At 42.6% G+C, this 561,150-nt stretch overlaps 1 protein-coding gene across 1 annotated transcript; it reads right to left on the bottom strand.

Moving 5' to 3' along the window:
- Positions 1 to 79,295: 79,295 nt before the first annotated feature.
- On the bottom strand, positions 79,296 to 372,169 carry BMPER (BMP binding endothelial regulator). The gene is made up of 15 exons (XM_088464418.1): positions 372,023 to 372,169; positions 370,416 to 370,501; positions 286,839 to 286,938; positions 273,628 to 273,710; positions 268,369 to 268,459; positions 266,264 to 266,346; positions 198,772 to 198,871; positions 192,442 to 192,551; positions 190,699 to 190,839; positions 178,584 to 178,688; positions 167,378 to 167,423; positions 160,499 to 160,828; positions 128,033 to 128,369; positions 94,059 to 94,189; positions 79,296 to 80,148 (listed from the first exon to the last, which is right to left on the bottom strand). Exons 1-15 carry the CDS (start codon positions 372,147 to 372,149, stop codon positions 79,967 to 79,969), a joined length of 2,052 nt encoding a protein of 683 aa, XP_088320544.1. The 5' UTR covers positions 372,150 to 372,169; the 3' UTR covers positions 79,296 to 79,966.
- Between the last annotated feature and the right edge of the window lie 188,981 nt (positions 372,170 to 561,150).

Raw genomic sequence — 561,150 nt, 5'->3', positions numbered from 1 at the left:
CTATATGGAGGTGTTCTGTGTAAATAAAATAATAATACAGTATTGTACAGTACTCAGTGGGAAAGTAGAGGGTAAACATACTCAACTGTAACATTACTACAGTATATACTGTACTGTATTACAGTATTAATACAAAATGTCCTACAGTATAAAACTGTATACAGTACTTACTTGGCTGGGGAGGGGAGTCTGGGTCCTCCTCTTGCCCTGGGGAGGGCTGAGGCCCTTCGATGTCTTCAACTAAAATACACAAGGACAGAAACAATTATTGTGTAAGGAGAAGACTTTGGAGATGTTTTAAGAGAGAGAGAGAAACAGAGGGAGACAGGGAGAGAGAGAAAGAGAGAGAGAGGGGGGGAGAGGGCGAGAGAGAAAGACAGAGAGAGAGAGAAAGAGAGAGAGAGAAAGAGAGAGAGAGAAAGAGAGAGAGAGAGAGAGAAAAAGAAATAAAGGTTTACTGGATTCGCTGCTGTCCAGTTCCACAATCACTATATGGAGGTATTCTGCATAAAGAAAATAATAATACAGTATTGTACAGTACTCAGTGGGAAAGTAGAGGGTAAACATACTCAACTGTAACATTACTACAGTATATACTGTACTGTATTACAGTATTAATTCAAAATGTCCTACAGTATAAAACTGTATACAGTACTTACTTGGCTGGGGAGGGGAGTCTGGGTCCTCCTCTTGCCCTGGGGAGGGCTGAGGCCCTTCAATGTCTTCAACTAAAATACATAAACACAGAAACAATTATTGTGTAAGGAGAAGACGTTGGAGATGTTTTAAGAGAGATAGAGAGAAACAGAGGGAGACAGGGAGAGAGAGAAAGAGAAAGAGAGAAAAAGAAAGAGAGAAAAACAGGGAAAGAGAGCGAAAACGAGAGAGAGGAAAATTAAAGAGAGAGAAAGATAAAGAGAAAGAAAGAGGGAGAGAGAGAGAAAGAGAGAGAGAGTGAAAGAGAGAGAGAGAAAAACAGTGGAAGAGAGAAAGAGAGAGAGAGAGAGAGAGCTAAAGAGAGAAAAAGATAGAGAGAAAGAGAGAGAGAGAAAAACAGAGGGAGAGAAAAAGAGAGAGAGAGAGATAAAGAGTGAAAAAGAGGGAGAGAAAGAGAGAGAGAAAAACAGAGGGAGAGAGAGAGAGAGATACAGTACTGTAGAAAAAATGTAGTGTAGTGTACTTACGCGGCCAGATGAGGCCACTGGGCCCGAAGATGTACCCTTGACTTGGTGATACTGTTGAAAAAAAATAATGTTACTATTACAGTAGCACAGAAAAGAGAGACACTGAGAAAGAGAGAGAGGGATAAAGAGAGAGAGAGAAAGAGATACCGTAGGTAGAGAGAGACTGATATGGGAAGAAAAGAAGAGATATACGTTGCTGTAGAAAATAATGTGGTGTACTGTACTTATATGGCATGGGGCTTCCTGCAGCCTCCTCATCAATGACGAGTCTGTCTGTGTGTACAGTATAAGAAAAAAAAATTATACAAAAAATCAAAAAGGCAGTAGCATGACACTATTGTGTCCATACTGTAACTGTTGTAATCATTACCACTGTCATTTGAGGAGGCTGCAGAAGGTGGTGGTGCTGGTGGTCGTGGAGGTAGGACTGTGGAAAAAGAACACTGTACTGTCAATTTCCCTCAAAACCATTTTTAAACAAATAAACTGTACAAATCTTGACCAGTCTCCATAACACCAAAAACAAACACACAAATGAGAGAGAGAGAGAGAGAGAGAGAGAAAGAGAATAGTGTACAGTAGTGTGTACTGTACTTACTCCGAAAATTCAGCCCACTGGGCCCGGCTGCTGCCGGTGGTGGGGGTAGTGGCAGTGGTGGTGGCGGCGGTGGTGGCGCTGCCGGGGCAGGGGGTGCTGCTTGCCCTGTGGGGAAAAATACATGTCGTCATTAAGGAGCATTTGAAAACAAGAGTTCTGACCTCTATTCCAAATTGGAGAGAGATTACGGTACAGTACTGTAGATGGCCTTAGGGAATTAGCTATTGATTAAAATACAAACCAATACAGTATACTGTAGTACAAAAACTACTGTAGTCTGTGAAGCTGGCATTGGGCCCAAAATAAATAGTATGGTACTGTACTGTACTGTATATAAAAAAATATACGGTCCAGTAAAGTACTGTATGACCAAGTGGTGCAATGTCACACATAGGCTATGTGGATGGCACTGTCGCCACCCCACGAGCATGCGCATGACACTGGAGCCCGAACCCAGCGGAGGACCCCGCTGAGGGCTTTGCGAGACCTCGCCGGAGGGGTTAGTACAGTATTAATAAATACAGTACCAGTGGAATTTTCGTTTGTATCACAGTGATACCAAACGAAAATTCCCCCTGGTCTTTTCCTTCATTTGTAAATGGGGCACAGAGTGAGAAGTGATAAGATACCAGCCAATCAGCTCCCAAATTTCATTTTTCAAACACAGCCTGTGAGATGACAGTTGGGAGCTGATTGGAGACCCCTGAATCTGTCCATGACGTACAGTAATAATGTCAGACTTAAAGGGGGCAGGCCCAGCACAGAAAAATAGTGTGTACAGTACTGTAGGTTAACAGATTTGGTCGACAGACATTAGAATGGAGGATCAATCAACTTGCCTTTTGTTACTGTAGGTTTATTAATCAAACAAGCCATGTCGACCAATAGTGTGTAACCCTTTAGTCCATGTACAGTACTGTAGATTTAATCAGCCTGTCAATCAAATGTCTGCCAGTCATGTCAGTATGTGGTAACAACTGTCAGTCATTGTCAGATACTGTAGTATCCAACACCCTACAGTGCAGTGTACAGTAATGTAGAGTATGTCAGAGTCGTGCATTGCACTGTATTCGTTATTGTACAGTATACTGTAATTCATGTGATTATACAGCAATGCTGTACTTACTTCGAATTATTCACCTCCGAATTCACTCTAAACGAGGCCTGTCCCTCCTAAGCAGGTCACTCCACCTGCGCTGGAGTGAGCGTACTCTGCGCCGCACACCATATAGGCGATATATTTCCTGGCTAGCACTTCTGTAGGTGAGCTCTTTATCTTGGTTTATGGTGAACGCTTGGTCCCGCCACTTCACCAAGACAGAGCTCGCCGGACGAGTAGCGTCTTGCCCTCATAGCAGCCATTTTCACTAGCCAGTGATGCACATCATACATCGCACGATGCACGTTGCACGTCGACACTAATTCACTCGTTATGGCAGGCATCTGTGGTGCACTGTAATGTAGTCATAACCGTAGTGGCAAAGTAGTGTGGGCATCACGGGATTGAAAAGTTTCTAAAGTCATGAAATCACTATCACTACATTGTCACAAGTTTGTCGTGTAATGCTATACACAGCACCGTCAGCCCTGTCTCTCATTCTAGACAGTAGATTCACTAGCAGTTTCTGCAGTTAGGAAATCACTATTCTGTGGTGATAAATTCAATGGCACCGTCAGTTTTTAATGTACAGTACAGGCACATTCATAGCGGTACACTAGTTGTCCTAGCGGACGGCGGATGGTGTCCTTGGCAATAGTCACAATTCGTAGCATTTTTCAGGACACTAGGGCAGAGCTGACTGCTTACAGTAAATGGATTAACAAAGCATCCTTTATTATGGTAATGAGAGGCTCTTGCTTGCTTTGGGGGAAGGGACCTGATGCACACTGTGTATGACTCTCGGCCCACTGGGCATGTGCCAGAAATCCTATCGCAACCCTCCTACTGGGCATGCGCCCGCCAGAGATGGAAATTCAACAGCATACAGTACTGTACCGACTACAGTAATACAGCCAACTGCGCATGCTCAGTGATGGCATAGCGCTACATTGCGTATGGCTTGGCGCCACAGATCCCATTGTACCCCCCTCCATTTCTAATCCATCGCAGATGGCTGACAGCCACCATAGCACCAACCGTGTAATACAGAGAGCTCTCTCTCATACAGATCCCACTACTACCGTACTTAGTGTGCAAGGTTGGAGCAGCATCACCATTGTCATAAGATTGCGATGCAACGCTATTTTGCGCTTCAAACGCACAGTCAGCTTTGAACACAGAGCGCTCTCTTACAGTCAGAACCACTCTCAGACACAGTCCAAGGGATGTAGCCATAGTGCGTAAGGCTGAGACCACATCTATGTTGTCACATGTTTGCGTTTTGGGCGCACAGTTTGTGATACAGAGCCCTGTCTCTCATTCTAGACAGTAGATTCACTAGCAGTTTCTGCAGTTATGAAATCACTATTCTGTGGTGCTAAATTCAATGGCACCGTCAGTTTTTAATGTACAGTACAGGCACATTCATAGCGGCACACTAGTTGTCCTAGCAGATGGGGGATGGTGTCGTTGGCAATGGTCACAATTCGTAGCATTTTTCAGGACACTAGGGCAGAGCTGACTGCTTACAGTAAATGGATTAACAAAGCATCCTTTATTATGGTAATGAAAGGCTCTTGCTTGCTTTGGGGGAAGGGATTTGATGCGCACTGTGTATGACTCTCGGCCCACTGGGCATGCGGCAGAAATCCCATCGCAACCCTCCTACTGGGCATGCGCCCACCAGAGATGGAAATTCAACAGCATACAGTACTGTACCGACTGCAGTAATACAGCCAACTGCGCATGCTCAGTGATGGCATAGCGCTACATGGCGTATGGCTTGGCGCCACAGATCCCATTTTACCCCCCCTCCATTTCTAATCCATTGCAGATGACTGACAGCCACCATAGCGCCAACCGTGTAATACAGAGAGCTCTCTCTCATACAGATCCCACTACTACCGTACTTAGTGTGCAAGGTTGGAGCAGCATCACCATTGTCATAAGTTTGCAATGCAACGCTATTTTGTGCTTCAAACACACAGTCAGCTTTGAACACAGAGCGCTCTCTCACTGTCGGAAACCACTCTCTGACACAGTCCAAGGGACGTAGCCATAGTGCGTAAGGCTGAGACCGCATCTACGTTGTCGCATGTTTGCGTTTTGCATTTTGGGCACACAGTTTGTGATACAGAGCCCTGTCTCTCATTCTATACATTGAAATACAGAGCCCTCTCTTGGCACTACAGATCCCATTGTAAACCCTCCACTGGGCATGCGCATGAAATCCCATTGCAACCCCTCGAAGCAGACAGCCACCACAGCGCAGACATTGACGAAAGTTTTGCACTATTTAAACACACAATCAGTTTGTAATGTCTTACTTTTAAGCAGCCTTTTAAACAACAACACTACAGTATTACAGTACAGTACAACACTACTAAAGTAGTTTCACTATAGTGTCCAGAGCAGACAGTGACAATAAAAAAAATATACGGTACGGTATATTCTTTTCCAGGGATCGAACCCGGGACCATAATTCTACCAAAGTGATCACCTAACCACTAGCCCACACGACAGCTACAGTGAACCGCACAGAGCGGCCTCATCCTTGTGCACTCCTCCCGCTGCTGCTTTTAATAAATAAAAATTGTCATACTGTAATTCATCCCATCTCAGTGAAAGCTGTGCGTGCATCTCATTAATCTACAGTATCGGTTATACCATGACAACAACTCGGGCAACTTCTCTACTATTCAGTTACTGCACCGTACCGTATGTACAATACAGAATGTGCAGTGATTTGCATCCTGTTATAAGATCTTACTGTACGGTACAGTACTGTACTGTATGTACATTATGTGACATTAAAAATACAGTATGGGTTGTGCGTACATGCAAATGCTCTGAATGTGATATCCATCCAATTTACTGTAAGTTTAACAGTATGGCATTCAGTACAAGGCATTCAGTACAAATTACAACAGTGGAGCACTCGCCACCCAGCGGTTAAACACTGTATTACATGCAATTACAAAAGTGGAGCACTCGCCACCCAATGGTTAAGCACTGTATTACATGCCGTAGCATATCCTTCGTTGAAGAATACCACACCATGCCACAAGTCCATGGCATGACTCACGCCACACCATGAGCAACAAAATAGCTGGTCAGATCTGTACATATTATTCTTACATTTCTGCATAATGGAATTTATTTCTGTTAGGAAAGATTGAGATATAATGCCTAGATTGTAATTTGTATTACCTGGGTGGAATATGTTGTTCAGTGATGCCTAGTTTATTGTAGGATACTGCTTGGGTTTACACAAACCCAGTGCCATGCTGTAGCATGTCTCAATCAGACTTTCTTTAAGTTCAGAATCAGTATAGAGGCAGCCATGGATGAGGATGGCAGCCGTGTATTATAAGCACTAAGGACCTCATTCAGACTTGGTCACAAGCGCTGAGCGCTCGTAACCGGGTCGATGTTAAAGCCCTGCGCACGTGCGGCGGATGCACTGCGTATGCACAAGCCCTGGAGCGAGAGAGAAACTCTCTCGCTCCGGAGCTCACTACAAAAGGGCCGGCTGTCGATGTTGATTGACAGCTCAGCCGTTTTGTAGGCGGGGCAGGGCAATGGCTACACAAACTGAGGCATTCCTGATGGAATGCTTGCCGTTTTGTGGGCGGCCGCACTGACATCAGCAGTGATGTCAGTGGGGAGCTTCCTGCTCGATCAGAGCAGGAAGCTCCCTGGGGCTTGTGGTTGCCAAGACCCAACCTTAGGGTCTCGTCGCAAGCCCCAATGGTCGCGATGGTCTTGACCATTGCGACCATCACCCTGCTTCTTGCGACTGAATGAGGGCCTAAGTGTGTTATAACACGAAATGTAACTTGTGTAACAGTCAAAAAACAGTTGACCAAACATTGAACAACATCTAAGACAAGGTAATTACAATATCATTCCTTAACAGTAGTTTGTGTGTTGTACATTTTTGAAAGTTTTGAAAAAATGTATCAAAAACTTTTATTAATTATCTCACTCCATGGAATCATCTCTAAGACTGCTATATCCTTTACTCTCCCTGCAGCTCAACCTTCTGTACATAATGCTGCCTCATTACTTTTCTCTCCTCTTACAAACACACATGAGCTTTTAAATTATCTATACACATTGACAATAACATCCACAACCTCTCACCATAAAAATCATTCAGACAAATCCCACAAATATATTTATATCTCTCTCATGTTGTTTCTATTAGCTGGTGACATATCTCCAAATCCAGGTTTGACCCACATGCCACACCCACAACGAACTATAAATCCAGCTAACCTCATAAACATTGCGTGCCTCCCTTCACCCTCCAAGTCACTAAAATGTGCCTTATGGAATGCACGCTCTGTCTGCAACAAACTAACATCTATCCATGACCTCTTTATTTCAACTAACCTCAACCTTCTGGCAATAACAGAAACATGGCTCACACAATCAGACACTGTCTCCCCTGCTGCACTTTTACATGGTAACCTACACTTCTCACACACCTCCAGGCCTGGTAATTGTAAAGGAGGTGGGGTAGAAATATTACTCTCCCAATCTTTCACATTCACAGTTCTCCCACAGATACCTTCACTTACATTTACACCATTTGAAGTACAGTCTGTCAGGAATTCACCCCTTTCTCTCTGCGAGTTGCTGCTATCTCTCACCTGCCTGGGCCACCTCAACAATTTCTGGAACATTTTTCAGCCTGGCTCCCTCACTTCCTATCCTCAGACATCCCCACTATCATTATGGGTGATTTCAATATCCCCATTGACAGTCCACAATCTCCTCATGCCTCCAAACTATTCTCTCTAACCTCCTCTCTTGGCCACTCCCAATGGACTGACTCCTCTACTCATAAGGAAGGCCACTGCCTTGATCTTGTATTTACCAGACTATGCTCAGTTTCTGATTTCACTAATGCTCCTTTCCCTCTCTCATATCACAACCTTATCACCTGCACACTCTCCTCCATTACATCAACCTCAATGTCAGTGAAATCAACCAAACTTTCTAAAACCCGCAGAAATATTATTGCTATTAACTTTCAACAACTATCTACCTCTATCCAACAACAACTCTCACCAATTTCTACATTCTCTTCTCCTGAGAATGCTGCATCACACCTAAACCAGATTCTAGTAAAATCCCTTGATGAAGTAGCTCCAGCTACCCATCACACTCCACATAGACTTAGACATCAACTGTGGCATTCTAACTTAACAAGGCATCTACAAAAACTCGAAATAGAACATCAGTGGAGAAAGTCTCGTACTCCATGTGACTTCCTCACATATAAGACTATCTACAACTTTTATCGTACTGCTCTAGACACTGCCAAACAAACATATTTCCAATCTCTTATCTCTGGTCAAGCCTCTAACCCCAAGCAAATTTTTAATACATTTAAACTGCTTCTTACCCCTCCCTAACCCAAGCCACTTGCTACTATCTGTGCGCATGATCTTGCTTCCTATTTTAAGGATAAGATTGATAATATCCGAAATGAAATGGTATGTTCTTCCACAGCTAGTGACCTGCTCAATTTCCTACCTAAACCCTCTGACACATTCTCTTCATATGACCTCACAAACGAAGATGAAGCATCTACACTCTTCTCATCCTCCTACTCTATTACCTCTCCTCTAGATCCTATACCCTCACAAATCAGCAAAGCTCTGTCTCCTGTGCTCATCCCAACCCTAACTAAAATCTGTAATCTCTCTCTCTACTGGCATCTTTCCATCACTGTTCAAGCATGCAGTGATTACTCCCATTCTGAAAAAACTAAATTCTGACCCTAACACTTTCTCAAATGACCATCCTATCTCCCAGCTCCCATGCCCCTCCAAGCTACTGGAGAGACTTGTCAAAACTCGCCTCACACACTTTCTTAAAACCCACAACTTATTGAACCCATGTCAGTTTGGCTTTTGTTCCCAGCACTCCACAGAGATCGCACTGACTAAAGTAATAAATGATCTGGTCACTGCCAAGGCTAAAGGCCATTAATCACTTCTAATTCTTCTAGATCTCTCTGCTGCTTTTGACACTGTTGACCACTCTCTTCTTGTACAAACATTACAATCCCTAGGTCTTAAGGACACAGCTCTTTCTTGGTTCTCTTCCTACCTATCTGATCGCCCTTTTTCTGTTCGTTTTTCGGATTCTGCCTTCTCTTTGCTACCTTTATCAGTTGGAGTACCGCAAGGCTCTGTCTTAGGTCCTTTGCTATTCTCAATCTATACCACCTCTCTTGGCAAACTAATCCGCTCTTTTGGAATTCAGTACCATCTGTATGCAGATGATACTCAAATCTACCTATCATCTCCGGATTTATCACCATCTGTATTGGTCCGTGTCACTGAATGTATTTCTGCCATTTCCTCTTGGATGTCATCTTGCCACCTGAAAATTAACATTTCTAAAACAGAATTAATTAAATTTCCACCTGCCAATAACAGTTATCAACCTGATTTCTTTATCACTGTTGATAACTCAACAGTCCACTGCGCCTCACAAGCTCGCTACCTTGGTGTCATCCTTGACTCTGAACTGTCCTTTGTTGCCCACATTCAATCTGTCTCAAAATCATGTTACATACATCTAAAACACATATCCAAAATTCAACCATATCTCACACAAGACACTGCAAAAACTCTAATCCATGCACTCATTATTTCCCGCATTGACTATTGCAATAGTCTCCTTACTGGTCTTCCCAAAAACAGGCTATCGCAATTACAATCCATTATGAATGCAGCTGCTAGGCTTATCTTCCTTGCCAAACATCCCTTGTCTGCTGCCCCACTCTGTCAGTCCCTCCATTGGTTGCCGGTTTTCATATTCAATACAAAATACTGTTACTTACACATAAGGCCATTAACCAAAATACACCAAGATACATCTCTTCACTCATCTCAAAATATCTCCCAACCCAAACTCTCCGCTCAGCACGAAATCTGCGTCTCTCATCCCCATGCATTACTTGCTCCCATTTACAGGTACTTTCTTCGGGCTGCACCCACTCTATGCAATGCCTTACCACGCACAATGAGACTTACCTCTAGTCTTCAATCCTTCAAGCGTTCCCTGAAAACTCATCTCTTTAGGCAAGCTTATCAGATTCCAGAACTGACCACATAACCTTCATAGCTTCCATGTCTAATTACATCCCATCTCACAGTCCACAGATAACCTCACACATTGTCTTTCTTTCACATACTCCTGACATTTGGCCGACATTCCTGTGTGACTGGATCATGCAGCCCACCAAAAAACTCTGCATTCTGGCCGGACCAAATTGCAATGTATAGCACCTATCCTTGTGTATCAATGCCTATTTCCCTATAGATTGTAAGCTTGCAAGCAGGGCCCTCTTACCTCTATGTCTGTCTGTTATTACCCTGTTTTGTTCTATAAATGTTTCCAATTGTAAAGCGCAACAGAATATGCTGCGCTATATAAGAAACTGTTAATAAATAAATAAAATATTTACACTGTCGATACTTTGGTTATATTCCCACAAAGGAATATATTGGCAATAATGTTTACATTTTATTTGTCCTTTTGATACATATTTTATATGTGTCTTTTAACTTTTAAACATGAGGCAATAAATGTTTTATATATGTTTTGATATAAAGCAGATATTAGTATTTTATTGTAATGTCCAATCCAGGGCACCAGCACACAATGACTTTGCTTTAATCAATATCTGAATAAAACACGCCACTTGGCAACATTTAAGAATAACTTGTCTAACTTGTAGAACAATTAACATAAATATGCACTGCATAAAATAACATGCACAAATAGAAAGAATAAATAACTATAAACTGAAAGGCATCAAAACAATGATAGCTCAGGGTACCACAAGTGCCTTCATGCTGCAATCACACAATGTAGTTTCACAGTTGGGTACCCTTGCCTGGTGACCAAATGCATTCACCAGAAAATAACTACTAAGTGGGCATATCACTTGAAAGTGGAGACTCCTTTCTTTCAAACATTGGTACCCTCACATGTGTTTTATACAGTATGGGGGAGATAGGGTACATGATGTGGCCTTCCCCATCTATGGGAAACATATGTTTCTGGTAGTGCAAGGTGATAATTTCAGGGGTTAACAGGTGATCTCTAGACAACAACAACCAGGGGGCTGCATAATTTGGAAGAGGAGACTCTGATCTTTCAAATGAGAGTGTCCCTGAATTATGGAAAACCAGCATAGGGAAGATCTTCCACCATCCCTGGAATACCTTTTTTTGCAGTGTAGGGGTTATTGTCTCCCCTCTTTCAAATTCATAGTCCCAGTCTGGATTAATGTTGTAGACAGGGGTGCCGAGGGGAAGGGGGGATGGTATTAATCACCCGGGATTGTTGAAGAGGCCCATGTCCGTTCCCACATGCCCCCTTTTACCTGTCAGCCTGGGCTGCAATGGGTCCAGGGAGGCTGCTACCTCCAAGCTCAGCTGCAGTCTCCTTTGCCTGTACAAATGTGCACATAGCACATTTGTTATCATAATTTCCTAATGTACAAAAAGCAAACTCATTTGGTAATAACTAAAGACATTTTATGACGAACTTAATTGCTACTCAGTTCATTCATTTAATTTTCTACTTTACAGAACCCGAAATGGGGAATAAATGTATTTTGTACAGTAATTTCATTTTAAATTACTATTAAGCAATCTTGGATGAAACTTCTGGATTCTGAATGAAAATGCAAAATTAAATGCTGATTAAAGCTTTATTGTAACATATTGTTAAAGGATATGTACCCCAGCAGCCATATCAGCAGCTGCAGGGTGTCTCAGGCTGAAAAATTGGATTGAGATTGGCTACCAGTGTCAGGTGATTGGCTCATATCCTGCTATAGGAAATCTGATACATACACATCAAACCGGTTATGGCGTTTGTCTGAAAAGGTCAACCTGGGTTCACAGTCCCGGGTCCTGCACCACTGCAATCGACCTGGGTTTTTCCTGGGACTTGCAACCCAGGGAGAAGACCTGGCTTATTTCTGAATGGTGCGAATTTACTCCCGGGTCGCGCCTAGAAGCATCTGATTGGCCATTCAGGCTGCTTGAGGCGGCTTCTGATGAGGTCATCAGCAGGAGATGACAGTGAGAGAAGTCACAGACACAAACCCAGCTTATGTATGAAAGGGTTCAATCTGGGAATTTCTGGGGTCTGAGGTGTAGTGTGAAAGGGGATTTGTGAGAAAAATCCCGGGTTGGTCCTGGTTTGAAAATCCTGAGTCTGCACAGCCACATAACCGGCTGTACTTCTGAAAGGGGTATTACTTAGCAGGTATTCCCCAAAGCTGCCAAGTCCGATGGCTAAGGGAGATACATACAGTAATGTATTTAGGGGTTTCAATAGAAACATCTATTGCAAAAGATTTAAAAAGTACAAATATATTATAACAGCCAAAGATGCAGCAGAAAAACTTGGTGCACATTTTATATGCATACCCCTTTCAGACACACTGAGATTTCTGGGATTTTGGCCTGCCTCGGCCAAAATTCCCTGGTCTCATGTCTGTGTGAAAGGTACCTACCCGGGAACACATTCCCGGGTAGCCACCCCTGCAATCGACCAGGGTTTTTCCCGGGACTTAAGTCCCAGGAAATTACCCTGCTTCTGTCTGAATGGTGCTACCCGGGAATTTACTACTCCCAGGCAGCACCAAGCAGCTTTTGCATGTAGCTGACAGCGCAGAGCATCCTATAGGATGCTCAGCGCTGCTGCTTTGAGATGACAGCGCAGAGCGTCCTATAGGACACTCAGCGCTGCTGCTCACCACCCCCAGCACTGGCCGGCTGTGCCACAGCGGGCCGCCTGCACCCGCTGGACCACCAGGGAATTAAAATAAATGTTAAAAAAATTATAGTAACAAAGAAAAAACTGCATTACGATTGGCCGGCTTTTGGCTGCTGAATGATGACTGATCATCATCAGCCAGAGAGGGGATAGGCTAGGAGTAGCAGATGGCAGAGAAGAGGCAGGTGAGCAGAAAAACCCTGCTCTTGTCTAAAAGGGGACTACCTGGGAATTTCCTGGGTAGACACTGTAGTGTGAAAGGGGGGTCTCGACCAATTACCCGGGAATTTGCACAGGAGAAATTCCCGGGTCTGAGCAGGAAATTTCCCGGGTTGTATATCTGAAAGGGGTATCAGACATACGACCAATGAATTTCCCTGCTCAGACCCAGGTTTTTCACCTCAGAAAAAACCTGGGTTTTTGCTCGAGAACCTCTTTCACACTACACTTGAAACCCAAGAAATTCCCTGGTCAACCCCATTCAGACATGCAGCCTGTCTGCATTCTAATACCCAGGGCATGACAGGCTGTTCTAATGTCATGCTCATACACACATACATGTCATACACACACAAACACACTCGTCACACTCATACACACTTGCACAATCACAGACCCCTTCTCCAGCCACCAGCCATTACAACAGGCAGTGTCTCTGTAGATTGTGTGCACCAGTTGCTTCTCCACACTGCAGCATGGACCAGACACCTTTTCAATTCATCAGGGACTTGGTCTACACCTGTTATAAGGGCTCCCCAGACCCAGCACTGATAGTGTTTTTTCTTTTTTTTCCACACCCTCCATGCAGCCCTGTCCCTCCAGACAGCCCCAAGTGGCCAATCAGAGGCCTCCAGGTACAGCCTGGGAGTAACATCCCAGTTTGCACCATTCAGACTTGAGCAGGATTGTCTACGAGATATACCCTGGTCAATTGCAGGGACGGAAACCCAGGAATGTGTTCCCGGGTTGGTGCCTTTCAGACATGCGAGACCCGGGTATTTTGGCCAAGCCAGGCCAAAAACCAGGGACTCTTGGTATGTCTGAAAGGGGTATTAAAGGTTCATAAACAAATAATTCAACCAGGTGATATGCTTCTTGTCCGACAATTAGGAACCTCCCATTAATATAAATTAGCCAATAGGTGAAGATCTGATCCTTATGTTGTGGAGAGCAATAGCCTGAGATCCTTTTTATTAAATAAAGCCAGAGGGTCATCTGCACCCATCCATTCATAGAAGATTAGATTGAAGAAGAACTTGGGAAAGGGATGAGTGAAGAGTCCTCACCAAAAACAGAGGCTGGATTGTGGAATAATGACTGATGACCCACCTCTAAAATAGAGTTGGAGCCTGATGCAGCATAGCAGTCCAAGAGTAGAAAGAGCTGAATAGTAGCTGACTGTGATGAGAAGGTCTATAACACTTCCAGTGCAGCACTACTTCATTAGTCCCTGAGCATAAGGAAAGAACAGTATAGACAGGGTTTAATCAGTAACTAAGGAGTTTCCATTTAGGGCTGACTACCTGTGAACACTGATGAAATTAAAGGATCTGGGACTGTAGTTTGCTCTCACTATCTACAGTTAATCCATCAATCCAAACAGCCTCTCCTTAGTGGCAGTTATCCTAAAAGCCCCATGTTTTTATAGACGGATCTGCCGCAGACAGGAGTTACCTCTAGTAATAATACCATACCATTTCAAGAACAAGTACCTTTCATTAAGCGCTATAAAGGAAGTTATGAAGCTGGAAATGACCAGGTACCTTTTATATTCCTATACAGAGTAATGTCAAATGTTCGATAGGAAGACACTGGATAATAATATGCTAATGATACCCTCATGAGTAGTTCTGCAGATCAATTGTTAGTATCCCAAGAAGCAACTTGGAATATCTGATAGATCCATAGATTGTTACTTGCTAAGAATCTACCACACTGGATTTATATGATAAAAAGGACCTGCACTGGAAGAATAATATAGTCTACTGTAAGATACTCACTTAAACCCAGGTTTCTTCTCATCATTTATAGTATGTGCACCAACCTTATATCCTGGCCAAAGGTTTAATATAGTTATTCTGTACATACACTGGTGTATTGATTTTATGTGTCATGCTGTTGTGAGTGAGAGTGCCTTATTAGGGAAAGAGGGGATTACTTAACAAATAGGTACTAAGTTGAGATATTTTGAAAAGTAGGTTAATGATGTCTAACAGGAAATATATTCAAAATATTATACAAAGGTATGAGTGAGCTGGGTTAATGATGGATTAAAGTTGATATTATATAACATTTTACCAAAAATTGTATGTTATAAGGTTTGTTTCAATATTGTACTTTGCATTCATGCATTGTATGAAATATTACTGGTTATTCATTACCATAGAACAAGGGTATACAAGCCCACAATCAACTGGAAGATTTCCTGGTATAATTAACTAACCTATTTATTTAGGTCAAGTGTTCTCCAAGTCAACCCTTTATGGATCAAAGGTAAAGTCAATTCAGGATTGAGTGGAGGCACCGTCTACTTCATCAGCAAAAAAAAAAGGACTGTTAAAAGTGAAGCAGTGTTGCATACACATTATTCAGCTATTGACCAAAGTTAAACATATGTTTGAAAAGTATTACAAACCTGATGATAGATGTAGCTTTTTAAATATGCCATGTGTAATACAGATTTTTATTGCTGAACATAAACAAATTTACATGGTGGAATCATAATCAATATATTCAGCCATGGTTCATTACACAGCTTCAGGACCCACCACCAAAGATGCAACAACATGAAGCCAGTGAGTCTGCCTTTCTAAATAAAACATATAATATCACTATTGTTTTTGTATTTAATATGTACATATATATTTTTTTTGTATTTTGTATACATTGTATCAAAACTTTAATCTGCTAAACTACCACCCTCATATCAAATAGGTCTACCAACCTCATATCAAATAAACACAGACCTGCTTAAAAATTTGTAGGTTTATACTATGTGGACACAAAGCTAATGCACACAGTGCATTACTATGAAAGGACAGCACATTCTTTGTTTACAACAACACGTGGGTTTCCAAGGTAACAGCTAACCACACCCACTGCACTATGATTGGACTAAGGCTCAATATAGGACTACCTCTCGAACAAAGCATCATCCTTGACAAGGCCACAAAACAGGCCCGAAATGCATTGGATAGTAACAACACCACCACTAACTATACTCATTGACAAACCCTGAGAAGCCACAAAAGTCTCCTTGGCAACTTCACCGAGTAGAGCCACTGCCTATCACAGTGGCTCTACTCGGTGAAGATCGTGTCACCCAGAAGTCACACAGTCAGGCAGTGTGGATGGCAGCACGAGCACCAGAACAGAGAAAACGCTGAAATGAAGATGTTGGATCTGGGACACAGATTACCAGGAGAGATCGGAAGGAGGACACAGAAGGATGCAGCACACCAGGAGGTGTGCACAGAGGACGTAGAGGGTAAATAGGTGCACCTTGGGGTACGGGACACCGCCCTGCCAGAACACTACTTATTTCACCTCACGTACAGCAGAAACAAACAGAACAATACCATTGACTGTTATATGCACTATATCCAGGAGGACACTCTAGTGTGCCCTCTGCGTTACTATCATAGAGCACAGAGTATACTCTATTCATCTATTCCTATCACCATTGATCCAAACTCTTATTTTAACCACAAGATAGCATTGGTGGAGACAATTATCAACATCAGGAATATTCCTCCTAGATACCAATACTTCATATCCTCATTCATGCACTGAGAGATGTATTACAGTGTTTTTTACTGATTATTTTTTGAGATAGACCTTCCATGGAGCACTGTTACTCCAACTAAGACAATAAATAAAAATAAAAATACATCTTCATTATTACATTGTCTCCTTTCTCACAATTGGACCATAGGTCTGCCACATACAAAGTCAATATAATAGGTCACCCCTCACTATATAACACACTATATCATAGTGTTACCATTTATGACTAAGGGAACAGCACCCCACGATACAAGTAATTTAGCGCTTAGCTACAACTATACTAATAATATGCCTTAATACATGAGAGTGGACACCTCACAAAGCTAAACTGCTCCTCAAAACAACTAACGTAGTGAATTCCATAAGAGCGCTGTTACATACAACCTTCCACAAAGTTAAACATATGTTTAAAAAGTATTACAAACCTTATGATACATGTAGCTTTTTAAATATGCCATGTGTAATACAAGTTTTTTTATTGCTGAACATAAACAAATTTACATGGTGGAATCATAATCAATATATTCAGCCATGGTTCATTACACAGCTTCAGGACCCACCACCAAAGATGCAACAACATGAAGCCATTGAGTCTGCCTTTCTAAATAAAACATATAATATCACTATTGTTTTTGTATTTAACTCTTTTCAATTCCCCCATCCCTCTAAAAAAATGTGTACACAAAGAACAAGTAACATATATCATGTGCCAAACATTTATGTTTACTGATATGTTTTCCTTTTCAGGCCATGACACCTGCATATATGAGTGGTTCTCCCCAGCATGATCCTGCCCAACAGGGGGTACAGTAACTGGAGCTATTCAGAATGAGACTGAAATATTCCTTAATTTTGTGGAGGATGAATATTTGTTCAAGCGGAAAGGAACCAGAACAGCATCCTGCAGAAGGACCCACAATGCCAAACTGCCTCCAATCCTGACATGACTGCTGCAATAAAGTAGTAAATAATAAGTTCAGTGATACAAAAGGGAAAAGATTTGAAAGTCCATAAAACACTTTTTTTGCATTAATACAAATTAAGAGCTTTTTTTAATCTCCTTATATGTGCGTGTAAAAGAGGGAATAGATATATATTAAAAAAAATATAATCATCAATAATTGCAACACCCACCGTGACCATAGATCACCTCTGAAAGTAGAACCACATACACCAGACTTTTGTGCAAAATTTAAAAAAATACAACATAACTTATATTTCACCAAACAGTAGAGAAGATTATTTCTTCCTTATATACCTCCAATTCTTATACCCTTGACCTCCAAATGAAGGATCCCACCAGGGGAAATGTAGGTTTAAGAAGGAAAAAAAGGAAAGCAATCTAGTGCATTAATTCTTTAAAAAGTTTAACTTTAATACAATAGTAAAGCACAAGAAATGATACACAAATGACTATACATATGACAGCAATAAAACAATAGAGGGCACAGTCTGCCTACCAGTAAATAAGTACCATAAAATAATGGTACAAATAAGACATATCAGTCAATTGCAGGCTCACCTCCAGTTTATATTAGCATCTCACTACGGGCTCTATTTACTACAATCCGCATATTGAATGCAGATTGTAGTGTGATATTATCGAGTGAATTCGCATTGCGAATGCAGGCAATATCACAGGGATTTACTACAAATCCCTTGCAGGGACAAAGCTTGCAATAAAGCTCTGTCCCTGCTAATCCCCTCCGCACATTAGTCACGGTATTTTCGCAAAAAAATACCATGTCAAAGTGCCCACGCATGCGCCGACTGGCCACTGCTGCTATCCCCCCCGGCGCTAAGCCCCGCCCCCCGTGACCGCCCCTCTCCCTTAATTACACTTACCTGCATGGTCCGGGCCTCCGGTGATGTCCTCCATGCCTCCGATCAGGTGATCTCCCATACTGCACTGGGACCCGATCACCTGATGACTGGGCCGCAGTGCACTATGGGAGACCAGCTGACCGGAGGGGAGACATCACTGGACGCCTGATCACCGGTCCCTGGAGTCAGGTAAGTAAAAAAAAATGTTGACAATTTATTTTTCTTTGTTTACAGTAATCAGCTTGCGGTCTGTTTAGACCACACAGCTGATCACTGGGACCGACTCCCGGCTCTGCTCTCCCCGTTAAAGCAGAGTAGGAGTCCGGTAACCGGGGGAGACCCTGGATAACGCCACCTCCAGGTGGCGTTATTATCACAGGGTTTTCCCCGATATTTTTTCACATTTTATTTTTAGTAACTTTGGTCGGATTACATTTCCCATTACAATTATGGGAAATTTGATCTGATTACTAAAAATAAGTGATACTTAGGGGTTGGAGTAGAATTTTACGAATTCTACTCCAATTGCCCTGTAATAACTATAGGTGATACTAAAATAATGTGAAAAGGGTGTGAAAACACCCTTTTTCACTTTATGTTAGTAAAAAATAATGTTAATAAATAGAGCCCTACATGTGTACTGAGCAGAAGTATGAGGATGCAACAGAGGTGTCATTAACCAGGAGTGACACCAACATTATTAGCATTAATACGATGTACATATAAAAAAAATTTATTTTATATGCATTGTCCAGCGGGGGCCTGCACCGCACACCCTGCATCCATATTGTGTAAAACTTACCTCTCCAAGGTTCCACGTCGGGTCTCCCAGCGCTACTCAAACGCCAGAAAATGGCCGCCACGACCATTTTTATGGCGTTTTGTGCATGCGCTGTGAGGAAATGGCACCACACCATTTCCCGGCAGTCTGCGGTTGCGCAATTGACTCTGGGCACACTCTAGTGCCCAGAGTCTATTGATTCTGCTGTAGCCGGCCAGCTATGCCAGTCGGCTGCTGGTCGCCGGAGTGAGAGGAGGGAGCCCGTCCTGGGGATGCACACGGGCCCCATCCTCTCTAAAGATGCCCCTGGCCAATTCCATTGACAAAAATCCTGAGTTGTTGCCCGTTCATGTGCAATAACCTGGGATTTTCAGGTCAGTGGAAAAGGGGTATTACTCTATTCCCAAATCTGAATCAGGCTCTAAGTACTTTTTTTCTAGGACTAATAGTAATAATACTCTGTTATTGAGATGAAGTGGGGATGTTTGCTACTAATGGCAGGACTGAGTATAGCATTCCATATGTATATATAAATTATAAAGACAATTAATGAGTGTATTATCCATGCTGGCAGGGAGAGTGATTATGTATTTTAATGATGTTTATAGAGGTTTATTGAATAAATTGCATGATTTTTATTCTAATAATCTTGAAGTCTTTAGTACATTCAGCACAGCCTTTTCTTCATTTTTTTCTCTCTATCTGTATCATGGAGGATCTGGAAATTTCCTCTACAAAGCTGCAGCATCAATTGAATATTTTTTAAAAGCTATTTGTACAACTCAGCAGCTGTTCCTCTTTTGTCTTTTACTTGATATATTATGAAAGCCTCTAATACAATTGTATGTATGACAGAAATAAATATATATTTTTCAGTAATGGCCTATTTGTCATTTATTTCTTCGAATGTAATCATCAGCTTGTTATTTCTTAGTAGTATGAGTCACTCTTGTCCTTGGCATTGATAGAGCACATACCATGAAGTTATGCTGTTTTGAATGTGGTAATATTATATACAGTACTTGCCTACTTTTGTAAAAGCATTTCAGGGCAATTGTGAAAGCAGCACCTATGAGCGCGGTGGTAAAGTGGGCATGTACTGCTACATCTGAGAGGTGTGAGGTACTTACATCCAAATGTAGCCATAGGGATCATTGTGCCTTATAACTAGAGATGAGGTTGTCCTGTCAATAGGGGCTGGCTGGCTGTTATCCATAGGGGCTGGCTGGTTGTTGTCCATAGGGGCTGGCTGGCTGTTGTCCATAGGGGCTGGTTGGCTGTTGTCCATAGGGGCTGGCTGGCTGTTATGCTGTGTTGTGCAGGGGGTGCTCTGTCCATAAGAGGTGCTCTTCTTCACCCCCAGTGTAAAAAAATTAAATAAATTGTGTGTGTAATAGCCTGCCACACCACCAGTGTGAAATAAAAACAATTTTTTGTGTGTGCGTGTTAGTCTGCCACACCACCAGTGTGAAAATAAAATCTATTTTTTTCGTGTGTGTGGTTGGTTGTGTGCGTTAGCCGCCACTTAGCTGCGCTATTATTGCTTATTGACACTGCTGTAAAACCACAGTGAGTATGGAGGACAGTCACATGACAGGATAGCAGGATCTACATACCAATCTTGTAGCTGCCGGCAGCAGTCATGATGGCGATGCAATTCTGTCAACATCATCTATGAAGGCCTATGTACCAGGGCTTAAGCCAGGCCAAAAAGTCAGGCTAAAAAAAATCAACTTTTACCCTGTTAAAGAAAAAAAATCTAAAGCTAAGTCAGCTTTAGAGTAACAAAAAATTGCCAATAAGCCATTCACTACATGAAGTGGCAAGGAAAGGATAAGGCCTTGGCCTTTATTATTTATGACTGGTGGTTCTAGTGATGATTTAAGCTCCTCTGCTTGTAGAAGAGGTACAAAAAAAATTTAAATTGTAAAGACGAGTAAGACACTGGAACCAACTGTGTGCTCCGAAAAATCACAAATCCCTGAGAAGAGTCCAACTGTGTCCGGGGTTGCCATGTGTGAGCCTGACCTTTCTAATAATGTACTTGAAGAGGATCCTCCTTTCACCATTTGTGTGCCCTCTGAAAATGTGGGGATGAGCAGCACAAGTCAACATGCTGATGTAGAAATCGAGGATGCTTCTGTGGAATTGCACCAGGAGGATGAGGAGGATATTTATGTAGTTGGCGATAACAACAAGGATGATGAGGATGAGGATGTTGATGGCAAGGATGTTTGTGTAAAAACTTTAAATGAGGCAACAGTTGTTGCACATGGTGGGAAAAATCCCATTGTTGCCATGCCTGGGCAAAGGACCACACAATCCAAATCTCATGTGTGGAATCATTTCCTCCCAAATCCGGACAACCTTTGCCAAGCCATTTGTAACCATTGCCATGTAACAGTGAATATAGGTAAGGACCTCAACCTTCTTGGAACCTCCTCCCTGTTACATCACTTGTAGCGCATTAAGCAAATTGCAAAGGGTATAGTAACTTTGTGGACAAAAAAAACAAATAATCAGTCCAGTGTCACCTAGCTGCTTCCTTCTATCTGGATCCAAGCGCCTGCAATCTCCACCACCAACACCTGCATCATCATCAACATCCTCATTCGTGATTGTAAGTAGTCTTGCATCCAATATTATAAGGACTGACTCCTCTCCTATCAGTTGTTCTTCAGAAGGATCCTTGAGTATTATGCCTGCTGCTGCTGCTGCTATGAGTGGATCTTCATCCTAGAAAGATCCAGGAAGAAGACTACTTTTAGTAGTTCAAGTTCAACCAAACAATTGACTGTCACAAACTCCTTTGCATTGGCGAACAATTTTGACAGGAAACACCCAATTGCACAGAGGATTACTGACGTCAAAACAGCTATGCTGGTATTAGATGTGCATCCAGTGTCCCCCATTAATGCAGTGGGTTTTAGATGGTAGCGGGGACATATTAACTGTGTCCTTTCTAGATTTCACTTCTCTAGAATAGCAATTCCCAATCTGTACAAGGACATTAAAAAAAACATTATTAATGTCCTCCAAAATGCCATTGTGCCCACTGTCCACTTAACCACAGATATATGGACAAGTGGGACAGGGTAAACTAAAGATTACATGACTGTGACAGCCATGGGTATGTGAATTGCCTCCAACAGTGCAAACAGCAGCAGCATCTAACAAATGCCAGCTCATTCAGAGGCAGGCTACATCATGTATCACCTGTTTCAGTAAGAGGCATACCGCTGAGAACCTCTTATAAAAACTCTGGGAAATCATTGCACAATGGCTTACCCCAGTTGGACTCTCCTTGGGATTTCTGATTTCTAACAATGCCAGCAATATTGTGCAAACATTACATCTGGGCGAATTCGAACACATTCCATGTTTTGCTTACGCAATGAATTTGGTGGTGCAACATTTTTTTTAAAATGACAGGGGCGTGCAGGAGATGCTCTTGGTGGCCCGAAAGATTTCTGGACATTCCACCTGCAGCAACTGCATGTAGAATATTGCAGCACCAGCAAGAACTGTTCAATTTGCCCTGCCATCAGCTGAAGAAAGAGGTAGTAACTAGGTGGAATTCTACCCTCTATATGCTTCAGTGGATGGAGGAGCAGAAAAAGGCCATCCAAGGCTACACTGTGGCCTATGACATAGGGAGAGGAGCGGGAATTTACCTTAGTCAAGTACAGTGAAGAATAATTTTCGTGTTGTGCAAGGTTCTCAAACCCTTTGAACTTGCCACATGTGAAGTTAGTTCAGACACTGCCAGCTTGAGTCAGGTCATTCCCCTAATCAGACTTTTGCAAAAGCAGCTGGAGAAAGTGAAGGAGGAGCTGAAACAGAGTGATTCCGCTAAGTATGTCGGACTTGTAGATCAAGCCCTTCATTTGTTTCGACAGGATCCAAGGGTCATCAATCTCTTGAAATCAGATCACTATATATTAGCAACCATACTTGATCCTAGGTTTAAGTCATACTGTACCTTGTGTCTTTCTTTCCGACGGACATAAATCTGAAAAGATGTAAAGAGCTGGTGGTGAAAAAATTGTCAGCTCAAGCAGAATGTGACACGGCAGCATCTCCACCTTCAATTACTACAGCTGCCATGAAAAAACTAAATTTTCCTAAGAGATCCTACTGGTGGTTATGCAGATCAGTCAGCAAAACCTCATGACATCTGGTTGGGTCTGAAAGAACTGACTACAATGAGTGACATGTCTACCATGACTTTGTCTGATACGGTCTCCATTCAGAGAATGGTGGATGACTATTTTAGGAATAGCATCCAAATAGGCATGTCAGACAGTCCATTTCACTACTGGCAGGAATAAAAAGAGGCAATTTGGAGTCCCTTACACAAACTGGCATTGCTGTACTTAAGCTGCCCACCCTCCAGTGTGTACTCTGAAAGAGTTTTCAGTGCAGCCGGGAACCTTGTCAGTGATCGTCGTAGGAGGTTACTTCCCCAAAATGTGGAAAAGATGATGTTCATCAAAGTGAATTACAAATTCCATGAGGAAGACCTTTACTAGCCCTTAAGTCCAAAAAATACAGAAGCATCTGTAATGGTGGATTCTAACACTAATATTGTGTGAAGAAGGGGAGGATGCACACACTGATGGGGATGACGATGACGACATCTAATCTAATGTATTGTAAAGCCAGTTTGTGTATGGGATCATTGCCACCAATGTCCACTGCAAATTGGCAATTTGTTTTGTTGGGGGTCCAAACAAACCAATAATTTCAGCCACAAGTGGCAGTCCCTGTTGCTGAGGTGATTGGTTTATTAAACTGTGAATGTCTCGTTTCATATATACAACATAAGGGTGGGTTGGAGGGACCAAGGATAATTCCATCTTGCACCTTTTTCCTTTCCATTATGTGCTGTTTGGGGCATTGCTGCCTGACATTTTTAATGTTATGTTTTATTAATGTCAAGAAATTGTAATGTCCACAGACAGCATCTCCTGCATGCCCCTTTCATTTTTTTAAAGAAAAGTCTGAACCAACTGCTGCTTGTTGTGTCAACTCGGCAGCACAAGTCGCACAACAGTGACATTCAGCCAAGGGTTCTCAGCCCTCAAGGCTGCTACATGTCCCAAAGGTCGCATCCTGCTTCATGGCAGAAAGGCCACCTGTCGTCACTCCTCACCATCCCTCAAGGCTGTAATGGCTGCAACTTGACAAGAGGCTGTTGCAGGACTGGTTCCTTCCGAATCATAGCTCTGTATCCACTACTACTCAGCCTGGAGGCTGCATCAACAATTAACTATCAACTATCAATTCTTCAACCAGTGGCTGCACCAATTATCAAGTATCAACTCTTCTTACCTCATCCAGTGTCTGCACCAATTATCAATTCTTCAGCCAGGGGCTGCGCCAACTATCAATTCTTCAGCCAGTGGCTGCACCAATTATCAAGTATCAACTCTTCTTACTTCAGCCAGTGTCGGCGCCAACTATAAAAAATTCTTCAGCCAGTGGCTGTACCAATTATCAACTCTTCTTACTTCTGCCAGTGTCTGCACCAGCTATCAATTCTTCAATCCTCAAGGGGTACCCCAACCATCATCTTTGCACAGTCCTCAACTCTATCACTCAGTTTTAAGACAGCTAGCTGGATGCAACCTTTTGGCCCTTAACTAGATGGAAAAGTCAATATTGTGAGCTGTGAGGTGGTCAAAATTGACTGGAAATGAGTGGAAATAAATGTTATTGAGGTTAATAATAGTGTAGGAACAGAAACAGGCCCATTTTATGTGATATTAGCTATTTTTATGACTTTTTTAAGAAAAAATCCAGATCCAAACCAAAACCGAAAAACAAAACACGGAGGTGAGGCTTTGGCAAAACCAATCCAGATCCAAAACCAGGGGAGATCCAGATCCAAAACCAAAATGCGAGGGTCGGCGCACATCTCTACTTATAACCAATGCAGGGAAGTGATACTAATGATCCCATTTGACTATATATATATATATATATATATATATATACAGTCAGGTCCATTCTGGCCTCTATTCACCACCACAATGGCTTTGAAATGAAACAAACAAGATGTGATTTAACTGCAGACTTTCAGATTTAATTTGAGGGTAATTACATCCAAATCAGGTGAACGGTGTAGGAATTACAACAGTTTCAATATGTGCCTCCCACTTTTTAAGGGGCCAAAAGTAATGGGACTATCAACTCAAAAGCTATTTCATGGACAGGTGTGTGCTATTCCCTCGTTATTTCATTATCAATTAAGCAGGTAAAAGGTCTGGAGTTGATTCTAGGTGTGACATTTGCATTTGGAATCAGTTGCTGTCAACTCTCAATATGAGATCCAAAGATCCATATTGCTGTATCCACTCCTGAGGAAGTCCCCAGAGACCACAGAGGGATGAAACGCATTGAGCAGTACTTAGTAGGACCTCCTGCTACACCTCCACATTGTTGGACAGATAAGCCCTTTTAATCTTGCTATATTGTACGAGTTTTTTTTGTTGTTGTCTTCATTAAAGTGTATGTGTTAAACTTATTACACTATTGGAGGCCCTCTTTTTTTTCTCTATGTTTGCATGTGCATTTGGACTTAGTTCCTGGACCTACAAAAGGACCAAAAGAAAGATACCTGTTACCTTGACATAAGACAAGTAAACAGCTGGTACAAGGCTATTTTTTATATACTCGGGGTGCTGGAGCTTTGTTGTATACACCCGAGTGGAGTGTTTCTAACACACGGCTATTGTCTATGTCACCACTTTTGCACGACAGCACTTTTTGAACGTATATATTATATATATATATATATTTATATCATTTCAGACTACACTATGTTTGTTTTGTTTTTCTGTTTTCTTTGAGATTTACATCGTGGGATTTACACGAAGACACTGCAAGGACAGACTGTGTGTTCGGACCTTATGGACTTGGTCTTAATATCCCTGCTATAAAAGTTGTTACACTGAAGGCGCCGCTCCTTCTCCCTTTTTTATTTACATTATTTAGTTGATTTTTTTGAATAGATCACACTTTGGAAAGTGCGGCAGCCACCTTAAATAGGGAGTGTTTTTTTAGATATTTTTTGTGGTTTATTTTTCACTATTTCTTTTGATTATATCACATGTACTGTTTATGAGCTTTGTGCGCCACTTATACCATTTTATATCTCATATATATATATATATATATATATAAATATATATATATATTTAAAAATATATATGCTTTTTTATATATATATATATATATATATATATATATCAGGTTCATAATGTGGTAAGGTGCAATCAGTGAGATTGCTAGTCTCTTCAGGGAGTCAGGGAGATTGCTGCTATTTCAGGGAATCTTCCTGACAATCTGGGAGAGTTGGCAAGTATGATTATATATGGAAAGGAAATATGTAGAATAACCTGGAAAATTGGGATTGGCAACTACTGTAAACACAGTACAGCAAAATAAATACAGTTTGTGAGATTGATGTTATATATTTAATTGACAAAACAATAGACTTGCCAGATCAATATGTATATATGTACACATATAAATTACACATATAAATTACACATAATGCATGACTGCAAAGTAATTAGTTGCCAAGCTGCATTCTGCATGCCTTCATATTGAAACTAATTGTACTGAAGCAAAAGAAGATGTAAAATGTTATATTGTTGTCTAAATTTATTGCAAAAGAGAAACATTACACTTTTCTTTAGTATTATTTGCAGACTTTTGATTCCAACATGGTAAGAGACTATAATAAATCCTGCAATAGCAACAGCACCACCTTGTGTTAATGTTATATAACTGAATGAAAAATATTGTAGAGAATTTCAATCCTGTGTTATAATGCTTAAATGCAAAAAAGTAATACAAAAAATATATATTTGTTACATTATTTTTGTTTAATACTAAAACATGCATGTGCTGGCATCTGGGTGAAATGTAAAAATAAATAATAAAACATAAAAACTGGGTTGTCCAATTGTGGACAGTCCATTATTAACCTGCATTTTCCCTCTTGCATCAATATAAGTCCCCCACCTCCCCATAGCACTTCATTTGATGTCTAGAACAAACTTTTGTAAATCTCCATTAAACAAAGTGTGCTAAGAACTTCCAGTGCTAAGAGCCATGCTTAGAGTCAGAAAAAGACTATAGAACCAGGCGCTGCCAAATATTACAGAATAAAAAATAATAAATAATGACAAACTGAACAATAATCATAAACCACAGTTTATAATAGACCACTGTATGTCTATAGCCACAAAATACAAAGAAACAATATAATAAACTGCGCTTCTTTATCAAAGCGAGAAAATAACATGATGTAACAAAATGCTTCAGGACTCTGCCCCTTTTTCCACTGGACTACCTGCTGCATTAATTGAAACGCTCTTGAATTACAGAAAGGGTCAACCGGCCTAATCACAAAGGATTGTCTGGAATACTCGGTCTTATTTTTATCCATATACAACATACAGTATTTACGGTATGTGAGAGGATTACCTACACAGACACTGTTTAATAGAGGATAGAATGAACGTATGCTGTGCATTAACTCTGACACATAAATCAGTGGTTTGATACTGACATGGCAACCAGTATTATCCTGTAGTGGATTACAGCTGAATTAAGACCCAGCACCGGTTGATTATATTACGCTGTGGAACATTTGGTCAGTGGAACAAATCTGAAGGTCATTATTTTACTATAGGTGATCCACTTATTTTAGGTTATGGATTTTTGGCCGATATGTTTTTTATAATTATTATTATTCATTTTTCTATATTACACTAAACTATTCTTTTCTTGAATATTGAGAGAATTATTATGAATTAAAATGTTTCTATGCATGTATATTAAACTGTTTTTAAAGGGAACCACTCTTTTTTAGCGCAGTTTATTATTTTGTTTCTTTGTATGCTGTGAGTCAGCTCTACTATTAAGGTAGAAGTCCATTTAAGGAAAAAAACAATAAAAATGCAGTATTATTACAATAAAGCCATGGACACCATTGTGGCACCATATCAATAAAAAATAGTGATATTGATATAACAGTTTAGATATCTATGAACATAATGCTGCATTAATATGGATGTTTAATGAGCACTATTGTAGAGCAAAGCAAAATGTAACTTTCTATTCAGGAGGATACATAATAGAATGAACACTTTTCAATCACGTAGAAGTTCTGTGGTCAAATAAAAACTGATCCAATTGAATGCAGCAAAATAACTGACAGCCTGCAGCTCCCAATTGAAGGGTAACTCACCCTTAAAAAGCAGAATGTTTATTAAAAATACAATATTTAATATAGTCTAACACGGGCCGGAGTAATAAAAAATAGCAACATAAAAAGCATCTTAATTGCTATTTCTCCTTAAACAGCATATAAAATAAATTGTCCATATGCAGGCTAATATTGACAGTCATAGATTTAATTGTCAGTAATACCCCTTTTCACACCGGAGCTAAAACCCGGGTTATTGCAAGGTTAACCCGGGTAGCTCCTTGGTGTAAAAGGGGAGAGGGCTGGATCGCCGGGTCGAGTGACCCGGCAATCCAACCCAGGTAACTAGCAGGGTTTCACACAGGAGTAACCCATGAAACCCTGCAGTGTGAACGGCGCGCTCCAGGTCGCGATGTCCTGGAGCCCGCCGCATGCTGGCCGATTGGTCTTGCTTCAGTGGCACTTGGAGATGACGTCATCTCCAAGCATCCATTTCAACGGCGGAAAAGTCGGGTCTATGCAGACACGGCTCTGGTGTGAACACTGCCGACTCGAGAATATCCTGGGTCGGCGCCAGCTAAATTCTGGATCTGATCCGGATTGGAACCCTGTCCCAACTCCGAGTCAGACCCGGAATTTAGGTGTAAAAGTGGTATTAGTCAGTATCCACATATGGTAATCCTGATATTGGTGGGTTATTTGAAACATATCTGCTTACTTAAAAATCCATCCCAGAGTCCATTAGGACAGACAATATTGTTGGAGTAATGGTGCATATGACCAGCACATCTACCAGTGCAAAAGTCCTCTGTATGACGCAATGCAGGATGCAAATTCCTTACAGGTGCTGGTAAAGGTCCTCTATAATGCAGCTCAAATTAAGGTATGGCATTACCTTGCTGACATCACCAGTGTACTATAGCTGACTGGTTCACTTGAAAATGGTCTATGGGAGACCCCTTAACACATTTCCCCACCTACACAATAATTCAGCGGCTTCCTCAGAAGATAAAAATCACTTAAAATACATTTAATACATATCATATATAATCATGTAGAAATATAAAGCAATATTAGCCTGAAAAAGCACAATCAATGTGGTGCTACCAATAGAATGTTGATATATATAAAACATGATCAGGTTCATAGTGAACTTTTACCAACCAATCCACAGAACATATATAGAAAAAATAAATCTATTAAAACAATTCTAGCACCAAGTCACCTAAAAACTCTAATAACCATAAAAACATCTAAAACGGAGGGAGATACTACTTGGTTAGTACAAAGACCATCTGGTTTCTTTAGATGTGGGAAATCCAGATGTAACATGTGTACCCACATGTACAGAAGGACGACTGCTATCACTATTCCTACACAAGAAGAACAGCATTGTCTAAACAGCATTATGAATTGTGAAACATGTTTTATCATCTATGTATTGACCTGCAGTTGTGGGTTACATTATGTAGGTCGCACTACTAGAGTCCTTCGTGTACGCTTCATGGAACATAGGCGCAACATTTTAAACAAATATCCACATCACGGTATCTCACGTTATTACAACAAGATACATAATAGCAACCCTAGGTGCCTCTCGATTGTCGGTATCGAAACAATATCTAACACAGCTCGAGGGGGAGATAGATACAACAGGCTTTGTCGTCAAGAAGTCTACTGGATACTACAATTTAATTCTCTATATCCAAAATGGGTTAAATGAAACTATTGAATTAAATTCTGATCTGTGATTTCTTTACATTTTTTTGCAATCACCCTATATGTATATGCATATGTTCTATTCTTGAATCCTTTAGAACATACTATACTTCTATATGTACATTTTTTACATCAAAACTAAAATGATATATCGTTTAAAATTATATTTCATGTATACCATGTCTCTTAGAATATTCAAGAGAATATGTTATTGTATTTTGACTAGTATTAATATTTATAAGAATGAACTGTATGCAATGGTATTGATCCACCCTATATATTGATGGGTACATACTAATGTATCTACTTTAGATATATATTGAAGGTGTGGAAGAACCAATCGTATTGAATATCAAAAATATACTTATTGGACTTGTTTTACTTTTAATGTTGTTGAGGTAAATCTTTCCAACTGAGAACCTGATTATAATAACTAGCTACAACTATAGCATCAATATCGATGAACTAATCTCAAAATGGGAACATTTGTCGTGTACATCTAAGCAGAGCAAAAGCCTATCTATATTGGGTTCCCTATTTCTTATCCATTTACTGAAAGAATTGTATTAATAAATTATATGCATGTAGTCCACATTACCCATATATAGTGGGTTGCTAGGCAATCTGACTATTGATGGGAGGCATTATATTATAGGCCTATAATCATCACGTGACTGAAACTTCTATCATGAGATTAGACCGTATCTAGAAGGATCACAAATATATATATATATATATATATATATATATATATATGAAAGATTAAATATAGAGTAGGTTGCTTAGCAACACCCTTAAACATGAGTAGTATGGATATACCATCCGATCGGCCTTATAGTCACGTGATCGGCTACTCAGTCACGTGATCAGGTTGAACCCGGATTTAACGGAGAGAATAATAAGAATTGATTAAGACACATTATCTGAAACTTAATAAAGAAAAATGCTTGAGGTGAAAAGTAGAATTGTTCTTATACTAAACAGGTTGAGTCTCCCATATCCAAAATGCTTGGGTATTTTGGATATCGGAATATTCCGTATTTTGGAATAACTGCATACCATATTGAAATGTTTAGGAATAGGGCCCAAATCTAAACACAGAATGCATTTATGTATTATATACACCATATACACACAGCCTGAAGGTAATTTTATGCAATATTTTCAATAATTTTCTGGCTCAAACTAAGTTTGTGTAGATACATGAAATTCATTTATATGTCATATACACCTTATACACACAGCCTATAGGTCATTTTATACTTTATTTTTAAGAATTTTGTGCCTTAAACAAAGTTTGTGTATATTGAACAATCAAAAATCAAAGGTTTCACTATCTCAGTCATGCTAAAAATATTCCGTATTTTGGAATATTCCGTATTTTGGAATATTTGAATATGGGAGACTCAACCTGTAGTAGTCTCCATAATTTACCATCAAGTTTATCAATTGCAGGGACATTTATTCTTACACCTATGATATTAGAGTATAAGAAGGTAGCTTAACAACAACCCTAAAATGTTTAAACAAATCTACTATTGGTTCAGATACACCACCTGATTGACTCCCATATTACGTGACCGGGTTTCCAGTCACATGATCGGGTGAAACCCGGAACTAACAGAGTTATATAAGAAAGAAACAAGTTATATTCTCCATTATTTTATACAGAATAATGAGTTATATGTGGAAAAGTAGTATTATTTCTAACTAATGTGACAATTTGGATAATAATATTTACGAAACGGATGTAAGTGTATACATATTTTTTTAATTGATACTCAGGTGCTTATTGTTTCCATAATGAAAGGGGTATATACAGAGCCTGAGTACTTCACTAGGGATATGCTTCTGAAGAAGCTGGATACTTATTTACCAGCGAAACGAGTTAAGCCTTCCCGAATACTACTGCACTGATTTGGGGTGACTCCTATCTATACTACCTTTACTGGACCTTTTTGGATGCATGACACTGCTGGTTTGGGACTGACACACTGACTCCATTCAGGATACAGCTACAAGTGGACTACATATCCAGTCAATTCATCTGCGATCCTTGCTAACAGGACTGTGACATACAAACATTCCACTTGGTAAATATGTGCTGTGCTAATCCATATGGAACTATTATTTGGTCCATACATCTAGTGTCCATTCATGCGAACCACGGATTTATGAGTCCTCCTAGCAGAGGAATATACATATCAACATTCTATTGGTAGCACCACATTGATTGTGCTTTTTCAGGCTAATATTGCTTTATATTTCTACATGATTTTATATGCTATGTATTAAATGTGTTTTAAGTGATTTTTACATCCATTTCTAAGCTTTGATTTAACTGTCCAATTAACAACAACATAATTTAGCACTGGTTTCTAACCATTCCCAAACCATATATTTGGGGACTGACAAACCCCTAACTGGCTGCATATTTGACTGCGCATTGGATTTCCTCTTGTTTATTCCTCAGAAGATAAGTTAACTAACAGTGTCCCTTTTGTATTCCATTTGATACACTCTCACATGCGCAATGCGGTTGTATTGCAAGCCTCTTTTTCCTTTTGGACTGCATAACTACAGTATGTGCAGTGATATACCATGCATTCCAGCTGCGATCCACTGTATGACATCGGAACAGTGCGCTGCCTATTGCAGTATTAGAGGCTGTATATCAATATACTTGGCTAGATGATCTTGTCTGCACTTTTAAAGCGCTTCAACATCAAGTAATGTTCATTTCATCTAGGAAAAACATCTTCCCAAATCATTATTTTTATACAAAATAAGAACACATTCTACTGTAAAATTGATAACTTATAACTTACAAAATATAAAAAAAAGTATTTTTCCTAGCTAAACATCGCGCTCAGTTGAATATGCCCCTATGAATTACCAGGAGCACAATGAAAAACAACATAGGAATCTACATAGTATATTATTTTTAAGTAATTTTCCTTCTGCATATTGGTAATTCAAATGTCAAATGACAACATTGTGAGCTTTCCCAGTTCTCTTTTTCTGTCTCATATTTCTAACTGCTGATGCACTAAAGTTACGAAGATACCTTGGAACAAGATCCTTTATCTGTTTTTACCATATTTAACATCCAAAAGGAGTATGGAACAGAATTATGGCCTAAGCCAACTGTAGTTCACATAGGGCCTGATTCAATTCTGATCGCAACTGCGATTACGCACGCAATTGGCAGATTGTTGCATTCTGTGCATGCATTGCATTGTGCATGCGTGAATGGGCCACTGCGATCGGGACTGCGATCGCAGTGACTTTGCAGACCCATCGCAGAGTGAATGACAGGAAGTGCCGTTTGTAGGTGGTGACGTGGGAGTTGTCAGCAAAATGCAGGAGTGCCAGTGTGTTTCAACGCCATTGCAGGGGCGTGCATAAATTAGCCACTGCTATGCCATACGCAGCCGGAGGACTCATAGCGTGCGATGAAGTTAGCAATTCCTGAGTAAGGTCAGACCTTGTGCAAGTGTACGTGAGGCTGCAATGGTACCGATGGTTTCGCAGTCTTGCTAAACATTACGGATGTGTGTAAGGTAAAGTGGGCGTCCTTATGTAGTGCTGCGACGGCATAGCGATCGCAATGGATTAGCATATCATCACAATCAGACTGCGTGCGTAATTGCTATTGCAGTGAATCAGGCACATAGTTCCATGACTTTTCATCTGAAATTTATGGCACCCTTCATATTACCCACTGATATTGCACCATTGTAACAGGGGTGACGCTATGCTTTCTTTCACCAGTGGCAAAGCATCAGTTTGGCACCACACACAACACTCCAATGAAGTTCCAATTGTGCATTCAGATATTTCACACTAGTGTAAACAGACACTTTTTTTGCACATTTAGGATGTTGTTCTGAATCTCATCAGTCTTTATGATAAAGTAACTAAACCAATAGGTGACCAGCTACTAATATAAAAACTAGAAGAAAAAAATATCACAGAAGTAGTACTCCTATGTAGCATACTGAAATTACTATAGCTGCAAACTCCAAATTGTGAGTGTGTGCATAGTGCATACTCACAAAACAATATAAAAAAAGATTGTGGAACTGTGCTAGTGAAATAAAGTACCATGTATTGATATGGCAGAACAAATTCAAGACATGTCAACATGATTTAAATATAAAAAACTATGTATATTTTACAATAATTAAGCATATAGAAAAAGAAACAAAAAAATATGAATAAACCAACTAGGTTATATGTACCAGTTCAAACATACATGTTTATTGGATATAACTTCTTTAAATGTAATAGGTAAAAACTGCAATGCAAATTTAAAAATATTTGGGCTGAATACTAGGGGTAAATTTACTAAGAATCGAGATTGGTCGAGTTTTGTTTTTTTTATCTCGATTTGCATTGCCGAATCTCGGGTGATTTTCACGTTTTTCATCTTGCAAATTTAAAGAAGTGAGTTTAGGTGAAAGTGAGTTTTCCGATGGTGAAGCAGATCGAGATTTCTCCCCCGAGTAGCAAGTTTAGATGAGATTACTCACCCGAGATTGCAGTGTTTTCTAACTGCAAAACTCTCCCGAGCAAGCAGCCTGAACATATCAGTGAGATATGTGAAGGCTGCTTGTGTATTTGTAACTGTAATAAACGGGTTAAATGTGTAAAAAAAATGACGTTGGGTCCCCCCCCCAAAACCATAACCAGCCCCGGACTGGTCAGCCATTGGCTGGGACCCACGTGGAACCAGCCAATAAGTGGCCGCTACATGTAAAGCGGCCACTGATTGGCTAGCGGCCCGTGGGAAATAACTAGGGGTATGCACCGGCCACTTTTCGTGTTTTGTGTTTTGGTTTTGGATCTGGATTTTTCTTCGTGTTTTCGATCTGGATTGGTTTTGCCAAAACCACCCTTCTGTGTTTTGGTTTCTGGGTTTTGTGTTTTGGATCTGTATTTTTTTTTAAAAAAGCATAAAGACAGCTAAGATCACAGAATTTGTGGGTTTTTCTGCTCCTATGCTATTATTAACCTCAATAACCTTAATTTCCACTAATTTCCAGTCTATTCTGAACACCTCACACCTCACAATAGTGTTTTTTATGTCCAAAAGGTTGCACCGAGGTAGCTGGATGACTATGCTAAGCGACACAAGTGGGCAGCACAAACACGTGGCCCATCTAGGAGTGACACTGCAGTGGCAGACAGGATGGCAGTTTGAAAAACTAAGCCCCAAACAGTACATACTGCAAAGAAAAAAAGAGGTGCAAGATGGAATTGTCCTTGGGCCCTCCTACCCACCCTTATGTTGTATAAACAGGACATGCACACTTTAACAAACCAATCATTTCAGCGCCAGAGTCTGCCACATGACTGTGGCTGAAATGATTGGTTCGTTTGGGCCCCCACAAAACATGCTGGCAATTAATCTGTCCCTGCACAAACTGGCTCTACGGAGGCAAGATGTCGTCCTCATCCTCCTCATTCACCGATTCCTCACCCTCTACAGTGTTGTATACATCCTCATCCTCACAGAGTATTAATTCGTCCCCGCTGGAATCCACCACCACAGGTCCCTCTGTACGTTCTGGAGGCTGGTCTCACTGGAAGAGTTGATAATTCATTTTTATGAACATCATCTTCTCCACAATTTGTGGAAGCAACCTCCTACGCCTTTCGCTGACAAGGTTCCCGGCTGCACTAAACACTCTTTCGGAGTACACACTGGAGGGGGGGCAACTCAGGTAAAATAGAGCCAGTTTGTACAGGGACCTCCAAATTGCCTCTTTTTCCTGACAGTACAGGTACAGACTGTCTGACATGCCTACTTGGATGCTGTCACTGATGCAATCCTTTAACAGACAGACGCACGCTTGTCGCTGCTGCTTTGAGTATGCAGGTGCGGGTACAACCCACACAATTCACAAAGACAGAAAAAAAAGGAGAATTTTTTAATTTTTGTGGAGCGCACTTTGAGGGTTACACCACCCTTTAACAGACAGACGCACGCATGTCGCTGTTGCTGTTTTGAGGTTGCAGGTGCGGCTACTGCACATACATGTCACACACAAACACAGAAAAAAAGATTATTTTATTTTGGTTGGAGCACACTTTGAGGGTTACACCACCCTTTAACAGGCTGACCCACGCTTGTCGCTGCTGCTTTGAGGATGCAGGTGTGGCTATAGCCCACACAATTCACAAAGACAGAAAAAAAAGAATTTTTTATTTTTGTGGAGTGCACTTTCAGGGTTACACCACCCTTTAACAGACAGACGCATGCTTGTCGCTGCTGATTTGAGGATGCAGGTGCGGCTACAGCCCACACATTTCACAAAGACAGAAAAAAAAGAAGAATTTAAAAATTTTTGTGGGCGCACTTTGAGGGTTACACTATCCTTTAACAGACAGACGCATGCTTGTCACTGCTGATTTGAGGATGCAGGTGCGGCTACAGCCCACACAATTCACAAAGACAGAAAAAAAATAAGAATTTTAAATTTTTTGTGGAGCGCACTTTGAGGGTTACACTATCCTTTAACAGACAGACGCATGCTTGTCACTGCTGCTTTGAGGATGCAGGTGCGGCTACAGCCCACACAATTCACAAAGAAAGAAAAAAAAAATTTATATTCTTTGTGGAGCGCACTTTGAGGGTTACACCACCTTTTAATAGACAGACGCACGCTTGTCGCTGCTGCTTTGAGGATGCAGGTGCAGCTATAGCCCACACAATTCACAAAGACAGAAAAAATATATATATATTTTTTGTGGAGCGCACTTTGAGGGTTACAGCACCCTTCAACAGACAGACGCGCGCTTGTCGCTGCTGCTTTGAGGACGCAGGTGCGGCTATAGCCCATGCATTTCACAAATACAGAAAACAAGGAATTTTTAATTTTTTGTTGTGCGCACTTTGACGGTTACACCACCCTTTAATAGACAGACGCACACTTGTCGCTGCTGCTTTGAGGATGCAGGTGCGGCTACAGCCCACACATTTCACAAATACAGAAAAAAAATAACTTTTTATTATTTGTGGAGCACACTTTGGGGGTTACACCACCCTTTAACAGATAGACGCACGCTTGTCACTGCTGCTTTGAGGATACAGATGCGGCTACTGTGCATACATTTCACACACAAACACAGAAAAAAAGAAGATTATTTTATTTTGGTTGGAGCACACTTTGGGGGTTACACCACCCTTTAACAGACAGACGCACGCTTGTCGCTGCTGCTTTGAGGATGCAAGTGCAGCTACAGCCCACACAATTCACAAAGACAGAAAAAAATGGAGAATTTTTTATTTTTTGTGGAGCGCACTTTGAGGGTTACACCACCCTTTAAAGGACAAGCCAGCTGGCCCTTTACTTATGACACAGGTGCACGCTTGGCGCTGCTCCTTTGTTGATGCACATGCAGCCACAGTGCACACAATTCACAAACACAGAAAATAATTCCTCCACCATTCTGTCAGTGGTGACAGTATCATATGCAGTGACAGTAGACATGTCAGAAATTGTTGGCACGTCCTTCAGTCCAGACCAGATGTCCAAACTGGCCCTTGACTTATGACACAGGCGCACATTTGGCGCTGCTGCTGTGTTGATGCACGTGCGGCTACTGCGCATACATTTCGCACACAAACACAGGATAAAAAGAATTGTTTATTTTTTGTGGAGTGCACTTTGGGGGTTACACCACCCTTTAACAGACTTATGGGACACAGGCGCATGCTTGGCGCTGCTCCTTTGTTGATGCATGTGCAGTCACAGTGCACATAATTCACAAACACAGAAAATATTTTTTTATTCTGTTTGGAGTGCACTTTGGGGGTTACAGCACCCTTTAACGGTCAAGCCAGCCGGCCCTTTACTTATGACACAGGCGCACGCTTGGCACTACTTTGTTGATGCACGTGTGGCTACTGCGCACACAATTCAATTGTAGTTCCACAAGTGATAAAAGGGCAGGCATGCTAGCACCTATAGTTCCACTGTAAAATACAATAGTTTACTACTATTTAACACTTTATTACCCCCGTACTCACTGCTCTAGGGGTGCGGGGAAGAGCCCCGGGCTTCAGACCAAGCCTGGGGTTTCGGGAGAGGGCTTGGGGTGTTAATGCTTTGGCCATGGAGCCCTGGTGATAGGGTCTCCTGGCTGTGGCATGACACCCTGGTCGGTTTGGGTACAGTGCTGGTTTTAAATATAGGGGGACCTCTACGCAATTTCCCATCCCCCCTATATTTAAAACCAGGGCTGGCCCTGCTGTCTGGAGCTGGTTCCTAAATTGTGGTGGAACCCTACTCATTTTGTTCCCCATAATGTTAGGAACCAGGACTGGCTGAACAGTACGGGGCTGGTTATGGCTTTTGGGGGGGACCCTATGTAATTTTTTTTTTAAAAATTAACCCTATTTTTAATATTTACAGGCAGAAACATACACAAATCACACTGATCTGTGTATGATTATGGCAAACTTGCAGCTCTGGGGGTAAGTGTTTAAAACTTCAATTTGGCAGAGAGTTTGCTGTCATCTCACCCGAGATTGTCATCTCGATTCTTGGTAAATTTGTGAGCTGTATCTTTTAGGTGAAAAGTACTTCTGAGTTTGCCTGATGGTGATAAGATTCGAGTTTGTGATCTCACTCGAGTTTTACGAGTGAGAAGAGAGAACTCTCTCCCAAACTCACCAGAGTTTGTCATCTCGATCAGACTATGGCCCTCATTCAGAGCCGCTAGCAAAAAGCGAGCGCTCGCTCTGATTGAGGGTGGCTGCTTTTGTTTTAAAACCCGGCCTCCTGGCCACTCGCTAAGCTGTGGGTGACCACCCACAGCTTTAGCGAGTGACCAGGTGATGGTCGTGATGGTCGAGACCATCGCGACCATCGGGGCTTGTGACAAGACCCTTGCGGTAGGGTCTCGTCTACTGCAAGCCCCAGGTAGCTTCCTGCTCTAACAGAGCAGGAAGCACCCTACTGACATCACTGGTGTTCCTTCAGGCATTCTTTCAGCAGGCATTCCTTCAGGAACGCCTTCATTTGTCCAGCCACCCCCCAACCAGCCTCGACAGCTGCCCTGTTTGTAGTGAGCCCAGAGCGGGTGAATTTGTCACTCACTCCTGGGCTTGCGTACGCGCACTGTGAGCGCTGTGCGTGCGCAGGCCCTCACCATCGACCCGCTTGCGAGCTTGCAAGCGGGTCTGAATGAGGGCCTATATTCTTAGTAAATTTACCCACAGGTTTCAGGATAGAATTTAAACCTGAATAGAGCTCTTAATGCACTTGAACATATACAACAGAAATGGCAATTGCAGCATTAAAAGTTGTTAATGAAAACTCGAGGAGCTGAAAGTCTCAGTAATTGCATGATATAAACAGTGTTTATAGACTTATCACATGGGAGAGATCCACTTTACCAGTATAATGTTCATTGGGGTGCCATAGTACATCAAGTTAACTGTGGTCGCTGTACTAAATTTAAATCTGCTGACCGCATTCGGTATAAGGGCCTGATTCAAAGATGGACAGAATTGTACAGCTGCATTCAAGCGGCTGTGCAATTCCGTCCATTTTAAATGCAAATGCAGAAGGAGGTGTGAGACACCTTTTTGCTGCATCTGCATGATCACCATCGGAGCAATCACGGCCATCGGTCGCGATTGTTGTCCCATCGGCCAGGCTGTGGTAGAGGAATGTCCCCGCTCCACCTCCTAAACGCCAATCAGGCTGCGGCTGTGAGGCTCTGTGAGCATACTCGCAGATGGAGGGCTGCACATGCACAGTACTCCTCCTGCTCATGCACAGTCCTCCCACCATCAGAGATGTGCAGTAACCATCCAGTAAACATACATCTCTGAATCAGGCCCTAAGTGCTGTGAACAACTGTATGCAGGGAAGTACAAAAACAGGAGCCACAACAATATCAGCTGCAGGATCCTTACTGTACAAGGCTGGAGAGCTCAACAAAATCCCAATTGGCTGAAAACTATGAAGGAGGTGATCCAAGTTGAGAATTCAATGTATGAACCAACACAAGGCATCACCCCCGACCACTTTCACCTCTAACCTGGAAGCTTTATCATAGAGACTCATGTGTGTAACATCCTGACATTGTTATTAAGTAGTTAACCAGAAGTATATAACAAACTAGATATGTGCTCAGACCCCCATGTTTTAGTTTGGTTCTAAATCATTATCGTGTTTTTGGTAAAACCACACTAAAGTATTTTGGTTTTGGCTCTTGATTTTTTTTAACATTACTAAAACAACTAAAATCAGGTAACTTGGACCTGTTTGTGTTCTTTTAACAAAAATACACAAGAGCCTTTTTGCACTGGATTGCAGGTGCTAGCTAGTGTGTGACAAACATACACAGCGACAGATGCCTGCAGTCTATTACACACTTCCCACCCACTCCATCTACCTATAACTCTCTCTAGTGGTAACTAGTATGCAGTATTGCAGCATGTACTACAGCCCACATCCTCTCCATACACTCACCTGATTGAAATGGTACCTGAAGTCACGAGGAAGGGACTTACATGCAACCCAAAACATGCGAGATTCGTTTTTTGAGATTCAAGATCCGAATTTGGTGAGAAGATCTGCGTCAGGACTCGGTTCTACTCAGAACCCCAAAGTTCAGAGTACTCCGCTCCTATACTGAAGATATGTGCATCATTTATTTTACTTGTCCCAACTATTTGGTGCCCTGTATAGGGTTAATAGGGACTTTTGTACAACCTAAATACATGGTGAATATCTGATCTTCTATATAATAATATTATTGATAACTGTACATTATCCCTTGGTGTAATTATCATAATGTATTGTTGGAAAAAATGAGGGAATATAAACAACATAAAGTGAACAAACCTTCACACATAGGGCCTGATTCAGACCCGGTCGCAAGCGCTGAGCGCTCGCAACCGGGTCGATGGTGGCCCAGAGCGCATGCACACGACGGAGCCGTCGCTACAGGTCTCGCACCAAAGGGGGCATGCTGTCGATGTTGAGTGACAGCACACCCCCTTTGGTGGGCGGGCCAAGGGAGTGGCTCCCCAGACGGAGGCATTCCCATGAGAACGCCTACCGTTTGGGGGCGGCCCCACTGACATCACAAGTGATGTCAGTGGGAGAGCTTTCAGCTCTGTTTGAGCCGAATGCTCTCTGGGGCTTGTGGCCACGAGACCCTACCAGAAGGGTCTCGTCGCAAGCCCGATGGTCGCGATGGTCTTGACCATCGCCACCATCATCCTGGCCACTCGCACAGCAATGCGAGCGGCCAGGAACCCGCTCCATAAAAAAAAAGACGTCCTGATTCAGAGCGTCCGGCTCTGAATCAGGGCCATAGTTTTAATGAACTAATAATATCCAGACAAAGACACAATGGGACTCTTTTGTTTTAATCACATTTTTGTTATTATTTTATTTTTCCATACATTTATGTTTTTTTCCCAGTTTTTTATATTTTGCTGACTCTTACCACTTATCTTTAATGCTATGTAATAACAGTTAAGTTTTACATTTTAGTGCGCCAGAACAAGACAACTCCTTTTTCTTCTTATGTGAACTGTTCCTATTAGTTGTCACTTGGCTGCACCCCCAAATAACAATGACATATTGATGCTACGGATATTAAATGGTATGGGGGTTTCCTCTAAAGATTTACAGTTACTACCACACTAGTGCAGAAGTCACCATTCTCAATTTTTCACATTTCCACTCCAAGCAGCCTGATTGGACAGATAATCTCATAGTGTGTACATACTGTAGCTTCACCTATAATAATGCTCTTTCCAATGTGTAGACTGCAATGTAAGGACCTTTACTAATTAAAATCACCAACGAGCATGTGGGAGGGGTACTAATACAGACAGAAGGAATCTCTCCTTCAAGTGTACATTAAATACACATATACAGAGGGATAAAAAGGAGGCAGGATTGTCCACCCTAATTTTAAACATAAAAGGTTCTACCATGCTAAGACTTGTAGTACCATGCAGAAAAAAAAGAAATTAAAATGCAGGTGCTCTGAGAACACTGATAAATTTATTAGGGTTGGGTACGGGATGCCAGCGCTCGGGTTCCTGGTGGTCAGAATACCGATGCCGGCATCCTGACAGGGTTAGCATGCCGACACTTGTTGGTCGATATCCTAACCCTACTCCTCTCCCTACCCTAACCCTCCCTCCCTGGTGCCTCACCCCAAGCCCTCCCCCCAGTGCCTAAACCTACCCTCCCCCTAGTGTCTAACCATTTAACCTAATACTTAGCCACCCCCCAAACAGCTACTTACGGTAAGGATTACCGGCACCGGTAATGTAAGCATCGGCACCCGTCCACCGGGATGCCAAATGTATCCTGTCTATTATATATGATTTCATTATTTGATTATTTAATTTATCTACAATGAGTTATCTTCAGGACAATAAGAGTGTTAGCTTGTTTAGCACTCCTGGTATGTAAATGGCAGATAGGAGAATGTTCCTCTAGACTGCCCAATTACAAATCTCTATCACATCTCAGCAGAAAAGGGAGACCTGGTGCCTCCCTTTCTGTTTAGATGAGTTTTTTTTACTAAGAAATTCTGTAGGAGACTCCTGGGAGATGGAGGGGAATTAGAGATTGCAGAGCCAGTTTGACTACTCTCAACTTTAGAAAGTTTATATGGCAGCTTGTTTCCTGGATGGACCATATACCTCTGATTGCTCTCTTGTGTGAAGGCTCTCCAGCATGTGAGAGAAGCATCCAAGGAGATTAGGATGTCTGGTGGAGAGTCTAAGAGGGGTCTGGGAGGAGGAAAAGAAAGATTCATCCAATTTTCTATCTCTTTGTGAACAGGAGAGGTCAGTCAGATTCTGACTGATCAAGAGAGACCCTTTCTGAGGAATGCCCCCAGGAGGAACTGAGACTGTATGTATAAGAGAGGAATCTGAAGAAACCCCGCACCAAGGGCTCTCATTTTCCCTATGACTTTCGCCAAGTTTCTCAATGAGAGTTGGCAGCAAAGAGAACGAGCAACATGTGTCTGCACTTTTATCCATATCTCTGGTGGGACTGATATCAAGAAAGAAATGGAATTTATTAGGAATCCTAGAAAGACTATTGCGTAGCATGGTACTAGGAATGATTTGGGTTTGTTCACTGAGAAGCCTAGGTTGAGGAAGAGGGATATAGTGAGATCCTAATGAGAGAGTAACAACTCTCGGTCTTAGTGAACTACTAGAAGATTACCCAGACAGATAATACAACTTTCACTCTTATAAATTGGGTAAATGTGTATGGGGCATTGGAAAACCCTAAAACCATAACCGTCCACTGAAAAAGAGTGTCTTTCTAGAAGAACCTGATGTGGAAAATGGATAATAGGTAGGGACTACCTCTTTTCTATAATCTTTAAAGCTACTTGTCTGTGGCAATTTGCTTCCAGGTTTCTATAGCCTTAAGCTGCCCATCCACTACACGACAGAAACGACAGCACGATTGTGACATTGTAATCATGCTGTCATTTCTATGTCTGTGATGTGCCTACACTGAACGAGCAGTCATTCAGTGCAGGTTCATCAATCATCTGGTAACATGCTGAACCTGACGTTATTGTCAGGTTGACCAGCTTGTTTGCCCGATGATAGATGTCCAATACGACCAGAAGGAACTTGCATCACTGGTCGTATTACACATTAAGCTGTATGATTTGCGTGCGATTACCAAGCGATTGAGCAATAATGACGGTCGATATTGCTCAATCGCTAGGTTTAATCGCCTAGTGGATGGGCAGCATTAGAGAGGCAAAGGAAGGAAGTTACCTCAATATGACTTACCATAACCTCTATCTCTCCTGGGGGAATTCCTGATGCAGGACACTTCATCTCTTGTGCCCTGTAGGAGCCTCCTCTTGAGTCTCTGGTGACTGCTTTATGGTCTCAGGTCGAACTGCTGGTTGTCATAAATTGATCCTGATTAGAAAGGGGCCTTCTCGTGGACTGGTCATCCTTAAGATATGAAAAGGATTTATGGGCCTTATTACGGATCTTAACTTTGTTGATGAAGTCTTGGACAAATAGGTCTGCATAATTCAGGTTAGGGACATGTACAACCATAGGAGCTTAGTTAGTTAGGCTTGCTCCAGCCAGCGGGTTCTATGGGTGTTTGACTCATTATTAAAGTGTCTCTGCCTATGACTTTAAGGATAGCAAACTTGGAGGCCACCAAGGAGTCTTAAAACCACTAGGCTCTCCTTATTTTTCAGCCTTGTCTTGGACAAATAGGAGGGGTCCCACTGCATCAGACACCATAAGCTGTATTTTCCACTAAAGTTTATCTATAGTGTTACTCTGGGCAGTATCCCCAACTAGTGAGCTAAGTGCTGGCTCAATCACCGATGCAAAGCGAGCAGTAATGTCAGGTATATCGGTATGATTACGGAGAACCATTTCATCCTCTTTTATGAGAGCAGTTCTAAATGCTAATTGGACAAACTGGTAAATACCTGAGCATTCATCTAGTGCTGTATAATTTATTTGGTGGCATTCTACCTGCCAATGCCACTCCGGCTATCTGCAGGTCCCTAAACTTGCCTCTTCTAGAGGACACAGGGCCTGTTTCATTACGGATCGCAACTGCGAATGCAATAGCGATTATGCATGCAGTTCAACTGTGAAAGTATGCTAATCCATCGCAATGCCGCCACAGCATTACACAGGGAAGCCCACTTTACCTTACACACATCCATAATGTTTAGCAAGACTACAAAAACATCAGTACAATCTTGGGGTGTGCACCGGCCACTTTTCGTGTTTTGTGTTTTGGTTTTGGATCTGGATCTTTCTTCGTGTTTTGGATCTGGATTGGTTTTGCCAAAACCACCCTTAAGTGTTTTGGGTTCTGGGTTTTGTGTTTTGGATCTGTATTTTTTTTTAAAAAAAGCATAAAAACAGCTGAAATCACAGAATTTGAGTTTTTTTCTGCTTCTATGCTATTATTAACCTCAATAACATTAATTTCCACTCAATTCCAGTCTATTCTGAACACCTCACACCTCAAAATATTGTTTTTAGTCCAAAAGGTTGCACCGAGGCAGCTGGATAACTATGCTAAGCAACACAAGTGGGCGGCACAAACACGTGGCCCATCTAGTGACACTGCAGTGGCAGACAGGATGACAGTTTGAAAAACTAAGCCCCAAACAGTACATAATGAAAAGAAAAAAAGAGGTGCAAGATGGAATTGTCCTTGGGCCCTCCCACCCACCCTTATGTTGTATAAACAGGACATGCACACTTTAACAAATCAATTATTTCAGCGCCAGGGTCTGCCACACAACTGTGGCTGAAATTATTGGTTTGTTTGGGCCCCCACAAAACAAGCTGGCAATTAATCTGACCCTGCACAAACTGGCTCTACAGAGGCAAGGTGTCATCCTCATCCTCCTCATCCACCGATTGCTCACCCTCTTCAGTGTTGTGTACATCCTCATCCTCACAGAGTATTAATTCGTCCCCGCTAGAATCCACCACCACAGGTCCCTCTGTACTTTCTGGAGGCTGGTCTTCCAGGAAGAATTGATAATTAATTTTGATGAACATCATCTTCTCCACATTTTGTGGAAGCAACCACCTACGCCTTTCGCTGACAAGGTTCCCGGCTGCACTAAACACTCTTTCAGAGTACACACTGGAGGTGGTCGCAACTTAGGTAAAATAGAGCCAGTTTGTACAGGGGCCTCCAAATTGCCTCTTTTTCCTGCCAGTACAGGTACGGACTGTATGACATGCCTACTTGGATGCTGTCACCAATGTAATCCTCCACCATTCTGTCAATGGTGACAGTATCATATGCAGTGACAGTAGGCATGTCAGAAATTGTTGGCAGGTCCTTCAGTCCGCACCAGATGTCCAAACTTGTTCCTGTCTGCCCTGCATCACTGCCAGTGGGTTGCTTTGGATACCTAAGTTGTTTCCTGGCAGCCCCAATTGCGGGAGAAAATGAAGAAGGAGCTGTTGATGTGTCACGTTCCACTTCAGCTGACAGTGTTTTCATCAGCAGGTCTTTGCACCTCCGCAGGCTTGTGTCCACCAGAAAGACAGACACCACGTAGGCTTTAAACCTAGGATCAAGTACGGTGGTCAAAATTTAGTGGTCTGATTTCAACAGATTGACCACCCTGGAATCCTGGCAAAGCTAATGAAGGGCTTCATCCACAAGTCCCACATGCCAAGAAGAATCGCTCCATCTTAGCTCCTCCTTCACTTTCTCCAGCTGCTTCTGCAAAAGCCTGATGAGGGGAATGACCTGACTCAAGCTGGCAGTGTCTAAACTGACTTCACATGTGGCAAGTTCGAAGGGCTGGAGAACTTTGCACAACACGGAAATAATTCTCCACTGCGCTTGAGTCAGGTGCATATCCCTTCTTTTGCCTATGTCAAAGGTGGGTGTATAGGCTTGAATGGCCTTTTGCTGCTCCAACAACCTCTGAAGCATATAGAGGGTTGAGCTCCATGGCGTCACAACCTCTTGCTTCAGATGATGGCAGGGCAGGTTCAAGACTGTGTGCTTTAGCTCCAAACTTTGGCATGCAGTCGCTGAATGGCGAAAGTGGCCAGAAATTTTTTGGGCCATCCAAAGCATCTCCTGCACGTCCTTGTTGTGTTTCAGAAAATTCTGCACCACCAAATTTATTGTGTGAGCAAAACATGAGACGTGCTGGAATTTGCCCAGATGTAATGCCTGCACAATATTGGTGGCGTTGTCAGATATTACAAATCCCCAGGAGAGTCTAAGTGGGGTAAGCCATTGGGCAATGTTTTCCCTCAGTTTCTCTAAGAGGTTGTCAGCAGTGTGCCTCTTACTAAAACCGGTGATACACAGTGTAGCCTGCATTGGAACGAGCTGGTGTTTCTGAGCTTCTGCTACTGGTGATGCTGCTGTTGTTGCTGGATAAGGCAATACATCTACCCAGTGGGCTGTCACAGTCATATAGTCCTTGGTCTGCCCTGTTCCACTTGTCCACATGTCTGTGGTTAAGTGGACATTGGGTACAACTGCATTTTTTAGGACACTGAGGACACTTTTTCTGACGTCTCTGTACATTCTCGGTATCGCCTGTATAGTGAAGTGGAATCTAGATGGGATTCGGTACCGGAAATAATTCTCTGCTGCACTTGAGTCAGGTGCATATCCCTTCCTTTGCCTATGTCATAGGTGGGTGTATAGGCTTGAATGGCCTTTTGCTGCTCCTACAACCTCTGAAGCATATAGAGGGTTGAGCTCCACGGCGTCACAACCTCTTGCTTCAGGTGATGGCAGGGCAGGTTCAAGACTGTTTGCTTTAGCTCCAAACTTTGGCATGCAGTCACTGAATGGCGAAAGTGGGCAGAAATTTTTTGGGCCATCCAAAGCATCTCCTGCACGGTTGTGTTTCAGAAAATTCTGCAGCACCAAATTTATTGTGTGAGCAAAACATGAGACATGCTAGAATTTGCCCAGATGTAATGCCTGCACAATATTGGTGGCGTTGTCAGATATCACAAATCCCCAGGACAGTCTAAGCCATTGGGCAATGTTTTCCCTCAGTTTCTCTAAGAGGTTGTCAGCAGTGTGCCTCTTACTGAAACCGGTGATACACAGTGTAGCCTGCATTGGAACGAGCTGGTGTTTCTGAGCTTCTGCTACTGGTGATGCTGCTGTTGTTGCTGGATAAGGCAATACATCTACCCAGTGGGCTGTCACAGTCATATAGTCCTTGGTCTGCCCTGTTCCATTTGTCCAAATGTCTGTGGTTAAGTGGACATTGGGTACAACTGCATTTTTTAGGACACTGAGGACACTTTTTCTGACATCTCTGTACATTCTCGGTATTGCCTGCCTAGTGAAGTGGAATCTAGATGGGATTCGGTACCGGGGACACACTACCTCCATCAATTGTCTAAATCTCATGGCACTAGTGGCAGATGCCGGACACATGTCTAACACTAACAGCAGTCAAGGCCTCAGTTGTCTGCTTTGCAACAGGATGACTGCTTTCGTACTTCAGCCTCCTCGCTAAGGACTGTTGGAGGGTCAATTGCTTAGTAAAAGAAGTAGTGGTGTTCCTACTTCCTCTCTGGGATGATGAACTGCTCCCAGCAGCAACAGCAGCAGCGGCAGCAGTAGCCGTAGCAATGCAGGATCCTCTGGAGGAAACCCAGGATAGGAGAGTCAGTCATGCCAGTGACATGGCCTGCAGGACTACTTCCGATCCTGTCTGAGGAGGAAATTGACGAGGAGGGAGTTGACGTTGTGGTTTGCAGGTGCTTGGATACAACAGAACAAAGGGATTTAGGTGTCCCTGGACTGCTTACGGTCTTAGCCACAGTTTCTGATCTTGACAGTAACTTTTTATGAACGTGCTGCAGGTGATGTATAAGGGAGGATGTTCCTGGGTGGTTAACATCCCTACCCCTACTTATTCCACCTTTACATAAGCTACATATGGCAAGACAGTAGTTGTCCAGATTTGGACTGAAATTTTTCCAGACCAAAGAGGTGGAATGTTTGGTCTTCTGTCGAGGCATGACCATGATGGGCTGTTTCAACCCACGGACAACAACTGTCTCCCCCGGGTGCCTGATTTAATACAAACCACATCACCATCAGAATCCTCCTCATCAACTTCCTCCTCAGCACCAGCTACACCAATATCCTCATCCTGTTGTACTTCAATAGTGACATCTTCAATTTGAATATCAGCAACTGGACTGTGGGTGCTCTTTCCAGCACTTGCAGAGGGTGTGCAAATGGTGGAAAGAGTCACCTCTTCCCATCCAGTGTTGGGAAGGTCAGGCATCACAACCGCCACCACACTTGGACTCTCCTTGGGGATTTGTGATATCTTCTTAGAACGTACAGTTCTTTGCTGTGCTTTTGCCAGCTTAACTTGTTTAATTTTTCTAATGGGAGGAGGGCTTTCATTGTCATGTGAAGCTGAATCACTAGTCATGAACATAGGGAAAGACCTTAGCCGTTCCTTGCCACTCCGTGTCGTAAATGGCATATTGGCAAGTTTACATTTCTTCTTAGACAATTTAAATGTATTTTTTAAGGTAATTTTCCTGAACTTTGTCATTTGGGATTATATATGTCCTCTACTATGACATTGGGCATCGGCCTTGGCAGACTACGTTGATGGCATTTTATTGTCTATGTCATGACTAGTGGCAGCAGCTTCAGCACTAGGAGGAAGTGGTTCTTGATCTCTCCCTATTTCATTTTTATCGGACAAATTTTTGTCCTCCATTTATGTGATATTGATATATACATGCGGCTAAGGCGCACACAAACACAGAAGAATATATATATTTTTTTTGGATGGAGCGCACTTTGGGGGTTACAGCACCCTTCAACAGACGAGCCAGCCGGCCCTTTACTTATGACACAGGTGCACGCTTGGCGCTACTTTGTTGATGCACGTGCGGCTACAGCACACACAAGTCAGAAACACAGAAAAAGATTAAAAAATTTTTTTTGGATGGAGCGCACTTTGGGGGTTACAGCACCCTTCAACAGATGAGCCAGCCGGCCCTTTACTTATGACACAGGTGCATGCTTGGCGCTACTTTGTTGATGCACGTGCGGCTACAGCGCACACAAGTCACAAACCTAGAAAAAGATTTTCTACTTTTTTGGGGGATGTAGTGCACTTTGGGGGTTACAGCACCCTTCACCAGACGAGCCAGCTGGCCCTTGATTTATGACAAAGGCACACGCTTGGCACTACTTTGTTGATGCACGTGTGGCTAGAGCGAACACAAGTCACAAACACAGAAAAAAAAAAATTGTCAGGCACTTTGGGGATTACAGCACCCTTCAACAGGTGAGCCAGTCGGCCCTTTACTTATGGCACAGACACACACGCTTGGCGCTACTTTATTGATGCACATGCGCCTACAGCGCACACAAACAGAATTTTTTTTTTTTTGCACTTGGGGGTAGCACCCCTGATGGACAGAGCAACCCCTGGACAACACTACAGCACCCTGTTAGGACTACAGCCTTTAAGGGACACTGCACAACACAGCCCAGCCAGCCCCTATGACTTTGGAGTTGACACAGCCCCTATGAACAACAGACTGCACAACACAGGCCAGCCAGCCCCTATGGACTTTGGAGTGGACACATCCCCAATGGGACAACAGACTGCACAACACAGCCCAGCCAGCCCCTATGGATGTTGGAGTGGACACAGCCCCTATGGACGACAACAGCAGCACAACTCCCACCCTCCCTCTTCACTGTCCACAGCCGGAGTGAAAAAAAGCGCTGACGCGGAGACCTTTTATAGAATCCAAAACCCGCGAGAATCCGACAGCGGGATGATGATGTTTTGCCTCCTTTTCAGATCCGAGTCAGGTGGGAAAACTTGGACCGGCTTGAATCGGGGGGCACGGGGTTTTCAGATTTCAGAAATCCGAACCCGCTCATCCCTAGTACAATCCAGTACCATTGCAGCCTCACACACACTTGCACAAGCTTTGACCTTACTCAGAAATTGCTAACTTCATCGCACGCTATCAGGCCTCAGGCTGCGTAGGGCATCGCGGTGGATAATTTATGCACGCCCATGCAATGAAATTGAAATGCACTGGCACGCCTGCGTTTCCACGACCACCCCCTGTCACATACCACAAACAGCACTTCCTGTCAATCATTCTGCCATGGGTCCGCGTAGTCACTGTGATCGCAATGGCTAGTTTGCGCACTCGCACTGCGATGCATACGCATGCGCAGTATGCAACAATGGGCCAATTGCGTGCATATTAGCAACTGCATTCCTTGCTGAATCAGGCCTAGAGACATTCAGGTGAGCTCTTCAGATTCCCAATCCACAGAGGGAAAACTAGAATTGTTATAGTTATGAGTGTGAGGTACTGAACGTTGCATGCTGAATCCCATTAGGGAGTGGGTCAGTGAGGGCTGCGGGTCCATGGCATAGAAATTGTGCATGCCTTGAGCAGGAGATGGTGGTTTGCTACACACCATGGAGGTATTCCAGCTACAGGCAATACTAGGAAAGGAGATTTTTTTTTCCCTGATTGGGAATCTCTGTGGGAACCATTGTCCAAATGTTTCTTTGTGGAGGTACTTTTCATCACCTTATTATTTGGAAATGCAGTAGAGCGAGGGGGGGGGCACTCCTTCAGTCTCTGAACTCTCCCTGGTATCTTTTAAACTGACAGGGACAAAATGTTTTTTTTTTCCTTTTAAATACAACTGCCTCTAAGGAGGAATTATCATTAATAACTTCTAACAGCCTCTTAGGCTGTCTGGACATGTTGTTTAGGTAAAGGGACAAGTGGAGGGTGTCTGTGACAGAGACAGACACAGACTCCTGCATTCCTGCAGTGCTGAGGTAAAAACTGAGCTAATGGAAAATGTCACGCACACAATAGGTGCAGGGACACCCTGCACCGATTTCTTCAATACTTACCTTTCCGGAGTCCCGCAGCAGCCATTTTCCTGGTGTTTTCTGCAAACGCAGTGGGGAAATCTCCAGGAAAATTTCCCTGCTGACCTGCATATGCGCAGTAGACTCTGGCACAGCGCTAAAGTCTACTAGGGCCCAGAATCTACTACTGTGCTCAGTGCGCCACCAGTCCACTCATTTCTTGATACGCCCCTGGGCACGAACCTGACCATGCATGTGCAAGTGACCTGCATGCAGGCACATATCAGCACATTCTGGACCCAATCCCTAGAGCTGTTGGAAAGGTAAGTGAACAATTTTCACTTTACATTTCCAGCACCGTTGTGAAGCTCGGCCACCTAACCCACCAGCTGTTGATAGGTGGAAAGCCTCCAGACTAACAAATACCAGGAGCAGAGCGCAGAGCGCAGAGATATATTCCATTAATTTGTGACAGAAATGATTCCTGAAGAGAGGAGTGACCTGGCTGACAGGTTGTGACTCCCTTCTATGCCCTGGAAGCTTTGGCAGAATACAGCAGGCTAGTGAAGGAGTATTTTTCCTACCCAGGGGCAGAGGCTCCCAATCAATTTCAGATCACCCACTCACCACTCCAAACCCCCCCCCTCCATGTGCCTAAATCTGAAACCCCCCGAGCCCGGCTCTGGTTCTCCCGCCAGACTCGGTTCCCGGCACCAGGCAAAATGTCATCATCCTGGTGTGGGATTCCCGCGAGACCCAGACTTTGCACATTTTGCACCTCCTGCCCTCGCCATCTTCACTCCAGTCCTGGAGAGGGTAGTGAGAGGACGTGTCTAGTGTCTGTGGGAAAGTGGCTGCCATATCAGTCTGCTCTGCTGTATCAGTCCTGTCCAGTGGTGCTATGCTACTGTATCAGTCTGGGGGTGACCTGCTCTGCTGTATCAGTCCAGTCCAGTGGTGCTGTGCTGCTGTATCAGTCTGGGTGGGGGTACCTGCTCTGCTGTATCAGTCCAGTCCAGTGGTGCTGTGCTGCTGCTGTATCAATCTGGGGGTGACCTGCTCTGCTGTATCAGTCCAGTCCAGTGGTGCTGTCCTATGCTGTATATACTATATTCAGTCCAAATAATTTTTACAGGGGCTGCCCTGTGTGGTGTAGGGGTATGCTGCCCTTCATTAAAAAAATAATTTTACAGGGGCTGCCTTTGTGTTGTATAGGGGTACGCTGCCCTTCATTAAAAAAAATGATTACAGAGGCTGCCCTGTATGGTGTAGGGGTACACTGCCATTCATTAAAAAAAATATTATTATAGGGGCTGCCCTGTGTGGTGTAAGGGTACACTGCCCTTCATACAAGCACATTTTACAGGGGATGTCCTGTGTGGTGTAGGGGTACACTGCCCTTCACAAAAAAATAATTATTATAGGGGCTGCCCTGTGTGGTGTAGGGGTACGCTGCCCTTCATACAAATAATATTTACAGGGGCTGCCCTGTATGGTGTAGGGGTACACTGCCCTTCATAAAAAAAAATATTTTTACAGGGGCTGCCCTGTGTGGTGTAGGGGTATGCTGCCCTTCATAAAAATAATATTTACAGGGGCTGCCCTGTGTGGTGTAGGGGTACGCTGCCCTTCATAAAAATAATATTTACAGGGGCTGCCCTGTGTGGTGTAGGGGTACGCTGCCCTTCATAAAAAAAATAATTTTTACAGGGGCTGCCCTGTGTGGTGTAAGGGTATGCTGCCCGTCATACAAATAAGTTTTACAGGGGCTGCCCTGTGTGGTGTAGGGGTACGCTGCCCTTCATAAAAATAATATTTACAGGGGCTGCCCTGTGTGGTGTAGGGGTACGCTGCCCTTCATAAAAATAATATTTACAGGGGCTGCCCTGTGTGGTGTAGGGGTACGCTGCCCTTCATAAAAAAAATAATTTTTACAGGGGCTGCCCTGTGTGGTGTAAGGGTATGCTGCCCTTCATACAAATAAGTTTTACAGGGGCTGCCCTGTGTGGTGTAAGGGTATGCTGCCCTTCATAAAAATTATATTTACCTGGGCTGCCCTGTGTGGTGTAGGGGTACGCTGCCCTTCATAAAAAAAATTATTTTTACAGGGGCTGCCCTGTGTGGTGTAAGGGTATGCTGCCCTTCATACAAATAATTTTTACAGGGGCTGCTCTGTGTGGTGTAAGGGTATGCTGCCCTTCATTAAAAAAATTATTTTTACAGGGGCTGTCCTGTGTGGTGTAAGGGTACACTGCCCTTCATTAAAAAAAAATGTTTACAGGGGCTGCCCTGTGTGGTGTAAGGGTACACTGCCCTTCATTAAAAAAAAAATGTTTACAGGGGCTGCCCTGTGTGGTGTAAGGGTACACTGCCCTTCATTAAAAAAATAATTTTTACAGGGGCTGCCCTGTGTGGTGTAGGGGTACGCTGCCCTTCATACAAACACATTTTACAGGGGCTGCCCTGTGTGGTGTAGGGGTACGTTGCCCTTCATACAAATAATTTTTACAGGGGTGATTCACTCCTTAAAAATAATGCACTCCATAAAAATAATGGAGGACAAATATTTGGAGGATAAAATATGGAAAGATCAAGAACCACTTCCTCCTAGTGCTGAAGCTGCTGCCACTAGTCATGATATAGATGATGAAATGCTGTCAAAGTCATCTGCCAAGGCCGATGCCCAATGTCATAGTAGAGGGCATGTGAAATCCAAAAAGCCAAAGTTCAGTAAAATGACCCAAAAAAATAATTTAAATCATCTGAGGAGAAATGTAAACTTGCCAGAATGCCATTTACGACACAGAGTGGCAAGGAACAGCTAAGGTCCTGGCCTATGTTCATGACTAGTGGTTCAGCTTCACATGACGATGGAAGCCCTCCTCCCCCCGCTAGAAAAATTAAATGAGTTAAGCTGGCAAAAGCACCACAAAGAACTGTGCATTCTAAGAAGATATTACAAATCCCAAAGGAGAGTCCAAGTGTGTCGGCGGTTGCGATGCCTGACCCTCCCAACACTGGATGGGAAGAGGTGGCTCCTTCCACCATTTGCACGCCCTCTGCAAGTGTTGGAAGGAGCACCCACAGTCCAGTTGCTGATATTTAAATTGAAGATGTCACTGTTGAAGTACAACAGGATGAGGATATTGGTGTAGCCAGCGCTGAGGAGGAAGTTGGTGAGGAGGATTCAGATGGTGATGTGGTTTGTTTAAATCAAGCACCAGGGGAGACAGTTGTTGTCCGAAGGATGAAAAAGCCTATCGTCATGCCTGGGTAGAAGACAAAAAAATCCATCTCTTCGGTCTGGAAATATTTCAGTCCAAATCCGGACAACAACTGTCTTGCCATATGTAGCTTATGTAAAGGTGGAATAAGTAGGAGTAAGGACGTTTACCACCTAGGAACATCCTCCCTTATACGTCACCTGTAGCGCATTCATAAAAAGTTACTGTCAAGTTCAGAAATTGTGGCTAAGACTGTAAGCAGTCCAGGGACCCCTGAATTCCTTTGTCCTGTTGTATCCAAGCGCCTGCAAACCAGCAACTCCCTCCGCATCAATTTCCTCCTCAATCAGGATCGGAAGTAGTCCTGCAGGCCATGTCACTGGCATGACTGACTCCTCTCCTATCTGGGATTCCTCCGGAGGATCCTGCATTGCTACACCTACTGCTGCTGCTGCTGCTGTTGCTGCTGGGAGTCATTCATCATTCCAGAGAGGAAGTTGGAACACCACTACTTATTTTACTAAACAATTGACCCTCCAACAGTCCTTTGCGAGGAGGATGAAGTATGACAGCAGTCATCCTGTTGCAAAGCAGATAAATGAGGCCTTGACAGCTATGTAGGTGTTAGACATGCATCCGGTATCCGCCGTTAGTGCAGTGGGATTTAGACAATTGATGGAGGTAGTGTGTCCCCGGTACCAAATCCCATCTAGATTCTACTTCACCAGGCAGATGATACCAAGAATGTACAGAGATGTCAGAAAAAGTGTCCTCAGTGTCCTAAAAAATGTGGTTGGACCCAATGTTCACTTAACCACAGACATGTGGACAAGTGGAACAGGGCAGATGAAGGACTATATGACTGTTACAGCCCACTGGGTAGATGTATCGCCTTACACAGCAACAATAGCAGCATCACCAGTAGCAGCATCTCAGAAATGCCAGCATGTTCCAAGGCAGGCTACATGTGTTTCAAGGAAATCATCGCCCAATGGCTTACCCCACTTAGACTCTCCTGGGGATTTGTGATATCTGACAATGCCACCAATATTGTGCGGGCATTACATCTGGGCAAATTCCAGCACATCCCATGTTTTGCTCACACAATAAACTTGGTGGTGCAGAATTTTCTGAAAAACAACAGGGGCGTGCAGGAGATGCTTTCGGTGGGCCGAAAAATTTCTGCCCACTTTCGCCATTCAGTGACTGCGTGCTGAAGTTTGGAGTGCCAGCAAACACTCTTGAACCTGCCCTACCATCACCTGAAGCAAGAGGTTGTAACGTGGTGGAACTCAACCCTCTACATGCGTCATAGGATGGAGGAGCAGCAAAAGGCCATTCAAGCATATACACCCACCTATGACATAGGCAGAGGAGGGGGTATACACCTGACTCAAGTGCAGTGGAGAGTGATTTCCATGTTGTACAAGGTACTCCAGCCCTTCAAACTTGCCACAAGTGAAGTCAGTTCAGACACTGCCAGCTTGAGTCAGTTCATTCCTCTCATCAGGCTTTTGCAGAAGCAGCTGGAGAAAGTGAAGGAGGAGCTAATACGGAGCGATTCCGCTCGGTATGTGGGACTTGTGGATGAAGCCCTTCATTCACTTTGGGTAAATACACATATCAAACGTGAAGATATAATTGGATTTGATATTCTCCAGTTCTAAATTATAATACTTCTTGGGGGATCTATGTACAGTAAACATGCTATATAATTGATGTTTAATTATCAGATCCCATCATGTTGATTACCACTGTCAGAGCCAACAGGCAGTCATACAATCCAAGTGTCCTATATGTTTAGGATTTTTTAATTGTTTTCATTATATTTATGTATAAAAAGAATTAACATTGAAACGGAAGGTACAATAAGTTCAGATACAGGAATTACACTGTATCAGATCGATTCTGGTTGTATTTGCATTGTTTTACATTTCTGTTAGTCAGTCCAGGTTTTCAGGATTTACCCGTCCTATTAAATATGAAGGTACAACTGAAATAACATGTGCCACTAAACTGTTTTTAGTTCTGAAAATTATAAGGATCATGTACACCTTCATTATGTGTTCTCTAGAGATCTACTGATTTACTTATAGGGGAACACACAAACCTGAGGTTCAACTGCCATAGCACCATTTGGAAGGGCAATTTGCCTTAATTATTATAATTGTAATCTCTTCTCCACTTTTGAGGGCTTAGAAATATTGTTGCCGATTTTTGTTCACCAGACACCTATGCGATTATAGCTCATGGAGCGCAAATTGTGAACATAATTGTTATTTTTAATATAATTAAGGGTAGACTCGCCATCTACTCATAGCACTTTGAGTCTATAATATATCCCTTTTTCTTTTTAGTGATATATAACAATAAAGGTTATGTTTTAATTATAGTTATCATTTCCCCACTTATATTAAATCAAGAGTGCCCCAGACAAGGGAATTTCTTTTCTAGCTCTAGTCTAGAGATTTTTGTATTTATAAGTATGTTACATATTTTCCCCTGGGAGCACCACCAACAAATTAGATTGTCTCAAATCGTTGACTTATGATCATCACTGTTGGTATTTAATTATTTAATACAATCCAGTGCTACAATCCAGTGCGGGATCTATTTCTTGTGTTTTGAACAATTTCTGACTTGTCTACTGTCACTGCATATGATGCTGTCACCATTGAAAGAATGGTGGAGGATTACATCGGTGACAGCATCCAAGTAGGCATGTCAGACAGTCCGTACCAGTACTGGCAGAAAAGAGGCAATTTGGAGGCCCCTGTACAAACTGCTCTATTTTACCTAAGTTGTCCCCCCCTCCAGTGTGTACTCCGAAAGAGTGTTTAGTGCAGCCGGGACCCTTGTCAGCGAACGGCGTAGGAAGTTTCTTCCACAAAATGTGGAGAAGATGATGTTCATCAAAATTAATTATCAATTCTTTCGGGATGACCAGCCTCCAGAAAGTACAGATGGACCTGTGGTGGTGGATTCCAGCAGGGACGAATTAATACTCTGTGAGGATGAGGATATACACAACACTGAAGAGGGTGAGAAACGGTAGATGAGGAGGATGAGGACGACATCTTGCCTCCGTAGAGCCAGTTTGTGCAGGGACAGATTAATTACTAGCTTGTTTTGTGGGGTCCCAAATGAACCAATCATTTAAGCCACAGTCGTGTGGCAGACCCTGGCGCTGAAATGATTGGTTTGTTAAAGTGTGCTTGTCCTGTTTATACAACATAAGGGTGGGTGGGAGGGCCCAAGGACAATTCCATCTTGCACTTCTTTTTTTCTTTGCTATATGTACTCTTTTATGCCTAGCTTTTTAAACTGCCACCCTGTCTCCCACTGCAGTGCCACTCCTAGATGGGCCACGTGTTTGTGCAGCCCACTTGTTTCGCTTAGCATAGTTATCCAGCTACCTCGGTGCAACCTTTTGGCATAAAAACAATATTTTGAGGTGTGAGGTGTTCAGAATAGACTGGAAATGAGTGGAAATTAATGTTATTGAAGGTAATAATAGCGTAGGAACAAAAACAACAAATATCTGTGATTTTAGCTGTTTAAATCAGATACAAAACCAAAACCCGTTTTGGCAAACCAATCCAGATCCAAAACACTAAGAAAGATCCATATCCAAAACCAAAACACAAAACGTGGCCGGTGCACACCCCTAATATATATATATATTGTTGCAAAGTTGGTTATCTGGTACCATCTCCTGGGGCAGATGGCACAGCGCAGCAGCTGAGAAATCACACAAGTCCACTGGTCTGGTGCAACTGGTCTCAGCCAGTTTTATTAGGCAAACAAACAAATTAAACCAAAATAAACACCTTGCAGTTTTAAACTAACTATATATAAGTGATCCTAGCTCACTAATAAACAAAGTATTAGAACGGGTTTTCAGGTTTAATTTACCTGCTTCCATCAACCTGATTCTCACACAGAGACACGAAAGTCTGTCCTTTCCCCAGGCAGTGTCTGTCTGTAATGATCAGCCTCACAGCACTAAGAAACACTGAAAACCCTAATTAGCCTTATGTGAAGCTAATAACCCAAAAAACTCCTAACACAAACACCTTCCTGAGATTTCAAAAGACATAGGTCAGGAATCTAGGGCAAATATACCTGCCTTCCACTATGATGCCAGTAACCTTGTCACATATCCCCCTCCCCTGTTTCAACCCAGGGGGCGGAACTCTTGCAGCCCCAAACAAAAGATGCGGGACAACACATTTGCATTAGCCAGTTGGGACCCAGGCCTATGTTCCACAGTAAATGTAAATTCTTGCAAAGCTAAAAACCATCTTGTTACCCTGGCATTTTGGCCTCACTTTACTGACATCCATTTTAATGGGGCATGATCCATTACGAGCTTAAACCAACTGCCCAAGAGGTAATACCTCAAAGTGTCCAATGCCCAATTAATGGCCAACGCCTCTTTTTCAACAACAGCATACCTTTTTTCATAGTCATTGAGGTTTTTGCTCAGATAAACAATGGGGTGCTCCTCCCCATCCCTACTTTGGGACAACACTGCTCCAAGCCTACCTCTGAGGCATCCGTTTGCACCACAAACTCTTGAGAAAAGTCTGGTGTTATCAACACCGGTTGTGAACACAAAGACACTTTCAATGCCTGAAACACTTCTTCAGCCTCAAGGCCCCATTTCACCAAGTTAGACTGTTTCCCTTTTGTAAGGTCTGTTAGTGGCACCGCTGTGGTGGCAAAATTTGGGATAAACCATCTGTATTACCCAGTAATCCCTAAAAAACTCTAACTTGGTTTTGTTAATGGGACAGGGCCAGTTTTGTATAGCTTCAATTTTGCTTGACTGGGGCTTAATCAAGCCTCTCCCTATGGTGTACCCCAAGTATTGAACCTCTACCATTGCAAGGCAACATTTCTTAGGGTTGACTGTGAGGCCTGCCTTCCTAATTGAGTCCAGTACCGCCTGTAATCTGATTAAGTAAGATTACCTGTCTGGACTGTGGATTACCGCATTGTCCAGATAGGCCGCTGCATACTGTCTGTGGGGTTTCAAAATTCTATCCATTGTACGTTGGAAGGTTGCTGGGGCCCCATGCAACCCAAAAGGCAATATCCAATACTGGAATAGCCCTGCTGGAACAGAAAAGGCTGTTTTTTCTTTTGCCCTGTCAATTAATCGTGTCGAAGTCAAATAATTGAATATGGTCACACACAATTATTATCTGACGATCCGGTCATCTATCGTCTGATGTCGAGTAAACCACGACGCTACTTTGTGTCATTCAATCTGATGTGCTAAACTGCATATTCACAACACACATACACTGATGCACATAATGCACAAACATATAAATGTATATATACTTATATACACGGATGCTCATATGTGTATGCACAATACTCAAACATGGATGCTCATTTGTATATAGTTGCTATTTCAACACACAGATGCACATATGTGGACGCATATGTGTAAGATGGTTCCCATTCACAATAGTTAATAACCAGTGTTATTAAAGGTATTATTGACTAATAATTATGATGTAATATGTACTTAAATGAGATCTAAGGTTTAGAGCATAGTGGACATGTCATGTTTGGTATCATACTAAATCCCTGTTTATTTGCAGACTCCCGTTCCTATCGGCAAAGGAGTTGCAACTTGCGTCCGCTAGTTATGGATGTTAGGGAGTTATTGCATTGAATGTTGGTATCTAGATGCAGTGTTGTAGCTAGTATTAACCAGTTGTTCAGTGGGAAAACTACACAAAGAGACCATTGGAGAACTGAGACATGCCCCTGTTGACACCGTATGAATCAACCAATGACCAGACAATCCAGAAGCAAGAACCAATAGAAACTTGTAATCTAGTTCTTTTGTTAACATAGAACTCTGTAAGGTATATTAGCAGTGACCCGACCCCAGTGTACAGACATCCTCTGTGATGATCACAGACTTCTGGATTTATGACTGTATACTGGGACCAGTGCGCATGCATATGTATCGGCTTGTACTATTATTGATTGCTTTTTACTCTAATTTGTTAATTCTTTCACCATGTTACTTTTTCATTACATAAATAACTTTTTGTGCTTTGGAACCACATGATTAGACTGTAAAGCAATTCTTTCTTAAGCGACTTGCAGCGCTAAATAGCGGCTAGCGACTATTAGGAATTAATAATGGTATTTGGCAATAACCCTTTGCCAGGTCCAGTGTGGTGAGATATCTGGCTGTCCCTAGCCTTTCTATCAACTCATTCACATGTGGCATGGGATATGCATCAAATTTGGAAACTGCATTTAACTTATGAAAATTGTTACAGAAGTGTAGGCTGCCATCAGACTTCGGAATCAGAACTATGGGACTGGACCACTCACTGTTAGACTCCTCGATGACACCAAGTTCTAGCATGTTCTTAACCTCTTTAAAGACAGCCTCAAGCTGTGCTTCAGGAATTCTATATGACTTTAGATTGACCTTAACTCCTGGCTCTGTAATGATATCATGCTTTATTATGGCAGTGTGGCAGGCAGTGCTGAAAACAAGTCACTGGCCCTCATTCAGAGCCAGACGCTCTGAGCAGAGCACTCGCTCTGAATGAGGGCCGTCCTCCATAAAAATGGAGCGTCCTCCTGGACGCTCGTATAGCTGTGGGTCACCACCCACAGCACATACGAGCGTGCAGGATGATGGTCGCGATGGTCTTGACCATCGCGACCATCGCCAGTGCGACCAGAAGCCTGTGGTCGGGGTTTTCGACCACAAGCCCTGGAGTGATTTTGGCTCTATCAGAGCCAAAATCACTCCCACTGACATCACTAGTGATGTCAGTGGGGCCGGCTTCAGATGGTAGGCGTTCCCTTGGGAACGCCTCCGTCTGGCAGGCACGCCCCCAGCACGCCCACCAAAGGGGGCGTGCTGTCAATCAACATCGACAGCACGCCCCCTTTGATCAGACACAACGAGCGAAGGAAAGTCCTTCGCTCGTCGCGTCTGGCGCATGCGCACGACGGAGCTCCCTCCATCGTGCGCATGCGCAGTGCACACCATCGACCCACTTGCGAGTGGACAGCCGCTTGCGAGTGGGTCTGAATGAGGCCCATTGTTCCTAATAAGCAACTCCGTGGCCTCTTTCTTTTGAGCGGCTGACAGGGTTTCAGACACTTTTACTTCTAGAACCAAAGGGACTGACGCTACTGGTGGGCTTGGTTCAGCTAACAGAGCTAACCTATATTAACTTGGTTTGATAAGGTTAACATGGTAAGTTTCTTGCCTGGTTGGTATACTTTATAGTTAACCTCACCCACTTTCTCCCTGATTTCATACGAATCTTGCCATTTAGCCAAAAGCTTGCTTTCTCTCTGTGGGTATCAAAACAAGTACTCTGCCCCCAGGGGAAAATGTACGTACCCAGGCATTCCAGTTATACACTCTCTGTTGGGCTTGTTGGGCCAGCTCCATATGTTCTTTGACAATGGGCACCATGGCCGCAATCCTATCTTGCATCTCTGAGGGACATGTTCAATTACACTTTTATAGGGTGTGGGTTGTCCTTCCCATGTCTCCTTAGCAACTTCTAGCAACCTTCTGGGATGTCTTCCATACAACAGATCAAAAGGAGAGAATCCTGTGGAAGACTGTGGTACTTCTCTAATAGACATCATCAAAAATGGCAACAAATAATCCCAGTTTTTCCCATCCTTGTCAACAACCTTTTTTAGCATACTTTATAAAGTTTTGTGAACCTCTCAACCAATCCGTTTGAGGATGGTAAATGGATGTTCTCAAGTGAGTAACTTTAAATGACTTGCACAACTCCTTCATAATTCTAGACATAAAGGGGGAACCTTGGTCAGTTTCTTTTGGTATTCCCACCCTGCTGAAAACATGCACCAGCTCTCTAGCTATACCCTTGGTTGACATATTACGCAAAGGGATTGCCTCAGGATATCGAGTAGCATAATCCACTATTACGAGGATATACTGATGTCCCTGAGTAGACTTTAACAAGGGCCCAACCAAATCCACGGCTATCCGTTCAAATGGGACCTCTATAAGAGGCATGGACACTAGGGGACTCTTGAATTGTGGTCTATGTGCATGATACTGGCACTCAGGGCAGGAAGAACAGAATTCAGACACATCTTTATACACCCCAGGCCAAAAGAACCACTGCAGAATCCTTTCAATGGTCTTTTCAGCTCCTAGGTGTCCTGCGGTGATATAACCATGAGCAAGGTCCAATACAGTTCTTCTATATGTCTGGGGAGCAACAAGCTGTTCTACCACACCCTCACTCCTTTTTGTCACTTGATACAAAAGCTAATTGTTAAGGGCCATGTGTGTAAGCATAAGCTTGCTATCTGGGTTTAACAGGTTCCCATTAACAACTTTCACATTTTCTCTGGCTCTTATCAAGGTGGAGTCCTTTAACTGTTCAGATGCAAACAAATCCTTTCTCACTTCAAGGGGTGGTATGCTTTCCACCCTGTCTATCACCTCTGCCTCCTCTGGAGGAGGTAGCTCACTTTGTTCCTCATCATCTATCACTTCCCCAGCCATACTAGCAACAGGGCAAGTTTCTGAGGGTGCCAGGGGTCACACCTGTGGCCAGCATATCACCAGGATGGTCTACTGGCTCTATGCTGTTCGCCTCTGCGACCACACTTTAAAAAATGGGGAAAGTCTCTCCCTATTATATAACATCATGTACCAAGGAAAAGACCATTCCCACATTAACCACAGCTGAACCACAAGGGGTTGCAATATTCACTTCAGCAGTATTATAATAACGGGTGCCACCATGTATGCAAGTTACACTAACAGATGTTTGCTGGCCCTTTAAAGCATTTACCAACCCATATTTCACAAGGGTGATTACACTTCCTGAGTCCAACAATGCCCTTACCCGGTTACCTCCCATAACATCCTCACACGTTTGTTTTTCTGACTCAGTTGAAGGTGTAACAGTACAGGCTAACCTGGCAAAGAAAGACATTCTGCGACATTCAAAAACAGCATCACATTGCATAGGTTCTTGAACAACTGGACAATTAGCAACAACATGTCCTGGCATACCACACCTAAAACATTTAATCACATAACTGTTCAAGTCTTTTAGGCATGTGAGAGCTTTCTGGCCCCACTGACCCATCTTTAAACCGAGCAATCACAGTGCCTTTTAAGTGCTCTTTACCACCCAGGACCCTTTTCCCACTGAACAGTCTTACTGGGTTTCACCGAAGTGCGCTGTCATGGATCTAGGGGCCACTGAGGTATAGCCAGCAGTTCCTCTGCTGCCAGATACCATTCCACCATCTCCACTATCTGGTCTTAGGATCCCAGTGGCTCACCTAATGGTCCATGACAACTCTTTCAACCATCTGAGGTCCAGTTAGTGTCTCTGTTTGTAACCATATGAATTAGGTCGTGCATTTGTGAGTGGGGAGGTTTGACCATGTAGTACACCCAGCGATTCACACGTTGAGTTCGGACTGACAAGGTAACTCCAAGGTGAGTCAGAATTTCTGCTTTTAGCTTTTCATAGTTCAAAGCATCCACCATGCTTAAGTCAAAGTATGCTTTTTGAGGCTCAGTGGAGAGAAAGGGGACCAGCAGTCCAGTCCACTGATCCTTAGGCCAACTCTCCCGCTCGGCAGTCCTCTCAAAGGCAGTCAAGTACACCTCCACATCATCAGTCTCTGTCAATTTTTGAAGGAAATGGCTTGCCCTTATGTAGCCATTTTGAACATTTGGGGAAGTATTTCCTGCATCCTGTCAACAGCACTGTAGCCACTATTGAGAAAGCACTATTGGGTAGAGGGCGGTACTAATAACTCCCATGCCAGTGCTGGGATCAAATGTCTGAGCCCAGCATTGGCAGACAGCAGCATTTATTATACAGTGGCTGCTGGTTGTTAGGTCAGCCAGTCAGCCCTCCTGGCTGTAGCAGCAGTGCATTGCACCGGGGCCCTGAGGCAATATAATGTCAAACTGACACATCTTTGTCTGCCAGTATGCTTCTGCACTGCCACTCCGCCGCTCCATGACATAAAGGACATAGGCCCTCATTCAGAGCCGTACGCTCTGAGCAGAGCGCACGCTCTGCATGAGGGCCGGGCTCCATTTTCATGGAGCATCCTCCTGGACGCTCGTATAGCTGTGGGTCACCACCCACAGGCTATACGAGCGTGCATTTTGATGGCCGCGATGGTCGTGACCATCGCGACCATCGAAATTGCGAGCCGGAGCCTGCGGTTGAGGTTTTCAACCGCAAGCTCCGGAGTGATTTTGGCTCTATCAGAGCCAAAATCACTCCCACTGACATCACTAGTGATGTCAGTGGGCCGGCTTCTGACGGGAGGCGTTCCCGTGGGAACGCCCCCGTCAGGGAGGCACGCCCCCGGCACGCCCACCAAAGGGGGCGTGCTGTCAATCAACATTGACAGCACGCCCCCTTTGATCGGACACAACGAGCGAAGGAAAGTCCTTCGCTCGTCGTGTCTGGCGCATGCGCACGACGGAGCTCCCTCCGTCGTGCGCATGCTCAGTGCAGACCATCGACCCACTTGCGAGCGGACAGCCGCTCGCGAGTGGGTCTGAATCAGGCCCATGATCTGGCTGGAGGAGGTGGAGCAAGTGCATGGAAATGTCTCCCCTCCTCCTCTCTGCTTTCTGTGTGGCTGGGACTGGCTGGATGCTCCTGCCTGCAGCTTTTGTGTGCCACTGCCTTCTAACAGTCTTGCCCGGGGGTGGCATAACAGCAGCCCAGCACATGCTACTGTGTGCTGGGCTGTACTGGTAGATTGCTCGTGGCTGCTAAGCAGCCACGGTAGTCTCCTATGCCTGTGGAGGGAGCGATCACACTGATCGCTCCCTCCACTGGCTATGCCCTGTGCAGAGTTGGCTCACAGCGCCCCCATCCCCAGAGAGCGCCCCCTACAATTTTCTTTGTCTTTTTTATTTTTGATTAGGCCACACCCCCTTAACCCAGCCCGGCGTTGCTTTTGGCGTCCTGGACTAGCCAGCCTGGCTGCTATGCTGTAGGCCCATCCCCCAAGCCAACTGTAAGTAGAATTATGTCTGCCTCACTGCTGTCATATACTGCCTCCACAGTCACTCACTATCTCTCATTTTCCCACTATCTTGCCCTGTCACCCACTGCCTCTACCCTGCATTACTACCTCTCTCCATAGCCATCTCTCTTCTGTCACTCAATGCCTCTCCAAGGCATTACCCACTCCCCATTAACCTCTGCTTCTCTCCATCACTTTCTCCCTGTCATCCACTGACTTTCCCCATCACACTTTCTTGTCACCCGCTGCCTCTCCATCTCCCACTATCTCTTCTCGGCACTTCTCTCCTGTCACCCTATGCCTCTCCCTGTGAGTCACTGGCTCTCCCTGTGACCCACTGGCTCTCCATCTACCACTATCTCTCCCCATCACCCATTGCCTCACCCTCTGCCGCTCCCCTGCATTACTATCTCCACATCACCCTCTCTCTCGTGTTACCTTCTCCTTGTTACCCACTGCCTCTCCCCATCATCCTCTGATTCACCCATTACTTCACCTTGGTGTCACTCACTTCCACCCCCTGTCACCTATTCCCTAGCATCACCCACTGCCTCCCCTTGTCACCCATTCCCTGGCATCACCCTCTGCCACTCACTGTCAACCTCTCATCCCTGTCACCCACTGCCTCTCTTTTCTCCACTATATCTCCCTGTCACCCACTGTCTTGCCCTCTGTCTCTCCCCTGCATCACTATCTCACCATCACCCTCTCACTCTCCCCATCATCCTCTACATCACCCACTACTTCACCCTGGTGTCACCCACTTCCTCCCCCTGTCACCTATTCCCTAGCATCACCCATATCTCCCCTTATCACCCATTCCCTGGAGTCATCCTCTGCCTCTCATTGTCAATCTCTCTTTTCATCCCTGTCACCCACTGCCTCTCCATCTCCCACTATCTCTCCCCGTCACCCTCTCTCTCCTGTCACCTTCTCCCTGTAACTGCCTCTCCCCATCATCCTCTGATTCACCCATTACTTCACACTGGTGTCACCCACTTCCCCTGTCACCTATTCCCTAGCATCCCCCACTGCCTCCCCTTGTCACCCATTTCCTGGCATCACCCACTGCCTCCCCGTGTCACCCATTTCCTGGCATCACCCACTGCCTCCCCTTGTCACCCATTCCCTGGCGTCACCCTCTGCCTCTCACTGTCAACATCTATTTTCATCCCATCACCCACTGCCTCAAACTCTCTCTCCACTGCATTACTATCTCACCATCACCCTCTCACTCCTGTCACCCTCAGCCTCTCCAAAGGCATCACCCTCTCTTGTAAGGATACGAGTTTCCTGTCCAATGGCCAGGAGGGAGCAATGTAAAGCTACTGAAGAAAGAAGATGCCGAAAGTCCTAGTGGGCACCGGCCATTAAAAAGAGCTGACACAGGCTGCCGCCCACTAGGTGAAGATGCCAAAGCCCTGGTGGGTTGGCACCCACCAGGCAAAGATGCCGGAAGTCCTAGTGGGTGGTGACCATGAAAAAAAGATGACACAGGCTGCTGCCCACTAGCTGAAGGGTTGGTGCCCGCCAGGCGAAGATGCCGAAGCCCTGGCAGGTTGGCATCTGCCAGGTGAAGACACCGAAGCCCTGGTGAGTTGGTGCCTGCCAGGCAAAATCACCAGAAGTCCTAGTGGGTTGTCGCCCCCCAGACGAAGATGCCAAAGCCCTGGGGTGGCAGGGGCCATGAAAAAGAGCTTAAAGGCCACCGCCCCCAGGTGAAGGTGCAGATAAAATAAATTTTATTTAAAAAATTGGTGTCAGTTTATTTTAATATTTCTTTTACAGGTGTACTACAGGTACAAGTGGGCCCAAAATGCCATACTTGCTGGTAATTGCGGTTTTCCAAGAATCAGAATGCGGGGGAGACCTATAGTTCACCAATCAACCTGCACCCACTGCCCAGGGGTGCTGGAGAGGGGGACCCCTTTATTGGGGGCGTCCCCAGCTCCCCCTGACTAGCAGCCAGGGCTAATGCTTTGGCTGGGGAGCCCGGTGAAAGGGCTCCCCTGGCTGTGGCATTAGCACCCTGCTAGAAATGGTGCTGGTTCTGGACAATACAGGGAGACCCTATGTAACTTTTCTCTCTGTATTTTCTGAACCAGGACTGGATCAGAGCCCAGTGCTGGTTGTGCAATGTATGGGGGACCCCTATGTCATTTGTCCCCCGTATTTTGGCAACTAGGGCTGGTTCTGACTAGCCCAGTGCTGGTTGTGTTAAATACAGGGGATCCCTATGTCATTTTTCCCCTGTATTTCACAACTAGGACCAGCAGTTAAGAGCCCGTGGGAGCTGGGGATAGCCCTAGGCTATCAGCTGTGGCCTGGAAAGGGGTACTTACTTATTGGGGTGGGTCCCCAGCTCCCCAAGGATCCCCGGCCTGGTTGCTGGGGGGCCCAGTGAAAGGCTCCCCTGGCTGTGGCATCAGCCCCCCGTTAGAAAAAGTCCGTTGCTGGTTCTGGAAAATACAGGGGACCCTACTCATTTTTTTCCTCTGTATTTCCAGGACTGGATCAGAGCCCAGTGCTGGTTGTGCAATGTATTGGGGACCCCAATTTCATTTGTCCCCTGTATTTAAGCACACCCAGCACTGGGTCACTAAAAGCCCGGGTGGCAGTTGCTCTTTGGGGGGGCACGCCATTTTTTTTATTTTTGAACACAGGTTTTTTTAATTTTTTTAATGCAGCAGCACAGATGGGTTTCTCAGATCCCATCCGTGTTCTCTGTCAATGACACAGGGTCTCCTGGCTGTGGATTTATACCCCGGTCGGTTTGGGTTTGGTGCTGGTTTTAAATATAGGGGGAACCTTATACATTTTTTTCCTCTAAATTTTAAACCAGGACTGGTCCTGCAGCCAGGTGCTGGTTCCTAAGCCATGGTGGAACCTTACATGTTTTCTTTCCTGTCATTTCAGGAACCAGGACTGGCTGACCAGCCCGGGGCTGGGTATGCTTTTTTGGGGGGGTACCCCACATAATTTTTTTTAAATGAACCCTTAAAACACACTTTTCAGTGTTAAACATACACAAATCACACTGATTTGTGTATGTTTCATGGAAACTCGCAGATCAGGAGGTGGTACATTGGAAACTTTTATTGACTCCCTGATTTGGCAGTAAAAACGGACGAATATAGCAAAACAAATAATGGTAAATTCCTGATTTGAGCCGATGGCAAATTAATTTCTAGTAATAAAAATGGACGAATATGCGGCATTAAATCACTCGATTTCAACCCCAAAAGATGAAAAAATAAACCAAGTTTAATGATAGTAAATTCCCGATTTTCTAAAAAAAAGTGATATTTTCACCTGAGAATGCAAATCGGGACCAACACAATTGTTAGTAAATTTAACCCTTGAGAGTTCAGCGGCAGGATTTCACTATGGAAACCCCGCAGCTGAGTGATCATAGGCTGAGAGAGGCAAGCCTTCCGCCTCTCAGCCAATGAATAGTTCTCACCATTGACTTCAATGGTGAGAACCGCACGTGTCCATCCCCTCCCACCCGCACCACTCTGTCTTTCCACCCATCCGCACCAATCTGTCTTCCCCAATTCCTATTGTTGTGTGTTCTCCTATTGTGTTAGTCTGCATCACTTTGTTCTTGCTCCTATCTGTGCTGCTTAATCTTCCCCTCTGCACGCCTTAATGTCTGCCCCATCCACACTGCTCTGTCTTCTCCCCCCATCCACGATTTCCTCTATGGGGGAGCAATGTGCTTTAATTCTGTAGGGGAGCAATGTGCTTTTTCTTTGTGGGGGTGGGGGAGCAATGAGCTTTTATTATGTGTGGAGCAATGTTATTTTCTGAGGGGGAGCAAATTGCTTTTTCTGTGGGGAGCAAAGGTTTTTCCTCTGTGTGGAACAATGTTATTTCCTCTGTAGGGAGCAATTTTATTTCCTCTGTGGGGGAGCAATGTTATATCCTCTGTGTGGGAGCAATGTTATTTCCTCTGTGGGGAGCAATGTTATGTCCTGTGTGGGGGAGCATGTTATTTCCTCTGTGGGAGAGCAATGTTATTTCCTCTGTGCGGGAGCAATGTTATTTCCATCTTTGGGGAGCAATGTTATTTCCTCTGTGGGGGAGCAATGTTATTTCCTCTGTGGGGGACAATATTATTTCCACTGTGGGGGAGCAATGTGTTTATTTTTCCTGTGGGGGGGGTACTGATGATGTTTGTTACACTAGGAAACAGGAAAACAGCAGTCGGTTTTGCTATCCCTAATTCTATGGTTTTGTTAACCTTATTTATTCATAAGGTAGTCTTTTCATTTAAGGCCACACTCCTTATTGTGAGACCACACCCTTTATAGTCAGGCAATGCCCCCTTTCTGTGGAGCAGGCAAACTTTTTGTATTATACTTGTTTGGGGGAGGGGGTGCATTTTGACTGTTCGCACTGGGAGCCCCAGCCCCTAAAAAACAGCCCTGATCTAAAGTTTGATACATCTTTCCCTCTAAGGTTTGGCACAACCCCTGTCACCTTTTATGGTTTAAAATATCGTTCAATCATTCATATCTGAAGGAAAATCTGACATCTGAATGATGAACGATGAACGTGCGCGTTCCCGATGGTCAGATAACGATATCTGACATCCGATGTGTTTGCAGTCAGATTTGGATGATTAAATTCATTTTAATGAGGTCAAAAATCATTCATAGTGCAAATTGTTTAAATCGTTAAAATCGTTGGTCAAATCGCTCATCAAATCGTTCAGATCGTTCATTTGACACATCTGACAAATCTGACCATGTGTATGCTCCTGTAGTTTCTAATTTTGCTGTAAAATAATTTGGGAGCAATGTTATTTTACTTGTATAGTTGCAGCTGGCAAATTTAGTGAGCTCTCAAAATAACAAAAGCACCACAGCATAATGTCATACCAATACAAAATGCAATTCTGAAGGTAATCAAAAATAACAATCATTAACCATAATTGTAATATTATAGTGGCCATGGCAATCCAATCAGGGTTTGGAAAATGAAGAACAGTTTTTAATGTTTTCCACAGATGAGACATGTTTGTGTAGCCATTTTTTTCTGTCATTACCTGTAACATAATCATAAACACATCATATTCCTGAGAAATGTCATCACCTTATCATTGATTTTTTTACTTAATTTGAGGTAAGCATCAGTTTCACTTGTCACTGACATATTTAACTAGCCCCATGGTCGAAAAAACAGCAATTATGACAAACACGCACGCATTGTGCCTTCTGATGTGATCTTGTCACCTTACCCCATGGGAGAAATGCTATGCATGGCAATTTATCTCAGTGCTTGTCATTACTTACTGTCACTGAGTAACTGTAATGCTGCTATTTTGATGAATTATTACTGTGTTATTATCTGCTATGATTCCTTAGTAACTGATAACTCCCACACGCAAAAGCTGAGAGATATTGGTAGAAATCCTGCACATTGACAGACCTCCTTTTAGATAAATGTTTGCTTTATTGTAATCTAGTGTCTATGACTAAACATCAGTTATATTAAGGACAACAAGTCTAAGCCATGTCACCAATGCTTGCTTACTCTGGCCCATCTTGGCATCATTGAGACTCTGCCTTCTCTGTGTAAGACCGCGATTTGTGTCATCACGAGGATTCATGATGGAAGTCGCATCTTTAATAAGTGAGGGTTGAGACCATGGCGATGAAAATTGTGTCATCAGGCAATCATCACTTTCCACTTGCACCTTCACTCAGGGTTCCCCAAGTCAAAAAAATAGGCAAGATTTATTTCAGGATTCTATTTCTTTAATGCACTCCACATAAATCTTTGCTAACTACCTTAGAAGAAAAACAGATTCTATTCAAATATATCTTGATGCAACCATCTCACTTTGTTCTCCTCTTGTCTAAAAGGCCCATGTCCTGTATTGAGTCAGAGGTTTCAAAATATTTCTCTTTCAACTCTTGACCCTTCACCTTCTCACCTACTGAAGCCACCGTCTACCTATTATCTATTTTTTTTTCTGTCTCACTTTAAGCATACATGGGGCTTGTTTCTGATTTGGATGGAGACATGGCCGCATATTTTGCTGCAGATGCGTCTGCGCCTTTATGCTAATGCCAAGGCTGATTTTATTAATACTGAGACACCCACTTGCAGCTGTCCAAATCCGTCTTTGTGCCTCTTTAGATGCACTATTGGATGCACCATCGAAACTTGCACCAGCCTTATGGCAGGCACAGCTTCTCCGATGCATGTACAGTAGCTAGTTTGTGGCAGACACAGTTTATAAATAGTAGACAGCAGCGGATATAATATAGTGCCTGGCACTGCAGGCGGATAGAACTTAACCTGAAGCTTAGTTTATTGCAGTGCAAGAGATATTGGGCTTGATTTACTACGGAACGCAACTACGAATGCAATAGCGAATACGCACGCAATTCAACTGTGATAGTATGCTAATCCATTGCGATCGCAATGCCATAGCACTACATAAGGATGCCCACCTTACTTTACACATCCGTAATGTTTAGCAAGACTGCAAAACCATTGCCACAATTGAGTACCATTGCAGCCTCACGCACACTTGCACAAGCCCTGACCTTACTCAGAAATTGCTAACTTCCACGCACACTATCAGGCCTCAGGCTGCATAGGTCATCGCAGTGGATAATTTATGCATGCCCCTGCAACAGCTTTGCAATGCACTGGCACGCCCACGTTCGCCCACCCTGCCCCTCCATCATGACCAACAAACGGCACTCTCTGTCAACCACTCTGCGATGGGTCTGTGTAGTCATTGCAATGAAAGTCCCGATCGCAATGGCTAGTTCGATCGCGCGCACTGCGATGCATACGCATGCGCAGTACGCAACAATCAGACGATTGCATGCATATTAGCAACTCTGTTCCTAGCTGAATCAGGCTCATTGTACAGCCATACTCACTGTCGCACATACTAGCAGCGTAGAAGGAGCAGAGCAGAGGACCAGCCGATCATGTATGTTGTCAGACATAGACAGGATATGGCAGGTCAGCCATGGAGTTGAGTGGTACACAGCCATAGACCAGCGGCGGATTGGGCTGCCAGGATGCTGGGCTAGTTCCCACTGGCCCAGTCCCCTTGGTGGCCAGCGGCCGCCCACCCCACTCCGCACCCTTCAATGACTATCCCCCCTCCAGCTCTCCCCAGACACACTGCAGCTATCAGCTCCGGTCGAGCAGCTGAACAGCGCAGCAGCATGGCAGCTATCCGGCCCTTCAACAGTCTGGCCCCTACCCCACCACAGCTCCCGCGTGGTCTTCTCTTCCCAGGACCCCAGCCGTCCCACTGCCGTGGGCTGCACAGTGCAGCTTCAGTTCCGTATAAGTGCATAACTTGCAGAAGCCAGTGCCTGGGTTATAAAAAAAAGAAGAAAAAATATGGCCGTGAGGGAGCTTCTGCGCATGCCCAGCCACAGCAGCTCCTCCCATAAGCCTTTGCGGAGTCTGTCAGTCACCACTGATGGTTCTACCTCCTGCCCGACTCCCCACCTCCAGGTCAGCATCCTGCACGGCGACGCTAAAACAAGCAAGCAGCAGCTGGGTAGCCAAACAGAGGAGCTGCACGTAAGTGGCTGCGGCGGCGACGGCATGGGGAGATGAAGGGCCAGGCTGAGACATGCTGGGGCTGGGAGGAGAATGAGGCTGACACACGCTGGGGCTGGGGGAGAAGAGGCTGACAGGCTGGGACTGGGAGGAGAATGAGGCTGACACGCTGGGGTTGGGGGATGAATGAGGCTGACATGAACTGAGGCTGAGACACGGGGGGGAATGAGTCTGACACACGCTGGGGCTGGGGGAATGAGGCTGACACATGCTGAGGCTGGGGGGGAAGAGAGGCTGACACGCTGGGGCTGGGGGGAAATGAGGCTGGGACACATGCTGGGGGTGGGGGGATGAGACTGACACACACTGGGGCTGGAGGGAATGAAGCTGACATATACTGGGGCTGGGGAATGGGGTTGAGACACACACTGGGGCTGGAGGGAATGAGGCTGACACACACTGGGGCTGGGGAATGGGGTTGAGACACACACTGGGGCTGGAGGGAATGAGGCTGACACACACTGGGGCTGGGAAATGGGGTTAAGGCACACACTGGAGCTGGGGGGAATGAGGCTGAAACACAAAATGGGGCTGGGGGTTATGAGGCTGACACACACTGGGGCTGAGACACATGCTGGGGAATGGGGTTGAGACAACCACTATGGCAGGGAAATGAGGTTGAGACACATACCAGGGCTGGGAGGAATGAAGCAGACACATACTGTGGCTGGGAAATGGGGTTGGGAGACACACTGGGCCTGGGGGAATGGGGCTGAGACACACTGAAGCTGGGGGAATGAGACTGAGAGCTACAGGTGGGCCTCGGGATGAAGACAAATGGGGTCATGGAGAAAGACAAGGGGGCCTGGAGATGGAGAGACATGGAGCCCGGGAGATGAAGAGACACAGGGAGCCTGGAAAACCACAAGGGGCCGGGAGAACCACAGGGGGCTTGAGGATGGAGAGATGTAAGAGGGTCTGGAGTAACATGGGGGCCTGGAGAGACACAGAAATTGATTGATCATGGAAATTCACATTTTGCCCTGCACAAAAACTTCTGTTACTATACACTATCTGGTTACGATGATGACATTGGTTATATTTCTACGTAAACAGGCACCTTCCAGATAATGTGATCTACATGAATAGTGAATAACAGCTGAAGACCCTGCTCAGTGAGGCTCAATTCTTCATAGGTTCCCCATGGCAGGGAAACCACCATATAGGTAAGAAAAGACTTCCAAACTGACTGGCCTGTACCTAGTGCAGAGGGATGGACGGTGTATCATTCACCAAGATTTCAGATGCCAACCCTGCTCCCCTCAGAAGTTTGCAAAAGCACCTCCAGGCCCTAAAAGGAGGAAATATACTGCCCTCCTCAACAGACCCACCCCCTCAACAGTCCCGCCTCCATAAGGATTGCTTCCATAATTTTCCCGAGCTGGTTTTCCATCCCAATACACCCCTGCCGTAGACTACTGTGGCACCAGGAGCGTTTTAGGAGAGGAGGGGGCCCCTGTGCCCCGCACACCCTGCACCCATTATATATACGCCCCTGTGTGGCACTCAAACACAATGAATCCAAGATGGCACCGTTCATAGTACTGAACCTAGTGCCAGCCACTTTAGTAAAGAACATGCTTCACTTATGGAGCATCAAGCAGGTGGCGCAGAATAGCCTGCATATACCAACATTTTATGCATTTCATTCAAAAATACATACTGTATATCATATTCAAGTGCAGATTTTATTATGAAATCCTTGATGGTGGTTAGAAAAATAATAATATGCACATTTGCTTTTAGTTCACTTTTTTGCTATTTCCATAATGCTAAACACTTTTTTGGCGATTTCGGGCACATTTTATTTGCTGTGTGAGGAGATGCTATTTTTGAAAAATTAAAGTTTTCTGAAAAAAAAAACCAAGGTGTAATCTATGTGAATGCAAATTGATAGACAATTAAATGACTGTATTGATGATGGAATGTGACCAGCAGAAAAAAATTATCAATATAGGCTCACCAAAAGGGTGATAACAGTAAAGAGGTTAAATTAAAGCAACATTTCAACATAGTAATCAACGTATCTTTATATACCTTGAGATGCCATCACATAATTCTTCCTGTCTGCATCATTCTAGCCAACTGCAACCTTTTGTACCTTTTCTTTTGAAATATTACCTGTTTTTCACAAACACAAAGTTCATCATTTTCATCATTCTTCCTTCTAGCTCAGGGGCGCACAAATTTTTTATCTCCAAGAGTATTTCGCATTTGGAGATTGCTCATTTTAAAGGATCTTATTAATAACCCATCTCTCCCCAGTAGCAACACATTGGGCTCTGGGCCTGATTCAGCTTTGGGAATAGAGGGCCTTATTCAGAGCCGGACGCTATTTGTGCTCGCTCGGTCAGAAAAAGGGGCCGGCTATTTAAATTGAGCGCTCGCTCTTTGCGGTCTGTTGACGCCTCTATGTCTGAGCGAGCGAACGAAACATGCGCTCGCTATTTTGTAAAGACGCCCCCTGGCCGCTCGCATCATGCATCATCTCTGCTATTTATTTGATTAATCGAGTACATTGAAAGGCATCTGAACTGCTCGCAGTGCTTGTGGTAGGTTTATCCTACCGCAATCATGCGAACAGTTCAGGCTAAAAGACAACCAAGTGACGTGGTCGATGACGCTGCTTTGTTAATTATGCACACCCTTAAAACGCCCGTTTTGACCATTTGGCACGCCTGCGTTCGGATCTCCACTCCCCGTTTTCAAGCACCTTCCCCTGTTACCATCCACAAACACCTCATCCTGTCACTCAAATTAGCAGGCACTCGCTATTTGGCGAGCGCTCGATTTCCGATCGCACTGACTGGTTGGCGCATGCGCATTATGACCCATACGCATGCGCAGTTGTGCGAACATCGCTCGGAGCGAACGAGCGGCCGCTTACAAGCGGCTCTGAATCAGGTCCAGAGTGAGATTTAGCACTTAACTGATCATCTTGGTGAAACCATACTACACTGCAGGTGGGGCAGATTTAAAATGTGTAGAGATATTTAGATTTGGGAGGGAGGTGTCCAAACTGACATCTAAATTATAGAGCAATAATAAAGCTGTTCAGTATTTGTGGGCTACATGCAAAAGCAGCCAGTATTTACACTACATGCAAAAAAATTTATGTATTTACATAGGGATGTGCAGGCTCGGTTCTACTCGGTTCCGTTCGTTTTTTTTTCCCGAATCTTATTGGGTTTCAGCTGTCACGAGTTTTGGATAGCCAATAAGATTCGGTAAAAATTTTACACCCCTTGCATTGCAATATGGTTTTTCCAGGTACACAGTTAAGTGCTAATTCTCTTTTTATTCCCAAAGCTGAATCAGGCCCTCTATTCGTTCATCATTTAATTTCTATAAAAGCAGGTGAAAATGAGAAATTACGTTTTCGGGCCATTCATCAAAAAGGTAATGCTTTCTCTCCCGGAATGGCCCGCTGTCCCCATACACTAGTATGGGGACAGGAATTCATAAAACTCAGAAAATACAATATTATTAGGAGCTTGACTGCGGGGGCATTTGCCATCTTTGGGATCCCTCTGTCTTGTCCGGCTCCTTCCGCCGGATGCCGGGGCTTTTGTACGCCTGCGTGAACTCTAGGTCATGCAGACACACTAGTTTCACTGCTCTGGAAGGAGCAAAGAAAATATTCACTGCTCCGAAAGAAGCAGTGAAAAGTGCCGGAGAAATTATGAATTGCTCCGGTGCATTCGGCAACTTGAAATGTTAAATATTGGGAACCCCGATAATTAACATAATGAATAGAGCCCATTCTCTCTCTTCCCACCTGTAGCAGCAGGGCTGCATATTGCGCATCACTTTTCTAGACTATTAACAGATTTAGCCCAAAAGTATTGTATTTGTTTTACAGTAAACTGCGATTCGTTTTGATTTTTTTATACTTTTTTGCCAACATATCTGTGTACGGGATGCAATCGGGAAAAGGCATTTCCAGCACTGTCGGGCTGCTGGGATCTGTTCATCTGTCGGGCTGTCGCTGCCGGGAATCGAACCGCCGGCTGCATTCCCTGTGTACATCTTTAAATACCTTAATAGAGTGTAAGCTGTCAGTAACAGGTGGGTGGGGTTTCTATCATATAATTATGTTAAAAAGTAATGTTACTCTTGATTTTCTTTAGACAGTTGTTTTTAATGCTTCCCATCATTAACCCCTTTAGTATTATGTACATGAAAACTGCTAAGGAAAAGTCCCAATCATCCTAAGCTCTGCAGGAGTTCACGTAGAGGAAAAACTAACCTAAAAGGCTATTGATGGCTGGTAGCAGCCGCTGGAGCCAGGGTGCAGTCGAGGCTTGATGACTCATCGTCCCAAGGGCATGATGATGTCATTTAGCTCTTGCTCCTCACAGTGAAAACACTGCAGGCATATGTAATGTGCCTAGGAAAGGGAGAAATCATTTAAACCACACTTTCTCCTCAAACCTGGCACCCACAGAGTTCAATGTACATTCTTCTGAAAGAAGGAAGTAAAATCATTCTTTGCAACTAATAAATGTCAAAAGATATGTTTATATAGTACTTAACTGAATATGTCAACACTAGTATTTTGGACCCGTCATTAGCTGGGTCACAAGCTTGACAAATGCATAAAAGACATTTAGCTGGAGAAAGCTAGTTTTGTTTTCTTTGTATTTAATTACTTGAAAGTGAAGAGAAATCACATCTGCCTTTTCATTCCTCCTAACTTACCCTGTAGCCCCATCTCTAGATGGCGTTATGTGTCTTTCTACCTGCACAAATGAAGAAAAGGACGGAGAAAGCTTTCTATTCCTGTTTTTCTCTTCTCCTCTGGCCAGCTACCCACTTCCCCCCGGTTCAGTCTTTTCCGCTCCGGCGCTGGATCCCCGCTCCCCAGGCCCTCTTCTCTCTTCTCCAATGACCTCGGCTGGCTAATCAGTGAGTGCACAGTGCTTGCAGACATCTTTTGCAAAGGATGTGAAGAATATTGCCCGGGCAGCCCTCCATAACAAGCATTGTCCCAGTACTTCATAGATTTGAATACGGTGTTAATTTGGAAACTAATAATGCAACTTTTTTTATGCTACTTTTTGCTCTCCTTTTTAAGTAAACCCCATGATCTGCATGAGTACCTGTAGCCATTGTGCCCAGTGTTCTAATTTTTTTGCTATCTCGCTCTCCCTTTTCCCCCCTTTCTCTCGTCTCTCTTTCCTCTCGACTGTCAGCCTCTTGCTTCCTTTCCCCTTTTGACTTCCCCTTTTTTCTCTCTCATCTCCTTTTCACTCTGTTTTCTCTATCCCATATTTTCTCTTTCTGCCCTTTTTTTTCTCTCTATTCCCCTCTGTTCTCTCTCCTTCTCGTTTCACACCTGCATCACATCCAAGTCCTGATGGAAGTACTGCTGTCACACACCTGGTAAATGGTGGCTTTTCTGGGTGGACTGGGATGGGGTTTGGGCAGATCAGGGTTATATTGTCTCAATATCAGGGCAATTTCTAAATGTTGGGAGGTACGAACAGACTCAGGAGTAAAAAAGGTACCCACAGACCTTATAAGGAGGGGAGTAAAGTCATTATTTGCAACTCATTTATGTCATTAATTATTACTAGATCTCAGTAGGGAGGTGATTGTCTGAATAAACAAGCAACACTTAGCTAACAGTTGGACAGATTTCCTTTGCAAAGATGTACACTGCGGATTGGTTAATTCATAAATAGGGGCAATCTTCTCATCATCAACTTGGATGACCCAAGTCATCATCAACTTGGGGCATCCTAGTCGATGATGAGGAGATTGCCATGGTGATGCTACACTAAAGGTGGGAGGAGCTTTAGTTGTTTGAAGCATAGAGGTAATACCTTACTGCAGTAGAATATCAGGTTAAAACATACATTTTTGCTTTCATTGTACATATATAAAGAATTCAATTTTGAAGTTTTGCTATTCTTTAATCCATCTTAATGCATGTTTTGGATACCAAATACCTTATCTCCTTAATATTATTAATACTAATATAATAATAATATTATATTCCATTACTTATAGACTGCATAAAGCAGGTTTATAGCTTTCTCAGGATCATTAGGTTCTGTCACCAAGCAGCAGTCAGCTGATAAACTGTTTTCTTTACTTTCTTATACCAGCGAGTCCTAGGCAAATCTTCTATTTCCAGTGGTGTATGTTTCCATTTCAACTGTAAATTCAATCTGAACGTTGAAATAAATCCATTTTGGCAAAGGTTTCTGCCACAAAAAGTTTTTTTTTCAATCTAGAGTTTTAGAAATGGTAAAGCCAGCTAGTACACTTTCTTGTGCCACCATATTAAATTAGAAACATCTGTTTTATTTATACAATTGTTCAAATAGTTTAAAGGATAAAAACCTAAAAATAATACATAAACCTTATAGCAAAAAATATACATATAATAAATTGTCTTTCTTTGCTTATATAAATGATGTATAATTTTGTATTTATATTTTATATATATATCATATTTATATTAGTTGCTTGCGTCCGTGTGTGTGAATGTGTCAGCATGTAATAATTACAAGTTCTGTGTTCAAACAGTTGAGTCCCTTCATTAGCTGAGAGCTTTGAAAAAAAAAACCCATCAGTATTTAATAGTTCTTGATGAAAGATATGTGTCACCGCTGTGGACAGAGAGCTGGCTTGATGCATTTTCCTCTGTGAAGTACTAAATTGGCAGGGCAGTGACAACCAGCCACACAAGGTCTACTGCACGGACCAATTTCATTCCAGTTTTCACATGTTTTAAGGCAACCTGGACCACAAGTGTCATATACTGCTCCATGTTTACATTGGATTGCTGGAAGAAAACAAAAAGCTACTATTAATATACCATTTTCTCAAGAAGATCTAGCAAGTATTCTCTACAGGGAACTTTTATTTATTGCATGTTAGTGCATTTCAGGTTACAAATCCAATATTAGAAACCATACAGTTTCAAAGGTTCTCATAGGGAAGGTGGTTGGGAGCAGCGGAAGGGGGAAGGTGGTTGGGAGCAGCGGAAGGGGGAAGGTAGTTAGGAGCAGCGGAAGAGGGAAGATGGTTGGGAGCAGTGGAAGAGGGAAGATGGCTGCGAGCAGTGGAAGAGGGAAGGTGGTTAGGAGCAGCAGAAGAGGGTATATATTTGGGAGCAATGGAAGGTGGATGGTGGGTGGGAGCAGCAGAAAGTGGAAGATGGCTGGGAGCAGTTGAAGGAGGAAAGTGGTTGGGAGCAGCGGAAGGGACAAGGTAGTTAGGAGAAGTGGAAGGGGGAAGGTAGTTAGGAGCAGTGGAAAAGGGAAGATGGCTGGGAGCAGTGGAAGAGGGAAGATGGGTGGGAGCAGTGGAAGAGGGAAGATGGCTGGGAGCAGTGGAAGGGGGAAGGTGGTTAGGAGCAGCAGAAGAGGGAAGATGGTTGGGAGCAATGGAAGGGGGATGGAGGTTGGGAGCAGCGGAAGGGGGAAGATGGCTGGGAGCAGTGGAAGGGGGAAGGTGGTTGGGAGCAGCAGAAGGGGGAAGGTAGTTAGGAGAAGTGGAAAGGGGAAGGTGGTTGGGAGTAGCAGACGAGGGAAGATGGCTGGGAGCAGTGGAAGGGGGAAGGTGGTTAGGAGCAGCGGAAGGGGGAAGATGGCTGGGAGCAGTGGAAGGGGGAAGGTGGTTAGGAGCAGTGGAAGGGGGAAGATGGCTGGGAGCAGTGGAAGGGGGAAGGTGTTAGGAGCAGCGGAAGGTAGTTAGGAGCAGCAGAAGAGGGAAGATGGCTGTGAGCAGTGGAAGTAGGAAGGTGATTAGGAGCAGCGGAAGGGGGAAGATGGGCGGGAGCAGTGGAAGGGGGGAAAGGTGGTTGGGAGAAGCGGAAGGGGGAAGGTGGTTATGAGAAGCGGAAGGGGGAAGGTGGTTGGGAGCAGCAGAAGGGGGAAGATGGCTGGGAGCAGTGGAAGGGGGAAGGTGGTTAGGAGCAGAGGAAGGGGGAAGGTGGTTTGGAGCAGAGGAAGGGGGAAGGTGGTTAGGAGCAGCAGAAGGGGGAAGGTTGGGAGCAGGAGAAGAGGGAAGATGGTTGGGAGCAGCAGAAGGGGGAAGGTGGTTGTGGACAGCCTAGAACTTTGGAAGCACTAGGCATGCCTAAGGTGCTGATATGTCCTATTTTTGTAGAACAATATGAATTAGCAGAATGTGAAATGGAGTTGAGGCCAAACAGTTTATCTTCAATCAGGTTTGGAGATTTATTCAGGATACTAGCGGCTGTCAGCGGTAACAGAGGTTAGCATAGAACAAGTGGTTATGTTACCAGAGACAGTGATAGTGGTAATGCATATATCTGCAGTAAGACTTCTCTGGAGGAACATGTGCTGCTCATCCATGCAGTACATCACAGTTACACATCTAAGATGGTGCGGGCACGGGGTCACGCAAGTGCAGTAAAGGTTGCAGTGAACATCTCTGTAAAGGTGGCTGCCTGGCTTCACAGTAAAGGAGTAGGAGATAGCTTTGGAGTGCACTAACACAAGGGGACCAGGCATTTACCCACATTGTGTGTGCATGACCCAACATGGTGGACATGCCTTCATTTCCTATGTGTTAAGTTTCAGTTGTTATTTAAACAAATATCCACTTAAATAAAATATTTTGCTGTAAAAATAATGTCCAATGTATTCCATTATTCCCATTAACATTCCATAATGCATCTCAACATAAGTAATTAGACAACATGCAGAACATATTAATCTTGTGGTTTCTGTACCAGAGAAACAGGTTATCATAAGTTAATATCAATATTAATGAAAACGTTAGCCAAAAACAAAATTATTTTAGTTCAATGAATCATATGTTATACAAATGTTATATGTAAGCTAAGTGTCAGATTTATATTTAGGCTTATGATACCACTATTATGTTGATAAAAACAAACTGGCAACAATTATTTTCCTGGTGAAATGATATAAGTTCTGAGCAATAAAATGCATCTATGTCAACATGTTTTGAATATTCTTGTTTCTTAAATTTAAAAGCCACCAGGGCATCATAAAGAATGAATTGTTACTCAGGCATTCTGCCAAAGAGCACAGGAGATCCAGAGGGAAAGGCAGAACAGTTGAAGTAGCTGCAAGAGGTTAACATACAAAATGGCCAAAGCAAATTAAACATTTGAAAGTGTGATTTACTTAGGGCAGAGGCTGCAATGATGTAACTTTAAGTCTGTGTATGTTACTTTTACAATGTCATATTTTTTTATTTATGCAGATACTGTCATTTATTTTGTAAAATGAAAAATGCTTTCTGTCACAGCCATAATTTCACAATTGACCTATTCATTAAACAGTGTTAAGTCATAAATCCTGAGAAAATAGCTGTCATTGAAGCATAATTGGAACACCTACCTGTAAATAAGTTTGCTATTAATTAATGCTATAATGCCAGAGATACCATAGATAACTCCAAAGTTTACTAAAGTTTCACTCACTATCTCCATGGATATAGCGATTTGGGGCTATTTAACAAGCACAAAATGGCTTTGCTTTTCGGGGCTTGTTTGCAGTAGCTAATACTATCTGAAGATAATGTTAAGCCGTACATACTGGACATTGTGTGTACGGAGCGATATTGGCAGCAGCGGGCCCGGCGGGGGTGCCGGCATCGTAAGTGCATCTACACTTGCCGATGCCGGCAATAACGATAATCGGCGGAGGGGGTGGGAGCAGGGCCATGCTGCATTCGGCAGTATGGCATCGTTAACGATATCCCTAGATTGGACTGCATGTACAGACGACTGGGTATATTGTTAATGACCCACGTGAGTGCACATCGTTTGTCGTTAAGTTCATAAACACTGGATGATTTGAACGATATATCATTCAAAGATATCGTTATCGTTCACATTGTTCATAACAGTTGTCCAGTGTGTACGGGGCTTTAGGCTGTTTACGCTGTAGGAAAAGTCTGTCCAGAGAGGAATCTTATGATTCCTATCCAGCACGTCAGACGCTCCACCTCTTCGTCTTCTCAATGATTGTTCTATTTGCACTGTATGTATGTGCAGTGGTGAGACAGGGTCCGAATGCAGAATTACTTTGTTATTGAAAGCTATCACTATAGTGTAAACAGTTCACTGACAAAATATCATATCGGATACAAGAATGTGTTGCCCTTGGATATCTTGATAAATTCCCCCCCTTTCCCCCACATAATAAATAACTCTTATCACTGCACACAGCGGTGATATATGACACAACTGCTATTTATAATAAACATTTCTCTGTGTCACAATTTGAGATAGCTATATCATTTCATCTATTTAGAACATAATTATTATTAGAAAGACAGAACAGAGCATCTCTGACACCATTCATATTCAATAAGTGTACAAGCTCAATTATAGTTGCTGATATTCAAAGGATCCTAACTGCCCTAACAGGGCCGGCTCCAGGTGGTGCAGCACCCTGTGCCAGCAGCAGTTGGATGCCCTTTACCGAAAAGGGTGCGTGGCCTAATTTCCATAGACCACACCACCTACATGATGTTATTTGAGGGAGTGCCCATATGGCACGCTTCCCGTTTTACATCAGGCTGGGGGCCAAACCAGCACCCCGTCAGCAGCTGGGCTGCCCCCAGCTGTCTCCCTCCACTGAATGGATGCCGCGCACAGCATCCATTCAGCTTCACCGGTACCGCTGTTCTCTGCTTAGCAAAGCAAAGATGCGGTAGTGCGTGTCCCCAACCTCCCGACCGCCCGCTGGACACTTCGGCCAGTGGGGGGAACAATAGGACAGTGCCCAACAAACGGGACTGTCCCGCTAAATTTGGGATAGTTGGGAGTACTGCACCCCCTATGGGGTGGCGCCTCTATTCGACTGCACTGGTCCAACGCCCCAAGAGCCGGCCCTGTGTCCTAACATGGAAAGTCACACTGAAAATATTCCACCTTTCATAATAAATTCCCCACACACATTAGTCAGACAGGGAATCCCCCACTTTGCCTCTTATCTTACTTGACACCATCAAGGATCCTTACAAATATTTACAATGATATTTTGTGATAAAATGTTAAAACGAATAGCATTGTATATTCCTCAAATTCAGCTGAAACCCAATATAACAAAAAATATTGTATTTGTGTAATTCTTATTCTTTATTTTTATGGCACCCCAATGGGTCTTCAGCACCTTACATATTATATAAACAGATTCAGTGCAAACATGCAATAAATGCAAAAGACTTACAGTACAAAACAGTGCATAACTTCAGATAAAAGATATATAATCATTGCTGCACATGCAGTCATAATACCCACAAGAGCACTGCCGGATGAACCCAAGCGTTCGGTGCCGCTGTTGGTAATGGGGGAGGGGCCTGGGGAGATGATGGAGTGAAGGAAAAGCACGAGGGAAGAGGGTCCTGCTCATGAAAGCTTAAAACCTAATCTGTCACCCCAACAATTAGAATTTAATAATAAAATAAAAATATATACTGTACATATATAAAATTGATGCATAAAACTTACATCTAATCAATCAAATACATGTTATAAGAACTTTGTACAAGTTGCTCCTTAAATTCTGCAGTCCATAGATAAAAGTAGAAATAATGAGTATTTTGCTTTTTGCATATTTGTGCAAAAGTCTGTTTTACTGCTGACTTAGCTTTTCCAAATATAGACATAGATATAAGTAGGGATGACAAATAAACACAGAGGAACAAACAGGACCAAGTAAATTCATTGGAATGAGGATTTTGCTATTGATTAGTCGTTTTGTGCCAATGGAATAACATGTGTTGAAAGTGTTTGCAAACTTGAATGAGAAAAATAAAAGGAAATATTGAAACCATCACAGCTATGCCTCACCCTGTTGTGGTTTATATATTTTTTCAGTAATGAGGATTCTTCAAGCTGCTGTGTTTCAGCTGTCAGAATAGAAACGGATGTGGTGAAAAGGAAGTAAAGACTTGAGGAAGACAGATGTTTTTCTGTGTATGTGTGTTCAAGCAGATGTGAAAAAAGGTTTTTATGTCCTGTAGAATAGGAGGCGAAAGGGACCACTGTCACACTTAAGCACGAGCTGTTATTCAATTCTATTAAAATTAACACCTTCCAGCAATGAAAAATGCCATTGCATAGCCAAATACAACAAACCATAAAAATCCTTAAGAAAAGCTCAATATGGCTCTCGAGTGACTTGACCAGTTGCATGCGTCTTTTTATAAGTCACCCAATCTGCAGATGTATTTATTACCCCACTTATGTTCCATTATCTTCTCCTTAGCTGACCTAACATTTCTAATCCCCTTTGTATCTGTTTTTGGTTTCTGATGGCAAAAAGTCCCTTCAAGGAATCTGAAAAACATTTGTGAGTGGATATTCTCAGCAAGTATAAATAAACGTTTTACATGTGATAAAAGGTAAAAGTGTGAAAGAAAAAAGTAAAACTTTTCAATTGCTTAAATCATTTCTAACTTATTGCATAACAAAAAATATAAGAACAATGCTTTAATTAACATGGCTACTATTGACACAACTCTCTGCTATATAAATATGTCTGAAAATATTGTTAATACAATTTGCTAGCTTGTAGCACCTATTCTCTGGAATGTCCTCCATCATCAGGACCAATCCTCACCAATTGGTGCTCTAGGCAAGACTTTAGCTAGTGTTTTCCCATCATGCCTGCGGGCCTATGACCCGACTGCGTGCCACTGACATAACCCCAGACACCGCGGTAATCTAGGGGGGTAATAAGGAGAAGGTGTCCCACTGGGAGCTTACCCTCACTGCCAACCATGGAGGGCACAGGTAAGTACCCTTTGCAATGTCCTTTCACTGCAGGGGTCAACTCCACTCCTTAGCTTACCAAACGCTGGATCCTATCTTTTCTTTCAATAATGGCTTGAGTCTGCCAACTACTTGACTCTCACTGGACTTCCGGCCTTCAGTTTTCCAGCAGCTTTGAGTTTCTTCCTGCCGGAACACATCTTCAGTGCAGTGGCTTCTGTACCCCCTTCTATGCTTCTCCTTCACCACAGTACTGCCTTCACGCCAGCTAATAGAAGTGGATGTAAGTGGGTGAAGCGATGTCACAGTGAGCCTAGATTGGCTTTACTACAGTCGTTACCAAGCCATAATAGGCTCACAGCCGGTGCCGAATCTGACAAGCCACAGTGGCTCCTCCTTTGGGGCTGGGATACAATACCTGGTCCCAGCGCTGGACACAGATGTCTACACTGATCCGGACTCCTGACAGTCTGGCGGATTTCCAGACTGTCCTGAGTAATCCAAGATGGGTGGTTACTGTAGGCACTTCCTCTGAAGCCAGGTCAGGCTAGGCAGGGGCCTAGGTTGCCTCAGTCCAGGGCCAGCTCTGTCCATCATGCTATCAGACATTTTTTTTAAACTTCACACTTCTAATGGATCTTTGAAAACTCCTACGAGATGGAGTGTTGCCTGAATTATAATGTATTTTCTACTCCTCTCCCCCACACAACTATTAATGGGCAGCTCCTCTAATTTTTAACACTGTCCAGCCAATGTTAGAGGATGTTCCCGCAGTTGGTTCTAGATGTCATATGTCTAAAAGAACTGTCCTGATTGATGCTTATCTACCTATACAGGAATACACAAACATGTACGCAATGGGCTGCTCTATATTAAATAATACAAAATGATATGTAGTGATGTTTTAAATATACAGATGTGCACAGACCCCTGTATTTTGGTTTTGGAAAAAGCACTCTCAATTGTTTTGGTTCGGATTCGGTATTGGATTTCATTAAAACAGCTAAAATCATTTAAATTGGACTTGGTTTTGTTCCTTTACTTTTATTAACATCAATAACATTAATTATCAGCAATTTTCAGACAATTTTGACCACCTCACAGCACCTGAAATCACAAGGGTGGGACTTAAATACAATCCAAAACATGTTAGATCCAGTTTTTAAATCTGAGTTCCGAATTGGGAAAGACACGAGTCAAAGTGATTCCGAACTGGGACTCGATTCGACTCGGAACTCCTTTATTTCCGTAAACCGCACCCGCACATCTCTAGCTTTAATAAATATTAGACTGTTTTGCAATTTAGAGGCTCATATATGTTTAACTGTATTTATAATTCAAAATCTGTAGACTGTGCTGCAATTAAAACTGATAGGTCTTAAGCCAGCAGTATTTATTAAATGCAATAATCTTTCTGCCAAATGCAAGTTATCATGCTGGCATGTTGTTGGACAAAATTATATTTTGGTAAGATAGAGAAAAACAATTCACTTCTTTAAAGTGATTAACAATAATCTAATTACATTGATTTGACTTTCTGAAAAAAATAAGTTTTTTCTTGGAATTTACATAAATAGTGACTGTGCTTAATAAGCTTGAATAATATAATATATAAGTAAATAAAGCTGAATATATTTTGTCACTATCTTTGGACTTAGAACAAGGTTTCCATAGCAAAGTGTCCATAAAAACATTGACAGCACATCCATCTATCAGCTTCCATTGACACATACTCACTAGGAGTTTAGCTACATACTATAGTGACTATGGAGTCTATGTACTAAGCAGTGATAAGAGACAGAGTGAAAAGTGATAAGTAAATGATAAGGTGCCAGCCAATCAGCTCCCAACTGCCATCTCACAGGCTGTGTTTGAAAAATGACAGTTGGGAGCTGATTGGCTGGCACCTTATCACTTCCTTATCACTTTTCACTCTGTCTCTTATCACTGCTTAGTACATAGACCCCTATGTGAGAACCGGATACAGTTAACAGGGATCCAAGAGGATTTCTATCACTAAGAAATACACAATATAGTATAGGTGTGTGCACCAGGCTTATATGCTGCTATCCATTTTTAGTTAACAAGCCTGTGGATATTACAAGCACCATGCAAAAGTAACAGACTGTATTCTCATTGGATCTTAAGACTTCACCTTTGTTCTCCACCATCTGTGAACTATCTCCACTTTTCCAGCTCTCAAACCTGGCCCCACAGCGTCCATTTTATGTATTTATTACCTTTTTTAAAATAATTCTGTATATTTGCATATTTATTATTTAACCGAAAAATGGTGATGTGCTAATCAAAAGGGTAATGTTCCCAATATGGCAGAAACAGAAATTCAGGACACCATCTGTTTAAATCAATACATCTTATATTATAAATATGTATACATCAATATCTAAAAACTAAACATATAAAGCTTCTCATTAAAAATATATAACACTGCTGACAGAATTTTGCAGATTTTGAATATGATATGGACAGCCTCATCAAGGGAAGAAAAATATTAATTACAATCAGTAACAGACTGTTTCAAAATAATATCAATTTGTCAGTGATCTCACCACACAATATAACATATTTCGGAGTCCCGCTATTTATGTGCTGGATGGATGAATAAGTCCTCCTATTATGCACATCTTGGGTTTTTTAACTCCTAGTTGTTTGGTGGAAGTATTACTCAAATGCTTCCAACAAACAGCTTTTCAAACTCTAAGGGGGCAATTCAGTTGTTTTTTATGACGTGATAATTAATGAGCGCCCAGTGTTGCAATTCAATTGTTCTGGGCGCTCGTTAATTATCGCCCTCTATGAGACCGGGTTTAGCCATGTAAAATGTCTAAACCTGTCTAAAGTTCTGGCTAGGGCACGCTAACTGTGGTTAGCACGCCCTAACCATTGGGTTTCACACACATTTCTGCTCGCACCCTCCACAGAAATGCCGTCGCCGTTGGCTACGCGCCCTGACGGAGCAGCAATTTAATTACTCCGTCGGGCGTCTTAAACAAAAAGCCGCCGGCAAAAGAATTGAATCGCCCCCTCAATCTCTCTGGTTATTTAAACTCTGCCTCACCTGGAATTCAACGTAATTTTGCAAAGGTGCAAATTTACCCCAATTTTTTTCCACTTTTCTCACAACTCTGAATTAGACCCAATATGATGAATGCGCAACAAACAACTTTCTCTTAGATGCATTCTTCCAAATGGCAAGTAATGTCACATTATGTAACCAGTTACTTATATATTTAATGCCACATTTATCGGGTAATAAATGGGCAAATAGAGTACCAGTGTTGACCCTACCAGAAAACAGACTTAATCCGAGCTCTCATACTGTATAACCCTGTTATTTAAACAATTCCTAGATCAGGACCTAAAACTAACAGAGATTTGCAATATTTATTTTATATATTGTTTTGCTTGTTTGTTTAAGACTGTTCTCCTAAAAAACATGTTGATTGATGCTGTAAATACAGTGGGACATTTCCACTGTGTTTTGCAAAGGATAACAGATTGTCAGCACTTATAGGTTCCTGTTATGTGGCTGGCATCTATGTACTTGGCACCTAATGTGGCAGAGCATTCTATCTGATAGAACATTTATTCATTTAATTACAACAAATGTATATCTGATAAAGACAACCAAAAAAATAACATTGTTGGAACCAAACTATACATATAGAATAACGTTTGTAGTAAACAGTACTGAATCACTACATTTAATGATCTGTAACTACCTTCTGCCCTCCAGTGGTAACAAAGAAATATAGCAATTACATTTTACATAGGAATAATGCCTTGTATTGAAATAGTAACTGTTCCTTTATTTTTAATTATACAATATTAATTGATATGCATATGCTGTATAAATGTGCTTTACAGAACATGAACAATATGAAATATCTGTTACAGATTAAATAATTATTACAGAACAGGTGGTTTGGACAGGGATCAAAATCTTTTTGGCATATCTTTTTAATTTTGATACTGTAGTCATTTTATTGTAAATAGCATATACAGGAATAAGATTTACACTTTTGTATTCAAGCAAACATATAATGATTAATTTTAAAATGTAAGAACTCTTCACTTGTTGGGTAATTAATACAGACCTAAGACAAAATGTAATACGGTCCAAGTTTTCTTGCAAGTGCTGCGAGTTTAGTTGCTAGAATGTTCCAAAACCTGCAGTATGTAATAGCCTGTGAGTTGCAAGGTCCCTACATAACTTGCATGTAACACCATGTGAGATTTCTGGCGGCGGAGCTATTGGTCCCCAAAAGTTGCCTGATTTGTACCTCACTGCATAGTTACCTACCTTTGATACTCTCTTCCCGGGAAAAGCCCGGGTAAGAGAAGCAGCAGGGGGCCGACGGGGGCGGGGCTTGACGATTTGCGTCATTAAGCCCCGCCCCCTCACGGTAAAATTGCCGCGATTGGGTACAATTTACATAGGGGGCGAGGCCAAATGCTGTGATTCATGCAGAATCACGGCTTAATCCCCGCCCCCTTCACGGAGACTCGCGATCGCCGCCAGTATTCTCATTTTGCCCACTTCACTAGGAAGTGGGCAGAATGCGGGAGAAATCCCTACCCTTCCGGGGGTGCGGGGGGTTACCCGTAAAATCGGGAGCCTCCCGCGAAAACCGGGAGGGTAGGCATGTATGCCTCACTGACCCTATATAAGTAGCACCTCTGTATTTTTATATTTGCTAGAATTTGTGAAGGAGACAGTGTGAGAGTGAGGAGCAACATTGGGAGTTATTTATATTTTGTTTGGCAATTTCCAGCATGACATTTACGCTGAGAGATGGGGGTGATCTGAGTGAGGAGGAGGAGGTGGTAGGGACCCAGCCTAAGTTTGAGGAGGAGGGTGGTGAGGAGCAGGAGGAGGAGGAGGTGGTAGGGGCAGAGCCTGTTGTATCTGCTCCTGGAAAAACAGGGCAAAATGTCAGCTGCATCTATGAGGAAAACTGTGCACTGGTGCATGCAAATGTTCCAGTGCATGGTAAGATCCTAGGGGCTGAGGCACACCGCATGTAGGCAAACGCAGGGGGGATTCCGGTTGCCTGGATACCCCCATTCCCAGCCCACACCATGACCACAATAGAAATATTAATATAATAGAATATTACTAATGCTGCATGTTCTTCTCAGTATCACAAATTAAATAATTAGCACCACCTGTGGATATTTTAACATGTGTCAGCCAGTAATAAATACATCTGTGCATCAACTAGAAGATCTGGAAAACATGCACTGTTAGGGGTGCACTGCTATAGACCATCAATGGGGTTAATTATTAATACCATTAGTAATACACTATTCAGTGCATAAGGAGACCAATATGTACATATATGTTCAAGGCAGTGCTAGGTTCTTCTGCTGCTCCCCCAGACTGCCGGACTTGCTCCGATACTCTGGAATGGTGCCTACATCTGAAACAAAAACATTCAGCGCAGGTAGCATGGCCCTACTGCCGCATATCATGGCTTACTGTGATAGCTGGTCCTGTATATGCTGGAAATATGACACTCAAAACACTCTGTATGATGCATATTAAAGCTGGATAAGTGCTAATTACGCCCTCTTCATGGACTGGCCACAGTCGTAAAATAAAGCATTTGGAAACCCCCCTTTAGAAATCCTGAGTTTGCCACTGCCGCACATCCGTGCCCTGAAAGAAGGCTTTATGGCAGGGGGTCAATGATGCAGCAAATACAGTCAGTTCTTGCAGGTGCTCTGTAGAGAACTGCAAGAAGGACGTTAAGAGGGTCCTAAAATCTATGGCTCCTAGCACATTAGGGAATGCTGAGAGCCTGTAGAAGGTGACTCACAACTGGAGAATAAGATGTACTTCATATTTTCTTAAAGACGCATCACACTTTAGTGAAATGCCTTGAGAAAGTGGCCTGCATAATTCCTAACACCCTAGAGCCCACAGACTGAAAGGAGCCTGTTGCAAGAAAGTGCAGGACACACAATAACCTATGCAGCCCAGGCACTGCATAGTTACTGTCAGGCAAAGATTCCAAATCATCTCTCACCTGCTCATATAAGTTCAGGATGTTTGTGTGGTTCAGCCTGAAAAGCTGAACCACCTCCTGATCTGAGAGGGAGTACAGGTTCATCCTCGCTCTATAGGTTCGTCTGATAGGTACCCTAATGGGGCTCTTTGTCATGTTCCTGAAAACATTCCTGAATAATTTTTGCAGTGGCAGGGCGCATTATCCTCCTGAATGAGGCCACTACCCTCGTGGAACATGAAGGGGTGCAACAATGTTTAGGTAGGTGGTATGTGTCAAAGTAACATCCACATGAATGCCTGGACCCAAGGTTTCCCAACAGTACATTGCCCAGAGCATTACACTGCCTCTGCCGAATTGCCTTCTTCCCATAGTGCATCCTGGTGCAATCTCTTCCCCAGGTAAATGATGCACAAAACCCAGCCATCCACATAATGTACAATTAAATGTAATTCATCAGACCAGGACACCGTCTTCAATTGCACCATGGTCCAGTTCTGACACTCACATGCACATTGTAGGCGCTTATGGTGGTGGACAGGGTTCAACATGGGCACTCTGACCAGTTTACTGCTATGCAGCCCTATGCAGGTGTGTTCTGACACCTTTATATCATAGCCAGCATTGTTTTTTTCAGCACTTTGTGCTACAATAGTTCTTCTGCGGGATAGGACTAGACGGGCTAGCCTTTGCTCCTCACGCACATCAATGGGCCTTGAGCGCCCATGACCCTGTCGCCAGTTCACCAGTTGTCCTTCCTTGGACCACTTTTAGTAGGTACTAACCATTGCATGCCAGGAAAATCCCACAACACTTGCCATTTTGGAGATGCTCTAAGCCAGTCATCTAGCCATCATTATCTGGCCCTTTATAAGAGATATTGAAGCACTTGTACATAAATCAGAGTACTGTAGATAGGTAACAATTGTGCAATGGTGAAACGTGGACTATAGGCAGTTACACATATATCACACTAGGTACAGTTGGTGTTTCTAGCTCTTATAGGACATGTAAGAATGAATTACAAGATCCCTACATGAGTATGGGTATTTTTGGTATACCTTACCATGATGCTGCCCTAACACATCCCCAATGAAATCTAGGCCTCTCTCCATTCTAAATTGCAGTGGAACTTAAAAGTTGAAAGGAAAACCTGCAGGTGTCAATTTGGATGCCAGCAGAGATGGGGGGTTTCTGTATGCTTTTCTAACATTATGCACTTCAAATGGGTTTTGGGTAGTGCCGGGAACGCTGATAATACACCTGGCATACCTTGTGGGCACAGCTATAATGCTGTGAGCATCCAGAGAATGTAATTGGGCTCTGTGACTACTTACTGTTGCAAACGACTACTTTTAACAAGAGTCTAAACACCAGGAAAGTAAATATTTCAAAATGTATGTTTCCTGGGTAATCATGGGTAGTCACATCTTACAGTATCCCTGAACATTATAATGAAAAACTGGCTCATTTTAAAAATAATATAATATTTCCATAACTCTATATTTCATAAGAAATTAGGTTTTCTATGCATGATAATATTTGTCTATACAGTTTACATTTAAGAACTAATAAGGTGAAACTGCAATGTTTCAAAGTTATAAGTAAGTTGCAATCATTTTCCTGGATCAATAATTGAACACTTGTTCATTTTATAAGGATGACCACAACTTTCCATTTCAATATGTCATATGTATCCAATATGTTATCAACAGCAGCTGCCTGTTGTACAGTGTTGCATAATATGTAATTGTATGCATTATGGCAGTAATATATTCTCTATATTGTATGAATTAAACCCAAGACCTCAGTGCCGTGAGGCAGTAATGCTATTACACCATTCATGCTGCCCTTATCTGTGTGGTATTTGAATTTCATGAATAAAAACCAATGCATTCCATATAATATAATAATAATTGTTGTAACTGAAAAACATACCTGCACAATTATTTTCTGGTTTCCAATGAACTTTTACACCTTCTCTTAAGCATGCTCTTGCATAAGCAATTAATGATTCACAGTAGCAATTTTTATGCACTGGGCATTCACACATGTCTGTCACACACGACCTAAAGGAGAGAAGAAAAATAACAATAAATTCTGTACAGTTTATGATACAATGATATTTTACACTCACTAGATACACAGAAGGCACTCATTGGATTTACAAATATCTATAGCCAGGCTGTAAAAAACATTGATAGGTACGGCTGTATGATGCTCCAGAAATTTTGTTTTTGACTTTGTTTCACTTCTAATAATCATGGTCACTCAGGAGTGCACTTAGGAGAGGTCTCAGTTTTGTAGAGCCCCTCATGCGCTAAATTGACATGATCTTTCATAGATTCCTGAAATCTGATTTGTAGGACTGAGGGTGTTAGAAGAGACTGAGAGTCTACTAAGTCTTGTCTACTCAACCAATTAAATTCAGGACAAAAGAAACATGGCAATCTGTCTTCCAGTGTCCAGAGGCAGTGTTGCTTTTGCAATCATGACTGAACATCTCTTTTGCAGTAATGCTGGCCAGGTTTGCAGTGGTCATGGTCCAGCCCCCCAGAAATCAAAGAAAATATGGCATTTCTTCATGCATGCAGGGGAGGCAGCTATCCCGCCCAACCTTTCCCCACTAACCAGGGCAAATCAGTCTTGATCTGAGGTTGGGAGGTGTGTCTATAGTATTATTTGTTAATACAGCATTATAAACATTCTTCACTGTGTGACAATGTCAACAGGAAATAAATTATGTGGGGGATTGCTAATCCACAAAGGAGTGGGTGTGAAAGAAAGTGGGCACGTTAGCCATAGACAGTCAGCAGTTTGTCCTGACTGTGGGAACGTTTGGGAAGTAAGGGGTCTATTTACTAAGCTTTGGGCAGAGATAAAGTGAGCGGAGATAAAGTACCAGCTAATCAGCTCCTAACTGCCATGTCACAGGCTGTTTGAAAAATCACAGTTAGGAGTTGGTTGTCTGGTACTTTATCTCAGTCTACTTTATCCCCGTCCAAAGTTTAGTAAATAGACCCCTATTTTCTGAAAGGCAGGACAGCATGAAGAGCAAGCACCACAACAGGAGCATATGCTGCATTATGAGGGAGGGGCTGGAGACAGGCTAGCAATTTCTAGTCTCACATTGTCCATGAGATAGTCATTCATCCTCCAAAATTAAGTATTTGGAAACCCCCATCTAGAAAATCTTTGCTAGTCCCTGCCAATTCCTATCAACCATCTACATTCTTTTTGGTAGCAGCGGAATTCAACAAAAAAAACCCGAGGTGGGTGAGAAATAGTCATTTTAGTATAGTTATATAACACATGTACAGGTTTGTTTAAACAAATAACAAAGACTAGATACACCTCACTATAGTACTACATATGCTATTTGATTGCCAAAATAATGTAGATTCACACATTTAAAAGACATTACTGTAAAGCTATGACTTAGGTGCACATTTAAGGAGAGGGCTCTAACAAGTGTAATGGTGTACTTTTTCACTCTGTTTAATATTTTCTTCAGTGATGGCATTGATAGCAAACATTAAGTCATGCTGACAGTTTTAGGCTTGCAATGGAGATATAAGGGTCTACTGTATGTACTAAATCTTGGAGAGAGATAACGTGGAGAGAGATAAAGTACCAACTAATCAGCTCTTAACTACATTATCTCCATCCACTTTATCTTTCTCCAAGGCTTAGAACATAGACCCCAACCTTACAATATACTTAGCTGTTGGTGGTCACTGATAGCTGAGCATGTAGGTTTGTCTAAGAGGCATATGAAGAGCACTTACGTTGGTCTGAGGTATGTGTGGAAGCCTGAGTGGCATTTGGGGGCATATTGAGAGGTCAGAGAGAAATGTTTGGCGATTTTATGGCAAGTGTGAGGACTGACGCAATTCGCAATGAATTATGCCATTAATCCACCACCGACTTTACTAACGACCTAAAGGAATGTTCTGCTCTCCTGGTACTCAATGAGAACTGAGATTCTGAAGTTTCCCGAACATTCATTTCGGCAGAATAGGCAAGGTAATTTTTTTTTCTTACTAGAATTAAAGGTAATCTGTTGCCCATTTGAACATTAGAATGCCTCACATACAGCCCTTGAAGTATAGGGTTATTCAACAGTGATCTTGGGCATACTAGACAATGAAAGCAAATGTCTCATGTGTTATTATGTTACTGCATGTTTTTTTGCACTTTGCCATTAAATAATCCTGGGGTATTTTCATGAAATTTGATGGGAAAAAAATCATTAATGGTGTTCTCAAAAATAAAAAGTTGCACGCTGCCAGTATCAAATATATGTAATCTTTGGCTGCAGTTAGTTTCATTGTTTAAGTTTTCATTTCCTTTTCAGTATATAAAGAAAAACAATTCCAGCATCATTATACTTATGTAACTAAAAATACTTCAGCAATACAGCTATGAGTGAATACATTAAAATAGAAATGAGCTATGGACATCACATACATCTACTTTCAGTGAAAGGACAAGCAGACGAGGTCCATTTGAAATTTGTGCAAGGCTGCGAGCCCACCCACGTAGCCCTCCATCTCATTCTGACTCCACGGCTGCCAACAATTCTCTATTCCACACTCCCAGAGAGGATATTAAAATCTTACATTTCAGCATATTGGCCCTTGAGTGACTATATAGTTAATGAGGGTTTTTTTTCTTCTCCATGGAGCTCTTTTTACTGGTGACACAAATGTATTGTAATGATCCCTGGGACTTAAGGTCCAAACATAATATATGGAGAGACCATTTTCTTTTATTTATGTATAATTTTACATGGTCTTACATAGTTATAGATGTTGGAGTTACCTTTTTGAAAAGTAATTTTTCTGATGAAGAAAAAGCTGTTATATTGAAAAAACGGTCTCATTCAAACTATAGCCTTTTTTATTTTCCATTATATTCCATTGAATTCCATTGTAAGTGGCCCCAGACTTATATGGCACTGCTCCATATCAATCCCATTAGTTGGGATAAAACTGAAAGCTACATCGCAGCTTATCTTTACTCTAATGCTGGGTACACACTTGGCGATCTATCACTCATTCTATCGTCAAGCGCAATATATATTGCGAGTGCATCGCTTGGTGTGTACACCAGATATATCTGTGAACGACATAGTTCACAGACATTTTAGTTAGGCCCTGCAGCACAGCCAATGCCAATAGATCTGCATGTGTGTGGGCGACTTGCAGACCACCCATTCAATGGCTGTTGGATTCACCAACATCACAAATGGGTGGGAAAATTTAAATGCCCACCCAGTTGTAATGTCCGCACAGACATAGAGAGGGTCTGATTGGTAAGTGTGTATAGCTTACCATTCAGCCGCTCTGATGGCAGATCGGTCATCTATATGTGTACCTAGCATGAGTCAAATTTAGACATTTTCACCTTTGTCATAGCTGTGGAGTGAAAGTCAACATTCTGACTCAGGGGTCTATTTATTAAGACTCCTGTACCGCCTTGAAAATTAACATTCCTTATTGCTGCACATCACGGCAGTAAGGAATTTATTCTGGGGGTCTATTTATCAAATGTCTCTTGCCAAGAAATGACTCCGATAAGAGCATGTCCCGGGAAGAGTAAATAGTTAAGTGAAAGAATAAACTATCACTTTACTGCTGGGTTCAGACTAGGGGTGTGCACCGGCCACTTTTCGTGTTTTGTGTTTTGGTTTTGGATCTGGATCTTTCTTCGTGTTTTGGATCTGGATTGGTTTTGCCAAAACCACCCTTCCGTGTTTTGGGATCTGGGTTTTGTGTTTTGGATCTGTATTTTTTTTTAAAAAAGCATAAAAACAGCTAAAATCACAGAATTTGTAGGTTTTTCTGCTCCTATGCTATTATTAACCTCAATAACCTTAATTTCCACTCATTTCCAGTCTATTCTGAATACCTCACAATAGTGTTTTTATGTCCAAAAGGTTGCACCGAGGTAGCTGGATGACTATGCTAAGCGACATGAGTGGGCGGCACAAACACGTGACCCATCTAGGCGTGAAACTGCAGTGGCAGACAGGATGGCATTGAAAAACTAGGCCCCAAACTGTACATAATGCAAAGAAAAAAAAGAAGTGCAAGATGGAATTGTCCTTGGGCCCTCCCACCCACCCTTATGTTGTATAAACAGGACATGCACACTTTAACAAACCAATCATTTCAGCGCCAGGGTCTGCCACACAACTGTGGCTGAAATGATTGGTTCGTTTGGGCCCCCACAAAACAAGCTGGCAATTTATCTGTCCCTGCACAAACTGGCTCTACGGAGGCAAGATGTCATCCTCATCCTCCTCATCCACCGATTCCTCACCCTCTTCAGTGTGTACATCCTCATCCTCACAGAGTATTAATTCGTCCCTGCTGGAACCACAGGTCCCTCTGTACGTTCTGGAGGCTGGTCTCCCTGGAAGAGATGATAATTCATTTTATGAACATCATCTTCTCCACATTTTGTGGAAGCAACCTCCTACGCCTTTCGCTGACAAGGTTCCCGGCTGCACTAAACACTCTTTCGGAGTACACACTGGAGGGGGGGCAACTCAGGTAAAATAGAGCCAGTTTGTACAGGGACCTCCAAATTGCTTCTTTTTCCTGCCAGTACAGGTACGGACTGTCTGACATGCCTACATGGATGCTGTCACCGATGTAATCCTTTAACAGACAGACGCACGCTTGTCGCTGCTGCTTTGAGGATTCAAGTGCGGCTACAGCCCACACAATTCACAAAGACAGAAAAAAAAAATAATATTTTTATTGTTTGTGGAGCACACTTTGAGGGTTACACCACCCTTTAACAGACAGACGCACGCTTGTCGCTGCTGCTTTAAGGATGCAGGTGCGGCTACAGCCCACACATTTCACAAAGACCGAAAAATAAAGAACAATATTTTAATTGTTTGTGTAGCACACTTTGAGGGTGTCACCACCCTTTAACAGACAGACGCACGCTTGTCGCTGCTGCTTTAAGGATGCAGGTGCGGCTACAGCCCACACAATTCACAAAGACAGAAAAAAGAAGAAGAATATTTTTATTGTTTGTGTAGCACACTTTGAGGGTGTCACCACCCTTTAACAGACAGACGCACGCTTGTCGCTGCTGCTTTGAGGATGCAAGTGCGGCTACATCGCACACAAGTCACAAACACATTAAAAAAATAGTTTTTTATTTTTTGGAGCACTTTGAGAGTTACACCACCCTTTAACAGACAGACGCACGCTTGTCGCTGCTGCTTTAAGGATGCAGGTGCGGCTACAGCCCACACATTTCACAAAGACCGAAAAAAAAAGAACAATATTTTAATTGTTTGTGTAGAACACTTTGAGGGTGTCACCACCCTTTAACAGACAGACGCACGCTTGTTGCTGCTGCTTTAAGGATGCAGGTGCGGCTACAGCCCACACAATTCACATAGACAGAAAAAAGAAGAAGAATATTTTTATTGTTTCTGTAGCACACTTTGAGGGTGTCACCACCCTTTAACAGACAGACGCACGCTTGTCGCTGCTGCTTTGAGGATGCAGGTGGAATCTAGACGGGATTTGGAACCGAGGACACACTACCTCCATCAATTGTCTAAATCCCACTGCACTAATGTCGGATACCGGACGCACGTCTAACACCAACATAGCAGTCAAGGCCTCAGTTATACGTTTTGCTTCAGGATGACTGCTGTCGTACTTCATCCTCATCGCTAGGGACTGTTGGAGGGTCAATTGTTTAGTAAAAGTAGTGATGTTCCTACTTCCTCTCTGGGATGATGAACAACTCCCAGCAGCAGCAACAGCACTAGGAGGAAGTGGTTCTTGATCTTTCCCTATTTTATTCTTATCGGAGAAAGTTTGGTCCTCCATTTATGTTATATTGATATATATACGTGCGGCTAAAGCGCACACAAACACAGAAAATATTTTTTTATTTTTGCTGGAGAGTAGTGCACTTTGTGGGTTACACCACCCTTTAAGAAATGAGCCAGCCGGCTCTTTACTTATGGGACACAGGCGCACGCTTGGCGCTGCTCCTTTGTTGATGCACGTGCAGCCACAGTGCACACAAGTCACAAACACAGAAAATATATATTTTTTTGGTTTGGAGTGTACTTTGGGGGTTACAGAACCCTTTAACGGTCAAGCCAGCCGGCACTTTACTTATGATACAGGCGCACGCTTGGCACTACTTTGTTGATGCACGTGCGGCTACTGCGCACACAATTCACAAACACAGAAAATAATTTTTTTTTTGGTTTGGACTGGAGTGTACTTTCGGGGGTTACAGCACCCTTTAACGGTCTAGCCAGCCGGCCCTTTACTTATGACACAGGCGCACGCTTGGCACTACTTTGTTGATGCACGTGCGGCTACTGCGCACACAATTCACAAACACAGAAAATAATTTTTTTTTTGGTTTGGACTGGAGTGTACTTTCGGGGGTTACAGCACCCTTAACGGTCAAGCCAGCCGGCCCTTTACTTATGACACAGGCGCACGCTTGGCACTACTTTGTTGATGCACGTGCGGCTACTGCGCACACAATTCACAAACACAGAAAATCATTTTTTTTTTGGTTTGGACTGGAGTGTACTTTGGGGGTTACAGCACCCTTTAACGGTCAAGCCAGCCGGCCCTTTACTTATGACACAGGCGCACGCTTGGCAGTACTTTGTTGATGCACATGCGGCTACTGCGCACACAATTCACAAACACAGAAAATATTTTTTTTTTTGGTTTGGACTGGAGTGTACTTTCGGGGGTTACAGCACCCTTAACGATCAAGCCAGCCGGCCCTTTACTTATGACACAGGCGCACGCTTGGCACTACTTTGTTGATGCACGTGCGGCTACTGCGCACACAATTCACAAACACAGAAAATATTTTTTTTTTTGGTTTGGACTGGAGTGTACTTTCGGGGGTTACAGCACCCTTAACGGTCAAGCCAGCCGGCCCTTTACTTATGACACAGGCGCACGCTTGGCACTACTTTGTTGATGCACGTGCGGCTACTGCGCACACAATTCACAAACACAGAAAATATATTATTTTTTTAGCACTTGGGGGGAGCACCCCTGATGGACAGAGCACCCCCTGGACAACACTACAGCACCCCTTTAGGACTGGGACACTGCACAGGACTTTGGAGTGGACACAGCCCCTATGGAGAACTGACTGCACAACACAGTCCAGCCAGCCCCTATGGACTTTGAAGTAGTGGACACAGCCCCTATTAACAACAGCAGCACAGCACAACACAGCCAGCCCCTATGGACTTTGAAGTAGTGGACAACAGCAGCACTACACTACACTACACAGCCCTAACTCCCACCCTCCCTCTTCACTGTCCACAGCCGAGTGAGAAAATGGCGCCGACGCGGGTACCTTATATAGGATCCAAAACCCGCGAGACTCGGAAGGCGGGATGATGACGTTTTGCCTCGATTTCAGATCCGAGTCAGGCAGGAAAAGTCGAGCCTGATTCGGATCGGACTTGGATCGGGGGGGCTCGGGGGGGTTCGGATTTCAGAAATCCGAACCCGCTCACCCCTAGTTCAGACCCAGTTTGCCCATTGCACATGTGCAGCTATCAGGCTATGCATGTTCTGCATGTGAAAGCTACTGCAGAGGTATCCTAATGGTGCGTACACACACGGTACGATTAAAATGCACGATATAAATGATAATGATATTGATCATATCATTATTGTTCACATTTTTCGGTGCCTTCAACCTACCAACAACCTGCGATGCACGGGCACGTATGGACAATAAAGATATCATCCATCGACCGTGCATGCAGGCCAACCTGATCGATATCGACCAAGTTACTATACATTGGCTGACGTTGGTGGTGTGCTGGATGATCAATATCTATCATACAGCACACACGGGAGATCGTTCAACACTATCGTTGATGATCGTCCCGTCTGTATGAACCATAATTTTCCGCATTTGAAAAAAATTGCAATACTGTAGCCTTTAGATGGCATTAACTATTGAGGGATCAAGCACTGATAAGAGTGATATATTGTCTTTGGAGTATCCTGCGTTACTTGGCTGAACGTAGCAGATATCGCTGTATAAAATTTTTATATTTTATACAGATTGACTAAACACAGAATAGATTTGTTAGTACAGAATTTTTTTCTGGTTTGCAATAAATTAAGTTTTTACAGCATCATTTAGGGAGCAATACAAAAATTATATATTATATTTACAATTATTAGATTATTACAATATGTGAAAAACATGTCTGTAATAAAATATAATGTAATTAAAACTACATTTAGATATAAAATAAAGTGTGTATAGATTCATCAACTTTTCAATATTTGGGCCCGAGCTCTGAAAACATTACTGACTGTTATTACTTCTAGATGTTATGCTCGATGCTGCCTGTCTTTTTTTGATTCTCTTCCTTCCCTCTTATCTCTGTCCAAACCGGCATGTCTTGCACTATTTGCACTCTTCTCCATGGGGAATGCAGCCTAGTCTAGTCTAGTCACAATGTATAGATTCCAGAAATCCGGCACCAGGATCCCAACATGATGAAAATGCTACTTACACCATTTTAACCATATGGTCATTATTAGTGATATTATTATCATTATATGCTACTACAACAACATGTTTAAAGTTATAGGGCTTGATTCAGAGGTGGACGCAGTGCCGATGTTTGTTCAATTGGATGATTATTTGGTACTGCGTATGTCTGAAACTTCCTGAAATCCCACACAGCACAGGCTTCACTGTGTGTACGGCTCTGTTCGCTGTTGCGTACGCAGTTGCAGGCATTAGAAACAGCTAGGCAATACCATGGGTATTCCTGGGTGGTGACTGGGAGGTGGCCAGAAGTGAATGCAAAAAAAGGACATCTCAGAGGTGTGTTATCGGAGTGTCCGATGCGCGCCAGGGAACAAGCTGTGTGCCCAAACACTGAGCTGCAGCCACAGAGGCCATGTTTAGGCAAAATTTCAGAAGGAGACACTGTGCAAGCCATAGACTGGTGCAAGTGTTGACGGTGGACGCAAAAGTGCCCTGATGGTGGAGTGTTTGGAACCGCCAGCGAATATGCACCATCCACGGCCATTGAAAGTGGACGTCTCAGGGCTTGCACTGATCAGCACACACTAATACACAAGGGGAAAGCTGAAACTAGCATTTTGCACATTACCGCTGCTGCAAAATCCGTAAAAAAACTGTGGTGGCATTAGCATCCACCTATGAATCAGGTGCATAATGTGCGCACAGTAAAATTGCTGTAAGTAGTATTTTAACAATGTTAGGATTTTGGCACTGGCTTTCTGTGTAGACTGTTGATATTGTGACTTTAGACATTCTTTACAGAACCCTTTGGCAGCCTTACCTCTGCCACCAGCTGCTAATTTGTGCAGGGACGTGCAGTCAGGGTAGGCATTGAAGGCAGAGCCTCCCCTGTCATACTCCCCCCTCATCTTACTCCCATGAATCTGTGCTATCTGAGAGCATACTTTTAATGGTATGGTGTCAGCTTCCTCTTTTCTACACATGTTCTGCATTCATAAACAGTACCGCCCCCCTGCAGTACCGCCATTGTGTGTAGTCACTGACACTGCTACTGGTGAAGCTCTCATCAATGATCCCTCCCTCAACATCTTCTTTGTTGTTTGTTTTTATGAGTTTCATTCATGAAGCTGTGCAGTAAAGAACTGCTACTTTTCACTATAGCTTAGTCAAGTAGCAATTCATGTACCCTCACCTGTGTTGCAAAGCGATGCGATAAAACATGGTCCGGCGGTCAGGTCTTCTCATTGTTGTCAGTAAATTATCAGGATTTTCTTTCCCATTACTGTTCTGCGCATGCGCCGGCGGCTTCTGTCTGCTTCTGTGTGCAATGGCTGATGGGATTCAAAGGGGCGGAGCTACAATGTTCAGGCTCAAGGACAGGCAAGTAATCCACTTCCCTTTCCCTTTCAATAGGAGGAGATACCACTATGCCATCCTGGCAATGGCAAATGTGTTACAAAGCTGAGGAGCGGAAAGCTGAGCTTTACGTTCCTTTATGAATTGCACTCACTATACAAATGTATGGTGATGTGATACAGAAATAAGCTTCTCCAATGGTACCCTGCTCTATGAATAGCACAAAGCAGAGAAGTGCCATGTTTTCAGATAAACAGGACACTTCACTGCTTCATGAATAGACCGCTAAGTTTACAATGGATACCAATTGTAGCCGACGCGCACCATGCGAGTGCAAATGTAATGACATCATTTTTATCAGCTCTTGATTTTATTATATAGCAGTTACTCTCTCCCAGCATGTCAATTGTACCATTATGAATGAGAGAATGACATTTTCACAATAGTTAAGCAAAATATTCACCTTGTTCTACTTTTTTCTTCGAAATTTTGCACATAGTAGTCAGACATTTTCCTACATATTCCGACTGCGCCACAAAGCAGAATGAGCGATCATCAGCCGAGCTCTACCACTAAACTATAAACTACATGAAATGCAGAATTACAAATATAGCGTGGACAGGCAACAATAAAAGCAAAACTCGAAGAATGTAACGCTGGGAAAACAAACTATACTGTGAGCAATCTGTTGAATCACAAAACTCAATTCAGCACAAATTTGCTCATCTCTAATATATTATATTATAGACTATAAAAGAAACACAGTTAAAGAACATTTGTTGGCTTCCTTTCATTGTGTTAGACAGTAAGCTGGTGTGAAGACCACCACAGGAGTAACACACTTCCTAATCAATTTAAATGCCTATTTAATGCTAAATTCTGAAATGTGTTTCCTGGAGCCCCAAGAGATACATATATTATGTGTAAATGTCAGAATTAGGAAGGACTTACAAGGTTTTGCAATGAACACTGCAGGGAATGTGATGCCTGAGATACTTTCTAGCCCATTGCCGGATATCAAAAGTTCGGAAGTAGACATCACGGAACACGTACATTGTATATTCATGCATGCAAAGAAAAGAGAGAACACACTGCAACAACACACACACACACAGTTGAATGTTATGATGGGGTCACATTGTGTGTGTGTTCTTGGGAGTCTTGTGGTGTAATAATAAACCATATAATGTGGTCAATGAAAGTCTGGACTCTGCTCAGCCAACTCACACTGAGATCATCTCAGCAGTGGCTTCTGCTTAAGTGTTTACATTTCTCCAGGACCAGAAGTTGCTCTATTGGATATGTGATATTTTATACAGTTCTTGACATAATACATCATAAAAACAAAACCTGACCTTCTGAATATTAGAAATAAAAAAAATCATCTTTTTTCCATTTATTTACCTAGGTAACACACAATGATTAGTCCCGTGTTTTGTCTGAAATGTTATATTCTAAAACATAATTATTCAGTTAGGTAGCATTGTATCAATCAGAATACAATCTTTCCAGCACTAAGGTTCTAAAGGCCAAAGTGCACATGAAATAGCATGAGGTCAAATCATATGATTTGAAAAAGCTAACCTGATTTTTTAAAATGGCAGGTATACAAACTGTGCGAATTACAAAACGACAGTTAATTAAAAAAAAAAAATGCAGGTTGTTTTAGACAGGGTTCTTCTGAGGATTGGGTATGGGATCTTGGCGGTCGGGATGCAGGTGGTCAGAGTACCGACAGTGGCATCCTGACAGTCAGAATCTAGACGCATGCAGGTAAGTACCGTAACCCCTAACTCTCATCCTAACACTAACCAACCTTTTCTGCAGCCTCACCCTAACCTTCCCCTCCTGCAGCCTAACCCTCACCCGCCTCCCAGCTGTCTAAACCTAATCCTCTCCCTAATGCTTAACCCTAACCCGCCTTTCCCTAATCCTCCTCTATTGCAGCCTAACCCCCCAACCCCATCCCACCCCACCCCTTCCGCAGCTTTAACCTAACCCTCCCCCTGACCCTAATACTTACCGTCAGGATGTCAGTAGTCGGGATTGTGGAGCCTAGCTTCTGACTGCTGTCGGGATTCCGGCACCAGTATTCTGATTGCTGGCATCCTGACCACCGGGATGCCGACTACATCCATCTTCTCTATAAGTCATCTCATAATTGTATATAAAATGACACTACATTTATAATAAGTATACTCACGGGTCTTATCATGATGAGTGTGAATAGTACACTGTGTCTACAAAGAGTTTACCATACACATTATATACATACATGCCTACCCTCCCGGTTTTCGCAGGAGGCTCACGATTTTTTGGGTAACCTCCTGCACCACAGGAAGGGTAGGCAATTCTCCCGCATTCTGCCCTCTTCCTAGTAAAGTGGGCAGAATGAGAATTCCCGTGGCGATCGTGGGTCTCCGTGTAGGGGGCGGGGCTTAAAACTTGATTCTACATGAATCACGGCATTTGGCCCCACCCCCTATGTAAATTCTAGCCAATTGCGGCACTTTTACCACGAGGGGGCGGGGCTTAATTACGAGAATCATCAGGCCCCGCCCCCATCGCCACCCTCCTGCTTCTCTTATCCGGGCTTCTCACGGGAAGAGATATTAAAAGATGGGCAAGTATGATTGTACAAAAATATATGCCTGCCAAGTGCAGTCTGCCATATTTATCATATTTATCAACAGTTATTTACATAGCGCACATTTATTCTGCAGTACTTTACAGAGAATATGTCAATCGTTCACATCAGACCCTTGTGGAAGGATACTGGAGCACTCAGAGGATATCCACACAAACATCACAAACATGGGGAAAACATGCAAAGCCCACAGAGATCAGCCATGAATGGGAAATGAACTCATGACCTCAGTACTGTGAGGCAGTAATGCTAATATCTATGCCAGCCATGCTGCCATGCTGCCATATGAAACTGTCGTTAAATGAATTGGAACTTTATTTATTTATTTATTAACAGTTGCTTATATAGCGCAGCATATTCCGTTGCGCTTTACAATTGGAAACATTTATAGAACAAAACAGGTTAATAACAGACAGACATAGAGGTAAGAGGGCCCTGCTTGCAAGCTTACAATTTATAGGGAAATAACTTTAGAGTATATCACAAGATCTGACCAATAATACAGCTTATTAATATAGTGCCTGCATATATTTATTTACACCACGGATTTACAGAGAAAATGATATTTTGGACAATAGTGTATTCAGAGAAGACATCCAAAAGTCCCCTCAAGCTTTTCCAGATAGTTATCTCTGACAGTTCTAATTTGCTCATTTGCAGTCATGAGTGCAATTATAGTAAAATAATTCAACATAAACTGAATTCCTTTTGGAATAACAATGACTCTAGTTTGTATGAAGCCAGATGATGAATGGATAAAGTACAGTATATCTGTGAAATCTGTTTCTTTATTTTTAGACTTTAGTGATAAGCTTATATAGAAGGATTTTACCCAATCAATTATATTTCATTCTAACTTATCACTGCTAGTGTGGTGTTACTTCTGCTATATAGATATATATTTATATGAATATTTATAATTTGGGTATTATATTCCTTGTAAATAATGAAGTTGTTAAAGAAGCAAACAAGTCCAGATGTGACAACGTATGATCAGTATTAGCAGGTGCTTCATTTTAAGTAATAACAATGAAAGAAGATTTTTTTATATGTAAATGTATTGCAAATCTTTTAGAGTTATTTAATTTTGGAAATATACTTTTGTAACAATGATTTGGAGGAAGGAAGTGCACCTGGAGGTGTATCATGTTTCCACTTAACTTCCTTAAGACCTAAATCCAAATTACATAACGCATGAAATACTTGAGGTCTGTTGTCTTAGCTTAAGCAGAGCTCCTGAAGGACCTTGGTCTACACAGGCAGTTTGGCAGGAATTCCACTTAAGTCCCTTGGGGTATCTAGCTCCAAACTTGCTGAAAATTAGGATTTCAAGAAAAAGTAAGGACAATTGATGTAAGTGGGAAATTTTATTTAGTGTGTGCAAATATTTATTTATAAACTTCTTGGATCAGAATGCAAATATCAAATGCTTAGTTTTAGAGTCTAGCTGTATTTTATTGATGGCAAGAACCATCATTTATATCTTCATTATCTGTCTGTATGTATGTCCATGTGTTGTACATTATAATCACTTGTCAATTTGTCATTGTGTTATACTAAGTACATATAACCCAGTCTATTAAGGCACACCTAACATCATATACAAACCTTAGAGGCCTATTTATTATGCTTAGCTTTTCCAAACAACATTTGGAAACATTAGCTTCCTCATAATTGAGTAAAATTTTAATTTTCTTTCTATTTAGCAACAGAGTAATGCCAGAGAAACCGACTGTGTTAATTGAATAATCAGTTACACCCCTATCCCCATACAGTGTCCAGAACATGTGATCTTTAGCTCTCCTTCTAAGGTACACAGATCCATCTCTCACAGTATGGATCCAGCACCTTTGCATTAGTGAAGCCTGTTCAGTAAATAGAAGCTATCCATATTGTGGTAGAAAAAGATGCATCATATCAACTTGCACTAAGTCCTCAAAATAAATGTATTTCTTTCCTCTTTTTCTAGCCATGTTTCAAAGCCATTTCCTCCTCACCAGCTAGGCAAAAGAAGTGACACAAGATGGACTCCTAAACAGAGCTTCTCAGCTGCCCCATGTCACAATTACTGTGCATATTTGATCTTGGATGGGTGAATATGCAGATGACATAGTGGAACAAGGAATAAGTCAGCTGCAAAAGTCTTTAGAACTGTTCATCGGGACAGCCATTTATCGGAAGTGCCGTTCCAGCTGAAGCTTTCTGATAAATCCGGCCAGATTAACAATGGGGCGGATGGAGCTACAGCTCCAGACCTCCAAATAAAAATAGGCCCATCAACATGACAGCATGATTACCAGCTGCCTAACTGGCCATAAATTTTAAGTATTTAAATAGTTTTTCTAGTCTCCCGTCCCACCCAAAAAAACAAAATTATGCAATTTTTCTATTTCTATGTAGTTAGGGAGACATTGTGGTCATTGGGCCTGATTCAGCTTTGGAAACAGAGTGAGATTTAGCACTTTGCTGATCATCTTGGTGAAACCATGCTGCACTGCAGGTGGGGCAGATTTAAAATGTGCAGAAGATTTAGATTTGGGAGGGAGGTGTCCAAACTGACATCTAAAGTGCAGTATAATAATAAAGCTGTGCAGTATTTGTGGGCTACATACAAAAGCAGCCAGTATGTACACTAAACGCAAAAAAAATTATGTATTTACACCCCTTGTAATGCAACATGGTTTATCCAGGTACACAGATAAGTGCTAATTCTCACTCTATTCCCAAAGCTGAATCAGGCCCATAGTTTAGGGGGGGTGTACACTAAGGTGACTCTGACCACAGCCACACTGCACCGTTCACAGCTCTTCCCCTTCTCAGTATAGGCCCTTGAACATTTTCAGCTCCAGGCCCATGTGGGCCTTAATCCGACCCTGCACATGAGCATTGTCTCTATACCAATAACACTGCTCTAATTTTAGTTAGACCCATCCCCTAGCTCCAGTTAGCACGGTTTATTACCTCAAAATTATACATGAAATTATATGTAATTATACATGCAAATTATACACCTACATGTAAAACATTATAGCTTACTCTCCCAGAATGACCAGCGACTTCCTAACTTTACAGAGTTCTGCCAAACTCTGGGAGAGTACACCAGTCTCCTGGATCCTGCCCACTTCCAAAGTGAAGTGGGTGATCTGGGTTCTTGAAAATGTGATTTGCGCCACCCCTTACACCTGCCACCTAAATGCCACCTCTGGGATTCTCCCACAGTGTAGATTTACAAAGTCAGCAAGTACGAGATAAATAACCAACAGCTCCCCTTCACTCTACAACTTCATAGCATCCTCCTAACAGTTCTATAATGATCAGTCCTATGTTTGTTTCATATTTTACATTCCATATCCTGCTCTCGCCAGATGTCCATCTCATGTCATCTCCTCTACCTAAGCCTCCACCTCTATTTTATGTTCCTTTTGTTCACAGCCCAGTTCTCTCACTTTTAGTACCTGTACTGATCTCTCTTCCACTCCATCTAATCTACCAGCAAGCAAAATTAGCTTGCTGGTAGTATTGTTTAGTTGTTTTTATTAAAAGATGACACAAACCATGCAGATTTATTTAAACTCAAGTTTTAAAGAATGAGACAAGCTCTCTCGCCTCATACAGGACTGTATACACAGCAAAAATGTCACTCTCAGGAAACTGACACACTTATTACTGTCACAGCTGCACATAGCAATTATCAGGAGGACAACAGGCTAACTGCCCTTTGGATACATCCCTCTCTACAATCATCTATTACATATTGTTGCAATATAACTCATGATACTTGTTGCCCATGTCACCTGTCAAATAAAAAATACATATTTTAAAGTAGCATTTTCCATGATATTAGAATTGCATTTAATTGGTAATATTCTGAACTTAGTCATTGAAATAGAAAGGTTACAACAGAAGACCAGTCAGCAAACCATTGTTGAGCAGTTGGCATGGGACATAGGTCAAGAAAAGATAGTGAGATTGTTTTGGCTATAAATCACATCAATGAACTTCTAAATTTTCAGTGGAATTTGCTCATTCTAATGTGGGTATTACTGTTTTTTAAATGTAAGAGGGCGCTGTTTAAGAGCCATATATATTATTTAGAAGTTTAGTAGTATGCCCCATCTTCTGGTGTGACCTGGTCCAAGGTTACATTTCCTATCCATGATCCTCCTGCTATGAGATGTAAAGAAATAGTGATGCTCCATGTATTATAATGAATAAATCATGCACTACTAAACAGAAATGAAGGATCTTAAATGTCACGTCTGTTTCTTAGGTCTTGCACTTTAGTACTGTACTATAGGCACTTCTCAGGACCTATAATGTAACGTTTTGCTTTTACGTTTTCTGTATGAGAGAATTTATCCCTTCGGTATATAACCCAGTAAGATAGTCTTGGTCAAATAACTGGGGCAATGGTATGCAGACAATAAAACCAATTAAATTAATTAAATAGATATTTAAAAAGGGATAAATTAACCAGCATTCAATGGGTAACTTGTACAAAATACCAACTTTAGATTGTAAGCTCTTGTGAACAAGGCTCACCTGCTTTGGCTGAAACCTATTCATTTATTCATTGTATGTTCAAATTGTACTCCTGCAGTGGAATATGCTAATGCTTTATTAAGAATGTATAACATCTTTATTAATCTACATCCCAGGATAATACTACTGATTTTTGAGGATATGGGGCCAAATGTAATAGGGTGAGAGTTTTGAAAATGGGAGAGTTTAGCAGTAAACTCTCACACTAATACATTGATTGAGTTGTATTTTCAAAACAGGAAACACCTGGATGAGAGTTTACATCTTGAGAGTTTCTTGAGTCTGAAAAACATGTAAGTTTGCTTGTTCTGTGACTTTATTACATTGGCTAAGTTTAAAAATGTGACAGTTTTCTCTTACATTTTCTAAACTCTCACCCTATTACATTTGGCCCATAGTGTTGATGTAATGATTATGTGTTCTGTACCATACATCTAATTAATTGTGTTTTTTAACCAACTATTAATAGTTATTCTCTAAAAATCAATTTTCCAAAAAATATATTTAATAAAGAGCATCAAGGACTATCTTATGTCAGAGGTCTGCACATGCACACATGTACACAAAATAACAATCCTTCTTCTAGGAACTGCATCAGCTTCAGCTCCTAAAAGACAGATAGGGCTGGCATAATTGCAGGGGTGTGGCTTCCCATTGGAAGCCACATTGGAAGCCCTTGGAAGCCCTTTCTGTTACTTGCAGTCCAGATTGACCAGATTGGCAGTCCCAGGAGGACAAAACATACCTTCCCCTGGGACTGATTATATGGCATGTGATTAGCAGAAATCACTTTCAGTGGGATACCAGGAAGAGATAGCAGAAAGAGAGTTAGAGATACGGGTGAGAAGAGAGGGGGAGAGGTCAGGGGAGGAAAAGAGGTCAAAAGAGTTGATGAGTTCACCTAAAGCGGACTTATATAGGGAGAATTGGAGAGGTTCAAGAACAGAATCTTGGGGAACACCTATTAGTGGAAGTGGGGGGTAGAGGAGTTGTGAGAGGAGACAGAGAAGGAACAGTCAGATAGATAGGAAGACAGCCAGGAGAGGGCAGTGTCATGTAGACCCAGGGAGTGAAGGATTTGCAGGAGGAGAGGGTGGTCCACTATGTCAAAAGTAGCAGAGAGGTCAAGGAGAATGAGCAGACAGTAGTGGCCCTAGCAGACTGGTCTGAGCAATGTACCCAGCAACCTGTAGGGGTCACAGATCAGTATATAAAATATGTTATAGGGAAACAATATTTTCAGGGACTAGTACATATGTTGATGTGAAATGTGACTCAGACATAGTGCTATAAAAATTATGAATGCATCTATATATCAAAAGAGGAAGATGGCACTCCTGGTAACGGAAATTTTGTAAGATTACAGATATACTAGTAAAATTACCATAGGACACGTCTAGCACAGTTCGACAAGTTTCCACTGAAATACACTTTTTGCCTAATTTTTATGTCTGGTATCTGCTGTTTGATTTATATAAACAGTTCCAGTCCCTGACTTATCATATGGACATCAGAACTGAAACTCATGCCATCTAGACAGGAGAATCTTTAGATTTTTTTCCCCTAACATATTAGTGCAGGTGCTCATTATTTACTTCATTGTTTTGCCAAAAAATGCAAAAAGTGGGCCAACTAGATGGTTATTTTATTATTCAAACCTTGGAATTTATTTTTTGAATACAACTGAATGTAAATTGAGTCTTCCATAAATGTTGCAGGTTTAAACATTATTCCATGGATGCTACTGAAAAAGGACTCTTTGACCATTATTAGGCTTGTGAATGCCAATTCATATGGTTTTCCTATCAAACATTCAAAAGGGAGACGCCACCAGTACATAAGAAATAAAAGAGAAACAATAACGTGGGTCTGAAAAGAATCATACACTAATGTACTTGGGCTGGAGGAAAGCCAGAGGCTATCCCAGGTGAACACTACATTGTCCAATACTATAGCTTGGTCAGATTCTTGTGAAAATCTCCCTCCAACCTTATTTCTTATTTTATGCTTTACCCAGAGGGAAGAAGACACATCTGTGATTCTTCTGGCAATGGGTCAGTATGTTACAGCTGTGATAACTCTTGATACAAAGAGAATTATGTGTTTCAGATTCGGTCCCAGGCTGCTGGAAGAAATTCTGTGAACACACACAAGTGTGTGGAGAACTGGGGAGGCAGACTTGCTTAGGTCAACAGGTCTTGCAAAGAACTAGGTTTACATTCAAAGCAAGGCATGCTCCTTTGAATTCCCATCCAAGGCTTCTCATCACAAATCAGAGAATATTTTTTGGCAGTGATTTACATTTGTGTGTCATATACAATAAAACTATCCTCTCATTATTGTGGTGAAGGGAAATCAAAATCCCTGCCTAAATACATCATAGATAGACAAATGTGGTGTGCAGGATTGAAGATGAGCTGCAACTTCGACCACATTTCAGAGCCTGAGATTCATTATAGACTGTACAATATATTTTAGTAATTTGCCATATACATAAGTGATAGCAAGGGAGAAATCTGGAAGCAGCCAATAGGATATTTAATTGATGGTGCCAACTTTTGGACAAGCTGTCTCTTTTGAATAGATCCTCCTCATCTAAGGGGTATATTTACTAAAGTGAGAGTTTTTAGAAGTGGAGATGTTACCTATAGCAACCAATCAGATTCTATTTAACATTTAACTTGCACCTTCTAGAAGATAATAGCTACAATCTGATTGGTATACCCCTAAGACTTTGGTTGGGGTTTCATCTTAAAATTGTCACCATCAATTGAGCTCGTGCTGGAGCACCTTATAAAGAGGATATTTTGGCAGTGATGAAGGAATGTATTAATTATAAATGAACGGTGAGCATAGAGGTGAATGTAGCACCTGATTTGATGGCATTAGCTCCTGTCCAATCTGGTTCTACATTCACAACATACATCCATCCCTAGCAGTATGAATCTTCACTAAACTGATAGCCCTCCTATCTTCACCCAATGCCTGAGCTCATTTGCAGGCTTCAGGTGGATCTCCATAGGATTGTTAAATGATAATATAAAGAAAGATTTGGGGGAGTCAGGGCTACCTTTAGTAATTGTCTAGAGTGTTAAGGGGTGCTGAGAGCTCTGAATGTAGTTTAATCCTTCCGTGGTACCCTTCCAACCCTGTAGCTTCTTACCTTTAAGCTGCTGGTTGCTGCTCATCCATGTCTGTGATGGGCTAGTAGTGTGATGTTTGGCTTTGATGTAACAGCCAAATGCCACACTCCCACTTGGGAACTATGGAGCCTGCCCCCAACTCCCACCTGCTAAGGTAAGAAGCAGCAGGGGAGGGGCGTTGTATCGGAAGGAAAGCGTTGTGTCCCAGGGTGCTGCAGGCAGTAGCGCCAGCACAATGGGATATCCCAAAATGGGCAATTCATTCATAAAGGTATCTATATACAGTATCTGCTGACCCACACTATGTGAACAATACAAAAATATGATCACAGTCACCAGCCTAAGCAAATAGGTATTGATTGGCTGATTGCAAAATCATCTCTCAAGTTGAAAAGTGCTCTTTTGCATTGTTTGTGCATATATCATTTGATCTGTTTTGCATACCTAAAGGCCCCCATGTATCTGCAATGTATTGGAGCAATTTCCCAAATCCGCAGACACCAGGGTCAGGGCATCGGTGAAATCCAATATGCTGGGTTTCCTTAATTTGCCAATCCTGACCAAAATGATTGAGATCAGCAAATCAGTGATTTTTATCATGAATAATTTCATTGATTCCCTGACGGATCAACATTTCTGACTGGCGGATCGGTGGTGCCAGTCAGATTGGGGAAATTACGAAACTGCCGGCAGATGTATGGGGGCCTTTAGTAAACTTTCATTTATCATAAATAAGGAGAGTTAAGGGGCCTATCCATTAAATTACATGAAAGTTTGAACGTCCAGCATTCAGACTTTAATGTCGCTGAGGTGCGGGCACCGCACTGAAAGACGTTCACTGAACGTCTTCAGTGCAGAAGCCCAACCTCCCTATTTATTAACATGCCGATCACTGGTCCTTGCCGGCTATCCACTTGCAGACTTTCTGCACGTTCCGACCAAAACCTCCTGGTTTTGGTCGCATCGTGCATAAAGTTGGCAAATTGATAGGCCCCTTTAGACCTGTACTAAGGGGAAGTTTTTTTTTTCTTTATTTAATGCTAACCTAAAATGGTAAATGCATATTCCACTATGAGAACAAATGTTTTAAAACATTGGTGTGAATGTATCTGATGTGTGCGTCATATACACCAGGAGCATATGCTACTTACACAGACCTGCATGCAACTTGTGATGCCTACACCTCAGCATTTGGGCATAAATTAGCTTACTTTTGTTATGGAAATGTCATCTAGGAGTTTATGCAAGCTGGTTTTGCCTTTAAAATGATTGGCACTTTAAAAATACGGGAAGACTGGCAGGAGTTACCGCAGCAGCACCAGATACACCCTATTACATAAGTCCCATAGTATACAGTGTATCCGGAAAGTATTCACAGCGCTTCACTTTTTCCACATTTTGTTGTGTTACAGCCTTATTCCAAAATGGAATAAATTTATTTTTGTCCTCAAAATTCTACACACAATACCTCATAATGACAATGTGTAAAAGTTTTTTTGAGATTTTTGCTAATTTTATTTAAAAAAAACTAAGAAATCAGATGTACATAAGTATTCACAGCCTTTGCTCAATACTTTGTTGATGTACCTTTGGTAGCAATTACAGCCTCAAGTCTTTTTGAATATGATGCCACAAGCTTGGTACACCTATCTTTGGGCAGTTTTGCTTATTCCTCTTTGCAAAAAACAGAAACTTGGTTGCGCTTATCAATCCTTGTAATGGCAGAAAATAACCTCAGAACGCCATGAATATACTCGTATTAAAGATACTTTATATCAAACAAATGAATAAAACACTATGACATATATATAGAATTAACAATGAAATTAACAATATAGAACAGTATAATTGACAATACCTATGTGGTCAAAGCTATTAATATGTGTCGACACAGATATTAATATATATAGGTATATATTCATTTGTTTGATATAAAGTATCTTTAATATATTCATGGCATTCTGAGGTTATTTTCTACCATTACAAGGATTGATAAGCACAACCACATTTCTGTTTTATAGTTTTTTTCTCTTTTTATGAGACCATAGTGAGTCTACACAACTCACTAGTTGGCTGCTGCTACTAGTAATATAATTTGAATTGATTAGCGCCTAAATACAGGTTACTTACATTCCTCTTTGCAGCACCTCTCAAGCTCCATCAGGTTGAATGGGAAGCGTCGGTGCACAGCCATTTTCAGATCTCTCCAGAGATGTTCATTCGGATTCAAATCTGGGCTCTGGCTGGGACACTCAAGGATATTCACAGAGTTGTCCTGAAGCCACTCCTTTGATATCTTGGCTGTGTGTTTAGGGTCGTTGTCCTGCTGAAAGACGAACCGTCACCCCAGTCTGAGGTCAAGAGCACTCTGGAGCAGGTTTTCATCCAGGATGTCTCTGTACATTGCTGCATTCATCTTTCCCTCTATCCTGACTAGTCTCCCAGTTCCTGCCACTGAAAAACATCCCCACAGCATGATGCTGCCACCACCATGCATCACTGTAGGGATGGTATTGGTCTGCTGATGAGCGGTGCCTGGTTTCCTCCAAACATAACGCCTGGCATTCATGCCAAAGAGTTCAATCTTTGTCTCATCAGACCATAGAGTTCTTCAGGTGCATTTTGGCAAACTCCAGGCGGGCTGCCATGTGCTTTTTACTAAGAAGTGGCTTCCATCTGGTCACTCTACCATACAGGCCTGATTGGTGGATTGCTGCAGAGATGGTTGTCCTTCCGGAAGGTTCTCCTCCTCTCTCCACAGAGGAATGCTGTAGCTCTGACAGAGTGACAGAGTGAGCATCGGGTTCTTGGTCACCTCCCTTCTCCCATGATCCCTCAGATTAGACGGCTGGACAACTCTAGGAAGAGTCCTGGTGGTTCAGAATTTCCATTTACGAAGATGGAGGCCACTGTGCTCATTGGAGCCTTTAAAGCAGCAGATATTTTTCTGTACCCTTCCCCAGATTTGTGCTTCGAGACAATCCTGTCTCGGAAGTCTACAGACAGTTCCTTGGACTTCATGCATGGTTTGTGCTCTGACATGCACTGTCAAGTGTGGGACCTTATATAGACAGGTGTATGCCTTTCAAAATCATGTCCAATCAACTGAATTTACCACAGGTGGACACCAATTAAGCTGTAGGAACATCTTAAGGATGATCAGTGAAAACAGGATGCATCTGAGATCAATATTGCGCTTCATGGCAAAGGCTGTAACTACTCATGTACATGTGATTTCTTGTTTGTGATTTCTTGTTTGTTTTTTTCTAATTAAATTTGCAAAAATCTAAAAAAAAATTTTTACACGTTGTCACTATGGGGTATTGTGTGTAGAATTTTGAGGACAAAAATGAATGTATTCCATTTTGGAATAAGGCTGTAACATAACAAAATGTGGAAAAAGTGAAGCGTTGTTAAAACTTTCCGTATGCACTGTACATCCAACTCACCATCAGGCCAATGTACATAGAATATTCTGAATGGAAAACATACATTTTATGAATATTTATGTTTCTTTTTTTAAATACTGGGTGGTAGCTGCATTACAGCTTGTTGACCAAATTAAAATATGTCTGCAATAGTGTTAAAGTTAGATATCTTGGATGAAGGCATTTACTTATATAGGTTACAAATTAATGATTAGTCAATCTGCTTGTATGAGATATGCTTGTATGAGATCTGATTGTATGCTATTGTGATCATAATATTGCGCAATTCCCTGGGTTTGTTGTGTTCTGTATTCCAATAGGATAACTTTGGTGACCCTGCAGAAACCATCTCACTGTGCGGTTATGGATTATCATTAAAATAAAGTTCTTATTTTAAATATACTTTAAGTATATTTATAATTTTACATAACTGTATATTGTTGTTTAGTCTTATTTTAATCAGCATTTAATTTGTAGTGTATTATAGGTAAATACTGCATCTCTGTTGTAAACATAAATGTAATATTATTGGTATAATGTTTTAGATCCCTTTAAATTGCAGTTTAGCAATGTAATGTGCTTCTCCTGAAACTCAAACATTTCCCCCTCCCCCCTGATACTGTGAGACAAAGGAATTCCAGAATGGGATAGTTTTGGTGTGACCCTCTGGCTAATGAAGATCCGTCTGCTCACATACAAAGAAGAAAGAACTGACCTATCCGACGTCGAGTATATACAGATCCCTGCCTGTGCCCAATGATTGTATTCCCTAAGGACTATTTGAATGTGACCCTATAAACTGCAGTGACTGTTGGAAGTCAGTGCATTCAGGATTGAATTCTTGTGCTGTGACAGCCGCACGGTACTCTATTTATTTCTTTGTGCAAATAAATCTTTTGGACTTTAGAACTCCAAGTAAGCATGAGCGGACTTCACATTATTTATCTTTAACAATTGTCTTCTATTATAAATGCAGCTGCTATCATCCTTGCTTCAATTAATAACTTTGAAAGATGCTTCCAGTATTCTATTCACCCTATTACTTCACTTTTTAAATTGTTTGGCTTTTTTTTCCTGTGGTGTTTTGTATACAGTGTTTATACAGTACATATTTTCTATGGCTACTAAAGATTTAGTGCACTAATATGCTTTTCACCACAGCTAAAAGTTGGACACAAAACTACTTTTTGGGAATTCACTGTAATACTTTGGAAATTTGTATAAACACATCACTTAGGTTTGTGGCTCTGCATTTCATCAGATTGTGGGGATGGAAAGCACATTATTTGTATATTTTTACTTACTGAGCAGCTAAATTACATTTTTGCTACTTCCTTAAAATCATAAGTTCAAATTGAGGGCCGATGCAGAATTGAAAGTATATCAGGCATATGTAGTTCTATTGCTTATGCGCAGAAAAAAGGCGTAGACTAGAGTACAGGTTCTCAAACTCAGTCCTCAGTGCATGTTTTCAAGGTCTCCTCACAGAATCACAAGTGAAATAGCTCCACCTTTGAATCTTTTAAAATGTGTTAGTGAGTAATGAATACACCTGTGCCCCTGCTGGGTGACCTGGAAAACGTGAACTGTGTGGGGTCCTGAGCACCAAGTTTGAGAACCACTGCAGTAGCATATTTAAGGGTCAGGTCACTCCTGGGCACAGCAGTATCGCCCCCCCCCCCTACTCCATACCCAAATGTATTATTTCCATTGTTTGGTTATAAGCACTCATTTGGTGATTGGTAGTTTAATATAAAACAATAAAAGAAGTCATGAGCTATGATATTTGATTTTTAATTATATATGCATATTTACCAATTAGGACAGCTTGCAGAGACAGTCTGCATATGTCCTACTTGTCGGCTGTGACAATGTAACGTAGCATTTTGCATGCAGAATACATGCATGCTGCATATCATTTTAATCAGCAGAAGCTGTTTGTGCTACCTATTCGCTGTGTGAATAAGACATATTTTAATGGAAGAAGTCACAAAATATATTTAATCATACAAAAGGGGCTGATACAGACTCCATTTGCATTGCATATCTTGCATTTTTTTGCTCTACACATACTTTGGAACCAAGCATACAGACGATGCAGAATGTTAGGTAAACCGCCGCATTTCCAAATGCGATTTAACCAATTAACTGACACGGTCACATGGGATGCAGCCGCAGCCAGCTGGACTTTAGCTGACCCAGTCAGTGCCAGGCCACTGCTTCCCCGGCTCTTAAAAATAGAACCAATTCTGTACATGTACAGAATGGATTCCCTATGGCTCCATGGCCCCCCAGACAATGATGTAGCAGTCCGTCACCACCGAGATCACTATCGGAATTGCACCCCAGAATGCCGTGCTAACAAAAGTGAGAGGAGGAGAACTTAGTCCTCCATGACACATACTCTGCCATGCTCTACTTGTAGTGGAGGGGAAGGTGTAATGCCTCATTGTAATACCCTTTGGTGGTCTCTACCTAAACTTGGGGTTGTTGATAAGAGGTAATGACCTTTTAAAGTCATTTGACTCTGGGGCAGGGGTGGAGGGTAGAATAGTAATAATGATTTACAGTGGTCACAAGAGAGGAGAATGGAGTGCAAAAACCAGGGACATATTACACCAGGGATGGGAGGATTATACAACTGCAGTCCCAGTTTCATTATCACTAAGGGGCTGGGGTGTAATTTTAATGGAGATCTATTGCTACTGCAGGGGTCTTATACAAATGGGGATGTAATTTTACAATGGAGGCCTATGGACATGGTGGGGGGTGACACCCAGGCCCGGCAACAGGGGGTGACAAAGGGGCCCAAGGATCAGAGGGGTCCCAAGGACCAGGGACAGAAAAAATGGGGCAGCAGCACCTATTAATACTTTTTAACCAGCTGCTGTGCTGTTCCAGTAACCGCCCAGCTGAAGCCCCACCCACTGACACCCTTCCCCACCTTCCCAAGTCAAACCCCGGGTCACACTGTGACACGCAGGGACCGGTGCTCTTCCTCCTGTGCTTGCTTCCCCCTGCACCCAGCTCCAGCACCTCACACCTCCTGCTTCCTTCCTGTTCCTCTCCACTTCCTCCCCAGTTGTTCAACTTCCCTTTCACGGCATCCCGAAACCCTACCTCTGTTCGCGACAACCCCGACCCCCCATCCAAGTCCACCCCTCCAAGTCCTCCTCCTTAGTGATCCAGTTGAAGAGCATAGGAACAAAGCCAAGCGTCATGACTATCCACAGCCTCAGCATGAAGGTTGAACAAATCAACATTTTTCTCAGTAAATATATTTGTGATGGGGCTATTGTAATGACATTTTCACCAAATGTCAGCAACAACCCATGCAATCCACACATGCAAATGAATCAAACCATAGATATTCATAAATTAAGTTATGTGTAATAATGTGAAATGACACAGGGTAAAAGTATTGAAAAGTATTGAACACATGAAGAAAGGGAGGTGCAAAAAGGCATGGAAAGCCAAGACATCAAATTTATCAGTAAGTAGAAAGCAATCCTGCCCCTTGTCAGTGCAAACTAATATAAGATGGTTCAGTCCAAACTGATAGCCTATAAAAAGGTGTCTCATTACCATGGTGTCACACAAGAAACATCTCATGATGGGTAAAAGCAAAGAGCTCTCTCAAGACCTTCCCAACTGTATTGTTGCAAAATATATTGATAGCATTGGTTACAGAAGGATTTCTAAATGTCTGAATGTTCCAGTGAGCACTGTTGGGGCCATAATCCGGAACTGGAAAGAACATCATTTCACCATAAACCTGCCACGATCAGTTGCTCCTTGCAAGATTTCTGACAGAGGAGTGAAAAGAAATATCAGAAGAGTTGTCCAGGAGCCAAGGACCACTTGTGGAGAGCTTCAGAAAGACCTGGAATTAGCAGGCACAATTGTTTCAAAGAAAACAATTAAGTAATGCACTCAACCGACATGACCTGTATGCACGCTCACCACGCAAAACTCATTGCTGAAGAAAAAGCTTGTTGAAGCTTGTTTAGAGTTTGCTGCACAACATTTGGACAAGCATGTGAAATACTGCGAGAATATAGTCTGGTCAGATGAGTCCAAAATTGAACTCTTTGGATGCCATAATACACACCATGTTTGGAGGAGAAATAGCACGGCACATCACCCCAAAAACACCATACCAACAGTGAAGTTTGGAGGTGGGAACATCATGGTGTGGGGCTGTGTTTCAGCATACGGTACTGGTATACTTCATTTCATTGGAGAAAGGATGAATGGAAAAAATTACAGAGACAGTCTTGATAAAAATCTGCTGTCATCTACCAGGATGCTGAAGATGAAACAAAGGTGGACATTTCAGGAAGACAATTATCCCAAACACACAGCCAACGACACTCTCAATTAGTTTCAGAGAAAGAAAATAAAGCTGCTAGAATGGCCCAGCCAATCACCTGACTTGAATCCAATTGAAAATCTATAGAAAGAACTAAAGATCAGAGTTTATAGAAGCAGCCCACGGAGCCGTCAAGATTTGAAGACTGTTTGTGTGGAAGAAACGGTCAAAATCACACCTGAGCAATGCATGCGACCAGGGCCATCTCTTCCATCGGGCTTGTTGGGCAGTTACCCAAGGGCCCGAAGCTTGTAGGGGCCCACCAACCCGTCCCCCTGCAGCCACGGCCAGTTGGTAAATTTGTGATAATTTTATAAGATGGCACCGGTGCACTGTATTCCAATCTAACCTCCCCCGCATCCCCCCCGTGACGAGTACTCACCTCAGTCCCAGTTTCACTTCATCCGCCGGCTTCAGACCAGTCAGACAGAGTCTCTCTGCATGTGTGGGAGGTCTGATGGGCATGCAGGAGGGTTTAATTTTATTGACCATTTACATTTTTTCCCGTGAAAGGGTGGGTAGGTGCCCCAGTGTATTGCTTTGCCCAGGGCCCACACTGCTGTTAAGACAACCCTGCATGCGACTAGTTTCTCCATACAGGTGGCGTCTTGAAGCTGTCATTACCAACAAAGGTTTTTATACGAAGTATTAACTAAATTTCAGTAAGCGTGTTCAATACTTTTTCCCTGTGTCATTTCACATTATTACACATAACTTAATTTATGGACATCTATGGTGTGATTTCTTTGCATGTGTGGATTGCATGGGTTGTTGCTGACATTTGGTGAACATTTCATTACAATAGCCCACTACAAATACTGAGAAAAATGTTGATGCATTCAATACTTATTTCACCCGCTGTATCTTGTGCATCAAATATAGGGATGGCACAAGTGTGCCCAGATTATGATAACAGGTATTAAAGCAATTGTACAGATAGGGGCAGACATGCATCACAATTCTGCATGTAAGCAAATATATGCATCAATTTCTGTGCACACAATACAGGAACAATTATGATTGACTTGCGCTCAACTCTGCATCGACTCTTATATGATCATGTTCTTGAATAGAATCAGAATGTGATAATCACATAAATAATAAAAGCCACACTGCAGTTTGTGGCAAAATTACTTATTAATATATGTGTCTTCTATTCTGGTTACCATATGTTACACAATGTCCTTATTTTGCAGGATCTACATTTGACATCAGTTTAATGAACAGTTCCTAGTGAAAAACATAATCAATACAAAATTCATTCTGTGCATGTGTGATAAAGTCAGGATGTATCTTAAGCATACACATCTGTTTGACTGTTTCCATTAAGGATCTCCCATGTTTAACTATCTGTTCCCATATGGTAATGTACAAGCCTGCAGAACATCTTCACAAGTATAACATTTGAGAAACGTATTTCTAGTAAAGAAAAAAAACAGCAGCTGTTTCTTTTCTTCCCATGTGTCTAGTAAAATATTACGTGTTTGCATTAGAGAACAGAAGTGAAATACAGTACTAAACATGGTCACATGAAATCACGCATGCATACTTTATAACTCCAGTAATGTGTTACAGACAGTTCTTTTATTGTACGGAGACTTATGTGGCAGAGAGGCAGGTAGAGAGGAGACTGAGATTCAGTGTAACTGATTAAAAAATAACACAACTGAGAATGCAAATATTATATATGTCTTGAATTATCTGGTTGTGATTAACATACGTGCAAAAATGTTTTGCGTAGCTTCATAAATATTGATGGTTTATGGTGTAAATTGGAGATGCTATAGCTTGGTTATTCTGTATATGTAAAAAACACATTCACAGAGAAAGACTTCTATATTAGGAGAAATTGCAGGTTGTTCATGAATTGTGCAGAGGTTTGAAAACAAATATAGGAAATTGTTCCTTGGCCAATATTTTATTGAGATCTGTAGGGGTAAATTTACTAAAGAGCAGTTTGCTTCTCTGCATGTTTGAAAGGGTTAGTTGCCGGCTCGGGATCCCGGCGGCCAGAATCCCAATGCCGGCATCCCGACAGATAAAGAATACCATCACGTATCAGTCAGTATCCAAACCCTCCCCCTCTCCCTACCCTTCCCTCCCCGCTGACTAAACCTAACCTTCCCCCATAGTGCCTAAACCTAAGCTCTTCCCTGTACCGTAAACATAACCCTCACCCCTTAGTGCCTAACCCTATCCCTCCCCCTAGTGTCTAACCCTATACCCTAACTCTCCCCCTAACCCAACCCCAGTACTTACTGTCGGGATGCCGGTGGTCGGAATGCTGGTGCTGGGATTCTGACAGGTGTCGGGTTTCTAGCGCCGGCATTCTAAGCGCTGGCATCCCGACTATCGGTACTATGACTGCATCCCATTTGAAACAGCAATACCATCCTAAACAAAACAGGTCATATTTTGCTTTGAATGGTATTGCCATTGTAAATTTCCTGTTTAACCACCTGCCTGACGTTGTCGCATCAGATGCTACCATGCCAATCTGACCTCTGCCTGGCACAGTCACATCTGATGTGATCGTGTCAGAGAAGCCATCAATCAGCCCTCTCCTGAAGGCCAGGCTACAGAAGGGGGCAATCTTACAAGGATAGCCCACACATGGCTGCAAGAAGATAGGATGAATAAGCCAACTGAAACCTATTCCTACAAATTTACTGTATCTCTGGCAATACTATCAAAATATTGGAATCTGTCAAAAGTAAGGTAATACTATGAGGTAGATTTAATAAAGCTTCTAAAACAGACAAGTGGAGGTGGTGCCCATAGCAACCAATCATTTTCTGTCTATAATTTCCTAGAATGCAATAGAGAAACGATAGCTACTGTACAATCTGATTGGTTGCTATAGGCAACACCTCCACTTTTCATTTTTAGAAGCTTTAGTAAATCTACCCCTCTATGTATGTCAGGAGTAAAGTAAGCCAATACTCCCTCCTGTCCACCTTGCTCTGCTAATGACTATCTCCTCTCCTCCATCCTTTCTAATCTTCAGGATTTCTCCCCTGATGCCTCCAACCTCTGGTATGCCCTCACATTGCCCAGCAAGACTCCAACCTCCCTACCTTTAATTAAACATGTTTTTAAGACTCATCTCTTAGCAAGCCTAATCCCCTCCTCCCACCTTTCCATATCTCTACTCCCCCCTCCCTCTCTGTGTGTGCCAATTCCCTAAAATGTAGGCTCTTGTGAGCAGTGTTCTCTCCCCTTAATATTATCTACATATTTATGTAATGTAAGCACTTTAATTATAAATATATGTAAAGCTACAGTACGTACTTTTCTGTATTAGTGTGTACCTGTACAAATTGTTGTATGATTTACCACAGTATGGCACTGCAGATTCTTGTTGCGCCAAATAAATAAATATAATAATAATATTAATTTCTTATTTACATTAAAAGTAGTTTGTCGGATTTAAGGACTTGATGCTGTTTTAGGCTTGTGTAACTACTGCTGCTCTGTGATAATATGCTATGCCATTTTAGTCTGTGCCATCTTGGGCATTGTATACTGTTACTCCTGATTTGTATTGTCACTATTTGCTGTTTTACAGTATCAAATAAGAAATTAATGAGGGTAAATTCTAGACATAACACTGCATAGATGACAACTGATCAACTGGAACAACATAAGGGGTATGAATCAAAGCTTTGAGAAAAATAAAGTGGAGAGAGATAAAGTACTAATCAATCAGCTCCTGTCATTTTTTTAAACACAGCTTGTAAAATTACAGTTAGAAGCTGATTGGTTGGTACTTTATCTCTCTCCAGGCTTTGATAAATCTCCCCCTAAGGTTCTAGGAATTCTCTTTGATGTATATGATATATGGAATTTACAGGTAAAATATATGTTCAGAATGAATGCCCTTTAAACAAGTAATTCAGAAACCGTGCTGTCGCCTATAAAATTGAGACTTACCAGAAGCAAGCTTCAATAAGGAAATACTGTGAATGTACATGAAGGAATTGGCTTGCAATGCTGAGCGTGCTTTGGAAGGACTGGTACATGTCACTAATGGAGTAGTTATAATAAATACATGTCGGGCATCTTCCTCTCCAAAGCAGCTAAAATAATATAATTAATCAACTACCCAAAATGATACTGTGTTTTCTGTTTTGCTGACAAAAACGTAATAAGCTTAATAAAAAGTTTGGATAATTGTATGAATTGTACTATTTGGTATAATGTCAACAGAATACAATATTTGTTGCTTGTTCCTCATAAATTCTGTGGCATTTTACTCCAGGATCACTGAAGAAGTTCTTTCTTTTTATTTTTAAAAAGGAAAAAAGTTAAATCTGTGCCAAAGATAAAAATCTGGTAAGACCATGACTAAGTAAGATGAATGTGAAAACCAGGAAGTATTCCTATGAATAGTGATGTAATAAATAACTATAAGGCCTCAAAGCAATATGATACCCTGTGCCATACCTTGGAGGTTAGCAATTATTGATATGAAACTTCATCTATGAACATAAGAATTGCACATATACATCTAGCAAAGGGGGCTGCTGAACTTGATGGAAACATCAAAATCCTGTATTACAAGCTAGGTTATAAAAACTGGAGTTTTGTAAAAGCTCTGATCTTAATGAAACGTTATTGAAGTTTGGAAGGAAAAATAACCTTAACAATTACGGTGTGTGTTATTCTCTTTTGGAATATGTTTTGCTAGGATATTTTATGGCAAAGCGTAGAAATTCAAGTGAGATGCCAAGACTTATGCAGTAGGTATATATAAAAAAAAGTTATAAAATATGGCTGTAGTTTAACAAGTTTCTTCTACATTTTCCACATATGGGGTAACTTTAATATAATCAGAAAATATCTGGCATACTACCCATACCTGCCTAATCTCCTAGAATATCTGGGAGAGCCCTGAATTTCGGGAGGAACTTCTGAACTCCAGGGAAGGTTAACAAGCCTTCTGGATCCTGCCCAGTTCACTGGATGCATTAGGTCATCCTCACCTGCTCCCCTGGTACCATAGCACTGCACAGCGGGGACAGGCCACAAAGATGTTCCCTTCCTCTCTGAGCAGAATGTGCAGAACTTCACAGAGCAGCAGATGAAAGGGGACAGCTGGCTTGGGAAGATAAGTGAGAGGAGTGGAGTACAGAAGAGTCTAAGGTGTTCCTCTCTAGAAACCTTGGGGAGCCACCTCAACATTTTGGAATGCACAAATGTCTAGTAACATCCCTGCCTGGAGAAGTTGTAAACAGTAAAGGAAAAAATATTTAACACATAAGACAGCCAATCTCTTCACTAAAAGCTGCTTTTAGTTAGGAAATCATTCTCATACAGACACCTTGAAGTCATCACCTCCATCCACATAAACAAGTGTTCAGAGATAAAATCCTAGACCCACAGGTACAGAGGAGCGATAATGCTAAATATATATCCGTTCTCAACATTGACCAAAATCCAAGTCTCAGAGAATCAGATGAAGCAACACACTTGCATAGATACCTTCATCAAAATTAAGCAATAATGAAAATATATATTAATGCGCACTATGGCCAATGGACAGTGCACCATTTCAGCTAAACACATAAGAGTAAAAGGTACAGATGAGGCAATAATAAACAGGTCAGCCGAGGAACAGGACCACATGTCACATTAAGCACTGTTGCTATATGATTGGCACATACTGTTTATCATATGTGTTCAGGCCTCATGGCAGAACTAACAAACTGGCTTTTACGGTAGAGTACAATATGAAAGTTACTCAAGATGAAGAATCTGGGGCTTTATTTGCTGTTCTGTCCTATAATCATGAACTGTGTTAGCACCTTAGAAGTCTATATTGATGTAAGAGCAGTCTAAGGGCAGAACAAAATGTTTCATTTAGAACTTACCTGTAGAACATGGCATAGTCAACTGTGGAGTGACAGTTCTGGAAGTCCCAGGACTTTAGCTTCTGGCATTCCCTGTGTGCTCGGAGTTTCACTTTCACAGTACCTTGACACAATTCAGGCGCAGTCTTCCTACGAGGGCGGTTACAGAACTCATTAGATTCCACCCTCCACGAATCACCAAAGTCATCCACGTCAAACTTGAAGTTTCCATCACTACCTATGAGATCATCTCTTTTGTGTCCATTGTAGTTACCACACAGACCACAGAGTTTTCCTTTCAGATGAGGAGCTGCCATAACTTCCACAAAGCTGTCTCCATCCCAAGATATTTCCAAACCTGAATATGCAGAGATGAGTAATATAAATATGTTATAAATAAAAATATGAGCAATATAAATATTTTATAAATAAAATAAATATTTAATAGAATGTGACAAATATACAGTTATCAGATACAGAGAGTAATAGTTTTCACAAAAACAGTGATCATTTCCATTTAAGTTAATAAAGTTTTACAATGTGTTCTTTGTACTAAGTTAAAATATAATATAGTGATTAGAGGACATACTGTAGGATTTTCAATGAGTATTATTTTGTTTTTTACTGCCAATAGAAAGCAGTCAAAATGTCATGGTCTACAGCCATATAGTTGACCTATTTAGTATGTAATATTCTAGGTCAATATAAACATTTCCTGGTAAAAACAAAAATAAGCTGCAATGCTTACCAATTGGGCTCAGAGCGGGGCGCTCTGAGCCATAATTTGCGCAATTTTGCTTGCAGCTGCACTTCTGTGTGAGTTTGGGCTGCCATAAAGTGCGGCTGTTGCCACAATGACTTGCACCCGTGAGTTCATCGCAGCTAATTGAATTGACCCCTAAGTATCAGAATGGGGTATAGGGCATCCAGTAGAATGTAGCTTCTGTTCCACTACTAATTTATTGCAAACAAAACAGTACAATGCTCTCACTCCCACACTGTCACTGTATGTATCCACTGAACGAGTCAAGTATTGCTTTTGATTGCAATAAGTAATATTTATTGTTATAGATTATGTAAATTACAATCACAACTGAGGTAATCTCGTTTCATGTAAACACTGTTCAGGTGCATTGAACTTATTCCACAAACATATAATTAGGCCCAGAGAATAGATCAAGCCGATAAATACATTAAAAAGTAGCTCCAGTCAAAAGTCCTATCTTTATAAATGAGACAATGTATGTGTAATCTCACATTGAGGTCAGGCAAGCTGAAATTAGGACAATTAGTGTTAGTACACTGCTCCTTATGACCTGATAGTCTAGTATCAATTTGTGTTATAAAATAGGTAAAATTAGGAGCATTAGTGTGGCTGCAATATTATATGAAGCCATGCAATACTGCTTGAATTAATATGGGATGCAGTCTGGATACTGACAGGCGCTATCCCGCCCGCCGATATCCCGACACTGACAGCCTGACAAGGGGCTAAAAATAGGCATCGAAATCCCGATGCCTATCATTAGTCCCACTACAAAGTACCGACACCCGGCATACCAAATGAAGGTAAGCCGGGTGTCTTAGCGTCTAGCCGTGGGGGGGAGGGTTAGGTTTAGGGACCCTCGGGAGGATTTAGGTTTAGGCACCCCCAGGGAGGGTTAGGGTTAGCATAGGGAAAGAGGTGGTTAGGGTTAGGCACCACTAGGGGGGGTTAGGCACCCCCTTTAGGAGGGTTAGGTTTAGGGTGCGGGGAGGGGGGTTAGGGTTAGGCACAAAGGGAGAGGTTAGGGTTAGGGACCACTAAGGGAGGGTTAGGGTTGGGGGGGGAGGGGAGGGTTAGGTTACTTACCAGCCCCAGTCGGGAATTAGGTCCATTGGGGTTCCGCTGTCGGTATTTGATCCGCCGCCATTAAATACTGATTCCCTTCATATAATATAGCACTATTTGCACTACTTAATTGAGGCTTCCATTTCCACTGCAGCAGAATATTGCAATTTGCTTTTCAAAGGGGAACACGACATATGTTTGTATTCACTTCCATTTTATGTGGTAAAAGCAACTTTTGCAATTATTAATAACAGTGTGAAGACACTTGGAGGTGACACTTGATTACACTAATATTTTGTGTACAAAATGGGGAATACAACTTTAACATTTGCTACTAACTAGGGATGAGCGGGTTCGGTTCCCTGAGAACCGAACCCACCCGAACTTCGGGGATCCGGGGCGATCCGAGCCCAAGCTCGGATCTCCCTGTCTGCCCCGGATCCCTCTCCCGAGGCAAAACCTCGAGATCTGCTGTCGGATCTCGAGGTTTTGCCTCGAGCGGCCATTTTAAAAAAAATGCCTTTGCCTTTAATGGGCAAAGTGCTGATTGGCTGACAGAGCCGTCTGTCACGGCTCTCAGCCAATCAGCATTATGGTGCTCATTTGCATGTAGCACGGACTCGTGAGATCCGTGCTACATGCATCTGTGTGATTGACAGTGACACAGAGCACAGATGGGTCAGTGAGACCCGTCTGTGCTGCTGTGTATTTCAATGACACAGATGCACGCACGGACCAGGAGATCCGTGCTACTTGCATCTGTGTCATTGACACAGAGCACTAACGGGTGCGTGAGACCCGTCTGTGCTGCTGTGGTAAAAAAAAAAAAAAAAACCTGTGTAAAAAGAGAAAAAAATGGCGTGCCCCCCCCCCAAAAAAGAGCAACCAGCCCCGGGCATTAGTGACCCAGTGCTGGGTGTGCTTAAATACAGGGGACAAACGACATAGGGGTCCCCTGTACTTAAACACAACCAGCACCGGGCTAGTCAGAACCAGAGCTGGTTGCCAAAATACGGGGGACAAACGACGTAGGGGTCCCCCGTATTCTGCGCAACCAGCTCTGGGCTCTGATCCGGTCCTGGTTCTGGAAATACAGGGGAAAAAAATGAGTAGGGTTCCCCTGTATGTTCCAGAACCAGCACTGGACTTTTTCTAGCGGGGGGCTGATGCCACAGCCAGGGGAGCCCTTTCACCGGGCCCCCCAGCCGCAGCATCAGCCCTGACCGCTAGTCAGCCCAGGCCGGGGATCCCTGGAGAGCTGGGGACCCCCCCAATAAAGGGGTCACCCTCTCCAGGGCTCCCCAGGCCCATGCTGATAGCCCGGGGCTATCCCCGCCACCCCTGGTGGCGGTGGGTGGCGGGTTGATTGTGTGGTGTGGTGTAAATAAAGAATATCAAACATTGTCTTTACAAGTAGAACTGCAAGTCCCAGCTAGCCTGCCCCGCATGCTGGTACTTGGAGAACCACAAGTACCAGCATGCAGGGCATTAAGGGCCCACTAGTACCTGTAGTTCACCTGTAAAAAAATGTTTAAAAAAAACACAGGACACACACACCGTGACAGTATAAGTTTATTAAACATACATACACACACACACATGTACACATACTCACCTATGTAACCTGTAGCATCGGTCCACTTGTCCGGTAAAGTATCCCTAGGGGACCTGTGAAAAAAAACATACTCACCATCTCCTATGCGAGGTTCTGTCCTCTTCGTTCCAAAGTAGGCATCCCCGGACTTGGCAAAAAAAAAAAACGAAAACGCGATCCACGAACTTAGTACCGTTCTATAGAACGGTACTTCCCGAATGAGAGCTTCAGATCCAAGATCCAGATCCAAAACCAAAACACAAAACACGAAAAGTGTCCGGTGCACACCCCTACTACTAACACTGTCAAGCCACAATTTATTGTTCTGCTTTAACTGCACTATTGAGGTGCATAGTATAATACATTTGTTGCTCCATATACAAACCTAGATGCATATACAGTAAATGAGCTGTTTCATGTGTGCATCTTTTCCTGCTTAGATTTCGGCTGTAACTTTGTACAAAATACATTTAGACCTTAACTAACACATTTTTCATGTCAATAATAAGCACCAGCAGTTAACAGAATGACAGATGTATAATATGAATGCTCTATATTTGGGCTACAGCCTGCATTTAATTATATTCATTTATTGAATAAAACAAATGTGTTACTTGTGGTTGATGCTTTGTTAGGACTTGTGAAGAATGAAATGTCTGCAGAAGACTATGGAAGTACAAACACTGTGTTTACCACCTGATTCAGAGTTGTACTCTAATGCAAACGCATTTGCACATTTTTTTGCCTCGCAATATGCTAATGCATTAGCTGGAGGAATTTGTATTGAGATGCACATCGGAGCCCTCATAGCTGCCTGCAACTGTGTACACAAACACAGCATTGACGCAGATCCTTAAAACATCGACTTCTCGAGTGAGTCTATGGTCACTCAGAAAGGGCGTGGTAACTAAGACACTGGAGTTTTGTTCTCTGCTTGTGCGATTGCAGACTCTGGCTAGTACATGCCCAGAAAGTGGCCCCGACACACCCTTGTTTTGGCCGGAACTCCACATAACCACCCACAAAACGGTATCTTGCTGTAAATCGATTGTGAGTGAATCCTTACAGCAAGTGGGATCACAATTTATTCGCCGTGCATTCGCAATGTGGCTGTGGCACATGCGCAGACCACCGATAATCTCTCAACTGCATGAAAATCGGTGTGACGTTCAACTCTGAATCAGGCCCTACAGTTGTAATATCTGAGCTATGTAAGCTTGTGTAGAGTATTCACATGAAGATTAAAGCTTTTAAACAAAATGTGCACATTTAACTTAATAGTACAGTACCATAATATAGGTATTTATTGGGCTGGCCTGGCTTGGCTGGATAAGGGTGTGGCTCTTAATATCCCAGCTTTAGAATGGTAAATGTTGACAGGTATGATTGTTGTGCAAGTTACTAATCATATTACTATATTTTATAAGCACACATTTCAAATACTGGTATTTATAATCTACATGTATGGTTCTAATGTGTTATATCTTTTCCCACTGGATATCTTTAAATGAGACTGCAAATGTTTTATTATTCACAGTCATGATACACCTGGATTAGTAAAGTTAAGGGTCTGTTTAAAGACCCTTCACACTTTGCTTGCAGCAATAAAACATATTATCTCAGCCATTTATCAAAAAGAAAAAAAATCCCTGCCTATAATAAGAGGTCAGAGCTGGTTTACCTATGGTATGCACATTTGTTGCTTCTGATGCAAACCTGGCTTGTATATAGATATCCAGTAAGAAGGTAACATGTCGACATTCATAATGCAACACCATGGGATGTAGTTTAAATCCTATCTGTCAGTACCAGTCAGAATTCCTAAGGCAGCATCCTGACCGCCGGTATCCCATTGTTAAGTAGTGGGATTAGGGGGAGGGTTAGGCACTAGGAAGAGGGTTAGGCACTAGGAGGGAGGTTAGGTTTAGGCTGCAGAGAGGATGGTCAGGTTTTGGCTGTGGGAAGGTCAGGTTTGGGCTGTGGGAAGGGAGGGTTAGGTTTAGGGGTAGGGTGAGAATACTTACCGACAGGTGTCGGTATCCTAACCCCGTCAGGATGCCAGCGTCGGGATTCTTACTGCTGGGATCCCGAGTGCCAGCATCCCGTACCCAACCATAACAGCACAATGTCACCTTAGAATGTCAACATGGTTCAAACTGTCGGCAGCCACCATGTCCACATTCTCAGACTGTCGACACATTCACAGGGTTGACATCTGAACTGTTGTCAAGTGAAATGTAGTCTGAGGATGCCGATGGTTAGGCTATTGCGCCCCCGGGAGGTTTCGGGTTACACTGCGAAGGACAGGTTTAGATTATGCTGCGGGAGGATGGCAGTTAGGGTTAGGGGTAGGGATTACGCTCAGGGATAGTGGAGAAAATTCTCACTAAAACACTGCTGCTGAGAAATTGCCTCTGGAACAAATCCTCATATGACTGCCATGACCCAGATTTAGACGCTGGGACTGTTACAGCCACCAGGACAAGGTAAGACACCACTAGACCACCAGGAACCAATTGTCGACAGTTCATCACTTTGACATATCATCCATGTAGACATGTTCACTGTCAACATGCTGTGCATTGACAGTTTACCCTTGTTGACATTGTCATGTCGACATAACTGTCAACCAATCAATGGACATTTCAAGCTGCATCCAAAAAAATATATACATATAAATGCACTTTTACAAACACTTTACTTCCAGGTTTTGACCCAGCCTACCTACTGTGCATGCGTGGCTGCCAGTGCAAAACTGTAGCTTATATACTACATAGGCTGACACCATATGAAGATGACGTTGGCTTTCAGGGCCAAGCACCAAAAAAATTTTAATCCAAGACCTCAGTTCCCATTGAGAGTATAGGTGACTGTGGTCTGCAGCATTACTTTGTCTAACACATGGAATATCTTTGATATCTCCATCCTGCATTAGGAATTTGTTAAATTGCTTTACAAGGATACTTAAAATTGACTAAAGCAAGCAGAAATAGTTCTTTCAGCATGATTTTAGGCTTAATAAATGAAAACCTTAGTATTTTAAACACACATACCACCCATTGTGTAGAGTGTTTTTGTGTTTAACGTAAAGTAGGGGTGTGCACCGGCCACTTTTCGTGTTTTGTGTTTTGGTTTTGGATCTGGATCTTTCTTCGTGTTTTGGATCTGGATTGGTTTTGCCAAAACCACCCTTCCGTGTTTTGGGTTCTGGGTTTTGTGTTTTGGATCTGTATTTTTTTGAAAAAAAGCATAAAAACAGCTAAAATCACAGAATTTGTGGGTTTTTCTGCTCCTATGCTATTATTAACCTCAATAACCTTAATTTCCACTCATTTCCAGTCTATTCTGAACACATCACACCTCACAATAGTGTTTTTATGTCCAAAAGGTTGCACCGAGGTAGCTGGATGACTATGCTAAGAGATACGAGTGGGCGGCACAAACACGTGGTCCATCTAGGAGTGACACTGCAGTGGCAGACAGGATGGCAGGTTGAAAAACTAGGCCCCAAACTATACATAATGCAAAGAAAAAAAAGAGGTGCAAGATGGAATTGTCCTTGGGCCCTCCCACTCACCCTTATGTTGTATAAACAGGACATGCACACTTTAACAAACCAAACATTTCAGCGCCAGGGTCTGCCACACGACTGTGGCTGAAATGATTGGTTCGTTTGGGCCCCCACAAAACAAGCTGGCAATTAATCTGTCCCTGCACAAACTGGCTCTACGGAGGCAAGATGTCTTCCTCATCCTCCTCATCCACCGATTCCTCACCCTCTTCAGTGTTGTGTACATCCTCATCCTCACAGAGTATTAATTCGTCACTGCTGGAATCCACAACCACAGGTCCCTCTGTACCTTCTGGAGGCTGGTCTCCCTGGAAGAGTTGATAATTCATTTTATGAACATCATCTTCTCCACATGTTGTGGAAGCAACCTCCTACGCCTTTCGCTGACAAGGTTCCCGGCTGCACTAAACACTCTTTCGGAGTACACACTGGAGGGGGGGCAACTCAGGTAAAATAGAGCCAGTTTGAACAGGGACCTCCAAATTGCTTCTTTTTCCTGCCAGTACAGGTACGGACAGTCTGACATGCCTACTTGGATGCTGTCACCGATGTAATACAGACAGACGCACGCTTGTCGCTGCTGCTTTGAGGATGCAAGTGCGGCTACAGCCCACACAATTCACAAAGACAGAAAAAAAAAGAAGAATATTTTTATTGTTTGTGGAGCGCACTTTGAGGGTTACACCACCCTTTAACAGACAGATGCACGCTTGTCGCTGCTGCTTTGAGGATGCAAGTGCGGCTACAGCCCACACAATTCACAAAGACAGAAAAAAAAAGAAGAATATTTTTATTGTTTGTGTAGCACACTTTGAGGGTGTCACCACCCTTTAACAGACAGACGCACGCTTGTCGCTGCTGCTTTGAGGATGCAAGTGCAGCTACAGCCCACACAATTCACAAAGACAGAAAAAAAAAGAAGAATATTTTTATTGTCTGTGTAGCACACTTTGAGGGTGTCACCACCCTTTAACAGACAGACGCACGCTTGTCGCTGCTGCTTTGAGGATGCAAGTGCGGCTACAGCCCACACAATTCACAAAGACAGAAAAAAAGAAGAAGAATATTTTTATTGTTTGTGTAGCACATTTTGAGGGTGTCACCACCCTTTAACAGACAGACGCACGCTTGTCGCTGCTGCTTTGAGGATGCAAGTGCAGCTACATTGCACACAAGTCACAAACACATTAAAAAAATAGTTTTTTATTTTTTGGAGCACTTTGAGAGTTACACCACCCTTTAACAGACAGACGCATGCTTGTCGCTGCTGTTTTGAGGATGCAAGTGCGGCTACAGCCCACACATTTCACAAAGACAGAAAAAAAAAGAATATTTTTATTGTTTGTGGAGCGCACTTTGAGGGTTACACCACCCTTTAACAGACAGACGCACGCTTGTCGCTGCTGCTTTGAGGATGCAAGTGCGGCTACAGCCCACACAATTCACAAAGACAGAAAAAAAAAGAAGATTTTTATTGTTTGAGTAGCACACTTTGAGGGTGTCACCACCCTTTAACAGACAGATGCACGCTTGTCGCTGCTGCTTTAAGGATGCAGTTGCGGCTACAGCCCACACATTTCACAAAGACAGAAAAAAAAAGAACAATATTTTTATTGTTTGTGTAGCACACTTTGAGGGTGTCACCACCCTTTAACAGACAGACGCACGCTTGTCGCTGCTGCTTTAAGGATGCAGGTGCGGCTACAGCCCACACATTTCACAAAGACAGAAAAAAGAAGAAGAATATTTTTATTGTTTGTGTAGCACACTTTGAGGGTGTCACCACCCTTTAACAGACAGATGCATGCTTGTCGCTGCTGCTTTGAGGATGCAGGTGGAATCTAGACGGGATTTGGAACCAGGGACACACTACCTCCATCAATTGTCTAAATCCCACTGCACTAATGGCGGATACCGGACGAACGTCTAACACCAACATAGCAGTCAAGGCCTCAGTTATACATTTTGCTTCAGGTTGACTGCTGTCGTACTTCATCCTCATCGCTAGGGACTGTTGGAGGGTCAATTGTTTAGTAAAAGTAGTGATGTTCCTACTTCCTCTCTGGGATGATGAACAACTCCCAGCAGCAGCAACAGCACTAGGAGGAAGTGGTTCTTGATCTTTCACTATTTTATTTTTATCGGAGAAAGTTTGGTCCTTCATTTATGTTATATTGATATATACGTGCGGCTAAAGCGCACACAAACACAGAAAATATTTTTTTATTTTTGCTGGAGAGTAGTGCACTTTGTGGGTTACACCACCCTTTAATAAATGAGCCAGATGGCTTTTTACTTATGGGACACAGGCGCACGCTTGGCGCTGCTACTTTGTTGATGCACGTGCAGCCACAGTGCACACAAGTAACAAACACAGAAAATAATTTTTTTTTTGGTTTTGACTGAAGTGTACTTTGGGGGTTACAGCACCCTTTAACGGTCAAGCCAGCCGGCCCTTTACTTATGACACAGGCGCACGCTTGGCACTACTTTGTTGATGCATGTGCGGCTACTGCGCACACAATTCACAAACACAGAAAATATATATTTTTTTGGTTTGGACTGGAGTGTACTTTGGGGGTTACAGCACCCTTTAACGGTCAAGCCAGCCGGCACTTTACTTATGACACAGGCGCACGCTTGGCACTACTTTGTTGATGCACGTGCGGCTACTGCGCACACTATTCACAAACACAGAAAATAATTTTTTTTTTGGTTTGGACTGGAGTGTACTTTGGGGGTTACAGCACCCTTTAATGGTCAAGCCAGCCGGCCCTTTTCTTATGACACAGGCGCACGCTTGGCACTACTTTGTTGATGCACGTGCGGCTACTGCGCACACAATTCACAAACACAGAAAATATTTTTTTTTTTGGTTTGGACTGGAGTGTACTTTGGGGGTTACAGCACCCTTTAACGGTCAAGCCAGCCGGCCCTTTACTTATGACACAGGCGCACGCTTGGCACTACTTTGTTGATGCACGTGCGGCTACTGCGCACACAATTCACAAACACAGAAAATAATTTTTTTTTTGTTTGGACTGGAGTGTACTTTGGGGGTTACAGCACCCTTTAACGGTCAAGCCAGCTGGCCCTTTACTTATGACACAGGCGCACGCTTGGCACTACTTTGTTGATGCACGTGCGGCTACTGCGCACACAATTCACAAACACAGAAAATAATTTTTTTTTTGGTTTGGACTGGAGTGTACTTTCGGGGGTTACAGCACCCTTTAACGGTCAAGCCAGCCGGCCCTTTACTTATGACACAGGCGCACGCTTGGCACTACTTTGTTGATGCACGTGCGGCTACTGCGCACACAATTCACAAACACAGAAAATAATTTTTTTTTTGGTTTGGACTGGAGTGTACTTTGGGGGTTACAGCACCCTTTAACGGTCAAGCCAGCCGGCCCTTTACTTATGACACAGGCGCACGCTTGGCACTACTTTGTTGATGCACGTGCGGCTACTGCGCACACAATTCACAAACACAGAAAATATACTATTTTTTTAGCACTTGGGGGGAGCACCCCTGATGGACAGAGCACCCCCTGGACAACACTACAGCACCCCTTTAGGACTGGGACACTGCACAGGACTTTGGAGTGGACACAGTCCCTATGGAGAACTGACTGCACAACACAGTCCAGCCAGCCCCTATGGACTTTGAAGTAGTGGACACAGCCCCTATTAACAACAGCAGCACAGCACAACACAGCCAGCCCCTATGGACTTTGAAGTAGTGGACAACAGCAGCACTACACTACATTACACTACACAGCCCTAACTCCCACCCTCCCTCTTCACTGTCCACAGCCGAGTGAGAAAATGGCGCCGACGCGGATACCTTATATAGGATCCAAAACCCGCGAGACTCGGAAGGCGGGATGATGACGTTTTGCCTCGATTTCAGATCCGAGTCAGGCGGGAAAAGTCGAGCCTGACTCGGATCGGACTCGGATCGGGGGGGCTCGGGGGGGTTCGGATTTCAGAAATCCGAACCCGCTCACCCCTAACGTAAAGTAACATTTTCTTAAAAATGTCATGCTTCCAGTTCCATGCATGGCCTGCCTCAGTAGAGCAGAACAAGGGTTCCGTATCAAATCACAATTATTGCTCTTGATAGCTTTCACCGTAGCGTTTCAGCAATAATGAAACGCTTATTGCTGTAATAAGTGTTAATTCATAAACAAGCTTCTTTATCTACATTGTTCAGTTAAAATACCATACGCCACAGATAGTTATCTCCCACATTTGAAAGCTACTTTGCAAAAAAAATATTCTCTGGTAAAACATACTATCACTTTTTTTAAATAATGTATTTACAAGTCAAATTATTCTACTGGAGTACATGGGTGATATTAATTTAATCAGTGCAACCAAAATGGCATGGATATTTAAAAATACAAATTTGCTGAGATATAATGTATGTGACGTGTAAAGTAACAATGGTGTGAGAAGGTAAAGAGACTCCTTCAGCCTAGATTAGCACCACCCCTACCACCTGCCACTGTTTGTTTTTCAGTAGGGATCCTAGCATTTTCAGACTGCACACTGAACAAGGCACAATAACAGGTAAGAAATTCATAAATTTAGATATTATGTCTGGTGTGGGGTGGTTTTGGGGCGTGGGACTCCCTGAGCTGCTTTGGCTTGGTCGCTCAAGACATCACTATGTTTCACTTATTTTATATCACTCTTTTTGTTTTTGTTTTTTATGTAACATCTTTCACACTTTTATCTCTCACCCCTGTGAGAGATAACATAAAGTAGTTGCTCTCACTTATCTAATACACTTTACCACTTCACTTGTTTTATTTCACTAGTGTGGTGCCTTGCGGTGGTTTGGTTGGGCGGGCTTGGAGGTGTCCCATGCTCTAGACTTGATCTCCTTGATTGTTAGGGACTTTCCCGATGATGAGGTTACCTGGACGTGGTGAATAAGCCAATAACTTTGGCCAAAATTATGCAAAAATACTCTCTCTTATTTGATGCAAAATTTATTATAATTTTGTATAGTAATGTTTGTATAGTGCACCTACATCCTATTTCTCTGTGTATGTACAAAAATTCTCACTCAGTATGGAAGCACCTCTCATTACTTGTAGTAAGGGTCTACAGTCTAAGGTCCCTCCCGTAAACATTGGTGTGTGTGTCTGATTAAATGCCCAATGATATTATGGGTAGTGCGACATCCAATGTACAATGCATAGTCGTTGTCGCTATTTGATCTTTAACTTCAATTAAAACCTTTTACTTCTACAAAGACCTAAAATAAACTATATAAACATCTTACATTACTTGTTTTGAATAAATAAATCAATGTTTTTGAATGTAATAATTTGCCAGCAAATAATAATAAATCTTCTATACAAGTGTCTATACATGCACTTATTGTTTTCTTATAGGTTCCAGCAGACATCTCTTTGTAGAACTGCGAAGACATATACTGTATACATAAGGCCAGAACACACAGATGTTTCTCATGCATAATGTGGATCGTTCCAAAATAAAATTACACTGTTTTTAATAACAAACATTCAACTGCTGATTTTGATTATAAGATGAAAGGCACAATAATCCTTTTAATTTGTTTATGTTAAAAAAAAATAAAGTATTATTCTAGGGTCTATCAGCACTCTTACTTGGCATATTTAATAATCTCCCTGTAGAAATAGAAACAAATGAAATGTTTGGTTATTTTAACATTGGTAGTACTGTAGGTGTTCCAGCTATGTAACTCTCCCAGGGTGCTATTCAAGAAGCTGCATATCCCACTGAGACTCATGAAACACTATCATTAAAGTTGTTGGCAATGTTTTAGTTGTGGTGGACATAATCACAAATTAATTAATAAGGCCCTTGGAAGAGTTACCATGCTCCTAAGACTAACGTGTATTATTGCCAATGACATGTCTAAGTGATTGATGGTTCAGAAAGCAGTTTTAGAACACATTATAAAGTTAATTTCTAAATGGTAATTGAAACTTGGCCGTAATTTGACTACTTTTGGCTATTATTCTTCATTATCTGATGTAATTGTTGGCTCCATCATTTTTGTCCCTTTTCTCTGGCCTTTAGATAAGGGAGGGGTTAGGATTTGGGACCCCCGGGGGAGATTAGGGATAGGCACCCCCCAGGGAGGGTTAGGGTTAGGCTAGGGAAAGGAGGGGTTAGGGTTAGGCACCACGGGGGGGTGGGAAAGGTTGGGGTTAGGCACCCCCCCACGAGAGTTAGGTTTAGGGTGTGCGAAGGGGAGGTTAGGTTTAGGCATCACCGGGGGGGGAGGTTAGGGCTAGGCACCACTAAGGTGTGTGTATGCCCGATCCATCATTCCCGGCCATTGTTCATTGAATTGTCCCATCTACTGTACTGCACGTCCATTAGGACGATTCAATAAATGATGCTATGTAGTTACATGCAGCATGTAATGATACCTTGCGCTGTCCTACAGCAGATCGTGCGCTGGGTCGTACCATCGTAGGAGCATACCCAGCTTTAGATATAATTACAATGGAGTGAGCATAGTATAGCAAGTACAGTTTTTACAAAATAAATACCTATACTGTATGTTGTACTGTAAAAATGCCATAACTTATACCAGGGATCTATTGTGTGCAAATTCAAGGTTTCTGCAGCTATATCTGACCTGCCGATTTGGTCCCATACAATAACAACCAATCAGACTAATCACATCTTTGCTTTCATTAAATCATTAAATCTTAAAAACTCACACTTCATTGATAATTAATAAACATTTGCTCAAAACACTGTGGGCCTGATTCAGCAAGGAACGCACGGATGCGTATGCACGCAATGGCCGCTACAAGAATATGCTAATGATGCATACGCACGGCAATCACAACAGAATAAGCAGATGCCCAGCACTACATAATACCACCCACTTCCCTTTACTTGCGTCCTCTATACCTGACAAAACAGCGGAAACATCGGTAGCATCGAGAACCATCGGACCCATATGCACAATAGTTGTTGACCTTACCTTCCCGCAGACATAACAAGACTTCCTGCGTTCAACTAGACCTCAGGCTGCGTCCACCGACGCAAGGGCTTAATTATGCACGCCCCTGAAACGCAGTCCAAATGCACAGGCACGCCTGCGTTTGACCGACCACCCCCCCCTCACCACCCACAAACGGCACTTCCTGTCAATCACTGTACTCTGGGTCTGTGTAGCCTCTGCGAACGCAGTTCCCATCTCAATAGCTAGTTTGCGCATGCGTACTGTATCTTATGCACATGCGCAGATTGCAAACATCGGCCGGGTGTGTGCAAACGCAGCATTGCGTTCCTTGCTGAATCAGGCCCTGTGTTGCTTGTATATTTCTATAGTATTCAACTCATGTTAATTAATCATGGACAATGGATATTTACATTTATTTGTACATTAAATCATGTTTCAGCACATTTTTTTCTTTTTTAATCTTCGGAAAAATACTAACAAATAAGCATTACACCTACTTATATTGGGAACATAACTGTAAAATCAAGCTAAGTAATAAGAGTCTATTATGGAATTGATACAACCTTACCAGAGTATATACTGTATGCTCTGAAGCAGACACAGACAGGATATATAGTAGAAATTGCAGGGCAATCCTAATCTTTTATTGCACAAGATCAAAAAGGTTTCTTTGTGTTCATTACAGACCCAATTTTCACTGACATCTGTTATATTATTTTAAAGCTGGTATAAACAGTTTGTGTCCACAGTACAGGTCAGGCCATAAAAAAACACTGGGCTGATGCTTAACCTTTTAGCACATATGATAAAGATAAATATATCTCATTAAAATTGAATTAAATGCTTAAATACATACAGTACCACATATCACTCTAACTTTTTTTTCTGGATGCAAAATTATATAATGAAATCTCACATATTATATTTTAAATAAACAATTTAATCCAAGTACAAGGTTACTTTTCATCAAAATATCTAAATAACACTGGGTACACAGTATGCAATATGTTATTCGTACGGCCAACAAACAATATTTGAGTTTTGCTAGGTGCATCTGTCCGTGTGTACAGACGATAAATCTGTGAACAACGACGTTCACAGACATATCAGGTCAGCCTTGAAGCACAGTCAATGCCGATATATCTTGCTGCTATATCCGTACCTCTGCTTGTGTGCACGGGCCACCCACTGACCAACCCGTACACCGGCTGCAGGTACTGCCAACACAATATATCACACCTGGCGGGCAAATTTAAGTGGCCGTTTGGTAAGGGTGTATAACTTACCAAATCGGCTGTTTGGTCGGCAGGACAGTCAGTAGGCCACTGGGTTGGCCAAGGGTGTACCCAGCATTAATTTCAAGCTAAACATTATATTCAAGAGGAGTCTCCATACCAAAAAGAAATATACTAATTAAACCCTGAAAAATATTTGATATATAAACTTTCCCTGCATGTAACCTTCTCCAGACTAACCTGATTGTTATATAAAGTCAAGATAATTAGCAGTCTATTTATGAATTTCTGCAAAAATGTCCAAGTTAACCATCATTTATTATCAAAACTACAGATGTGTCCTGCTACATCTTTGCTCATGGACTCTGGATTCCCTGCCACAGCATGTCAATATACGTACTGGGGTGGTGTACTGTATGCAGTGAAAGACTACATGCCATGCAGTACACAGTTTAACCGCTGGGTGGCGAATGCTCCCCAGATGAAAACTACATCCATGATAGGCTGGCCAATCACGTTCAGGCAGTGTAACAGTCACTCCTCCAGGTGCTTGAAATGATCACTATGTGTCAAGACTAAACCACTATAGACATTATACTCATTATGGGCCATCCATACTGTATACTGCCCCTACGTGGTGTAAAAACGACTGGCAGAAAGATGCACGTGCAGTTTTTTATAAAAAGAGATTATTGTAGGTATACTTTGCTCAACTCTATATATTGATCTGCACTTTCCACATCACTTACTCTCCATGTTTTGGCACACAGCTTTATTATACTATGAACCACTATTGATGCACAATAGGTGTCTCATCTACTATGGCTGGTGTGTGTGTGGGCTAGTGGATAAAGTGATCGCCTTTTAGAGCCAGCACCTCGGGTTTGGGGCCCGGAGAGGAACAATGTAAATTTTTTGTTTAACCTTAATCAGTACAGGATTAAATAAAGAATTAAATAATTTGGTGTATGAATTACATATCAGCGTTGCCCAGAAGACGCATGCCCCTCAAGCATTGCCCAGTATTAAATAGAGACAGAACAATTCAAGTTCAATATTCTTAAGGAACACATCCTAACTGTAAATCAATACATTGCTCCCTTCCCACCAACTGACATTTCTGTGCTATGATACCCAGCAGCATTTTACGCTAAACCACTAGACAGTGTATTGTTCTCATTACAGGCCATCTGTACTGTATACTGTCACTACATGGTGTAAAGACACCTGGCTTAAACTTCAGGTTCAACTTTATGCATTTCTCCACACTTTCCCCCTCCCTTCATCTGATACTGTATGCCACCACCTGCATTACACTCTAAACCACTATAAACAATGTATTTTATTGTACACATCGTGCTGGAATGATCCCTTCCACAAAAATTTAAGCCAGCATAAGTTATTCATCACTTACCTCACAGGGGTTTGAGGGTGGCAAAGCTATCTACAGTATGAAAGTGTTACACACTGCATTTTGTGTCATGGTCCTTGCAATTTTGGTGGCTTCCAGGAGCACTGCTTGAAATTATCACTTTGTATCAAGACTAAACCAGTATACTGTAGACTTCATAATGTACTCACTATAAACCGTCTGTACCTTATACTGTTGGGCAATTTCCACATCCCTTCATCCCTATGTTATGCCACCCAGCTGCATTAGACTCTAAGCACACTTAACATGACATACACAATAGGTGGAACAGCAACTGTTGTACTCTATGTCTGGCTTTTGTGGGCAAGAGGATAAGGTGAGCACTTTCCATAGCTGGGCACTCAAGCTTGAGGCAATGGAAAGGGAAAATTTAATTTGTAGCTGAATTACCCAGTGCTTCCCAGGATTATATCTTCATTATGTTTTATGAAATGTCATACAAATCCATCCAGTGGAAGGCTCACCAGATCAAAGTTCTGCCGGGCACACTCCGCCATGAGGTCTGGATGGCAGCCCAACCACTACATTAGGCATCCCAGACCAATTGCCACCCCACTGTGATGTTTTCATCTAGATCCATCCAGTGGAAGGCTCAGAACAGGCTCCCTGGGTAAAATTTCTGCCCAGCGTACACCAACAGGAGGTCTGACCAGGACCCTAAACCCCCTAAAACCTGGCCAGGATCCAACTGGACCACCTCACCTTGGTTTCACCTCAATCAGTGTAGGGGTGTATCTTGAAGTTATTACATTTTATTATATGATGACATCCAAATCCATCGAGTGGAGAGCCTAGAACAGGCTCCCTTGGTCCGGGAAAGGTCCCTGGGTCAAAGTTCTGCCCAGTGCACTCTGCTATGAGGTCCAACGGGACTCCAACCACTCCATTAGACATCCCAGACCAATTGCCAGCCCTCTATGAACTTTTCATCCAAATCTATCCAGTGGAAGGCCCAGAACAGCCTCCCCAGGTCAAAGTTCTGCCCAGCATACACCAATGCGAGGTCCAACCAGGACCTCAACCCCATAGTATGTCTTCTGGGTTTCAATGTTATAACTCTGTAAAGTTATTGTCCAAATCCATCCAGTGGAAGGATCAGAACAGACTCCCCGGGTCAAAGTTCTGTCCAGATTGCATTTAAAAGTCTTGCCCTTGTGATCGAATGTCATTTCACACAGGAGATTGGAGGAAGATGGTGTTAACTGTGGGCTGCAATACTGTGAGGCACTGTGTTGTGTGTTCACTTTCAGGCACTAAAAACGCTATTATGAGCACTGTGTTAAAAGGGCACTGTGTTATTTTAAAAAAAAAACTCCATAGGGACACTGTGAGGCACTGTGTTGTGTGTTAAGGCACTGTGTTAACAAAAACACTGTGTTGTATGTTCAGGCACTTTTTCTTTCAAAAAAAGGCATTTGGAGCACTGTGTTAAAAGGGCACTGTGTTATTAAAAAAAGGCATAGGGTGCCAGTGCCATAGGAGCACTGCGAGGCACTGTGTTGTGTTTTCAGGTACTGTGTTATAAAATAGCCATTGGGAACACTATGTTAATGGGTGACTGTGTTATAAAAAAAAACCCATTAGGGTGCCACTGCCATAGGAGAACTGTGAGGCACTGTGTGTTCTTCTGTGTTAAAATATTTTTAAAATAAAACACTTGTGTTCAGGCACTGTGTTAAAAAACCCACACTGTGTTGCCATTACTAGGAGTGCTGTGAGGTTCTCTGTGTTGTATGTTCAGACACTGCACTAAAAAAAGTCATTAGTGTTCCATTGCTAAGAGCGCTGTGAGGCATTGTGTTTTGTGTTCAGGCACTGTGTTAAAAAAATTTAAATAAAACACTGTGTTGTGCATGCCATTAGGGTGCCATTAAAGTGAACCTGCAACTTTTATTTCTCTAGAAAATCACTGCAGTATACCAAATTGTTTATTATTGGACCAAAAAATAGTACACTTTAATGTGTATGAGGCAGCTGCACCACAAAATGACCGCTTCATTTTGATGAGTTCCATTTATATTAAAAAATTGTAAGACAAACTTTTTTTCCTGTTGTCTAAAACAAAAAAACTGCAGTCTTTTGTAATGAAATGTAAAAAAGAATATTGTGCATTTATTTAGTGTGTGTTCAGATGAGTGACGCAGCATATATTAGTGTTCTGTGTGGAGTGGTGTCCCCAACATCTACACCCCAAAACAATTCTCAAGTGCAAAAAACAAATTTTTGGGCTGGGGTCAAAAGCAAAACCAATCATTGATCAGTCGTTAGAAGAGCAGGAGTAGCAACCCTGTACTAGTGCTGCAGTTGCTGCCAGTCATGATAGTACTTCAACATCTACTAAAGCCAGTGGTCAAGTGGAAAGAAGGTTTAAGAAAGTGCACCTGAAATCTGAACAATTTTTCACAACATTAAAGAAAATATTACCTCTAACAATATAGGGATATTTACTACCAAAAAAACCCCTAAAATTGGCAAAATTTACACCTCTACTGTGACTGATACACTAAGCATCAGTAGAATGTGGACAATTATTTTAATGACAATGTACAAATTAGCATGTCACTCAGTCCCTTTGAATACTGTAAAGAAAAAACAGCAATTTGGAGCCCCTTGTACAAACTAGCTTTGCTTTACGTAAGATGCCCACCCTCTGGTGTGTACTCAGAGTGTTAAGCACAGCCGGGAACCTTTTCAGCTATCGGCTTTAGGAGGCTACTTCCTACAAATTTGGAATAACGGATGTTCATAAAAATTAACTACAATTCTATGAGACCTTTGTCGCCAATTACATCAAAATACAGAGACTTCTGTAATGGTGGATTCCAGAGCTAATATTATGTGATGATAATATTAACATTGATAAGGGTGATGATGAGAATGACATTTTCCAATTGTAGAGATGATTAACAACACTGTCAGCTGCCTTAAGCCCATTGGCAGCTTGTTTTGTGGGGGCCCAAACAAATCAATCAATCAATCAATCAATCAATCAATCAATCAATGCTTTACCTGCCTTACATACTTTCTATCAAGTTGTATATATTGAACTGCCATCCTATCTGCTACTGCTGTGTTGCAATGTTTCATAGATGTGCTACATTCTTTTAAACTGTCTCTGTGCCGCTGCTCTGTTTTAACCAGCCAGCTTTTAGCCAATATTGGTGAAAAATATAGTGAGCTGTGAGGTGGGTAAAATTAACTGGAAATGAATGTTATTGAGGTTAATAATACTATAGGAACACAGACAGGCCCAAATTACATGATTTTTGCTGTTTTTATCAATATAAAGAAAAAACAATAGATCCCAAACTAAAACACTTGATGGTGGTTTTGGCAAAACTATAATGATGAATTAGAACTAAAACCAAAATATAGGGATCCACGCACATCTTTACTTACAAGACCACTTTAATGATGGATTCTGACCCAGCTTACCTTCTGCACGTATGCAGCCATTGAGCTATGTCTGCTTTACACTCATATAAGCGTAATACCTGTTATGTAGAATGGGTTGAGTACGGGATGCCGGCACTAGGGATCCCAGCAGTCAAAATCCTGATGCATCCCGATAGGGTTAGGATACCGACCCTTGTCGGCAGGGGCTAGCTGGCACCTTTTAGCCTGGGGGGCAAGTCCAGAGCACTGGCCCATAAGTAATGGCTCATCCTTAAATGGAGGTTTTTGGTATAATAAATATTTATTAATAAAAAAAAAATCAGGCCTGGTGTTAATTTCCCAAAGATACTTATTATACATTTTAGATTTCAAATAATAAAAATAAATAATGCAAAAAATAATATGTATAAAGAATTTTTTTACAAAAATTCACATAATGCTAAAGATTATGTACAGGTGCAAACATTAGGGCTTGCAGCAGTCAGATACACGCCCTGAGAATGACCATGAGACGCCTGCCTTTTTACAACCACTTTCCACTAACACCATGTTAACACCCCTAAACAGTCACTTCCTGTCAATCACTTTGCAAAGGAATCCTCATTGCGTGTGGATTTACAGCGGCACCTTGACGCATGCGCAATGAGAATGCCGCACATGAGCAGTCTGCCGATAATCGCTCAGTTCCGTGGAACATCGGCATTGCATAGTTCTCTGAATCAGGCCCTATGTTAGTATATTACAGATTTTGGTACAGAGGTAGGTAACCTTTAGCTAGAAGTGTGCTGGATAAAATGTAGTTAAGCTCAGTGGGGGAGATGTATTATTGCGGTACTTATCGTTCGCTATAGCTCTTTCTGCTTTGTTTCTCATTGAGGTGAAGCAGGAAGCAATATCTCCGAGATGTATTAACAACCCGGGTGCCAGAGTAGGGGAGAGAAAACTCCCACCTCTGACGATCCCTGCAAGTCCCATAGCACTGTATCGTGCCTCCTGGCTAGCACCAATGCCCATACAAGAGATCTCGCCAACATTACGCAGATGTACCGGCACGGACACTGCCACTGCACAGTATACATGCCAGCAGGTAAGCCTGCTGATATATAAAAGACAATAAGCCACAAAAGTGCGCTTATTGTTTTCTAGCAACATCTGCATGATTTCTTCGCCATACAATAGTATGGTGATGGCAAAATCATTCGATGTTTGTAGATATCATAGAGAAAAGTGATTTTCTCTATGTTATCTACTAACATACATATACAGTAGATGTTCAATGTAAGTTTTAAATAGCGCTGGTTAAAGCGCATTTGACGCTTAGCACCTTGTACATATCTCCAGGGGCATTTCTAGAGAGGAGGGGGCCCGTGTGCAGTCTCCGACACGGGTCCCCTCCTCTCTGCCTGGCGGCCGGCAGCGCACTGAGCTGTGCGTGGCCAGCGCCGGAGTTATAGACTCTGGGCACTAGAGTGTGCCTAGAGTATATGATGTATGCACAGGTCACCGGGAAAATGGTTGTGGCGGCCATTTTCCCTGTACTGCGCACGGCCATTTTCCAGTCGTTTTACAGCACCGGATCCCCACGCCGACGTGGGACTCCAGAGAGTTGATATTATGGGTGCAGGGTGTGTGGTGCGGGGCCCCCCTGGACCCAGGGGCCCATGTTCCCCGCACACCCTGCACCCATTATGCCCCTGTATATCCCCCAAAGTGTAGAGAGAGAAAGAGAGAGAGAGAGAGATATTACTAACAGGAGCTCCCTCCCACCATATTTTGTTTTCCACAGAAATAGAAAATAAGAGTATAAATACAATTCTAAACATACACTTACAGTGGCTTGATTTCTTTTTTTTACTCTTTTCCTCTGCTTTTCTCTCTCTCCACTTTCTTTTCCTTTAACTGGGTTCTTCTCCTTTTATCCTTCAGCTCTCCCCCTGCTTATTTTTCTCTCCACTTCCTTTCAGACTCAGGGCCTGATTCAGCAAGGGTGGCAATTGCAAAGCTGCACGCAGGTAGCTTTGCAATTGTGATCCTTGCTATTATGTAAATGCAGCAGGAGGTTTATTACACCCCCTGCCACATGTGCTGACCATATTCCCTTATGTGCCATCAGCCCTTTTCACATGCCACTTATGTGCTGTCCACACGCCCTTATGTGCCATCAGCCCTTTTCACATGCCACTTCTGTGCTGTCCACATGCCCTTTATGTGCTATCCATATGCCCTTATGTGCCATCAGTCCTTTCCACATGCCCCTTATATGCCGTCCACATGCCTTATATTAATGAACTGTCTACTTAATACTTTTAGTAACATTAGTGTGTTGTGGGCAATTACTCTATTCATGAGATATTTGTCATTGATAACCTTGTGTTATAAACGTCTCGCTGACAACAAACAATTAACCCTTTTCTCACCCGTGGAGAGTTATTAGCATAAAATGGCCACAGTAAAAAAAATATTGGGGTCCTATGTTTTCTGGGACCCGTCAGAATATACTACTCCACATACCCCTTAAATGTCCCACAAACTCTCCCACGTACCCATGTGTGCTATTAGACCCCTCCACATGCTCTTATATGCCATCATTCCTCTCCACATGCTCTTATGTGCCATCAGTCCTTTTCACATGCCACTTATGTGCTGTCCACATGCCACTTATGTGCTGTCCACATGCCCTTATGTGCCGTCCACATGTCCTTATGTGCCATCAGTCCTTTTCATATGCCACTTATGTGCTATCCACATGCCCTTTAAGTGCTCTACATATACCCTTATGTGCCATAATTCCTTTCCACATGCCACTTATGTGCTGTCCACGTGCCCTTATGTGCCGTCCACATGTCCTTATGCCTTATATGCCATCAGTCCTTTTCACATACCACTTATGTGCTATCCACATGTCCTTTATGTGCTCTACATATACCGTTAAGTGCCATAATTCCTTTCCACATGCCACTTATGTGCTGTCCACATGCCTTATGTGCTGTCCAAATGCCATTATGCGCCATCAGTGCTTTCCACATGGCAGCTTCCCCTGAATAATATCCACTGGTTTGGAATATTGTTCTAATGGAGGGAATCTATAAAAATCTTGCATAGGGTGGTAATAAACTTGGGGCAGGCCCTGTCCTGAAGGAACCTCAGAATAGAAGAACATTTTGCATAAAAAGGAGGGTTTTTATTAGTCCCTGGGTGCAACCAGTCAGCCCATGAATAGTGAATAATTGTCCCATAGGCTAGATTGTACAGAGGTGGAAAGTGGATTGGAATGGTAAAGAAGAAGACAAGCATCTTGGTGGATATGCCTAATATGTTTTGTGTGGAAAAAGTGACTAGATTTTTCCCACCTCATGCAGTTAAATAGCAAGTATTGTATCTTTTCTCATCTCTTCCCCACCTCTCCTCTGCCTGCTAGGAAGTAGAGATAAGCGGGTTTGGATCTAAGAGATCCGAACCCTCCCGAATTTGGGGGATCCGGGGCGATCCGAGCACAGCTCAGATCTCCCTGCCTGCCCCGGATCCCTGACCCGAGGCAAAACCTTGCGACCCCTCTGTCGAGTCGCAAGGTTTTGTTTTTTGTCTGTTACAGCTCTCAGCCAAACAGCGTTAAGCCCATTGAAAACAGCACAAAAGAAGAAAAGAAGATGGCGCCCATCATCCCCCACCGCCTAACACCGCCGGCACACCCCGCTGCCGACATTACCGGCACCCCCACTGGCAGCATCCCCCGCTGCCGACACCACCACTGCCTACACTCCTGCACTGCTGCCCAACGTACTGAGGACACTGTCAGCGACCCCCACACTGCCGACACTCCCACACTGAGGACACCACCAGCACCCCTGCACTGCCGACACAGTCACCAAACCTGCACTGAGGACACCGCTGGCACCCCCGCACTGCCAACACCGCCAGCACCCCTGCACTGCCGACACAGTCAGCAAACCTGCAATGAGGACACCACTGGCACCCCCGCACTGCCGACACAGCCAGCAAACCTGCACTAAAGACACCGTTGGCACCCCCGCACTGCCGACACACCCAGCAAACCTGCACTAAGACACCGCTGGCACCCCCGCACTGCCGACACAGCCAGCAAACCTGCACTAAAGACACCGCTGGCACATCCGCACTGCCGACACAGCCAGCAAACCTGCACTTAAAGACACCGCTGGCACCCCCCGCACTGCCGACACAGCCAGCAAACCTGCACTAAGACACCGCTGGCACCCCCGCACTGCCGACACAGCCAGCAAACCTGCACTAAGACACCGCTGGCACCCCCGCACTGCTGACACAGCCAGCAAACCTGCACTAAAGACACCGCTGGCACCCCCGCACTGCCGACATCACCGGTACCCTTCACTGAGGACACTGCCAGCACCGCAGCACTGCCATTCCATGTACTGAGGAGGACACCGTCAGCAACCCCGCTCTGCCGACACTGCTGTCACAGTAAGTGCACTATTGGTGTATCCAACCCACACTGTATAACACACTGTATCCGTGTTGGAAATTAGAAACTGAACTGCAACATGTTACCTTAACTAGATGAAGCAAATAATATTGTGAGGTGGTCAAAAATGATTGGAAATTACTGGAAATAAATGTTATTGAAGTTAATTATACTATAGGAACAAAAACAGGCCCATTTTATGTGATTTTAGCTGTTTTTATAATTTTTTAAGAAAAAATACAGATCCAAAACCGAAACACGAAAACAAAACACGGAGGTGAGGTTTTGTCAAAACCAATCCAGATCCAAAACCAGGGTAGATCCAGATCCAAAACCAAAACACGGGGGTCGGCGCACATCTCTACTAGGAAGTCATACTTTGCTCTCCTCATTGACATTCCCCATCCTCCCTTGTATTTTTCCTTCTTTTCACCCCTTATAACATTATTCCTGGTATGTTGTTTTTCAGCACATTATCCTGTCAAATTAATGTTGTCTGGTACTGTAATATAACTGCTGTGCACTTTGCTTCTCTATTACTGTACCCTTTTTTTCTATCTTTCTGTCTCTTGTTTTAAATGTCATAATAAAACATTACTGAAAGTTAAGAGAATGGTATGTTGTAAAGCAGTGTGTGTTTTCTCTAGTTACTTACAGAAATGTCGTTTATAGTTACAATTGCAGTGTTATATTTTAAAGCAATTCGATGCACATTTTTTAAAGTGGTTGTTGATGAATTTGCGTTTGATCAGCCAATAGCTGTGTCAGAATTTGATTTAAGATCATTCACAAGGGAATAACATATTTCCACTCTTATACAAATATACATCAACCCCAGGTCCCAGGGTATGATCTTCATCAGTGTTAAGAGGTTCTGGAGATACCATGGCAACCAAGGGAGCCCAAAAGAGAGCTGTAACTGTTCCGTAATCCTATATTTGCTATATTACCTTATTATTATATAATTGTTCCTTCTGACTTTGAAATGATCACATTACATGAAAAAAGTGGCTCATTAATTTTACATGCTATTTAATTCATTTAACAGTAAATAATGTTTGCCTGGAACAGTAATCTACTATGCAGACCAAATCTCACAGGGATCCTCACTATGTATTTGACACATGTTAATAAGAAATTTCTCAGCATTTACCCAGTGTTTATCTACAACCAGGATATTACAGTCCCAAATCAGTTTTGTCAAAACAAATTTAAGCCCTTAACACATCTTCTAGGATTCTGTGGACCTGCTTGTCTGTTAACTAGCTGATCCACGAAATATACCAGATGGTCTTAATGTTATTTGTTCCTGTGACCAATATACTTTCCAAGAAAAATTAGTATGCTCCAGCCAATCATAGTAACTGCCCCATTTACTACATAAAAATGCCAATTACTCAGCAATGCATCAAATCACCCTTCATTTGTCTTAGTTTATCCACTCTTAAAAGCTGTAACTTTTTATAAGTAACTAAATATTAAATAAAAAAACAAACCACTATCACAACTAAACACACACATGCATATAAATATTTACTAATGTATTTTAAATAAAAAAATAGACAGTATATAATATATATATATATATATATATATAAATATATATAAAAAAGCACTAATCCATGGCACTCACCATTCCTAGATTTGGGGTGCAACATGGTATGTGACCACATTGTTTAAATAGAAATCACAGGGGCTCTGCACTCACCATAATAACTAATAATAATAATAATAAACATAATAAACAGTGGGGTTTTGGTTCATGAATTGATCAATGCATTTAAGCTTGCAGGCCATCGTCACGGGACCCCACTTTACTGCAAGTCCCTACTCTATTGCTCAGAATTATAACATGGACATAGCCATCACATTAGTGTTAAACTCAGGGTATGCTATCAAGGTTTAAAGCTCACAGCAACTTTGCTTTTAAATGTGAGACAGTTACCAAGCACACCTGTTGCAAAGCACCTAGGAAAACAGCTGACACAAGTTAGATAACTAGTTAATAGGGGTGCATGAGAAAATGTGATCACAAATATGATTAATTAAGTAATTATTTTTAATTAATCATTTTTGTGATCACATTTTCTCATGCACCCCTATTAACTAGTTATCTAACTTGTGTCAGCTGTTTTCCTAGGTGCTTTGCAACAGGTGTGCTTGGTAACTGTCTCACATTTAAAAGCAAAGTTGCTGTGAGCTTTAAACCTTGATAGCATACCCTGAGTTTAACACTAATGTGATGGCTATGTCCATGTTATAATTCTGAGCAATAGAGTAGGGACTTGCAGCAGGGCCATCTCTTCCATTGGGCATGTTGGGCAGTTGCCCAAGGGCCCGAAGCTCATAGGGGCCCACCAACCCGCCCCACTGCAGCCAGTTGGTAAATGTGATATTTTTATAAGACGGCTACCAGTGCACTGTATTCCATCCTAATCTTCCCCATCCCCCCCCCCCCCCGTGACAAGTACTCACCTCAATCCCAGTTTCACTTCATCCGCCGGCTTCAGACCAATCAGACAGAGTCTCTCTGCATGTGTGTGAGGTCTGATGGGCATGCAGGAGGGTTTAATTTGATTGACCATTTAAATTTATTTCCCAGTAATGGGTGGTTAGGGGCCCCAAGTGCATTGCTATGCCCAGGGCCCACACTGCTGTTAAGACAATCCTGACTTGCAGTAAAGTGGGGTCCCGTGACGATGGGCTGCAAGCTTAAATGCATTGATCAATTCATGAACCAAAACCCCACTGTTTATTATGTTTATTATTATTATTATTAGTTATTATGGTGAGTGCAGAGCCCCTGTGATTTATATATATATATATATATATAGAGAGAGAGAGAGAGAGAGAGAGAGAGAGAGAGAGAGAGAGAGAGAGAGAGAAGTGTGGTACACTCACTAATCTTCAAAATGTCTCTTTTATTAATTCAATTAATAAAAGAGACTTTTTGAAGACTACTGAGTGCACCCCATTTCCTACCCCAGCAACTTCACTTAGGACGTGAGTGTTGACCAATTTGGAGCGCTATATATATATATATATATATATACAGTATGTATATATGTATATATATATATATATAGATACAGTTGGGTCCATAAATATTGGGACATTGACAGAATTTTCATATTTTGTCCTCTATTCACCACCACAATGGCTTTGAAATGAAACATACAAGATGTGATTTAACTGCAGACTTTCAGATTTAATTTGAGGGTAATTACATCCAAATCAGGTGAACGGTGTAGGAATTACAACGGTTTCTATATGTGCCTCCCACTTTTTAAGGGGCCAAAAGTAATGGGACAAACTAAACAATCCTAAATCTAACTTTCATTTTTTAATACTTTGTTGCAAATCCTTTGCAGGCAATTACAGCCTGAAGTCTGGAATGCATAGACAACACCAGACGCTGGGTTTCATCCCTGGTGATGCTCTGCCAGGCCTCTACTGCAAATGTCTTCAGTTCCTGCTTGATCTTGGGGCATTTTCCCTTCAGTTTTGTCTTCATCAAGTGAAATGCATGCTCAATCAGATTCAGGTCAGGAGATTGACTTGGCCATTGCATAACATTCCACTTTTTAGCCTTAAAAAACTCTTTGGTTGCTTTTGCAGTATGCTTCGGGTCATTGTCCATCTGCACTGTGAAGCGCTGTCCAATGAGTTCTGAAGCATTTGACTGAATATGAGCATATAATATTGCCCGAAACACTTCAGAATTCATTCTGCTGCTTTTGTCAGCAGTCACATCACCAATAAATACAAGGGAACCAGTTCCATTGACAACCATACATGCCCACGCCATGACACTACCACCACCATGCTTCACTGATGAGGTGGTATGTTTTGGATTATGAACAGTTCCTTTCCTTCTCTTCTCTTCCCATCACTCTGGTACAAGTTGATCTTTGTCTCATCTGTCAATAGGATGTTGTTCCAGAACTGTAATGGCTTTTTTAGATGTTGTTTGGAAAACTCTAATCTGGTCTTCCTGTTTTTGTGGCTCACCAATGGCTTGCATCTTGTGGTGAACCCTCTATATTCACTCTTGTGAAGTCTTCTCTTGATTGTTGACTTTTACACATATACACCTACCTCCTGGAGAGTGTTCTTGATTTGGCCAACTGTTGTGAAGGGGTTTTTCTTCACCAGGGAAATAATTATTTTGTCATCCACCACAGTTGTTTTCCGTGGTCTTCCGGGTCTTTTGGTGTTGCTGAGCTCTCCGGTGCGTTCTTTCTTTTTAAGAATGTTCCAAACAGTTGATTTGGCCACACCTAATGTTTTTGCTATCTCTCTGATGGGTTTGTTTTGATTTTTCAGCCAAATGATGGCTTGCTTCACTGATAGTGACAGCTCTTTGGATCTCATATTGAGAGTTGACAGCAACTGATTCCAAATGCAAATGTCACACCTAGAATCAACTCCAGACCTTTTACCTGCTTAATTGATAATGAAATAATGAAGGAATAGCCCACACCTGTCCATGACATAGCTTTTGAGTTGATAGTCCCATTACTTTTGGCCCCTTAAAAAGTGGGAGGCACATATTGAAACTGTTGTAATTCCTACACCGTTCACCCGATTTGGATGTAATTACCCTTAAATTAAATCTGAAAGTCTGCATTTAAAGCACATCTTGTTTGTTTCATTTCAAAACCATTGTGGTGGTGAATAGAGGCCAAAATCTGAAAATTCTGTCAATGTCCCAATATTTATGGACCTGACTGTATATATATGAATAGATATACTGTATATTGTCTATATCTTATGCCTTTTGAAATATGAATTTTGGGCACCAAGTGGCAAAGTTTCAGTTAGATGTTTAGTTTTAAAACTAACATGATTTTAGCAATTCTCTCTAAAACCAGACACTGCTTCATCTGTTTTCTAAGTAGCAATAAAGACATGCCTATAATATATTTATATGACAGCACAAGGTTGCAGACAGTTGGGCACATGTAGAGTTGAGCGCATCTTGTGCCAAAAATGGAGCCATAAAGTGTGCCCAATAAAAGACACATTTTGCACAGGTTACATGGATGTCTGCAGGGGTATTATATGCGCCAGACTGATGCCGTGGTAAACAGTAGAACATATATGCGCCTGATGTATGCAGAGGTGGATTGGGCCACCGGGTCAGCGGAAAAGTTCCCATGAACCACTTTGCCGGGTGGGCTGACACTGCCTGCCGGGCCGGCTGACATCGGCTACAGGGCCAGGCCAATTTCTATGTGACGTGCTGCCGGCTACGGAGCTTCCTGGATTTGCATTCCACTAGGGAACGCAAACAGGAAGCTGTCATCTGCTCTGGCTTGCGAGCACTTCATAGTGCTGTTAGCCAGGAGCAGCGCTGCAGCAGAGTGTATGGAGTGCTTGTGCTCCAGCCAGGGAACCACTGTGGGGGGCCGGGGCAGAATGTGGCAGTGTTAGAAGGGGTGGTCCATTCAGCTGTGCGAGCAGCGGGTAACGTCAGTCAGGACTCGGAAGCGGGTCACAATGCCGGATTTAGCCGGGGACGGGGCGCCTCCTCATCCTCCTCAGCTCCCCTGGCCAGCGGTACTCCAACGTGGTCTGACAGTCATCATACAGTGATCTTGGACCCTACAGCCACAGCACTACTGTCACAGCATGACCTGGAGCTCCAGGTAAGAAGCCCAAGTGTTCTATGTGCAACTAGATTCACTGATTGCCTGTCCAGCTGTGACGAGACTCCAAGTCCCAGCACACTTTGTCAACTGAATGTGCAGGAACTTGTAGTGCCATCACAGCTATAAAGGCCCTGAAAAGACAAGTGTTATATACATTTATTTATTCAAATTTTTTTAATGAATTCCATGAAATTCCTCCTTTTGTATGAATTTGTATGCCCTACTTTATTCTGCTTTAGTAATGTTATATACTGTGTGTGTGTACATACATCTATATATATATATATATATATATATATATATATATATATATTATCCTCACATTATAATACACTGTTTTTTGCATGTTATATTGTGCCTCCGAGTGCCTGTCTTCTTCGTTGGCTTTATCACTCTCTCTCTCTCTCTCTCTCTCTCTCTCTCTCTCTCTCTCTCTATATATATATATATATATCAAGCCAGTAATCCACACTACAGTAATGGTACCTGCCCACATGCCCTCTTAGATGCTATCTCTTTCTCTCTGAATAAAGACTCCCCATGGTGTCCCTGGCCTCAACCTCCCTGTACCTCCCCCTCGGTGTCCCTGGCCTCACCTTCCCTGTACCTCCCCCTCGGTGTCCCTGGCCTCACCCTCACGGTAACTCCCCCTCAGTGTCTCTGCCCTCACCCTCCCTGTAACTCCCCCTCAGTGTCCCAACCCTCACCCTCCCTGTAACTCCCCCTCAGTGTCCCTGGCCTCACCCTACCTGTAACTCCCCCTCAGTGTCCCTGGCCTCACCCTCCCTGTAACTCCCCCTCAGTGTCCCTGGCCTCATCCTCCCTGTAACTCCCCCTCAGTGTCCCTGGCCTCACCCTACCTGTAACTCCACCTCAGTGTCCCTGCGATCACCCTCCCTGTAACCCCCTCAGTGTCCCTGGCCTCACCCTCCATGTAACTCCCCCTCAGTGTCCGTGGTCTCCCCTTCCCTGTAACTCCCCCACAGTGTCCCTGACCTCACCCTCCCTGTCACTCCCCCTCTGTGTCCCTGGCCTCCCCCTCCCTGGTACTCCCCCTCAGTGTCCCTGGCCTCACCCTCCCTGTAACTCCCCCTTGGTGTCCTTGGTCTCACCCTCCCTGTAACTCCCCCTCAGTGTCCCTGGCCTCAACCTCCCTGTAACTCCCCCTCAGTGTCCCTGGCCTCACTCTTCCTGTATCTGACACTGTGTCCTTACTCTGCCTGTCACTCAATCTCAATATTCCTGCCACTCATACTCACTGTCAGTCAGTTACATTCAACTCTGTATCACTCACACTGACCCTCAATATCCCTACACTCATCTATTACAGGAGTCCTGCCAGTCACACAATCACACAACCACCCACAATGTTAGTGTCACACATTCACCCTGACACTCACACTTAATAACACACAACCACCGTCAATGTTCTCCATCACAAAAAATGAGCAGGAAAGAATATCAGACTGGAAACAGACACAGACATAGAGGGGCAGGAGAGCTAGAGGGGGAAAAGTGGAAGACAGGAGGGAAGAGAGAGAAAAAGTAGAGGGATAAAAGATAAGGGAAGGAGAATATCAGAGCGAGAGAGAGAGAAATTGTGGAGGGAGTAAAGAGATATGAGGAAAAGACAGAGTGGGAAGTGAGAGATGGAATAAAAAGGGGGAAGAGGGAAGGAGAAACAGGGGGCAGAAGAGAGAGAGTAGAATACAAATAAATTCAGGCAGCATCGGGGACAGCAATAGTTTAAAAAAATAAAAAGAAAGCCTGGCAACGCTAGGTATTACAGGCATTTACATTGTGTGTATGTATATATGAATATGTCTTTAAATGTTAATTTTTGTGTTGATGTTTCTTTGTAATAATGTGAAAAGTGCCGAAGCCGCGCGCGCACCCGAAAAGTTGGTGTGGCCATTGAAAAGGGGGCGTGTCTATAAGACAAGTCACCTTTACATCCCTCTTGGGGGTGTGCCCGGCACTTACAGACACGCAGGGCAGCCCCCAAGCGCTGCTGACAGGGAGAATAGATGCTGGGCACATGCACCCAGTGTCTATTCACCGGCGGTGACTGGGTCACTGCACATTTCCCACACCCACGGGACACTGCAACCCGCGGGTGAAGACGGCACCCGCAGGCTGTGAGGGCAGGGCGGGTGACACCCCTCGGTGGATGAAACCCGGGTGCAGCCCGCACCCCCTGCACTCCCCCTTGTGACGCCACTGCAGTACAAGACGCAATCAGTCAGTAATGACAGTCAATGATCATGTGCAGCATTAGGACCAGTTTGTGTATATTGACATGGTCAGTATATATGGGTATCTCATACCTGCTTTAGTTGTCACTTTTAGAAGGTAACCATCAAGGTCTATATGAAATTGAGGTGTTTCATAAGGCAGCGATATCCGTGTTCCATTCCACTTTACTGTGAGATGTTGTTGAAGACTAATACTGCTCCCTCCCATTACAAGGTCCACTGTTTTTGTCCAGGAAAAAGAGTGTGTGCGCCGAGCATCATTTTTTACTAGCACTTGAAACAATGAGGTAGAAGTTGAACAGTCCTTCGTCAAAACATATTGACAAGTTCCTTGAAAATTGAATGTTCGTCCATCAAAGGTGTTGTAGTGGGGGTCTCCAAATACAGTACATACTCCAGGTTCTATGACAAAATACAGTTGTTAATTAGTGTGCAAGCTTGGATTCTTCAAATAATGAGTTAAATTGAAAGTAATATTGCAGTAATCAACACGACAGACATAACCCATTGCCTTTGCCACCTAAGGGCAGTATTCAATTTGTTTCGCCTCTGTGATAATGTTCCGCCTACCCGACTTTTCGCCTACATTGCGTGTTGTGGATGCGGAAACTTATTGTGTGTGTGTCCGCTATTCGCCATATTCAATTACAAAACACGCAAAAACGGCAAGCAGCAAATTCAGAACAGGCGGAAAGTGCTGTCAGAATTAGGGAAATCAGCCTGAACCCCCAAAAAGATGCACTAACATTGGGGATCAATGTAGATGTGTCCAAATAGTCCTAATAAAAGTGTTTGGGGTACTTAAGTTGTTTCAATAATTTCTTATTAGCGTCTTTGCACAAGTGGTGAAGAATGTCATTAAGCCATATTTTTTGGTGAGAATAAGTAGTCCTGTCAAATTTGGGGTCTTGAAAATGGGTGCTAGCATATTTTTATGTCTCTAAAGTGAACTTTTAAAAAACTTGAAAAACCACCCTCATACATGCATCTGCAATCCCCAAAACACTTGGCCCCTCCTTACAGCACCCCAAGAAGTCTATTTTGATAGTTTTTATGCTTGTCCCCCACTTTTTACTTTTTCACCCCCAAAATGAAAGTACTTTTTTGGGGTGTTCTTAAGTTTTCCCCTGTCCCAAGGGTTCTGAGTGGTTTCCCGCCAAAATAAAAATTGCACTTCTTTTCTCCTGCTATTCTTAGGCAAATCTTTTTCGCCTAATTGCCTACTTTCCGCATAGGCAAAAACCGTCTGGAATTTATTTATTTATTTATTTATTATTTATTACCAGTTATTTATATAACGCACACATATTCCGCAGCGCTTTACAGAGAATATCTTACCATTCACATCAGTCCCTGCCCCAGTAGAGCTTGAATTTGGAATTGAATTTGGAGATAAGTACCGACCACGCGAAAATCCCCGATCCGTGATACTTTTCCGCGAAAAACCGCTTTTAGCTTTTAATTGACTACGGCCCTAAATTGTAATGCATGCTAGCTGACACACACTGTACATTGGTGGCTCAGTACATGTGTGACAGAAGCCAATGTAGATTCTATGGTCAAAATCAAAATAAATGTAATTCTGTAATTCAGGTATTTTCATAATTTATGTAAAGACGTTATAGTGCCATTGAGCCTGTACAGAATCACTTATCTAATTAATGCTTTGTTTTTACTCAATAATCTTTTTATATCTTCCAAAAACTCCTTGGGGCTATTATTCAAGTCCTGTAGTATTTTTATGCGTGATGTTTTGATTAATGATCTTGACTGGTGCAAGCAAAAGTGAGCATTGTTTTCCTTGTGGGTGACCTGTACCTTAGCCACAATTGGATAACCAAATCAGCAGCCGTTGTCATAGTAACCGGCTAAGAGCAGCTGAAGTGCAGGAAACCTTGGGGGTTCCCTGTCTCTCAGCTAGTGCTACACTGTAGATACAGTATAGTGCTGTTTGTGGTCCGGGTAACTCGTTGTTTTATTTTCAGAAGACCGGATACCTACAGTAGAAGAGGATTGGCCTGCACCAGTGAGAAAGTAAGTATATAGTGTGAGTGGGGGTGAGTGCAGGTGAGTGAGTGAATGTGTAATAAAATTCTAAAACCTTTGGTGTGTGTGGCTTGTCTTTTTTTATATATTTTTTCCACAATGGAGGTATCAGTGCCAGTGACCTGCTGGCACTTGTAGGTTTTCAAGTGCAGCAGGGCAGGCACACTCGCACCGGTAGTCCCTTTGTGGAAAACAATATTAACCCTTTATTTCTACCATTAGCCCCACACCCATCGCCCAGGGGTGCAGGGAAGAGCCCTTGGTAAATCCCTGTGTTTTATTCCTGTCTATGTAAAGTACTTGCGAGTTTGGTGGATGGTGTACTGAGATGTATTTCTGTGTTGAGCTGTGTTTTGCAGATAGATTTGTGAGTTTACTACCATGTTTGCCTTTAGTAAATCTCTGTCTCTGAAAATCAGGGGGAACTCTCATGGGATACTAACTTGGACAGACACAATTCTTATTCAATATACCCCTAGATGTAGATGTCTTCTTTTAATTATTTCAATTAAGACATAAATTAAGCTGAGCTGTATTTTAGGAGAAAATGTAAAAGTGGAGCTTAGACAGTGCAGTTTCACTAAAGTGCATGTTTGTGGCTCCATAATCCTTCAAAATTAACAGAGACTGATTTTAAGGGGACAGCTCCACATCCCAGGGATTGAATGTATACCTTGAAATGAACTTGGTATACCAATAACATATGCATAAATAATGAAACAGTGCAGGTCTGCATTCTTTGTGATTACGAAATAAGCCTGAATATTAATTACCAAGGGTTATGTTTAAATATAAACAGTGGTAGTCATAGATAGTGTATGGCTGAGTAGTATGAAGCTGCAAATCTAGATATAGTCTACCTGAACATTTAGATCCCCTTATTAATTCAAAAGCATATTTATCCTAATTTACAACTTGTTGGGCTAATGTACAGTATTAGGCACATCAGAACAGCAAGAAAATTTCTGTCAAGTACCGTATATGGGTAGTTTGAATTAGTCTATTAGTCCTTACTGGTGCATTATAAGCATATAGGCTAGGAAAACACAATTCCATTAAATATGTATGCTAATACCACCTCAGAGACTATGTTACAATGAACAAAAGTCCCTAAACAAGTCACAGTCATATTTGTAGGTTAGTACTATTGTGAGCTACATCAGATGAACATACACCCAAATTTGAACTTCATTATGAAAATTGCTACACAATTCTGCAGAAGCTGGTATTGTACCTCAGAAACCTGTGTACAGTTATAGTAAGTGATGTAAGTACAGCCATGCATAGTGATACAATACAGAAATGCGGTCCGTTTGACTGCTGTTTCCGCACAAAAATGACCCTCGATATCAATTTGTGAATTGTATGCACCTATCCTTATTTAACATTTGTCTTTTTGTTATTTTTACATTTGAGGTGAACAAAGCTGAAGTGGATGAAGGTAAAAGAAATGCCAGGTAATGTTGTAATTATATCCCCAATTAATAATACTGTATGATGTATTGTTACACTTGAATCAATGATCACTTCAGTGTAAAAATATCACTTGTGCATATTTATAAAAGAAACAAGCGGAACAGGGACATAAAAGGACATGAGCTAATATTTTGATTGCATCCCCGTGGTAACATGCCTGCATAGAGGTGCAAAAGTGTTACTACAAAACATAAAACACTAGCAGAAGTTGTGTCTTTCTGTGGCTCTCTACCAAGATTTGTGTATTGAGAACAATATTAGAGCTCATACTACTTTGATCCCAAACTGAACTGATACACATCATGTAGATATGAGCGAAATTGTGGCAAAATATAGTTTTAAGAACATTTTGCAGCATTGAAAAGTTTCAACCATATAAGTTTTGCTCTGTTATTCAACACATTGGAATCCTACACTGTAGGGCTGAGGTAGAGTTGGACATAAGCATATTTTGTGGATGTTTGTTTTTCTATTTTTTGTACTGAGCATCAATAAATATGTAGAGGGTCCAATCATAAACATGGTTTCCACCCCTGTCACTGCTGCTCAGACCTCTTTCCCACCTGGGTTGGACTTGGGTTATTCCCTGTTAACACTGCACCCATGTCTGCCCTACATGTCACTCCTTTGAGGTGGGTCTCTTTATCCACAGCCAATCAGCTGTTTTTAAACTTAACCCAAGGTGAATAACCCGGGTTCTCCATTTCAGACTGCAGCTTGTCCCAGGTTCATCCCTGGTCACAACCAGTGTCAAAGTCTTGGAACACACAACCCGAGTTGAACCTTTCACACCAATCTAGGACCCAGGTTCCCTGGCAATATCCCGGGTCAGAAGCTTGATGTGAAAGGGGTATTGGGTGAAACAGGGGAGAGAGGATGCTTCAAACATTGTCCAAGTGCAGTAAGGGTGTGTCCATGTAAATTCAATTTATGCAGACCCAGGGGTGCTTAGAGGGGTGGGGCGAGTACTAATTACCCCCATCCCCTCTTACATCACAGCTGCTGTGTCCTGGGTTGCACTGGGAGACTACTCGCGGCTGCTAAGCAGCAGCCATAGCAGTCTCCTATGCCTGTGGGGGGAGCGATCACAATGATCGTGCCCCCCACTGGCTAGGCTATGCGCCAGGCTGAGAGGCTCACAGCGCCAATGCAAAACCTCACAATCTGACAGCGGGATTGCGAGGTTTTGCCTCAGAGAGGGATCCGAGGCAGGTAGGGAGATCCGAACTGTGGCTCGGATCGCCCCAGATCCCCGAAATTCGGATTGGTTCGGTTCTATGAGAACCATACCCACTCATCCCTAACTTAATAAGTACATTTTAAAGTTGCGTCTGTATTTAATTATATTGTAGTAAATGTGACAGTATTTATTAATAACACTCTTCAAACACAGCGGGCTAAATGTAATAGAGTGCGAGCTGGCACCGCTGCGGGAATACATGCGAGTATTCTAGTATTTTTAGAGCAGCAAGCATGTTAAAGGCTAACCAGCTTGGTATTGTCTATAACATGCTTGCTAATTTAAAAAAAATGGGAATACCTGCAGCAGTACCAGCTCGCACTCTATTGCATTTAACCCAGACTAAAGTACATGATATTTCTCTAAAGTACTATTTTGTGGTCTGTAACTTTAGAAGTTGAAGTTGTGCAATGTGCTTCTTATTTTTGGCCAATTTTTAACACCACAATCTATTAAAAGAGTTGGGAATTCCAAGTTCAGCTCTTAGTATGGTTGTGCTAAGACTGGGAACACTATGTCTGTCAGAAAGAACATGCAAATTAAATACATGTTTTTAGCCCACTATAAAATAGCACTGATTACCTATTGAGGAATAGGGATTTGAAAAAAATATGTACTGTTGTAAATACATTGATATATTTTAATTAGCATCATTGCTCACCAGGGGTATAATTGGAATATTGGGTGAATCATTGTATTGCATCATAGACACCCTCACTCTCATTCTCTCCTGTTCACCTAATTTATCTTGGTCCGGACACCCTCCAGTGTTCCTCACTGTTATGTACTTTATGGGCAGAGAAGAAGGGAACTTGAGAGTTCTCTTGCGCACAGTTAAAACTTGGTGCATTGATGGCAAGCACGTGCACACTGTATGGCTAACAGTGTCAACATGCTGCAGACTGCAGAGGCAATGGCAGTGGGGAGCAGAGCCACATAGAAGCATGGATGACAGCTACATAAGGTCTGGCTACAGGGCCCCATTGTGGCTGCTACTTCCATTGACGGATTAAGGATCATATGGGCCTGGGGCTGAAAATGATCGAGGGCCTACTGTGAGAAGCAGAAGAGCTGTGACCAACGTAAAAGTATAAAAATTGCATCATTCTAGTTTTAATACTTATGATTTATGGCCAACAGTGTGCCCAGCTGGTGGCTGGTCATCATCGTGCTGTCATGATGATGGGCCTATTCTTATGCGCAGGCCTATCGTTGCCTCAGTGCAGAAAAGCTATGTTCACGCAATTGTGAACTGATGCAGATTGCCACAGAGACACGTATATATGTTTGTGAAAGTATTATTTGCAGGTGGACGATTGCAGGTGCAAATACACACTGATGGGTCACCAACACTAGGGAACTACTTCTGATTTGCTGATTGTGAATCATGATGTGTACTTTTGGTACTTGTGTACTTTACGGACTCATTGCAGAGAGAACCCAATGAATGTTTAAATGGTACTTGTGTACTTTATGTACACAAGTACCGTAAGTTGTCCCCACCTAAAGAAGAAAGTTGTCCCCTCGCGGGTTCGAAGCGCTCACCGACGCTTCGGGCTCGGTGGTTTGCTACGCTCACCACAGGGTTATATTCCCCCTCTATGCCCACTTGGATGGTAGGGAATGACGCTGGACACTGGCTGATGACGTCAGGGTCCTCTCCATGAAGGGGATTTAGACATTAACATGATTGATAATAATAATGAGTGTAGGACACTTGGGTTCTCTCTGTAATGAGTCCATAAGGTACATAAGTACCATACTTTTTTGTTATTTGTGCATAAATTATTTTTGTGTGCATATCTTAGCTATTTGTTTTTTGTTTTGTTATATTAGAGTTTCTTTTTATAGTTCAATGTAAGCCTAGTAATGAATGAATATCTTGCAAGGAAAACAAATTGTTAAAAACATGGGTATAAGTTTATGTGATGTTTGCCTGGTGTATTCCTAGGGTACTTGCCACTGGTGCCTATATGCACCAACTTGCGATAGTTGCAATTTTGCATATGCATGCAACTGCAGCTTTATAATAAACGCCTGTGATTTGGGTGACAATTTTGTCCAGCTCTGCATCAAGCCCAATATTTTATTTGTAACTAAAGATAAAGCATTAATATATGGATAAATAAATACAATACAAGGTCTCCCAGATATACAATAATGGAAAAATTATAAATAAACTTACTCACTTTCAGTGCAAATAGGACAGCATCCTTTTCTATTCAATATTTTGCCCTGTGAAACAGAGATCAGTGAAATATGAGTCACAGAAGCAAAGTTCAGTGCACATTATTGTGTTCCCAGAAGGGAGTCCCTTCAAAACTTTTTGAGAATTTGTTTAGATGATGATCTCCATCTGTCTGATATTTATCTATATAATGCATATATTACATTGATCTCTTTCTCATATTTATTATAGCTTCTGCAATCCTTCTAGGCTTTCATTCTATTTATACTACAGTATTTTAAATAGTCCATAAGTTTATAAGAAAACTAAAATCATTTTATGTATGTTTATTATTATTTTTGTTATTGTTCGTATTACTGTTATCATGTCCCTTATAAAGGTGCATCACTCCCTGATCTTGTTACACTTATTGGGCCTGATGCAGAGTTGAATGTAAATGTTACTCCAACGAAGCGCGAATGGATACAATGTATATTTTCACCCATATGTAGAGCTGAGCACAATTTGCAATGTGACCACGGCACATGTATTTGCTTTGTTTGCTACTATTCATCTTCATTAGAGCAAACTTGCACCTACTCTATACCATACCTAACTACTCTCCCAGAAGGTGCGGGAGACAAAGTGGTCAGTTGCATCTCCTCTCCAGGCTTCTCCCAGAGAGGAAAAAGGAAATGTAAGCAAGTATGCCTTATACTAGCTTGTAAGTGCAAGGCGTGCCTTCAAAGTTGCTACTGCGGCCAGTCAGCACTTATCCACGGGGGGCTGATTGGGCCGCCGGGACACCGGGCTGGTTTCCGCTGAGCTGGTCCCTACAGTGGCCTGCGGCCGCACAGCACTTACCCACCCATGCTGACATGATCGGAGCTCAGCTCCGATTGGGCAGCTTCAGCTGCACATGCGCAAATGCTACTGGTAAAAAAAAGGCTGTCGGGGGAGCCGCTGAGCATGTCCATCCACTGCAGCTTCTCCCACAAGCATTTGCAGAGCCTGTCAATCACCACTGACAACTCTGCCTCTGTCCAGCCCCTCTGCGACCTGGCCCAACTCCCCACCTCCAGTACAGCAGCCTCAGCCTGCATGGTGATGCCGCGGACGAGAAAAGTAAGTTGCGGCGGCTGCAGGGGGGGTGGTAGGGCAAGGTTAAGACAAACACTGGGGCTGGTGGGAATGAGGCTGACACACATTGAGGTTGGTGAGAATGAGGCTGACACACATTGGGGCTGGGGCACACTGACACACTGAGTCTGGGAGAATGGGGCTAAGACACACTGGCTCTAAGGAATGAGGCTGACACACACTGGGGCTTGAGGGAAATGGGGCTGACACACATTGGGGCTGAGACACACTGACACACTGGATCTGGAGGAATGGGGCTAAGACACACTGGCTCTGAGGAATTAGGCTGACACACACTGGGACTGAAACACAGACTGGGGCTGTGGGAATGGGGCTGATAGACACACACTGGCAGAGAAACCGCCATATAGGTAAAAAAACACTTCCAAACTGACTGGCCTGTACCTAGTGCAGAGGGATGGGTGTCCCCAAAAAGAGTGTATCATTCACTAAGGTTTCTGTTGCCAACCCTACTCCCCTCAGTGGCTTGCAAAAGTCCATCCAGGCCCTAAGAGGAGGGAGTATCCTGCCCTTCTCCACATACCCCACCCCTTCAACAGATCCACCCCTTCAACAGACCTGCCCCTATAAGGGCTGCTTCCAGAAATTTCCTGGGCTGGTTTTCCATCCCAATCCACCCCTGTATCTATCTACAATGCATCCGGAAAGTATTCACAACGCTTCACTTTTTAAACATTTTGTCACAGCCTTATTTCAAAATGGAATAAATTAATTTTTGTCCTCAAAATTCTACACACAATACTCCATGACAACTTGTAAAAAGTTTTTTACCAATTTTTGCAAATTTAGTAAAATAAAAAAAACTAAGAAATCACGTGTACATAAGTATTCACAGCCTTTGCTCAATACTTTGTTGATGCACCTTTGGCAGCAATTACAGCCTCCAGTCTTTTTGAATATGATGCCACAAGCTTGGCACACTTATCTTTGGGCAGTTTTGCCCAATCCTCTTTGCAGCACCTCTCTCCATCAGGTTGGATTTGAAGCGTCGGTGCACAGCCATTTTCAGATCTCTCCAGAGATGTTCAATTGGATTCAAGCCTGGGCTCTGGCTGGGCCACTCAAGGACATTCACAGAGTTGTTCTGAAGCCACTACTTTGATATCTTGGCTGTGTGCTTAGGGTCGTTGTCCTGCTGAAAGATGAACCATCACCCCAGTCTGAGGTCAGAAGCGCTCTGGAGCAGGTTTTCATCCAGGATGTCTCTGCACATTGCTGCATTCATCTTTCTCTCTATCCTGACTAGTCTTCCAGTTCCTGCCACTGAAAAACATCCCCTCAGCATGATGCTGCCACCACCATGCTTCACTGTAGGGATGGTATTAGCCTGGTGATGAGCAGTGCCTGGTTTCCTCCAAACATAACGCCTGGCATTCATGCCAAAGAGTTCAGTCTTTGTCTCTCATGGTCTGAGAGTTATTCATGTGCTTTTTGGAAAACTCCATCCGGGCTACCATGTGCTTTTTACTAAGGAGTGGCTTCCGTCTGGCCACTCTACCATACAGGACTGATTGGTGGTTTGATGCATTGATGGTTGTCCTTCTGGAAGGTTCTCTCTCCACAGAGGAATGCTGTAGCTCTGACAGAGTGACCATCAGGTTCTTGGTCACCTCCCTGACTAGGGCCCTTCTCTCCCGATCCCTCAGTTTAGACGGACGGCCAACTCTAGGAAGAGTCCTGGTGGTTCCAAACTTCTTCCATTTACGGATGATGAAGGCCACTGTGCTCATTGGGACCTTCAAAGCAGCAGATATTTTTCTGTAACCTTCACCAGATTTGTGCCTCGTAACAATCCTGTCTTGGAGGTCTACAGACAATTCCTTGGACTTCATGCTTGGTTTGTGCTCTGACATGCACTGTCTAATGTGGGACCTTATATAGACAGGTGTATGCCTTTAAAAATCATATCCAGTCAACTGAATTTACCACAGGTGGACGCCAATTAAGCTGTAGGAACATCTCAAGGATGATCAGTGGAAACAGGATGCACCTGAGCTCAATTTTGAGCTTCATGGCAAAGGCCATGAATACTTATGTACATGTGATTTCTTAGTTTTTTTTTTTATTCAATTTGCAAAAATCTCAAAAAAACTTTTTTACACATTGTCATTATGGGGTATTGTGTGTAGAATTATGAGGACAAAAATTAATTTATTCCATTTTGGAATAAGGCTATAACATAATAAAATGTGGAAAAAGTGAAGCATTGTTAATACTTTCCGGATGCACTGTATCTATCTATCTATCTATCTATCTATCTATCTACACTGAGTGGCTGAATTATTATGACCACCGGGTTAGTACTTTGTTGGGATACTTTTTACCCTTAATATAGCCTGAAATCTTCTAGCCATTTATCTATTAACTTTATTTATGTTTTGTGGGGAACACTAACCCAAATGCTATAAACTGTATTCTCCATAATGTTGCCTCCGCCAGCCTGAATAGTCATGACGATACAAGGAGGATCCATGCTTTTGTCATGTTGTCTCCATAGAATCATCCTACCACTTGCACGGTGTAATTGAATATGTGATTCCTCAGATCATATGACCTGTTTCCAATCATTTACTGTCCAATTTGTTTGTCCCTTTGGAAACTGGAGATGTTGCACCCAATTTGCAGCAGATAGCAATGGTGTACGAACAGGCCTTTTGCTTCTGTAGCCCATACGATGCAATGTGCCAACAATCATTCCACGTTCAAAGCTTGTCAGATCGCGTTTTTTACCCGTTATTTCATTAGTGATACACTTCATTAGTCTCTACATACCTTCGTTTTTCCATTTTTATACAGAGTCAGACATCCTAATGTACAGTACATCAGAATTATCTGCAAAATAGCTACTTAGCATTAAATCACCTGGTAGTCATAATAATTTGGCCACTCAATGTATATCTCTATTTCATATATATATGGAATCCCAACACCTGTCAGAATCCTGGGACCGTATCCTGACAGTAAGTACTGCGGTTAGGGGGAAGGTTAGGGGTCAGGCACTAGAGGGAGGTTAGGCACTAAGAGGGAGGGTTAGGTTTAGGGTGCGGGGTGGTTAGGCACTAAGAGGGAGGGTTAGGTTTAGGGTGCGGGGAGGTTAGACACTAAGGGGGAGGGTTAGGTTTAGGGTGCGGGGAGGTTAGGCACTAAGAGGGAGAGTTAGGTTTAGGGTGCGGGGAGGTTAGACACTAAGGGGGAGGGTTAGGTTTAGGGTGCGGGGAGATTAGGCTTAGGCACCATGGAGGGAGGGTAAGGGTAGGAAGAGGGGGAGAGTTAGGATAAGGGTCTGTATCCTAACCCTGTCAGGATGCCTGGCGTTGGGATTCTGAACGCCAGGATCCCGAGCACCCCATTCCCAAAACTTTATAGCCATCAGTGACACCAAGCAGTATTACAATGTAAAACACATATGCTGCATAGCTAAAATGCCATTAAGATGAGGCAGCAAAATTTACACATCACATTTTCTTCATAGTTGGAAAGACCTGAAATTTCCAAAACAACTCTTTAAATATGTTAGCATCTGCATCCCGGCCAGGCTCTCCATCCCATGTATACCTAATCTAAATTAATTGATTTGTTAGTAAGAAAAATACCCTATTTTAAGTATATATATTATTATGTTGTATTATTATTATCACTATCCTGTATTTATATAGCTCCAAAATATTATTCAGTGCTACGCAGAGTATATTATTCAGGCACATCACTTCCTTACTTTGTAATATTTCTACCACAAACAAGCACACAAATCAGGGCCAATATATCCACTTAGACTAACAATGCTAGCCACTGTGGCAACTTTATTTTCAAAACATATACAGTAAAATAATTGGACATATGTCAGTCTTTACAATCTTACTGCTACACATAATAACAGCATGTATAATTAAGTATAATTAATAGAGGGCTACATTTTCAATGGGTAATCCTGATGTTCAGAGGCCCTGATTGTGGATTAATTGACCCAATCAGGATTGTCTCGAGGTAGGGAAATGAGCCCGCTTTATTGTCATCTGTATAGACCCATTGCTTTTCCAGTTAAATAAAAGGAAATATCACTCACAGATGGCTAATGTGAACAAGTAGCCAAATTATAATGAATGATAATTATTTCATGTAGACAAGCAATGATCTCGGTTAAATTCAGCAGTAACAGATACAAGTACCATATATTGTTTTCAAAGTCATTATTCTAGAATCCTGTTTCCCTAATACGTTAAATGTCACATTGCTTTTGAAGATTACAGTTATACTGCAATAAAATGAAGTAATTGGCCACTGCATTCATGCTATGAGTTCAAGTGAGGATGGAATCCATGACCAATGCCGCTAGGGCAATAAACTCTCTATACACTGGCATAAGTTTCTGCTTTTATTTTTGGAAAAAGGTTGCCCATTATACTTTACATGTGTTGCAAATGTTAGTCACTAGAGGGAATCCCTAAGGAGCTTGATAAGCGATATAATCCAATATTTCCTTAAGACTCTTTCTAATCAGACCATGTTTTAGTCTTCCCAGTTTTATGAGGCTTTTAGTTTTATGCCTGAAATATTTCAGGCAAGACTAATCAGCCCTTTGTTTGGTTGTGCAAGAGCAACAGCTGTTGTTGTTTTTTTTGTGTGCGCCTCATTTGGCACCAAAGTTAAGAAGGCAACTTTTGATTTGTAATAAAGTACAGATGTGAATGAAATTAAAAGCTTTCTACACTACATATACAAAATCTTTTTTTTTACATTTAGAACCAACCTGACATTTTTTTCCTTTATAACTGCTAGATCAACGTAATAGTCATTTAAAATCTTTTGCAAGAAGAATCCCCTCCCCCATTTTTTTACTGACTACAAGGTAGTTCAGTCGATGACTAATAAGTGATAGCATTCCATCGCTTCTATGAATTTTCCAGTCAGCCTGTGTCTTTTTATGAGGTTTCCAGTGTAAGCCTGAAGTGGCTGAAAGGGAAGAAAGAATGGAAATCTGCTATTAATGGACCAAAAGAAATTCCTTGTGTGTCTCTATTGAATTCTATGGAATCTAATTAAATGAGTTACCTTTTCGCTCCTATTATATTTAATCATTCTGACCTTGGTATAAAGCAGACTATTTTTTTTTTTTTTTTAAATGTATAATTATCCACTTTACAACTAACAAAGTTTGTAATGTGTTACTATGTAGCAGTCAAGATTTCCCATGATCTCTGTCTGGGAAAAATGCAACTAAAGTTAAAGGAAAAGTGAAGTTTCAGGCTATTTATTGATCAGGCAAACTGCAATTGGATAAGACAATACATTTACAGTAGATAGACATGCTTTTTAGATACAATTGTATCCAGCGCTCAGACCAAACCTTAAAGGCCCCCATACACGGTGTGATACAGCAGCCGATTGGAACGATATTGCTACTATATCGTACTGTGTGGGCCTGATATCAGCCAGTGCGTGCTCCCGTGGGATCGTACATTGTTCCTCCAGATCTTTCTGCATGTTCAGTTGACCTGGGGATGCGATGTACGATCCCATGCAGCGTAATTCGGGTGGGGGAGGGGGGTCCCGGCATATTGGGTGGTCGGCCACCCAATCGCTCCATGTGTGGAGACCGCCCGATATGTCAGCCATCGGATCGCAAGTCGCATCGCCAAGTGCATAGCACACTGTGTATGGGGGCCTTGGCTGTTATTGTAGCCAATTTCAATCAAAATAAATAAATCTACCTGGAAGAAAGATATTCTCTGAAGCTCCTCTTTAATGTCCTGTTTCATTAACTATTTAACTATAAATGATAGAACTATGGGGTGATTCAAGGTCCAACGCTATTATGATAATGCAGCAGGAGGCATCACGCCTCCTGCATGCATTACTGTTCCAAGCTACGTCAATGGATGCAGCATCGGAACATCTGCTAGATCTTCTGCTGGCTGAGTGACCCCATGCAATCACTCAAGTCAGCAAACGCAGTTGCTCAAAAGAAGCCAGGAAATCTCTGTCAGCCGACAGAGATCCAGGCCTCTTCCCTCCCCCCCAACAGCATAGACACACCTCCATTTGGTGAAGTGGAAGACGTCGCCACCCACTCCCTGGCCAAAAACAGCAGCAGACTATCAATCACTGACAGTCTGCTGCAGCTCTGCGTGCAATTACGCAGGACCCGTACTGCACATGTACACTATGGGTCTTGCACCAGCGCAGAACAGCACACTCGGAGATGTGCACTAACCATCGCGTTAGTGCACACCTCTGAATTAGCCCCAATATGCACAGCTGCAGCGGAATCAGTTGTGTAACGCTGAATTTCATTGCAAAATGTTGGTAGTGGTCATCTATCTATGCCGTTCTAATCTGCCATTATATAAATACTGTAACATGCAGAGGCATCATCTAAGTATGTGTGATTCAGGTTATGCACTCATAGAACATGTGCTGGCTAAGAAGAGTTCTCTGCTCTTTTGAGGGATACCTTACTCTTGAAAAAAGCTGGCTAGGCTGGTGTAAAGCATTAGTGTATTGCTGACTGCAGGGTCAGATTAAGGGTCACATATGTCTGGAGCTGAAAATGATTAAGGGCCTATTATGGGAAGCAGAAGAGGTGTGACTGGAGCTTTGTGGGTGTGGCCAGTGCCACGTAGGCATGTACACCTCCTATACTATCATACAATGTTTCCCTAAATATGTGAAATAATAAAAATTGCTTGATTTTGTGAGGTAAATAGAAACACAATTTTACTACTTATGATTTATGGCTGACTGTGTGGGCAGCTAAAGGCTGGTCAACATCATGCGGTCATGATGATGGGCCTATTTTTATGTGGATCGCCATCTGCCCCATTGTTAATTTGGCCTTGGCTGATTGCCATCAACTTAACAGAGAGTTTTTTCACCATTGCTGCCATCTATCCATGCACCTGCTTGCTTTTCCCTGTAGGGTGCACCTCCCTCATACTGCAGGCCAGAGGGATCATCACCTGGTGATCTATCTGAGAGCCTCCAGAGGCTTACTACTATACGGGAGCCTTGTGCTTACCTGACACTGCAGAAGCAGTACTACCAGAGCCGACAGCTAGATGGGATTTGAGCCCACTATCATTGCGAGGCTACTGCAACCAAGGATACCTGCACCTCCCTCACACAGCACACGAGGATACCTGCACCTCCCTCACACTACCAGCCTGAGTGATTACCATCCGGTGCACTATTCCAAAGCCTCCAGTAGCTCATTACTACATGGGAGCATGTGACTACCATCATTTCAGGAGCTGTAACCATGGAGCCTGCAACTCACTTCAGTCCAGTGGATGAAACCTGAGACCGCTGTTACCATGTGGCTGCTGCAGCTTGAGTCCTTTCCAGCTAACCTCTACACAGCTCCACTGCAGGTACATTTTACCGGCGCATAGTACCTTATGTTCATCCCACCACTACATCAAAAGGTGTACTATTATATGAGTGTCTTTTTGCTCCCTAATACCAACATTATCCATTGGGACATTTGAGGAACTTTACCATTCCTACAGATATAACTTACCTGTTGTATCTGGCCACTGCTTATCATCCCCACACATGAACCAGTGGGTTCCCGTCCACCGCCCATTTGGAAACATGGTGACTATCATATATACTGTATATTCGCACCTTGAATCAGGTACTATTGCATAGTGTCACTGCATGTGACCTCTACCCTTCACTCATTGGACCGCTAGACAACATTTCTAATAGAGCAGAGTGGTATATTCATGCTTTGGCTTTATGCATTAAGGATCATATTCCTATGATCTATATTTATTTATTGTTTATCTTTTGATTCCCACTTCAGGGACCAGTGGATTATTTTATGTAGCATTTGCTAACTATTAGTATTAAATTGTTATTATTTCACCATACACTGGTTACTATTCCTTCTATTATTATATTATTCATTTTGTAGTCTCTCACTAGTCTGATCCCTTGGCTTGGACCTAGCACTTCTCTCTTTCTTTTACATTTGACTCCTTGGGGTAGAGCAGGAGCCTCTCAGGAAGGCATTCCGTAATGGCCGAGCCCCCTGTATCCCCTGGAATTATTCCCTTATGTGCCACCATGTCCTTATTTGCTTTCTCTACAATTTCTCAACAAGGAGACCAATTGGAAGTTTCAGTTATGAAGACCAGTCCTCCTGCTGACACAACACTAGCGAATCTAAAAGGTTTGCCTGATTAAGTTGTACATACAGAGACAAGGAGGAGGTTGCACATTTATATATCACAACACCTCTTGAAGTATATTTTATACCTGGACAGAATTCAAGAAGAAGGAATGATTGCTGATAGGAGGGCTCCAACCAGTAAATTGTATACTTATAAATGTTACACCCTAATTGGAAGTGTAACTGTCATGGTTGTATGTCTGGCAATGGTAGGTATACATTAAAAAGGCAGTAGTATGGAATGTGTTTTGTTCTGTGTAGCTCGTTTTGCTGATGAATAAATCGGACACATGTGTAAAGCACTTTATTAAAATTATACCTTTTTAAAACAGCAAATTCTTTCTATGAACACTGCAACAGGGGTTCATCAAGGTGGATTGATTTAATATAGATTTAGTGCCTTAAATTACCCAACCACTCTATTTATGTTTTTTTTTTTTTCTATTTTATTTTGCAGGAATGTGCCGGATCCACATTTTAGGATTTGGTAGGAAACATTCCGAAGTGGAAACATTTACAAAAGATTCCACAAAACAGTAATTCTCTGATTTGCACGTTAAAATTAAGCAGACACAGTCTGAATAAATTATCTAACATACATTTTAACTAATTGAGTTATGCATACTCTCCAATACATCCACAGGAGAATTAGTATTTTGTTGGAGAAAAAAGCTTAGCACAAAGTCACCAGTCGCCACCCTAGTAAAATCTAAGTGGGGCCTGGTGATACAAGGCCGTTCACTCTCAAGGCTGCTGCTTTTCAGAGAAAATGCAGGGGCAGGCATATGCATATTTGCACTTTCAGTTCTGGCCCAGTATCTATTTAGCATTGGCAGACACCATTGCAGAATTCATACTTACCTACTTTCCCGGAACCTGCAGGAGGATCCCGATTTTTTGGGTACCCCCCGCACCCCCGGAAGAGTAGGCACTTCACCTGCATCCTGCCCACTTCCTAGTGAATGGGGATAATCTTACCGTGAATATGCGGTCAGGGGTGGAGCTTAATGACGCAATTATCTGATATTTGAGTCATTTGGCTCTGTGCTCTATATAAATGTCCGCGATTTGCCACATTTCGTCATGAAGGAGTGGGGCCTAATGACATAATCGTCCAGCCCTGCCCCATCATTGCCCACCTGCATCTAGTTAAGGAGCTTTCTCCCGGGAAGCTCCATTTAATTGTCAGCAAGTATGTTGCAGATGCATGGGCTGCACCGATAGTAGTCTCCATATCAATAATAACTAAGCTCTACCTTCAAGCTATAGGTTTCTATGTTGAGCCCCAACACCGCAACCACAGTGCAACAGGATAAGATAGTCACCAGGAGAACACAGAAGCACAGCTCTTCACCATATCCTGGAGGAGGCAGGAGGGAGCCATTTTTAGCAGGCATTGACTTATTCATGATATTCACATGCAGGGCCGTAACTAGAGTAGTGCAACCTGTGCCATGGCACAGGGCACCGAGGGCAGGAGGCGCTGTTTGGGCTTGTCAAATTTCCCGTTTATTATCATTCTCACTTGTAGCTTCCTCTTCTTTTATCCCCAGCATATCCTAGCCTCCCCTATCTCCTCCATGGCCCTTCCCCATGAGGCCATGACCCTTTTTTCAGGTGCTTATGTCCCTACTTAAAAATGCTCTGTCTGGCAAAGGGCACCAAAAAGTCTAGTTACGGTTCTGTTCACATGTGCTACTTATCATTTCACCTGCATGCTGTGAGGAGATCTGTAAAGAACGCACCATTGGGGGTACCCAAGGACAGGCTTAAAATTCAGTGCAATAAATATTTATTAGTAATAAACTTAATTTAATACATAGAAAACGCAATAAAGCCACTTGGCTGAGCGATTTAACTGCATATACTTACAAAACGACAGTGAAAAACTTACTTGGGGGCAGCTGTTGACTGGAATGCATTGCTTCTTGCGACATTCTGTCTTGCTTTTCACACAAGAACAGATGGTGCAGTTGACAGAAGACCACATCTCTCCATCCTGCAAAAAGAGCCAAAAAGTGCAGCCATCAGCTGAGGCTTTCAACAGCTTGTGATCCCAGTCATGTATCAAACTACAGGAGGAAAATAATTTCATTCCCAGGGGCTTGTATCATTATGTAACCTAAATGATGACTTATGAATAGGGTCTTTTTTTTGTATAGACAATATTTGCTTAAAGCAGAAGAATTAGCTTATCCTATTAGAGTCTTTAGTGTATTCTCACTGCTAATTGTGTAGTGTAATTTATGTTTCCTCCTATGTGTTTTTTAGGAAGCATGTCCTATGGTTAAAGGAGAGCAATTATAGTCTTCTATTTCCCTTTCCCGTCTCTATGTAATATTAGAATTACTCATGTACTGTAATTATATTATTTGAAAACAATTTTAAAGATTAGACATTTTGCAAAAAAACTTATAATTCTATGTAGGTGCAATCTCAATATATTACCTCCTAAACATGAAAGTTTGCTTATATAGGCTGTAAATTCATGTGGAAGCTTCATTTTAACATTTAGATTTTAGTTCACAATAAATTCTCAAATTGGCTTATAGATTTCCAGTCAGTGCAACTTTACATGTCAATTAATCATTGAGTGGGGGAATTCAATAGCTGCCGATGGCAGCTTATCAATTGTTTGCCGATTGGGCGCAACTTCATTAAGTCTGTTCACAGGCTCCTGAGGTGGCAAGCAGAAATCTGCAAAAAGTTGTCTGTTTGGGCGCCCAAACTACCATTTGGACACCCTAACCAGGACTTATGGGTTCAGCCACACTAAGGGCCTGATTCAGACCCGGTCGCAAGCGCTGAGCGCTCGCAACCGGGTCGATGTTTGCACACTGGGCATGCGCATGATGGAGCCGGCTCTGTCATGCGCATGCGCGAGACCCGGCTAGCGACGGGTGCTCCATCGCTCCGTGTCTCATACCAAAGGGGGCGAGCTGTCGATGGTGATTGCCTGCTCGCCCCGTTTGGCAGGCGGGCAGGGGGGGGTGGCTGGCCAAATGGAGGTGTTCCCGAAGGAACGCCTGCCGTTTGGGGGCGGCCCCACTGACATCACCAGTGATGTCAGTGGGAGAGCTTCCGGCTCTATTAGAGCCAGAAGCTCTCTGGGGCTTGCGGCCACGAGACCCTACCACAAGGGTATCATCGCAAGCCCGATGCAAGCTCGTCTTGACCATCGCGACCATCAACCTGGCCGCTCGCAATAGCTGTGGGTTGTCACCCACAGCTATGCAAGCGGCAAGGAGGCCGCACGAAAAAAAAAAAAGCCCTGATTCAGAGCGAGCGCTCATTCAGAGCGTCCGGCTCTGAAGCAGGCCCTAAATCCGGTGCATTTTGGCGCGACAAGCTGGGTACTTTAAAAGGGATGACTGCTTAATTGAACACTCCTCTAGAGCAGAAGTACAATGTAATCTGTATGTTTTGAAATAACTTTCTATATAGCAATCGTCATCGTGTTCGTTAGTGAGCTGTAACTTTGGAAGTATATTGCTATAATCCTTTGACTTCACTTCAGGTATCTTGACCCAAAATAGTGGTACACTATTCACATATTGCACTACACCACCCAGTGGCGTCACTAAGGGGGTGCGGGGGGTGCGGGCCGCAACGGGTGTCACCCTCCAAGGGGGTGACACCAAAAGTTGCACACTGATGCCCGCACCCCCCGCCGCCATACTCCCGCACCCACCCCCGCCGCCATACTCCCGCACCCACCCCCACCGCTAGTAATAAAATCCCTCTCATACAAGGGGCTGCCCTACACTCATCTGCTCCAGCCTGGCTGTCACGATCGGAGAGCTCCGATCGGGCAGCGTTACAGGCACTAGAGTTTGAATGAAAATGGCTGACGGGGGAGCTGCGGCGCATGCCCAGCTGCAGCAGCTCCTACCATAAGCCTTTGCGGAGCCGTCATTCATCACTGACAGCTCCGCCTCAAGCCTGTTTGCAGCCAGCCCCGCAGCCATCCAGGACCAGCACCCGCAGCCATCCAGGACCAGCAGCGAACAGGAGCATTTGCTGGCATGCCATTCCTGATTGCGGTGACAGTAAGTGAACATCTGCTATAGCATGCCCATTTATAATTATAACATCTATATCTAATATCTATCTGCAGTGTCAGAAAAGTTTTATATATATATATATATATATTATATGTGTATATATATATATATATACATATATACATATATATAATGTGTGTGTGTATAATATATATATATATATATATATATATATATATATATATATACACACACACATATATCAGGGGCAAACGCAGGATTTTTAAGGGGGGGTTTCCATTTATAAAATATATATATATATACACACATATATATCAGGCCCAAACAACCAGTCCCAGCCAGCCCCTGCCGCAGCCAGACAGCCACCCAGCCCCAGATACCGAGCCAGCTCCTGCCCCACACTGCCAGCCTCTGTTCCAGACAGCCAGCCCCAGCCCGATAGGCAGCCTGCCAGCCCCTGCCCCAGTCCAATAGCCAGCCTCCCAGTACCTGCCCCAGACATCCAGCCCCAACCCCACACTTACCTGCTGCTTGTAGTAGCTCCTCAGTCAAAAGCTGCGGCTCAAAGACCTCTGCTGTCAGTGGCGCGGCATAACGTCTTGCGCGCCGGCCGCCGGGTCTCACCGTCTCTCTCTCCAAATGAAAAAAACCTATCTTGCAGGCTTTACACTGCAGCATAGCGGGCGCGTGGGTCGGGAGCGGCGGTGCCGGTCGTGCGGGCCCCCCTCTTTGTCCGGGCCTCCAGTCCAGTCCCTGGTGACCACCGCGCGCTGCCCGGCCACTGTCGGTTCAGCTGTCAGCGTTTCCGTGACAGTAGGTATGAAAGCACCTGACGCAGAAGCGCTGACAGCTGAACAGGCAGCAGCTGGGCAGCTCTGAGGGTGGCCCGCTGACTATGCAGAGATGGAGACAAGTCTGTCTCTGAAAAAAAAAAAATAGTTGGTCAGGGGGGGGTTTCTGTGTACTCAGAAACCCCCCCTGCATGCGCTAGTGTATATATATATATATATATATATACACACTATTCAGGGGAGTTTTAAGAGAGGAGGGGGCCCGTGTGCAGAATCTGTCCTAGGCCCTCCTCTCTTTCCGGTGGCCGGAAGCACTGAGCCAATTGAGCGCGCAGCGCCACAGCAGTAGATTCTGGGCACTAGTCTGTGCGCAGAGTCTAATGTGCATGCACAATACGCTGGGAAAATGCCAGCGGTGGCCAATTAGTGTCAAGGAGGTAGGTTTAAAGCTGAAGACACAGGGCTGGGAAATGGTGAGGCTGAAAGACAGGGGCTGGGGAAGGTGATGAGGCGCTGCAGATGGTGATGAGGGGCTGAGGAAGGTGATGAGGGGCTGAGGATGGTGGTAAGGGGCAGAGGATGATGGTAAGGGGCAGAGGATGGTGGTAAGGGGCAGAGGATGGGGCAGAAAAATGCTGAGGTGAAGAGAGCAGAGGACAGTGATAAGGTGCTGGGTGCTCTTGTGAGTGAGAGAGGGAGCGGGACTAAGGGCATGATTTAGACCTACTCGCTAGGCTGCATTCGCACGCAGCCTTAAGGAAAGAAAGTATCCAAATGTCGTGATCGCACAGACATTAGGATGCCTCCTATGTCTTAACGTGCAATCGCCGGGTGAAGTTAGTTGCCCACTTGTGCATTTCATCTCTAGGAAGTGTATGAAAATATTGGTACCATCGGGAGACATCGAACCTGCACGCAGTGCTTGAGGTAGACCTTAGCCAACCCCAAGCACTGCGAGCACCACTGTCTTTATTTCTCTCGTATGACGTGTATGCTGACACTGCATCTTAATTATGCACACCCTTTAAATGGTGTTAAAACGCACTGACACGCCTACGTACGCACATCCACACCCCCGTTTCCCTTGTCTGTCCCCTGTCACCACCCACAAACGGCCCATTCTGTCACTCAAACTAGCAGGCTGGCTATGTGCTTGAGCGATCGTCTCCCAATTGCAGTGTCTGGTTCGCGCACGCGCACTGCGTGTTTTATGCATGCGCAGTTTGCAACAATCGGCCGGGTGCGTTTGAATGCTGCCTAGCAAGCAGGTCTGAATCTCCCCTTAAGTTCCAACCCACTGGTCTGGACTTTCTGGAGCGGCTGGAGGCTCGTCTCCTGAAATTAGCTCCGCAGCTATCGGTGACTTCCCAGAATTAAGTCACTCAGGCTTTCTAGGAGACTGGGTGGGAATCAATGTTTGCTTTATTTTTTCCTGCGGGGGCAATCACTGAATCAATTTTTTCATGTATAGGTTAATGTGTGCTTTTTCCCTGTGGCGGCTGTTGTGTGTTTTTTTTTCTCATAGGGACCAATGTTTTTTTCCTGTCAGGGGCCAATGTGTATTATTTTTTCCTGTAGGGCTAATGTGTTTGTTTTTATTTCTGTAGGGCCAAGTTTTTTCATTCTTGTGTCGTTTTTCTTCTGAGCATGAGACTGCGTTGCACCGTGCATACGTCCCGATGGTGTTTGTACAGAGTTGCAGTACAGATGCAGACGCACGCACCAAGTAGTGTAGTGTATTAGAAATGTGTTGGGCCTTCATAGGTGGTTACAGGAGGAAGGTTAATTAGACGCAGATGTAACTTAGCATCCACATGTTATACGAGTGACGTGGGTCATGTTATTGAAGTGGTCGTGTAGAGAGAGTGAAATTGCTCACACTGGAGGCCATACTCAGATGGATGAGATGCAGGTAACATAGGGCTGGTAAAAGTTTCAATGGTGCCACCGATAGTGACATCTAAAGACGCACAAAGCAAGATTGCAGCATCTGTAGACACTGAAAGTAGGCGTCTCAGTCCTTGTACATTCTGACACATGGATGTACACCTGGGAAGGGCATTGTAGTGGCATTAGCCTAAAGGAGGAGTGTTCCCACCCCTCTTCACAGACCCTGCCCTCATTGGGGCTGCTTCCATAAACTTCCCGGGCTGGTTTTTCATCCCAATCCATCCCTGCCCCCGCTCACCAGTCCACTCCCCACTACCACCCCCGCTGCGGGGGCGGTGAGGATGGACTGGCACCAGCAGCGTTTTGGTTCAGTTGGTCCTCTTTACCCAGAAAGTAGGGTATGATGTCATCACGCCGGCCTCGTGCCACCTGGCATTCTGGGAGAAGAACTGCAGCGCTGAGTACTGGACTGGTAGGGGGAGAGAGCGCAGAGCTGCGCACCTTGTTCCTGATTTCTTTTTTGGGGGGTGACACCATGAGTTACAGCACCGGGTGACACCAACCCTAGTGACGCCTCTGACACCACCAATGCTGTTCAGATATGCTACATATTTATTTCTTAAGTACAGGTTTTTGACACGCAGAGGCATTTAGGGGGAGGTGCGGGAGCATGCCGGCCTCGTTTTCTTTGAGTGGCACAGGGGCTGCGTGCATGGATGCAGTTTTCTGCCCTTGCAAGCCCGGTGCCGTCCATCATTACAACCGATGGTCACAATGGTGATTCCAGCCTGCGACCTCAGTTCCAGTGCTTGGATCGCAAATGCAGCAGGGAGTGTCATTCACCTCCTGCTGTATTTGCATATTAGCAAGGACAGAATTGCAAAGCTGCTTGCGTGCAGATTTGCAATTCAGTCCTAAGCTGAATCACCACCATTATTTGTAACATGTTGGCATCCTGGGTTTCACAACACACTGTCCTACTTTTAGTACATGTGGGTGATCTTACAGCCTTTTGTGTTTATTATTATTATATACGACTGCTGGAAGTTAATATTCCAGCAGCTGCTGGCATGGGCACCAAGAGGGTACTGTGTGGGTACTAATTACCCGGGCCTGCTGGAGGGGCCCGGCGGGACCCGGGTCCAATGCCATCCCCCCTCCTCCCTTTCAGCTGAGAGCAGCCCAGCACACTCTGCTGTGTGCTGGGCTGCAAAGGGAGACTGCTTCCTGTGATCAGGAGGATTTGCACTGGGCTGAGGGGCTCACAGCGCCCCCCCTCCCCAGCGTGCAGAGGCGCTGGTTTTTTTTCTCTTAAGGGAGCCTGGCCACGCCTCCCCCGGTTAGGCCATGTCCCTTTTACCCAGGCCAGCTCTAGGCGGCCTTGGCTGCCGGGCTCAGCCTAAAAGGATTGCTCCCCTGTGCTGCGGCTACAGGTATTAAATCTTGCATCAATCTGAATGCTAGGAGCACAATGCAGCCATAGGCAGCTCTTTACGGCCACTTAGACTGAATGTCAATTCTAATAAGATTGCCCACAGTCTGCACCAGGCTCCCCCCTCACCTAGGCAGCACAGCCTCAGCTGAAATGGGCAATCCTCATCATCACCCACCCAGGGGCGTATCTACCCATTGGCCAGGATGGCACTCGCCAGGGGAGCAGACCAAAGGGGGGGCGCCGTCCGGCAGTGCCACCAGCAGCCAAGGGGTGGACTACCCCCGCTACTCCCCCGGCCCCACAAGTGCAGGGCAGACCGTAGTGAGAGCGGTCTGCCCTACACAGTTTATAAACACACAGCCGCCAGCTGTGTGTTTGTTATAGCAACTAGCCAATGAGAGTCAGACAGACTCTAAATGGCTGCTGCGTCGTCCACAGAGGGAGCTGGCTGGAGCTCACTCATGAGCTCCATCTTCCGGCTCCCCCCACAGCAGATGATGGAAGAGACGTCAAGATGTATCTCACATAGTGGTAGACGAGCCGGGACTCAGAGTGGACAGCAGCGGTCGCGTCAGGAGCGGGGATCAGGTAAGTTGTATTTTTTTCTTCTGTGTGTGTGTAAGCCTGGCACAGCACGGGAGGCACTGTATAGGGGGTGGCCGCTACTGGGGGCACTTTACAGGGGATTGCCCACTACTGGGGGCACTGTATAGAGGGGGCCACTACTGGGGGCACTGTATAGGGGGGACTACTCCTGGGGGCACTGTATAGAGGGGAATACTCTTGGGGGCACTGTATAGGGGGACTACTACTGGGGCACTGTATAGGGGGGACTACTACTGGGGGCAATGCAGCATAGGGAGGATTACTACTGGGGGCACTGCATTGGGGGGGAGGGGAGCGCCAGTCCATTACATTGCCGGGGGCGCTTGGTTCCCTAGATACACCCCTGCACCCACCCCCTGTTGGTGACAGATCTTTATATTCCTGCAAGAAGTAGTTTATACAGTTACAAAAAAACACCCATGTTAGTTAGCTCATTATGCAGCATATCCAATTGGCTACGAGGTCTTCCCAGAAAAACACATATATGTAAAGTAACAAGACCTCCCACGTGTTTAATGTTCTCTATTTCATTCTAATTTCCCATCAGGCCAGAGCAGGAAGAACACTGCTTCTGGTTCCAGTCAGCTAATCGTGAGTCCCAAGACCACGCCGATTCACGGAAGGGATTACCAACACAGTGGAGATTTGGCAGCACACCCGCTACATCAAAACATCTCAGTCAGGCGTGGTATCACCATAAGGCATACTGCCAGGGTATTTACCATCACAACAATAAGGTATACTATACTAACCTTTTTCAGTGGTGTGACTGCTCAGCCTGGGTGCATTTGACTCTTGTAATGCCAATAGGCAACAAGGGTCATCTAACTCCCTTGCAGATGAGAGCAGCTACCCACTTCTACTGCATATTTTCTGTGAGCCTATCCCCACTACTCTCTCATCATCTGTCTGCTACATAGCAAGACTTTTGAAAGCAGAAGTGCAGAGATATAGCAGACTCTACTAACTCTCTCCTTTATAATACACATCCTCACAAACTGCTAATTTATGAGGATGATTAACGTGCTGATATGCTCCCTCCTATACAGAACAATATTGTATAAATGTAAATAAATACTAAGCACTGCATTGAAGTGATTAATGCTTGCGGATTGTGATCTCATTCATATTTTCTGTGTGCTTAAAATGTGATATTGGTGAATATAATTCATGGGGTGCTGATATGCTCTCCTCCATACAGAGCAATATTATATGGTTTAAAACAGAGTTCTAAAATTTCACTTGAGAGATATACAGTATATTATTAGGTTATATTCTCATTCAAATTGTTTATACAATTGAGATGCAATATTATCAGTGAGTCCCATTCAATGTACACTCACTGTGATATGGTGTATATGCCTAAAAATGTGAAGGTATATCTTATTAGGTATACTTGGATTGTTTTTTGGTGCCTGACTTTTACCCAGGGACATGATATATGAGCAATACTCATTAGAAGACCAACATAGTATTGTTCAGTCCTGTGGTAGTAACATTTTCACCTGAATAAAAAAGTGTTTCTACACTTTTTGTGTTGAAAGGTATGATAAGTACATACCAAAATACATTATTTAATAACATTTTATATCTTTAAATGAGAGTGGAGATACATATCACCCTGTTCTTTATTTTAAAATGTATAAATAAAATATAAAGTTTTAACTACAATCAATATAACATTTACAAAGCATGTCCGGCACCAGAGTCTTCTACTGTTGCTCTTAGCAACACAACTTGCATGTTATTGAACCTCTTTTGACTCTAGGGAGCACCAGCATCCCAGTTACACAAGGGATTTGTGGTTCTTTCCCCCTATACACTCTAATACTGTTGGTTTCTCAACATTCTGAATAAATCCATTGCGGAATCCTTCCCCCCATTCCCCCATTTTTCCCTTTTGTGAGTATATAGACCACTGTTTCCCCTCATGATCATTAGACTGCTCCTCATTTTACTCATACTGTCCCAGCATTAGTTATAAGATGGTAGGGCTGGCGAAAACATGGTCAAAAATTGAGTTGCGTAATGTGATCAGATTTCTGTGTCTAAAGGGCACATCAGCAGCCAAAATTCATTGCCTACTTGTCGAGGTGTACGGTGACAACATTGTGTCACGGAAACAGTTCTTGGTTTGGTGCACTGCCTTTGATAACACTGTACAACAAATTAATATGTTTAATTTGTTTCCTTTCTAAAAATAGTCATACATTACTAATTTGAGGTCAAGAAAAACCAAAATGATTTCAGAATGTTTTTACTAGCTCTATTTTTTGAGCTACACTACTTGCATTATACTGTATGAACATTAGTAATATAGTCATAGTGAAAAGCTATTTTAAAATAATCTGATATTTTCTTGAAAGATAATAAATAACAGTTGTTTTAATTCAATCAATCACAAATAAGAACACAAAACGAAACAAACATACAGCATATGAAACAAACATACAGCATACGAAAGTACTATCTAATATAGTGGCCTATTCATGGGGGTGCTTTCTTTTTGCTTGTCGCTTGTACTCCTCTTTTGGGACATCTCTTGTCACTGTCCAACAGTAATGATTCACCTACCCTGATATCTTTGTTGCATTGATGAAATGTCTTGGTGGAATGGCTCATTATGCTTGTCACTCAGTGCACCACAGTTATCTTGTGTGGGTAATCCCGTGAATCACATATATTTGAATAGGGGAGGGGACAAATAACAGATTCATTTAATTGGGTAATTAGGCCCCACCCCTCTGCGCGGAACGCAGATTGCTGGTAAGATTCTCTCCATTCTGCCCACTTCACTAGGAATACCCCTACAACGTCATAAATGGGCTATATCTCGGAACTCAGAGCTAACTGAGACTTTTAAATGTCATATTCATTCTTTGCATGCTGAAATCAATTAGAAGTAACTATTTTCACATCGGAAACATTTTCATTGTTGTGCAGTGTAATGGCAGGACAGATGTTCAAGATGAGCAGCAATCAGGTCAAGCACGTCCACCACAGATGACAATTTGTGCTGCATTGAAGGTCTTATTCAGGAGGACAGATGCATTCTAGCTAGTGATATTGCTGATGAACTGAACTTCTCAGTGGGTGCTGTGCTCAACATCATTCATGAGCAACTGAGGTATAGGAAAAAGTGTTCAGGCTGGGTACCGAAGTAACTCACAGAAGTTCACAAAACCAATAGGATGGGATTGTCTCTCGTGCACTGGACGCAGTACCATTAGTAGGGAGTGCAATTCCTGCAGTGTATTGTTACAGGCGATGAAATGTGGGTGCATCATTTGACAGAAGAGATGAAGCAAGCATCCATGACATGGAAACACACATTGTCCCCACTTTCAAAGAAATGCAGAATAACTCCATCAGTAAAGAAAGTCATGGCGACTGTGTTTGGGACCACAAGAGCGTGCTTCTTGTTGATTTCCTTACCAAGGGAGAAACTGTGAATGCTGTCCGCTATTGTGACACAATGAGCTGGTTGCAAAGGTCAATTTGTTGAAAACTGCCTGGGTTGCTGCAAACAGGCATCGTATTGTTGCACTATAACGCCAGGCCACACTCAGCCAACCACACACGAGTTGCTACAGTGCTACCATTGGGAGGTACTAACCCATCCTCCCTACAGCCCTGACCTGGCACCAAGTGATTTCCATCTCTTGGACCATTGAAGAAGCACCTGGGTGGAAGATGATTTACAACCAACGGTGACGTTCAGCAAGCCATCATGTCCTGGCTTCAGGCGCTGGACACTGATTTCTTCTATGCCGGAATAGATGCCTTGGTGTACCATTGGAACAAATGCTTAGACAAGTATGGGGATTATGGGGAAAAATAATCTGTACCAAGGCCATACTATTGATTATATGCATATGTACGAGTTGAACAAATCTATGCAATGAGAGGTCTTGTTACCTTACTTATTGAATCACCCTTGTGTATGGGTATATATATATATATATATATATATATATATATATATGCACACACACAGTAACGTTTCTCTTTAAACTATATAAATTTATTTTATCCCAAAAATGTCCCCAAAAATTTTATTTTTTTAAGTAAATTGCATAAACACTAGCTATATAAACTTCACTCAGGATAATTTTTAGCTACTATTTACATAATTTGCTAAGTAATTAGTTATTTTATACATAATTTGCTAATAAAACAAATCAACAATTTTGTGGACATTTTTAGAAAAAATATTAGTCTGTTAAGTAGTTAAAGCATTAACAAAAATGTTTTCCTTCTTTTATTAAAGAATGTCGTTTTCTATGTATCCTAATATTTAGGCACAAAATACTACACTTTGTGCTCTCTTGGTTTTTTTATACGTATTTTCCAGAGATACAGCATCGTTATTAAATTCACTTTTGTTGTATGTTTTATGATTTTGGGTAGTAAGGGCGCAACCAATTAGTACTTTTTCTACATTTATTTTTTCCATTCTAAAGCATATCATACATATCTGTGTTTTACTCTTATAGCCTGCATTTATAGCTCATTATAAGAACACTTAATAGTAACTTACCAAAAATAAAAAAAACACAGTAATCTGATCTATATTTATAAGTACAGGTTGAGTCTCCCATATCCAAAATGCTTGGGACCAGGGGTATTTTGGATAACGGAATATTCCGTATTTTGGAATAATTGCATATCATAATGCAATATCTTGGGAATGGGACCCCAATATACACACAGAATGCATATATGTGTTATATGCACCTTATACACATAGCCTGCAGCTAATTTTATACAATATTTTCAATAATTTTGTGGCTCAAGCAAAGTTTTGTACATACATGAAATAAATTTATGTTTCATTTACACCCTATACACACAGCCTGAAGGTAATTTTATACCATATTTTTAATAATTTGTGCCTTAGACAAAGTTTGTGTACATTGAACCATCAAAAATCAAAGGTTTTATTATCTCAGTCATGCCAAAATTATTCCGTAATTCGGAATATTCCGTATTTCGGAATATTTGGATATGGGAGACTCAATCTGTAATGTATATTATCGATAAACGAAAGGATTTTTGAAGTAAGATAACATCTATATTTATATGTAATGTATATTATCGATAAATGAAAGGATTTTTGAAGTAATTGTATAACGTTTTGCACAAGAACACAAAAAATACTCTCATTTTGACTATTTGTCTCTGATTCTATTATCATAACTTCAATAGGATCATCAGTTATTTTGGATGTTTATTGATAACAAAATATCACTAAAGCCTTACCCTAAATATCTTGTTTCCTGACTTGCAGACTTTCACTTCTTCAGCAGGGACATAGGAGACGCACTCATCACAGCAGTGCTCTTTTCCATTGCTACAAGTTCCAGCAGGAGAACACTTCCTCCTACAAACTACAGAAGAGTCCTAGATAAAAAAAGAGAATTATGTGAATGTTTTACAATAAAGGACAATCAACAATAAGAAAACCATAAATTTAGGCCCTGAAAATGAAGCACTCATCGATGGTTTCTGGCCGATGCCATTGATGGATGACTGTGAGACAATATTTATTTTTCTCTGTAAAGGAAGGAGCTAAGCCCCGCCCCCAGCAGCTGCTAAACCCCACCCCCATTTTGACTGGCCTGCGGTCCAGCATCCCCCGGCAGTGGTGGCCATAGAGGGTTGCAAACCATCGATGGTTTATTGTAGATGGTTTGTGTGCCATCGATGGTTATCACTAATTGGCCCATTGATGCTAACCATCGATGGACACCTCACCGATGGCCATCCCTATCATGTGTGAATAAAACTACTGCATTAACAAGTGGACACATTTAGCTGCCCATAGCACCATTCAGCTTTAAGCTAGCATTTATCATCTACATTCTATAAAAATGATAGGTAGAAGCTGACTGTTTGTTATGGTCCATTTCATACATTTTCCCCTCAGTGTGTCATCAGCCACAACCTGAAACTTAAGTTTTGTATTGTTTTCATTTCACGTGTAATGGCTGCTTTTTCACATAGTTTTTGATTTGTATTTACATGTACAATTGTAATTTAGGTTTAACACTTTTACTTTGATTTTGCTTTATTACTGCACCCATCATATGTGAACTTTTTTCTTTTTGATTCTACTTCAGGTCATGCTTAAAATATGCATTTTCATTTCTAGTGCACCCACCTGGCTATCAAAAGCAAACAAATAAAAATATATATTGAAGTGCATACTCTGACAAGTATTGATTACTAATTAATAATCCAGTCCCAGATGTGTCTTGGCTGGCATATAAAACAGGACCATTATCCTAATATCTTCTCAGACAATGATGGCGTGGAGGTCATCACAGTAATGTCAAGGAGACGTTACAGAAGTCATTTGTCTCTTCAGAGAGGATAGTTAAGAACAATTGAGTCACGTGTCTAGGCAGTGCCTGCCAGGCCCCAAATGCCAGATGCTTCGGTCCGGCCGTGAGAAGGCCTGGCCGATCAGCTCCACCTCCCAGTATGTTTAGACTGGGTCATGGAGGGGTGGCAATGCCCATTTTCTGTTCGCAAGTGTGCCTGCAGCACAAACGCAAATGATTTCCTGGGGCATATTAAAGCCCCTTTATGTCCTTGGGTGCTGCTCACTCATACACAAAGCATATATTAATGCTGTATTCTTTATCGGATTGCTATGAGACAACTACCATTTTTCTTAACAAACCCCGCTCCATCTCCTTGATTTCCAGTCCTCATTACAATATATTTGGCATCTTCCTCTCCTATTTCTTCTCTGACTTATTGAACAGCAACATACTAAAAAAGAACAGTATTGTAAAAAAATCCTAACAATACGCTTCCACTTTAAGGTAGGCTGTTATGCTTTAATCACAACTATCATATGTCACCCAATCTCTCAGTTCCAGTGTCCTCAGTATCCAAGGTTTCAGCCTTTTGTTGTAGCTGGACAAGTGACACATGCGAGGAAAATGCATCCAAAGGGAAAGCTTATACAGTATTTGGCTGCAGGTGTTTACTTACCCTGCAGGTGCATGTCGTGCAGCTGTCATGCATAAAGCTAGAGTTATTGTCGTAGACATCACTTCGAAATAAGCAGCTGCCAGAAGGCAGGTCAAACACTTTTCTTTGGCCTAAAATAAGGCAATAAAAATAGATGAAAATATGATGCAAAGGAATACATTTCTCCTATTAGCGTACAATTTGTTTATTTAAAAATGTAGTTTTATCAGACAGTTGAAATTAAAGAAACAGTTTATTAATTCTTTCATAGGATAATTTTTTTTCTGCAAAATCTGAGGTTTTTAATATCAATTAACTAGATGCCGCCGAGATCTAGCTTGGACTTTGTTCAGTTCCTAGCTGCTGAAGGTCTATTACAATGAACCTTACACTGGTCCTGATTCAGCAAAGAATGCAGAAGCTAATGCGCATGCAATCGGTCGATGTTTGTGCTCTGTGCTTGTGTATGCATCGCAGTGCGCGTGTGTGAACTAGCAATTGCGATGGGAACTGCGATTGCTGAGGCCACGCAGACCCACAGTCATTGACAGGAAGTGCTGTTTGTGAGTGGTGACAGGGGAGTGGTCGGGCGAACGCAGGCATGCTAGTGTGTTTTAACGCCGTTGCAGAGGCGTGCATGACTTTGCCACTGCGTGGCCATAAGCATCCATAGCACTGATAACGTGCATGGCTGCTAGCAATTTCTGAGTAAGGTCAGGGCTTCTGCAAGTGTGCATATGGGTCTGATGTTACACAATGTTACCGATGATTCGCTATGTTCCCGTAGTATACGGATGTGAGTAAGGGGAGATGGGTTGTCCTTATGTCAGGCTGCGTTCAATGTGAATGCAAACAGTTAAATAGCACCGTTGATATTAGCAACTGCGGTGTGTGCGTATAAGCAGAATTGTGAACCGTAATGAATCAGGCTCTCTGTCAATTAATACATAAACGTATTCCCACTGCAATATTTCTGCTGCGAGCATACAGATGTAGAACAATTATTTTAGATGAATTAAGTGATCAAGTGATTGTCACACAGTTTATCACTCACGGGGACACACTGCCATTGTTATTCTATCAGTGCCAAGCTCCGGAATGCAAAGGTTGGTAAATCTGATAGCTTTGCAGCCCCCATAGAAACCTATGCAGCTACTGTCGGAAATGGAGATATCTTCTGCAGTCCCTCCTTCATACATTAGGGGTTACTTAATATTTGCGGATATCTCACAATTATTATTTGATAGGTAGGCACCAAAATCTCCTATTGAAGGAGGGTGCAAATGAAGACACGTATTGTGCTTAGCCTATATTCAGCATGTGTCTCATCCTCTCACTGCTTGTCATCAGAAGAAGCAACATTTTGCACCACCCATTCACCACATGGCAAAGCAACTTTATTACAAATATAATTTGGCCCAATTTCACAGAAATATGTACAATCAAACTGCATTTATGCCATGACATAAATGAACCCTTGGAGCTTAATTTGTACTTCCATGCGAAACCTTATATTAGCAAAACAGGTCTTTTTTGTTACTACTTCAAAATAAAAGAACTACAGTACTGTAAGTAAGAACTAACTATTAATAGAAATGCTTCATTTGTAACCCTTATCTTTGTCTGTCTGTTCTATCTCCTAGAAGTGTTTCCCTGTAAGTACTATTCCATCAGAGTGATGAAGGGAGGGAAGATTTAGCAGGTGGCAGGTATTATAATATATTACATAGATTGATATCTACTGTGACTGCATAGAAGAATGAAATTATAATAAGGATGACAATTAATTTGATGTTTTAAACACACAGAGGTGGTGTTATGCAGGACTGGCAGATCCACAGTATGATGAGATGATGATCAGTGTACTGAAAGAGTGAGCAAAATAATACATATAGAGCCATATTCATTATCCTTTATGGGCCCGTTACACATGCAGAAACAATAGTTTCCACATGTTTATAGTTATCGGGCCCATTCATAATTAGCGACTGCCTAGTATTCAGAGTACTCAAAAAACTGAAAGTTGTCAGATAATGCTTGCTGGAACCAACGTCGTCTTCCTATAGGAAGGAGATCCCGGACTGTGAATAGGGATCTGATTGTATCCCTTCGCAGGCATCGCACTGTGTGCCCTGTGACTGTGCGCATGTGTGAACTCAGGTCACACATGTGCACTGGACAGACATGGCAGTGGCACATATCACTGCTACTTCTGTAGCAGTCTTAAGGATCGCAGAGAGAGCTGCTTTTTGGAACAGCTGTGCCCACACCTGAGCAAAAATGTATCCACTGCCACAATTTGCATCCCCGGTGATTAATAGGCCCTATAATGCATAGCTGCCGACTTCCTGGCTGACCTCTCCTAGAGGAGGCAGCCAGGTCATCACCGCTGGGGGTAGTGTGAGGGTGGGTGGCATTACATAGGGGGGAGTACAGGGGTGTGGCACGGCATAGCAGGCAGTGTGGGGGGCATGGCATCATGGCCACGCCACGCTATACAATGCATAGAAGACTGGCATTGTATAGTGGGGGTGTGTGGCTATGATGACACGATTCAGCATGAATCACGTAAGTTGCCGCCCAGACTGTCTACTTCACCCAGTAAATAGGAGGCTGGCGGACGGATACGGGATACTTGCTCACTTTTCTGGGCGGCCCTGAGCACCACGCGGTTTTCGGGAGCCTCCCGGCCATTGCGAGGGAGTAGGCAAGCATGCCATAATATTAAGAGAAAACTGTAAGTTATATCAAGTGGATTGCTGGCCCCACATCATACTTGTCTACTCTCCTAGAAAGTCTGGGAGACTCCTGAATTTTTGTGTGTATCCCCAGATTCCTGGGGGAGTAGCCCACCCTCATGGATGTCACTCATTCACAGTGAGGTAGGCAGGATTGGGGCTTGAAAACACACAATTTCTGGTAAATATAGTGTCATTACTTAAGCCTGTATCCCTACGTCATGAGGAAGTCAATTACAAACAATATCAGGTAATATCACAGAGTGTGTTGCTTTAACTTAGAATTTGATGGAAATGTATCTCCAGGTGTTTTTTTCTAATAGGTCAATATGATCCTGTCCATCAACTTAAAGGGGTAACATTTATGGTGATGCTTCTGTGGATCTGGACAGCAGCAGAATTTTCTTAGCCAAAGAGTTTGACCAGAGAGTGGAGCATCACGTGATTGGCCCAGACACTACCCTTTTGACAAAGTTAGATACAGAGTCATGTGATCAGCTGCAGCTAATTACAAGTAAAATGCTCCAGCCATTTCATTATACATCCTATAAAAATAACATTTTGTCTGTATTATTACAAAATGAAGCATGCTATTTTTAAAGATCAGTAAATTAGGCCCATTCTGATTAGCAGCAGAGCTAATTGAAAATTGGGAACTAAAGAACAGTTAGAATATGAATGTAATATTGTGTACATGACTGAAAATAACAGTTTATATGTCGGTAATATATCAGGAAGAGACCACAACCACCATCAACAAACACCTATTTAAAAAACAAAAAAACAGTTGTAGCAAAAATCACAGTTTTAAAGACTCCCATAAGAGAGTGGCTACGTGTATATATCTTTGTTAGAAATCTTGCACCCATATTTAAAACAAACCACATCCAAACTGCACAAATGAAGCCATATTCATAAATCACATGAATTATGATTATTATGTGCATGAGAGGGTGCCATTATTCAGAGCCACTCAGACGATGCTTCATAAAGAACTGTGTCGGTTAAAGAAAAATCCATCAAATAAATTGTGGAAGAAATTTATTTACCTCACTCAGCAGCAAACAGGACTATAAACATTAGAAATCTCTTGCAAATGTGCAAACGATGGCTTTCACTGCTTACTTTCATTTATCATCACCATATGCTTTTGTCAAGACTCCTACGTCCTTGGCCACCCAACAACCATGAGTAAAACAAATCATTTCATTGATACAAAGTATCCTTTGAAAACACCATTGTGTTAAAAAATATATATGTTCTTTTATATGCAAGTCAACAAAGTTTTATTTTTAGGGTTACTTTCTGTGCTAATTACCGCTTTTACTTTTTTTTTAAACTAGAATTTAGGAAATCCTTAAATATTTTGAGTAATTGTTTTTTTTTATTCCTTCCTACTGTAGTTTACAGGGAAGACAGTTTTCCTATGCAGTCTCTTTCAGCAATCTCTCATGAAAAACATAGTGGGTAGCTATTTTTTCCATGTACCAGCCTCTGTTATTTATTACACTGATACACCCTAACACTGTGAGAAATAATGCTGTTAGGATGTTTAGGGGTAGGATAATTGTTTCACTAATTTATTTATCATTAAAACCTAGATGAAAACATCGGTCTTCATGCTTTACTCACATGAGAGCATTCATCCCTCTATGCAGAGTTGCATATGAAAGATACATGCAATTCTGCAGCGAGGAGCAAATTTGCTAACTCTACATCTTCCTCTAATTACTCAGACACTACCAAATATATCCTGCTTGTTCATGGTATGCACACTTTGACATACATCTGTGTATTTGTGAATCCTAGTAACAGTTTTATTATATAAGGTAACTTCTGTTTTAGGATTAGTGGCCCATTACATTCAAAAATGTCATTTAAGCACCCATAGTACTTCCATAGATTGCCTGTATAATGGAAAAATAAACTATTTAAAAGCAGTATTTAAACATAAAAAAATGGGAAACAAGAAACACAGATTATTCCAGTGTTGTGTAAAATGTCAATGGCCTGTTCTATTTAACTGGAAAGGAATTCTAAAACTTTACAGAATGCAAATATGTGTCAATACTAACCATTATTTGTATTTCTTAACATCTTGTAAATTACAAACCAAACACAGGGACAAGAGAGAAATGCTCATAAAACACACAGAAGCTATTCCCACTGTTTACAAGGATTATATCACATAGAAATTATTTATTCTTTTTGGCAAGATAGCTTGACACGGACTCCTAGACCATAATCTTCAATGCTGTTTGCATGGATGTTTGTTATTCTGGGCACTGAGATGGGGTATTAACTACTAATGCCATTTTTTTTTACTGTGATATAACTTAATTGGTAGCAGTTGGTTAACCTTTTGTAACATTTATTTTTAAGAATTATTGCAATCACTAGTTTTTTATACTGAGCTTGGTTCAAACAAAATAAACAGTTTAAAAGACAAGTAGTAAATTGTCAGTAAATGCCACACAATGCCACACAAAACCACATATCATTTCATATGTGCAAAGGATTATGCTCTGTTTATAGGCCCTTAGAGGCTACAACTTTATACAAAAATTTGTTGAAAATATACTGTCTGACCCCATTTCTGACAGTCTCTCCACCTATTTCTAAATAAATGCAGTAACTCTTCCCCAATATTTACCCAAAAGGTATATATTATTACTATTATTATTAATAATAATAATAATAATAATAATAATAATAATAATAATAATAATAATAATAGAATAATAATAATAATATTATTGATCTGATCTTGGTTATGTAATTTTTCTGGTCTCTCAAATATATTACTCATACTATATTATTGTCTTTCCTAATTCTGTTGTTATCTTTGTCATGCCCACTTCTCGTTCCCTCCAGTTACACCCCATCCCCCCTTTTCCCCTGATATGAGATGTTTGCTGTTTTGTTCTCCTGTTGATAACTTTTGTTTTACTATAAAAATGTTCAACTATTTCTTTTTTTTACATTTATGATGAAAAGAAGCCGTCTTTTCATTACACGATTAGCATGTTTCTTTATTAGAGCAGCAAATTCAAACGCACAGCCGTATTGTCCTTAACATAATTAAGCTATAAAACTTAAGACAATCATTGATTTTTGCATTTAATGAACTGCACTATCAATTAGGTAATTATATTACCCTTAAAGAATGTCAGATGTGTATATATATATATATATATATATATATATACATAATCATATATATATATAATTAGTTAACATACAAACAGTAAAATGCAATTACAGTATGCCTATGATTAATCTCATAATATCTCTATGAGGAATCATCGGCCACAATGCACTCCAATCGTTGATACATTCACGTACAAGTGAAGTCTAACTCACAAATCATTAGCACTCCAACTAATTAGACTATAAAAAGAAAAACTTGTTGGAGTCAAAATTTCGAATCCCACATTGATTTTCCCAGATGATCTTGGAAAAATCATTTCACCAGCTCCAGTCCAAGACATTAAAGCAGATTTCAAGCTTGCCTTTGTGGTTATAATCATGTGTGATAAGGTGTGGTTATGGTGCTACATAAAGTTCTTAGCACCAAGTAAGCATACAAACAAATAAAAATGTGTTCACTCACCTATACATTTTGGGCAACACTGTCCAGTAGGAATGTGACTGAGATGCTGGGGGCATGAGAGAATGGGGCAGACTTCTTTTATGCACTGTGTCCTGCCTCCCTGAAGGAAAATAGGTTAAGTTAGAAAATGAAAGACTGTATGTCTGATCTAGTAATAACATATCCTTGGGTGAAAATTCATAAAGCATAGCTACCCTCCTACTGTATAAGCATATATGAAAATAATATGTATTTAGTTTTAGTAATAGGTTATAAAAACAACACAGATTCAATCTTCTTTTACTTATTTGTCTTAAGGTGCTTACACACTAGACGATATGTTATATGATTCACCCGATTTCTATGCCAATCTCATACACGATTTGGTGCACTAGATAGATTTTGTGCAAGATAGAGCTTTAGTCAGATTGGACACTTTTTAGCACCATATCGTGTCCTGGAGAGCCTGGGAGCTGCCGGGGAGAGTTCAAGGGAAATTTCTCATGATATTGCATCGTGAGCACATCGTCTAGTGTGTAGGCACCTTTAGCCCATTGACCTCGGTTATTATCCTTATTACATTAACATTGCCCAAAAATTGTTGTGAATTTTATTGTTGGGGATTATAGTCTAGGAGTCATGGTCAACAATTATATCAACATATAAATTCCATTTTGTGTTCACTATGGAAAGTGAGGATATTGAAGGTATAGTACAGTATTTAAGGAAAAGATAAATTTTTAAATATTTAGATTAAAGCCAATGACAGTAAAATAAGTGTAATTCAATATTAGAATATCCAAAAGAAGTGCAGCCTCAACACTTAATAACTGTATGTTTTAGTATATCTTAGTACAGAACATTTCTTCTAGTTTTTGTACTAAACCGTTAATATCCTATTACAGCACTTAACTCCATAATGCAATCCTTTATTGGGGACCTGCCATAACCTGAAAATTTTATTTGCACATATTCGTAATCAGGATTCCACCTCTTGCAATAACTGGGGTTTAAAATTCCCAGCATGCTTTATAGGATGTATGTATTAGAAGGCTCAGGCTTGTCATAAAAGTTACTGGAGGAATCACAGTTATGCCCTATGTAGACCCTAAGGGCTCTATTTACTACAATCCACATTGGGAATGCAGATTGTAGTGTGATATTACCAAATGAATTTGCAATGCGAATTCAGGCAATATCACAGGGATTTACTACAAATCCCTTGCAAGGACAGAGCTTGCAATAAAGCTCTGTCCCTGCGAATCCCCTCCGCAGCCTTATCACAGTATTTTTGCAAAAAATACTGTGATAAGTGCCGATGCATGCACCGACCGACCGTCGCTGCTACCCCCCCCCTCGGTGCTAAGCCCCGCCCCTGCGATCGCAGACCCCCCGCGACCTCCCTTCCCTTAATTGCACTTTCTTGCATGATCCGGGCTCCGGTGATGTCTTCCACTGCCCCGGTCAGCTGACATGCCATACTGCACTGGGACCTGGTCACCTGATGACTGGGCCACAGTGCAGTATGGGAGACCAGCTGACCAGAGGGAGGACATCACCGGAGCCCCGAACTCCGTTCCCTGGACTCAGTTAAGTAATTTTTTTTTTTAACTATTTTTTTTTTTTTGCAGTGTATCAGTGTGTGGCCTGTTTAGACCACACAGCTGATCATTGGGGCCGGCTCCCGGCTCTGCTCTTCCCGTTAGAGCGGAGCAGGAGTCCGGTAACCGGGGGACACCATGGATAACACCACCTCCAGGTGGCGTTATTATCACAAAGCCTCCCCAGGTATTTTTTTCCCAATTTATTTTCAGTAACTTGCACACAGATTGCATTTCCCTTTACAGTTATGGGAAATGCGATCTGATTACTAAAAATAAGTGATACTTAGGGGTTGGAGTAGAATTTTACGAATTCTACTCCAATTGCCCTGTAGCAACTTTAGGTGAAACTAAAATAATGTGAAAAGGGTGTGAAAATACCCTTTTTCACTTTATTTTAGTAAAAATAATGATAATACATAGAGCCCTAAATCATTGTTGATTAAAGAACACCATAAGAAAAGTAAATTTATTAGACTGAAATTTGATAAAAACCCAATAATAATAATAGCAACTAAATATTCAAATACATAACACAGATATTTATTGTGCCTATGAGAAGCAGAAGGGATGCACAAAGATTTGGAATTCCAGGACACAAATAGTACTCCTGAACTTTTTAGAGTGGCCTACTCAAAATGTTAGATGAATAGCCCTGGTGTATGGGATGAAATGGATTATGCAGACCTCTGCTGTGGGACCTATTAATTGAATTTACTGGTGGTCTTACATACCCCAGTCAAACACTGTGTACTAGACATTCCCAAATGCAGATAGTTAAAGAAATGAGTTATGGGTATTGTACATGCCTGGTCTACATAAAGCGTACGTCACATACATAAGTACCAATCATGTTTGTAACCATTTGTCTTGTTTGCAAAATATGCATTTGTTATTAGGCATCAAAAAAGCTTCTAACACTCCCTGGAACTATAGAAACAACTCCCAGTGTAACATATAAGGAAAAAACCTTTGCTTAACCATGCACACAAAAGCATATATGCCAGGAGAAAAGAAAAAAGCACAAATCAGTATCAGAGGTGCATTCACAAACAAGCTGTTCGGTAGCGCTGGTGATTGTCACCACAATCTGCTTTTTACCCGCAAATATTATAACTTTCTCAGGTGTATATGCTTCTGTGTCCTTGTCTGCATACATTCATATTTGCACTAACACGTCCTTACGGCACACAGACTACATTAGAACATTCCTTCCCTCGGAATCGGTATGATTTACAGCCTAACCCATGCCCGGCAGTTGGAATCCCGACAGCGGCATCTCAGCAGAGGAGGCAAATCCAGATCGTCCCCAGGTAAGTATACAGTAACCTATTTCTACCCCCTAACCCTAACCCTTCCTTAGGGGTGCCTAACCCTAATTTCCCCCCCCCAGTGCCTAACCCTAATCCCCCCTCTAAGTGCCTAAACCTAACCCCCCCTTCCCTACCACCTAAACCTGTCCCCCGGGGGGGTGCCTAACCCTAACTCCCCTTCCCCTAGCCTAACCCTAACCTCCCGGGGGGGGGCCTAATCCTAAGACCCCCCCGGGAACCCTAAACCTAACACCCCCCCCCCTGGCTATCCGCACTCGGCGCCCGGCGTCCCTTCGATCGGGATGCCAGTCGGCGTGCTCCTGGCATATGTCTAATGACAGGCGTTGGCATATCGTCGCCTGTCTTTAGACCCTTGCTGGGATATGACAGTCGGGAAGCCGGCTGTTGGGATTATGTCCGCTGGCTTCCCGACTGCATACCCTTCCCTCAACTGTCTTGCCTCTCAAGGTGCTTACTGGCATAAATACCAGCACTCACGCAAAACTGGATAGACATATATGTACACGCAAACTTTTCTGGACATGTGCAGAATGATTTCCTGCAAAATATGTTATTCTAACTGACATTGTTGTACTCACTCTGTATCTAGACTTATTGAAGTATTATTCAATTAAATGGTTTATATAGTACACCAAAATGTGAAAGAAAGTTTCAGGAACTCTTTGTTGTAAGGTGGTCAATTTGTACCTATAATTTTAATATGTTATTCTATAGAACACAATACTGAACGAACATTATATGGCAACTAATAGAAATGTGTTATCTGCAGAACACACTCAGAGGTTATAAGTTATCATTATTGACTTTCCAAAATCCAAACCCGTGGAGTTTTAGATATTCATGTTTAATTGCTTTTCATTAATGGAGGATACAGCATAGTAATTAAACTGCCTCTAACAACTAAAACACGAAAAGGATTTCTGTGCAATTAGTCAGCAGAACTATTCCCTGGGATACATTTTCAAAACCCTTTCGGCATCCAAGGATTAGAAACAGTTGGAATAACCATCTAGAGCACCGAAATTTTATGTTTTGCACCATCAAAACAGAAGCGTCAAGAGATGGGTGTTTAAAATGAAATGCAGCTCATTTGCTTTGCAAGTAAAGTTGGACCGGACTTTAATTACACATTACACTGTTGCACTGTGTGGTATGACATCATAAAGTATTCCATGCTGACTAGCATGTTAACAAAAGTCAAGTAACCACTCTAGAATGGATAATGAGAAACACATGACAAGTTTCTAATGTCACTAATTTAGAAGTATTTGAACCTCTACCAACTCTAGCAGTATTTCCACAACTACCTAAATGTAATACATGAAGTCTCTGCAAAAACCCTCATAAAGCTGTCATGAATTCAACATTGAACTTTCATTGAAATTTTGAAAAATGAGGTGCGAATGTTGAAGGCAAAGCTGAAAAAGACCAGATGTTGATGGATCTAAGAGTTAATAATCAGAACTCCCAGTCATTAGAACTTCTCTTAGAAAAGCATAGAAGCACTTATCTAAATTAACACAGTGACTGCTTTGTACAGCTTCAAAAAGCATTTATGTACATTTCATACATGAAACACAAGTACTATTAATGGGATATGACAACTATCTTTCCAAGATGGGTTACATCTGTGAGGGCTAACCAAGGGTTGACCTAAAACAAATTAAGATGACACCTCCAAACATTATCACAATAAACACGAGCACTATTGGGACAAGCCCAGTCTAAATAAGGCTGGCTGTTGTTTATGCCGCTAAGAATGGTATGTACTCTATAAACATGATAGGTTTAAAAGAGAAGAAAGGGCTAGGGAGAGTCTCCATTCAGTCTATGAATAAATAAACTCAGTCAAGGGCATGAGAAACAACGTTTGTCATGTACTGTATGTTTCCATGCATTATGGATAGCTGCAATCTATTACAACTATAAAGTCATGGCTTTACTGAATTGTGGGTTCCTTAAATGTTTGTTAGTAAAAGAGTAAGCTTCTCTATTGAGTGTGTTACTGCAGAACACAAAATAACTGGCAGGCTGATCACGTAGAGTTCTAGAATACACAAAGCACTTGGGTCAAATGCCTTATTAGTCCAAAGGTTAAAAAAGGAGGGCACAACCACTTCACAAATATAAGGCACAGCAATAATTTACATGGAAAGATTTATATCTATGTCATATATAGGAGCCAGCTCTGTGGGTGCTTGAGCACCCCCAATATTTGTGCTGCCAATAATCATGTCTATGCATGGCATATGGGAGGTGGTAATTTGAACACCCCCAATCATTTAAAAAAGTTGTCTGCTATGATGCCACACCTAGGTAAGACACCTTATTCAGTTGTCCCTTTCTTGCTCCCAAATTTCCCTGTCCCTAATTTTGTGCATCTTACGCAGGGTTGTAACTTGGGGTGTGCAAAGGGTGCCATCTTCATACATTAAAGGGGTGGGCCGGCACAGTGCACACTGCCGCCCTGTTACAGCACTGATCTTACATATCTTTATATTTACACTTACTAGAATAGGTGTCTATTTCATAAATTTAGAATGAGATTTACAACCTTGTTGATAATTTTGTCTTTGTATAGTAAGTATACTAATATATATCCAGATGTATGGAGAGTACAACTGATGCACAGCAAAGTATACACTGCAATCCTGTGCATCCAGATGTAAGCTAGATGGAGCTGCACTGTCTCCATTTTGAGGCAATGGTAGCCTGGTACAGTTAATGCTAGAAGTGACAGGAGCTCGGTTATGGCATTTAGTTAAATGAAATGCCATCCATTTGTATGTAGTTGTATCTAAGGGTAGGAATGATCAAACCTTGCAAAAGAAAAAAAGTGGTGTTGCCCATAGCAGCCAACAAGATTCTAGCTATCATTTTCAAGGATGTAGTAGATAAATGAAGGCTAGCATTTTATTGGCTGCTATGCACAACATCTTCACTTTTGCTTTTAGGAAGGTTTGATAAACTTACTCTTAACATGTAATTAAAAAATATGTGACCACTCTCCAAAACGTCCAGGAGACTATCTAATTTTTGAGAAGTCCCAAAGTGAACAGTGTGGCACTTCTTAGTGAAAAGTGTGGACATGGGATATGATGACAAAATTCTAGGTGAATAGCGTCATCATAGTCTTGTCCCCTTGTGCATGAAGCTGTGATTAGTAGACTGTTGGAATGTTGAGGGAGTGGGACGTGACCATATACACATAAGTTCCAAATATATAATGAAAGTTACAAAAATAAAATGTTGGAATTGGTATGGAGTTGCTGTAAGTAGTGATCAACTTGTCGAGGTAAAATAAAAAATTGTGTTATGGGGCATAAACACTAGACGATAAAAGTGATATTAACGATAACGATATCGTTCAATGATATATCGTTCGTATCGTCCAGTGTGTATGCACCAAACATCCAACAAAGCACACTCGCTCCAGCGGGTCATTAATGATGTTTGCTGTCGTGCAAACAAGCAGGCCAATCTGACGATATCGTCAGGAAGTGCCTGTTCAGGATGTGACAGGATGACGTCACTGAACGATATAATTAATGATATCGTTCAGTGTGTACACCCAATATCTTTCACCAATATCTTTCACCAAAATCTTTCAGCAATATCTTTCAGCACATCGTCTAGTGTGTATGGCTCTTTAGAAGTTGTGTTAGAAGTAAATGAAGGACAGTGGTATAGATAGCTCTAGGGAAATGTACCAATTCCCCATTTCAAATCCTAATCTCTGTGAAATACTAATGAGAATGGACAGATCTTCTACAGCACTTATGGACAAATTGCTATTCAGGTGTCTGAAGTAACCTAGACTATATGGGAGCAGCAGTAAGTATAATCAAACAGGAACTCTTTATTTCTGTACAAACAGGATCAAACACCTGCTGCTTTCTTAACATGGAGAAAAGGAAAGAAGGAAGCACCTTCTTCTGGATAAACACACACCCTGGCTACCTTCATTTTGTTGCTTTTGTTCTAGCATTTTTCTTTTCACTCTATGCAAGCTTTATACATCCTTGAATGTCCTCAAACTGTCAGTTGAGCTGCTGACTGTCTAAAATCCTGTAGTAGCTGACATAACCAAACAACTGCTTGAATTGTGTAGGCCGCTGAAATGTATTCGGCTTCTGTTTATGATAAAACAACTCACATTTCCTTTTTAATGGACCATGAGATTGGACTATTCCCAAATTGAACAAGTAGCCAGGTGTATCTACATATCTTTGCAATTCTGCTGACAAAATCAGGTTCAAGTCCTGTGTGTGTCTAAGCCACTGCTTCACTCTCTTAATTGCATTCCAATCTCTTTGACTAGGATAACTCACAAATCTAGAAATCTATTATACATAGGGGTATATGTACTAAGCTTTAAAGAGTAATAAAGTGGATGGAGATAAAGTATCAACCACTCAACTCCTGTCAGTTTACACGCTGTGTTTGAAAAATGACAGTTAGGAGCTGATTGGTTGGTACTATATCTCCATTCACTTTATCTCTCTCCAAGGCTTAGTACATCTATCCCATAGCTACTCAAGTATCAGGCCTTGTAGTAGTTGCCACATATAAAAGTATCCCTACCGCTTGTCTGTACTGTTCATTATTTGGTAAGAGATCATCTCTTTCTAATTTCAGATGTGATGTGTCCATTGGTGCTGTCTCACCAATGGACGCATTTTTTTTGCTTCTGACATTTCAAACTGATTGAGAAAAGTACCAATTTTAGCAGGTTGATTGAGTAGAAAATGTTCATGTTCTTATTGCTGCATTTGGATTCTTAGGTACTAGTAGTATGTCACCTCTCCCAGGTCTTTAGTATCAAAGTGTGAGTCTAGAACCTCACAGTTTTGTTATTTCTTCTTCATGGGCAATAATCAAATCAACCACATATAAGAGCAGAGACATCCATTTCCCTATTTCAAACTTTGAGTATAGGTATGGATCACACACAGAGTTCCCGGGTCCTGCAGGCTGCATTGGAAGAGACTAAGGTGTCATTGTACAAGTGGCTGCTTCTTCCGATAACAGCCGGTCACTATAGGCTGAGAAACGATCAGGTTCTTACCCCAGCACGCTGTTCTACCCAGGACTGTTACGTTACACTCGTGTTGAGTGTCCAGCCGACTCCGGTTGCATTGCCGCATGACGGGACCGTTATTCATTTATCAGGCACAATCTGTGCCACAGCGTTCTATGTGCTTCCACGCTACACAGCGGTCCTCCATTCCACGCATGAAGGCACTAATATTGCTACACGCCAGACCTTAAGGATTTCCAGGGGAGATCCACGCTGTGCCAGCACCACTACGGTACTATTTAAACTGTCTTGTAATGGAGGCTGTATTAAGTCACAGATTGCTGGACTATAGACACATATATCCAGACGTGTTTTTCAATACAGACTATTTGTATTATACATTTTAAAGTATCCACTTGCAATGAGATAACCAATTGGTTGTTTCTCAATTGATCTCATTCTCTGTTATCTAAGGATACATTTAACAGAGCATCTCCCTAGTTGTCGTGAGATAGTGAACATTTTACATATTTTTACTCATTGGGACACTGGGGGTCATTCAGACTCGCTCGCGAGCGCAGGACGCTCGCAAGCGGGTCGATGTTCCCCCACTGCGCATGCGCACGATGGAGGGAGCTCCGTCGTGCGCATGCGCGAGACCCGGCGAGTGACGGGCTCTCCATCGCTCCGGGTCTCGCACCAAAGGAGGCGTGCTGTTGATGTTGATTGACAGCACGCCCCCTTTGGTGGGCATGCCGGGGGCGTGCCTGCCAGACGGAGGCGTTCCCATGGGAACGCCTGCCGTCTGAAGCCGGCCCCACTGACATCACTAGTGATGTCAGTGGGAGTGATTTTGGCTCTGATAGAGCCAAAATCACTCCAGGGCTTGCGGCAGCGAGACCCTACCGCAGGGTCTCCGTCGCAAGCCCAATGGACGCGATGGTCAAAACCATCGCGACCATCATCATGGACGCTCGCATATGCTGTGGGTGGTAACCCACAGCTATGCGAGCGGCCAGGAGGCCGCTCCATTTTCATGGAGGAGGGCACTTATTCAGAGCGAGCGCTCTGGTCAGTGCAAAGGATTTGCAACAAAGTATTATAAAAGTGAAAGTTAGATTTAGGATTGTTTAGTTTGTCCCATTACTTTTGGCCCCTTAAAAAGTGGGAGGCACATATAGAAACCGTTGTAATTCCTACACCGTTCACCTGATTTGGATGTAATTACCCTCAAATTAAATCTGAAACTCTGTAGTTAAAGCACATCTTGTTTGTTTCACTTCAAAACCATTTTGGTGGTGAATAGAGGCCAATATATGAAAATTCTGTCAATGTCCCAATATTTATGCACCTGACTGTATATTGTATGTTTCCTTTTCTGGATATCCCATGATATTTATCATCTGTTATTTTTACATTCACTTGATTCTATTCATGTTTTAAGAAGGTATTTAATATATTTTTTTAGTGGTTTTTAGCGCTCCCAGTTTTCTTTTTGTACTTTTGCACAGGTCATATAGGGGTCAGCCTCACCTTTTCTGGTGAGCTGCTTTTAGATCATTTTTGAAGTGCTCACCCATTTTTCCTTTTAGGTATGGATCAGCTTTACTTCAAGAAAACTTTTTTCATTTTACAATTCCATGCTCTTGCTAATTGCTTAAGACCATAGAGCATTTTTGGAATTTTTGGCCCTTTTTGACATAGCCTTCAGACTTTCTCATGTACAATTCTTTATCATCATTAAGAAAAGCAATTTTGATCTTTGCATATTTCTTAAGACAATTATGGCGATCAAAGTTCTGAAAGCACTCTGTTTAGCAGCAGGTGCAAAGTGGCATCATAATCTTCACCATATTTTTGCACTAGCATTCCAGCTTAGCTATTCCATCTGAAGCTGAATGTTTCTTTATCTCATTCATTCTGGCTTTCCAGGCTTTGCAATCTGCCTTTCAGTGGCCAGGTTTCTTGCACAATAAAGCCGCCTACACACTTGGCGATTTTTTACATGATCTGGCCGATTCCGACACATTGGAATGATAGATCATGTAAAAAATGCCCAAATCGTGAGTCCCCACTCACGATCACGATGCGATGAGCGTCCCTGCTGGTCGCACATCGCATCTTCAGATCTGCCGTGCTGTAGGACAGATTTGCCAATATGGGACACAATGCACTGGATGTACGATAGATCTTAAGTCAGATTGGACATTTTTTACTCCAAATCGTGTGTAGGATTACCAGGAAGCTGCCAGGGGAGAGTTCAAGGGAAATCGTACATCGTGAGCACATCGCCAAGTGTGTAGGCACCTTTAGATATTCAGGTGCTTCTGGTCTCTGACTAGTGCTTTTAATAATATAATCCTGAATTCTGTATCATACTTCATTGCACTTTCTATCTTGAATTAAATTCATCTACAAGTTTCCCTTTAATATCCACTAATGTCAGCTCATCAACTGGTCTGGCAACAAGTGCTGTTACAAATGTCTCATAGCTGTCAGGGAGACCACTGAGTAACAGGACTGCTATATCAAAGTCCTTTATTTGTTCTCCTATGCTGCACAAATGCTCTACCATCTCCAAAGTATGTAATCCTGCATCTGCTGGCCTTTAAGCAGTTTAGCATGGTACAGATAACCGAGGTTTGCATAGGACAGAGGGCATATAAACCTCTTGACAGGGATAGATGGGGTTAATAAAGTGAAAGGAGGGGTTATTTAGGATTGACAGTTATTTAAGTTACAGGGATAGGTTGTTTGTTATTAAAGGGGAGTGGTTACTGGGAGTATGGGTAATGTCTCTAAGATATCCTGCCTCTTTGATTCTGATCTGTAGGCTGCATGGTCACACAGGTTGTAGATCTCCTACATTTCTTTATACTCTTTTCTTTCTAACTCTGTCCCTAACCCCCTCTCGCTTTCTTCTTTCTGTATTCTAACTCATTTCTCTGTGTGATCAGGAATAATTAGCTCCATGAGCAAGGTCTTTGCCTAAAATGTAATAGGGCACAGGTTCAAGTACAGGTCAGGACAGTATTTTTCCTTCCTCCCTCACAGTACCTCCGGTCTCTCATCTTCCTCTCTTCCTATGTGTCGCCCCTCACCACCATCTGTCTGATGCAGCTATTAGTGCACAGCACGCTCGAACGCCGCAACTGCGGGCTCACGTGTTGGCCGCAGGTTCCGCCAGCTCCCCTTCCCACGGCTGTGTCCCGAACAAAGGGGCAGGAAAGGGCCGCATAGATGCGCGGGCCGGGAGCCTCTGTCATGGCGACGGCCATCGTCTATAGTCGGGGGGCGGAGCCAGGTTGCTGGTCAGAGCCAGCATTCTTATATACCTGATTTTATTTAGCAAAATGAAGGGCTGACTATACACCAAGTGGCAATTAGAAATTCATTCATTAACCACTTGCCTGGCATGGTCGTATCAGATACGACCAGTCAGAAAAGCTCTATGGGCGGCTGCTGGAAAATCATTTTCTAGCAGCCGCCAATCACAGAGGGACCTCCTGGTCCCTCTGCACTCTTTGCCCCTTCCTGTGGGCAGATCACCCAGCGCCGGCGAACCCACCCCCCCCCCCCTCCCGGTGGCTACCGAGAGGACAGGGTAGAGAAGACAACGCTGTCCTTCTTTCCCTCCTCCGACAGTTAGCAGCAGCAGGGTAGAAAAGGCAGCGCTGACAGCGCTGTCCTTCTCTCCCTACTCCGGCTTGCAGCAGCGGCTGCTGACAGGGAAGAGAAGGCAGCGCTGATAGCGCTGTCCTTCTCTCCCTCCTCCGGAGAGCAGCAGCCCAGCGGCTGCTGACAGGGCAGAGAAGGCAGCGCTAACAGCGCTGTCCTTCTCTCCCTCCAACTCCGGCTAGCAGCAGCCGCCGGGCAGGGAAGGTAGCGCTGTCAGCGCTGTCCTTCCCTCACTCCACCCAGCCTCTTCCCCATTGATGATAACCCCACCCCCATGACCTCATGAATAAATCAGAGCCCTGGCCATAATATATGTGTATATATATATATATATATATATATATACATCTGTATATGTATGTGTATATATATATATATATATATATATATATATCTGTATGTGTATATATATATATATATATATATATATATACATACATATATATATGCACATATATATATATATATATATATATGCACGTATACATATATATATATACATATATATATATTATATATATTCACGTTTATATACATATATATATGCATGTGTATATATATATATATATATATATACACGTATATAGATGGCAGCCCCCAACCGATGTTGAGGAAACATCGGTAGCTGTGGTCACATTCGATGTTTCTATCGATGGCCAACTGTACTATAAAGCATAAAAATTGCCTTTTTTATGGTATACAGCGCTTAAAACATTTTTTTTTTTTTAGAAAATCGTGTTGGATAAGTTTTAAAAAGCTTTTCCTGACCTAATTCAATCATAAAAAAAGACAATTTCGGAGTGGTTTTTGGAGAGAGAATTCGTCAGTTAAGTGGTTAAACAATGTCATTTTATCAGTACAGGCACATTCAATGAAAAAGTCTAAAGATTAAAAAAAAAAATACTGGTTAAAGCTCAAATTCATATGAACCTTTCTGGTATTAATTAGGTGTAAATTAATAATTTCAGTCGTAGGTTATATATTAGTAAGAAGGCAGAATAAATATATTAGAGATAACTGTAGAGAAGCAGTTGTATCAAATCAGGTTGCAGTCTAAAATTAGTTCTCATACGCTGCTGTAAGCCACAGCTCCCGGTGTGGGATGTGGGGAAATGTAATGTGCAGCGCTGGCTCCCTTCTCAAACATCATCCTTGAATAGAGATTGGGAAAGGACCAGATTTATTGCAATACAATGGTGGTGCAGTCTCTCTTATATATGGAGAGACTGGGGTTCAAATCCCAGTGTGGGATTCTGAGAATAATTAGCATTTTAATAACAAGCGCATTTTAGCACACGTTATCACAAGCCAGCATGTCAGAAACCACTGTGCCTTTGTTCTTACTGTATGTTCTTGTGGCACATTCTGTTATTATATTGTGTATATAAATATATTTCTACCACAAATTATATGTAGGAAAGATAGACTGATTCTAATATAAAAAATAAATTCATTATTTAAACCTGAATAAAGACCGTATCGACCATCTAACTCATTTATTACAACAATACATTCCTGTGTATAGCCATACACATAGATCAAAAGTACGTAAAGGGGACAGTGGATAGGGGAAATATGAATCATGGGGTGTTCAGCAAATAGTATATCACAAACGACACCTTCGCTAAAAGTTGTGAAATATTGCTAATGTCAACCTAAAATATATAGGCTATGCATCATAAATCTACTGAATCACTTTACATGGGGTTCATTAAGCTGAATATAGTGGGAGTGTAATGAGACCTAATAAACCTGTAGGGACCTAAAGTGAGTAAGAGCTCCCACCTCATCCACTCAAACTGGTTACATCTTGTAAATTGTTAAACGCTAGTTCATAGTCCAAAATGACAATAAACCAGAAATTATTTAAATATTATTTAGCTTTATACTGATCATTCGTTTTTGCAAAGTATTGGGAAACTAACCTCCTCTTCTAGTAACATTAATTTGTTCAATTGCTTTCACAGAATTTTTAGACCACCTTTTGGACAAAAAAAGTAAATGCCTAGGAACACTATGCACCTGTAGTCCTTAGTTTACACATCATTTATGTTCTACTAACCGTATATTTAGTGTATGAATTTTGATTGGCAGTTCAGAAAACCTTTTAACTGGAATACAGTTTCATGTGTGTATGATGTTATTGAGGTGATTCTACAGTATGGATAACATGATCGCTTGTGGGGCAATTGGTTCAGGTCTCTGTGGTAACCATGTGAATTTTTGAAGTTCTGATGTTATAATTTTTCTGCTTTTTGAAGCGCTCAGAGCAAAATGTTTTCAGTTTATTAGACTTTGTGAATACCACTTTATCAACATCTCCTATGGTAGGTGCCAAAAAAGCGGTCCATCTTTAGTACATGTAAGCTAGGCTCCTGCTCACTGTAACCTGTGCTCCTGGATTGGGTCTCTTACCCATGTGAGGGTGTCTTTCTATAACACTCACTATTTTGAGAGCTTTGTCTAACTCTAAAACATTATGGGGATATACGTTTTACACAAAGGACTGATACATCTACTTGGATTATTGTTCAAACATCTCACTGGAACATTTGAATCCTCAGATGCAGGAACTGGCCTGTGGGAATATTATTTTTATTTTCTACATTTTTGTGTTGACAGCTTTTTTTTTTAGTTCAAATATGTGGGTATTAGAGTTAAGGTGACCTACAAAATTTAAATTGAAGTCTCATCCCCGTCCCAAATATAGAACAGATCATCTATATATTTTGCATACAGAACCAGGTTTGACCTGGGTCCACCACCTAAAAAATACGCTCTTCAAAACACACCAAATCTTATATACATCCCTCTGTAATAACAGGACATAACCCTGGCTTGGGTTCCCCCATGCCGAATGCTGTGGGCCCCTCCAGGCTTGTAGGAGCTGAGGCAGCCTTTTGAGGCAGCGTTAAAGCAGGGTTGCAAGTATCAGGGAATACTACGTCCCTAGATGCTGGGGCCATCGCGGTGCTGCTTGTGTCTGTGGAGGTGCTCCGATGCCCCGGCTGCCTTAGCAGTCTGGGGGCGCTGTGGCTACAGGGGGTGTCCTCATCTGTGCCCACAGCATCTGCCACTTGGGTCCACTCATTCAGCAGTTAGGTAGGATTTGTGGTCTGTCTCTCTCTTCTTTGCCTGTTGCTCCCTCTGTCTCTTGCTCCTTCCACTGCTGCGCCTGCGCAGCCGATTTAAAGCCTGACTTCAGGGGACCCTGGGAGTTTCGAAAGACAGTGTCTCTGTGTTCTTTTTGTTTCAGACATCAGTGCCGTCGAACACCCCGCAGTCGCTCCTACCACCACCCCAGGGATCTATGGTGTCACTCCTGTTGCCAGGCCTGATGTCGGCAGCGCAGCCGTTACACCTTCTGATTACTGGGCTGGCATGTAGAGTCTGGTATGTCAGTCCTTGGCTCCCTCAGACCTTGTTTGCCTATCAGGCTTTGTGGCAGCAGTGAGCGACTTTTTTGCAGCTTGGCAGGAGATTACTTACCTGAGTGACGGCTTGCGGGTGTGACCTCCCGGCAGAGCTGCTCCCTGGTCCTCTCATCAGCGTTGCAGACGTAATGAGTCACGGGGCGCTGATGAGAGGACACGGGAGCTGTTCTGCGCTGTATGCAGCGGCACAGTCAGTGCCGCTGCATACAGTAACACCGGATCGCCGCAGTGAGCCTCAATCCAGGAACAGGTGCCACTGGACACCAGTTCTCGGCAAGGTCACACTAACCCTGTGTGGGGGCCCCTCCATGTGTGGGGCCCCCCGCTGTTGCCCCCCCTTAATCCGGCCTTGCTAAGAGGAGTGCCATAAAAATTGACTTACATCCAAATGTAACTAAGCCCCAAAGCAAAGATCTATTTGTTGATGGAAACACACTAATACTTTTTAGAAAATGCATTCAGCCATAGGGATCATTCCTCCTTATAACCAATGCAGGGAAATGATACTAATGATCCAAATTGAATATATATATATATATAAACAGTGGTCGAAGTGGGGCTGTATACGGCGGTATAACATACCGCCACTTCCCGGCCCCACTTCATTTTAGCCGCAGTAGAGAATACACCAGCGCTGGGATCCAGTATGACATCCCAGCGCTGGAACAATGGTAGAAATGTGTAGAGATGTGTCCCGCATCGCAACGTTCAATTTGAGACCGGATGTGACCATTGCGACGTTCAATTTGTGACCGGATCCAGGCACCAGTTACGTAAGGGGAGTGAGGTGGGAAGTTTACTTACTTTTCCCCAGCGGCTGCTCAGTTCTGCAGGCACTGGGTAGGGGGTCCTGCTTTGCAGAGGGGAGAGGGTGCTGACAAGCAGAGAGACCAGAAGGTCCCTCTGAGAGCAGCAGCTGCAGGAAGATTCTCTTCCTGCAGCAGCCCTCATGTTTATCTGTCTGGACAAAATTTTACGTCCAGTACAGATAAAGAACTGCTTGGTGTGGACAGAAGCTTACGTCCATGCCAGGCAAGTGGTTAAAGAGCAGCAGAAAGTATAATCACAATAACTTTATCAGCAGGTGAACACTGATGACATCTGCATATACAATAAACACAGCTGAGAAGAGTGGTTGCAATATCGAAATGACACGTCTAACACCAGTTAATTAGGGCAGCCATTGAGAGGGGATTCTGTCAATATACAGTCAGTTGGGATGCCGGAGCTTAGAATGCCTGCGCCGGCATCCCGACACCTATCAGAATCCGGCCTCGGCATCCTGACCGCGACATCCCAATGGTAAGTACTGGGGTTAGGGTTAAGGAGAAGATTACGGTTAAGCACTAAGGGACAGGTTAGGATCAGGCTCTATGGGGGAGGGTTAGGTTTATTTTGCAGGGAGGGGGATTTTCGGTTTAGGCACTAGGGGGGAGGGAGGGCACCGGGGAGGGATAGGATACTGACCGACAAGTGTGGGTATCCTAACCCTGTCAGGATTCCGGCATCGGGTTTGTGACCGCCGGGATCCCAAGCGCCGGGATCCCGTACACAACCCATTGAGAGGACTGTTTCAGATTTTCTTAACTATCATTTTATTTTAGGTTTGAAGAAATAGGTTACTTGAATCCCATGGTCATTTGGAATAAAAAATGTTAACAGGTGAAAAATCTCTAAGTAATTTCAAGCATTACTAGTTCATATGACAGCTAAAAAGAAAGGAGCAGCAATCGTTATGCTTCCTGCAATTAGCACTGAAGATTCTTTCTCTCAGCTGCATTCCAATTTTTTGCACATTCAAAACACAACAGACCACCAGATATATCATCTAACATATCTGAAGAAATTTGTTTGGCTCGAGCAACGCTTGGCAGGGATTCGCTGCACAATTTTTCATGCAAAGGTGAAAGATTTGAAATAGGACATCCTGAAATTCATCCTGACCTCATATATGTCACCAGGTACCGACTTCCAGTAGCCAACATCATGATCAGGGATTTTAGTTCTCTCCCGAGCTCCCCCCTTTAATAACAGATAGTCCCTCTAGTCTTTTGACAGGTGGCAACAAACCTATAAATGAATCAATACTTGATGTAAACAGTGAGAATTTTACTTTCTACAATTTCAGGAAAGTTATGACAGTTTTATGTATTTTAGTGCATAACTGACATAACTTTGGTTTTATGAGAAGTGCTGGATTGTGTCCATGTGAAACACTAGTGTTAATGGACAGAAGTACTCTGAGTAAAAGGCTTTAGTTTCATAGCTAAAAATGAAGACACATTAATTTCAAGCCTGATACTTAAATCCCTACTTGATGAAAAATGTATAGGATTTATCAGCAAATCCAGCTTGGTCACTTGAATACATTTCAAATTATTAAGTATATTAAATCAAATATATCATTTTAAAAATAAGAGAATACACTTTAATACATTCTCTATATACCTCCAGATGGGCTACTTGCATGTTGTACAGTACATAGATACTTACAGAAAGGATATTATAAAGAAATGTATCATATACTAGTCTATAAGAGCTCAGAGTAAAGCCTATGGAAGCTGGATCTGATGTCCTGACCACCCATCGACAGCTCAACTTATGAATGGGTGTAAAATTATTCTTCAGAAAAAAAAATCAAGTTTCATAGCATGTATTGGTTGAATTGATAAATGGGCCACGTAGCTTTAACAATGATTATACTGTTACTTACCATGTAACTATTTTGAGATTAATATATATTTTTTGTTCATTTTTAACAAACAATTTTTTTTAAATTTGCCTCCAGACATGGCTCCTGATGAAAGTCTAACTTCCTAGCAACTAACAGATTTAGGCAACATGCAAAGTTTCCACAGTCTAACCCAGTATCATCAGTCATTCTCACTGCAAGCACACAGATGGCAAGCAAGCAGATGAAGGGCACAGCTTATGAAGATAGTTAGCTACCAAAGTCAAGCCCCAAAAACTTTTCATTTTTGGAAATTAATAAATAGCATCATCACGATGTCTCCATACATTGTATGCGGACAGTGCTCTGTTCTTATATATCACCTGCATTATAGGCTTGAGAAATAGGAATTTTAGCTAGTTTAGTGACGACCATGTGGTCCGGAAACTACTGTTTCTGCATGATTATCAGGGCCTATTAATGAGACAAAATGTTGGGGGAAACATTTCATTTCACTTAGCAGTTCATAGATTGGGAGGTTTAATTTGCAAGCTACATCTCTTGCTATTTGCAGACCTTTACAGACTCTAATGCCATAAATAGTTTTATGTAATTATTTTTAAAGGGCCACAGAATTCAATCATTCAGAAATGACATTCAGTCATCTATTTCTATATAAGGAACAATGACTAGGGCTGAATGATACTCCATAAATTCTATTTCTTGCAATTTGACCAAATTTGTGATCAAATGTCGCAAAATAATCACACACCCAATATTCTAAAGTTTAAAAAAAAACTATCATTTCAGTGACACCAGTAATAAAACAGTCCTAATGTACAGTGAACTGTGTAAAATAAATAAATATTCTGAACCTGTAACTAGTTCTGTACTGGTTACTATAACAAGGACCAAGAATATAGACTGCTATAGTGAATACTAACCCCAGGTTGGCCAGTCCAGGGCTTGTGTTGGATGTAGGTTCCCTTATTTTACAAAGAGGGGAAAATGTTTTTTTAACTATTAAAATAACCAACCAGATTTGTTCAATTCAGTGATCACCAATAATCACGCAAAAATCGGATCCAAACTAACCAATGACAACACTCTGTATGTGTGTGCGATTATTGGCTGATCACACTGATCATCTGATTAGCTGGTTAGCTTGGCTTGCTAACAGATCAATTACGTTTTCACTTTCCATCAACATTGAATTTGGTTCAACTTTTTCACAGACAACATACAGCAACACAACACAAACAACACAAATACCTATCTGAAATGCATGTGCTAAGTCAATGGAATCCATCCAAGAGAAAGCAAAAAACAAAATAATAACATATCCAGAATATGTAGTATGGATACTATCTCTGAATTTAGAAGGTAAGGTACCTATCTCAGTGATGTCACTGATTACTAATGAATTAATAAGCAGCAGTCTCATGAACATTGTTTCAGCTACGAAACTGATGATTTAAACTTTTCATCTTGATCTTATTAAAAGTGGCACCTAATACTTAAATTGCATTATTAACAATGCACATTATTTCAAAAACACATACAAATAAACATTTACTTGGCTTCAAAAAGCACAATCACTTAAGTCTCAAATATACTTTTTTCATTTTCCACCCTCCTTCTCTTGCTTCAAGAAAGATGCTGATTTCACGGTCCTTGCCAAGTATTCTGCTCCTTTCCTTAAATTGGTTATAGTCACACATACAGGCACATTTATTTTAGGATTTGTGCTTTTAGGTGGCTCGGTGTTCTGTTTACATAGCGGTGTCGAGACACACATCACCATCATCTGGTGAGAATCATACAGAATTTACAATATGTGTTTCAAATTATCAGACTAAAGATAAATGTGCTGCTTTTTCATAACGTTACAGCTGACTGGTATGAAGCAGACCTAATTCATTGGGCTACTGATGTATTCCAGTAACTATAATGAAAATTCTAGCTGTTAAAGGCTCGCACACTACAGTATTATATAACGAAAATAAAATCTGAGTCAGTGTCACGGAGATTTCCTCCCAAAATGTGTCCTTAATTTCTATGGAAGACTGGTTTTGTGTATGATGTCTTTCAGATTAATGAGATCTAATCTGCAACTCAAAGAAGGGGAAATGTTTCATTGGAGAATGTGAGGAGATTAAATGTTCCAGCTGAAGATTTATTTTTCTGTCCTCTTGCTGGATACATGCCTGCCTTTGTTTTGACTCTCAATATGGAGAGACCTGCATAGTCCGGTGGTAGGTGTGAGACAGAGGTCAAACGTGCTCTTATTCTGGGAATAGTAAGCAACTATACATCAAATGAAGTGGTCTTGCTTACAGGTGCAAATTCTGCATAGAAAATGGAATTTGTGCTGACACTATGAAGAAAAAGACTCCCATATACTCTCACAATGCATTGAATTGTGATCTCCCAAAATTAATTGCTTACATTGGTTATTTACTAAATTTTTCAATTAATCTTACCGGTTTAGCTGCATATGGAGATATAGGGGCCTATTCATCATCACTTAATTTTTACAAAAGCAGGTTAAAATGAACATTTTCACCTGCAATTGTAAAAATTAAGTTTTCGGGCTATTCATCAAGGAAGTAAAGCAGCAGATATAACAGATATCTCCTGCATACCTTCCTTTTGCGGAATGGCCCGCTATCCCCATACACTAGTATGGGGACAGATTTCATCAAGCTCTGAAAATACAATATTTTCGGAGCTTGACTGTGGTAGCATTCGCCAACTTCAGATCTTCATCTTCAATTGGCAAATACCCCCGCTTGTGGATCGTAAGCCACTCCTTCCGAAATGGAGCAGTGAAGCTGCTCGCAGGGACAGTTGATTTTGTATCAGCTGTCATCGCGCCGCAGCAATGATGAGATTACTAAAGCCAAAACCGACTGAAAATCAACAATAAATCCAACTTTAGACTAAAATAGACCATCAAACTAAACAACAATACTTTTTAATAGAAGTCTATATAAATAGCTCATTTACTAACAGTTGTATTGAAAGTCGTCTAAAAGTTGACTTCAAAATGGACTTTAAAAATGCACCTAAACAATGCACCTGCCTGAGGTAGGTGAGTTTGGGAGAATCATGCACAGATCACTATGATCTCTGCATGCTTCTTAGGTAATAGCAAAAAATAAAAAAGATGTGTGGTACACCCCTAAATCCATAGCCAGCCCTGGAACTTTTAGTTGCACCGGTTTTGGAAAATCGGGGGAAAAAACGACGGGTGGTTTCCCCTTATTTTTCCATGAACCAGCACCAGGCTGTACCAGGCAAGGCTGTAATGCCACAGTGTGGGGTCCTCCTGTCACAACATTAAAACAGCTCCAAACATGTCAACCCAGGGCTTGGGAAGTGGGGCCCCCTCAAAAAATTGAGTCACACTTCCTGAGCATTAACCATCCCTGGGCTAAAATCCCAGGGTTATACCCTGTATCCCTTTGGTAGGTGGATGCAGGGGTAATGGGTGAATTCATGTAATATTGTTCTAAACAGTGGAACTACAGGTACCAGACAGCCTGCCCTTTGGCACTTGTAGAACTATAAGTGCCAGCAGGCTGATATCCTGATGGTAAAAGAGCAGGGGTTAGACATATAGACATCTAATTTAACCCTGGCTGACAGGTTGGTATAAAGTAGGGATGTGCACCGACCCCCGTGTTTTGGTTTTGGATCTCCTTGTGTTTTGGATCTGGATTTGGTTTTGCCAAAACCACCCCTTGCGTGTTTTGGTTTCAGATCTGTCTTTTTTTTAAAAATTGATAAAAACAGCTAAAATCACATAATTTGTTTTTTTTTTGTTCCTACAGTATTATTAACCTCAATAACATTAATTTCCACTCCTTTCAGTCAATTTTGACCACCTCACAGCTCACAATATTGTTTTAATCCGGTTTAGGCCCAAAATTTGCACCAAGCTAGTTGGCTGACTAAGCTAAGCAGCAGCAGTGGGCGGCACAAACACGTGGCAGTTCAACTTCCAACATGGCACATAAGGAAACATATGTTTTCATTAATCAAGAGGCCTGAGGGAGTTGGAGTATATATGTAGTTGAAGGCAGGGACAGGAAAGGTTGATTGGTAGTAAATTTAATTTCATTTTTTATTACAAAGCCAATTTATGAGGGAGGAGGGGAGGAATTTACAAAAAATATTTTACTCATTCACATCAGTCCTTGCCCCAGAAGAATCCTTGAGCACTATGCCTGCTGTTGCTGCTGGGAGTGTATTTTCATCCCAGAAGGGGACCAGGAAGACTACTAGTAGTACTTTAAAAAACATCTGACTGTTAAACAATCCTTTGCAAGGGGGAGCAAGTATGACAGCAGTCACCCAGTTGCATAGCGGATCACTGATGCCATAACATCTATGCTGGTATTAGATGCGCATCCTATATCCACCAATAATTCAGTGGGTTTTAGATAGTTAATTGAGGTCCTGTGTGCCCACTACCAAATCACTTCCCAACCTGTACAGGGACATTAAAAAACTTAGTTAGTGGCCTCCAAAATGCTGTTGTACCCACTGTCCACTGAACCACAGATATGTGGACAAGCTGAACAGAGCAGACGCAAGAATTAAGATATAAGGTTTAAGTCATACGTTGTGCTCTTCTTCCCAATGGACACAGGTCTGAAGAGATGCAAAGAGCTGTTGGTAAGCAAATTATCAGCTCAAGTGGCACATGATGCAGCGATGGCTTCCAGCAAGTGCATCTGCCGAGAAGAAACTAAACTTTCCCAAAAGACCCACTGGTGATGCAGATGAGTCAACACAAAACACAAAAACTTTTTGGATGGATGCGCTGCAGATGATGTAACAGGGAGGAGATTCCTAGATGGTTAAGGTTCCTACCTCTACTTACTCTGGCTTTACAAAGGGTAAAGAAGACTTGACAATTGTTGTCCGGATTTGGGTAGAAATAATTCCACACATAAGAAGTGAATTTTTTTGTCTTGTGCCCAGGCATGACAATGGGCTTTTCCTTATCATGGGCAATAACTGTTTCTTCCACTGGTGCCTGATTTACACAAAGAACATCCTCATCAACAACATCCTTATTAGCGTCATCCTGCTCATCCTGGTGGACTTCCACAGAGGCATCCTTAATTCTATGTCAGCATGTTCACTTGTGCTTATATCATCATAAGAGGCAGAACCACCAGTCATAAATAAAGGCCAAGTCCTTATCTTTTCCTTGCCACTTCATGTGGTGAAAGGCATATTGACAGTTTTGTCTTTCTGCTGCTAACTTTCCCTTTGATGTTTTTTTCTTTACCACTGTAAAGATTGGTTCTTGATTTTAGATGCCCTGACTTAAGCCCTGTATGCCCTTGGGCATTGGCTTTAGTAAATTATGTAAATGGATTAGTATTGTCATGACTGGTGGCACTGGCAGCAGCTCCAGCACTATTATGTGGTTCCCGCTCTCCTCTCAACTGATTGTTCTCCATATCAACAAACACGAATGAAGTGGGGTACAGCACACATGGCAATTTGTACCAATTTTAAATATTACACTGTGGTATCAATGACCTACAGTGTCACAAGATTTTTTTATGAATAAGAAAAGAATAACACACTGCGCTACCACTTAGTGTCACAAGATTATTTATGAATAAGAATAACACACTGCGATACCATTTACAGTGTCACAAGATTATTTATTATTAAGAAAAGAATAACACTACGCTGCCACTTACAGTGTCAGAAGATTTTTCATGAATAACAAAAGAATAACACACTGCGCTGCCACTTACAGTGATGTAATTATGTTTTATATCTAACGCATGTTATTTAGCACTTTGTTGTGGTCTTGTAGTTGGCGTGTAGATTAATCACTTATTCACGATTGAGTAAAGAAGTGAAAAGTTGAATATTAGACTGCACTACCACTTACAGTGTCACAAGATTTTTTATGAGTAAAACACTGCACTACCACTTACACTGTCACAATATTTTTTATGAATAAGAATAACACACTGTGCTATGACTTATAGTGTCACAATACGTGGACAGTAAACTGCGATCTGGCCGGCAGTGTCACCAAACAATAATAGCGCAGCTAAGTTGCTAACGCACACACAAAAAAAAGCACTTTTATTTATTTTATACTGGGGAAGAGCACCCCTGAATGAGGCAGCAACCCCTTGATGAAGAACACAGACAGCACCCCTTTTTTATGGACAACAAAGCACCCCGGCCAAGTATGGACAGACCACCTGCAGAGTCACAAATACGTGTACGATAAACTGCGGCAGTGTCACTGAACAATAATAGTGCAGCTAAGTTGCTAACGCGCACACACACACAAAAAATTTTTTTTGTGGATTGATATTCATTTTATTTCACTTTTATTTTTTTTACACTGGGGAAAAGCACCCCTGAATGAGGCAGCAGCCCCTTGATGAACAACACAGACAGCACCCCTTTTTTATAGACATCAAAGCACCCCTGCCGAGTACAGACAGACCACCTGCAGAGTCACTAATTCGTGGACAATAAACTGCGGCAGTGTCACCATACAATAATAGCACAGTTAAGTTGCTAACACACACACACAAAAAAAGGAAAGAAAAAAGTACTTTATTTTTTTTTTACACTGGGGAAGAACACCCCTAATTGACAGAGCACCCCCCCCCCTGGACAACACAGCACCTCTTTATGGACTGCAGCCCTAGCCTGATGGACAGGACAATAACACAGCAGCAGCCACAGTTAATTGACAGGACAAGTGACAACAGCTGCAGCACCCACTGAAGGAAGCCCCCTTTATATACTGCAGCCTAAGCCCCTTTATGGACAACACAGCAGCAGCCTTCAGACCAAAATACCAACTGGACACACACACTGAGTAACTGACAGTGACTGATTACACATCTACTAGCTTCTCTCTCCACAGCTGGAGTAAAAATTTCAGCGATCGCGGGGACCTTTATATAATCCAAAACTCACAAGAATCCGACAACAGGAGGATGACGGGTTTTGCCTCGTTTTCGGATCCAAGTCAGGCAGAGAACCTGAGCCGGACTAGGATCTCGCCTCGGAACACGGAGTACTGGACTCGCTCATCTCTAGTATAAAGAGCTAATATGTTATTCATACATGTCAGAGTGACCCAATCCCAAGTGTTCCAGAATCTCTTGCATAAACTGCCAGTTCATTCTGTCAAATGCCTTTTTGATAGCAGTCGATACTAGTAGATTGGGTGTGTCATAACCTTGCGATGAATGACATCTAGGATTTTGAAAAGTATTGTCTCCGGCATTCCTGCCAGGGACAAAGCTCACTTGGTAAGGAGTAGAAATGAGCGGCTTCGGTTTCCAGAGATCCGAACCCACCCGAATTTAGCAGAACCGAGTCGGATCCAAGCAGGCCCGGATGTTCCCGCCTTACTCGGATCTCTCAAATTGAGGAAAAACCATAGAGACGAAATCTCGCGGTTCGCGAGCTTTCGCCTCTATGATCAATGTAGTATATAAGGGACCACACGACGGATGCCATTTCACTCTGGCTGTGGAGACTAAACTTGGAGGGTGGGTAGTGTAGGGCTGGGAGAGGTGCTGGTGCTGTCTGCTGTGTCCTGGGCTGGTGCTGATCCATTCTGGGCTGGTGCCTGTGACAGCTGTCACTGTGCTGTCTGCTGTGTCCATCTGGGCTGTTGCTGATCCATCTGGGTTGTCTGTGCTGTCTGCTGTGTCCTGGGCTGGTGACTGCTGATCCATTCTGGGCTGGTGCCTGTGACAGCTGTCAATGTGCTGTCTGCTATATCCATCTGAGCTGTTGCTGATCCATCAGGGCTATCTGTGCTGTCTGCTGTGTCCTGGGCTGGTGTTTTTCATGTCTACTGTGTCCATCTGGGCTGGTGCAGAACTGTATATACATCTGGGCTGGTGCTGTGTCCATCTGGGCCCAAGTTCTGGACTATATATATAGTAAAAAAGAAAAATCAATCAAAGTGTATTTAATATTTTTTTGTGTGTGTGTGTGCATGCGTGTTAGGCTTAACCTCAGTACCGTACAAGATCCAGCCAGCAACGCAAGTTGCAAGCTAGTGCTGCCTGACTCCAGTCATGGTAATAAAAAAAAAATCAAAGTGTCTTTTATATTTTTCTGTGTGTGTGTGCGTGTGCGTGTTAGGCTTAACCGCAGTACCGCACAAGATCCAGCCAGCAACACAAGTTGCAAGCTAGTGCTGCCCGACTCCAGTCATGATCAATCTGTGCTCTGGGCCGAAGTTCTGGAGCATAAAAAAATTAAAATCAATTGTCTTTTTTCTAATTATTGTCTCTGTGTCTGTGCGTGTTAAGCTGGCCACACACTAGACCAACTTACATCCAACCAGCCAACTTGTTGATTGGTTGGAATGAAAATCTGGTAATGTATGGGAGTGAATGATGATCAGCAATTTGCTCCTAAATGCCAGAAAACAGATGAAAATGGTCGTCCGACAAGTTTGTTAAATGTTTGATCTAAGCAATTTGTTCAAACAACAGTTTTTGTTCATTTTCCTGCATTTGGGAGCAAAGTGCTGATTGTCATTTGCTTTCATTCCTTACCAGATTTTCATTCCAACCAATCAACAAGTTGGCTGGTTGGATGTAAGTTGGTCTAGTGTGTGGCCAGTTTTAGGCTTAGCCGCACAAGATCTAGCAAGTTGGCAACGCAACCTAGTGCTGCCCAACTCCAGTCGTCATCAATCTATGCCCTGGGCCCAAGTTCTGGACCCGAACCCCCCCCCCCCCCCCGAAAAATAGTGTATTTTGTCTGTTTATTTTCTGTGTGTGTGTGGGATTTAGGCTTAGCCACACAAGATACAGCAACACTACCTAGTGCTGCCCGACTCCAGTTGTCACCAATCTGTGCTCTGGGCCCAAGTTCTGGACCCCCCCCAAAGAAGTATTTTGTATATTTTTTTCTGTGTGGACACAACTGCACATGTGTGAATTTTGTAACCGCACCTTGGCTACACTATTGGTGCTTCTGACATTGCAGCAAGACCGCAGAAAATATGGAGGGTTGTCACATAACAGGATAGCAAGGCCAAGAACAACATGTTGTAGCTGCCGCCAGCAGTCATCATGATAATGCAAGGCCGTCAACTTCCTTGTCCTCTATGAAGGCCCATGCCTTCAATCCTCAAGGGTATCCCAACCATCATCTTTGCAAAGTCTTCAACTCTATTAATAATTATATCAATCAGTTTTGAGCCAGCAAGCTGGATGCAACCTTTTGGCCCTTTAACTAGATAAAAAAAATCAATATTGTGAGCTGTGAGGTAACCAAAATTGACTGGAAACGAGTGGAAATAAATGTTATTGAGGTTATTAAAACTGTAGGAACAAAAAAGGCACATTTTATGTGATTTTAGCAGTTTTTTTGATTTTTTAAGAAAACAATCCAGATCCGAAACCAAAACACGAAAACAAAACACCAAGGAAAAAAATACAAAACCAGATTCAGATCCAAAACCAGGGGAGATCCAGATCCAAAACCAAAACACAAGGGTCGGCGCACATCTCTAGTAAGGAGTAGGATTCCTCTTCTCCACTTCCATTGTCAGCAGAACAGAGATCTTTTATTCTGCTGACAACATGATAATAAGGCCAACCCTTCAAGATCACTCCCTAGGAGTTATATTTGACTTAATACTAACATGTTCCTTCCCTGATCCAATCTGTTTCCAAATCCTGTTAAATATATTTCCAGAAGGGATGCAGTTAAAAAACCAACGGAAGGGATTCCGCCAGAATCCCAAAGGTAAGTACCGGGGTTAGGGGGAGGGTTAGGCACTAGGGGGAGGGTTAGGCACTAAGGGGGGAGGGTTAGGTTTAGGAGGCAGGAAGGGGGAGGTTAGGTTTAGGCACTAGGGGGGAAGGTTAGGGTTAGGCACCTGGGACGGATGGTTAGGGTAGGGAGAGGGGGAGGGTTAGCATACCGACCGAAAAAGTGTCGTATTCTAACCCTGTTGCGATGTCGGCATTGGGATTCTGACCGACGGGGTTCTGAACGCAGGCATCCAGTACCCATCCCCTCCAGAATACATATATACAAAAACATTGCAAAAAAATGATTTGTGCATTCATTAGAATACCCTTCTTACTGTTATTCCCCTACACAGACATTTGCCCTTTACATTATATTTGAATGCAACAGCTCGTCTCATTTTCCTTGCCAAACACCCTTCTACTACAGTTACGCTCTGTCAGGTCCTATAATAATGATTGAATGTACTTTCCTGAATCCACAATATACATCTCTTCACTTGCCTCAAATATCTCCCAATAGATCCATACTTATTACTTTTTGGGGTACAGACACTTTGTGAAAAGCTTTCATTTATAACTTTCACTAGCCTCCACACCCTCAAGCTTTCCCTTAAATTCCTAATCCACCTCTTAACTTTCCTATGCTATCCCACTTCTCTATAGAATTTCTGAAAAAATAATATGTATTCTCTTTCTATACTACACCTAATGACCCCCAACCCAACCCAACCTTGCTGTACGACGGGATCGTAAAGATCCTTTAAATATTTTTCCTATCTAGCTGCACTTAACGTCATGTGTCAAACCCCTATTTTACTGTATATTGAAAATATATGACTCTTTTACCTCTCTCTGTCTGTTAAATTTACTAAGAATCAAGTCTGATCGAGTTTTGTTTTTTTCAACTCAATTTGCATCGCCGAAACCCGGATGATTTGATGCTTCTGAAACTCACAAATTTACTAAGATGTGAGTTTAGCTGTGACTGAGTTGGTCGATGGTGAAGCAGATCGAGATATCTCCCCCGAGTAGCAAGTTTAGATAAGAGATTACTCACCCAACTATGCAGTGTTTTCTCTCTGCCAAACTCTCCTGAACAAGCAGCCTGCACATATCAGCACTGGGCTGCTGAGCCTGTCCTGGTTTTAAAAATGGGGGGGAAATTGCGTAGGGGTCCCCCTATTTTTAAAACCAGCACCGGACTCAAATCCAGCCGTGTAATGCCACAGCCCGGGGACCCTATCATCGGGTCACCCGAGTCAAAGCATTATCACCCCGAGTCAGTCAGCTCAAGCCGGGGATCTCAGGGGAGGTGGGGACCCCCCTCTACCAAACACCCCAGGCTTAGTGTGAAGCCCAGGGCTCTTCCCCGCACCACTGGGCTGTGGGTATGTGGGGCAACAGTAGTGAAAATAGATGTCAACTATGGTATTTTACAGTGGAATTACAGGTACCAGCAAGCCTGTCCTTTGGCACTTGTGAAGTCTTGTTTTATTAGTAGATTTGATCCCTCTTGTAAAGTACTTAGGAGTATCCTAATGCTATATAAATAAATGTTAATAATACGACTAATCACATACGATTTACATGAAGACCTGAGACCCAAGAGATGGACTGCAGTATTGCTGCATATACAGTTGAGAAAAAGCAGTGTTCAAAGGACAATGAAACAGAAGAAAGTCTTAAGTCTAAATCTATAGTAAATTGCTTTTCCCAGCATTTATATATATATATATATATATATATATATATATATATATATAAAAGATTTATTCAGTTGCTGTAAACAGACATTTCAAACTAATAACAGGATGTCATTAATTACACAGAGTGCATTAAAAAAAATTAAGTCAGAAATTTAAATATTTTATGTAACTTATTACAGATGGGAACCATTTTATTTTTCCATATTAGTTTCATTGTACTCTGCATTAATTGCATGCTTACAATAATATTTGTAGTTTGTAAAAGCAGACTGTGAATCAATTTTAGAAAATTACTGTACTGTAGGTAGTCATTTACCAGATTGTTCTTCAGCCAGAGAAGTAAAAGGAGAGAACAGTACCTGTGTCAGCTTTTTCCACTTCTTTATAAACAAACATGACCCTTAACTTCTACTTTGCAGGGTACATAATGACTGCACACAAATTAAAGTCTTTTGATAATCTTAAAGATAAACTTCATTGGTCTGTTTGTTTGTTTGTTTGTCTGTCCTGTTATGCATTTGGACACCCCTGCACCGATTTGGATGAAACCAATGCTAGGTGGTCCAGTTGGATCCTGGACAGGTTTTAGGGGGGTTAGGGTCCCAGTCGGGCCTCCCGTTGGTGTACGCTGGGCATAAGTTTGACCCAGGGAGCCTGTTTTGAGCCTTCCACTGGATGGATTTAGATGAAAACTTCACAGAGGGGTCAAAATTTTCAGGGATGCCTAATGGAGTTGTTGGCGTTCTGGGCAGACCTCACGGTGGAGTGTCCTGGCAAGAACTTTGTCCCAGGGAGCCTGTTCGGACACGGGGAGCTTGTTCTGAGCCTTCCACTACATGGATTTGGACGAAAACTTCATAGTGGTAACATTGGATCCCTGAAGACATACTAGGGGGTTGAGGTCCTGGTCGGACCTTCCGTTGTTGTACGGTGGCAGAACTTTGACCTGGGGAGCCAGTTCTGGGCATTCCACTGGTTGAATTTGGATGAAAACTTCACAGAGGGTGGCAATTGGTCTGGGATGCCTAATGGAGTGGTTGGGGTCCCGGTTGGACCTCACAGCGAAGTGCGTCGGGCAGAACTTTGACCCAGGTAGCCTCTTCTGGGCTTTCCACTGGATGGATTTGGACAACATCACATAACTTAATAACTTGAAGATTTAAAAACAGGCAATGCTGGGTACTTCAGCTAGTACTGAATAAGAGTGGAACCTTTTATCAGAATGCTTGGGAATTAGAAATGATTAATAGATATAATGTCTATCATGTTCCATATAATGCTGTCATAACTATATAGGTAATTATTAGAAATACTCTATTTAGATAGTAACTGAAGATATTAGCGTATCTATAATGGGTGCAGGGTGTGTGGTGCATATCCAAGGGGGCGCACACAGCACACCCTGCACCTATTATTAATACTTACCTCTCTCTGTTACACAATATTTTTCAGGATTGACAAAAACCATCACTGATACACAGGCCACAACTAGCGATGGGTGACCGGTGCTGCTGCACAGAGTGCATTGCTCTGTGGATGGCACCATTGCCACCCCACAGATCTTGCTCCTGGCTAGCAGGGTGCCTGAAACGGAACCCTGCAACCAGTATTGCTGCTGCAGCACCAATAGAACGTCCTGTGGACAATCCAGATGGGCACTGTGCACAGTATATGCAGCTGATCGGACGTCCTGATGATGCTCGGTCAGCGCTGTACTTAACGGAGCTGCCGGGCACACCACCTTCTGCGTGATGTAATGACACCATTCATGCATCATCATGCCGTAGCACGCTCAGCTGACGGGGACGGCACATGGTGCAATTGTGCCCTGTTGCAGGTCTGCTGATACAAATAAGTTCTGCAGGGTTGTTGGCTGGTCGAATTCAGAGTATCATGTTGGGCTGGCACTTAAACTGTAATTTGTGAGGATGAGGCCAAGACTTCATGGGTATCATATGCACTTTTTTTTATACCAGCCCAGGACACATCAGTAATATACACAAATAGTTATGTATCATATAAATAAAGCTGTCTTTATGCTTATGTACAGATTAATTAATAAAGATTACAATGAAATTAAACATTTTGGATATAAAATTGCATAAAAATAATAAATGCAATTAAAAATACCTTATGTCTTCAACTTATCAAACAAATCTGCTTGCAATCAAGTAATGTGATTAAGCCTTAACAATTTCTTGAGGTATAGGATTATGATTTGGCAGCAGCAATGCTTATTTAGGCAGTGGAAGTGTCCATGACCCAATCAGCCAATATGCTGCAGTCGACCATCATGATCATCATTACTTAACTTGCACCAGGGGTTGAGAGCCTGCTAGTCTACTCTCTCCTGACATGTGCGACAGCAGAGTATCTTTGTCTCAATCTTCATTGGTTGAATTTGCACCTAAATGCTCATATTGTAGTTTGACCACTTTTAAAATACACTCTCCTTCCCTCAATCCACATGGTGTTAACTCTAATGCGATCAGATGCAGACTGCAGAAACATGCAGGAACATTATTATTATCCTTTATTTATAAGGTGCCACAAGTGTTCCTCAACAATAAGCAATAGGGCATATGCAACCAAGTGATAGGTGTCCAAGGATGGAGTGAGGAGTAGATGAAGGCAGGGCCACTATCAGGGGATATAACGCCGGCGGCATTTCACAAATGGCGCAGGCCACGAGCCAGCCAGAGCTCGCGGAACGGCAGCCAATCGGGAGCAACCGCTCCTGATTGGCTGCTGGTCCACGAGCTGTGATTGGTTCGTGGCCTGTGCCATATTTGAAATGCTGTCAGTGCTGAGTTAGGTCTAAAGCAAACTGGGCACGTGCAACCACGTGACCCGCGACGGTCACAGACATAGATCCTCACAGATTGCATTAACTGTTAGCACTGATACTAAACGTGGTACTACATAGTGCCTGACCTTGCCCTGTGCCCACCCCAGTAGAGGCCAGCCTTCCCTGCCCTTTCCCCCCTGCATTCCCTGCCTTGTCCCCCCCTGTTCCTGCCAGACTTTCCTGCTTTGTCTACCCCCGTTCCAGCCAGCCTGCTCAGCCCTGCCCCCCCTCTTGTTCCAGCCAGCGTCCCCTGCCCTGTCCCACCCCCCATTCAGGCCAGCCTGCCCAGTCCTGCTCTGCCCCCCCCCCCATTCCAGCTAGCCTTCCCTGCCCTGTGCCTCCCCCACAAGTTCAGCAAACCTTCCCTTTCTCCCCCCCAGTCCAGACAGCCTTCCCTGCCCTGTGCCTTCCCCCCAGTCCAGCCAGCCTTCTCTGCCCTGTGCCTTCCCCGAAGTCCAGTCAGCCTTCCCTGTTCCCCCCTAGTCCCCTCCCTTCTGGCTTTTTATGTGGATCCTGCTTTCTTAGTGTATTTTTTGTGAATTTGGCTATTTCAATGTGTTTTATGTGCTTCTGGCTTACATATATACATTAACTTTGTGTTTGTGTGTGCGAGTAGGATCTACATCGCTTTCCCTATATATTTAGTATAGATTCTGGTTTTGCATGAGAATTTACAGCAGTTTTCTCTTGTATAGTTTCATATATTATATAATAGACTAACCTGTTATATTAGCAAACACATCCGCAACTTTGAGAATGTATAAAGTGGTTTACACACCAATTGATGTCCCACCCCCCGGTGTAGTTCCGTCCACCTCTGCCTATTTTGTCAGTATCGGGCCCCACAATTTCTGATGGCAGCCCTGGATGAAGGTATGAGTAAGGAGCAGCACAAGAGGGTAGAAGGCCCTGCTCGTGAGAGTTTACATTCTAATCTGTCAGTATGCAAATCTGTTGTGGATACCTAAGGGGTTGTGCAAATATTGATGCTGATTATGATGGCCATCAGCATGGACAATGCAGTTTTGGGGAAACAAGTTAAATATATAAACTCCCCCTCCTCAAAAGGGTTACAACTACAAGCACTCATAGCATAGGCCAGTAACGGCAAACGGGAGATTATCAGCATTTGGTACTGCTGAAAAAGCCAAAACCAGTACTATGCTAAGACATGCTGTACCAGTAATTCCAAATCATAGTGATTTATTTAGATGGCAAATGATATCATACAACGTGAGGGCCGCCTGTCCTAAATTCTAACAGCCCTAGCATGTTTACATTCTTTGTAGAATCCAGCCCATAAAATAAATGTAGAACTACTGTACAAAATATATAGATGCAATTGTAAAGTGCAAAGAATTTGATGGAGCTAAATGAACACATTTTAATAACTACATTGCAGAAAACTTGGAAATGATATTATGAAGTAATTGTTAGAGAAATGGCTTTAAAAACCATATAAGTCCACACACATACACACCTGCACATACTCTGCAGAATACTGTGCTTAATGATCATGTAATTAGTTTGCAGACCATCCCCTTCCCTACATTACTTCTCTATCATTATTCTTTACAGTTAAGCACTATAGTGTATTATTTATTTTTGTTACATATAGAGATTTGTTATAGTGAAGCAAGGAAACCAGGGGAACGCCATTAAGACATTTGCAAATTCAAAGAAGAAAGTCATTATGGGAGGAGTGTTTAAATTGTATATATGGATAAGTACAGTCTGAAGTAGATATTTTTACATGTAACCAAATTCTTAGTAATTCCTAACACTATATTACACATTATGATTTTTACAATCAATTCTTTTTTATAAATTGCACTTTCAGTCCCCCTCCCATTAGTTACAAATGTGGATGCATCTTAACCATTCCATTTTCTAGCTATTAATGTCATAAACTCAGCTAACCTCAAGTGACATGAAATTCAAGATCCCTTCAACTGATTTAATGGGAACAAGTCCATACATTAAAATTCCACTTTTTAATACTTATTAGGTTGAATTTCATTCTAAATTTGGGTTTTGTTATCAGTATAACTAACAACCCTGAGATGAGAACCAACTATTGCTTATCTTTGTGTCCTCAACATTTATACTGTAGTTTACATGACAGCTTACTTCTTGTGGAATTTTTTAATCCACACTTGAGTATTGTAAACGAACATCCCTCGTTAAAATTTCTTTGTTTAATTCAGCCGAATAAAAACATCTGCTCTGACAGTGATTTATACTGTATCGCCAGTATCTCCATGCATTTATGTGCTGTTACAGTGCTAAATTTGGGTTTATAACCTAAACAGTCCACTGTGACAGAGTGTTTCCATTGTTTGTGGGTTAGCGAGTAACATGGCAACAATAATAATTAAGTTTTTTCAGAACATAAAAATGATTGTAGAGGTGCAAAGATGGACTAGCTATCTCTGCTATGCCTTCCAATGTACAGCATTTATTAGCAATAAAATAATCTAAAATGTATGTATCTTGGATAAAGCTAGCTATGTAGCAAGCTACACTGTATATATATATATACACACAGTATATATGTATATATTTGTATATGTATATATATATATATACATATATATATATATATATATATAAACTGTATATGATATATATATATATATATGTCATAAAACTTACACATACAGAATAGAACATGACATGTAACACAATAAATGTCTTAGGCGTCTGTTTGGGGCATTGGGAAGTACTTTTTCCTCGCTGAAATGGTTTAGTATTATTTATCTGGACAGACCTCAACTTGTCATGACTACAGACTGAATAGGGGCCTAAGATTTAAGCCTTGCATTTGAGCTCTTGGCAATGTTAACAATTTAAGAACAGGATGTAGGTACTCATTCTCAGAGTCTGTTGCACTAACTTTCATCTGATTTTATGGATTCGGACATTTTCAGAATGATATGAAATCCTTTTAACAAGGATTTATTGCCGGTCTTGAATTACTAAGTCCCTGTAGTAAGAGGACTATGATGGAGTCGTTTTGGTCTGCCAGCACTTTTACTTTAGGCACTTAAGCAAGTTGCTCATTGATTTGTTAACCAGTTAAAGTCTTGAGGCCTTCCAGAACAATTTCCACCTGTTTCATCCACCCCTCCATTGGAATGTTGTTTCTACCTTTCACTGTTTCTTTTGCCGTTCTACACATCTGTCAGAGTATGATATCACACATGAAAAGGTGGACTCAAGGGTTCTAGCAATATAAGCTGTAAGGAGATTTTATAACTCAGCAAATAAACAAGATAATATGGATTATTTTCAAGAACATATAATGATCCTGTAGGTACTGTAACTTTTGAGTTTTGGTATTTTTGGATCAAATCTAGTGATTGAGGCAGGTAGATCTAGATTATCATACATGAATGATATGCTGTGGGGTTTAATAGGTCAGCGTTTTCTACTAATACATATAGAAAGATGATATTTAATAGGTCAACACATCGCACAAAATGGCAGTAACAAATAACTCAATGTATGCAAGACAATTTGTGCCTGGCACAATCAATGACTTATTTCAATAAAATAATTTTTTAATGGCACTATAAATATCCAGTATATTATAATTAAGATTTTAATATACTAACATGTAAATATGGAATATGCAGATTGTTTAAATTACCTCTCTGCATATTAATTGTGTAAAGCATTTCATTTTTATAAAACAGAATGTGAACAGCTTTTATGTAAATGCTAATTAACTAGCACCTGCACTAAATTGTAACAAACATTATTTTAGCAGAGACTGAAAGGGTCTGGTTTCAAAAATAACTGTCAATTATGAATCCTCTAGACTAGCAAAGCAATAATTATTATATTATATTTGGTTAGAAAAATGTCAAGGAACAATTTCCACCTACCAAGTTACTGTTCCCCCCCTTTTTACCCCCCAACTGAATTATTTATTACTCCCACAGAAAGCTAAAAATCCTAAACCATTGATTTGCCCAAATTAATAATTTAATACAAGTATGTAACAATAAAATAAATAAATCAGAAAGATTGCTGCCCTATTAGAAGATTAGTATTCATAGTGGGATCAAACTACTTCTGCAGCTTCAGCGTTAGTAAATAACAGATGTGTTCCGGGGTTTATTATTGCTAACTCTGGTTTCAAAACATTGAAAATTTAATAAAAAGTAGCTGCTGATAACACTGTATGTGTAAACATGGTCTGCATTTTGGGGATTTAGCATATATCTAAACTGGCATATGCATTATATATATATATATATATATTTATATAGACAAGCTAAAAAATACTTTATGTATTTGTATTTATTTTAACTTAAAGCACCAACTGCTTGCTAAATTGCCATTGTGAATCTTCATTTAAATATGACAGTATGGTAATTTTACCACCCTTCACTAATTATGTATACTATCCATTGTACACAAGTCTTCTTATAACCACTTCTGCTAAAATAACTAGCTTCACCAAACAGTACTGAACTCTGACTTCAATCACATTAACTTCTAGTACGATCTCAGGCTTAAATTAACACATTTTTTTATCCAGATTTTCTAGTTTTAGTTTGACAACTATATTGACTTGACTCCCAGCAGGATTAGGCAAACCGCCAATGGTTTTCCCTGGGGATGGACGTAGCAATGACATTCGAACACTAGATGGGGCTAGTGACTAAGGACTCTACACTGCTTACTTGTCCTCCTAATTCATCAGCAAGAGAACACAGATATTATGCTGTAAATTGAAGTTCTGTGTTTATTCTGTACATGGTCACTGTTTTAATAAAACAGACTTGGGTACAAACATACTGTGCTAACAAAATATACGAGAGAGAGAGAGAGAGAGAGAGAGAGAGAGTTAACTTACAGTATTCCAGTATGCAATGCACTGTTAGTGACATCACAGTATAAAAGATATAACATAAAAACAGAACTAATAACTATTATTGCACAGACAGCATACTTTAAAATATGATGCACCCTATAGCAATTATTGTATGCAAGTCACTTATTATATAGCAATGGGGTAATTTTTATTGTTATTAGTAGTAGTAGTATCATGTACTGCTGTTTGCAAAATATATAACTTAGGAAAACACAATAGAAATAAATAATTATACTTTTGCGAATGTGAAGAGTGTAGATAATATTGATTGCACCCCTTTAACATCATATATTCCTAAAATGATTTCAGTTACATTCTGTAGAAATTCAAAATGGTTCACACTAAATGCTATCCTTAAAGCACAGGACATTCTCAGTTGAATGTTAAATAATGAAAGACTCTTTATTAATTGTTCTGATTTCAGTGGTAGACTGAAGAAACCATAGGGTCTTTCTTCTACCTTGTTACCATGTTTTTCTTTCCCAATTGGTAATGCATTAAGAGGCAGTTTTGTTAGAGGCAGACAGGAAACAGACAGAAAGAAAATGTAACGGAAGAAAATAAGTAGGTCAGTAAGTTCATTTCCTAGGACCCCATAAAGTGAATTTTAAAACTGTAGATACCTTTCTTCCAGCTGACCCCTTATACGTAAACAATTTATAGCCTGTGCATATTTTACTTTTTTCACATGTTACATACAATTACATAATAATAATGAATAATATGCATAATGTGGTTAAAGCTCAGTTTGTACTATGAATGTGTCTCATAATACTGAATCCAGTACAGGCTGCTTGTCAAACATTATGGTAGTGATCCAGAATTCAGCAGTTGGAAGCAAGAAAAGCAAATCATCACACAGATACAAATATGGGATAAAAAGTATATGCACCATCATTAAAACAAAAAGAAATAGCTCATATGGAATTGTCAAAGAAAAAAATGTGGACCTTAGCATTACGTCCTATATATTATAGGAAAACACATTAAGCAAAAGTTATGCATCCCTTAATAATTGGAAGAGCACTCCCAACCATGCTTACCTACTCTCGTGGAATGTCCAACACACTCCTGAGTGTTAGGAAATCCTCCTGGATTCCCAGAGAGCGGGCCACCCTCCTGGATAAAGTTTCACTTTCTTGTGAAGTAGATGTGGCCTTGATGACGCAAATCAAGTCATTGGTCCTAAAACCAGTATGATCCAAACCTGGGGCTAAATGTCATAGACTGCGAGCCGCAGGTGCACTGCTGCAGGAATTCATGCGAGTATGCCCGGATTTTTAAAGCAGCAGGCATGTTAAAGGCAAAACCAGCTTGCCTTTTAAACTATAAGACCTCAAAATACTACATGTTTTATGTAATGATGTGTTCCACATGTATAAAGCAACAGAGGAATGAAAACTAGATTAGATAGGTATAGATAACTGTGAAATATAATATAATTTTGGCATTCTCATTAGGTTATATGCTGTAGCGATCCTTCCACCTCCTATTTAATTGTATGTTTCTAAATTGTTAATATTATATGTTCAGTTTCTTACCCAGAAGATTGTCCACCTCTTTGCAATATACTGGTTCTGTATAAAGTATCATAAAGATCTTTAGCTAGGAAATATAGGGGCCTATTCATCATACCTAAATCATCAATGGAGGTAATTAGGTTACAACTGGTATGGAGTTCCACCTAATTACCAGAGGAATTCATCATTCCTCCTCTCCATAACTATCTATTCCGAAAAGCTGTAATTTTTGCGATGACAGCTTTTCGGGAAATAGATAGTTATCGCTCTCTACTCTACCTTACCGCAGCTGGAATCCGTGGTGTGCATGCGCTGTTACATCTGTAAAACCAGCGCATGCTCAGTACTTCCTACAGCTGCAGTAATTTTGTGTCCCCCTCACCCCCCCCCCTGCTCACCTCCCCCCTGTCCCGCACTTACCTGCCCGCTGCAGCGCCTCCGGCTCCGTCTGCTGTTCTGACACATATTCTTCCAGCAGACCACAGTACAGTTTAGAAAAAAAAAAATACTTTTTTTTCTAAACTTTATTGTGTTCTGCTGGGAGAATACGTGTCAGAACAGCAGACGGTGCCAGAGGACGGACCAGAGCGCCGGAGGGATTTTTCAGCCTAATGATGGCTTGCTTCACTGATAGTGACAGCTCTTTGGATCTCATATTGAGAGTCGACATCAACTGATTCCAAATGCAAATGTCACACCTAGAATCAACTCCAGACCTTTTACCTGCTTAATTGATAATGAAATAACGAGGGAATAGCCCACACCTGTCCATGAAATAGCTTTTGAGTTGATAGTCCCATCACTTTTGGCCCCTTAAAAAGTGTGAGGCACATACAGAAACCATTGTAATTCCTACACCATTCACCAGATTTGGATGTAATTACCCTCAAATTAAATCTGAAAGTCTGCAGTTAAAGCACATCTTGTTTGTTTCATTTCAAAGCCATTGTGGTGGTGAATAGAGGCCAAAATATGAAAATTCTGTCAATGTCCCAATATTTATGGACCTGGCTGTATATATATATATATATATATATATATACATATATATATATATATATATATATATGTACAGTATATACACAGTATATCTCACAAAAAAGATTGATACCTATTCTCAAAATGTTATTTCATAAAAAAATTACACATTTCTCTATTTAAAATTGTGAATAACATAACATGTAGTATATATACTGCCTTTGGTGATTTATGTAGTGTGTAGTACAACAACGTTCTCAACAATACATACATCCCAATTCTTATTGTCCTTTTCCTAGAGAAGTTTCATTAAAGGTCAATGAACATTAGCTTGGTGCTTTCGTGTATATTGTCTCAGGCTTCTAAATAGACTAAATCATTCATTCCCTGCATGATGCCATGAACCTCCCTAAATGCTTTGCATGCCAAAGTTCCCATGGCCTATGGTTCACAAAACAATGAAGTACAAAATCTTTTTTTTGTAATTCAAGGAGCTTAGTTATGAGTTTAAATGCTGCCTTTTAAGTTGTCCTTTTCCATGGTTACTATTGTCAATACATCATTTTATCGTCACGGCTTTCATTGGCGCACGTTACTTCAAAAGGAAATATTTATGGTTATTAGAATCTAAATCTTCTATAATAACATAGTCTGTGAGAAAGACCTTTTATAGACTGCTCTACGGGGTGCCTGCCACTATTTTGCCCCAAGGAGGGCAATTTAACAAGAGGAAACGTATCAAGATTTGTGTTACAAATTTTGATGTCTGGGAACTTTTATTGCAGCTATTACTTTGCATTTTACTAACACTGCATTGCTATATAAACTGTAACAAAGACTGTGTAAGTTCATTTGTAGTGCATCAAATGGTTTTATTCACAAGCACTGTTTGACTAAAATGATCTTGTCCTATGCCTTCCAGGCGTTTCACAATGTAAAGGTTAGTAGAATCATTGCACATTTTCAGTTTTAAAAAGACACTAAGAAAATGGAAACACACTGTAAAAACAAATTGTGGGGCTGGATTTGGTGAATAGTGAATTTGGCAGCTTCAAACTTTTTTCATGCTGTGACACCTGATCAGTAATAAATTTTTCATGCTGTGACACCTGATCAGTAATACATTTTTCATGCTGTGACACACCTGATCAGTAATACATTTTTCATGCTGTAACACCTGATCAGTAATACATTTTTCATGCTGTGACACACCTGATCAGTAATACATTTTTCATGCTGTGACACACCTGATCAGTAATAAATTTTTCATGCTGTGACACCTGATCAGTAATACATTTTTCATGCTGTGACACACCTGATCAGTAATACATTTTTCATGCTGTGACACCTGATCAGTAATACATTTTTCATGCTGTGACACACCTGATCAGTAATACATTTTTCATGCTGTGACACACCTGATCAGTAATACATTTTTCATGCTGTGACACACCTGATCAGTAATACATTTTTCATGCTGTGACACACCTGATCAGTAATACATTTTTCATGCTGACACCTGATCAGTAATAAATTTTTCATGCTGTGACACACCTGATCAGTAATAAATTTTTCATGCTGTGACACACCTGATCAGTAATACATTTTTCATGCTGTGACACCTGATCAGTAATACATTTTTCATGCTGTGACACACCTGATCAGTAATACATTTTTCATGCTGTGACACACCTGATCAGTAATACATTTTTCATGCTGTGACACACCTGATCAGTAATACATTTTTCATGCTGTGACACACCTGATCAGTAATACATTTTTCATGCTGACACCTGATCAGTAATACATTTTTCATGCTGTGACACCTGATCAGTAATACATTTTTCATGCTGTGACACCTGATCAGTAATACATTTTTCATGCTGTAACACACCTGATCAGTAATACATTTTTCATGCTGTGACACACCTGATCAGTAATACATTTTTCATGCTGTGACACCTGATCAGTAATAAATTTTTCATGCTGTGACACACCTGATCAGTAATACATTTTTCATGCTGTGACACACCTGATCAGTAATACATTTTTCATGCTGACACCTGATCAGTAATACATTTTTCATGCTGTGACACACCTGATCAGTAATACATTTTTCATGCTGTGACACACCTGATCAGTAATACATTTTTCATGCTGTGACACCTGATCAGTAATACATTTTTCATGCTGTGACACCTGATCAGTAATACATTTTTCATGCTGTGACACACCTGATCAGTAATACATTTTTCATGCTGTGACACACCTGATCAGTAATACATTTTTCATGCTGTGACACCTGATCAGTAATAAATTTTTCATGCTGTGACACACCTGATCAGTAATACATTTTTCATGCTGTGACACACCTGATCAGTAATACATTTTTCATGCTGTGACACCTGATCAGTAATACATTTTTCATGCTGTAACACACCTGATCAGTAATACATTTTTCATGCTGTGACACACCTGATCAGTAATACATTTTTCATGCTGTGACACACCTGATCAGTAATACATTTTTCATGCTGTGACACACCTGATCAGTAATACATTTTTCATGCTGTGACACACCTGATCAGTAACACATTTCTCATGCTGTGACACACCTGATCAGTAACACATTTTTCATGCTGTGACACACCTGATCAGTAATACATTTTTCATGCTGTGACACACCTGATCAGTAATACATTTTTCATGCTGTTACACACCTGATCAGTAATACATTTTTCATGCTGTGACACACCTGATCAGTAATACATTTTTCATGCTGTGACACACCTGATCAGTAATAAATTTTTCATGCTGTGACACACCTGATCAGTAATACATTTTTCATGCTGTGACACACCTGATCAGTAATACATTTTTCATGCTGTGACACCTGATCAGTAATACATTTTTCATGCTGTGACAGACCTGATCAGTAATACATTTTTCATGCTGTGACACCTGATCAGTAATACATTTTTCATGCTGTGACACACCTGATCAGTAATACATTTTTCATGCTGTGACACATCTGATCAGTAATACATTTTTCATGCTGTGACACCTGATCAGTAATACATTTTTCATGCTGTGACACACCTGATCAGTAATACATTTTTCATGCTGTGACACCTGATCAGTACTACATTTTTCATGCTGTGACACACCTGATCAGTAATACATTTTTCATGCTGTGACACCTGATCAGTAATACATTTTTCATGCTGTGACACATCTGATCAGTAATACATTTTTCATGCTGTGACACCTGATCAGTAATACATTTTTCATGCTGTGACACACCTGATCAGTAATACATTTTTCATGCTGTGACACACCTGATCAGTAATACATTTTTCATGCTGTGACACCTGATCAGTACTACATTTTTCATGCTGTGACACATCTGATCAGTAATACATTTTTCATGCTGTGACACCTGATCAGTAATACATTTTTCATGCTGTGACACATCTGATCAGTAATACATTTTTCATGCTGTGACACCTGATCAGTAATACATTTTTCATGCTGTGACACACCTGATCAGTAATACATTTTTCATGCTGTGACACACCTGATCAGTAATACATTTTTCATGACAATCAAAGCACATGTAAGCTCTACCGATTCCTTTTCTTTTTATATTACTAGTTTTGTGTGTGGTCAGCGTAGCATCTTCTCCATTGAAGACCAATGGCTCTTGCTTGTAATATGTTGTGGCATTAAATTGCAGAATGTGTAATAAAATCACTCCCATGTCAGTCCCATGGCATATTTTTTTTTCATAATTTTTTTTATAAATTACATTCTTATAACGCTTAAAAAAACTCACTTAGGTTTAATAAATTTAATGTAGTGGAGATTCAGAAAATCACTACGGTTTCCGATGTCCTGTGTGTCCCCATTCATAAAACCTACATGAGACAATTGCTTCCCACTGTATGACATTATCACAATTCCGTAATCTAGACGGGCGTTTAGGGCAGGTTATGGCCAACGGCTGAGATGGTCAGGGGTAAGACTAAGACTACAAGGCATATTATAGTTCTCTGGCATAGGTAATACAGATTTCAGCATAGTTCATTCTCACATACATGAACAGCTTGTTGTGCTAGTGACTGCATATCTTAACTCAAGATATCTATTGTCTTAACTTATAATTGTTGAAGAAATTTTCAAAATGTGTCCCGACAGACATGACCAAAGTTTAATTGATACTGGGCAGGATCCAGATGTGGACACTAATGTAATCACAGCTGTGACACCATACGCAGCTGCTGTGCGAAATATGCTATTGCTGGTAATGTCAGGTGCGCAGCGGCAACCTCACAGACCCAAACAGCTGGTTCCAAACACGCAAAGGTGGTCACAGATTCTTCGATAATCAACCATCTGAGTAACCTCATGGTCGTGCAGAATGGCCAAGGGTCTTGAGTAGCTGGCGGCATATTTTCTGCATACGGCATCGCAGATTTAGGCAGATACATGCCCCCAAAAAAGTCACGACACACCTGCGTTTTTGCTGCCACTCCACGTAACCACCCACAAATGGTCCCTGAAAGTCAATCACTTTGCAATTAACTCCTGACTGCGAGCGGAACCGCAAAGGTACCTTGGCGTGTGCACAGTGTGACCATGATGTATGCGCAGTTGACCGACAATTGCTCAACTGCCTAGATATCGGCACTGCGTCCACCTCTGAATAAGGGCCATTGTGTGCAGGGTGAAAATAAAGTTTAAAATATGCTGATTATTTTCCTGTCTTGCTTATAGAAATAAAAGTGTAGTGACAGTCTGACAGATGCTCAGTCTTGAAGATCTTTTACATACTGTATAAAATCATGTCATTTTGCCTAATTGCCCAGCTTGTTCATAACAAGGGCTAAGCCCACATTCCTGTGTTTTCCAGATTGCAGGTCTGGCTAGAATTATGCATAATAAGTAATAATAATAATGAAAATGCCACTTGAATGATGAGTTATTTTAGAATTACCCCCCCATTAATTTAACATTTTTTCTTTAAATATTATACATTTTTATACTAGTCATCAAAAATTCATCAGTAGAATGAGGAGACATAGAGGTGTATTTATCAAGTAAACATTTGCTTTAAATCAGCTGGAAAGCTGCATAAGTAAAGCAAATAGTATTGGAGCTATTTACCAATAGGAAAAAAATGTAGTTACTGCAGATAATTCCTACTTTAACAAAGTTACTGCTCAATATGACTGCCCCTATAGTTTTCTATAGGGTTGGTGAACTGCAGTAATTTACCAAGCTCTGAAACCTTTTACTCCTTGCAGGGATTAAGGGGGAGCACAGGGGTCATGTGCCCTGGGCCCCTTCTCTCTCTGGGAGCCCCTGGGCTGACCATTGATTACCACTTCTGTGCAGGGCAGAACTGCACTGCTAGACTTCCAGCTGTAGAAAATGAGATGATTGGTTGATACTCTGGGGTCTATGTACTAAGCCTTGGAGAGAGATAAAGTTGATGGAGATAAAGTTCAACCAATCAGCCCCTAACTGTCATTTTTAAAACACAGCCTGGAATGTGACAGAAGCTGAATGGTTGGTACTTTATCTCCATCCACTTTATCTCTCTCCAAGGCTTAGTACAAAGACCCCTAAAAGAGAGGTAGAGTAGAAGCAGGTTGCAGGGCTGCACAGCACTGTACAGTTAGTGCCAGAGCAGCATGGCAGAGAGGAGAGGAGGAGTTGCTACAGACAGTGTGTCCAGAGTAGGGATGACCACCAGTGTGCCCTCCATCGATGGAAAATACAGACATAAATCTTATAGCCAACCGGCATAATTCTGGCGAGTTACCCACTAGATTATAAGCGGAAACCAAATGAGTTAACTAAACTAATTGTTGCTTTAAATCAAGTCTTGCCGGAAACATGCCAACTCCCGCAAATCATTGGTTTTACATTTAGCCCATAGGCAGAGATTGGTTAATAATCACCTCTTTGGAGGAGATTCAAATGTTTTTTGAGTGCAAAAAGGGATTCCCTAATTAATAGTAAGCACTATACAGGTTCATTTTGGAAAAGAGTTGCATGGGCTACTGTGCTGAAAAGGAAATGTTGCCTAAAGAATCCAATCATATTCTACATGTCATTTTTTTAGTGTAGATCTGAAATGAAAACAAAGATCTGTTGCTATTACGAGTTATACACCTTTCTGTTACCTGTGGTGCAGTAAATGTTATTATATGAAAATAGTTTTTACATACTGTTAAATAAGTAATATTTTTGTTACGGTGACAGAGCTTTCACAAATAATAAATAAAAGAGAATGAACATATGTCTGAATCCACTTTTGCCTCATATATATACAGAATATATATACTGTATATATATATATATATATATATATATATTTGGGGGGTGGAAATCAGACAAGTAGTATAAAAGTAGTAATATTAAAAAAAGTAGAATGCTGCTATGTCAATATAATACTATCAGTGGAAATATTACATTATTCGTTTGCAATACGTTGTATTGTTGCTGTAAGCATAATATTCTGTGTCAGTGAAGTAGAAAAAGGAATATTCTATATGCTTTGAAGTTTAAAATCAACACCCTAGTAGTGTGCAGTGATGTTGGAGAGAAGTAATGCCTGTGTGGTCCTTTACGACCGAATACTACTGGGTCTGCTGACAGACTTTTGACACTGTATCAACAAAAGGGTTTCATGTGCACATGGAATTCTTGAAGAAACAGACGCCTCAAACTATGTAATCGAAGTCATTGAAAAGAACAAAGAAAGTAGAAAATATGGTCTCAAAAAATATGTTTTCATAAAAAACCAGCAGGTAAAAATTATATAATTTGTGTTCAATGACAATCCCACTGAAATACTGTAACATCTTCTAAAGCCTATGGAATGCTTATCTTAGTGATCTCTTAATTTTGATACATCCCAGACAGATTAAAAAGACATTGGGATAGAATTGCTGAAGGAGTCACGTCACAAATTGACGCTAAAATCCTACTGTGCAAGTGCAAAGATAAGTGAAATAGTTGAGATTTCAATTCAGGTTTCTATATCTACATATTTACTTGATCTCACTTCATCTGCAAAATAGAGTTTATTTGCCATGACATCTTATCACTTCAGACCACACATCCCTCACTCCCACACCCCAATACTGGCAACCCAGTCCTCCTTTAACTTGGTCTCTAGGTCTGAAGTACGTGCCCTCCTCTCCACCCATCACCTGTCCCCTTGATCCAGTCCCTATTTTGATGCCCCCCCCCCCGAAACATTTTTCAAAACTGCACACTAGTTCAACTTATCTTTCTAATATTAAGCCATTCATTACTCCTTCAAGCATGTCCTGGTCTCCCTATTCCTTGACCTCTCTTGACCGCTCCTCCCTTGCTAGATCGTGTACTCATCATTTCATACATAGTAATAATAATAATCTGCTCCACTCTGGCCTTCATAACTTCCACCTCATTTTCTTCTCATGTCGCTCTACCTCTGCTGCCCTTCTTTGCTAGTTACACCACTAGCTCCCTATACCAGTCAAAATTAAATTCAAACGTTTCTCTCTCACCTACAAAGTTCTCAACCTCACCACTTCTACATGCATCTTCAAGCTAATTTCCTCACACACTCCCTCCCGCCCTCTTCACTCTGCTAATGATTGCAACCTCTCCTCCTCCCTGATCACCACTTAATATTCTCACACTCAAGGTTTCTCCCAGGCTATTCTTAACCTCTGCAATGTCCTCTCACATTCATTTATACTTTCATCTAGCCGTACAACCTTGAAGCATGCCCTTAAAACTAAATTTTCATTCTAACTTACCATTGATCATGACCAGACTGGCTATCTGGCAATTCTGTCAAATGCTAGAAGGGTTGATGGCCATATGGCCGGTCTGGCCATGTGGATGCCTGGGCAAGCAGGTGCACCTCCTGGCACTCTCCTGGTCTAGAGCTTGCCACAAGGCCACACCCCATGACTTACAGCTCGCCCCCGTTAGACATGGCCGCCCACTGTGAGTTGTGGCCATGGCCCTTTTCCCATATGCACAGAGCCACAGTATAGCCCTGGTCCATTCCTGAAAAAAATCCACCTAACTCTGCAATCTCTGCCATACTTTTCCCTCTTCTCCCATTGTGTCCTCTTATATCCACCATAGATTGTAAGTTTATATAAGCAGGGCCCTCAATCTTTGTCTTTGCTACATAATTATGCTAAGTACTCACTTTATGTATCTATGTGAATTTATATGCTGTCTGTATTAGTCAGGACTTATATATCCTGTTGTAATTTTTTTTGCCTATGTACAGCACTACGGAACTTTTAGGCACCTTACAAATAAAAAATAATAATAATAATAATAATAGTAATAACAATAAACATTGGAGATTGCAAATAAACTGCCTTTTAGATGTCTTGAAGTTGTAAATACTCCCTTCTGCTTAGGTGAGCGGTTTTCAACTGTTCATTAAAAGGGCAAATTCACAGTTGTATGGAAGTTGTGTACATGGTGAAAAATACGGATATTTGCACATATGCATAGTTGCGGTCTATGCAACCACACCAAACCTTTCATAGGCATCAGAGATAACTGCTGTATTAGGCAGGCAATATCTGCAGCCCTCATTCCCCATTATTTACAATAGGGTCTGCAGCTTGGGCCAATTTATCAAGCTATTATTTTACTGCAAACCTCTTCATATTTTGCTTCAATTATGAAAAATCATTTCTTATTGCTGCAATATGTGAAGATAAAAAATGTATGCTTTCCCAACACCATCAGAGATGAATAGACACATTAGGGGCCAATGTATCACCCATATTTGTCCAGGTATGCATATGGAAACAGTTATTGGCACATGATTACAACTAGATTAGAAGTAATAAGAATATTTCTTAAGCTTCTACCACAGGAGAAATCTGCAAAATATCCTGCAATTCTAATGGAGCACACCACAGTCCCCATGCAATGTATGGGGATGTTGTGGTTTTGCTATTTATCAAGCTCCAAAAACTGAAAGCTTGACTGAGTCACTTCAGATGGTGTTAGTACACTCCTACCTACAGGAAGAGGGTCCATAGTGCTACAAGGGCTCCATATTCATCCCTCCACCCCCTTCTGCCCTCACAGTGTGCAGTATCACTCACGGGTGAAGGAACCTGGGAATGTACACTTTCCCTGCTATTATTAGTGGTGAAAGTGTTAGTGTTAGGCTGGGTACACACCTGAACGATATCGGCCCGATTTGGCATATTGTGCAGTGTGTATGCCCGATTTGCGCACTCCAGCATGCAATATCATGTGATTGGACATGCTGCACGGTCATTCACGCGATATTGCATGTGAGGCTGCATATATTAATGAAGGATGGAACAGTGATTGTTCCGTCATTCATTAAGTCTTTTAAGTGTGTATCGGCAATCATGCAATGTCCAGGGTAAAGGCAAATCGCCCTGAACATCGGCACGATGATCAGCCTTAGGCTTTGCTGGAACAATTGATTATCAAATAAACTGTCCCAGCATGGGGGAAATGATAAATAGATCTGAAACCCGTTCCTATCTAGCTACAAACAGCAATATTACGTTTCAGGACATTTATCACTATATTCATAAGAAAGGTCCTGTAGTATTGCCTAAAAGTACTGAATTGTATCACACATTTTCATACTCACCAAATAATCATAATAATCTTCCTGACAGTGATAGTTTAAACATTTTACTTTTGAAATGTGCCCGTTGAAAATTGTATTAGTTAATGAAAATATGCTAATCAAAACATGGTAGAGACACATAAGTTATCTTTGGTGCACTAAAGTTGATGACTGGTCCTATTTAGTTTTAAACCACAACTGACAGGTAACATACTGACATGAAGCAGACTGGCTGGAAAATATCTGATGTTTAATTCCTAGTGTTTTTATGGTCATGTCTATACCTAAGCAATAAATTAAACACAAACTATTTGCATTGCTTGTCTCATATAAAAAAGAAATGTATAACATACATTACAAAGTATGACGGATGTTCTGTTTTATCTTTGACATCTTCTAGGAGGTTTGTGAAACTGTTAACCAAGTACTGGTCTTTCAGAGAGCAAGTATGCAAATATTTGTCCATGTTTTGGCATATTGCTAAGTAAGAATCTGTAGTTACCTTTACAGTCTTTTGGCTTTGCTTGCTGTAAAAGATTGAAGCAATGCCCAAAAGCCCATTATAGGGAAGAACGTACTGCAAACTTTCCAGATAGTCTAGAGTTTCTGTCAATTTTTTGTGCAATAGGGAAAAACCTCAGACTTTCGCAAAACTCTCTATAGTAAATGTAGATTCAAATTGCACAATGTAATCTTAATGACCCATCTAAATTAAAATATATTTTAAATTTTTTAAGTAACCTAGTAGCTACATTCACAAATGTTTCAGAAACTTCCCAGTACTTGAGTATCTTCAGATCTGGACTGTTTGGGTTCTAAACACCACTAGAAAAGTAAAAGGCTAGCCAATAAAGTGTTTGCTCTCATTTTTTAGACTGAACTGGAATATAACACATATGGTTGCTATGGGTAACACATACATTTTTCTTTACACCAGTGGTCATAAAGGGTCCCCCACTGTTAGCAAAGTGAATTCCTTATATGGGTACATTCATACTGTGTGCAAGCTGTAGTTCCTATACTTTTCTATAAAGTTCTGCACAGCTGTTGGAGCAGGTGTAAGTGTATTACTAATGGAGGGAAGATGTCTGACATACTTTAGTACTGTGAATCAAACATAAACTTACATACACATCTGTGTCGCCATGTACATGTATGCACTAGCCCCAAAAATGTGGTAACTTAGTAAACATAATGACAGATGAATTGGGATACAAAAAAAGGCATGTCCCTCCAAAGTGGAAAGGCTGGGAAGTATATAAAATCCATATATTCATTAACATTTCTTAATTTTTATTTAAACAGTGGCAGCATATTCCGTTGTGCTTTACAATTGGGACGTCAACAGTCTCTAATTTCTTAGTAAATTGTGACTGCAAGGTGTGGCCATCTCCATTGTGATTATTGAACACCCATGCTTCTGATGGAGTCGTCAGAAACCCCTCTTAGTGACATGATCGGCACAATGCAGGGGCGCAGGCGGGGTTACGTGCCCTAGGTGACGGGGGAAAGGGCCACCATGGGGAGCTGTGGCATTGTGATCAGATAAAAGGATGGGTGGTAATCAATCATCCCCCTTCAAATTAGGGGTGTGCACCGGCCACTTTTCGTGTTTTGTGTTTTGGTTTTGGATCTGGATCTTTCTTCGTGTTTTGGATCTGGATTGGTTTTGCCAAAACCACCCTTCCGTGTTTTGGGTTCTGGGTTTTGTGTTTTGGATCTGTATTTTTTTGAAAAAAAGCATAAAAACAGCTAAAATCACGGAATTTGTAGGTTTTTCTGCTCCTATGCTATTATTAACCTCAATAACCTTAATTTCCACTCATTTCCAGTCTACTCTGAACACCTCACACCTCACAATAGTGTTTTTATGTCCAAAAGGTTGCACCGAGGTAGCTGGATGACTATGCTAAGCGACACGAGTGGGCGGCACAAACACGTGACCCATCTAGGCGTGAAACTGCAGTGGCAGACAGGATGGCAGTTTGAAAAACTAGGCCCCAAACTGTACATAATGCAAAGAAAAAAAAGAGGTGCAAGATGGAATTGTCCTCGGGCCCTCCCACCCACCCTTATGTTGTATAAACAGGACATGCACACTTTAACAAACCAATCATTTTAGCGCCAGGGTCTGCCACACAACTGTGGCTGAAATTATTGGTTCGTTTGGGCCCCCACAAAACAAGCTGGCAATTAATCTGTCCCCGCACAAACTGGCTCTACGGAGGCAAGATGTCATCCTCATCCTCCTCATCCACCGATTCCTCACCCTCTTCAGTGTGTACATCCTCATCCTCACAGAGTATTAATTCGTCCCTGCTGGAACCACAGGTCCCTCTGTACGTTCTGGAGGCTGGTCTCCCTGGAAGAGTTGATCATTCATTTTATGAACATCATCTTCTCCACATTTTGTGGAAGCAACCTCCTACGCCTTTCGCTGACAAGGTTCCCGGCTGCACTAAACACTCTTTCGGAGTACACACTGGAGGGGGGGCAACTCAGGTAAAATAGAGCCAGTTTGTACAGGGACCTCCAAATTGCTCCTGCCAGTACAGGTACGGACTGTCTGACATGCCTACTTGGATGCTGTCACCGATGTAATCCTTTAACAGACAGACGCACGCTTGTCGCTGCTGCTTTGAGGATGCAAGTGCGGCTACAGCCCACACAATTCACAAAGACAGAAAAAAGAAAAATGTTTTTATTGTTTGTGGAGCGCACTTTGAGGGTTACACCACCCTTTAACAGACAGACGCATGCTTGTCGCTGCTGCTTTGAGGATGCAAGTGCGGCTACAGCCCACACAATTCACAAAGACCGAAAAAAAAAGAACAATATTTTAATTGTTTGTGTAGCACACTTTGAGGGTGTCACCACCTTTTAACTGACAGACGCACGCTTGTCGCTGCTGCTTTGAGGACAGTATCATATGCAGTGACAGTAGACTTGTCAGAAATTGTTGGCACATCCTTCAGTCCGGACCAGATGTCCAAACCAGCCATTGACTTATGACACAGGCGCACGCTTGGCGCTGCTACTATGTTGATGCACGTGCGGCTACATCGCACACAAGTCACAAACACATTAAAAAAATTGTTTTTTATTTTTTGGAGCACTTTGAGGGTTACACCACCCTTTAACAGACAGACGCACGCTTGTCGCTGCTGCTTTGAGGATGCAAGTGCGGCTACAGCCCACACAATTCACAAAGACAGAAAAAAAAAGAACAATATTTTTATTGTTTGTGTAGCACACTTTGAGGGTGTCACCACCCTTTAACAGACAGACGCACGCTTGTCGCTGCTGCTTTGAGGATGCAAGTGCGGCTACAGCCCACACAATTCACAAAGACAGAAAAAAAAAGAACAATATTTTAATTGTTTGTGTAGCACACTTTGAGGGTGTCACCACCCTTTAACAGACAGATGCACGCTTGTCGCTGCTGCTTTAAGGATGCAGGTGCGGCTACAGCCCACACATTTCACAAAGACCGAAAAAAAAGAACAATATTTTTATTGTTTGTGTAGCACACTTTGAGGGTGTCACCACCCTTTAACAGACAGATGCACGCTTGTCGCTGCTGCTTTGAGGATGCAGGTGGAATCTAGATGGGATTTGGAACCGGGGACACACTACCTCCATCAATTGTCTAAATCCCACTGCACTAATGGCGGATACCGGATGCACGTCTAACACCAACATAGCAGTCAAGGCCTCAGTTATACGTTTTGCTTCAGGATGACTGCTGTCGTACTTCATCCTCATCGCTAGGGACTGTTGGAGGGTCAATTGTTTAGTAAAAGTAGTGATGTTCCTACTTCCTCTCTGGGATGATGAACAACTCCCAGCAGCAGCAATAGCACTAGCAGGAAGTGGTTCTTGATCTTTCCCTATTTTATTTTTATCGGAGAAAGTTTGGTCCTCTATTTATGTTATATTGATATATACGTGCGGCTAAAGCGCACACAAACACAGAAAATATTTTTTTAGAGTAGTGCACTTTTTTGGAGAGTAGTGCACTTTGTGGGTTACACCACCCTTTAAGAAATGAGCCAGCCGGCTCTTTACTTATGGGACAGAGGCGCACGCTTGGCGCTGCTCCTTTGTTGATGCACGTGCAGCCACAGTGCACACAAGTCACAAACACAGAAAATATTTTTTTTTTTGGTTTGTAGTGTACTTTGGGGGTTACAGCACCCTTTAACGGTCAAGCCAGCTGGCCCTTTACTTATGACACAGGCGCACGCTTGGCACTACTTTGTTGATGCACGTGCGTCTACTGCGCACACAATTCACAAACACAGAAAATAATTTTTTTTTTGGTTTGGACTGGAGTGTACTTTGGGGGTTACAGCACCCTTTAACGGTCAAGCCAGCCGGCCCTTTACTTATGACACAGGCGCACGCTTGGCACTACTTTGTTGATGCACGTGCGGCTACTGCGCACACAATTCACAAACACAGAAAATAATTTTTTTTTTGGTTTGGACTGGAGTGTACTTTGGGGGTTACAGCACCCTTTAATGGTCAAGCCAGCCGGCCCTTTACTTATGACACAGGCGCACGCTTGGCACTACTTTGTTGATGCACGTGCGGCTACTGCGCACACAATTCACAAACAGAAAATATATATTTTTTTGGTTTGGACTGGAGTGTACTTTGGGGGTTACAGCACCCTTTAACGGTCAAGCCAGCCGGCCCTTTACTTATGACACAGGCGCACGCTTGGCACTACTTTGTTGATGCACGTGCGGCTACTGCGCACACAATTCACAAACACAGAAAATATATATTTTTTTGGTTTGGACTGGAGTGTACTTTGGGGGTTACAGCACCCTTTAACGGTCAAGCCAGCCGGCCCTTTACTTATGACACAGGCGCACGCTTGGCACTACTTTGTTGATGCACGTGCGGCTACTGCGCACACAATTCACAAACACAGAAAATAATTTTTTTTTTGGTTTGGACTGGAGTGTACTTTGGGGGTTACAGCACCCTTTAACGGTCAAGCCAGCCGGCCCTTTACTTATGACACAGGCGCACGCTTGGCACTACTTTGTTGATGCACGTGCCGCTACTGCGCACACAATTCACAAACACAGAAAATTATTTTTTTTTGGTTTGGACTGGAGTGTACTTTGGGGGTTACAGCACCCTTTAACGGTCAAGCCAGCCGGCCCTTTACTTATGACACAGGCGCATGCTTGGCACTACTTTGTTGATGCACATGCGGCTACTGCGCACACAATTCACAAACACACAAAAAATATTATTTTTTTAGCACTTGGGGGGAGCACCCCTGATGGACAGAGCACCCCCTGGACAACACTACAGCACCCCTTTAGGACTGGGACACTGCACAGGACTTTGGAGTGGACACAGCCCCTATGGACAACTGACTGCACAACACAGTCCAGCCAGCCCCTATGGACTTTGAAGTAGTGGACACAGCCCCTATTAACAACAGCAGCACAGCACAACATAGCCAGCCCCTATGGACTTTGAAGTAGTGGACAACAGCAGCACAGCGCAGCACAGCACAACACTACTCTGCACTACACTACACAGCCCAGCCAGCCCTAACTCCCACCCTCCCTCTTCACTGTCCACAGCCGAGTGAGAAAATGGCGCCGACGCGGGTACCTTATATAGGTTCCAAAACCCGCGAGACTCGGAAGGCGGGATGATGACGTTTTGCCTCGATTTCAGATCCGAGTCAGGCGGGAAAAGTCGAGCCTGACTCGGATCTGCCTCGGATCGGGGGGGCTCGGGGGGGTTCGGATTTCAGAAATCCGAACCCGCTCACCCCTACTTCAAATATGCAGTGCTGCAGCTGCCTGCAAGTGACCTAGCACACCCACAGTGCAGAGAGGAGGAAGGCTGACCGCGAAGATGAGAGAGACAGAGTTGGGAGTATGACACAGGGGAAGGAATGGCCACTGGTGAGCTATCCATTGTGGTCAACATACACGCTTCCAATGGTGATTAACGTCAATGGCACAAAACCATCTATGGTGAACCATTGATGGTTTGCACCCCTGGATTGCTACCGTTTTGGTGGCCATGGAGGGCTACAGGCCAATCAGTCAGCGGCGGTGCTTAGCAGGCCACCAAGGGGCATGGCTAAGCTCCCCGTCCAGAAGAAAAAAAAAAGCCATCAATGGCGTAGAACCATTGGATGTCTGACATCGATGGAAAAACAATCGGTCATTGGTAGATAACCATCGATGGTCGATGGTCATCCCTACACAGGCCAGCCCGAGTAGGAGGCAGAAATTTCGGGAAGAGTAGGCAGGCAGGGCTGGGAGAAGGACTGAGGCGACAGGGATAAGGCAGGTGAGCCGGGAGGAGGAGGGAGGCAGGGCTATGCAGCATTGGCATTCAGCTGAGGAGTCTGACCAGAGCCAGCTCTTCCTTAACCTACATTTTAGGTTAAAATAAGTAAGTTTTATCATTGATATCCTTTAAGCTACCAGGTGGGATTCATATTTTTTTCTAAATGTCACAACAGTAATTTTCTTTAGGAGCAATTCAAAGTTATGCTTCCAAGTCGCAGTGCTTTGCAGAGGTAGGCTGTACGGCCCCTGCCTCCTCTTATACACCTCCTCACAGTTGTGGTGGGTGGGAACCAGCTTCTTCATTCTGTATTTAATGGAGTCTTAAAGTTACTATGAAGCCACGTTTGAGGAGGAAGAAGCAGGGGAATGCTGGGCCTGGGAAGTTTGATGCATTAACTGATATCAGATGTATCCCATTACAGGGGCCTTGCTGTCTTCTATAATGTTATGGTGTTACTGTTTACTTTATTAAATGGTAACCGCTACAATGCTATGTGAATTTTATGGCAATAACTCTAATGCTCTGTATATTGTATGGCCATCACCAAAGTTCTTCTCTATTAGATGGCAGTCACTGCAATGTTCTGTGAATTGTATGGCAATTACTGCAATGTTCTGTATATCGTAGTGCCATCTCTGATGTTCTTTGTATTATATGGCGGTCACTGATGTTATCTGTATTATATGATAGTCACTGCAATGCTCTGTGAATTGTATGGCTATAACTGCTTTGCTTTGTGAATTGTATGGCAGCCACTGTTATGCTGTCTGTATTGTATGACTGGCACTGGGATACTCTGTGGTGGGTGAGGTAGTGCAGTACAGGCAGGGTTATTCACCTCTGATTCTTGAGACAGAGGATGGAAGGCACTAAGGGGGTCATTCAGACCCGGTCGTTAGCGCCGATGCACTCGGACCGGGTCGATGGCCCCCCACAGAGCATGAGCACGACGGCGCCGGCGCCATCGTGCGCATGTGTGAGACCCGCTACGACTGACAGCGCCGGTCGTAGCGGGTCTCGATCCAAAGCGGGTGAGCTGTTGATGTTGATTGACAGCTCGCCCCGTTAGGAAGGCGGGCCGGGGGGGTGGCAGGCCAAACGGGGGCATTCCCATGGGAATGCCTTCCATTTGGGGGCGGCCCCACTGACATCATTAGTGATGTCAGTGGAGAGCTTCCGGCTCAGACAGAGCCGAAAGCTCTCCGGGGCTTACGACAAAGGGAGACCCTACCCTAGGGTCTCGTCGTAAGCCCCGATGGTCGCAATGGTCTTGACCATCGCGACCATCACCTTAGGCGGTCGTAAGGCTGTGGGTGTTAACCCACAGCCTTACCACCGCAAAGGAGGACGTCTTGAAAATTCAAGACATCCTCCCCTCATTCAGACCAACCGCACGCTCTGTGCGACCAGCTCTGAATGAGGTCCTAAGTCTTTGCCCCCGATGACAGAAAGCCTAGCTTCACCACTGCACACTGGCAGGCCTGGGAATTCAGACACATTCTAATAACTCCCATCTTGGCATTCTTGAACATATCTCAAATAAATTATACTGCACATGCGCAGAAAAGTGGGCACATATGCATCTATGTAAAGTTGTGTATACCATAATACCAAATGATATAAAACACATAATGTGATGAGTCAGATTAATGAAATAATTGAATTTAACATTATTAGATGGGGGCATCCTTACTGGTTGGACTTCTCCATAAGCTGTGCCCAATAAGGAGCAGTTGTAAACTAATTGGAAGGTTGCAGTTTTCTGAAAACACACAATATTTACATACAGGATTTTCTAGAGGAAAACACTGGACACCTATGCATATTAAAATGTATTTTAATGTTAAACAGAACCACTGAAGTTTTTTTTTATCTTTTCAAATGTATACGTTATGTCTTTTATGAGATAAGAGTCTATTCCAGAAATTCCCTCATCTGGTTTTATGTCTTAAGAAACGTGAATAATTTCACATGTCTAAAAACAACTTTATGGTAAATAGGCAGGACTGATGCTTCAGGTCACGACCAAGAAGAAACGTTAATATATGTGACTCTGATGTAATCACGGACATCTTTCCGTTACACTGCAGAACTTCTATCATAAATGTGTTTGTGATGTTAAGTCTACCAGCAGTAACAAAAGAAATAAAGCTACATAGTGGTTCTTGTAAATTGAACAAGACCCTAACTTTAGATCAATATTTTAACTGTAGTATACATACTTGTTTACTGGAAGAGTAGACCAGCATCCTGGCCCCCGAAGCACAATTATTATTAACTAGCTGGGATACCCAGCGTTGCCCAGGTTTAATTTTTTACATTGTCCTCACCTATAACCCCATTCCATTAATCCTGAAAAGTACTCCACTGTTTGTTAACATGATTGTAGAAATTGTAGAAAATCCTGTTGCATGCAAACTCATCAGTTTGATACAACTTAAAGAAGGCAGTAAGTGTAGTCTCTGGGGGAGCTTGAGCTCTTTCTTGTGCATTACCAGCATACACACGCTGACCATTCCCCAAGTGTCATTTCCCAAATGTACACTCAAATGCTTAACTGTTGGATACTTCTCATGTATTGGAAATTGAAGGATTCACCAAATAGCTTCATATGTGCTTGGAGGAAATTAGTAACTGTCAGTGCAGGTGCAGTGTGACAGTTGATCCTCCAACTCACTGCTCTTCCATTGGAGCTCTACCTACCCCCCTACTGGTACATATCATCCTGTACCTTCAGCTCAGTGCAGTTGTTGGCACTGGAAGACATGCTGAGCGAACTTGCTTAAACAAAAATGTCAAATCAGAGACTACACGGCCTACTTGGTTGGCACCATGTAGACCTCCAAGGCCCTGATGAACTTCAAACATAGCCAAAATCCTAATCCTGGTTAAACTACACCACCATGCCAAGTTTGGTGGAGCTAGGTACAAAATTCTGGCCATATATAAAGCACAGACAGATAGACATACACTTTCTCGCTTATTATATAGATTATTATCTTTTAGCTATGAAACCCTTTGTCACAATGTAGCTGGTATGATATGTATAAATAGAGAGCTCATCTCCCTGCTGATGCATTTCTCTCTTCCTGATTTACAGGCACTAGGCATATACTTAGGTCCTGATTCAGGATTTACGCAATGCTGATATTTACGCAGATTAAGCCATTGTTTACCATTGTACTTGCACAAATGCCGCACTGCACACTCACAGAGATTGCATTGTGGTTACTCTCGCAAGTTGTGTGACATGTATTCAGCATTTGGGGGAGGTAATAGGGGGTAGTCACAAAAACACAGGCGTTCTGTTTACACGAGTTTCATGGGCGTGCATAAATTAGCCATTACAATCTCCTATATAGCATGAGAGCTCTCTGCATGTCAGGAGAGCCGCAGTGTTTGAGGCAGGTCAATCTGCATCGATGTTCCTGATGTTTATGCTTTTGTTTGTCGTCGGACAGGTATGAGAAGGCAGCAGTGGGAGTCCCTATGTTTGGCTCTCTATCTCTGCAGCACAAACTTCCCCCAGACTTTAGTGCTCTTCTGCTGCCTCAGCCCTGGTGCAAATGTTCCAACTGCTGACTCCCTAATGCTGGGAGGTGTGACACTCTTCTCAGGTCAAGTCATTCAGACCAACAAAAAACATAGGCCCTCATTCAGAGCCGTACGCTCTGAGCAGAGCGCACGCTCTGAATGAGGGCCGGCCTCCATGAAAATGGAGCGTCCTTCTGGACGCTCGTATAGCTGTGGGTCACCACCCACAGGCTATACGAGCGTGCATTTTGATGGCCGCGATGGTCGAGACCATCGCGACCATCGAAATTGCGAGCCGGAGCCTGCGGTTGAGGTTTTCAACCGCAAGCTCCGGAGTGATTTTGGCTCTATCAGAGCCAAAATCACTCCCACTGACATCACTAGTGATGTCAGTGGGCCGGCTTTTGACGGGAGGCGTTCCCGTGGGAACGCCCCCGTCAGGGAGGCACGCCCCCGGCACGCCTACCAAAGGGGGCGTGCTGTCAATCAACATTGACAGCACGCCCCCTTTGATCGGACACAACGAGCGAAGGACTTTCCTTCGCTCGGCGCGTCTGGCGCATGCGCACGACGGAGCTCCCTCCGTCGTGCGCATGCTCAGTCCAGAACATCGACCCACTTGCGAGCGGACAGCCGCTCGCGAGTGGGTCTGAATCAGGCCCATAATCCAAATCTGGACTCAAATGCCAAATTACCAAATGTCATCATTAAGTGACAAATCAGATTTTGAACAGCTTGTGTGATTGCTTTGGGATGAAATATACACAGACTTCAGTACAATTCTAAAATGGTCACATTTTGATTACAGTTGAGTAGTTGTGGCAATGTGTTACATCTAAATAATAATTACAAATATTAGGCATATCTACTGTTTTATTTTAATCACAGCAAAATTTTACTGCATTAATACTGGCAGGCCTATTTATCAAAAGGAGAAAAATGCTATTTAGGGTACCTGCCGATGATAGCACTGCTAATCCCTGACAGAAAAAAAGATGTGCTGTATCTCATTGGTGAAAGCTTTCCCTTGCTAATTAACAAAAATGGCAGGATTACAACTCAGTACAAGTACTGCTGCAATCCTTCTTCTGCTTATGCCGGGTCAGGATGGATTTTGCAAGAGAGAATGTATATATATATGTATATATATATATATATATATATATATATATTAGGGGTGAGCGGGTTCGGATTTCTGAAATCCGAACCCCCCCGAGCCCTCCCGATCCGAGGCCGATCCGAGTCAGGCTCGACTTTTCCCGCCTGACTCGGATCTGAAATCGAGGCAAAACGTCATCATCCCGCCTTCCGGGTCTCGCGGGTTTTGGATCCTATATAAGGTACCCGCGTCGGCGCCATTTTCTCACTCGGCTGTGGACAGTGAAGAGGGAGGGTGGGAGTTAGGGCTGGCTGGGCTGTGTAGTGTAGTGTAGTGCAGAGTAGTGTTGTGCTGTGCTGTGCTGCGCTGCTGTTGTCCATAGGGGCTGTGTCCACTACTTCAAAGTCCATAGGGGCTGGCTGTGTTGTGCTGTGCTGCTGTTGTCCATAGGGGCTGTGTCCACTACTTCAAAGTCCAATGGGGCTGGCTGGACTGTGTTGTGCAGTCAGTTGTCGTCCATAGGGGCTGTGTCCACTCCAAAGTCCTGTGCAGTGTCCCAGTCCTAAAGGGGTGCTGTACTGTTGTCCAGGGGGTGCTCTGTCCGTCAGGGGTGTTCCCCCCAAGTGCTAAAAAAATATATGTTTTTTCTGTGTTTGTGAATTGTGTGCGCAGTAGCCGCACTTGCATCAACAAAGTAGTGCCAAGCGTGCGCCTGTGTCATAAGTAAAGGGCTGGCTGGCTTGACCATTAAAGGGTGCTGTAGCCCCCAAAGTACACTCCAAACCAAATAAAAAAATATTTTCTGTGTTTGTGAATTGTGTGCGCAGTAGCCGCACGTGCATCAACAAAGTAGTGCCAAGCGTGCGCCTGTGTCATAAGTAAAGGGCCGGCTGGCTTGACCGTTAAAGGGTGCTGTAACCCCCAAAGTACACTCCAAACCCAATAAAAAAATATTTTCTGTGTTTGTGAATTGTGTGCGCAGTAGCCGCACGTGCATCAACAAAGTAGTGCCAAGCGTGCGCCTGTGTCATAAGTAAAGGGCCAGCTGGCTTGACCGTTAAAGGGTGCTGTAACCACCAGAGTACACTCCAAACCAAATAAAAAAATATTTTCTGTGTTTGTGAATTGTGTGCGCAGTAGCCGCACGTGCATCAACAAAGTAGTGCCAAGCGTGCGCCTGTGTCATAAGTAAAGGGCCAGCTGGTTTGACCATTAAAGGGTGCTGTAACCCTCAAAGTACACTCCAAACCAAATAAAAAAATTTTTTCTGTGTTTGTGAATTGTGTGCGCAGTAGCCGCACGTGCATCAACAAAGTAGTGCCAAGCGTGCGCCTGTGTCCCATAAATAAAGGGCCGGCTGGATTGACCGCTAAAGGGTGCTGTAACCCCCAAAGGGCACTCCAAACAAAATACATTTTTTTTTCTGTGTTTGTGAATTGTGTGCACTGTGGCTACACGTGCATCAACGAAGGAGCAGCGCCAAGCGTGCGCCTGTGTCCCATAAGTAAAAGGCCAGCTGGCTTGTCCGTTAAAGGGTGCTGTGACCCCCAAAGGGCACTCCAAACAAAACAAATAAAATATTTTATGTGTTTGTGAATTGTGTGGGCTGTAGCTGCACGTGCATCAACAAAGGAGCAGCGCCAAGCGTGCGCCTGTGTCCCATAAGTAAAGGGCTGGCTGGCTCATTTCTTAAAGGGTGGTGTAACCCACAAAGTGCACTAGTCTCCAACAAAAATAAAAAATTATTTTCTGTGTTTGTGTGCGCCTTAGCCGCACGTATATATCAATATAACATAAATGGAGGACCAAACTTTCTCCGATAAAAAATAAAATAGGGAAAGATCAAGAACCACTTCCTCCTAGTGCTGAAGCTGCTGCCACTAGTCATGACATATACGATAACATGCCATCAACGTCGTCTGCCAAGGCCGATGCCCAATGTCATAGTAGAGGCCACATACAATCCCAAATGACAAAGTTCAGGAAAATGACCTTGAAAAAAACATTTAAATCATCTGAAGAGAAACGTAAACTTGCCAATATGCCATTTACAACACGGAGTGGCAAGGAACGGCTAAGGTCTTTCCAAATGTTCATGACTAGTGGTTCAGCTTCACATGACGATGGAAGCCCTCCTCCCGCTAAAAAAATCAAACGAGTTAAGCTGGCAAAAGCACAGCAAAGAACTGTGCGTTCTAAGAAGAGATCACAAATCCCCAAGGAGAGTCCAAGTGTGGTGGCGGTTGCGATGTAATGACCTTCCCAGCACTGGATGGGAAGAGGTGGCTCTTTCCACCATTTGCACGCCCCCTGTAAGTGCTGAAAGGAGCACCCAGAGTCCACTTGCTGATTCAAATTGAAGATGTCACTGTTGAAGTACAACAGGATGAGGATACTGGTGTAGCTGGCACTGAGGAGGAAGTTGGCGAGGAGGATTCTGATGGTGATGTGGTTTGTTTAAATCAGGCTCCGGGGGAGACAGTTGTTGTCCGTGGGATGAAAAAACCCATCACGGTCATGCCTGGGCAGAAGACCAAACATTCCACCTCTTTGGTCTGGCAATATTTCTATCCAAATCCGGACAACAACTGTCTTGCCATATGTACCATATGTAAAGGTGAAATAAGTAGGGGTAGGGACGTTAACCACCTAGGAACATCCTTCCCTATATGGCACCTGCAGCGCGTTCATAAAAAGTTACTGTCAAGTTCAGAAACCTTGGCTAAGACCGTAAGCAGTCCAGGGACACCTAAATCCCTTTTTCCTGTTTTATCCAAGGAATCGGTGGATGAGGAGGATGAGGACGACATCTTGCCTCCGTAGAGCCAGTTTGTACAGGGACACATTAATTGCCAGCTTGTTTTGTGGGGGCACAAACGAACCAATCATTTCAGCCACAGTCATGTGGCAGACCCTGGCACTGAAATGATTGGTTTGTTAAAGTGTGCATGTCCTATTTATACAACATAAGGGTGGGTGGGAGGGCCCAAGGACAATTCCATCTTGCACCTCTTTTTTTTCTTTGCAGTATGTACTGTTTGGGGCCTAGTTTTTCAAACTGCCATCCTGTCTGCCACTGCAGTGTCACTCCTAGATGGGCCACGTGTTTGTGCCGCCCACTCGTGTCGTTTAGCATAGTCATCCAGCTACCTCGGTGCAATCTTTTGGCCATAAAAACAATATTGTGAGGTGTGAGGTGTTCAGAATAGACTGGAAATTAGTGGAAATTAAGGTTATTGAGGTTAATAATTGCATAGGAGCAGAAAAACCCACAAATTCTGTGATTTAAGCTGTTTTTATGCTTTTTTCCAAAAAATACAGATCCAAAACACAAAACCCAGAACCCAAAACACGGAAGGGTAGTTTTGGCAAAACCAATCCAGATCCAAAACACGAAGAAAGATCCAGATCCAAAACCAAAACACAAAACACGAAAAGTGGCCGGTGCACACCCCTAATATATATATATATATATATTTGCTAGTGAGGTCAAACATGCACACATCCCGAGACTGAAATCAATAAATTAAGACTTATATCTTCCGGACAGTATCACTGGGCAAGTGAATCAGCTGCTCCGGCAAACTTTTATTAAAAAATTGCAGGAATGGCTGATTTTCTGTTACTACGAGTATCAGCCTTCTCGTTGCAGATTGATAAACAGGCTTGTGAAGGGGAAAAGATGCAGAGATAATAATTGCAATACTATGATTTAGGTGCATGTAGTCTAACAACACAACTACCTCAAAAAAGAATTTGGTGCTATTTTATTTTCTTCACCTGATAATAAATAACTAACCAAAAGTGTCAGAGTTTACTGCTAAATTCTCTCGTTTTCTAAACTCTCACCGCATTCGGTATGGAATCCCGGCTGCCGCATGACCGGCAGTTCGATTCCCGGCAGCGGCAGCCCAACAAAGCAGCAGAGTCCGGCAGCGGAAGCCCGAAAGCGCCGGAAATCCCAATCGTCCCTAAGGTAAGTAAAAACTAACCTAACCTACCCCCAGTGGCGGGCTGGGCCGGGGGGCAGGGTGCCATGTGCCCCCCGGGCCGCAGCGTCATGCGGGCCGCGGTGCAGACTGTGTCACTGTGACACAGCCTGCACCGCGTGTGTAGCGCTGACCGGACGGAGTTCGGCCAGCGCTACACAAGTGACAAACACACAGCCGCCGGCTCCGGCAGCTGTGTGTTTGTTGTAAGCAGCAGCCAATGAGAGTCTGTCAGACTCTCATTAGCTGCTGCTGCGCCCACTGCAGGAGCCGCTCCATCTTCTGGCTCCTGCAGTGGGCAATGGGAGAGGAATCATAACGTCATATGACGTCTCTCCCATAATGCACAGCGGCGCGGCCCGGGAAGGACAGACAGAGGAGCGGATGGTGCGGGCGGGAGCAGGGATTCAGGTAAGTGGGGTTTTTTTTGGTTTTTTACTATGTGTGTCTACTGGGGGGGGGGGCTGGCACTACAAGGGGGGAGACAACTACTGGGGGCACCACAAGGGGGAACCACTACTGGAGGCACTGCAAGGGGGGGACTACTACTAATGGGGGCAATACAAGGGGGGGACTACTACTACTGGGGGCACTACAAGGGGGGACTACTGGGGGCACTACAAAGGGGGAATCACTACTGGGGGCACTACAAGAGGGAGGGACTACTACTGGGGGCATTACAAAGGGGAACCACTACTGGGGGCACTACAAGGGGGGGGACTACTACTAATATGGGCACTACAAGGGGAGGGGACAACTACTAGGGGCACTGCATAGGGGGGAGCGGACTACTACTAGGGGCACTACATAGGGGGGAGGGGACTACCACTGGGGTCACTGCATCGAGGGACCACTGCTGGGGCTCTATAAAAAGGGCAATACTGGGGGTACTGCATAGGGGGAGATTACAACTGGGGCCACTATTTAAGGGGCACTGCATAAGGGTTACCACTATTGGGGGCACTGCATGGGGTGTGGACTGCTACTGGGGGCACTATATAAGGAGCACTGCATAAGGGTTCCCATACTGGGGGCACTATATAAGGGGCTTACTACTGGGGGCACAAGGGTCACTGCACAGGGGGGACCACTACTGGGGGCACTGTATAAGGGGCACTGCATAGGGGGGATCACTACTGGGGGCACTACTGGAGGCCTGCATAAGGGGGTCCTCTCTTGGGGCACAGGGGGGCACTGCATATGGGCACCAAGACGGGGCTGTCCATAATCTTTATATTTACTTTACATTAATCCCATATGGCCAGCCTCCTCCCTTGAACACTTGAGGGGGGGGCGCCGTAGCACGCACGTTCTTCGGGCACCCTGGCTACACGCTACTCCTCTGCCAGGGCCGCCTGCATGCATTTGCCCCCCAGGCTAAAAGTTGCCAGCCAGCCCCTGCCTACCCCCCTAACCCTAACCCTCCTTAGGGGTGCCTAACCCTAACCTCCCCCCCAAGTGCCTAACCCTAACCTCCCCCCTCTAAGTGCCTAACCCTAATCCCCCTTCCCCGCTGCCTAAACCTAATTCCCCCAGGGGGGTGCCTAAACCTAACTCTCTCTCCCCCTAGCCTAGCCCTAACCCTCCCGGGGGGGTGCCTAACCCTAAGTCCCCCCCGGGTGCCCTAAACCTAAAAACCACCCCCCCCCGTGGCTGTCCGCTCGCGGCGCCCGGCATTGGGAAAATGACAGGTGTCTAGATTTTAGACGTATAGAACGTATAGAACATGACTATAAACACTTTTTCAGTGTTTATAGCTATTTCAGGTTTGTTCTCTAGCTTTTTAATACAAAGAATTTGATAAACAGTGCATTTATGTCCCAAAGTGAATAGCTGATCTGAACTGTTGTCGTTTCACAGAACGAATATCAAGGGGTTTATTTACTAAGCGACTGTTTGCAAAAGCCGCCACTTCCTGGCGTGTTTAAGCCGAAAATTAGAAGGGCAATGCATTTAACAGCAAAATTCCCTGTGTGAGTTCCTTTGTGGCCACAGTCTAGTTTCTAATGGCAGCTGCCAGCACGTCATCTCAAGTTAGTTCCATGAACAAGACAATGGGGTCTATTCATTATCACTTAATTTCTACAAAAGCAGGTGAGAATTTACAGTTTTTGGGCCAAAAAGGTAAAGCAGGACATATACAAAGGTTGTTGCAAAGGGCAACAAAAGACAAAAACTCGCTTTTTGGTACACTTTTAAAGAAATAATCATTGAAAAATGGATAGTAGATAATAGATAAATAAAATGTAACCTTTATTAAATTCCCTCTAAAAAGAGTGATAATTAATACACTCTAATAAGTTGACAAATAACAATAAACATTTAATGAAATCACGCAGATCATACTGAGATGTCATACAAAATTGTATAGCGAAGGTGAAAATTTCTCTCTAATAAATCGCTCTGAATAAACCCTGAGGTAGAAAATAAATAAATATAAAAAGACGTATGAATACACTCTAGTCCTCAGGGGTAAACCACTCGAATATACTAATAATGCAACCTCTGTTATATATTAAATATTATGATGGAAATGAATAATTAAAAATATATTATCACAGCACTATGTACTGAAACAAAATATACTCTCTCTGCTTTGAATGGATTGATAAATAACTATGTCAAATGAAGGCACTGCAGTTGTATCTTTTACACCAATTCATCAGGGGTCCCTGACTGAAAATAAAGACACAATCTAAATGCTAATACAGTATGTGTAGGTAAATAAATATAGGCAGGTCCCCCCACCCCTGTCCGGTTCCTTCTGCCGGACGCCGGGGCTGTTGTGCACCTGCGTGAACTTTAGTGCATGCAGGCATACTAGCACTGCGGAGTTGACTCGCCAGTGCTAGGCTTCACTGCTCCAAAGGGAGCAGTGAAAACATTTGGGGAGACAGCTGATTTTTGGATCAGCTGTCTCCGCACTGGAGTAATGATGAATTGCTCCGGCGCTTGCTGCGAGTTGAAATGTTAATTATTGGGGTCCCCGATAATTAACATAATGAATAGAGCCCAATGAGTTCAGTGTACTCTAATGGCCTGTACAATAACCAGATTTAAATCCAATAGATCACCTTTTGGATCTGGTGGAGCTGGAGGTTTGCATAGAATCTCTAAGACCTTGTTGAATCCATGCCATTAAGGGTTTGGACTGCTTTGGGGGCAAATGAGGGTCCTACTCAGGAATAGAATAGTATACCTGGTGTGTGTAGGTCTACACTGTAGTATTGTAACTGTTGCTGTGCCAAATAAAGAAAATATTGTTGAGAAAATATTTCCCATACTAGTAATTTTGTTTTCTTCCACTGTTCCGATCAAAATTGTAATATGCCTCTAACAAGTAATTATTGTTCTGTACTTCTCATTCTATGACATGCCACACAATTATAACAAAATGAGCACTTTTATTCTTTTCCATGACCAAAACTTACGATGCAGGAGCACTTAAGGCATTTGTTTCCATCTGGCTGAAATTCATCTCTTTCTTTATAGTGTCGGCCTTCATATACACAACCTGAAGCAGACAGAGGAAGTGGTTAGGAAAGTAAATGACTGCACAGTGCACAGTGTAGCTGGCATCTTGTGATCATTGTTACATGTTATCTATACTTGCAAATGATTGTCACACAATTAAACTTAATTTAGTGATAAATATGCTTTTTAATCTGTATTTGCAGATTATATGAATGATTGTATTGGGGGTAGCTGAGAAGTCCTGTGTCAACAGAGGGTCACTTTACTATTACAATGTAAAAATGGTATGCATGTGTTTAATGTCATCAGGATACTTTACAAAACAATTGCCCTTAACTATCCTGACTCCAGCTAGGCAATCCCATTTTTTGTTATTTTGTTTTTGGGCAGGGTGTAACTAGGGGTGTGTGAGCAGTGCCGTCATACAGAGTGCAGAGACCTGTTGGAGGCACTGTCACTGCCCCACAGCCTCTGCTTCAGGCTAGCAGAGTGTCTGCAAAGACACACTGCATGGTGTACAGGCCCCCGGCACATCCTGATTATGCTCCAGGCAGTGCTGTAATTCCTAGCGTTGGCGGCCCATCCCCTCGGCATGATGTCATGCGGTCAGAGGGGCATGGCTGGCACAGGGCACAATAAAGCCCTGCAGCACTTTCTGGGGAATCCCAATATTTGTCCCACTTTATTCTGCTATTTCCTCGTGTTATCGGAAGTCACCAATGTTTAAATTGTCAGCTGACCAATAGGACTGCTTACTTGATTTCCTGAAGGTTGGCAATAGCTATGCCTTTGCATAATAGATGTAGATCTATATATTAGCCTTGGCCTCAAATATGAGCCTTCACATTAGCCTTGGCACCAGATATTGGTCTGTATATTAGACAAGCCAGATATGACTTGTATTGATATAACCAATTGGTGGAACCTTGGTGGTTTCAATAGGATAACGGCGGAATATGAAATGGACGTTAGTCTACATAGAGTCCATAACCAGGCTTATGGGTTTATTGGTAACAGCGGTAACACAGAGGGTTAACATCAGTAACACTGGTATACACAGTGATGCAGGGTAACAATGGTGGCCACCTCTGATACTTATAACAGCCGTAATGCAAGTAATACTGGTCTCACATAGAGGCGCTAAGTATTACATCTGTACGCAGTACTGGGACACTGTACACAGTGGCATGTGCTTGGCGCACATGTGCAGTGGCACCTCAGTGACATCATTCAGCGCAGGAGCAAACTTCCCTCTAACAACTTGGAATATTACATTTGGCACTGGAATATTTGTCTGCATGTAAAACTTGGCAACAAATATGGCTCAGCTTTGTACTTTTGGCACCAAGCATGGTTAAGAACATTTCACCTGGTACCAGTATAATACCCTTAGGAAGTTAGCAGCAGAAATGGGTTGGCATACCATTACTCCTAACATGTGTATCTATCTCTTGTATGTCGATCATGTAATCTGGAGGTGTGCAATTTACTTGTACAAGTAGAAAGTAGGTGGCCAAATTGAATGAGCTTTTCAGCTAGCGCAGTATAACAGAGGTTAACAATAGACTACAGTGACTATAATTTACTGCTATTACTTCAAGTATTTTTACATTGTCATATTCCAGCAAATGTTTATTGCCGATAATGCAGTTTATGGAACACCAATAATGGTCAGTTTAGAAGAATACTATGCGATTAAAAGTCGCAATCTTTTGTATAGAAGAAAAGTCATTGTTTTTTTGTTTTTGTTGAATTTTTTGTTTCTGGAAATGTACTATTATTAATGTTTCTGAATTCAATGAAAGAAAATATGTTAAGAGTTTTGTGATAAACAAGTTTACTAACAATAAGCTGAATGATCTTGATCTGGTTATTATTGGGCATTGGTTTCATCTGAAATACACCTTTATCATTTATCACATCATGTAATATACTATTTTGTTTCTGATTTTCTAGAATTCAGCAGGGTCATCATATAGTATATCATATTGTTACATAATATAACACATGCTGTATTTTACATTTCCATTTCACATTTCACAGCATTGGTTTAATGCATTACCTGGACATGTAGGGCAGCACAATCCTGACTGTTTTAATGGATTCTTACAGTGTACTAAACACTGAACCTCAGATTCTGTAATGACTCCTTCCTATAAATGGAAACATAATAATATAATTTAATATATCAAAAATGTGTGTACCATTGTAATTATTCTGATACTGTCATTGAACAGCAGTAATGTCATCATTAAAACATTGGAGTTGTTTTTCTTTTTTTTGTGGAAGCGGAAGCTAATGATATTAGGATACTATAAATTATCACATTAAAGGAGAATGTATTATTAAGGGGGTCATAGTAAGCTTTAGTACTGTTCATCCGATGCCTCCTATCTCCTGCAGATGAAGCACTCACCTTCATGGCAGGAATACCTCTGCTTTGGCATAAACTAGCCATAAAAATTGTGATATTGGTTCTTCACTTTGATTGCTGTATCTAAAAAATTGTTATGGCAGAAAATCATTACCTCCATAGCATAGTGTGCAGGGGTTTTGGCTTGGTCAACAAGTACAGGCAGAAATTCCTAGATTAAAATCTGGGTGTTCAGCCAAGGCCCTAAACAACCATATTAGTGCAATTTGGCCATTCATGAATGCCAGTATAGATTTGTGGAAAGGCAGCACAGGCTACATGGGCACATGTATAATACCTGTTAATCAGAGCCGTAACTAGACTTTTTGGTGCTCTAGGCCAGAAACGGCATTGGCACCCCCCACCCCACACACACACACCATTTTTCAAATACGGACATAAGACTCTCATCTGAAAAAGGGTAATGGCCTCATGGGGAAGGAGCATGACAAATCTGATTTGTCCCATACGATGATGAATGGGTAGCAATGTTATCCAGGTGTCACTGCCAAACAAAGTGTGAATCCAATAGCTGCAGTGATGATACACAATAATTATGCAAAGGTGACGGGTTCGAGTTCCGGGTATGACTGTATTTTGAAATGTGTGTGTTAAATAAAGGAGGATGTGACTGAAGGTGCTTAGGGAGGTGGCCACACAGAGGTGGAGTCAGCCATGGAGAAGATAGGGTTGCCAGGAAATAACGGAATAAAAGAAGAGTAAGCTACAAGTGAGAAGGACTGACAGGCGCCGCCAACAGAGCCCCCTGCTCTGCGGTGCTGTTTGCCATGGCACACGTTGCACCACCCTAGTTATGGCCCTGCTGTTTCCAATTGCCTACTTTACTTCTTTCCTACCCTGACTCCTGGTAGATGAGGCAATAGGCATTTACTTGTTGTATTCACACTGTATCTTCTATCTTACAGAGTTGATCAATAGGTTCTGCAGTGATGAAGGGTTGAATGTGAGGGATGGCACTACAAATGTGGGGTATGGGGAGTCAAATAATTAAAACTAGGACTATATTTGTGTATATCGTTGACTGATCTGATTATTCTGTAGCAATACTGAGAGGACATATCACAGCATGCCTGGAGACCAGTGTTTTCACATACTATGACACTTCTAATTCGTTTTTGCATGTGAGTTTATTTACGATTCATTTTATGGCTAGAGTGTTGACTGACAATAGAGATTACAGTTTACTAGCACTCAAGACAAAATTAGCACATCTATATACCTGTAATTTTGAGGTAAATTAAGCAAACTACAAATACCCCCTAGCAAGAGAGCTTAGAACAGAGATAAAATTTTATAATTTTTGTCCACCGGAGTCTATTATCAGTGATGGCAATCTTGATATGCCCTCAAATTATTATTTCCTGGACTGCTAGTTACTCAGCCAGTAATCACACAAGTAAACTGTAAGGTGAGTATGTATATATGTGCATGCATGTACGTATTTTTATTATTCCACAACGTTTTACAATCGGGGACAAGACAGTAATAAGATGAGACTGGGTGATTACACAGACAATGCGGTAAGAGGGCACTGCTTCTAAATTGTATCTGACCTGTAAAAGGTGTAGCATTTAGTACCACAATTAATTGACTAATATATTATATATATATATATATATATATATTTATATACTGTATATGTATATATGTATATATATATATATACAAGACAATCAGTGCGCTTCAATAAAATGAATACCAAATGTCCTTGAGACAAGAGAAATGTTCTGTTTCAAACAAATGATTGTGTAATAGTCACTTAGAATTCCTCCTATGTAGTGGAATAAAACAAAGATCCCAAAGAAGATATGGATCGGCGTCTTCCCCAAAAAACCCGAATTCAGCCGGGGGTAAAAACTAAAAGTAAAACAGAGACAGGGGGCGCCACATAGTGCTTTAAAAGTATAACAGGTTTTATTGCAATCTTCCCAATAACCAATTAAGCGTACCAGAAAGGGCGGTCTTACACCACCGCAAGTGTATACAGCATATAACGAAGGAACAAGGCAATCACTGGCCGCTGACCTGGACGTCTCCAAGCGTCTATGAAGGGAGCTTGCTTCCGACCACAATCTCAAATGCCAAACCACGCACCTACCGGTTTCGTCACTCGGACTTCATCAGGAGGCTGGCTGGCATTATGCAAACATCTCCTTAAATAGTACTGGCCTCATTGAAAGGTACTGGCCTCATTAAAATATCCACAGCTGTAATTAATTGCATTGTAATATTGCATACAAATACAAAGTACATAAAATAATAAAAACAATAATAGAAACAATACATTGTATCCACCACATATTGCTACAAAATATCATGTTACAAACCAAGTCAGAAAATATGAAAGAATAAAATTTAGCACATAAAATACAATAAATTTAACTTAGCATGTAAAACACCATTGTTGTACATACAAACAATTTATATACATCTGCTGATGTCTTTATGTGATCCATTTTAAGATTGTTTTTTTACATATGTTTGTGAAGGTTTTTATATACATGTGTATTTTATTATGTCTAGCAAAATTTGGTTGGCAATACATATGATAGGCACTGTAATTAAATATATAAATTGTATGTACTGCAATGGTGTTTTACATTTACATTTATTGTATTTTATGTGCTAAATTTTATTCTTTCGTATTTTCTGACTTGGTTTGTAACATGATATTTTGTAGCAATATGTGGTGGATACAATGTATTGTTTCTGTTATTGTTTTTATTATTTTATGTACTTTGAATTTGTATGCAATATTACAATGCAATTAATTACAGCTGTGGATATTTTAATGAGGCCAGTACCTTTCAATGAGGCCAGTACAATTTAAAGAGATGTTTGCATAATGCCAGTCAGCCTCCTGATGAAGTCCGAGTGACGAAACCGGTAGGGGCGTGGCTTGGCATTTGAGATTGTGGTCGGAAGCAAGCTCCCGGAGAGCCGCTTGGAGATGTCCAGATCAGCGGCCGGTGATCGCCTTGTTCCCTCGTTATATGCTGAAAGGGCGGTGGTGTAAGACCGCCCTTTCTGGTACACTTAATTGGTTATTGGGAAGATTGCAATAAAAACTGTTATACTTTTAAAGCACTATGTGGCGTCCCCTGTCTCTGTTTAACTTTATATATATATATATATATATATATATATATATAGATAGATAGATAGAGATAGATAGATAGATAGATAGATATATGAAAAAGTCGGCAGAACTCCACCGGGATTTTTTCAGCTAAGTAATCAAACAGCAAAATGATTTATTATTGGAATAAATCATTTTGCTGTTTGATTGCTTGGCTGAAAAAAATCCCTGTGGAGTGCTGCTGACTTTTTCCTATTTGGTTTATGGGTTGTTCTTGACGCAATTGGATGTGCACCTGGGTAGCTGTGGATACAGGAGGATTGCCGGTCTCTACATCAAATATATATATATATATATATATATATATATATTATATATATATATTAGGGATGTGCAGGCTCGGTTCTACTCGGTTCCGTTCGGTTCTTTTTACCGAATCTTATTGGCTATCCAAAACTCGTGACAGCTGAAACCCAATAAGATCCGGTAAAAAGAACCGAACGGAACCGAGTAGAACCGAGCCTGCACATCCCTAATATATATATGTATATATTTATATATATATACAGTACATATATGTGTGTGTGAAGGTGTAAGGACAGCGCACAATGAAAATTATCCCTCAGACAGTTATAAGTTGTACACGGTATGACAACGGTGGGTGTATATAAAAAGTGCAGCAAAATTCTGTAGTAAAAAAACAAAAAAAGTAACTAATCCTTCAAGTGAGAGGCGGCAGCATTCTTTTTGGAATGCCGTATGGCAGACATGTGGGAATGTTCTGGAAAAAGGTTTAAAAAGACATGCGCCTGATAGTGTATTATTGTTAAAAAATTGGCAACCGGCGCTCAACTCAAATCAAATATGCGTACCAAATAAAGAACGTTAAAGCTTATCTGAATTCCAATGTATAGGATTCCCACTGAACGGAAAGGAAGCTGGATCTCATCGGCCGGATAATCTTGAAGGCGCTAACATAAGCCCATGAGCGAAAGAGATAATATAGTGGAGTACTTACTATACAGGTATTGTGGCAATAAAAAAAGGACTGCGTACCAGATAATGCTATGGCTATAGCATGTAGTAGTATGTTTCCGGGTATACCTTTTGTATCTCTTTAGTGTTCCATAGATGTGTAGTGTACAGGACGGGTGCACAACAGGCTGTTCTGAGATGCCGCTGCTCACACTGCCCTCTACCTCCTGGGCGCTGGATGTGCGGCAGGTCCCCTGGTCTCATTCAGATACCGAACTGGAGAATATCTGAATGAGATTGGTGGGGGCAGTTCTGGGATATGATTTTATTTCAGGGAGAAGGGGGGTTATTAGGTATGGGGGAAGTTCTGGTATTTGATACTAATTAAGGTAGAAGGACGGTTGCTCGGTCTGGGGTGTCAGTTTTGGGAGATGAAGGCCATTTAGCATTGTAGACCGGAGTCCCCATTATTTTCAATGGGGGCTACAGTCTAACCTCTATGTACCCCTATGCCCCTGATTGTGCATACAACTGTCAGACACCTTTTACATTTGATATTGACACAAACACATGGCATATATACAGCGAGCGATGTGGTCAATATTATTATTACTAATTTATATACACATACACACACATGATAAATATGGAAAGATAGACAAAGATCTAAGAAGCACAGTGAGAAGAAAACAACATGGTGAGAATGTGCCTTTCTCACTTGGGTAAAGCCATTTGGTTGTCAGCAATTTTATCCCCATTCCCAACTGTTAGTAATTTTGTATCAGCAATACAGACTATATTGGGAGCTTTATAATTACACAGTGGAGTCTTACCTGACACTGCAGAGTCATGCAGGGTTGAGAAGCATCTTGCCATTTCATGGAACTGTTGTATAGTTTACCACTGAAGTTACAACCTGGGGAAAAGAAATCAGAACATTATTTATAATAAAGTATTGCACAACCTTATCATTTAAATGTTTCAAAAATGCATAATTCTAAACATGCCATAAAATCATCCAGATTTGGAAGAACATTTCTTCTTAACAAAATTTACTCCTGTTGCTTACAAAGGGTAAAGGAAATATTTTATGGGCTGAGCCAATTGTGGTGCAAATACAGCTTATTGATTTATGGGAACCAGTGATATCAGAAAGGCACTAAGGGACCTATTCAATATGTTAATTCTGGAGACCGATAATTAACAAAATGGGGAATATTTGCTAAAGTGCCGGTTTTTAGAAAAAGAGATGGGGAAGGGTTAGGGTTAGGCACCACTGAGGGGAGGGTTAGGGTTAGGCACTAAGGGGGGGAGGGTTAGGCTTAGGCATGAATGGGGAAGATTTAGGTTTAGGCACTAACGGGGAGGGTCAGGGTTAGGGTGTGGGATTGGGGGAGTGTTAGGGTTAGGCTACAAGAAGAGAAGGTTAGGAGGAGAAGGGGGGAGGGTAAGTATAGTTACCTGACCCCTGTTGGGATACCAACCATTGGGATGCCGCTGTCAATATTTTCACAGGAGGCATCCCGATAGCCGGCATTACATTCCAATTTCGAAGGCTTGTGACTGTTTGCCTATGTCTGCCATATTTTTAGACCTCAAGATCTTGCAATGTGCCTAATGACAATATACAAAGACTCCAAATGATGCCAAATGTACTCATGTCACTAAACCATGCCATCAACCTAATTTATTCTGAGTGCATTAACAACATAATAAAACTGATAAGAGAGTCCTAAGGAGAGATAAATTAATTAATGAGCAGAGAAACGCTTGATTGGTTTATCTTGCCTAGAGTTTGTATCACCTTTGCAGAATGAGATATAGCCCAGTCATACAGTTATTTCCAGTTTTGAACAAGTCATTATAAAAAAAACAACACATTGTAATTGGATTAAAACAGTTAGAGATGTGCGGTTCGGTTCTGGCTCAGATCTTCCCGCCAAGTCCGGATCTCAGAACAAGGCAAAATGTCATCTTCCACGGACAAAGATAGCGTTTTGTCATGAAAGATGACATTTCGCCTCATTCTGAGATCCAAACTTGGCGGGAAGATCCGAGCCAGAACCGAACTGCATATCTCTGAAAAAAACACATGTGGATCACCTTGTAATTCTTATGGACAGCCTCTTCCTAGCGTCATTGCCATGCAATACGACTGATTAGGAAGAAGACAAATTCTTCTGTAACAAATGCTGTTTGCACTCTTAAGGCGGCCCTGCTGTCCCCCCTTACATTAGTTGACAGGAAGTGGGGACAGTATCACTTGTGTCTCAGAGTGGGACACATGGAGGAGCAGTAGCTGGCAGCTTCACAGGAATACATTTAGACACAAGGGATGCCGGTGCTTAGAAGACCGGTGCCGGAATCCCAACACCTGTCAGAATCTCGATCGCCAGCATCCCGAAGGTAAGTAGCGGGGTTGGGAGGAGGGTTAGGCACTAGGGGGAGGGTTAGGGTTAGGCACTAAGGGGGGGGTTAGGTTTAAGGTGCGGGGTGGGGGAGGTTAGATTTAGGCGTTAGGAGGGGAGGTTAGGTTCAGGCACCAGGGAGGAAGCGTTAGGGTAGGGAGAGGGGGAGAACAAGTGTCGGTATCCTAACCCTGTCAGAATGCCAGCGTCGAGATTTTGACCACTGGGATTCCGATTGCTGGCATCCCATACCCATCCAGCTTCACATATAAGAAGGTGCTGCCTGCATCTCCTCCATGTTACTGGCCGATGCTCAATGTAGGGGCAGCGTAGGGGCATTAAAAACACTGGATGAGTGACATTATGTGGCGAATTAAGCAGCTGTCTACTTTGGCCTAATGACTGTGCTGTCCCTTTTTCTACCATTCCTTCTTTAGTGATATGAATGAATATGTAATTACATAATGTTTCTAAACACTGTTTTTTGATATTGTGACCTAGACAAAATATATAATTCTAGTGTCTATATATTTAATATTTTGATAGAAGTCAGGGGTTTGCAAATGCCTTTAATGGAAGTGGAATCTCAGTTGAGGTTATTATTTACTACTTGGTAAGGTCAGAGCACCACAGGAAACTAATGGAAAATATTATCCATTAAACCAGTACAATGTAAAACATCTGAGCCATAATGCTTATGTAGGAATCACTGCGTTTCATATTTCCTCCCTCGTTTTACAAACCACAGCCTATATTTAGCAAGGCGTAGCACTGCCATTTTGTATTAAAATATGCTTTGAAATACAAACATAGCTTTAAGGAAATTTATTCCATGTATGGAAATAAATACATTTTACATTCCAATTTTTAAATGAATGGATTTTAAAGAAGCCAAAAATGTAAACCTGCACAATGAGTATTAATTATGTTTAATCTTCGGAAATATCTATTATATACAAACATTTTCATCTATGTGAAAAGTACATAGAATAACAATTTTTTTTGTCATTTCTTTATTTGTTTTGTTTAACTGCTTGTTCCTCATGGGATTATGGGTAACAGGAAAAAAACAGCAGTAATTGTTACAAAAAAACGAAGCATGGGGATTTTGCCATAAGTGACATCACAGAGTCAGCTGAATGGCAGCAAAACAGTTGTTGCTCTTTGCTGTCTATTGTGCATTGGCAGTGCTTCATTTTATCCAGTGATCACTGCAGGCTCAATAAAAAAAACTCACTGAGATGCATTTCGATTTAAAAAAAAAAAATCTGTATTTTAAGTTTTAGAAAATCTGCAAGTCGAAGTTTAAGCCAGGGCTTCCAGTAAAGTGTAAGATGATGCACATGCAGAGGGTTCCTGTACTGACCTGGCGAGCAGCAAGAGTACTGTTCCCGAAGCCCGCCTGCCCGCCTGCCTTACCGACAGTGGTAGGAGTACTCTTGCTGCTCGCCAGTTGATGCTCAGCTGCTTCGACAATATTTATTGATATATTGGCCCGAAAAACATATACTATTGCGATAATTAATAATAATACATATGGCCCCCAAGGAACTATGGGCCTGTTTCAGAGGAGTACGCTAATACTGCTGCGCCTGTATACGCCATACTTGCCTACCCTCCCAATCGGCTGGGAGCCCTTTGAAAATCTGGTGCCGCTCCAGGCCCCTCTGAAAGGCAGGCAAGTTTCCCGGTCCCCGGCGACCAGTCTGGCCAACCCCCCGCGAATACAGTATGATCCCCGGCAGACTAGTGCAGAATTGCGTCATCGTGGCCTGCCCCTGCTTCACAGTGCCATTAATATCGGCATTGTGACGAGGGGGCGGGACCGCGATGATGCAATTGCGCTGTCACACCCATGCTCCACCCTGTAGATGCATCATCTGCCTGGCCACGCCCCTTTTGGTGCAACCCCCCCCCCTGCTGCTGAGGAAGCCCGACAGCTCCCTCCCGGAAGGAGGGAGCTAAAAATCGGCAACTCTAGTGTACACATATTCAAATGTTGCAGCTGCCAATTAATTTATTGAGATGCCCACCTGCAGTCTTGCTACCCTAAGTATCTGCATACAAAAGGGCAGATCCTTTGATTATCAGTTTTCTGAGTAACCCTACGGTACCGCAGATGCAGAATGTGACATGACCCCACAACGGTCGCGATATGCCTGTGTTCTTTGCTGCCATTACCTTCCCCAAACACACCCTGACTGTCAATCACACTGCAAGTAAATAAACTCTGCATGTGACATTGGCAGTGTACCTTGGTGCATGTGCAGTACAACTTAGGTGCTATTTACGATAATCGATCAACACTGTATATGTCGGCATTGTGTCTGTCACTGAATCAGGCCCTATGTTAACTCAAGGTGGCAAAAGTTTGGGCAACACTTGTGCAAAGCAAAAATCTGACAGACCTAAATATCTCCAGCAAGTATCCCAAGAAGCTTCATTTATTAAGCTAAAGAAAATAACTGTAGTTTATTCAGGTTGGGTCGCAAGCCTGCGTTCGCATGCACCCCGCTCGCTGCAAAAATAAGCTAATGAATGCAATCGCACGGCAACCGCAGCTCTATACCAAGATGCCCACCACTGTATAAAGCAGCCCACTTCCCATGACATGCATCCGCATGTCAGCGAAAACATCGGTAACATCAAGTAATATTGGAACCATCCACACAGTTGTGGTTGACCAGACCCTACCAACTGCTAAACTTCCTGTCACCATCTAGACCTCTGCCAGCGTTTGCTATCGCAGGGGCTTAATTATGCATGCCCTTGTAACGGCGTTTAAATGCACAGGCGCGACTGCATTTCTCTGACCACCCCCCGTACCCACCCTCAAATGGTCACTTCCTGTCAATCACTATGTGAAGACTCTGCATGCTCAATGCGATCGCTTCCCAATCGCAGTGGCCGGTTCGCGCACTGCCTTATGCGCATGCGCAGAATGCAAACATCGGCTGGCTGCGTGCGAACACAGCCTTGCGATCCAACCTGAATCAGACTTTAAGGGCGATAATAATAGCTGTAGACATACTGAATCTTTAGATGGAATGTGTAAGTTTAGTTGTAAGTGGTAAACCCCATTTACCTGGCTCATATAGACTTGCTTGTTCCTTAAAGGGCTCACCTTTTATACTTGAGGGACACAACTACTGTAAGGTCTTTCTGAACAGATGTAACGTCCTTATTGCTATTTTTTTTTCCAATGATTTAAATGCTAACTATGAATATATTTACACAATAGGGAAGTGCATTAACTTAAATAGTTATGCAAAATACCTGTGTTTTTCAAGGCATTCACTGAATAATTGGTTCTGTGGATGATTGGCCATACTCGTTAGGTCATTTGGTTATGACTCTCAAATAACTGGGAAGTAAGTGAAGCCCACACACAGTGCACTCAGCAGATGGCTGTACATAAATGTCAATAGGATGACTGGCCAAAAAGATATTTATATTATAATCATATTTGGTAAGACAGATCTAAATGTTGTACAGGAATGTCAGGTCAATTTGGTCCAACACTGGTTGATGAAATTCCACATGCATGGCCAATATGACATTATCCAAATTATGTTGCCATCCTACATCTGATCCAACAAATGAAACTACTGCTAGTCCAAATTATCCAGAATACAGCAAAAAAAATCACTGAACTACGATCCATAAAACAATAACAACTTCTATTAACAATGATAATAATTTAACCCAATATTTCTTATTGTCATTTATAATATTAATAGTATATACATCGCTGCTACAGTATATGAAAATTAATGCCCTCACAAATGTGGTGATCCAAATATGACAAGATCAATATTATAAGTAATGATTTATTTTTCCAGCCTGCAGTTGTATTAGTCCTGTCATTCTTGGTCTCATGTCACCGATCATCCCACTAATGTTATGGCACAAAGCAGATAAAGGGTTAAGAAAGGATTCAGAGCTGGTTAGATAAACTCAGTGGAAACAGCCTTCAGCTGGATGTGCATTATTCTATGGATGAGTCATGTAATAAACACAAAGCAGACTAAGCCACAGAATAAATGCATTCTGCAGTATAGTCCTCATCCATGGATATTTGCTACTAGTATACCCTTCCTTTCTTTTTTTACATATAACAATTACATTTGACATGAGAAATAAACTGAGAAAAAACATCTGCCACAAATGGTTTATATAACATTTGATAAATTCATCCTTAGAGACAGATTTGGATGGGCCAACAGAAAAACATGAGATGATGCCAAAGGGCCTTGCATTATTTCATTACAATTAAATGTGTCTGTTGGATTCTGAAGGCTGCTGATTTCAGGTAGAGATTTATAATTATAATATGCAATCCTATTAGCACCCTTACACTGTCTTCACAATCCATTGAGACATTAGAGTATTACGCCAAGCAGGGGCTGGCTGGCAACTTTTAGTTGCCAGCACATACAATCAAGTGGCCCGGGCGTTTCTACCCGCACATGGCAACTTACCACCTCTTTTTACCATTCTATCCCATGGTAACATTCTGGATTACAAGTCTAAAGGCCCCCATACATGGCACGATATAGGTGCTATAACGTGCCGTGTATGGGCACGATATCGTACCTGATATCGTGCTGCGCGCTCCCGCGGGGTCGTACATCGCATCCCCAGGTCTTCCTGCAGAACCATCTGATCTGGGATGCAATGTACGATCCGATTCAAATGGAGGAGGGGGGAGCCGGCATATCGTGCGGTCTGCGGGGACCGTACGATTGCCGGCAGTGACAGCACGATCCTTCTGCTGGCAGATCAGCAGTTGCACCACACGGTGCATCGCAACGTGTATGGCCACCTTAAAACTAGAGGCAGATTTACTCTATTGCACAGCCCAAAACAATCAGGATAAAATGAAGAAAAGTTTTTAAAAAACAAATTACTTATGCTGGGCATACACTCTACAATTATCTGTCAGATAGCTGTCAAATCTGTCTGGTGGGAAGGAAAATCTGGTCTGTTTTCTAGTGTTTGGGAGCAAATTTCTATTGTCATTTGCTCCCATGCATTACCAGGTTTTCACTCCAACCAGCCAGATTGGACAGATATCTGACAGATAATTGTAGAGTGTATGCCCAGCATATGACTGCATCTTTATAATCACCCAGAGACATAAAAATGAAGTATGCACAGCACGGGATGTAGTCAGGAAGCAATCGGTCACATACATACAATTACACACATACTGTACATACAGACACACTTATTCACAGTCACACGCATTCATACAGTCACACACTAATACACACTTAGTCACAAATTAATACACACACACACACACAGTCATACATAGTCACATACACACACATACATACTAGGGGTGAGCGGGTTCGGATTTCTGAAATCCGAACCCCCCCGAGCCCCCCCGATCCGAGTCCGATCCGAATCAGGCTCGACTTTTCCCGCCTGACTCGGATCTGAAATCGAGGCAAAACGTCATCATCCCGCCTTCCGAGTCTCGCGGGTTTTGGATCCTATATAAGGTACCCACGTCGGCGCCATTTTCTCACTCGGCTGTGGACAGTGAAGAGGGAGGGTGGGAGTTAGGGCTGTGTAGTGTAGTGTAGTGTAGTGCTGCTGTTGTCCACTACTTCAAAGTCCATAGGGGCTGGCTGTGTTGTGCTGTGCTGCTGTTGTTAATAGGGGCTGTGTCCACTACTTCAAAGTCCATAGGGGCTGGCTGGACTGTGTTGTGCAGTCAGTTCTCCATAGGGGCTGTGTCCACTCCAAAGTCCTGTGCAGTGTCCCAGTCCTAAAGAGGTGCTGTAGTGTTGTCCAGGGGGTGCTCTGTCCATCAGGGGTGCTCCCCCCAAGTGCTAAAAAAATAATATATTTTCTGTGTTTGTGAATTGTGTGCGCAGTAGCCGCACGTGCATCAACAAAGTAGTGCCAAGCGTGCGCCTGTGTCATAAGTAAAGGGCCGGCTGGCTTGACCGTTAAGGGTGCTGTAACCCCCGAAAGTACACTCCAGTCCAAACCAAAAAAAAAATTATTTTCTGTGTTTGTGAATTGTGTGCGCAGTAGCCGCACGTGCATCAACAAAGTAGTGCCAAGCGTGCGCCTGTTTCATAAGTAAAGGGCCGGCTGGCTTGACCGTTAAGGGTGCTGTAACCCCCGAAAGTACACTCCAGTCCAAACCAAAAAAAAAATTATTTTCTGTGTTTGTGAATTGTGTGCGCAGTAGCCGCACGTGCATCAACAAAGTAGTGCCAAGCGTGCGCCTGTGTCATAAGTAAAGGGCCGGCAGGCTTGACCGTTAAGGGTGCTGTAACCCCCGAAAGTACACTCCAGTCCAAACCAAAAAAAAAATTATTTTCTGTGTTTGTGAATTGTGTGCGCAGTAGCCGCATGTGTATCAACAAAGTAGTGCCAAACGTGCGCCTGTGTCATAAGTAAAGGGCCGGCTGGCTTGACCGTTAAAGGGTGCTGTAACCCCCAAAGTACACTCCAGTCCAAACCAAAAAAAAAATTATTTTCTGTGTTTGTGAATTGTGTGCGCAGTAGCCGCATGTGCATCAACAAAGTAGTGCCAAGCGTGCGCCTGTGTCATAAGTAAAGGGCCAGCTGGCTTGACCGTTAAAGGGTGCTGTAACCCCCAAAGTACACTCCAGTCCAAACCAAAAAAAAATTTATTTTCTGTGTTTGTGAATTGTGTGCGCAGTAGCCGCACGTGCATCAACAAAGTAGTGCCAAGCGTGCGCCTGTGTCATAAGTAAAGGGCCGGCTGGCTTGACCGTTAAAGGGTGCTGTAACCCCCGAAAGTACACTCCAGTCCAAACCAAAAAAAAAATTATTTTCTGTGTTTGTGAATTGTGTGCGCAGTAGCCGCACGTGCATCAACAAAGTAGTGCCAAGCGTGCGCCTGTGTCATAAGTAAAGGGCCGGCTGGCTTGACCGTTAAAGGGTGCTGTAACCCCCAAAGTACACTCCAGTCCAAACCGAAAAAAAATTATTTTCTGTGTTTGTGAATTGTGTGCGCAGTAGCCGCACGTGCATCAACAAAGTAGTGCCAAGTGTGCGCCTGTGTCATAAGTAAAGGGCCGGCTGGCTTGACCGTTAAAGGGTGCTGTAACCCCCGAAAGTACACTCCAGTCCAAACCAAAAAAAAAATTATTTTCTGTGTTTGTGAATTGTGTGCGCAGTAGCCGCACGTGCATCAACAAAGTAGTGCCAAGCGTGCGCCTGTGTCATAAGTAAAGGGCCGGCTGGCTTGACCGTTAAAGGGTTCTGTAACCCCCAAAGTACACTCCAAACCAAAAAAATATATATTTTCTGTGTTTGTGACTTGTGTGCACTGTGGCTGCACGTGCATCAACAAAGGAGCAGCGCCAAGCGTGCGCCTGTGTCCCATAAGTAAAGAGCCGGCTGGCTCATTTCTTAAAGGGTGGTGTAACCCACAAAGTGCACTACTCTCCAGCAAAAATAAAAAAATATTTTCTGTGTTTGTGTGCGCTTTAGCCGCACGTATATATATCAATATAACATAAATGGAGGACCAAACTTTCTCTGATAAAAATAAAATAGGGAAAGATCAAGAACCACTTCCTACTAGTGCTGTTGCTGCTGCTGGGAGTTGTTCATCATCCCAGAGAGGAAGTAGGAACATCACTACTTTTACTAAACAATTGACCCTCCAACAGTCCCTAGCGATGAGGATGAAGTACGACAGCAGTCATCCTGAAGCAAAACGTATAACTGAGGCCTTGACTGCTATGTTGGTGTTAGACGTGCGTCCGGTATCCGACATTAGTGCAGTGGGATTTAGACAATTGATGGAGGTAGTGTGTCCTCGGTTCCAAATCCCGTCTAGATTCCACCTGCATCCTCAAAGCAGCAGCGACAAGCGTGCGTCTGTCTGTTAAAGGGTGGTGACACCCTCAAAGTGTGCTACACAAACAATTAAAATATTGTTCTTTTTTTTTCTGTCTTTGTGAAATGTGTGGGCTGTAGCCGCACCTGCATCCTTAAAGCAGCAGCGACAAGCGTGCGTCTGTCTGTTAAAGGGTGGTGTAACTCTCAAAGTGCTCCAAAAAATAAAAAACTATTTTTTTTATGTGTTTGTGACTTGTGTGCGATGTAGCCGCACTTGCATCCTCAAAGCAGCAGCGACAAGCGTGCGTCTGTCTGTTAAAGGGTGGTGACACCCTCAAAGTGTGCTACACAAACAATAAAAATATTCTTCTTTTTTCTGTCTTTGTGAATTGTGTGGGCTGTAGCCACACCTGCATCCTTAAAGCAGCAGCGACAAGCGTGCGTCTGTCTGTTAAAGGGTGGTGACACCCTCAAAGTGTGCTACACAAACAATTAAAATATTGTTCTTTTTTTTTCGGTCTTTGTGAAATGTGTGGGCTGTAGCCGCACCTGCATCCTTAAAGCAGCAGCGACAAGCGTGCGTCTGTCTGTTAAAGGGTGGTGACACCCTCAAAGTGTGCTACACAAAGAATAAAAATATTCTTCTTCTTTTTTCTGTCTTTGTGAATTGTGTGGGCTGTAGCCGCACTTGCATCCTCAAAGCAGCAGCGACAAGCGTGCGTCTGTCTGTTAGAGGGTGGTGTAACCCTCAAAGTGTGCTCCACAAACAATAAAAATATTCTTTTTTTTTTTCTGTCTTTGTGAATTGTGTGGGCTGTAGCCGCACTTGAATCCTCAAAGCAGCAGCGACAAGCGTGCGTCTGTCTGTTAAAGGATTACATCGGTGACAGCATCCAAGTAGGCATGTCAGACAGTCCGTACCTGTACTGGCAGGAAAAAGAAGCAATTTGGAGGTCCCTGTACAAACTGGCTCTATTTTACCTGAGTTGCCCCCCCTCCAGTGTGTACTCCGAAAGAGTGTTTAGTGCAGCCGGGAACCTTGTTAGCGAAAGGCGTAGGAGGTTGCTTCCACAAAATGTGGAGAAGATGATGTTCATAAAATGAATGATCAACTCTTCCAGGGAGACCAGCCTCCAGAACGTACAGAGGGACCTGTGGTTCCAGCAGGGACGAATTAATACTCTGTGAGGATGAGGATGTACATAACACTGAAGAGGGTGAGGAATCTGTGGATGAGGAGGATGAGGACGACTTCTTGCCTCCGTAGAGCCAGTTTGTGCAGGGACAGATTAATTGCCAGCTTGTTTTGTGGGGGCCCAAACGAACCAATCATTTCAGCCACAGTTGTGTGGCAGAGCCTGGCGCTGAAATGATTGGTTTGTTAAAGTGTGCATGTCCTGTTTATACAACATAAGGGTGGGTGGGAGGGCCCAAGGACAATTCCATCTTGCACCTCTTTTTTTTCTTTGCATTATGTACAGTTTGGGGCCTAGTTTTTCAATGCCATCCTGTCTGCCACTGCAGTTTCACGCCTAGATGGGTCACGTGTTTGTGCCGCCCACTCGTGTCGCTTAGCATAGTCATCCAGCTACCTCGGTGCAACCTTTTGGACATAAAAACACTATTGTGAGGTGTGAGGTATTCAGAATAGACTGGAAATGAGTGGAAATTAAGGTTATTGAGGTTAATAATAGCATAGGAGCAGAAAAACCTACAAATTCTGTGATTTTAGCTGTTTTTATGCTTTTTTTCAAAAAAATACAGATCCAAAACACAAAACCCAGAACCCAAAACACGGAAGGGTGGTTTTGGCAAAACCAATCCAGATCCAAAACACGAAGAAAGATCCAGATCCAAAACCAAAACACAAAACACGAAAAGTGGCCGGTGCACACCCCTAATACATACATAGTTACACACATACATACAGACACACTTATTCACAGTCATACATAGTCACATACATACACACACATACATACATAGTTACACACATACATACAGACACACTTATTCACAGTCACACACCAATACACACACACACAGTCATACATAGTCACATACACACACATACATACATAGTTACTCACATACATACAGACACACTTATTCACAGTCACACACCAATACACACACACTCAGTCATACATAGTCACATACACACACATACATACATAGTTACACACATACATACAGACACACTTATTCACAGTCACACACCAATACACACATACATAGTTACACAATAATACACACATTCAGTCACACACTGATACACACATACATGGTTAAAAATTAATGTCACATACACACACACATTCATAGAGTCAGACACACATAGTCACAGACATACATACACACACTTATACAAACAGACATACACACAGTTACACATATATAAACACAACACATACATACAGATACACATATATACACACAGATACATGAATACAGAGACGCATACATACACACTTATACACACAAATACATACACAGTCACAGAACCCCCCTCCCCTTCCTCTCTATCACCTTACAGCCAAGCAGGGTACAGCATACTCACTTTACTGTCTCCTCCATCACCTCCTCTCTCCCTTCATGAAGCTGGCCTCTGACTGCCGTGTAGCCCTGCCCCCTGCCCCGCCTCCACCTCCCTGTTAGCCTTCTTCGAACTGCACTGTGACTGCAATTATCAATGGCCGGGGGATCCGCTGCGAGGGGGGGGGCCAGGGTGATGACGTGCACTCAGCACAGGGAACAGGAGGCGGAGCAAGAGGTAGGACATCCGATGGAGCAGAGGACCAGCCCCAGCCGAAGGCCTTCCACAGCCTGCTATGTATATGCAGAGCACGGCTGCGGGCGGCCTTGGACCACTAAAATTTTACCGGCCCGAGGGGCACATGGCACCCTGCCCCCCGGCCCAGCCCGCCTCTGACGCCAAGCATGTTTCATCCTATTATGTGCCTTGAGTAATACTCTATTCATTTCATCAGAAATATTCAATACATTTTGCTCACAAGGCCTTTATATATTCATATGTTCATATGTTACTAAATCAGTGTTATCTGTGTAATTAGGGGCCGAAATCATACAAAGGTGCATCAATATGCATAAACTCCATGGAAAAAAATAAGACCTCCGCAGATATCCATGGCCTATATAAAAGGACTGACCTGTGGCCTATTGGTTATATTGTATCATCGACCTTCCCAGTGATTTCTAATACCCATACATTAAGGGTACATTATCCCATGTAGTGTTATCAATACACTGAGCAAGCTGATTTCATAGCATTAGGGAGGGGGGATAAGTGTTTGGGGGGTACAGTCAGAATTTTATTAAAGCAGGTGTGTGTCATTTAATTTCTTGTTACCATTAAACTGTTTAGTCTTCCCACTATTCATCTCTCTGGCAACACATACTGTACACTAGCTCTGTACCCTACTGCATGTGTAACCACTCTCCACCATATTGCATACTTACCTACTCTTAGTTTCCCCTGATGGGGGCGGAGCCTAATTACATAGGAACCCTTCCCCCCGAAGTGCCCAGCTGTGTCTCCTCTCCGGGCATCTCTCAGAGAGGAGATATATAAGTCGGTAACTATCTAATTTGTCCCCAATCCGTCTGTTATTGACTATCTAGTTTTCTCCCCTATCAATTGACTTGCCTGCATCCCATCCGAAGATATGTGCCCTGCAGACGCCTGGACATCACAGAGCTCGTTGTCACAGTATATACTTTATAGCAACTACTTCACTCGGAAACAGGAAGGAAACACTGGAAATAAATAACTGCACCTTTACAGCGTTCACAGCAAGCGCCTCTCTGCTTAATGACCAGAGCACAGTCCTTGGAAACCACTGGACACGTCTCTCTCTTGCAGGTCACTTCTTTGTTCTACAATGATATGAAAAGACCAAGGGAAAACTTAACATTTGTATATTAGCAATAAATACATTATTGAGAATATGCCTGTTATATTTATAAAACTACCTATATCAAGTGGAATAAAAATACAAACCTCAAGGCAATATAATACAGTAATTGTGCAGAATTATTAAAATCTGCTCCAAACAGCACATCTACATTACAATAGGATACGTGATATTAAATGATGGGTTGGGAACCTAAATATGGATCCATCATGGGATCCATTGGTAACTTGACTCAGTCGTCCAGCCAGCACAATTTGTCCCTTGTCAAAGTCATTCAGATCATTATGCTTGTCCATTTTTCCTGCTTCCAACACATCAACTTCAAAAATGTTCATTGGCTGCCTAATACATCCCACCCCTTGTCAGGTGTCATTGTCACAAGATAATCAATGTTATTCACTTTACCTGTCAGTGGTTTAAACATTAGGGCTGATAGGTGGATGGCACATTAAGGGGCCTATCCATTACACAACTTTTGAAACAATCCGACCAAAACCTCCTGGTTTTGGTCGGATCGTTCCAAAAGTTGTGTAATGGATAGCGGCAAGGACCAGCGATGCCGACCCTGACTATCTACGGAACATGCTGGTTATCCTGATGACGATCGTCAGGTTCCCCATGTTCCGAGATAGGAGGTCGGGATCCTGTACTGAAAGATGTTCAGTTTTTCAGGTCGCCTAATGGATAGGCCGCTTTAATCTGTATTATAAATACAGTATTTTTATCCCCATTCAATTACAAATTGCCTGACTACAATTGCTATGAAGACATGTTATGTTTACTATGCATCACATCTCTTTCTCTGGTACAGGGCCCCTGTGCTGCTTGGCCCCATAAGCATTGCATTGACTCCTAAGACTATGGGAATGCCCTTGAGCACAGCTTATAAGAAACAGTGGTGGGTACCTAGCTATGATCCTCCCTCACATCTATTATGTACTTCCAACTATAAAGTAATTAAAAGGAAATATGTTTTCAATTAGTAAGTGAACAATGGGTTGCAAAGCTGATTCACAAATTAAATTTAGGACATGGCTTAAAAGGTTAACAACCCCATAATTACAAAGCTTCTAGTTGCACAAACCTTTTAAGTTGATCAATCTATTTTACTCTTAGCGGAACTCAACTGAAATAATTCTGATGCATTACCTAGTCTTATACACTCTTGTACATAACTCTTTCATTTGGGTGTGGTATAACAGATCTACATGGAAAAGGTTCACAATGTTTACATCAGTGAAACCCAACCTCGGTCCTTAAGGCACACTAATAGTCCTGGTTTTAGTGATATCCATGATTGTGCACAGATGGTTAAATCAAAATAACTGAGGCACTAATTAAGTCACTTGTGCTCAAATATGGCTATCCCTAAAACCTGGACTGTTAGTGTGCCTTGAGGACCATGGTTGGGAACCCCTGGTTTAGATAGACACCAGATGTTAGTCAATAGGTCGACAGAGACAAAAGGTCGACAGGGACATAAGGTTGATACACTAAAGGTCGACATGGAAGAAGGTCGACATGTACAAATGATCGACAGGGTCAGAAGACCGACATGAAAATGGTCAACATGAAAATGGTCAACAAGTGATTATTTTTTTTAACCCTAATCTTCACCTTAACCCTCCCCTTTCTGCCTAACCCTAACACTCCCTCCTGGTGCCTGACCCTAACCGTCCTTCTAATATCTAACCCCCTGGTAAGTGCCTATCCCTCCCTACTGGTGCCTAACTGAAACCGCCGGGATAAGTGCCTAACCCTAACCATTGGGATAAGTGCCTAAGCCTATCCCTGAAAAAAAAGTGTTGACCATTTCCACGTTGACATATTGACCCTGTCGACCATTTGTGCCTGTCGACCTTCTTCCATGTTGACCTTTAGTGTGTCGACCTTTTGTCCATGTCGTCCTATAGTCTGTCTAACATCTGGGGTAAATTTACTAAGATTCATGGTCGAGACTGCAATCTTGGGTGTTTAGGCATTTTTTCAACTCGCAAATTTACTAAAGACAAACTCGGGAGCAATTTCTCTATTTACACTGAAAAACTCTAGTGAGAATGCAAGCTCGATTGAATACACCATCGCCCAAAGTTGAAAGTACTTTCAATGAAATATACAACTCTGAAATTTACCAAGAATCGTGATTACAATAATGGGGTTAATTGTAGCAAACTCCGACCTAAATAGAAATTTCAATTAGACCACCTCCTGAGCTGCAAGTTTGGCAGAAACATACACAGATCAGTGTGATTTGTGTATGTTTTTGCATGTAAACTACCTAAAGTATTAATTAAAAAAAAATTGACATGAGGCCCCCCAAAAAAGCATAACCAGTCCCAGGCACCTCAGCCAGTCCTGGTTCCTAAAAATACGGGGGGGGGGGAATGAGTAGAGTTGAGCTAATCCTGGTTTTAAAAAAAAAGGGAAAAATATTGTATAGGATTCCCCCTATTTTTAAAACCAGCACTGGGCTCAAATCCGGCCGGGGTGTAATGCCGGCCAAAGAATTATCAGCCCAAGCCGGTCAGCCCAAGCTCAGGATCTCCGGGGAGGTGGGGATACCCTCAATATAGGGGACCCCCTCTTCTGAGCCACCGAGGCTTAAGCTAAAGCCAAGGGCTCTTTCCCGCACCCCTGACCATTGGGCGCAGGGGTAATAGTGTGGAAAATAGGATTAAAGTATTGTTTTTTATAGTGGAACTACAGGTGCCAGCATGCCTTCCCTTTGCCATTTGTGGAACTACAAGTGCCAGCAGATGCCGGCACCCGTACCCCCACTGTAAAAAAAAATACACACACACCGTAGTAAGTAAAATTTTATTTAAAAGTGTAATCAAGCAAAGTAGTTTTGTTATTTCCAGTTGTTTTATTTATGCAAATAAGATGCACATTTTGAGCAAAAAACACCACTCCAACTTTCCCCCTACACTAGTTGGAATAACCGTTTTTGGAAGTTTTTCAGCATGTCGTAGCTAACAGACGATATTCATTTGCTCCCACACACTAGACGATTTTCTTTCCAACTAGTCAACTGGTTGGCTGGTTGGAACGATATTGTCCTGTTGTATGGCCAGCTTAACAATTTAAGGCCAACTCCTGTATTCGTAGAAACATTTCTATTGTTTTCCTAAATTATTGGTCATTTGTGTCCCTTTTGTGTTTTTGAAGTATTATATTACAGTGATTGAAGAGTGACTTAAAATTAGGGATGTGCAGGCTCGGATAGGTTCGAGTTTGCACGTGGAGTTCGGATTTTTCCCTCCAAAAAAACGGAACTCAGAACGAGGCAAAACGTCATCTTACATGGACGAACATCATCATTCCTGGACAAAAGACCAGGAATGATGATGTTCGTCCATGTAAGATGACGTTTTGCCTCGTTCTGAGTTCCGTTTTTTTGGAGGGAAAAATCCGAACTCCACGTGCAAACTCGAACCTATCCGAGCCTGCACATCCCTACTTAAAATGCACTTTTTCTTCAATAATTAAACTGGAAGATGCAAAAAAGGAGAAGACTTGAACTGAAAAGTTATTCTGCAGGAAGAAAAAGCCTTTCTACAATATAGCCACGGAATATGGCTGTGCAGGCACCCACTCCACTACTTTAACTAAAATATAATCTCATCCCACAATTCAAAATATTGTTTTTGCCAGCAGGAGCAAAAGTGGTGACAAAGAAGAATAAGGAGGGTATAGTAGGTAGTCCAGTGGCGGCTCCAAAGGTGCGGCTACAGCGCAGTCCAAATTTCAAATAGGGGAGCCACACCAACTGCCAATGAGTCCCGGCCAGTAATGTTTGGCAGCGTTTGGGGTGGCAGTTGGCATGGCTCTCCTATTTGAATTTTGGACTGTGCTGCAACTCCACCTCTGGAGCCACAACTTGTAGGTACTAATTATCTGGGCCTTGCTGGAGGTCTGAGCTTGCCAGGAAGATATAACCACAACCTAAGATTGCACGGTCACATCCCGTCACAGTACCACGGATACAAGTTCTCGATGCAGATTGTAGCTAGGCCCTCTACTAGTACTTGGGCCTAATCAATCAACAACCCAGTGTACAAGCTAGCACTTTCTTTATAAAATGGGTGGGCAAGGGCCGTATCCCCAGAGTCATTTTGCTGAAATTATCATATTGCCGATGATGTGATTTGCCGTGACACGCCTCCTCCTGGACTTTTCTCTCCGCACAGAGGGACTTGCCAATGCTGGCAAGAATCAGATGTGCTCATGAACTTCATCTATACTCAGCAAAGAATTCCAATGGCAGATATTACTTTGAATTTTTATGGTTTATAAATCATTATAGGAAAAAAGGGTGTATTGTGTTCTGTGGTCCTTTTAAATAAACCACTCCTGGACATCATATGGACCACATAGTTATATAGCATAATTTACTAATTTTTTCATAAAATTGTTTTGCTATATATTTTTTTATTTTTCCATCAAAGAAAATAAGAATAATAAGGTATATACACATTTTCATAATTGGGAACCACAAGCAGGAACTATACATCTAACATGTCACTTATTAATGCACCTAAAGTCAACATGATTTTTATAAAGTGTTCATCCTCTTCCCTTTTCTGTTATCATGGCACTGTAATTCATTTTTATAAGTGACAACTAGAAATAAGTGAGGAATTACATTAGAAGTAGAACAGCACAGAAGTGGAAACAGTGACATCTCACATGGGAACTGCAAGAGTTTATTATTTCAGCCGCCTAATTCAATCCTCCTTAGCCTTGCAAAGGGAAATGAAGTTCCGCTCTTTCAAGGAAATGTACGATTCATTAACAACCAGAAGACACTTAAATGTATAGACTTCTATGTCTAACAGCACTCTCAGTTACATTTACACACACTACAAACAAGGTGATATGGTTTTCTTTTTTTTATTCAGTGGTTTTTGTTAAAATGTTAAAGGTTTTTTACAGCAATTTATATTCAACATTAACAACTCTCTCATGCATAGGTGCTACGGAATCGGTATGAAATCCCGACACTCGGGATGCCTGCTGTCAATATACCGACAGTGGCATCCCGATGCTCAAGATCCCGACAAGGGTCAAGTAAGTATGTTAACAGTCCCCCCTTCTCCCCCTAACCCTCTGTTCCTACATCCTTACACCAGGGCTTAAAGTGATCCTGGAGAGGTGGTGGAACTCATCTCTCCCACTGCATACTCCCCACCCCCTCGCCACGCTAGTCTGACAGGCCAAAACAAGTGTGAAAACTGTTCTTAACACAAACACACACACACACAATGTTATGTATAGGAAACGGTGAATGCCTGGGGGCCAACTAGGCACTATATCATCAGTGTTATTTTGCTGCCGTGCCTATGAGTTTTTTTATGGGGTCTCCATAAACTAGTCTATGTCACTTGGATGTTTTTTGCCACCACTATGTATTGCCTTTGCTTGATGCTTTCCTTACTTATATGCTGGATTGTCTGCAATAAAGGACCTCTGAAGAAATTGAGCCTCCCTATGTAGACAGTGAGTGGCCCTCTGTGGGACTTCTGTGCAAGGACTTGATGGAGGTGGAACTAGTTCTACCTATCAATAGAGGTGACGGAAATCAGTTCCACCCCATTCCTGCCCACTTTAACCCCTGCCTAACACTGACCCTCCCCACCCGCCACCCTAACTCTCCCCGTTAATGCCTAAACATAGCCCTCCGCCCTTGGTGCCTAAACCTAACCCTCCCCCCTTAGTGACTAACCCTCTCCCCCCTAGTGATGCCTAACCCTAACCCACCCCTGGGGATACCTAACCCTAACCTCCCCTAGCCTAACCCTAACCCCTCTTGTAACGCCTAAGCCTAACCCCCACCCCGGATAAGACCTAACAGGCCCCGCTATACTTACGATCGGCATCCTGGCCGTCGGGATTCAGTCAGTTAACTACATCCCGCTGCTACAATTATTGTAAATATCAAATTAATTCTCGTCACTTTTGTATATATCATTGTACGGTATAGTACAAATAACAAAGTTTGCATGTTATTTATTTAATAGTTGGTTACAGTATTTGGAAAGTTTGACATTGCAGAACTGCAAACTGACATACAAACATTTTAAAACTTTTGAGGTCAAATTGTCATCACATATTGTGTTATGATATCAGGGTCACCATCATTATCAGGGGCCTGCAGGTAAATACACCAAGGCATATCCTCCTACCGTCTGATAATGTAGTGAGTTATTTCAATTGGCCCAAATTCTTTTATAATGTAATCTACAATTATTTTTAGTATTAGTTAATATATTAAGTCCCACGGTTTAATTTGCTATGTATATACAATCCTGGATATCAGGGCCTGTTGAAGCCATTCAGGCCCTAGCAATTATCACTCTAGATAAGACCAGAACAGCAGAATCATATAACTTTGTACCTGTATTGTTTCTGTCTTGTAGATAGCCCAAAAAAAACAAGTAACTGTGGAAGAAAAGGAAAGTTATACACAAGTCCTCTCAAAACCAGGTTGGTTTTGCCTTTAAAGTAATTGCTGCTTTAAATCTAGTGACTATTTTGCCAGCATAATACTGGCTCCTGTAAATTGCAGGCTATTACATTTGGTCCCTAGTCTACAGATACCCAAATTCTCCTATAAAGTTAAAGTTTTCAACATGGAACCAGAATATAATTGACCCATAAAAGGACCTCTTAATTGTACCAGAGCTGAATGGGTCTGAACTAATGCCTCTCATGAACTTATGTACCTTGCACCAAATTTGTACTGCTTGGAAAAGTAGAGGGAAAGATTTCTTAGAGGGCTAAAATGAATCTTTAATGTAGTTTGTAATGGAGTGAGACTCTTCCCCTCTCTCTGGGCCAGATTCAGCATGGATCGCAATTGCAACAGCGCACATAGTTTGGCCGATGGTGCGTACTGTGCATGCGTAGGCACCACAGTGCGCAGGACAGCATTGTGAACGCTCTGCGATCAAGCATGCAGATAGAAAGCCATTGTAGAGTGAGTGATGGAACGTCAGCATTTGGGGGTGGTGATGGCTGACTGGGCGGAGAAACGCAGGTGTCTGTCCGTTTGAACGCCTTTGCGTTCAAACGGACAGATGTGCATATATGGGCGTGCATATATTAGCCAGTACTATGGCATTCACAGCTTGAGTAATCACTGCGTGCGACGAGACTTGCAATTTCTGAGACAGGTCAGACATGCTGTAATTCTGCGTGAAGGACCGATGTTACTCAATGTTACTGAAGTATACACAGGACTGTGAGGTCTTACTAATGTGAGAAAGCGGTAGTGTACGTCTCTATGCTGGCTGAGCGGTTGCAAACATTAGCATATTTTCACAGCAGAACTGCGTGCGTAATCGCATCTGTGATCGCAATAGTGATCCGAGCTGAATCAGGCCCTCTGTACCAACTCCCACTAAAGATTATGATGTCTTGGATCCGATACCCAGTACGTTAAGTTGTGGAGCATAATAAGGGAATTCAGGTTGGACAAGACCAGGCCTCCCAGCTCTCCGGGTCTGCAAATGGTGCTCAGGTTTATTTTAGCCCTTTTCTCCTCAAAATTAACAATAAAATATATTGATCACATTTCCTAAAAATTTAGTTCGGTATGAACAACTGAGCCTACTGAAATAAATATAGAAATTGGGCTGAAAAACCATTTTCACAAAATTTACTCTAAACATCACCATTAGAAGTAATTAAGTATGGACGCTATTTTTGTGGATTTTAAATAATTTGAGGTTGAACATTCACAGCTACATTCTCAGAACAATTAGTCAACATCCAATTGCTTAAGTGCTTAAATTTGATAGTCCATTTAGCGAGTTTGAAGATGAAGCAAATCAGGGATATTCCCATTAATTGGGAAAATATTTGATTTGTCCCAGTTAATAGTGAGGCCAGGGTACCTGCCAAAACTATTGAAAAAATTGAACAAACTAGGCAAGGAACCCCAGGTATCACAGAGAGGAATAGCAAAATGTCTTCTGCATATAAAGCAGTTTTGTCTTCCCGATGTGGTGTTTGTGCGCATATATATGGCTTGCAATCTCTAATCACAAAAGCGAAGGCTTTATGGCCAATGCAAACAAGGGCACCCTTGCCATGTACCTCTACTCAACTGAAAATATTACTTAACTTGGAGATGGGGAACTATGCTAAATGCAGTCTCCCTAATGCCATACTGTCGAATAATTATTAGACCTTTAGAAAATTAACTAAGTAATGGAAACAAACTATTGATCTACTGCATATAAATGTCGGGATTGGTCTTCGCTTAATACTAGATGTCACACTAAGGCTTTTGCTGAATTTTCCTCCCGGTGACTTCAGTCTGAGCTTTTCCCAATTTTAACAGTAGTTGTTATTATTGCAAAACAGGCAATTCTTGAATTTTGGATTTGTAAAGTCCCACCTACCCTGACTTTAGATAAGCAGTTACCTCTGGAAGTAGTCGTGTGACCACTTTCAAATTTGAGGTCAGAAGGCTCCATAAAAAATGAGGAGATTATATTGGCATTCTCCGTCATCACTTAATCCAACATTTAAAAGATATCTGAACATAGGGAATGGTTCTTGCTGCGGCTGGTTACTTAAAGTATCTCCCCCACAATTAATTTGATGATTAGATAATTCAATGTTTTAACAAATTTTGGCTTTCAACTTAGGACCTTTTTGTTCCTCTAACTTCTAGGTATTACTTGGCGCTTGCACCTCTCTTCCTGCTGGCCTACTCTATTTCCCTACCCATCACATTGCCACATATTAGGGTGACATTATTGACAGTAGCTCAATATTGCTAGTTCCTTTCTTATCCTTTTTTACCCCCCTTTGTTTCTTACTTCCTATGTACAGTATATGCTATAACTGTTTCTTTTTCATGATTATTGTCAGTTACATTGGGCCTGATTCAGACCCACTCGCGAGCGGCTGTCCGCTCGCAAGTGGGTCGATGTTCTGGACTGAGCATGCGCACGACGGAGGGAGCTCCGTCGTGCGCATGCGCCAGACGCGACGAGCGAAGGAAAGTCCTTCGCTCATTGTGTCCGATCAAAGGGGGCGTGCTGTCAATGTTGATTGACAGCACGCCCCCTTTGGTAGGCGTGCCGGGGGCGTGCCTCCCTGACGGGGGCGTTCCCACGGGAACGCCTCCCGTCAAAAGCCGGCCCACTGACATCACTAGTGATGTCAGTGGGAGTGATTTTGGCTCTGATAGAGCCAAAATCACTCCGGAGCTTGCGGTTGAAAACCTCAACCGCAGGCTCCGGCTCGCAATTTCGATGGTCGCGATGGTCTCGACCATCGCGGCCATCAAAATGCACGCTCGTATAGCCTGTGGGTGGTGACCCACAGCTATATGAGCGTCCAGAAGGACGCTCCATTTTCATGGAGGCCGGCCCTCATTCAGAGCGTGCGCTCTGCTCAGAGCATACGGCTCTGAATGAGGGCCATTGTCTCTTATTCCTATATAAAATACTTGTATTTCATTATAAAAATGTTAAAAAACAATGTTGTATACTCGTACATATTTTCTGACAGTTTTGTATTGTTTCCTCTATATTCTTTGTGTACAATAAAACTGCTAAACAAATGATCCATTAACATGAACATTAGGTTTTCAAGTGGAATACAGTATAGGAGATTAGCCCATATAACAAACACATGACCTAGGGTCTGATTCAGAGATGTACACTAACCCGATGGTTTTATCACATATCTCTGATTGTCGGAGGCCTGCACATGCACAAGATGTGTACTGCATATATGCAGCACTCCATCTGCAAGTCCGCTCACAGTGTCTAACAGCCATAGCCTAAATGACAGGCTTTGGGGGGGGGCGGACCAGGGTTGTTCCTGAACGCCGTTCCTGGAAACGGGTGATGTCCTCCCCATTTTCCAGATGGGACGAGGCCAGGGCCAGTGCTTTAACTTATGATGCCTGGCCAAAGAGACAACCATCGCGGCCTACGAATGCTGCACTCAGATCTCTCAGATGCTGCTTTTACATTTTGTCGGACGGTATTGCTCAGCCACTTCTGTGCAGCTCTGTAATACCATCCATCTCTGAATCGGGCCCTTAGTCCAAACCTCTCCATAACATTCCTTGGGTATGACCATTCAACAGAATCAAATGTCCCAGCATAGTCCAAAGACACCACAACTGGCTCCATGGCTACTCTGGATGGAAGCTGTAGTAGGGAAAATTAACACCTAAAATTTAGTGGCTGATTTACCAGATTGAGTGATAAGAACCAGGGCACACCACTGTTTTGTAATACAATGATTAAGGCCACCAAGAATTTAGAAATGTAAAACAGTCTATGGTCTGTATGTAATTCTCTCTGACAACCATCCCTTCCTGGCACCTTTATACTTGGGAAAGATTTAGGCCCTGATTCAGAGCCGCTCGTAAGCGGCAGCTCGTTCGTTCTGACCAATGTTCGCACATCTGCGCATGCGTACGGATTTTAATACGCATGCGCGAACCAGTCAGTGCGGCCGAAAATCGTTTGTTCACTATATAGCGAATGCCTGCTATTTTGATTGACAGAAGGAGGCGTATGTGGGTGGTAAAAGGGGAAGGTGCTTGAAAACGTGGGTGTGGAATTCGAGCGCAGGCGTGCTTAAAGGTCAAAACGGGCGTTTTAAGGGAGTGCATAATTAATACAGCAGCGTCATTGACCACGTCACTTGTTTTTTTTTTACTCAGAACTGCTCGCAAAATAGCGGTTGAAAAAACCAGCCACAAGAATAGCGAGCAGTTCATACGCTGTTCGATGTACTCGATTAATCTAATAAATAGAGGACATGACGTATGGTGCGAGCGGCAAGGGGGCGTATTTTTCAAAATTACAACCGCAAGTTTTGCTCGCTCGTTCAGACTTAGAGGCGTGAACAGACCGCAATTAGCGAACGGTTCATTTGAATAGCCACCCCTTGTTTTAGAACGAACGACCGCAAATAGCGAGCGGCTCTGAATGAGGGCCTTAATGCTCACCTATTTCCTCCAATTTAAGAAGATAGTCCAATATAATTTTATTAGATTCTGATAACCAAGATACCGTCTAGATAGAAACATAGAAACATAAACATAGAATTTGATGGCAGATAAGAACCACTTGGCCCATCTAGTCTGTCCTTAAATAGTAGATATTCATACAGGTCCACCCTATCAGTCTCAGAATGAGTATTACTATTTCTGCACTATGTCCAGGTATACCTCCACTCTTCCGGAAAATTCTTTAATTTAACCATCATTTTTATTACAGAACTTTAAATTTCATGACCGAGATGTGAAGTAAGCGTGTTAGTATCAAAGGACAACGAGCTCAGATTAAGTTCTCTTCTTTGACAACCAAAATGACTTTAGTCTCCAGAAGATTTGCCCTTTGTCTAAATTAAGATTTAGAGTTAGCAAGAAGAGAGAGTGGTCAGAGATACCCTGAGGCTTAACCAAGGGTACTAGAGTTTTTTACAGAGTTCAGGTGTCTCAGCCTCCACACATCCACCAACTCCCAGCTCAGTTACTAAATTTGCAAACTCTGTCCCAGTAGACACACCAATAGTCTGTCATTCTCTGCACTTATCTAAACAAGATTGTAAAATATTATTGAAGTCACCCAAGCAAACTGTAGGTGTTTCAGGATAAAGTACCTTCAATTCCCCACAGTGCTTAAATATGTCACTATAGTATGGAGGGGATGCAGTCAGGATACTGGCGGCCACTATCCCCCCCCGATGATATCCTGACACTGACATCCCGACATGGGACTAAAGATAGGCGCTGAAATCCCTAAGCCTATCATTAGCCCCACTACAAAATCCCGACACCCGGCATAGTGGATGAAGGTAAGCTGGGTGTCTTAGCATTTAGCCATGGGGGGGAGGGTTAGGTTTAGGGACCACAGAGGAGGCTTAGGGCTAGGGACCCCCCCTGGAGGGTTAAGGTTAGGGTAGGGAAAGGGGGGGTTAGGGTTAGGCACCACTAGGGAGGGGTAGGGTTAGGCAAACCCCCCCCGGGAGGGTTAGGTTTAGGGTGCGGGGAGACATATCGTCCAGTGTGGGCACATTATCCACTGCACAGGATAAAGAACAATTGCACAATTACAATGTTGTAATCATACAGTTGTTCCACTCTCATGTAGTGGATACACACCTTAAGAAGAGGACGGACTTGGAGCAGCAGCAAGAGGAGGAGGACGGACCCACCTGCCTTCACTAGGTAAGATATGAAGAAAATTGTTCCTCTCCCACAGCAAATGGTTTCCTCCCGGCAGTGTGTGGGGCCACATGCAATTAGTGTTTTATTCTATATTTTTCATAGGTCATAGCACCAACCTCCAATCAGGTCACACCCCCTGAGCTTAGGGGCCCAAAGGATACTTTCGCCCTGAGCTCCACAAATGCTAAAACCAGCCCTGGTACACAGCTAGAATTAACATAGAAGATTAATTGATGCAAGCTTCAAAAAATATATATATTGCAGCCTCCTGGATCCAATGGCATCACTTCCAATGCAAACACTTTCATGAAACATCACAAGAGTTTCGAAGTACAGTATGAGTAGAGTGGTACATCCAACACAACCATGGTTTTCTTTATTAGAAAGTAGTTTACCGCTCTCAAATGTGTCCCCACTAAACAAAGAATTTCAGAATCAAATTTCATAACCTGGTTCAACCCCCAAAAAAGTTAGGTTTTGTCATAGTCTTTTAATATTCCAACAGAAAGTCTTAGCTTTATCATGTGTGCACAGTTACAAGTCGCTGTTGTAAACATTGAAAAGTGTCATATATACAAAATAAACAAAAACAATCTGAAATCGTCCATATACCCGTGGGCAGCTGGTGAAAATAAAATTATGCATACCATATATAGAAATATTGTAGTATCCAAGCTCCATAAAGTGTCAGCAGTGCAATGCACGGAGAATTCTAAAGAAAGGTTATGCAGTTTTCAAGTGTGCATAGTAATATCATGTTATTAAAATTATATATAAGATAGAGGCCAATTTTGCATTGATATTGCGGACAAGCGGTTAATCTAACATTTGAGTTTAAAATGAGTAAAAAAATATATATTTTAAACAAAATAAGAAAGATAATTTCCAGACTTTAAGTTGGCCACACATAAATATTCACACATGTGGCCTGATAATTGCATATCTGTGTCCAACACGACCAAAATAAAAATATCCAGACATTCAGCAGGTTAAATGACTGGAACCTGTGGAATTCTGTTATAACACTTACAGTTACCACACACAGAATGATTATATTCATTGGCCAAATTTATATTAATCATTCTCGTCCATTGCTGATAGTCGGTGGAGACACACAATGCCTTTTAAATCACTTTTGTATAAATCAGCCAAGCTGGCCTTTGAAATACCGACATGGCCACCTTTAGATAGTAACGAGAGGGAAAATGATATAGGGCAGAAATGCAAAGAATATCTAAAAGGGCCTTTATATTATGTTTTAAAAACATTAAGATAATCAACAGCAAATCGAACTAAATTAAAAATGTGAAGCTTGTCATTCATTTAGCATATTTTTACAAATTATTAAAAAACTGTTAGTAGTGAAACAGATGTGCATTTCTAAATCCAAGTACTATTTCCTGTTTTTCTATACACAACATTTTGTTATGGATAGATTAGCATACTGACACATGTATTTTCTTTAAATCATTTGACTTCTTTTTTTCACCCCAGGGAGAACTAAACCTAGGGTGCAGATTTCCTTTGTAGTGTTTGAGAACATTTACTTTTCATAGAAAATATTATTCATTTGGATGAGCTGTTACACGTCAGCAAAGAGGTAATCAGTTTTAAATGCAATATTCACAAATAATAAAAGTGGGAAAATTACTGAAAAGTGGGCTAAAAACCCGACTAAAATGCCAACAATTATAATGACTAACAATGTTGGGGTAAAAAAAAAATAATATTAGCATATATGTAAACAATTATTATATTCAAATAAAATAAAATATGCAATTATTGCTGCTCAAGAGGGTCATACAATTTTATGTAAGCCTAGGTTATTTTTTCAGAGAAATTTAATGTGAGATAAATTTAGTTAAATTAATGAAAACATTTTTTTGTGTGTGTTATTGGATTCATTACATTATCTACATATTTATATGACTTATGGGCCTATGTATCAAGATATTTTTTACATAAAATTGTGCAGAAACTGCAGTTTCTGCATAATTTTATGTATTGTAGTTATATACTAAAAGTACAATGCAGGAGATTTCATAGAAATCTCCTGCAAAGTGGTAATTAGAGCTGTAGATCGCAGATTGCATTAGCGATGCAGATCGCATGCGCAGTGTCAGCTTCCCCAAAAAAAGTCTTTCACTTCTGTAAAAGCACTGAAAAACTTCTCCTAAATGCCGGGGATATAACTCACAGGGGCAGCAGTTACCGCAACCGCTGTCCCTGCGAGTTCCCATTTGTACATAGTGGGGATATTTTCATTAAAAATTAAAATATCCCCGGCGAGTTGGATACATAATAATCGCGACAGTACCGCGATTATTAGTACATAGTCCCCTAAGATGGAGATCTAAACATTAAGCTCACATTTATCAGAGATTCTGAAAATGTTAGTGTTCACAATGCTTCTTATTTTTCTAGCATAACTGTGTTTTTTTTATAAATTCACAAACCAATATTTCAAATCTGTTTTCTTTTCCCTTTACTATTTTATAGATGTTATTCTGCATATAGTACTATATACTTCTGCCAACTTGTATTGGCTGTGAATCACTCATTAAATTACCTAATCCTACTGGTGGGCTGGCTGATGTGTGGTTCTGGGTGTCAGGAGGTCTGGATCTAGGACGGTCAGTGCAAATGTCCCACAGATCATGATAGCCAAAATTAAGTAATCCAAAGGATAACTGATGTTGAAATAGGCAGCTATAATGGTGGCAGTGAGGAATTCAAGTTATTAACTGTAGTCAAACACAGAGTATCATGACAATAAATCATAGAACAGGAACTATGAGCAGGTTAGATAGCAAGCCACACTTCTAAGTTTATAGAGGCCTAAAGAGAAAGAATATTTCAGGAAAAAGTGTGTCAGCCATCGTGACTGAGGCCAGACACCTTTGCTGGTAAATATAGATATGAGACCTGCCTGTCAGGTAAGAGCTTAATAAGATATTAACCAGGGGCATACCTTTACTGGGTGCAGGACGTGCAATTGTGATGGGTCTAAGAGGCTTAGGAGGCCCACCTCCCCTGCACAAGCTTCAAATCGGCATCTCTGCAGAATGATGCAGTAAGAACAGGTGACACTGCATTGAATACAGAAAAGGGCAGTCTACAAACTACTTGTCATGATACTAGTCAATACAGTGTATTTAATACACTAGATCAGGGGTATTTAACATGAGGCCACCCAGCTGCTGTGGAACTACACATCCCAGCTTGCCCTGCCACAGTTTTTCTATTAGAGCATGCTAAAACTGTGGCAGGGTTTCTGGGATGTGTAGTTCCACAGCAGCTGGAGGGTTGCATGTTGAATACTCCTGCACTAGATCGTGTTGAATAGTCTGTACCCTGTCTCTTGCAGTGGACTGCATACAGAAGGTTGTATACACAGAGCAGAAGGAGAAGAAAATTGAGAAGTTCATTGAAAGCATCAAGTAGAAGCATGCAAATGTGAACTGGGTGCACTACAATGTAGCATAATGTGAACTGGGGACACTACAAAAGGGCAGACTAGATGGGCCAAGTGGTTCTTATCTTTCCTGCCATCAAATTCTATGTTTCTATGTTACAATGTGGCATAATGTGAACTGGGGGCACAGTGTGGCTTTATGTTACCTGGGAGTACTGTGAGGCATAGTATGAACTAGGGGTACTACAATAGGTCATAATATGTACAGGATGTATTGTGTGGCATGTGAATTAGGGCATTACTATGATGCATAAAATGAACTAGGCACTACTATGGGCAGTGGCGTAACTATAAATTTTGCTCCCCCATGCCAAAAAAGTTTCAGGTGCCTAAAATACAAACACACCCAAAGACGACATTTAAGGTGTTGGTTTCAAGTAATGTGCCTTACATCCTCAATGCTCCCCAACAGTTCAGGTTTTAGTGATAACCATAGTTAGGCACAGGTGGTTAAATCAAATTGAATGAGGTACTAATGAAGTCACCCGTGCTCAACCATGGATATCACTAAAACATGAACTGTTGGGGAAACTTGAGGACCGTGATTGGGAACCCTTGCCTTACACTTTATGACACACTTAAGCTGGCCACACACTAGACCAACTTACATCCAACCAGCCAACTAGTTGATTGGTTGGAATGAAAATCTGGTAATGTATGGGAGTAACTGATGATCACCAATTTGCTAATAAATGCTAGAAAACAGATGAAAATGGTCGTCAGACAAGGTTGTTAAATGTTTGATCTAAACAATTTGTTCAAACAACAGTTTTTGGACATTTTCCAGCATTTGGGAGCAAATTGCTGATTGTTATTTGCTTTCATACCTTACCAGATTTTCATTCCAACCAATCAACTAGTTGGCTGGTTGGACAGATAATCTTTAGATGTGTGGCCAGCTTAAGTAATGCCACTATATAACACATTATGCCACACCGGAATGCCCCTATAACACATTATGCCACACCATAATGCCTCTTACAACACATTATGCCACACAGCAATGCCCTTTACACATGCCACATATAACACATAATGACACACAGTAATGCACTTATAACAAATTACGCCACACTGTAATGCCCCTATTTCACATTATGCCACACCGTAATGCCACATACAATACATTATGCCACACACTAATGCCTCTTACACATTATACCCCTTATAATAATAATGCCACACAGCATGCCACACTAAGTAATACCCCTAATAGCAAATTGTGTACACAGTAATGCCCATTGCACATTATGCCACACAGTAATGCCCATTACATCCCACCCTGACAGATCTACTTCACCAACCCTTCTCTCTGCTCCTGCCAGTCTGTCACCTCAGCTCAAGACAGGTTGCACAGTTTTTATGTCCGTGCAAAACCAGATTATTGGGAACATATTTTATAACTGTAAACTGCGTAATTACATCCCACCCTGACAGATCTACTTCACCAACCCTTCTCTCCACTCCTGCCAGTCTGTCACCTCAGCTCAAGACAGGTTGCATGGTTTTTATGTCCATGCAGAACCAGATTATTGGGAACATAGTTTGTAAACTGCGCATATCAAGTTAGTGCCCCTTATACAGTGTCCCCTGTAGTTGTGCCCCTTATGTAATGTCCCCTGTACTAGTGCCCCTTATGCAATGCCCCCTGTAATAGTGCCCCTTATGCAATGCCCCCTGCAGTAGTGCCCCTTATGCAGGGCCCCCATGTAGTAGTGCCCATTATGCAGGGCCCCCTGTAGTTGTGCCTGTTATGCAATGCCCCTGTACTAGTGCCCCTTATGCAATTCCCCCTGTAGTAGTGCCAATTATACAAGTCCCCTGTAGTTGTGCCCCTTATGCAATGCCCCTGTAATAGTGCCCCTTATGCAATGGCCCCTGTAGTAGTGCCCCTTATGCAAGGCCCCCCTGTGTAGTGCCCATTATGCAGTGCCCCCTGTAGTAGTCATAAAAGGATAGAGGAAATATATTCCGCACAGGTCAATCGTAGATAGAAATTATTCCTATGAACCCCTAGTGTTACATATAGACTATTCTCATTTATTCTTAGTAGGGGGTGCTATCATTGACAACAGTTATAGCAAAGTCCAAACAGATAAAGAAAGAGTTGTCTTTTTAGATGCACAGTTAATATTAAAATGTAACTTTTATTAGTATTTTAAAATATACATATTTTTACAGTCTGTGAAATATTAAAAGAAAAAAGAGTATGATCAAAGAATTAGAAATAGTGCATTAAAAATAATTATTATGGCTAATACAAGTCTGTATATCTATTTTCCATGAAAAATTATATATATATATATATATATATATATAATAGTGGTTTATATTGTTATTTATATATGTATATATCAATTATTAATTAAATCCACTTATTTCTTCCTATCAGAGTTGTTATTTATTCCACAGTCAGATTGTATCAGTGTGTAATCAAAATTACATAGGGCTCTATTTACTACAATCCGCATATTGAATGCGGATTGTAGTGTGATATTACCGAGTGAATTCACATTGCGAATTCAGGTAATATCACAGGGATTTACTATAAATCCCTTGCAGGGACAGAGCTTGCGATAAAGCTCTGTCCCTGCAGATCCCATCCGCACTCTAGTCGCGGTATTTTCGGAAAAAATACCGCGACTAACAGCACGCGCATGCGCCGACCGACCACCGCTACTACCCCCCCACCGACGCCCCGCCCCGCGACCCCCCCTCCCCCCCCGCGACGCCCCCTCCCTTCATTACACTTACCTGCATCCTCCTGGCCTCCGGTGGTCTTCTCCGGGCTTCCCGATCAGGTGATCTCCCATGCTGCACTGGGGCCCGATCACCTGATGATCGGGCCCCAGTGCACTGTGGGAGACCAGCTGACCGGAGAGGAGCCATAACCGGAGCCCCGATCACCGGTCCCTGGATTCAGGTAAGTGAAAAAAAAAATGTTTAATTTTTTTTTTCTTTTTTTTACAGCAATCAGCTTGCGGTCTCTTTAGACCACACAGCTGATTACTGGTACCGGCTCCCGCCTCTGCTCTCCCCGTTAGAGCAGAGTGGGAGCCCGGTAACCGGGGGAGACCCTGGATAACGCCACCTCCAGGTGGCGTTATTATCACAGGGCTTCCCCCGGTATTTTTTTACAATTTATTTTTAGTAACTTGCACACAGATCACATTTCCCATTACAATTATGGGAAATGCGATCTGCTTTACTAAAAATAAGTGATACTGGGGGTTGGAGTAGAATTTTACTAATTCTACTCCAATTGCCCTGTAATAAATACAGGTAAAACTAAAATAATGTGAAAAGGGTGTGAAAACACCCTTTTTCACTTTATTTTAGTAAAAATAATGTTAATAAATAGAGCCCATAGACAGTTGGTAAACCTTGGATTTCTAGTTATACTGGATACATTTGTAATTCTTGTGCTTTTGACATAAAGAGGCAGATTGAACACAAACTCTGTTACAAATAGGACTATACTCCAGGGAGTCAGACAACTCTCCTCTTTTCCATCACTATGTGTACTACATTGGTTATTCAATCACATCCACTCATATGTTCCATTTATAAGTGCACAGAATCCATATATTGGTTGTATAAAATCAATATCTCAGGTATAGTAAATATATTTAAATTTAAATAATGGTTTTGTTGTTCTCTATGTATTGGGCTTATCGGTTATATTATTCTGACGTGAAAAGACTACTAATAGTGGCAGATGCAGCAATTTTATATAGAGTCCATATTATTCAACCATATTAAACTGAAGGATATGGCTTTAGTAGTGCCTATTATGCAGGCCCCCTGTAGTTGTGCCCCTTATGCAATGCCCCTGTACTAGTGCCCCTTATGCAATTCCCCCTGTAATAGTGCACCTTATGCAATGCCCCCTGTAGTAGTGCCCACTATGCAGGCCCCCTGTAGTTGTGCCCCTTATGCAATGCCCCTGTACAAGTGCCCCTTATGCAATGCTCCCTGCAATAGTGCTCCTTATGCAATGCCCCTTGTAGTAGTGCCCATTATGCAATGCCTATTATGCAGGGCCCCCTGTAGCAGTGCCCCTTATGCAGGGCCCGCTGTAGCAGTGCCCCTTATGCAATGCCCCCTATACTAGTGCCCCTTATGCAATGCCACCTGTACTAGTGCCCCTTATGCAATGCCCCCTGTAGTAGTACCCTTTATGCAATGCCTGATGTAGTAGTAAAGTAGTGCCCCCTGTAGTTGTGTCCCTTAAAGTAGTTCCCCCTGTAGTTGTGCCCCTTATGCAATGCCCCTTAAAGTAGTGCCCATATGCAGTGCCCCCTGTAGCTGTGCCCATATGCAGTGCCCCCTTAGTTGTGCCCCTTAAAGTAGTGCCCCTGTAGTTGTGCCCCTTCAAGTAGTGACCCCTATAGATGTGCCCCTTCAAGTAGTGCCCCCTATAGATGTGCCCCTTCAAGTAGTGCCCCCAGAGTTGTGTCCCCTGTAGTTGTACCATTTTAAGTAGTGCCCCCTGTAGTTGTGCCACCTGTAGTTGTGCCCCTTCAAGTAGTGCCCCATGTAGTTGTGCCCCTTCAAGTAGTGCCGCTTGAGTTGTGTCCCCTGTAGTTGTACCCTTTTAAGTAGTGCCTCCTGTAGTTGTGCCCCCTGTAGTTGTGCCCCTTCAAGTAGTGCCCCCTTCAAGTAGTGGCCCCTGTAGTTGTGCCCTTTCAAGTAGTGCCCCCTGTAGTTGTGCACCCTGAGTTGTGCCCCCTGTAGTTGTACCCTTTAAGTAGTGCCTCCTGTAGTTGGGCCCCCTCCCCTTCCCAGTACTTACCTGACTCCGCGCGTCATCTGGGCTGTCACTTCTGCTGCCGTGCTGACTGGATCTAAATTGATCCAGCAGATGCGGCCGCGCAGGTTCCCCAGGTCGCGGGTGATGTCATGACGTCACCCGCACACTGCATTACTGAGAACTCTGGCCTCTGAAGTGATTGGAGGCTTCCATAGCCTCCGTTCACTTCAGAGGCCAGCGTTCACAGTTGCAGTGGTGATGCTACGGCCCCGGCGCCCCCAAGCCACCACGGGGGCTGCGGGGGCAGTAGTTACGCCACTGACTATGGGGCATTAAATTAAAAACCACTACAATGATAAAAGATCTCTAGAAGCATTGGGGGCTATACAATATTGCTAAGGGGCCCATAAAGTTTGAAAAAATTTTGCACATTATGAGCCGTATTCAATTTGAGCGGACCCACGATACCTTTCCGCCTCCATCGCGTGTTTTGCAGGCAGAAAAGTATCGCGCGCGTGCCCGCGTATCCCCGCATTCAATTTGAAAGTACGCGAAAATGGGACCTGGCGAAACTTAAACAAGCAGAAAGTCATGTCAGATTTGGGGAAATCAGCCTGACACCCCCCAAAAGATGCTCTGACATGGGGGTTCCCTATGGTACCCCACAATTTGGTTGGTGAAGGTATTTGGTGTTTTTAAATGGGCTCAATAGCTGCTAAATAGCATTTTTGTATAAGTGGTGCAGAATAGTATTCAGGAGGTTTTTTTGCAGAAAATAACTTATCCCAGCAAATTTGGGGTACATGAAAATGGGGGCAGCATATTTTAAAGTTGCTAAAGTTAAGTTTAAAAAAATCAATATGCCGCAAGCCCCTACAATGAAAAAAAAACACATGGGGCATACTTGGGGACCCACCTAGAGCCTAGTTCACTAGTTTTTAACTTTGTCCCCCAACATTTATTTTTTTCACCCCCAAAATGAAAGTGATTTTTTTGGGGTGTTCTTAAGTGTTTTTTTTTTTTTTTTGATGCAGTTTACCTTTAGGGGACTGTCTGAAGGCTGCAAGGGGGTTCCTGTAACGTTGCACCCCAAAATCCCAATTCTGCACTTTTTTCCGCCTGCTATTCATAGGCGAAACTTTTCCACTGATTACATTGCATTGACTTTCCGCCTAGGCAGAAAGTCTTTCAGATTGAATACGGCGATACTTTTCCGCCTGGCAATATGACGTCATCGGCGAAACTTTTCCGCGGATTACGGATTTTCGCCTCAAATTGAATACGGGCCAATGTGGTGTCAGAGTAGGACAAAACTCTATGTGCAGATACAGAATGACATGCAGAATTGCCTCTATTAGGCAGTGAGCCAGAGGAGCGAATCGAATAGCATATAATAATAGAACTGTCTGTCATTTGATTGGTGTCTATCTATCTATCTATCTATCTATCTATCTATCTATCTATCTATCTATCCCCTCTCTGTCTGTCTAGTTAGCTGTCTATTTGCATTAAAAATTACACTGGTTGCCTGATATTTTGAATGCCTGTGTGACCTATGTATGTTTTATTGTAATAGTAAATCCTTAACCATATATAATTGTAACCAGACAAATACAGCTACATTCAGTGCAGCATTCTGAAACCAGACTACAAACAGCACGTGGTTTATCTTACAAACTAATCTAAATAAAAATGTTGGGAAGTTAAAGCAGGAGATTTTGATAAATAACCACTAAGGCCCCTAACAGTACAAGTCATTGAACAGGCATTCAGTCCATCAAACTATACACAAGTTTCATATAATCGTAATGAAATAACATCTGACATATAGATGTATCACCTTCCTTATTTTAGTTTCAGTGGTCACAGCAGGAAGGCTGTCAGTTAAAAGACCAGCCTTAGAGATTTATAATGCAGCTATACATACGCAACACATGCAAACATTCTGAGTGTGTACACTTTGCACCGACTTAAATTTCATTACGTATGAAAGTTCCATGCTCTTATGAGTTTTTCTATTTTTCTTTCTAATTTAACAAAAACATAGAATTGGGTCAAACAGGATTGGTCACCTAGGGAAATTAAAACGAAAAGACCAGCTACAGTCCATGTACCCTTGCCACAATTTCTTTGAAATAATGGCCTTACATTTGTTGAACCCCTGGTACTCATTCACTCTCATAATGTATGCTTTTAACCTACAGTCGTTTTTCATATATTAAATGTTGAAAAAAATTCTGTGTAATCCATTGTGCACATATGCCTATGATGAATATATAATTAGTGGAAGATCTCCGTGACACAGGGTTTATAATATTGAGCTCTGCATTTTGCATGTTCAAATGTATGTATTTAAATTACACTACAGGTCTTTACAATGTGAGCAGCTGCAAGTTAAAAGAAAACAAAACCTGATACACAATTAAACAGCAATAAAATTAAATATTCACAATAAAAATGGCAAATATGTACATGTATCGTAATAGCTATTTGTGAAAGTGTGTTCACACAACAGGGCTTGGACTACCATTGGAACCTAGGCGGTCACTTATGGTTATCACGGTTAAGCAACAGCTAAAGCACTCAGTGAGTGACATAGGGACTGATGTATCAATTATCAGGCTTTTAGTCTGTAAACTATAATTTCTAATTGTTGCAAATCACAACAATTAGAATTATTTTGTGACTGTATGTATTTGAATAAAAATATTCAACCAGAAGAGCTTGCAGTGAAAGTCATCCTCTTTATCAGATGGCCACTGCACGAGGCAAACACAGTTCAGGCTTGCATGGTGTATCTTGCAGATGATCCAGAGTTCTGTGGATTGCGGCTTTAACAAGTGGAGGGGTAAGTACAAAATTTATAATATATTATATATATATAGTATAACACATTTTGATTAGGATCCTGGCGGTCAGAATCCAGACGCCGGCATCCCGACAGGGTTAGGATACCGACACCTGTCGATAAGTATACTAACCCTCCCCCTCACCCTACCCCTAACCCCAACCCTCTCTTTCCACTGCCTAAACCTAACCCTCCACCACTGCCTAAACCTAACCCCCCCAAGGTCTAAACCTAAGCCCCCCCCCCTTGTGCCATAACCCTAACCCTCCCAAAACTGTCTAATCCTAACTCTTAACCCTAATCCTAACCCCACTACTTACCGTCGGGATGCCGGCGGTTGGGATGCAGACGCAGAAATTCTGACTTGTGTCAGGATTTTGGCACCGGCATTTTGACCGCCGGCATCCCAACAGCCGTGATTGTGACTACATCCCCTCCAGATAGCAGAGAAAAAGGAGAGGGGAGGAGAGAGCCAGTGTAGGGATCTGAAAAGATCCCTCACATGCTGGACTCTGTTAAAAAAAACCATTGCAGCAGCTCAAGATGCTGTAACCTACTGTATGTAAACTCCCAAAATAAGATTTTTTGTGTTTGTTAAATTTCACTCATATCACAAGAACCATTGTGTTCTATGATTCCGGCGATATTATGCAATAAATTGCAGATGTTAATATAGTGTAGGAGATATTTGTGATATCTCATGTTTCAGCATTGATACATGAAGCGATACTTAAAAATTGCAAAGAAAGGGCGTTAAACGGCTTTTCCACATTTTATTGTGAAACATTTTGTTACTTCTTACCTGTAAATCTCAGGCTCCTGCTCCTCCATGTTATACACTGGGCATGTACCATAGAGCAATGATGTCACAGTCCAGCATCGTACCCATAGTCTGAGAAACAGGAAATGCTGCCCACCACTTACCGCTTATTAATTAAATAAGACGCAGAGGAATGGGGCATGATGACTGAGGAGGGTCAGGAACAGATTAACAATGGGGCAGATGGAACTACAACTCCAGGCCTCCAAATAAAAATAGTCCCATTATCATGACAGCATGATGAGGACCAGACAACAGGTGGCCACATGGCCTGCCATAAATCATCAGTATTAAAATTGTATTTCTATTTCCCTCACAAAATGATGCAAATTTTATACTTTTACATATTTATGGATACATTGGGGTTTATAGCGTAAGGATGTACATGCCCATATGGCACTGGTAATGCCCACGCATCATCCTACCCTTCTTACAATAGGCCATTGATCAGGGTTTTTTTTTACTTATTGCACTTGTTATTCCTGGCGTAATAGGTTCCAAACAAAAGGTCCACAATGAAAAGGTTGAAAATGATTTGGTCAACATCAAAAGGTAGACATGACAAAAGGTTGCCAGTGCAGAAGGTCTACAGGTAGAAAAGGTCTACAGGTTCAAAGGGTCAACCTGGAATTGGTCAACACTTTTTTTATTTAGGGTTAGGGCTAGGCACTTAATTGAGGCTTACGGTTAGGCATTAGGAGGGACAGTTAGGGTTAGGCACTTATCCCAATGATTAGGGTTAGGCACTAAGAAGAGGGTTAGAGTTAGGGTGGAGATTAGGGATAGGAAAAAAACAACACATCGACCATTTCCATGTTGACTTTTTGTACCTGTCGACCTTCTGTACTGTCTAACTTTTTTCATGTCGACCTTTTGGTGCTGACCAAATTAGTGTCAACCTTTTTGTTGTCGACCTTTAGTATCAGACCTGGCATAATAAACCTGAATCGTGGACCTTGGAGGGGCAGGGCATATACAAAAGGGGTGTGGCCTGTCATAATTTCAAGAGGTCCAGATTGAAGAAATGTAGAGGATATATATGTAGGGTAAATATGTAAGCAGAGCTTTCTAAGTATTGACAGTACTACATATGTGATGTATTTATGGTTCTGCATAACTGTGTTCATTTTTCCTACAACAGTTGTGTTTTTGAAGCAGACTATATTCAACTAATGCACCCAAAAGGTGATCATTTGTGTGTATTTACCTTTAGTTATTTTCGGTCTTACAAAATTTGGATCCTGTTAAAACTTCTACTCTTAGATATAATTGACTGCTTAGATTGAATATATATATATATTAATTTTCTTTTTTATGGCAGTTTTTACATTTATTAATTTTCAGCCAATACTAAGTACTATTCACTTGTTGTAAGCTGAAACCTGAGATAGTTATCAATGATATACCAAAATAATACAAATAGAATTAGAATGCAAAATATCTATTCTAACAAAAGCTACATCACAGTTTGACATTTACAAACTAGCTGAAAACAGAAATCTGTGTAAGGTCTTTTATTTCTTGTTGAACAAACTGTCTTACAACAAAGCAATTGTTCCTAGCTTATTTCACAGGAGGCAAGGGAAAGGAAAATGTTAGGAAAATATTATTATATGTCATAAAAGATACTTCATATTGTAAGCGCCCAGAGAGATCCCCCAGTATCACAGCAGTATTTACAGAAGAAAATGGATATTTGTAGCCAGGTGGACAATGCTTTTTGTAATATATTAAGTTGGAAATTGGTTTAGTGAATGTAGCATTCTGTTGCCTTATGAAACAAGCAAAGCAGTGTAGAAGTTTAGCAGCTGTACAGTCCCTAAAAAGACTGGATTATCTGGAGTTGGAGATACCAGCTGTGCAGCCGGACAAAACACTGCTTGAAATACATTAATACAAATATTTTGTTACACCTGTATCTAGTGCTTCCTAATAGTTAACATGGAATGATGAACAAATGAAGACTGAAGGCAGTAAACCCACAGACCAGCCAGTGACCTATCCCTAAATGTACAAAGACAATACTGATGATAGGTGAATTGGATTGTACTAAAATGTTCCAACATATTAATAATAAGATCCATGGAATGTTGCAGGTAAAAAGGCACATTTATACATACACATACGTAGAACAAAATATGCAAAAATGTGCTTTGCATTTTCATTAGCTGAATGTAAGAAAAAATGATCCACCTTTACCAACATTGATTTTTAGAACACTTTGGTCGAAACAAAAATATCAACAAATGATACAAAAAAAGAATAAAAAAAGACTACTCTAACCAGAGCCCAATGCTCTTTCTACGATCTTTACATTAATTATAATTAATGTCCAGGATATTATTTTTTATCTTTTCTGAAACCAATATTAGATTTAAAAAAGCCATTAGTCTTCCTACTGTAATTATGCCTTTATTTTTTCAGCTTAATGTTTTATATCATAGAGAAATAAAGGCAGATGACAAATTTTAGTAAACATTTTGTTTGTAAAATATAGGTATATTATTATATCTACTTTGTATGTTCATATACACTATTTTTTTGGGTGACATCACAACAATATTTTCATCTTATACTGATTTATTTCAAAATGACAGATTTATTCAAATTGTATAAAAATCCTTTAAATGTTTAAAGGTTCATTGTTTTAAAGCTTCAATTTGTGGCAAGAAGATATTAATAAGTTATGACAGCAAGTATAATTTAGGCTATCAACCGCACGTATTGCACACCTGGAACAATTGAAAAGCCCTTCTGGAACAAATCTGCAATGATTACCATCGTAGACCTATTAAACTAAGCAACTGCAGGCATCCCAGCTATGAATAACTGGAACTTCTGAAAGCCCGAGCACTCAGGAACATAGTCTGTATGCATAAATAATACATAAATATAACAGAGGCAAACTTATTATAGAGGAGTGGAAAATATAATGTAGATTGCAAATGTGCTTGGATTATTTCAAATGAATGCAGCACGAATCATTTGATATCAAGAAAAACATGTTTATTGCCAATAATGAAAGCCTCTTTCTTTTTTAGCCACAGAGACCAAAGAAGTCTGCTTTAATCAGTGCCATGAAACCGAAGAAACATATATGCTTGTGAGAGAACCATCTCAAGTGTACATCAAGGGCTGCGATGACTAAAACATCAATATTCTTGTTGCTAGACTATCATTGATTTCCCTTACACGTGAGTGTACATTCTTGCATACATGCAGTATACATTTTGAACAGAAGTAGCAAGCCTATTTATATTGATAACTATACAAATACAGAGAACACATGAAAAGTCATTTATGAACAGCAAACATGTAAAACCATAGCACAGATGCTCCTTTGTTACATAAATAACCTACTTGTGTACCATTATTCCTGGCTTTCCATAGATGCACATGGAGCAGCAGACCACAATAACAAAGATTGTAGCAATGAAGGGAGAAGTCCCATCACTTAATAGTTGGAGTTTGCTTCCTACTACACGTAGATTAGACACACAAGCACACATACTTTTGCACTGATGTGCAATGTGCAAAACAGAATTTCATTTTCCTGAAAGGGATTATGCACATTAGATAAAGTGGTGCAGAAGAAGCATTTAGGAGGCTGAGCAGCATTTTTATATATAGCCATGAATTCTCCATTATCTCAGATGTGGAACAGATTGGGGGGTATATTTACTAAAGTGCAGGTTTGTAAAAGTAGAGATGTTGCCCATAGCAACCAACCGGATTCTACTTAACATTTATCTAGCACCTAAGATAATAGCTACATTAGAACCTGATTGCTATGGGCAACATCTCCACTTCTAAAAACATGCACTGTAGTAAATATACCCTTGGGACTCATTCCTATGCTTCCATTTGTACTTCTGTAAGGAAGTGCATTCCTTCTTCAAGTTCAAGCTATGTAATAAAAAGCTTCCAACACATGTAATAATGAGAGTTCTCATTTGTCCTCACTGTCATGATTCATTTAAGCCATTGATTATGCTAAAAATTTGAATTGTAGAAGAAAAACTGAAACGTTTGAATGAAGGGGTGATCCTAAAGGGGTAATCGCCTGCTGTATCTTTTCATGGTTAGTGGTCATGCTCACTGAGACCTTGAAAAGCATAATATGTAGGGAGATTGAAATGCATTATAATTTATATGTAAGCACATTGAATGAATGATGTGTAGGCACATTGAATGCACTACATGTCGGTGTTTGTCCACATACACTATGCTAAAAGTCTTTGTAGAGAATGAACTAGAATGGAATATTTTGGAGGAAAATACTACTATTAAATAGTAGGAAACACAGGTTTTAATATTCAGCATATGGAATACATGGCAGAACATATAGATGATAGAATATGCAGTTTACAAGCTATCCCCAATTGTGTATGGAAGTTCCTGTTCTTCATTCTCAGTGGGCATACTACATCCTCTTGAAAGGCAGATTGGTGATGTGGGTTATATTTCATCCTATTGATTACATTACAATGGGATCTATGTGTAACATTGCCTCCTCACCAATATCTATGTAAGGGCCTTTTCTTTTATAAGAAAATCAGGGGGAGAATGCAACCAAGACAAATCTCTACAAGCCATTGGATGGACATAATACCATGTTAAAATATAGCAGGCATTGTGATTTTCCCTAGAGGAGAAACTCTCCAACTCTTTTTCAATGTCAGAAGCAATTAGATGACCAAGTTGCTCCTAAGTAGTGCACTACGGTTCAAACATATGCTGCTCTTTCTTGTTACATACCAGGACATAAAATAAGGATTTTTTAGAATTTATGTTGTGCAGAATGATGCCATCTAATAGCATAAGGCTTTTATATTACTGTGACCAGGGCCACCGAGACATCACCCGGACCTGGATACTAGTGGAGGCGTGGTCACTGGTAAGAGCATGTCAGGCCTGTACACTCCTATTGTGCAATGGAATGGTATTGTGGTGGTACAGGTCAGGACATGATAATTTGTTTCCAACCTCTACACTCACTTTACTCTGAAATATGTTAGTCTTTTTCTTTCCTAATATATTACTCTGTCATGCCATATCAAAATGCATAACCCTACCAACAACTTAAATATTATCCTTTAAAATATTTATCTGTAAACAGTAATTCCATGACATGTTTCCTCTAAGAATCAGATGCAATGTCAACAGAATCCTGGGATAGAACAACATGGCTACAGGCAGCCTTATTAGATGCAAGTTCAGCTAAATGCATCGGATAGCTTACAATTGCCGTATGCATTCCAGAGTGGTAGAAACCAGAAGCAAAGTAGTTTCCGTGATGGTCTATCTCAAAGAATTAGCAAGGAAAGTTGCACGCTCTGCTGAAGACTTTTAAATCTTCTCTTTCAATTTAAAAATGTTACAGTGGTTAAAACTGTTCAGTTAATGTAGAGCCATATGGCAATTCCACTTCTATCATTAGCAACAACTTGCCAGTGTGAGCAAACAGCAATTAGAGAGTATCGCTAATTAGAAATCTTATGGCAGGGCTTAGAAGCAGCAAGAAAAAAATAATAAGGTTTTGTTTGCAAACTGTAGTTTATGTTACTCATATTTCCCTCTTGGGTATAAAAGGCATTTGTTTGTAGGAAACTACCATAACCCATAAGTGTGAGAATGAGAAAGTTGCAAATCTAAGGGCTAAAACACACAGTGCGAGCCTGGAAAACAACTACTAACAACATCCAACATGCAGGGGAAGAGCTTTAAGCACCATAAAAATTTGGCAATTTAAAAACATATATTTGGTGACCATATGAGAGCTGAACAAAATATAATACACTATTGTAATATATAAACTTCTGTACATAACTTATGTATAAACATTATTATTAATAATCTGCAAGTTCTGATGTCACCACTTCAGAGTGCATTAGGAAAATGTGTATAATAAAGCATAATGCACCCAATGCAGTAAATTATTACAGACATTAGAAGTCACCTCTAATATCTGTGTCCTGTATAAAAGTGCTCACCCTACAACCTTGTGCTTTTGTCTGGTCACAGAACGAATCAGTGACTTGTTTGTTCACATAGCTTATGTATCCCATATGTATCGTCTCCCTTAAAAATAGCATAATTAGATTATCTACTGACTGAACACATTTGTAAATAATTAAAACATAATGAAAAGGGATGTAGCTGTGGCCTACTTAAGGGAATATAAACTGTATGATGTGTACGTCCTACTTGCCTGCAAGCAGGGCAGAACAGTATATTGCCAGGCCCCAAAGCAATATTTGGGTAAGGGACTGGTGATGTTGCTCATGACTCCTGGGATCTCAGCTCTGCCCTCAGAAGAGAAAGCAGGGTCTCTCTTGAGCATGTGCAGCTCTCAGAACAGGTCATTGCTCTTTAAGGGGAACACAAGTGCATTTAAGTGCAGAGCAGAGGCTTCAGAAGGACTGTGTGTGTGTGCGTGTTAGGGTGTGTGGTGTGTATGTGTGCATGCGTGCGTGATAGGGTGTGTGGTGTGTGTGTGTATGCGGGTGCATGCGTGTTGGGGTGTGAGGTGTGTGTTGTAATACACATTATTGTTTGTTCACTTTGGCCAGCAGCATTGTAATAATTCTATTTTTGTCTTGGGTACGCGATCCCAGCGCTGATAATGCCAGCAGCCAGAATCCCGACAGAGTAATGCCAACGGTGGAATTCCCGACGCATGCAGGTGGGTATTATAACCCAACCTCTAACCCTAACCCACCATTCCCGCAGCCTAATCCCAGGGCCGGCTCCAAGGGTCGGAGCACCCTCTGCAGGCTCAGTTAATAGCGGCCAATAGTGTGCAGCCGAAAATGGGGGTGTGGGCTAATTACCATAGACCACGCTCCTAAGCGCCGTTATTTGGAGGCGTGCCCGCATTGCACGCCTCCAAATAACGTCAGGCTGGGGGTAAGCCCAGCACTCCGTCACTAGCTGGGCTTCCCCAAGCCCTCTCCAGGCACTGAATGGATGTTGCACGCAAACGCGCAGCATCCTTTCAGCTACTCCGGGGTCCGGCACTGCCACCTCGGCCCACGGGTTGAACAGTGGGACAATTCTGTCCCACTGAAATCGGGATGTTGGGGAGGGGTGCCCTCTCTATGGGGTGGCGCCTCTGTTCGACCACACTGGTCGAACACCCCAAGAGACGACCCTGCCTAATCCTAACCCTCCCCTTCTGCAGCCTAGCCCTAACAACCCATCTCTCCACAGCCTGACCCTTACCCTCCCCTCCTGCAGTCTAACACCATACTTGCCAACTTTTGAAATAGCATTTCAGGGAGATTGTAAAAGCATTACCTATGAGCGCGGTGGTAAAGTGGGCGTGTACTGCTACATCTGAGAGGCATGTCATAAAATTGACTTAAATCCAAATGTAAATAAGCCCCAAAGCAGCTAGTAATATCTACTTGATGATGAAAACACACTGATACTTTTCAGAAAATGCATGTACCCATAGGGATCATTGTGCCTTATAACCAATGCAGATAAATGATACTAATGATAACATTTGAATGTATATATCACTGATTTTTTTCTTTATATAACAGTTTCATAATTGCTGGACTCTTCAGGGAGACAGAGAGATTGCTATTAATGCCTAAAGCTGGCCACACACTAGACCAACTTACAACCAACCAGCCAACTTGTTGATTGGTTGGAATGAGAATGTGGTAAGGAATGGGAGTAACTGATGATCAGCAATTTGCTCCTAAATGTCAGAAAACAGATGAAAATGACGTCAGACAAGTTTGTTAAATGTTTGATCTAAACAATTTGTTCAAACAACAGTTTTTGATCATTTTCCCGCTTTTGGGAGCAAATTGCTGATTGTCATTTGCTTTCATTCCTTACCAGATTTTCATTCCAACCAATCAACAAGTTGGCTGGTTGGATGTAAGTTGGTCTAGTGTGTGGCCAGCTTAAGCCTAGACCTAACCCTAATATTCACCGTCAGGATTGCAGCCGTCGGGCTGTTGGAATTCTGGGGCCAGGATTGTGACCGCCGGCATTGTCTGCTCCGGGATGCCGACTATATCCCATTGTCTATGCAGTAAATAATATTAAGTTCTGTTTGTTTACTATGAATGTTGCATAGGATAAGGTAAACATTCATTATACAAGTGTATGCAGTCGCAATATGGACCAGAAGCTTCAGTCCCTTTTTCTTCTAAAATGGTCTCTAGGCTATGTCTAGGGGTGTGGTTTTGGGGGATCAGAGCATGGTCAGTTTTATTTGAACATACTATTCACGAATGTTGGGACATATGCATTATAATCAGTAAAGTAATTAGGCCAAGGAGAGGCTATGCTATGTTTAGGGGCACCGTGGCACAATCAGAGCAAATAATTAAAGTTATACAGAGATTTACATTTGGTTCAGCTGGTCAAGGTTCCATATTCTTTGAGCATGGACAAATTCCTAATGCTATGTGCCCTACTTTATTTGCTGGGATATGTGACAAATCTTCGTTCACCATTGGTTTTTGTAAAATTATGTATACATTCTGAACATATATGCATGTTTATTACTGTGTTAGATAACCACAACTTTATTTAAACCACATCAACTACATGGCCAAGCCCCTTATGAGCCAGTATGGCTCCTCACATTATTTTTCTATACCATGCTTTGTGCATTGTGCTCATATGCCTCCCAAGTTCAGGGTATATAGTCCCAGCACACCGTGATGTGAGCATTAGTTCTGATTTGCAGCATACTTGCCAACTCTCCCTGATTGTCAGGGAGACTCCCTGAGATAGTAGCAATCTCTCTGTCTCCCTGTAGAGTCCAGCAATCCTCCTGAATGGACCTTACCCCTAATAGTGTTTTTATGTAAAAAGTGCTGACCTATGTAACATCATTTAAATAAGGGGTTTTTCAAAGTAGTATTAATTTAATCAGTAGTGCATATCAGGGATTAATCTTCCACCATTGCTGAAGGTGGTTCCGCTATAGGGGTCCGTAGGTGAGGGAGGCCCAGTAATTCCTAGTCCAACCTACTGAGGCCGCTACTTTGCTCTTCTGGGCATATCCATGTGCCTTGAAGCCCTGTCTGATCACAGCGGTGATTTTTCTGAGCATACGCTGCTACTTCCTCCTAGTTTTGCTATGGGGCTGGCTCTGCCATGTCCTGTTCCTACTGCATATATTAAAAATTCACCTGATTTGTAATAAATGCACCAAATTGTGGAACTGACTAATGCCAGGCGAATTTGTACATAACGGCTGTGCAATAATATGCAAAATGTTGCAGCCACCAGGATTTGTATTGAGACGCCCACCTGGGGCTTTGCAAATCCAAACGACTGCGCACAAAGATGCAGCACTGGTTGCAGATCTGACACCGGAACCATATTTAATGCTTACAGGATCGCAGCTGTGGGTTTTGACACACCCCGTAAACGATCGCGACACGCCTGCGCAGTGATCGCAGTGAGTGACAAAATTTGTGGGTCTCAGGGACCCACCACTTTAAAAAAATGGGGTCCTACCTGACCATTTCTGGGTCCCAGAAATGGTCAGGTAGGCATATTTATCAAAGGATAAATGCCCGGTCTTTACACATTATGCCGCACATTAATGCCCTTTACACATTATGCCACATATTAATGCCCAGCCTTTACACATTATGCCGCACATTAGTGCCCTTTACACATTATGCCACACAGCAATGCCCTGTCGCACATTAATACCCTGTTGCACATTAATGCCCGGCCTTTACACATTATGCCATGCAGTAATACCCCTTACAAATGATGCCGCACATTAATGCCCTTTACACATTATGCCACACAGCAATGCCCTTTACACATTATGCCACACATTAATGCCCTTTACACATTATGCCACATATTAATGCCCAGCCTTTACACACTTTGCCACACAGCCATGCCCGGCATTTACACATTATGCAGCACATTAATGCCCGGTCTTTACACATTATGTCATGCAGTGATACCCCTTACAAATGATGCCGCACATTAATGCCCTTTACACATTATGCCGCACATTAATGCCCTTTAGTCCCCCTATGCATTGCCCCCAGTAGTAGTCCCCCTATGCATTGTCCCCAGTAGTAGTCCTCCTATGCATTGCCCCCAGTAGTAGTTCCCCTATGCATTGCCCCCAGTAGTAGTTCCCCTATGCAGTGCCCCAGGGGCCCCCCATATGCCTCTCACTGAAGGTTCACGGTCAGTGGTGTCTATTCAAGACGTTGCGAGTGGGCGGGGCTATGACGCGGTGTGCCACGATTGGCTCGTCGCGTCTGCCTCCTATACCGCCGCCGCTACTTGGCTTCCGGGCAGAGAGCTCCGCTCAGCTCGCGCCCAGAGCCAAGCTTTCTCCCGCTGACACTTTACCGCCGCCACTGGAGGAAGGGACCAGGCAGTCTCTTCACCAGGTACCCGCCGCACTTTGTCCCAGCGCCGGGCACAGATGCTGTGCCAATGCTGGGATCAGACACTTGATCCCAACACGGCTTTCCACAGCAGCAGCCAATGAGAGTCTATCTCACTCTCATTGGCTGCTCTAACAGACAGCGTTGTGTCTGTCTCTGCAGGGGGACGCGCTGTGCTGCAGCCAGCTGTCAGGGATTGGCCACAGCACAGCGCATCCCCGGGGACCCGCCTTCTTTTTAAAAGTGAGTCCCCAGTACTCAATCCCAGGAAAAATACACGCTATAGCCCGTATTTGCGAACACTGCCTGCGTTTGAGTCATCAGACGCAGGCAGTGACTCATCAGTTACCTCCCCCAAACTGTCCCTACCTGTCAAACACTTTGCAAATAAATGCTCACTGCGAGCGGCAAAGGTAATGAAGTTTGAAGCTTGGACAGACCAATGCGCACATTACCAATAATCCCTCAACTGCGCAAACAACGGCATTGTGTCCATCTCTGAATCAGGCCCTGTGTTTCTTTAGAAATGTTTTTCTCAGCACTGTGACTTGATAAATTCTTTGTTCATTCTCTGTTCAAACTTTTGTATAAATCATTGCTAAACATGTACAAGCTCTAATACAAAATCAACAGGGGTTTAGACCTGACTTATTGTCATCACTAGTAGAAAAGAGCAGATGTAATATATCTATACTATATATACTAGATATACAACGGGATGATATATTCTAAACAGATCCGAACTTTGGCATACAGTGAAAGCTCCCATAGACTTATATAATGAGAGTTATACAGATATTTATTTTCATTATAGTAATGGAGTAGTTATAGTACTACTATTTTAAATTGCTGCAATATTAAGACTCACCATCAGTTGCACCTTTGGAGCAGGGGCGTATTTATAATGGGTGCAGGATGTGTGGGGCACACGGGCCCCTGGGTCCAGCGGAGGCCCGCACCGCACTCCCTGCACCCATAAAACTTACCTCTCCGGTGTCTGTGCCTGTAAAAAAAGCTGCAAAATGGCCGCGGTGGCCATTTTACCATCGTTTACGCATGCGCAGTACAGGGAAAATGGCCACCATTGCCTTTTTTCCGGTGACCTGTGCATGCACTATAGACTCTGGGCACACTCTAGCCACATGGAGAGGAGGAGGCCCGAGTCGGAGACTGCACACGGGCCCCCTCCTCTCTAGAGACACCCCTGCATCGGAGATTGTACAGACCTATGGAGGTACAGAATCTCCGTCTGAACATGGCCACCTGTGTCCAGGGCCGGCGACAGAAATCTTGGGGCCCGTTACAAGGATATCTCTGCCCCCCCCTCAACCTTCTTTGACCTCTCCTTCACACACCCCACACATCCCTCCCAATACATATATCACCAATACACATACACATATATACAAATAGATAGATAGAGATGCATGTAGCCTACATGCATCTATATCTATCTATGGGCACGATTCTATTCAGCGCGATGTAAATAGCGCCAGGAGTGAGCTCTCGGAGCTATTCAATACACCGGGGATGAAAGAAGAAATCCGAGAAAAGTCCCGGCGCGAGGCTGTTTTCTGCCCTTCGCGCCAGGAAAACAGACTCGCGCCGGGAAGTTAGGTCGGGGACAGTGGCGGATCCAGAGGGGGTGATTGGAGTGATCGCCCCCCCCTAGCGTCTTTGCCTCTCTGTTCTGGGACTCGGAAGTCAGTAACACTGAGCAGCGTCTTCATCCTAGTTGGTGATGCTGCTGGTGATGGGCCCGCCTCCTGCTCCGCTGCTCCCCCTCCTGCTCCCAGGACTTGCGCTGCTACTGACTGATGGGCCTGCCTCCCGCTCTGCTCCTCCCCCTACTGCTCCTCCTGTGTCCAGGGACTGAGGGCCTCATTCAGAGGCGGTTGTAGGATGCAAGCGGTCGCTCAGAAACAGGGCGGCCGCTTGCATCCTGAACGGCCGCCTCCATGTCAGTCGTTAGGCTGTGGGTTAACACCCACAGCTCTAACGACCGCTAAGGGAGATGGTCGCGATGGTCAAGACCATCGGGGCTTACGACGAGACCCTAGGGTAGGGTCTCGTCAACCTTAAGCCCCAGGGAGCTTCCTGCTCGGTTTGAGCAGGAAGCTCCCCACTGGCATCACTGATGATGTCAGTGGGGACGCCCACAAAACGGCAAGCGTTCCGAAAGGAACGCCTCCGTTTGGCCAGGCACTCCCCTGCCCGCCCAGCAAACGGAGCGAGCTGTCAATCAACATCGACAGCTCGCTCCGTCTGCTTCAAGCCCGCTAACGACGGGTGATCCGTCGTTAGCAGGGGCTCGCGCATGCGCACGATGGAGCAGTCTCCATCGTGCGCATGCCCTGTGGACCAACATTGAGTCGGTTGCGAGCGCTCGCGACCGACTCTGAATAAGGTCCTGAGTGCTCCTGCTGATGAGCCCGCCTCCCGCTCTGCTGCTCCTCTTTCCGGGGCCTGAGTGCTACTGCTCCCCCTCCTGCTCCGGCGGACTAGTGCTGCTGCTGGCTGATGGGCCTGCCTACTGCTCTGCACCTTCCCCTCCTGCTTCTGTGTCCGCGGTCAGGTGCTGCTGCTGCTGGCTGATGGGCCAGCCTCCCACTCTGCTGCTCCTGTGGCCGGGGCCTCAGTGCTGCTGCTAGCTGAGATCCGTGAATCGTGGGATTATGCCGCGGGGGGCGGAGCCTAATGATGGAAACTGCTCGGCTCCGCCCCCATCAACAACCTGCTGCATGTCAGGATAGGATCCAAAAGTAAGTGTGTCTTATGATTACATTTATATAAGTGTGGGTGTGTATTTATGTATGTCCCTATGTGTGGGTGTGTATGTATGTATGCCCCTATGTATGTGTTGGTGTGTATGTATGTATGTATGTCCCTATGTATGTGTGGATGTGTATGTATGTATGTATGTATGTATGTCCCTATGTATGTGTTGGTGTGTGTGTATGTATGTATGTATGTCCCTATGTATGTGTGGGTGTGTATGTATGTATGTCCCTATGTATGTGATGTATGTGTGGGTGTGTATGTAAGTATGTCCCTATGTATGTGTGTGTATGTATGTATGTATGTCCCCATGTAAGTGTGGGTGTGCAGGTATGTCCCCATGTAAGTGTGGGTGTGCAGGTATGTCCCCATGTAAGTGTGGGTGTGTACGTATGTCCCTATGTAGTATGTGCGTGTGATATATATATATATATATATATATATATATAGTCACAGGTGTGGCATTCCAAACAATAAATCCATCACTGGACAGCGCTTCTGTAGGTCAACGTTTCAATGTTTTAATCACATTTTCATCAGGACATAGAAACACAAAACCGGAGCTTACTTTTATTACCCAGTGAAGGGGCGTACTGAAGCAAGGCGGGACTGCACACTCGGCTGTCGGAACATGATACTGACGTCATCACCTGGTCATTATATATGTGTATGTATGTATGTGTGTGTGTGTGTCTTTCCAGGAATACTGGGCGGCACCTTGCATTCACCACTGTACTGTACTGCACCTTCTGGCACTAACTGAGGGGGGAGCATGGAGGGCACACACACATTTCTATGTGAATTCCAAGCAAAAGCTGTCATCTATTGTAGTATTGGAGTTAAATGAGAATTCACACCAAGCGTTTGTATCCATAGGTGCTCCCAAATAAGAAATATAGAAATTGGAATAATCCATGTGACCATCAAACTAAAAAAAAAAAAAAACAGCTTTAAAAGGGAAGGAGTTTGGACTAAAAAGGGGTGGTGCCAGGATAGAAAAGAGGAGGAGTCAGAGTTATTATTAAACCGCCCCCCCTAAAAGAAAAGACTAGATCCCTGTTTAAGGCACGAGAACGAGCCTTCCCCGACCTAACATCGCGATGAATTGAATAGCTCCGGGAGCTATCTCCCGGAGCTATTTACATCGCGTTGAATAGAATCGTGCCCTATGTCAGTGTTCTTCCCAGGATCAATTTCATGGGTGCACTCTGCTAGCACCAATCACATAGCTCTTACAGAGTGAGCCTTCAACAGAGAGTAAAATCAGCGTTATCAACGCTATTGATTAGCTCTGTGTCTGTCACATAACTGTAATGCTGTTTAACCTCTGCAGAGCGTTCACTTTGGGGGAGCTATTTGTGGGTGAGGGAGAACTGTGACTGTGCCTCTAATTAGAGTAGCTTTACTTATCTCTCTCTCCTGGCCTCCAAAAGCAACATAGGCTACACACACCACACCGTCCTCCTACTCCTGTGAGAGCGCAGCTGCAGAGCAGTGCTCCTCCTCGGCTCCTCTTCAAGTTCACATGCAGCCGCAAGCACCACAGAGGCAGTGCGTCATCACGTCACGTCGCACGCATTACCATTGAAAGGCCCGTGAGTGATTAGAGACAGGGAAGGTGGAGCTCTAGCAGTTGTTGTTACGCACACAATATGGACCAGGTGACGGGCCGGGCTTACCTTTTTGCGGTAGGTTTTATTTGTGTTGTCATACCAATGCCGAATGGGTGGCCAGTGGTGCGGTCAGTTCATTACTTACTAGTACCCATGTCTGGCTAGCCATACCCCATATTATATCCAAAGAATGCCCACTGAAATCCCCAGTCCGAATTTGTTCTCATTCAGAGATGTACACCAACCCGATGGCTTGTCGCCCCTGATTTGTAGGCATGCCAGATCCAGGGTTTGTGTCCTCTGCCGCTTTCCTGGCCTCAACTGAGCAGTTCCATTGCCTCTTCTGAGTAAGCTTAAACTTACTCATAAGGGCGATGACTGCGACCATTGCGACCAGGTGATCCGATTTGTGAAGCTGACAGGAGGCTTCTTTTATCATCAAACGCCTCCTGCTGCATATGTTAGCATCGCTGAGTCCAAAGACAAAGCAGCGATGCTAACAACGTCCATCTCTGAATCGGGCCCTTGTGTAGTGCAGATGAGACACATGCGTAGACTGAAAACATCGGTCGCTTGCTCACGGCATCGTCACTTCGTGCACCTCACACACCGAAAAACAGTGTAAATTAGTGTCAAAATTTTAATATTTATTGACTTGGTACTATGATTATTAGCTTCACAATAATTTACATCCATTTCATTTGTGTTAAAAATACTTTATTCTGAAGCCACTATGTGTCTAGCCCAGTGGTTCCCAAACCACCTGATCTGATTTGAGTAGCGATGCTGCAGAACGGTGCTGGTGATCACTACTAAAGGTAAGTAAGGGGGGACATGGAGAGGGGCAAAGGGAGAGACATGGAGAGGGGCAAATGGAAAGACATGGAGGGGGCAAAGTGAGAGACATGGAGAGGGGCAAATGGAGAGACATGGAGGGGGCAAAGTGAGAGACATGTAGTGGGCAATGGGAGAGACATGAGGGGCCAAAGGGAGAGAGACGGAGGGGCCAAAGGGAGAGATGGAGGGGCAATGGAAAAGAGACGGAGGGGGCAATGGGAGAGAGACGGAGGGGGCAATGGGGAGACGGAGGGGGCAATGGGAGAGAGACGGAGGGGGCAATGGGTAAGAATAGCACAGTTTTCTTTTTTTTTCTCTTTCTTTTAAAATATTACATTATTTTGACCAAACTATGGACTGCTCTGTAAATATTTTGTCTAAGGTGTGCCTTGAAAAAATGATGGAGACCCTAAGGGTGCTTCAAACTGAGAAAGTTTGGGAACCACTGGTTTAGCCTTAAAAAGTGATAGTAAGTAAGATGTCATTTAAGAGTGGAATGTAGGGCCATTGTTTCTTCAAGGAGATCACACATTACATTTACACTGATCTGCCTATATTTCTTTAACTAGTCCCCATGAAATTAAACTATATTCTGTCACACAGGCCACAAAATAACACATTATAAGATTTGCTTAGTCTTAAGGTGGGTACACACCTGACAGATATATCTGCAGATGATGGTCGTTCATACACACTGAACTGCCGTCATCTGCTTGTGCCTTCGGGTCCCGGTGGCTGGGGGGCGGGACCCGGCAGCCGGTGGGCATGTCAGGGGAGTGTCCTGCCCCCTGCTCGCGGCTGCTGCTGTGTCTGTATGGGTGGTATGCCGACCGCCCGTACACACCTGCAGATGGACAGATACTGTATGTCTGCAGACATATCTGTCCATCGGCTGTGCAACATAGCCAATGCGATATGTCGGTGAACGACGACGTTCACCGACATATCGTGGGTACACACTGGCCGACGTGCAGCAGATATATTGGCCGATCAATTGATCGGCCAATGCATTTATCAGTGTGTACCCAGCATTAGGGGTATATTTACTAAAGTGAGAGTTTTTAGAAGTGCATTTTATAAGAGATGTTGCCCATAGGAACCAAACAGATTCTACTTAACATTTAACTAGAACCTTCTAGAAGATAATAGCTATAATCTGATTGGCTGCTATATGCAACATCTCTTCTAAAACTCACTTCTAAAAACTCTCACTTTAGTAAATTTATCCCTTAGAGTTAAAAAAATTTATTGTGAGAAAAGCAAATGCAGGATTGTAATTCAAACGTTGTACCAGACCATATGCTGCTAACTACCTCATGGACTAACTGGTAAAGTATAATTGTCTTTTTTTTAACATATAGTCAATTTACCCAAATATATTTATTTATATGAGAAATTGTTTATTTAATGGCCTAAATTAAATATAAAACATATAGATTTTAATGAAGTATTTATATTTTATAACATATAATGTAAGTTTATTTGGTGAGATATCTTTTTCTATAATTAGAAATAGTCATTGTTGACCAATAATGCATGCTCAACTTTGTAATTACTCACTAACAAATACAGTATTCCATTTCAGACACCTGCTGCTTATTACACAATTTGTTTAGAAAATAATATAACCGACACTTACTTTGCGAGATATAAGGCTATTGTATAACATGACACTTCCATCATGTCTTTATTTGCTTTCTACAGTAGTACAGATTGCACTGCATTGTTGAAACAGCAGCTAGTACCATAGTAACACACATACAAATACATGTACAAAGTACACATTACCTAAAAAGTCACAGCTGTACAATTCTGGTTTATTGGTCAGAAAAATTCTTTTACCTAGTTATATTTGTTCTAATCCCAGCCTTTCAGTACAACCACTCAATTAACCCTTCATGAGCTATGATGGAGACTTTTATAAGAACAAAAATTACATATACATTGAAATGTGATCATTGCTAAATTAAATTAGAGGAAGAAACAATGTGTGCATTATCCTGTGCCAGTATATTACTATAGAACTTAGGGCCTGATTCAGAGCTGAACGCTCCTACCAGAGCACTCGCTCTGAATCAGGGCCCTCCTCCATGAAAATGGAGCGGCCTCCTGGCCGCTCGTATAGCTGTGGGTGACCACCTACAGCATATGCGAGCGGCCAAAAAGATGGTCGCGATGGTCTTGACAATCACGACCATCGGACTTGCGACGGAGACCCTGCAGTAGGGTCTCCCTGCCACAAGCCAAAATCACTCCCACTGACATCACTAGTGATGTCAGTGGGGCCGGCTTCAGACGGTAGGCGTTCCCATGGGAACGCCTCCGTCTGGCAGGCACGCCCCCAGCACACCCACCAAAGGGGGCGTGCAGTCAATTAACATCGACAGCACGCCCCCTTTGGTGCGAGACCCGGAGCGATGGAAAGCCCGTCGCTCCCCGGGTCTCGCGCATGCGCACGACGGAGCTCCCTCCGTCGTGCGCAAGCGCAGTGGGGAACATCGACCCACTTGAGAGCGTCCTGACGCTCACGAGCAGGTCTGAATGACCCCCTTATTACTTATGTTTCAGGGGGCTTATGCGATGATGGACTATGACATTGTGTTATGTAGTGGCCATTGATAGAAAACTGAAGTTGAAAATTCACAGCAACAAATTAAAAAAAGAGAAATTGTGCAAGATGCTGACACCCTGATATCAGGAGTCCAAATTCCCTCCCATGGGACCACCACCACTGATGAAATCAGACCTCCTCAAAGGATTCTATGTTTTGCAGAGCAGACTTTCGCATAGCTTGGTGTCCAATATACAAGGGGGTCCAATATACAAGCTATTACATAATGCTGCCAACATAATTATAAGAGTGGTGCAGTCAGAAGGGAGGTGCCGGGTGTCACTGTCGTGGCCGGGGCACGATAATGCAATTCAGCATGAATCACGTCACCAAGTCATCTGCACATATGAAGTGGTCAGCAGCGAACAGCCTCAAACAGAATGCGGAGAATTACCTACTCTTCTGGGAGTCTAGGGGTTATGGCTTATTTACATTATTTGACTTTATTTTATTTAGTTATTTTACTTGTTGACTTAAAATGTATATGAGGCTCAACCAAGCAAAACATAACAGTTGGAATGAATGAAGTTTGTGGTCATAAAATAATCATAGAGAGGATTTTGAAGAGACATTTTTACTCTTTCAGAACACAAATAATATGTTTGGAATACAGCATTTAACCATGTCAACATTTTGAATGTCGACGTTCAGTATTGGTTGTCGACTTAAAGTCCATGTCAACATTCTGAATGTCCACTTATCATACCACACTCTGACCATAGATCTTTTCAGTGTCACCATTAAGCTGCCTTAAATGATACAACTTCAGTTTGTCAGTAGGACAGGACTACCTTTAAGTTGGGTACACACTGATAGATATATCGCCCATTCCATTGCACGGGCAATATATATCTATAGTGCATCACCAGTGTGTATAGTGGATATGTCTGTGAACGACGTAATTCACATATCTGATCTTCTGTGCTGGACAGCAGATGGATGATATATCTGAAAGATATATCGGTCATCTGTTGGTGTGTATGGGCGACCTACTGATCACCCGTACACATGCTGCAGGGACCCAGGGTTGATTGACAGCTCAACTGGGTGGGTGATTTAAATGCCCGTCCAGTTGAGCTGTCAAGCCCGACACATCGTGTATACACTTACCAATCGTAAAGATAGGTCAACCAACCCGTTGACCTAATGTGTACCCAGCGTAAGATGCTTCTTCCACCTACACCCCTCAGTATACATAACCAAATTGGAATGTGCTGGGAACTCCCAATATCCCTGAGTGCACAATGTGCACATCAGAGCCAGAAGCAATTCCAGACTCACCAATCACTTAGTCTGCCCGATTATCTTGTAAGGCCAAGATTTTATCAGGTAGGATTGGGTAAAAGTGACTGACAGGCAGAGGGTTTGTATGCATAAAATGAATAGCTAAGCAGATTAGAGATTTGAAATTGTTGATGCACATGATGATCATGGGGAGAACATACAAACACCACACAGATTGGCTATGACCGAGAATTGAACTCACCGAGAATTGAACTCAGTGCTGTGAGGTAGTAAGGTTAATCTCTTTGCCAACTATGAATTTCATTCTCCTTTTAAACTTACAGTAAGTTGCCATACATCAATCAGCCCAATTCTGCATTTTGCTGATGATTTTGTAAATAAATCAGCAGCGTATGGGCTTCACTGATCACCTATTCCACTCAAAAAAATTATCGGAATTGGCAAATTACAATCTCCAACATGTTGATTTTTGATGATTTATTTACAAAATCATCACCAAAATGCAGAATTGGGCCGACTGATTGTTGATGTATGGGCCCCATAAATTTATGAGGACACTTTTCAGGTGATTTAGAGTTGCACATAGGTTTGTATATATGCAACCATAGATATGTATAGATGCATTTAGCACATACTTGCCTACTTTTGAAAAAGCATTTCAGGGAGATTGTGAAAGCAACACCTATGAGCGCAGCGGCAAAGTGGACGTGTACTGCTACATCTGAGAGGCGTGTCATAAAATTTACTAACATTCAAATGTAAACGAGCCCCAAAGCAGTTAGTAGTTAGATTGATCTATGTGTTGATGAAAACACACTGATACTTTCCAGGGCTTGCTCATGTACAGTATTGTGCTTTACAATGGGTTCCATTATAATTCCCCTTTTACACCAGAGCTAAAACCCTGGTTATTGCAGGGTTAACCCGGGTAGCTCCTTTGTGTAAAAGGGGACAGGGTTGGATTCCCAGGTGGAGTGACTCGGCAATTTAACCCAGGTAACTTGCAGGGTTTAACATGGGAATGACCTGTGAAACCCTGCAGTGTAAACGGCGCGATCCGGGTCACGTTGACCTGGAGCGCGCCGCATGCCGGCTTCAGTGGAGCTTGGAGATGACGTCATCACCAAGCATCCACTTCCACACCAGAAGAAGTGGGTCACTGCAGACCTGGCTCCGGTGTGAACGGCGCCGACTCGGGAATATCCTGGGTCGGTGCCGGCTAAATTTCCAAGTCTGATCCGATTTGGAACCCTGTTCCAACCTCCGGCTCAGACCCGGAATTTAGGTACAAAAGAGATATAAGTGACCAAGAGAAACCTTATATGAAAATGCATGTAGCCATAAGGATCATTGGGGGAGATTTAATAAAGCTTGGAGAGAGATAAAATTGGTGATAAATAGCACCAACCAATCAGCTCTTAACTGTCACTTCACAGGCTGTGTTTGAAAAATGAGTTAGGAGCTGATTGGTTGGTGCTATTTATCTCCAATTTTATCTCTCTCCAAGCTTTATTAAATCTCCCCCATTGTGCCTTATAACCAATGCAGAGTTTAATATGTGCTGCAAATGTACTTCTTTCACTAAATTAAATTCCGTTGACTCAAATGAATGTTAAATGTAGATATTATTTATCATTCTGTTACTATTACTAGTACAGTCTAGGTTTATATAGTAGAAATGCATACACTATAAAAATAATAGTCATATTCACAGCTGTATGCTAAGCTCCCTGAAATGTATAATCTTACATGTTCCTAATTAGGGCTAATGTGCTGGAAAGCCTGTCAAAAAAGAAATTATAGAGAACAACTTCTTAGCTTTTGACCTTGTAAACTCACTGTAATATTATCTTAACTGTGTGATTTGTAATGAATATCTTCATTGTGACCCAAGGCAAACGGTGTATTTGATGTTAAAAGTTAACAAAGACTATTTCTTCTTGTAGACAATTAACTCTCAGCAGTGAGAGTTTGTCACATTGCTGTAGACTTTATATCCCTATTTATTGGTCAGTAAGGGTTTCTTATTATAATATAATATGTATTTCATTATCAGAGAGAGTAGCTCATACTTTCTCCTATCCATTTCACCAATGTAGAGTACATTAACAAAATGTTTATTTGAGTGACATTTCCAGTGTGCCCGATGCTGTCATTTCTTGTAACATTTAGGGGTATATTATTTACTATAGTGAGAGTTTTTAGAAGTGGAGATGTTGCCCATAGCAACCAGATTCGAGCTATTATCTTCAAGAAAGTGCTAGTTATTATTATTATTATTATCATCGTTTATTTATATGGCGCCACAAGTGTTCCGCAGCGCCTTACAAGCTACATAACCAAAAAGTGACTTACAGTAAAATACAATACAATGAAGGACAAGGACATGGAAAATATACATTGATACATAGGTGGCCATAACACACAATTAAGCAACAAAGCATAGGCACCAAGTGTTAGGTGTCCTAGTGGTGAGTAAGAAGTAGATGAATATAAAGTAAGGAGAAGCACAAGAGGGTAGAGGGCTTTGCTTGCAAGAGCTTACATTCTCAAGGGGAGGGGCAGACAGACTGGCATGATACAGATGGGGAAGACAGGGAGGAGGGAGCATGTAGTAGGGCATGCACAGATGGTGTAATGGTAGCATTACTGCCTCACAGCACTGAGGTTGTGGGTTCAATTCCCACCACGGCCCTAACTGTGTGGAGTTTGTATATTCTCCCTGTGCTTGCGTGGGTTTCCTCCGGGTACTCCGGTTTCCTCCCACACTCCAAAAATATACTGGTAGGTTAATTGGCTCCCAACAACAACAAAAATTAACCCTAGTGTGTATGTGTGTGTGCATGTGATAGGGAACATAGATTGTAAGCTCCACTGGGGCAGGGACTGATGTGAATGGCCAAATATTCTCTGTAAAGCGCTGCGGAATATGTGTGCGCTATATAAATAACTGGTAATAAATAAATAGTAGCAAGTTAGGATGAGAGCTGGAAAGCATTGATGAAGTAGTGGGTCTTGAGAGCCCGTTTGAAGGATTGTAGAGAGGTGGAGAGTCTGATGGGGAGAGGGAGGGATGTTCCAAAGGTGGGGAGCAGCACGGGCAAAGTCTTGGAGTAGGGAGTGGGAGGAAGTATTCAGTTGGCATGAGAGGCATTTGTTGAACGAAGAGGGTGGACCGGAGAGTGAAGGGAGATGAGGTCAGAGATGTAAATGGGAGAGGAGTGTGTGAGGGCTTTGTAAGCGAGTGAGGACAGACTGGAGCGGAGTGAGATGGGAGTTGGGGAGGCCAGATAGGAGAAGGTTACAGTAATCCAATCTGGAGATGACCAGTGAGTTTATTAAGGTCTTAGTAGCATCCTGGGTGAGAAAGGGTCTGATCCTGGAAATATTTTTAAGAAGGAAATTACAGGACTGTGAGAAGTTCTGGATATGTGGTTCGAAGGAGAGGGAGGAGTCCAGGATAACTCCAAGACAGCGCACTTTGGGGCTAGAGGAGATAGTTGTGCCATCAATTGATAAAGAAATAGTGGGAGGTGAGGTTATATGGGAGGGTGGGAAGATGATCATCTCAGTCTTAGACATATTAAGTTTAATAAATCGCTGAGACATCCAGGAAGATATAGCAGAAAGACAGTTGGAGATACGAGTGAGGAGAGAGGGAGAGATGTCAGGGGAGGAAAGGTAGATCTGAGTGTCATCAGCATAGAGATGATAATGGAGGTCAAAAGAGCTGATAAGTTCACCTAGAGAGAATGTATAGAGGGAGAAAAGGAGTGGTCCAAGAACAGAAACCAGGGGAACACCTACTGTGAGAGGATGTGGGGGGGAAGATAATCCATGAGAGGAGACAGAGAAGGATCGATCAGAGAGGTTGGAGGATAGCCAGGAGAGGGCAGTATCACGTAGACCAAGGGAGTGAAGGATTTGCAACAGGAGAGGGTGGTCCAGAGTGTCAAAAGCAGCAGAAAGGTCAAGGAGAATGAGTAGAGAGTAATGGCCTTTGGATTTGGTAGCAAGGAGGTCGTTGCTGACTTTAGTGAGGGCAGTTTCTGTGGAGTGGAGAGAACGGAAGCCAGACTGAAAAGGGTCAAGGAGGGAGTGGGAGGAAAGAAAGGTGGTAAGGCGGTTGTAAACAATACGCTCAAGGAGTTTGAATGCAAAAGGGAGGAGAGAGATGAGTCGGTAGTTGGCGAGAGTGTTAGGATCAAGATTAGGTTTTTTAAGAATGGTGAGACAAGGGTATGTTTGAATGCAGAAGGGACAGTGCCAGATGAGAGGGAGAGATTGAGGAGATGGGCAAGATGGGAACAGGCACAGGGAGAGAGGTAGCGGAGGAGACGTGAAGGGATAGGGTCAAGGGGAGAGGTGGAAGGAGGGGAGGACTGGATAAGGGCCATGACTTCCTCTCCAGATACAGGGGAGAAGGACGTCAGTGTAGGTAAAATGGAAGGGAAGGGATGACCCAGGAAAGGAGGAGGTGTAGTGCTGGGGGACTGGTGGGATATGATATCCTGACGTCTCAAGGAACGCCACCACACCCACTTCCAGTACAGCGGATATATGATGTATGGAGTCAATTTTAGATGTGAAGTAGGAAGCAAAGTCAAGGGCAGAGAGCAAGGAGTGAAGCCGAGGAGGGGGTGGGCAGAGGAGGGAGTTCAGGGTGGTGAAGAGACGTTGCAGATTTAAGGACTGGGAGGAGATGAGGTGCTTGAAGTATGACTGTTTAGAGAGGGAAAGGACAGTACTGTAGGATGAGAGCATACATTTGAAATGGGGAAAATCTGCCTTAGAGCGTGACCTTCTCCACTGTCGCTCGGCGGTTTGTGAACACTTTTGCAGATAGTGATAGCCGGAGCAACAGAGTCAAGAGCAGAAGTAAGGGAGGCATTGTATAGGGAAGCAGCTTGTTCAGGGCAGGAGACATAGAGCAAAGGAGAGAGAAGCGAGTCAAGTAGGGAAGAAAAGGATACGGTGTCGATAGCCTCAATGTTACGCCTAGTGATAGTGGCCTTAGGAGGTAGAGGAGGGGAAGGATAGAGGGATAAGTTAAAAGAGAGAAGGTGATGGTCAGAGGGGGAATGGGGAATTGGAATAATCAGAAATATCACAACGGTGAGTAAAGACCAGATCAAGCGAATGCCCACTCACATGGGAGGGTTAGGAGGTCTATTGGGAGAGACCAAATGAGGATGTGAGGGTAAGGAGTTTGGAAGCAGAGAATTCAGTTGGGATATCAATTGGAATATTGAAGTCACCTAAGATAATGGAGGGAAGGTCTGAGGAGAGAAAGTGAGGGAGCCAGGAAGCAAAGTTGTCAAGGAATTTGGAGGGAGGGCCAGGGGGACGGTAAATGATAGCTACTCGCAGGTGTACTGGCTGAAAAAGATGTATAGCATGAGCCTCAAATGTAGAGAATGTAAGGGATGGTTCAGGGGGTATAAGTTGATAGGTGTAACCAGGGGATAGAAGGATGCCAACACCACCACCATGGCGACCCCCAGGCCGAGGGGTGTGAGAGAAGGTGCGGCCCCCAGAGAAGAGAGCTGCAGCAGAAGTGGTGTCAGAAGGTGAAATCCAGGTTTCAGTAATGGCTAGGTGATGCAAATTGTTGGAGATGAAAAGGTCATGGGTGCGAACCAGTTTATTACAGACCGATTTGGCATTCCAGAGGGCACAAGATAAAGGGACAGTGTTTGTGGGAGAGATGTGAATGAGATTTTCAGGATTACTGTAACGAGTATGTGAGATTGATTTTGGGGACCAAGCTGAATAGAGTGAAAAGATTGTGCAGGCACCAATGCTGGGAAGGGAACCTTTAGGTGGTGAGTAGGTAGTTAAATGTTAAGTATAATCTGATTGGATGCTATGGGCAACATCTCCATTTTTAAAAACTCTCACTTTAGTAAATATACCCCTTACAATGTATTTGACTAGATTTTGAATCGAATAGCAACACACCCTTGGACAAAGCACATGCTTTGTCCAAGGGTGTGGTATGTTATGTTGACAGTTATCATGTCGTCTTGCATAAGGTTAACATGAGAATGGTTGTCATTTTGAAATACTTAGGGCCGTATTCAATCCGAGGCGAAAAGTGGCGTTTGGCGAAAAGTTTCCGCAGATTCGGACTTTCCGCCTGTTTTCAAAGTATCTCCATATTCAATTCAAGGACGATTTCGCCTAAGCGGAAACTCAATGCAATGTAATAGGCGAAAAAGACTCGCCTATGAATAACAGGTGAAAAGAAGGGCAAAATCTTTATTTTGGAGTGTAAACGTGGGAAAATCACCCAGAACACTTGGGGAAGCCCCCCCAAAGCACAAATCAGCAAAAAATTAAAAAATTTAAACTACCTACGAACACCAAAAAAGTACTTTTGTTTTGGGGGCAAAAAAGTAAAAAGTGGGGGGACAACTATAAAAACTAGCAAAATGCACATCTTGAGGTGCTGTAAGGAGGGGCCAAGTGTTTTGGGGATTACAGGTGAATGTATGAGGGTGGTTTTTCACGTTTTTTAAAACTTTAGAGACATAAAAATATGCTAGCACCCATTTCAAGTACCGCAAATTTGACTAGAGTACTTGTTTTCACCCAAAAATATTGCTTTATGCCATTCTGTGCCACTTATGCAAATATGCTAATAAGAAACAATTTAAACTACTTAAGTACCCCATACACTTTTATCAGGGCTATTAGTACACGTCTACATTGATTCCCTATGTTAGTGCTTTTTTGGGGGGGTACAGACTGATTTCCCACTTCTGACAGTACTTTCTGCCTGTTCCGCATTTGCCGCTTTCTGTTTTCGCGTGGTTTGGAATTGACTAGAGTGAAAAGCGGGGACGTGTACGAAAAGTTTTTGTGTCTGAAACTGGCGATGTAGGCGTAAAGTCAGACAGGTGAAACCTTTCTGACTTTTCGCTTCTAAATGAATACGGGCCTTAGTATGTTAACGGTAACCATGTCGACAGTCATCATGTTTACATATCAACATGATAGAATATCATAGAATATAGCAGTCACTTACCTGTTCCCGGCAGCAGCGGCAACTCCAGCATCGTCTTCCGGCTCCCGGCAGATTTTTGACGAGTGGCTGGTCCGGTGATTATTCTCCCCCTAATCCTAATCCCTGCTCCTATTATTCTTACATTACAATTTTGTCGGGGGTTTTTATGCTTTGCCTTTATTAAACGCCTATTTTGCTCATTTAGAATAATATAGGGACATGAGTGTGTGGGGTGCACAGTCAGTGCACACTTATTCATTCAATTATGTTTATTACAATGCCCTGGACAACATCAACTCTGTATAGAGCCCTGTGATAGGAATGTTCTGACCAGTAGCAAATAGGACAGAGACACAGATATATGTATAGGTATTGAATATATAAATATAAGTAATACCTGTAGATCTGTGCACGCAAGTGTGCGTGAGGCTACGATTGTACTTGATGGTACCAATAGTTTTGCAGTCTTGCAGTATTACGGATGTGTGTAAGCAGTGGCGTATCTATAACATGTGCAGTGTGTGCGGGGCACACGGACCCCCGGGTCCAGGAGGGCCCCCCACCGCACACACTGCACCAATAATTTTTTTAAACTTACCTGTCCGAGGTCTTGCGTCGGGTGTCACTGCAGTTCAGAACACCATAAAAATGGCAGCCGCAGCCATTTTCCGGTGTTCTGCACATGCACAGTAGACTCCGGGCACTAGAGTGTGCCCGGAGTCTACAGAACGCTGGAAAATGGCCCCCGCGTCCATTTCTCCGGCGTTCTGCGCATGCGCAGTAGACTCCGGGCACACTCTAGTTGAGTCTACTAATGCTCCGGTGGCTGGCTAACCGAGTCAGTCGGCCGCCAGCCACCAGGGAGAGAGGAGGGGACCCCGCACGAGTAGTGCACACGGGCCTCCTCCTCTCTTAAAACGCCCCTGTGTGTAAGGTATGGTGGGCATCTTTATGTTGTGCTGCGATGGCATAGTGATCACAGTGGAATAGCATACCTTCGCAGTGAGACTGCGTGTGTAATCGCTACTGCAATCGCAGTTGCGATATGTACTGAATCAGGCCCGTTTTCTGCTGGACAAGTAGGCTAATTCACTATCCACTTAATCACTGCTTATTCCAAATTGGCCAGGCCCATTTCTTAAATACGTCATTCCCCTTTTAACCTTTTGGAAATCAATATAATTGGCAGGTATGGATTTTTTTCATATCTACATAGAAACAGAAACATAGAAATTGATGGCAGATAAGAACCACTTGGCCCATCTAGTCTGCGAATAAATATAATCTATGATCAATTTAATCAGTTTTAGCAGTACTTTTTTATGTTATTCAGGGGTACATTTATTGGTTTCAGTTTTAATTCTTATAACTAGTTCCATAAAACAGGAAGAAATCAGAATTTCTGAAATCAATATAATAACCATCTTAAGGGGTCTATTCATCATCACTTAACTAATGCACATTTTCACCTGCAATTGTAAAAATTAAGTATTCGGGCCATTCATCACAGATATCTCCTGCTTACCTTCCTCTGGTGGAATGGCCCGTTGTCCTCATATACTAGTGTGGGGACAGAATTCATCAAGCTCCGAAAATACAATATTTTCAAAGCTTTAATGCGGGAGCATTACTCGCCGCTCACCCTGTTCCTTCCCTATGGGAAAGAGTCCCGGGTTGCAGAGAGGGATCCTTTCAGATCCCTCCACCCTTGTCCAGCTCTTTCCGCCAGACGTCGGGGGTCTTGGGCGCATGCGTGACCTGTAGGCAGGGCCAGATTAACAATGGGGTGGATTGAGCTCCAGCTCCAGGCCTCCACATTAAAATAGGCCCATCATCATGGCAGGATGATGATGACCAGCTGCCTAGCTGGCCACACAGTTGCCATAAATCATAAGTATTAAACAATTACTTCTGGGTTACTCACAAAATTATGATTTGTTTTCTGTATTTAGGGAGACAGTGGGGCTGTACACAGCCACTTGGCTCTGGCCACACCTACAGAGCATTGGTCACAGCTAACCTGCTTCTTATAATAGGCCCTTGAACATTTTCAGCTCCAGGCCCAAGTGACCCTTAATCTGGCTCTGCCTGTAGGTCACTCACAGTGCCAGACTGGGGCATAAAGAGCCTACCGGGGTAATGCAGTGGTAGGGGCCCATGCTAAAGGGGTGTAACCAGCCACCACAGGGACTTGGCTAACCATTAGAGATTGCACGGTGTCAGAGGCGGATTTAGACCTCACGGGGCCCTAGGCAAGACATTGTTTAGGGGCCCCCTCCCTCAAACAATCCTGTGCATATATTACAGTAGGTGTCACTGGAGCAAGACACACACATCATATTATATACATGCATCATATTATATACACGGATCATTTTATATATATATATATATATATATATATATATATACACACAGTTTTATTTCTCCAAAGGAAACCTGTCCGATTTGTGGAAAGGAATGGGCGGCACTCTTGAATCCGGACTAAAAGGTCTTGAGACCTTGAAACGTTGACTATGTATTTAATCCATCGGTGATCAATACACGTTTTTTTGGAGAGAAAAGAGTGCTTTTCCACACGGGGAGAGCCAGGGTTTCCTTATCTTGCTCCAGTGTCACCTACTGTACTATATGCACAGTTACTACAGTCTTCCTAGATCACATTATATATATATATATATACATATATATATATATATATATATATATATACTGTATATATATATATATATATATCATCCTGTAACAAATATATACATGAAAGGAGTGTGCATGTATGTGTGTGAATGTATGTGTGTGTATCCATACATACATGCATGCATACATACATACATACACAGTGTGATAGGCAGGACGGGATTGTCACGGACTGGGGAACTTGGTGTTGTGAACCCGAGCTGGGTTGTGGAACAGAGACACCTGAACCTGAGAGTAGTTGGAATTTGGATGGTTTAATGTAATTTCTGCTCATACAGATATGATAGGGACTGCGATATGAGATGTAACTGGAAGAGATAACTCAACTGGAAGATACTGAATAAACTGTAAAACAAAGTCACTGAAAAGTCACTGAACTTGGAAGATGAACTGTAACGAAGAACTGTAGACTTGAAGTAGTAGAACTTGGAAAATAGAATTAAAATCTTGAAATATGAATCTGGGTTCGGGTTTGCTGGTTGAAGTTGAGAACTTGAATATGACTGAAGAATGCCAGGTTGGAGTATGCTGGATTGGGGTGGTGCACTTGAGTATAACTCCGGACTGGAGTATGCTGGATTGGGGTGGTGCACTTGAGTATGACTCCGGGCTGCAGTACGATGGATTGGAGTGGTGACCTTGAGTATGACTCCGGGCTGGAGTTCGCTGGATTGGAGTGGTGCACTTCAGTATGACTCCAGGCTGGAGTACGCTGGACTTGAGCACTGTTGTAATACAGGAACATGGGTTACACCCGAGGAATGCTGGAACAGGCTTAGGCACTGTAGCAAACAGTAACATGGGTTACATCCGAGGAATGCTGGAAAGGGCTTAGGCACTGTAGCAAACAGCAACATGGGTTTCACACAAGGGGCACAGGAACAAGCGTCATGCTGCGGCAATGGACATTGTTGTACTGGCATCTAGCCTGTATCTCTGGAGGGCCTTTTATACTGTCAGACAACTGTGGATTGGCTAGAGCCGGCAGAGAGCGTTGTTGACTGGATGCGCACACACCATCTGACCTGAGCCAAGATGGCCGCGCCCACGATCCGGACTTGCATGCTGGCTCGCCATGCGGCATGGAACTGCGGCAGCGAGACACAGGCCACAGTGGGGATGCTGCGGACAGTCCCCAGGTGGAGGCCCCACACAGGAGACCACAGGATGTATCGGCCAGTGGCTCGGCAGGCTGCAATGACACAGGCGCAAGGGTAGGTGCAGGGGTCTGAGACAGAGGTCTCTAGCACGCTTTGTGACAGGGATGAAATAGGGTCAAATGAACAAAGGAAGACAGAAGGAAAAATAGTGTGAGACAGGAGAAAAGGGGGAAGAACAGGGGAAGACAGGAGGAAAGGGGGAGAACAGAGGGAGATGGGAGGAAAGGGGGAAGAACAGAGGGAGAAGGTGAGGGAACAGTAAGTTAAAAACACCTACACAATAGGTAGTAACTCAGCAAATTATGTATGTATATATATATATATATATATATATATAATCTAGTGACATTGCAAAAACTGCATAAATCCAGTAGGTGTCAGTGTAACACACAGAGAGGATGTGTCAGTAAGTGTAACACGCACAGAGGATGTGCCAATCAGTGTAACACACACAGAGGATGTGCCAGTAAGTGTAACACACACAGAGAGGATGTCAGTGACTTGTCCCTAATCACAGAGTCCCTACATTTTAATGGCACCTGTACATAGACTCACCTTGCTGGCCGGCCCCTTGCTCACCCTCCTCCAGCGGTACAGGCCTGGCCTGTGGGTGTCAGTGGCCCCGGATAACATCCTCTCTCCTGCCTCAGTCCCGGCTAATTGACCGGCCAGGAGCTCGGCGCGGGGGATACTGGGAACTGTAGTTCCTAACACCTTCCCGCAGAGGAAGCTAATACGTAACAGGACTACAATTCCCGGCATGCCCTGTGCAGAAACTGAAGCGTCCTCTGTGTCCATGGCTATGAATTAATTTAGTGAATAGGGAAAGCAGGTGATGATGTGAGTGGTGCTGCTTTGCGAGATTGGGCCGAGTACAGTCTCTCTCTCCTAGACAGAGAGAGCTGCACAGGAGAAGGGGCGGGACCATGTGACGTTATGACGTGACATCAAGCGGTACTCGTGCAGTGTTCCTCTGGGAGCGTTGTGATCATGTCATTTTTAAGGGCAAAGGGGCCTGTCCACGGGCCCCTTGGGTCACGCCGGGCCCTAGGCGAGCGCCTAGGATGCCTAGCGGGAAAACTGGCCCTGCATGGTGTGGGCCCCTTTATAAATATACAGTTTCGAAAGTAGTAAATACTAATTTGTGATAATGTACCAGCAGTGTCCGACTGGGGCAAGAGGGGCCCTCCGGGGGAATGCAGTTCTAGGGGCCCATGCTTAAGGGGAGTGGTCTTTCACCAGTGGGAGTGTGGCCAGCCACCACAGATTAATAGCTCACCATTAGACAAATCTTGGTGTAGTTTCTATTGAAGGGAACCAAGCCCTAATGTTGATCAGTGGTCCTGCTCCACCTCGTGACTGACCATCTAGTAAAGTAACAATCTATATTTTGAAGTCTGGAACTTGACACCTAGAGGAGGAGGGTGGGCCCACAGGCAGTGGGGCCCACCGGGGATTTCCCCTGTACCCCTGTGGGGGCCAGTCCAACCCTGTGTACCAGATTGATAACAACAATTCATTGTAGTGAATACACCATAATCCTGGGAATTCAGTATAACATATGAAGAGGCTGGAACGTGACCCTAGAGGAGGGGGTGGGGCCCTCAGGCAGTGGGCCCCACCGGGGATTTTCCCTGTACCCCTGTGGGCCAGTCTGACCCTGGTCATGCATGCGCACCAGTGTCACTGCTCCGAAAGGGAGCCGTTCGCGTGGACACCTGATTTTTGTATCGGCTGTCTCCGCGCCGGAACAATGGTGAATTGCTCCGGCGTCCACCGCGAGTTAGAATGTTAATTATCAGGATCTGTTTGGACAACAATAATTAACATCATGAATTGACCCCTAAGGATTGTCCAGAGCATGAAAGCTACTATACATTTTGTATCAACTTGTAACTTTAGGTGAATACTGGTACTTTTTTCAAAGGAAAAAGAGCACTGAGTTTTAGATTATGTAGATTTCTTTCACTTTGGTACTTAGTGGAGTGCAGGGGGCATACAACTCAATGATGACTGAGAGAAATGAGGATGGGGAAGGGGAAGAAGGGGCAGCAGCAAAAATGGTCTATGACAGCAAAGACTGTCCATCCAGAAACCAATTATTAACCTAACTAAAATAAGAGCACAGAGAGAAACGAACAGACTAGCAATATGGCCCGAGAGCAGGATGTTTTCAGAATCCCTTTGTTCCCCAGTATCCACTGTCTCTGATGACCTGCCAATATCTGATGACTGAAGAGTGAAGATCTGTTTATTTTGTGAGAAAGGTATGACAAGCACAAAGGGGGAATAAAGATATGGGGAATTTATATAACAGAAAAAACCCCATCACAAATCGATTGGACTTCAATGTGTATAGTAAGTTACTATAGAATTAATTAAGGGGTAAATATCCCATGTGTGCACAGAACAGAAGACTAGAATAGTAAGAGGCTAGGCCACAGATAAATCACAATTGCATTTGTATTGCTCATATTACCCTCTATAACAAGCTAGGTCATAGTTCCCTACCTTTAATTTCTCCTCCCCGGGAGATGTCCAAGGAGGAGAAGCAAGTGAGTTGTGATGGAGACGGGGCCTGATTGTTTGCGTCATTAAGAATCACTTCATTAAGCCCTGCCCCCTACACGGGACCCATGATCACTGCAGAAATTCTCCTCATTCTGCCCACTTCACTAGGAAGTGGGCAGAATGCGGGAAAAATGCCTATTCTACAGGGGGTGCGGGGGTTACCTGAAAAATCGTGAGCCTCCCACGAAGACCGGGAGGGTAGGCATGTATGAGCTAGGTCCTTTCGTTAGACTACAGACATCTTGAACCTTCTTTATGTTCTGTCAGAGTACTCATGTACCTTAACTTAAGAGCTCACCCTGCAGTCATTGTTGCCTTTGTTCAGTGATGTTACAGCTCTCAGGGGTCTATGTACTAAGCCTTGGAGAGGGATAAAGTGGACAGACCAGCAGTTGCGCCGATGTATCTGCAGATATATAGCCAATCTGCTGTGCTGCACAGCCAATGCGATATGTCTGTGAACAAGGTCATTCACATACATATCGGGGGTACACACGCCGACGCGCTCGCAATATATTGTTTGTTTGAACGGCTGATATATCACCCAATGTGTACCCAGCTTTAGCACATAAACCCTTGATTCACCTATAGGCTGGGAGCATGCTGATCTCATCAACTGGGAGAGGTAGAGAGAGGCGAGAAAGGGATTCTACAGTGTATTTAAGGTAAATGATGGAAAGAGGGAATTAATGATTGTGAGGAGTCGAAGAAGGTAAGACAGTAAGGGGTAAATTTACTAAGAATCGAGATAGGTCGAGCTGACCATCTCGGGTGATTTATTAATACTTTCCTGCTTGCAAATTTACTAAAGGCAAAAGTCGGGTGAGCGGCCACTAATGTTAAGCCCACGTGGGTCCCAGCCAATGAGCGGCCGCTAATGTTAAGAATTTTGTGAGCTGTCATTCGCGTATTGTAACAACATGCTGAAAGCATGTTGTTACAGTGTGTCCATGGCCCTTATTGGATTTCTGCGGAGAACATCGTGGGACAAAAGGTGAGTCTTGGATCTTTTTTTCAGATACTTCCATAGGATACTTTACGTTGACAAGGGAATGTGAACATTTGGCAGCAGATGTGTGAGTATGTATGGGTGTAATAAATCTTTATTTTCACGGTGTGTGTGTTGTGTGTTTTTTTACACATTTTTTTATAGGTGAACTACAGGTACCAGCGGTCCCTTAATGCCCCGCATGATGGTACTTGTTGTTCTCCAAGTACCAGCATGCGGGGGAGGCTTGCTGGGACCTGCAGTTCTACTGTAAACACAATGTTGCTAATTCTATTTTTAACACTACACATACACTAACAACCCGCCACTCACCGCCCAGGGGTAGTGGTGATAGCCCCAGGCTATCAGCCTAGGCCAGGGGTGCCCTGGAGAGGGGGACCCCTTTATTAGAGGGGTCCCCAACTCCCCAGGGATCCCTGGCTTGGGCTGACTAGTGGTCAGGACTGATGCTGCGGCTGGGGGACCCGGTGAAAGGGCTCCCCTGGCTGTGGCATCAGTCCCCCGCTAGAAAGGGTCTGGAACTGGTTTTAAATATATGGGGAACCTCACGCAAATTTTTTCTCCCTATATTTAAAACCAGGTCTGGCCCTGTTGCCTGATGCTGGTTCTTAAATTACTGTGGAACCCTACACATTTTGATCCCAGTAATTTTAAGAACCTGGACTGGCTGGCAAGTCAGGGCTGGTTAGTCATTTGGGGGGGGACCCTATGTCCTTTTTATTTTTAAACATTAACCCATTTTTAACCATTTACCTAAAGAAACACACACAAATCACAATGATTTGTGTATGTTTCTGACCATCTCGCAGCTAAGGGGGTTGAGAGATTGAAAAGTGATTTTGACAGAGAGTTTACTCCTATCTCACCCGAGCTTGTCATCCCGATTCTTGGTAGATTTGAGAGATGTATGTTTTAGGTGAAAAGTACTTCCTATTTGGCCCGATAGTGATTTGATTCGAGATTGCTATCTCACCCAAGTTTTACGAGTGAGATGAGAGAAGTCTGGCAAGCCCGGGGCAGGTTAGTCTTTCAGGGCAGGCCACGTCATTTTTTTTTAAAAAACATTAACCCATTTTTTACAGGTACAACACAAACAGCTTACACATATTATTATTATTATTACATTTTATTTATAGGGCGCCACAAGAGGTCCGCAGCGCCGTACATACAGTAAAGGGTACACAGAACATTACAAGCTCACTGATATGTGCAGGCTGCTTGCTAGGTAGAGTTGTGCAGAAAAAAAATCACTGCAATCTCGGGTGAGATAACTCCCTCGAGCTTGCTTTAAAATCACCAAAGAAAATCGACCTACATCACCATCGGCAAACTCGTTTAGCCTCAAATCGCCTGTTGGTAAATTTGAGAGATAAAAAGAGATTAAATCACCTGAGTTCAGGTGAATTCCACCGAGATGAATCACTTTGCAAATCAGGACAATCCCGATTTTTAGTAATTTACCCCTAAGAGATTAATGATTATAGATGCCTGAAGAAGGAAGTTGGTCAGGGTTTAATGACTGTGGAAAGTTCGGGAACTTATTGATTGGAGAATTGTTTTCTGGAAGAAATGCAGCTATTTTATACAACTTTTATTTAAGTATTTTGAATGGGCTACATTGAGCTCCATTTCAATAGCTATTGTTTACTTCGAGGGGACATATCACTTATAAACCTGCTTGTGATTTGGAAGACGTGTTACATTCTGAAAAAAAATTATGATCTCATTTCAATGCTTTCAAATAATACATTTGTATATGTTGTAGATGTGTAGGTTGCTGGTAAGTCATTATTACCACACAAATGATATATGGCATTGTAGCTTTCCTAGTGCTCTCCTGTCTGTGGGACAAGGGCTGCATGACCATATTACTTTTAAAAAGAAAAAAGAAAGAAAAGTTTTGTTCAGGGGCCACAAGCCTATGCATATGGTGCTAAATATGTCCCTTTCTATTTCTAAACCCAGGGCCTGATTCAGACCCACTCGCGAGCGCTGAGCGCTCGCAAGCTGGTCGTTGGTGCCCTAGTGCGCATGCGCACGACGGAGGCTGCTCCGTCGTGCGCATGCGCGAGACCCGGCTAGCGACGGGGAAACCGTCGCTCTGGGTCTCGCACCAAAGGGGGCGTGCTGTTGATGTTGATTGACAGCACGCCCCCTTTGGTGGGCATGCTGGGGGCGTGGCTGCCAGACGGAGGCGTTCCCATGGGAACGCCTACCATCTGGGTCTGGCCCCACTGACATCACTAGTGATGTCAGTGGGAGTGATTTTGGCTCTGATAGAGCCAAAATCACTCCAGGTCTTGCGGTCACCGAGACCCTACCGTAGGGTCTCGTCGCAAGCCCGATGATCGCGATGGTCTTGACCATCGCAACCATCTTTTTGGCCGCTCGCATATGCTGTGGGTGGTCACCCATAGCTACGCGAGCGGCCAGGAGGCCGCTCCAAGTTTAGGTAGGAGGGCCCTGATTCAGAGCGAGCGCTCTGGTCAGAGCGTCCGGCTCTGAATCAGGCCCCCAGTCCCCCTGAGATGGATCACTTCTAACTGGTGCTGGTTCATGCCCAGGATTTCATGTTCTTGCCAAAGGCACATAGCATGCCATATGAAGCGCTTCCCCAGGTACAACTTTAGAAGGTCAATTTATTGGCTTAGCATTTATCTTTCATCTGTGCATTTTAGACTTGTCTGTGTATCATCAGGAAAAGTTGTTTTATTTGTATTATGCTTCAATGCAACACAGCTCAGCTGTGCTCTATCCAGTTTTGTAAAGATGACAGCTCTGAATCCCATCCAATGTCAACCCATTAAACAGCTCTGCCTGATTATATAAGCTGCTGGTTGAGGAGCACAGGAGGAAGAATGTATATGAAAAAAATAGCAGGAGGACATGCACAATAACTTAAGCTGGGTACACACTGACAGATATATTTGGCCGATCAATTGATCGACCAATATATCTGGTGCACGTTGGCCAGTGTGTAATGGTGCGTACACACTAGACGATATGCTCCCTGAGCGATATCGTCTAGTGTGTCCCCGGCAGGGTGTGCTCAATGTCGTTCATGACATTGAGCACACCCGCTGAACGATATCATTAACGATATCGTTCAGCGCCGGGCTCTCTTCCCCCATTCCCTAACATCGTCAGGTTGGCCTGCATGTTAACCCGATGAACGATGATGACGAACAACCTGCGGGAGCGCGCGACGTCATTATCGTTCCTTGTTTTTGTGATAAAAATGGACGATAATGTGGACGACTGAACGATAACGATACTGTTATCGTTCAGTCGTCCACTTTCATCGCCCAGTGTGTACCCACCTTTAGTGTGTACCAGCGAAATGTCTGTGAACGACATAGTTCACAGACATATTGCGTCGGCTGTGCTGCACAGCCGATGGACAGATACATCTGCAGATATATCTGTCCATCGGCAAGTGTGTGTACGGGCAATCAGCCGATCGCCCATATACATCTAGCGGGACCCGCGGTTGCCTGGAAGATGATGGTTGTTCAGTGTATATGATCGACCATCATCTACAGATATATCTGCAGATCAAATTTTGGGGCTTAGCGCTACTGAGAAGGGGCTTAGCACAACGGTTGTTACAATTTTTCATTTATGGTGTGACTCGTATTTACGTATTTTCTATTAAATAACTAAATATAAAATGTATGACTGTATGGGTGACGTGACAGAGATTACTGTTTGTAGTGTATTTCTCTCAGTGAGACACCATCTTCTACACCAGGGGTGGGCAACCTATGGCACTCCAGCTGCTGTGAAATTGCACATGCCAGCAAGCCCTGACACAGTTAAACTGGAAGGGCATGCTGGTATGTGTAGTTCCACACCAGCTGGAGTGCTTCGGGCTGCCTACCCCTGTTCTGTTTTATCTCCTCTCTGGGAGACGCCCTGACAATAGATACAGCAGGCTACTTCAAGGGCAGAGCTAAGCTCACACATCATTAGGCTAAAATGTGGACAGCAATTCCCGGTATTGTCTCGCTATCCTGCCCCCTTCACTAGGAAGTGGATGGGATGTGGGAGATCCTCCCACTCTTCTGGGAGTGCGGGGGACTACCCGGGAGAGTAGGTAAGTATGTGGCTGACATAACAGGGTCACTGTTATGCGCATTGTTCTTCCCTCAGTGGGATTGTCATTGTCAATATGACCGTCGATGTTATGACTGTGTCAACATTTGATTGTCGACTTTATGACTGTGTCTACATTTTGAGATTTCACATTATGGGGGAATTCAATTAGCCGCCTGATGCGCCCCGCAGCTAATGCACACAGGGCCATATCAAGACTTGTGGGGGCCCCGGGGCAACTAAGTTGCGGGGGCCCCATCCGATAAAGTTAACACTGACCTTCTCTGCCACTACTATGTCCATGCATTATAGTACAACACATGAGAGGTGGCATACACTGGGGGAAGCAGTGCGGCCAGCAGGGAGGGTGGTCTCTGGGCAGTCAGGTGTCATCTTGCAGTACCAGGTTGCCAGCTGGAAACCTCCCATCACAGCCGCTGTCACTGCATTGGGCAGGGGGAGGGCAGAGCATGCACACACACATAGGAGAGGGCCAGAAACTGGGTACCGGTGCGTTACCTGTCAGGACCCCAGAGACGTCACTGGTGAGTATTTTGCCCTCTTGCTGGAGCTGCTGTCTGTAGTTGTTCACCAAGGAGCAGCCAGCAGCAGCATGGGCTGGGAGCAGGAAGCCAGATGAGCAAGCAGAGCGCCGAGCACATCCACACCGGCCGCAGCACAGGGAAACAGAGACGCAGTGGACTGGAAGGTGAGTAAGGGAGAGGGCTTTGCACTTGGTGAGTCAGTGATACTGATGGGAGCCAGCCAAGCCAGGGAGGTGACAGAGTGGGCAGGGCAGGTACAATGTGTGGGGGTCCCTGGATGGCTGCCCCGCCTATAATCAGGCTCTGATCGCACCGCACGGGGAAAAGCTATTCAATTAATTAGCCTTTTCCCCGTGCAGTTAACCAGGTGTCAACCACTGATTCCGCATAGTGTGCAGAATCAATGGGTTTCACTGCGCTTTAAGGGGTCTATATATCAAGCAGTGAAAAGCGTGGAGAAATGGACCAGTGGAGAAGTTGCCCATAGCAACCAATCAGCTCCTAGCTATTATTTGATAGACTGTACTTGATAAATGCTACTTCAAAGCTGATTGGTTGTTATGGGCAACTTCTCCACTGGTCCACTTCTCCAAGCGTTTCACTGTTTGATAAATAGACCCCTAAACCACATCAGGGTGCCTTAACTTAATGTTTACCGTGTGGGAAAAAGGCTAATTCATTGAATAGCTATTCCCTGCGTGGCGTGATCAATTAGTTGCGGGGCATATCCTGCCCCTAACTAAATTCTCACCATAGTGTTCTTGATTAGATGTGGGTTTATTATAGCCAAATTTATTCACCTGCAGGTTGAGAGCAGGAAGATTAGCTCTTTGCAGTCTGTGCACAACACATGACCACCAGCTGGGAAATATTCATTAAAATAATAATCTACAATTATAGGGGAAAAGAGGTTCACAAACAAGCAAAATGGCTGCTCTCTTATACATAAAAATTAGGGGTGTGCACCGGCCACTTTTCGTGTTTTGTGTTTTGGTTTTGGATCTGGATCTTTCTTCGTGTTTTGGATCTGGATTGGTTTTGCCAAAACCACCATTCCGTGTTTTGGGTTCTGGGTTTTGGGTTTTGGATCTGTATTTTTTTTTTAAAAAAGCATAAAAACAGCTAAAATCACAGAATTTGTGTGTTTTTCTACTCCTATGCTATTATTAACCTCAATAACCTTAATTTCCACCAATTTCCAGTCTATTCTGAACACCTCACACCTCACAATAGTGTTTTTATATCCAAAAGGTTGCACCGAGGTAGCTGGATGACTATGCTAAGAGATACGAGTGGGCAGCACAAACACGTGGTCCATCTAGGAGTGACACTGCAGTGGCATACAGGATGGCAGTTTGAAAAACTAGGCCCCAAACAGTACATAATTCAAAGAAAAAAAAGAGGTGCAAGATGGAATTGTCCTTGGGCTCTCCCACCCACCCTTATGTTGTATAAACAGGACATGCACACTTTAACAAACCAATCATTTCAGCGCCAGGGTCTGCCACACGACTGTGGCTGAAATGATTGGTTCGTTTGGGCCCCCACAAAACAAGCTGGCAATTAATCTGTCCCTGCACAAACTGGCTCTACGGAGGCAAGATGTCGTCCTCATCCTCCTCATCCACCGATTCCTCACCCTCTTCAGTGTTGTGTACATCCTCATCCTCACAGAGTATTAATTTGTCCCTGCTGGAATCCACAACCACAGGTCCCTCTGTACGTTCTGGAGGCTGGTCTTCCTGGAAGAGTTGATAATTCATTTTATGAACATCATCTTCTCCACATTTTGTGGAAGCAACCTCCTACGCCTTTCGCTGACAAGGTTCCCGGCTGCACTAAAAACTCTTTCGGAGTACACACTGGAGGGGGGGCAACTCAGATAAAATAAAGCCAGTTTGTACAGGGACCTCCAAATTTCTTCTTTTTCCTGCCAGTACAGGTACGGACTGTCTAACATGCCTACTTGGATGCTGTCACCGATGTAATCCTTTAACAGACAGACGCACGCTTGTCGCTGCTGCTTTAAAGATGCAGGTGCGGCTACAGCCCACACATTTCACAAAGACAGAAAAAAAAAGAAGAATTTTTTTATTGTTTGTGGAGCGCACTTTGAGGGTTATACCACCCTTTAACAGACAGACGCACGCTTGTCGCTGCTGCTTTGAGGACAGTATCATATGCAGTGACAGTAGACTTGTCAGAAATTGTTGGCACGTCCTTCAGTCCGGACCAGATGTCCAAACCGGCCCTTGATTTATGACACAGGCGCACGCTTGGCACTACTTTGTTGATGCATGTGCTGCTACTGCGCACACAATTCACAAACACAGAAAATATTTTTTTATTTGGTTTGGACTGGAGTGTACTTTGGGGGTTACAGCACCCTTTAATGGTCAAGCCAGCCAGCCCTTTACTTATGACACAGGCGCACGCTTGGCACTACTTTGTTGATTCACGTGCGGCTACTGCGCACACAATTCACAAACACAGAAAATATTTTGTTATTTGGTTTGGAGTGTACTTTGGGGGTTACAGCACCCTTTAACGGTCAAGCCAGCCGGCCCTTTACTTATGACACAGGCGCACGCTTGGCACTACTTTGTTGATGCACGTGCGGCTACTGCGCACACAATTCACAAACACAGAAAATATTTTGTTATTTGGTTTGGAGTGTACTTTGGGGGTTACAGCACCCTTTAACGGTCAAGCCAGCCGGCCCTTTACTTATGACACAGGCACACGCTTGGCACTACTTTGTTGATGCACGTGCGGCTACTGCGCACACAATTCACAAACACAGAAAAAAAATTTTTTTTTTAGCACTTAGGGGGAGCACCCCTGACGGACAGAGCACCCCCTGGACAACACTACAGCACCCCTTTAGGACTGGGACACTGCACAGGACTTTGGAGTGGACACAGCCCCTATTAACAACAGCAGCACAGCACAACACAGCCAGCCCCTATGGACTTTGAAGTAGTGGACACAACACTACTCTGCACTACACTACACTACACAGCCCAGCCAGCCCTAACTCCCACCCTCCCTCTTCACTGTCCACAGCCGAGTGAGAAAATGGCGCCGACGCGGGCACCTTATATAGGATCCAAAACCCGCGAGACTCGGAAGGCGGGATGATGACGTTTTGCCTCGATTTCAGAATCCGAGTCAGGCGGTTAAAAGTCGAGCCTGACTCGGATCTGCCTCGGATCGGTGGGGCTCGGGGGGGTTCGGATTTCAGAAATCCGAACCCGCTCACCCCTAATAAAAATATAATATAAAAAAGCTAACTTTGTAAAATAGCATATTATATATATTATTTAACATTTTTAGTTAAATAATGTTAATATAAACCATTCTTAATAATATATATTCTAATTTCAAACATGATATTACCGGTATACCTACAGTTCTCTAAATCACAAAGCATTTGTAATAAAGGATACAATAGAAACATAACCGCATAAGTGGTTTTTATATGTTTAGCAGTTAAGTACTCAGCAAGTCCAAAAACACAAACAACTAAAAACAACAGTCATCCAAGCATGATGAGGAAAGATTCCCTTTCTTGCTTCAGGTCTGCTAAGTGAAAAATGATCTTTTATGCAAAGCTATCATTACTCTTCTATTTGCAGTGGGTTTGCTTACACTCTGCATTGTAATTATGGACAAAAGGTTTACTCCCTGCCTGTAGCTTTGAACTGGAGGATGCTATGTTTTTCCTCGCTCTCTCTAGTCCACTCATTTTATAAACAGATCCATCACCAAGAGATTTGTTTTGATTTTGTGATTTTGTTTAGATGCTATGGTTCAAGCTGAATGAAAGGGGAATAATGAGACCTAAACAAACCTATGATAACAGATATATCTCCACATTATCATTGTATATAGATGCAAAAATTAATAACATCTACTGAAAAGCAGACAGCAGTCTGTGCAGAGAAAAACCTGTACATGTCGGCAATGGAGGGCTGTGTGGGGGGCGTAGTGCGCGATCGCGGGCCTGTCCACTGCTATTCAAAGCCAAGATTTCTAGCACTGTAAAGCAGGGGGCGGGGCTATGATGATGCGATTCAGTGCAAAATCATAACGTCATCGGCCTCCTCCGTACTGCCCACTTTCACCTTGTAAGTGGGGAGGGTGCGGTAGTGCGGGGGAAGTGGAGAGGTGTAGGAGGGTAGTGGCCTGTCTGGACGACTTGTTATCTCTTCTGGGAGGCCGAGAAAGCCATCCAATTTTTGGGAGCCGCCTGCCCATTTCTGGAGAGTCGGCAAGTATGATTTACTCACAACGGGGGCAGCTATTTTTGGGCTAAACCAATATTCATGAGAAAGAAGGCTATCAATGAAGTAAAAACTAGTGATACTGAATATTGGTTAATCACATGGTGGTCGCACGCAGCTCTATATGTAGCTGCAACTAGAAAATCTCAGCAAACAGCGCATGCACCATAGTGAGGAAACACATCTTTGCTCTCTGGGTGATTCTAAGAAGGACGGATCTCTGACTTTTCTCTCTGTCCATGAAATGGCTTTTTCTTGGTGGCAACTGGCTGGGAACAACATTGACGCATGCAAAAGAACCATCTCATGGGAGTGCCATTGAAGTATTGTCCTATTTTGCGTATGACAAAGGGATGCATGTTTCAGACTGAAGTCTTGTCCTCAGCATGGTGTAGAGGTAAGTGCTGGTACTAATGATAATAGTTGCGCCTGTAGATGGAAAAACAGTGGGCAGTGAGAATGGTTCAGAATGGAGAGCATTAATGTGCAGACTCCATGTTGAGATTCCATTTTATAGGCTTCATTTCCTGTTATATATTATATTATATTTTTTAAAATTTTTAAGGTTAGGGTGAGAGTAAGGCTTAGGCACTTGGGGGAAGGTTAGGGTTAAGCTGCCAGAGTGAACGGTTAGGGTTAGGCACTTGGGGGAAGGTTATGGTTAAGCTGCCAGAATGAATGGTTAGGGTTAGACACTTGGGGGAAGGTTAGGGTTAAGCTGCCAGAGTGAATGGTTAGGGTTAGGCACTTGGGGGAAGGTTAGAGTTAGGCTGCCAGAGTGAACGGTTAGGGTTAGACATTTGGGGGAAGGTTAGGCTGCCAGAGTGAACAATTAGGGCTAGGCACTAGGGGGCGGGTTAGGGTTAGGCACCAGGAAGAAGTTTGGGTTATAGGGATAGGCAGAAGGCAGAGGGTTAGGATTAGGGTAGGTACTACGCAGATTAGGGTTAGGCTACCAGAGTGAACGGTTAGGGTTAGACACTTGGGGGAAGGTTAGGCTGCCAGAGTGAACAGTTAGGGTTAGGCTGCCAGAGTGAATGGTTAGGGTTAGACACTTGGGGGAAGATTAGGGTTAGGCTACCAGAGTGAACGGTTAGGGTTAGGCATTTGGGGGAAGGTTAGGGTTAAGCTGCCAGAGTGAACAGTTAGGGTTAGGCTGCCAGAGTGAACGGTTAGGGTTAGACACTTGGGGGAAGGTTAGGCTGCCAGAGTGAACAGTTAGGGTTAAGCACTAGGGGGCAGGTTAGGGTTAGGCACTAGGGGGCGGGTTAGGGTTAGGCACCAGGGAGAAGGTTAGGGTTATAGGGATAGGCAGAAGGTGGAGGGTTAGGATTAGGGTAGGTACTACGCAGATTAGGGTTAGGGTTAAATAAAAAAAGAAATGTGTCGACCATTTGAACCTGTCAACCTTTTGCACTGTCGACCTTTTGTCAGTTGACCATTTGTACCTGTCAATCTTTTGTCTCTTTCGACCTAGTGCATATCAACCATTTGGTGTTTACCTATTGACTGTCAACCTTTTTATTGTCGATCTTTTGTACCACACCCATACACACATATTTCCAACAAGAATGTATGTATTAAGCTGATGTATATTCTTGCATTAGCACAAAATAGGCAACAAAATAAGCAACCTGAGGCACTCCAACCAGCAGGTACTGCCACAGTTTTATCATGTCCTAACAGCAAAACTGTGGCAGAGCATGCTGGGATGTATAGCTCTACAGCAGCTGTAGTGCCACAGGTTGCCTACCCCTGCCTTAGCATATGGTTCAAAATCTGGCTGCAGTGGCCATCTGGACTTGTGGCCGCTTTGTGTTGGACTCAAAATCAGGCCCAGTATGTCTACCACTACTGAGTGCACAGATGAGTGGTACACTTTAACCATACCTCTCATCATTTGCACATTTTGAATCTGCTTCCTCCTGTAGGGACAGATCATTGGCTTTTTTTGTGACAGATGACAAAGTTATAAGCTAGTGTGGTACCACGCCACCCACTGTGACTTTAGGGACTGAACAGGTTCCATTTACTGAGGTGAAGGTGGGTATGCAATAGGTGGTTTTCCTTCCCGAATTACCCCAGGCTTTCAGAAAGGCAAGTTCCCCTACTGGACCTTAGGTTTAGGTTTACTTTGCCACAGGTAAGGAACACAATAGTTAGAAACAGTTTAACTTTATTTGTCAGGTATGGAAAAACAAACGTCTCCTCTGGCTAACTTTGCCAGAAAGTAAAAGATTAGTTCATACAGTACAATGCACATATTTTATATATACTATATATATATATATATATATATATATATATATATACTGTATATATTATATGTGCGGATTGATATCAGATGTCCTGACTGACTGATCAACATCAGTCTCAAACCCCTTGACCTAAAAACATGAAAATCGTGGAGTATATTCCTTGCATGACGTAGGTGCCGACTAAGAAGGGATTTTTTTGAAAATCAACTCCTAAGGGGGTGATAAGGGCTAAAATGTTTCCTCCCCCGATGCCATGTCCTGCCTGTGTCAACGTGGCTGTAGCACAGTTCATATTCAAACACCAACTGTCATCCTTGGCAGTTGGTGTGGCTCCCCTATCTGAATAGTGAGGGAAGGGAATGTGTTACTATAGCGCTGGGAGAGGAAAATGTGTTACTACACAGGTGAGGGAGGGGAATATCAAATGTGTTACCACAGGGTGAAGGAAGGGAATATATATTACAATACGGGCAAGAGAGGGTAATATGTTACTACAGGGGTGAATGGGGTAATGTGTTACTATAAAGGTGAAGGAGGGGAATAAGTTACTACAGTGGTGATTGGGGGTAATGTTTTACTACAGAGGTAAGGGAGGGGTTTGTGTTACTCCAAAGGTGAGGGAGGGGAATAAGTTACTACAGGTGTGAGTAAGAGTAATGTGTTAACACAGGGGTGAGGGAGGGAAAGATGTTACTACAGAGGTAAGGGAGTGGAATGTGTTAGTACACAGGTGAGGGAAGATAATGTCTTACTATAGCAGTGATGCATTACTATAGAGGTGAAGGATTAATGTGTTATTGGAGTGGTGAGATGGAAATGGAAACAGTAAATATCTAAGGTCTACCCAGGTGAAATCAGGTTCATCAGCTAGTACAATTATAAAATTCAATGCCAACAAATTACTTATAAGTTTCAAAACACCTTTAGCGTTAAATTAACTGTTGCATTCTCTTCACAACACTTTATAATAACTTGCATCATATAACAATTTACCTTTATCAATAAATTAATGTTATACTGCAGTATACATAACCTTGTCTTTAAGTTTGACCTAGATAATGAGCTCGGTGGTGTACACTATTTCTTTGCTTTCTCTTGTATAGCTGATGTAAGCTGAGTCATGTTAGAAGAAACTGCTACTGCATGTCAGTGTAATGTCATGCTTTTCCACTGATCTGCAGATATTGTATATCTGCAGATGATGGTTCTTCATACACACTGAACAACCATCATTCCCATCTAAAGATATATCTAGCCGGGGTCCGGCTGGGCCGGGGCTCTTGTTGCACCCCCCTCCCCGACGGCCTCTGCAGCAAGTGTATGGGTGATTGGCTGACTGCCCATACACACAGCACAATGCACCAAAATATCTGCAGATATATTGGGCATCGGCTGTGCAGAACAGCCGAGGCGATATTTCTGTGAACAACGTCATTTACAGACATATGGCTGGCACACACTGGCCAACGCACACACAATATATTGGCCTTTCAATTGAACAGCCGATATATCATCCAGTGTGTACCCAGCATAAGTTAAAGTTGTTACTGTAGCTAACGGTTTATACGTGGAGGAAAAGTTGCAATTTACTTTCAGAGTTACTGAGTCTGGGTACTGTACCTGAGATGTGTCTCAGAGCCGGAGGCCGCCCCCTTCTTTCTGACTGTTCTTCAGCATTGATAGGGCCCAGTGTATCTTCCAGCACCACCTTCCCAGTTGGATCACAAATTCACAATAGACAGATATCACTGGCTCCATCTTAAATCCTGCCCTCATACCTCCACTGGAACAGGGCTTCATGTTACCAGTACTGGAGCACCAGACTTAAACAGCCACCTCCTGCAGGTAACCACTGGAAAACACCATTCAACTGCCACTCAATGTGCCTCTTAATACTGCAGCGCATGCAGCTCCCACCTGCCGCCCGAAAGTTCCGGCTCCTGTCTGTCCACGTGGGTCCACAGCTGCTGCAGTGCTTGCACAATATTTGGAGCATGGGATACTACCATAAATAGTATGGGGCAGTTCTCAGTCATATCCATACAAGCCCTTTTTTAAAGAATGGGTACCCCCATAGTCATGCATATATAAATATATGTATCTAGGGTATTTTCATGGGGTATCACACTAGTAATGGAAGGATCCAACAAAATACGTCCCATTTTCTACTGATGTCTATAACCATGAAGAATTGCCGCCCATGATTCCAACTAAGATCCACTACTGAGAGTCCTTCAAGACTCTCCCCTCATAATTTTGGGGGAACTACTTTATAATCAAACAAAACCATTTACATAGACTGAGGGGTAAATTTACTAAAGCTTCTAAAACAGACAAGTAGTGGTGTTGGTCATAGCAACCAGATTCTAGCTATCTTTTGTCTGTTGCCTTCTAGAAAATGATAGAAACTGATTAGTTGTTATGGGTAACATCACCATTTATTCAGGGGTGCTGATAGGGGTGGACACATATTAGCCGGGCCACGGTTTGTTAGAGGGGCCCAGGTCTGAACCCCTCCTTCTTACCCGTCAGCAGCAGCAGCCTCTCTCCCCAGCCCAGCACATGCTGTGTTCTTGGCTGTGGTGGGTCCAGGGGGTCTGCTCTCGCATACTATTTATTTTATACATTTTTATAGGGTAGCATGGTCACATCTCCACGATTAGACAATGCCACCTAAAGTGCATTGGTCCAATTCTGCTCTCTACAGCCCTGCATGTGTCTATTTTCGATGCTTTAGTAAATCTACCCCTAAAATTCTTGGGGATGAAAGGGTGTCTAAAGTTTTTAGATTAGCCAGACAAACGGGAAGAATTTTCGGCAAATCGAAAGCCCCTTAATCTGTGCTACACATTATGTGATTTTTTTTTACTTAGAGGTTACTGATTTTCTGCCACAATACACTGATTTTGCATATGCCCGCCCGCAAGGATGACGTCGTCTTGGGAAAGCATAGGAAATATGGGCATATCATCGAGACTGCACACACACTGGTTGATATTGTCAGATTTTCTGTCTTGGGCGACCGTTTGGATAATCAAAGGAATATGTTTGTGGACATTTTTAACCATTTTATTGGCTCATGCCAAAATGCTCATGCCTACACACTATTACTTTTAAATCAGGGCAATCACCCAATTATTGGTAAATCGGCCCAATAATTGTAAAGTGTGTTCCTAATTCCAAACTGCTCCCTAGGGCACTGCATGAGATTAACATGGAACTGCAGCCCTTGGTCATTAAGTAATTCACTGGGGAATCCTACTTGGCTACACACAGCCATATGGAATTTAATTACATGTTTGGTGCCAGTATCGCAGCACCGAGATATCTACATGCAAAATTACAAATGGATAGTATACAGTCAGGTGCATAAATATTGGGACATTGACAGAATTTTCATATTTTGGCCTCTATTCACCACCACAATGGCTTTGAAATGAAACAAACAAGATGTGCTTTAACTGCAGACTTTCAGATTTAATTTGAGGGTAATTACATCCAAATCAGGTGAACGGTGTAGGAATTACAACGGTTTCTATATGTGCCTAACACTTTTTAAGGGGCCAAAAGTAATGGGACTATCAACTCAAAAGCTATTTCATGGACAGGTGTGGGCTATTCCCTCGTTATTTCATTATCAATTAAGCAGGTAAAAGGTCTGGAGTTGATTCTAGGTGTGACATTTGCATTTGGAATCAGTTGCTGTCGACTCTCAATATGAAATCCAAAGAGCTGTCACTATCAGTGAAGCAAGCCATCATTAGGCTGAAAAAACAACAAACAAAACAAACAAACAAAACAAACCCATCAGAGAGATAGCAAAAACATTAGGTGTGGTCAAATCAACTGTTTGGAACATTCTTAAAAAGAAAGAACGCACCGGAGAGCTCAGCAACACCAAAAGACCCGGAAGACCACGGAAAACAACTGTGGTGGATGACAGAAGAATTATTTCCCTGGTGAAGAAAAACCCCTTCACAACAGTTAGCCAAATCAAGAACACTCTCCAGGAGATAGGTGTATATGTGTCAAAGTCAACAATCAAGAGAAGACTTCACAAGAGTGAATATAGAAGGTTCACCACAAGATGTAAACCATTGGTGAGCCACAAAACAGGAACACCAGATTAGAGTTTGCCAAACAACATCTAAAAAAGCCATTAAAGATGAGACAAAGATCAACTTGTACCAGAGTGATGGGAAGAGAAGAGCATGGAGAAGGAAAGGAACTGCTCACGATCCAAAACATACCACCTCATCAGTGAAGCATGTTGGTGGTAGTGTCATGGTGTGGGCATGTATGGCTGCCAATAGAACTGGTTCCCTTGTATTTATTGTGACTGCTGACAAAAGCAGCAGAATTAATTCTGAAGTGTTTCGGGCAATATTATATGCTCATATTCAGTCAAATGCTTCAGAACTCATTGGACGGCGCTTCACAGTGCAGATGGACAATGACCCGAAGCATACTGCAAGAGCAACCAAAGAGTTTTTTAAGGCTAAAAAGTGGAATGTTATGCAATGGCCAAGCCAATCCCCTGACCTGAATCCGATTGAGCATGCATTTCACTTGATGAAGACAAAACTGAAGGGAAAATTCCCCAAGAACAAGCAGGAACTGAATACATTTGCAGTAGAGGCCTGGCAGAGCATCACCAGGGATTGCACCTGTCATAGGGTAGGTTATACGTACCGACTTTTATATTTTTCTCTCAGGTAGTTGCCCGGAGAGGAGATGCAGGTGGGAAGTGATGTGGGGGCGGGACCAGACTCTCCGCATCATTAAGCCCAGCCCCCTCACTGTAAAATGCCTGGAATCATGCATATTTAACTAGGGGGTGGGGCTAAATTAGGTGATTCTCATATAATTGCAACATAAAGCCCCTCCCCCTACTCGAATACCCGCCGATCCCTGGGAAAGTTCTCTCCATTCTGCCCACTTCACTAGGAAGAGGGCGGGATGTGGGAGAAGTGCCTGCACTTCTGGTGGTGTGGGGGGTTACCCAAAAAATCAGGAGCATCCAGCAGGTTCCGTGAGAGTCGGCAAGTATGGGGTAGGTGCAATCTGTGACAGTGTGTTTGATGGTGCGTCCCATAATGCATCTTAATACACACAGAGGTGGATTAGCACCGCAGTCATTGGGAGTCTTAGTAGGAAGCCCATAGGCTGCAGCATATAGCCGCATTTGTGGCTGTGTAAAAAGATGCATCTGCAATAGCATCCACCTCTGAATTAGGACCTGCACCTCCGGAATTGTGCACATTGGGCCTGATTCAGACCCGGTCGCAAGAGCTGAGCGCTCGCAACCGGGTCAATGGTGGCCCAGAGCGCATGCGCATGACGAAGCCGGCCCCGTCGTGTGCATGCGCAAGACCCGGATAGCGACGGGCAATCCGTTGCTCCGGGTCTCGTACCAATGGGGGTGTGCTGTCGATGTTGAGTGACAGCACGCCCCCTTTGGTGCTGTTCCCATGTGAACGCCTCCGTTTGGGGGCGGCCCCACTGACATCACGAGTTAGAGACGAAATCTATCTGGTGCTTGCGGCAACAAGACCCTACCACAAGGGTCTCGTCGCAAGCCCAATGGTTGCGATGGTCTTCCTGGCCGCTCGCTATAGCTGTGGGTGGTCACCCACAGCTATGTGAGTGACCAGGAGGCCATTCTAAAAAAAATAGCCCAGCCCTGATTCAGAGCGAGCGCTCTGTCAGAGCGTCCGGCTCTGAATCAGGGCTATAGTGTATGTGCAATAAAACCTACTGTAGAATTGATTTGCACAAAATTATGCTGCAACTTCATCCTTAACTTGTATAATTCCAACTGCGACAATTTCTAAACCAGTATTGTGGGCACCTACTCAAAGGGAACTTGGCTGATAGACTAATAACACATTTTTCACAGTGCTCCTAAGTCTAATTACTTGCTTCATAAATTGCAAACCAGTCATAGCTTTCAATGGGTGAATTGTACGGATATGAAATGCCAAAGTGTTGTGCAACTCATTGAGAAACTGGAGTTACAAGTGCTGCAGCTCTCGTCCCATTTATAGAAAAATAATAATAAATAAAAAGCATTTTGTATCCAAAAATGGAATAGCATGAGTATAAAAAATAATTCCTATACCAAAATGACACACTTGACAAAACATGAATCATATAGGTGTCGTCTGTCCAGCCCCTCCCAGGGAATTGACTGGGGCTGGACAGACAGCGTAAGGCTGGAGAGACAGAAGGGTGCTGGCTGTGGCTGGACAGACACTGCGGGGCTGGAGAGACAGAAGGGTGCTGGCTGTGGCTGGACAGACACTGCAGGGCTGGAGAGACAGAAGGGTGCTGGCTGTGGCTGGACATACACTGCAGGGCTGGAGAGACAGAAGGGTGCTGGCTGTGGCTGGACATACACTGCAGGGCTGGAGAGACAGAAGGGTGCTGGCTGTGGCTGGACATACACTGCAGGGCTGGAGAGACAGCAGGGTGCTGGCTGGGGATAGAGAAACACCACAGGGCTGGAGAGACAGCAGGGTGCTGGCTGGGGATAGAGAAACACCACAGGGCTGGAGAGATAGATAGATAGGTGCTGGCTGGGGCTAGAGAGACACTGCAGGGCTGGAAAGCCAAAAGGTAGCTGGCATAATTGTGGTGTATTTGCTGACTAGCCAGAGTGGCCCATGTATCAAAGATATATGCATGGCAAAATGTTGCAACTTCACGTTGCATCTTACAAGAAGTACAGTTGGCCCACCACGGCACTTAGCAGAGCAAGAGGTGGAGCTGTTTAGTGTATCAGGTCAGGGGTGAAAACCGCACCCTAATGTAGTGGGGAGAGAATATGCAAAAAAAAATTATACGCCACTACTTGATTGCTTCTGCAACTGTCTTTAGCTGGAGCAGAAGTGGTACGCGGTACACTACACTGCCTTCAGGGCCCCTCGGATGCCACGTCCTTGAGATGAGATTGATGACAGCAGCTGCTGTGTATCGGCTGCAGGCATCTTGAGGTGGAGTCAGAGAGGGAGATGTTAGCTGGGTGCAAGGACGGTGTACCGCAGGTGGAAGCAGGCATACCAGGTACGGGCATAGGTGGCCAGCTGCGCTCTTCCAGGCTACAGTGCTCAAGCGATGGCTCTGTCAGTCCGCCTCATGAGCTGCCCCTAACCCACGTCCTAGTGCCTAACTCTCTCCTTCCATAGTCTAACCCTGACTTTTTACTGCCGGACCGTGCGGAATGTCGGCATTTCACATGTCAACATTTTACACGTCGACATTGGACATTCTGCAGATTTCTGCATGTTCAATGTCGACATTTCAACGATATTTATTTATTACATAAATGTCAACATTGTAAATGACTACATCCCATTAATAACATCTCTGCCATATCAAAAAGTGATTGCAAAATTGGGAAACCTTAAGGTGCGTATCCACTAGCAGATAGTGGGATGAAAGCACGATTACAACATTGTAAGGCACCCCAACAGTTCCGGTTTTCGAGATATCCATGGATGAGCACAGGTAGTTAAATCAAGTTGACTGAGGTACTAATTAATATACCTGTGCTCAACCATGGATATCTCTAAAACCTGAACTGTTGGGGAGCCTTGAGGACCGCGTTTAGGAACCTATGCATTATACGATATATCGTGTAAACATGGTAGCTTTGACCAATCTACATGCCCATCATATATTGTGTACACCATATCTATCATCTACTAACATAAATCATTGCATCATCCCATCTAATGTACTACATGTTAGATTGGATAATGCAATGTACAATGTGCACACTGTGTATAGTGTGTATGCAGGACCGCACATAGGGGCTGATCAGCAGTGGACGTAATCGCAGAGTTTATGAGGCCAGGAAGTTTGCGTCCATGGATGCAGAACCTGGCCTTGGCACTCCAGGAAAACGGGGGGACACGATGCAGGCCATCCCTGCACCTCCCCGCAAACATCAATAAGGCAGAGGCATAATGGGACCTGCATGCAGTCTCGCATATGTGATAATCAGGAATCTGTGTGAATATCACCATCTGTGTCCTCTGCTGAATTAGCCGTATAGTGCACAAGAGAAATAATTAATTGAATACAATTCCAAAACACAATATATCATGCCATCATTCTGAAGATTGCATAGTGTGTATGCTCGAAATCATTGTTCAGATCGTATGAGTGCATTTAACAATAAAGTTGAATATCAGTTAATGTTGTAAAATGTTTTTTATTGTTACATTAAAAAAAATAACCTAAACAGAAATTAGCATTAAATGACTGATATTGTTCATTGGTCTTTAGACCATGCGTAATATAGCTAGATGTAGACACAGGCATATATGGAATGGGCATGCGGAACACAAAAAGCAGTGTCAGCCTGCCAAGTATTGTTATGTCATCTTCTGCTTGTAACCAATATATTGCATGATGTTCTATTTTAAGACTCAACATAGCAAGACATAATTGGAAGGCAATAAAGTGAAAGTACTCACTTAAGCACTAACTTTCAGCCTTAAGGGATAGGAGGGCTGTAATGATGAGTGTGCAAGGGAAAAGAAGCAACTCAATGTTTAACTGCCTCAGTAAAGTCTAATGCCTTTTTCTGGAGTAGTAAACCTGCATTCAGATCATATTATATCCTAGTGCAGATATAGTTTAGGTTGTGTTTACCACTGGTTACATGCAAGTCATGTGTCTCAACAATAGGCTACTCCCACTTACAGCATGAAATCACTTCAATTGGAAATATTTCACACTGGTACTGGGGTGCAGAGGCGGAGGGGGAGAGGTGTTAATTACCCAGGCCTGGAACTTTTAGGGAGGTCCAGCGGGGGCTCAGGTCATCTGCTGAGAAGGACAAATTTGCAGCACTCTCTTAGTATTTTCCATATGTATTCTCTGAAGAGTGCGCTTCCCAGATTTGGCCACGGCCCTGGCTGAACTTAAACACACTTACTACTCTGAATGGATTTCATCTATGTCCAATATGACTACATAAGTGGAAGCAGTTAGTGCAGTCAGTGGCAGAACTACTATCCCTTTAGGAGTGTGCATGGCTGCTATGGGGTCTGGACATTATGGTCCAGACCCCATAGCAATGCCAGGTCTCCCACTCAACTGCAGGTCTCCCACTCAACTGCAGGTCTCCCACTCAACTGCCAGGTCTCCCACTCAACTGCAGACGAGCGTGGCAGCATCTTCTGAACATGCATCTTCTGAACATGCTTGGAGCTCAGGGTTTTATTAAAAATGTGCTGGACCCTCCCATGCGCAGAAGAGCAGAAACAAGGCCTCTTTTGAGCATGTGTTGGTATGGGGCATGCACATTAAGGCCCCAAGCCCTGCATATGCTCAGAATCATGCTACCTGTATCTGATATGCAGGAAAATCCAGTCCTCATAATGACCATAATGTGTACTTTCGTGTGGTCATCAATTGACTGTACTGAATAACGTGACCGTGATTTAGTTTTCACTAAATTGCTGGTTGTCTAAAATGCACACATTGCGGCTGATGCATAGAGAGTATGATGCCATTTGTAATAGCGAATCTTGTGTGATATCTTTCTGTGCATGACCAGAAGGCAGAAGCACCCATACAGTATGTGCCTATGCAGACTTTCACACTTTTGGTAATTATGACTAGAGGGAGAGAAGGGGCAAACTAATGTAGGCAGAACAGATTAAGGGTGTTTTGGGGTAATTGTGAACACATACAGATGGGACACAGACATATGTGCAGCTGAGAAAGATATTATTTGCGTGTGGTGCAATCACTGAGTGATGGTCAAGATGACGGTCACCAGCACTAGAAAACCACATGTAATTACCTGGTGGTCAGTATAGGCACATTATACTTTTGAGTATATATTTTAGCAATTCTTTTCTCATGTATTAGAGAATTTTTTAAGTTTTATTGATCTCTAATAGTGAGTACTTTGCAAAGCAAATGGTTAATAACATGGATGCGACGCATGCCATCAAAACAGATCCATGCAAGACTCAGCATAAGGGTGAAAATATGCGATTTCTGCATGCGTTTTACTGTACAGTAGTCCCATATTGTGACCAACTCTCAATCAGTCACGTTGTATAATCAATTTACGACAATGGTAGCTTGCCAGTGACAAAAAAATCTCTTCACTGTTCATTGTGCAGTGATGTCTTATACTGAGAATATTATATGCTGATTCTGAGTGTACCTACCATTTCACCTACAGATAGTGTCATGGGAGAGTTTCGTGGGCATGGACGCCATACTTCACTAGCTTGCAATGGGATGCCTGTTTCCGATGGCCGGTGAGTTGTATATCACCCTGCTCAACTCCATCAAATCAGTGTATAACCCTGAGTATAGCTGTATCTCATAACCCAATAAAACCACTCCACTGGTTAACTGGGCTGTTCATTGTCTCTGGGCGTCCACTTGTGTGTACTGGAACTCTACTATGCCTACAAACCTGTACACACATATTTCCAACAAGGACAGCATTCTACATGACACATGGATATTTGGCATACATAGGCAAAAACTTGCATTAGCATGATATAGTAAGTAGGCTGCTGCGGAGGTATGAAGGAGCAGCCGCAGATGTGTCTGAATCAGAATCAGTTCCAACGGGACAGGCAGAGATGAGCTGAGAATTCTGTGCATGAAGGTGACTGGTGGATCGGTGCAATGTTGCAACAGTTGATATGTGTTATTTGCTCGGTGATTTTTGAAAAGTGACTGATACAGCTTTTATGCCTAAATTCTGAGTCTGACACGGACGTTGGAACAGGGTTCCAAACTGGATCAGACCTGGAATTTAGCCGGCGCCAACCCGGGTTATTCCTGAGTTGGCGCCGCTCACAACGGAGCTGGGTCTGCAGTGACCCGGTTCTTCCGGCATGGAAGTGAGCGCTTGGAGCTGATGTCATCTCCAAGCGCCACTTCAAGTCATGACCCGGAACGTGCTGCAGGGTTTCACGGGTCATTCCCGTTTTAAACCCTGTAAGTTACCTGTGTTGGATTGCCGGGTCACTCCACCCAGGAATCCAACCCTGTCCCCTTTTACACCAAGATGTTTCCTTGGTTAACCCTGCAATAACCCAGGTTTTAGTTCTGGTGTCAAAGGGGTATTACACACAGCCCAATTTCAAAACTTAATTGGGGCAATACAATTAGCTTCAACACCTTACAGTTTCAAGTATTGCACTTTTTCCATCACACCCAATAAAGGTGCACAGGAAAATGTGCGATGTTGGGGTACCAAAATTCTCAGTGGTGTACGCAGCCTCACATTGCTAATCATTTAATTCCCCAAATGGGTTAAAAATCTGAAGGTCAGTTTATTTAATCCTAATCATTTTTTATTAAATATGAAGTCTACTGCCATGTTCACAAAGGTGTGTATTAGATCACAAAATGTAGATAAGTGCCTGTTTCTGTGTCTAACTTCAAGGTGAATACTACTTAAAAAAGAGGTATATTTTGTCTCAGAACATTCAGAGTTTACATAGTATTTGTGTGCTTTTACCTGGTGTTTACTTTCATTGTTTGTTGCCACTGATAACAGGAGTTTATTCAAGTCACCTGCTGGAAACATGGGAAACTGTGGTACAGGCTTAGAATATTGTAACTCTCCTTGTAAAGTTAAAACTATATGCAATTGAGAACCAATGTCACCTTTTCTGATATAAAAGAATACTTTGTATTAAAACTACTACTAATTATTATTATTATTTAACATCTATGAACTTTGTAATGTACAAACTGACGCATTATTGTTATATTATTGTTAGGATATAAATAGAGTAAAACTCTGATTTGAAAAATTTCTTAAGCCGTCTCCTATGGACCAAAGCTGCATTACCTGATATGACATGGTTTGTTGTTAGCCAAATTCTGTTTCTTTGGTTAGTGGCAGATGTTTGTTTTGTGGAGGGGTTTTTGTGTGTGGTTGATTTTTATTTTCTTGCGTTCGCACTGTTAATCTAGGTGGCGCTGTTTCATTACCTTTCTTTGGACTTTTGTACCATTCCCTGAGTAGGAAACCAATATGGTAGCCTCCACTGATGCATTTGAAAACAATAAAAAGCATTTTGTATATAAACCAAAAATCACTGGCAAATGTTTCATGTATATTCTTCATTCAGAGGGATAAAGATGTGCGGGTGGTTTTTTTTTTGTATATATTAATCTACATGGGATAAAGAGGAATAATATACTTGTTTTATTAAAAATACTCTCTCTCTCTCTCTCTCTCTCTCTCTCTTTCGCTATATATATATATATATATATATATATATATATATTTATAGTTAGAGCAGGACACTCACCAGTCTAGTAGCAATAAAGAATTCTCTTTGTTTATCAATATGTTTAAAATGCAGCCAGTAAAGGTGACGCTTTGGTCCTAGCATGGACCTTAATCATGGCTCAATAAATCCATCACCAAATAACAGCATATGCTAAGACCAATCACTTCCAGTGATCCTTCGCTAGCTTCTACAGGAGCACCCCAGCAGTTGTAACTTTGTGACTGTGGATGCTGAGCAACACTGTTTCCATATACTGTATATATTAATATATACACATATATTCAGTCATTGCAGTACATTTTAGAATTGACGTGGCCTCTTAAGATGTTGCTATAAAATGTCCACTATTCTGTGATGTAAGTATTACAACTCAGCTAAAACAGCATCATTTGATTACATGGCACATGATTAACCAAATGATCAATACAGTCAGGTACAGTGTGATATATATTACTCCCATTTTATTTTGCCTCTGAAAAGCTAATCAGTTAAGTTACAGCACATTAAAGTGGATTGGGGATAATGGCATTATACTTTTAATCAAGCATAAAAGCACATAAACTATTATATTAGTAGGCAATTTCTTTGAAAATAAGATAAAACAAAATAGCTAAGGTTTTGTACCAAAAGTAATGAAGTGAAGCAATTTAGGAGTTAGTCTTCTCATAATATAACTCTTAAATCTGCTGTAATATGTGAATTTTGCAAACATTTCCATAACCAGATGCATTATGTGATGTATATCAATGTACACAATGTATCTTAAATAAGTGCTAAAACTTTCAGGTTGTTTATTTGATCTGTATTATTAATAATTAATACACTCTGAATTTGGAACCCAAGCACACTGTTAATGCTGTAATAAAAATATAATATTCTTATTTTCCAACTTTCAATAAGTTATTGCAAACATGACAATAATATTTACAAGTGAAGCATATTAAAGGGCATTATTTAGATGTTAAAACTGGAGTGCCAGCAAACTATATATATATATATATATATATATATATATATATATATATATATATATATATATAATTTTTACATATATATTTGTTAAGCAAACTCTTTCGATACGCTTCATAATTATTAAAGTGTAAAATAACATGAACTGTTGCTTTTTTTATGGAATACAGTGTATGTCCCAAGACTTATCCTGATCATTACAGCCTTTTGATGGAAATGATTCATTTATTTAAATGATCACAGGAATTATCTCTGAGACAGGTACATAGCTTACATAGGATAAACCAGAGAAAACAGCTTAGAGGTATATTGTGTTACCAAAACCTTATTTACACCAATTTCCAGATTGAAATCTCTAATCCCTATGCAGTGTTTAAATCAGGCTAGTCCTATCATGACTGTGCTAATCAGATACTCAGATGTTATTTATATTAGGTCTAAAGATATAAATTATCTTAAATAGTAATTAGAACTTTAATTTTTGAATTATTCCTCTTAAGTAATGCAGTGTTAAAAAAACAGTAGTTTGCAAGTTAACCAGCTGCATATTAAATGAACAGAAAATTAAAAATTTAATATGAGATAAAATGCAACCAATAGCTAAATAATGATTACATAAAAAAAGAAACCAGTATTAAATTGCCACATATGAGCTGTGCTTCTGGTTAGTTAAATCACATATATTTATAGGTTTTAAATTCAAATGGAAAAATTTAATATTACTCTAATAGCAAGAGCAATTTTGAATTAACATGTAATCAAACAGCACAAACAAAAATAAAATGGTTCATATGCTCAGCTAGAAGGCTTCCATGCAGATATACACTGGCATTATTGAACATCTCTATTACTGACGAAACAAATACAATAAGCTGGAATAGCTGTATTTGCTACACCTACAGCCAGGGCATTCAACCATGCTGTGGCCAGCAATAAAATAATAGTCTCTCACTTACCAGACACAGGCAGGAGATACACGGATTGTCAGTGATGAATGGAATCTGCAGGGATTCTCCTTCATTTTCACATTTTGCCACAGAACCTTGAGGAAGAAACCACAGTAAACTAAAACGCTACAAAAATATATACATTTAGGTATCTACATGCTAACAGTCATTAAGTTATTCCTTTCATTGAGATGCATTTAAGGGTGCTTAAACAGCAGTGGGACCAGCACGTCTACAGAAGGGACTTATTTGTACAAAGCTCATGTTTTACTGCATAAACGATAACTATTTATGAGAAGATGAAGAAACACATGTCCTGAAATTCTGCAACAGTGTATCAGTTACTATACTTATGGCTCACAAATACTAAAATCATTTTTCTGTAGCCATGGAAATGCACAAAAAAAGGCAAACAATAACGTTTAAACTGTATGAAGTCTAATTATATACAGGCAGCTAAATACGTATGACAGAAGGTTATGCAGCAGATCCTGGTGTAATAGAATGCATTTAGCATACAGCAAAGGTTGTGCAAAGAAGTAGGGACAGCTTTAATAACTGAGCCAAGTTGACTGATCTACGGTAACTTTCAATTACTTGGAAAAACATCCTGTCGACAGAAAAAAAAAGTTTGTGTCTAGTTATTACATGTTGGTCTTTGTTCATATATCTTCATACAGGCATATAGTATAGTTAGGCAAAGACAAGGTATTTAGGACAGAGGAGATCTACTAACATGAGACATTTTGATCTATCACCAATTACACTCCATCAATGGCTCATTTTTCAAAAGCAGAAGTGAGGATGTACCCCATAACAAGCTCCCTGCTACTCCTCCCTTCTCCTATGATCATTATCTAAGTTTGGGATCACTTTTTTTGAAACTCTATACTGCTTGCCTTTCCTAGAGTTCAGCTTTATTATTTATTTATTTTTTTTATGTACCAGGTGTCACTAAAATATGTTCTTCAAGTGACTTGGTCCTCACCTGCCTACAAACCTGTAATTATATCCAGCACTAATTCCACTTTTCTATATAAGACATCAGCTGCTTCGCAGGAATAAAGGTGATGGGGTGAGTACGATACTGTATGGGTAATGGGTACATATAGCAGTAGTTACAGACACCTGTCTTATAACCAGCAGCTCGCAGATCCCCGTAGTACAGCAAATGTCATACACCCAGCAGATTGGCTACAGGACTGGGCACACGGATGCTAACCACAGGGACACCTGGATCTGATCCTAGGCAACTATTACCGCTTACAGCAACTAGAAATGGCACCACAAATGTCATCACAGTTATTTTTTAATTCAATAAATTGCTTATAGTTTTATAGTGCAAAAACATTCTAAATAAAATACTCAATATAGTTACACAGCAATGCCATAGTATTATAAGTCTGCGTGGGGACTTATCTGATCAAATACAAATGATGCACCAACATTTCCAAATGAAAAAAAAAAAAACATACAATTGTAAAAAAAAATAATTCTAAAAATAAACACACACATTATTTCCCTACTACCCTACTAAGTGTACCCCGGCAATAAAGGTATAGTGGAATGCCGGTGCCTACTGTATGTCATCTGTCACAGACCATCTGCATCCTTACCTGTCAGGTGTGAGGATCCCAACGACAGTCGCGCAAAGGTAGTGAATAGAAGAATCCAGTCGGTGAATGCGATAATCCCGGGAGAGGTGGCACACATGGGCAGGACACTGGGCAGGCAGGAATGCATGGTCCCAATAAGTCCTCTAGTCTCCGGCTCCCTAGGCTGTAGCTCCCTATATAATATGAGTGTGCAGTGAGCAGGACAAGCCGGGGTGATCAGAGGAGGAGGGTCCCTCTACTGGTGCTGCTGCTGCTACTATTACTCTTTTGGTTGGCTTCCGTTTCCTTTATTTTCTTCCCCACCACCCCTCCTCCTCCTGGGTTTTTTTTAACACTAAATCCTCCCGAGTCTGATAGCAGTGAGGCGGCTGCTGGTGTTGGATGTGTGGAGCCAGTCTGCACGGATCTCCCTGATCCTATCATGCTCAGCCATCAGAGAGGGGAGGTCACAGACCTGAGACAAAGAACTGCTGCAGACTGACACTGGCCGGGTCCCCAGCTGATAATCCTACACACGGGGGAACCTACTGACTGCATGCAGGCACTACCAGGCTGCCGTACACTATAGTATACTAAGTGATTTCAGCACAGTACTATAACATCATGGGTCACCACCTAACACATCTCTATACAGTAACACCTTTATCCAGGTGCTCAGCTTTCTCTCTGTACAGTAATGACCACACACTGCAGGTAATGTGCTCTAACTATACTATCAGCAGTCAGCACAGCAGCACAAATATCAGAGCAACATGTATATCTCCCCCAAGCATCCTTTTCCTATACTTGTTACTTTGTAACCTTATTTGCCCCGTAAGTCCCCATAGTGACCCCAGGAACACTCTAGTTCTAGTCTATCTGCTTTACAGCTTACACAGTCTTTCCTCCCACTCCATCTCTCTTCCTTTACAGTTCTTTTCCCAAGCTGCTCCCACAGCTCTTCTCCCCGGGATAGTCTGCCCATGGTATATCAGGATCAGGGCACAGGCTGGTCTGCCCCATCTGCTGTACTGGGAACCTCCGCAGCCTGCAGCTCAGCAGCAGACAGCGCTATCAGTAGTATTATGCTGGATGCTGGTGTCTGCCCCATTACAGCTACTTTATCCCTGTCCTTTCTCACCCTGCAGGCTATGATGTCTCAGTGCTGCTAGGACTTTGTGTCAGTGAATGTTACAGCACTGATCTATACCTGCGGGCGGCTCTCTGCTTACCCTCCATTTACATACATTGTACAGATTTAATCACAGCGGAGGCTACAGCATTGTTGATAAGTCTGATTCCCCATGCACACCGATGGGCTGCGCTCCTCACCAAAGGGCCCCTTCTCAGTATTCCAGTCACTGTCATTTACTGGGCAGCGCTGACAGGGTTAATCACTATGACCTAGCTATTGTATGATTATTGTATACTATGTGTTACAGATAGCAGCATGATATGTGTGTTTTATAGGTTCTGTCTAATGTTAGTACAGTGTATGAGTACATCATGTGCTTGCATACAATCCGTACAGCTGTGGTGGTAGCCTGAGACTGCTGTGCTCCCAGATCTGCCTGTGCACTATAAAGGGCAGGGTAAGGCAGCAGCAGGCAGCGGCGACAGGCAGCAGCAGCCGTGACCTGATCAGGGTCAGATAAAGACAGTGATGAGAGACTAATGCAGACGAGACAGTCTGACCCCAGCCCCAGCCCGGCCCTCATCTCACTGAGCCGCCTCCTCCCACTGGCAGTAAGTCACTCAAAGGAACTCATTAGTCCTATAGTTATTCTGAGGAGGTACACACAGAGCATCCCACTCATTCATTGCCTGCTGTCTCCACCCAGTACACGTCTGGGAGACACGGGGGAGGAGAGAGACACGAGTGAGTGTGTCCTGGCCACCTTCTTCCATCTATCTGCTGCTGTATGTACAAGCACTGCGGGGGCTCCGTGTCACAGCACAGGCGTGGGGCTCCTAACCACTGTAGTGGGCCTGCGGGTTGCTGCTAATAGGCGATCATACGCTGCTTCCCCAATGCTCTGAGATTGCCATAGTACTATTCGGTTCCCCACAAAACAGATATAAATATAGCCCCAAACATATAGACGGCACACAGATGAATGGAGAAATGATGTGAACGTGTCACTCGCTATTAGTTTCCCTCTTTACCTTGCTCTTCTAAAATCTTTTGAGCTGTATTCTGTTTCTTGTGCAAATATGGATAGTGCATATTTGAAATTCCAGGTCACTTATCTGTAATACGTTGTTTTATCATTCATGTATCAGTCTACTGCTGTCTGTCAAGTGTGCATGTGTACAGTTTACATAAGGCAGGATACAGAGAAATCTGATAATTACACACACACACACATATATATATATATAATATATATATATATATATATATATATATTATATATATATATATGACAAAATAGGGAGCAATGTAAATAAAAATCCATAATTAGTCCAGGCAAAAACAAATGCATAAATCCGCACTCCTGATATAGATGCATAAAGTATCATAGAATATTTACTGACACATAGGGGTATATTTACTAAAATTTGTTCTTATCGATTTTAGGTCATTTAACATTGAATCAAATCGAAATTCGATTTAACTGTCCAAATCCCACATTTACTAAACTTCGATTTTGCGTTCAATTTTAAAATCGAATTTGATTTTGAACGATTTGGACTAATAATTTCTTGTTCGGTTTTGAATGTAGAATTGAAAATCGAACTTAAAATCGAACATAAATCGAACACAACATCCCCAAAATAATACAACTGGTTCATGCTGCTGATTGTAACATAGGCCCTCATTCAGAGCCACTCGCTAGCGGCAGTACGCTCGTTCCGAGCGATGTTCGCACATCTGCGCATGCGTACGGTTTTTAGTACGCATGCGCGAACCAGTCAGTGCGGCCGAAAATCGTTGGTACGCAATATAGCGAGGGCCTGCTATTTTGAGTGACAGAATGAGGCGTATGTGGGTGGTAACAGGGGAAGGTGCTTGAAAACGGGGAGTGGAGATCCGAACGCAGGCGTGCTTAAAGGTCAAAACGGGCGTTTTAAGGGAGTGCATAATTAATACAGCAGCGTCATTGACCACGTCACTTGTTTTTTTTTAACTCAGAACTGCTCGCAAAATAGCGGTTGAAAACACCAACCACAGAATAGCGAGCAGTTCATACACTGTACGATGTACTCGATTAATCTAATAAATAGCGGACATGACGTATGGTGCGTGCGGCCAGGGGGCGTTTTTATCAAATAAACGAGCGTATGTTTTGCTCGCTTGTTCAGACTTAGAGGTGGGAACAGACTGCAATTTGCGAACGGATCATTTGAATAGCCACCCCTTGTTTTTGAACGAACGACCACAAATAGCGAACGGCTCTGAATCAGGCCCATAGTTGTTTGGTGTTATGTGTATGTAAGTGTTAAAATAATAAATAAAATGACATAGGGCCCTTCCCCCTAAAAGCACAACCAGCAACGGGCTTTTCTGAGCCAGTCCTTGTTGTGAAATTACGGGGGACAAAAGATGTAGGTGTCGCCTGTATTTTGCACAACCAGCACCGGGCTCCTGAGCCGGTCCTGGTTGTGAAAATACAGGGGACAAAATGAGTAGGCGTCCCCCGCATTTGGCACAACCAGCACCAGGCTCTTACTAGCAGTGGTGTAATGCCACAATTGGGGGACATGCTTCACAGGGTTCCCCAGCTAAAGCATTAATCACCCCGCATCACCATCCAATTCGGACACTGAAGAGCTGTGTGTGTATACTGTACACATACAGTTCTTCCCCACAATTGACAGGAACCACGAGGGTTCCTGCACTTGTAAGGCTGCCAGCCAATCAGAGGCCTTTACTGTAGTAACCGGCCGCTGATTGGCTGTGACTTGCCAGGCCGCTGATTGGTTACTAGACAGGCAAATCAGCAGCCTGCCTGTTGAGTGACAGCCAGGCCACTCACAGCCAATCAATGGGCGGTTACTATAGTAGTGGATGCGGATTGGCTGGGGGTCTTAGAAGAGCAGGAACCCTTGTGGTTCCTGTCACTTGCGAGGAAGAGCTGTATGTGTATTCACGTACAGCTCTTCATCCAAGAGTTGGTCGCGATGCCGGTTTGTTATTTTTAATGCCCAGAGAACTTACTGGAGAAGAGGACCGACCTGCGCCAAGGGTTAGGTGAGGTTTTTTGGGGGGGGACCATATAGCAGGATGCTACTGGAGAAGAGGACCGACCACGAACATCGGGGACAAGGTGAGTATAGTGTGAGTGTGAATATGTAATAAATGTATACTTTCTGTGGTGTGTGAGTTCTGTATTTATATTAAGTTTCCTTTACTGAGGACTATAGGTACCAGAGGCCCCTTAATGCCCCGCATGCAGGTACTTGTGGTTCTCCAAGCACCGGCATGTGGGGGAGGCTTGCTGGGACCTATAGTCCCCCTGTAAAAGACAATATTACTTTATATATAATGTTTACTACTATCAACTATGCACCCACCGCCCATGGGTGCAGGGGATGTTCCCAGGCTTCAGCCCCGGGCCTGGGGTTACCTGGAGAGGGGGGACCACGTGAAGCATGTTCCCCAGCTGTGGCATTACACACCCACTAGCAGAGCACGGTGCTGGTTGTGCAAAATATGAGGGACACCCTACTCATTTTGTGTGTATTTTCACGACAGGACTGGCTCAGAAAAGCCCAGTGCTGGCTGTATTTTTAGGGGGGGAACCCACGTAATTTTTTTAGTTTATTTTAACACTTTTCTAGGTTTTTTCACACAGAAGCATGCATGGATCTCACTGATCTGTGCATGCTTCTGTGTAGCTGGCAACTGCTCATGCTAAAATCGCCAGCATGAAGCAGGTCAATTATTTTGGGGATGTTGTGTTTGATTTTGTGTTTGATTTGGTGTTCGATTTCAGTTTGAATATTAGTAAATCAGGGAATCCTATGGTGGTCTATGTAAAAGCACTGATGTTTAGATGGTATTCAATTTTGAAGAAGATTCGGTTTTATATTCGATTTCACATTCGATTTTAACTTTTAAATCTTTGATGCTCAAAACTGAATGAAAATCGAATGCAAAATTACCCAAAATCGACCAAAATTTTACTTTAATAAATATACTCAATAAGGTTAACAGACCAAGTAATACAGTGCAAATAGCACACACATTAGCAGCTTTAACACAATCATACTCATCTGTGTCTCTCTCTCTCTCTCTCTCTCTCTCTCTCTCTCTCTATATATATTATGTATATAGCATTATATATAATTATATATATATATATATATATATATATATATATATATATATACATATTGTATATACACAGACATATAAGTATTGACTTTCTTTATATTTTGAGCTGCATGATTTCACTGGAGAAATATTCATATTCAATGATCATTTCTTTTTTTTAGCTTCCAAATATTGCCCAGTTACCAAAATGGGAAGGGATGAAACAAGAGGTGTTCCTTATTTACCTTGATGGTTCACATTTAATGCTGACCTAGGTATTATAATTTAATTTCTTTGGCTACTTTATCCTCTACAGTCAGTCATAATGTGCCACTACAAAACTACTCTTCAGAGCCATGACTGTTAGAATCCCAATAGGGTCTAACAAAAACCCTCCAGTTATGATACTTGCAGTTAGGTAATACATCTGGCTCCTCTAGTCTTGGCTCAGTCCTTGAACAAAATGGCTGCTCTCTTGTTTCCATTATCGGTATAAGAGATTCCTCTTTAGCTGACAGTGAATACAACAAGTATATTGACTAATGAAAATATCACGCTTGTAGTGAATTAATAAAAAAATCTTGTTTGCATAAGGCTGTGTCCAGATGGACATTTTCGATTTTCGGTTTTTGAAAAATGCCATAGGCGTTTTATCTCACGTCAGCACATTCAGGAAGCTGGAAAACCAAGCAATCCTTATTTGCCATGCCTGTACCTGCTGTTTTCTGAAGAATAATTACTTTTTTCTCTCTTGTTTTAGAATCCCATTCCCTACAATGGACAGGCTTTTAATGAGCATATCTGGAGCATGAAATCAATTAAAATACACTCAAAATACACCCATTTGGATGTTCCCTTTGAAATAATAATAATGCAATTATCTGCCTCCATAGTCAACTAAATGGGAAGAATAATTGCTAGAAACAAGTACCCTTTCCTGTCATAAAGCAACATTATTTACAAACAGTATTACAGCACACATGCCCTTAAATAACTCACATTTTATTTGTCCAATTCCCTTTTTAATTAAATATTTTACTAAATTACCATGCATTACCAATACTGAACTGAAAAGGATCATTGAAAGGCAGTATTTGTTTTACTTATTCACTGTGGTTACAGTTCACAGAAACATATTGTATGGCTCCACAGGTTAGCCAGGGATCATAAATACTCTTCAAAAAATACTCTTCAAAAAGCTGATTCTTCCTCTCCATTTGTGAAACCTGTCACCCTATTTTGTACATTTGCTTTATTTCATTCCAAGAATTGCAAATGCTATACCAGGAAGATAGCATTACATGTGTAGGATCTATTATTTGCTCAATATGAAGGAAGGAGTTCGACATACGGTACAGGAATTTCTTAGAGAATACTGGCTTAATCTGGTTTCAAAAACAAAAACATAGAGTAGATTTACTAAAACTTCTAAAAAGAGAAAGTGGAGGTAATGCCCAAAGCAACCAGTCATGTATCTATCATGTATCTAGTACATTCTAGAAAACAATAACTAGAATCTGATTCGTTGCTTTTCTTATCACCTCCCCTTTTCCTTTCTAGAAGTTTTAGTAAATACAGTTATACCCTGTTTTCTTTTGCAGAAGGTGATATTCTAATCCTACTTGCTGACTTTTTAAATTTACATTCCGTGACTGGAGGGTTTGTGGTGCCGTGACTGCATCATTGTGGCCTCTCCACCCACTCTACAATGGCGCATTACACAGAATTGTACAGCAGAAGTGAGGCCATAATGACACAATTCAATTCAAACTGCATTATCAAGCCCTGGACTATCCACTTCAATTGGGTATTTGGCAGGATCCAGGAGACTAGTCTACACTCCTGGGGGTATATTTACAAAAGTGCAAGTTTATAGAAGTGGAGATGTTGCCCATAGCAACCAATTAGATTCTACTTAACATTTATTTAGCACCTGCTAGAAGATAATAGCTAGAATCTGATTGGTTGCTATGGGTAACATTTCCACTTAAATATACACCGTGGAGTCTGGGAGACGTCTATGAAATTCAGGAGTTGTTACACTTTATTTAAAGGTAGCCAAAATGTCTCCTACAGTATGTTGTATTTGACATATATTCGGAGTAATAGTTTAGGTGAAAAAGTAAACATTGCAATAATGTAAATGGGTTTTCCAAATCGTGCGCTTCCATAATTTTGAAATTAAAAACTAGGGCACCCATGTTTTTTGACATTTTCCCAGGTCATAAAGTCCAACGCTTTCAGTATAAAATAAAAAAACAAATATAACAATTCATCATTGCTTATACTGTTAGTATGGGTGCAATAAGAGATAAAAATATTGAATAACAAGTACTGTCAGTTAAAAATTGATGGGAAACTGAGGGACTGTTCTGGGGAAACTGGGACACTTGAGAACCCTATCCAAATGCATTAGTAGGCAGGACATTCATGTGACTTATTTACGTTTACTGTCATGCACACTCTTACCACTGACCACAGGCTTAGAAAAATGCTGCACCTCTGAATACCTTGTTTAAATTTTTTGAATAACCCACATTGTGTGTCCATTGGCATATCCAGTAGTGCCACCTACAGAAAGATTTTGCAATGAAAAATCTCCAGGCACAGCTGCAACTGTTTCAATCAGTACATGCCAACAAGTTATTTCCATCAAACAACTAATAACTAAGAATCTTTAATTTTACAATGTTGCTGCGCCAGTACAGAAGTTTATTATGTAGCTATCTTGTCCTCTACATCTATAACAACCTCCTTTCCATTTTCTGTAATAACATCTGCTGGGTGTTTTAAAATTCTCTCCCAGTGCTTAGCACCTTTGGAATTCCATTAATTTGATTCTATGATACCTTATAATTTCTATGTTATGCTCAAAGCCAAAAGCTACAGTGAACCCCCTTAGTATGCTTACATTACTGATTATTTTTTTTAATTTCTTTAATTGTTCTCATATTTTCTCCCTTTAAAAACTGTAAATCCTGTAAGGTCATTTTGTACTTTATGTAAATTAAAGTTTCGATTTATTAGGAGTTATTTCCATGACTGCAATAGCTGTAAATAGAATGACAGGAAATAGATAAGTATTATGTATGTGTTGTGGAGCTAGAACACTGTGGGAGGCACCGTACAAGCAGGGAAGGTAAGTATACACTTCTATTTAATTAGCTGGCCCACTCACAGGGAACAGCTTGGGGCTTTACAACAGCCCCGACATCAGTGGCGTAAGTTCATCCCAGACGCCCGGAGGCAAGTTATAATTTGGTGCCCCCCCCTCAAAGCCGATGACACTGTAATGTCGCAATTCGCATGCAGGCAGGCTATAGATAAATGTAGGCAGCAGCTTATGGTCTGACATGGAGATCTCCACTAGTGTATAGTGGCTTCTCAGGTGCCGGGAAGAGGTGCCATGTATTGGGCGGCCGTGACGGTATACTCCAGGTATGCAATTACAGCCCTAAGTGGGGTGAATATGTTGTGGACAATGGAGGCGGTGCCCCTTCAGAGGTGGAGCCCGGCGGCAGGCGCCTCCATTGTCTCCCATAGTTCTGCCCCTGCCCGACATCCCTCTATGCGTGCCTTGTGCTATAATGTCTGCTTCCAGCCAAGGGTGGTTAGGCAGACGCTGGTGCGTCACATGTATATTGCTGACAATGATTGCGTGCAGACACAGGACACCATGTTCAGAGGGAGAAATTGCATGTGCCATAGGACTGGTGCAAGCTTTGATGGTGCAGCTATGGTGCGTCTAAAAATGCACCGAGATGGATTAGTGCCACAGTCAGCGGGAATCTCATTAGGAAGATCAGGATTGCAGGAAGCGGTATGAAATACCGCCGTCCCTCTGTCCGGCAGTTTGAATCTCGGCAGCGGCAGGCCGACAGAAGCAGAGATCCCGGCAGCGGAAGCCTGACAGTGCTGGAAGTCCCTATCTTCCGTAGGTAAGTAAAAACTAACCTAACCCTAACCCTCCTTAGGGGTGCTTAAGCCTAACCTCCCCCCCAAGTGCCTAAACCTAATCCCCCTGGAAGTGCCTAACCCTAACACCCCCCTTCCCCGCTGCCTAAACCTAAGTCCCTCGGGGGGGCCTAACCCTAAGTCCCCCTGGGGGTGCCTAACCCTAACCCTCCCTCCCCCTAGCCTAACCCTAACCCTCCCAGGGGGGTTCCTAACCCTAAGTCCCCCCAGGGTGCCCTAAACCTATCCCTCCCCCCCCACGGCTGTCCGCTCGCAGCCTTCCTGGCGTCGGGAAAATGACAGGCGTCTAGATATAGACGCCTGTCATTTAACCCTCACCGGGATATAGCAGTTGGGAAGACGGCTGTTGGGTTTAAGACAGCCGGTTTCCCGATTGCATCCCGGGTTGCGCCATTATCAAAAAAACGCAAAGGAGGCCACTGCAACAGATGCAGCCGCATCTGTCTGCACCTTTGACTCAGGCCCTATCTGCGCATTCTGTGGATAGGAATGCGTCTGATGACAGATTGGCAAAGTGTTAACATGTGACCAAGTTCTAATTCTGGCAACAATCAGGCCAATCTCCTATATAGGTAGCCAGATTGCAACAGTCTGGCCAGTCTGCTCTAAACAAACAGCCAAGTCACATATGGTTCTCTTCCCATGGATTCAAGATGACCCCATGCACAGGACAATAGCAGTCACCTGCCTGCCAAATTTACAGATGCTGAGCAATACATATCTGATACTTTTATTAATAAAATATTCTTGTGCACTTGACTTTTAGGCCACACTTGCAGCAATACTGGTTCAATATATATTTCTATGGGCATGATTTAGAGAAATACACAATGCTGTTATTTACTCAGTTGAGCGATTATCGGTAAATTGCATGCATCTAAGTTACACTGCGCATACGTCAGGGTATATTACCATAGTCACTCGCAGAAACTTTTTACTAACAGTGTGATTGACAGACAGGGTGTGTTTATGGGAGGTTACGGGGAGTGGCGGTAAAATTGCAGGTATGTCGCTACCATTTTCAGGGCGTGTCACAGCCTGCATCTGCGATCCTGTATGCAATGAAAATGTCTCAGTCGCCTCAATTGCTGTGGCCATAGAGTTACTGTTTGTAATTGAAGGATCTGTGAGCAATGCTGCGTCTTTATACGTAGATACTTGGTTTTCCAAAGTCTCAGCTGGGGGTCTCAATCCCCTGCGACAGTTGCATATTTTTGCACAACAGCTGCATGTGGGATCGCAGTTGCAATGTCATTAGCGCACATCACGGAATCAGGCCCAATGTACAGCTGATCATATTTCCAGCCAGTGGAGAGCTGCATATTCAATGCATGTTTCTTTTTGTCCCTGATTGCAGTCACTTCTCCCACAGATATCAAGTCTCGTAATGTTAACATAGATTTTTATTCTATTTATGTTTATGTTCATTAAATACACATTTAGAATTACTTGCAGTTCTTAAGGAAACTTGTCTTGAAAAATTATCTCTGTCCAATTTAGAAAAGTATAAACATATTACTGCACTTGATTTGTTACATATGTTACAAAAAAAGTTGGTTTGTGGACACATTTCTAATTTTGCACAAAATGCTTGCACATATGTATAGTAAAGATATGTGAACAGAAGTATAATTATAGAACATCCCAAAACAAAACATGTTAACTCCAGTTTCTGCTGACAAATGATCCTATGATGATTGCCCCTCTCTTATTCCATATATCTGTACTCTCATGAAAAAGTAACAGTTGTTTCACTTGTTGTTAACTGTTACTGTGCTCTATTCAGCTCTACTTGGTTGCTGAAGTTCAGTGTAGGACAGAAAATATCAGCCAATAGGAGAGAGAGAGAGAGAGAGGGAGAGCATGAAAGGCCAATTGAGGGAATGCTATGGTAGTGGCCCAATAAGGGTGGCGGCACCCCACTAAAGAGACATGGCCAACTCCCTTAGTGGTGTGGCCTGCTGCCAGAGGTGCAGAAGGAACGTACCATAACTGCCCTGGTAACCTCTTCTGAGTGACTCTTTATCACAAGCAAAGTAGTGTGAAGCTGGACATAGCCACCAATCATCCATGCAATGAGGACAGTCCAAACTGAACTGAAGCTTGAACCTATACACAGGACCAGTGCTTGTTTCCATGAGCCTCTGTCTTTCCTGTTACCTAGAGTAATCTCACTCCACGCACCTAACTTACGGCAAGCTTTTATTCTCTCCTTTCTGTCTCCTTACTGACAGTACCACAGCTGTCACAAGGCCGAATGATATCACTGTGCTCTCACGGTCAGTTTTAAGGATGTGGGGACAACGGTTTGCTGGTATCAGTGGCTGCCATAATCATCATCCGCTGTTTGTGCCTGCCCCTGACCACCTGCAAATAATAAATTTCTCCATGGAATATTATTTACCTGTTTTCATGGATTGCATGTATTCACATGTATGTGACCATATCCTTACTATACTTGGCCTAACTTGGAATGCTCATGGCTGCCCCATTCTGCCCATCCAGACACAATCCGGCATACAGTAAGTAGCAGAATCACACCTATCTGCATGGGTGTAAATTGTTTCTGCACTGCTTTGCAAAATGAGGTACATATACAGTATATGACCAATTTGTTCCACAAGTCTCTGTAACCCATTGAAAAACTAGGCGCATTTGTGCAAATGAAGAGTTATTGCATTTGCAAAGCAATTTGCCTGTGTAACTTACCTTCTGTTTCTCTCTATGATCTATCTATCTATCTATCTATCTATCTATCTATCTATCTATCTATCTATCTATCTATCTATCTATCTAAGTATCTATCTATCCTTAAAATATTTGCCTCAATTTTACCCATTCTTTTGAGACTGGTCAGAGGGATTGAAAACAGAACGAGGAAAGTGATGATACTAGATGGGAATGGGCAGTTTCCATGGCTAGGTTTAAAGATCTCTCAAACATGATAGGGCTGTCAAGCAACTCATCAAATGTATATATATATATATATATATATATATACCCGGTATAAGACTTACTATTTAATGTTTGTAAATTCATTGCTACATAGGTCCTCTGGAATTGCTAAATATTACCCAATGATTGCACATATTATTTATCGGTTATAGATTCTGAAAGGTACAACAATGAAAAAATATCTGATACATAATAAAAAGTACTCTTATATCCTAGAAATAGGTGCTTAAGATCTCTGTAGTAATTATACTACCCAGAGCCGTAATTAGACTTTTTGGTCTACTGTGCCAGAAAGCACATTAGCGCCCCCCCCCTATTTTTCAAATGGGGACAAAACGCACCTGAATAAGGGGTATGGCCTTTTGGGGAAGGGCCATGGAAGAGACAGGAAGGCCAGGAGATGCTGGGGATAAAATAAGAGGAAGCTACAAGTGAGAATGATTATAAACAGAAAATTGAAAGGCTCGAACAGCGCCCCCCTGCCCTGCGGTGCCCTGTGTGGTGGCACAAGTCGCACTACCCTAGATTAGGCCCTGATATTACCTCTAATTGTAACACAGTTGTTTTAGTCATTATTGGTTTGGTTTGAGCATTGAAGTGCTGTAAATGGTTACGAAAGTACAAATATTTAAAGGAACAAGAGATCATGGTAGGGGGATGATTTGCTAAAAGTTTACATTGTAATACACCTTAGTGGTTGTGTGTTTGCTTCAAAATTCCAGTCAAAATGGGGGTAAAAAATACTTTTTACAATTTTTTCTTTATATCATATTGATATAAATACTGTATACTTCTTGCCAGTTTTTAAACAAAATATTTTGTAGCAACAGTTTCGATTCTGGTCATAATGTCAAACGTATAAGTAGCCATTTTCAAACTGCATAAATATGTATTTTTAGAAACATAATAATATTATTTCTATTTAATTCCAAACATGCATAGGAAATCCAATTTTATGACCAATTTTTTTTATCCCGGAAAAATGAATAATTTATGTAATATGAGAGTTTATGCATTTCAATATATGTGTTTTTTTTTACATTTTTAGTTAATGTTTCTTAAATTATAATTTGCATAAAGAAATTAATAATTTTCTTTAAAGATGTTTTTTAACTCTTGTAAACTCTAGTATGTGAAATGATTGGAGGCCTCAATTCTCAATTCTTACTGGGGGCATATTTGTGAGTATGTTATCTACTAATTCATCGTAAACCATTTAAACCAGTGAGACATTTAGTGACCAATATTTATGACACAATTGTTTCTAGTGAATTGGTAGCCATTTACTAATAAAATTGCTTCAGCTCACAAAATTGTCTTACCCACTGTGTATAGGGAACAGATACCATTTAAGAGTTGTGTTTCTGACAGTTGAAGTCGGGGCCGTAGTTTAGGGCTGTGCGGCCTCTTTTAACCCCATGGGACAAATTCAGTTAAGAGCAGGAGCCACCGGAACCTGTTTTGGCAGCTTCTGTGCATTAACTACAGATGCATGCAACAGAATCAGTTTAATGCACTCTGCCAACTGCAGCTTGTGCTGAATGGAATCTGCCACTATATTTTTTTCTGGCTGAAATTGTAGCCTGATTAGAATGTACAGTCAGCAATGACCAGGGTAGCGTCTGTATAACTAACAAGCACTGAAGTAACCATTTAAATTCAGAATGTAAATTACACGAAGAGGTTCTCACTTACTGTATATTGTAAAGGTAACGCCTGCATGACTGCTTATCTAATGATAAAGGATGTATAGTACAGTCTTTGTTTAGGAATGTTTTTTTTCTTTTTAGTTTTCTCAGATATGTTCTTGAGATTTATTTTGGGCAAGAGAATTACTAAATACACACATGTTACATGCACTTTTCATAACTAATTTAAAAATCACTGCTGCTTATTAATTAGTCATACACTGGATATTTTCACATGCAGCCACAAGGTAAACAATAAACCCAAAGTAAAAGAGGTTTAAGTAAATATGGGATATATGACTGATATTCCTTCCTGTATGTAATGTATGTAGTAAATATAATATTTTGTTAATTTTTAATTAAACAATATGTTTTCAGAAAAACAAAATGTATTTAAAATACTTAGGGTTCTACCTCCCCATTAGAAGTTACCTCTCTACATGCCCGTTAAATGCTCCTCAGATGTCCCTAAATACCCCTTAAATGCCTTTTAGATGCTTATTAGGCCTCCCAAAGTGCCCCTCATGTGCCGTCTTCTCCACATGCTGCTTATGTGCAATCAGTCTCCCCCACATGTCCTTTCTGGGCCATCAGATTCCTCCGCAGGCCATTCATTTTAAAAATTAATGTTTACAAATTGGTAGTAAAACAATAGATTTTTGTCAATGGCCAGGATATATTAGGAGTAATGAATTCAACTGTGAAGATTGTATAGTTGGAGATTTGGAAAGCACAGACATTTTTATGTAATACAGTTTGTAATCTTTATTGAAGCTTTGATTAAGTGACAATCATATTTCCAACACCATTAGACCAAACAATTTTTGCAATTTTTCCAGTTTATTTTTTAATTTATTAATTTATTTATAAATATCTCTTCCATCTCCATATCAATGAAACATATGACTCATGTCAAGAATGAGACAGTTTTTACATATAAATTACTTGCATTGGGACCTGGCATATGCCATGCCACATCAAGCTGCCCACGCCCTCCTCGCCACCCGCTGTCCACCCCAGCCCCCCGTCTCTGACTGCTGCTCCCCTCTATCCCTCCACTCCAACCTCTGCTACGCTCCGTCCCAAAACTCCCAACCTATTATTTTAATACTTTAATTATCTATGTATTGTATTTAATTTTTTAGTATAGTATAAAGAGCTAATGGTTCAGTGACAAATAAAACTAAATCTATTCATCACTAGCATCATATGCAAAATACAGTGGAAGGCAAATTGAAGTTCTCCAACTGTGGAACCCAGAACATGCTGAGAGTTGTAGTTTATCAACATCTGGAGAAGCTCAGGTCTAAAAAACTGTATTATTAATGTTGCCATGGAATGTTAGCAGGATTAAACTGTTTTATATGTTGCACATTAATATTGCTGCCAGGTGCAATATTTCACATAAGTGAAACAGTAATATTCTGCAAAACATGACATTCAAGAATTAAGTGTAAAATGTAACCAGCATAAAAACATCTGCACCAAAAGCCATATTTGGAATGGATTTCTCCCGCTTCTCTACTCTGTCCAACTTTTTTGTCTAACTTCTTCCCTATGTTCTAATTCATGTTGAATAGATCTATTGGGACCTAAATGACACGAAACAAAAAGTAAACATGCCATTGCAGACAAAACAAACGGAGCAGCTGGATTCTGTTTGTAAGCCTAATTTTTTCTCTACTTCTGCAAAGTCATTTGACCTCCCAGGTCACATAAAATGCTTGGTGTTATTGTGAGTCTAAGTAGGTTTATATTAGTTTTTGTCTCAGTATGACCCCTCACTATGGGTGTTTGGACACAATCAGGGCTATGTGTATCACAGTGAACATAAAGAGGGAGGAGAAGAGCATGTCAGAGGGGGCTGGAGGTGGGTTATAAATAATGGAGGTTCCACTCATTTCCAGCAAATGAAAAGCAGTTTACTGTGCACCACTATATTATGCTTTAAGGTGAATCTGCTTATGTGGACTACTAAACTATCAAATTTAGCAAGCTACAGAAAGCTATGATTTTTCTGCAGCTTGGTCCCAGCTTCTTCAGATGGCAATAAGCCATAGTGGCCTATGGGCTTCACTACTGTCTGTCGGCCCGCCCTACAAGCCGCAAGGCAATACCCATTGATGCCCAGTACGGTTGCCGAGTCTGTACCTGTAAGAAAAGTGATAGTGGTAATTGCTGTCATTACAAACTCTTACTTTATTTGTACACTAGAACCATACACAAATTGAATTAAAGCTAAATGTAAAGTCTAAGAACCAAAAAAATAAAAACACTTGATCCCAGTTAGTAATAGTTTTGCATTTCTACCTCTGAAGTAAAAAATATAAAATAAAAAAATAAATAATTAAAAAAGATGTGCAAAATCATTATTGGCTTGAATGGAACTTCATTAAATGTAGTTCTTACTTACACTTTGGATTGTCTCCTTTGTTTTGCACCTTAAACCATTTGAGTGCACTTCAATTTCAGAGCACTGTGAAGAGATGTGATGCACTGTACAAATATAACCAGTAGGTGGCAGCAGGATGTGACCAGCTCTAGCTCAGTCAGAATCATCGTCTTCGCACAATGAACAGTGAAAATTATATATTACATACTTATCAGCATTAAAGTGTTGATTTTCTCACAATGACTTCAACAGACAATATATTATTTCTTACATTTGTAAAATACTAAAAATATGTGTTGTGAAAGTCAACTTTGCCAGACTCCAGTTAATGTTTTATTTAGTAAATAATTACTGTATAGAATAAAACAGTTTTACATTTATACTATTTGCCTATGTTTCACTTGTATTTTATGTTTGTATAAAAGGTTTTAAAAAAGCTTGTTCCACCTGTGTTTTAGTGGCTGCCATGCTTTACAGGAGAATTATAATAATAAAAAATAAAGGTCCAAAAAAAAGGCAAACCCCCTTCCATCACACAGGGTAGTGTATGTACTATTCTCTGGTATGGTACTGTTTTGTAATTTCAGCAATGATCTTGTTAAAAAGAAACCAACAAATAAATTGTTCATGTGAAAATGTCTATATATGGATAAATGCAAGGCAGCTCTGTCACTGATCACTGACGTGATTAATACGTCTGTCAGAATAACGTGATATGTGGTGATAGTTTTATTTTTAAAAATGTACAATGAATTATAGCATTCAGTACAGCTATAGCAATATGATATATGAACTGATGTGCATAAGTTAAGTTTATTTTTTCACCGATAAGTAACCCTAGAATTTTGGTTTGGCAAACACATCTTATTTCTCTATTCAGCCATTTATTTTATTCTTCCTGCACATCTGTGAAATGAGAAGTAACAGACTGATTTAAAAATTGACTCCCCCTGTTCCTTTCAAGTCTATGAATTGCTACGTATGTATACAGCCATGCACTAGAGAAATGCTACAAAGCTTATCTAATGGCGGCTGATACTGACCTGGTATTGCAGTGTGTGATCCCAAACTGACCCCTATTACCAATAATAATCTGATCACATTTAACTGTATCGTTATTGAGCATGTTGGTAAATACAATCAGCGGGAGAATACAAATGGCTGCTATCAGTCTATGTGGAAATTGTAATTGGTTGCATCTTGTAGTAGGTGCTTTAAAAAAAGACAAACTTCATAAAAATACTAGATTATAAAGGTGTACAATATTTTTCCAAAAACAATAGGACTGCAAACCTAAAAATGGGCAGCAGGACCACAAAAAAAACAAAAACTTTTCAAATGAATGCAATTATATTGTGTTTAGGGACATAGGGCCTGATTCAGACCCGCTCGCGAGCGCATAGTGCTCGCAAGTGGGTCGATTGTGGGGTACTGAGCATGCGCAAGCCCCGGAGCGAGAGAGAATTTCTCTCGCTCCGGGGCTCACTACAAAAGGGGTGGCTGTCGATGTTGATCAACAGCTCGCCCTGTTTTGTAGGCGGGGAGGGGGGTGGCTACACAAACGGAGGTGTTCCTGAAGGAACGCCTGCCGTTTGTGTGAGGCACCACTGACATCACCAGTGATGTCAGTGGAGAGCTTCCTGCTCTATTAGAGCCGGAAGCTCACTGGGGCTTGTGGCAGACGAGACCCTATCACAAGGGTCTCATCGCAAACCCGATTGTCGCGATGGTCAGGATCATTGCGACCATCACCTGGCCGCTCGCTAAAGCTGTGGGTGGTCAGGGCCTGATTTAGGAAGCCATGGCAAAACTTGATAGTGCCATTAAAAAATTTTTGCTGTAGGAAGTTACAGATGAGAAACCAGAACAGATGGAGGAGAGATTGAAGTGCTGGGAAGCGAGTTAATAGGTCACATAACATTGGTTTGGAGCTTTTCTTGATGAGCTGAAATCTCTTGTAGGACCTGTACGAGTTGTTGCTGCAATGACTGTAGAGCCTTAAGAATTCCCACAATATTCTGCAGGAGGTCAGCTCCATGAGCTGCCTTCCAGATTCGTTAGGCCAGTGCAAACTGTCACGCTTGTGTTTGTTTGTGGTGCCGGACCGGGGACGCTGGTATAGGTATTGTAGCAACATTTAACTTTAGGGGGGTAATGGCACCTTTTGTCTGAGTTCTTCATAAAAAAAACACTGGTTGTCAACTTTTAAATTAAAATTCTAGAGACATTTATCTGTTTAGCAGGTGTATTTTCTTGGAGAACCTTGGAGCCCTACAATCACCATCATGCCACGTTTACTGGACCTACTGAAGTTTTTTAAATCTTCCACTTCAATAAATATTAAACTCCAATGCCCACAGATTAAGATAGAATGGTAAGAAGAACTGCAGCTCAGAAAAACAGGAATTTTGTTATATAGTTTGTTAACAATGTACATGTACAGTAACATGGAACTTACTGTGAATTAGGGACAGCTGGTAATTACAGTATGACAAAAGATGCACACACCTTAGATGACCCACAGACATAAAACATGTTTCACTGTTAAACATAGGACACCACCAGTATATTATGCAAACCTGAAATCACAGTGGGTACATTTGTCGGCATGATTGTGAATTATTTCCAGATGTACACAAAGAGTAGTGCAGTTATACAGTATATGACAGACAAATATCTGGTTGCAATTACAATATGGTGTAATTGTAAATACTATAGAAAGAGTAACAAGACATCAGTAATTTTAAGTAGCTATATTTAATTTAAAATATCTTTTATTATTCAAAACACATTTGACATCTCACTATAGTACTGCAAGTGTGAGAATAGATATTTTCTTTAATATAAGACATGTAGGGAGCAAAGTGAAAATATTGCAGAAGCTACAGGTTAAGTCTCCCATATCCAAATATTCCAAAATACAGAATATTACAAAATACGGAATTGTTTTATCATGACTAAGATAGTGAGACCTTTGCTTTCTGATGGCTCAATGTACACTAATTTTGTTTAATGCACAAAATTATTAAAATATTATCTAAAATTATCTTCAGGCTGTGTGTATACGGTGTATATAAAACAAATGCATTCTGTGTTTAGACTTGGGTCCCATTCCTAAGATATCTCATTATGGTGTGCAAATATTCCAAAATACGGAATATTCCGATATCCAGAATTCTTCTGGTCACAAACATTTTGCATATGGGAGACTCAACCTGTATCCGGATAAAAGGCCGACATTGAATAGGTCAACACCAAATGGGCTACATGCATTAGGTTAACACGGACAAAAGGTCAACAGTGCAAAAGGTCGACAGGGTTAAAACGTCGAAAGGTTAATATGGTCAACACAAAAATGGTTGACATGTTTTTTCTTTCAATATTTTTAAGGGTAGTGTGAGGGTTAGGCACTTGGGGGAGGGTTAGGGTTGGGCTGCCAGAGGGGACGAATAAGGTTAGGCACTAGGGGGAGGGTTAGGGTCAGGCTACATAGGTTTAGGCACTAAAGGGAGGGTTAGGGTTAGGATTAAGGTAAAAATAAAACCTGTCAACCATTATTGTGTCGACCATATGAACCTGTCAACCTTTTAACCCTGTCAACCTTTTGTCCCTGTCACCCTAGTGCATATCGACCATTTGGTTTCAACTTATTCATTGTCAACCTTTTTTATTGTCGATCTTTTATACCACACCCATTGCAGAATGTCACAATTAAAAAACAGGTAGCTTGAAATTAGTCTATTTAGAAAAGTATTTTCACTTGAAATATATATATATATATATATATATATATATATATATATATATATTTAAGCTTCAGAACAAGTGAAGCTTAATTGTTAGATACATGTCAATTTTCTCTGAGTGCACTTGGAAATAGGAATGTGGGTTGTGTAATAGATCTACCACTTGTTTGTGGCATTCTTGTTTTCTTTAATGAAACCCAGAGGCTGGATGCCATACAGATATCAGGGACTGAAATCAGAGGTACTAATTCTATAGTCAAGCAGACCTTCTGATGGCACTATGTAGTAGCTCGTACTACAATAAGTACTAGACTTACCTACCTTTACCAGGGGTCCAGGAGAGCCACCGGACATACGGGCGCTTCCCATACATTCTGGGAGACTAGGCAAGTATGATTAATATTCATTTATGCATTCATTTCACAGAAGAGGAACACATAAGCTGTCAAATTATATGCATTGGGAAAGCATAGCTATTAACAGAGGAAGTCATGAATCTATAAATTATATAGCAAAATGCTGAAAAAAAGTCACATTGTTTTTTATAATATACAAAAAAGTGTTATATTCCACAAACAGTTTTAAATTATGCTCAAACATTTAGAAAATCACGGAAATGAACAAGATGCCAGAACTAGTAACACTTCTAGAATAATAATTCAGTTTGGTACAATAAAACATATGGATAAATATGACAAGTTGATCACAAGCTGGCACAGACTTTGCAGAGGAAGTCCTGTCTTCTTACCATCTGTTAGAATTATGTGAGAGCGTTAACTAGCATGTTGTAAGGGAATATTCATGGTTTACTGAGCCGTCATACAGGATTTTACAATTTTTAACAAGCTATGATTCTTTAGAAAAATAGTTTAGAGTAAACAATTACAAAATGTATAATGAAAACAGAAACATATTATTTTGGAGTTAAGCAGTCTATTAGACACAGAGGAAGCATATATAATTATTTTCCTTAGGGGTCATCACCTTTACCAGCATGGTGCTATCAGTTTGCAGTAACACAGTGGCAAAAAACGCACAAACATGCATGACATAAAGTCCACAGTAACAAAGTGGTCTATATAAATCCAAAATAAATATTTCATATGTGCTAATATTTCACTTTTCATAGCTACATGGTATTAATATATGTCAAAATATATATGAATGAACTACCATTCTTTAACATCTTACTGTGTCAAGTTATTAGTCACAGGCTAAATCCCTTCAAGGATAAAACTAGCATTAGTACCACCTGCAAATTACAAAAATACCACCTGAAATTTAAAGGAAGGAGCAATCAGAAAAAAACAATACATCTAAACAAAAAAATATCTAATTTATATACAATATTGTGCAAAAGTTTTAGGCAGGTGTGGAAAAAATGCTGCAAAGTAAGAATGGTTTCATAAATCGAAGTGTTAATAGTTTATTTTTATCAATTAACAAGGATCAATTAAGAAGGATTTGAGCAAGCCTACATCCACAGAAGATCTGTGGTTAGTTCTCCAAGATGTTTGGAACGGAATCGGTATGTAAAGCCGGCTGTCGGGATGCCTCCTGTAAAAATACCGACAGAAGCATTCCAATGGGTGGTATCTGGACAGGGGCCGGGTAAGTATACTTACCCTCTCTTCTTCTCCCCTAACCTTCCCTTCTTGTAGCCTAACCCTAACCCTCCCCACTCTACACCCTAACACTCCCTGTTAGTGCCTAAACCTAAGTCTCACCTCTTCGTGCCTATACCTAACCGTCCCCCTTAGTGCTTAAACCCTCACCACAGTGGTGCCTAACCCCGGCATCGCGGTCACCGGTCTCATAGCTACATCCCATTTGGAACAACCTTCCTGCTGAGTTCCTTCAAAAACTGTGTGCAACTGTACTTAGAAGAATTGACGCTGTTTTGAAGGCAAATTGTGGTCACACCAAATATTGATTTGATTTAGATTTCTCTTCGTTCATTCACTTTGCATTTTGTTAATTGATAAAAATATACTATAAACACTTCTATATTTGAAAGCATTCTTACTTTGCAGCATTTTTTCCACACCTGCCTAAAACTTTTGCACAGTATTGTATACAGTGGCGTATAAAAATATATGTACTGTATATATATTATAAATATATATATTTACACACACAAGTCCTTTTAGTGCGGCACTCATGGTTAGTAGTTTTCCATGAACACAACCTCAGGCAGGCATTATTGCTCCAGCATTATTTTGCCTTTATTTGGCAATGTCATCCCTGAGTTAATTATTGGAGAGTGGAGTGCTGTTATATATATAGGCCATGTGCAGTGTAGGACGGTCTTTTTGGACAACCTGAGAGTGTGTAAACGCAACCTCTCTCCCTGTGAAAATTTTGCTAAAAAATTAGGTTAAGGATTGAGAAAAAAAATCTTTATGTATTCGTGTTGTCCAAATATATTTGGGCCAATGCTGAAACTGATGCTGAATAGACCAAACAGATTCTACTGAGAGTGTCCGTCCTTGTTCTCTTCTTCACCCCACCGCTGCATTTCACATAGGCTATCCATCCGTAATAAAGGCAACGCAATGATATATTTAATTATGAATATACTAAAGAATTCATATTAACCCTTTCAACTTACTTGTCTTTTCTAACAGCCACTGTTTGATGCCTGTGAACTCGGACAAATATATTTACCTTGTTACCAGTTGGCCAGTTAAGATAAGCTGGGTACACACTGACAGATATATTGGCCAATCAATTGATCGTCCAATATATCTGGTGCCCGTCGGCCAGTGTGTACCAGCAATAGGTCTGTGAACGACATTGTTCACAGACATATTGCGTTGGCTGTGCTGCACAGTGATAATTAGTGCAATGATAACTAGATTTCCATCAATTGCATAGATTTACATAGCAAGAGGACATTTGTGAAAAAGCAAACCTTTGCACTCCCCGAATTGGAGAAGTTGTGGTAAGGTAGGGCATTTCGAATTGGAGAAGTTGTGGTAAGGTAGGGCATTCCGAATTGGAGAAGTTGTGGTAAGGTAGGGCATTCCTTTCAAAGTAAGCAGTAGGTGACCAGTGCACATAGGTTTACAGAGCAGAGCAAGTAAAGGATTTGATCTATGCAACAGCTTTGAGCTTTGTGATATTTTTTTTTCAGCCTTTAGCAAATAATCACATTTCTAGGAGCATTTGTTCAATATAAATAAAAAAAATAGGCACATTTGACAGCAAACTGCGCAGAATTTAAAATTATAAAAAGTTAACCCAAAAGTGAAATATTTTCACACATTTCAGAGATATAGCCCTCTGTGCATGGGTAGCAAATGTAAGACATTTATGCTAACTGCAAAAACAGAGGATATATGCACATATGTTAAGCGTTGCATGCAGCCTGAATTTGGCTAATCCAAATCTATATGCTAATGTGCCCCTATCTTTAATTAGGCTCATTACTCACAAAGCATGTGGTGTATTCACACATCATCATTACTATATGAGGTTTTTAACCACTTCACAGCTACTTACTTACACAAATATTAAGGTTTTAAGTTAACACCAATTTTTTTTACATTGGTCTTGAATAACCACTAATATTCTCCATGAACACTACAGTTAGAGTATTCAACAAATAATAAACTAGCCCACTATTCTATACTAGAATTTGTAACCCATCAATCGCCGGGTCACTAGCTAGTATGGCCATCATATTTCCTCATGCCCCATATGTCTCACTAGTTCTCAAACCCCCTCCTACCTATTACTCACTTCTGATTTTTTTAGGGCTGCACAGGAATGCCCACACACAATAAGACTTTCCGGTAGTCTCCAAACATTCAAGCATTCCCTGAAAACTCACCTCTTCAGATAAGCTGTGGACCACCCTCTCCTGTTGCAAATCCTTCACTCCCTTGGTCTACATGACACTGCCCTCTCCTGGCTATCCTCCTTCCTCTCTGATTGATCCTTCTCTGTCTCCTCTCATGGCTTATCTTCCCCCCCCACATCCTCTCACAGTAGGTGTTCCCCAAGGTTCTGTTCTTGGACCACTCCTTTTCTCCCTCTATACATCCTCTCTAGGTGAACTCATCAGCTCTTTTGACCTCCATTATCATCTCTATGCTGATGACACTCAGATCTACCTTTCCTCCCCTGACATCTCTCCCTCTCTCCTCACTCGTATCTCCAACTGTCTTTCTGCTATATCTTTCTGGATGTCCCAGCAATTTATTAAACTTAATATGTCTAAGACTGAGATGATCATCTTCCCACCCTCCCACATAACCTCACCTCCCACTATTTCTTTATCAATTGATGGCACAACTATCTCCTCTAGCCCCAAAGTGCGCTGTCTTGGAGTTATCCTGGACTCCTCCCTCTCCTTTAAACCACATATCCAGAACCTCTCACAGTCCTGTCATTTCCATCTTAAAAATATTTCCAGGATCAGGCCCTTTCTCATCCAGGATGCTACTAAGACCTTAATACACTCACTGGTCATCTCCAGATTGGATTACTGTAACCTCCTCCTATCTGGCCTCCCCAAATCCCATCTCTCTCCTCTCCAGTCTATCCTTAATGCTGCTGCATGTCTTATCTTCCTCTCCAAATGCTCTACATCTGCCTCCTCTCTCCTACAAGCCCTCCACTGGCTCCCCTTCCCCTTCAGAACCCAATTCAAGGTTCTCACACTCGCTTACAAAGCCCTCACACACTCCTCTCCCATTTACATCTCTGACCTCATCTCCCTTCACTCTCCTGTCCGCCCTCTTTGTTCAACAAAGTTGCCTCTCATGCCAACTGAATACTTCCTCCCACTCCCATCTCCAAGACTTTGCCCGTGCTGCTCCCCACCTCTGGAACTCTCTCCCTCTCCCCATCAGACTCTCCACTTCTCTACAATCCTTCAAACTGCTCTCAAGACCCACTACTTCATCAACGCTTTCCAGCTCTCATCCTAACTTGCTACTACATGCTCCCTCCTCCCTGTCTTCCCCATCTGTATCATGCCCATCTGTCTGCCCCTCCCTTTGAGAATGTAAGCTCTTGCGAGCAGGGCCCTCTACCCTCTTGTGCTTCCCCTTACTTTATGTTCATCACTTACTCACCACTAGGACACCTAACACTTGGTGCCTATGCTTTGTTGCTTAATTGTGTGTTATGGCCACCTATGTATCAATGTATATTATTCATGTCCTTGTCCTTCATTGTATTGTATATTACTGTAAGTCACTTTTTGGTTATGTAAGGTGCCATATAAATAACTGTTAATAATAATAATAATAATAATAATAATAATAATAAGCTTATCAGATTCCAGAACTGCCCACATAACCTTCATAGCTTCCCTATCTAACTCCCTTCTTACAGTATACACATATCATCACATATTTTCTTTCTTCAATTTCACAGCAACCTAACCCTAGGCCAACTTTCCTGTGTGACTGGATCATACAGCTCACCAATAACCTCTACAATCTGGCTGGACCAATTTGCAATATGTAGCACCTATCCTTGCGTATCAACACCTATTTCCCCATAGATTGTAAGTTTGTCAGCAGGACCCTCTTACCTTTAAGTCTTTTCTGCCAGTTTTGTTCTATTAATGTTGTTTCCATTTGTAAAGTGAAACAGAATATTCTGCGCTATATAAGAACTGTTAATAATAGTAATAATAATGTTACTCCAGCCTCATGCCACTCTGTATCTCTCCAGTCTCATGCCCCATGTCTCTCCAGCCTCATACCCTCTAGGTCTCTTCAGCCTCATGCATCTCTCTGGCATCATGTGTTGCACTAGCCTCATGCCCCTCTTTTTCTCTACAGCCTCATGCCCCCCTGTGTCTCTACAGCCTCTTGTCACCCCTGTGTTTCTGCAGCCTCATGCCATCCCAATTAGGGTTAGGCACTGGAGGGGTTAATATTAGGGTTAAGTAAAAAAAAGGTGTTGACCATTTAAACCTGTCGACCTTTTAACCCTGTCAATCTTATGGACGGTCAACCATTTACTAGTCAACTTTTTCACCATGTACACCTATTACCTGTCGACCATATGGTGTTGACATATTGACTGTTGATCTAAACATTGTTGATCTATTATACTACTCCTGGTCCCCACATGTCTGTGTGCAAAGGTTCCAATGGTGTTTTAACTCTGGACACTGACTTTGGAAAGGGGCAACGTGTTTGGTTACCCTTCATGCAACTTTCACATTCTGGTCTTTCTGGGTTGCTCACTAAAGTCCTGTCACCATGACCTTTAAAAAATTTCTGTACATTGTCATATCCTAGGTGACATATCCTAGGTGACTTCCTGGAATCTGAAGCCACCATTGCATAACACTCCTAAGTGTCTAGGATATACAGTTGTTGGTACTGGGTTGCCATTGCAAATAAAGTCCCTCTTTTATGGTACACAACAAACTGTCCCTTTGCGAATTGAACCTTGTATCGCTGATGGCAATCAGATTAGTTCCTATATCTGGAACAAACAGTCAGTCTTGGAGTGGGAATTCAGAAGTGGAGATATGAAAAAATTAATAGACTGGCCGGGGGTCAGGGGCCACCTCAGGCCCCCAATGGCATTCAAGATTTTGATAATATGAGTCACTTAAGAGTCTTCCTTACCTATTTGTGAATTCTGTACATTGAGGAACTTCTGAATAAATTGCTTCTCTCTGGACAGATGCAGCATTGGATCACCATCATAACCATCGTTCGCTATGGCTGCAGTCATCGCAATCTGTGTAGGTCTAAGCTTACTCAGAATGGACGATGGAACTCATTTGCTGGGGCAAGGAAATCTGCGAATGAAATGCAGACCCAGGACTTGGCACTCCCACAAAATGGAGGCAACACATCTCCATTTTGAAGAATGGTTCCTGCTGACACTCACATCCCACCCTCAAACAACCGCAGCCTGACAATTTCATATTGTTAAACTGTACCATTTATATCAGTATGTTTCTTTATAATTGGTACCTTAATGAAGATTACTGTCCCAGAGTTTTTTTCCTTCTAATCCTGCCAGTTGTGGATATTATCCAACCACTTCCCCTGTTCTCTTCTGCCATATCCCCCATTGAGTCTCTCCAGCACCCATTGTCTTTCCACCACCAGTTCCCCCAGTTTCTCTCCAGCTCCAGACAAATCCTGTCTCTTCTACCCCTTCCGTCTTTCCAGCCTCCTTCTGACTCCACAGCTGCAACCCCCCAGTGTCTCTCTAGTTGCAGCCCCCAGTGTCTCTACAGCCCCTCAGTGTTTCTCCAGCTCCAGCCAGTCCCCTCCTGTCTCTCCAGCCCCTTCTGTCTCTTCATCTGCAGCCCCTCAGTGTCTCTCTAGACCCTCAGAGTGTCTCCAGCTACAGCCCCATTCTGTGTCTCTATCTGCAGCCTTTCAGTGTCTCTCAAGCTGCAGCTCCCAGTGTCTCTACAGCCTCTCAGTGTCTCTCCAGATATAGTCCCCTTCTGTCTTTCCAGACCCCAGTGTCTCTCCAGCTCCTGACAGCCCCTTCTGTCTCTCTAGCCCCTTTATGTCTCTCCAGCTGCAGCCTCCCAGTGTCTCTCAAGCTGCAACTCCCAGTGTCTCTCCAGCCCCTCAGTGTCTCTCCAGCTACAGTCTTCTTCTGTCTCTACAGCCCTCTCAATGTCTCTCAATATCCAGCTAAACCCCTTCTGTCTCTCCAGCTGCTGCCTCCCAGTTTCTATCAAGTGCAGCTCCCACTGTCTCTCCAGCCCCTCAATGTCTCTCCAGCTATAGCCCCCTTCTATCTTTGCAGACCCCAGTTTCTCTCCAGCTTCAGCCAGTCCCCTCCTGTCTCTTCAGCCCCCTTCTGTATTTCCAGCTACAGCCCCAGTGTTTCTCCAGACCACCAGGGTCTCCACCAAAGTGCACAGTGTCTCCAGCCAGCCACCTATAGTCTCTGCAGCTTCACAGTGTATCTCCAGTGCCCTTCTGTCTCTCCAGACTGCAGGATCTCCCAAGCTCCAGCCCCCACATCCCTCCTGTTCAAGCCCACATACAAATACCTTCTTCTTTGTCTTCTGGCTGCTCCGCTTCCTCTTTGGGCCATGGCAACTCTCCTCAGTGGTGCTGCATGGCATGATGTCATGACATTATGCACACTGTGCCATAATAAACAAAATTATTTATTGCACTGGCCCCTGGTGCAGAAAGATACAGTGGCTTATGAATCCCTGAATTCAGTGCAGCGGTGCAGGCTGCAGTGCCTGGAAGTGGTGGTATATCATATTGCTATATACCACCCGACTTTGTGCACTGCAAATAGTAAATCTTTGTCTGTGACAACTTTTTCATCCATATCCCTCAAGCATCCTGTAACTGTCCCAACTTTTGTGATATATAGGACTGTATCTTCTATCACATGACTTGAACATACTTGTCACAATCCGCCGCTGCATATTGTTGGACAACGGTGTCTCCAGTCATCTCAGCTGCCGTACTACATCCCAGCAGCATCAGCCACACTGCAGCGTTTGATTACCCTAAACCATAAGACCCCAGCTATCTCTGCTGCTCTACGTCTCCAGTCATCTCAGCTGCTGTACTACATCCTGGCAGCATCAGCCACACTGTAGTGTCTGAGTGCTCTTTGCCTTACACCTCTGCTACCTCCGCTGCTCTGCATCTCCAGACATCCCTGACAAGAATCTTCAGCCCTCAAGGCTGCAACTTTGCCGCAAGGCCACATCCCTGCCAAGTATCTCCAGGCCTCAAGGCTGCAACTTGGCCACAAGGCCACATTCCTGCCAAGTATTTCCAGCCCTCAAGGCTGTAACTAGGCCACAGGACCACATCCATGCAAAACATCAAATCAGTCCTCCAGACTGCAATTGGACAATCTTTTCTGTTGATTCCATCACTTCATATAATGCTCAACACTATTGCCTTCATCAAAGGTGAATCTAATCCGGGATTCATAACTTTATCCCTGCCTAACCAATAATCACTCTTGTGTCTGAGGATCTGTTGGATCATAACCATGGAACCCACTCAAAAATCAGGTACAACTCCTTGCTGCTCAGATTCAGACCCTAACACAAAAGGTCCAGGAGCTTTACCTTCGTGTATTGGGATAGCAAAATGGCTACTGACAGCCATTTCTATTCATGGTTCTTATGTGTGTATCAGACATGAAGTGGTATCAGGCATGAAATGGTATAGGAATGTGGAAAGCAGACAGGCCATAAATCCACAAAGCATTGTCTACTGCAATGTACGCTTGCGTTAAGTTTTAGAAAGTCCTTATCAGTAGTTAACCAATAAAGTAGTTTGAAGTAGGTTTATGCCCATATTAGTAAGAGTTAGATGGGTATGCAAGTAGGATACTATATAAATGAAGAACAAAGAAACTTCAAGTGGCCTGCCCTATGCCTGGACTAGACTGCAGCTGGTGGCCAGGAAATTGTTCGTTACAGCTCTATTCTGAGAGGAGGCTCCTGGATCGTGTAACCATCTTATATTCCGAAGCTAAGTAACTGTTATTCTTTTATATCTTGTCATTTGTTGTAATAAATTATATCTTTTTTCAAGATACTGGTTTGTGTGGCTTAATTAACCTTCTGAATCCAAGAACCTTATCTCGTTTCACCGGGAACATTAAAGTGGTGTCAGAAGGTGGGATACAGAGAGTTAATAGTCATAAATCTGCTTGGAATGTGTAGTCGATTGTTTTAGCATTGCTGTGCAAACGTAGTGTTGTGCAAATGCAGGGTTGTGCAAACCCATGTAAAAAATCCTCTGTCTCATAAGTGAATGAGGGAAGTGTGACCTGATCAGTCACAGAGTGTATACTGTACATCACAATATATATATATTTGTATGTTGTCTGTTTACTGTCTTTGTGTTGTTGAAACAAACAAGAATAATGCATTTTAAGATTTTCAAGAAATTTGCAAATATGTTGAAAAATGAATTGGGATTTCAGCTGACTGATTTCCAGAAAAAGCACAATGTTGGTTTTTCACTGCCTGGTATTGATAAGAGTAAAAATAGTGAAATTTTGCATAGACCAATATATGTTGAAAGAAGTGTAAAATCTGTTGAGAAGAATGCAGTGATAAGAAAGCCTGTCTCACAGACAGAGAGAGTAAGCCTGAATTCACATTGTCCCAGAAATTCCATAGTGAGGGGGAGTGAATCCCCACAAGTGAGAGTTGAGATGTCAGCTAGTGCAGAAATAAGTGCTGATTTATTACACGCAGAAAGTGTAGAAATTAGTGAGTTTGAGATACAACTAGAAGTGTGTCAGAAAGAACTTGAAACAGAAACTGTGTTTGATCAGAGGAGTCATTGTGTGATGCAAATGTCTCATGATTTGACAACATGTGAACAAAATGTTGAAAACCATGAATGCAATGAATATGTCCAAAAATCTGAATCAAATTTGAATGCAAATGAGGTTTCTGATGCCATTGATTTCTGGTACTGTTGAGGTGAATGATGGTATACATGTATTGCCTAGGACTGTCCAGCTTGCCATTCACTGTGAACTGATTGAAAAAAAAGATGTGTTTGCATGGCCATTCAGAGGGGTGTTGCTAAGTGAAGGGGTGGTGGTGATGCCTTTTGCCTTGCCCAATGAGACATGGGCATTGCCCAAAGAAAAAGGGTGGGAATTAGGCAGGATTGCAGCAGGATAAGTAAATGCTTATTTTATTTTGTTGTTATGGTTTATCTCACACTGTTTCTTTGTTTAAGCCAACAGGTTGCTGGTTGGAGCAGGAAATGAGAGAACATTGCTTGGAGGTGTGCCTGAGATGACGATGGCCTGAGAGTGATTTCTTATACAAGAGAGAGACCAGGAGGACAACAGAGTTAAAAGATCTGACAGGACAACCCTTACATACATCTATGTGCATTGTGCAAGACTGAACTTGTGCCTTATATTGGTTGGATCCACACTCACCAATATTCTGAAGACTTTTTCAAGATTTCATTGAACTGAACTGAGGGCCTGATTCAGAGCCGAACGCTCTGACCAGAGCGCTCGCTCTGAACCAGTGCCCTCCTCCATGAAAATGGATCGGCCTCCTGGCCGCTCGCATAGCTGTGGGTGACCACCCACAGCATATGCGAGCGTCCATGATGATGGTCGCGATGGTCTTGACCATCTTGACCATCGGGCTTGCGACGGAGACCCTGCAGTAGGGTCTCGCTGCCGCAAGCCCAGGAGTGATTTTGGCTCTATCAGAGCCCAAATCACTCCCACTGACATCACTAGTGATGTCAGTGGGGCCGGCTTCAGACGGTAGGCGTTCCCATGGGAACGCCTCCGTCTGGCAGGCACGCCCCTGGCACGCCCACCAAAGGGGGCGTGCTGTCAATCAACATTGACAACACGCCCCCTTTGGTGTGAGACCCGGAGCGATGGAGAGTCCGTCGCTCGCCGGGTCTCGCGCATGCGCACGACGGAGCGCCCTCCGTCGTGCGCATGCGCAGTGGGGGAACATTGACCCGCTTGCGAGCGTCCTGCGCTCGCGAGTGGGTCTGAATGACCCCCTGAGTTTTATTATGACTGATATTAATACTGATATATTTGATATAATTATATGTATTATTCACTGTTTTATTAGAGTATTCACATATAAAAGAGGATTGTTTATGTTTGAGTGCATGGTGGGTAGGAAGATATTTTAAATACGGGATGTAGGAGCTCAATTGGTTAATACTGCCAGGGAATGGTGGGCTCTGTTAAACATTACACATAATTGTAGTGATACCCAAGACATGATGCAATTAACACTTGATCCTGATAAGAGCAGAGATCTTTTGGCCAATGTATACACTATGGTGGCTAATATTCCATATATTCATCCAGATGATGTGTATTACCTTTGTGGAAGAAAGGCCTACAAATGGTTGCCCTATGGGGGATATGGTAATTGTACATTGGGATGTTTGATACCCACCACATTCTTTACAGATGGGAATCAAGTTAATACCAAGCAGATTCTGCATCATTTGTTAACCAAGAGAGCAGTGCGGCTTTTAAAACAGTATTATGAGGAAACTTGGTTATGGTGGTTCAACCTTGTTCAGAAATAGGGGGTTGGTTCACTGGTTTACTGCATATGCTTATTTAGGGAATCATGATTATAATATGTATGTATCTTGGGATCAAGGTATTATTTCTTTGTGCAGGGAAATGTTGTAATACGCTGGATTCTGCTGAATTGATGCCGATTTGGAGGAAAGATTCCTATGAGAACATGATATACATGTCTTCCACACCATAAGCCCAAGGGTGGATTGTATTGGGATAGCAAAATGGCTACTGACAGCCATTTCTATTCATGGTTCTTATGTGTGTATCAGACATGAAGTGGTATCAGGCATGAAATGGTATAGGAATGTGGAAAGCAGACAGGCCATAAATCCACAAGGCGTTGTCTACTGCAATGTACGCTTGCGTTAAATTTTAGAAAGTCCTTATCAGTAGTTAACCAATAAAGTAGTTTGAAGTAAGTTTATGCCCATATTAGTAAGAGTTAAGCTGGCCACACACTAGACCAACTTACATCCAACCAGCCAACTTGTTGATTGGTTGGAATGAAAATCTGGTAAGGAATGGGAGTAAATGATGATCAGCAATTTTAAATGCCAGAAAACAGATGAAAATGGTCGTTCAGACAAGTTTGTTAAATGTTTGATCTAAACTATTTGTTCAAACAACAGTTTTGGTCCATTTTCCAGCGTTTGGGAGAAAATTGCTGACTGTATACCTTACCAGATTTTCATTCCAACCAATCAACTAGTTGGCTGGTTGGACAGATAATCTTTAGATGTGTGGCCAGCTTAAGATGGGTATGCAAGTAGGATACTATATAAACGAAGAACAAAGAAGCTTCCAGTGGCCTGCCCTATGCCTGGACTAGACTGCAGCTGGTGGCCAGGAAATTGTTTGTTCCAGCTCTATTCTGAGAGGAGGCTCCTGCATCGTGTAACCATCTTATATTCCAAAGCTAAGTAACTGTTATTCTTTTATATCTTGTCATTTGTTGTAATAAATATCTTTTTTCAAGATACTGGTTTGTGTGGCTTAATTAACCTTCTGTATCCAAGAACCTTATCTCATTCCACCGGGAACACTTCGGGTCAAGGAATCACGAGAGACTTCTGCTCAAGTGGCTATTTGTGAACCAAAGTAAAATTTGCCTTATCAATTTTCTGGTAAACACAAAGATTTTTTGAACTTCAAGGAGAGCTGTAAGCTATATTTCAGGTTGCAACCAAGATCTTCCAGTTCAGAAGCCCAAAGAGTTGGTATAGTTATATCTCTGCTACAGGGAGATCCTCAAACATGGGTGTTTGGTCTTACCTCCACATATATTGCTCTTCAAACTGTGAACTCTTTCTTCTCTGCACTGGGACTTCTTTATGACGATCTGGATAAGGCAGCTATGGCTGAAGCCAGCCTTTGGTCATTAAAACAAGAGCAGAGAGCAGCAGCGGATTACTGCACTGAGTTTCGCAAATGGTCAGTTGACTGTGGGTGGAATGACCCAGCACTCTGGAGTGAATTTCATTGAGGTCTCTCTGACCATATTAAGGACATTCTAGTTCAATAGCCTGCTCCTGAGACTTTGGATGGACTTATGCACGTGGCCATTCATATTGAGCGATGACTTCGGGAGCGGAGGTTCGAGAAAGAACTGCCTATGTCTACTCCACGATCGCTGGTCTGGGTGACACCTCCTGATCAAGAGGCAGCCCATGCAGTTAGGGGCTTCTCATCTTTCCTCTGAAGAGAAGCACAGATGATGTTCACAAGGGTAATGTTTATACTGTGGAGGAAAAGGACATACCGCCTTAGTTTGTCCTGTCAAGTCAGGAAAAGGCAAGGTCTAGATGTACAGGGAGAGTTACATCTGGGCCTTGCATCTGTCTCTCCCAACAAATTAGTCCTTATCCCCACAGTAATCCAGGTTCACAATCAACAATTTCCCATTTCTGCCTTCCTGGACAGCGGTCCTGCTGACAACTTTATGGACATTTCCTTTTTTAATACAATAGGGTTAGTTTCCAAGCCTTTACCTCAACCAGCCTCTGTTATTGGCTTCAATGGCAATAAGTTGTCCAAAGTACCAGTTTACTTCCAGTCACCTCCCATCTGGGTTTCCATAGGTGCCTTACACTCAGAGAACATAACTTTTCTTCTGTTTCAGTGTCCTCTGGCTCCTCTGGTTCTGGGATTATCATGGCTCAGGAAACATAACCCTCTTATCCACTGGCAGACAGGTGAAGTTCTGCAACTGGGATACTCCTGCTCTTCTGAATGTCTAGCTTGTCCTATTTGACTTGCTGCCACCATTCAGTCCAACTCATCATCCACTATTCCTGCCCTCAATCGTGATTTAGCTGAAGTCTTTTCTAAGAAGAAAGCAGACACTCTTCCTCCACATCGCCCATATGACTGTGCAATTGACTTAATACATGGAGAAAGACTTTCCAAGGGCATTTTGTACTCCTTGTCCATACATGAAAGCAAGGCTATGCAGGAATACATCCAGGATGCTTTGGAAAAGGGTTTTATTCAACCATCCAAATCTCTGGTTGGGGTCGGGTTTCTTTTTTGTGTAAAAGAAGGATGGATCGCTCTGGCCGTGTATTGATTTTTGGGGGTTAAATAAGATAACCATCAATAACTCTTACCCTTTACTTCTGATATCTGTCTTGTTTGACCAACTTCATGAAGCATCCATCTTCTCCAAAATTGATCTGCAAGAGGTGAACAATCTGGTCTGGATCAAGGAAGGAGATGAATGGAGGACGGCTTTCAATACCCATTCTGGCCACTACGAATGCCATTTGGTCTGTCTAATGCCCCAGCTGTCTTCCAGGACTTCATAAATGGTGTACTGAGAGAGTACCTTGGAGTGTTTGCTGTTGTTTACCTAGATTACATTCTCATTTACTCAAACTCTTGGGAACAACATCGCCAGCATGTGAGGCAGGTGCTGCAGAATCTCCAAGAAAATAACTTATATGCAAAACCAGAAAAGTGTGAGTTTTAAGTCAAATAAGTCTCCTTCCTGGGATATGTCATCTCCTCCCAAGGATTCTCCATGAATCTAAGCAAAGTCAAGGCCAGCCTGGATTGGTAAAAACAATAGTTGTGCTTGCAAGATGATGAGGTGGTTATGAGATAAATGAGTAGAGATAACTAAGTGTAAATGATAAGCATTTTATTTATTTATAAGTTGCAGAGTTATTATTGAGTCACAGTTCTCCTTGTCTGCTAAACATTTATGATGCAAGGTGGGTAGGGGGCAAAGGTATAGGGAAGGGGGATAGTGATGGATGCCAGATCGAATCAGGAGGTGTCTAGTGCCACTCTGCAACTTATAAATAAATAAAATACTTACCATTTACACTTAGTTATCTCTACTCATTTATCTCATAACCACCTCATCATCTTTCAAGCGCAGGCACAGCTATTGTTTTTACTTATGCTAATTAGGAGTGGGGATTACTCCTAGTGCCCGCTGTTCATACTACTACCCCAAGAGTAAGCGCAGGTGGTATTCAATTTCTTTCCATCCTGGATTGGGTTCAACCTACCACACTGTAAGCCATTCAACGTTTTCTCGGTTTTGCCAATTATTATCAGAGATTTATCAAATCATTTTCATCCATTGTCGCCCCCATTGTGGAACTTACTAAGAAAAAGGCCGGTGTTCTCAACTGGCCAGCCAAGGCACTTCAAGCCTTCAATTCACTTAAGTCAGCATTCATTTTCGCTCTAGTCCTTCGTCATCCCAATCCGGATCTTCCATTTAATGTCGAGGTGGATGCTTCTGAAGTTGGTGTGAGTGCCATTTTGTCCCAGAAAATCTCAGAGATAATAAATTGCATCCATGTGCCATCTTCTCACGGAAATTTGCTACAGCCGAGATGAATTATGATGTCGGGAATTATTGGCGATCAAGTGGGCATTTGAAGACTGGAGGCATTGGCTGGAAGGAGCAAATCATGTGATCACAGTATAATGGATCATAAGAACTTGTTCTACATTGAGACCGCTAAGAGTTGAAATGCTAGACAAGCTCATTGGGCCTTGTTCTTCACTCGTTTGAACTGTATTATTTACTTTTGACGGCTCCAAGAATCTCAAGGTAGATGCTCTTTCACAAAGTTTTCAACCCACTCAGTCTCTCACAGTCTCTGAGGAGCCTATCATTCCCGCATCTCATATCCATTTGGGCTTGACCAGGAGTTTAGCAGACGCTCTCAATGTCTGTCAGTCTGAAGCTCCTTCTGGGAAACCGCCAGAAGTACTCTTTGTTCCTGAGAGATTTCGCAAGGCAGTTCTGTCGGACTTCTATTCATCCAAAGCTATTGGTCATCCTTGCATCTCCAAGACTGCTGAATTACTCTCTCGATCAGTTTGGTGGCAATATATGTTACAAGATGTTCGTGAATTTGTTTTGGCCTGTGACGTCTGTGCCCGAAATAAATCTCCTCGTACTGCTCCTTCTGTTCCTCTTCTTCCTATTCCTACTCCGTCGAAGCCCTGGACTCATATTGCCATGGACTTTATTGTTGATCTTCCTTCATCTTCTCGTTGCTCGGTCATTTGGACAGTTGTTGACTGCTTCAGTAAAATGGCTCATTTCATTCCACTCTCCAAACTGCCTTCTGCCAAAGAATTATCTACTCTATTCATTCAGCATATTTTCAGACTCCATGGATTGCCAGTGGATATTGTTTCTGACCGATGAACTCAATTTGTTGCACATTTTTGGAGAATTTTTTGTTCTGCTCTGGGCATCAGCCTCAGTTTGTCCTCCGGATACCATCCCCAATCTAATGGACAGACAGAATGGGTTAACCAGTCCTTGTAGCAATATCTCCAGTGTTTTGTCTCCAAATACCAGAATGATTGGGTTTCCTTTTTACCTGTTGCAGAATTTGCCTCAATAACTCTTGCCACTCATCTTCCTACATTTCTCCTTTTTTTGTAATTCTGGGCTGTACCCTGGAGTTAATTATTTTGAGACTGCCTCAACTGGAAATTCTTTCTCTTCATCAGTTTCTAGAATCCAGTCTGTTTGGAAGAAGGTTTGCCAATGTCTTCTTAAAGCATCCTGTCGCTCCAAGACATGGGCTGATAAACATCATAAGCCATGCAACTTCAAGTTGGGAGATCTGGTCTGGTTTCCCTCTAAGAACATTAACATTCACCAACAGCCACAGAAGTTGAGCCCTAAATTCATTGGTCCTTTCAGAATCATCTCTCAGAATAATCCTGTTGCCTTTCATTTGAAATTACCCAACACCTTGAAAATCAACAATACATTTCATTGTTCTCTGCTCAAACCATTTTTATCTTCTACCAGGTTCGGTTCCTGATGGCCAGCTAGACCTTTGCCTGTTCTCATTCGGAGCCATCAATAATATTTTGTGGAGAACATTTTGCATTCCAGGTTCTCACGGGGAGCTCTTCAGTTCTTGGTTCATTGGAAGGGGTACGGTTCAGAGGAGCATTCCTGGGTACCCGAGAAATCTTTACACACTCCTGCCTTGAAAAGAAGATTTTTTTTCAGAACTTTCCTGCTAAACCTGGGTCTAGGGGTTCCTTAACCCCTCATCAAGGGGGGTGGGTACTGTCACAAGCCGCCGCTGCGTCTTGTTGGACAATGGTGGTCCTGGCGGCTCTTTCAGGCCTGTTGCTGGGAGATGTGGATTACATGCTAGCAATCTATGAAGTCCTCCAATCTGGCTGTTCCGTCATCTCTGCCTGGACCAGATTGGTCCTCCTCCTTTTTCTTTCCCACTTGTGCATTGCTCAGATGTGTTTCCAGTTCTATAGTGTCGGTTTCTCTCCTTGTTGTACTCCAGCATCTCCTTCCTTGGCCGTGTTGTTGTTTCAGGACACTCTGCAGCATCTGAGGGGACTCAGTCTAAACACCGCAGCTATCTCCGCTGCACTGTGTCTCCAGTCATGTCAGCTGCCATACTGCATCCTGGCAGCATCAGCCACACTGCAGCATCTGAGTGCCTTCAGCCATAAGGCCCCAGCTATCTCTGCTGCTCTGCATCTCCAGACTCCTCAGCTGCTGTACTACATCACGGCAGAATCAGCTGCACTGTAGCGTTTGAGTGCTCTTTGCCATACACCTCTGTTACCTCTGCTGCTCTGCATATCCAGACATCCCTGCCAAGAATCTCCAGCCCTCAAGGCTGCAACTTGGCCGCAAGGCCACATCCCTGCCAAGTACCTCCAGCCCTCAAGGCTGCAACTTGGCCACAAGGCCACATCTCTGCCAAGCATTTCCAGCCCTCAAGGCTGTAACTAGGCCACAAAGCCACATCTCTGCCAAGCATTTCCAGCCCTCAAGGCTGTAACTTGGCCACAGGGCCACATCCATGCAAAACATCAATCAGTCCTCCAGGCTGCAATTGGACAATCTTTTCTGTTGACTCCATTGCTTCATATAATCCTCAGCACTATTGCCTTCATCAAAGGTGAATCTAATCCGGGATTCATAGCAATATTTTTTTTATAGCTGAAGGGTCTTATGGCTTTTGAATTTTCAAGCAATCCTTGCAGTGACTGTCAGCAGCTACTAATAGAAAATCCTACTCTGGCATAAGGTTTTGTATTATCATCATAGCAACTGTCAAAACCGGATAATTGGCGAAGACAGAATCTGTTTGCAACCAGACGCACAATGCAATTCAGTGCTGTTTTCCCCGCATACATACATTTAAACGCAATGTTAGTATATCAAGAAATGAATGTTTTCTGTAACTATGGCTTAGTAAATGACAATTGAACTGTGTTTGGAACCGTTCTGATCTACCTTATTTCCACAGCATTCCGGTGACATCAATATGAAGATCAGAACATGCGGCTATGAAATATGAATGTTAGAGAGAATATCTATTTGAAATGTTGTTTTCCATAGCAGCTTAGATTTGCATGTTGGGGGATACAAAAGGAGGTTGGAGACCTTTTGTATCCATTTGGAATTGTCCAATAAATGCCCTGTAACAGATTTCTCCAAAGGATTGGTTATTCCAGTCTAAACAATAGAGCTAGCTAGCTGGGAGTAGAATCTAATTCAGGTAACCAAAAGGATACTCCCTTTATGATGACCTCACAGGTAAAAGGGGGCGGGAACATAGCATGCACACACTTGGAGAAACAGACTGGGACAGACTTGCAAACTTTAGAAGGAAGAGAGAGGTACACTCCCTGACCAGACAACGGAAAATGGATCTCAGTTCCCCTGGGTTGTTATAACTGAGTATAAATTGTGCAATATTTAGCCTATTTGGGTGTCTGTAGCTATGTGGTGTTAATCTGTTATTAGCTTAGCATGGTGTGTGGTTTGTAGTTTTCTAAGGATATTCATGGGTCTGTGTTGGCATGCAGTGGATGATGTGTTGTCTGGTCTGTGCTTTTCATCTGCACTGTAGGGTACAGTGGTCTGTTGTCAGCATCCAGGAAAGGGATTGATTGTGGAATTGTTGTGATATTTGTGAATGATTGATGCTGGTTGATTGAGATCCTGCGATGTGTTCTGTGTTTGGGCCCTGCCATGTGTTCTGTGTTTGGGCCCTGCCATGTGTTCTGTGTTTGGGCCCTGCCATGTGTTCTGTGTTTGGGCCCTGCCATGTGTTCTGTGTTTGGGCCCTGCCATGTGTTCTGTGTTTGGGCCTTGCCATGTGCTTGAACGGTATCTCTGCTTGGGAGAGATGGGCTTTGTGTGTGCTGTATACTCATGAATGTGATCATAGGGTGGTGTCACGTGTTGTATCGTGGAGGTTGAATTGATGGCAGCTTTGAATGGTCGTGGGTGGTTGCCGTGTGGTGTTGTGTGAGTCAGATGGGTATGTTGTCTGCGGTTTGTTGGAGATGGCGTGCCTCCATGTGGGGTGAACAAGGGAAATTGTGAATCTGCCCAGTTGTGGTGTTGTGTGGGTCAGATAGGTATATTGTCTTTGTTGTGGTTGTGGTCATTGATGGATGATTTGCAGAGCTGCAGCTTGGTGCAGGATGGAGTTTGCCTAGGGATCATGAGGCTTGCAAACAAAGGAAAAACATGTGCTTCGGCCTTTCCCCCTCCCCACGGTCTAGTGACTACTGGATGAGGTCTGTTGTAGGTTCAGAGACCATGCGGTTTGGACAATAGGGCAGGAAGCATTCCCAACCCCCCTCACGCACAAACACGCACACCATCACCAGCCATCTTGAACATGTGCTCACAGCAGACATTGATATATCTCTCATTGTATTTTAATATGTCTCTTTCTCTCTCTCTCTCTCTTTCTCATATTGCTCATTGTATTTTGATCTTTAATAACCATTTTATGTATTTTAACTGTACCTTATGACCTAATGTTTGTACAATTTATTTGCGCTAATTATTAGATCATAGCGTTGTAACATCTGTACTTTTACCTGAATAATAATCTTTAGCACTTCGGACCGCTATTCAACTGTCTTGGTATTTCATTAATGGTATAATCAAAATAGCGACATCTTGTGGTTTTAAAAGGTACAGGCCGGTTTTGTCTTAGAGGTTCTAGGCAGGTGAATCTTAGAGGTTTATAGGCAGGTTTTGTCTTAGAGGTTCTAGGCAGGTGAATCTTAGAGGTTTATAGTCAGGAATGTATTAAAAGGTATTTACAAATTTAACAGTGGGGGCTCGCATTGGTTTATCACACTATCTGATACACGATAACAATTGGTCAGTCCTCTCTCAGCAAAAGGGTGGAGGCGCCTTTTGAGAGACGCATTAGTCTCTCATTACCACAGTGTTGCTGAGAGCGTACTGCCGGTTATTGTGTAGAGGAAGCGCTGATCAGAATTCAGGGACAAGAGAGGAAAAAAAAAAAAAAAAGTTTTTTTTTCTCTGTTGATAGAACCTTATGTAGAGTGATGCTGCAGTATTGAGTATGCGGCTGAGATGCATTTTTGCGTACGCAGTTAAAAAGTTATTATACGCTTGTGTGGTAGTCGCATGATTGTGTATGCGGCCGGTCGCACAATAAGCATATACGCACTTCCAGTTCTGCTGCCACGTGTTTGAACAAAGCCATTGAGGTTTACATTTTTTTTTTCCTATCTACCAATATCTGGGTAAACGTTTATTTTCTGCGCAGAAAAAGTGTGTAACAGTGTGTGTATTGTTGATAGGGGTAATTTATTCCCTAAAGTTAAGGGTACCGTATGATCCTTAAGGGCTAGGTGCAAGGGTTAGCCTAGCCGCTCGGTAAGCAGCTTTACCGTTCTAAACACAGTAGCAGGTGTATGGTTTGTTATTTTTGTTAGGGACCGGCTCTCAGTGTGACTGCAATGTTCAATAATATTTGAGCATTGTAGTTGAGCCGCACTAGGTGTGATTGTGAGCTGAGAGAGAACAGGTGAGTGAAAGCATCTAGAAATAACTTTCATAGGTGAGCTGGCGCATCTAGAAATAACGTCCGTAGGTGAGCTAGGCGCATCTAGAAATAACGTCTGTAGGTGAGCGAGGCGCATCTAGAAATTTCATCCGTAGGTAAGTGAAAGTATCTTGATTGTCTTTCACCGGCTTAAATCTTTATTGAAAAGCGTAGGAGTTGTCTCAAAATGGGAGCCACGCAAACGGTAGAAATGTTAGGCAATGATGTGCTGCTAATGGAGGAATATGATGAGAAAGAGTGTTAGAATGTTTCCCAGAATTGGTGGTTTTGATAAAAATGTGTTAGATAATGTCCAGGATCACATCAGTATGGTGCGATCCCGAGAGAAAAAGATTAAGTATTTTGTTTAAAAAAATATGGCAGCATGAAGGGGATGCGTGGCTTAACAATGTGCAAACGACGCAAACTAGCGTCGTGAGCACATTACCATAGAATAAAACCCGAAGCGCTGAATTGCAATGCGTGCGTGCTGCGAAATAGCGTGCATGTGCGGCATGGTAGCGTTGTGGAAGGTAGTACAGATGGTTCACGCACACCACCACCGTCATATGCAGATGGGGGTGTAGGTACAGTCAATGTGAAAACCCATAAAAATGTAAGAGATCCAGAGTAAGGTAGCTTAACTATTGTTTATTTTCTCCCTCCCATACCCCAACTACCAGTGCCCTCTTGCTTCCATATAAGGGAGAGGTACACTGCACATAGACACAAAAACCTCAGGGTCCCAGGGACTAACCCAGTATTGTTTGTCAAAGCTTTATAGAACTGTTATGTTTAAATGATATTAAACTGTTGTGCTTTATCTTTCACATACAGGACGCAAAGCTGCCAAAGACCAGTGGTGTTTTCCCCGCATACATCAGGGGACAAGGAAACAATAGAACCATAGACATTTATAACAGAATTTTTTTTATTGCAGGAATTTTGTATCAATACAGTATCCTTAGAATTAGTGATGGAAGGAATACTCATTTCACAAGTAATATCTTTTACAACATGTGTAAGGTGATAGGTACTAGTATCAAGATCATCCCAGACCACCTGTCTGTCTCCCGTTGAGATACTGTTTGCCAGGTAGCCTCATGTGAAAATATTATGAGGTTACTGTGCAGGTTCTCATGACAATGTGTAAGAACAACAGGAATTGAAGTGTTATTTACTAACATGCCTGAAGCAAACTGTAATGATGTTAAACCTGGAGAAAAATTCATTTGATCTAATAATTTCTTGTGTTTAGATTGCCTGATTGATTGGGGGATAGAACCATATCTGATGTGTTAACAAAATTCTACATCCTCAAAGGATGGCCGACTAAGATGCCAGAGTCCATTCCACCAAATACAGGGAGGATTAATCTACCGGGGGAGATGCAAGGCGGAGACGAGGCCGATAGCATGGACCTGTCGATCGCGAGCTTGTGCCGGGAAGATTAAAAGGTGACTGTGAGCTATCTGAGCTAAAGAAATTGCAGATCAGTGTTGCAACAATGGACCAGTCCGCTGTGTTCATTTTTGTATTCTTTTTCAGAGTTTTCACCATCCTGGGTTGCTCGGGGATTCCTGGTTTCGGTGATAGGGGACTGATACAGACAATGGGAGTTGATGTCGGCATTGATGCAGAGGAGTCGAAAGGAGGAGTGCTATACCAAACCAGGGGAGTGCCGGTCCAATATGTAGTGTATAATAATGTAGCCTGAGTTTGAGTGGTCATGCATGGATATAACGTTTATGTTGTTTTAAGTCATCTTAGGTAATGCAGTCCCAACCCCTTCCAAGGCTCTCCTTATAGGATAGGTGCATCCCAACATCTTTCCCATGATCCCTTAAGGATCCGCGGTGTGCGTATAAGGACAGTTTCATGTCCCTCCCGGAGACGCATTATCTGAATGGTTCAAATGACCATACCGTGTCATACCATAATAACATTGAACGGTATATTCTCATGCATGGCTAAACAGATTCAGAACAGGTTGTGATAGCGCTTGTTTGGCTATCAAAGGGTGGACTGTCAAAACCGGATAATTGGCGAAGACAGAATCTGTTTGCAATCAGACGCACAATGCAATTCAGTGCTGTTTTCCCCGCATACATACATTTAAACGCAATGTTAGTATATCAAGAAATGAATGTTTTCTGTAACTATGGCTTAGTAAATGACAATTGAACTGTGTTTGGAACCGTTCTGATCTACCTTATTTCCACAGCATTCCGGTGACATCAATATGAAGATCAGAACATGCGGCTATGAAATATGAATGTTAGAGAGAATATCTATTTGAAATGTTGTTTTCCATAGCAGCTTAGATTTGCATGTTGGGGGATACAAAAGGAGGTTGGAGACCTTTTGTATCCATTTGGAATTGTCCAATAAATGCCCTGTAACAGATTTCTCCAAAGGACTGGTTATTCCAGTCTAAACAATAGAGCTAGCTAGCTGGGAGTAGAATCTAATTCAGGTAACCAAAAGGATACTCCCTTTCTGATGACCTCACAGGTAAAAGGGGGTGGGAACATAGCATGCACACACTTGGAGAAACAGACTGGGACAGACTTGCAAATTTTAGAAGGAAGAGAGAGGTACACTCCCTGACCAGACAACGGAAAATGGATCTCAGTTCCCCTGGGTTGTTATAGCTGAGTATAAATTGTGCAATATTTAGCCTATTTGGGTGTCTGTAGCTATGTGGTGTTAATCTGTTATTAGCTTAGCATGGTGTGTGGTTTGTAGTTTTCTAAGGATATTCATGGGTCTGTGTTGGCATGCAGTGGATGATGTGTTGTCTGGTCTGTGCTTTTCATCTGCACTGTAGGGTACAGTGGTCTGTTGTCAGCATGCAGGAAAGGGATTGATTGTGGAATTGTTGTGATATTTGTGAATGATTGATGCTGGTTGATTGAGATCCTGCGATGTGTTCTGTGTTTGGGCCCTGCGATGTGTTCTGTGTTTGGGCCCTGCCATGTGTTCTGTGTTTGGGCCCTGCCATGTGTTCTGTGTTTGGGCCCTGCCATGTGTTCTGTGTTTGGGCCCTGCCATGTGTTCTGTGTTTGGGCCTTGCCGTGTGCTTGAACGGTATCTCTGCTTGGGAGAGATGGGCTTTGTATGTGCTGTATACTCATGAATGTGATCATAGGGTGGTGTCACGTGTTGTATTGTGGAGGTTGAATTGATGGCAACTTTGAATGGTCATGGGTGGTTGCCGTGTGGTGTTGTGTGAGTCAGATGGGTATGTTGTCTGCGGTTTGTTGGAGATGGCGTGCCTCCATGTGGGGTGAACAAGGGAAATTGTGAATCTGCCCAGTTGTGGTGTTGTGTGGGTCAGATAGGTATATTGTCTTTGTTGTGGTTGTGGTCATTGATGGATGATTTGCGGAGCTGCAGCTTGGTGCAGGATGGAGTTTGCCTAGGGATCATGAGGCTTGCAAACAAAGGAAAAACATGTGCTTCGGCCCTTCCCCCTCCCCATGGTCTAGTGACTACTGGATGAGGTCTGTTGTAGGTTCAGAGACCATGCGGTTTGGACAATAGGGCAGGAAGCATTCCCAACCCCCCTCACGCACAAACACGCACACCATCACCAGCCATCTTGAACATGTGCTCACAGCAGACATTGATATATCTCTCATTGTATTTTAATATGTCTCTTTCTCTCTCTCTCTCTCTCTCTCTCTTTCTCATATTGCTCATTGTATTTTGATCTTTAATAACCATTTTATGTATTTTAATTGTACCTTATGACCTAATGTTTGTACAATTTATTTGCGCTCATTATTAGATCATAGCGTTGTAACATCTGTACTTTTACCTGAATAATAATCTTTAGTGCTTCGGACCGCTATTCAACTGTCTTGGTATTTCATTAATGGTATAATCAAAATAGCGGCATCTTGTGGTTTTAGAAGGTACAGGCAGGTTTTGTCTTAGAGGTTCTAGGCAGGTGAATCTGAGAGGTTTATAGGCAGGTTTTGTCTTAGAGGTTCTAGGCAGGTGAATCTTAGAGGTTTATAGGCAGGAATGTATTAAAAGGTATTTACAAATTTAACACAACCTCCTCCTCGTCTACTTGGGCATCTACTAAAATCAATTCTGAGACATAGATAGTATCCTATCCAGCAGTGGATCCTATGTGTAAGTCCTGGTGGGTCTGCTGCTCTGCCAGCTTGAAATGTGCAACCGGCTTGTGCACATGCACAGGATTACGGTCCAGCCCATGTACACAAATTGGCAAGCAGATCTTACCAAAACACTTAAGCATTACTGGTCCATGCCGGAAGTGACTGTAGCAAGGCTGCCAGGACCCAGAAGAAGATGCTGGAGCTGCCGTTGCTTCCAGGAAAAGGTAAGTGACCACTGGGCCACCAGGGACAGTTTATTGACAGTTGACAGTTCATCATATTGACATATCAGCAGCATACTCTGATGAATGTCGATATGGTCACTGTCGACAGTTCGACCATGTTGACATGCTGCATGTTAGCAGTTCGACCATGTCTACATTCTCATGTTGATTTGATGACTGTCGACATGATAACTGTTGAACAATTGTACCACACCCGCTTGCATGATGACGTGGATAATGCAGCAGGTATGTACAACGGGTACACAATGCTCATATACAATACATGTACCAGATCCAGCCAGAAATGTATGGGTTAGCACAGGTGGCATGTGGACAAACGGGAATTCACAATTGTGTGTATACTGTACATACAGTTGTTGCAGTGAAGTATACACACTGGCATATATATGTAGTGGTATAGCAGTGGTGATACAGTATAATGGAACACGCAGGTTTAATGGACTAAGCAATGCTGTCTCTCCATTATGGATTCTCTATGGAGAATGGAGCTGAAGACATGTGGTATGGCCAGGTAGTAGCGCATAAGGGTAGGAGATCATGCCTCCAGCAGTCCAGTGTTCTAGTGCCACTGGTAAGGAGACAGCTCTCCCTTAGCAAGAATTAAATGGAAAGAACTTGGAGGCATCACATGTACATTTACAGTATTTAAGGGTTTTTAATAATTGTGGGGTTTTCTGTGTGTGTGTTCGCATTCTGCTAAAACTCATACACATTCCCCCATGAAATCCTCAATTGGACCTTTAATTTTCTAAAAATCTCTCCATATTTGTAGTACATACAGTAACCCTTTGCATATGAGGAATGTGGTTTTTAATGTACTCAGGTCAATACAAGTAACATATGTGATAGAATCAATACATGGGGAAAGACACAGATAATCAAAACAAGGGGGCTATAGTATATGGGAGCATCGGTATTGGAAATAGTATTATATGAATAAAAGTCAGACATAAATGTGGGAGTGGGGGGCAGGGTATACAGTAGGTGAAAGTCAATATGGTTGTAATTACTTCATTTGGTTAGAATCGTTACAGGGGGAGCAATGGTATCAGGAGATATGGGAGATAATCAGGTTGATAATCAGGGATTCAGATGTTTTTATTATTTTTTATCCATGGCATTGCATAATTAAATTTTGCTATACATAGCACTCTGTTTTATACTATATAAAATTGCTACATTGTTACGGAGCTGCTTTTCTCACATAAGCGCAGTGATAAAAAATTTTAGCACTTCCTTACTGTACTTTGGTCACGTTAACCCTTCAACCCCTGTCCTTTACCCCTTAGTACAAGAAGTCATGAGTCCAAAATGTGTCTCAGTTGGCATAAGCACAGAAGTGTATCTTTGGTGCACACGTGCAGGGGAAAAATGCTAATTATATGTACCTTCAACGCAATATGAGCCGCATTATGTGTAAAGTAGATCATAATCAGAGAAAATTCAATATTAAGTTTATCCATCATAGATATTGCACTACATGACTAAGCTGTTGTTAAAATGCAAATTCAGCATGAATGCCTCTTTCTGAATATATATGTACAATCTGATAGCGTATCAAGGAAATTTAGATAATAATCCATATTAAATGCTGACATTCAATACAAGTTCCAAGGCATAATGTGAATAGTAAAATATCTAAGTTACGCCACTGCATCCGACCGCCAAGCCAGTTGAATGCGCTGTGTCTAATTCATCAGAATGCTTTAGAATGGTAATATTTTGGTCATGGCTAGAAATGTATTCATGTAACACTACTGACTTCAAGCAATTTCATGCCTGGTATTATTTTCTGTTCTCATATAGAACCTTACATTTTGCTTTCACAATAACTCTTTGTGTGATTGCTATAAAAAGCACTTATCTGTTTATGTCATTATATGTCAATAAGCACTAGAATAGCGGCTGCAAGTGATCTTATATAAAATAAAACACATGTTCTAATAAAAATCTGCCCTTTGAGAAATAATTGGCTATTAAGAAGGATTATAACAATTTCTGTAATAGCACAGAAGTTAGATCCACTGAGGTGGAAACATCATTTACAGTATCACTAATGACGACTTGTTATAATACCAGGTATAGCACGACCTCATTATGTTGAAAGTAAAGCTGGGCATCCACTATACCATTTTCTGTCAGATATCTGTCCAATCTGGCTGGTTGGAATGAAAACCTGGTAATGTATGGGAGCAAATGACAGTCGATCACATGGTTTTAAACACTGAAAAAAGGACAAAAAAATTGTTCAAATTGGTTAAATTTTGTGTATTTTAACCAATTTGTCTGAACGACCATATTTGGCTATTTTCCAGTGTTTGTGAGCAAATGGACGATTGTCATTTGCTCCCATACATTACCATATTTTCATTCCAACCAGCCAGATTGGACAGATATCTGACAGAAAATTGTATAGTCTATGCCCAGCTTAACCTATCTCAACCATATCTATCAGTAATTGACCCAATCATTGGCATAAAAATCACAATATTGCATTCAAAGGAGAAACCATACAAAAAGAATGGGATCATTGTGACTGAATTATTAGCAAGTGATGGGGGATACTTTGTTTTTTCATATGTTAGCATCCAAAGAGGTGTGTGGTTCTGGGGTTGTTAACTATGCATTAGCTATGATTTTATATTATGTAGGAATATCAGCTCTAATTTTTAACTTAAAAAGTCTCCCCCGCCTGCACTTCCCACACCACAACGTAGTGCAACCTTTGTGTTCTTGGATAAAAGCAAGTCAGTTAGCCCTACAGTACATTAGCCAATTCCCATCCAATAATCGCTGCTCTACTCAGTCACGGAAAACAGATGGGCTCCTCCACAGTCTGATCAGTGTATCACATTCCTGTTTTGTTATCTCCGCTAATTGCAGTGTACTCAGGGAACTGGAGGGAATCCCATTAAAGACCCGAGGGCTTTGACAAACAGGGTCATTAATGTAGCTATAGTGGGAGCAGGGGGTGCCATTTCTATGGGATTGTGAGGCTTAGGGGTCCTGGACCCAGGTTATATATTGTTGCATACCAATTTCCCGGATTTGCCTGCTAAGCAATTGGGTCTGACCAGTTGCCCAGCCTAAATGGGTGACATTCCATTTTTAGTGAGAGGTGTGTGTAGTTGATGTTATAATAGTAAGGGGGCACTGTAATGTGGCATAATATGAGCTGGGGCACTGTAATGTGGCACAATATGAACTAGAGGCACTATGTAGTGTGGCATAATATGAACAGGGGACACTGTAATGTGGAATAATATGAACTAGGGAAACTAGGTCATAATGTGAATTGGGGAAACTGTGATGCATAATGTGTACAGGCAGACCTACAACATAACATAATGTGAACTAGGGCACTACTACTGGTTCATAAAATAAACTAGGGCACTAGTATGAGGCATAACGTAAACTAGGACATGACTATGAGGCATAACAAACTAGGGAACTACTATGGGGCATAACATAAACTAGGGTACTACTATGGGGCATAACATAAACTAGGGTACTACTATGGGGCATAACACAAACTAGAGCACTACTATTGTTATGGCTAACTATGCATGTAAATGACAATGATGCAGACTGTCTGTGGTGCACTTAGATGAAACTGAATCTCCTACTAAAACAACCACAGTAAAAGACATTGATCTAAAGGTATTCAAGTGGAAAGTAGGAATTATCGTGCAGAATGAAGCTAAAAATTGATGGCTTAATCTCTGTGGGCAGGGCCGTAGCTAGGGGTGTATGACCGGTGCAACCACACAGAGGGCTCGATGCGTATGCAAATTCAGCTAACTAACAGCAAGGCAGGTGATCACACGGCAAGGCTTACACACGCCCACTATGTGTTGGCGTGCGATCGCTCTGTGTATGCAGACCAGCCTGTCTTAAGACTCCTGTCACTCACTCAGCTGACCAGTCTATGTGCAGCGAGCGTACACTTCCCGATCGCTCGGACAGGTTCGCGCACACGCACAATGCAAACATCAGCAGTCTGCGTGCGAATGCTTCCCAGCGAGCAGTTCTGAATCAGGCCCAGAGTGCAGGGCTCTGTGGGCTGCACTGTCACCCACAGAAGCCCTTCAGCTCTAGCTTCTGGCTAGCAGGGTGCTTGGAACAGCAATGTGCAACCAGGATCACTGCTATGGACCCGCTGAAGCATTCTTTAGGTGATCCAGACAGGCACCCTGTAGTCTGTGCAAATGATCTGGAGCACCCTCAGGATGCAGCAAGTCAGTGCCGCACTTACCGATGCTGCTGGCCACGGGCCCCCTCTGCCCATGACATCGTGCGTCATGCTATGGCTCTGCCTGTGGGTATCCCAAACAATTGATGAGCAACAATGCAGTTCTTAACTGTCCTTGTACTGGAACTAATTTACAATAGAACAGTAAAATACTAGCTTGTCTATGTTAACTTTGTGACAGAGCCAGCGCAGCATCTTTGTTGTTCCTGCTACCTCCCTAATACTAAGGAGAGCACGAATAACAGTCTGGGACTCGGCAATGATGCCACAGGCCTCTGGATTTCCTGTACAGTAGCTTGGCTACTCACCCTGTCGATTGCAAATCCTCAGCACACTTGACTGATGCTTGGATTCAAGTTTTTGATGGCTTGCATGTCACCTGGCATAGTAGAGCTCTCCCTCTCTCTGCTCCTTCTTTCACTATTGTTCCTGTCAATGAATAAACAATGGTGGCTCCACATGTCATGTATGCCCTGACCCTGCATCACATACTGTCCCTGGTACTATTGGGAAATGTAGTCTTGTCAGCAGCTATTCACTCAAGAATGTAACTTGGGGATGCCTACTTCATGGGGATGCCTACCTTAAATCCCAACACCAAGAGACACAGGTTCAGCAGCATGTAGTACATATTTAGGTAGGCTTGCCATCTCATCCCTTTAATTCGGGACACATGAATTACACAGATTCTTTGGCTGGCTGACTTCAAGCTTCAATTTCACCTGGTTTTAATCAGCCACAGAACCTGTGTAATTCACATGTGTTTCGAATTAAAGGAATGATATGGCAAGCAAACCTATATTAAGAGTCTACCGTTTGTTTCATTTACTTTGGAACCATTAACTGAAAATAATTAAGATTAAGTAGCACAGAAAAGAGGACATTACATATGTATGCAACGTGTACTATTTTGATCATTATCTGTTTATCAGATCTCAATGGAATACATGTTTTTTTACATTACGGTAGTCAAAAACACACTATGGGCCTGATTCGGGTCGATGGTGGGCCAGTGCGCTCCTGCGGTGTGTGCAATGTGCGTGCTCGAGCCCCGTAGCGAGTGAGTAATTCACTCTCTCTGGGGCTCGCAGCAAAATGAGGCTGTTGTTGATGTTGATCGACCGCTCGCCCCGTTTTGTAGGCGGGTAGGGGGGGTGGCCGAAGGAGCGCCTACCGTTTGTGGGCGTCCCCACTTGTGATGTCAGTAGTGGAGTTCCTGCTCTATTAGAGCAGGAAGTCCATTCGGGCTTGCGAGACCTGAGACCCTACCACAGGGTCTCTTCGCAAGCCCAATGGTCACGATAATTGCGACCATCTCCTGCCCGCTCGCACTAGCTGTGGATGGGCACCTACAGCTTAGTGAGCGGAGAGGAAAAAAAACAAAAAACTTCCCCCCCTGATTCAGAGCGTGTGCTCGCAAAGAGCGAGCGCCACTGAATCAGGCCCTATATTCGGTCACACTTCGCAGAGATAATTATCTTCAATGAAAAAATGTTTTTGGGAGGAGCTTTTTTTAAAATCAGTATTAATATTATTTGTTAGTAAATTTGAAACCACCCAGTCCCACAGACTCCTGCACTGCTGTCTACAAATTAGAATGCGCACTATTATTGTATGTACTTATTTATTTATTTGTTAACAGTTTCTTATATAGCTCAGCAAATTCCATTGCGCTTTACAATTTGAATCATGTACTTGATAACTTACTATAATAGTGTTAAATCGTACATGTACTAAACCTTAAAAAAAAAAAATCAAAAATTTTCTGTTAGTAAATGTGAGATTTATCCCCAGAAAACAGCAACAATGTTGATCAATTTAGATTGATTTGAAATTGAGTAAAATTGATAAAAATCAACCTTTAGTAAATATACCCCAATATGTTAGTATTAGTGGTGCTGGGACCCATCTGATGGGGGTAACCTTTACGTGGTGGATGGGCACGCATTTTTGACCAAAAGATCCTCATTTATACTCCATGTTAATCGTATAGTTTAATACCACTTTTACACCTAAATTCCGGGTCTGACCCGGAGTTGAAACAGGGTTCCAATCGAGATCAGACCCGGAATTTAGCCGGCGCCGGCCCAGGGTATTCCCGAGTCGGCACCGTTCACACCGGAGCCGTCTCTGCATAGACCCGGCGTTGAAGTTGATGCTTGGAGATGACATCATCTCCAAGCGCCACTGAAGCCAGACCACTCGGCCGGCATGCGGCGTGCTCCAGGTCATCGTGAACCCATGTTAAACTCTGCAAGTTACCTGGGTTGGATTGCCGGGTTACTCGACCTGGAAATCCAACCCTGTCCCCTGTTACACCAATGAGCTACCCGGGTTAACCCTACAATAACCCGGGTTTTAGCTCTGGTGTAAAAGGGAATAACATAGTTGTTTTGTCGATCAGTATTTTTAGAGGTTAGAGAGGTGGTACCCAAACTCGGTCCTCAAGGTACCCTAACAGTCCAGGTTTTCAGCATATCCATAATTAAGCACATGTAACCAGGGGCTGGCTGGCAAATTTCAGCCTGGGGGGCCCCGGCTTTCAAAAAATAAAAACTCTGTGAATATACAGTCAGGTGCATGAATATTGGGACATTGACAGAATTTTCATGTTTTGGCCTCTATTCACCACCACAATGGCTTTGAAATTAAACAAACAAGATGTGCTTTAACTGCAGACTTTCAGATTTAATTTGAGGGTAATTACATCCAAATCAGGTGAACGGTGTAGGAATTACAACAGTTTCTATATGTGCCTCCCACTTTTTAAGGGGCCAAAAGTAATGGGACTATCAACTCAAAAGCTATTTCATGGACAGGTGTGGGCTATTCCCTCGTTATTTCATTATCAATTTTGCAGGTAAAAGGTCTGGAGTTGATTCTAGGTGTGACATTTGCATTTGGAATCAGTTGCTGTTGACTCTCAATATGAGATCCAAAGAGCTGTCACCATCAGTGAAGCAAGCCATCATTAGGCTGAAAAATCAAAACAAACCCATCAGAGAGATAGCAAAAACATTAGGTGTGGCCAAATCAACTGTTTGGAACATTCTTAAAAAGAAAGAACGCTCCGGAGAGCTCAGCAACACCAAAAGACCCGGAAGACCACGGAAAACAACTGTGGTGGGTGACAGAAGAATTATTTCCCTGGTGAAGAAAAACCCCTTCACAACAGTTGGCCAAATCAAGAACACTCTCCAGGAGGTAGGTGTATATGTGTCAAAGTCAACAATCAAGAGAAGACTTCACAAGAGTGAATATAGAGGGTTCACAACAAGATGTAAACAATTGGTGAGCCACAAAAACAGGAAGACCAGATTAGAGTTTGCCAAACAACATCTAAAACAGCCATTACAGTTCTGGAACAAAATCGTATGGACAGATGAGACAAAGATCAATTTGTACCCAAGTGATGGGAAGAGAAGAGTATGGAGAAGGAAAGGAACTGCTCATGATCCAAAACATACCACCTCATCAGTGAAGCATGGTGGTGGTAGTGTCATGGCGTGGGCATGTATGGCTGCCAATGGAACTGGTTCCCTTGTATTTATTGATGATGTGACTGCTGACAAAAGCAGCAGAATTAATTCTGAAGTGTTTCGGGCAATATTATATGCTCATATTCAGTCAAATGCTTCAGAACTCATTGGACGGCGCTTCACAGTACAGATGGACAATGACCCGAAGCATACTGCAAAAGCAACCAAAGAGTTTTTTAAGGCTAAAAAGTGGAATGTTATACAATGGCCAATCAATCCCTTGACCTGAATCCGATTGAGCATGCATTTCACTTGATGAAGACAAAACTGAAGGGAAAATTCCCCAAGAACAAGCAGGAACTGAAGACATTTGCAGTAGAGGCCTGGCAGAGCATCACCATGGATGAAACCCAGCGTCTGGTGATGTCTATGCATTCCAGACTTCAGGCTGTAATTGCCTGCAAAGGATTTGCAACAAAGTATTAAAAAGTGAAAGTTAGATTTAGGATTATTTAGTTTGTCCCATTACTTTTGGCCCCTTAAAAAGTTGGAGGCACATATAGAAACTGTTGTAATTCCTACACCGTTCACCTGATTTGGATGTAATTGCCCTCAAATTAAATCTGAAAGTCTGCAAAGCACATCTTGTTTGTTTAATTTCAAAGCCATTGTGGTGGTGAATAGAGGCCAAAACATGAAAATTCTGTTATGTCCCAATATTTATGCACCTGACTGTATATGTATGTATATATATATATATATATATATATATATATATATACACACACACGTAATATAAATTTATTCATATATAATCATGCATACATTCATACATACAATCATGTATGTATGTATGAACACTAGTTGCACTCTCCAATGTAAACAAACAGCTATATATTAAACACCCCCCCCCCTAAACAGACATACAGCAGATACACACACACGTAAAGGCAGTGGGTGAATAAATAATAGGCCACTAAGTGCGGGGGGGGGGTGAGGTTTGAGGCAGTCAGGTGGGAGGTGTAGGGCACTGAGGTGGAAGCAGCAACGTTCCTCCTGCCTTTCCCAGAGAGGGACACAGTTACCGGCGCAGATGTGAGATTTCAAGCCTAGCAGCCACCACTAGGCTTGAAATCTCAGATGTGAGATTTCAAGCCTAGCAGCCACCACTCTGACAACCGCTAGTGTTCGGCTGCCCAGCCGCCACTGCAGCTGTCTCCGCCAGCTCCGTCTGACACCCGGAAGTTCCCGCTATCCGGAGCAGACAACAGCTTCTGGATTGCGTTCTATAGTGGAATGCAAATCCTGGAAGACGATGCATAGCCGGCTCATGTGAGCCGGTCCGGCAGGCAGTAAGTGGTGCCAGCAGGAGGAGAGAGAGCCCCAGGAGGTGGAGCAGGTGCCATCGGGGTAGGACTGAGTGGCCGCTAATCATATGTCTGGCGGCCGGGAGACATGCAGAGGACACTCCCCGGCTGCTTAGTTTGGGCTTCAACGACGGCCGCACTGAGTATCCTTGTTACACAAAGTGGCTGGGGAGCATCCACTGCACGTCTCCCAGTTGCCTAATGCAACTGGCGGCCCCATAACACTAAAATCGTACCGGCCCGAGGGGCAGATGGTACCCTGACCCGGGCCCAGTCCGCCTCTGCATATAACTGAATTTGTCAGTTTGATTGTACCATCTATGCATAAGCATGGATATCCTTAAAACCTTTACTGTTAGGGTGCCTTTAAGACTAGGGAGCTCATTCAGACCTGCTCGCTAGATGCGTTCGCTTGCTCCTTGCATATGCAAATCCAGCGTACGTTCAGCAAGGCAGGCGGTCGCACGGCAAGGCATTAGCACACCCACTATGTCTTGGCGTGTGATCACTTAGTGTATGCAGACGCCCACCAGCCTGTCTTAAGACGCCCACTTGCGCATTTCATCTGCAAGTGCTTGAAAACATTGGTACTTCGACCACCATCGGATGCGATCGCAGCGCTTGAGGTTGACTATACCCTGCTGCAAGCACCGCGATCACTTCAGAGTGAAATCCAACCAAGTGACGTGTACTATGACGCTGCCTTTTAATTATGCACTCCGTTGAAATGGCGTTGAAACACTCTATCACGCCTGCATTCGCACCTCCACTCCCCCGTTACTAATGGCCTGCCCCTGTCACCACCCACAAATGGCTTCTCCTGTCACTCACTATGCTGGGCTGTCTATGCGCAGCGAGCGAACACATCCTGATCTCTTGCACTGGTTTGCGCACGCGCATTGCAATGCGTACGCATGTGCAGAAAGCGACTATCGGCCAGCTACGAGCGTTCGCATCATAACGAGCGGATCTGAATGAGCTCCTAAGTTTGGGAACCCCTGGCTTAAAGTATGCACCCGCATTTTCTTTTTCCTGCATAGCACTACTTGTCTCAGCATGGCAGCACCTCTTATTATCTTTCCAATACATATATGTGATCAACATGATTTTTAAGACAGACACATGCTACTTACTATAATGAAACCTTCTCCATTCATAAAACATAATACATAATTTGAAGTCATCGTCATGTTTAACACAGGGACATTACAGGTGTAACAGCAGTATGGAGAATATATAAATAACAGCAGCCTGGAGCTTAGGGTGTTGCTGGGAGTGCAAGGGGGTGATTACTGTAAATACACCAGAGGATGGTAGCACTGGTGCACTGTACACTAGAGGTAGAGATACAGTGTACTTGCTATTTGGCATTGTGGCTCTGTATGATGTGAGTATCCTAGGTCTGACTGTCCCCATGGATTGCCAGGGAGTAAAGTCGCGCGGAGATGTTGCGTATGCGCAGCAGCACATGTCAGAGGTTGGGCTGACTCCGGCAAGTCTTAGCGACTGCTAAGTTAGCCTACCATGCCAGGGCACTGGGAAGAAGCAGCGCAGGAGTGCACTCCTTCCAACACTCCCCCTTGCTCATGACTGCCATCCATCACAGGATACAATATGAGCATCACACAACATTTGACAAATCTCTACTGTAATGGAAAACACTAAAAGTTAGCCAAAGACATTCAACAAATAAAGCATTAAATATTCAAACATGTTCCAGTCCACATTCTTGCAAGGAAAAAATCTATCGGCATGGAAAATCTGATCAACAGGTCAACATTTAACTGGATACACAAACTCAACTAACTAAAGCATTCTCCATCAGATCCCTTAGAAAATTATGTTTAGTGGCAATGTTGGTGGCCCTCTTTGAACTAGACAAATTATAATTACACAGACGTAAGAAAAGCAACGTCTTCCACTTCCTTCCTTTACAGTTGAGTACATTGCACTCAGGGCCTGATTCAGCAAGGGACGCAGATGCAAATTCGCACGCACCCGATCGATTCTTTCACACTGCGCATGCACATGCATCACAGTGCACGTGTGCGAACCGGCCTCTGCGATCGGATACCGATCGCAGGGAGCAAACAGTCTCATCGCACATTGATTAACAGGAAGTGACCATTTGGGGGTGGTGATGGGGGGTGGTCAGTGAAACGCAGGCGTGCCAGTGCGTTTGAACACCGTTACAGGGGCATGCATAAATAAGCCCCTGCGACAGAATACGCAGAATGAGAACTAGTTACACACAGGAAGTTTAGCAATGTCTGCAGATGGGTCTGTTCAACCACTATTGTGCATCTGGGTCCGATGGGTCTCGATGTTACCGATGTTTTCGCTGTCTTGCGAGGTAAAGTGTACATAAGTAAAGGGAAGTAGGTAGCATGATATAGTGTTGGGCATCTACTTATTGTGCTGTGGTTACATTGCGTATTGGTTCATTAGCATATTTTCGCAGCAGCCAGGTGTGTACGTGAGCAACCTTGTGTTACTTGCTGAATCAGGCCCTTGATGCTCTCTCACGTTGGAATTCAGGACTTTTAGTAGACTTCCACTTTTGCCAATCATAGGATGGTTTAGGATCATGAAGTGCCCAAAGTATACAGTGAACAAGTCCAGCAAACTCTTCACTAAACCCTTGTTGGTCCTCATGGAACTCCTGTTTCCCGATTGGTTGTTTACTTTGGTTTGTTTCACTTTCTGACATACAGCTGCAGGCATATCCAGCAATACAAGTCCCTGTGGCTTCACGATATTCCTGTTAACACTAACTGAAATAGTCATGTGAAACACAATGTCCTGTGATGAGTATAAGCTTTCTGTTGTTAGGTTTCCAAAGAGAGTATCCTTTGCTCTGATTTGCAGAATCCAAGCATGATGCATTCAATGGACTTGAAATCAAGAGCGTGTCTTTCTCCTTGGGTAAATGAGCATAAGCACTACTTCTGAAAATTTGTAGATGGCTGATATTTTGCTTTTTACCAGTCCTCGCTGGATGCAAACTTAAGAAAGGTTTAAAATGTTTGTTTGCTCCCACCCACAGCCCTCACATGTTGGTCTTTCAGGACTGTCCTTCGACAACCCAGTCACCATACCACTGTGAACCCTCTGTATATTGTCATAGCCTAGATGTTATGACCACCTGTCACAGTTCCATTGATTGAATGGATTCCTCAGCAACCATTGTACAGTACTTCACAGTGTATAAGTTATATAGTTGTTAACAGGTTAATGCAGCAATAACAGTCCCCATTTCATTGTACACAATGCACTGACCCTTTGCACATTGGACTCTGTATCATTTCCTTTCAAGAACACTTATGGCAATTATATTAGTTGGTAGATTAGGCAGAAATAGTATGTCTTACACGTCAATGTCACAACTTCCTTCCTCTCACTCTTAAGCATTGTGTAATTATCCACACTTTAGTGCCAATTAGGACCTTGTCTCATATACCTTGGACTTTTGTTGACTCTTATGGCTTTAATGATGTCAAACAACATTCATTACAGCTGAAATGCCTTTTGTCTCCTGAGTTCACCTACCAGCAGTCATTACTGTGGCTAACTGCTACATTTAAGGTTGACCCATTCCTGCCACTTGATACATCTGATCTGCAATCTAAAGTCTTATGTCCCAACTTGTGACACATGAAACATCAGATTTTAGGCTTTCTGTGTTGTGACCTTTAAGACAACATAACATAATTCTCATTATTTACTTCAGTAGGTATGTGCACTTGAAACTGCAGTAATTTAACTTGTATAGGCTCTGTGGTGAGTTTCGTAGTACTTGTCTCTAATGCTACTACCAAGTAGTAATACTCTTGCATAAGATTTTGCTGCATTGTCATAGCAACCTCTTCATCACCTATTGTGACACCAAAGTCAATTGTTGAGGGGTGAAGTTAAATCAAAATACTTCTGTATAGCTTCATTGATTGTGCATTTGTGTGAATACATTAAACTCTCTTAAGATACTCTTGCAGTGGTCACCAGGCCTCTAGGTTAGCAGAGGTGTTCTTAGCAGATCACATCTTTCAGGCAGCCAATAAGCACACACTGGGAAGCTCTTTGTGGTATAAATATTAAAAATTAACAGTTTTTTGTTATAAGCAGCTTACAGACATGACAGGTTATAACATATGAACAACAGACATTACTTCACTACATTATCTTCTTCTGGAATATTTCTATAACAAAAACCAAGTACCTTCCAAAACTCCACTATTACAGTCCAGGTTGTAAGGCTATCTATGCTTGATTCCAGATGTTTAAATCAAATTGACTGAGATACTAATTAAGTCACCTGTGATCAAGCATGGATTTCTTTAAAAGGTGGACTCTAATGGCAGAGTTTGTGAACCTCAGCATTATGTGACCGAGCCACCTGCTGTCTCCCCTGTGTAATGATTGTAGAATAAAGTCTCACTCTTTCTGCAATATCTCAACACTTACAAGCACTAAGCTTTATTGCATACAATGTGAGCCTCAGGTTAATTCTCCTCATTAAGCCTTTATCTTCATAAGCCATTTGCAGAGTTACCCACATATCATATGCTGTAACATTTCCATGGATAATACAATAAACATGATTTCACTGCTAAACTGATTGTCCCCATAGCTCTTGCTACATCTTCAAGGGATGATGGTATCTGTTAGCACGTGGCTACTGGGACCATAACCTATTAGCAGAGTAAGCGGTGATAGCATACTGGCTAACACAACCTGTTAGGGTTAATGTGGCTATCAATATGAAGTGTGAGCAGATGCGCCGGGAGCAGTAGTCTTCCAGGCAGAAAGTTAAACCAGGTACTAATTAAGTCATTTGTGCTCAAGCATAGATATCTTTAAAAGGTGGACTCTAATGGCAGAGTTTGTGAACCTCAGCATTATGTAACAGAGCCACCTGCTGCCTCCCTGTGTAATGATTGTAGAACATTATTAATAAAGTCTTACCTTTTCTGCAATATCTCAACACTTACAAGCACTAAGCTTTATTGCATACAATGTGCGCCTCAGGTTAATTCTCCTCATTAAGCCTTTATCTTCATAATCCATTTGCAGAATTGCCCACATATCATACGCTGTTGCATTTCCATTGATAATACAATAAACATGTGATTTCACTGCTAGACTGATTGTACCCATAGCTCTTGCTACATCTTCAAGATTTGGATTATCACCTTGGGTTACTAGTGACCTACCATAGCTTCTCCCACTTTCAATGCATCTCCATGGCAAACTTCGATCTAGCATTGTTTTCAGCACCTGTCAGCATCTCAAAACTTATACTGATCCCTGCACTGTACATTTCATTCATACAGGTGAATAAGGGTCTGTCCGTACACACTCCCATGTCTTCTGCAGCGTTGCTGATCTTAGCTTGGAAATAGCTGAATAAGGTATGTTATGAAACACAATAGTGCATGTGCATTCTAAAAGTGGCCTTTCTCTTAAAGCTGTATCTGCTTGCAGGTACTTGGATGCCACCAAGACTTCAGTTTGAGTAGTTGAGATTTATCACGGATGGTATTACTAGAGGAAATAACATTCCTAGGGTCCATTAAAAGAATGCTCCAACTATTTTAGACAATAGCACCTAATGTGCTCAGCGTGATATGGCAATTGGAACACAATGAGAACTTTGCAAAAGGATTCCCAATACTGCAATAGGACTGATACATACAGTATGACAGTGTCAGACTGGGACATGAAGGGCCCACCAGGGGAATGCCTTGTTAGGGGCCCGCTGCAAAACTACCAACCCGCCAAAGAACACATTTTATTGTCCCCTTAAGGGACCTCTAAGTACCAGCTGCATAAATCAGGGACTTGGGGAATGTAGATAGTATAGACATGTTAGTAGAACATAGACAGGACAGGCAGACTCAATATCAGGAACACAGACAGGACAGGCAGACACTAGGGATTTGGAATACAGACTGGACAGGCACATGCAGTACAATAAAGACAGACAACTGGCAGACACTGGGTATGGAACACAGACAGGACAGGCATCACACATTTGACACTTAGCACTTGTTGTGTTGCTACAATGGCCACTGTAGAGCTGGCAGCTGGATAGATCCCTGTGAAACAGAGGGAAGGGGGGGATGTAGGAGCAGAGCACACTCTAGAGGCTTCCTTCTATTCCATCTGTGCAGAAGACCTGAAGGACAGCCAAAGGGCTGTTGGTTGGCTCCTGACCTGCATTCTGGACTCCTCCTTCTCCCTGTGGGACCAGAAGATAAAATCCCCTAGTTGTTGCTTCCCACATGACAGCAAGGTTCCTGAATCCACCACTGCTTGTACGGTTTGGAAATTCTAACACACTAGTGGACGAATAGCAGGGCCGGTTCTAAACCAAGTGGAACCCAGGGCAAGAATTCACTTTGGCACTCCGCTCCCTCCACACACTCACTGCCTCTTAGCCTCACATACACACTGCCCCATAGCCTCACACACACGCAGCCCCCATAGCCTTGCACACACACACGCTGCCCCCATATCCTCACACACTGCCCCATAGCCTCACACACACACACACACTGCCCCATAGCCTCACACGCACACACTGCCCCATAGCCTCACACACACACACTGCCCCTTAGCTTCACATGCACACGCTGCCCCATAGTCTCATACACACACGCTGCCCCCATTGCCTCACACACACACTGCCCCATAGCCTCACACACAAATGCTGTCCCCATTGCCTCACACCCACACACTGCCCCTATAGCCTCACATGCACATGCTGCCCCATAGCCTTACACACACTACCCCCATAGACTTACATGCACACGATGCCCCCATAGCCTTACACACACACACTTCCCCCGTAGCCTCACACACACTGCCCTATAGTCTCATACACACACGCTGCCCCTAATGCCTCACACACACAGTGACCCCATAGCCTCACACGCACATGCTGCCCCCATAGCCTCACACACACACTGTCCCCATTGTCTCACACAGACTGTCCCCATTGCCTCACACACGCTGCCCCCATAGCCTCGCATGCACATGCTGCCCCCATAGCCTTACACAGACACACACACTGCCCCTATAGCCTCACATGCACATGCTGCTTCCATAGCCTTACACACACACACTGCCCCCATAGCCTCACACACACCCACACACTGCCCCATAGTCTCACTCACTGCCCCATAGTCTTATACACACACACTGTCCCCATAGCCTCACATGCACATGCTTCTTCCATAGCCTTACACACACACTGCCCCATAGCCTCACACACACCCACACACTGCCCCATAGTCTCTCACACGCTACCCCATAGTCTTACACACACACTGCCCCCATAGCCTAATATGCACATGCTTCTTCCATAGCCTTACACACACTGCCCCCATAGCCTCACACACACCCATACACTGCCCCATAGTCTCACACACACTGCCCCCATAGCCTCACACACACATGCTGCCCCATTGCCTCACACATACACTACCCGCATAACCTCTCACACACACACACTGATCCATAGCCTCACACACACACATACTGCCCTTATATCCTCACACACACACTGCCCCATTGTCTTACACACACACAATCCCTCCCATAGCCTCACACCCACATGCTGCCCCATTGCCTCACACACACACTGACCCCATTGCCTGACAAACTCACACTGACCCCATAGCCACACACGCACATGATACCCCCATAGCCTCATGCACAAATGCTGTCCCTATTGCCTCACACCCACACACTGCCCCTATAGCCTCACATGCACATGCTGCCCCATAGCCTTACACACACTACCCCCATAGACTTACATGCACACACTGCCCTCATAGCCTTACACACACACTTCCCCCGTAGCCTCACACACACACTGCCCCATAGTCTCACACACACACTGCCCCGATAGCCTCACAGACGCACGCTGCCCCATAGCCTCACACACACACACGCTGCCCACATTGCCTCACACACACACTGCCCTCATAGCTTCACATGCACACACTGCCCCCATAGCCACACACACACATACTGCCCCCATAGCTCACACACATGCTGCCCACCTCACAGATCACACTGCCCCCACACACAGGAATCCCTTCACAGATTACACTGCTCCCACACACAGGCTTCCCCCTCAGATATCACACTGCTCCCACATACAGGCCCTCTCTCAGATATCACACTGCACTCACACACAGGCCCCCCTTAGAGATCACACTGCGCCCACACACAGGCACCTCACAGATCACACTGCTCCCTGCACACAGCCCCAATCAGAGACCCCTGCCCCCCTCACAGATCACACTGCCCCTATGTCTCAGAGATCACATTGCACCCCATCACGGATCACACTGCCCACACACACACAGGCCTCCCCTCAGAGATCACACTGCTCCACCACACAGGCCCCCCTCACAGATCACACTGCCCCCAAACACTGGTCCCCCCTCAGAGACCCCCTGCCTCCCCTCACAGATCACACTGTCCAATATCACAAATCAAACAGGCCCCTTATAGATCACACAACCCCCTCCCTCACAGATCGTACTCCCCCATCTCATAGCCCCCTCTCACAGATCACACTACCCCCACACACAGGAATCCCTTCACAGATTACACTGCTCCCACACGCAGGCTTCCCCCTCAGATATCACACTGCTCCCACATTTAGGCCCTCTCTCAGATATCACACTGCACTCACACACAGGCCCCCCTTAGAGATCACACTGCGCCCACACACAGGCTCCCCTTAGAGATCACACTACCCCCACACACAGGCACCTCACAGATCACACTGCTCCCTGCACACAGCCCCCATCAGAGACCCCTGCCCCCCTCACAGATCACACTGCCCCTATGTCTCAGAGATCACATTGCACCCCATCACGGATCACACTGCCCACACACACACAGGCCTCCCCTCAGAGATCACACAGGCCCCACTTACAGATTATAATGGCCCCATACACTGGCCCTCCCTTCACAGATCATACAGCCCCCTTCACAGAGCACACTGCCCCCAAACACAGGTCCCTCCCCTCAGATAACCCCTGCCCCCTCACAGATCACACTGCCCCCTTGTCACAAATCAAACAGGCCCCCTTATAAATCACACAACCCCCTCCCTCACAGATCGTACTCTCCCACCTCACAGTCCTCACTCACAGATCACACTGCCCCCATGTCACAGATCAAACAAGGCCCCCTTATAGCTCGCACAGCCCTCTCCCTCACAGATCAAACTCCCCCACCACACAGCCCCCCTCCCACAGATCACACTGCCCCCATACACATGCCCCCACTTACAGATCATACAGCCCCCCTCACAGAGCACACTGCCCCCTTCACAGATTGCAATGCCCCCAAGTCACAGATCATCAAATAGGCCCCCTCAAAGATCACACCCCCACCTCACACCCCCTCTCACAGATCACACTGCCCCCACAAACACAAACCCCCACAGAGATCACACTGCCCCACGTTGTCACATATCAAACAGTCCTCCTCACAGACTGCACTCCCCCACCTCACAACCCCCTCTCATAGATGGCACTGCCCCACCTTCACAGCTCTAGCAGAGTAGTGCGCTTAACTGATTTCCTTGAAGAGACCTCATTTCGGCATCCTCCTCTGCAGTGGTGGGCTTCAACAGTCTCGACCTGGCTCCACATTCTAGTCTTCTAGATCAGTCTGGTGATGACTTGCTGGGTGGGAAGGAGCCATGGAGGGGCAGACATACATGCTGGGGAGTGGGCAACAACCCCCCTCCCATGCTCCCCCTCCCCGAATTGCAGCCTGCTAAGCCCCACCCCCTCTCAGAAAGAGACATGCATAAAATCACAGGGGCCCACCGGGGAACTACCCGGCTCCCCGGCGGCCCTGTCCGAGCCTGCAGTGTGAGTATATAAGAGCAGGACTGATAGTAACTGCATATAACATAGAATCAACATATAACCAAATGGCAGCACAGTATTGCCCAGTAAGTCCATCTACTATATGTCACTGGTTTACATAGTGACATATAGTAGTAGAGGAAATTAATTCTGCATAAGTGCTAGTAGAAATAGCGATATCAATGATAATTTCAATAGTCAGTGTAGGAAGCATGCAATCACGGTCAAGAAACTAAGCCAAGGACAAACACAAATATAAAGAACCCATTGAAGGACCGCAGCTAAAATCCACTGAATCTGTCACCGGCACAAGGGAAATGGTAAGGCAGGTTGATTCAAACATATTGGTATCAGACACCATTTCATTAGAGAGCTGGTAGATAGTGCCTCAGTCAGAGTATTTTATGTGACCAGTGAAGGCAATGTCGCTGATATGTTAACTAAAGGCCTGACGTCACATGTAGTGAATGTTTTCTTGCAGAAATGTGAACTGGAATACATTTGAATGTTGATGCATTTTGTTATTTCATGTTTTTGGTTGCAGGTGAGATGTCCTAAAGTGAGATGCTCATGTTGAACTTATGTAACCAGAGATAGCTTTGAAGTTGATCTCCGACAGCACCTTCTGTCCCTGTCTCGTCTGTCCTTCACAGTGTCTGGCATATTCGGACGCTCCCCTGAGTATCTTGTATAATTGGAGGCACCCTCAGAGACTCTAATCATCAGATTAATGTACATCTCTAAATCAAGCCCAATGTCTCTATTAATTATTCATGTTCATCTTTAAACAACTACTAATTGCTGCACTGTTGTTTTATTTATAAGGTTCCACAAGGTTTTCTTAGCACCATACAAGGGGATAAACCCGACAACAAGACACATAAGTACACACTAAGGGGCCTATTCATCAATCGGGGGTCGGATGACCTATGATGATTAAGATTAAGTATCTAACTCTCTGCAGGGGGATACTTCTCACTGGAGTAATTTCGCTTTTCTTCTTGCAGGGACAGCTGCTGCGAAAGCAGCTATCCCTGCGATTAGTAGCACTGTTATTTCAGTAGCAGCGTTACTTACCTCCCCCATGGCCGGTTTCTGCTCATGTGTCACCTCAAGTACGCAGTGAAGAGGCAGCAGGGGCTTGGCCGAAACTAGGATTTTTGTCACCCGGGGCAAGGCCATAATTTGGTGCCCCCCCCCAAAAAAAAAATATAGAGGGTGAAAGGGTGTGTGGTTTTGTGACACAGTAATGCCCCTTATAACACATTATGCTAAACATTAATGACCCTTATAACACATTTTGCCACAGTAATGCCCTTACAAGACATTATGCAACACAGTAATGCCCCTTATACATTAATCCACAGTAATGCCACTTATTCATTAAGCCACAGTAATGCCCCTTATACATCATGCCACACTAATGCCCCTTTTACATTTATGCCACAGTAATGCCTCATATACATTAAGCCACAGTAATGCCCCTTACATATTATGCCACAGTAAGGCCCCTTTTACATTATGCCACAGTAAGGCCCCTTACACATTATGCCACAGTAAAGCCCCCTTTACATTATACCACAGTAAGGCCCCTTACACATTATACCACATTAAGACCTCTTTTACATTAAGCCACAGTAAGGCCCCATCTCCCTTCTCTTACCTGCCAGGGCCATGTGGTGGGTGAGCTCTGGATGGCGTGAAACGGGGCTGCCACACGCTTGGGAACTGTTAGTACTGCCATCATTGTAATGTGGCAAGCACTGATTGGCTTGTGACTGGAACCACATTAGACTGACGGTGTCTCTGTGTCTCTCAAGGCCGGGATGCGGCTCCAAATCCACAAGAGCAGCAACCTAGCCTCCTGGCAGCCTCTCCCCGACAACCGCTGAAGTCCGGCACCTAGGTCAGGTGCCCCCTTCTAGTTCTGGCCCTGGCAGAGGGTTTCCGCTCGGACCTCTCATCGCAACCCTGGACCTCCTTCTCATAGGAAGGAGCAGGGCTCCGAGAACCAGCCCCATCTGCAGATGGCATATGTTCTTGCAAGCAAACTCCGAAAACTTTAGGTTCTCGGAATTTGCTGCATAATAGGCCTATCGGAAGCCTAATAATGAATGGCCCATTACATAAAATATGTGGAAATTAGCTTTTCTGCATGTGTAATGGGCCATTTAAATGATGACAGTATATAAATTCATATAAACAAAGATAGATACATAGGTCATACAAGCTTACAATTTATAGGGGATATGGGTGGATATAATGGAGAAAAGAGGGGAGAAGGGCAGAGACTGCAAAGTTAGAAGGAGTGGTGGTAAGCTAGAATGCAATTATTTATTTTAAGGGGCTGCGTGAAGGCTGGGAGGATGGATAAAAGTCTTTTGGATGTAGAGAAGGCATTTCAGAGGTAAGGAGCTGCCTGGGATATATCTGGAATGCGAGAGATGGAAGTGTGATCATGTAGGAGATGAGACAACTATCACTAAGGGGTCTACTCATCATCCCTAAATTTCTACAAAAGTAGGTAAATATTAACATTCACCTGCTTTTGTATAAATTAAGTGTCAGAGTCATTCATTTTAAAGGTAGCACAGGAGATATCACGGATATCTCCTGCTTACCCTTCAATCCTGATATGTCCTGCCCTCCCCATACAATAGTATGGGGACATAAATTCATCAAGCTCTGAAAATACTAAATTTTCTGAGCTTGATAGCGGGAACCTTCGTCTTCTTCAGCTGGTATTTGTTCCTGCACCCCGCTCCTCCACTTTGAGAATGAGGTCCGCATTAGCACTGACTTGGCAGTGCTAAGTTTCACCGCAACTTTAGGGATCGCTGGGTCAGCTGACGGATCAGCTGTCTCTGAATGGAGCAATGCAGAATTGCTTTGGTGATTTTGGATCTACTGTGCTACGTGTAATGGGTTGGATACTTATTTATCTGCGGGCTACCGGCCCCCATTAATCAACATGATGAATAGGCCCCTAACAGAGTAAAAAGGGTGGGAGGGAGTGTGAGAGGAAATGAGGCTGGAGATGTAGCCTGGGAAATATCAATATCTTTCCAGGCTTGTCTATTCCCAGGCTGGCAGTGTATGAAAATCAGGTCCTTTGCAATGCCCCACCTCCTCAGAGTCCTCAGTAATGCCACATCATGAGTTGTGTAATGTTGGGGGCTGTGTCACCGCCACAGAAGGGGGTGGCACACTGAATCAGAGTGAGACTGTCCAGTTTTCACCTTGGACACAAGGACCGCCTGCAGTTGTATCCTTGCAGTGGGTGAGGTTCCCTTATGTTGTTTCCAGTCTACCTTACAATAGATGCCTAGGACTGCAATACCATGCAGGCTCACCTTGCAAGAAAGGATAATCTGTTGCATGGCACTTGCTGATACTAAGCTCCCTCCATTCAAAGAGCTGTCATGTCTGCTTGGAAGGCTTGGCCCACACTACCATCTGACCCATAACTAATTTTGTCTTGTTTGGAGAAGAGCAGCACACCAGCATCAGAGTAACATTGAGATTACAGGCTTCGCATGCTGTAAATTTGTGCTCACACTTTTTTCTATACTGCTCTCAGTGTAGTCCAAGTTGTTTAACATCTATTTACATTTTGACTATTATATTTGGGGAACACCACCTTGTACCAATGTCCCATTGGATTTCTAACACTAGTGTATTAGTTATATATCTGACTAATTGTGATTTGTATTATATTCCATCTACTGTGGATAAAATTATAATTTGGAACCTTTTTTGACCTTAACATTTCCTTAGTTAGTAAGTTTTGCTAGCAGACTTCTTCATACTACTGTGATTCATTATATGGATTAAAACTTTTTACGTATTGTACTTAAGTTTTGTTATTAGAACTGATTTAATAATAAAGAGAGACAAGGGGGTCTCTGTCATGAGTTGCATCATGGCATATAATTATAAAGAGGCATGAAGGGGCTCTTATCTTGGCACATGAGTAGGGTTATGATACTCTATAAAGGGGTATGATGTGTCTCTTATGACATATATACTTGTGGTCTCTTATAGTATATGAGGTGCAATATAAAAGACCATAATGGGATTTTGGTATATAAAGGGACATGAGGGGTCTCTGGCTTTCAAAGGAGCATGAGGGGGCTCTGAGGCTTATTAAGGGACATGTGGGAACTCTGAAATACAGGACATCTGAGTGGAGAACAAAAGGAAGCAGTGCACAGCAAACCTTTTCACCAGCTGTGACAGGATGCCTGCCTGTGACACCAGGTATTTTGCTGGTCCTTTCTAATGAGCACTGCCCATATTTGATCCATTGGGGGGTTTACTCAGTGGACAATGCTATATCACAGAGGGTGCATGGGTGAGGGTGTGCAATGCTAGGCTGCACATTTTACCTCTCCAGTCCCCCTCCTATCATCCTTTCTATGCCACACGCACCAGTGATATAGAAGCCTAGTGGTAAATGCAGCATGTCTCCCATCTCGCAGGCAGATTGGGTCAATGCAGTCCCAATCATGACAGTGAGACAGAGCCCTCAAATCAGGACAGTCCTGCTGAAATCAGGACAATTTGGAGGTATACAGTATATTGGCCCAGGACTGGCTTTAGATGAAATAGAGCCATAGTAAACATTCAATTAGAGCATATCCATACAATAAATGCTGGTCTGTGCAGGTCAATAACTTGGGTGGTGCCGCTGTGTAAAAGCAGATTTGAATCTCTTTAAGGACCCAGAATATGGGGCCCCAACTGGTAGCCATATGTCATTCTACTCACTCTGGGAGAGAGATATGAACTGGTGGCTAATGATCGTTAAAAGTCTGGCCCTGCTTCACCTACAATTGTGGTTAAGCAGGTCCAGACACCACCCAGATGTATTAAACCTTGATTTGCCGAAGGAGAGTGTCCCCTCCCTCTTGCAGCTGCATTGACTGGCGCTTGCATGAATTCTGCTCATGCGCCAGTCAGAACTTCCCAGGGGGCCCTCTCTATTATTTTTTGTATTCACAATCCCAGCTACCGCTAGAGCAAAATAATGAGGATGCGGGGGTCTGTCATGTCACCAATCACTGTTACTTGTTCAGCGATGCAGCCAATGGCACCCACAGAAATGTGGTATGGTGTACCACCTACTAATATCTTAATGGTGCACCGTATTGGCCCTGGCCACCTTACTTACACCACTGATTTAATGGTAAATGTAATAATTTTTGGTGGATTTGCCTTAGGGATTTCATTTGGGTATAATATTAAATGCAAAACCAGACGTGGTATGCATATCATATTATTGCCATTTTAAAGCCAGCGGGTAAAACCAATGAAAATTGGTTGTTTTGAAGAACAGCTGCTTAGTACATAATTATACCCCTTGTGTTCCTCCCAACCAGAAAAGATGATATTGAGCAAGCTGCAGCTTTTCAGTGTTCAGTTAATACGTGATGTTATGGTGACTATCCCTTCAACCATATAGTTGTCCTAGCATACTGTCTTTTGTCAGCAAGGAATGACAGCAGAGGCTTTTCATTGTGTGGCAGCAGCATGAGCTCTGAAGGATGATGGAAACTTTATTCTTGTAATTAAATAGGTAAAAATGGTACTTGATATTAATTAATGTTGGAGCTGGTTGGGCAAAAATAAGCATACTTATTAAATGTGAATGGTATTCATTTCATTTTATGGCTGGATGTAGAAGGTGACCTATGTATTGTATATGTATTGATCATAAAGTGCTACTGATTTAATATCATTTCTGGTTGTGGTGAAAGAGGCCTAGATTGCTGACTTACTGCTAAGCTTCCCAGAAGGTGAATACTATCTCTTTTCCAAACAGAGGGCGTGATTCAGAGCCGCTCGTAAGCGGCCGCTCGTTCGCTCTGAGCAATGTTCGCACAACTGCGCATGCATATGGGTTGTAATGCGCATGTGCAAACCAGTCATTGCGGTCAGAAATCGCGCACTCGCAAAACAGCGAGGGGCTGCTAATTTGATTGACAGAATGTACCATTTGTGGGTGGTAACAGGGGAAGGTACTTGAAAACGGGGGAGTGGAGATCTGAACGCAGGCGTGCCAAACGGTCAAAAGGGTGTTTAATGGGAGTGCATAATTAGTAAAGGAGCGTCATCGACTATGTCACTTGGTTGTCTTTTAGCCTGAACTGCTCGCAGTGATAGCGGTAAGAAAAAGCTACCACAAGCACTGCGAGCAGTTCAGATGCCTTTCAATGTACCCGATTAATCTAATAAATACCGGAGATGCCGTGTGTTGCGAACAGCAAAGGGGCGTCTTTACAAAATAGCGAGCGCATTTTTCGTTTGCTCGCTCAGACATAGAGACGTCAACAAACCGCAAAGAGCGAGAGCTCAATTTAAATAGCCGGCCCCTTTTTTGGAACGACCGTCCGCAAATAGCGTCCGGCTCTGAATCAGGCCCTGAGTCACAACATTAAGGGATCCAACCAAGCAGCAACTGAGCTTAAGATACCATAAGTAGCACCAGGTAGTCAAAGCTCCAAGAGAGAGAGAGCAGCCTAGGGTTGGAGGGTGTGCTATGCCTCCTTTGGTGGTGTACTGCTTCTTGAAGGTGGCATCTACTCCCACCAAGATGAGGGGAGCAACATTATGCATTTTCACACAGGGCATTAAAATGTCTACATACAGCTCTGGGACTGTGATAGAGTCCTGTGTATAGTTTATGGACTCAAACTGGTAGTACCAGTGTAGGTAATGATCCCTAGGGTCAATGATTCCTAAGGGATACAGAGTCTAATGGTCCGCTTTCTTTTCACCAGAGTATCCTCAAAAAATAACTAAGCCTGCAATGGAAAAGGACTGAGGTTGCAGCCTCCAAGGAGACATGCCAGAAGTCTGCTAATGAACAAGATTGCATACCAAATAAGCAAAGTTTAAGTCAAGGTATAAGCCAAGGGCAGATAAATGAGCAAGTGATGAGGTATAGCCATGGTCAAAATCCAGGAAGCAAACAAGGCAATGTTTAAGCTCTTGTATAGAGTTAGATAATCTGTTTAAAATAGATGGGAGTCAGAATACATCCTTAGTTTCTATCCACAAGGTTATTGCCTATACACAAACAGACCAAGGTTCAAGTCCAGCTACTGGATATACCCAAATTAGATTCCAAACTTGATCAATGAAACAAATTTGAAGAAAGGGACTTTTAGTCTGATATGTTTTGTTAACTACTGCACTTAGTTGCAAGGACAAAGTGTAGAGGAGACTGCTCCTTACACTGGGCAGAAAATAATATTTGACTACTGGCAGCTTTATCTACTTGGCTCATATTTCTGAGAAGTAATCATTGACCTTGTCTGCAGCAGAAACATTCATGTACTTGGGAATTTCTGGATGTCAAAAAAAACAATTACTTGAAGAATGAGAATGATTATTAACACCTATATGTCTTAATGACTAGAAATGTTATTTCAGAGATGCTTTTCAAAAGACAGATTAACCCTCTTAAATCTATCTGCAATTAGAATTATATTAGGATGGCTTTTCCAGGCAACACAATGCAAGTAACCATTTTGGAAATGTATCCACCACAACCATATAATAGAATTTCTTTTTAAGGATGGTAAATCTCTTATAATAAAGTACACTGAAGTTCAAGCTTTAGATGACACTGAGAGGGGTAGAAAATATTTTGCAGGTAATTAAACGATTTTTTTGTGAACAGATTTGACAAGTATGGACTAAATCTTCCACATCAGTATTTCATTTGACCAGAATTTCCTGAAAATCTTTCAGATTCCGAATGACACACAGCCTTACATGAATGGGTACAGAAGTATCACAGAAGTACCCAGTGATAAAGATCCTGGTAAATTACATTTCCTTGAGGGATTTAATAATGCAATCCGTGAAGTACCAACAAGAATTCAGGTTTGAATTTAGAGTTGCTTGAATAATTAAAATCAGTTTGAAAGTTGATCAAATTTGGCTGATTCAAGGGCCTAAAATTTGTTTGCAGTTTAATTGCACATTTAAGATGATTCAACTTTGCGGTTAAAACATTCTAAGTTCAAGGTTCAACATTTGCAATTTATGTTCAAGGATGTTAAAATAAATTATAAAATCTTACATGGCTGTGCTTAAATTTCTAATTTTATAACATTTCTACCTTTTTTTTATTTTAACAGTTAATTTTACAGAGATCAAGTTCATAGTTAGAAATGTGTCATTTGCAGTCAAGATTCAAGATATTAAATATTCTCTTGATAAATATAGATAGTTGTAGGGAAGGCATGTTTAATGGTTAATCATGTATTCAAAAATCATGATTGCATTAGTGAAGGTTATCTGAAAGATGAAAAAGAACTGCTATAACACAAGAAACATACAGAATGCCAGAAAACAACAGTGAAAGAAAAGATGTCAGAAATTTAAAGTAGTGACTCCTACTTCTGGACAAATACATTAAGGAGCAACCTCTTTGGTTTGAGCAGCAATTAGGGCTATGCTTTTTTTTAAATAAGCTGTTTAGAATGTCCAAGAAGCACTTGTTAAATCATGGCATCACATTCCCACAATTAAAAGCACTGATGTATTTGGCAGGATTTGAACCCAGGACCTTGTGAAATTTTAACTTGTGTTCCTGCTGATTGAGACACAGTAGTGGCTGTTTGTACAGACTTCTGTCTTGGACATGCTTAAACTTTCTAAGCTATGAATACCTAATGATCTATACACCCTAAATGTCGCTATTTAGCGTTATAAGTCGCACAAGAAATAATTGCTTTCCAGACTTTGATCGTGGTTCCAAAGCACAAAAATATACTATTCACCAAAAAGCATATAGTTACATGCTGTGATCTAAATGCAATTAGCGTAAACAAATTATACAATCACTAGGTACAGTCGAATACATACGCATGCGCTCTGGATCCAGATTTCCCGGTATCAAAGGTGAAGCCTCTGTCAAAAGAAAGAATATATGACTAACTATCAGATTTAGAGAGCCTGCTTATGTACCCTTACAGAGATAGACAATACAATAGAACAAGTTGGCATAATCCCATTGGTTCATCTTCCTGGTTCTTCTGTTATGATACAGTTCATAGGTCAGTTTGTATTGTAATAGTTCAGCCTCCAACAGCTCTTTGTGTCCGTTTTCCCGCCGAAGAACAAGTTTAAACAGGCTAATAAACATTACATTACAGAGTACATTTCAATGACTATCTCTCTATGATCTATAATTTGCAGATGCATGTTGCGATCTCCCTGCTGATGGAACCGGAGATCTGCAAATAAACAGTGGTTTAGAATAGCACCAAACACGGTCTGCTTATCATGTACTAAACCTGAGATCTTAAATACAGTCGCTTTATTACATAATTGATAATGAATAAAACCTTGAATATTAACCTTAATGCTAGGGAACCTTTCTATATAAGTGTGCAATGTGTAAGTGTAGGGATGTTAAGAAAAGACACTAGTTAGCGTTGTGCATCTACGTGTTTGTGGAGTACACCGTGATACGTGTTTTGCAGGGTTGTTCATATTATATGTTTTAGTAAATGTAGGTATTTATATAATGAGGACTTTTAATAGTGGTCTATTGCGTAGGAGTCGCACGACGCTAAATAATAACATCGCCGTATGTACTGATATTGTGTGAAATTTGCTAAAATGGCATTGGGTGGCCATTCGCAAAATGGCATCGTGCAGATTTTAATTTTAACAGATTCTGTCTCAGCTGATTATGCAGCTTCGACAGTCCACCCTTTGATAGCAAACAACATGCTATCACACTCTGATTTTAAAATTAATTTAGGCTTACACTATGGCATATTATTTAATGTTATTTTATGGGATGGCAAAAGGTTGTTCTTAAACCATCAATAATGTGTCTCTGGGAGGGACATAAAACTACCCTTATACGCTCACCGCGGATCTTGGGAGATCATGGGAAAGATGTGGGGATGCATCTAACATATAAAGGAAGTCTTGAAGGGGATAGGGACTTACATTATGTAAGATGTTTAAAATAACATTTCATAATACATTTCATGCATGTCTAAATCTATACATCATCTGATGGTACATTTTAGTTCAGGGTTGTAATGCAGTCCTTCATTTACCTCTGTATTCATATTGTTACTACTAACCACCATCATAATTTCATTCCTTCGATTTACCTTAACTTTACATTTTACATATTTCAACACAGTAGGAACACATTAGACACATAAGCCAATTACTATGATGACAACCAATATGAGGATCAGGAGTTTACCTATGCTAGCAACTATTTCCTGGACCCACTCTCCTAGACCGGAGAACCATTTCACAGGGTTCAACCAAGAAACCCATTCCTCTACCTTCTCCTCTACTTCAGCCACTGAAGCCTTATGGTTCTTCCGAAATGCCCATTTTAACTGCAGAATTTTGTCTATCTTCCGGTCTATTACCTCCTTGGGGTCACTAGTATTATTTGTGATGTTCGTGCAACACTTTACACCAAATTGGGTGGCCAAAGTTACACAATACCCTCCAGTGACAGCTGTTAAATAATTTAACACTAGCCTATGTTGCACAAGTTCTTTCTTATAAGCTTGTAACTCCCTACCTGTATACCTAAACGTGTCATCATACATCTCGGTGATATTATCTATTAATTTAGCAAGATCTTGAATATATCTGAAATTTAGAGTACCCCGAGCGTGGGATGCAATGCGACTAAAACTTGAAAGCCAGTTGTTTCACTAATTAACTGTGTGGCTTTATGTACATCACCAGGTATCATGTTTCTCTTGTCATGGTGTTCATGCTATGTGTGAAGATATGGTAATGGTGTGTTTTTATGAATACCAAGCATTTCACCATGTGTAAGGGTCATAACTTCTGGAACTACTCTTCCCAGATAACACAAACCTTCAGAACTCGGAGAGAGCCACTTATACGCTTCCTTCCACATATAAAATATACATCATTGGGGAGAACATAAGGAATAGAATGCATCATGATCATCCAACACATTTCCCTAACAAATGATCCTATCTCAGTTTCTCCAATCTGGCTAATACATGTTTCTGGTTGTATAACCCTGGCACAGTACCCTTCTGGTACTCTGCCAACCATTTCTTTGATGTCACTTAGTGTGTACCAATACCGGAAGTGTCTCCCATTTAACCTAATTGTGCGTAACAGTTCAAAATTTATAGGCTCATAATCAGCTCTTAATGAGAAGGTCATCATCTAGTTATTCCCAGTCACCTCATAACTTCCTGGTTTATTGGAGTTGGTGATGTTCAAACATAAATGTGATTTATCCACTTGGAACTGGTGGAGTTTAAAATGAGGTGGTTTGGTGTTAAGAAATTTTCCATCCAGTGTCTTCCCTTGTTGTAATTCTAAAACCTCAGAGACATATAATGGAAATGGCACTAACCCTACATTATGCTGTCCTTGAGGCACGTGAGAGCACACCCAACATGCAGTTTAGTTTAAAACTTTGCCCACCATGGTATGATAATCCTCTAAAAGATATCCACCCCAATACGGGTAATACTTATGTTGACACCGCTGGATGCATCTCTCATTGACTAGGGACCCACAAAACTCACACATACAATAATCCTCAGATGATAGACCTTCACACTGTCTCCGAGTTTCCACAATAGCAGATCTCTTAACAATTACTGTACTGGGTTTGGTCAGATATCGCCCATGTGACTGTATTGCTCCTTCTTCCAACTCCACTCCATTGATATCACCATCAGCTCCCCTCTCCATCCTCTGTCCTCAATCACTGAAACCAGAGATCCCGAAACAACCCAGGATAATGAGAACTCTAGGAGAAAACACAAAGATAACCACATCAGACCACTCCATTGCTGAAAACAATGATCTACAAATTTCTTTAGCTCAGATATCCCACTGTAACCTCCAAGAACAGACTCGCAATTGACAGGTCTACGTTATCTGCCTCGATAACGCCTTGTCTCTCCATCAGTTGGTTGACCTTCTTACTGTGAGTGGAATGGACCCAGGTATCTCTCTCTGCCACTTTCAAGGAAGTTGTACTTGTCAGCAAGACCTGATACGGACCTTCCCACCGATCTGTCAAACAACCTGAATGCAAGAAATTTCTGATCATAATAAATTCTCCAGGTTCAACATCATGACAGTTTGTTTCAGGCATATCATGTGACAACAATTTCAGTTTCTGCTGTTGCTGCTTTAACTGTTTACTCATTGTTATAAGATACCTTACAGTAACCTCGTTGTACCTTCTCAAATCTTCCTGCGGACTTATAATCAAATGAGGTTGTCTACTAAACAGTATTTCAAAGGGGGACAGATTGAGAGGTCTAGGAGTTGTCCTGATACTATGAAGGACAAGTGGTAAGACTTCTGGCCACCCCAGTCCAGTTTATCCCATGATCTTACTTAATTTATTCTTAATAGTACCGTTCACCCTCTCCACCTTGGCACTGGCTTGCGGTCGGGTGTGTGAAGTCTACTATAAATACCCATCAATTTACACATGTTTTGGAAGCTATCACCTGTGAAATGAGTACCCCTGTCACTTTCGATAATTCTAGGGATACCATATCTGCATACAAATTCTTGAACAATTTTCTTAGCAGTAAACACAGCAGTATTAGTGGCAGCTTGGTATGCCTCAACCCAATTAGAAAACACATCAGTGCACACTAATACATACTTGAGATTCCTGCAGGGTGGTAATTGGATAAAATCAATTTGTATTACCTGAAATGGTCCATCGGTCGGAGCAATGTGGGATGGCTCAGTAGGGATTGTTTTCCCAATGTTTTTCCTCAAGCAGGTCAAACAGGACATTGCTCTCTTTTCCGCTTGGGAAGAAAAACCTTGTGCACACCAGTAGGCTCTCACCAATTTACACATATCTTGCTCTCCCAAGTGAGTCAGACCGTGCACTGCCTCAACCAGGCTTGGGTAGTACGCCTTGGGAGCCACTGGCTTACCTTGTCCATCTCTCTAGAGTCCAGAGGACTCTTGCCCACATCCCTTGTACCTCCAGACTGCCTTTTCCTGAATGGAACGTACATTTTGCATCTCAATTAATTTCTGCATATCAATCGTTTGAAACATCATTTGGTTAATTGGCATGTTCACTTTTAAACCTGCTGCCCATTTGGCAGCTTTGTCTGTCCTGTTATTGCCCAGTGACACCTGAACATCCTCACATGTATGGGCTTTACACTTAATTATGGCCACTTCTTTAGGCAATTGGATCGCTGTCAGTAGTCCTTTTATGTCAGGAATGTGCAACTGGTGTGCCTGCTGCTGTCATAAAATTTCTCAGACGCCATAGAGCACCAAAATCATGTACTACCCCGAAGTCATACCTAGAGTCAGTGTAGATATTAGCAGATTTGCCTTTTGCTAATTCACACGCTCTTCTTAGTGCCACCAGCTCCGCCACTTGGGCTGAGTGAAGTGGACAAAGAGGTTCGGCTTCTATGATGTCTTCATCATTTACAACAGCATAACCTGTACATAACTCTCCAGTGTCAGTCTGTCTATGACAACTCCCATCCGTGTAAAATGTCAGCTACATTTTCTAAAGGTGTATCACGTATGTCAGGTCTTCCAGTAAAGGTCTGATTCAGATTCGAGGAAGAGACTAAGGGCCTGATTCAGAGGCGCTCGCAAAAAGTGAGCGCTCGCTCTGAATCAGAGCGGATGCTGTTTATTTTTAGTTGCAGCCTCCTGGCCACTCGCATAGCTGTAGGTGACCACCCACAGCTATTGTGAGTGGCCAGGATGATGGTCGCGATGGTCAAGACCATCGCGACCATCAGGCTTGCGACAAGACCCTTGTGGTAGGGTCTCGTGGACGCAAGCCCCAGAGAGCTTTTGGCTCTAATAGAGCCAGAAGCTCTCTCGCTGACATCACTGGTAATGTCAGTGGGACCGCCCACAAATGGCAGGCGTTCACTTGGGAACGCCTCTGTCTGTGAAGCTAACCCCGGCCACGCCTACAAAATGGGGTGAGCTGTCGATCAACATCGACAGCTGTCCCTTTTGTAGCGTGCGCACTGGGCCACCATCGACCCGCTTGCGAGCGTTATGTGCTTGCGAGCAGGTCTGAATCAGGCCCTAAGTCCTGTAATGGCAATGCCAAAATAGAAAAACCTGGGGTCCACATTCTGCAGTATCCACACATTCCCAAGAAGGTACGGATTTGCTGTTGGTTCTGAGGCAGTTTCATGGTCTGTATGGCCTGGATTCTGTCAGTAGTCAGATGTCGTAACCCCTGGGTTAGGCAATGTCCCAAGTATTTAACCCTGGACTGGCATGGCTGTAGTCTGTCCTTAGCAACCTTGTGTCCTGTTTGCGAGAGATGAAGCAATAAAAGTTTAGTATCATTTAGACATGACATAAACAAATCAGAACACAACAATAAATCATCAACATATTGTATTAGAACAGATCCATTGGCAGGTTGAAAAGATTGTAAACAGTCGTGTAAGGCCTGGGAGAAGATACTGGGGCTGTCTATGAAGCCCTGGGACAATCGTGTCCATGTGTATTGTAACCCCCAGTATGCAAATGCAAATAGGTACTGACAGTCAGGATGAAGAGGGACAGAGAAGAAAGCAGAACAGAGGTCAATGAAAGTAAAATGGGTTGCATTTGGTGGGATCTGCATGAGGATGACAGCTGGATTTGGCACTACGGGAATTGGCTTTCTACTACCTTATTAACCCCTCTCAGGTCTTGTACCAGCCTATAACCCCTCCCACCACTCTTTTTCACAGGAAATATTGGACTGTTGGCTACACTTGCTGTATGGACTAAAATTCCCTGTTGTAATAACCACTCAATTATGGGATAAACCTCTATCTCTATGTCCTGTTTTAACGCGTATTGGGGAATTTTTGGAGCTTGCCTACCGCTTTTTAGATTTACCATTACGGGAGCTTCATTTGCCATCAATACAGTGTCCTGTCCATCTTTGGTCCAAAGTGAACCTGGTACTTGAGATAACATTTGCTCTACCTGAGATGGATTCTTATCTGAAACAGTAGAGTGAAACATTAACCTTTGGGGAGTGTCCAATATATCCCTCACCTTGTGCGCAACTCTCTCTGGGATATCTAGAAATATACCATCAGGGGTACAATAAATGACACATCCCATTTTACATAACAAATCCCTTCCCAGTAGGTTAGTAGGTGCTGCTGCTGCCAGGAGAAAGGCATGTCTTATATGCAATGGACCAATAGTAACCTCTGCAGATTTGGTTAAAGGATAATGTTGCACTTTACCCGTTACACCCATTGCTGGTACTGTTTCGCTGGTCACCTGTAAATTAGATGGAGATTTTATCACTGATCTGGTCACCCCTGTGTCTACAAGAAAATAATGTTTAGTACCAGCTACATCAATTAACATTACAGGTTCTTCCTAACATTCTCAGTTAACCGGACTGGCTGTAGACTACAGGTGTGACCTGACCCCTAGAGCTGACTATCTTCTTCCAGCAAAGCATTCACTGCTGCAACATGAGCAGGTGATGGCTAGAATTGTCCTTTCTGTGGTGGGTGCCCCTTCTGTGGGTATGTCGGTGTTCCCTGGTTTGGCGTTTCCCATTTCCTAGATTTACAGAACTTACTTATGTGGCCCTCCTGGTTACATCTATAACACCTTCGTAGTTGATGTGTTGTAAAAGGTTGTTTTTGTGTGGATTGGGGAATGAGGAAAGATTGTGGTTTTGTATAGGGATAGGGGTTTGGAGGTTGTATGGGATGGGTATATTATGGCTGAGTTTGGTAAGAGTGCTGCGGTGTTATTTGCATTCCTTCCAGAGCTTGGATACTAACAGCCATTAGTTTCTCACTCTGCATTTCTCTCTTCCTAAAGATGTTTTTATCATGTTCAATTGTAGATTCCCTGAGTGTGTCTACTGTAACTCCCCTCCACCCAGGAAGCGAGGTCTGAACCCTGGCTTTTAGAGAGTCCTTAAGACCATCCATAAGCACTGTGATTGTCATTACCTAGTTGAGGGTCAGGATACTGCTACTACATATGGTATTAGTAATCTCTGCTACTGTTAAAGCGGTTGTTAATACTTCCTGTACTGATGGGGCTACCTCCATTTCTGGTACTAGTGGGGCAGCTACCTGTGCTTGCTGTGGTGGTACATTTAACATTTGTGCGACATGGGAAAGAGCAGACATCACAACAGGTTCATCATCTGCATCATAAACATGTTGCTTATAGTTACTTAGAAGAGGGTACAAATTACTTGTTACATTTTTATGAGCTTTTAGATCGACTGTACCTACGCATAGGGCGGTGGTGGTGCGCGTGCGCTACTGACATTACCTTCTGCAACGTTACCTTGCTGTGCATGCGCGCTACTTTGCGGCATGCACACAACGCTATTTTCGTGCGCGCTCCCTTGCATCGTGCACAAGACGCTAGTTTGCATCGCATGTACACCGCTAAGCCACATATCCCCCTCGTGCTGCCACAATTTCAAGCAATCATTAAACTTTACCCTTTTCTTCAGAGACTTCACTAAACATATACTGTCTCTGAGATTGTTCAGAACCTCTGAATCAAAGCTAACAATCTTAGGAAAAGGTGTTCTAATTTCTTGGTCATTTTGACCCATATGTCGCAGTACACTGTAGTATACGCACCATACTTTTTAAACATAACATACCTGGCCAATCCTAATGGCCCTTCCATCTGCAGCACATCATCGACCATTACTAGAGATGGCTTCGCACCCATCTGGGAAAACGCTTAGCAATTTCTAGAGAATTTCAATTGGTGAACGATTTTCAAAGAGCAACGTTCATTCACTCCCTCTCGTTATACACAGCAGACCCGCCTAGTGTTACAGTCGGCTTGCACAACGAGGAGCAGACTAACCACCTATTATAAATTATTCTACTTGCGGCCATATTAAACCAAGCTTCAGCCGCTCGCTCCTTCCTGCTATACCCCATTTCACCGCTACATTATGATCCATGTGTATACACGAGGAGTAAAGTAACCGCCTAGCAAATTATTTTACTTGTGGCGAATTTAACCCAAGCTTCACCACTAGCTTCCTACTTTGAGTTTACTCCTACTGGTAGCATCTAGAAGTTCCAATAACCACTACCCTTGCCAGCAGTTTCACTCCCATGACACCCACTTCACAATCACAATTTATATAACCATGTGGTCCGATCGCATTGCCCAAAGTACCTAACTGATCAATGGACTTTGCGATTAATGGATGCCGGACCAAGGAACCCCTTAGTTTCTCGATAACCTAAACCACAATGTACCTGCTTTGTACAATGGCCCAGTAGTTTGTGCTTCCCCTTCGGGCACTAACATCCACTTTGCAATCACATGTTTCAATTATACACTTTAACAAGCAATCACGCTATACATACAATAACCGTTGAACACGTGGCAGCAATACAGGAAACGCTATTGTGCAACTTCCCCTTTTAACACTAAACTTTATCAACATAGGAAAACAAACTTTTTCCTTCTTTGTCTCTGGATTCTAATAAGTGCTCCTTGAACTCACAGAGTAATGGATAGCGGTCTCTCAGCATCAATGGTAGCAGGTTTTCGAAGGCACAATGCGTTCTTTACTGCATATGCTGAGAGATCGATAACCGTGTGTTACCGTGTAAATTGGTAGCATGATCTCACTCTATGGGCCCCCAACTATGAATACCTAATGAACTATACACCCTAAATGTCGCTATTTAGCGTTATAAGTCGCACAAGAAATAATTGCTTTCCAGACTTTGATTGTGGTTCCAAAGCACAAAAAGATATTATTCACCAAAAAGCATATAGTTACATGCTGTGATCTAAATACAGTTAGCGCAAACAAATTATACAATCACTAGGTACAGTCGAATACATATGTATGCGCTCTGGAACCAGATTTCCCGGCATCAAAAGTGAAGCCTCCATCAAAAGAAAGAATATATGACTAACTATCAGATTCAGAGAGCCTGCTTATGTACCCTAACAGAGATAGGCAATACAATAGAACAAGTTGGCATAATCCCATTGGTTCTTCTTCCTGGTTCTTAGGTCAGTTTGTATTGTAATAGTTCAGCCTCCAACAGCTCTTTGTGTCCATTTTCCCGCCGAAGAACAAGTCTAAACTGGCTAATAAACATTACATTACAGAGTACATTTCAATGACTATCTCTCTATGATCCATAATTTGCAGATGCATGTTGCGATCTCCCTGCCGATGGAACCGGAGATTTGCAAATAAACAGTGGTTTAGAATGGCACACGGTCTGCTTATCATGTACTAAACCTGAGATCTTAAATACAGTCGCTTTATTACATAATTAATAATGAATAAAACCTTGAATATTAACCTTAATTCTAGGGAACCTTTCTATGTAAGTGTGCAATGTGTAAGTGTAGGGATATTAAGAAAAGAAGGACTTTTAATAGTGTTCTATTGCGTAGGAGTCGCACAACGCTAAATAATAACATTGCCGTATGTACTGATATTGTGTGAGATTCGCTAAAATGGCGTTGGGTGGCCATTCGCAAAATGGCATCTTGTTGCCACTCGCAAAATGGCGTCATGCAAATATTAATTTTAACAGATTCTGTCTCAGCTAATTATCCGGCTTCGACAGAGCTATGTCTGTTCTACACCCACTTCCTGCCCACAACCAGCCAAAGTCAAGCCATTCGGTACTGGTTAGTGACTGTCCCTTTAACTAGTGCCTTAGGGGTAGATGTACTAAGCCTTGGAGAGAGCTAAAGTGGAGAGAGATAAAGTACCAACCAATCAGCTCCTAACTGTCAGTTTGCAGGCTGTTTGAACAATTACAGTTAGGAACTGATTGGTTGGTTCTTTATCTCTCTCTACTTTATCCCCTTCCAATACTTTTTACATCTCCCCATATGCCTGCTATACCCCTGCTTGATACTCTGTAACCTGACCTGGATTGATTCTAGACTACTCTGACCTCCCTAATCCCGACTTCATCTTATTTTTTTCATTTTTGTTTGACATATGACTGCCCTGAGCCCGTACTGACATTTGTTTACTCTGCCTTCCACAAACTCTGACTACATACTGAATAAAGACTAATAATGAATACTGACAGGCCTTGCCCAGACACATGCCCAGACCTTGGTCACATGACCAGACCTTGACTGTGTTGACATTGTATTCATCTGCTGGCACAACAGTATACTGGTATCCCACTCAACTCACCAGCCACATCTGGTGCTTACCCTGGGGACCATGGCCTACGTAGCATAGCAGAAAAGTCTGTATCCCCATATGGGGGTCACTGGTGAATACCTGTACTTAGTTATACCCACCTTGGTATTAGTTGCGCCAAACCTCTGACAAAGTCAGCGGTTCATAACAGCACTGGATGACTTTATGTCCTGCAACTACAGAGACATTGCTTGGATCACTCTGTAACCATTCAGTATAATTCTTCAAAACCTAATTTTTCAAGCAGCTTCTTATACAGCCTGTTGGTATGCAGACACTGAAGGTCACATGTAGACAATGCTAAAATAGACCAGAAGAATAAATCAGAATGCAATCAAGGTGGACAAATAATTGACACAATTTTGGTTCATTGCCAGGCTAAACAAAAGGCATCACTAAGTACTCAGTCATATTGGCCATCTCTGCTGTTGTGAACTTATCTTTTGTTGTATTCAAATGAGATTACATGAAGGCCTAACAAAGTAAAGTGTTATGCTCTTTTGAGCCTATGGAACAATTCATAGATTAGAGGTAATAGGTAATTCTTTTAACAGTCTTCAAAAGTTAATGCAAGACAATCAAACCACACTTCTTCAGAACAAAGACTATGGGCCTGATTCAGACCCACTCGCGAGCGGCTGTCCGCTCGCAAGTGGGTCAATGGTCTGCACTGAGCATGCGCACGACGGAGGGAGCTCCGTCGTGCGCATGCGCCAGACACGACGAGCGAAGGACTTTCCTTCGCTCGTTGTGTCCGATCAAAGGGGGCATGCTGTCAATGTTGATTGACAGCACGCCCCCTTTGGTGTGCGTGCCGGGGGCGTGCCTCCCTGACGGGGGCGTTCCCACGGGAACGCCTCCCGTCAGAAGCCGGCCCACTGACATCACTAGTGATGTCAGTGGGAGTGATTTTGGCTCTGATAGAGCCAAAATCACTCCGGAGCTTGCGGTTGAAAACCTCAACCGCAGGCTCCAGCTCGCAATTTCGATGGTCGCGATGGTCACGACCATCGCGGCCATCAAAATGCACGCTCGTATAGCCTGTGGGTGGTGACCCACAGCTATACGAGCGTCCAGGAGGACGCTCCATGAAAATGGAGCCCGGCCCTCATTCAGAGCGTGCGCTCTGCTCAGAGCGTACGGCTCTGAATGAGGGCCTATGTCAGCCCTAGCTTTAGAAGTAGGTTCACTATTGAAATACATTTTAAAACATTGAATAGGAATATTTATACACCAAAGATTGAATTAAGAATGTAAGGAAGGTCTTATATGAGGGTATACTTTGTATTGCAGATTTGTTTTTACAATGTATTTATCAATTTGTGGAAGAATGTGTTCTTTCTCTAAAAAGAAATAAGCAGTTTTAATAAGACGCCCATCAATTGCTCATAAAGCTAATGTTATTTTAAAGGGTCAAGTATCTGAGATCAAAAATTCACTAACTGTAAATTATTTGTCAAGAGTCCAACAGTCAACCTTGGAATTAAACTTTAGTAGAATTATTACATATAGGAGAACGTTTGGTCTTTCCCACTGAAGACTCTCCAGATTTCTTTTTATCCCAGATGAGAGTGATAATAGACGGAGTCTCCTTGTACTGGATGTCAACCTCATTTCAATGAAGTTTCAAGGTTGCTAGGGATTTCCTTCTTGTAACTGTGTCATTCATTCATTCTTACTGATCTTGTGAAAACACCACAAGTGTCTACATTTTTCCATCCAGTTTTCACTAACCAAGTAGAGCAACTGATCAGCACATAATCTAATAGTCTTGCCTTCTTTTTCAATGAATAGAAGATTTCATGAGACAAAGAAAAATTCCCAGATTCATCAAAGGCTTCCAGAATTGAAATCAAAAGACGTTGGGCAAAAAGGGAGGATGGTCAGGCTCAGATCTCTCCGAAGAGAAACAAAATGATGTATCTAACTTTCACAAGATCCAACACACAGTGTATGCATTTATATTTCAATCTGTATAGGTTACTGAGTTAGAAAACACTTGTGGTCATATGCCCTCAATATGCTTTCCGTTCATCTGGAGTCTGTCGTGTGTTGATTGGCATTAGCTGCATAAATGGCAGCCTTAAACGGGAGATCCTTGCCAGTAATAGCATTTCACAAGGGTGTTCCCATGTTCATTATATCTGCCTTTTATCCTGATCTTTGCTGGTAACCCAAATTCTTTAAGAATGCTGCCTAAACCAAGCTCTGCTTTGACTGGTAAAAACACTGCCAAAACCAATGTATGCTTGTGACCATGACTCTGTTATTATATGCTTTCTGGAGTGACATTTCACTTATATATACCAACTGCTTTTATTCTGCTGTTTACACATTTGTTGCCAATGCTCGCTTGCTACATACATCATATCTCATTTGGATCACCCTATTGTGGTTTTGTTATTGCTCCTCTCTACCATTGAACGGTGCCTATTGGTTACCTTTGGTTCTATATCATGCATTCCTTATTTGGCAGATAGGAGTGGTACTTGCAGGTTACTCACTTAACTAGTCTTGCACCTTTAGCGAAACTGCAAATGATAAGCTACAACTATTTTCAGTTTACGTCCTGGGGAAACAAACACTGACAAAAACACAGCATTTCATGGGAACAGGGGTTGCAGTAGGTGAAGGCCTTGCCAAGATCTGTTATAATGATTTATCAGGTGCATGAGTTTTGTGTTAAGAAGATACGGTTGACGTCAAACTGCAGTCATTAACAATGCAATATATACCCTATTTTTCATATACATCCTGTATGGATTATATGAGGAGTTGGGGATAATATCATAGGAGACTCTCTCTCTCTCTCTCTCTCTCTCTGGTGGGTCTATCTATCTATCTATCTATCTATCTACAGTCTCAGGCCTTCATTCAGAGGCGGCCGTACGGTCTACGACCGCACGGCCGCCTCGATGTTTGTCAAGTGCGCATGCGCACGAGGGAGCCGGCTCCTTCGTGCGCATGCGTGAGACCTGCTACGACCGACAGCACCGGTTGTAGCGGGTCTCTTTCCAAAGGGGGCGAGCTGTCGAAGTTGATTGACAGCTCACCCCGTTTGGAAGGTGGGCCGCGGGGGTGGCAGCCCAAATGGAGGCATTCCCATGGGAACGCCTAATATTTGGGGGAGGCCCCACTGACATCACTAGTGATGTCAGTGGAGAGCTTCCGGCTCTGTCAGAGCCAGAAGCTCTCCGGGGCTTACGACAAGTGAGACCCTACCCTAGGGTGTCGTCATAAGCCCCGATGGTCGCGATGGTCTCTGACCATTGTGACCATCACCCTAGCGGTCATTAGAGCTGTGGATGTAAACCCACAGCCTATCGACCGAAACAGAGGCGGGCAGTCAGGATGCAAGCGGCCGCCCAGTTTCTGAGCGACCGCTTGCATCCTCCGACCACCTCTAAATGAGGCCCTTATTCTCTTAGGGATTTCTACATCTCTCTACACATTGGGGGTCATTCAGACCCGGTCGTTAGCGCCGATGCTCTCGGACCGGGTCGATGGCCCCCCACAGAGCAAGCGCACGACGGCGACGGCGCCGTCGTGCGCATGCGTGAGACCCGCTACGACCGACAGCGCCGGTCATAGCGGGTCTCGATCCAAAGGGGGCGAGCTTTTGATGTTGATTGATAGCTCGCCCCATTTGGAAGGCGGGCCAGGGGGGTGGCAGCCCAAATGGGGGCATTCCCATGGGAACGCCTACCGTTTGGGGGTGGCCCCACTGACATCACTAGTGATGTCAGTGGAGAGCTTCCGGCTCAGACAGAGCCGAAAGCTCTCTGGGGCTTACAACAAGGGAGACCCTACCCTAGGGTCTCGTTGTAAGCCCCGATGGTTGCGATGGTCTTTACCATCACGACCATCACCTTAGGCAGTCGTAAGGCTGTGGGTGTTTGTTAACCCACAGCCTTACCACCGCAAAGGAGGACGTCTTGAAAATTCAAGAGGTCCTCCCCTCATTCAGACCGACCGCACACTCTGTGCGACCGGCTCTGAATGAGGTCCATAGTCTCTCTCTCTCTCTCTTGGGGGTTTCTACATCTATCTATCTACAGTGTCTCACTCTCTGGGGGGTTTCTACATGTATCTATCTATCTATCTATCTACATATAGTCTCTCTCTCTTGCTGGGGGGTTCTACATCTATTTATCTATCTATTTATTTATCTATCTATCTACAGCCTCGCTCTCTGGGAGGTTTCTTTATCTATCTATTTATCTATCAATCTACAGTCTCTCTCTCTCTCTCTCTCTGGGGGGTTTCTACATCTATCTATTATGGATACCTAATTAAAACCTTGATGCAATCCTGTCTATACCTTCTAAAATCCTGCCTATACCTTCTAAAATTGTCGCTATTTAGCGTAATGAGTCGCACAGTAAATAAATGCTTTCAGACTTTGAATGTGGTTCCAAGGCACAAAAAGTTATTATTCAATATAAAAACAGATGGATACACGCTATGATCTAAAGACAATTAGCGCAAATAAATCATACAGACCCAAGGTAAAGTTGTTATATACGCACGCGTTCTGGGCGAAGATACCGGCATCAGCATTAGAAACCTCCGTCAACAGCACAGCAAGAAGACTCAAGACTGGGATCAGAGAGCGCACAAATAAACACTTACAGGGATAGGCAATACAATAGACAAGTTTGACATGATTCTATTGGTTCTTCTTAAAGGTGCTTCTGTTACAGGCTAGTTCATAGGTCAATTAGAATGGACACAAACAGCCTCTAACAACCCTTTGTGTCCTTTTTCCCCCTGCATGCTAATCTAAGCTGCTAACATGACAGAGTACATTTTAATGTTTAAACTCTCTATAGACCATAGTTTGCAGACGCATGTTGCGATCTTCTCACCGATGATACCGGAAATCTGTGGAGACACAGTGGATCAGTACAACACCAAACACGGTCTGCTTACCATGTACTAAACCTTAGATATCAAATAACCTTTATTAGACAAAATTAATAATTACTGCATAAACCTTGGATATTACACTTTAATGCTAGGGAACCTTTTATGTAAGTGTGCAGTGTGTAAGTATTGGGGAATTGGGAAAAGATGCTAGTTAGCGTTGTGCGACTATGTGTTTTTTGGAGTACACCACGGTATGTGTTTTGCAGGGATATTTATTTTATATGTTTTAATGACGGTCTGTATTTGTATGGTGAGGACATTCAACTTCTTTCTATTGTGTGGGAATCGCACGATGCTAAATAATAGTTTCGCTGTATGTACTTATAATGGCAAGTTTCACTAAAATGGCACTGGGCGGCCAGTTGCAAAATGGCGTCTCATTGCCATTCGCAAAATGGCGTCGCCCCGATCTAATTTTACACTGATCCTGTCTCAGCCAATTATCTGGCTTCGACACTGCAAATGACTGTGACCAGGATGAATACTTGTAATATGTTTTATTCATTTCTAAATCATACTATTTTTTTTTTTTTTAAAAGTAAACAGTTACTTCTGATTTTTATTTCTCTTATGCCAATAAACGTGGGACAGTTAAAAAAAAGTAAATTTGTCAGGGATTTCATTTACTGGGTTTTTTTAAATTTAAATATATACATATTTTTTATTCCATGCAAACAAAAAAATATATGGTTTAAGTGTTTACAGGCTTACAGTTGTCAAAACATGAAAAAAATCCAATGATCAAAGCTTATTTATTAGAAATGTATGTATTATTTATTTATTTATATTTTTTGTGCCAGCAAATTATTTTGAATATATTAGTGAATATTCAAATAGGTCCCTGCTTCAGCAGAGCATACAATCTACTGTATAATCTTTACTATACAGATACACATTGGTTCATTTTGGCATGTCAATAAACCTACCAGTATGTAGAGAAAAAACAGAGCAGAATGGCACAATGTAAGACAGCTGTAAGATCACTAGATAATATGGGGTAAATTAGAAGGGTTTTTACATTGGGTTTGAAATGTCTGCACATCACAGATGATTATGCCTTCCAAACTGCTTAATTTATTAGCCAGAGGTTTAGAAGGATAACACTGAAATCAATGGCAATAAAAGATGATGTTTGGCAATATCAAACTCGCTGACCACACTGTAAACTGTCAGTGAGTTTAAGGAAATGTTACCATATAGATTACTATTTTTCTCATAGGCTGATTTCAAACAACTGAAAATACTTACAATTTCTACCTCACCCGGCCTGTATCAGGCTGCATACTATCTTCAATTACTGCAGATTATAGAAGTTGCAGGAGTTAGTGGTAGCAGAGAGAGCAGGGGTAGGCTGCAGTGGTAATATAATGCTGATATAGGCCAGCACATCACGCTGTCGCAGTAGAGTCAGTGGTATTGATAGAACCTATATGGTTGTTGTAGGTGTCAGCAGAATATAAAATGGATGTTAGTCCACACAGATGTAACCCCCCTTTAACCTCTAAGGGACTCTAAGTTACCAAATACCTTTGTGTTTACAATGTACCCACCCTTAACCTCCTGTTCAGTGGTGTACCTTTTTATATCAGTGCCTCCACCCAAGTTTGGACTGTGTAGTAATGGACCTACTTGGGAAAACCCACTGGTCACAGTAGTAGCTCCCTTAATGTAACTGTGTGATAAGTAAAATATATTTATATTGCATATACTCCCACTTACACTTGAACTTGTCTCCTGCCAGAATGCCTCTCCATCATACCACATGGATTATCAATAAAGAGAACACTTTTATTTGACAAGACAACAACAGTACATACAAACAAGTCCTGGAAATAGTTCACAAATGTTATTTTTAAAATATGTATAGATTCCTCTTGCATGTGCCTATTCTCTACAAAGTTTATTTAAAACCCCTATATAGCCTTATATTTAATACTAAAACAATACAGGTTATGTCACCTTTAAATAAATACAATACATGTCTTTAAGTAACTTTAAAACACTGTCAATTATACTGCAGTATAAATATTTATTTACTAACGAGTTTTACCACTAAAACCAGTGATACATTTCACTGTGTATGATAAATGGTGCTCCAGCCAATCAGTTGACAGTTGGGAGCTGATTGGCTGGAGCACCATTTATCATACACAGTGAAATTTATCACTCGTTTTGGTGATGAAACTCGTGAGTAAATGATGCCCTTACTCTTTTATATGACAAGTCATCTTTCGGCGGTGCACATGTTGGGGCCCTTTAATAGAACTCTGGTATAATTATTGCTGTGATGAATGTTCAAGGCACAGACAGGACTCTCTGACAACGTCAGTCTGGTGAGGGGATGTATTTAAATTGTTGATGTTCATGATATTGACAATCTCTATGGACAGGGGCGAAGTCAGTACATTATGGGCCCCATAACAAAATTTTTAAGTAGCTTCATCCCCAATGCTTCTAGGAGACACTTCTCTCTGCAGCGATTATCTATTTTATGCCCCAGGGCCCCCTAAGCCTCTGAACCTCATAGCAACGGCACCCTCTGCACCCACCATAGCTATGCCCATGTCTATGGAGAATCCTGAAATGCTGGTTGTGTTATGGCGACACACTTGTAACTGCATTTTAAAGGGCACAAGATTAATCTTTTTAAACCATTAAAACTTGTGCTTCACCAGCATATTTAAACTTTACAGTGCTGTCATCTTTAAACTACAGTTAGAAGCATTGCAACATATGATTGTCGAACAATCATATTGATCCCTATCCCCATCTAATATATTATATTTTTGGTCCTTCGCAACATATGTAAAACAAGGTACCTTCTTCTCTACAGCTCCTCTAACACCTACTGAATGAACGGGACAGATCATATGAAGTTGGGAAGGTACTAAGGGCCTGATTCAGACCCGGTGCAAGGCTGAGTTCGCATGCAGCCTGTCGATGTTTGCATTCTGCGCATGCGAATGCATCGCAGTGCGCGAACCGGCCGCTGCGATCGGGAATCGACCGCAGCAAGCACGCAGAGGCTTCATACACTGATTGACAGGAAGTGACCTTTTAAGGGTGGTGACGTGGGTGGTAAGAGAAGCACAGGCGTGCCTGGGCATCTAGACGCCATTTAAGGGGCGTGCATAATTAAGCCCCAGCGACGGCGTACGCATCCTAACGTCTAGTTACACACACAAACATTAGCAATGCCTGTGGTAGTGTCAGGTCAACCACAACTTGTGTGTATGGGTCGGATGGTTCCCGATGTTACCGATGTTTTCGTTGTCTTGCAAGAACGTAAGTCAAGGGAAGTAGGCGGCATTATGTAGTGTTGGGTGTCTACTTATTGTGCTGCAGTTACATTCGGCAGACGGATTGTGCTGTCACCACCGGCAATCGTGCAGTCCCGCAGACCACACAATATGCCAGCTCCCCCCTCGTTCGTACATCGCATCTCAGATCAGATGGTTCTGCAGGAAGACCTGGGGATGCGATGTACGACCCCATGGAAGCGCGCAGCACAATATCAGGTACGATATCGTGCCCATATACAGAACGATATAGCACCTAACGTATATCGTGCCGTGTATGGAGCCTTAACAATCTTCATGATTGCACCTTTCCCCCATTATGAAGCTGTTATATAAAAAAGAGATATACATTCAAATGGGATTATTGGGTGGTGAACCGTGCTCACTGGTATGACTGTGGGGGTGGATTGGGGCAGGGGGGAGAAAAAGGGGCGGGGTTGTTAGGGGGGGGAGAGGGGTGGGGGAAGGGAATGTGCGTGTTTATGGAAGGTATGGGGGTTGGAAGTGTAAGAGTGCTGCACCTATGGTAGGAGTACCTGTTCCTACCTTGTTTGGAGACTGGTAGATGCTGGGTAAGGCGCGCTCTCTATATGATGGGGCGGTGTATATTGTGGTTGGGTCAGAGTGGACTGTATGACAGAGAGACGTAGACGGTGGTGTTGGGTCAAGGTTTTTATTAAGTAGGCACAATGCTGCTTGTGGGCAACTGACCTAGGGGCAGTGGGGGGTAGAGCAGGATGGGTGCACGGGGGGGAAGGTGGGTGGACCCTTTTAGGGGGCTCCTTTTCCGTGCAGTTCTGGACCAGCACGTTGTCCCTGCTGGACCTTTGGTCGACAGTCTTATCGCCCGGCACGGTGTTGGTGGAAGTCTGATAGGGGTGGATACTGTGGCGGCGTCCCACAAATGATGCAACTTACCTACCGGTAGGTGCCTGTGTAGGTGTTGCGATGTGGGGGTGGTGATCGGCAGTCTTTGATGGTGTGTAGCGGCAGGTCAGATGGCCGTTCTTGGTGTGCTGTGGCTCCTGGTGCGGCTGTGCCCCTTGTTGGTGGCACCGGCGATCCTGTTTGTGCTGGCAGGATGGGAGGTGTTGCACACTTGGTCAGCATGGTGGATGGAACCTGGCTGGGTGAGCGGACTGCGGCAGGCTGGCGTCTCCGCGATGTGGGATGCGCGCCGGTACCTGTGCATGTGCCGCGTGGTGCAGTGGGGCGGCCGGAGGGTGGATATTCGGATGTGGGATGCCGTTGGCTGGCGATGTGCACCGGCTCCTCATGGTTCCTGCGGCTGTTGGCGCCAAGTGTGGGGCGGGGGCGGGGAGGCTATGAGCCGGACGTAGCGCGGTCACAAGGCTGGGGTGCCACTCGCCGGAGGTGCTGGCGGCTCCTTGTGAACAGCGGTTGCTGTGTACGGCAGGGGTGGGGGTCTCTGGTGGGAAAGACTGGTTCCAGGACGTGGTGGCTGATGTGTATCTCCAACGCGTTTCAGCTGTGCCTTAATCATGGAGGTTACTGCTGCATGGTATAGCACCAGACTAGCAGACTACATATCACAGGGAGAAACACTCAAACAACAATTCGCAGAAAAAGCCTATCACATACCCACACTACAGGACACAATGGATAAAGTAGCAGAAGAAGCAAGAGCACCACTTCTCGAATATAACAAACCCCACACCTCAACGACACATGACCACCCCGCTTTCATCACACAGTATGACACCCACGCCAACGACATCAAGAAAATAATAAACAAACATTGGCACCTTCTACAAAAAGACGAAACACTATCACATATATTACCACCCAGAGCCAAAGTAATCTACAGAAAAGCACCGAACATACACAACAAGCTAGTCACAAACCACATTCCCCCATCAATACATACACAGACCACAATAGACAAAGGTACACTGAAGGGAGGTTTTTACCACTGCGGGACATGCTGCAATTGCACCAACCTACACAATAGGAGTACAAAACCCACCACATCCTTTACCTCTACACAGACGGGCACCACCTACAAAATACGGGAACACATCACATGTCACACTAAAAATTTCATCTATCTCATACAGTGCCCATGCCACAAGCAATATGTAGGGAGAACCATCAGACCATTACATACCAGAATCAAGGAACACCTCAGAAATATCATTAACAAAGTAGACAGCCATAACATACCGGTACACTTCCTCGAACATCACCAGAGCAACACCACAGGCCTACAATTCATAGGGATCAGACACATACAAAGGAACTGGAGAGGGGGGGACCACACAAGATTACTCAACAAGGAAGAACTAAAATGGATAATCACACTTCGAACCCTGGCACCCAATGGTCTGAACATCGACAACGAGATCAAGTCTGTTATTAGTAAATAATCCCCCCCAACCCCCCTCCTCTTGGTATATCACCCACCTCCTCTTGCTATTAACCCACTTCCATTACCCCTCCTCCCACACTCACCGTATACACCCCTATAACCACAATTAGCCCCCTTCGACACCAACATCACACACACGTACGTATCCACAACCGAACCACCCAGTGACCAGCCCCCCCAACCACGGCACCCACCCGCAACATCAACACCCCCCCCAACCCATCCATCCGACAGTGACACCTACCCACATGTGAGATTAACACTCCTTATCCGCATGCCCGTCCACAACCCCATATCCCCCACAACTCCCCCAGTCCAGTCATCCTCCTCCAACACCACAAAACCACACATAGTGCTACACACACACATATACAATACTCGCTGAGCCCACACACCAGCACACAATCACATCGATACGCAACACACTACACACACCTATTACCACCAACCGCGACCCACTCGCACACCTTCCCTCCACCCCCTTCCCCCAGCCACCGCCCGTGCGACCGGCTCATCTCCCGGCGCCATGAACCCATACATCTACCCCACTCCACCGCCCTTACGTCCCCACGTGACCTCATCGCCCTCAAACCCTTACACACCCAGTCTCATTGTTTACATGATATCGCCCATATCATCACACCCACTCTCCCTATCATATCCGATCATCCTCTGCCATTAACCATTGTCACTACGCAACACTCCGCTCCCCTTATCGTCACCTCCCACATACTTGCACACTTGCTATCCAGCCCGCCCACACACCTGTTATTATCCTTTTGCATCCTGCAATATCGTATTGACCCCCTACAGCAGAGCACCTCCAGACTGCCATCACCTCCCGACCATGCCCAGTTACACACACCTTCCCCCTCATTGGCCATCCCCGCACACACCCACCTCCACACCAACCTTTAAAACGCTGCTATACCATGCAGCAGTAACCTCCATGATTAAGGCACAACCGAAACCCATTGGAGATACACATCAGCCACCACGTCCTGGAACCAGTCTTTCCCACCAGAGACCCCCACCCCTGCCGTACACAGCAACCGCTATTCACAAGGAGCCGCCAGCACCTCTGGCGAGCGGCACCCCAGCCTTGTGACCGCGCTACGTCCGGCTCAAAGCCTCTCCGCCCCCGCCCCACACTTGGCGCCAACAGCTGCAGGAACCATGAGGAGCCGGCGCACATCGCCAGCCAATGGCATCCCACATCCGAATATCCACCCTCCGGCCGCCCCGCTGCACCACGCGGCACATGCACAGGTACCGGCGTGCACCCCACATCACGGAGACGCCAGCCTGCCGCAGTCCGCTCACCCAGCCAGGTTCCATCCACGCTGACCAAGTGTGCAACACCTCCCATCCTGCCAGCAGAAACAGGATCGCCGGTGCCACCAACACGGGGCTCAGCCACACCAGGAGCCACAGCACACCAAGAACGGCCATCTGACCTGCCGCTACACACCATCAAAGACTGCCGATCACCACCCCGACATCGCAATGCCTACACAAGCACCTACCGGTAGGTAAGTTGCATCATTTGCGGGACGCCACCACAGTATCCACCCCTATCAGACTTCCACCAACACTGTGCCGGGCGATAAGACTGTCGACCAAAGGTCCAGCAGGGACAACGTGCTGGTCCAGAACTGCACGGAAAAGGAGCCCCCTAAAAGGGTCCACCCACCTTCCCCCCCGTGCACCCATCCTGCTCTACCCCCCACTGTCCCTAGGTCAGTTGCCCACAAGCAGCATTGTGCCTACTTAATAAAAACCTTGACCCAACACCACCATCTACGTCTCTCTGTCATACGGTCCACTCTGACCCAAGCACAATATACACCGCCCCATCATATAGAGAGCGCGCCTTACCCAGCATCTGCAAATGGGATTATTAGTATAATTTCCCTGCATTGGTTATAAGGCGCAATGATCCCTATGGCTATATGCATTTTCATCTAAGGTTTCTCTTGGCCACTTATATGGAACCCCTTGTAAAACACAATACTTGAGCAGAGGTATAGCATGTGGCCAGGGCGCCCGGAACACGAGTGTGCTACAGTGCCCACCCCCCAAAAGTGCATGCTATATAATATAACCGCTATTTTTATTTATATATATAAATATATATATATACATGGCAGGGTCACACATACATACAGGCAGGGTCACACATACATACAGGCAGGGTCACTTGCATACAGACAGGCAGGGTCACATACATAGAGGCAGGGTCACATACATACATATAGGCAGGCAGGGTCACACATACATACAGGCAGGGTCACATACATACAGGCAGGCAGGGTCACACATACATTCATACATACATATATACACATACAGGAAGTGTCACACATACATACACACACACATACAGGCAGGGTCACATACATACACACAGACATGAAGGGTTACACATATACACAGGCAGGGAGGGTGATAGACATAACTGGGGCACCTCTCTCACCTTAATGTGGACCCTGCAGCTCTTTCCTCCTCCACATGCTGCTGTGGCCCCGCCCTCTGCTGAGGTCAGATGAACATGTGCTGAGCTCCACCAATCGGGGCTCAGCACAAGCTCCTCTGACTACAGAGTCTCTCACTAGAGCAGCAGGAAGGAAGGACTGGACGCTGCTGCTCTGTATCACACCACCAGGCAGACTGGACATGGATCCGGCAGGCTGTCTGCTACTTAACAGCTGCTTCTGGATTCCGACTTCAGGGCGCCCTCTGGCAACTAAGGCGCCTGGAGCTTGCGCTTCAGTGGAACCACCCTCCCTATGCCCCTCTACATGAGTAACCCCTGAAAATTATGAATGTGTTTTCATCAACAAGTAGAACTTATTAACTGCTGTGGGGCTCATTTACATTTGGATGTAAGTCAACTTTATGTTACACCAATTAGATGTATCAGTACAAGTCCACATTACTGCCGTGCTCCAGTGACGTGTGGTGAGGTCAATGTCTGGGGAGGCACACATGGAGATGGGTCTGAGTGCTGGGAGCCTGTCTCACCGCCTACTCACAGTAACTCTCCCCTCACTACCTGCATTATTGTGTCTTCTCTTGTTGCTGCTGACTGAGCTGAGCGCACTTCATAGTCACATGACACATCCAAGGTGTCCATCAGTGATAAAGGCACACCCCCATACTCAGGCATGCCTCTATTAGCTCTTTTTCTGTACAGCATACTGCCTGTGGGGTGGCCCCACCCACAACTTTGCAAGCAGTGTCTAATTATACAGAAGCAAAACTGAGCTGTTGCTGCCTCATCTCTCGTCTCCCTACAGCCCCAGGGAGCTCCACAAAGCTAGTGAGTGTAAACTATAAAAATGTTTACAATAAACAAAGAAGATGTTTATAAGTTATAAATTTCTTCTTTATTATTATTATTATTATTATTATTACTATTATTATCATTTATTTATATGGCGCCACAAGTGTTCCGCAGCGCCTTACAAAGTACATAAACAAATAGGTTGACCAGTGACTTACTGTACTATACAATACAGGACAAGGACATGAATAATATACATTGCTATATTAGCGACCATAACACCCAGATAAGCAACAAAGCAAAGTAACCAAGTGTTAGGTGCCCTAGTGGGGAGTAAAAAGTAGATTAAAGTAGAGTAAGAAGAAGCACAAGAGGATACACAGATTTTTTTCTTGTTTCTCTTCTCCTTTCTGAGAGGAAGACACCATATTGCATCTTGGATTTAAACATAAGGACAGCGCCCATTTGGACCATTCATAAGTGTTGTTTGTATGCGTTAAGGGGTAGTGCGCCAGAGAGTGGACTAGGGCTGCAGTCCAGGAAAGCAGGATGTTGTGGTAGTATTTCTTTTGTATCATAGATAGATAGATAGATAGATAGATAGATATGAGATAGATAGATAGATAGATAGATAGATAGATATGAGATAGATACATAGATAGACAGAGTAGATAGATATGAGATAGATAGATAGATAGATTCTGTAGATAGATACTGTAGATAGATAGATAGATAGATAGATAGATAGATAGATAGATAGATAGATAGATAGATAGATAGATTGATAGACACATACACTGTATATAAACTCCACCCTCCATTTACCTGGTTTCTAAAAGGGTAGAAAAGACAGGTAGCACAGGATCCTGTACTCTGGATCTCTCCTCACCTCTGCCCTCTCTGTCTTTCTTTTCCCTGGGTGCCATCAAACTTCTTTTTCAGCTGCTCTTCCCTGACAGACTCCCCGATAAGCCCCGTCCCCTTTTTTTCCACTTTTCGGCCTCTAGGGTTCGTGTGAAAGGAAACCTGGCTCCCCATTGGTCAACAGCGGCCATTTCTTTGTAGCTTGGTATGGGGGCAGCCATTTTTTATTAGCCTTTGCAACTAGTCAGCTCTCTCTAGCAGCTAATCGGAGCTGAAGAATCATCTGTGACTGCTTGACAGTACTCCCACAGCCAGGCGGCCATGGAATGCTAACATTGTACCGGCCCAGGGGGCAGATGGCACCCTGCCGCCTGGCCCAGTCCACCACTGGCGGGGAGGAAGGAATATGTAGCAGCAAGTTAAGATGAGAGCTGAAAGGCTTTGATGAAGTGGTGGGTCTTGAGAACCCGTTTGAAGGATTGTAGAGAGGTGGAGATTCTGATGGGAAAGGGAGAGAGTTCCAAAGGTGGGGAGCAGCGCGTGCAAAATCTTGGAGGCGGGAGTGGGAGAAAGTAATCAAATGGCATGAGAGGCGGCGTGCATTTGTTGAGCAAAGAGGACGGACAGGATTATTCTTTGCATTATTCTAATCATTTTATATCAAATCTGAGGAGTATGACAGGGGAGACTCTGTCTCTCCTGCCTACCCTAACTGCACATCCCTGCCACACTCATAGATGTTGCTTTCACAATTTCCATGATTTATTTTATTTTTTTCAAAGTAGGCTAGTATGATGCAGAGTTGGCTGGAAGCATAAATACATATAAAGGTTTAGATGGGGTAGTTGTGTGCAATTTACTGTTCTGCCCTTACTATTTATTAATAATCTGTCACATGGCGTACTGCAGAACTCCACACATATTCCTCTGTTTCAGGGCCTTTTGGAAATACAGCTTAGTAAATGGAGTCATAATTAGAATTACAGCTAAGAGTAGCAGTAATTTAACTAATGATCCCACCACTTACTTTTGCAAACAGTATAGAATAAGAAGCACAGCTGAATAAATGTTGTTGACTGTAACATTTTATCCTCATGGCTCCAGAGTGTGCCGAATCACCTGAGCTCTGTGCACTAAATAGTGCTGAACTATAGCCCGGCCCATGACTGAGTCTTAAGGTGCTTTAAGGCTTAACTCTATTCATTAAAACTGGCACCAGCTTGGAAACATGGAAACGTAAAACAAGGGACTCATCCAGAAACCAAAGTTTAATGTTTGTTTGTGGAATAAGGGAATGCACTATTTAAGTGTGTGCTAAGCACTAAACCTGGACTAATTAAAAAAATAAACAGATATAATGTATTAATAGTCCATTCACTTCAGGAAAACTACTGATCTCACTCGCATAAAAGAGAATTAAATTCCCTTATGCTTTTCATCCCCTCTGGCATGGAGAGTCGTCCCTAGAAATGCTAATATTAAATAACTAGCTTCTGTGCTGGAATATACTAATTTGTTTTCCTTCTGCTACTTTAATATTATTCTTACCTTCTCAGCAGCGCTCTTTGCATCAGCACATATTTAACTCATTGATTGCCATAGTAGACATACAATACATCAATACAGCTTAGGATTCAGCTCTGCAGCGTCAACTATGTGTTCACTTGTCTATTAATAGAACACTATCAGACACTATATATGGCAATAAAATAATCTCTAAGATTTATTTTAAAAAAATCTGTATAATTAATAGAGATGTGCGGTTCGGTTTTACTCAAATTTACTCGGATCTCAAAAACGGCATCATATTGGTTATACGTCTGTCATGTGTTTTTGATAGCCAATAAGATAAATCCGAACTAATCTGAACTTGCAATAATTTGGCGATAATAACCGAATAAAACCGAACCCGCATATCTCTAATAATTAATGATAATACAATATATCTGAATGGTGAAAACTGTAAAATTGTCTTTCAACACTATTGCCCATATTTATTAATAATCTGGTTAATTTGGATCTCTCCTGGGACCTTTTGCGATAAACTGCCCATAGTCTACAGTGGTCAACGCTATGTGGAGATGGAATTAGCTACCGGGGTCAAACTCTGATAGCCTTGCATTGGTATATTCGGCAAATAAGCAGGACCCGATAACTGCAGCAGGACCCTGTACATGCATTTAGGAATACTTAATATTAACTTAATATTTGCGAGTAGCAACCGAAAAAGGGCATTTTCATGGTATATCCAGCAAATATTGATTGATAATTAGGCCCCTATATCCAATAGTGATATTAAAATAAATTAATAAATGTAAATATATATAGTAAAATATATGCAATGTCCTTTTAGTTTGAATTACCATAGTTCTAAGATAAAATATCTTAAAGCTGCAAAAATTACAAACTGTTACAAACTGATATTTTTCACTATACAACTGTACGGCATAGCTAAAAAATTATATTCTTTGACTAATCATAACATAATAATAATAAACATATTTTGTATACCCCTCATGCCATGTTTCAAAAATATTTTTCTCAAATGTTCTATATTACAACTGGCCTGCTACATAAAAAAGATTAGCAAATTGAAGCAACTTTTTGTGTAAATTAAGTTTTGTGACTGAACAGAGGACCTGATTCAGAGCCGGACGCAATTAGCGCTCGCTCGTCCAGAAAATAGGGGTGGCTATTCAAATGAACCGTTCGCTCTTTGCGGTCTGTTCACGCCTCTAGGTCTGAACGAGCGAACAAAACTTGCGGTCATTTTTTGGAAAAATACGCCCCCTGGCCGCTCGCATCCTACGTCATGTCTGCTATTTATTAGATTAATCGAGTACATCGACCAGCGTATGAACTGCTCGCTATTCTTGTGGTTGGTTTTTGCTACCACAATCTTGCGAGCAGTTCTGGCTATAAAATAACCCAGTGACGTGGTCAATGACGCTGCTGTTTTAATTATGCACACCCATAAAACGCCCGTTTTGACCTTTAAGCACGCCTGCGTTCGGATCTCCACTCCCCGTTTTGAAGCACCTTCCCCTGTTACCACCCACATATGCCTCTTTCTGTCACTCAAATTTTCAGGCATTCGCTATTTTGTGAGCAAATGAATTTCGACCGCACTGACTGGTTCGCGCATGCGTATAACGATCCGTACGCATGCGCAGTTGGGCAAACATCGCTCGGAGCGAACGAGCGGCCGCTTACGAGCGTCTCTGAATCAGGCCCAGACTCTTCTGTTAAGTCCTGCTGTTTGTTCTCCATGTCATACTGTATATGTCAATTAGCATTTTGCAGAATCTATAGTATATAGTAGCTGGTACAATGAAGTCACTTTGTTCTCTGGGCCTAATTCAACCATGTTGCCAAGCAAGGGGTGCAAATACATACATTTTTCAGCCATGTAGGGTAAATACTGGCCTCTATTGCATGCAGGCCACAAATGCTGGACACCTTTATTTTTACACTGCAATGTAAAATTCAGTTTGGACAATATGATTTTACCAAGACGTACAGTTACTTGCTATGTCTTACTCTATTCCCAAAGCTGAATCAGGCCCCCTGTCTGGTGTGTTTGGGGTGGGACTGGGATCACTTAAGCACAAATCCTGCTGGTGCACTGTGGAAAACCTCGCAGACAAATGCAAAATAAGGTGGAAATCTCATATTAATGTATAACAGAGTTTCTTGTGATTGTCTATTAAATATAAATGTATTATTTATTTTATATATTAAAGTGTACACTTTAATATATAAAATAACAACTAATCAATACATTTATGTGTATATTCTTGTATATAAATGTGTTAATTTAATCCCTATATTACAAAATAAAAATTTATTAAGATCATATAATTGTATACATTTGTAAACAGTGAATTCTGAAAGGATTATAAATATACTGATTTTAATTATTATAAACTATTGTTATATTCCAGTATACAATTTGCCTGCAAAATAATACCTAAAGGCATGACATACAATAAATGGATAGAAAATATGCTTTTGCTTGCCCTCATTAGAACTTTGAAATGACCTATGAAAGAGAATTTGTCATCAATGCCCAGAATTTTGTAACTTTGCTGGAAGGCAAAAAAAATCTGTCTGGACAATCAATCGACTACGGTAAGTACATTTTCTGCACCTCAAACAACATAAAATCATTGAAAACATGGTGGGTTTGTTTGCCCTTTGTTCATATGGGTCCACAGAGCTCTTTCACATTGTAAACAGGCTTATGGCATTTTTAGGTAAGTTTGACTATAAGTTTTAAGCACATTATGGTAATAAGCCTTTATCTGTATTCTGTTACTTGTCAGGGATGTCTTCAGTTTTAAAACAACTGTAGCCAATTAGATCATTGGTATGTACACAGCAGAGTATACTAACAGCACATGACTGCACTAATCTTGGAGTAGGCAGTCATCTGTCCTCTAATATGATTGTGACACAGGCAGTATCATGATGTTGTGATGGTAATAGAGTGCAAGCAGAAAGCTACCAACTGAGAGTAAGATATTAGAAAGAGCAGAAGGGGAGATCAATTAATTGGTGTAATAAGATCACAGACAGCACTTTCTTATGTTATTAATAATATTTATTTTGTCTCTTGTGGATTCTATTTCTAAAACTCCCTCAAATTATTATTTACAACAGTGCATTAGTATCAGAAAAGAGGCAACATAAACCTCTTGCTACAGTGCTTTACTTATCAGCACAAGTCTATATTCTTTTTAAAAGCCAGTAGCAAATCTGCTTCCTTTGTAGTTTACGTACATACATTTTGGAATTAATTACATTAAATTGCAGTATTCATCGTTAGCAATTTACTGGGAAATCACTGGTCATGTATTTTCTTATTAATATAAGTGAATGTAATAAAAGAATTACTGTAATTTAAATGTTTAACTGTCTTAAATAATAATAGAGCATCTGTAAAGATTTTTTTCGCAAGGACAATTCAATTTAAATAAAAATAGTGCATAAGCCCTGAAAGCCTTACAGATCAACACTTCTCCCCAAAAACCTATGCGGATGGCTTACATTTTGTATAATGAGTGATGCCTACTATTATATTATTCTTTTTAAGTAGGTTTAAGAAAACTTTAAACCAAAGAACAAGAACCTATAGTGTCAAGCTGAACAAATGAGTCCTGTTATCCAATGTATGAATGGGCAACCTGTCTTTATTCATAGTGAAGCACAGTAGTAAGAGCAGCCTGTATTTTTTTTAAATCGGCAATTTGTGTTTGTGTCGGGAGGCTGACTTTTGATTGCTCCTATTAGTGATGTGAATAAACATGACCCAGGTTTTGTTAAATTAGGCTTCTATTGGTTCGTGCAGGGGTTATGTCAACTAAAAGGTGCACCGGTGATCATTGCGTAAACATGGAAGGGTCACAGAAGCAGCGTTTGCACCACAGAAACTTGGGTGTCAAGGCAATTGACTATATAATTACAACAAGTGCATTCATATTTCTGAAACTGAATTCAGTAGTATTTGAGCCACATAACCCTGCAAAATCCTACATTTAGTTTCAGGAGATTTATTTTTAAAATAGAATGTTACTAAGAAGTTTAAAAAGTACCTTTCTATTATTAATAGTAAGAAGAAGACAGAAATAGAAAATGGTAGTGAAAGAAATAATTGAACTAGTTGAAGCTTAAAGCTGCCCTCCCTATTAGCCATGGAAGTTATTTTTTATTAAGTTATATAAAATGTCCCCTGAAATTAATGTGTTCAGAAGATTAATAAGAGTCTGCAAGCTCTGTGCCTATTGGTCCATTGGCCACACCCTCCTCCAACATCTGTATCATCACAATGTCTTTGATTCTACAGAGGGCTTGAGTAGCTTAATTACAATCACATATTTATTGATTATACTATTACAAAGTATTTATCAATGGGTTTTATCATTCACAACGAGTGATAAAACTTGTTACGTATGATAAATGGTGCTCCAGCCAATCAGCTCCTAACTGTCATTTTTCAAACCGATGACAGTTACGAACTGATTGGCTGGAGCACCATTATCATACACAATGAGTTTTATCACTCATTGTGAATGATAAAACTCATTCACTTGTTATCAATTTGGGATAATGCTAATATAAAGATATTCATATTTTTCTATATACTTTAACTTGTTATAGCACAGAGATGTGGCTTGACATCGTTAGTAGTCACTGCAAAACTTGTGTTACTTTATTTGAATACAATATAAAGATGCAAAAAGTGTAAAATAGACAAAAATAATGTTGTGGCAGTTATTAATAAACGCTAGTTGGATTTTCCATAGAAAGTGTACGTATATTGAAATATAATTTAAATTTAATTTTAAACATCTGTTGTTTCAACTTATAAATATCCAATTGCTATCTTCTTTTCTACAATAGGCAATGGGGTCAATCCAATCCACGGCGTTAAATTGCTGGCAACGGCACCTGAACTCACACCCCTCTTGTTGCTATGGGGCCTACAATTGACTAGTTGTGACCCTGGAAGTAGGTGACTCGCTGGTACATGCTTTGGGCCTGATTCAGAGGTCCTTACAATTAGCACACATTTATGTTCATGTAGTTGAGCGATTATTTGCAACTGCGCATGTGCAAACATTTCATAAAACCTCTATGGCACATGCGTTACACAAAGATGCTACTACCATCAGGAAAGACGTTATCAGTTATCAAAAATGGCGTGCAAAGTGATGGGCATTCCTGGGCCATGACTGGGAAGTGGATGCAAAAAAAGTCAGTCTCATGGGCATTATGGGAGTGTTACGGGTGTGTCAGTGTAGGTGTCTGTGTTCCTGAATACACAGATGCAGCCAGAGGCCATAGTCAGACAGAGAAAATGCACTTGTCATAGGGATGGTGCAAGTGTCAATGATGAGCACATGGTGCACCAATGGTGGTATTACAGCATGCAGAGACTCTGATAGTGAGTGTCTCAGTCCTTTCACATTCAGACTCAGGCTACTACACCAGGGAAAGTGTTGGGTACGATATCCCGGCGGTGACCATCCCAACGGTCAAAATCCTAAAGAGTTTTATTGAGTATTCTAGCCCTAACCCAGACCCCACCCCTTCGCCCGTAGCCTATCCCTAACCATCCCATTTGGCAGCCTAACCCTATCCGTCCTCTTTGGCAGCTCAACTCTAACTGTTCCCTTCGCGAAGCCTAATCCTAACCGTCCCCTGTAGCAGCCTTACCCTAACCCTCCCACTAGTGCCTAACTCTCCCCATCAGTATTTTGATCAGGATTCTGCTGCCGCTATTGTGACTGCTGGGGTGGTTACTGCCGGGATCCTGACTACATCCCCAGGGAAAGCTTGATTCTACCATTTGCATATTATCGCAGCCCTGACTCCGGCAATAGGCACAAGAGCAGATACTGCAGCGCCGATCTCTGAATCACGCCCTTTGTGTATAGTTTAAGCACACAGTATATGCTTTCCTTTATAGTGAGCGCATCTTCTCATCCACCATATAATAGATAATGCAATCTGAGTGTCTGGAACATTTTAGATCAAGTTTGCATACAAAAAAAGAACTTGAAAAATGAAACAGCACAACTTACTCTCAATAATGAATACAAATAATTAATTCCAATTATTATATCTTGTTATAAATAAATGTAAACTAATAATCTCAAATACAGTATATTGGAATTCAAGGGATGTAGAACACAGTTTACCAGTACAGGATATATCCAGATAGTATTAAGCTTAAACAGATGTATCATTTGTAATAAGGAGAAGTCTCCACAATGCATAAATTATGTAATTATTGTGTAATCCAGGTAGATGGATCATCCCTGGGTAAATAAATATGGCTGGCAAAGATAATGGGTTTAACCCACCCAGTATCTAGGACAGGAGCCACTATACAATATAGTACCCGGGCCAGATTAACCATTGGACAGATATGATCAGTGGCAGCTCCAGAGGTGGGGCTGCAGCGCAGTCCAAAATTCAAATAGGGGAACCACACCAACTGCCATTTCAAACACTGCCAAACATAGATGGCTGGGACCCACCTCTGGAGCCGCCACTGGATGGGACTACAGGGGTCATTCAGACCTGGTCGTTAGCGCCGATGCGCTCGGACTGGGTCGATGGCCCCCCACAGAGCATGCACACGACGGCGCCTGTGCCGTCGTGCGCATGCGTGAGACCCGCTACGACTGACAGCGCTGGTCGTTGCGGGTCTTGATCCAAAGGGGGCGAGCTGTCGATGTTGATTGACAGCTCGCCCCGTTTGGAAGGCGGGCCGGGGGAGTGGCAGCCCAAACGGAGGCGTTCCCATGGGAACGCCTACCGTTTGGGGGAGGCCCCACTGACATCATTAGTGATGTCAGTGGAGAGCTTCCGGCTCTGACAGAGCCAGAAGCTCTCCGGGGCTTACGACAAGTGAGACCCTACCCTAGGGTACCCTCTCTGACCATCGCGACCATCACCCGAGCGGTCGTTAGAGTTGTGGGTGTTAACCCACAGCCTAACGACCGCAACAGAGGCGGGCGGTCAGGATGCAAGTGGCCGTCCAGTTTCTGAGTGACCGCTTGCATCCTCCCACCGCCTCTGAATGAGGCCCTACATCTCCAGGCCTCTACATAAAAATAGGCCTATCCTCAGGATAGCATGATGATAAGCAGTGCCCAGCTGGCAACACGGACCTCCATAATTGATAAGTATTAATATTGTATTTCTATTTTTCTCACAAAATTATGCAATTTTAGATTTTACATATTTATACCCACATGGCACTGGACACACCCACATGGCACTGAACACACCCACACAGCACTGTTCACGGCTCCTACGCTTCTCACAATAGGTGCTTGAACATTTTCTGCCCCAGGCTCATGTGGTCCTTAACCCGGCCCTGAATTGTACACAGGGGCAGATTAGGCGTAGACCTCGCTGGGATTTTTCCCGGTGTGCCAGTCCGTTTTGGGGGCGCTGACATTACTTATCCCTGAAGTCGGGCTCCATTGGGGGAGCTGCATGAGATCACTCTCCCACAAGTTTTGCAGTGGGAACATGGCTGCTTTACTTTACACCTTGCCCCGTGGTTGGACATGTTTGTGTTCCTCAGGCCGAGGGACTTTCTGCTGTCGATAGGTGTCTTGTTGATGCTGTGGCTGCCATGCACATGGTGACTGTGCCTCCTCCACCTGCAGTCCCATCCATAACTTAACATGGGATGCATAATGCTTGGCCCTCAATAGGGGGCCGGGGCTTCTGCTCTGCTTGGAGCTGCAGCAGGTGTTGCTGTCCCGGCTGATCGAGCTGCATCTCTGGACTCTCCTGCCTGCTTATTGTTGTCATGGGCTGGGCGGGCAGTGCCGATTTCTAACTTTGGATTACTCGAGTGGGCTATGGAGTCACCTCTATTGCCTTGGCTAAGGAGGACATTCCTCACTGATCCAGATAGACAAGGGGTGGACAACCACCCCTAGTTTAGACGGTTGTGTCTTGCCTACTTGACCGGTGACTGGGAACGGTCTGGTTCCTAACTGCTCAAAACAAAACAGATGCAGTCAAGTGCGGCCTGCTGACATTGGGACCGTCCTGTTTATATTCTGGGACCAGAGCTGGCTATAAGGGCAGGCTGAGTAGGCTGAAGCCTAGGGGCCACCACCACCAAGGGGCCCCCACAAATAGTGCACCCAGAACATAGCTGCCTATCCTCCCAGAATGTACAGGAGTCTCCCAGTACAATGGGAACTATTCTGCTGACATGGCAGGGTAGGCGAATAAACCATGGAAGTTGGTACACCAGGGCAGATGATGCATCTGGACTATGCGTGCAAGTCCAAAGAATGTGGAGCAATGACTGCATTGGCAGGAGAGGAAGGCGCAACCGTCAGTCCAAGCTGCTGTACAAACCCGCAGTGACATGGAAGCTTCACAGAGATCCATCTCTGGACGATTGACTCCCAGAATTAGCCTGGTGGGTAAGATAAGCATTACTATGTAACAGTGATATAGTAAAAAGGGGATGTGCTATATATCATGGCAATTTGAAAAGGTAGGTAGAGGTCAGTTGTCATGTTTGTAGAATGTACATGTGAAGTGTTTTGTATAATATTTGAGGGGTACAGGAGTGCTCTATTATGTAGTTATGCGATATCTTCTCCAGTAATGTGCTATCTGGACTTATCAGACAGGCAGCATTTTGATGCACATCAATTCTACTTTGCAGCATTCACAATGGGGTTATATGGGAAAATCTTTGTTCAGTTAAAAGTGAAGAAAAAGTAAAAGGTTTGGTCCATTCTATACTAGCTTTAGTTTTTAATGTGTACGAGACCTAGGAGAAAAAAATCTCTCCAACTGTACTGTTTTGACTGGTACAGTGCGTTTTTAAGGGGCTGCACCCACAATCACACACTGATGTCTCCAGGTGTGTTGATTTACTTATCCCACCTACTTTGGTGCTGGTTCCGCCTACAGTCAATTTGGTGCCGACCATGTGAGGCCACTTCCAAAAATGTTGTCCAGGGTCACTTTTAGTTCCCAATCCGCCCCTGATAGTACAGATGGTCCAGATGAAGATGTAATTAATCCGTCTATGTATTTAAGGGAAGCTGGACCAAAAGTATAGTGTAACAAATCCATCAGTTGATCATCGGACTTCTGAGTAACCCTATGGTCCTATGGTCGCGCAGACCAACTGTTCACAGGATCGCAGGTGCAGGCTGTGATTCCCCGCCAGAGACGGCCACAACACACCTGGGTTTAAATCACTGCCCCCCCATGTTACCGTCTACAAACAATTTCTGTCAATCGCTTTGCAATAAATTTCTTTCTGAGACCATAAAATCATCGCGGCACATGTGCAGTGCAACTTCAATGCATACGCAGTAGAAAAACATTGGCCATTTGCAAAAACATCTCTGAATCAGGCCCTATATACTGTACACAAAATGTATATGATAATATTTTTTCTATGCATCAAAATGTCTAGTTAGAAACATTCCATTTTTTAATTATCACAAACAATGCTCACAATTACATCATTCAACAACAGAAAGTGACAGCTCATGCAGAGGACAAAGATCAGCTTAGTTATATATATTATAAAATTGGAGCCTATTTTAAATTTGGGCATCACACGCATTTGCGTGATGACCTAATCGCGGCTACAGTGCACAAACCTAATTTGCACGAGCACGCCAGGGGAAAAGGGGACCGGGAAAGGAGGAGGGTAAGTATTATTAGTGCCAGTATGGGAGAGGGCAGGGAGCGGAACGTTAGAAGGACAGAGATCGGGAGGGCAGAGAGTAGGTTTGGAAGGGACAAGAGAGACTGGTGAGGTTGACCCAGCAGATGACAGGTCCATAACATCAGTATGAATATAAATAGTAAAATAAGAGTATCCCATGTACACTGGTGTCAAAGGAAATAATATAAACACAAAAAAAAGTTAAACATTTTTGTAAACAAAACTCTTTGGAGGAAATTTATATATTTTCTAGTTTTTTTTTTTCACCTTTGTGTGACTTTAATAATATGTTGACTTATTCTTAACGTCCTGTAATATTTACTTAGCTTATCCCTGCTAGTTTCCATCTAAGTTTCTCAACTATGTATTTATTGTATTTATATACAGTATATATATTTTTTCTGAACACAGCTTCTCACTAGATACAATTGTATGTTACACATTGATAATAGCAGAGATGGGTCATATACCAACAAAAATGAATTTTGTGTCGTAGGGCAACAAAATTAATTTTCGGTGGCATTTGTGGTCTCCAGCATGTGATCATCGGCAGTGGCGTTACAAGGGAGGCGCGGGGGTGACACCAAAAAGAGCAGCACACATACCTGCAGGCCGCACCCCATCCACAGACATGTCCGCTACCCGCACACCCCCTTCCCCGGCACCACCGCACCCCCGCCGAACCCAAACGTGCTGGCCCCGCACACCGCCGCCAGGGGTCACTTCATTCTCTCACCGCGGCCGGAGTCCAGAGACACAGGCACAGAACACAGAGCCTCTCTCTGTGCCTGTTTGTGGCTCTGGATGCCGTCCACGGTGACGTCATCGCGCATGCGGCACGCCGGAGGGAGAAGAAGGAGGTGCACGCCCGGACACCCCTAGTGCAAACCAGCCTGGACATCATGAAGAAAGATAAGTAGAATTGCACAGGGGAGGGGGCACAGCATAAGAGGCATTACTGGGGGCGTTCTGGGGCCACTGGCACTACTGGGGGTACTGTGTGGGGGCACAGTATAAAGGCATTACTGTCTGGGGGCACTGCATAAGGGGAACTCATGGGGGCATTGCATAAGAGCACTACTGGGGGTACAGTATAAGGGCACTACTGGGGGCACAGCATATGGGGCACTACTGTCTGGGGGCACTGCATAAGGAGAGCTCCTGGGGGTATTGTATAAGGGCACTACTCTGGGTATTGCATAAGAGCACTACTAGGGGTACTGTATAAGGGCACTACAGGGGGCACTGCACAAGGGGCACTACTGGGGGTACTGTATAAGGGGCACTACTGGGGGCACTGCATAAGGGGAGCTCCTGGGGGTATTGTATAAGGGGCATTGCATAAGAGCACTACTGGGGGTACAGTATAAGGGCACTACTGTCTGGAGGCACTACTGGGGGCACAGCATAAGGGTCTTTAATACAGGAGGCATTGCAAAATGGGCTTTAATACAGGAGGTATTGCATAAAGGGCCATAATACAGGGGGCATTGCATAATGGGCTCTAATACAGGGGGTATTGCATATTGGGCACAACTACAGAGGACATTGCATAAAGGAGCACTACTAAAGGGGGAACTATATAATGGGCATAGCTACAGGGGGCATTGCATAAGGGGCACTACTACTGGGGGCATTTCATAAGGGACACTACTATAGGTGGCATTGAATAAGGGGCACTACTACTGTGGGCATTGTATAAGGGGTACTACTGTGGGCATTGTGTATAAGGTTCAATAATGTGGTCATTGTATAAAACGGGCACTACTGTGTGTCGTAACATAAATAAGGGACACTACTTTATGGTGTAATGTGATTCAGGGGCTCTATGTGCAGTGTAATGTGGATAAGATTGTGCTACTGTGTGGCGTAATTTGAATTTGGGATAGTATTGTGTGACCATGCCCCTTTCTCTCGAGTTCACACCCCCTTTTTTGCGCCACACTCCTTAGGCGCATGCTGTCATTTTATTGATAAATCGCTGAGGAAGGGGTGGTTGTTCCACAACCTTTCTAGGACCACTTTAAGCACTGCTACCCAGAATATCGGGCGTGGCATCATCACGCCCGCCAGGTGCGCCTGGCATTCTGGGAGTGTGACTGCTGGACTGGTAAGGGGGAAGAGTTCGCGGAGCTGCGCACCTTGGTCCCGAATTTATTTTTTTTGGTGGGGGGGTGTCACTGGGCATTACAGCACCGGGTGGCACCAACCCTAGTGACGTCTCTGATCATCAGTTCGCCAGGGGAGCTTGACACCTTTTTAGAGAAGCCTCTTGGTGAGTTTTGATTTCCATTTTTATTATATATGCAAAGCTTTTTGGCTGAGTTACTAAATCACAATTGATACTATTATTTTAACATTTAGGTACTGTATCTACCTATGGCAAGATCCCCATCCTGAGACATTAAGAACATAATATACAAAAGATACCATCATTGAGGCTTAAACCCACATTAGCAAGGTACTGTAGAAGATCATAAGGTTCCTTATGGCACATGAAGACCTAGCTGCACTATATATCTCAGCATGCAGATGACCAGGAACATGAACATAATAATATGTAGTTCTTAGAACTAGCTGGGGGCAGAGGTAAGTAGATCCCAGACAGTCTAGAAACTGTATCATACTGTACCTAACAGCTGGGACATAATTATATTTCTCCAATACATGCAGTGCCCTAAACACCTCCTCCAAGTGCCTAGAGAGTACCTTCATTGCCAAGCTCCAACAAGGTCTATTACACAGTGATGTGTTCTTTTTGTATGTCCTGAATTTGCTAATGAGTTACTAAAAAAAGGCATGCTGTAGGAAGTGAATGGGATATATTCATGGAATAAGTCAGTGTCAGTATGCCTAGCCCTGACCTGTCCTCAATGGAAAATCAGTCTGGGTATGGATTGATCACTTTCCTCTTGTATTTGCTCAATTAAGAGTACTATATACAAATTCCTCATGTTCCTAATTTGCAGCATGACCCTATTAACTTGTGCCTGTATTTCACACCAAAAGAGGAGTTATCTTTGACCACAAAACTACAAATGATATGGTACTCTGGTTTCCACAGATAAATATTAAAACAGTTATATAAGTGAGATGTTATATTGCTATCCTGTTAGTTTATATTTCAGAAACATAAGATTTAGCTATACGAGTGGCCAGGAGGCCGCTCTAAAAATTCAGAGGGACGGCCCTGATTCAGAGCGAGCGCTCTGTCAGAGCGTCCGGCTCTGAATCAGGGCCTCAGTGCTGTGAGGCAGTAATGCTAACCATTACACCATCTGTGCTGCCCATTATGGTTGTATTTTGGCGTTACAGATATTTAGGATATTTGGGATGTACAGTGAAACAAATTTGTAGAGAGTCCACGACATTGTGTACATGTACTTTAAGGTTGGGTACGGGATCCCAGCGGTCAGGATGCTGGTGGTCAGAATAATCACAGCGGCATCACGACAGAATTCTGATACAATTAGGTGAATGTACTAACCCTAAACCCTAACCTTCCCCCTTACCTTAGCCCACCTTTCCCGCAGCCCCTCTTCTTCCGCAGCCTAATGCTAACTAGGGATGGGCGGGTCCGGTTCTCCGAGAACCGGACCCACCCGAACATTGCAATTCCGAGTCTGATCCAAGACCGGCTCGGGTTTTCCCGTGTGACTTGGAACTCAAAGTGAGGCAAATCGTCATCCTCCCGCTGACGGATTCTCGCAGGTTTTGGATTATATAAAGGTAACCACGATCAATGCCATTTTCACTCTGGCTGTGGAGAGAGAGAAGCTAGCAGACATGTAGTCACTGTCAGTAACTCAGTGTGTGTGTCCAGTCGGGGTCTTGGGCTGAAGGCTGCTGCTGTGTTGTCCATAAAGGGGCATAGGTTGCAGTATATAAAGGGGGGCTTCCTTCAGTGGGTGCTGCAGCTGCTGTCACTGGTACTGTCAATTAACTGTGGCTGCTGCTGTGCTGTTGGCTTGTCCATCAGGATAGGGCTGCAGTCCATAAAGGGGTGCTGTGTTGTCCAGGGATGGTGCTCTGTTAATAAGGGGTGCTCCTCACCAGTGTAAAAAAAATAAAAGTGCTTTTTTTCTTTCTTTTTTTTGTGTGTGCGTTAGCAATTTAGCTGCACTATTATTGTTTGGTGACACTGCCGCAGTTAATTGTCCATGACTATATGTGGCTCTGCAGGTGGTCTGTCCGCACTCGGCAGGGGTGCTTTGCTGTCCATAAATAAGGGGTGTTGTCTGTATTGTTCATCAAGGGACTGTTGCCTCGTTTAGCTCTTCCCCAGTGTAAAAAATATAAATGTGCTTCTTTTTTTTCTATGTGTGCGTTAGCAACTTAGCTGAACTATTATTGTACGGTAACACTTCCTCAGTTTATCGTCCACGTCGTTGTGACTTTGTAGGTGGTCTGTCCGCACTCGGTAGGGTTGCTTTGTTGTCCATAAAAAAGGGGTGCTGTCTGTGTTGTTCATCAAGGGGCTGCTGCCTCATTCAGGGGTGCTCTTCCCCAGTGTTAAAAATATAAAAGTGAAATAAAATCTGTCAGAGCGACCGGGTCTGAATCAGGCCCACTGTCTCAGCAAGAGTCCCAAATAAATGTATAATATATATGCCTATGAGTGTGATTCACCATATGCAATGTCATATGTGTCCACCTCCGCATCAGCTGCATCTGCAAATTGTTTCTGACATGTTATCATCAGCAACGTGTATTGCACCTGCCCAATTTACATGTTTGTTTTGGTCTGCATGAGGCAGATTTGTGTAAACACACCCTTGCTGTAACTCACCTATATTAGTGTGCCCCTTCTTTTTCCAGTTACGGCTCTCCACCTGCAGGCTAGTGTAAGTGGCAGCAGCACAGTTTGCATAGGCACATATGTGCACGTACAGAGTGATTTCACACACGATGCACAATGCAAAGTTACCTACAGTAACATGCCACTTACTTTGCATCAGGCGAATTATCATGTGAATTTTAAAGGACCTCAATACTACAATGTGTGTTGGTCCTAAATGTAAAGCGCCTTATGCTATTTTTCTAAAACAATCATTTATAACAGATTGCAATCTACCATTATAATTGAACTATAATACAGAGAAAAGTTTCAGAACCTCCACAATGTGCTTAGTTAGGGGGGGAGCAATTTATAACTTCAGTTTGGCACCCCTAAATTGCTGAATGTTGCCCCCTCAGGCGCAGCTCAAGTTACCCACAGATTGAACATTGTGGTGTAGCTGCAGAAATCACATCTCACTCTATATATACCATACAGACAGCAGCATGGGGGAGAGCTGACCATCCAGGCACCAAGTGTGGATGCAGCTGCAGTATCAGACTCCCACACATGTATTGTCATACTGAGCATGTCACTGATACAGTGTGCTGCAACACCTCTATCCCCGAGCCAGCGTCAGATCACTGTACTGCGCACAATGCCGATCATCCCTTTTAAGCATCGCAGTGACCAACATACTGTATAACATTGCAGTGACAACCATATAATACAGAGAACATAGCAGTCAGCACAATATAATACAGAGAGCATCACCATGACCGCCATATATTATAGATAACATCGCTGTGACCACCATATAAAGCAGGCGATATTACAGTGACAACCACAAAATGCAGGGAACATTACAGTGACCACCATTTCATGCAGGGAACATTGTAGTGACCACCATATAATGCAGAGAGCACCGCAGTGACCACCATATAATAGAGCATCTAAGTGACCACCAAATAATGCATAGAGGGTAGCAGTGAGCACCATATAATACAGAATATTGCAGAGACCACCAAATAATGCAGAGAGAGTCGCAGTGAATGCCAGATAATGTAGAGATCATCAGTGACCTACATATAACAGATAATATGAATTACCCCCCAAAACAAACACACACTACCATACACACACAATAATACACCTCCCCCACACACAGACTAATACACCTCCCCCCACACACAAAAATTGTCCCACACATACGCACAAAATAATAATACCCCCACACACACACAATAATACCCCACACACACACATTAATATACTACACCTGTGCTGTGTATAAATTACAGCTGTGCTTCCTGTTAGATTGGGGATTCATTGTCCACTTTAGTAGATGTGAGCTCCATTTTAGTCCAAATCATCACCACACCCCCTACACATCTTCTGACCTAGGCTACAGGAGGAGCAACTGCACTCTGGAATACGGTTGCATGGAGTTTCCCCTCTGTCTCGCTGAAGGGGCCTTGGGTAAGGGACTGGGAGTAGGGACACTATAATCAGAGTACACAGTTTTAGCTGCTTTATTCTATTTTTTAAACCATATCCTCTATTTTCACCTTTTGAAAATAATTATGCAAATCTCAGCTAACGCCATGGCACACACACACAGAAAAAAAAACACATTGATTGATTGTAGTAATTTTTTTTGGCACTTGGGGGGAGAGTACCCCTGAACGTGGCAGCAGCCCCTTGATAAACGACACAGGTAGCACACCTGCGCATCTACGTTGCTGGTGATAAGTGGGGCTAATGTGCACACACACAGAAAAATAAACACATTGATTGATTGGATGATTTTTTTTTTTTGCACTTGGGGGGAGAGCACCCCTCAACGAGGCAGCAGCCCCTTGATAATTGACACATGCAGCACCCCTGTGCAGCTACATTGCTGGTGATAAGTGGGGCTAATGCACACACACACAGAAAAAAAACACATTGATTGGATTCATTTTTTTGGCACTTGGGGAGAGCAGCACTCCTGCGCAGCTATGTTGCTGGTGATAAGTGGGGCTAATGCGCACACACACAGGAAAAAACACATTGATTGATTAATTGTATTAATTTTGGGGGCGGCACTTGGGGGGAGAGCACCCCTCAACGAGACAGCAGCCCCTTGATAAACAACATAGGCAGCACCCTTTCACAGCTACGTTGCTGGGGATAAGTGGGCCTACTGCACACACACACAGAAAAATACACATTGATTGATTGGATTTTTTTTTTTGGAACTTGGGGGGGAGAGTACCCCTCAACGAGGTAGCAGCCCCTTGATAAACGACATAGGCAGCACCCCCGCGCAGCTACTGGTTGCTGGTGATAAGTGGGGCTAATGCGCACACACACAGAAAAACACACATTGATTGATTGATTTGATTTGATTAATTTTTACGACACAGGCAGCACTCCTGTCCAGCTACATTGCTAATAATAATTGTGGCTAACGTGCACACACACACAGAAAAAAACACTTTTTTTTGGCACTTGGGGGGGAGAGCACTCCTGAATGAGGCAGCAGCCCCTTGATAAATGACACAGGCAGCACCCCTTGCGCAGCTACATTGCTGATAAGTATGGCTAATGTGCACACACACACAAATAAAATGTTTTTCTTTTTTTCACACTGGGGACCTCATTCAGAGTCGCTCGCAAGCGGCTGCTCGCTCGTACGCAGCTGATGTTAACAGACCATGCATGCGTGCACTTCGTTGTGCACATGTGCGTACAAAACCTTGCGATCTCAAAAGCCGTCGCTTGTACAACTTGTGACTCACGATAGTTGATTGACAGGAATGGACATTTGTGGGTGTGTACGGGGGTGGTGGTCTAAAAACGCAGGCATGCCCAAGCGTTTGCATGGCGTTTTAGGGGCGTCCATACATTACCTGCTGCGAGCGACATAGAAGGCCGGAAGTTGTAATACGTTACTCTGCGAGCAGGTTTGAGGTCTTGAAGATCGCACAGCTTGAGGTAGGGTATGGGCTCCCGCAAGCACCATAGTCCATTCGATACTATCTTATGTAACTGATGTTTGGAGTGATGTTTCTATTTGGAACCACACAATGCAAGCTCCTATTAATCATCTCATTTGTAACTAATAACATGGCTAATTGCCTGACAACTTATTCAGATGCGTTAGCATTTGCGAATCATTCAACTTATTCCTTTTTATATGGATGCCTTAGCAAACGTGTACATATTTGAGTGGTCCTGTAACTTTTGCATTTTTGGGCAAGCAGCAGTTTTGTGGTTTACAATGGCTTTTGCCTGGATTGATTAACCCTTTTTTAGTTGATTTGATAATAAATGACACATTTTTTTTTTTTTTTTTTTTTTTTTTAATTCTTGCATTTTTACACCACAAATGTGAAGACGTTTCCAATCATGCTTTTTTTTTATTTTTTTTTTAAAAAAAACCAAAGGTTAACTTAAACTGATACAATATTTAAAAATCATGAGAAAGGATTTGGAGGTATTGGTTACAACAAATATGGGGACTGCACAGAAATGGTTAAAGGTGGAGATAGGCAGGACTACTTGCGGCGTTTTGGCCGGCTCGGCTGAAGATTCCACTCCGCAACAGTTGACTGGTGTGTAACACACCGACTTGCCTGGCCAGAGCTTGATGGTCTTGGCTCTGGCCTAGGCATAGGGCTAGCCATAGTTTGGGGGGTGGCTGTTGGGCTGCCAGAGGTGGTGGCCCTTGGTGGTAAATCGGGAAGGGAGGATTGCTCCAGCAGGGCAATACGGTATGCCTGCTCCTGGGCATCAGCCAACCGAATCAGGGCCCCAGCACATACCTCCATAGTATCCGCCACCCTCAGCAAATTGCCATCTATCCTCAGCAGAGTGGTCTCCATCCTCAGGAGAGAAGTTGTATTCTCCTGAGTCTGGTTGACAAACTCTGTGAGGAGAGGCAATGCTGGTGTGGATGGAGACCCAGGAGTGGGCTCCACAGGGTCCCCAGATGGAGAATTTGGTCAAACCCCTGCAGAGCCTCCATATGTGCTGGGCCCAGCCCTCACCTCAGGAGCAGACACTTCCTCCTATGGGGCTGTAAAAAAAAAAAAAGAAAAAGTGTTATGGGTTTTTTTTGTGGTTGTCTGGTTTTTTGAATGAACAATCTTACCTTCACTAACACGTGGAGCACCAAAGTCGGCCATGTCAGTGTCCATATTGGACATGCCGACTACCTCCTCCTCCTCAATACACCCCTGAGCCAACTCTTCCAAAGCTGTTAATGTGAGTGACTCGGGTGGAACCACCACCTGTCCCCAAGGCATGGTCCGCCCTATTTGCAAGCTTCCTCTTCAGCCGATACTTGAAGTCTGCCCAACTGTTTTTGGGAACATAAAAATATTGATTAACACTTACATACATTTTACACAACATTTTTGGAAACACATTCATAATATCAATTCCGTACCGTCTTCACACCTCCCCAATGGTTCGGTGCCTGCTCCCCGCAAAATTCACAGCCCTGCCTATCTCATCCCATAACCGTTCCTTTTGTGCAGCCCCCATATTTCTTGGTGCATGGACAATAGTGTCCATGCACATTATAACCATACCTCCAACTCCTTCCTCGTGAATGGTGGCTGCCTCTGTCTCCCCCTTTGCTGGCTGGTGCCAGCCACCTCAGTTTGATCACCCTGTTGAGGCTCTCCATCTGCACAATGTAAATTTTGTGTTTAGTTTGTGAAGCATGTGTAAATGAAAGTGTAATTTGCTGTACTGTCAACTGCAAACATTGGTAATGTTAATTACTTAATAGTGGTGTGCTCTGGGTTTCATGCTCCTCCAAATCCATGTTTTGTTTTGGAATTTAAGCATGAGTACTAGTGTTGTTTTGTGGGCTATTTATAGATGCTAACGCATCATTGTTTGCATATGCATCATTAAACACACCTTTGAAAGATGTAATTAAAAATGAAAGGCGGGAATTGATTCACTATTTAAGGTGCACCTGTTTGGACCATTCTTTGTGCGTTATTGATGGTCGTTGGCTGGTGTTTGTTGGAGTGTTGGCACAATATCTCGTTGTCTTTACAAGCTGTTAAGTACTTCACAGTCCTGCATGCATCTGTATTTTGGTTTGATCCCTTACCTGCCATGTTTTTTTTTTATTAAATAAAAATGTTTTATTTATTTTTTTGGTATTCGTTTTCTTATCTACTTATTTTTTTGCTTTTAACTTAGCTAATGGTTTTTTGTGTATTTATTTTCCGTCTTTTTTTAACATTCCTAAACACAAACATGTAGGTCGAATCCAAGATGTCCCTTCCCAACCCTGTAAGAATATGCATCATTCTGCCTAAGTTAAGTTTTGTTTCATCTTGTTTCTGGTCATTATGATTCTAAATTTGAATTTCTGTACACACATTTCAGAGTCACGTTGGACAGTTGATTGTGCAATGCTCTCACACCCCTACCTACCTGATCATCCTCCTAGGCATAGGCAATGTAGGCGTGCAAGGCCCAAGATAGTGCAAACATGGGTCACCCCTTTTGGAATGCCAGATAATGCTGTCTTAACTACCTACCGCTTCCCACCCAGCATTATCCTAGACACTCTCTCATTAATAGAGAGTGATCTTAATAGTCAAATTGACATTCCAACATCAATTCCACCACTAACACAGTTGATGTCGGTGTTACATTTCTGCACCTCAGGGTCCTTCCAGACCACTGTGAGTCTGGTAGCTGGCATTTTGCAGCCATCATTTTCGCAGATCCTGAGGCATGTCATAGTTGCTTTTTTCAAAATATTGGGCAATTTATTAGTATGCATTTGGATATGGAAGCTCTTGGTGTGGTAAAGCAGCAGTTTAGGGACATTGCTTGGTTTCCACACATCATAGGAGTAGTGGATGGTACTCACATAGCACTTCAGCCTCCTGCTGTACAAGAGCAAATATAACAAAACCGCAAACACTTTCATTCTTTAAATGTGATGTTGCTATGTGATGCCTCCCTCCAGATCCTGTCCCTGAATCCAAAATTCCCTGGAAGTGCACATGATGCATTTGTAATCCAGCATTCAGGGATTTGGCGAAAATTATCAACACTGCAAGCTGGTGATGCATGGTTTTTGGGTAAGTAAAATATGTGTACGTGTTGTGCAAATACAGTTATTGTTAAAGTTTGTTTTTAATTTAATTGTTCTGTTTCTTTTGCTACAGGAGACAGTGGATATCCTTGCATGCCCTGGCTGCTGACTCCTTATTTGGCGCCCACACCAGGGCCACAAACACAATTTAATGCCACGTTTACTGCCCTTTTGAAGAGCCAATTCAGATGCCTTCACCACTCTGGTGGTGCACTAATGTATTTGCCGGATATGGTATCAAAGATCGTGGTCCTGTGTGGGATATTTCATAACATCGCAATAAGGAGATGAGTACCAATGCAGCCAGAGGATGCTTTGCCGGAGGATGGCCCCCATGAGTTAGGTGGTGTGAGATGGTCCGGGGGGGCCATACGTGGCTCGATATTTTAAGTATGTTTATTTTTTTATTTATTTTTATTTATGTTTCACTTTGGCATTGATACTATGTATGTTACTAATGATTTTTCTTTTTTCTTTCTCCCTACAACATTTTTGCTGCCTAAAAACATGTTCAACACATTGAAAATACCATTGTTTTTTTTAGGTTTAAAATTTGATTTTGGTGGATTGTACCAACATGTGAATCTACATCTTCAAATAGCTCTTAATTGTTGAGTGGGCCTCCTTTTTTTAATTTATTTTGTTTTCTCCTTTGCCTTTATGTGTGGCTTTTGGTTTGTTTGGTCCTATTTTTTTTGACTGCAAAAAAAAATAAAAAATAAAAAATAAAAAACAACATACCTTGTTTAAAAGGAAACATTAGGAACACCTCTTTTTTTCAGATTTTTTTTTTTGGAGATACTGTTTTTGGTATGGCCCCAAAGTGTGTTGAGTGCATATATAGGGCTTTGTTTTTTTTTAAAGAACTCTAAACTTAAGTGTTCCAGATTCAAATAAGCTTAAGGAACATATAGTAGTTTGGCATTAGAAACAACCCTTTTTTCAAAAATTAACTTATAGACATCCATTCTTTTATCAAAGTCCCTTTAAGAAAATGGGGCCATATAGATAATTTTAGAGACACCTGTTTGCCAAACTTATCCCAAACAAATTTGCTAGCCACCAATACATTGATGTGTGAAGGTATGTGTTAAAAATAAAAGTATGTGAAGAACCCCCCCAAAAAAACAAAACAGGATGAACCAATGATTATACATTTAAAAAACACGAGTCTATAGTACAGCAAACCATAAAATATATTTGTAGAAAAGGTAATAACAACAAAAGTCAAAGAAAAAAAAAATCATGAACACTCCAACACATCCATCATTCTGGCATAGCTGCTATCCAATTTTGCCAGAAACTGGCAGGATAAACGGAATTTTCTCATCAAAACAGCATTCACCATCTGGGCATCTGTTGAAAAAAAATGATAGTTTAAAAATGGTTAATGCAGAAAAACACATTGTAATTGACTACATACTAAAAGACACAAAAAAGGGGGGGATAAGGAAGGTGAGGCCTAGCATCAACAAACCAAAACTAACACACATGCCTGGGCCTATTTGGATTATCTTTGATGGACTCAACAGGGTCCGAGGTTGCTCCAATTTTGGTAGTAAAATTTGGCCATGAAAATTCAAAACCATAACACTTTTAAGTTGTTTAAATAACTAAAACCTATCAGGTAAAAAACACATCTAGACATTCACATGCCAACAAACCACACAAATATGAAGAAGGCTGGTTTTAAAGTTGGCATAAACCCAGTCCAAAAAAAACATTTAGAGAAAGCCACACATGTTGAACCCCCAAAATTTTTTTGAAGACCCTAAAGTGAAAATTATGAAGTAGTCCAAACAACAGGGACTAGTAGTGAGCATATGATGATGCATTTTAAAATTTTTTATAACAAAATAACAAAAAATGCTCGGGGTAAAGGGCTTATGGTTGCAATGATGTTAGGTTGACTATGGAGATATTGGCAATATTGTTGGTTTGGCTGGTGTAAGAAGTTTAAGTTTACAAAAACGTATGCTTCAACATGCACCAAAGGCAAGGTTGCCTTCTGTTTGTAATTTAATTATAAAACATTGTTAAGAGTGTTTGCATATGTAATTTATGCCAGTGAAATCCAAACCTGTAACAACAACACATTTAATTGATAACAATAGCAATACATATGGCTAATATTTTTGAGGCAATTATTTACCCATAAAAAGCACACTTGAGATTAACTAAACAAGGGCCAGTAAGTAGACAATTATATGGGCACCCTAACAACACTACCATGTTCACCGACTAACATACATGTTAGTTACATATTTTAAAAAATTATTACATTTTTAAAAAAAAACCTTGCCGTGATTTCGGGCAAAATCCAGGGACAGTGATGCTTCCTGCCCAAATAGATGAGGGGAGGGAGGGGAACTTGGAAAGTCCTGGGCAAGGGAGGGAGGGGAAAGAGACACAAAGTCCCCATACGGAGGGGTAATTTGGGAGGATGGGGAGGGATTGGGAGGGTAATTTGGGAGGAGTGGGCAGGGGATGGAGGGGTACTTGGAAAGTACTGGGCAGGGGAGGGAGGGGAAGGAGACACAAAATCCCCATAAGGAGGGGTAATTTGGGAGGGTGGGGAGGGGTCGGGAGGGGTAATTTGGGAGGAGTGGGCAGGGGAGGGTGTGGTAAATAGGTTGGGGGGTGAAGGGGAGGGTTTTTTTGGAGACGCTGTAGAAGCAGGAATGGGGTATGGTCTTCGTCACAATCTCCTCCTGCGCTGTACTCCTGAATAAAGTAAAAGTACGCATTCATTTATTGTATCTTACAACATTTCAAATGAAGACAACAAGAAAAATAGATACAGCAACAATAAGTAAGCATGGTTTTGAAATGTGAAAAAAAAAATAAGAACCACATGTTAAAAAAAACAAAACATATACTGGACACTAGCTCAAACATACATGACTGCTTCTTAACATTTTAAAAAAAGATTATTAAACATCAAACAAACTTACGCTGGCGAATCTGCACCCGCAAATTAGCAAGTAGGCCAGGGGTGCGTCGGCGCAAGTCCGACCATCGCCGCTGTAGCTGGGCAATACTCCACCTAAAGCCAACATGGCGGAGGCGATGACGCACCTCCGCGTATGCCTGCCGCTTTATAGCATTCGGGATGGGGGGGCCAAGGTGGACAAGCGCCTATCTATTCCCTCCACCAGAATGGCAAGCTCACGCTGTGTGAAGGCTGAGGCTCTCATGATGGCAATAGCATATTTTACAGTAAACACAAAATATACATGCCTAAAATGCTAAATGATTGGCTAAATTAATCTCATATGTCACATCTGCTCACTTCAATTGGCCAATGCATTAATCATGTGACAGAAATACTAATTAATATTGTCTAATATGATTGGCTCAAGCTGTTTATGTGCAAATGCAAAGTAAAGAGGGCAAAATACCCATACTTAAAAAATAAACATATTTACGACCAGGCACTTAACAACATCCAAACATTATGAAGCTAGAAAGAAAGCATTAACAAAAAAATTAAAAAAAACGAAGTGTTTCACAGTTATTAAACTCAACATAGGGAAATGTCATATGAACAATAAAGTTTATTGACAAATTGAAAAACAAAAAAAAACCACATCAGCAACACTTAAACACATTAATTACATAATTGACAACAAGCAATTAACAAATGCTGGTATTAAGGCCATCGATACATGACGTCGGCCGCGACTAAACACATGCGAGCGCAACCATCACAAACAAACAAGTGGCTCAGTCGCTAGCTGCTCTCGCTCACTAGCTAAAGGAGGGACATTGTTCAGGAGTGGGCGTCACATTAATTGCGGGCGACTGCCTGTGCGAGTGCATCCATTTTGCTTTTGGCGCTCGCTCGACGTACGAGCAAGCGGCCGCTTGCGAGCAACTTTGAATGAGGTCCTGGGTGTGAAGAGCACCCCTGATGTACAGAGCACCTCCTTGACAACACAGCAGCACAGCCAGCCAGCCCCTATGGACAACAGCCAGCCCCTATGGACAGGACAACAGCCAGCTAGCCCCTATGGGCAGGATAACAGCCAGCCAGCCCCTATGGACAGGACAACAGCCAGCTAGCCCCTATGGGCAGGACAACAGCCAGCCAGTCCCTATAGACAACAGCCAGCCCCTATGGACAACAGCCAGCCCCTATGGACATTAAGCGGCCAGACCCTGATAAGTGACAACAGTAGCCAGCCCCTATACACAGCAACCACAGCCCCCTCCTTCCTCTTCAGTCTCCACAGCAGCAATGAAAATGGCGGCGATCGCAGGACCTTTTACACAATCCAAAACCTGCGAGAATCTGACAGCGGGATGATTACGTTTTGTCTCTTTTTGAGATCCGAGTCAGGCGGGAAAACCTGAGCCGGCTCGGATTGCTAAGTTCGGGTTAGTTCGGATCTCTGAGATCCAAACTCGCTCATCTCTAGTAATTGGTGCAGGGTGTGCGGTGCACATCCATTCATTATACTTAGCTTGTGCAGCTTCTAGCATGATAGAGGAATCACCAGGAAAACAGCACCAGCCCAGCGCAAGAGTCTACCTGCCATGCACATGCACTGCAACAAGGGGGGAGGGGCCCACTTGGATACCACACATGGACTCCCTCCCCTCATAGGATGTCCCTGGTCTTGAGTGGATATGAGCCAGTTATGTGATTTGCGGACTATTCCATAAGACCATCAGTAGCCAGAGCTCTCACAATGGCCTGCTCCCATCTGGATATTAGTGTGGACTACACCACCGGACCGTCAGTAGCCAGAAGTTTCACAATGGCCTGCTCACACTCAGGTACTAGTGTAGACCATCCTCACTGAGTGTCCCATCTGCCAGGATATAAACCCAGTGTCTCTCTCACAGTACAATTTTGTGGTTATCCACCATGGATAGTGCCTACTGTCAACACCTGGTACAGGGCCATCTCAAAGCTTATTCCTCTGGGACGGCCACATATCCCAGATGCCCGGAGGCAAGTTATCATTTAGTGCCACCCTATCCCCCATATTTACAGCCCTAAATGGGGTGAATATATTGTGGGTGATGGAGGCTTCTGCCCCTGTATGCACCACCCCATAGTGGGATGAGTCAGTGACACAGCGGCAGGGCAGACTGAGGTGCTGAGGGCACAGTGCTGAATACGGTTGGCTTTGGTGAGGTGAAGACTCTGTCTGCGGTGCTGAGGCAGCTGAGCAGGTGATGGATGACTCTTCCAATTTGTAAATTGATGTTAAATGCTTCTAACTCCAAATAATGAAAGCAGGTGATTGCAGGTGGATAATTAGCATGAAAATCAGGAGCAGAATATTCTCTTATTGTGAAGAGGATCCTGGTTAGAGGGGGCAGGCATGTTATATACAATGTAGTTTTCGAGATAAGCAACATTTTCAGAAGTGTTATGTTGAGTACATGGCCGGTTCTAGACAAAGTGGAGCACAGGGCAGATATTTCCTTTGGTGCTCCCTTCTAAAAATGTACACATATCAGTTTAATCATAACAATATGCGGTGCAAGGAATGGCGTGGGTCACTTGTAGTAGATCTTTGACCTTTGACCTTTTTTATCCAGATTACATACTTTTTTCTTGTATTTTGAGTCTTAATTCAATATAAGAGTAATAAATTGTTGGTACAGATGTACTTATTGTAGGTTTATTCTCAACATCCATTTTCTAGTATAGTTTGAAGATTTACATTACTGCAAGACAGGTAGCTCTTTACATGTAATGTAAGGTATCCAAAATTTCTCTCACAGGCTGCTAGTAGACCTAGGGCCCACCCTAAGCTGCCATTTATCCAAGCACGCATGATTTATATGATAAAAGCACATTGTTATTTGATTTTTTGTTCAAAGTGTCCCTTATACGCATCGGAGCTACAGTACTTATGCTATTATACCACCACATTTTTATTTTTATTGATATTGGTTCTTATATGATCATAAGATTAAACCTGCATGATATTAACCCCACTCTTGCTTTTTAGAAATGTAATGATATATGTTTAGGTGGTCTCTAGGCACTTGCATTTGTCTATATTGCACCTAAATAAAGTCTGTGTCATTGGAACCCTTGCCACAGCCCAAAGTTACCACATCACACCTGAGGTGTCAGTAATCCTTGTGGGCTTCATACAAAGATTTTGTGCAATTCAGACTCTTTTGAGTGTCAAAGAATTAATAAAGCTTTTTTATTTATATATTTTTTCTTTTCAGTCAGATACTGTTTCGATAAATGATTAATGTGACTGGACCCTCTTTGACATTTTTCCCTCAGCTCACTTTAAAATTGTAAAGGAAAAAAGTGAATAAAAGCAATTACAAAGTAAACCAATATTCCTCATTCTGTAAGCTGCAGATTTATGCAGTGGGTATCCTGTTAGTCGCTTTTCATTTTAACCTTGTATGTCTTATTTTCATGTATTGCTAATTGCAAATTGAAACCTATGAAGAGTACCCAAGATGCCTGACTCGCCTGGTATTCTTCTGTGTAGAATAAACAATGCATGGTTCTGATGATTTAGCAAGGATCTCTCTTAGTATTTTTTATCTGTATTCTGTAGTGCACATAAAATGGCTGCCTTACCTGGATCCTTTGTGGGTAGGATGAATAATCCTTGGAAATGATGACCCATAATGGCTGCTATTTGTATTTTATTCATGGTTTCTGTATTTTATGAAAATCTAAACCTCTATATTATGTTCATAGTATCTGTAAAGTGCCTTGAGTTATATTGGAGAAAAGTGCTATATAAATGTAATATTAATGTTATTTTGTATTTTATTTATTATTGTTACTACTTAGCAGGAGTGTATCACCCATATATGGTATCTTTGACTTGCATTAATCTCTTACATATAAAGATAATGTTTCCCTATAAATTCTTGATCACATATTATTCAGAGGCAGGGCCGAAACTAGGATTTTTGTCACCCAGGGCAAAACAGTAATTTGGCGCCCCCCTGGTAATTCTCCCATAGTAATGCCCCCTGCAGCAGTGCACCTATAGTAATGCCCCCTGAGGCAATGCCCATGTAGTAGTGCCCATATAGAAATGCCCACAAAGTAATGCCCCTGTTGTAGTGCCCATATAATAATTTCCCTGTAGTAGTGCCCATATGGTAATGCCCCTGTAGTAGTGCCCATAAAGTAATGCCCTTGTAGTGCCCATATGGTAATGCCCCTGTAGTAGTGCCCATATAGTAATGCCCCCTTTGTAATGCCCATGTAGTAATACCCCTTTAGTAGTGCCCATATTGCAGTGCCCCTGCAGTAGTGCCAATATGTTAATATCCCTGTAGTAGTGCCCATATGGTAATGCCCCTGTAGTGCCCATATAGTAATGCCCCTGTAGTGCCCATATGGTAATGCCCCTGTAGTGCCCATATGGTATTGCTCCTGTAGTGCCCATATAGAAATGCCCCTGTAGTGCCCATATGGTAATGCCCCTGTAGTGCCCATATGGTATTGCCCCTGTAGTGCCCACATAGAAATGCCCCTGTTGTGCCCATATAGTAATGCCCCTGTAGTGCTAATATGGTAATGCCCCTGTAGTGCCCATATAGAAATGCCCCTGTAGTGCCGCTTACAGAAAGAAAACAAAAACATTACTTACCTTAAACCCCGCTCCGACATCCGACACCGTCTGGTCCGCCCGGCTGCTCCTTGGAACTATGGGAGAGACGTCATGACATCTCTCCCATGGTGCCCGTGGGCAGAGCCGGAAGCTGGAGTTCAGGAGAGAACTCCAGCCTCCAGCTACCGCGGCGCTACAGGGAAGGAGCCGGGTGCCCGTTGGTAATAAAATCTCAACGGGCGTTCGGCTTGGAGCATGCATCCATGTGGCGCCTGGCTGGAGGACACTGGTGGCGGGTGCAGCCCTAATCAGAGACATCGATCCATTCTCATAATTTCTCCATAAAGCCCTCTCATTTGCATTGTCACCTGCAGATCACACACCTTTACATGTACTTTATCTAAGCTGAGCCTTCATCCTCTCAGCCTCCCTACCACCATATTACTTCAATTACCAACTCTGCTCTCATTTAAATCATCAGGCCTCACCTCAGCCTTTTCACCTTGGCCCTGATTCAGAGCCGCTCGTAAGCGGCCGCTCGTTCGTTCTGACCGATGTTCGCACATCTGCGCATGCGTACGGATTTTAATACGCATGCGCGAACCAGTCAGTGCAGCCGAAAATCATTTGTTCGCTATATAGTGAATGCCTACTATTTTGAGTGACAGAAGGAGGCGTATGTGGGTGGTAACAGGGGAAGGTGCTTGAAAACGGGGGTGTGAAATTCGAACGCAGGCGTGCTTAAAGGTCAAAACGGGCGTTTTAAGGGAGTGCATAATTAATACAGCAGCATCATTGACCACGTCACTTGTTTTTTTTTTACTCAGAACTGCTCGCAAAATAGCGGTTGAAAAAAACAGCCACAAAAATAGCGAGCAGTTCATACGCTGTTCGATGTACTCGATTAATCTAATAAATAGCGGACATGACGTATGGTGCGAGCGGCAAGGGGGCGTATTTTTCAAAATTACAACCGCAAGTTTTGCTCGCTCGTTCAGATTTAGAGGCATGAACAGACCGCAATTAGCGAACGGTTCATTGAATAGCCACCCCTTGTTTTAGAACGAACGACCGCAAATAGCGAGCGGCTCTGAATGAGGGCCCTTGTGAGAGCTTTTATTAATAAAAATAAAGACAACTTCAAACAAAATATTTAAAAAAATAATTTAAGCTTTTATTTAAAGTAAGATGTAAACTTTTTTTATTTACAGTATTCTGCATTATAAAATAGAGAATTCTGGACCAATATTGATCCAGAATTCTTAAGATGCATATGCACTACATGAGTGTAGAACGACTGTACGATTACAACATTGTAATAGTTCAATTGTTCATCATCCTGTGCAGTGGATAATGGGCCCGATTCAGACCTGATCGCACAGCTGCGTTCGCACGCAGCCAGCTCATGTGAAAATATGCTAATGAACCCATACGCAATGTAACCGCAGTACAATAAGTAGACACCCAACACTACATAATGCCGCTTACTTCCCTTTACTTACGTCCTCGCAAGACAGCAAAAACATCTGTAACATTGAGAACCATTGGACCCACATGCACAGTTGTGGTTGCCCTGACCCTACCGCAGACATTGCTAATGTTTATGTGTGTAACTAGATGTTAGGCTGCGTATGCCGTCGCTGAGGCTTAATTATGCACTCCCCTGTAACAGCGTTGAAACGCACAGACACACCTATGTTTCTCTGACCACCTCCCATTACCACCCTCAAATGGTCAGGTTCTGTCAATCATTGTGTGAAGGCTCTGCATGCTAGCTGTGGTCGATTTTCAATCGCAGTGGCCAGTTCGCGCACGTGAACTGCATCTTATACGCATGCGCAGAATGCAAACTTCAGCAGGCTGTGTGCAAATGTAGCCTTGCAATCAGGTCTGAATCGGGCCCAATGTGCCCACACTGAACAATATGTCGTTCAGTGCAGGCACCCTCCCTCATCTCCGAACATGCACAACCTGTCGATATTGGCATGTTGGCCTGCATGTTCCTGTCGATGACAGATGCCTGCAACGACCAGCGGGAGTGCGCATCGCTGGTTGTTGCTGGCATATTCACTGCATGATTAATTAATGATAACAATGTCGTAATTATTCAATCGCTCAATTTTATCGTGTAGTGGATATGCACCTTTACACTCTTGTCCTATAAGAGAAACAAGATGGCAGATACCTCATGACTCACAAATAATCATCCTTCAGCACTCAGGAGAGGAAAAACCCCCTGTTGAGGAAACCTCTGAGGACCCATGGCTGTAGGACTGCCTGTCCCTCTAGGCATAAAGAGGCTATGCAGTTTGCCCAAATCACCCACCCACCACTAACCGCGCATAACCCGTCATCCCTTCTGTCACCTCAATCTGTTATTTTGACCTATTACCCATCTGGTGATGAATGCATTTGCACGTCTATGGCGAGCACATGCCCACGGTGAGAGATAGAAAAGAGAGTGACAGACAGGGGAAGTGGGCATGGGAGGGGGAGAGACAAGACAGAGAGGGGAAGAGGGGGTGGAAAGAAGAAACCCTAGCAGCCCCTTACTATTTAGAGCTCCATGTAAGAAAGAGCCATGACCCCTTTTGCCCTCATTTCTGGTGCTAAAAGGGGTGATGACTGCAATGCTATATTCAGCAAACAGCTCTATCACAGTTTCTGAAGTCCCCACAGGGTTTGAGCTCTATGCGCATACACAGATGGTCATCAGATATGTGCATTAGTCAGTGACACATCGCCGGCAGCATTTGGTTGCCAGCAACACAGCAGAGGATGCAGCGGAGGAGGAGAGGGGCACCGCTGGACCTCGCTGGACAGATAAGTGATAGTAAATACCAGCGGTATATTTGTATGTATCACAGTGACACGAAACAAAATATGCCACCGGCATTTAGTATCACTTTTACATGGAGCCCAAAGTATGATCTAGATGTAATATTTACTAATGACAGTATTGGATAAAAACATATGACTAGAGCACAGTGTGCTGTAATTCCCTCACACCTCTGCACATTAATAACAATGGAGCAGGGCGCAATACTGGCATATCGAGTTTAGGAGGCAGAGCGTAAAGAATTTAATTAGGAACAGTATAGTCCCATCCAACACCCACCTGGAGCACTGAGTAAAGGAATTAATTAGGAACATAGGCCCTGATTCAGACCCACTCGCGAGCGGCTGTCCGCTCGCAAGTGGGTCGATGTTCTGCACTGAGCATGCGCACGACAGACGGAGCTCCGTCGTGCGCATGCGCCAGACGCGACGAGCGAAGGAAAGTCCTTCGCTCATTGTGTCTGATCAAAGGGGGTGTGCTGTCGATGTTGATTGACAGCACGCCCCCTTTGTTGGTCGTGCCGGGGGCGTGCCTCCCATCAGAAGCCGGGCCCACTGACATCACTAGTGATGTCAGTGGGAGTGATTTTGGCTCTGATAGAGCCAAAATCACTCCGGAGTTTGCGGTTGAAAACCTCAACCGCAGGCTCCGGCTCGCAGTTTCGATGGTCGCGATGGTCACGACCATCGCGGCCATCAAAATGCACGCTCATATAGGCTGTGGGTGGTGACCCACAGCTATACGAGCGTCCAGGAGGACGCTCCATTTTTATGGAGGGCGGCCCTCATTCAGAGCGTGCGATGTCTCAGATGCAGCCGCCTTGGGCTGTAATGACACTGTCCCACTAGGTGTGAGATTCTGATTTTATCTAATACTGCCCTGTCCCCAAGGTCATAAATCAGATTATAGTAGTCACGCTGTCTGCCGACGCATGGAACTAAGCTGCCCTTATCTTTGTCCAGTCACTAACCTTATGAGAGTATCTCCTGCTGGGGGGTGGTGCAGTGTCAGTGAACTGGTAGTGTATGAGAGAGGCAGCAACAGCAAAGCCCTGATACAGGCAGTTACCACTATAACATCACAGCATGACCTAACAGACTCCAACAGGCAGGCCGAGACTGGTTATTTCTGGTATGAGGCCTCTGCTGTCTTTTACATGGTTGACCTAAGGGAAATGTGATATCACTCCTAATTTACAACTATTACATTCACATCAGATTATTATTATTTTTATGGCAGGGTTTCCCTATTCATCTTTGGCTATATAGGACTTTGTATGAACCAAATTTCACTGTGGTTACATTGTTTAGTAATGTTACTGTGTATCAGTGATCACCTCAATTAATGATTAATCACTGTTTATGGCACTGACCTCCCTCAAAAGTATTGTGATACTTTCAATTAAACATCATATTGGCCAGAAAACTCAACTCCCCATCCTATCCCTTCCCCATTAAGATCTGCAGAGCAACTATAAAAAGTGTTGTAGAACTTTATTTAAAAAAAAATAAAATAATATATAATAAAATTAAAAATAAAATATTATAATAATTAATAACAGTTGTGAAAAGCAGTAACAGATTAAGGTGCACATGGGCCTGGAGCTGAAATTTATGAAGGGCCTATTGTGTGACCAGCACCACAGGGGTGCAACTAGTGATGTGTAGGAATGACCAATACTGTGTGGGTGAGGCCTGTGCTGCAGGGTTTGGGTAGCACATAAATGGGATGGGGCAATAAGGGAGGCAGACCGAGGTGACCCGGGTTGTCTCTTTACTAGTGTGCATATTGACACTCTAGTGGACAGGGTCATAAGGAGACCCGGGCCGACTTCACAGACTTTAGGCTGCTCAGCTACTCTTTAGGTGCTGAGGGGGCACTGAGACCATATGTTGCGCATGGAGAGCTTGTGAATCCTTTCACTGCCTGGCGACAACATCTGTAATATGCCCTGAACCAGGGACGTAACTAGAATTTTGTGGGCCCCATGGCAACATTTTAAAGGACCCCTTCCCCCCATAGCTTTTATCACTCTGCAGTGTTCGACCACAGTGATATGGGGGTGTGCTTGCTGCTGCCTATCATTATTAATGCAAGCATAAAGCCAGACCTTTTGAAACTGGATAACCCCATTAGTTAATATATATATATATATATATATAGTTATTACAATTATACATATTGCCCCAAAACTCTACATTTTCAAATGTAATAATATTATAATAAATCACTCATATAGGGAAGCGCTAGCAAGATCCTTGGTACCCACCAAGGCCCATCTTCCACAAGGATTTCTGCAGTGCTCTGTCTCTCTTTGACTGTGGGCTCCATTTCACAATGAGACATTGGCCCTGATTCAGACCCACTCGCGAGCGGCTGTCCACTCGCAAGTGGGTCGATGTTCTGCACTGAGCATGCGCACGACGGACGGAGCTCCGTCGTGCGCATGCGCCAGACGCGACGAGCGAAGGGAAGTCCTTCGCTCGTTGTGTCTGATCAAAGGGGGCGTGCTGTCGATGTTGATTGACAGCACACCCCCTTTGGTGGGCGTGCCGGGGGCATGCCTCCCTGATGGGGGCGTTCCCACGGGAACGCCTCCCATCAGAAGCCGGCCCACTGACATCACTAGTGATGTCAGTGGGAGTGACTTTGGCTCTGATAGAGCCAAAATCACTCTGGAGCTTGCGGTTGAAAACCTCAACCGCAGGCTCCGGCTCGCAGTTTCGATGGTTGCGATGGTCACGACCATCGCGGCCTTCAAAATGCACGCTCGTATAGGCTGTGGGTGGTGACCCACAGCTATACGAGCGTCCAGTATAATAATGAATCATGCGCTCCCAGTGATAAGCAGCTTTCTTTTAAATGGCCAGATCACTGGCCAGGTAAGGGTTAATGTATGCTAAAGAAGCGCTTGTATAGTGGATAGCGCTTAAATGTAATACCAGCAATAGTGAAACATACACACAATAACACTCAATACATATAACGTAGATAAATGTTTAAGCACTTTCAGTGAAAAATGAAGTGTCCTGAAAAGGTTTCCCCATTAAGACGTGGGCGCTGGATACCAGGAAAAGTGGGATAAACTGACCCTACCTGTCCCTGTGTAAAATCTTCTCCGTGCGGGGGCTGGGTGTGTCCAGGTGGCTGCAGTATAATCAGCTGTATGACAATTCCGTCTGCCGCTTGTAATATCAGTGGCTCGCCGGAGCAGCGTCTTTCTGCACTCTTCTACCTGGTGGAAATCTGCCGTTCTCATGGAGAGGAATTCGCGCTCACTGGAATAGTGACGTCAGGGGTAGTCTAAACACCAACGCGTTTCATCCGGTAGGACTTTATCAAGGTGTTGCTGTGAAGCCCTTGTTCACCTTTTATCCTTGTGCTAGCCTGGTAATTGGCTGGTTAATTATGTCAATCAGACATGTCTCAATCCCGCATATTTAGCCGGATAACGGGATAAAAAGCTGGGCAATCTAAAAGTGTGCATTTCTTTAATATGTGTATACAATAAAAATGATAATTGAATTTTATTAATAAAATCTGTTTAAAAGTAGTGTGCAGTTATAATTGGTTTAATAATAAGCCAATTAATGCGAATGTAAAATCACAGAATGCTAACAGACAAACATTTACATTACATTATCAGTAGAGTGTATCATGTTGTTCCATTTTTTGCTGGATTGTATCATATAAACAATAAATAAATAAATATAAAATCAATCAGTCTTTAAATGAAAAATTGATACAGATTATAATTTGAGAAAAGCTCCTAAATCAAAGTCTATATTTAGACCCTTGGGGTGTAGGGTTCCAATTCTGTATATCCATTCAGTTTCTGTTCTTGAAATTTTTTCTATATATTGGCCCCCTCTCCAATCTTTTTCCACTTTTTTAATTGCCATAAATTTCATTCCTTTAGGATCTTTGTTATGGTGCATCAAAAAGTGATTGGAGACACTGTGTGTGGTTAGACCTTTATGTATGTTGTAAACATGTTCTCCTATTCTTGTTTTTAATTGCCTTATCGTTCGGCCCACATACTGGAGTCCGCAAGGACATTCCAGTAGGTAAACCACACCTTCGGTGTGGCAGCTCAAACTCTGGGTGATGTTCAATTTTTTCTTGTTCGTATTGGAACAAAATTCTGTAATCGTTTTGGTGGATTTCTTGTCTGTTTCCCTGCAGGCTTTACAATTTAGACAGTGATTAAATCCTTTTTGTTTCTGTGTAAAATTCAGTCTCTCTGGAGGTATACAACTTTCCGTAAGTATGTTTTGTAGAGTTCGTGCTTTCTTGTAGACAATACTGGGCTTGCTGGTAATTTCATTTTTTATCTCTGGATCAAGTTCCAATAGGTGCCAATGTTTCTTTAGACTCTTTTCCAATCCCTTAGTGTAGCTATTGTATTGAGTGATGAAAAGGGTCTTAGGCGGGCTCTGTTCTTTTTTATTTTTGTAGAGTAGCAGATCTTCTCTTTTCATTTCTTCTACTCTTTTCAAACTGTGATCGATGTTTTTTTCTGAATAATTTCTTTCCAAGAATCTTTTTTTCAGAAAGTTGCTTTGTTCTTTAAAGGTTACATTATCCGAACAGTTTCTTTTGATTCTTTGGAATTGTCCCCCTGGGATATTACCAATCCATTTTGGATGGTGATTACTGGAGGACAGAAGATAGTTGTTACAATCAACTTTTTTGAAAAATGTCTGTGTCTGTAATGTGTTGTCCTCTATATATATCTCCAGGTCCAAAAATTGAATACTCTGTTTACTATAATTGTGAGTAAACTCCAGATTCAATGAATTGTTATTGATGTAGGTCAGAAATTTGGTAAGTATTGCTTCTTCTCCTTCCCAGATAAATATGACATTATCTATATATCTTTTCCATTTTATCAAATGCTTTAGAAATGGGTTGTTATTCCATACATGGTCGTCCTCCCACTTGGCGACAAACAGGTTCGCATAACTAGGCGCAAAGTGGGAGGACGACCATGTATGGAATAACAACCCATTTCTAAAGCATTTGATAAAATGGAAAAGATATATAGATAATGTCATATTTATCTGGGATGGAGAAGAAGCAATACTTACCAAATTTCTGACCTACATCAATAACAATTCATTGAATCTGGAGTTTACTCACAATTATAGTAAACAGAGTATTCAATTTTTGGACCTGGAGATATATATAGAGGACAACACATTACAGACACGGACATTTTTCAAAAAAGTTGATTGTAACAACTATCTTCTGTCCTCCAGTAATCACCATCCAAAATGGATTGGTAATATCCCAGGGGGACAATTCCAAAGAATCAAAAGAAACTGTACGGATAATGTAACCTTTAAAGAACAAAGCAACTTTCTGAAAAAAAGATTCTTGGAAAGAAATTATTCAGAAAAAAACATCGATCACAGTTTGAAAAGAGTAGAAGAAATGAAAAGAGAAGATCTGCTACTCTACAAAAATAAAAAAGAACAGAGCCCGCCTAAGACCCTTTTCATCACTCAATACAATAGCTACACTAAGGGATTGGAAAAGAGTCTAAAGAAACATTGGCACCTATTGGAACTTGATCCAGAGATAAAAAATGAAATTACCAGCAAGCCCAGTATTGTCTACAAGAAAGCACGAACTCTACAAAACATACTTACGGAAAGTTGTATACCTCCAGAGAGACTGAATTTTACACAGAAACAAAAAGGATTTAATCACTGTCTAAATTGTAAAGCCTGCAGGGAAACAGGCAAGAAATCCACCAAAACGATTACAGAATTTTGTTCCAATACGAACAAGAAAAAATTCAACATCACCCAGAGTTTGAGCTGCCACACCGAAGGTGTGGTTTACCTACTGGAATGTCCTTGCGGACTCCAGTATGTGGGCCGAACGATAAGGCAATTAAGAATAGGAGAACATGTTTACAACATACATAAAGGTCTAACCACACACAGTGTCTCCAATCACTTTTTGATGCACCATAACAAAGATCCTAAAGGAATGAAATTTATGGCAATTAAAAAAGTGGAAAAAGATTGGAGAGGGGGCCAATATATAGAAAAAATTTCAAGAACAGAAACTGAATGGATATACAGAATTGGAACCCTACAACCCAAGGGTCTAAATATAGACTTTGATTTAGGAGCTTTTCTCAAATTATAATCTGTATCAATTTTTCATTTAAAGACTGATTGATTTTATATTTATTTATTTATTGTTTATATGATACAATCCAGCAAAAAATGGAACAACATGATACACTCTACTGATAATGTAATGTAAATGTTTGTCTGTTAGCATTCTGTGATTTTACATTCGCATTAATTGGCTTATTATTAAACCAATTATAACTGCACACTACTTTTAAACAGATTTTATTAATAAAATTCATTTATCATTTTTATTGTATACACATATTAAAGAAATGCACACTTTTAGATTGCCCAGCTTTTTATCCCGTTATCCGGCTAAATATGCGGGATTGAGACATGTCTGATTGACATAATTAACCAGCCAATTACCAGGCTAGCACAAGGATAAAAGGTGAACAAGGGCTTCACAGCAACACCTTGATAAAGTCCTACCGGATGAAACGCGTTGGTGTTTAGACTACCCCTGACGTCACTATTCCAGTGAGCGCGAATTCCTCTCCATGAGAACGGCAGATTTCCACCAGGCAGAAGAGTGCAGAAAGACACTGCTCCGGCGAGCCACTGATATTACAAGCGGCAGACGGAATTGTCATACAGCTGATTATACTGCAGCCACCTGGACACACCCAGCCCCCGCACGGAGAAGATCTTACACAGGGACAGGTAGGGTCAGTTTATCCCACTTACCTTGGTATCCAGCGCCCACGTCTTAATGGGGAAACCTTTTCAGGACACTTCATTTTTCACTGAAAGTGCTTAAACATTTATCTACGTTATATGTATTGAGTGTTATTGTGTGTATGTTTCACTATTGCTGGTATTACATTTAAGCACTATCCACTATACAAGCACTTCTTTAGCGTACATTATACGAGCGTCCAGGAGGACACTCCATTTTTATGGAGGGCAGCCCTCATTCAGAGCGTGCGCTCTGCTCAGAGCGTACGGCTCTGAATGAGGGCCATAATCCCTTTAGCACTCGTTAAGCGGGTTATGTTCTCCATTCAGTATTTAACAAACAACAGTAAGCTTACCTAACAGTTGTCTGTCACTGTATCGCTAACGCCAACGCTGACAATAAGGGGGATATTTAATAAAGCTGGGAGGGAGATAAAATTCTGAGAGATAAAGCACCAGCCAATTAGATAGATAGATAGAAAGAAAGACAGACATGAAAGTTCCCTGCATATATAGAGATTTATTGGTATTAACATCAATAAAATGTATTTCCATGCAATTTTGACCACCTCACAGCTCACTATATTGTTTTCACCAATATTGGTTAAACTCTTCAGCAAGTTGGCTGGCTAGACTAAGAGACAGAGCAGTGGCACAAACACATGGCAGTTTAAAAAAATATAGCACATCTATGAGCCTTGAGACTTGTAACATTGTCTTTATGTATAACTATACAGATAGTGGACTGCACTAATGGTGAAACAGCTATGTGTGCATAGTAGTACTTGATTGAAACAAAAAATAAAAAATTATAATAAATAAGGCTTCTCTTAGTTGAAACATTTAATAAGCAAAAAATCACATAACATACAATAAAATCAAAAATTCAAATAACACAATAAAATGAAATATTTTACAATTATTTTATTGGAATTCCATTTTGCGGCTGCAGTATTAAACAGATTTATACCGTATGTTGGGATGTCCCAATAGAGGTCCAAGGTGACCTTAATGGTAATAGGTAAAAATATGTATATTTGTTCCTATAACATCTGAAAGGTATGTGAGGTAATGATGTGCTTACCAGTAGGATGGATTGGATTTCTCTATACTCCTTATCAGTCTGTAAATATTAATTGATAAATGTAGTCGGAATTTGTTCCAGTGGTGCTATCACAACTAGTGTGTGCACACAGTAACCAACTCCTCATGCAGGTTAGTCGGCAAGGTAAATTTGGGAGGGCAGCAGTTCACTGCTCATTTGTGTCCTTCCTCCGACACTGCAGGAGACCATGACAACCAAGTGTAAAGTGGCCACTGGAGCTGTAAAATGCACCTCCTTGTGCCAGGTGCTTCCCTCTGTGCTTTCTCAAACTGCATGGGTGTTTTGCATAGTCCTCACAATAGGTACCCTGTGCTGGCACTTAGCGATGGCTGGACAGATTCAGCTCTGACTCTCAAGAGCAGCCTGTGGTTCAAATGAACTCTTTTGTCAGTGCATTTTGCTCCATACCCAGAGCTTTTCCATTGTGTCATGTGCCACTTGAGCTAACAACTTGCTCATAAGGAGCTCTTTGCATCTCTTAAGATCTGTGTCAGTTGGAAAGAAGGATATTACATAGGATTTAGACCTAGGATCAAGCATGGTAGCCAAAATGTACTGATCAATTGCAATATGTTGTAAATAATTTGGTCCTGGCGAAGCGAATAAAGAATTTGATTTACAAATCCAACTTAGTGGAATCGCTTAGTTTAATCTCTACCATTAGGTTCTCTAGCTGCTTTTCCAGTAGTTTAATTATGGTTATGACCTGACTCAGACTGGCAGTGTCTGAACTCACTTTATTGGTTACCATTTCAAATGGGTTCAGTAGCTTGCATAAAACTGAGAGTGTTCTCCAATGTGCTGCAGTAAGGTAACATATCCCCCCTCTCCCTATCTTCTGGCTTCTTGTGTACATCATGATGGCTTGTTGCTGTTGTTCTAGTCATTGAAGCATATATCTGGAAACTACCTCTTGCTTTAGTTGGTGACATGGAAAATTGAACTTTTCCTGCAGCTGAATGCCAAAAGCGCCCAGACAGCATATCCTTCATGGACCTATCATTTTTAAGTGGTGGTACAGAACTTTGTGAATTATAAAAGACTTGAGTTTTGGGGGCGCATGATATTATTACGTTGCTGGTGGGTCCAGCAACACTGGTAAGTGCAACAAAAATATATTTTGTTGTACTTTTATTATTTTGGGGAGCAGCTGACAGGGATACAACCACACCCAGTGAGAACAGTAATATACGCTGCCTCTCTAAAACACACACTCTTGAAATATGATTTAAATTGAATTTTAAAATACTGGGATAAAACGTACACCTAAAAAAAATGTTTTGTACTTTTATTATTTTGGGGTGCAGCTGATGGGGATACACCTGATGACCACACCCAGTTAGTGCAGTAATATATGCTGCCTCTCAAAAACACATGGGGGTAAATTTACTAAGCTCAAATGAATTCAAATGCTGCTAAATCGCACTTTCACATGCATATTAGGAATTTACTAAAGGCTAAACTCTGTCGACTTTGCTCCATTCAATGCCTAAAACTCTGCCGACAATACCTGTAACTCAGCCGGTAACATGTTTTTGGACACATAGACCATCGGAACAACTGGACAGCACTTTGCCATAGAAAGCAATAGGACCTGGAAATTTACTAAGGATTCAAATTTGTCATTGCAGCCAAAATATAGTGCAAATCAGCCGCAAAAGATGCTAAAACTAACCCAAATAAAAATCTCAAATAGAACACTTTTTTCAATTCAAGTTTGACATCTGAACATACTTCACCATCACTGACACCTCAAATCTGTAACCACTAAAAGGGGGTTAAGCATATGCATACACTTCTCTCCTGTTACAAAGAGAAACAAAGCATGGCAGAGTTTTCTGTGCTGGATGGACATCTTGTGGGGTCTGTGAGATACCAGTTTCATGAAACTGAGCATGGTCAGCATTGGCCAATGGCAAAGTCATACATGCCGTTTCTTGACTCGGTAGCACCAAGCATCTTTTTGTGTGACTTTTTACCTTCAAATGCATAATAGGTAGCACAAGCAGCTTCTGCTGATTAAAATGATATGCAGCATATCTATATTCTGTGAGGGACACAGAACATAGGCATGCTGTTTATCATTTTAATCAGCAGAAACTGCTTGTGCTACTTATTACACATTTGAAGGTAAAAAGTTGCACAAAAAGATGTTTGCCACTACCGAGTCACACGGAGCTCCCACATTATGTGTAATGCGACTTGTAATGCACAGTGGATAGATGTATGTGGACACATCTGTAAGTACCAAGAGTTTATAATATTTAAAAAATAAAAAAAATGGTATGGCCCCCTCCCCAAAAGAACAGCCAGCACTGGGCTTGGAGCCCCAGTACTGGTTGTGCTAAATCCAGGGGACAAATGACAAAGGGGTCCCCTGTATTAAGCACAACCAGCACCAGGCTATTCAGAACCGGTCCTGGTTGCCAAAATACAGGGGACAAAAGACATAGGGGTACCCTGTATTAAGCGCAACCAGCACTGGGCTTTGAGCCTGTCCTGGTTCTGGAAATACAGGGGTTAATCAGGGGACCCCTATGTCTTTTGTCCCCTGTATTTTGGCAACCTGGACTGGTTCTGAATAGCCTGGTGCTGGTTGTGCTTAATACGGGGGACCCCTACATCATTTGTCCCCTGTATTTAGCACAACCAGTACTGAGGCTCCAAGCTCGGTGCTGGTTGTTCTATTGGGGAGGGGGCCACGTCATATTTTTTTTCACATTTTTTTCTCATTTTTAAAACATAGAAGCACAGACGGATCTCACTGATCCTGTCCGTGCTACTGTGTATATTTATTTACACACAGATGCATGTATAAGTAGGATACACACACCATCCTTCTAAATGGTAAGCGTCCCTCAGCGACCACTCACACCACATGTGGTCGCTGGTTTGTAGCGCATTCCTGCCTACCTACACCTTATTAGATAGTTTCAAGAACATTTGTAAGGACAGACAAACATAAGCGACATGAGCAAGGTTGGACTTTTCAACTGAAAAGAGGCAGAGCCAGATTCAAATGGACCTTATATAGTTCCACCAGAGAAACGCCCCTAACAACCCTAGAGGCTAAAAGTAACCAATCAATATTGTAATAAATAGCTTATCCACCTAGTAAACAGTAACTTTTAGGAGCCTATCACAAAAAATGAAGGACTCTTATATAGTCTAAAGCAGTGATTCCCAACCTCGGTCCTCAAGGCACACTAACAGTCCTGGTTTTAGTGATATCCATGATTGAGCGCAGATGGTTAAATCAAAATAACTGAGGTTCTAATTAAGTTAGCTGTGCTCAAGTATGGTTATCTTTAAAACCTGGACTGTTTAGCTGGCCACACACTAGACCAACTTTCATCCAACCATCCAGCTAGTTGATTGGTTGGAATGAAAATCTGGTAACGTATGGGAGTAACTGATGATCAGCAATTTGCTCCTAAATGCCAGAAAGCAGATGAAAGTGGACATTCAGACAAGTTTGTTAAATGTTTGATCTAAACAGTTTGTTCAAACAACAGTTTTTGTCAATTTTTCCGGCGTTTGGGAGCAAATTGCTGATTGTCATTTGCTTTCATACCTTACCAGGTTTTCATTCCAACCAATCAACTAGTTGGATGGTTGGCTGTAAGTTGGTCTAGTGTGTGACCAGCTTAAGTGTGCCTTAAGGACCGTGGTTGGGAACCCCTGGTCTAAAGCTTATACAGCTGTTGTCTAATCAAAGTTCTTAATTTAAACCCCCAAATGCCTCTTTTCTACAGAATATATTGGTAACTTTTATCAATCTTTCCTGTAGTAGAAAAACTGGGCATTTCCATTATGAGCACAGTCAAAATGTGATGTGAACAGTAGCTGTTTAATATTTCTCCCATGTTTTAGAAACCAAACATTAACTCAGCATGTTGTGAGTCTATCTACTGCAGTGATTTTCAACCTTTTTCAACTCGAGGCACACTACGTAAAACTTTTAAATTGCCAAGGCACACTATCCGGTGATGCAGCGTGCGCGACCTATAAAAACACATACATATTGGCTCCCACATAAAAACACATTCATTGGCCTCCACAGGAATAAAACACACTACATTGGCCCCCACAGTAAAAAAATAACATTGACCCCCATAGAAAAAAAATAACATTGGCCCCCACAGAAAAAATATAACATTGGCCCCCATAGAAAAAATATAACATTGGCCCCCACAGAGACAAAAAACAACACATTGCTGGACAACAGAAAAAAATATAAACCACATTGCTTCCCCCAAAGCTAAATCATACTGCCTACATGTCAATCATTGGCTGTGGGTTCCCACAGTGCAGAGATGTCCGCAGTGGCTGACTGGCCATGGGCTGGCTTGGTGACTGGCCACGGACGGGAGGGAAGGGGTGGCTGGGTGACTGGCTGCCAGCGGGAGGGAAGCACTGGCTGGTGCAAGTGAAGGGCTGGCTGGGTGAGTGGCTGCCAGCAGGAGGGATGCACTGGCTGGCCGCTGGCTGGTGGGAGAGAAGGGCTGGCTCCGCGGGCGGGAGCTGGCAAGGGCTGGTTGAGTCTCTGTTGGGGTGGGCGGGCAGGCCAGGCAACACGGCGTGCGTGACCTGTGAAGTCACGCCGCCGCATTTAGGCAGGTCACAGTCGGGCGCGCATGAGCCTCCCAGGGGAACTCAGCAGCAGCGCTGCCCGGTCCGCACTTCTTTAATGTGACCGGCTGCTCTGTGGCACACTTCACAACCGCCTGCGGCACACTACTGTGCCACGGCACAGCGGTTGAAAATCTCTGATCTACTGCAATATACTGCTATTTTCTAGTAGGAATTTAATGCACTTGGTATGACAATCGTATTTTCCTTTTCCTTGAATAAAAGTCTTGACTTTAATGTGTAATATGATTACATATAATACAAGATAATCTTATTACATTTACAGTGCATCCGGAAAGTATTCACAGCGCGTCACTTTTTCCACATTTTGTTATGTTACAGCCTTATTCCAAAATGGAATAAATCCATTTTTCTCCTCAACATTCTACACCAAATACCCCATAATGACAACGTGTAAAAAGTTTTTTTTGAGATTTGTTCAAATTTAATTAAAAAAAAAACCTAAAAAATCACATGTACATAAGTATTCACAGCCTTTGCTCAATACTTTGTTGATGCACTTTTGGCAGCAATTACAGCCTAAATTATTTTTGAATACGATGCCACCAGCTTGACACACCTATCTTTGGGCAGTTTCGCCCATTCCTCTTTGCAGCACCTCTCAAGCTCCATCAGGTTGGATGGGAAGCGTCGATGCACAGCCATTTTCAGATCTCTCCAGAGATGTTCAATCGGATTCAAGTCTGGGCCACTCAAGGACATTCACAGAGTTGTCCTGAAGCCACTCCTTTGATATATTGGCTGTGTGCTTAGGGTCATTGTCCTGCTTAAAGATTAACTGTCGTCCCAGTCTGAGGTAAAGAGTGCTCTGGAGCAGGTTTTCATCCAGGATGTCTCTGTACACAGCTGCATTCATCTTTCCCTCTATCCTGACTAGTCTCCCAGTTCCTGTCGCTGGAAAACATCCCCACAGCATGATGCTGCCACCACCATGCTTCACTGTAGGGATGGTATTGGCCTGGTGATGAGCAGTGCCTGATTTCCTACAAATAGAACGCCTGGCATTCATGCCAAATAGTTCAATCTTTGTCTCTCATGGTCTGAGAGTCCTTCAGGTGCATTTTGGCAAATTCCAGGCGGGCTGCCATGTGCTTTTTACTAAGGAGTGGCTTCCATCTGGCCACTCTACCATACAGGCCTGATTGGTGACTTGCTGCATAGATGTTGTCCTTCTGGAAGGTTCTCGTCTCTCCTCAGAGGAATGCTGTAGCTTTGACAGAGTGACCATCGGGTTCTTGGTCACCTCCATGACTAGGGCCCTTCTCCCCCGATCCCTAGTTTAGACGGACGGCCCTCTCTAGGAAGAGTCCTGGTGGTTCTGAACTTTTTCCATTTATGGATGATGGAGGTCACTGTGCTCATTGGGACCTTCTAAGCAGCAGTTATTTTTCTGTACCCTTCACCAGATTTGTGCCTCGAGACAATCCTGTCTCAGAGGTCTACAGACAATTCCTTGGACTTCATGCTTGTTTTGTGCTCTGACATGCACTGTCTTATGTGGGACCTTATATAGACAGGTGTATGCCTTTCAAAATCATGTCCAATCAACTGAATTTACCACAGGTTGGCTCCAATTAAGCTGTAGGAACATCTCAAGGATGATCAGTGGAAAGAGGATGCACCTGAGCTCAATTTTGAGCTTCATGACAAAGGCCGTGAATACATATGTACGTGATATCTTAGTGTTTTTTTTAATTAAATTTGCAAAAATCTCAAAAAAACTTTTTACATGTTGTCATTATAGGGTATTGTGTGTAGAATTTTGAGGACAAAAATAAATTTATTCCATTTTGAAGTAAGGCTGTAACATAATAAAATGTGGGAAAAGTGATGCTCTGTGAATACTTTCCAGATGCACTGTATAACAACCCCTCCATTTAGAAAGAGGCCATAAAGGTGTAGATAGGGACATATCCTTATTGTTTCTCTTACATATCGCTCAGACTGAATATGTGGATTCAATTCCGCCAACCTGGACTTGCACTGTAATCAGCCCCCAATCTTCACCATTCATCCAGCAAAGACGTTTTGCTGCAGCAAGGCTCACATGTTGCAGACCACTGTCATGCCCCCAGGTGTGACGTCTGTGAAACAGATGGTCAACAACCTGAGTCTACTACACTGGGACTGCAGATAAGTCAGGAGGATTGCCATAAAAGCCTTGTCAGAACCAAATGGACGGGTATAGAGGTACAGGTTGGGTCTCCCATATCCAAATATTCAGAAATATGGAATATTTTTAGCATGACTGAGATAGTGAAACCTTTGCTTTTTGATGGTTCAATGTACACAAACTTTGTTTAAGGCACAACATTATTAAAAATAAAGTATACAATTACCTATAGGCTGTGTGTATAAGGTGTATATGACATATAAATGAATTTCATGTATGTACACAAACTTTGTTTGAACTACAAAATTATTAAAAATATTGTATAAAATTACCTGCAGGCTGTGTGTATAAGGTGTATATAAACATAAATGCATTATGTGTTTAGATTTGGGCCCTATTCCTAAAACATTTCAATATGGTAGTCAAATATTCCAAAATACGGAATATTCCGATATCCAAAATACCTCTGGTCCCAAGCATTTTGGATATGGGAGACTCAACCTGTAATACAGTAGACAAGTGGAACATCAGAAATTAAGTAGTTCCAAGAGAACAGAAGAAAAACACTATACAAAAATATATATTCAGGACATTGGAAACCAGGATTATGAAGTACAGGTTGTGAGCCTATTACTCTGGCACCGATCTGTATGCAGAGTTGTTTTACATACCTTAGCAATTTTGAATGAGGTGAGATCCTTAATGTAATGGGCCTATGCATGGCCTGCAGTTGTGACTTGAGGACAGGATAGAGGGCTTGTAAGAAGACTGCAATACCTGGTGAGATCCCCACACACTGAGGCTTCTTAGCCATATATAACTCACTTCTTTGTACACTTGATCTTCTTTCCCTTCCTTCTGCACAGACCATGAATTTACCATCTACTTCAAAGACAAAATCAACACCATTCAAAAAGATATTTGCTCATGCCAAATCTCACACATGCCTCCTACCTTCACTTACATTCCCCAATCCATCCTTCCTTTTCTAAAGTAGCTAAAGAGCCAGTACCTGCAATCATATCGTGATCTCACACTACAACCTACCTCCTCAACCCTATTCAATCCCAACTCCTCTGGATCATCTCCCCCATCACCAGTTTAACTCTTCAACTCTGAATGAGGACGGACACTTCTTGTTTTGAAGTGCTGCCTCCAGGTCGCAAGCTAAGCTGTCGGTTACCACCCATGGCTTAGCTTGCGATCAGGGTGATGGTCGCGATGGTCATCACCATCGCGACCATCGGGGCTTATGACCAGACCCTAAGGTTGGGTCTGGGCACTCGTAAGCCCCAGGGTACTTCCTGCTATGTTTCAGCAGGAAGTTCCCCACAGTGGGGCCGCCCCCAAATGGCAAGCGTTCCGACTGGAACGCCTCAGTTTGGCCGGGCTCGCCCCCGGCCCGCCCAGCAAATGGGGCGAGCTGTCACTCAACATCAACAGCTCGCCCCGTCTGCGGTGAGACCCCTAGTGACGGAGCGCCCATTACTAGCCGGGTCTCGTGCATGCACATGACGGAGCCGCTCCGCCGTGCGCATGCTCTATGGGGACCATCGACCCGGTTGCGAGCGCATTGGCACTTGCGACCGGGTCTGAATGAGACCCAATGTGCTGTGGTTCCATAAGACTCTGTTCTTGGTCCTCTGCTTTTGGCACCATACACCTCTTCTGATGGGGAACAAATTAGCTCATTCAGTCTACAGTACCACATCTATGCTCTATGTAACAAATTGTCTCTCTACTATCTCCAATTGGATGTACCAATGCTACCTAAGGGATGTAGTCGGCATCCCGGTGCACACAATGCCAGCTGTCAAAATCCCGGCTCCAGAATCCTGATGGCTGTGATCCCAACGGTAAGTATTAGGGTTAGGTTTAGGATTAGAGGTTAGGATTAGGCACTAGGGGGAGGGTTTGGTTGCAGGAGAGGAGGGTTAGGGTCAGACTGTGGGGTAGCAGTTAGGTTTAGGCTACCGGAGGAGAGAGTTAGGCTGTGGGAGAGGTGGGTTAGGAGAAGGGTTAAGATACTTACCTGAATGCATCAGGATTTCCACTGTTGGGATTACGCTGACGGGATTCTGACCACTGGCATTATCGGTACCAGGATCGAATAAACAACCCCTACCTAAAGCCCTTAATATCCAAAACAGAGCTTATCTTCTTCCCTCATCTTAAAGTCATCACCTCCTCTCAAATTACCACAGATCAGTCCACCCTCTGCTTCATTCTCCACAACCAGTCTCTCTCCCAGTCCTATCAGCTCCATCATTCAAATATTTCCAGAATATGCTCTTTTTCTACCCAAGTCACTATCAAAACTCTACTGCACCCTCCTTCTATCTGGCTTTCCCCTCATCCATCTATAAGTATTTAAATTCCTCTTAAATACAGCAGCAAGATTGATCTTCCTATCTCTCAGCTTCACCTCTGCCACACCACTTTGAAAATTCCTACACTAGTTTCTTGTGTTCTCCAAAATCCAGTTCAATTTACTCTCCCTCACCTATAAGGCTCACAACCTTCATACACCTTCATACACCTGAAATATCTTCTAAAAATGTTTATACTCTCACCCTCTTAGATCTACCTAGTCTCTGGTGACCATCTTTCACTCCCACCTTCAAGACGTCTTCTGTGCTTTGACCCATTTATGGAATTCCCTTCCATGCTGTAATAGGCTCTTCCAGCCTTCAAGTGTTTAAACACCCTTTAAAATAACATCTCTTTATTATAGCTATCTCCTCTCCCACTGATGCTACCCACAGTAATGCAACCTTACAACTTATCGAATATTTACTCCAGAACCACTCTTGATTCTTTTGTTTCAGATGTATCCTCATCCAATTAGAGTGTAAATGCTCATGTGCATGTCGCTTACTACCCATTGCTTTCATGTTTTCATTTCCCTGTTTTATGTACTGTATGTCCTATTTTATGTATGACAGGAACTGAAAAACACTGTAGAATATTTGACATCAATGACAAGCACCACAATTAATGGATTTGCAGTCAAATAATTTGTAAAGCAAGTTTTACCAGGTGCTCTATGAAAGCAAATGTGAGTAATACACCCTGTTGTGGAATATTGCTGTCTGACTCTCTTGTTTAGATTGCAGTATGTGAGTAGATAAGTCCCAGGAAATAAACTTGGTTAATACAGGAAATAAACTTGTCCTAAAATCGGGATGCAGTCAGGATACCTGCAACCCCGCCCGCCGATATCCCGACACTTACATCCCGACATGGGACTAAAGATAGGCAAGGGCGTAGGGATAGCTATTTCTTTCAGGAGGGGGGAGGGGATACAGATATAGGCACAGAGAGGAGTAGAGGGTACAGAGAGGAATAGGGGGCACCGATATCACATATAAAGACACAGAGAGGAATATGGGGTACAGACAGGCTGAAGAGGATACAGTTAGAGGCACAGAAATAATAGGGGGTACAAATAGAGACACAGGGCAGAAGGGAGCACAGACAGAGGCACAGAGAAGAATAGAGGGTACAGATAGAGGAACAGAGAGGCAGAAGGGGGCACAGAGATAAAAAGTCAGTAGGGGGAACATATAGAGGCACAGAGAGACAGAAGGCAGAACAGACACAAGTAAGAACAGATAGTAGGAAATGTGTAATTGGTTGGTTAGGCAACACAATACATTAATTAATTTTGTACAAAAGTCACTTGATTAATTTAAGAAAAAAAATGGTGTAGAGGCATGTGGACCTGGACTCAGAGGGTGGACTGGATGTCTACTGGATGTACCAACTGGCCGACACCAATATGGTAAATGTCAGTAAAAATGACATATGCTGGGCTATACTGACAGGTCAGGGGTGGATCAAATGGGGAGGTTCCCTGAATCTTTAACTTTCCTAGGACTCCTAGGATTTCCTATGAAATGATAATCCAGTTCTTCCGTGTGGACTGTCCTTGAAACACAACCACTGTCAGTGTGTCAATGTGTGTGTGACAATGAGACAGACTGAGAGTGCTGTGCCGTGGGTAACTGCTGGAGACGGGGCTTGCTGGCACCGCTCATCTTAGTATGCAGGAGCACCCTGGGGCAGAGTAGCTACTGACAACAATCATTGTGCCCTCCACCTTGGACAGAAACATGTGAGTGAAGTTGGGCCATAAGTGACACACAGCAGTGTGCGCTGGGTGGAGAGTGGTGGGGTAAAGAAAGTCACAGTGAGTAGAGGGACTCAGAGAGGACAAGGGAGAGATGATAGCGGCACAGGGTGCATTTAGGAAAAGTCTGTCTCTGTAGATCGTTTATGATTTTTTAAAATTTTAAATTAGACTGACATTTTGACCAAATCTACTTTATCAAAATTCAGTGTGGGGGGGGAGGGGGGGTGTATGGGTGCTAGCATAGGCATGCTCCAGGCACCATAGCGCCTATCATTAGCCCCACTATGGACTCCCGACACCCGGCATAACGAATGAAGGTATGCCAGGTGTCTTAGCGTCTAACCACGAGGGGGGAGGGTTTGGTTTAGGGGACCCCTGGGGGGACTTAGGGTTAGGCACCCCCCGGGAGGGTTAGGGTAGGGAAGGGGGGTTAGGCTTAGGCACCACTAGGGGGGGTTAGGGTTAGGCACCCCCCAAGGAGGGTTAAGTTTAGGGTGCGGGGAGGGGGTGTTAGGTTTAGGCACTACCGGGGGAGATTAGGTTAGGCACTAGGGAGGGAGGTTAGGGTTAGGCACCCCTAAGGGAGGGTTAGGGTTAGAGGGGGAGAGGGGAGGGCTAGGGTACTTACCTTCAGATGTCGGGATTTCAACCCGCCGGCCTGCTGCTGTCGGTATTTGATACAGCGGCTAAACATACCGATTCCCTAAAATCAAATCAAGAGCTGTTTAATCAGTTCTCATTTTCATTTTCTGCTCTCTTAAACTTATTTTAAAAATAACTTTCTATTTTTGTTTGTTCTACTAAGCTACCTGATGAACACAGATATACTAATTTCAGTATCAAACTATACAGTATAGATAAATTGTGATCTATGAAAATGTCAGTTTTCATATTTCACCGTACATGCCATGTTCATGTATGTTTAATAAGATACTCTCTATTGCTTTAATTTAATTGTCAAATTCTGGCATTGACTGGCTGCCTGGCTCAGGGGAAAGTAAAGGGCCCCATACTTTTGATGACAGATTGTCCGATCCTCCGATCGTTTTGGAAACGCTGATCCGCCAGTCGGAAATGCCGACTGGTGACCATCGATGTTCACCAATCCTTTGGCGGATGGTTGAAATTCTACATCCTAAAACTCCCCGATTTGCAAATCACAATCATATTTTGATTGTGATCGGCAAATCAATGAAATCCAACATGTTGGATTTCACGATCCTCCAACCCTGACATCTGGAGATCGATGAATTGCGACAATCAGTCACTGGCCTTAATTCAGCAACAGCTGACTTGTCAGAGGTTGCTAACAATGCATTGTACCTAGAAGAGATACATAATTATTAAAATGTGGCCTCTTAAAATATAAATTAAATGTTGGAACTTTGGTCACCGTTCACGCCTATCTAAACACAAGCTAAATGTTCTTTAAACAAAATAAAAATAGTGGTGTAATAGCAAAGGAAACATAAATACTGAATATTGCTTACTTTGCTCGGTTCACACAAGATTTAGGGTGAATACTTCAGCCAAATAGCTATACTTCATGGCATCAGTGTTTGTTTGTCTACCTATTTTACTTCTGAGAGGGGTTGTAATGTAGCTCTATCTGCTGGATACATTGGTATTTCTGTTATAAGTTTTATGCATGTGCTTGGAAATAGACTTTTTTAGACTTGCAAATAAATTCATGCCTCACTTCATTCTAAGTTAAGCTTTCTTGGACAATACTGAATAATTGGCTGGGTTTGTTGGATAATGCTATGTATCAGAATACCAGCATAGAACAGATCTTGCCAAGACTTTTCAAACGTTCACATTGTCCTCTGCTCCAAACTTCTGTGTTTCACATGTTGAGTCAGAGGTAGAATTTTTATACCATGAAGAAGCAAACAACTACATACGTATTACTTTTAATTAAATCACAGAGGGATTGTGCTCTGTCAATCACCCTCTTGAGGGAGAAAGTACAAATGCTGGATCCTGGATTTCAGTAGAATGCAGCTGTTTGTATCAGGTCATGTTTTGCTCATATGTATTCATAAGAGACACAGTGTCCTTCGTATCTGCACCCAGGGATATTAACAGTCAACTATTATTGATTGCAAGTACTGTAATTCAAATAATGACAATAAATTATTATATATTATAAAATGTGAACATTCATCTGAATTGATTGGTAAATACTGGAAATAGTCACTGAGCATTTTTAAATTATTTTTATTTATAACATCAGAAAGTACATTTCAATACCACCAAACAAAGAGAAAGACAAATAGACAATGTTAAATAGTCTACACAACATACATACTAAAAAAATATATAATGAAGTATACAGTACAGTGACATTGATTTTAGGATTTGGGTACGGGATCCCAGCGGTCAAAATACAGACAGCAGCATCCAGACAGTCAGAATCCTGACAGATTTTTGTAACTATTATAACTCTCACCCTTACCCTCCCCCTATCCTATCCAACCTTTCCCGCAGGCTATCTCTAACTCCTCCCCCCTGCAGCCTAACCCTTACCTCCTGCAGCCTAACCCTAAGCCTAACCCTAATAGTCACCGTCAGGATATCAGCGGTTGGGATTCTGGAGCAGGGATTCAGACTGATGTCAGGATTCCGGTGACAGGATTCAGACTGCCGGCATCTTGATCATTGGGATGCCGTCTACATTGCCAATTTTGGTTCTGATGCACATTTTTGTAGATGAAGAAGTGTAGTACAGGTGATAGCAGATCACAGGAGGAGAGTACTTATCAAAGCCATGAAGGTCTTCCAATCAGGGATAAAAGACACGGAAGAGGCAATTAGTTAAACACACAGAGGACCTCATTCGGCCGCACGGTCGTAAGGGAAAAGGGTCCGGATATGCAAATGATGCACTCGCAAGTTGCGTCCTTAAGATCGGATCGTTAGCTGGCCGACCAAGGGGAGGATGCGGCCGTAAGACAAAAAATACGCCCCCTTCTCGTACGCATTACACGTCATCTCCGGCCACATAAGGATTAATCGAGACCATCGGTAACCATCGTAACTGGTCATAGAGCTTAAGGTTGACCATACCCTCTATTAAGCACTACGATCAAGTCAGTGTACAAACCACCCATGTCACGTGTGCCATGACACTACTTTGTTAATTATGCACTCCCATAAAACGCCGTTCGCATAATTAGGCACGCCTGCGTTTGGATCTCCACTCCCCCTTTTTCAAGCACCTTCCCCTGTTACCACCCACAAACGCCTCATTCTGTCACTCAAACTACCGACCTGGCTGTGTTCAAGGAGAGAGAAATTTCTGATCGTAGCAGATAGTTTGCGCACGCGCATTGCGAACTTTACGCATGGGCAGTTTAGCGAACATCGGTGGCGTATGACCGTGCGGCCGCAACGACCGACTCTGAATGAGGTCCAGAGTCACATAGTCCCAGAAAGCGAAAAATGGTTGTAAGAATACCAAGTATCCTACTGTATGTCTCATGGACTTTTTTGATCCTATGATATTTTCCTTTGAAGCAATATACCAAATGCAGGAAAGCACTGTGTCATAACAGGGGGACCTAAATACCACTCCTTCCCATCATTTCAAATGTTCGCAGCAATTAAAGTGTGCCTTTGTTTCAATTTACAGATACCACAGTGTAGATGACTAAGTTATGCCTTTTGTGGACCATGACTGACATGAAGCATGGAAATGATGTTGGGAATTATCATTTGAGTGAACATGTTTTCAGGGTTTGCAACATTATACTGTATATCCACTACAATGCATTTAATCTCTCTTTAGAGCTCCCTGAGCTTGTTTTCCAAAATGTTATTGTGGTTTGGCTACATGATTTGGTCAAAATAATACAAGCTAAAGCCATTCCACTCAGGTGATCTCTATTGATACAAAACTTAGCACACTGAAATGTAACATTAGGGTAACATTAGCCCATGGTTTTAGTACAGTGCCTATAAAGCATAGGTAGACAACGTAGACAATACAAACAAGAAAGTGCACTGTGCTTCTATTAGTTGGCTAAGGCTTTATGCACACCCACTTAAATATAATTTTTTTTCCAAAGGTGCAGTCAACTGAGTCTAACGCATGGTGGACAAAACTAGAACAGCTGTCACTATAGGGATCATTGATCTATAAGAGCAGGGTACACCTAAATAATACATGCTGCATTTTATGTGTCAGTGAACATATCTGTCTGCACCTGTCGTATAATGTGGGCGACTCCCCAAATGTATGGAGGATGGTGCTCTGGTCAGATGAGACTAAAATTGAACTTTTCGGCCACCAAGGAAAATGCTATATCTGGCGCAAACCCAACACCCCAAGAACACCATCCCCACAGTGAAACATGGTGGTGGCAGCATCATGCTGTGAGGATGTTTTTTCAGCAGCAGGGACTGGGAAACTGATTCGAGCCAAGGGAAAGATGGATGGTGCTAAATGCAGGGATATTCTTGAGCAAAACTTGTTTCAGTCTGCCTGTGATTTGAGACTGGGACGGGGGTTCACCTTCCAGCAGGACTATGACCCAAAGCATACTGTTAAAGCAACACTCGAGTGGTTTAAGGGGAAACATTTAAATGTGTTGGAATGGCCTAGTCAAAGCCCAGAACTCAATCCAATTGAGAATCTGTGGTCAAACTTAAAGAAGCGGAAACCATCCAACATGAAGGAGCTGGAGCAGTTTTGCCTTAAGGAATAGGCAAAAATCCCAGGGGCAAGATGTTGCCAGCTCATACAGACTTATCCAAAATGACTTGCAGCTGTATTTGCCGCAAAAGGTGGCTCGCCGAAGAACTGACTTTAGGGGTGTGAATAGTAATGCATTCTGAAGTTTTCTGTTATGTTGTCCTAAATGTTGTTTGATTCACAATATAAAAAAAAATACAACTTCACAGTTGTAGGCATGTTCTGTGAATGAAATTATGCACACCTTCAAACAATCCATTTTAATTCCAGGTTGTGAGGCAACAAAACATGAAAAATGCAAAGGGGGTGCATACTTTTGCAAGGCACTGTATCTATGCAGTGTGTACCCACCTATAGGGTCAAGCCTTCTCCTAAAATGTAAATATAAACCAAGGTCTAGCAACTTAAAAAAATAAACAAAAGTCCAAATCTTTAAATCTATGGCTAAATACATTAATAACTTTAAAAGACTAATTTGTACTAAATTCCATCACAACCAAAACTAAGTAGGAATAAAAATGTAATTATATGATTCAAGTTTTATTATATATACTTTTATTTTCTTGAAAGCTGCATGGCAGACAGTTATGCATCTGGATAGGATGGGTTCAGAATACCGGCGCTCGGGATCCCGGCGGTCAGAATCTCGACACTGGCATCCCGACAGGGTTAGGATACAGACACCTATCCTAACCCTCCCCCTATCCCTACCCTAATCCTAACCCTCTCTGCCCAGTGCTTGACCCTAACCTCCCACCCTAGTACCTAAACCTAACCTCCCCCTCCCCGCACCCTAAACCTAACCCTCCCCCCTTAGTGCCTTACCCTAACCGTCCCCCTAGTGTCTAACCCTAGCACTAAACCTCCCCCCAACCCCGCTACTCACCTTCGGGATTCCTGCGGTTGGGATTTCGGCCCCGGGATTCTGACAAGTGTCAGGATTCCGGCGCCGGTATTCATAGTGCCAGAATCTCCGTGGTCAGGATATTTACTGCATCCCCTTTTGGGTACAACATGTATAAAGCATGGGCTTTGGTATATAATCCTGCAATATCAATGGGATGAGTTATCCATTAAATGGCTTTCTACAACCAAATTGATCCTGGACATTTATTAAAACAGAAATACAAATGTGTTTACTTTGCTTTTCATTTAAAAAGGAAATACAGAAGTATGCAGTGTCAAGATTGACTGACATATTTATCAGTAGTGTTTAGTTCTTGTGGTGTCAGGATTTTATTGTAGGATATGCCCTGACAATATTGATGATAACAATGTCATCTTGTCTAGCAGGTCATCTTTTCTACTATTGTTCATAATCCTATAATCAGTGGATATTATTGTATACTAAAAAAACCTTTTCCTTTCCCAAATACCTCTCTTTATTCTCATACATCTTTTCACTGTCAGCCGTGGGAGAGAAACAGACAGGGTAACAGTTAATCATTTTTTTTCTGTAATCAGTAAAAGAATAAAAAACTGCATTTTCAGATGGAAATGTTATCATTGCAAGTTTTGCATTACAATTAAAACAATTTTATACATTATTGCTTTGTTCTTCTTTATTTTATTAGCTCGGTGGTTCCCAAACTCTGCCATTGCAGTCCAGGTTTTAAGGACAGCCATGCTTGAGTCCAGATGGTTAAATCAAATTTACTGAGGTACTAGTTTAATCACCTGTGCTCAAGCATAGATATCCTTAAAATGTGGACTGTAATGGCGGAGTTTGGGAACCTCTGTATTAGCTTATCCTTCAGAATTCTGCATGGTAATAACTTTATTATGTGTCTATAAGTTGTGCACTATGAAATGTAGGTGTATTCATACTTATTATAATAAAAATGTTAGTTACAAACTATGCCTATTGCTTGTTTCCTCACCACAAGGTAACCACAATTTGGGACACAAGTCAAAGGAATACAAATCTCTGAAGGTTTAAAATGAGTAGATCACATGGCAGTGAGTAGATGGAGATTTTACAAGTAACTGGCCACATTTTTCCAAAAATACAATTTACATCCAAGACATGACAATCTCACCCAAAAATAGCAACTGCTAATGCTAACTGTAATGTGAGTGTAGCTGAAATGTGGATAAAAAAACAATACAAGTCAAGCTATCACTGCACATCGCAACGTATTACCCAGCAGTAGCTTAACAAGCCAACATTAACACTTTATTGTGATGTTGGGATTCTACAGTAGCATACAGTGACTATAAAAGATATCAACCCCCACTGGGTTAATTCATATTTTCCAAATGACAATATTATAGTACAGAACCACAATGGATTTCACTGAAACGTATTACGTATCTCTAATCACAAGATTGTACTCGATAATGTGGCAAATTTTCTTTTAATCTAGTCATTTGTCAAGAATTAGGTACAAAAAGATGAAAATAAGTAATTGCATTAGTATTCATCCCCTTCTTAGTGTTAACACTTGGTAGAAGCCATTATAACAGCATTATATCTCTATGTTTGTTTGGGTAAGTGTCAATCAGTTTTGCACATGTAGACATTGAAATTTGAGTCTTTTATTCTTGACAAAATTGCTCAAGCTCCATCAGGTTGGATAGTGATCATTTGTGGACAGTAATTTTTAAATGTTGCCACAGATGCTCAATTGGATTGTGATCTGGGCTTTGACTAGGCCACTTTAGGATACTAACCTTCTTGTTGTTACGCCACTCCTGTGTGCCGTTTTCTGCATACTTTGGGTCATTGCCATGTTGGAAGATAATACCCCTTTTACACTTACATAAAAATCCAGTTTGATGCGCATTAACCCACGATTTTTGTCAGTATAAATGGGTCCACCCAGGTCCAGGGACCCGGGGATCCAACTCAGGTATTTTGCAGGGTTGGCCACTGGTCATTCCCTTGCCACCCTGCAGTGTAAACGGCGCAAGTTGGGTCACGATGACTCGGATCGTGCCACATGCCACCCAATTGGCTGGCTTCAGTGGCACTTGGAGATGTCGTCATCTCCAAACATCCACTGCAATGCCAGAAGAGCCGGGTCACTGCAGACCCGGCTGCGGTGTGAACGGCGCTGACTCGGGAATATCCTGGGTCGGCGCTGCAATATGAAAGGGTTCTGTGCCAGGTCTCATCCAGATTGGAACAGTGGGCCTGATTCAGACCCGCTCGTGAGCGCACAGTGCTCGCAAGCGGGTCGATGGTCCTCCATTGCGCATGCCGGCGCCGGCTCCAGCATGCGCATGCGCGAGACCCAGCCGGCGACGGGCGCTCCGTCGCTACGGGTCTCTCGCCAAAACAGGGCGGCTGTCAATTATGATTGACAGCTCACCCCGTTTTGGAGGCGGGCAGGGGGGGTGGCTACACAAACGGAAGCGTTCCCGAAGGAACGCCTGCCGTTTGCGGGAGGCACCACTGACATCACCAGTGATGTCAGTGGTGAGCTTCCAGCTCTATTTAGAGCCAGAAGCTCACTGGGGCTTGCGGGAACAAGACCCTACCACAAGGGTCTTGTCGCAAGCCCCGATGGTCGCGACCATCGAGACCATCACCTGGCCGCTGGCAAAAGCTGTGGGTGGTGACCCACAGCTATGCGAGCGGCCAGGAGGCCGTCACTAAAAAAAATAATGCCACCCTGATTCAGAGTGAGCGCTCTGGAAGAGCGTCCAGCTCTGAATCAGGGCCAGTGTTCAAACTCCCAGATCAGACCTGGCACTTTGGTGTAAAAGAGGTATTAGTCTTCTTCCAAGTCCAAGCACTCTTGTAGACTACAGATGGTTTTCCTTCAGAATTCCTCTGTACTGTGGGCCCGATTCAGACCCACTCGCTAGATGCGTTCGCACGCAGCCAAAGTATGCAAATCCCGCGGACGCATGGCAAGGCATTATCACACCCACTAAGTCTTGGTGTGTGATCGCTGTGTGTATTTAGATGCCCACCAGCCTGTCTTAAGATGCCAACTTTCCCACGTCATCTCCGGGAAGTGTATGAAACAATCTGTAACATCGAGTAACATCGGACCCATACGCAGCACTTGCGGCTGACCATAACCTACCGCAAGCACTGCGAGTGCTTCAGTGTGTAATTCAGTCATGTGCGTGTATTATGATGCTCCGTCTTAATTATGCAAGCCTCTGAAACGGCGTTAAGACGCTCAGACGCACCTGCCTTCGCACCACCACCACTCCCCTGTTTCCATCGACCATCCCCTGTCACCACTCACAAACGGCTCATCATGTCACTCAATCTAGCGTGGTGTCTATGCGCTGTGAGCAAACTCTTCCCGATCGCATGGACTGGTTCGCGCATGTGCACTGCATCTTATGCGCATGAGCACATTGCAAACATCGGCAGGCTACATGCATACGCAGCCTAGCGAATGGGTCTGAATCGGGCCCTGTGCTTCATCCATTTTTGCAGAGACATGTAAATATTTGATGCAATCATTTGATACACATTAAATGCACGCAGGCAGACACCAATAAACTATTAATGTGACTTCTATAAAAAGTTGGTTACTTTAGAAAAAATCAAGTATGGGTATAGCAAGGGGGTGAATACTAATGCAATTACTTTAAGTTTTGTTTCCTAATTCATTTTGATAAATGGTTGCTTTAATATTTTTTCTTGCCACATTAAAAATGTCAATTAAATTGTTGTCATGATGTAACAGAAAATGTTAAAATACCAGTGAGGGGGATACTTGCAATGTATATCAATATGCTTTGTGTTAAGCATATTTCAATACATGACTGACAATGTCAGGCTGTGTGTGCTTGTAGTGACTGAAAGGAGCACATGTTTGTATAATCATAGTACAGGGAAGGCAGTGATTGTGTGCGGTGATGGAATGTATATAGAGCTGTATATGAAGCATGGAAGCCTGTGGAGTAAAATAAAGGCCAAAATACTTTCAAAGAATGACTGTTTGCTAGGCAAAACATTATTTTCAAGACATTTAAATGTTATATATATATTGGCAAATGGATTTCTAGTGCTAATGGACAGATTGTGAGCTGTGGATTAGAAACACACAGGTGGTGGATTTTACCTAAGGGCTGTGAGATAGCAGCCCCCCCAGTAAAATCTACCACCCACAGGCACTGCCTAGGCTAGCAGCAGTGGTAGTGACTTCTCATTGGAAGCACTACCCTGCTGATCACAGCCAGCAGTGCTATGGCTAAATAGCACCCCCACCCTAGTGCCTGATGTCATGACATTCGGCGCATGACATCATTACATTGTGGGGTGGGGGCTGGCTGCATCGGTAAGTGCTGCACTGACTGGAGCATCTTAAGGACGTTCAAACTGGAAGCACAGACTGTAGGGTGCCTGCATTGAGTGCCTAAAGGACGCTCAGATAGTGTCACAGCAGTGACCCTGGCTACAGGGTGCCAGTCCAGGCATCCTGCTAGCCTGAAGCAAGGGCCGAACAAAGAGCCCTGCACTCTGTGCGGCGACACTGATCACACACCACTATTTATGGCCCTGACTACTGTAAAAAAATTCTAAATATTAAAATTACAATAATAAACAATTGATTCAGAAATGCAGCTACACCCACCTGCCGGAACACTTCGCTACCCCACCGTGATATCCTTGCCAATAGTCTTGGGGCTAAAGTTTTCTATGGTGCTTCCGGTCGCCTGCAATCTCCATCAAAGAGTGGCTGTTTATACTGATATTAGCAGTCCCAACCAGCCGGGGGAGCTTATGCACAAACACTTGCCAGCTCCTCAGAGACATCACTGACTGCCAGATATCAAAGGCCTTAAAATTCCACCTTAGCCGACAACATCGGCACCAGCCTTAATTGCAAACCTGACTCTCCACATAGAGGGCTGACGCTGGCTATTATCTAGCTTTGGATGTTAGAAAACTGTGGTTACTGAAAGTAACTACCAATTTGTTTTCGACATCATCCATATATGGAGAGCCATCAGAGCATTTCAGAGCTGACAGGTAATCTAGGCAGCAACAACACCAGCAATTGAAGTTTATGTTGCCAGCTAACCCCCCTTTTTTTGTACTCACCCCTTTTTTTTCTTCCCCATTTTTATATATTAACTTTTTCACAACCAAGGGGTATTTATCTCCATTTTGAGATGTACTACACCAATATCTACTGTATGATTGATGCTAAATATATCTCATCAAATGGCATCAACATTTTCTATCAAAAGGTTAAACAAGGACTTTAGAAAGCAACTTATTAACATTTTCCCAATTTTTATTAATTTTTTTTTTTATATATTGTGCTCATTTTTAAGATTGTATTTGATCTTACATGTGCTTTTTGCTCTCCCCCTTTTTTAAATAATAACTTGTGATTTAGTTTCCATTTGTCACTCTTTATATCTGGATATACCATGATATGTAGCTCAACTGTATTTGTGACTCAGCGCTGCAGTCCAACCACATCTTAGGTAAATTACAATGCATGTATAGATGCTAAAAGCAGAGCCATAACTAGATGTGTGCAACCAGTGCCACCACACAGAGCACAGGGCACTGTGGGCTGCACTGTCATCACCCAATAAACCTTGCTTCTGACTAGCAGGGTGGCTGGAACAGCACCCTGTAGCCAGGATCACTGCAGTCTGTGCAACTGATTAGAGCATCCTCAGGATGATCCAATCAGATCTGCGCTTACCTGTGCTGCTTGCCCCACCTCTTCTACCCAACATCATGACATCAGGCGCTAAGTGGGTGGGCCAGCACAGGATGCTATTTAGCCAAGTAACAGCGCTGGCTAAAAGAGTTAATGAAAGTCTGTCTATATAACAGAAGCTCCTCAATGTTAGTTCAAAGCACAGATGATAAATTAGCTAAAATCCACTGATGGTTAGTTGCCAGAAGTATAAGCATAGATCGCAAATATTAGTGCAGTAATATTAGACAAGCCAGTTCAGATGATTTATCATAGCACTTTTATAAGACAGATGCACATGCAGCACAAATATAAATTTCACAAAATATATACAGTAGAGAAGCGTGGTTCGGTTTCCGTGGAAACCGAACACACCACGAACTTAGGGGTTCTGAGTCGGCTCAGGTCTTCCCACCATTTTCGGAACCCAAAGTGAAGCAAAACATCATCTTTCCAGTGTGGGAACTAGAGCATTTTGGATTGCATATAAGAGTCCCACCCTCATGATCGGGCACTATTTCACACTGGAAACCGGAGGGAGAGGGTGTGGGACAGCCCTGTGAGGCACTAAAAAGTAAAAACGCCATTAGGACTGGAGCACTGTATTAACTAGCTAGTAAAAGTACACTGTGTCTTTAAAAAAAATGCAATAGGAGCACTGTGAGGCAGTGTGTTGTGTGTTGAGGCACTGTGTTAAAAAAGTTAAAATAAAACAGGCACTGTTAAAATAAAACTATTGTGTGTTTAGGCATTGTATTAAAAAATTTTAAAATAAAACTGTTGCCTGTTCGGGCACTATATTAAAAATAAATAACATATTCGGGTGCCAGTACTAGGAGCGCTGTGAGGCACTGTGTTGTGTGTTCAGGCACTGTGTTAAAAATATTTAAAATAGCACTGTTGTGTGTTCAGGCAATGTGTTAAAAAATAATGTCATTAGGGTGCCATTACTAGAAGCATTGTGAGTCACTGTGTTATATGTTCAGGCACTGTGTTAAAACATATTAAAATAAAACTGTTTTGTATTCAGGCACTGTGTTAAAACATAATGTTATTAGGGGTCCATTAATAGGAATGCGGCGAGGCACTGTATTGTGTGTTAAGGCACTGTGTTAAAATATAACGTCATTAGGGTGGCATTACTGTGAGTCGATATGGATCAGTCAGCAGCAACCCAGTACAAGTGTCCGGCTGCCGCCAGTCATGATAGTACTTCAACATCTACTAAAGCAGGTTGTCAAGGGGTAAGACGGTTTAAGAAAGGGCACCTGAAATCTAAATAATATTTCACAATGTTAAGAAAACATCTCCTCTAATAATAAATTTAAAATTTACTGCCAAAAAACATAAAATTGCCAACATTGACACCTCTACAATGACTCAATCTGATACACTAAGCATCAATGGTGGGGGATTATTTCAATGAAAATCTACAAATTAGAATATCACACAGTTCCTTTGAATACTGGGAAGAAATAAATGGTAGGATCCCCTTGTACAAATTAGTTTTGCTTTACTTAAGCAGCCCACCCTTCAGTGTGTACTCAGAAGAATGTTTAACACAGCCGGGAACCTTGTGAGTGATCGGCGTAGGAGGCTACTTTCTCAAAATGTGGAAAAACTGTATAAAATGAACTACAAATTCTATGAGGAAGACCTTTGCGCGCAAATTACAACTAAGTACAGAGATTTCTGGATTCCAGTCGGGATGAGCTAATATTGTGTGATGATGATAACACTGATGAGGGTGAAGTTGATAATGACATCTTACAACTGTAGAAATGATTAACAATGCAGGGCCTGATTCACTTCTGATCGCAACTGTGATTACGCATGCAATCGGCCGATTGTTGCATTCTGCACATGCATCGCAGTGCACGTGTGCAAACTGGCCACTGCGATTGGGACTGCGATCGCAGCGACTATGCAGACCCATCGCAGAGTGATTGACAGGAGGTGCCATTTGTGAGTGGTAATGAGGGGTAGTCAGCGAATTCAGGGCTGGAATTCTTCAGAAAGTGGGGACCAAAAAATAAAATGGGGTTCCCCCCTCCTGAGGCTGAAAGCTATTCCCCACATCTCTGGTGGCGGTGGATGCAGGGTTAATGTTTAAATAATAGATTAGAATATTGTTTGTTCCAGGCAAACTATAAGCACTAGCAAGCCAGCCCTAGCATGTCCGCAGTTGTAGAACAACACGTGCCAGTATGCCTGGACATTAAGGGCCCACTGGCACTTCTAGTCTTCTTGTATATAAAATATTAAAATAATCACAGCACACACACACACTGAAGGTTGTAATCTTTTATTTAAATAAAACTTAGCAAACCCTTGGGTGGCCTCCTCTTTGGTCAAAGTTGGAATCCATAGGTATTGGTAAAATAAAAAAAATGCAAACGTGCTCACCAAACACACACTGTACACTCTGTACAATGCCTAACCCAAAATGACACTCTCGGTCACTGCCATTGACATGAATGGGGAAGCACTGACTGGCTGAGAGCAATGCTCCCACACTCTCAGCGGCTCCCCTATTAATTTAAGTGGCAGTGACCTGTTATTTTGGGTATATACATATATATATAAATGCAGGAAAGATGCAGCGGCACTCAGGGTATTTCATATAAATCACGTATATTTCCAACGTTTCAGAGCAACTAAGGCTCTCTTTTCAAGGAATACATACAGAAGCAGTACATACAATGAGGCTTACCATAAATACTCTAGCAGGTAATGAGCTTAGTGAGGTCAGAGGCAGAAGTTCATCCACCGAAACCCGCGCTGTGCTGATGCCGTACGAGCGCGACGTCTCACCAGCCCCACTACAGCTGTAAAAACAACAATAACAAACCCCATGGGACACCAACATATCAATATCACATATAAAGAACTATACATGTCACATAAAGAGCACATCAATTTGTGAAGAAAAACAAAGGGAAAAGAGACATAAAAATATCTATAGATCAATGACTATAGACAATATACTTTAACAAAGCACATATGGGCCAAAGATAACATTCCCGAAAGATCTTGAACCACATGGTATAGAAATCAGTAGCACTGAACAGAAATCAATAGAAGAAAAAAATGAATAGAAGAAATGCTTATAATAGTTTATATCACACCATATAAGGGTAACCGCACAGAATTATTTAGAAAAGAGTACTCCACTGCATCTTTTCATTCAACCCATATGGGTTAATGGCGTTCAGGCGATGGATCCATCGTGCCTCACACCTCAAAAGTAAACCTCCATGATCACCTCCTCTCAGTAACTTTGGAATATGATTGATGATGATGTGTTTCAATGTTGCAAAACTATGGTTCTTCTCAGAGAAATGTCTGGCAACTGGTTGTTCAGAACTTTTCCTGTTAAAACTGAGCGTATGGCAGATCGATGTAGAGCCATACGCTCTAGATCCCCGAAACGTTGAATAAAGACACCCCAGCAAAGGGGGTTTGTACACCATTGATTCATCAGTATCCGAGTGACGCCTGTTTGCCCGATTCTAATTATTGAGGGTGCTATCCCTCTAGGAAGGCACCGGAGCAGGATATTGGATATGATTTATGAGTGCCGGGGCTCTACCAAGCAGTATATATATATATATATATATATATATACATATATATATATACATATGTGTGTAAAACATGTAAATAACTAGAATATATATATATATATATATATATATATATATATACAGTCAGGTCCATAAATATTGGGACATTGATAGAATTTTCATATTTTGGCCTCTGTTCACCACCACAATGGTTTTGAAATGAAACAAACAAGATGTGCTTTAACTGCAGACTTTCAGATTTAATTTGAGGGTAATTACATCCAAATCGGGTGAACGGTGTAGGAATTACAACAGTTTCAATATGTGCCTCCCACTTTTTAAGGGGCCAAAAGTAATGGGACTATCAACACAAAAGCTATTTCATGGACAGGTGTGGGCTATTCCCTCATTATTTCATTATCAATTAAGCAGGTAAAAGTTCTGGAGTTGATTCTAGGTGTGACATTTGCATTTGGAATCAGTTGCTGTCAACTCTCAATATGAGATCCAAAGAGCTGTCACTATCAGTGAAGCAAGCCATCATTAGAATGAAAAATCAAAACAAACCCATCAGAGAGATAGCAAAAACATTAGGTGTGGCCAAATCAACTGTTTGGAACATTCTTAAAAAGAAAGAACGCACCAGAGAGCTCAGCAACACCAAAAGACCGGGAAGACCACGGAAAACAACTGTGGTGGATGACAAAATAATTATTTCCCTGCTGAAGAAAAACCCCTTCACAACAGTTGGCCAAATCAAGAACACTCTCCAGGAGGTAGATGTATATGTGTCAAAGTCAACAATCAAGAGAAGACTTCACAAGAGTGAATATAGAGGGTTCACCACAAGATGCAAACCATTGGTGAGCCACAAAAACAGAAAGACCAGATTAGAGTTTGCCAAACAACATCTAAAAAAGCCATTACAGTTCTGGAACAACATCCTATTGACAGATGAGACAAAGATCAACTTGTACCAGAGTGATGGGAAGAGAAGGAAAGGAACTGCTCATGATCCAAAACATACCACCTCATCAGTGAAGAATGGTGGTGATAGTGTCATGGCGTGGGCATGCATGGCTGCCAATGGAACTGGTTCCCTTGTATTTATTGATGATGTGACTGCTGACAAAAGCAGCAGAATGAATTCTGAAGTGTTTTCGGGCAATATTATATGCTCATATTCAGTCAAATGCTTCAGAAGTCATTGGACAGCGCTTCACAGTGCAGATGGACAATGACCCGAAGCATACTGCAAAAGCAACCAAAGAGTTTTGTAAGGCTAAAAAGTGGAATGTTATGCAATGGCCAAGTCAATCCCCTGACCTGAATCCAATTGAGCATGCATTTCACTTGATGAAGACAAAACTGAAGGGAAAATGCCCCAAGAACAAGCAGGAACTGAAGACATTTGCAGTAGAGGCCTGGCAGAGCATCACCAGGGATGAAACCCAGCGTCTGGTGATGTCTATGCGTTCCAGACTTCAGGCTGTAATTGTCTGCAAAGGATTTGCAACAAAGTATTAAAAAGTGAAAGTTAGATTTAGGATTGTTTAGTTTGTCCCATTACTTTTGGCCCCTTAAAAAGTGGGAGGCACATATAGAAACCGTTGTAATTCCTACACCGTTCACCTGATATGGATGTAATTACCCTCAAATTAAATCTGAAAGTCTGCAGTTAAATCACATCTTGTTTGTTCCATTTCAAAGCCATTGTGGTGGTGAATAGAGGACAAAATATGAAAATTCTGTCAATGTCCCAATATTTATGGACCTGACTGTGTGTATATATATATATATATATATATATATATATATATAAAACTTATTTACATATTTTCACCAAACTAGTCAATTACATATTTTCACTAATTTACAGTGCATCTTTTCACCAAACAACTTTACTATACTATGTAACTCAGTCCTTAAAATGCTAAAACATCGAAAGATGCTGTCCTTTATTCAATGTTCTGCTGGAACAAAGCACCTTATTAAAGACAGGATATAGTATCAGAGACGTCAAAGCCATCTTATTCCAAAGCCAATAAAATCCACCCATAACAATATTGATTCAGGCTGGTCAGAAATATTTTGTGTGTCACAAGTAATTGAGAACTGTCTGGTCTCTAGTAGGCAGACTTTTGTAAATACAAGTTCAATGTGTTTACAACTCATAAGAAAGTTTCTTGTATATTTTATTACATGGGACAGGAATAATATAACAGTAGTTCTAGCAGTTTAAGCATTAAGATGACTGTTGTATGATTCTGTTACACTGAAACATGCATTGATTTCAAGTGTACATTTTTATCTTTTACTAACGAAAGACAGATTAGCAGATCCTCTTTTCTATGTTAACATTTATAATTTGCTAAAATTGCACCAGACATTGCACACAGGACAGAGGAAACAGAACAAATTCAACCATATTATTCCTATTTATATGAAGTAATTACATGGCTTAGAACATCTACAGTGGGTATCCGAGATTGCCATGGTGCAACATGTTACTCTTTCTAATGAGGATATGTGCAGATTAGGGAGTTCCCAGCTAAGCATATTACACTTTATATTTTCAAGAGAAATGCCAGACCACTGTATGAAGGAGGTGTGACCATACTGTGTAAGGGCATGGCATAAGGGCATGGCCACTCCATGTTGTCAATTCTGTAGCAGTGCAATGCAGAAGGGGCCAATTGAATGTCATGTTGGGGACATGTATGCAAATCTTTGGCAGGCTTGGGCCCTGTTACTTGATACCCACCCTCCAACATTCTCTGTACTTATTTATCAATTAGTTTTATCATACACAATGAGTGATTAAACTTATTGTATATGATAATGGTGCTCCAGCCAATCAGCTCCCAACTGTCATCTGTTTGAAAAATTACAGTTGGGAACTGATTGGCTGGAGCACCATTTGTCATACGCAGTGAGTTTTATCACTCGTTGTGAATTATAAAACTTGTTGATAAATAAGGCCCAAAGTGAGATTTAATTCTACAGAATTAGATATTTAATTGAGACTCAAAGGGCAGAGTTTTTATATTTGATGGGGCACAAATGGTTTCTTGGGTAGTCAAAGAATATTTGTACCCCTTAAAAACTACTTCATGGTCATATGTCCTCAGAGGTCCTGAATGCTGGCATTATCCAGAATTTTAAATAGTATCATCAATATGTCACACTTTATATGTGGCAAAGAGTATTTTTACCTCTTAAAAACAACTTCATGCTCTGAATACTGGTGTACATAAATCATTATAATAAGAGATAGACTGGGGCTCCAAATCTGCTCTGGCAATCCCTTCTGTGCGCGTGGCGTAGGTGCGCGCATCAAGTAAATGGGGGCATGGTCTTGCATCATAGCCTCGTCTCACGGGGGCATGGTTACATCTCACTGGAGTATGCTGCGAGCAACGAGGGCCTGGTCTCATGGCACGCCCCCTGTCTCTCATTAGCAGGCTGAGCAGAGCGCAGAGAGGTGGAGCTGCTCAGCCAGGCTATCAGACCGGACTGGCCCATCAGGCATTAGCCCTTCATGTATTTGCCAGAAGTGCCAGATGGCCAGTCCGGCACTGAATATAATAAAAATTTAAAAAAGAAGACTGTCCCATACTTCCATGTCTTTACTCTTTCAGACACATAAATGAGAATAAAACAGAAAAATGATATGGCTGCACTGTTTTACTCATAGTTTACTCATATATTACACTGTACCATCTCCAGCCTGATAGATGTTTGTGGGCAGGAAGTGGGCGTACCACCCTTGTTTTCTGCGTGTGCCGAGGCCAGGGTGTGCGTCTTTCGGCACAGACTTCCTGGTATCAGCTATGGAGAGGGAACTGTATAACCTCAGGATTACTCAGATTGCTGATGGTCTTGCAGAAGATCCAATGCTGTGTTTTAAAACACAGCACTCAGATCTGTGATGCAGTCAGGAGGCGTCTATTTACACCAGAGGCCTACTGCTGCATTAGCATATTAGATGTACGGTTCTCTGCATCAGGTCCAATATGCATAGCAGTCAAATTTGAGCAATATTTACACACAGCATATCCACTATATTTCCACTGTTTGTGAATGAACATATCAGTGACTTATTGGAGAGCCTAACACACTAATTTAAATACCAGTGTCATCACTTGAATAAGTCACTCGGTCTAGCTGTATCGTGGTCATCAAAAACTGGTAACCTAGATCTTCCAGTGAAAATGTATTTCATAAATCATGTGTTCAAAATTGTTTTAAATTTGTAAAATATATTTTTATGAATATTATGCAGTGCTTTCCATAAAATATTGAATTAATTACATGGAACCAATCAGATTCTAGCTATCATTTTCTAGAAGGTCCTAGATAAATTATAAGTAGAATCTGAATGGTTGCTATGGGCAACATCTCCACTTTTGTATCCCGCACTTTAGTAAATATCCCCCTAACAGTCTAATATCTGTCTGGATGTGAACAGTGACTCCACTACTAACATAAAGAGAAGAGTGGGTCAATAGTTAAAACTGGTGATTACAACAATGACACTGAGAAATATTGTTAAAACCAGGACTGTTTCATATGATCATGAACAAAATCTCCATGCACCAGAAAAGAGAAACCAGATTTCAAGCTTTTTTAGAAAGACATTGGCCCTCATTCAGAGCCACTCGCTAGCGGCAGTACGCTCGTTCCGAGCGATGTTCGCACATCTGCGCATGCGTACGGATCGTTATACGCATGCGCGAACCAGTCAGTGCGGCCGAAATTCATGTGCTCGCAAAATAGCGAATGCCTGATAATTTGAGTGACAGGATGAGGCGTATGTGGGTGGTAACAGGGGAAGGTGCTTGAAAACGGGGAGTGGAAATCAGAACGCAGGCGTGCTTAAAGGTCAAAACGGGCGTTTTATGGGTGTGCATATTTAAAACAGCAGCGTCATTGACCACGTCACTGGGTTATTTTATAGCCAGAACTGCTCGCAAGATTGTGGTAGGAAAAACCAACCACAAGAATAGCGAGCAGTTCATACGCTGGTCGATGTACTCGATTAATCTAATAAATAGCGGACATGACGTATGGTGCGAGCGGCCAGGGGGCGTTTTTAACAAATAAACGAGCGTATGTTTTGCTCGCTCGTTCAGACTTAGAGGTGTGAACAGACTGCAATTTGCGAACGGATCATTTGAATAGCCACCCCTTGTTTTTGAACGAACGACCGCAAATAGCGAACGGCTCTGAATCAGGCCCATTGGCCCTCATTCAGAGCCACTCGCTAGCGGCAGTACGCTCGTTCCGAGCGATGTTCGGACATCTGCGCATGCGTACAGATCGTTATACGCATGCGCGAACCAGTCAGTGCGGCCGAAATTCATGTGCTCGCAATATAGCGAATGCCTGCTATTTTGAGTGACAGAATGAGGCGTATGTGGGTGGTAACAGGGGAAGGTGCTTGAAAATGGGGAGTGGAGATCCGAACGCAGGCGTGCTTAAAGGTCAAAACGGGCATTTTATGGGTGTGCATAATTAATACAGCAGCGTCATTGACCACGTCACTGGGTTATTTTATAGCCAGAACTGCTCGCAAGATTGTGGTAGCAAAAACCAACCACAAGAATAGCGAGCAGTTCATACGCTGGTCGATGTACTCGATTAATCTAATAAATAGCGGACATGACGTATGGTGCGTGCGGCCAGGGGGCGTTTTTAACAAATAAACGAGCGTATGTTTTGCTCGCTCATTCAGACTTAGAGGTGTGAACAGACTGCAATTTGCGAACTGATCATTTGAATAGCCACCCCTTGTTTTTGAACGAATGACCGCAAATAGCGAACGGCTCTGAATCAGGCCCATTATCTGTACTTGTACTGCAATAATTGTATGTGCTAACTAAATTAGTAATATGTACAGTTTTTTCTCCAAATGATATTACATGATGATCAGCTGAGGGAACCACAGATGGGTCACATTAAGCCAAATCCAGTTACTTAGAAGCATATTTATTAATATGCCCCATCTGTTCTCTAATACATTGGTATTTGACTTGGCACAAATTGTGGCGTTGGATACCATATTACTGGAGCAATTCAAGTCCACGAGTTAACGCATGTGCACAGAAAGTGCTGGTACGGACAGAGGGATCCGATGGGATTCCATTTCGCAACCTTCCTTCCGATAGGAAATAGCGGCGCTCTGGGAACCAACACCATCTGATGATAGCATAGGCTCCCTCAGTCAAACTCCATAAACCATCAGTTTTCAGAGATTGATTAATGAATTAGCATATGGGGACTGCAGAATGCATCGAGACTCTAAGATAAGCAGGAGATATCAGTGACCTTTGTAATGAATAGCCCCGATACTTGGATTTTACAAATGTAGGTGAAAATATGTCACTTAGATTTAGTGTTGATGAATGGGTGCCTAAACCAGTGGTGTTTATATAATGTGTGCAGGATGCGAGGTGCACATGGGCACCTTGATCCAGAAGGTCCCACACTGCCACATCATGCACCCATGTATTATACTTACCTCTCTGGAGCCCTGTGGCAGCATTGCTGCACAAAGCGCTGCTGTGGCCATTTTCCCAGAGAATAGTGCATGCGCAGTAGAAAAATCACTGGGAACTTGGAATTTGTGTAATGTTTCCAGAGGTCTGTGCATGTACAATAGACTGTGGCATGGTGCCAGTGTCTACTCGACTGTACTGCCGGAGAGAGATGAGGTGGCCACACGGATACTGTATAGGGGCCCCCTCCTCCCTTATGCAGCCCCAGTCCTAAGTCATGTTGCTATAATTCTCACAGTGGACATGACATTAGGAAAATGTCCCATAGAATGGAATTTGTCTTTGAGCCAACATATTCCTTGTTCATGAAATAGCATAGAAGCAAGATGCCAAATGATGAAGTATAGGAATAACTTTACACAGCTGGCAATAATCATATAAGGTACAGGGAATAATGTATTTGCACCAGTTACTAATTATGCAACTGAAATACTCAAGAAATAAAGTCAGATTGGCAGAACGCAGGTTTCCTGCATGTATTCCTTTGGAAGTGAAGTCACATGGGAGCGGGCATTTTCCAAAAATGGCATAAGCAGAAAGTGGAATTATTCTGGCTAGAAAATAGTAGTAAAGGTTATCAACAATCTATAAAACACTGCCACCAATGTTGGAGAATTCTTCCAGAGTGATACATGTTGGCTTGGAGAGTGGTAAAGGGGGAGATGTATCAAACCTTGGAGAGAAATAAAGTGGAGAGAAATAAAGTATCAACCAATCAGTTTCTAACTGTTATTTTACAGGTTGTGTTTGAAAAATGACAGAAGCTGATTGGTGAATACTGTACATCAGTCACAAGGATCACAAAAAGTGTTTGACAGAATGCTGGGATGACATCAATGACAATGACGATATAAATGAAAACCAAAAATGTGCACTGGTCCTTTGATAAAGCTGTGAGGCACACAGCGAAATGCGTCAGTTTGCACATAACTACCATCCTACTACTGGGGGCCACCAGTGATATATACAGTACCTACCTGGACCAGACCTCCAACTATCATTGCACAAGACATCAGTGAACTACCCATCACCTATTTCCACCATCACTATAGCTCTATTTATGGACTCCAGGGGACCCAAAAGACTCGGGCGTTATTTAACTCACTCAGGACCCTATACAGCGAGAGTCTGGTAATATACCACTGCTGGTTAATATTTGCAACAGACATGTCCACAAAGATTGGAAGGTCTAGGAACAGGACTAGAGACTATTCTGCATAATCCCATACAAACTATACTGAGGAAAAGTATATGTGCTTTTAAAATCTGATATACTCATATCTTATTATTATTTTTTACATTTATTTACAGTAATGTACATTGATACCATGTTTTAGGATTGTATTAAAATAAGTAAAAACTGTGTAGAATATTATCAATCATTCTTTCCTCACAAGCACTGTTACATTGTATGTATAGTTCACAGAGACTTTTAGCATGGAGGAGAAGATAATGGCATAATTAAGGAACAGAAGATTACATGAGGGAAGTGGGCCTTGTTTCTGAGGACAATCTGCAGGTCCAAAGCCATGATCTCTAGCCTTAGGAAGGGCATCTTTAGATTTTGTTTTATGACATAATTTTATTCATCTGATCCAGCCAAAGACAATAAATCTGTAACATAAATTCTCATGAACTTAGACAGCACAGCCTTAATGGAAATCCTGCAAAATGCTAAAATCAATTGGTAAACAGATATAATTAGGGAGGTTTTCTTAGTAATTGCGATATTACTGGCACTATTCAAATATTTACAACTTTAATTTCCCTACAAAACAAACACATAAGGCTGTTTTTGTATTCAGTTATCTGCTTATGGCACTGTTTTCATTTTCCTTGTTTGACTTCAAGTACTTTATGAATTGGGTGGGGGTGCTAGTCTGAGATCAGTTGCTAATATATTACTGCCCACATCTGCATGAAATCTGCAAAAAACACACAAATAAAGAAATGATCATATAGATGCTTGTCATGGTGTAACTATAAAGAGGTAATAAGTGCTGACCTCTGCAAAATAGTAAAATATATATATATATCAGTAACAAAGAAATTCAGATGTAGAAAGGCACGTACTGTAGATTATTCATTTTAGTGTTTATCTGTAAAGTGCGTGTATTTTGGGTAGAATATGCAAGCAAATATTGTGAATATAAATGTAACATCCATGGCAGAGTAAATTTACTGGAACTAATACACCCCCAAAAATGTTAATACCACGCTCTCTGTTTATAGCGTGTAAATATGATGACACACCCAAAGCCACATTATAGAGCCTACCATGCTATAAATGCTGGGATGTACTGTAATCAGTACTATATTTACTATTAAAACTATACAAAACTACTGTATTACAGAGAAATAAAAGGACGATACAGATTTTACAAAAACACTGACTCATTTTACACTCAGAAAGCAGTGACCTAAATAGGCATTATTTACAACACAAACAGATAAATAAGGTACAGTACACAATATAACAAGGCACCTGTCAAAAATCTAAAAATTCATATGTGCTCACTGGCAGCCAAATCTCACTTGCTAGGTATTATATCGCTCCTTAGACACCTTTGAAAGTGAATGAGGAACTAGGTAGGGCCCTGAGGTCAAAATATTGCTGGTTTTAGGGCCAATGTAAAACAGCTAATGAGAAAATGACATATTTTTGTGCTACTTTGTATCCTCAAAACCACTAGATAATAAATACGGTGACTTGGAGTGCAAAGTTCAGATATGTCCATTGCACACAATGGTCTTCAATGACAAAGTGCAAAGTGGCTGTGGAACAGCACAAAAGCCTCTTTGGTGGTGCTGTGTGCCTCAATGTGTACACTGTACCTAGGCTAGATTTCCTTCAAAATGGAGGTATCTGCTAAACTGGATGGCAATCTCACATCTGAGCTGCTTTATTTGCCTCCAAAGAAAAAAATGCATAGCATAAATGCTTCAGTTACCATGCTGCCCCATCGTCACACCTTATAGCCATGTAGCATACACAGTATATAGTGTATGTACTGCTGAAACGATTAATTACACCAGTGCTAAAGGTCAAATACAAACACCTCTGAAACAGGGACATGTGGAGCGGTCAGGGGAGGAAGAGCCTCCCCTGTCATACTCCCTCCTCTATCATACTACCTGTCATGCTCCAGTTTTGATATGAAAACTGTGTTTTTTTTATACATGTGTGCCTCCCCAGCCATTTACCTCACCACACGTTACTGCTCTGAAAATTACTCATGAACGAGAACAGCACAGTAAAAGTGAAACTAATGCATACATACTTATTGTGCATTGCGAGCACTTGTAGAATTACAAGTGTTATGCGGGCCATAGATGGTGCGATAAAGCAAGCGATCCGACGGATTGGTTCAATTTGGCTGCTATATTGCACTGTGTATGGTCATGATGTCGGACCGAGCGTGCACCCGTGGGGTCGTACATCGCACCCCCTGATCTTACTGCAGGATTAGTCGATCAGGGGATGCGATGTGTGATCCCATGCAGCGCTATGCGGGTAGGGGAGGGTGGAGACGGCATATCGGGCAGTCGGCCACCCTATCGCACCGGGTGTGGGGACCAACCGATATGTCGGATCCCCCGTCACATCGCACGGTGCTATCGCACCGTTTAAGCCACGCTTTAGCATACACTGACAGCCCTACAGCATTCTTGGAAGGTTTAGCTCTGAAAATCACATCTGAAATTAGATGATTTTTAAACCGCAGACAATTAATCCACTGAATAAATCTTCCTCTTACTGATATATTGTGTCATAAACATTAATAAAGGTAACCACTCCTGTGTGTATTATTATTAAGTATTTCTGGGGCCTGTCTTGCAAAATTCTAATTAACACCTTGTTATATTTATCTTTATATTGATTCATATTTTGATATAAAATGTCCATAAAAGAGATTTGTAACAATAGGTTTATACACTATTTTAAAAATTCTACATAATTTGCTTAGATTAATACATATATATTTATGTAAAAAAAAATCATTTATAATAATCATAAAAACAACTCTAACTGTTGTTCTGCACATGCTTCCATGTCTCCCACTATTTAGTGCTCTATAGCTAGGTACCTATACAGTGTATACTTACACTGCTGAGAAACAATTTCCATACCAGATGTAACTGGAAATCATTATGCACCTATTCTCTGGCACTAAGTAAATAATTGTAGCATAAATATGGGCTATTAGTTGCTATGATTTTGGATATGGCAAGAGACAAATAAGAAAGAGAATGACTATCAATGGTATAACTAAATGACTTTACTTGCTTCAATTAAATTACTATTAATAGCAATTATATGGATTTGAATGAGCATGATTAAATAAATGCCATTTGTTTCCACCTCAATGATTTGGAACTGATGAATGAAAATAAAATTGTATGCAAGACATGTCACTTGTACTTCAAATGACTTAAAAATTAATGGTAACTGAATTAACTAAGGGCCTTTTCATTATTCATCAATATTGCCCCACTAATTAACATCTGTTATTGACACTATTTACAGCAATAATCAGAGCCGGATTAAGGGGGGGCAGAGGGGGTACAGCAACCTAGGCCCCCCTCCGGCCATTAATTACAACTGCCTGCAATAGTGTAGCAGGACTGCACTTCAAGCTGTAGGAGGCTGATAGGGAGGTGAAGTTGGGACAGGGGGGCGTGTGTATGTATGTATGTGTAAAAGTGTGACTGTGTGTATGAGTGTCTGTGACTGTATTTATGTATGTATGTATGTGTGACTGTGTGTATGTATGTGTGTCTGTGACTGTATTTATATGAGTACAAGTCTGTGTATTAGTGTGTGACTAAGTGTGTGACTGTATGTGTGTATTACTATGTGACTCTATTTGTGTATTAGAGTGTGTATGTGTATTAGTATGTGAATAAGTGTGTCTATATGTATGCGTGTGACAGTACATATGTGTGCATGTGAGTAACTATTTGTATATATGTGTGACTATGGACAAGGTGTACTAACATCAAATATGGTCAAAACTCTTGAAATTGCTGTGTTTTGATGTTTGACCGCATGCCCAATATGTATCAAGCTCTGGAAAGCTAAACTTTCTGGAGCTTGTACTTGATAGGTAACGCCTTCTATAGATGGCATTGCCTATAGAAACCTGTGGGCTTCCTTCCCCATAATTCCCCAAAAGGGACCCAATAGGATCCCTCCCAGTATTCCCCGCTGCTGCGCATGTGCTGCAGGACTCCCAAGTCATTAACCTAAAAGTCCTCACATCACAAAGGACAGCTCTTATTGGAATAGCTGTCCTTTGCATAAATAATCACAGACCTAAATGCATACGGCGTTAATAAACGCCACTGCATATAGTAAGTGTCGAGATGCTTGATACCTCCCACCCAGGGCCGGCGCATGGTTTCTATGCACCCTAGGCAAAGATACACAATACCGCCCCTGCTCCTCCCAATACCCTCTGCCCCAACTGCTCACATGTAAACTTTGGTAGATTTATTTTTAGATTTATTACAACATAAATGATAAAAATTACACTAAAACAATACAACAATAGCATTAACAACTTTGTGACCATCATACAATACCGAGAGTATATTTGTGACCACCAAACAGTAGCTGCTGAGAGCGTCTTTGTGACTGCAATGCAATACTGAGAGCATTTTTGTAGCTCCCAAACAATAGATACTGAGAAAATGTTGGTGATGTCCATGCAATACGACCCATGCAATATGGCGGCTGTGGCTGGTAAGATACGTGGCTGCCGCCAATATTATGTAAATGTAGGAAAGATAAAGCCTTAATTTGTGTTTTTGGAAGACTCAGTGGTGCCCCCACAAGAGCTGGTGCACTAGGCAGCTGCCTAAAGCTGCCTAATGGTAGCACCAGCCCTGCTCCCAACCTACATATGTATGCATACTCCTTCAACCACCCCAATTTTGGTGGAACTGTCCAGCATTTTGGGGGGAAAGTTTGGAGGGAACACACTCACCTGCTCTGCGAGGCTAGGGAAGAAATATACACACCTCCAATGTGTAAATTGTGATGCCCCCATTTCATGTTGCGGACCAAAGGCTTGCACACAAGTATATGATCCCCGTGTCCCAAATGATGCTTTTCAGCCCCCCCCCCCAAGATCTCTGGGCTACCCAAAGTCCTAATCCAGCTGTAGCTATAATAGATGTCCCAATGCAACAGTTCACAGTTGAATTCTTGCCAGGACATCGCACCCAATAGGAGACTGTCTCAGCGATGACTTTGCGCCATTGAAAGCTCATTCACCACTCACTTATTACAACAGCAAAGGAACTATCTGAACTTCAGAATCCAACTACCAGAAAAAGATCCACAACTCCTTCTTCAGCAATATTCTTGTTCATATACATGTAGCTCATAGACTACAACAACTAATTCCATCTGCAGATGGTATTTTATTATGGGACCAAGCTCCAAAAAACTAAGCTATGTGGAGCTTGGTATATTGGCCAAGACCACTGTCACCACTGAGAATAATGAGGACTGCAGACTGCAGTTTGCCTAACACAGGAGATATCTCCTGTGCTAGGTATTTCTTAAATGGGTATGTCACTTAAAGCATACGGAAATGTCAACCCAAGCAATTCTGAATACCTCTCAATTCTTAATGAAACTATGTTTCAACATCTTATCTGTGCCTCACCTTTATGTTAATTCCTCCTTTTGCTGATAACTGATGCAACCAGAGATAGACTGGGGCTGTAGATCATCCATGGCAGTCCACCCTGTGCCTTAGGTGTGCTCACTCGTGAAGCAGGAGTGGTTGTTTCAAGAGGCCCTGCATTGAGTCCCAGGGGTGTCTGGCCTTACGGCACCCCCCTGTCTCTTCCCGGCCGAGCACAGCGCATCAGCCCATCACTGCCCTTCTGTCTCCATGAGCTCATAGTGAATCCAGAGCCAGAGGGTGGAGGGCGGGTGACACTTCCGCACTCCTCAAGCAGGCCCTTGAGGCCATCGGCCCTTCTGGCATTTGCCAGAAGTGCCCGATGGCCAGTACGGCCTTAGATGTAACCCTACATACTTGAAACTACTCACTTCTTTCAACTTGCCCCTTCCAAAAAAAAACCCTGTTGCTGTTCTCTGCAGCACATCATTATCTGACTCTTTCCTACAATTACACATGCCTACACATTATTATTATTATTATTATTATTATTATTATACTTTATTTTTATGGCGCCACAAAGGTTCAGCAGCATCTTACAAATTAGCAAAATAAGAAAACAGTGACTTACAGCAAGGGTTAAGTGACTTTGTAGGAGTATATGGTAGTATATAAGGGAAAGGAGCAGCACATGAGGGAAGAGGGCCCTGCTTGTGAGAGCCTACATTCTAAAGCTGAGGGGTAGACAGACAAGGGTGACGCAGGTGGGGTATACAGCAAAAATGAGCAGTGGGTTAGGATGAGAGCTGGATGGTTTTAATGAAAGAATTGGGTTTTGAGAGCTTGTTTGAAGTTTAGAAGAGCGGTGCAGAATCTAAAAGGGAGAGGGAATTCCAGAGCAAGGAAGCAGCATGGGCAAAACATTGGAGGCGGGAGTGGGAGGAAGTAATCATTGGCAGGAGAGACGGCATGCAATTGTGGAGTAAAGTGGGATTAAAGTGATTGTCGTAAGGGAATTTTTTTTTCACTTTTTAGCCACCAAATTGGCACCCTCATTTGACCCATCCTAGTTGCGCCACTGGTAGGAACAACAAACTGAAAGAAAGGAGTGATGAGGCTATATACAATTAAAAAAACTACTGACACTGAGGGTAGCACAGAGTGAGCTAGCATACTAGCTCAGACTGCGCAATGCACCTCTGCAAGGTGCCCTTCCAGGCACCCCACAAGATGAAGACAGATGCCACTGTGGCAGTGATGGTGCTCTAATTGAGCCTCGTGCGTCTAGTGGGACACCTCTCATTACAGCCACACACATACCTCAAATCAATTTATTAGTCCATCAAAGGTGCTTGTAAGGAAGGGGCTAATCTAGACGCTGACACCATCAGACAGATACAGCTCCAGGCTCTCAGAGGGCTCCCTTGACTTCATAAATCATTGTTCTATTCTCAGTGGACCTCTGACTGCAATTGATATATTCTCTTTCCCTTCTTTTTTCTTCACTTCTACCTTGAACAAACTTATTTTCCTCCTGCCCCATTTAGTAGTATCTCTTCTGTCTCTTCTCCACTTTAAGCCTCCATTACTCTTAAAGTCCTAACTTTGAATGTAAATGGTTTGAACTCCCCACACAAGATGACTATGACTTTGCAATTCTTTAAAAGACAACGTGCTGATATTATCTTATTGCAAAACCACTTTTTAAACACTCCCATCCCTCATTGCCCCCCCTAGCATTTCCCAACACATTCTAACCTAAGTCTCCCAAAAAGGGCCACTTCCATTCTCCTGCATAGATTTTAAATTATATTCTTACAACACTCCCACTCCTTTCTACTGTAGCCTCATTTTATTCTACTAACAGTGAACAGATGGCATTCCTTTCCCAATCGGTGTAAATGACACTGGTTGGCTTACTTATTGGTGGCAACTTCAATGTTGAACCAGACCTTTTTAGGAATAAGTCCCAATGTGAAAATCTCCCCTTCCTCTCTGTGAAACTTATTAAGCAATTTGGCCTCTATGATGCTTGGAGTGCTCACTACCCTTCAGAGCATAGGTAAACACGATTTTCTGTCCCACATAATCACCAATCAAGGATGGATCAGTTCCTTCTTAATTCCCTTGCACTTAATGTCTTGACTATGGCTTTGGTCTCCCCTGTGTTTTGCACCGATCATCTAGCAATCACTCTGTGGCTCTCCTCATCAGCCATATATTTATCTCCCCCATGCTGGTGACTTAGGCCCAGATTCAATGAGTGATATTCTTCTTATTACTCATTACTAATCTTCAATGGTGCTTGAACCTCTCCTAACTGTCATTTTCCAAACAAATGACAGTAAGGAACTAATTGGTTGGAGCACCATTTAAGATTAGTAAAGAGTGATAACAAGAATATCACTCGTTGATAAATATGGGCCTCAATCCCTCCCTGTTACTGAAGAAGGAACATGTTGTGGAGACAGAGAAAGCTTTGGAGGAATTCTCCTGCTGTGGTGTGGAGAGCACACAAAGCCACTATGCATGATAATTTTATATCCATGACTAAAACCAAAAGTGAGATGAACATCAAACCATATTGGCTTTGGAATCCCAGATTGGAGAGCTCACCCTTGAACGTTACATATTATTAATTGTTGCCCTGCCCACTTTCACTGCTAACTACTGTTTAGAAGGCATTTCTAAACAAGATAATCTTTAAGAAATCATTAACACCATTAAACCACTTTAAAAGAAAAGAAACATCTAGTTTCTGTTTTTAGAGATCTTCATGCAGTACTGACAGGTACTCCATTTGATAGTGCCACCACCAGGTTACAAATTGTAGTTATTCCTAAACCGGGTAATGATCCCTTGGAGTGTGGGAATTATCGTCTTCCCTTTTAAATTTGGATCTATAGATATTTGCTAAGATTCTTGTTAATCATTTTGCTGTGGTTATGCCATATTTGGTTTTCCCAGACCAGGTGGGGTTCATCAAGTTCCAGATTAATGTCCACATGGGACTGCAGGTGAAATTTATAAAGGTGTGTGCGCAGGGGCGTGGTGGCACACTATATCACTACACTACCTCCCCACACTATGGCCCTCATCCAGAGGCACTCGCAAGAAGCAAGCGCTCATTCTGAATGAGGGCGGCCGCTTGTTTTTTAGTGCGGCTACTGGTCGCTAACTAAGCTGTGGATTACCACCCACAGCTTCAGCGACCGACCAGTGTGATGGTCGCCAATGGTCATGACCATCGCGACCATTGAGGCTCGGCAACCGCAAGCCCCAGGGAGCTTCCTGCTCTGATCGAGCAGGAAGCTCCTCACTGACATCACTGCTGATGTCAGTGCGGCCGCCCACATAATGGCAGGTGTTCCATCAGGAACACCTCCGTTTGTGTAGCCACCCCTCCGCCCTGCCTACAAAACGGGGCGAGCTGGCGATCAACATCAACAGCAGCCCCTTTTGTAGTGAGCTCCGGAGCGAGAGAATTTCTCTCTCACTCCAGGGCTTGCGCATGTGCAGTGCAGCCGCAGCGCATGCGCAGGGCCTCAAATCGACCCGGTTGCGAGCGCTCAGCCCTTGCGACCGGGTCTGAATGAGACCCTATATCTCTGGACTACACTACACTATCTCCCCACACTATGGCCCTCATTCAGTGGCTCTGAATGAGGGCAGCCACTTGCTTTTTCTAGTGCGGCCTCCTTGTCACTAGCTAAGCTGTGGGTTACCACCCACAGCTTAGCGACCGACCAGTGTGATGGTCGTGATGGTCAAGACCATCATGACCATTGGGGCTTGCGACGAGACCCTAAGGTTGGGTCTCGGCAACCACAAGCCCCAGGGAGCTTCCTCCTCTGATCGAGCAGGAAGCTCCCCACTGACATCATTGCTGATGTCAGTGGGGCCACCCCCAAATGGCATGCTTTCCGTCGGGAACACCTCCGTTTGGCCAGCCACCCCCCCTGCCCGCCTCCCAAACGGGGCGAGCTGTCAATCATCATCGACAGCTCGCCCCCTTTGGTGCGAGACCCGCATGCACACGTCGGAGCCCCTTTGGAAAGAGACCTGCTACGACCAGCGCTGTCGGTCATAGCGGATCTCACGCATGCGCACGAGAGAGCCGGCTCCCTCGTGCGCATGCTCACTGGCAAAACATCGAGGCGGCCGTGCTGTCGTAGACCGTACGGCCGCCTCTGAATAAGGTCCCTTATCACTACACTACCTCCCCACACTATGGACCTCATTCAGAATCGGTCGTTGTGGCCGCATGGTCGTAAGGTAAAAGGGGCCGGATATGCAAAGAAAGCGCTCGCAAGTTGCGTTGTTAAGATGGGATCGTTAGCTGGACGAGCAAGGGGAGGATGCGACCATAAGACTAAAAATACGCCCTCTTCTCGTTCCCATTACACGTCATCTCTGGGCATATAAGGATAAATCAAGACCATCGGGAACCATCGGAGCTGGTCGTAGAGCTTAAGGTTGACCATACCCTCTCTTAAGCACTACGATCAAGTCAGTGTAAAAACCTCCCATGTCTCATGTACCATGACACTACTTAGTTAATTATGCACTCCCATAAAATGCCGTTTGCATACTCAGGCACGCCTGCGTTCGGATCTCCACTCCCCCGTTCAAAAGCACCTTCCCCTGTTACCACCCACAAACGCTTCATCCTGTCACTCAAACTAATGACCTGGCTGTGTTCAAGGAGAGAGCAATTTCTAATCGTAATAGCTAGTTTGCGCACGTGCATTGCGAATTTTACGCATGCGCAGTTTAGCGAACATCGGTGGCGTACGACCGTGTGGCCGCAACGACGGACTCTGAATGAGGTCCTATATCTCCATACTATATCACTACTACACTACCTCCACACACTACATCTCCGCACTATGGACCTGATTCAGACCCGTTTGCTAGTTGCGGCAGCTCGCTCCCAGCATATGGAAATTCAGCTAAGCGATGTCAAGGCATCTGCTCGCACAGAAAGATAGAAGCAGACCCACTATGTCTTGGCGAGCAATCGCTTTGTGTTTATAGACGGAACGCTTGCCGATTTGTGGGCGGCCGCTCTGACATCAGCAGTGATGTCAGTGGGGAGTTTCCTGCTCGATTAGAGCAGGAAGCTCCCTGGGGCTTGCGGTTGCCGAGACCCAACCTTAGGGTCTTGTCGCAAGCCCCGATGGTCGCGATGGTCTTGACCATTGCGACCATCACACTGGTCGGTCGCTAAGCTGTGGGTGGTAACCCACAGCTTAGCTAGCGACCAGGAGGCCGCACTTAAAAAAAAGAAGCGGCCGCCCTCATTCAGAGAGAGCGATCGCTTCTTGTGACCGCCTCTGAATGAGGGCCAATATCCTTGCACTATATCAATGAACTACTTACCCATTCTGTATCACTATGCTACCTCCCCACACTACATGTACCTGCACTATACTTCCCTAATTACCTCCCAACACTACATCATTATGTTACCTACCCACACTATGTCACTAAACTTCCTCCCCAACTACATGACTATGCTGCCTCCCCACACTACATCCCTGTACTATGGGCTTGGTGTATCAAGCATCGCATTTTGGATGGAATACATCTCACCACTTGCCACATGCATACCAGAGTTAATAACGTCGGTATGCACGTACAATTGCAATTAAAATCACAAATGAGGTTTATGCGCAGCCCATCTGGCACAAGCTCCGGAAAGCTTAGCTTTCTGACTCTTTGTACATATGAGAAATGCAGTCAAACCTCTGAAAACTGCAGTTTTCTGAGTTATGATTACATATTAGCGTTAGCATATCCCGCTCTATATCACTGCATTACCTCCCTACACTGCATCACTACACTACCTCCCCACACTACATAGCTGCACTACCTCCCCTCACTACATAATTGCACTACATTACTCCAATAAGACATTAAGAAAAATTATGACGTTAAGTAAATTGTGCTATGCTGTTATTCTTAGGTTCAGTTTAGGTGGACAAGGTTTACTCTTCTTTTTTTTCAATATATTTTTTGATTGGCAGCCACCAGCACTGGTTTTGTTATGACATTGACCATACATAATTTGACTTTGCCCTAGACCACCAACCCGTGTCACCCCTCGAAGTGCCTAGTGGTTCCCTAGGGTACCACGGCACCCAGTTTGGGAGCCACTGCTCTAGAGTTTTTGTTCCCTTGCAGTTTATTTATACACTTGATGGTAATTGTTTGCTTGGCTCTCTTCCCCTCCCTTTTCTTCATTTTGTAACCCCTCATTCCTTATTAAATTCTAAATTTTTTGAATAAAAAGATATTTTAAAAACTTTGGACCAGAATTGTCAAAATTAAATAATGCAAATTCTAAAACATATAAAGTATGCAAAGCATATAACATATTTAAAATAAAATAGTTTTTAAAATATTGTGGCTACATACTAATGTGCATTTTGTTTAATTAAAATGTATTGCATAAGTGTGTTTATTACTTTATATAGGCATAAACAACTAGAGGATAAAGTTACTAAAGGTCGATTTTAATCGATTAAAAATTGATCAACATCGATGTTGTTTCCGGGGCTAAATCACATATTTACAAACAAATGATTTATTGATATTAATTTTTAAGTGTTAGTAATTGTGCGATTTAGGCCCTGAAACACGACCTTTAGTAAATTTACCTCTAGGTCTGGCTTTCACCATCTATAGACCCATTTTGCCATGCAGCTGTCCTATCTCCCTACAACAATGTTACATTACATCTGGGCATAAAAAAAATATTAGCCGGGTATGAGTAGGTAAAACTCAGCCAAAGATACATCATATGTTTTCTTACCGTCTGGATGATTACTGTATACGTAGTTTCCAAAGTACATGAGAATAGAAAGTTTATAAACAATTTTGAATTACTGGCTGTACTAATTCATCATCATTTCTTAATGAAACCATATGTGAGAACACAGTCTTATGCTGGTTGTTTGTTTTAATATAAAGTGACTGCTTTGTCATCATGCCATTTAAACAGACATGGATATATTTTCACATGCAGGAAATTAATATATGAACTTGGAAACAATGGTGGATTATTTATGTAACACCAGGCATAGACAATCACATGTCCAGGTTTCCTTGTACTGTATTTCCCAGCATATTCTATCAGACAGATGGCAAATCGCGTTGGGCGTCATACTTGGAAACTCCCTGCTTTTATCTGCATTGCTGTCATTCAAATTCTTCACAAATATATAGTGTAATTCTTAGATTCCCTAAAAAGCATATTGGATGCTCATTTGTGGTTTGATGCTTACGTTTATACTGTATATATTTTTATAAGATAGAAAAACATTAAGTCATATAAAATAATAAAACTTGACCCCCTTTGTTTAAAAATAATACTACATATAAGTAATACTTTAAGAGGATTTAAGTGAAAAGCAGCTTTGTAAATTTAGATCTGCATAGAACTTCTTTTTATAGTCAATACAGGGCTTTATAAAAGTGTTTTAGCACATTATGAAAGGTGTTTAATGTATTGACCTTTAATATCTTGGAAACCATACAAGCTTAAATTTGGAAAATACCAATGAACCTAAAGTCGTGTTTTAAAATTGGATTTTTTTTTTCATTTATATTCAATCATCTGAACATGTGAAATAAATTTTCCATGAGAGTTATTTTTTGACTACAGATTAAGCTGTGTGTGCATATGCCACAAAAGGAGGAGTTAGTTGTTGGCTTACCGCATAATGTATTCATCACCGAATTTGCTCCAATTATAACAAACCCAATAAAGATGTTTCACAGAATTGCTTAAATCAAGTGATATATGAATGTAGTAGTGCAGCAAAGTGTTTACTCATGTAATAAAGTTCATGGGTAGGCACAGCAGTGTACTGCACAGTAAATCAAGTGAATACAGTTTTATTCATGTTATTTTTTTCTTTTTTCTTTGCAATTACAGCTACAAGCTGACTGACTTTCAGTAAATGGAATCTGGACTATATTTGTAAAGTGATGGTTTCCCTTTATATCATTTCCTTTGGAATGTAGAGTTTTTAGGAAGCTTACTATTACTATGTGATGTCATCAAGGTATAGGGTTATTTCCAAAATGCCTGTAAAACATTAATTTCAATTTATATAAATGTGAACCTTGCATGAACCTTCTAACTAATAATTGACATCAAGCACTGTGTTTCCTATATATAATTATGCAATCAGAATCAAACGAAAAAAGAGAACCTAAGGTGGAATATGGGACCAGAAAGGCCACAAAAGCACGGTAGAGTTAGTAGTACACATTTTCTCAGTTTCCTAACTGCAACCCTATTACAATGAGAGAGAAAAATACAGATTGAGTCTCCCATATTCAAAATGCTTGGGACCAAGGGTATTTTGGATATCGGAATATTACGTATTTTGGAATATTTGTATACCATATTGAAATGTCTTAGGAATAGGGCCCAAATCTAAACACAGAATACGTTTATGATTCATATACACACACAGCCTGTAATAATAATTTTATAATAATTTTGTGGCTCAAACAAAGTTTGTGTACATACATGAAATTAATTTGTTTCATATACACCTTATACACACAGCCTATTGGTCATTTTATACTTTACTTTAAATAATGTTGTGTCTTAAACAAAGTTTGAGTACAATGAACCATCAAAAAGCAAATATGTCACATTCTCAATCATGCTAAAAATATTCAGTATATCGGACTATTCTGTATTTCGAAATATTTGGATATGGGAGATTCCACCTGTAGTGTATTATACAGTACTTCTTTAACTCTTATACTTGTATACAGAGAACTTTTCTAAACTACAACATAACATACAAATGCATGGCCTAAGACAGTGTTTTAGCACTAACCACCAGCTAGTTATCTGCATTTTGGCCATTGGGTTATATTCATAACAGAAGGGTCAGTCTAGATTTCAGATGGTTTGGAAGTAGCTCCATAAAACACTAAAAATATAACAGTTTTTATGCAGTCACAACCCCTGTCCCAAATTACACCTGGAGGATGATGGGAGGTACGGCTATATTCGTTATGTCACAGATTAAGGAGTAGGATAGATGTTTTTGTCCAGCAAAATTGAATTTGACTTAAAATGCTAATCATTTATAAAACAGGGTGAAACACTTCTGAGTAGCCCTTTCCTCATGACAGGAGACTGCACGGTCTGCCACTACATACATCATACTATAGAGGTCTATTCATGAAACAGTGAAAAGAGGGGAGAAGTGTGCCAGTGGAGAAGTTGCAAATGGCAACCAATCAGCTCCTACCTATTATTTTACAAAATGTACATGATAAATGAAATATCAAAGCTGATTGGTTGCAATGGGCAACTTCTTCACTGCCACACTTCTCCATTCTTTTCACTGCTTCATGAATAAACCCTTATGTACCTGGAGTTTACTAAATAACACTCCTACAAATAGACCTGCAGAGTCTTTATGATGAGTGCACATGCTCCAAAAGTGTTACATGATAAATTCTCAAATGTTAAAGAGACTAAACAATTTGAGCTAAATTGGATCAAGCAGAACAGACTTTGGTATATATATATTTATAAAACAGTAAAGATACAAGCGCACAGGTATTAGTGTAATACACAAGTGTACGTGAATTAGTGTAATTACACAAGTGTAATTGTCACACTCCACATCAATATACATGAGTGTCAGCTCTTCAAAATGATATGTGTGTTGGTGAACCATACATATAAAAACACATAAAACATGAATAGTGCAAACAAAATATAGATTCAGCAACATATCTCAAAAGGCTGTGTTCCGTCACATGACCACCAATTTTGGTATAAAAGATAAAACAGACATGAAATAAAGCATAGTGTGTATTGTTATAGATTTGCAACAAGTTAAAACTGAAATAAATCCAGTCTGTCTGCTAGATGTCTATATTTTCATGCAAGAAAGTATGACATTTCTGTACAGTCCTTTCCAATGTAAGATACTTAATAATAACAACAAGTGATGTTTGCAGATTACAAAGTCTGATGTGTACTAATGTCTGGCAGATGGTGCAGAAGCTGAAAGTGCAGTGCACACACGGGACATGATATCACTAATCACAGGAGCACTGTGTTTTTTCTCCCTGGGACTGCCAGAAGCTTCCAGTGGAAGCCGCGGCTCTGCCTTTCGGGCAGCCCTTCATTGCTTCTAGGGATGTAGGCGATGCAGTCCCTGGAGCCGTTGTTATGCACATGCATGGCACTACCGCTGCTTCTGTGCATGTCCAGTCCTGGTGTCTGCCGGATCCATTGCGCAGGTGCAGAGACCCGGCCGTCGAAACAGAAGTGGCAGCCTCTGCACTCTTACCTGTCTTTTTCCCAGTATCATTTTATTACTCTTCAATTCCCAATTGTAAAGCACAGTGGAAAAATCTGGCACTATAAAAATAACTGTTAATATATAATAAAATAACATTCAGAGCTTATATAGATACTACATAGGTTATCAGATTTACCAGTTGACAGGTGCAGAAGCTACAGACATTGCTGTGCAACAAAATATTAGGTTATGGGTCCCATCATTTTGGCCATGTCATTTTTATTTTGTTTTAGTATTTAAAATATTCTGTTGAATCAAAAATGAAACGTAAAGTCTGATATCTATTAAATATGAAGTACAATGGAAGATGATTGCCAATTACTTTTGTCACTTATTTTGGAGGAAAATATACGGTTTTCTTTTATCATGGAAGAGTACCAACATATTTGTCCACGTCTGCTAGTGACCGTTTCACCTTCAGATAACTTATGCAGAAATTTGTATGGGTTCCTTTTTCTGAAAGGTTAAATTAGTTTTTTTCCATTAAGCTAATTATAAAGACACTAGCCTAAACCTCCTCAACCCTTGAAGCTCATAGACATACCTCATCCTAACAACAAAA

Source organism: Taudactylus pleione, unplaced genomic scaffold, assembly GCF_031769625.1.
Source record: "Taudactylus pleione unplaced genomic scaffold, aTauple2 ptg000054l, whole genome shotgun sequence".
NCBI lineage: Eukaryota > Metazoa > Chordata > Amphibia > Anura > Myobatrachidae > Taudactylus > Taudactylus pleione.
The sequence above is the reverse complement of the archived record's forward strand: the minus strand, read 5'-3'. Positions and strand labels throughout refer to the sequence as shown.

Excerpts from the sequence above, each read along its gene's own strand:
- BMPER (XM_088464418.1), bottom strand. The coding sequence starts at position 372,149 with ATGCATTCCTGCCTGCCCAGTGTCCTGCCCATGTGTGCCACCTCTCCC. Across the intron at positions 268,460-273,627 it reads GCATGACTCTGCAGTGTCAG|GAAGGAGTCATTACAGAATC; the intron begins GTAAGACTCCAC and ends TTCCATTTATAG. Across the intron at positions 167,424-178,583 it reads CAGTCAACAGCTGCCCCCAA|GGCAAAATATTGAATAGAAA; the intron begins GTAAGTTTTTCA and ends TCTGTTTCACAG.